This window comes from Neoarius graeffei, chromosome 24 (genome assembly GCF_027579695.1).
Source record: "Neoarius graeffei isolate fNeoGra1 chromosome 24, fNeoGra1.pri, whole genome shotgun sequence".
NCBI classification, from domain to species: Eukaryota; Metazoa; Chordata; class Actinopteri; order Siluriformes; family Ariidae; genus Neoarius; species Neoarius graeffei.
The window spans coordinates 50076034-50652749 of NC_083592.1; the positions used below are offsets into that span (position 1 = coordinate 50076034).

A 576716-nucleotide genomic window follows, 5' to 3' on the forward strand; every position below is an offset into this window, starting at 1 on the left:
TACCGAAAATGTCTGTTACTGTGAATAGTAAAGTGAGCAGAAGATGAACTGATCACCAAAAGGCATAAAGGTAAAGACGAGACATTTCTTTTCAGCGTTTTCTGCAAGATTTGTGTATTATTTTGTTTTGTACAATTGGAGAGTGAAAAAAGAAAAGGAACACCATGCGAAAGTTTGGGCGCCCCAATACATTTGAGTTCTCAGGTAACTTTTACCAAGGTTCCAGACCTTAATTAGCTTATTGAGCTGTGGCTTGTTCAAATTCTTCGTTAGGAAAGGTGAGATGATGCAGATTTCAAGGCTGTATAAATTCTCTGACTCCTCAAACTTGTCCCTAAAATCAACAGCCATGGGCTCCTCTAAGCAACTCCCTCGCATTCTGAATAATAAAATAATTGACGCTCACAAAGCAGGAGAAGGCTACAAGAACGTAGCAAAGTGTTTTCAGGTAGCTGTTTCCTCAGATCGTAATGTTATTAAGAAATGGCAGTTAACAGAAACAGTGGAGATCAAGGTGAGGTCTGGAAGATGAAGAAAACTTTCTGAAAGAACTGCTCGTTGGATTGCTAAAAAGGCAAATAAAAAACCCCTGTTTGACTGCAAAAGACCTTCAGAAAGATTTAGCAGACCCTGGAGTGGTGGTGCACTGTTCTACTATGCAGCGACACCTGAACAAATATGACCTTCATGGGAGAGTCATCAGAAGAAACCCTTTCCTGCGTCCTAGCCACAAAATTCAGCGTCTGAAGTTTGCAAATGAACATCTAAATAAGCCTGATGCATTTTAGAAACAAGTCCTGTGGACTGATGAAATCAAAATAGAACTTTTTGGCCACAATGTGCAAAGGTATGTTTGGAGAAAAAAGGGTGCTAAATTCCAGGAAAAGAACACCTCTCCAACTCTGAAGCATGGGTGTGGATCGATCATGCTTTGGGGTTGTGTTGCAGCCAGTGGCACAGGGCACATTTCACTGGTCGAGGGAAGCATGGATTCAAATAAATACCAGCAAATTCTGGAAGCAAACATCACACCATCTGTAAAAAAGTTGAAGTTAAAAAGAGGACGGGTCCTACAATAAGACGATGATCCAAAACACACCTCAAAATCTACAATGGAATACCTCAAGAGGCCCAAGCTGAAGGTTTTGCCCGGGCCCTCACAGTCCCCTGACCTAAACATCATTGAAAATCTGTGGATAGATCTCAAAAGCGCAGTGCATGCAAGACAGCCCAAGAAACTTGTAGAACTGAAAGCCTTTTGCAAGGACAAATGTGTGAAAATCCCCCAGGTAAGAACTGAAAGATTATTAGCCGGCTACAAAAAGTGTTTACAAGCTGTGATACTTGCCAAAGGGGTGTTACTAGGTACTAACCATGCAGGGTGCCCAAACTTTTGCTTTGGGCCCTTTTCATTTCTTGTCATTTTGAAAATGTAAAAGATGAAAATAAAAAATAGTTTTTGCTTAAAATATAAAAGGGAATGAGTCATCTTTAACTTTATGCCTTTTGGAGATCAGTTCATCTTCAACTTGATTAACTGTTCACAGTAACAGCAATTTTGACCAGGGGTGCCCAAACTTTTGCATACCACTGTATATGCACTCTAGATACCCCTACCTGCATGCCAGAAAGAATCAAAATCAGTGAAGAATTGAGAGAGAAAAAGCGATTTTCATGAAATGTAGACGACGCCGGATAACACGATGGCATAAACTCATCGCCTGTCGGCCGGATGAGCAAACAACAACAACAACAACAACCACCAGTCTTACTGAGTGTCACATCGTTAACTGAATGAATAAAACAAAAAACAGTTCACATATCAGCACAAGTAAAGACAGTATTAATCAAGCCAAAAGATTCAGAAACACAATCAGGGTGATATTTTTTGAACTGATTGACTTTATTAACGATTCCAATACAAATGACTCATAATAGTGGAGCACAGCTTTGTCATTTCAGTATGGAAGACACTTTACTAAATATGAGGTTTTATTCTATCCACATTCACTGGATATGAGCAATCGCACGCTCTGATTGGATACTCTATTACTAGGATATCAGCTCATATACCATGAGGAGAGAAAAAAAAAAATGGAGTGTGCTGCTGAACCAAAACCGAAATAAGAACTTTACTTGAAAACAAAAACACCAAAAAAAAAGCAACAAAATATGGAAAGTATTTGATGCTAAGAAAGCATCATTTTTTTTCCGCCAACAATTATTCTCATTTTTCACAAATTGCTCCGGTCATTTCACCGATTTGTTTACATTCTAATCAGAAATTATTTTGTATACAAATTTTTATTTATTGAATTTGCAAAAAATAAAAAAACGCTCCGTTTCTCAAAATCCAGTGAACGTGGATAGAATAAAACAGTTATTCCACTCAATCTCATCGTACATAGCTTATAGACGACTCGGTGCTACGCAGCTTGTCAGCTATCAGCTCAGCTCATGTACGACTCGATTTTGCAGACTTGAGTAATAAAAATTACAAAAGGCATAAGTACAAATTGACTAAGGCCTAATAAATTAGACAGCACCGTTCTAAAAAGGAGTGAGGACTTAATGCATTTCAAAAACATTTTCAGAAAGTCGATCAGGAAAGCTGATTTAATACCTAAAAAAACCTTACAAACAAGCTTATTTCTTTGTTATTTTATTTGTGTATCCAACACACCAGCAGTAAAATGGAGTCTACAGTGAAAAACAATTGTACTTTGCTTTTTCTTTATTACTGACAAAATAGTGAGTTAATATTTCCCAGTTCTGCTGATTTTTTTTTTTTTAATTTGCTTCAGGCAAGAACAGGAATCTTCTAATCAGCAACAAGTTCCTTTTAAAGGAACAGTCCACCGTACTTCCATAATGAAATATGCTCTTATCTGAATTGAGACGAGCTGCTCCGTACCTCTCCGAGCTTTGCGCGACCTCCCAGTCAGTCAGACGCAGTCAGACGCGCTGTCACTCCTGTTAGCAATGTAGCTAGGCTCAGCATGGCCAATGGTATTTTTTGGGGCTGTAGTTAGATGCGACCAAACTCTTTCGCGTTTTTCCTGTTTACATAGGTTTATATGACCAGTGATATGAAACAAGTTCAGTTACACAAATTGAAACGTGGCGATTTTCTATGCTATGGAAAGTCCGCACTATAATGACAGGCGTACTAACACCTTCTGCACGCTTCGGCAGCGCATTGATACGGAGCTCAGATATCAACGCGCTGCAGAAGGTGTTAGTACGCCTGTCATTATAGTGCGGACTTTCCATAGCATAGAAAATCGCTACGTTTCAATTTGTGTAACTGAACTTGTTTCATATCACTGGTCATATAAACCTATGTAAACAGGAAAAACGCGGAAGAGTTTGGTCGCATCTAACTACAGCCCCAAAAAATACCATTGGCCATACTGAGCCTAGCTACATTGCTAACAGGCGTGACAGCGCGTCTGACTGACTGGGAGGTCGCGCAAAGCTCAGAGAGGTACGGAGCAGCTCGTCTCAATTCAGATAAGAGCATATTTCATTATGGAAGTACGGTGGACTGTTCCTTTAAAGTGGCCGGTGAGTGTATTCGGTGCATCCTAAAACAAGAGTAAAAATATATAAATTGACCAAAAAAAAAAAAACGAACACCACCCCACTCACGCTACAGGGAATAGAGTGCAGTTTTGAAATGGTATTGAATTTTCGATAATAGTCTTATACAAGCAAAGTAAAACGACTAGGATTTTACTTTAAGATTAAGACCACAGCATAATCAAGATCACCTAGAAAAATAAAAACACGAAAAACCCGACACGTATGCATTAAATCTTCACAATTTCTAAAAGAAAAAACAAAACTGATATGAACGAGTGACTGATGAAAAAAGGCAGCTTTGTTCGATCAGAATCACAGTCTATTATATTATTAACTTGGTTGAAAAAAGGAAATCCTGTCCGTCTTCAGGAACAGAGTCACATTTATCCATCGAGCTTATTTGCTATCTGGCTCCAAATCCGTGCTAAAACTTTGCGTCACTGAATCAGTGCGGCTTTCTGACTTGTAAACAATACTATTCTGCTGACTGAATGAAACAGATGCAGGAGAAAAAATAAAAATACAAATACATACAGGCTGGTGTTCAGTTCTCAAGATCGTTCATTCAACACTAAAAGAAAAAGGCACTGAGTATTTTTATCATTTATGAAGTTGAAGTACATCCAATATGTACGAAATATATAGCTTACACCCTTTATAAATATACCACAATAGTGAACGGTCATGAGATAAGATTGAACCTGAAGATGCGCTTGCTACATTTTCCTGCTGCGAATTTCACGTTGTTCAGGAGTCTTCGACGTCGCTTCGGACAGTTCGTGTTCAGTTGAAGTCGTATTCGGTCGCGCACTGCTTCAGATATTCTTCGTAGAGTTTCTTCTGTTTATCAGAGAGACGTACATTTATATACAGTACATTATTCACCTCGGCACTGCTGAATTCTCAAATCTGATTGGTCAGAATGTAAAATCACAGGTTTGTATTAATGTGTTTGTTTGAACATGTTATAGTTTCTACGGTATAGTAACAGCTAACTCAGAGTGACTTGTATAGTGGAGGCTCCACATCGAAGAAGAAGTGTAACGGTAAACATTATTTAACAAAAGAAATAAGACGAGGTCGATCGTTTATTTAAAATTTATGGAAGGAGTCTCTGGTGGCAGATTTCTCGGTAACCAGAGACTTTTTTTCCCCACCTTTGAGGGAAGGACTGTTCATACGGTAGCAGCTATAACGCAAGTGATAACACGAACTAACTCGTTTTGTGGATACTCAACAATATTAAAACAACTACCGTATAAATAGATGAAATGGTATCACATGCTGTTCTTCAGTAAACAACAAGATGAAGTGTGAGCTACTACTTACTTACGTATCCCCCCCCCATATCAGAATGCAAGCAATCGAAGGAATAGGACACTTATTATGAATGTTGACTTCAAGAAATAATGAACCCTGAAACGAGCAGTGTCTCTCCCCAGGGATTTCAAATAGCATTCTGGGAAACTGTCATTCTGAAATAGCGTCAAAATCCATGGTATATCCATGGTTTCGTACTGTAAATACGTTCAGTCGGTAAACAGGAAGTCGATGTGCGACAGACCTGAAAACGGTATACACGGTATAGAACCCCAAGCTGAAGCTCGGTACCAAATATCAAGCAGTTGTGATTTGTAGTTGCTGAGAAAAGTGTTACGAAAATTTTGTAAATCCACGCTATATGTTTTGTAAATACATTCAGTCGGTAAACAGGAAGTCGACGTGTGACAGACCTGAAAACGGTTTACACGGTATAGAACCCCAAGCTGAAGTTTGGTACCAAGTGGCTATGGTTTGTGGTTGCTGAGAAAAAGGGCGTTTTGGACGGACAAAGATACGGATGGACAGACAGAGGTAAACCAGTATACCCCCCCCACAATTACAATTGTTTAAGATGAATAACACACTTCAGTATGTGCCGTTATAGAAAAATTATCAACTTCAGGGTGGTAACAGTAACTCTGCTTCACACGGTCACTGATTATTTTCCAGTAGCAGCACACCTCCAAGTGTTTTATTCATTGCCAGGTTTTACCTTTTTGGCTTTGAGGACATCCTTAACATATTCACTGTATTCCATCAGATTCTTCTTCTCTTTCTTGGTGAGAGTTTTACTGTGCTGGCTGGAGAAGTTGGAGGGGGAGGGGTCAGAACACAAAAATACGTCAATCAAATGCTTAAGTGGACATTAAAGATATGAGAAGGTTGTGTGTAATGTAACCAATATATAGTTTGTGTGTGTAATATTATATATACAAATATATATTATATCACACACACACACACACACACACACACAGATGTTACACACTAACGCCAAGATAAAGTATATCTTCGAGTGGTGAATGTATACATTTACAAGTGAGTGAAGCAAATGAGTGGAAATAATTTTCAGCACGAGAAGATAAACTTTATATCGGAGTGAAAGATCAGGAATTATATTATACATACAGGACACTTTTTTCGATGGAATAAAAACAAATGTATTTTATTCCGTTCTAGTAGGTTTATTGATGACATGCAATATTGATATAATCGCTTATCCTCCATGTACCACCCCGATTCCAAAAAAGTTGGGACAAAGTACAAATTGTAAATAAAAACGGAATGCAATACTTTACAAAATCTCAAAAACTGATATTGTATTCACAATAGAACATAGACAACATATCAAATGTCGAAAGTGAGACATTTTGAAATTTCATGCCAAATATTGGCTCATTTGAAATTTCATGACAGCAACACATCTCAAAAAAGTTGGGACAGGGGCAATAAGAGGCTGGAAAAGTTAAAGGTACAAAAAAGGAACAGCTGGAGGACCAAATTGCAACTCATTAGGTCAATTGGCAATAGGTCATTAACATGACTGGGTATAAAAAGAGCATCTTGGAGTGGCAGCGGCTCTCAGAAGTAAAGATGGGAAGAGGATCACCAATCCCCCTAATTCTGCGCCGACAAATAGTGGAGCAATATCAGAAAGGAGTTCGACAGTGTAAAATTGCAGAGAGTTTGAACATATCATCATCTACAGTGCATAATATCATCAAAAGATTCAGAGAATCTGGAAGAATCTCTGTGCGTAAGGGTCAAGGCCGGAAAACCATACTGGGTGCCCGTGATCTTTGGGCCCTTAGACGGCACTGCATCACATACAGGCATGCTTCTGTATTGGAAATCACAAAATGGGCTCAGGAATATTTCCAGAGAACATTATCTGTGAACACAATTCACCGTGCCATCCGCCGTTGCCAGCTAAAACTCTATAGTTCAAAGAAGAAGCCGTATCTAAACATGATCCAGAAGCGCAGATGTCTTCTCTGGGCCAAGGCTCATTTAAAATGGACTGTGGCAAAGTGGAAAACTGTTCTGTGGTCAGACGAATTAAAATTTGAAGTTCTTTATGGAAATCAGGGACGCCGTGTCATTCGGACTAAAGAGGAGAAGGACGACTCGAGTTGTTATCGGCGCTCAGTTCAGAAGCCTGCATCTCTGATGGTATGGGGTTGCATTAGTGCGTGTGGCATGGGCAGCTTACACATCTGGAAAGACACCATCAATGCTGAAAGGTATATCCAGGTTCTAGAGCAACATATGCTCCCATCCAGACGACGTCTCTTTCAGGGAAGACCTTGCATTTTCCAACATGACAATGCCAAACCACATACTGCATCAATTACAGCATCATGGCTGCATAGAAGAAGGGTCCGGGTACTGAACTGGCCAGCCTGCAGTCCAGATCTTTCACCCATAGAAACATTTGGCGCATCATAAAACGGATGATACGACAAAAAAGACCTAAGACAGTTGAACAACTAGAATCCTACATTAGACAAGAATGGGTTAACATTCCTATCCCTAAACTTGAGCAACTTGTCTCCTCAGTCCCCAGACGTTTACAGACTGTTGTAAAGAGAAAAGGGGATGTCTCACAGTGGTAAACATGGCCTTGTCCCAACTTTTTTGAGATGTGTTGTCATGAAATTTAAAAATCACCTAATTTTTCTCTTTAAATGATACATTTTCTCAGTTTAAACATTTGATGTCATCTATGTTCTATTCTGAATAAAATATGGAATTTTGAAACTTACACATCATTGCATTTCATTTTTATTTACAATTTGTACTTTGTCCCAACTTTTTTTGGAATCGGGGTTGTATTACGCCAGTCTCCCCAACAGAGAATGAGCGTGCTAAAACTTCCGTGCTAGCGAGTGACTGATAGTTTGTGAAAAAAACATGGCTACCAGGTTTGCTTCATTAAAAGCGGAAGATTTTGAGAGAATTTTGGCTGCCAGGTCGCTCTGTTGTGTGTCGTTGATTTCAAAAAGTAACTAAGTAAATTACACAGGGAAAATAATAGTAATAACAATAACAATAATAATAATAATAATAATAATATCTGGCTTGACCGCGCTAGCATTGGCCTGCACAAAACACTACACCAGCAGGTAACCGCACTGCCACGCTAACAGCACCAAGTCGCGGGTAAGCTCATGTTAGCCTTTGAGAATGCTGATATGAAGAGTGTGCACATATAATAATGGCTTTTTTTCATGGTATAATCAGATATATTCCATTCAGCTACTTGTCTTTGACTCGCTCAGCATCATGCTAGCTGAATGGAATATATCTGATATACCACTCAACATCAGCCAATATTATTTAAATAAATATATATACAGGAAGGAAGGGGAGAGAGGAAGGGAAAATGGGGAGAAAAAAGGGGGGGTTAAACGCTGGCCATTTTGAAGAATAATATTTTTTTAATAAATACTTTTGGTATGTCTCAGTTCTGTGGGTGTTGTTTCAGAGTTTTGGTGTCTTCAATATTATTCTGCAGTGTAGAAAATGGTAATTAAAAAAAAAAAATATATATATATATATATATATATGAATATGAATGAGAAGGGGTGTATAAACTTTTGGCATACGTACACTGCAAAATTCACCTAAGGATTTAATTTGCAGGGCGGCACGGTGGTGTAGTGGTTAGTGCTGTTGCCTCACAGCAAGAAGGTCCGGGTTCGAGCCCCGTGGCCGGCGAGGGCCTTTCTGTGTGGAGTTTGCATGTTCTCCCCGTGTCCGCGTGGGTTTCCTCCGGGTGCTCCGGTTTCCCCCACAGTCCAAAGACATGCAGGTTAGGTTAACTGGTGACTCTAAATTGAGCGTAGGTGTGAATGCGAGTGTGAATGGTTGTCTGTGTCTATGTGTCAGCCCTGTGATGACCTGGCGACTTGCCCAGGGTGTACCCCGCCTCTCGCCCGTAGTCAGCTGGGATAGGCTCCAGCTTGCCTGCGACCCTGTAGAACAGGATAAAGCGGCTAGAGATAGAGATGAGATTTAATTTGCACTTTAAAAAAAAAAAAAAAAAATCTACCTCTTCTCTTGGTTCATTACACATCTTGTATTCACCCGTCTATGCACTACGGTCTTTGTCTATTTTGTTGTACAGCCTTTGTGTTGGTATAATAAAAAAATTAACTCTATGCAATATTTAATTAAACCATATTCCATTATATAGAAAACAACCGTATACACAAATGTTACGAATAAGGTTACAGCGCCCTCTTGTGTTTCTAAACTTCCTGCACCACAGTGCTGAAGAGAAGTCGCTTACCGCGCAAAATATCTTGCGAGGAAAAGGAAAAAGTAGCACGTCGCACCGAAGATGATCACAGCCACCACCTGCCCGTCTTCAGGGATCCACTCCCACAGATACAGCACTATTCCCTTAAACAGGACACACACACACACACGACTCAAATTAAAATTACACCCTACCGGTATCTGCCCTCATTTTCTACACTCCACTTCAGCATCCTGTAGTTTACTATATATTTTCATGAACGTGCATGTAAGTGGATACCGTAGTTACGGAGAGCGTCGTGGCAAGCCCCTCCCCCACCAGTGCTCCTAGCTCTTCCGGGACAAACGTATTGATGAAGCTGATGATGAAGACAGTGGGAAAGAAGATGGCCAGAAAGCCGCACAGGAAGGCGTTAAAGCGGCTGCTCTTATTATAACTCGCGTTACTCCTGTGAGAGCAGAAGGACATGCGTTACTCCTTCACAGCTCACATGGAGAACATCACAGGTTTAAAAGAACAGTTCGAAATTTTTAAACATTTTTTTACTTGCCAAACCGATAATAACTAGAAGGCACTTGGTAGAGTCCATACCTCCACGTGTTTACACGCCTATCTGGATTTGCATCAGAATCTAAAAATCACTTGTTCCTTGGCCCGTGGCTCACCTTTCCTCCACATTTCATCCAAATCCGTTCACCACTTTGAGTTACGTTGGGAACAGACAAACAAACAGAGGCAAAAACATAACCTCCTCTAACAAAGATGGCAGAGATAATTACGACAATTTAACAATATGCATGCAATGCAGTGCAATGAATCGAGCACGTTTCTGTGCAAGTTGGCAGGTTTTTGTGCATTTTTTTTCCTTCATATGCGGTGTAGAGCTTGCAACATGGATTTTCCAATCTCCGACTTGCAAACCATCCCTTCAACTAGAAATTCCTACTTGGAAAGTTAGGAAATTCAATTCAACCCTGAGATCAGCATGACATGCGTGCATGGCCACTCGTACGGTCAACAATGAACAAAATCACCTCGTTACTTTCGAAAAGTTGATAGAAATATTCACCGTAGGTCAGTCAATACGGATACGTTTAACAGTTATTCCACAAAATCGAGTCGTACGTGAGCCGATAGCCGACGAGGCGCGTAGCACCGAGTTGTCTATAAGCCATGTATGACGAGATTGAGTGGAAGAACTGTTTTATTCTATCCACATTCACTGGATTTTCAGAAACGGAGCATTTTTATTTTTTTTGCAAATTCGATAAATAAAAACTTTATACAAAACGTCCGACAAAATAATTTCTGCTCAGAATGTAAACAAACCAGCAAAATGACCGGAGCAATTTGTGAAAAGTGCCATAATAATAATAAATTCCTGAAAAATACCGTATTGGCCCGAATATAAGACGACCCCCCCCTTTTCCAAGTTCATCTTTGGGGAAAAAGTTTTTTGAAGACCAAATGTTCATTCATATAAAGCGTATTTATTTCAAAATTCTGTTTAAAATTAGAGGCTTTTGTTTTTCACATTTAAATAGAGGTCATTTCAGTTTCATTTCCGTGAACACTTTTCATAGAATTAAAAAAAAAAAAAAAAAAAAAAAAAAAGAGGCTAAACTGCAGGCTACTAGACAAGCCAAATTAAAACATTTAAATTGCATTAATTCAACAAATTTGTCAGGTTTAGATTGAAAGTTCATAAACTTCAGAATGTCAATGCATTAACTTGCCATAGCCTACGGGTATATGGAATAAATTTGCAGAACAGTGCAAATGCTTTAAACAATGCATTAAACAATACATTAAGGTTTACAATAATAAACAACTGAAACAATGGAAAGGGTAGTTTGCTAAATTACAGCTACTCAGCACAGAGATCCTCAGCCTCACTTTGCTCACTCTCACTTTCGTTTTTGGCGGCATTTTGTCTAGTCCGCGAATTTAAGACGACCCCCCTTTTTAAGAGCTATTTTTTACAACAAAAACACTGTCTTATATTCGAGCCAATACGGTAATAATTTTTAAAAAAGATACGTTCTTACCATCAAATACTTTCATTCCATATTTTGTTGCACTTTTTTGGGGGGGCGGGGGGTTCGAGTAGAGTGTTTATTTCATCCTCGGTTGGTTCAGCGACACGCCCCACCATTTTTTCCCCTCTCCTCACGGTACATGAGCCGATATCCTAGTAGTCGAGCAGCCAATCAGAGCGCGTGATTGCTCATATCCAGTGAATGTGGATAGAATAATAGTGCTGTAACAGACATCACTGTTTTGAGAAAGTAAACATTCATGGTCACTCATGTTAGCTTGCTAGCTTGGTGCTAATAAAACACTTTTTCGCCATCTTTGCAGCTCGAACATATGAGGTCGAACATTTCCAGTTTAAATGCTGCCTTTGAGTCCTATCAGAAATAATAATAAAAAAAAAAAAAAGCCAAAGAGGCCACCAATAAAAACGTAACATCTACAAACTTGAAAGAGGACTTGACGGCAGCAAGACTTCCCAAGTCCGAGTTGAGTCGAATGCAGCAATAGTTTTTAACAAAAGGGGTGGAGTTTAACAAGAGAAAAGTGATGGATCGTCGTAATTGTTTTCAGTGTAATTCCCTTCTCAAGCAGCAGGGGGTTCTAAAAATTACAAACCGTCCCTTTAAAGCCCATTATGTGAGAATCGGTATTTTTGTTACTGGGCTCCCTCTAGAGTTGGAGACTGTAATTACTTGTACACCACTTTCGTAAATAAAAATCACGATTTGAGCCGCCACGCCCCCCAATACGCTTAATTTCCCTGAGGGAACCCGCCCAAAGGGATCAATAAAGTTTTATCTAATCTACTCTTGTCCGGTCTCTTTCCCTTCCTGGCTTTCTACAACAGCGCCTTCTTTGATCTCTTCACATCTGCCATGATGTCTGTACTGAGAAAACCAAGCTCATTTTTTCTTATAGCCAGCTGAAGACCCATAGTTGTTGGTGTGCGACGTGGTGCCGTAAAACATTACACGGTTCTCGTGAGAGGCCTCAGGGACGCTCTACCAGAGTTTCTGGTGTTCCAGGCGTGGACTCGAGATGGAAGAAACGTCATTCTCCTTTTTAGAAAAGTCAACGTACCATCAAAAGTAAACCGCAAGAGGAACAAACCTGTCCTGCTCCAGCTTATTGCTGATTGAGAAGGCGATGAGGTCACAATCTTTCTCCAGCTGGTCCAAAGTCTTCTGCACCGCCTGGTTAATGCTCTTCTCTATTGTCTCGCACACCTCGTCGATCTGATTCACGCACCTGCTCGGCTACACACACACAAAGATAAGAGCAGAGCACCACCATAAATCTGAAATCTAGGCTTCTACAAGCCTTTACAGACCATTAACCACGTGGCTTATTCCCTCCCCCCGTCATATAAATCACATTTCTGGATTATAGCTCAAATTACACAGTTATACATTTTTATACTAATATTCTAACACCAATGCATCACCATTTTTTAGTGCTTGGCTTACATGTTAAATACCTACGTTTAATGACGGAATTAATTAAATCTCTAAACCTGCTTTTGTATCGCATTCATTTTTACTCAACCACCGAGTACGCTAGACTAGAACTTTCGACCACATGATGCACTATTCAAATTAATTCTGAGGGAACAAGTGAACAAACTGACTTCACTTCAGGCTGAGGAAGTAGATTTTTTTAATCAAATTAGCTGAGCTGCACATCAATCTACAGTGGGAGCCTTTAAAAACATAAATAAATAAAAATCCACCACACAGGCTTTAATGCTGAAAAAAAGCTCTTGAATGATCCTGCCTCATTTTCAGCATCAGTGTGACAATACACATTTACTTACTGTAACCCTTTCTGTGAAAGCAACCTGTGAAGGGGTGGGATACATCAGGCAGCAAGAGAACAGACAGTTCTCAAAGTTCATGTGTTGGAAAAACGGGCAAGCGTAAGGATCTGAGCAGTGACTAAAACAAAGGTGGTGTCGGCTTTAACTCTTCCAGTAGTTTGTGCTACAGGAGCTCTTCTGTGGGATTGGACCATATGGGCTTGCCTTCGTGCGCCATGCAAATCAATAAGCCTTCGACACCCATGACCCTGTCGCTGGTTAACTGGTTGTCCTTTGGATCCTTGGAATGCTTTTGTTCGGTACTAACCACTGGATACCAGGGACACCCCACAAGATGGGTCATTTTGGAGATGCTCAGATCCAGTCATCTAGCCCAGCCTTTCTCAACTGGGGTGCCATCTGGCTTCGTTAGGGGTGCTGTCAAAAAATTACAGGGGTGATAGCGTTCCGGCGCCGCGCCGGATTTCCGGCGTACCGTGGCTGGGGGGAAAAAAAAAAAAAAAATCTAGTTCGCCCATTGTCCTTTCAGAGATGCGCAGATAGACAGTAAAGGGAATTCCGAATTCCCTTTACTGTCTATCTGCACATCTCAGAATGACACAGGACAATGGGCAAACTAGATTTTTTTTTTTTTCCCCAGCCACGGTACGCCGGAAATCCGGCGCGGCGCAGGAACACTATCACCCCTGAAATTATATATTCTAATATTGAAATAAATAAAATGAATTAAAATTCCCAAAAACGATAGTTACACTAATGCAGATCATCGCCGCCTCATGCATCATCAAAATTTGTCTCACGGCCCCCTTTCCCATGTCACATCACTGCCGGGGTCAGCGTGACTGCGTATATTTTATACAGGGGTGCCTTGAGAATTTGCATACTTCTGAAGAGTGCCGTGACTGAAAAAAGGTTGAGAAACCCTGATCTAGCCATCATAATCTGGCCCTGGTCAAAGTCGCTCCTTACGCTTGCCCATTTTTCCAGCTTCCAACACCTCAACTTCAAGAACTGACTGTTCTCTTTCTTGCTGCTGAATATACCCCACCCCTTGACAGGTGCCACTGTAATGAGATCAACGTTATTCTAGGCACATTCACTGGATACGAGCGATCACGTGTGCCGATTGGCTACTCTACTACTAGAGTATCAGCTCATATATCATGAGTAGAGAAAAACAAAATGGCGGACTGTGGTGCTGAACCAACTGAGGACGAAAGAAAAAAACTACTCAAAAACAAAACCCCCAAAAATTATCAAGTATTTAAAAGAAACAGAAATAGATAAAAGAATGTTCCCCTGCCAATATCTCCTGTTCCACGCTCCAGCCCAGTCAGTGGCGGTAATGCACCTTTAAGTTGGTTTGCCAACCGCCAAAAATAAAACAATTAAAATAAAAAAAACCTAAAAAGAAAAAAGACCCACCTAAGTCTTTGATGGCAAGAACATCTCATTATCTGTAGCCGCTTTATCCTGTTCTACAGGGTCGCAGGCAAGCTGGAGCCTATCCCAGCTGACTACGGGCGAAAGGCGGGGTACACCCTGGACAAGTCGCCAGGTCATCACAGGGCTGACACATAGACACAGACAACCATTCACACTCACATTCACACCTACGGTCAATTTAGAGTCACCAGTTAACCTAACCTGCATGTCTTTGGACTGTGGGGGAAACCGGAGCACCCGGAGGAAACCCACGCGGACACGGGGAGAACATGCAAACTCCACACAGAAAGGCCCTCGCCGGCCACAGGACTCGAACCCAGACCTTCTTGCTCTGAGGCAACAGCACTAACCACTACACCACCGTGCCGCCCCGGTCATTTATTTATTGAGGAAAATGATCCAACATTACATATCTGCGAGTGGCAAAAGTATGTGACCCTTTGCTTTCAGTATCTGGTGTGACCCCCTTGTGCAGCAATAACTGCAACTAAACGTTTGCGGTAACTGTTGATCAGTCCTGCACACTGTCTTGGAGGAATTTTAGCCCATTCCTCCGTACAGAACAGCTTCAACTCTGGGATGTTGGTGGGTTTCCTCACATGAACTGCTTACTTTCAGGTCCTTCCACAACATTTCCATTGGATTAAGGTCAGGACTTTGACTTGGCCATTCCAAAACATTAACTTTATTCTTCTTTAACCATTCTTTGGTAGAACGACTTGTGTGCTTAGGGTCGTTGTCTTGCTGCATGACCCACCTTCTCTTGAGATTCAGATCATGGACAGATGTCCTGACATTTTCCTTTAGAATTCGCTGGTATAATTCAGAATTCATTGTTCAATCAATCAATGATGGCAAGCCGTCCTGGCCAGATGCAGCAAAACGGGCTCAAACCATGATACTACCACCACCATGTTTCACAGATGGGATAAGGTTCTTATGCTGGAATGCAGTGTTTTCCTTTCTCCAAACATAACGCTTCTCATTTAAACCAAAAAGTTCTATTTTGGTCTCATCCGTCCACAGACCATTTTTCCAATAGCCTTCTGCCTTGTCCACGTGATCTTTAGCAAACTGCAGATGAGCAGTAATGTTCTTTTTGGAGAGCAGTGGCTCTCTCTTTGCAACCCTGCCATGCACACCATTGTTGTTCAGTGTTCTCCTGATGGTGGACTCATGAACATTAGCCAATGTAAGAGAGGCCTTCAGTTGCTTAGAAGTTGCCCTGGGGTCCTTTGTGACCTCGCCAACTATTACACGTCTTGCTCTTGGACTGATCCTTGTTGGTCACCCACTCCTGGGGAGGGTAACAATGGTCTTGAATTTCCTCCATTTGTACACAATCTGTCTGACTGTGGATTGGTGGAGTCCAAACTCTTTAGAGATGGTTTTGTAACCTTTTCCAGCCTGATGAGCATCAACAACGCTTTTTCTGAGGTCCTCAGAAATCTCCTTTGTTCGTGCCATGATACACTTCCACAAACATGTGTTGTGAAGATCAGACTTTGATAGATCCCTGTTCTTTAAATAAAACAGGCTGCCCACTCACACCTGATTGTCATCCCATTGATTGAAAACACCTGACTCGAATTTCACCTTCAAATTAACTGCTAATCCTAGAGGTTCACATACTTTTGCCACTCACAGATACGTAATATTGGATCATTTTCCTCAATAAATAAAATGACCGAGTATCATATTTTTGTCTCATTTGTTTAACTGGGTTCTCTTTATCTACTTTTAGGACTTGTGTGAAAATCTGATGATGTTTTAGGTCATATTTATGCAGAAATATAGAAAATTCTAAAGGGTTCACAAACTTTCAAGCACCACTGTATGATGCATGTTTGGTGAATAAATGGTTCCTACCATTTAAGTGTTAACATAATTTTGACTAACCCTGTATTATAGATTTGGCTCATAAGACTATTTTTAAACGAAGAAGTAGTTTTATTTAGTATTAAAAAGTACTAATCATATACTGTACTCACTCACTCGCTCTTACTAGTACGCATACACGTCAACCTATACAGAATGTCCATATTTTATACGGATTTGATTCAATAAACGTAGTATATGTGCGTACAAATAAAGTTATACGGATTCTTTAAAAAAAACTTCAATATTTATTTAGAGCTATAATCAATTCCCACGATGATAAAAGAGCGCATAACATTTACAAACGTACTGTACACCACAGAAAGCACAGACAGCCAGTAAAGAGTCTTATGAAATCGCACGTTATCTTGTGGTAGCGAGCTTCATTCCACTTTTGATCATGCGCACACCACATTGTGAGAATCCCGCCAACCGGGAAGTAACATTTTGTTTGAAACGCGTATTTCCACCTGAGCGACTTTCACTAGCGACTGAAAAGATTCTGAATGGGCACTCCGGCAAGATCAACACAGACACTTGCTGTGACGTGCAGCCTCATGAGGTATTGGTGCAGACTGCTAAAAAAGCTGTCATGGAGTACAATTCAGAACATTAAAGTGACACTTTGTGTTTTTGTCAAACATTGGAGCTTTGTATTCATTCTGAAGGTTTATTGTTATTAATATTGAATAAAAAGTAACTGGGTTATCTCATCTCATTATCTCTAGCCGCTTTATCCTTCTACAGGGTCGCAGGCAAGCTGGAGCCTATCCCAGCTGACTACGGGCGAAAGGCGGGGTACACCCTGGACAAGTCGCCAGGTCATCACAGGGCTGACACATAGACACAGACAACCATTCACACTCACATTCACACCTACGCTCAATTTAGAGTCACCAGTTAACCTAACCTGCATGTCTTTGGACTGTGGGGGAAACTGGAGCACCCGGAGGAAAGCCACGTGGACACGGGGAGAACATGCAAACTCCGCACAGAAAGGCCCTCGCCGGCCACGGGGCTCGAACCCAGGACCTTCTTGCTGTGAGGCGACAGCGCTAACCACTACACCACCGTGCCGCCCGTAACTGGGATAGATCACTGTTAATTATCATTCAAATTTTAGGTAAATTATTTTAATTTGCATCTTATAAGGATTTTATAAGGGAAATATGGATTTTTGAGGTTGGTTATACAGGTTTGATTGACCAAAGGTTGTTATGCATGAGTACGCATTACTATGCAGCTTACACATCTGGAAAGACACCATCAATGCTGAAAGGTATATCCAGGTTCTAGAGCAACATATGCTCCCATCCAGACGACGTCTCTTTCAGGGAAGACCATTATATTTATATTTGCTGAGTGATAATAAAAGCACTAAAGTGTCTCTGCTTTCAAAGCAAAACAAAGGCTTTTAGTTGTGGAAGTCTACAGTAAGGATGAGCTCAAAGTGAGAGAGAGAGAGATCAATCCATTTGCTCTGACGCAGCAGTTGCCATTTCTCAGCATTCGGATGCAGGGAGATCGTGTTCTCAAACCAACACCCCCCCCCACACACACACACTCTCTCAACTCTGAATTAACATCTGTTAAAGTAATAATACACTGCTATCAACACTAGTTTCTATCCCGTGAACACGTAGTACACGTCTGAGGCGATTACCACAGACAAGAAATTTAATACACCTCCTAATACTTTTACTGCTAGAGTATAATGGTTATCATTTACAACGCCCATAACTAAGTTATAATCCGATTGGCTGAGTGTGTGTTCGAAAGCCGTTGTAAAATCCTTGCACATCGCGGGAACCGACTTGTAATAAAACCAGTACATTTAAACAAACGATCACAAATCACGTTGTCCTGTCCGTAGAATACCTTGATCTTTGTTATATTTCTTAGCAACCGAAGCTGCCTTGACTATACACTGCATGCCTGAAGGATGGTGTACTGCAAATATTATCAATAATAAATGAAATTATTTATTGAACTGTAGATTTTTATCATTGTTTTCCCTCGCCGTTTTATTAAAGCAGTGATAACGCCCTTACTCGTGATAAAATCGCTTCCTCTCATGGCTTGGTGCTTTATTACAGGTTTGGAGTAAACATGAAAATTATTATCCAGAACCTGATTCGCCTATAAATCAGACTTCGTGCATTCGGATTCACCCAGTAGGAGTAGGTCTGACTCACAAGCGAGCTGTCGAATGGACAAGTCCGATTGTAGAAAACAGACAACTATTATACGCACAGGACGCTTTTTTAATGGAATAAAAGCATGTGCTCTATTCCCTTCTAGCCGGTTTTGCTCATTTGGTTTGATAGCACGCGATACTGTTAGCATCTCTCTTATCCTACGTGCATTACTTGACTCTATCCAGTGGAGAATGAGCGTTGAATATGGTTTATGATATTGCATGGTTGTCAAGACATGACGTCATGCATCGGAGCTGATGCGAATATCCAACGAGAAAGTTTTTCGGCTGCGCATGTGCACAAGCATTTCTTTGTTCCCCGGGAAAGAGAAAGACGCATTGAACACCCGAAAGGCTTCCAAAACTTCATTAGATATTCTTCACGCATATTTACAAGAGAAAAAAAACATACCAACGGACATCGAAAAACTGGAAGAGAGACCGGTCGGAGACGTAAAACTTCCACGCTAGCGAGCGACTGTGATAATTCGTAAACAAACATGGCCACCAAGTTTGCTTCATTAAGTACGGAAGATTTTCAGAGAATTTTGAAAGAGAAAAAAGCGTTGAACACCTGAAAGGAATGTATAATAATAATGGCTAGATTTTTTGACAACATGCATCTAGTCAGCAGGAAAACACTGGGAGTGACGTCATCGGAATGAAATATCAGGAAACATTACACATACAGGACACTTTTTCAGTGGAATAAAAACGTGTACTGTTCCCTTATAGCGGGTTTCATTCATTTGGTTTGATAGCATGCAATATTGTTAGCATATCGCTTATCCTACATGTATTATGTCACTCTACCCAGTGGAGAATGAGCGTTGAATATGGCTTACGATATTGCATGGTTGTCAAGACAACGTGACGTCACAAGTCAGAGATGTAAAACTTCCATGCTAGCGAGCGACTGGGACAATTTGTAAACAAACATGGCCGCCAGGTTTGCTTCGTTAAATACGGAAGATTTTGAGAGAATTTTGAAAAAGAAATGACATGAATAACCGAAGAGAGTGTAATAATAATAATAATAATAATAGCTGGCTTTTTTTCGTGGTATATCCGATATATTCCATTCAGCTACTCATCTTTGACTTGTTCAAGATCATGCAAGCTGAACAGAATATATCTGATATACCACAAAAAAAAAGCCAGTCAATATTATTAGCTCATCCGGCCGACAGGTGATGAGTTTATGCCATTACGTGTCTGTCGTCCGTCCGGCGTCGTCCACATTTCACGAAAATCGCTTCTTCTCTCCCAATTCTTCACCGATTTTTATTCTTTTTGGCAGGAAGGTAGGTCTGCCTGGGGTGCATATAGCTTCTACCCAAATTTGCATAATAATTGGAATTAATAAAGAAGATATGGAGTAATTAATAAATCCCTAACGAGTAGTTTCCATACAAATTGCTTCTTCTCCCTCAGTTCTTCACGGATTTTGATTCTTTCTGGCATGAAGGTAGGGGGACCTAGGGTGCACATCACTTCTACCCAGATTTGCTTCACTACAATTATTAATGAAGTTATGGACTAATTAAGCCTTTGAGCAGTTCAACAAAAATCGCTTCTTCTTGGTCAGTTCCTCGCCGTTTTGGATTCTTTCTGGTAAATAGGTCGGTATTCCTAGGGTGGATATCGCTTCTATATATAGCTTGTCTATAGCTTGCAACATTTATTGTGTAAGGTGGCCCACTTTAGATCGTTCCTTCTGGACTAGACAGGGCCGGAGTGAGCGACGCCGTCATTAACGGTCTCATTTAAGTATCCCATATTTGTTGCAATACAGCAGTTTAATGAACAAGCAAAAAAAAAAAAAGTCCTTCCTAATTACTAATCTAGGGACCTCAATCTACATGCAGATGATTTCTGTAAAGGTCCTGTGCGGTGTCTTATTACAAAGAAGTGTTTTACAAATAAAATAAATCGAGTTTAATAGTCTTGTTCCTCCTGGTTCTTTTTTTTTTTTTTTTTTTTTAAATCATGCAGTGGATGGTTCATTCTGTTCCACCTCCAGTGTTCAGTGTAGGTGTGTGCCTTACTCTCTGCGGATTGGGGATGTATATCGTCGGCATTTCAAAGCCGCATTTGTTGAGTCCTGGCCTGCGGCACAGCTCTTGAACTATCTGCATCATTACTCTCTGTGAACGGGACAAAAAAAAAAAAAAAAAAGGGGGAAGGAGACGCTGTTACATGAGAAGAGAAGAGATCAGGATTTTGTTCTGCATCAGACTGACTGAGAACGATGATGCTCGACTTCCTGCAGCAAAACACTAACATACGCAAAACCCCACCCACCTGTCTGTCCGTCTCCCGTCCTGCCTCGTCAGCTTTACTGAGGTAGAAGCGTAATTTGTCTCCGCATTTCTCGCTCAGCTTTTCCACGATGTTGAGTGTTCGCTTACACAGCGCCTGGCCCATCGGGTCGAAAAACACGAAGATCAGATCTGCCTGCTCGCCTGATCAATGCACACATCGCAGTGAGGTACAGTCTGTGCTGTTATTTTTATCCATTTCCATGCATTTTATCCTTTATAGTGCATGAGTGAACTCTTACTGCTACACCTTGTACTCAAACAATACAAGAAAGACAGGAAAAAAAAAAAATCCCCATAGATCAGTGCTTTCGAATTTAAATTTATGGCACTATTCGTCCTCACCAAAAGACGTGATGGCGCCATTGACATCGAAAGGATACACCATGTCTCCGTCCACCAACCCCGGCGTGTCTACAAACGTCACCAGGCTGAACTTCTTCTGCTTCGAGGTGGAGATTTCAGCAGACAGGTAGTCCGTGAGTCCTAGAACACATAAACGGCTCACCAAAATCCGTGTACGTATATATATATTAAAAAAATTAATTAAAAATATACGCACCTGTACACCTGGTCATTCATGCAGTTATCCAAATCATGTGGCAGCAGCGCAACAAAATAAAACCATGCAGATACAGGACTTCAGTTAATAACGCTGTGATACGGCATGGTTGTTGGCGCCAGATGGGCTGGTCTACGGCAGTTCTGTAATCAGAAACGCCTTGTTGATGAGCGAGTGAGCGAGAGAGAGTGAGTTCAGAGCAGAATGACTAGTTCAAGTTGACAGGAAGGCAATGGTAACTCAAATAACCACCCTTTACAACCGTGGGGAGCAGAAAAGCACCTCAGAATGCACATGATGAAGCTTGAAGTAGATGGGCTACAATAGTCGACCAAAACATCAAGCTCCACTCCTGTCAATCAAGAACAGGAATCTGAGGTTACGGTTTGGAAAAAAAATAAAAAAGTTGCCTGGTGTCAACTGTAGGTTGCGCTGGTGCCACATGATTTGCGGATTGGATCAACAGGTGTACAGCGAGTGTATATCATAGCTCTAAATACGTAAATCTAAATACAGCTGCTCCTTAAGCACAAAAATGTCTGTCTGTTAGAGAGAGTCATGTAAACGCAATCAGGCTCGATATAGTGAAAAGCCGCCACACTACAGTAGATACCTTTGGCTTCGCTCACTAACATGTTTAATTGGTTAATTTTAAATCGTAGACAAGATATATAATAACGACAAAAACAGATGATGTTTTTTTTTTCATATGAAACAGCATCACATCAAACTACTACGTTGTTAACCCGTTACGCCACTCTGTTCCCTGAGCGATACGTCTTGTCAGGACGTGGCCACACCCCCCTTGTGTTACAGCATGAGGTCTGTTGTCATGGTTACCCACAACAGCTCTTCAACTGGCAGCTTTAATGCCGAGCTACATAAAGCTAGCCAGTGAAGAACGACTGTGAAGCAACGCCAGGCCAGCTAGCACCTGTCACTCAAACCCACGAGCAACTCTTCTTCACCTAGACCTCCGTCAATGACAAATAGTCACGTCATGTTCCTTGGACTTCGTTAAGAACTTTCATACATAGTCAGATTAATCATTTATTTCCTTTTCTACATGATTTAAATATATTATCAGACTACTATTAAAAATATATGGATTTTCTCTTTTTAAAGGTACGGTCTGTGATGTTTAGAAGTGTTCCTAGACCTGTAACGATCTTATAATTTCAAGGATACATTACACAAACTGTGATCACAATGCTGGCATAGAACAGATCAGGTAGGTTTCTTTATTCCAGGCTTCCGATTATATTTTTCTGGCCCAGAAATAAGCTCCGCCCCCAAACCAACAAACCTTTTCCTTAAAAGGCAATTCAGTTTTAACACGGGTAGATGGGGTCATTTGGATAGAATGTAATATTTTGTTTGGTTTTTTACTTTCCTATGTAGCCAGATTCATCATTTATCCCCTTTTCTACATTAATAAACAGACCATTATAAAAATTAATGGATTTTCTTTTTTTAAAGGTGCAGTCTGTGATGTTTACAAGTGTTCCTAGACCTGTAGCGATCTTATAATTTCAAGGATGCATTATAAAAACTCCGATCGCAACATCACTATAGAATAGATCTTCATTTCAGGCTTTTGATTATATATTTTTCTGGCCCAGAAATGAGCTCCGCCTCCAAACCAACACAAACCTTTTCCTTAAAAGGCAATTCAGTTTTAACACCGGCAGATGGAGTCATTTGGATGGAAATCAAAGGCTCAATGTTTTTTACTTTCATGCATCACGTTCATCATTTATTCCCTTTTCTACATGATTATGTAGAAGACCATTATAAAAATTAATGGATTTTCTCTTTTTAAAGGTGCGGTCTGTCATGTTTATAAGTGTTCCTAGACCCGTAATCTTATCATTTCAAGGATCCACTACACAAACTGATCACAATGCTGCCATAGAACGGATCTGGTTGGTTTCTTCATTTCAGGCTTTTGATTATATTTTTCTGGCCCAGAAATGAGCTCCGCCTCCAAACCAACACAAACCTTTTCCTTAAAAGGCAATTCAGTTTTAACACAGGGAGATGGGGTCATTTGGATGGAAATCAAAAGGCTCAATGTTTTTTTACTTTCATGCATCACGTTCATCATTTATCCCCTTTTCTACATGATTATGTAGAAGACCATTATAAAAATTAATGGATTCTCTTTTTAAAGGTGCGGTCTGTCATGTTTATAAGTGTTCCTAGACCCGTAATCTTATTTCAAGGATCCACTACACAAACTGTGATCACAATGCTGCCACAGAACAGATCTGGTTGGTTTCTTCATTTCAGGCTTTCGATTATATTTTTCTGGCCCAGAAATAAGCTCTGCCCCCAAACCAACACAAACCTTTTCCTTAAAAGGCAATTCAGTTTTAACACCGGGACATGGGGTCATTTGGATGGAAGGTAAAGGCTTGTCAAGCCTTATTTATTCCCTTTTCTACATGATTTTGAAACAATATTAAATAATTAACAGTATTATTAAAATTAATGGATTTTCTCTTTTTTTAAAGGTGCGGTCTGTGAGGTTTACAAGTGTTCCTAGACCTGTAGTAATCTTATAATTTCAAAAGATATATTCCACAAACTGTGATCACAATGTTGACACAGAACAGATCTGGTTGATTTCTGGAGTTCAGGCCTCTGATGATATTTTTCTGACCCAGAAATACCAACACCCGCCCCAAACCAACACAAACCTTTTCCTTAAAAGGCAATTCCGTTTTGATACAGGGAGGTCATTTGGATAGAAGGTAGACCCTCGTCAATGCTTTTTTTATTTCTCTCGCAGGGTGCAGAGAGCTTGAAAAATTACAACCTGCCACTTTAAGAATGATTCAGATCCCTCTACGGGCTTGAGAAGAACACTGAGGTTCTTTCAGTCCAGCAGGAGCAGGTGGTCATGCTCTCATACAAATCACGGTCCTGTTCCTGCTCTAATCAACATTCCCCGAGGTTGCTGCTCTCCTTCCATTCTCGCACACAACATACACATTAACATACGCAATGCTTACAAAGCAACCCTCACACACTCTCGGGAACCGTGCCGTCTATATTCCTCAGCGTCGAGGCCTGCAGTCCACTAGCACTTCCCCAGGGCAGGGTCCAAATGGCACGACAAACTCCCTGAGCAAGCACGACTTAAAATAGCCCTGGAAAATGGATTTAGAATCAAGAGGCACTCAACTGCATGCGATGTTCTCCGAACTCTGCTCTTTAAGCTCACTGAAAGGTGGGAAGGTAATTCGCTGGCATCTTGGATGGCAAGGGGAGGGAGGAGTAGTTTCTGCACAGGATTTAATGTGCCTGGGGAAAGGTCAAAGTTCAGGAAAACGCTCGGTCATCCTAACACAGCAGAGCAGCAGTGAGTGCGCTGAAGACGGCGTGAGGTCGTAAATCACGGTTGTCCCCACAGTGTGCACCAATCAGAGGGCTAACAACTGGTCTAGGCCACGCCCATTTGAGCAAAAAACGGGATGCGCGAAGGATAAAACGTGCTTTTTTTTTTTTTTTTAATTCTCAGACATGCATTTGCACGTCAAACCTTGAAACCATCAACACTTTTGCCATGATGCTTATAACCTGTTACAGCCTTCATTTATCACTGATTTTGAATTCCCATTGAATTTTACATTTCAAAAAGGTCAAGAATTCAATTATTTTCAAACTCTTCTCCGAAATATAATCCCCCCCATGCTGCGTTCATTTGAAACCTCATTTGCATTTCTGCAGCTGGAATCAAACCAGACGTGCTCAGCCCCACCCAAAGCAGACTCTAGGTTACAGAAACATGCTACGTCATACCGGCAAGCGCCGACTGAGATGATCACACTTTTAAAGCTGCAATCTGTAGATATTTAAAAAGTGTTTCCAGGCCTGGAATGATTATCAACGCCCTTCGAAAGCATGTGTTTGACAAGATCAGTGTTCAAGACCTCTGGAAACTTTGATTACTTCACGATACTATGCAAAATAAGTTTCCAGCCCTGAAATTAGCCACGCCCACATTCTTAACAGAACCGAATTTTGCCTCTTAGAAGGCGACTCGCAAGAAATAAAAGTAGGTGTGGTCGATTAGAAGAAGGGGAAGGTTGGCAATTTTGTTACTGCAATTCATCTCACAGGCAGCAGAGGGCTGTAAAAAAAAAAAAAAAAAAATACAAACCGCTGCTTTAAATGTCATGAATGAAAATGCAGCAAGTGTGACCGAGGGGTAAAACTGGCATCATGTTGCATGGATACTGCATGACAAAACGAAGGCTATTAAGATTTCTTATTATTATTTATTTTTCCTCAGTACCTGCTGTACTGGTGTCAGCCGGAGTGACTCACCCTGGCTCGATCTGCGCTGGATGAACCTCCTCTGCCTAGTGAACGCTCTGGGCTTACTATACGCTTGGATGTATGTGAGATACACCCAGAAACTGGGGCACGATCGAGATAACAAAAAGGTGAATCATTAAAATCAACAGGGAAAGAACTTCAGTTTAGCAATTATAATCATCACTTAGCAATTATAATCAAAGCAGCGGGTCTGCTCTTATTGTATACCTCTCGCCATAAAAGGCTGATTACTGATGAATGTGAATAACGACGAAGAAGGCGTAGTTAGAATGAGGCTATGAGTCAGGATCAGGCATTAGTCATAGCTTTGATAGGTTTGAATTATCAGGCATAATCTACTCGACGAGCTAAATGTAGAACACGCACGAACGTTATGAAAAGAAGCGTGGTGTGAACACCGAGCCCCATCAGCCTTCTGGACGTGAGGAGCAACTTCACACACAGGAACATTTTATCCGTTCAACCACAATTCAAGAAACGAGAAGCGACGCAAATTCATAAGACCTACAAAGAGGCTTTGGAAAATGTTGCATTCTGCAATTGTGATCGATTTATGAAAAAGACGTTTACGGAAAAACGCCACCGTTTTAGAAGACAGACTAAATCTACAACATAATCTTAGCAGCCATTACTAAGTAAAAGCAATGCCGGTTCTAGAACGGCGTCGAATTCCTACCTTTAAACTCCAGGAGCGGCCGGAAATGTGGGTAAAGATGCAGTGTGGCATTGCCCTGTGAAAGAAAGAAAGAGAGAGAGAGAGAGAGAAAAATAAGACAGCGTGAGGAAAGAGACTGATGATAGACAGAAGGGAAAGTGGTGATGAGTGAAGCACAACGCCGAGTGTGTGGAGAGAGAAGCCAGGATCAGCTAGAGGGAGCCTCCCTTCTCTCTCTCTCTCTCTCTCTCGCTCTCTCTCCACGTCACAGTCTCAGCTGCAGCTCCTCTCTTCCTCCAGCACTCAGTTTACACTCTTCCTGCATATAACTGATAATCTCTCTTTATACCCCTCCTCTGGTATAACTCCATTATTCATCTCTCACAGTGAATGTGTGCGAGTGCGAGAGAGAAAGAGAGCTGTAAAAATGACACTTTGACTTTAAAGCAAACCCCGACACCCCAACACTCAACTCACTCATAAGCACACACACACACACACACACACACTGTCCAATGATTTTATTTATATACACGTACATTTATAAAATATAACTCATTTTTCTCAAACTACCCTTTTCGCCCGCGGTGCCTCCTTGTACACCTCGTTTCACCCACGGCGCCTCCTCAAAACACCCATTTGTGCCCATGGCGCCTCCTTATACACCCACTTTCGCCTGCAGTGCCTCCTCGTACGCCCACTTTCGCATTTGGCATCTCCTTGTACGCCCACTTGTGCTGCCTCTTCAAAACGCCTACTTGCGCCCGCGGCCCTTCCTTGTATGCCCACTTTTGCCTGTGGCACCTCCTTAAAACAGTCACTTTTGCATTTGGCACCTCCTTGTACGGCCACGTGCACCTGCGGCGCCTCCTCAAAATGCCTACTTGTGCTCATGGCGCCTCCTTGTACGCCCACTTGTGCCACCTCCTTGCACCTATGGCACCTCCTTGTATACCCACTTTTGCCCGTGGCGCCTCCTCATACAGCCACTTTCACTTGCAGTGCCTCCTCGAAATGCCCACTTGCATCCGCGGCACCTCCTCAAAATGCCTACGTGTGCCTGCGGCGCCTCCTTGTACGCCCAGTTTTGCCTTCGGCGCCTCCTCAAAACACCCAGTTTTGCCCGCAGCGCCTCCTCAAATATCTAATTTCGTCTCCACACTCTTAAATACACATTCATGAAAGCCTAATTTCATTCCAACAATTTGTGAAAACTACGAGCTCCAGGCTACATACGTTCTTCATTCCAGTTATTTTATATTATAATTGAACTGAAAAAGATCGTCACATACCTTTAACCACAAGTCATGATACATACTTGGAAAGAGATTTTTAAGAAAAGGTTTCAGTTACTATCCTTGTAGCTTCAGTGCAAAACTCAAGATGCACGCATGCACACACACACACACACACACACACACTACAGCTTAGCCAAAAAAAACTCCATTTGGGAATAAATAGAAAATTCTTTAAACTGAAGGTTTACTGAACTATATCTTTAGAAAACTAAACAGAACAATGAACTGCTCGAATCTGAGGATCCAGACACACATTCTTTTCACTACACACAACGTTCCTATTTCAAGGATATTGAAGTAGTACTTCTACATTTACGTGAAGCTAAAGAGCAAAATCACACCATGCAGCGAATGTGTATGAACAGGTCGTGTAATAAAGCCTTTATCAGAGCTGTCCTACTGGGTTTATAACAACCACGACACGAGGAATCCAAAACCGTATCAAGAAGGAGAACTTACAGTTAGTGATTCTCGTTTCCTTCCGCTGGTTATGAACGTGAACCCTTGCGTTTCTATGGCAACACCTGTTTTCTGAATGTGCTCCTCGATATACCTGAGAATTAAAAAGGAAAAAAAAAAAAAAAGATTCAAATTAAAAATCAGGATGAACGTAGATGTTGCGATCTGATAGATGCTGAATGATGCAGAGGAAATCAGACGTGGGTGGCATTAGATAGAAAACTATTCGTTTAAACTGGTGCTGTTTGGAGGGATTGGATTTACCAGTTAATAAAGGAGCTTTTCCCAGCAGAGTGATTTCCCATAATCATCACGATGATCTTCTTTCGAGGTGGCAGTAATCTCAGGCCTAGCCTGGAGGCTATTTTCACAAGGCCTAAAGGACACACACACACACAAATATATAAATATAAGGCTGCCAGACAGCAGTGTCGTAATCGAATCACTAAACCTCAAGTCCAAGTCAAGTCAGTGTCATTTAAAAAGAGTCGAGTCCACTATTGATCAGAATCGAGAACAAGACTCCAACCGCACCGTTTGACGGTCTCTGTTTCAGCGCCATTAACATTAGTTTGTTCCTGAACATGACGCATGAACAGGTGAATGTGCTTCTCTTTATCAGGGAGTGTGAAGTATTCTGTCAGAGATGGTTGGGAGACGGACGCAAGTGCAGAAGGTGTGTTTATTAATCTAAGAGAAGACGGTAAACAATCCAGAACGGCAGGCAAAATCATAAAATGGTGAAATGGGTGACAGGTCGAGCGAAGTACAAACAGGCTATCGTAGACTCAGCAGAATCAAAGACGAGAAACAGGAAATCAGGGATCAGGAAACCAAACAAGGAAATAAGGCTCGGTAATGTGTCAGCAATGCAACTCAATACTTCGCAAAGTAAGTGTGTTTTCACAGTTTCTATACAGGCGCGCTGATTGTGCCTTAATCCTGTGCAGGTGCTAGTCGTTTCCAGCATGCCCGAGAGTCCGCTTGGCGCATGCGCTGTCCGGAGCACGCCCGGGTGTCTATCTGATGCACGCACCAAGGCACACAGGTGTGACACACAAAATTAGTACAAAATTAACGTAGATATAAAATATCTTCTTATGTCAGATTATTATGGCATATTACAAAAAATAAAGAACAAATCCGAGTCCTCGTCTCCAATTTACGAGTCTGAACGCAGTTAACTCACGAGTCCGAGTCATCAGCGCTCAAGTCCAAGTCGAGTCACGAGTTGGACTTGAGTACTACAAGCCTGCCAGACAGGCACGTTTTTCCTATCAGTAAAAATCTCTCAGAGCGAATTAAATCATAAAACCCATGTTCTGTCCTGCATGGCTCTTTACAGTCAGTATTGCCAAACGTACACAGACCTAACCGATTTACCTCGAAAAGTAAAAACAGTGTCGACTGGTTAAATTAGAATTATTCCACTGGATCTGTATTGGTCAGAGCCGGGTTTCCCGAAAGCCTCTTAAAGCTAAGAGCGTCTTTAACCGCCTCTTAAGATCCATCATTAAGCGAACATGGTTTTCCCGAACAACATCATAGCCAAAGTAGTACTTTAGTTCGCTCTTAACTTACGATGGACCCGGATCACCCTTTCCCAACAAAGAGCGGCTTCTCGGAGCCGAATACGCAGAGCGTGATGCGTCTCAAAGGGACTCTTACAATCAGTGGGTGGAGACTGGTGTTGAATCTGCTGCCGGTGTTCAATTATTTTTCTTGTACACTACCGTTCAAAAGTTTGGGGTCACTTTGAAATCTCCTTATTTCTGAAAGAAAAGCACTGTTCTTTTCAATGAAGATCACTTTAAACTAATCAGAAATCCACTCTATACATTGCTAATGTGGTAAATGACTATTCTAGCTGCAAATGTCTGGTTTTTGGTGCAATATCTCCATAGGTGTATAGAGGCCCATTTCCAGCAACTCTCACTCCAGTGTTCTAATGGTACAATGTGTTTGCTCATTGCCTCAGAAGGCTAATGGATGATTAGAAAACCCTTGTACAATCATGTTAGCACAGCTGAAAACAGTTGAGCTCTTTAGAGAAGCTATAAAACTGACCTACCTTTGAGCAGATTGAGTTTCTGGAGCATCACATTTGTGGGGTCGATTAAATGCTCAAAATGGCCAGAAAAATGTCTTGACTATATTTTCTATTCATTTTACAACTTATGGTGGTAAATAAAAGTGGGACTTTTCATGGAAAACACAAAATTGTCTGGGTGACCCCAAACTTTTGAACGGTAGTGTACATTGCAAGTAAATTGAGTGATGTATTAATTAATAAATATACGCAAAACATTATGAATATACTTCAATATGTTAGGGAATTACAGTATGTATGGATATCGGAATGTCACACTGATATCACTATATTTTTAATCACATTTAACTTCATGAGGCAAGTGATTAGGCGGCACGGTGGTGTAGTGGTTAGCGCTGTCGCCTCACAGCAAGAAGGTCCTGGGTTCGAGCCCCGTGGCCAGCGAGGGCCTTTCTGTGCGGAGTTTGCATGTTCTCCCCGTGTCCGCGTGGGTTTCCTCCGGGTGCTCCGGTTTCCCCCACAGTCCAAAGACATGCAGGTTAGGTTAACTGGTGACTCTAAATTGAGCGTAGGTGTGAATGTGAGTGTGAATGGTTGTCTGTATCTATGTGTCAGCCCTGTGATGACCTGGCGACTTGTCCAGGGTGTACCCCGCCTTTCGCCCGTAGTCAGCTGGGATAGGCTCCAGCTTGCCTGCGACCCTGTAGAAGGATAAAGCGGCTAGAGATAATGAGATGAGGCAAGTGATTATCGAGTTTAGTGTCAGAAATGAGACATTTCTGCACCTCTAACTCTGTGTGTGTGTGTGTGTGTGTGTGTGTGTGTGTGTGTGTGTGTGTGTAAGGCCAAACACTACCAACTTGGTATAACAAAGAAATGAGCAGGGCACAGAGAAAACATTTATCGAATTATAGAGCTTATTATTTGCTCATTCTTTCATGTACACGTTTGTTCGGTTAATTAAAAAAAAATGCTTAGAATAAAAAATGTCAAAATCTAAAATAGTTTCAAGTATTAACTACCACATTATATACGTTATGCTTAACGATGATACAATATATTAACATAATAACGCTTTATATTTCATTGGTTTAGCAGCTACTATTATCTTTAGCAACTGCTAATGCCTATATCGAGGACGCGCATTGCAAAGACGCTCTTAAGACTCCTTCTTACAAGCGAGTTCAGGAAAACCACGTACAGAGACAATGTTCGTTGCTTAAGAGCGTCTTTAAACTCACTCTTTAGGGTTAAAGTGCAATGTTATCAGGAAACCCACTCCAGTGTTATTAATTTTGTAATATTTCCAATTTATATGTATATAATTGAGAACTTAGTCTGCTCTGTGTCATAACTTGTCGACTTATTTAAAGCTAAACATTAAAGGAACAGTCCACCGTACTTCCATAATGAAATATGCTCTTATCTGAATTGAGACGAGCTGCTCCGTACCTCTCCGAGCTTTGCGCGACCTCCCAGTCAGTCAGACGCAGTCAGACGCGCTGTCACTCCTGTTAGCAATGTAGCTAGGCTCAGCATGGCCAATGGTATTTTTTGGGGCTGTAGTTAGATGCGACCAAACTCTTCCGCGTTTTTCCTGTTTACATAGGTTTATATGACCAGTGATATGAAACAAGTTCAGTTACACAAATTGAAACGTAGCGATTTTCTATGCTATGGAAAGTCCGCACTATAATGACAGGTGTACTAACACCTTCTGCAGCGCATTGATACAGAGCTCAGATATCAATGCGCTGCCGAAGCACGCAGAAGGTGTTAGTACACCTGTCATTATAGTGCGGACTTTCCATAGCATAGAAAATCGCTACGTTTCAATTTGTGTAACTGAACTTGTTTCATATCACTGGTCATATAAACCTATGTAAACAGGAAAAACGCAGAAGAGTTTGGTCGCATCTAACTACAGCCCCAAAAAATACCATTGGCCATGCTGAGCCTAGCTACATTGCTAACAGGAGTGACAGCGCGTCTGACTGACTGGGAGGTCGCGCAAAGCTCGGACAGGTACGGAGCAGCTCATCTCAATTCAGATAAGAGCATATTTCATTATGGAAGTACGGTGGACTGTTCCTTTAAAAATAAAAAATAAGTGAGAAAGGATCCATTTTCTGCATGTGGAACCAAACACAGCCTTTCATTGAGTTTATAATGTTTACATGAATTGGATTGAAATGTGCGTTATTTGTTTTCGGTCCTGAAAACACTCGTGTGATTGTAACGAAGTATTGACACTGCAGACTCCTTCCATAAATGTTAAACAAACATGTTCTTACAGAAAACTTCACCATTGTACGTTTTATTAGTCTTCGATTACAAGGCACGCTCTTCCATGCAAGTCCCTGTGAAACGATGCTCTCCGTTTCAGAATGAGCGCATTAATATAAACCCAGGGTTTCCCCTAAAGCGTAGTGGCCCTGCTACACATAAATTTATTGACCGATATGCTTAGTGACATGCCACTACCCATTAAACCGCCACCACAGTGCTTACAATTTAGGCTGACGGTATAAAGCTAGAATAAACATGCATGCGTTTTATAGATTTGAGCAGGTAATCAATACAGTCCATGGCCCTGAACTTGACAGCCGATGTCAGAGAAGGGTATTCCGCGCCGATTGGAGGAGTGGGTGCGGTATCCCGCGTTGATTGGATGAGCGATGCGCAATTAATATTCATTTGCTGATAACATATGCAAAACTGGCAGAGCCTTCAAGCCGGGTACGAGTGAGCAAAACACCGACGGGTTGCAGCTTAATTACGGAGTATTTCACAAAGAAAACGGCAGAAAGCAACTCGGCAACAGTGGCAGACCGTAGCTGGGAGTCCGCGACGGCCAGTTCGCTGCATGTTGCTGACCAGCTCGAGTCTGACAGCGAGAGGAGTTAATCATCTGCAGTATTGCTAAAATTTAATGATCAGGATTTTTGAACAACTCGTGCCATGTTGCACCACCATTCACTTTGTTACCTCAACCGCGATGGAGTAAGCAGGGCGAGATATTGTAAGCAGTGCGGTTAGTTTGTGTGTCTGTCTGTCAACAATCAAGCGTCTAGACGGTCGCACCGATTGACTTCAAATTTTCAGCGTAGGTGGGCAATGGTCTGTAGATTACCTGATTAAATTTTGGGGGTAACTGGGTCAAGGTCACTGGAAAGGCCAGGTGAGGTTTGTTTTGCCTGGCAACACTTGTCAGTTAGTTTGTGTGTTTGTCTGTGTTAACAATCTAGCATCTAGACGGTTGCACCAATTGAATTCAAATTTTCAGTGCAGGTGGGCAATGGTCCGTAGATTACCCGATTAAATTTCAGGAGTAATCAGGTCAAGGTCACCGGAAAGGCCAGGCAAGGTTTGTTTTGCCTGGCAACACTTGCTTGTTTGTCTGTTAACAATCTTGCGTCTAGACGGTCACACTGAATGACTTCAAATTTTCAGCATAGGTGGGCAATGGTCCGTAGATCAGCTGATTAAATTTTGGGGGTAACCGGGTCAAGGTCATCAGAAAGGGTCAACCATTCAGTCAAAATAACATTTTCCATTATAACTCAAAAACGGTTGCCGATAGACACGTTTACTATTACGAGCATATAGGAAGACCCATATGGCCTTTCATTTGGCACCATGATCTTTGACCTTGAATGACTTTGAAAGGTCAAACTCAAGGTCATAGATTTTCATAGGACTATAACCGGACAGCTGATGACTGAGAAATATTACCATTATCAACATCTCATCTCATTATCTCTAGCCGCTTTATCCTGTTCTACAGGGTCGCAGACAAGCTGGAGCCTATCCCAGCTGACTACGGGCGAAAGGCGGGGTACACCCTGGACAAGTCGCCAGGTCATCACAGGGCTGACACATAGACACAGACAACCATTCACACTCACATTCACACCTACGGTCAATTTAGAGTCACCAGTTAACCTAACCTGCATGTCTTTGGACTGTGGGGGAAACCGGAGCACCCGGAGGAAACCCACGCGGACACGGGGAGAACATGCAAACTCCACACAGAAAGGCCCTCGCCGGCCACGGGGCTTGAACCCGGACCTTCTTGCTGTGAGGCGACAGCGCTAACCACTACACCACCGTGCCGCCCCATTATCAACATATAGGTGCAAAATAAGTGCTGCCGGGTGAAATAAACTGCAGTCTCCTTTGGAACAGGACACTGCTTGTGAGATGCAAGACTGACTGTTTTTTTCTGTTTTTAGGGAGGGAACTCAGTAAATTATATGCAAAACATAGCCTTTGTGCCAACATGTTGAACTGGTAAAAATCCGTTCTAGAGGTCACCAGAAGCCATGAAATGAACCCTTATATTTCAGAATTTTCCAGGAGAGCATGCCCCCGGACCCCCGCTAGCTTACAGGCCACCTATAGCGGCACGCTCTTTGCATCTCGCTGCGCTCGTGAGGCCATAACTCTTTCCAGTTTTTCTAGGGGCAACCCTGAAACATTACCAGAATTTCTGTCAGAGCCCCATGGAAAAATTACTCAAACAAGACTTCTGAGCAATGTTTATTCATGAGTGGAGAATTTACCTAAAGCATTCTTAGGACTGTAAAAACACACACACACGACTGAACACTTTCCAGAAAGTATATGAAGCTGAAACTCACTTACATTTCACGCCTTATAATTTGCTTGAATGTTGTTGAACTTGCAACCTTCATTTATTCATTAGCTATAATTCTTATCCAAGCCGGAGCCAATCCCAGCTGACTTCAGGTGAGAGGCGGGGTTCACCCTGGAAAGGTCGCCAGTATAATCGCAGGACTAGCACGAAGAGACATTCATTCATTCACACCTATGGCCAATTTAGAATAGCCAATTGATCTAACTGCATGTCTTTAGAATGTGGGAGGAAACTAGAGGACCTGGAGGAAACCCCTTCAGGGACGAGGATATCATACAAACTCCAGACAGAAAGGCTCCGGAAGAACCGCCAGATTTGAACCCAGAACCTTCTTGCAGTGAGACGACAGTCCTGACCGCTACACCATCGTGCCGCCTGATTTGCAACGTTCAGCTATGAACGCTCTTTTTGAGTTAGATAGGAGGGAGATCATGAGGAGGGGTTAAATTTGGGTTTATGTAAGCAGTAAGTGATGCTGAGCTACGATGATGGATATGTAAATCACGTCACAGTATAGCAGGTCATATCTTTAGTATTAATACCACCACCACCACCACCACTTATTATTATTATTATTATTATTATTATTATTTTGCGCTAGCGCAAATTGCTACCCTCATTCAGGATCTTTCTACTTTATTATGATTCTCCTAACATTTTTTAGGATGCCATTTCTCCCTTAGTTTTCAACCAATCATTACATGAAGAACACCTCTGGGCTGACTTGCATTGCTATGACTTTTGGTGCTGATCTGGATCACTGATCCAGAATGATCTGTGAAAAACAGGATTTTTTTCAATCATTTCTAACTGTTAATTTTCATGATTTTTGTCAACCAGTTTTTTTTTAAATTTTGTTCAGGGCAGCAGGGCACGACTTTTTCTCGTTAAGCGTCATCCTCTCTCTCTTACCGTTCCGGATCTATAGGGTACAATAACCTGACGTCCTGGTTTGTAACAGCTAGCGCAAATTACTGTGACTTTAGTCACAATCTCTAATTATTATTGTTATCACCACATTATTATAGACATTTTCTTTCATTCAAGGCAAATGTTATCTGATTTTTTGATCCTTAACCTAAAAACAGTGCTTGTTTTTGTCAGTTTTTTTTTTAAACACTTTTCACTATAGGCTTCTTCTAACCCAGAAATGGTGCTAACGTCAACTGTAAGACAAATATACATCTAAGCTACACATGTCTACGTTACAGGCATTTAGTAGACGCTCTTATCCAGAGTGACATACAACATACCCAGAGCAGCCTGGGGAGCAGTTGGGTGTTAGGTGCCTTCCTCAAGGGCACTTCAGCCATTCCTACTGGTCCAGGGAATCGAACCAGCAACTTTTGGTCCCAAAGCTGGTTCTCTGACCATTAGGCTTCCCCAGTCATGGTGTTTAACCCAAGTCGTCCAAACCCCTGCAATTTTTGTGAAAGCTTTCAAATAAACCGATGCCTTACTTCAATTCTGTAATTTTAAAAAATGTTATTGAAAGTAAACCTATGGTTTACATTTAGGCTTAACTGCATCATGCATTTTTTCTTCTGAAAATAATCAGAAGATATTATCATTAATTAATAATATTAATACAAATAATCAATGACTCTGAAAAAAGAAAACCTTTTTGTGCTTATCAAACAAAGTTTAGTACCATGTGCTATCAATTCCAGCTGTGGACGCACTGGAAAAGGCGTCTCTTTGTAGGACAGTGATTTATATTCTATTTAAACTGTAATTACAATAAAAAAAAAATATTCTGTTATGGCTTGCCTACGTTTTGATTGATTGAATTATTGAACAACAATAAACACTGGGGGGGCGGCACAGTGGTGTAGCGGTTAGCACTGTCGCCTCACAGCAAGAAGGTCCGGGTTCGAGCCCTGTGGCCGGCGAGGGCCTTTCTGTGTGGAGTTTGCATGGTGTCCGCGTGGGTTTCCTCCGGGTGCTCCGGTTTCCCCCACAGTCCAAAGACATGCAGGTTAGGTTAACTGGTGACTCTAAATTGGCCGTAGGTGTGAATGTGAGTGTGAATGGTTGTCTGTGTCTATGTGTCAGCCCTGTGATGACCTGGCGACTTGTCCAGGGTGTACCCCGCCTTTCGCCCGTAGTCAGCTGGGATAGGCTCCAGCTTGCCTGCGACCCTGTAGAACAGGATAAAGTGGCTACAGATAATGAGATGAGAATAAACACTGGGGATACTGACAACTGGAAATCTGGTTATGCAGCTGTAGGGAGTTAAACAAAAACATGAAAACTTGGTTTCATTTCCTCTGCCAACTTTGTCGAAGCAGGTTGTGTTTTCGCCTCGGTTTGTTTGTCTGTTCCTAACATAACTCATACTTAGAAACAATATGGAAATAACAGCCTCAAATGGAGGATTATGAACAGAGCCTAGATACTAACATGGAACAGTCATCATCATCTCAACAGACTGCGACGTGTATCATAACACAACTCAAAAAGTAGTGAATGGATTTGGATGAAATTTGGAGGAAAGGTGAGTCATAGGTCAAGGAACAATTGATTAGATTTTGATGCAAATCCAGATATGCATGTGGATCCAGATGTGTATGTAGAGCTAGGATTTTTTTTTTTTAAATCTGTTCTCAACGTAACTCAAAAAGTACTGAATGGATCTGGATGAAATTTGGAGGAAAGGTGAGTCATGGGTCAAGGAACAAATGACTAGATTTTGATGCAAATCCAGATATGTATGCGGATCCAGGATCCAGATGTGTATGTGAATCTAGGATTTTTTATTAAAAAAAATCTGTTCTCAACGTAACTCAAAAAGTACTGAATGGATTTGGATGAAATTTGGAGAAAAAGTGAGTCATGGGTCAAGGAACAAATGACTAGATTTTGATGCAAATCTGGATATGTAGGCTATGCAGATCCAGATGTGTATATGGAGCTAGGATTTTTTTTTTTAAAAAGCTGTTCTCAACATAACTCAAAAAGTAGTGAATGGATTTGGATGAAATTTGGAGAAAAAGTGAGTCATGGGTCAAGGAACAAGTGATTAGATTTTAATGCAAATCCGGATATGCATGCGGATCCAGGATTTTATTTAATTTTTTTTAATCTGATCTCAGTGTAACTCAAAAAGTAGTGAACGGATTTGGATGAAATTTGGAGGAAAGGTGAGCCATGGGCAGCACAGTAGTGTAGTGGTTAGCGCTGTCGCCTCACAGCAATAAGGTCCGGGTTCGAGCCCAGCGGCCGGCGAGGGCCTTTCTGTGCGGAGTTTGCATGTTCTCCCCGTGTCCGCATGGGTTTTCTCCGGGTGCCCTGTGATGACCTGGCGACTTGTCCAGGGTGTACCCCGCCTTTCGCCCGTAGTCAGCTGGGATAGGCTCCAGCTTGCCTGCGACCCTGTAGAACAGGATAAAGCGGCTGGAGATAGATAATGAGATGAGATGAGAATCTGTTCTCAACATAACTCAAAAAGTACTGAACGGATTTGGATGAAATTTGGTGGACAGCTTTAGCATTATCTGACATTCAAGTGATTTAATTTTGACGTTGGTACGTGGCTTGGCAGAGGTACGAACGCTACCGAATGCCCTTCTAGATCCTTCTGCAGATACAGAGAAATCATTATATACATTCAACAGCACGGCTATGTTGTTGACACTAAGAAACAAGGCTCCAAACAAGAGTTTATCCTTTATTCATGAAGTGATAAGATAAGATGCTCAAATTACATTCAGTCAGTCAATTACAGCACCTAAAAAAAAAAATCCAAACTCATAAATTTAATCCTAAACTCTATACTGATACTGAAAATAACAGCAGAATGAATGACAAAGAACGTTTCACTTGCATTTTCACTTTCTAAACAAGCAGCCTGACTTATTTAACATGACAATAAGCACTTAATAAGTAATAAACATCACCCAGGAGTGTCTGTTCTTCAACAACTTTCTATATGTGAGCTTCATGTTGCAGTGTTGCTCAAGGCAGACATGCAGCGTTCACTGGCTCACCCACATTAGTGTTGTTAATAAATGACAGTGTTGTGTATTTACCGTTTTCGTCGTCGATATACAGAGTGTGACATTCTTTGAGGATTTTCTCGCTCGGTGTGGTTATAGCGGTTTCCAAAGTGTTCGCCATTAATCGGGCTTTCCTACTGCCCGACATACTGACACCGAACAGGAACTCTTTATAACGAGCAGAAATCCAGGCGGAACCTTTAAAGTGTGACACCATGCACCTGACTGCTCAAAGCGGTATTTTAGCGCCTCCGTGTGGGCAAAATTTATTTTATTATCCATATATTTTTGTTTTACTTTCAAAAGAAATATACACGCATACAAGCTAAACAATAAAAAAATATATAAACGCGTAATTGGCTTTTTTTTTTTTTACTACACTTCCGTCTTAGGAATGCGGAAGTAGTAGTTTTTCAAAATATTGAACAATGGCAGCAAATATTTGACCACTATACACTGCAAAAAATAAAAATCTTAGGAAGTTTATTTGTCTATTTTCAAGTCAAAACATCTAGCCACCCTTATTATAAGACATAATTGCCCAACAAGCAAAACCTCATTTAGCTAGAAAGGCTAGTTTTTAGACAGTTCATCTTGAAAATCTTGTATAGACAAAATGTCTTGAAAAAGTCTTATTTGGAGCACCTTTGAAAATAAAACAAGTTTTTTTTTTTTTTTTAAACAAGTAAGTACATTTTGGACATTTGTCAAATGCGGTTCATCTTGTTTCAAGAAAAAAAAACAAAGTATGCTTGTGTTGGGAACAAATGAACTTTACTGAAATCTTTGAATCTTTCATTACAATTCATACATTTCCAAACATATACTCTAGACCAGACAAGTGCCTTCAAAAAGGCTATGAGTGAGTGGAGGGCGTTTTAGTGAGGTCTTTTTGGAATGCTGTGAGTTAAGTTCAGTGTTTTTTTGTGCCTGATCTTGTAAACCCCTCGTACACATGAATAGTCAATGCCCCCAAAATGCACTGTTGCTTTGACGTTGTATAAGCACTGTAAGCCAAAATGCGTAGACTTATTATCTCATCTCATCTCATCTCATTATCTGTAGCCGCTTTATCCTATTCTACAGGGTCGCAGGCAAGCTGGAGCCTATCCCAGCTGACTACGGGCGAAAGGCGGGGTACACCCTGGACAAGTCGCCAGGTCATCACAGGGCTGACACATAGACACAGACAACCATTCACACTCACATTCACACCTACGCTCAATTTAGAGTCACCAGTTAACCTAACCTGCATGTCTTTGGACTGTGGGGGAAACCGGAGCACCCGGAGGAAACCCACGCGGACAACATGCAAACTCCACACAGAAAGGCCCTTGCCGGCCACGGGGTTCCAACCCAGACCTTCTTGCTGTGAAGCGACAGCGCTAACCACTACACCACCGTGCCGCCCAGACTTATTATTATTATTATATATTTTTTTGGTGCCTGAGGTCCTGGGGAAGTGGAATCTTAAGAGATGTTTTAATGTTTGAATGTTGAAATGGGGCGGCACGGTGGTGTAGTGGTTAGCGCTGTCGCCTCACAGCAAGAAGGTCCTGGGTTCGAGCCCCGGGGCCGGCGAGGGCCTTTCTGTGCGGAGTTTGCATGTTCTCCCCGTGTCCGTGTGGGTTTCCTCCGGGTGCTCCGGTTTCCCCCACAGTCCAAAGACATGCAGGTTAGGTTAACTGGTGACTCTAAATTGACCGTAGGTGTGAATGTGAGTGTGAATGGTTGTCTGTGTCTGTGTGTCAGCCCTGTGATGACCTGGCGACTTGTCCAGGGTGTACCCCGCCTTTCGCCCGTAGTCAGCTGGGATAGGCTCCAGCTTGCCTGCGACCCTGTAGAACAGGATAAAGCGGCTAGAGATAATGAGATGAGAGATGAGATGTTGAAATGGGAAAAAAAAAAACCTTGTTGCAATGCTACACGTGTCGTCAACTTGATTCAAGATAGTCTCTGGTCTCATATCTAGAGTATTTTACTAATTACAGGTCACAAAAGGAGAATCTTTTAAGCTAGCAACGCTTAGTTGTAGAATGTAACAATCCTAATATTAGTATCTCATCTCATCTCATTATCTCTAGCCGCTTTATCCTGTTCTACAGGGTCGCAGGCAAGCTGGAGCCTATCCCAGCTGACTACGGGCGAAAGGCGGGGTACACCCTGGACAAGTCGCCAGGTCATCACAGGGCTGACACATAGACACAGACAACCATTCACACTCACATTCACACCTACGCTCAATTTAGAGTCACCAGTTAACCTAACCTGCATGTCTTTGGACTGTGGGGGAAACCGGAGCACCCGGAGGAAACCCACGTGGACACGGGGAGAACATGCAAACTCCGCACAGAAAGGCCCTCGCCGGCCACGGGGCTCGAACCCGGACCTTCTTGCTGTGAGGCGACAGCGCTAACCACTACACCACCGTGCTGCCCAGACTTATTATTATTATTATATATTTTTTTGGTGCCTGAGGTCCTGGGGAAGTGGAATCTTAAGAGATGTTTTAATGTTTGAATGTTGAAATGGGAAAAAAAAAAAAACTTGTTGCAATGCTACACGTGTCGTCAACTTGATTCAAGATAGTCTCTGGTCTCATATCTAGAGTATTTTACTAATTACAGGTCACAAAAGGAGAATCTTTTAAGCTAGCAATGCTTAGTTGTAGAATTTAACAATCCTAATATTAGTATATTTATCTTAAATTTAGTTTTTACTGCTAAGACTTTGTCATGAATTTAAGTGAAATACCCTTAAAATGAAATAAATAAAAATGACTTGAATCGCTAAATGTAAGAAGTACGATCTTGTTATAAGAACTATTTTGATTATTTTGAGTTAATCAGATCTCGCATAATAAGTTCCCCAATCTTATTTTGGAATTATTTCATCGAAAAACAGGTTAGATTTTTCATCTTACTTTAAGAAATCTTACCAAGTCAAATTTGATTAGTTCCATTGGCAGATTTTTTTCACCTGATTTAAGCAAATATGCTTCGTTTTAATCTCATCTCATCTCATCTCATCTCATTATCTGTAGCCGCTTTACCCTTCTACAGGGTCGCAGGCAAGCTGGAGCCTATCCCAGCTGACTACGGGCGAAAGGCGGGGTACACCCTGGACAAGTCGCCAGGTCATCACAGGGCTGACACATAGACACAGACAACCATTCACACTCACATTCACACCTACGCTCAATTTAGAGTCACCAGTTAACCTAACCTGCATGTCTTTGGACTGTGGGGGAAACCGGAGCACCCGGAGGAAACCCACGCGGACACGGGGAGAACATGCAAACTCCACACAGAAAGGCCCTCGCCGGCCACGGGGCTCGAACCCAGGACCTTCTTGCTGTGAGGCGACAGCGCTAACCACTACACCACCGTGCCACCCTTGTTTTAATCTTTTATTTCTTATTTTTGAAAGGCCATTTTTTGCAGTGTATGGCCAAAAGTTTGTGGACACCTGGTCATCACACCCATATGAGGATGTGCCTCAAACTTGGAGGCACACAATTTGTACAGGATGTGTTTACTGTATATAACCCATCTCGAGGATGAACTGGGACACCAGCTGCACCCCTGACCTCAATAATGATCTAGCTGAATGAACACAAATTCCCACAGCCATACTCCAAAATCTAGTGGATAAGCACACAGTTTGTACCAGACTATCACAGGAAGACACACAGCCATCCACACCCACGGACAATTTAGATTAGACAGTTGACCTAATCCGTATGTCTTTGAACTGTCGGAGGAAACCCACACAGGAATGAGGAGAACATGCAGACTCCACACAGAAAGGTCCCAGTGATAGAAATATATATTTGGCATGCTTGTAACTGGAACAGGTGGTTCTGATTGCTAACTGTTTTGGTTAGTTACTGTAAATAACCACATGTCTTTGGACTATGGGGGAAACCCACGCAGACAACATGCAGGCTCCACACAGAAAGGCCCCCATCTGCCACTGGGCTTGAACCCAGAACCTTCTTGCTGTGAGGTGACAGTGCTAACCACTACACCACCATGCCACCCCGTTCCTAGATCATACTTTATCAATTCAACCTTCTTTGGTACAGGCAGATCAAAACCTAACACTCCGGTCAACCAACAGGTTCAAACCTAAAACATGCACACTACAAGGCAACAGTGCTAAACACTGCACCACCGTGCTGTCACTATTTATTTATTTATTTATTTATTTTTATTTCAGAAAAAAGCAATTTAGTCTAAAATTTGTTGCTGCTCCTGTACATTTGTGTCCTTCATAGTACTTTAAGCTTGACTGTTAAACCCTCAGCTGCTTAGTGCAATTGTAAGTCATTTTGGATAAACATAAAAATAATAATAACTAGAAGAGCACTCTATAGCGTGCATACCTCTGCCAAGCCACATACTTAGATTTGCATCAAAACCTAATCAAGTTTTCCTTGGCCCATGGCCTAGTTTTCCTCAAAATTTCATCAAAGTCCATTCAATACTTTTTGAGTTACATTGGGAACAGGATATATATATATATATATATATATATATATATATATATATATATATATATATATATATATATATATACACACACACATACATATTCAGATTTCCATCAAAATTTAACCAATTGTTCTTTGGCCCATGACCCAGTTTTCCTCCAAATTTCATCCAAATCTGTTAACTATTTTTTGAGTTACATTTGGAATCATAGATAGATAGATAGATAGATAGATAGATAGATAGATAGATAGATAGATAGATAGATAGATAGATAGATAGATAGATAATTAATCCTGGATCTGTATACATATCCGGATCCTGGATTCGTATACATACATATCCAGATTTCCATCAAAATCTAATCAATTGTTTCTTGGCCCATGGCTCACCTTTCCTCCAAATTTCATCCAAACCTGTTCACTACTTTTTGAATTCCATTGGGAACAAACAGACAAACAAATCGAAGCGAAAACATAACCTCCTCCAACAAAGTTGCCAGAAGTAATAACAATAATAAGTAAAATAAATACACTCATTAATCTTTAGTTATCTGGTCAGGGTCAGACTGCATCCACACTCAGAAAATAAAGTGTATTTATTGTATCTTTAGGGGTGGGTACAATGGCTTGTCACTGTGGCAGTACCTTCTAAGGTACTTATTTGTACCCTTTATTTACTACTTGGGAACATACACACACACACACACATTATATATATATCTCATCTCATTATCTCTAGCCGCTTTATCCTGTTCTACAGGGTCGCAGGCAAGCTGGAGCCTATCCCAGCTGACTACGGGTGAAAGGCGGGGTACACCCTGGACAAGTCGCCAGGTCATCACAGGGCTGACACATAGACACAGACAACCATTCACACTCACATTCACACCTACGGTCAATTTAGAGTCACCAGTTAACCTAACCTGCATGTCTTTGGACTGTGGGGGAAACCGGAGCACCCGGAGGAAACCCACACGGAGAACATGCAAACTCCACACAGAAAGGCCCTCGCCGGGCACTGGGCTCGAACCCAGGACCTTCTTACTGTGAGGCAACAGCACTAACCACTACACCACTGTGCCACCCATGTGCATATATATATATATATATATATATATATATATATATATATGTGTGTGTGTGTGTGTGTGCAAGCAACCCTATTTCTAATAGGGGCCAATCCCAGGAACACTGTGGGGCATGATGTGGTCATGCTGGGACACACACTGGATGCCAATTGAATAAATGCAAATACATTTTAAAAAAAAAAGGTTTCTAAGTCTTTCTGACAGGCCTGAAAGTAGCTATATGCTAATTTCTAATTAACAAACACTCCCTCCATTACCGTTTTTCATTATTAAAACAAACAAAAAGGGAAACACTGCATTGTTTTATGAATAGTGATAGTAGTAGTAGGTGTGTCAGCGTTGCAATGGCATGTGTTTGGTTAAGAAAGACAGGTAAGGCAAGGTGTGGCCCATCCGGAATACACAAACAGGACTTCCGGGAGAGAGAGAGAGAGAGAGAGAGAGAGCAGGTAGATGAAACGAAAATAAGTGGATATGAACATGAAGATGGACGCAGTTAAGACTTGAAACAGAAGCTGAAACGTCTGTGGGTTTTTTTTATTTTATTTATTTCCCAGCTGCGACAAACGACAACTTCCTGGTTTGTCTGAGTTTGTGTTTACAGATGTGACTTCTGACTGCGGCGCGTGCGGTTCCTTCTCGCCCGTCTAAACTTCCGGCTGCGGCGATGAAAATATCCGGAATAACTTTTCTCTACTTTTTACTTTTATATCAAAAAGGTGAGTTCACACTTTTGACGCTTTGTTTACTTAAATCTAGATATATCCTAAAAGGGTTTTTCTTAAATCCTTCAGCAAACATGACGCCGTTCACGCACGCGCGCGACGCGCTTTCTAAACACCGCTTTCCAAACTAAGAAGTTTCCCTACAGAGGGCGCATCAGGACTCCGACACACTATGTAGTGCACTTTGGTGTATGGGGTCCAATAAGGGGTTCACAACTTTTGTGCATCTTACAATAATGGAAATTAAGGACAAGTACTACTATTATTATTATTATTATTATTATTATTATTAGAGCGGCTGCTACAATTATCGACACCTTAATGATCTTTTGGCCGTTGCAAAAGTAGAAAAGACTTTCAATACATAAATTATGCATGAATAATTACTCAAACTTCCACTGGAAAGAAATGGGTTGATTCCCTATTACTGAGTGTATCAGATCATGTGACACCTTTGTCCACACTTATCGACACCTTTGTCCACACTTATCGACAGCTTTTGTCCACACTTATTGACACCGTTCTACAATTATCGACACTTTTGTCCACAGTTATCGACACCGTTCTACAGTTATCGACACCTTTGTCCACAGTTATCGACACCGTTCTATAATTATCGACACCTTTGTCCACAGTTATCGACACCGTTCTACAATTATCGACACCTTTGTCCACAGTTATCGACACCGTTCTACAATTATCGACACCTTTGTCCACAGTTATCGACACCGTTCTACAATTATCGACACCTTTGTCCACAGTTATCGACACCGTTCTACAATTATCGACACCTTTGTCCACAGTTATCGACACCGTTCTACAATTATCGACACCTTTGTCCACAGTTATCGACACCGTTCTACAATTATCGACACCTTTGTCCACAGTTATCGACACCGTTCTACAATTATCGACACCTTTGTCCACAGTTATCGACACCGTTCTACAATTATCGACACCTTTGTCCACAGTTATCGACACCGTTCTACAATTATCGACACCTTTGTCCACAGTTATCGACACCGTTCTACAATTATCGACACCTTTGTCCACAGTTATCGACACCGTTCTACAATTATCGACACCTTTGTCCACAGTTATTGACACCGTTCTACAATTATCGACACCTTTGTCCACAGTTATCGACACCGTTCTACAATTATCGACAGCGTTCTACAATTATTGACACCTTTGTCCACAGTTATCGACACCGTTCTACGCTTATCGATACCTTTGTCCACACTTATTGACACCGTTCTACAATTATCGACACCTTTGTCCACAGTTATCGACACCGTTCTACGCTTATCGACACCTTTGTCCACAGTTATTGACACCGTTCTACAATTATCGACACCTTTGTCCACAGTTATCGACACCGTTCTACAATTATCGACAGCGTTCTACAATTATTGACACCTTTGTCCACAGTTATCGACACCGTTCTACGCTTATCGATACCTTTGTCCACACTTATTGACACCGTTCTACGCTTATCGACACCTTTTGTGCACACTTATCGACGCCTTTGTCCACACTTATCGACACCGTTCTACAATTATCGACACCTTTGTCCACAGTTATCGACACCGTTCTACAATTATCGACAGCGTTCTACAATTATTGACACTTTGTCCACAGTTATCGACACCGTTCTACGCTTATCGACACCTTTGTCCACACTTATTGACACCGTTCTACGCTTATCGACACCTTTTGTGCACACTTATCGACACCTTTGTCCACATTTATCGACACCGTTCTACAATTATCGACACCCAGATGATTATTTATCTAAAAAAATCAACAGTATGTGGCATTAAGTTCACAAAACATAGTTTTTATTTAAAATGTGTTTTACACAGACTTATTTAGTACAAAACAAATAATGTTTGAATTGAATTGTTCAATAACACACAGTGCACACAGGCAAGCTGCGAGATTTCGGTGCAACGTTTCACTTTCATATTTCGTGTACAATGCTTTGTGTGTGGTCAGGGCGATGTAAACGACATGACTGTGTGTATTGACCTTTTTTGTTTGTCTCAGTTTTAATGCAGCATTATCCTAAGCATTCAATTTGATACACTTCCTTTAAATAAAACATCTGGGTTGAGATGTACATATATCCTTGTTTCCTCTTCTTTTTCATTTTTGCACAACACAATGGAGGCAGAAAACACCCATTGTTAAAAGTAACGTTTTACTTTTACTCAAAGTACATTTTAAATGATCTACTTTTTACTTTTACTTGAGTAGATTTTTTTGTCTGGTAACTTTACTTGTACTTAAGTAAAATTTCATCAGAGTAACAGTACTTGTACTTGAGTATAATATTTTAGTACTCTTTCCACCTCTGCTTGAATTCCAAACCTCTCTCACTTATCTTCTACACTCTCAGAAAGTAAAGAATATTATTGTACCTTTAGGGGTCAAACAGCTTGTCACTGGGTCAGTACCCTCTAACGTACCTATTTATTTGTACCCTTGGGAATATGGACCTTTTCGGCCCTAAAATGGTCCACATAGTTACCTTGAGGTCCAATAATAAACCCTAAGTGGTACATTAGTGTAGATTGTACCTCTGGGCACAGAAATGGACCCCTACTGTAACTGTACCCTTATTTCTGACAGTGTACCATCATATTAAAATGTGTAATATGTATAAATAATCTAATTTGCATTTAATTATTATTGTATATTTTAATTTATTCTACAATGATGGTGCGCATAGAGAATAAGAACACAAGCAAAAAAAAAAAAAAAGACTTGGGCATATTTTATTACAAATTAAAAAAGTTTAGCCCTGTAGTTTTCAGTTTGAGGATTGAATTAATATAAAATATTGTGAATATAATCATGAATATAATAAAAGCTACGGTCACCGTGAACTTTTTTTTTTTTAAGTTAGATAAACCTGCAAATCCAAACATTTAGTATAGTATACGTATAGCTTTATAATAAATTTGTAGAAATCTGAAAAAAACAAACTCAACCCATATTCTAGTTTTTTCTTTTCTTTTCAGATTTCATTTGAATAAGAAAGATGTTTAAAAACACTTCAACTCTTTTTGTGATTAGTTCTGATAAATGATGTGCACTCCTGTGAATCGATCTCCAATTTCAATTTAAAAAAAAAAAGGGTAAGGGCATTCTTATTGATATGATTCAAACAACTTTAACAGTATATTTTTGCCTCATAAATAAAGCTCGAAAAGGTGCGTTATATTCAGAACATGTTAGGGTTTTGCTGGGATTCGAACCTGGTTCGCTGGTGCGATAATCCAGCAAACCCCCACTAGGCCACCAGGGGAATGACTCAAGTGCAGAGGCGTGAGGCAGAAGTAGAAAAGTATCAAAAAGTTTATTTACAATATTTACAGTTCCCAAAAAATATAATCCAAAAAACGCTCAGAAGATGAAGGGAAAAATAAAATATCCAAAAGTTCAAAGTCAAATACAAAAGCCAAAAAACTAGAAAAGAAAAGGCAAAAATACCAACGCTCAGAAGATCCAAAAAACAGTAAATACAAAGTCCAAAAAGCAAAGCAAAGTGCAAAACCAAAAAGACAAAGGCAAGGAACACGGAACAGAGGTAACTGGAGCTAAACATAACAGCACAAAGACTCCGTGACAAGAAGACTGAACTCAGGGGTATAAATACACAAACTAATTAAGGACAGGGCGGGGCAGGAAACAGGCAATAAGACAAAACACAGAACACAGTGGTGACCTCTAGAGGCCCAAAACAAACATGACCAGAAAAGGAAATAACAGTGGCCTCTAGAGGCCAAAACAGGCCCAGTCCTAACAGAACATGAATGTATGCTGAGATAATATAGGTGTGTACTGAAGGGTGCAGTCGCAGGAAAAGCTTTGAGTTAACTAATAATGAGTTACCTTGGCTGCATCTCTGTACTGCCTATGTAGGGTACGAAATGCTTTCTAGACCCTGTGAAGTGTAAATCGAGCCTTCTGGGCTTTCAGGATTCTGCTGTAATGTGGCCATTTTTGTCTTGTACAGTATTAACGGATGAGGTTACGATAATCAAAGAGTTGGAGGAGAACGTCGTGCTGCCATGCCTCGGCATCCCGCCCAACATCACCCCGTCAGTGACCCGCTGGATAAAGGGCGAGGTGGTGTTGGCTACCCATAGCCACTCTCTGCCTGCCAGCACGACGCACACGTCGACGCACATATCCATCCTGGACAACAGCAGCTTGAGCATCACTGGCTTGATGACTTTAGATGAGGAAGTGTATCAGTGTCAGACTGAGCCGAAGGGAAGCGACGTACTCCACCGTGTTCGGCTACTGGTCACAGGTATGCTGGAGTGTAGAGACACTAAAACACCGTTTGTGCAGTTCGGAGCTGTATGCCAAGCTTCATGTGTTTGTTTCTGTAAGGAATGCGATCGGGTAAGAAACAGGCTCAGCAGGTTTACAAACCTGTGTGACGTTGCATGTAGTGAAAACTCACACGAGGCCTGTTCTAATCAATATTCACCAGACGTCTTTCTTTATTTAATTATAAAATCTTCCATGTGAATGCATAAACAGCGACTATTGGTTGTTTGATTTTTTTCCCACTAGCCACAGCCGATGTGTTACCGCCCATGATTATTTAATCGTTATTATTTATAAAGGAGCCACAAAAGCCCAAATTAATCAAACCAGTTGGCTTGATATCCCACCTAATGTTATATAGGGAAGCCATGGCTTAATGGCTAGAGAAGCAGCTTTAGGACCAAAAGGTTGCTGGTTCGAGTCCCTGGACCAGCCAGAATGGTTGATGTGCCCTTGAGCAATGCACTTAACCCCTAACTGCTCCCCAGGCTGCTCTGGGTATGCTGTATGTCGTTCTGGATAAGAGCGTCTACGTAATGTAATGAGATTTATATTTATTTTATTTTTACTGGGCCGTTTCACCACAAAATGAGTCCAGTTGATCAAAAATAAATTGTTTTATTGGATACTCTAAATCTACAGCTTATTATCTTCAAAGCCAAACAAAACACACAGAATAAACTCCGTTGGCCGATCACTTCAATGCCGTGATGTGCCCCCACACGTTTTAATTAAAAATAAAACCTTAAAATGGATAAATTGTTGATATAAAAAGTTGTGATGTTAAAAATAGCTTATCTGGACGCAGCCATTTGCGCCAAACCTGGATATCCTTTTGTGACGTTGCTTACACACAAGTGCACCGTTTGCCTTCGTCACACAAAGCCATCAACTTGGAAATTTCCTGTAGTTTTGCTGTACAAACGTGGAAAATGTTCCTGAACAAAAAGCAGTTCAACTGTACATGTTTGAACCAGAATATGACCCCAGAGACGAGGAAACAAACAGTGAAAGTGATTCCAGCAAAACCGGACGCGATGAAATGCAGCGTTTTGCTGCTTCCTCCTTCAAAGTAACATAATTTATAGGACTGGGGATGGAAAAAAAAATTCCCTTTGGGCCTATTTTTAGATCCCAGCACTTGAGACCTCGGGCAGCTTCAGGATTGTTTACAACAAATTAGAAGCGATGTATATCCACTAGATTTCAGACTCGGTAAGTTATGTGATGTGTAAGTGACCTCGCAATCCAAGATTCTCTCATATAATTTGTACTCCAAGCACGATATTTGAAACTCGGAGGAAGTAAGATGGCGGCACCCAGGAAAGTTTTATTGTACAAGAAAAACAATCGGTACATAGGATACAGGTACAAATATGAACAAATGAACAACCAAACTTATTCTATCCACGTTCCCTGGATATGAGCAATCGCATGCTCTGATTGGCTACTCTACTACTAGGCTATCAGCTCATATACCATGAGTAGATAAAAACAAAATGGCGGAGCGTGTTGCTGAATCAACCGGGGACGAAATAAAAACTCTATTCGAAAACAAAACACCAAAAAATACAAAAAAAAGCAACAAAAAATGGAATGAAAATATTTGATGCTAAGAGAAAAAAAAAAAAAAAAAAAAATATATATATATATATATATATATATATATATATATATATATATATATATATATAATATATATATATTTTTTTCAAGAATTATAATAATAAAATTTTTCACAAATTGCTCCTGTCATTTCGCCGGTTTGTTTACATTCTAAGCGGAAATGATTTTGTCGGACATTTTGTATAAAGTTTTTATTTATCGAATTTGCAAAAAATAAAACTAAAAATCCTCCATTTCTCAAAATCCAGTGAATGTGGACAGAATAAAACAGTTATTCCACTCAATCTCGTTGGACACGGCTTATAGACAACTCGGTGCTACGCGCCTCGTCAGCTATCAGCTCATGTACGACTCGATTTTGTGGAATAATGGTTAAATGTCTTGTATGGATATTATCTATCAGAATAAAGGAGTTTATTTTTGGGGTTTTGTTTGGCTTTAAAATAAGGGGACATTGGTGAAATTTGGTGCAGCCGATCTAGAAAGATTAGTGAAATTTTTACGATATCTTCACAGAATCATTTTATAGACACGCTATTGGCTGCAGTAGATCCTGGGGGCATAGGCTGAAGGTGTTAAAAAAAAAAAAGTTGAACCCTTAACCTTAAAGGTTAACTTTTAAGATTAAGTCAAACGTTAGAGAATTAATCTTAAAAAAACAAATCTTACCTACAGTGGTGCTTGAAAGTTTGTAAACCCTTTAGAATTTTCTATATTTCTGCATAAATATGACCTAAAACAACATCAGATTTTCACACAAGTCCTAAAAGTAGATCAAGAGAACCCAGTTAAACAAATGAGACAAAAATATTATACTTGGTCATTTATTTATTGAGGAAAATGATCCAATATTACATATCTGTGAGTGGCAAAAGTATGTGAACCTTTGCTTTCAGTATCTGGTGTGACCCCCTTGTGCAGCAATAACTGCAACTAAACGTTTCTGGTAACTGTTGATCAGTCCTGCACACCAGCTTGGAGGAATTTTAGCCCGTTCCTCCGTACAGAACAGCTTCAACTCTGGGATGTTGGTGGGTTTCCTCACATGAACTGCTCGCTTCAGGTCCTTCCGCAACATTTCGATTGGATTAAGGTCAGGACTTTGACTTGGCCATTCCAAAACATTCACTTTATTCTTCTTTAACCATTCTTTGGTAGAACGACTTGTGTGCTTAGGGTCGTTGTCTTGCTGCATGACCCACCTTCTCTTGAGATTCAGTTTATGGACAGATGTCCTGACATTTTCCTTTAGAATTCGCTGGTATAATTCAGAATTCATTGTTCCATCAATGATGGCAAGCCCTCCTGGCCCAGATGCAGCGAAACAGGCCCAAACCATGATACTACCACCACCATGTTTCACAGATGGGATAAGGTTCTTATGCTGGAATGCAGTGTTTTCCTTTCTCCAAACATAACGCTTCTCATTTAAACCAAAAAGTTCTATTTTGGTCTCATCCGTCCACAAAACATTTTTCCAATAGCCTTCTGGCTTGTCCATGTGATCTTTAGCAAACTGCAGATGAGCAGCAATGTTCTTTATGGAGAGCAGTGGCTTTCTCCTTGCAACCTTGCCATGCACACCATTTGTTGTTCAGTGTTCTCCTGATGGTGGACTCATGAACATTTAACATTAGCCAATGTGAGAGAGGCCTTCAGTTGCTTAGAAGTTACCCTGGGGTCCTTTGTGACCTCGCCGACTATTACACGCCTTGCTCTTGGAGTGATCTTTGTTGGTCGACCACTCCTGGGGAGGGTAACAATGGTCTTGAATTTCCTCCATTTGTACACAATCTGTCTGACTGTGGATTGGTGGAGTCCAAACTCTTTAGAGATGGTTTTGTACCCTTTTCTAGCCTGATGAGCATCAACAACGCTTTTTCTGAGGTCCTCAGAAATCTCCTTTGTTCGTGCCATGATACACTTCCACAAACGTGTTGTGAAGATCAGACTTTGATAGATCCCTGTTCTTTAAATAAAACAGGGTGCCCACTCACACCTGATTGTCATCCCATTGATTGAAAACACCTGACTCTAATTTCACCTTCAAATTAACTGCTAATCCTAGAGGTTCACATACTTTTGCCACTCACAGATATGTAATACTGGATCATTTTCCTCAATAAATAAATGACCAAGTATAATATTTTTGTCTCATTTGTTTAACTGAGTTCTCTTTATCTACTTTTAGGACTTGTGTGAAAATCTGATGATGTTTTAGGTCATATTTCTGCATGTATATAGAAAATTCTAAAGGGTTCACAAACTTTTTCAAGCACCACTGTAATGCCCCTTTTTAATAATAATAAATAAATAAATTGTTTGGTTATTTATTTTACTAAATCTCTTTCTCATGTGCCTTGCCCTGATGTATCCTTGTATCCTCCATCAAATTGAGAGCCGTTTTTATATACTTTTACAAGTACGATTAAGTGCAGTTGAATAATTATTTTAATTATTATGGCCATCAATTATAATTTATTAATATTTTATTATCCTGGGATGCTTTCTGTTCCATACTCCAGAACCTTGACTGCTTACATTGTTTACACTGTATACTGATTCTGTGTCTTTATTTTTCCAGATGGTCCAAAGGACATGGTGGTAAATGTCACACCAGTGACGTCTCTCACTAATGGAACGTTGTTTGTCGCGAAAGGCACCACTGTTATTTTTAACTGTTCCAGCAAGTCGTACCCGTCACAGAACATGACCTGGACTTTTGAGGATGTGACCCTGAAAGAAAACAAAACCAGGGCGTTTGGGAGTAAATCATTTCTGCACTTTGAGATCTTCAACATTCAGCCTGAGGATCAAAGAAACTACACGTGCCTCACGCAAAACAGCGTCTCCAACAAAACCAAGACACAAAGCGTGGAACTACTCATCTACTGTATGGCCTACAAATTACTGCATTATAACAACAGTATAATAACAAATAACGGTTATATCAGTGATAGATGAGCGTTATATGAACATTATATGAATGTTATCAGTGTTGGATGAGTTATTTGAACGTTATGTGAGCGTTATCAGTGTTAGATGAGGTATATGAAGATTATATGACTGTTGTATGAGTGTTTATATGAACATTATATGAATGTTTTATGAGCATTATATCAGTGTTAGATGAGTTATATGAATGTTAGATGAGCGTTATGTCAGCACTGGATGACGGTCATATGAACGTTAGGCAGCTGGGCCATAGAAGGTTCACGCTGCACGCTGCATGCTGCACACTACACGCTACACGCGTGTAAAGAAAAGTGGACAAACGTAGCATGACTTGCTCTGGGCCATAGAACGGCGTTCACGTTGCACGCTGCACGCTGCACACTTCACGCGTGAAGCGTGAAATGAACATGCACACTTTTTTCTAGGCGTGAAGATGGAAATTCCAGTCAATGCATGCGGTCACCGCCGCGCCAGCCAATCAGAACGGGTCTAGGGAGATAACTCTATGCTTTCAGGGGAAAACTTCAGAAAAAATATAATTGAATGGTATAATTGAAAAATAGTTCTTCATCGGGATTGTCAAGCAGATTATAGAATGTTCGGTGAAATTCACCACGGGTTTCTCTCAGAAGGAAGTGTTCTCGGCTCCAAATTCTGTTCCTTTTTCTCTTCCTCTGTCTCAGTAAAAGCAGAATGAGGCAATCGTCGTCATCCGAAGAGTCCATATTGTTGGTTACTCGGTCAAAGTAGAACAGACGCAACACGTGAACATCCAAGCATGAAGTTTAATGGCCCAGGGTCCGGTTCTTCACGTGAACGTGCAGCGTGCAGCGTGAACCTTCTATGGCCCAGCTGCCTTACATGAATGTTACATGACCGTTATTGGCGTTAGATGACAGTTATACGAACCTTATATGAGCGTTATATTGGGGTTAGATGACAGTTATATGAACTTTTTATATGAATGTTAGATGAGCGTTGTATCAACACTGGATGGCAGTCATATGAACGTTACATGAATGTTACAAGAGCGTTATTGGCATTAGATGACAGTTATATGAACGTTACATGAGCATTATATCAGTGTTAGATCGGTTATATGAATGTTAGATGAGTGTTATGCCAACGCTGGATGACGGTCATATGAACATTACATGAATGTTACAAGAGCGTTATTGGCATTAGATGACAGTTATATAAACGTTACATGAGCATTATATCAGTGTTAGATCAGTTATATGAATGTTAGATGAGTGTTATGCCAACGCTGGATGACGGTCATATGAACGTTACATGAGCATTATATTAGCGTTAGATGACCGTTATATGAGCATTATATTGGTGTTAGATGACAGTCATATGAATGTTATATGAGTATTACATCAGAATTAGATGACAGTTATATGACGGTTACGTGAATGTTGTAGGAGCGTTACGTCAGCATTAGATGACTGTGTTATATGAAGGTTATATAAGTGTTATATCCGTGTTAGATGACTGTTATATAAGCGCTATATCAGTATTAGAGGAGTTATATGACTGTTGTGTGAGTGTTATGGCAGTTATATGAATGTTATATCAGTGTTAGATGACAGTTATGAATGTTATATCAGTGTTAGATGATGGTTATATGAGCGTTATATCAGTGTTAGATGATGGTTATATAAGCGTTATATCAGTAGATGAGTTATACGAGCGTTATATCAGTGTTAGATGAGTTATATGAATGTTATTTGAGCGTTATATCAGTGTTAGATGACAGTTATATGAATGTTATATGAGCGCTATAATCAGTATTAAATGAGTTATATGAATGTTACATGAGAGTTATATCGGTATTGGAGGAGTTATATGAATGTTGTATGAGCGTTATATCAGTGTTGGATGCCAGTTATATGAAGGTTACACGATTGTTATGAGTGTTATAGCAGGATTAGATTAATATGAGGTGGACATTAAATCAGTGTTGAATTAATTTTAGAAGAGCATTATATCAGCATTAGATAAACATTAAATAAATGTTATCCGTGTTCATTTAATATCAGAATCCCTTTAGAAATCTAGATCCATTAACTTTAATTCTTTTTTCTCATAGTACAAGGCGTAATTTTGCTACTGCCCAGTTACTGTGCAACTTAATTAATTCTGTCGCCCTAAAAATTAATTGTCCTGTTAAAGATAATCTCAGTTTTTAAGAAATTATACATGATCAGCTGAGATATTTATGAATATTGTTTAACATTTAAATATGTTTTCTATTGGATGGTGCATTAATTTATGATTGATTGATTGATCGGTGGATTGGTTGATTGCGTTCATTTTTAATTTTAAAACAGGAACTTTTAATTGTTATGACCAAAGAGAAGTCTTACTTTGATTTTAGATGTTTATAGCTAAATATAGTCTTCTAATATACAATGTGACAATGAAGCCTGTTCTCTATGGATTGAAAATGGGGGAAAAAAATCACCATTTTGATACATAATCATGATTTTACTTTCAGTTTTATATTGGTACTAATCATTGTGCCTTCCTATAATTTCCTCTCCAGATGCTCCAAAGTATCATCCGGACTGCATTTGGCACCACGGCTCTGAGCTCAATCAGGTCTTCTTTAACTGCTCCTGGTACGGTGCTTACCCCACCCCCATGCTAACGGTGTTATTGGACTCGAAAGCAGGCGGGAAGCCTTTATTGAATGTATCGCAGGAGAGGGAGAACTTTGAGGTGACACTGAACAGGAACATGTTGTACGAGGGCCAGAAGATCACCTGTGTAGGAAAACATGTAACCCAAAAGCCTGGAAACAAGACATTTTGCACCTTCACACTTGGTAAGAGCTGATGTGTTGATATATAGACACTGTAACGGAATAACAGCTTGCATAATAGTGTGTAAAGATACCAGTTTTAGTGAAACCTCTTCCTGCACATAGAAGGGGTGTACATACTGTATGTGTGTGTATATATAGTGTTTATACAACATGCCGTTTGATTATAATGCTCAATTCTGGAATGGTTTAGTAAATTCTTCACTGTGATGCTTTTCTGGTATTGCATGGAATCCCTTTAGGGCTGTGTGTTTACTGTAGATCATCTCTGACCTTCACATTGGATGTTAATTACTATCAACAGTAATCATTCTTTTTATAGAAAAATAATATACGTCCATTTTGAAGTAGACTCAGCACAAGAAACCGTTAATGAATTGTTTCGTTTGGCTTTTGGACATGTTTAAAGGGATAGTTCGGGATTTTTGACATGAATCTGTATGGCATCCCCATCAATAGTGTCGTGCAAACACACTGACTTACCCCTGACAGCATCCTGCGAGTCCAGTTCTTGTCCAGTTTTGGTCCAGACGAAAGTAGTCCGGCAAGTTTGATGGGGTCACGAAAGTAAAACGTTTTTCGTCTCAAAACAGTACGTGTTCAAAAGAGTGATATATTTGCATCACAAAACCGTTGCCAAATAAAAAGTCAGACCTCGAAATCGCTTGGCACTATTTTCTCTCCCTTCTTATCACTGCGCGCTGCCGCCAGGCGACAGCCACGGCTGTTTCATTCATTGTTTACTAGTGCTGGGAATTTCGGCTCTTTTGGCTCTTCTTACTATAAGGAGCCGGCTCTTTCGGAAGATTTTTTATAATTATTTCTCATGACTTGTACATTCACATCGAGTACACATATCAATGCAAATTAACACGAAGGGATTTACTAGACCAATTTATATCTGGAACTATTTTCAGCCACAGCACAGGCAAAGCACCGCTGCAGGCGCAAAGACACCGCGCAGCGCCTGAAAACGGGTGCGCAGCGCCTGAAAACCCGTTTTCAGGCGCTGCGCGGTGTCTTTGCGCCTTCCTTTTCCTACCTATTCCTTTAATTGCTGCAATTAACTAGTTAATTCTGATTCTATTTCTCCTCTCAGTTATAATCTGTCCTGCTTTTGAAAAGATCCTCTCTGGGGGGACAGATGCTGCCACTATACACATCCTCCGTGCCATCACGTGTGTAAGCCGTGGATCGAGTGCAGCCTTGGTCTCCCACCAGCTTAGCGGGTCTGCGTTTCGCTGTCACCTGGCGGCAGCGCGCAGTGATAAGAAGGGAGAGAAAATAGTGCCAAGCGATTTCGAGGTCTGACTTTTTATTTGGCAACGGTTTTGTGATGCAAATATATCACTCTTTTGAACACATACTGTTTTGAGACGAAAAACGTTTTACTTTCGTGACCCCAACAAACTTGCCGGACTACTTTCGTCTGGACCAAAACTGGACAAGAACTGGACTCGCAGGATGCTGTCAGGGGTAAGTCAGTGTGTTTGCACGACACTATTGATGGGGATGCCATACAGATTCATGTCAAAAATCCCGAACTATCCCTTTAAAGGTGACAAAGGTTTCCTCTGGCATCCAAAAACTCCTTCTAAATAATCATGGATTGCTCAGTTCTACTTTTGTGCACACAGATTGACAAAATGTCAGCACTATCACTATGTCCATCTATTTCCTGGGTGGTTTTTTTTTTTCCCTTTGGGGGGTGGGTGGGCAACTGTTATGATGATGGCACAACACCACTTTTTCTTTTCCATTACCAGTATCGATACTGAAACCTTGAATATCAGCTACATTACAAAAACAATAACCATAATAAAGTACAATTTGTAACTATATAATAATCAAAATTCCTACCAAACATGTGCAATCAAGTTTCTTTATATGTGAACATTTCTAGGTCCAAAGAAATCTTTCCAATCCTAGTGTTTTTGATTTGTTACAGGATCAAATTAAATTAAAACTTTCCTCTCCCAAATCCAATCCACCATTTTTTGGTATACGTCTGATCGTAGGGATCATATTGGCGCTGTGCATTTTTTCTGACGCTCTTAGTGCATGTAATCTCACCACAAAGGTGAGCTAATTATAGCTCCTGTACCAAGAGCTACGGTATAATTACTGATGATATATCAGTAATTATTCTATCCACATTCACTGGATATGAGCAATCGTGTGCTCTGATTGGCTACTGTACTACTAAGCTATTAGCTCATATACCATGAGGAGAGAGAAACAAAATGGCGAAGCGTAATTTTTTTTTTTTTGTATTTTTGCTGTACAAACGTGGAAAATGTTCCTGAAAAAAAGCAGTTCAACTGTACATGTTTGAACCAGAATATGACCCCAGAGAGGAGGAAACAAACAGTGAAAGCGATTCCAGCGAAACCGGAAGCAATGAAATGCAGCTTCCTCCTTCAAAGTAACATAATCTGGGCAATTCCATGTAAATGTCAACCTCACCATGCAAAAATAAAGCAACACGTAATACATCAAAACCACTCCCAGAGATCTCACCTAGGCCTGTATTTTACAGATGTGAATAAGTTGAACCAATTTGTAACCAACCTAATATGTCACTGTCAGTCTTTCTTTCTTATAATGTAAACCCCAAGCTAAAATCAACTTTGATCATGTACAATTCTACATTATTGCCACAAGCCACAGAAATGTATGCTAAAATCCACAAAACAGCAAAACAATAGCCATCCTAAATATTATTTAAGAACTTTGATAGTTTTAGCTGATATTTAGAGAGTTTTTCAAAGGGTTATGGTGGTTAAATTGCTGATTTTCTAAACATATGCCATGTCTATTTCAGACGCGTCACATCCATAACGGAATTTCGTCACATCCATAACGCTGACTTTTCCTTCCGAAACTCTGCATGAAATACAAAATATTTTAAACAAAGATTTTTTTAATATTCACCTTGGACCCCTCTATCAAATGGATATCTCCATTTCGACATTAGGTTTACGATTTCACAGAGTTTGATAAAAATGTACAGTCACCCAAGAAAAGTGATACTTTTTCTGTCACATCCATAACGCATCTTTGAGTGGCATTTTCTGGCATGCCCTAGATGTACTATGGGAATTGTTCTTGCTCTATCACTTCTCCAGTATGGTACAGCCTTAAAATATGCAACACCTGTTTAAATACTGGGAGACAATAAAACATGCACTGGGTCATTTGTTGCCATTTTGAGTTCAAGTGTCACGTCCATAACGCTGGAATTGCCCATTTATAGGACTGGGGATGGAAAAAAAATTCTCTTTGGGCCTATTTTTAGATCCCAGCACTTGAGACCTCGGGCAGCTTCAGGATTGTTTACAACAAATTAGAAGCGATGTATATCCACTAGATCTCCGACTCTGTAAGTTATGCGATGTGTAAGTGACATTACAATCCAAGATTCTCTCACGCAATTTGTACTCCAAGCATGAGATTTGAAACTCTGAGAAAGTAAGATGGTGGCTCCCAGGAAAGTTTTATTATACAAGAAAAGCAATCTGTATATAGGATACAGGTACACATATGAACAACCAATCTTATTCTATCCACGTTCCCCGGATATGAGCAATCGCGTGCTCTGATTAGCTACTCTACTACTAGGCTATCAGCTCATATACCGTCCCTCTGTCTGAAATCGCTCACTCATTCACTACTCCCTATATAGGGAATTACTATATAGAGGACTATATAGTGAGCTCATTGGTAAAATAAAAAAAAAAACTCTTTCGGACACTAGTCCGTCCTGCCATTATTTACCTCATAATTAAACGTAATTAAAACGTGCCAGATCACCCGGCTGGTGGGTTTTCAAAATAATAAATACACGCGTGTATTTTTGTGATAAATCCATATTATACTGAGCGCATTTCCCACATTAATCAGTACAAAGCACCTGCGTCTTTCAGTTCTTTTAAATCAAGGCTGAATACTTTCTTCTTTGCCTCTGCCTTTTATTAAATCAAATTTGAGACTTTTAATTTGATTTCTTTCAGCATGACCGCAATGCATGATGGAATGTATTGCTTTGGTTAGTGACCATCGGTTGTACACTACTTTTCGTGATGCATTGTGGGATACTTTGAGTGCATTATACAGGGTGCAAATAATCCTCACTAAGGTTTCAGACAGCACTACAAAATTGCGTCCTCACTATATAGTGCCCTGTATAGTGAATAGGGAGCGATTTCGGACACGTCATGAGTAGAGAAAAACAAAATGGTGGAGCGTGTTGCTGAACCGACCGAGGACGAAATAAAAACTCTACTTGAAAACAAAACCCCAAAAAATACAACCCCAATTCCACAAAAGTTTGGACGCTGTGTAAACTGTACATAAAAACAGAATGTGAAGATTTGTAAATCATGGAAACCCTATATTTCATTGAAAATAGTACAAGAACAACATATCAAATGTTGAAACTGAGAAATGTTATTGGTTTTGAAAAATATATGCTCATTTGAAAAGCTGGGACAGGGGCAACAGATGACTGAAAAAGTTGTGTAATGCTAAAAAAAAAAAACCCTAATTTGGTTAATTGGCAACAGGTCAGTAACATGATTGGGTATAAAAAGAGCATTCCAGAGAGGCGGAGTCTCTCAGAAGTAAAGATGGGGAGGGGTTCACCGCTCTGTGAAAGACTGCATGGGCAAACAGTGCAACAATTTAAGAATAACGTTCCTCAATATAAAATTGCAAAGAATTTGGGGATCTCATCATCTATGGTCCATAATATCATTAAACGGTTCAGAGAATCTGGAGAAATCTCTGTATGCAAGAGACAAGGCTGAAAACTGACATTGGATGCCTGTGATCTTCAGGCCCTCAGGCAAAACTGCATTAAAAGCAGACATGTGTCTGTCGTGGAAATCACTGTATGGGCTCAGGAACACTTCAGAAAACCATCGTCTGTGAAAACACTTCATTACTGCATCCACAAATGCAAGTTAAAACCAGATATAAACAATATCCAGAAACACCACCACCTTCTCTGGGCCTGAGCTCTTTTACGATGGACTGAGGCAAAGTGGAAAATTGTCCCGAGGTCTGACGAATCAGAAGTAGAAATTCTTTTTAAAAATCACCACGTCTTCCAGATTAAAGAGGAGAGGGACCATCCAGCTTGTTATCAGTGCACAGTTCAAAAACCAGCATCTGTGATGGTATGAGGGTGCATTAGTGCACATGACATGGGTGGCTTGTACATCTGGGAAGGCATCATTAATGCTGAACGATATACCGGTATAGGGCAATTCCATGTAAATGTCAACCTCACCATGCAAAAATAAAGCAACATGTAATACATCAAAACCACTCCCAGAGATCTCACCTAGGCCTGTATTTTACAGATGTGAATAAGTTGAACCAATTTGTAACCAACCTAATATGTCACTGTCAGTCTTTCTTTCTTATAATGTAAACCCCAAGCTAAAATCAACTTTGATCATGTACAATTCTACATTATTGCCACAAGCCACAGAAATGTATGCTAAAATCCACAAAACAGCAAAACAATAGCCATCCTAAATATTATTTAAGAACTTTGATCGTTTTAGCTGATATTTAGAGAGTTTTTCAAAGGGTTGTGGTGGTTAAATTGCTGATTTTCTAAACATATGCCATGTTTATTTCAGACGCGTCACATCCATAACGGAATTTCGTCACATCCATAACGCTGACTTTTCCTTCCGAAACTCTGCATGAAATACAAAATATTTTAAACAAAGATTTTTTTAATATTCACCTTGGACCCCTCTATCAAATGGATATCTCCATTTCGACATTAGGTTTACAATTTCACAGAGTTTGATAAAAATGTACAGTCACCCAAGAAAAGTGATACTTTTTCTGTCACATCCATAACGCATCTTTTATTGGCATTTTCTGGCATGCCCTAGATGTACTATGGGAATTGTTCTTGTTCTATCACTTCTCCAGTATGGTACAGCCTTAAAATATGCAACACCTGTTTAAATACTGGGAGACAATAAAACATGCACTGGGTCATTTGTTGCCATTTTGAGTTCAAGTGTCACGTCCATAACGCTGGAATTGCTCTATACACGTTTCAGAGCAATATGCTGCCATCCAGACAAAATCTTTTTCAGGGAAGGCCTTCCTTCTTTCAGCAAGACAATGCCAAACCGCTTTCTGCACATATTAAAACTGCATGGCTCCATAGTAAAAGAGTCCGGGTGCTAAACTGGCCTGCCTGCAGTCCAGACCTGTCTCCCATTTAAAACATTTGGTGTATTATGAAGTGCAAATTAAGACAAAGGAGACCCCGAACTGTTGAGCAACTGAAATTGTACATCAGGCAAGAATGGGACAACATTTCTCTTTCAAAACTACAGCAATTGGTCTCCTTAGTTCCCAAACGTTTACCAGGTGTTGTTAAAAGTAGATGTGATGCAACACAGTGGTAAATATTCCCCTGTCCCAACTTTATTGAAATGTGTTGCTGACATCAAATTCAAAATGAGCGTATATATTTCAAAAAACAATTAAATTTCTCAGTTTCAGCATGTGAAATGTTGTCTTTGTACTATGTTCAATGAAAAAATAGGGTTTCCATGTTTTGCAAATGATCGCATTCTGACTTTATCTACAGTTTACACAGCGTCCCGACTTTTTTGGAATTGGGGTTGTACAAAACAAGCAACAAAATATGGAATGAAAGTCTTTGATGGTAAGAACGTATCTTTATCGAATCTGCAAAAAATAAAAACGCTCCGTTTCTCAAAATCCGGTGAATGTGGATAGAATAAAAATTATTCCACTCAATCTCGTCGTATTTGGCTTATAGCCAACTCGCTGCTACGCACCTCGTCGCTGCTATCAGCTCATGTACGACTCGATTTCATGGAATAACTGGTAAATATATCATCCCTTTCTCTGGCATCTTGAGAGTAGAAACTGAAAGTGAAGTGACTAGTTCAATCAGACCAACGGATTCTATAGATTGCTCCCGGGTCTGAAAACAGTGTTCACAGTTCACCATGAATACCAAACTTTGGGCTCAAATCCAGAAAAATTACCTGACATTTTGTTAGTCTATATAGGATTCATTTTAGTTTAATTCGCGTGCGCAAATTGCGGCCTGCGATTCAAAACAATTCCATATGATTCAGTATAAGAGGCTAACAAACCTACTGAGATGGACAGACACAGAGGCCGCGCCTCCTGAGAGGCCGCGCCTCTTTCTCTGTAATGTAATGAACACGCACACCACATCACCTCAGTGTTAGAACACACTGCTCAATATTCTGCTGTATGAACTCCTGTCCTCATGTTGATTTTCTGTGTTACAGCTGCTCCACACCCTCTGGCACAACTGTTGGTTGCTGCTCTGGAAGGCACGAACGTCACCCTCACGTGCTCGGAGTCCCAGTCTCTGCCTCCTGCTAAAACCATATGGCTGCGAGGAGGAAGAACACAGGAGCCCATCGTACCCAGCTCCAAGTACATTGTGGCTGAACAGGGCCCAATTCTGAGCCTCACCATCCTCAGTGCCACAAAGGATGATCAGGGCGTGTATTCCTGCCGGAGTGAAAACGCTGTCGCTGTCGCGGAGCTGGAGGTCATCCTTTCTATCAGATGTAAATGAAGCTCTTTTTGTTGTTTCTTTTTTTTAAAAACTAATCAAAATGTCTTGGCCTGTTACAAAATTTGTAGGACTGTTGCTTGTTAAAGGTGTTTTAATCCATTCAGCCAATATATTTAACGGTTACAGTAAGCCCTCAGTATTCGCAGGGGTTAGGGACCAGACATGGCCGCGAATAAGCCAAAATCGCGAATACTTGTAACCCCCAACCCCCCCCCAATAAAACTGCTCACAAATGCTTAACTCTTCCCTTCCTTTAGCATATTGAGAAGTCCTACCTTCTCCTGCAGCGTCATTACCTTCTTCTGGCGCTTAGGTTCCTTGGCAGGAGCCTTAGAAGATGCAGAGCATTTAGGAGCCATTGTAGGGCGTAAAAATCATTCAAAAATACCAAGAACGCACAACACGTGAACAAGTCTGAACTACGGGAACCGTGAGACTGTACCGTACAATGCACTCATTCGTATCAGCCAATGAGCAGCAGCCCGCCATTCAAACTTCAGCCAATAGCGAGCGAGCATTCGGCTCCGAGAATGTAGCAGTGCGTAAACGTTCGATATGTTCGCCGGAAATGACCGTGAATCGCTGAGATTTCTGCGAATGTATAGGAGATATGTTCTATATAAAATCCCGCGAATATGTGAATTCGCGAATACTGAACCGCGAATAGGCGGGGGTCTGCTGTATTCCACAAAATCGAATCGTACATGAGCTGACAGCTGATGAGGCGCGTAGCACCGAGATCGAGTGGAATAACTGTTCTGTTCTATCCACATTCACTGGGTTTTGAGCAACGGAGCATTTTTATTTTTATTGTTTGCAAATTCGATAAATAAAAACTTTTTATACAAAATACTATATCAAATACTTTTATTCCATGTCAGCCCTGTGATGACCTGGCGACTTGTCCAGGGTGTACTCCGCCTTTCGCCCGTAGTCAGCTGGGATAGGATCCAGCTTGCCTGCGACCCTGTAGAACAGGATAAAGCAGCTAGAGATAATGAGATGAGATGAAATTTATTCCATGTTTTGTTGCTTTTTTTTTTTTTTCCTTTGGAGTTTTGTTTTCGAGTAGAGTTTTTATTTCATCCTTGATGAGTGGAATGAAATAAAAACTCTACTCGAAAAACAAAACTCCAAAGGAAAAAAAAAAAAAGCAACAAAACATGGAATAAATTTCATCTCATCTCATTATCTCTAGCTGCTTTATCCTGTTCGATATAAATAAATAAATAAGGGATGGGCGCTCCCTTAGAGATAGGGTGAGAAGCACAGTCACTCGGGAGGAGCTCGGAGTAGAGCCACTGCTCCTCCACATCGAGAGGAACCAGCTGAGGTGGCTCGGGCATCTTTTTCGGATGCCTCCTGGACGCCTCCCTGGGGAGGTGTTCCAGGCATGTCCCCCCGGGAGGAGGCCCCGGGGAAGACCCAGGACACGCTGGAGGGACTATGTCTCTCGGCTGGCCTGGGAACGCCTCGGTGTTCTTCCCGAGGAGCTGGCCGAGGTGTCTGGGGAAAGGGAAGTTTGGGCTTCCATGCTTAGATTGCTGCCTCCGCGACCCGGTCCTGGATAAGCGGAAGAAGACGAGATGAGACGAGACGAGACTTGATGAGTGGATGTAAACTTCTGACCAGACCTATATTAAGTTTCCAGAGCATGTTGTGTGTGTGGTTTTTTTTTTTTTTTTTTTAATTGCAATGTATTGAACATTCTCATGTTAAAATGTTTGTTTGAAGCCTCTGCAGATAAGTCTGGAGCCATCGTCGGGGTCTTCATATCGATTTTAATTTTAGCAGCTGGAGCCATGGTGGGCTATGTCTTATACACACAACGCCACAAGATATGCCTGGGTATGCATGCTTTATTTTTTTATGATTCAGAAGGTATGTGCTGAGATATTTGTTCTGAATGATGGAAAATTAATGTTTTTTTATTTCCTCTTTTTCTCACTATCCAAAGGTTTCCAGTCTGGGTACGGGTACGTATATCCTATATTAAAAAAAAAAAAAAAGTGAGCAAATATGAGTATTATTATTATTATTATTATTATTATTATTAAGTAAGTAGTGGTATTGATACTAAACTAACTAATGTTAATAGCAAATTTATCCTGTCATTATTCATTTTCATTATTAATGGCATGAAATCATATACATTTAACAGTTATTCCACAAAATCGAGTCGTACATGAGCTGATGGCTAATGAGGGACGTAGCACCGAGTCGTCTATAATCCATGTATGAGAAAATTGAGTGGAATAACTGTTTCATTCTATCCACATTCACTGGATTTTGAGAAACGGAGCATTTTTATTTTTTGCAAATTCAGTAAACAAAAACTTTTATACAAAACGTCCGACAAAATCATTTCCATTTAGAATGTAAACAAACCGGCGAAATATGATGATGATGATGATGATAATTCTTGGAAAATTTTAAAAAAGATACGTTCTTACCATCAAATATGTTTACTTCATATTTTGTTGCTTTTTTTTTGTATTTTGTGGGGGGTTTTGTTTTCGAGTAGTTTTTATTTCGTCCTCGGTTGGTTCAGCAACACGCGCCGCCATTTTGTTTTTCTCTACTCACAGTATATGAGCTGATATCTTAGTAGTGGAGTAGCCGATCAGAGCACGATTGTTCATATCCAGAGAATGTGGATAGAAAAAATATTTTGTACTTCAAATGTAGCCAGGATATGATTCATGTGCGAGTTTTATTATTTAATTTATTTTTAAACACACACTGATTAGACTGTGTAATGAGTCACCTTACTGTTGCAACAGCACTGGCCTTCCACTGTCATGGCAGAACCAGGGCTAGATTAAGTCTTAATTTCCCTGAGGGAACCCTCCCAAAGGGATCAATAAAGTTTTATCTAATCTAATCTAGATTACATTATTATTATTAGTAGTAGTTGTATTAGAACTACTTCATGGCACATTTTAATTGGCACATCCCCACTCTCCAATTTCTTGCACAATATTCAAATATTTGCACTTTTTAAAGACAAACCCCCCACTATCAGGGAGACTTGGGACAAGTTTTCAGCTTTTGTAGATTGTGTGAAATTCTTTGCAGGCAGCATCACATTCATATTGCATTCGAGAGTATTTACTATACCCTCTTACCACAACATTACCGCGAGTTGGCCTAGTGGTTAGCGTGTCCGCCTCTCGACCGGGAGATCGCGAGTTCTACTCGCAGTCAGGTCATACCAAAGACCATCATAAAAATTTAACCTACTACTGTCTGGCAAGGTACGCTGCAATACAGATGCGAGTGGGGAGTCAAACTCTCGTGGTTACCCGAGGACCAGCCCCTCACTGTAACTCTAGCTGTATAGGCGAGAGGCCGAGGGCTATCGAAACAGAGATCGGTGCTGCACCCATACGCCTTTAAAGAGTTGGTTAGTACTGGGACAGGAGACTGCCTGGGAAGACCAGATTTTGGCGTGAGAGGGACTTTGACTAACTTGACTTACCACAACATTAGTTTCTCAGCTTGTCACATATTCTGGCCTTCAGGCTTCACTTTTCCTGTCATTATTTTTTGCGGGGAGACATGAGACATTATATTGGGAGACTTGGAGCGCAAAAAAACCCCAAACCTAGGCCAACGTGTTTAATTTTTATTTATTATCAAAACTTGTACCATATGAACTGTATGAACACACAGTGCTGGTACAGCGATAGAAAAATGTCAGTTTACCCAAAACCTGACTTGAGAAAACAGATCCATTCTCAAGAAGGAATGAAATAAGCTTCAACCTCATGCAGACACATTTTTAACCAAACTATTTTAAACAATTTTATGTTTGTAAACCACAAGGGAAAAAAAAACCCGTAACATGATGACCTGTCCCAACTCTCCTCATCTGGCCGTTTTGGGAAAAAAAATCTTAAATGTTTTTCCCTCAGAATTGAAGTTTAAATTCTACAACCCCAATTCCAAAAAAGTTGGGACAAAGTACAAATTGCAAATAAAAACGGAATGCAATAATTTACAAATCTCAAAAACTGATCTTGTATTCACAATAGAACATAGACAACATATCAAATGTGGAAAGTGAGACAGTTTTAAATTTCATGCCAAATATTGGCTCATTTGAAATTTCATGACAGCAACACATCTCAAAAAAGTTGGGACAGGGGCAATAAGAGGCTGGAAAAGTTAAAGGTACAAAAAAGGAACAGCTGGAGGACCAAATTGCAACTCATTAGGTCAATTGGCAATAGGTCATTAACATGACTGGGTATAAAAAGAGCATCTTGGAGTGGCAGCGGCTCTCAGAAGTAAAGATGGGAAGAGGATCACCAATCCCCCTAATTCTGCGCCGACAAATAGTGGAGCAATATCAGAAAGGAGTTTGACAGTGTAAAATTGCAAAGAGTTTGAACATATCATCATCTACAGTGCATAATATCATCAAAAGATTCAGAGAATCTGGAAGAATCTCTGTGCGTAAGGGTCAAGGCCGGAAAACCATACTGGGTGTCTGTGATCTTCGGGCCCTTAGACGGCACTGCATCACATACAGGCATGCTTCTGTATTGGAAATCACAAAATGGGCTCAGGAATATTTCCAGAGAACATTATCTGTGAACGCAATTCACCGTGCCATCCGCCGTTGCCAGCTAAAACTCTATAGTTCAAAGAAGAAGCCGTATCCAAACATGATCCAGAAGCGCAGACGTCTTCTCTGGGGCAAGGCTCATTTAAAATGGACTGTGGCAAAGTGGAAAACTGTTCTGTGGTCAGACGAATCAAAATTTGAAGTTCTTTATGGAAATCAGGGACGCCGTGTCATTCGGACTAAAGAGGAGAAGGACGACCCAAGTTGTTATCAGCACTCAGTTCAGAAGCCTGCATCTCTGATGGTATGGGGTTGCATTAGTACGTGTGGTATGGGCAGCTTACACATCTGAAAAGACACCATCAATGCTGAAAGGTATATCCAGGTTCTAGAGCAACATATGCTCCCATCCAGACGACGTCTCTTTCAGGGAAGACCTTGCATTTTCCAACATGACAATGCCAAACCACATACTGCATCAATTACAGCATCATGGCTGCGTAGAAGAAGGGTCCGGGTACTGAACTGGCCAGCCTGCAGTCCAGATCTTTCACCCATAGAAAACATTTGGCGCATCATAAAACGGAAGGTACGACAAAAAAGACGTAAGACAGTTGAGCAACTAGAATCCTACATTAGACAAGAATGGGTTAACATTCCTATCCCTAAACTTGAGCAACTTGTCTCCTCAGTCCCCAGACGTTTACAGACTGTTGTAAAGAGAAAAGGGGATGTCTCACAGTGGTAAACATGGCCTTGTCCCAACTTTTTTGAGATGTGTTGTTGTCATGAAATTTAAAATCACCTAATTTTTCTCTTTAAATGATACATTTTCTCAGTTTAAACATTTGATATGTCATCTATGTTCTATTCTGAATAAAATATGGAATTTTGAAACTTCCACATCATTGCATTCCGTTTTTATTTACAATTTGTACTTTGTCCCAACTTTTTTGGAATCGGGGTTGTAAATGCTTTCATTACTAAATATTTTAATTCCTAACAAATCCCCAATTCTCCAGCGTACATGACCCCATAGAACGGAGGGTGGACTGCAGTAGAAAATACAAGTTTTGGTTGATAAAATATTGACCTGCACAAACCTTACTGCGGTTTCCTGCTTCATGGCTCCAAAGGAAACCGGTTACTCTAAGGGGCAACATCGAACTTCTGATGTCATCTAAAACCCAATTGGTTGAAATTAATTTACAGGAATACAAACTGCGCAAGGTTTGTATAAGGCTCAACTCGCAGTAATATGCTTCCATTACTTAACACACAACTTCAAATGTACCTCAGTGGACTGGCTACATTTGGTCTCTAGAAGGAACTTGTATGCATTTTAGTAGAGCGTTCAGTAATTTGTTGAAACCCTCAGCACTGTGTATCTTCTTCTTTCCAGCCGTACAAACAATAACAATATGGATGTGATGAATCTGATCGAGTCTGACGACGACGACATTTTACACGATGCCGTTCCGAGGCTCCCTCCACTCACTAACGGTCAAGTTTCCGCTCCGGTGACCACGCTCGTAGAAATTCACCGCATTCAGTCCAGTAAGTGTGAGGTGTTTGCTCACATGTTCCACATTACAGTGTTGGGTGCATTTGGAGAATGTAATTGCTGAGGTATTCTTTAGCTCAGTGTGTACCAACATCTGTTCACATCTGGAGCAGGAAAGACATGTTTGCTTCATATAAATATATAGCAATGTTAGGATAAGACTTTTGATTACATGTACACTTTTAGAAAAAGAGGTTAGTGATTTATAGCTTTCTAATTAGGATTTCCTTTTTAGAAAAAGCTCTCGGGGTCGGGGTTTACATAGAACCTCTAAGGGCCCGGTCCCATAACACCAATAACTATAACTATCCCTCTGCCTGAATTTAGTTCCAGTCTGGAGCAGTCACACCATAACTATACTAAGTAACTTTAAAAACGCACAATGGAATTCAACACGATATCACTTTAGATCCATGCATATATTTGAAATTTATGATATTGTATGTAATGCACACACATCTTGAAACATCGATAAAGGACATTTATTGTCAAACTCAAGAATTAATTCACAATAAAAAAATTCAAAGTGACAGTTGGTCCCAGGGCCATAACTACCATTGAGGACACCGAGGTCATGTCCTCGGCATTTTTTTCCCCCACAGTATTTTTTTTTTTCACTCAGAAATGTGAAATTAATATATGATGAAAATCGTTCTGACTTTGATCGGTGGAAAATTCTAAATTCAGCTTGCATCCCCCTGTTCTCATTTGTTTGTCTAAAAATAAAGTCCACATAATCATTTTTAAACGAAGCTGAAATATCCGACATTGGAAACCATTTCATATTAGGCAGCCTCGCGATAGTCAGCTAAGCACCACGGGATATACAAGAGCTGAGAAGTGTTCTCATCAAGGTCCGACTCCGCAGCCAGTCAGTTTGTCAATTAGTCGTGGAATCTGAAAATTGACATAAGATGAAGAAGTCTACTACACTAAAACAAACCAAACTCAGCTTTGGAAAGTCAGAGAAAAAGAAAGAGGGAAGAAGGGGAGTTAATTTTGCCAGTCACTGACAGTTATGTGCCGGAATGCTTATGATCATTAACAGTGCAATTTTAATTAGCATTTCAAGCAACAACAGTGGAAGCCACTTAGCTAGATAGGATTTTCGTTTTCCAGGCGGCACAAACTCTTTTATTCTCTCTCTCAATTTGATTTGGTGCGTTTCAGATCAGAAAAGGCTGGACAGTCGTGACCTGTTGTTTATGAAGTTATTGGGTGCTGACGAGACTTGAGCTATTTTGCTAACTTACCAGACTATAGGCTAACGTGAACCCAAGACACTATTGTTTTGATCATTGGTTGTATTTTCGAACGGAAATGAAAACGGGTAGCAAACTTATGTTCACATTTTATTTACAACATGATGTACCACCTCTGACTGCTTTCTGTCAATCATGAGCAGTCCAGCCGCGTTCACAGCTCCTCCTCCGATCACCAGCTGGAGATTAGCCTCCTCTCGGGAAGTCTTGTCCCGCTCCTCTTATTGACTCCCATCTCCAGTGAGGCTCAGTCTCCGAATGTGGCGTTTTAGTCGGTTTTGTCCAATAACCGTCTAGTATTTTGCTATTGAAAAGGGCAGATATTTTTTAAAAAGCAATTGAAGTCCATTCAGGCTCGGCTAGATTGCGTTGTCACTCTCACTCACTCACAAACACTCCATCACTCACTCAAACTCTCACTCACTCACACTCACACACTCACTCACTCACTCACCCACACTCACTCACACACACACACAGACACACACACAAGACTTTTGTGATCGTGCAGTTTTGAAATTGTTAAAATAAACATGTTCACCTACATGTTCATCTTGTTGGGCTTGTGATTTTGACTCGTTTCCAAAATGTATGAAAAGTCACCATATTAGGACATTTTTTTTTGGCAAATAAGATGTATCGCAATGTTTGACCTCGGTATTTGAAAAATCCTGGTTACGGCCCTGGTTGGTCCATGTTCGGACCGTCATGCTGGAGATTCTGGGTCTGTGTCGTCCAGGGGTCTCAGCAGCAGTGACTGAGGGGGTCAGGAATCTGTCACGGAGGTGAGCTAGCCTGATGTGCTGATCCTGAACTGGCGTCATGACTCGAGGCTGACCAGGGCGTGGACGATCCCTGGTGCTCCCTGTCTGTCTGTAACGCTGACTCAAACGGGAAATGGTCGAATGATGAACACCGAAGTGCCGGGCGACCTCTGTCTGTGTACTTCCGGCACGCAACATCCCGATGGCCTGTTCACGTTGATTTTGGCTTAGGCGTGGCATCTTCAATAATGACAATTTTCCCATCATTTCCCCCGGGTATTTATAGGCAAGATTGTGTGTGTGTACAGTATATGCAAAATTTGTTTGAAAATTAAAGCCTGTCCATGTCATTGACTACCCGAGTCATATTGTACGTTATTGAGTACAACTCCCTTAAATTCTGATTTGAGCACAGATTTGGAACTTATTCGGGCGGAACGAAGTTATTTTTCCATTGTGATATATTTCTTTTCTTCTTGAGATAAACTCAGCACGAATTCAGCAAGTTTTATCAATGTGCGTTTTTAAAGTTACTTAGTGTATAATCTCGACTATAATATCACTTGGTCCTGACACTCAGGGAAATAAATGCATGCAACTTAGGAATAGCAAGGCCGGATTAACTATATGGGCCTGCGGCACAGTGCCCAGGGGCACTAACCACTCACAGCCAGTGGGGGGGCACCACATGACAGAAACTTTAAAAATATTTATCGTGAATGTTTGTACACTTAAAATGGTTATACACTTGACATTGTTAAATAGTCATATATAATTCATTATGAACACTAATTTCATAAGAACAACAATAATAATCATAATTCTGAGCAAGAGTGGCCTATGTGACCATTAACCCCCCTTTCCTCAACTTGTCAGTTGAGCCAATCTACCTACGGTGAAATGTATCAATTTTTTAAAAACGGCGGTAGAAATGAAAAATGGACAGACATCAATTGAGTGGTTGTGCGAAGAGAAAATTAAAAAAAGAGACTCCAGGCGTGTAGCTGCAATTAAAAATGTTCCAGTGTTAGATCGTTTTTTTATAAAAAAAAACATCGACAACTGCTGTCACTACCAGCGCTGAAGCCGAAGCTAGTGAAATCAGCGACGCTAGTGAGGGAGATGGCCCTGCTAGCACTAGCCGGGGAGATGCTACAACCACAGCCAGTGTTAGCCGAGGGGTCGGCGACGACGAGGATCCCCTTGAGGAAGATGGGAGCGAGGGAGACCCCGGGGAGGAGGATATGTGCGAAGCCACTTTAAGCCAGGTAGAGATCAGTTCACACCATGGTGACGAGAAGGAAGACGAGGGTGTTATGGATGTCAACCCAGCGCAGCCGACGCCAGTAGAACACTCCTCTATTTCAACTGATCCTGCGCTATGGGGAGATCTAACGGAGTTGAAAAAAGACCTGGCTATTGCTAATGGTCCCGGCAGGAGGTTACTGAACGCGTGCGCGCAGGGTGGTGGTGGTGGGGCACTTGAGGTATAGTGCCCAGGGGCACCGCATTGGCACTGAGGAATAGTCATGGAAGTTTTTTTTTTTTTTTTTTCCCCAAGTAGTAGCACATTATTCCAGGTCGTACTGTACAGCTTGGACTTCAAAACAACCCATGCACACACTCCGGTGGTTCTAAATACGGATCGCTAAATAAACAGCTGATCACACCGAGGTGCTCGCTGACCGCCGATATTTATTAGTTTGGTCCTGCGTTTCTTTTCCTTCGTATAACGTCTTCTCGCTTTCCGTTACTGTAGTCGGTCTTTCACGTTTCATTCGTACATTCATGTCCTGCATTTTCTCTCCTGTTTCAAATTTGTATCCCACAATGCCTTGCGTGAACGGGGAAAGCCCACCACGCGATGCACAATGTAGTATCTTGAATTAAGTCACGGTGAAGCAGGAAAAAATAGCGGAGAACTTGGTCACATGGCCCTAAATTCATTAATTGTTCTTTTTTTTTTTTAAAAACTAATAAAATTGGAAGTCTGTGATTCGAATTCAGTAGCTTTCAGTCCACTAAACAAAAATAATTGGGTGTCGGGAAAATTCTTTTTATGACCTACACTTGAAAAATCTGAAAGGCGGTCTAGCTTTAACCTTTGCATCTAAGAGTGTATGTTCGAAACCAAAGAAGGATGTATTAGGGATGTAGCTGAATATCAGTACGTTACTTGATCAAAACGGATTCAAATACGGATATGAATAAGACGTGGTTATGTCATTTTTGGTTTTGTTTATAGAGCTACTGCTACATATAGCCCAGTCAGACAATTGTCCTGTTCACAGGCTCTCAAAAAAATGAATTTAATTTATTTCAAAGTCTTGTGTGTCTTTTTTTTCCAAAAATGTTACCGGAAATTGAAATCAGTTATGAACCTTTTTTTTTTTTTTTCAGGTGATCATGAAGATAATGTGAACGATCCAGACATTGATCATCACACACAAGGCCGAACACAGGAACACACTCAGGATCACACAGATCCAGATGAAAAATAAACAAAAGGGACTTGCTGGACTTTTGTGACTGTACAGAATTTCTTTAAAGCCATTACAATGGCTCATTTTTAAAATGCAGGGATCTGAAGTTGCAGTGTGTGTGTGTGTGTGTGTGTGCTGCATTTGTAAGATCAGGCATGGTAAGATACAGTTAGTTGTATAAAATAATGCTAATGGTTGTATATTTCTTTTATTTGTTCATTTACTTGCCAGGGCGGCACGGTGGTGTAGTGGTTAGCGCTGTCGCCTCACAGCAAGAAGGTCCTGGGTTCGAGCCCCGGGGCCGGCGAGGGCCTTTCTGTGCGGAGTTTGCATGTTCTCCCCGTGTCCGCATGGGTTTCCTCCGGGTGCTCCGGTTTCCCCCACAGTCCAAAGACATGCAGGTTAGGTTAACTGGTGACTCTAAATTGAGCGTAGGTGTGAATGTGAGTGTGAATGGTTGTCTGTGTCTATGTGTTAGCCCTGTGATGACCTGGCGACTTGTCCAGGGTGTACCCCGCCTTTCACCCGTAGTCAGCTGGGATAGGCTCCAGCTTGCCTGCGACCCTGTAGAACAGGATAAAGCGGCTAGAGATAATGAGATGAGGTGAGATTTACTTGCCATATTATTTTGGCTACATTGCAGGAAGTCGGAAAAGCTTTGCGTGTGTGTGTGTGTGTGTGTGTGTGTGTGTGTTCCACTGCTTTGTACAGAAGCATAAAAAACGATCTCTGTTTTAAGACAATGATTTGGCAGTTGACTGTTTTCTTTTTAAATTAACTTTTATTTGAATGAAAAAGAAGCTTTGACATTTCTTTGAGAACGATGCAATATAACTACGAGTGTAAACTGGATGCAGGGTTTCAGTGTCGTGGGTGCACGTCCTTTGTTTCTGAATAAATGGTGAATCTCATAAGAAGGAACAGAAGGTGTCCACTTTTAAAAAAAAAAAAAAAAAAAGTGTTTCAGGGAGTAGTTTTCCTTCTGTCTGGGTTTTTTTTTTTTTTAAAGTGGATGGAAAAAACACCAGCTTTATTTCATACAGTTTAGATTAGAAATCATTTGTCAGGGTCTGGATGATCATTAATTTGGATGGGAAGTAGGTGCTGTGTTGCAAACTGATGTGGATTTGTATGTATAAATTGTTTTTGTTGAATGAGTTGGGGAAAAATTGATTGATAGTCTTGAATGAATGGAAGATTTTGATAAAGCTGGAATTGTTTGAATTGGGATTGGAATTGTCTTTTTTTTTTCTTCTTTGTTTTTTTTTTTTTGTTACTCTTTCACTAGGCAAAATATTTCCCTTTCCATGTCCTAACAAGACAATGAAATATCCGGGATCAGTAATTAAGTTATTCTACAAAATCGAGTCGTACATGAGCTACGCACCTCATCAGCTGTAAGGCGTGTACAACGAGATTGAGTGAGTGGAATAACTGTTTTATTCAATTCACGTTCACTGGGTTTTGAGAAACGGAGCATTTTTATTTTTATCGTTTGCAAATTCGATAAATAAAAACTTTTTATACAAAACATCCGACAAAATCGTTTCCGCTTAGAATGTAAACAAACCGGCGAAATGACCGGAGCAATTTGTGAAAAATGCGATGATGATGATGATGATAATTCTTGAAAAATTAAAAAAAGATACGTTCTTACCATTAAATACTTTCATTCCATATTTTGTTGCTTGCTCTTTTTTTTTTTTTTTTTTTTGGAGAAGGTTTTGTTTTTGAATAGTTTTTATTTCATCCTCGGTTGGTTCAGCAACACACGCTGCCATTTTGTTGTATGAGCTGATATCCTAGTAGTAGAGTAGCCAATCAGAGCGTGCGATTGCTCATATCCAGGGAATGTGGATAGAATAATTATATTATATCGGAAACCTGTTTAACTAACGACAAAATTCTCATTATTGTTTGCCGTATAAGAAATGTTTGTCAATGTTGTTCAAAGGAAAATTACTGCAATTAAATGATGCATCATGTGACAGAACGTTCATCGGACACCTCTGATGGGATTACGACTCGCTCCAGTGAACCACATCGTTTAGCTCAGCTCACCAGTGAGAGTCGACTCTTTCGAGTCCCATACCATTCAGTGCCTTTTTGTCCTTAAACTGGACCAAGTTTATAATATTTAGACCAATTAAATTACACTTCAAGAGTGTCTGCCTTCATTAGCTACAGCTAGAGTGGAAGAAAAAGAAGAAAACTGCTCATACATGCGAGTCGGCTCTCGACATCCAGTCTAAAGAATCGACTCGTTCGTGAACGACACATCGCGTGACACATCTCCAACCCAACCCAAAGCTGGAGATGATGAGAACCTTTTCGTGATGGTCGTTATTTGAGGGGAAGCGCCTACATTTAGGTAAAGGATTCCAGAAAAATTTAAATGGAAAAAAAATTGAGCATTTAAATGCTTTTTTTTATTTATTTATTTATTTATTTTTGGCCTCATTGTTTTTAGATGTGTTTGAGAGTAGAGATTAGCAAGAATGTAAAAATTCTAATGATAATACTCAATATCAGGGTACGTCATCAGAATTGTGTAAGGAATACAACACTTTGGGGTTTGCTGTGACAGGAAAATAATAAACGACAGGGTGGTGTGATGCGGCTGCCTTGACCATAGTAAGAATGCTTTATTCTACTTAACCTACAATAATTTGTCAACAAATAAATCTTTTTTGTGATTAACAAATGACATTTTTATCCATTTATAGGTACATTTAGTGTAACACACTGTACATATGACAAGTTAGTTCACTTCCAGTTCTCAAAGAACACTACATCCTGAAGCGGTTTATTTCTTTTATGCAACAACAATTTTCCAGTGCATTTTTTTTTTAAATTTATTAAAGACCAACATGTCATTGTTTTTACCTTATATGTACATTTAAAACAGGGTGGCACAGTGGTGTAGTGGTTAGCACTGTCACCTCACAGCAAGAAGGTTCTGGGTTCGAGCCCAGTGGCCAATGGGGGCCTTTCTGTGCGGAGTTTGCATGTTCTCCCCGTGTCTGTGTGGGTTTCCTCCGGGTGCTCCGGTTTCCCCCACAGTCCAAAGATATGCAGGTTAGGTTAACTGGTGGCTCTAAATTGACCGTAGGTGTGAATGTGAACATAGACATATAAACATAGACGCCGCATTGAGCTGGTGGCCCGTTGCTGGGATACGTCAGAGTGTCCGCCATATTGGATGTGGCAAATCTTCCCCGTAAACCAATGCAAGTAAATGGACTGAACTTCATAAAACCCCTTTCTACAATAATATTTAACTCGATGCCTTTTATTCACCCATTAAGACACACACGTATATATTTGGGAAACAAACAGGCATCAAAACAACATGTATAACTTTTAATGTGATGGTTATAAATAGTGTGCGAAATACCCTGTACACTGCAAACTAGCGACAGATACGCGATAGATAGCTGAGGTAAGCTAATCAGTCAGCATACCGTAGCAAGCTACCAAAACCTGAGGCCACAATAACCAACCTACAAGACTGAATATGATAAATGATGGAAATAGTGGAAAAACTGGAAATAGTGAATGAAAATAAAAATTTCCTGTTTTATTTATTGAGTCACCACACAGACCTACTCTCGTTGAATAAAGTGAGCTGAATGACCGCCAAACTGAGTTCGGCCAGGTTCTAACGTCATACCAAAACAAAATACATCACTGATTCCTTCACATTCAGAAAGGTTAAAAACATTCATCATACGTTCAAAAACGTTCATCATAGTGTGGCACTGTATTATCTAATTCTCACTGCTTATAACTCTACACCTACCCGGTGGAGATGAGCTGGGAAACTGAAGACTGAAGGAACAGCTCCCTCTCTGATCCTGACTGTCTGACCTGTTCTGTCAAAATCCTTCATATTAGCCACAAAGTCAGAAAAATCTGTTCGTAAAATTACGTTATAATGACCAAATACAATGAAAAGTATTTTTCCAGTCTCACCTGTGAAAGGTAATCCCATGTGATCTCGTTTGGACGGTAAATCTGTTGGTACAGTTAAACGCAGCACATGAATGAGGCATCTTTATTCTCGGCTACTGTCTAGACGCTATACCAGAGACGGTTGAAGAATCTCCACTTTGCCACATCCAATATGGAGGCGAGGATGACGTATGATTCTACGCAGAATGCGGCGTCTATGTTTATATGTCTATGAATGTGAAGGTGTGTGAATGGTTGTTTGTCTCTATGTGTCAGCCCTGTGATGACCTGGTGCCTTGTCCAGGGTGTACCCCGCCTCTCGCCCATAATCAGCTGGGATAGGCTCCAGCTTGCCCGTGACCCTGCACAGGATAAGCGGTTATGGATAATGGATGGATGCTTGAAAAAAGTGAGTTTGTGTTATCCGTTACATTATCGAGACTATAAACAGTCATTCCCTCACCAGCCTGTCTTGAAGTTATCCATCCATTATCCATAACCGCTTATCCTGTGCAGGGTCGCAAGCAAGCTGGAGCCTATCCCAGTTGACTATGAGTGAGAGGCGGGGTACACCCTGGACAAGTTGTCAGGTCATCAGAGGGCTGACACATATAGACAAACAACCATTCACACTTGCGGTCAATTTAGAGCCACCAATTAACCTAACCTGCATGTCTTTGGACTGCGGGGAAAACCGGAGCACCCGGAGGAAACCCATGCAGACACAAAGGCTCCCGTCGGCCGCTGGGCTCGAACCCAGACCCTTCTTGATGTAAGGTGACAGTGCTAACCACTACATCACCATGCTGCCTGTAATGAAGCTGATAATAAGAAAATATATGCACAGCTTGATGTGTTACCAAGAACCCACAAAGCACAAAGTCCTTAAAGCATTATTCATTTTGGAAACTTGACCTTAAAGTGCATATCATGGGTAAATTCAGGAGCAAGGTCAATGTAATTCTCCTATTTTAGATTAAACTTTGGTCAAATATCTTTTGCGTTTTGTGCAATTTCTTTTTCCCTTGCGCAATACCAGAAAAATTCAGTTGAAATCAAGCCATTTGAGGTGAATTGTCGACCTCTGAAAAAACTTGGCTTTTGGATTTCCCGGCAAACATTGATTTTCGTGGCGTCACGTGCGGGATGCCTCCCTCTGAATCCTACGTCAGCGCTGGTTTGTTTATGAGAAAACGACCTGGTGGTTTTCTGCAAATTTCTTCAATGTTATCATGTAATTATTAAAATGGTTAACAGATGTATCGTAGGAGGGTGTAGCAACACCAATCTTGTCGGGATTAGTACTCATCGTTTCCCAAAAGACCGGACAATGAGAGAGAAATGGGAGCGCTTGGGCTACACAGGCTGTGCACTGAAACCGTGCAAAGCTCACGCAGCCTGCTGGCTCTTCCGCAGGTAATGTCACAAATCTGACTTGGGATTTTTCCAGACACGTTTTATTTTATTTCTTTCTGCTGTCGACAGATGGCCTTGTGCAAAATTACCCTTCTGGATGAGTGTGTAAAGGGACATACTTTTTTATATATATATATATATATATATATATATATATATAAAAAATAAATGAAATTGGTCCAGAATATGCACTTTAAACTTGACTTACAGATTGCTGAAACTGGAGACTCTTTCCATTATGTCAAACATCTCCTTTAGGGGAAGTAAAGATTACCACAGGGCCACCCAAGCCTTTCTGGGACCCTAAGCAGAATTTGAATTCACTGTCCCTGATGACCTCGGTGCCATTAATACTGCTGTGTACTGTCGACACTTGGTCACACCTACTGTAACTCTAACACACTTATCAGGTTTATCAGATGTAGCTGTGTCGTTTACGTCATACTGATGTCAGCCTGGCATGGTGTCACCCTTCTCTGGTTTTTAATCTTAAACCTAGCAAACTCACAAGAGTGATTTAGTGTTAATTAGCATGTTAATGTTCAAAGTGATGCAGTACTAAGTTGCAGACTGAACATGGTGCACTGAAAAGTAACCAAATAACCAGCAGGCATTATATTACAGGCATTTAGCAGACGCTTTTATCCAGAGCGATATACAACATACCCGGAGCAGTAGGGGGTTAGGTGCCTTGCTTGAGGGCACTTCAGCTATTCCTGCTGGTTTAGGGAATCAAACCAGCGACCTTTCAGTCCTAAAGCTGCTTCTCTAACCTTTAGGACGTGGCTCCCTCAGGCAATGCATTTACTGTAAACAAGTGAGCCACTGGAACTGCTTTTGGTTAAACACATGTGCAATGTGCAAAAGTGCAGAGCAACAATCAGCTACAATCAAAATCAAACAAGTTAGATAAACAGGACCTCCCTCAGTAAAGATTACTTTGCATGACTAATTAAATACTGTTATTCTTGTTTTCTTTATACTATAACATCTTGCTTTCTTCTTTCTTTTCTCTGCTCGAGAAGATGTACAATACCATGCTCATGACATGAAAAGACCAATGCTATAAATCCACTGTAATAAACTTGAGGAAAAAAAAAATTTTTCTTTACAAGCCCTGTGATGACCTGGCGACTTGTCCAGGGTGTACCCCGCCTTTCGCCCGTAGTCAGCTGGGATAGGCTCCAGCTTGCCTGCGACCCTGTAGAACAGGATAAAGCAGCTACAGATAATGAGATGAGATTTTCTTTACAAAAACCCCCAAAATCGGTCGCGTGAAACCCACTAATTTCTGTTTGAAACTTTAATATAACACTATGAGGTTGTAACAACATTAAAAAATGCAAATCTAGATTTTGATTTTTAACATTTTATTAAAAAAAGGATTATTTTCCCCCAAATGTGATAAATCCATTACATCAATAAAAATGAGTTTTTTTTTTTGTGTGTGTGTGTGTGTGTGTGTGTGTGTGTGTGTGTTAGTTATATAACTAGAAATAAGAAGTAAACCTCACATACACATTTGACAGCTTCTGAACTTGGACCATCTCTCATACAGTGGTGCTTGAATGTTTGTGAACCCTTTAGAATTTTCTCTATTTCTGCATAAATATGACCTAAAACAACATCAGATTTTCACACAAGTCCTAAAATTAGATAAAGAGAACCCAGTTAAACAAATGAGACAAAAATATTATACTTGGTCATTTATTTATTGAGGAAAATGATCCAATATTACATACAGTTAGGTTCATATATATTTGGACACTGACACAAATTTTGTTTTTTTACCTGTTTACTGAAATATATTCAAGTTATAGTTACATAATGGACATGGACATAAAGTCCAGACTTTCAGCTTTCATTTGAGGGTATCCACATTAAAACTGGATGAAGGGTTTAGGAGTTTCAGCTCCTTAACATGTGCCACCCTGTTTTTAAAGGGACCAAAAGTAATTGGACAATTGACTCAAAGGCTATTTCATGGGCAGGTGTGGACAATTCCTTCGTTATGTCATTCTCAATTAAGCAGATAAAAGGCCTGGAGTTGATTTGAGGTGTGGTGCTTGCATTTGGAAGATTTTGCTGTGAAGAAAACATGCGGTCAAAGGAGCTCTCCATGCAGGTGAAACAAGCCATCCTTAAGCTGTGAAAACAGAAAAATCCCATCCGAGAAATTGCTACAATATTAGGAGTGGCAAAATCTACAGTTTGGTACATCCTGAGAAAGAAAGCACTGGTGAACTCATCAATGCAAAAAGACCTGGACACCAACAGAAGACAACAGTGGTGGATGATCGCAGAATAATTTCCATGGTGAAGAGAAACCCCTTCACAACAGCCAACCAAGTGAACAACACTCTCCAGGAGGTAGGCGTATCAATATCCAAATCTACCATAAAGAGAAGACTGCATGAAAGTAAATACAGAGGGTTCACTGCATGGTGCAAGCCACTCATAAGCCTCAAGAATAAAAAGGCTAGATTGGACTTTGCTAAAAAAAACATCTAAAAAAGCCAGCACAGTTCTGGAAGAACATTCTTTGGACAGATGAAACCAAGATCAACCTCTACCAGAATGATGGAAAGAAAAAAGTATGGCGAAGGCGTGTTACAGCTCATGATCCAAAGCATACCACATCATCTGTAAAACATAGTGGAGGCAGTGTGATGGCTTGGGCATGCATGGCTGCCAGTGGCACTGGGTCACTAGTGTTTATTGATGATGTGACACAGGACAGAAGCAGCCGGATGAATTCTGAGGTATTCAGAGACATACTGTGTGCTCAAATCCAGCCAAATGCAGCCAAACTGATTGGTCGGTGTTTCATAATACAGATGGACAATGACCCAAAACATAAAGCCAAAGCAACCCAGAAGTTTATTAAAGCAAAGAAGTGGAATATTCTTGAATGGCCAAGTCAGTCACCTGATCTCAACCCAATTGAGCATGCATTTCACTTGTTAAAGACTAAACTTCAGACAGAAAGGCCCACAAACAAACAGCAACTGAAAACCGCTGCAGTAAAGGCCTGGCAGAGCATTAAAAAGGAGGAAACACAGCGTCTGGTGATGTCCATGAGTTCAAGACTTCAGGCAGTCATTGCCAACAAAGGGTTTCAACCAAGTATTAGAAATGAACATTTTATTTACAATTATTCAATTTGTCCAATTACTTTTGAGCCCCTGAAATGAAGGGATTGTGTTTAAAAAATGCTTTAGTTCCTCACATTTTTATGCAATCATTTTGTTCAACCCACTGAATTAAAGCTGAAAGTCTGAACTTCAACTGCATCTGAATTGTTTTGTTCAAAATTCATTGTGGTAATGTACAGAACCAAAATTAGAAAAATGTTGTCTCTGTCCAAATATTTATGGACCTAACTGTATCTGTGAGTGGCAAAAGGATGTGAACCTTTTGCTTTCAGTATCTGGTGTGACCCCCTTGTGCAGCAATAACTGCAACTAAACGTTTCCGGTAACTGTTGATCAGTCCTGCACACCGGCTTGGAGGAATTTTAGCCCGTTCCTCCGTACAGAACAGCTTCAACTCTGGGATGTTGGTGGGTTTCCTCACATGAACTGCTTGCTTCAGGTCCTTCCACAACATTTCCATTGGATTAAGGTCAGGACTTTGACTTGGCCATTCCAAAACATTAACTTTATTCTTCTTTAACCATTCTTTGGTAGAACGACTTGTGTGCTTAGGGTTGTTGTCTTGCTGCATGACCCACCTTCTCTTGAGATTCAGTTCATGGACAGATGTCCTGATATTTTCCTTTAGAATTTGATATATATAAAATGGATGCGAGTGTTAATTATGTTCATTATGAATTACAAAACTTAAAAATAGGTGCCTTGTGGGTACATGCGGCTACTGCTTATAAATAAAATTGTTTTCTGATACCATTTTTTATATATATATATATATATATCATTATCTCTAGCCGCTTTATCCTGTTCTACAGGGTCGCAGGCAAGCTGGAGCCTATCCCAGCTGACTACGGGTGAAAGGCGGGGTACACCCTGGACAAGTCGCCAGGTCATCACAGGGCTGACACATAGACACAGACAACCATTCACATTCACACCTATGGTCAATTTAGAGTCACCAGTTAACCTAACCTGCATGTCTTTGGACTGTGGGGGAAACCGGAGCACCCGGAGGAAACCCACGTGGACACAGGGAGAACATGCAAACTCCGCACAGAAAGGCCCTCGCCGGCCACGGGGCTCGAACCCAGGACCTTCTTGCTGTGAGGAGACAGCGCTAACCACTATATATATATATATACTGTATGAGGCAGGAGCCACAAAAATAAAGTGTCATCCAAAAATGAACAATTTAAAAATCACAGAAGTAAAATATACCAAGTGTCTGTATTTCATATTATTCTACTCTTACCTCTTATGGTTTTTGAAACTGAAACCTTGGAACCGAGGCTGACACACACACACACATGCTGTCACCATGACCCAAACTCTTATTTCCCAGAAAAGGCCCGGTGCTAGAGCTCAGTAGTCTCAATACTCTTTTCATCAACCTCCTGTAACAACTCGGAAGTGCATCACATCTACAACCCCAATTTCAAAAAAGTTGGGACGTTGTGTAAGCTGTAAGTAAAAACAGAATGCGATAATTTGCAAATCATGGAAATCCTTTATTTCACTGAAAATAGTACAAAGACAACATATCAGATGTTGCAACTGAGAAATGTTATTGTTTTTTGAAAAATATATGCTCATTTTGAATTTAATACCAGCAACACATTTCAAAAAAATTGGGACAGGGGCATGTTTACCACTGTGTTGCATCACCTCTACTTTTAACAACATTTTGTAAACATTTGGGAACTGAGGAGACCAACTGCTGTAGTTTTGAAAGACAAATGTCCCATTCTTGCCTGATATACAGTTTCAGTTGCTCAAGTTTGGGGTCTCCTTTGTCGTATTTTGCGCTTCATATTGTGCCAAATGTTTTAAATGGGAGACAGATATGGACTGCAGGCAGGCCAGTTTAGCACCTGGACTCTTTTACTACGGAGCCATGTAGTTTTAATATGTGCAGAAAACAGTTTGGCATTGTCTTGCTGAAAGAAGGAAGGCCTTCACCGAAAAAGATTTTGTCTGAATGGCAGCATATTGCTTTGAAACATGTATATATCATTCAGCATTAATGAAACCTTCCCAGATGTACAAGCTACCCATGTCATGTGCACTAATGCACCTTCATACTATCACAGATGCTGACTTTTGGACTGTGCACTGATAACAAGCCAGATGGTCCCTCTCCTCTTTAGCCTGGAGGACATGATGTCTAGGATTTCTAAAAATAATTTCTAATTTTGATTCGTCAGACCTTGGGACAATTTTCTACTTCGCCTTAGTCCATCGTAAAAGAGCTCAGGCCCAGAGAAGGTGGTGGTGTTTCTGGATATTGTATATATATGGTTTTAACTTGCATTTGTGGATGCAGTAATGAACTGTTTTCACAGACGATGGTTTTCTGAAGTGTTCCTGAGCCCATACAGTGATTTCCACTACAGACACGTCTGCTTTTAATGCAGTGTCTCCTGAGGGCCTGAAGATCACAGTCATCCAACGTCAGTTTTCAGCCTTGTTTCTTGCGTACAGAGATTTCTCCAGATTCTCTCAACCTTTCAGTGATATTATGTACCATAGATGATGTGATCCCCAAATTCTTTGCAATTTTACATTGAGGAACGTTATTCTTAAATTGTTGCACTGTTTGCCCACGCAGTCTTTCACAGAGCGGTGAACCCCTCCCCATCTTTACTTCTGAGAGACTGAGTCTCTCTGAGATGCACTTTTTATACCCAATCATGTTACTGACCTGTTGTCAGTTAACCAAATTAGGTTTTTTTTTTAGCATTACACAATTTTGTCAGTCTTTTGTTGCCCCGTCCCAACTTTTTTGAAATATGTTGCTGACATCAAATTCAAAATGAGCATATATTTTTCAAGAAACATTTCTCAGTTTCAACATTTGATATATTGTCTTTATACTATTTTCAATGAAATGTAGGTTTTCCATGTCTTTCAAATCTTCACATTCTGTGATTATTTATGTTTTACACAGTGTCCCAACTTTTTTGGAATTGGGGTTGTACATCACACATGGGACCACTGGCTAAAGAAGGTGAGGGAAGGGGGACAACCTGGAGTATATATTTTTTTAAAATACAGTAGGAACGCACTTTCCCTCTGTAATAAGCATAAACATGTCTGAAAGCGATTTCTTTAGTCAAGTCCATTTATTTTGAAATGTCTACACTCACCAGTCATTTTAATAGGAACACCTGTATGCGCATGCACAGTTCTTACATTCTTACAGCACGATGACATAGTGGCTACAGCCTCTATGAAGCAGGAGCCACAAAAATCCATGGGTTACTTTTTATTTTTATTTTTTTTTAAAGAATCGCATGGCTCTGCATTAGGGTGCATCAGTAGCCCCCTAAAAATGAAAAGTTCCTCCAATCATGATGCATTTTTGTTTTTATGTTCCTTTTGTTAAGAAAACACACTGGGTGAAATATTTTGACAAAATTCAAAAAAATTCAAAAATTTAATGGTGGCGCCAGGAGCTCAAAGTTATGGAAAAAGCTGCTATTTTATGACTTTTATGACAAAATTTCGATCACTTTTCATGAAACATTATGGCACCTTATAGAGTATACCAAATATCTTAGATGCACATTTTTAGTACATATTCTAAATATATTATCAAGCACAGTTTGAGTTTTAGCTGTTCACTGAATCATTGTTCAACTACTTTTAAACAATACAAATGTATTATGAATCACATTAATGCTTCTCAATCCCTTGCAAAGGTTCTTAACATGATCTCTGGGTCACAAGAAATCAGTAAATGGAGTCCAACATTGTGATTCAAGCCTTTTGCGAAAACATAAAATAAGCGTTTTTTGGCAACCTCATGGTGCCACCATTAGACTTTTGAATATGGTCAAAAAATTTTACAGGATGTCTTTATTGGTGAAAAGGAACACCCAAACAAAAATGCATCAGATTTTATGAAAGTGAGGGCAACTGATGTGCCCTACTCTGCATGGCTCCGGAGTACGAGAGTCGGGGTGCTAAACTGGCCTGCCTGCAGTCCAGATCTGCCTCCCATTTAAAACATTTGGCACTTCCTAAACGTTTACAGAGCGTTGTTAAAAGTAGAGGTGATGCAAGACAGTGGTAAAAAAAAAAAAAGAAGTAGTGGTAAGAAGTAAACAGAAAGGTCAATTAAATCTGACACAATCTTCCTGTTTTTAATCGAGCCATTTATTTTGTTTGTTTGCTTCAAACCAATTGGGGGTGAAAAAAGTTGATTTGATTTAATTTCATATCATATTTCAGGATAATGGGTTGCCAGGTGATGACGTCATACCTTTCTGGATATCTCTCCTGTTATTAGGAGTAAATGAAACAAACTGAGTCATGTAGATCGAGTCGAGTCACTCAAACGGGTTTGTTCAAATGAATCGATTCAGTGAGTCATCTCAGTGATGCCTGGTCGCTCGGGCGGTGGTGCGTCTTGGGAGAACCGGTGTGTGCGTGTGTGTGTGCGCTGTGTTTATTCTCATGCTGTGATCCAGTGATTGTAGTAATGCGCTTTAGATGGAGGAACAGAATCAGCTTGCTCATGATCTCCCTGAAACACTCAGCAGCCCTGAGGGTAAGTCCTGAGATTTTAATATGGATCTGCTGCTGGATTCAAAGCTTTCACACTATGACGTCATTAATTAAATAAGTTTGATTGTCTTGGATGGAATGTGCACTAGGATCTGACATGATTTAAATTATGAGCCCATAATCAATACCCTATTGCTCTTTTCCTCTTGACAGCAGTGAATATCATATAAACAAGATAACACTGGGGAACAATTTGGAAAAAAAAAATTCTGTTGAGTTAGATTTTTATGCTGATTTAAAACTAAAATTGGCATGCTGATTCCAAAATTGCAGTCAGTTTTTTTTTTCTAGCACGTCAAGCTTACCCTCCAGATAAGCAAAATTCCACTGATTAGCTGTAGTAAGACTATTTGAAGGTTATGGAAGAACGTTATCAGGGTAGATGGGATGTACATACTGTATGATGGCTGAGAAAGAGCTATAAATGTAAATTTTTACTGTAACTACTTGCACAGGTGGCATGGTGGTGTAGCACGGTTGCCTCACAGCAAGAAGATTCCGGGTTCGAACCCAGCGGCCGGCGAGGGCCTTTCTGTGTGGAGTTTGCATGTTTTCTCCTCTTGCTCTGGTTTCCCCCACAGTCCAAAGACATGCAGTTAGGTTAACATGGGGTGGCCTTGGGCTGAGGTGCCCTTGAGCAAGCTCCCCGGGCGCTCTGGTGTGGCTGCCCACTGCTCTGAGTGTGTGCGTGTGTTCACTGCTTCAGATGGGTTAAATGCAGAAGATGAATTTCACTGTGCTTGAAGTGTGCATGTGACGAATAAAGGTTTCTTCTTCTTCTTGCACACAATTATAATTACAGTAGCCATATCCTTTGTAAAAACATCTCATCTCATTATCTGTAGCCGCTTTATCCTGTTCTACAGGGTCGCAGGCGAGCTGGAGCCTATCCCAGCTGACTACGGGCGAAAGGCGGGGTACACCCTGGACAAGTTGCCAGGTCATCACAGGGCTGACACATAGACACAGACAACCATTCACACTCACATTCACACCTACGGTCAATTTAGAGTCACCAGTTAACCTAACCTGCATGTCTTTGGACTGTGGGGGAAACCGGAGCACCCGGAGGAAACCCACGCGGACACGGGGAGAACATGCAAACTCCACACAGAAAGGCCCTCGCCGGCCACGGGGCTCGAACCCAGACCTTCTTGCTGTGAGGCGACAGCGCTAACCACTACACCACCGTGCCGCCCTTGTAAAAACATAGTATTAAATAAACAGGCATGACTGCAATGTTTTTCATATTTCATTGTATGTCAATATTTGCAAATTTTTATAAAACAAGCACATATCTGTTAAGTACAGTATTTTTCATATTTTTTAAGAAAACGGGGATCCTATAGTTCAAAAACTTGACGTGATAGAGAAAAACTGAGATCAGTTTTGGATTCCGCACCCAAAAATTAGCTAAAAACAGCTGTCGGACCTAACTCAACAAAAATTGTGTTCCCCAGTGTAATAATTAAACACCAGGGACATGACACGAGATGTGAAATACAGACCTACAGTAATATCTGGACTTAAATATACTCCTCTTCTATCTTGAACAGGATTTACAGCCATGCAACATAAGACTTGTTTTTCCTCCTGTTAAAAACTGTGCTGCCCAAAATCTTCTTTAAATGTTTGCTCTAAGTTTAACCTGAAGGTGTTCACGGTCCTGTGCAAAAGTCTGAGGCGCATGTAAAGAAATGCTGTGGACCAAAAACGGCTTAAAAAGTGAAATGAAAAGAAACTACTATAAACGGTAAGCCATAATGAATGGAATAAAGTCAATATTTGGTGTGAGACCAAATAGTAGTCTCGGGTCCAGTGAGGAAATGAGCTGTAGGTTTTACTGAGCATCTTCCAGAACCAGCCACGGTTCTTCTGGACACTTTGACCGTCACACTCGCTTCTTCATTTTGCACCAAAACCCAGTAGCCTTCGTTATGTTTTCGAGATATGATGCGTTAAAAGCAGAAGAGTGTTTATTATTCATCTTAAGAACATACTGGCAAACAGGTGCAAACCGCGAGGCGTAGGCAGAGTCAGTAAGCAGAATGTCCAAGGCAGAGAATCAGAACACTAATAATCAAGAATCAGAACATAAAGTGGATCAGTGATCAGGATGAACTATAAAGGCTTGGTAAGGCTTTTATATTTGCGTCATGATCAGAAACTGGTGTGTCTGATTAGAATTCTGGAAACTGGGAGCAATGGTTGTTGTGGTCTGCTTTGGCTGCAGTTGAAGGCTGCCTCGAATTCTGGGACGTGGAGTCCTGAGTGCGAGCAGGTGAAGACGTGATGCAGTGTTTAACAGTACTATGATACAATACGATATGAGAACTGAATTGAAGAAGTTCTGATCGAGCTTTGTTTGGAATCTGGAATACGCTTACTGTTCTCATCTCATCTCTAGCCGCTTTATCCTGTTCTACAGGGTCGCAGGCGAGCTGGAGCCTATCCCAGCTGACTACGGGCGAAAGGCGGGGTACACCCTGGACAAGTCGCCAGGTCATCACAGGGCTGACACATAGACACAGACAACCATTCACACTCACATTCACACCTACGGTCAATTTAGAGTCACCAGTTAACCTAACCTGCATGTCTTTGGACTGTGGGGGAAACCGGAGCACCCGGAGGAAACCCACGTGGACACGGGGAGAACATGCAAACCCCGCACAGAAAGGCCCTCGCCGGCCACGGGGCTCGAACCCGGACCTTCTTGCTGTGAGGCGACAGTGCTAACCACTACACCACCGTGCCGCCCACGCTTACTGTTAATTCTAGAATTCAATCCTTGTCGAGAATTTTAAAAAGAATCATAAGGTGGGCTTCCATTGCGGTTTTGTGCAAATTAAAAAAAAAAAAAAGTCAACAAAACAGGATTACAGATGGTCTGTGTTTCTACTGAGCGGTGTTATGTGATTTAAAGCTTTTTTTTTTTAAATGCGATCACCTGTCGTCCGTCCACAATTTTTACAAAAATCACTGCTACTTCTACAAGATTGATCGGATTCCGATCAAACTCACATGCACTGTTTCCCAGGTGGATGTGCATAAAAGTTGTCATGATGATGGTGCCACCTATCATATTTACGATTTTATGGCCATCTGAAATTTTTGGGTGACATTACTCTTTGTAAACTGCTGGAACATTTTCACTGAAACTCACCCAGAAGACTCTAAAGACATTTTCCAACAAGAATTGTTCACCAGGTGGTGCTACCTGCCATGGATGAGGCAACACAGGGACCATGTACAAGTTCATGAAAATCACTACTCCTCCTATAGGAGTGATCGGATTTCAAACTTGCATGCAATAACAGTGGCTGGTATGAGCTACAGACTCATCTCATCTCATCTCATTATCTCGAGCTGCTTTATCCTGTTCCACAGGGTCGCAGGCAAGCTGGAGCCTATCCCAGCTGACTACGGGCGAAAGGCGGGGTACACCCTGGACAAGTCGCCAGGTCATCACAGGGCTAACACATAGACACAGACAACCATTCACACTCACATTCACACCTACGGTCAATTTAGAGTCACCAGTTAACCTAACCTGCATGTCTTTGGACTGTGGGGGAAACCGGAGCACCCGGAGGAAACCCACGCGGACATGGGGAGAACATGCAAACTCCACACAGAAAGGCCCTCGCCGGCCACGGGGCTCGAACCCGGACCTTCTTGCTGTGAGGCGACAGCGCTAACCACTACATCATCGTGCCGCCCCAGCTACAGACTCATTCAGGTTTTTTTTTTTTTTTTTCCCCTCTTGTTGTGATGGCTCTTCAAGATCTGATAAGTGTTGGTATGGTGATTTCATTCCATTCCATGTCATGTCATCCATCATCTGTAGCTGCTTATCCTGTCCTACAGGGTCACAGGCAAGCTGGAGCCTATCCCAGCTAACTATGGGTGAGAGGCGGGGTACACAGACAACCATTCACACTCACATTCACACCTACGGTCAATTTAGAGCCACCAATTAGCCTAACCTGCATGTCTTTGGACTGTGGGGGAAACCCATGTGGACACGAAACCCACGCGGACACGGGGAGAGCATGCAAACTCCACACAGAAAGGCCCTTGTCGGCTGCTGGGCTCGAACCCAGAACCTTCTCGCTGTGAGGCGAGAACAGTGCCACCGTGCCGCCCGTCATGTCATGTCATGTGACTTAAATGTGCAAAAAAAAGTTTGTTCCAGTTTTGCGAAATATATTGCTTCGTCAAATCAGTCAAAATCTACTTTGTAAATGTTTTGCGAGATATAAGAAATTTTTTTTCTTTCCGAATTCACTTGTTTCCATTACTTGTGTGGGTTTTTTTTTCTTTTTTTTTTAGTTCGTAATTTCAAATTGCTCATTAAGCAGGTTAATGGAAATCTGTCTATGGTTACAGGAACATCCTATTCTAAGTTTATTTACACATCTGTTAAAAATTATGGATTTATTTTTTTTTACACATGAGTTGTCTGTCCTTTTTTGAGAATACTGTAAGCATTGTATTATCAATAGTAATTTATTTATGATTGTTGCCTCAGTTCAGTTAAATCATGCGTACGTCCAGTTCGTCCCATTGTTACGCACCTATTTAATACATGTTTTAAACATAATTACAACATTGAAAATGGTACATTTTGTTATTAATGGGGATTAGCTATGCTTTCAATCTTTCATCATCTATTCATCACAATCCTTTGGTGCTTATGAAAAAGGATGAACCCTGCTTCATTATACACTCACCGGCCACTTTTTTATGAACACCCGTATGTCCACCTGCTGTTTTATGCAGTTCTGTAATCAGCCGATCCCTTGACGGCAGCACAGTGCATCAAATCGTGCAAATCAAGAGCTTCAGTTAATGTTCACGATGCTCAAACATCAGAATGGGGAAAAAATTGTGATCTCAAAGTGTGACTTTCACTTGCTGCCAGATGGACTGGTTTGAGTATTTCAGAAACTGCTGATCTCCTGGAGTTTTCACGCACAACAGTCTATAGTTTACACAGAATGGTGCGAAAAACAAAAAATATTGGGTTGAGTGAGGGACAGTTCTGCGGGTGGAAACAAACGCCTTGTTGATAAGAGAGGTCGGAGGAAAATGGCCAGATTGGTTCGAGCTTTTTTGCCAGGAAGGATATAGTAACTCATATAATCACTCTTTACAACCGTGGTGAGCAGAAAAGCATCTCAGCATGCAGCAGAAAACAGAAGAGCACATTGGGTTCCAGTCCTGCAGCCAAGAACAAGTTCCTATTAAAATGGCCGGTGAGTGTATATGTTGCAGTGTTCGACTCAGAATCTTTCAAAATGTCCAAAAAGTACAATATACCATTTGTAATGGGTCACGTTCCTGTAAAATGTTTGAGAACTACAGTGAAAGTGGCTCGCAAAGGTGTGTGTTTGTATTCAGCCAGATCTCGTGTCATTGTTTTTAAAAAATGTGATAAGACGTAAACTGAGAAACCGGTTCAGCAAAAGTGGGACAGTAACAAAATCTTCCCTGTGCTTTCTTTACACAACAGATTCCTTGCTACAATACAAATACTTGTCTTGGTGAGCAAGAATGATGTAGTGCTAGATTTATCCTGATATTATTAAAACACGAACAGTAATTAGGTTTTGTGTGTACATGTCAGAAGGTACACGACGCTGGGAAGTTTTCATGTAGTACAAGTGCTTGTGAGGATGCTTTTGTGTGTGTGTTTAAATTAATTCAATAAGTATGAATATCCAGGCTTGAGGTTTTTTTAGCTCATCGGATGAGCTTATGCAATCACACGTCGTCCATTTGCTGTCGTCTGTCCACAACTGACAAATCGCTACTCCTCCTACAGGATTGATCAGATTTCAATCAAACTCACATACACTGTTCCTCAGGTGGGTGTGTATAAAAGTTGTCAAGACGGTAGCGCCACCTGTCATTATTCACGATTTTACGGGCGTCTGAGATTTTTGGGTGACTCGTCACATTAAGCGCTACTCTTCAAAAACTGCTGGGATGTTTTCACAAACTCACCCAGAAGACTCTAAAGACATTTTCCAACAAGAATTGTTCACCAGGTGGCGCCACCTGACATGGATGAGTCTACAGAGGGGTTACGTGCAATTTCACAAAAATCATTACTCCTCCTACAGGATTGATCGGATTTCAATCAAACTCACATACACTGTTCCCCAGGTGGGTGTGCATAAAAGTTGTCGCTGGTGGCGCCACCTGTCATTATTATTTACGATTTTATGGGCGTCTGAAATTTTTGAATGACTTGTCACATTAAGCGCTACTCTTCATAAACTGCTGGGATGTTTTCACTGAAACTCACCCAGAAGACTCTAAAGACATTTTCCAACAAGAATTGTTCACCAGGTGGCGCCACCTGACATGGATGAGTCTACAGATGGGTCACGTGCAATTTCACGAAAATCACTACTCCTCCTATAGGACTGATCAGATTTTGTTTGATCAAACTCATATGGAATGCTCCCCAGATTGGTTTGTATAAAAGTTGTCAAGACGGTGGTGCCGCCTGTCATATTTAACATTTTATGGGTGTTTGAAAATTTTGGGTGACTTGTCACACCAAACGCTACGCTTCATAAACTGCGAGGACATTTTTACTGAAACTCACTCAGAAGACTCTAAAGACATTCCAGCAAGAATTGTTCATTAGGTGGTGCCACCTGCCATGGATGCGACTACAGAGGGGTCAGATGCAATTTCACGAAAATCGCTACTCCTCCTACAGGATTGATCCGATTTCAAACTCGCACACAGCAACAGTGGGCGGTATGAGATACAGCCTCATTGAGGCTATTTTTAATTATATCAGAATAGTTTGCGATAATAGGAACTGCTCTCATGGTTACCAGAGGACTAGCCCCCCACTGTAACCTTAGCTATGTAATAGGCGAGAGGCCGAGGGCTACAGAAACGGAGATCGGCGCCGCCCGATGCGCCATATGGCGCGGGAAGGACTTTAATAGGAACTGCTAAAATGAAGAATCCTCTTTTACCTGAAACAAATGGTTCGTTTTATTTATACAACAGGAAAGACTACTAAATTTTCTATCGACAGTGGTCTGACTGACTTTAAACAGTGATGTGGGTTTTTTTTGTTTTTTTTTAAAATGTGTAATAGCTAATATGCTGAGATTTACTACAAGGAGATGTTTAACATTTTTGGAAGGAGTCTCCATTGTCAGAGCTTTGTAACAGCCGAAGGTAAAGCTGTAATTAAGTTTCCCAACACTGGAAAGTTTTACACGTTGTGGCTTCTCATTTTTCTGTATTTTGTTGGTCTTGTTAATCTCAAGCAAGATGAGGGAGGAGGAAGTAAAAGCTGATGATGCAACAACTTTATAGCTTCCAGTTAGCACGTGCTATAAACGAGAACGGTCTGAACTAATTTGTTTTGCAGATGCTGGCAAATCACTGTGCCAAAACCACATTACACCATATGCCAGCAACTAAAAGTGGTTTTCTGTTCATAAAATCTTAAGTTTTGGATATTAGAATTTTTATTATAGATGCTACAGAAAGAGAAACCACACCGTCAGTGAAGGCATAGCTCACTCCGGCCTCATCTAGTCCAGAAGGAACGATCTAAAGTGAGCCACCTTGCGCAATAAATGCTGCAAGCTATATACACTATATACAAGCTATATATAGAAGCGATATCCACCCTAGGAATACCGACCTATTTACCAGAAAGAATCCAAAACGATGAGGAATTGACCGAGAAGAAGCTATTTTTGTTGAATTGCTCATTAAGACTTAATTAGTCCATAACTTCATTAATAATTGTAATTAAGCAAATCTGTGTAGAAGTTATATACACCCTAGGTACCCCTACTTTCATGCCAGAAAGAAAAAGAAATTGATGAAGAATTGAGGGAGAAGAAGCGATTTTCATGAAATGTGGACGATGCCGGATGGACGCCAGACGACACATGATGGCATAAACTCATCACCTGTCAGCCTGATGCGCTAATAATGAAACCTTTGTGTTACTATCATTAATAAACAACCATATCATTGGTCATTTATTATGCAGTTGACTTAACCAGTCTCCGAAACGGTGACTGGTGACCCATATTCAAAACTTTAGACCAGTCAAATCACTTATTGGGTAATATTGGAGCACGCTTTAGAAATTTTAAATAGCGAAGATAGCCTTAGCTCGTCTAGATAACAAGGTTTCTCACTATGATGTTTATTACTACTACTACAGCATTGAATTAATTCAGCATGAGATGAGTTTTACGACCCCGATTCCAAAAAAGTTGGGACAAAGTACAAATAGTAAGTAAAAACGGAATGCAATAATTTACAAATCTCAAAAACTGATATTGTATTCACAATAGAACATAGACAACATATCAAATGTCGAAAGTGAGACATTTTGAAATTTTATGCAAAATATTGTCTCATTTGAAATTTCATGACAGCAACACATCTCAAAAAAGTTGGGACAGGGGCAATAAGAGGCTGGAAAAGTTAAAGGTACAAAAAAGGAACAGCTGGAGGACTAAATTGCAACTCATTAGGTCAATTGGCAATAGGTTATTGTGGCAGCAGGGGCGTGGTCAAGCATCAGTCTATGACCGGAGGGCGGAGTCAGGGAAGGTAAGTGGCAGAATCACTGCACCTGAGGTCTATTAATGTGTGTTTGTGTGTCTTCCCCAGTGACCGCGCTCTATTTAAAGAGAGACCGAGAGCAGAGGGGCAGCTCTCTCCCCAACCAGACGACTTGTGTGTATGTGGCTGGGAAAGTTATATTGCGACTGAAAAGTGCAAAATAAGAGTTTTTTTTAAACTTAATTCTGGCCTGCCGTCCTTCTGTGCTCCTCCCACTCATACAAACTGCCACAGTCATTAACATGACTGGGTATAAAAAGAGCATCTTGGAGTGGCAGCGGCTCTCAGAAGTAAAGATGGGAAGAGGATCACCAATCCCCCTAATTCTGCGCCGACAAATAGTGGAGCAATATCAGAAAGGAGTTTGACAGTGTAAAATTGCAAAGAGTTTGAACATATCATCATCTACAGTGCATAATATCAAAAGATTCAGAAAATCTGGAAGAATCTCTGTGCGTAAGGGTCAAGGCCGGAAAACCATACTGGGTGCCCGTTATCTTCGGGCCCTTAGATGGCACTGCATCACATACAGGCATGCTTCTGTATTGGAAATCACAAAATGGGCTCAGGAATATTTCCAGAGAACAATATCTGTGAACACAATTCACCGTGCCATCCGCCGTTGCCAGCTAAAACTCTATAGTTCAAAGAAGAAGCCGTATCTAAACATGATCCAGAAGCGCAGACGTCTTCTCTGGGCCAAGGCTCATTTAAAATGGACTGTGGCAAAGTGGAAAACTGTTCTGTGGTCAGACGAATCAAAATGTGAAGTTCTTTATGGAAATCAGGGACGCCGTGTCATTCGGACTAAAGAGGAGAAGGACGACTCGAGTTATCAGCGCTCAGTTCAGAAGCCTGCATCTCTGATGGTATGGGGTTGCATTAGTGCGTGTGGCATGGGCAGCTTACACATCTGGAAAGACACCATCAATGCTGAAAGGTATATCCAGGTTCTAGAGCAACATATGCTCCCATCCAGACGACGTCTCTTTCAGGGAAGACCTTGCATTTTCCAACATGACAATGCCAAACCACATACTGCATCAATTACAGCATCATGGCTGCGTAGAAGAAGGGTCCGGGTACTGAACTGGCCAGCCTGCAGTCCAGATCTTTCACCCATAGAAAACATTTGACGCATCATAAAACGGAAGATACGACAAAAAAGATGTAAGACAGTTGAGCAACTAGAATCCTACATTAGACAAGAATGGGTTAACATTTCTATCCCTAAACTTGAGCAACTTGTCTCCTCAGTCCCCAGACGTTTACAGACTGTTGTAAAGAGAAAAGGGGATGTCTCACAGTGGTAAACATGGCCTTGTCCCAACTTTTTTGAGATGTGGCGTTGTCATGAAATTTAAAAATCACCTAATTTTTCTCTTTAAATGATACATTTTCTCAGTTTAAACATTTGATATGTCATCTATGTTCTATTCTGAATAAAATATGGAATTTTGAAACTTCCACATCATTGCATTCCGTTTTTATTTACAATTTGTACTTTGTCCCAACTTTTTTGGAATCGGGGTTGTAGATCATGGAGGTGGAATGTACCAGAATACACCTTTCCTTGTACTGATCTATCTCCAACTTCTGGATGGCTAGATATAATGAGAGAGAGAGAGAGAGAGAGAGAATGAATGAATACACTCGACGGCCACTTTAATAGGAACTTGTTTTTCTTTCTAAGATTCCTGTTCTTGGCTGCAGGACTGGAACCCAATGTGCTCTTCTGTTTTCTGTTGCATGCTGAGATGCTTTTCTGCTCACCACGGTTGTAAAGAGTGATTATATGAGTTACTATGTCCTTCCTGGCAAAAAAGCTCAAACCAGTTTGGTCATTTTCCTCTGACCTCTCTTATCAACAAGGCGTTTGTTTCCAACCACAGAACTGTTGCTCACTCACTCAACTCGGTGTTTTTGTTTTTCGCACCATTCTGTGTAAACTCTAGAGACTGTTGTGCGTGAAAACCCCAAGAGATCAGCAGTTTCAGTCCATCTGGCAGCAAGTGAAAGTCACACTTTGAGATCACAATTTTTCCCCATTCTGATGTTTGAAGTGAACAGTAACTGAAGCTCTTGATTTGTATCTGCATGATTTGATGTATTGTGCTGCTGTCAAGGGCACTGCATCAAACATCAAATGGTGATTAGAGAACGATTAATAATTTACTTCCTGTTTTTTCAGATGGAGATAAACTGATCTCGGTGCTGAAGCCTGTTTCCCAACCCCAGCTTTACAGATCGCCTGGCTGTGAGACATGGAGCGTGTGTTTCTCTCCAGATGGTACACACTTCGCCTGGTCCGCGGGTTACGGACTGGTGAGGTTGTTGCCGTGGCCTCTGCCTTCCAAGCTGTACGTTAAACCCAAACCAGAATTTCAAATTAGTGCTGAATCATGACATGATCTACAACTTTGCAGTGATTAATTATTGCCAAAAGCTGCTTCTTCTTTTTTTTAAAACAGTCTGGAAAAGTTTCATGATCGTGTGCTTTGGATAACCTCAGATGCTCAAGACGAGTTTGGATTTGGGTTCTGTGGATGATTCTTGGTGTTCACACCAACAATCAGGCAAATTAATGGTCACTGTTTAAGTATACTGTCAGAAAAAGCTATTATACAGCTGTGTTTAAGTTCTGCAAGAGATAAGCAATGCAAATATACTTACAAAGGTACACAAATGGACTAAGTCCAACTGAAGCGCCACCATAAGTGTACTCCTTTAAAGGTAGACTGCCTTTCAGATTTTTCAAGTATAGGTCATAAAAAGAATTTTCCCCGACACACAATTATTATTTTTGTTTAGTTGACCAAAAGCTACTGAATTCGAATCACAGACTTCCAATTTTATTAGTTTTTTAAAATAGAACAATTAATTAATTTAGGGCCACGTGGCCCTAAATTCTCCACTATTTTTTCCTGCTTCACCATGACGCAATTCAAGATACCACATCATGCATGACGTAGTGGGCTTTTCCCGTTCGCACAAGGCATTGTGGGATACAAATTTGAAACAGGAGAGAAAAGTGGAGGAGTGTGCGAATGAAACGTGAAAGACCGACTACAGTAACGGAAAGCGAGAAGAAAAGACGTTATGTTCTATACGAAGGAAAGGAAACGCAGGACCAAACTAATAAATATCGGCGCTCAGCGAGCACCTCGGTGTGATCAGCTGTTTGTTTAGCGACAGAATGATGGAACTGCCAGTACACGCTCAAAGGTAAACCTGTAGATGGCAGTAATGCAACACTGTGGATGCCAGCTGCTGTAAAACCCAAAAGAAGAAGGTAAACTTGCGCATGCGCACACAGACTTCCTCTGTCTGCTTGACTGCACATTATTTGCTTTAATCCCCTCAAATTCAATAACTTCCCAGCCACAGAATGGCCTGAGATTTTGTGAGATATTACAGAAATAAACATCTCATCTCATTATCTCTAGCCGCTTTATCCTTCTACAGGGTCGCAGGCAGGCTGGAGCCTATCCCAGCTGACTACGGGCGAAAGGCGGGGTACACCCTGGACAAGTCGCCAGGTCATCACAGGGCTGACACATAGACACAGACAACCATTCACACTCACATTCACACCTACGGTCAATTTAGAGTCACCAGTTAACCTAACCTGCATGTCTTTGGACTGTGGGGGAAACCGGAGCACCCGGAGGAAACCCATGCGGACACGGGGAGAACATGCAAACTCCGCACAGAAAGGCCCTCGCCGGCCACGGGGCTCGAACCCAGGACCTTCTTGCTGTGAGGTGACAGCGCTAACCACTACACCACCGTGCCGCCCAGAGATAAACATATATCACCAAATTTCAGAGGAAACTAAATTTAAGTCAAGTTTATTTGTATCGCGCTTTTAACAATAAACATTGTCGGAAAGCAGCTTTACGGAATTTGAATGAATTAAAACATGAGCTAATTTTATCCCTAATCTATCCCCAATGAGCAAGCCTGTGGCGACGGTGGCAAGGAAAAACTCCCTCAGACGACATGAGGAAGAAACCTCGAGAGGAACCAGACTCAAAAGGGAACCCATCCTAATTTGGGCAACAACAGACAGCATGACTATAACATTAACAGTTTTAACATGAAGTCAGTTTCGTTGATGTTATAAACTCTTCATTGATGGAAACTTGAATGCAAAACTGTTCAAATTTAACTGATTTTATGAAATTGAAAGGCTGTCTAGCTTTAACCAAAATTGTGAAATCCTCATTAAGAGGATCACCACCATAAAACGATTACTGCTGGGGGCATCGTGGCTCAGGTGGATAAGGCGCTGTCCCATAAATCTGGGGACCTGGGTTTGATTCCAGCCCGAGGTCATTTCCCGATCCCTCCCTGTCTCTCTCTCCTGCTCATTTCCTGTCTCTACACTGTCCTATCCAATAATAATAAAGGTGAAAAAAGCCAAAAAAAATCTTTAAAAAAAAAGATTACTGCTTCGTACGTTCTGCGCTTCATTGAGTTCACCACTGTGATTTTGTATAATATGAAAAATAATGTAACACACAGTATTCCAGTGTAGCAATTTGTCAATATTAAACAGCCAGAGAATAATTTATAGTTGGGAATCTGCACCTGAATAGCTTTTACGCTCTGTTGGTCATCTACTAGGTTCCTCGAGATCTTGTTTCCTGTCAGACATTTAGGAAACTAAACCTGTAACACCAAACATCTCATCTCATCTCATCTCATTATCTCTAGCCGCTTTATCCTGTTCTACAGGGTCGCAGGCAAGCTGGAGCCTATCCCAGCTGACTACGGGCGAAAGGCGGGGTACACCCTGGACAAGTCGCCAGGTCATCACAGGGCTGACACATAGGTGGGGTTTACATTAGACCGTATCAGCGGATCATCAGATTAACGTTTTTAAAACGATTAGCGTGCACACGGCAACACCAATACACGATTCGCGTGCACACAGCAACGCCAATACACGGATACGCTCGGCTCCGCAGGCATCCTGCGCTCTAAATCACTCCGCCCTGAACAGCGAGTGCCCTCTGGAGGGTGCGCACTCCGGCCCTGCGCAGCTCACAGAGCGCGCGAGTGAAGCGCACGAGCAGTGATTCGGGACTGAGCCGCTGTGTGTGTGATCTCAGTGCATGTCGGGCATGTGTGTCACTTACCACTTGCAAGTGGAAGGATGGCAAGCCTAAAGACAATCATAACTACACAATGGGCAGTATTTGCATCAGTATTTGCAGTATTTTCATACTTTTATACTCTTTAATGAAAGGTGATACAAGGCGGAAGTCCGCGCCGTTTTTCAGCAGTCGAGTCACATGACCAACGCCAGCGACTCACGAAGGTGGATGTCACAGTGACGTTGTCCAATGACGACGCCAGCTAGAGGTCAGCACAGCGTATCCGCGTATTCTCAATGTTTACACAGCACCGGACCAGACACGATCTGGATTGAATACGTGGACCCTGGCGGATTCCCGTTTCCAGGCGTTTTAATGTAAACGGACAGTGCATCCGCGAAGAAAACGAGACAGATACGGTCTAATGTAAACTTGGCCATGGACACAGACAACCATTCACACCTACGGTCAATTTAGAGTCACCAGTTAACCTAACCTGCATGTCTTTGGACTGTGGGGGAAACCGGAGCACCCAGAGGAAACCCACACGGACAACATGCAAACTCCGCACAGAAAGGCCCTCGCTGGCCATGGGGCTCGAACCTGGACCTTCTTGCTGTGAGGCAACAGTGCTAACCACTACACCACCGTGCTGCCCAACAAACACCAAACATATTCCTGGAGAATAATTCATAATCTAAACAAACATACTTGAAGCCCGGTCCCACAATACCTATAACTATCACTATAACGATAACTATAAATAAATCGGTCCCCTGTGGTTTATGTGGTCGGTGCTCACATCAGACCGATAACGATCCCTATAGCCCAGGCCTGGGTTTATCCGTATCACTGAGATTCTTCTGGAGCCACTTTTCCAGACCTGGACCTGATCCAATAAAACATCTGACCAATCAGGTAATTGTTTACATGTGGTGATGTCTGAGAACGTGCCATTTTCCCCGGGCATCTTTCTACATCCTTGTTGCATCATGAAGTCACGGAATACGGATTCACGGAAAATAAAAAATATAATACAAAGCATAGATCTTTTATTCACAGGTATGTGATTTATTTTCCATGAACTATCAATAGTAAATTAATAATAAACATAAATGCAGGCAAGATTTTGAACTTTAATGTTTACACAGCACCGGACCAGACACGATCTGGATTGAATACGTGGACCCTGGCGGATTCCCGTTTCCAGGCATTTTAATTTAAACACTGTGCATAATTATGAACTTTGGCAGTCCCAACATTTAATTGTTTTAGACTTCTTAATTTTTTTTATCCGTGATGCATCAGCCGTATGAAATCGGTAACCAGTCTGTAATATACTGAAACATCCCTGACCAATCCGTAAATATTAGCACCCATGATGCAGCCGTATTAAAATCCAAAACCACTCTGTATTTTGTATCCTTTTTTAAATTATATTTCCATAATCCGTGACTTATCCATATTATATCAACCACTGGAGTGTGTGGGTTGTTTTGAAGTCCAAGCTGTACAGTACGACCCGGAATAATGTGCTACTACTTGGAAAAAACTTCCATGACTATTCCTAAGTTGCATGTGTTTATTTCCCTGAGTGCCAGGACCAAGCGATATTATAGTTGTGGTGTGACTGCTCCAGGCTGGAACTAAATTCAGGCAGAGGGGTAGTCAGAGTTGTAGTTATTGGTGTTGTGGGACCGGGCCCTTAATCCGGATAAACAGGAACCTGTAGGCTTGGGATCAGAAATAAAATCTGCATTAAGCTCAATCTCCAGGTTTGTTGACCTCTGATTCCATCTAACGCATTAAATGATTTGTCAGTGTGTCTCTTTGGGGACCCTACTTCAGAGGCTTGCCCTAACCTCTTAAAGCCCAGGGTGCTGGGAGGTGTGGCTCATCTAGACAGACACACCCAAAATAGTTCTACAATTATTAGGTCAATATACATAATCTTGGGATCTATGGATATGTAAGACTTCAGAAAACACATTTCCACTATCAATAACATTGTCACTGTGTATGTCTCTGGGGAAGCCATGACCTAACGGTTAGAGAAACCGCTTTGGGACCAAAAGGTTGCTGGTTTGATTCCTGGATCAGCAGGACTGGCTTAAGTGCCCTTGAGCAAGGCACCTAACCTCCAACTGCTCTGGCAAGAGTGGTGGCGTACCTTGTGTCTGGTTAGCCAATGAAAAACTGATGGTGTGATTATTAGTTTGGGCATTGAACCCGACCGACTGACTGCTTGAGTAAGTTGTGATAAACCAAAGGAGGAATTTCCCTTTTTTTTTTTTTTTACTTTATTTTTAAATCCTCGTTTAAAGTATATTCTAGATAGCACCACGATAGCAATGATCCCATGGACAAAGATGTCACTTTTTCATTCAGCAACTCCTTGACTACAACTGGACAAAAAAAAAAAAAAAAAAATATATATATATATATATATATATATATATATATATATATATATATATATATATAAAGAAATACCACAAAGTACATAGATACATCAAAAGTTTTACTAAGTATAGAACGTACCAAAACAGCACATTTATTTATTTATTTATTTATTTATTTTTACTGGAAGTCAATGATGGTAGCGTCCTATTGGACCTGGTACCAGGTCCATTGTCTTTTTAAGAAATTAAGAAAATCTTCTACTTCTAATCTTCACCAAGCTTGAACCCTTAACCATCCAAAGAACCCTTTTTGTGAGGCAGTAGCCACTGTCATCATGTTGTAAGAATGAGCGTAATAATATTGCACTGCGCATTCGCATGAGCATTACAATCACCAGAACGGCAAATCGTGAGCTCACGATATGAAAAGTTGATCTCACGTTATCAAAGGTACACAAGAATGAGTGGTGAAGCCACGATGTCATCGTGATGTAAGAATGAGTGCAACAATAGCGAAACTTCATAACCAATCAGCACTTATCCTGATCAAGTTCGATTACCCGTTCTACTTCTTGATAAACTTCGGAACCAATCAGAACCAGAAACGAAATAAGAGAAACCTTGTTAGTATCTACAAGCCCTAATGCTGCTCACAGCTTGGTGAAGCTTGTAAGAGAACATGTATGCTATATTTACTGTATGGATATGGGATCAGAAAACTATTTTATTTATAAGCCGTAGCCACATGGACCCATCGGGTACCTATTTTAATTTAAGCCGAATAAGAAACCATTTGGGTTTCAGTTTGTACCACATTCACCCCATGAATGTTGGTTGTTTTTTTGCAGTCATGATGCAGATTCTAAGACTGAAGAGAAAATCCTGGACTGTGGAGACACTGTATGGGGCATGGCGTTTGGGCCACGTGTCTCAATCCAGGCAAAATATTCCCAACAGCCTGTAGAAGACCAAAAACTGCTGCTAGCAACAGGCCTGAATAATGGGACAATCAGGGTGTGGGTCGTTTCCACTGGTAAGTTTGTTTGTTTTTTCGCAATAGTGTAAGATAATAGTTATCAACCTTGTTTTCAGCTCAAACTCCAAAGATCTAATAACATACCGTATAATCAGTGTGTATGTTTAGCTGGATCATGTGGGTTAGATTTGATCTGCAGACACTGGGTTTGTCTTCACTTGGTGTGAAAGGACTTTGTACTCAATCACACTTTACATAACAATGATGCTTATGTAATCTTCATTGGTTTATTGAATACATACCAGGGCTTTGAACCAGAATTTTTTTTCCTATTGGTTTGTTCCGAACAGAAACAGAATTTTAACGTTTCCAGTTTTGGGTTCCACCATTAAATAGACATTCCCGAACCGGTTAGAACAAAAAAATTTCATTCCCGGAACGGTTAATTACGTTCCCTGTCAGCTGTTTAACAAATGGCTATAAAATTATGTCTCTGTCTCATCCAGCTTAAGCCAAATGTAGGCTAATTCTATTACAACCTTCATTAAATAAGACAAGAAATAATTCAAAACAATTATTATTTCAAATGTTGGCGATTTGGATTCTCAGTATGCCTTCCCATCTACACAAACAGAAAAAGTGCCAGAAATGAAAGATAATTCGTTTAGTGTGTTACCAAAGGCTAGTCAGGCCCTATGCATTGATAGGCTAACAGAGGTTAACGTCATTTAATGTTCGCGAGCCTCTCATTAACGTGGACAAATATATTGATATCGTGTTTGAAATTGACGTTTTTGAATAACGATAGACTGCAATATTTACCTCTTATTTAAGATGTGGAGACGTGATAGTAGTCCACCCTCCCGCTCTCTCCATTCAGTCAGCGAACGTCACACAGGAAGTGAACCCCAGCGGGTCATAGAAACTTGCGCAGGAGAAGAATGACTTTTTTTTATTTGTAGGCTACGGAAACTTTGAGGAACGAAATAAAAACCGGTATTAACCGGTTACCATTATTTTTAATAAGCGTTTCTGTTCCGGAACATAAAAAATAATAAAGTTTCTGGTTTCGTTTCTGTTCCATGTGAAATAGAAAAAGTTCCTGGTTTTCGTTTTCGTTCCTTGAACCGGTTCAAAGCCCTGATACATACAGTACACTGTATACACACACGTACAAAAACCACACACTGTTATCAGGCCACTTGTTCTTCTAACACTGTCTTCACTTTTAGGAAAGCTGCTGTTTAATCTGACTGGCCACGAGTCAGTCGTAAGAGATTTGGTCTTCACGCCAAATGGGCGTCTCAGTCTGGTGTCGGCCTCCAGGGACAAAACTTTGAGAGTTTGGGATTTGGCAAAGAAAGGTGATTTTATTCATCTCCATAAAACAAACCATGAATAACACAGAATGGTATGTAGCTTTATATACAGTGAGTTGCTAGTTTATTATTATACTCCCGCTCCAAATGAGGGGGAGGTATACTGGTTTACCTCTCTCCGTCCGTCCGTATCTCTGTATTTCCGTCCGTCCGAAACACCCTTTTCCTCAGCAGCCACAAATCATAGCCACTTGGTACCAGACTTCACCTTGGGGTTCTATACTGTGTAAACCATTTTCAGGTGTGTCGCACATCAACTTCCTGTTTACCGACTGAATGTATTTACGAAACATATAGCATGGATTTACAAAATCTTCACAACACTTTCCTCAACAACTACAAATCACAACTGCTTGATATTTGGTACCGAACTTCAGCTTGGGGTTCTATACCGTGTATACTGTTTTCAGGTCTGTCGCACATCGACTTCCTGTTTACCGACTGAATGTATTTACGAAACATATAGGGTGGATTTTGACACCATTTCAAGAAGCAAAATGCTATTTCAGAATGACACTTTACCAGGATGCTATTTGAAATCCCTGGGGAGGGACATTACTTACTTGTTTCGGGGTTCAATATTTCTTGAAGTCAACATTCATAATAAGTGTCCTATTCCTTCAATTGCTTGCATTCTGATATAAGTGAGAGTGGGGGATACGTAAGTGAGCAGTAGCTCACAGTTGATCTTGTTTATGACATGAATACCTACTATGCTAGAGACTCAATTCGATAGGATTATACACCATCAGAAATAGGGGTACAGTTACAGTACGAGTCCATTTCTGTTCCCCAGTGTACAATCTCCACTAACGTACCCCGAAGGGCTCATTATTGGACCTCAAGGAAACTGTGTCCTTTTTTGAGGCCAAAAACATACATCTACAGTGGTGCTTGAAAGTTTGTGACGACTTTGACTAAGATCAGGACTTTGACTTGGCCATTCCAAAACATTAACTTTATTCTTCTTTAACCATTCTTTGGTAGAATGACCTTGTGTGCTTAGAGTTGTCTTGCTGCATGACCCACCTTCTCTTGAGATTCAGTTCATGGACAGATATCCTGACATTTTCCTTTAGAATTGGCTGGTATAATTCAGAATTCATTGTTCCATCAATGATGGCAAGCCATCCTGGCCCAGATGCAGCAAAACAGGCCCAAACCATGATACTACCACCACCATGTTTCACAGATGGGATAAGGTTCTTATGCTGGAATGCAGTGTTTTTCCTTTCTCCAAACATAACACTTCTCATTTAAACCAAAAAGTTCTATTTTGATCTCATCCGTCCACAAAACATTTTTCCAATAGCCTTTTGGCTTGTCCACGTGATCTTTAGCAAACTGCAGATGAGCAGCAATGTTCTTTTTGTAGAGCAGTGGCTTTCTGCTTGCAACCCTGCCATGCACACAATTGTTGTTCAGTGTTCTCCTGATGGTGGACTCATGAACATTAACATTAGCCAATGTGATCGAGGCCTTCAGTTGCTTAGAAGTTACCCTGGGGTTCTTTGTGACCCCACCAACTGTTACACGCCTTGCTCTTGGAGTGATCTTTGTTGGTTGACCACTCCTGGGGAAGGTAACAATGGTCTTGAGTTTCCTCCATTTGTACACAATCTGTCTGACTGTGGATTGGTGGAGTCCAAACTCTTTAGAGATGGTTTTGTAACCTTTTCCAGCCTGATGAGCATCAACAATGCTTTTTCTGAGGTCCTCAGAAACCTCCTTTGTTCGTGCCATGATACACTTCCACAAACATGTGTTGTGAAGATCAGACTATGTTGATCCCTGTTCTTGAAATAAAACAGGGTGCCCACTCACATCTGATTGTCATCCCATTGATTGAAAACACCTGACTCTAATTTCACCTTCAAATTAACTGCTAATCCTAGAGGTTCACATACTTTTGCCACTCACAGATATGTAATATTGGATCATTTTCCTCAATAAATAAATGACCAAGTATCATATTTTTGTCTCATTTGTTGAACTTGGTTCTCTTTATCTACTTTTAGGACTTGTGTGAAAATTTGATGTTGTTTTAGGTCATACTTATGCAGAAATATAGAAAATTCTAAAGGGTTCACAAACTTTTTCAAGCATCACTGTATGTTCTCAAGCAGTATATAAAGGGTACAAATTAGTACCTTGGAGGGTACTGCATCAGTGACAAGCCGTTGTACCCCTAAAGGTACAATAATGTACTCAACTTCTGTGAAATGTTACTTATTACCTTTGAGGAATCCAAACAAGTTATGATGTTGACTCGGCGAGCTAGGTAATGTGTGACTACTGAAGTGATGCCTCTTGGTGTAAAACTGACTTGTTTCGTATTTTTTCTTCAATACCTAATTTTATGGATTGTTGTTATAAAAAAAAAAGTCAAAGTCCAGGTATTTCCAACCAGCCTCCCATCCAAATACTAACCAGGCCCTTGAGGCACATTGGGCGGCGTCAATCTCCATTTCTATAGCTCTTGGCCTCTCGCCTATTACATAGCAAGGGTTACAGTGGGGTGCTGGTCCTCTGGTAACCATGAGACTTTGACTCCTTACTTGCATCTGTATTATGGTGGGCCTCGATACCGTTGGCAGTAGGTACCATTTTTGTGATGGTCTTTGGCATGACCTGACCACAAGCAGAACTCACAATTTCCAGGTCAAGAGGTGGACACGCTAACCACTGGGCCAACTTCTGCTCATGGAGTAATAATCCTAGGTGGAAATCACTCTGGGGGCATATTGCTGCCACTTAAAAAAAAAAAAAGGCTCAATGAGGCTGTAGCTCGTACCGGCCACTGTTGCTGTGTGTGAGTTTGAAATCCAATCAATCCTGTGGGCGGAGTAGTGATTTTTGTGAAATTGCATATGACCCCTGTGGAGCTGCATCCATGGCAGGTGGCGCCACCTGGTGAACAACTCCTTATTAGAATGGCTTTCGAGTCTTCTGGGTGAGTTTCAGTGAAAAACGTCCCAGCAGTTTACGAACAGTAGTGTTTGGTGTGACGAGTCAAGCAAAATTTTCAAACATCATTAAAATGTTAAATATGACAGGTGGTGCCACCATCTTGACAACTTTTATACATCCCAACCTGGGGAACATTCCATATGAGTTTGATCAAACAAAATCTGATCACTCCTGTTGGAGGAGTAGTGATTTTCGTGAAATTGCACATGACCCTTCTGTAGCCTCACCCATGGTAGGTGGTGCCACCTGGTGAACAATTCTTGTTGGAATGTCTTTAGAGGGGGCGGCACGGTGGTGTAGTGGTTAGCGCTGTCGCCTCACAGCAAGAAGGTCCGGGTTCGAGCCCCGTGGCCGGCGAGGGCCTTTCTGTGCAGAGTTTGCATGTCCTCCGTGTCCGCGTGGGTTTCCTCCGGGTGCTCCGGTTTCCCCCACAGTCCAAAGACATGCAGGTTAGGTTAACTGGTGACTCTAAATTGACCGTAGGTGTGAATGTGAGTGTGAATGGTTGTCTGTGTCTATGTGTCAGCCCTGTGATGACCTGGCGACTTGTCCAGGGTGTACCCCGCCTTTCGCCCGTAGTCAGCTGGGATAGGCTCCAGCTTGCCTGTGACCCTGTAGAACAGGATAAAGCGGCTACAGATAATGAGATGAGATGCCTTTAGAGTCTTCTGGGTGAGTTTCAGTGAAAATGTCCTAGCGGTTTACAAAGAGAAGCGTTTAATGTGACGAGTCACCCAAACATTTCAGACGCCCATAAAATCGTAAATATGACAGGTGGTGCCACTTGACAACTTTTATGCACACCCACCTGGGGAACAGTGTATGTGAGTTTGATTGAAATCTGATCAGTCCTGTAGGAGGAGTAGTGATTTTTTGTAAATTGTGGACGGACGATTGACAGATGATGCTCGATCGCATAAACTCATCTGGCCTGACCTACGGCTGGATGAACTTGAAACCCCTTCACATAATCGCATAAACTGCTCCAAATGCTTTAGCTCTATTCACTCTCTGTTTCTCCTGGCGAATGCGCTAAAATGTCCCCTCTATGATAAAACTCTCCATACTTATATAAATTAATCCAGCACAAGTTCTTACAGTTCGAAGTAATGACTAATCAAGCTAGCTACAGTATTTAGCTAAATTTATGTTTAGCTATTTCAATGATGAACCCCTGGCTAGCTAGCTTTAGCATATTAGCAAGCTAGGTATTTATCATTAGCTAACATAATCTACTGACACCCTGTCATTATAACAGTAGCAAACTTGCTTAATGTCAAGCTAACGCTAATAAGCTAGCTTTAGCAAACACTTTTTTTTGTTAAAGGTGAACTGAAGTCGTTTTAAAACTTGCTTTATGTCTTAACATGTTATTCAATTACGTTTTCGGTTTTAGTAACCTTATATCGTCACTCGTATTGGCAACTAATGGGAATTAAATATTATACTTATCGGCCTATTTGGTTTTTATCCATGTTGAATTTAGTTCGTTTGGTCCACGGCAGGCGTCGCTTACCTGCGCGATCTTCACGAGACTTGTGCGAGACTTCGAAACGTGTCAGCCAGGTGTCAGTGCCGCCATTTTGAAAACCTGTTTTCCAAACGAAATATTGCACAAAAACGAGTTTAAATGACGATTACTGCCGACTTTTTTCAAACTTTCCTGATTTGCTACCAAAACAAACAAAACTTCCGGCTTGATTACATCAGCATTCGAAAGAGGGCGCGCGTCTTTTTTTTTTTTTTTGTGGTCGCTCTGAAAGAAATCAAATTAAAAGTCTCAAATTTGATTTAATAAAAGGCAGCGGCAAAGAAGAAAGAAAGTATTCAGCCTTGATTTAAAAGAACTGAAAGATGCAGGTACTCCGTATTGATTAATGTTGGAAATGCGCTCAGGATAATATGGATTTATCACAAAAACACATGCATGTATTTATTATTTTGAAAACCCACCAGCCGACTGATCTGGCACGTTTTAATTGTGCGACAGTAATGACGTAAATGCCAGCGCGACGGAGTCCTGTCCGAAAGCGGGGTTTTTTTTTTTTACCAATGAGCTCTCTATATAGTCCTCATCTCATCTCATTATCTCTAGCCGCTTTATCCTTCTACAGGGTTGCAGGCAAGCTGGAGCCTATCCAGCTGACTATGGGCGAAAGGCGGGGTACACCCTGGACAAGTCGCCAGGTCATCACAGGGCTGACACATAGACACAGACAACCATTCACACTCACATTCACACCTACGCTCAATTTAGAGTCACCAGTTAACCTAACCTGCATGTCTTTGGACTGTGGGGGAAACCGGAGCACCCGGAGGAAACCCACGCGGACACGGGGAGAACATGCAAACTCCACACAGAAAGGCCCTCGCCGGCCACGGGGCTCGAACCCGGACCTTCTTGCTATGAGGCGACAGCGCTGACCACTACACCACCGTGCCGCCTCTATATAGTCCTCTATATAGTAATTCCCTATAGAGGGGGTAGGGAGTAGTGAACGAGTGAGCAATTTCGGACACAGGGAACGTTGGCGGATGTCGGTCACTTTGATTTCCGCTGTACGTTTTACTTCCGTCCTACGATGTCTCGCACAGGTCTCAACGAATCTCGTTTACGGCCATTGATTTGACATATGGACTGATATGTTACATAGCGTATTTCAAACACTCATAACTTGCTATAGCAGTGACAAAATAGCGATCAAAAATGCGTTCCTATATTTTAATAAAATTAGAAATAGAATTTTGATCATAAAAAAATTGCCTTCAGTTCTCCTTTAATCAGTTTATTTCAACAGGACACTTTGTATTTATACATAACATTGCTAACTAGCTCTACAGAGAGAGGTGTTTGCTGACTAAAAATTAAATACTGCGTTTCCTCATTTTTCCCAATACAGATTAAAAGCAGATTTTGTGATGCAACGTGATAGTAATGTGAACCTGACAAGCGTTTAACTGGGAATGTTTCAGTTTGACCTTTTCTCCTGGTACTCATCTCACCACGGACATGTTTATCCATGTACAGGCATGTCAGCGAACCATGGTACTTGTGTGTGTGTGTGTATGTGTGTGTTGTTTTTTTTTGGGTTTTTTTGGGTGATTGTCATCCAACTTCAATAACAGTTCACATCTTCATTGCTTAAATGTTTGTTGTTTTTATTTGTTTCATATCTCCAGATCCACTGTCCCACGTGCTCACTGGTCCAAACTACTGGGTGTTCAAATGTTCGGTTTCTCCAGATAGCAGTCTGATTGCTTCAGTCTGTAACCTTGACACAGTGAGTAGCTTTATTGATTTATGTTTAATAAGCGACATTGAAATGGAGCTGTATGAGTTGAACTTGTTTGCTAGCTTTAGGAGGAAATTGTGCTTTGTTGACTTAGACTTGTCCTGCCTGAACTCTAAACTTTTCATCAAAGAATGTGTACAGACATGTATGTTGTGGGGACGGGACGGGACTTTTTGTTCTTATCGGAGACTGAACTTCTGGAATGGTGCAAGAACGTTTGCACATAAAAAGTGTGAAGAGACAATGTATGTCCAATAAAACCCCACATTAACATTTACCTGCAATATAAACACACGTGTGCACACACACCAGTTTAACATTGTGTCAGCATTATATTTAGACCAATAGTTAATGCATAAGGTCACTAAAACTAATATAAATACTCTTTTTATTACTTCATTTTAGATGTCAACTCCAATATCAAATTATAACAATCTTTTATGAATATAGCATGAGTTAACTCCAAACATGTTTTCAACTGGGTAGGTACGGTAATTAAATGATATTGGCTGGCGTTGAGTGGTATATCAGATATATTCCATTCAGCTAGCATGATATTGAATGAGTCGAAGACGAGTAGCTGAATGGAATATATCTGATAGACCATGAAAAAAAGCCAGCCAATATTATTAGGGCCCGAGCACCGTTCGGTGCGAAGACCCTATTGTTTTTCAAAGGATTATTATTATTATTATTATTATTATTCTGCTGTGTTTGGCCTTATTTGAGGCATTTCCCATGCACGAAAACTCATGAAATTTGATACACACATCAGTCATTGTCCTCGCTACTCAGCCACAGAATTTTGGCCCCGGGCATGGCCCAGGGACTTCATAGCGCCCCTTTTTCCATTTCCCATTGAAATGAATGGATAGAACTTTGTAATGATGTCATAAGGCCATTTGGAGTGAAATTACACATGGTCATTTTTAACGTACTCCTCCTAGACGGTTCATCAGATTCATGTCAAACTTGGCAAACATGATGCCAAGATATTGCTGAAGTTGAATCGCTAAGGGATTTTTGATATGTTGTAATATGTTGAAATATTATAACATATATGCCAAGATATTGCTGAATGTTGAACTTGATATCTTGTAATATGATTCTGATTCTGTTTAGCCGTTATGGGCCTGTCTGGTATAGCGCCACCAACTGGCCAAGGAAAGAATAGGGTGTAAATATGTGCAAAAAACCCTAGTGCTCGTCCCACCCTTCTTCCTTCCTGTACCTAGTGAATACCGTGGGTTTGTACCGGTGTTTGAATATACTCATGCTTGGACATTGCTTCAGCCCCCCTGACAGTCTGTTCCACAGTTTCACTCCACATACTGAGATGCAATGTGTTTTTAAGGTTGTGCGAGCAAAAAGATGTTTAAAGTTCATTTCACCCCTCAAATTATATCCCCCTCTTTCTGAAAAAAAAAAGTTTTTGAATGTTGACTGGAAGTAGGTTGTTTATTGTTCTAATAATAATATAATAATAATAATTTATTTCTTAAAAATGCATATTCACATAGAAATCTCAATGCTTTTTACAGTAAAAATCATGAAAAATACTCAAAAAAAAGTGATAAATATAAAGAATCATCCCCCAACCCAAAAAAAAAAAAAACCATTTACGGCAAGAAGAAAAAGATGATAAAATGATACTAGTAGCTAATAAAAAAAAAATAATCATGGTAGTTAATCACTTCAACAAAAATGTCTTTAACTTAGATTTAAAACTATCTATTGAAGGAGAGTCTTTAAGCTCAGCAGGGAGAGCGTTCCAGAGCTTCGGTGCTACGACAGAGAAAGCACGATCTCCATAAGTTTTTATGTGCGCGGAACAGCCAAGAGATTCTTCGTAGTGGACCTCAGACATCGAGTTGTAGAGTAATCGTTCAAGAGACAAGTTAGGTATTGAGGTGAGGTTTATACGTCAGTAACAGGATCTTGTAGATTATTCGATCTTGAACTGGGAGCCAGTATAACCTCCTCAGAGTCTCATCTCATCTCATTATCTCTAGCCGCTTTATCCTGTTCTACAGGGTCGCAGGCAAGCTGGAGCCTATCCCAGCTGACTACGGGTGAAAGGCGGGGTACACCCTGGACAAGTCGCCAGGTCATCACAGGGCTGACACATAGACACAGACAACCATTCACATTCACACCTATGGTCAATTTAGAGTCACCAGTTAACCTAACCTGCATGTCTTTGGACTGTGGGGGAAACCGGAGCACCCGGAGGAAACCCACGCGGACACGGGGAGAACATGCAAACTCTGCACAGAAAGGCCCTCGCCGGCCATGGGGCTCGAACCCGGACCTTCTTGCTGTGAGGCGACAGCGCTAACCACTACACCACCGTGCCGCCCGTCCTCAGAGTATCTTGGATATTATCATCAGGCTTTGGTCTTGCGACAACTCTGGCAGCAGCATTCAGGACCCGTTGAAGCTTGTTGATCTCGTAAGCAGGTAAGCCATACAACAGGCTGTTACAGTGGTCCACTCTAGAGGTGACAAAAGCATGGACCAACTTTTCAGCTTGGTCTTGATCCAGATATCGTCGAATCTTAGCAATGTTACTCAAAGCCATAAAAGACGCTTTGCAACAATTAGTAATCTGACCCTTTAGAGAGAGATTATGATCGAAGAGAACACCAAGGTTGCGGGCCTCAGGCTTGGGTGCTATAATTTTATCGCCAACAGCAATTCCAGGTAAGGTAGGTAATGTATTGTTCTATACATGATTTGTACTGTTTGAAAATGAACCAGATCTGTGAGTTTTAGTATTTTTGATTTTAAGAATAAAGGATTAGTATGTTCTCTATAACCAGTGTTATGAATTGTCCTTATGGCTATTTTCTGCAGTGTAGTCAGTGGTTGTAATGTACATTTATAAGTATTGCACCAAATCTCTACACAGTAATTTAAGTATGGTAATATTAGTGAGCTGTAAAGAAAGTGGAGTGATTTGTGGTCCAGAAAGTGTTTTGCCTTACTCAGTACTGAAATGCTCCGTGACAGTTTAGTTTGTACGTGTTTTATGCGGGATTTCCATGTTACTTTATCGTCCACAATTACACCAAGAAATTTATTTTCATGTACCCTTACAATATCAACCCCATCTACATGTATTAGTGCTTGAGTATTCCTTTTACAATTCCCAAATAACATGAATTTAGTTTTATTAAGGTTTAAAGCAGGGCTTTGAACCAGAATTTTTTTCCTATTGGTTCGTTCCGAACAGAAACGGAATTTTAACGTTTCCGGTTTTGGGTTCCACCATTAAATAGATGTTCCCGAACCGGTTAGAACAAAAAAAATTTCGTTCCCGGAACGGTTAATTATGTTCCCTGTCAGCTGTTTAACAAATGGCTATAAAATTATGTCTCTGTCTCATCCAGCTTAAGCCAAATGTAGGCTAATTCTATTACAACCTTCATTAAATAAGACAAGAAATAATTCAAAACAATTATTATTTCAAATGTTGGCGATTTGGATTCTCAGTATGTCTTCCCATCTACACAAACAGAAAAAGCGCCAAAAATGAAAGATAATTCGTTTAGTGCGTTACCAAAGGCTAGTCAGGCCCAATTGAGGTATTTCACCCACGTGACCAAGTCATGTGATGCATCGTTAGGCTGCCATTTTGGACATCACGGCTCGAATCAGTTTGAATGCGAGGAAGGCAACAAACGAAAAACATAAAAGAAAAAGGAGCGAGATGCAGAAAACACCTTCACTATCCAGCGACGTAGGGCATTTACAGGGCAAGCAGAGGGAGAGGTATTTGCAAAAATTGAGGTTAGCAGGCTTAGAGAACGACGTTTACCTGCTTCCACCAGGATTGTTCACTGACGTACGGAAGTACACGAAGCCCTCGTCTTTACCTGACTTCGGCCCACATGATCTGTATACCTATGTCGTTAAAAACCCATCGCCATACACAGGTATTGATCTGAAAGCGTATAAGAGTTTGGATGCCTACAAATATTTTGTGTCAGGCTGGGTAACATGCCTACATCAGCGGGTCGTCCCTGGAGCCGGTGGTCGCCATCTGATTACAGCTAAGGTTTGTTCACATTTTCATTTACTTTCGGTCCTCAGGATAAACAAAATGTTATTAAATGTCATTGAAATAACTTCTTAGTCTGTTGAGACATGGCCCGTTATAAATTTGCTGTTACCAGGCAGTGACCAAGAACTGTATTATTAGGGTCGGTGTAGTTGTAGCAGTGCACTAGCAGCTAGCTGTTAGCACTAGCTAATGTCAACAACAGTAGCTAGTATGTTACTGTAGCAATGTTTACGTTCAGTCATTTGGATGACTGTTAAAACCTTTCAGTCTCAAGTTTTTCCTTTACTGGATTTACTAGTTTACTGAGCTAGCGCGCGCTAGCTCCCCGGCGGCCGGTGCGCGCTAGCTCCCCGGCGGCCGGCGCGCGCTAGCTCAGTAAACTAGTAAATCCAGTAAAGGAAAAACTTGAGACTGAAAGGTTTTAACAGTCATCCAAATGACTGAACGTAAACATTGCTACAGTAACATACTAGCTACTGTTGTTGACATTAGCTAGCTTGACGTTCAAAATGGCGGACACCGGGGCGTCACGTGACCCTGTGACGTCAGGTGAAATACCTCAATACAGGGCTTTCCACAAGCGCCGGCTGCCAGCCATACAGCCGGCACACAATTAAGTCCAGCCGGCTACTTTAATGACTATTATTTTTGTAGCCCACAGGTTCTAAATATTAATTTTCGATTTTAATAAAATTAAATGTTTATCTAACGGACTGACAATAATGTCAAACTGAACCGCACTCATTTAAGTTGTGATTTGCGCTGTTTGTACCGATAATAACCACAAATTCCCCGCCGACTTCGTTGATCCGTGGCCCCGCCATGCGGTGTGTGCGTACTCGGCGGAGGCAGTAGTGTGCGCGCGTGCGCACTCGGCGGAGTTTATTTTGTGTTTAACACCCCCAGCTGGCTACTTATTTGTCATGGCTGGCTAGTATGAGCCTTAGTGGAAAGCCCCGTATGCATTGATAGGCTAACAGAGGTTAACGTCATTTAATGTTCGCGAGCCTCTCATTAACGTGGACAAATATATTGATATCGTGTTTGAAACTGACGTTTTTGAATAACGATAGACTGCAATATTTACCTCTTATTTAAGATGTGGAGACGTGATAGTAGTCCACCCTCCCGCTCTCTCCATTCAGTCAGCGAACGTCACACAGGAAGTGAACCCCAGCGGGTCATAGAAACTTGCGCAGGAGAAGAATGACTTTTTTTTATTTGTAGGCTATGGAAACTTTGAGGAACGAAATAAAAACCGGTATTAACCGGTTACCATTATTTTTAATAAGCGTTTCTGTTCCGGAGCATAAAAAATAAAGTTTCTGGTTTCGTTTCTGTTCCATGTGAAATAGAAAAAGTTCCCGGTTTTCGTTCCTTGAACCGGTTCAAAGCCCTGGTTTAAAGATAATTTGTTCCTGTCGAACCACTTCTTTAATTTAGACAGTTCTGCAGTGATAAATAAAACAAAAGAGACTGGCTAGGATATAAGGAAATTCTACAACCCAGAAAAAGATGGGAGCTCCGCTTTTAGGCAGTGCCTAAATCTATATATTACTGACCTGCCATCATTGTGCATTTTGTTGCAGACATATGAAAACTCTGCATGCACACACACACACACACACACACACACTGCAGACACAGGAAAGCTGACTTAAGATTACAGCATGAGATAGAGATAAGGAGGAGACGCATGTATAGTTATGTACATTTTCACACCACAGAAACACACACACACACACACACACAGTCTTTGTCTGTCTATCTCTCATCCGTCAAGCAGTCATGGCATTTGCAACATGCACATCACCTTTGAACATTTGATGAATATATGACATGACTATTTTATTGGGTGGCGGGATGTCCTGGTTTGCAGAGCCACACGTGTGAGGGCCCGTCAAGGCCGCTAATGGCTTTAATTAATTATTATTATTATTATTCATACACATTCCTTTCAGGTGTTCAACGCGTCTTTCTCTTTCAAAATCTTCCATATTTAACGAAGCAAACCTGGCGGCCATGTTTGTTTAAAAATTGTCACAGTCACTTGCTAGCGTGGAAGTTTTACATCTCCAACGTGTGACATGTTGTCTTGACGATGATGCGATATCATAAACCATATTCACCATTGGGTAGAGTGACGTAATACACATAGGATAAGCGATATGCTAACAGTATTGCATGCTATCAAACCAAATGAATGAAACCCGCTAGAAGGGAATAGAACACACGTTTTTATTCCACCGAAAACGTGTCCTGTATGTATAATAATTCCTGATGTTTCACTCCGATGATGTCACTCCCAGTGTTTTCCCGCTGACTAGATGCGTGTTGTCAAAATAGTGAACGGGTTCAAAATTAAAATTCTTTTGATTAACTTGCACTTGTGTGTGTGTGTGTGTGTGTATATGTGTCCATATAATATAAAGAACATTACACAGTATTGCAAAGATAGGAAGTTTATTTTCTCGTGTTGAAAACTGTATCACTCGCTTGCTTCGCCAACCAAATGAACGAAACCCGCTAGAAGGGAATAGAACACGTGTTTTTAATTCCATCGAAAAAGTGTCCTGTATGTATAATAATGTTTTATATTGAATCATTTTATTATACTATACATCGCTTTTTCAGTCAGTGAATTTAATATACAAATCAGCAAAGCTAGCTCCCTTCAAGAACAGTCGATGTTTGTTTGTTTCTGACTGGACAATGTCCTGTGCCCGAACAGAATGTTTATCTCTGGAGCCTTCGATCCTTCACCTTTGTGAGGAACCTGAAATATGATCACGAGCGCTCCATGGTGTCGTGTGATTTCTCTGCGGAAGGAGCTCTGCTTGCGGTTGGGTCCTATCATGCTGCGACAGGATGGTGGCTGGACCTGTGGGATCCCTACACTGCAGAATGCCTGATTAAAGTGGAGTGAGTGAGCCAGTCATTAAAGGAGTGGTTTGTCATTTTTAAGTCCGATGAGGTGAATCATACCTGCAATGAAGAAATGATTAGCCTTTACTTTCATCCCATTTAAGCCACTCTATTTTTCTGTTTATAGACACACTCAGCGGCCACTTTAAATAGGAACTTGTTCTTGATTCTAAGATTCCTGTTCTTGGCTGCAGGAGTGGAACCCAATGTGGTGTTCTGCTGCATGCTGAGATGCTTTTCTGCTCACCACGGTTGCAAAGAGTGATTATATGAGTTACTATATCCTTCCAGGCAAAAAAGCTCAAACCAATCTGGCCATTTTCCTCTGAGCTCGCTTATCAACAAGGCGTTTTTTTTTTTTTTTATTGCTTTATTGGGCATGACTTCTCACATCAAATTACAAAAATGCAAAAATCTCATCATTATCTCATTATCTCTAGCCGCTTTATCCTTCTACAGGGTCGCAGGCAAGCTGGAGCCTATCCCAGCTGACTACGGGCGAAAGGCGGGGTACACCCTGGACAAGTCGCCAGGTCATCACAGGGCTGACACATAGACACAGACAACCATTCACACTCACATTCACACCTACGATCAATTTAGAGTCACCAGTTAACCTAACCTGCATGTCTTTGGACTGTGGGGGAAACCGGAGCACCCGGAGGAAACCCACGCGGACACAGGGAGAACATGCAAACTCCGCACAGAAAGGCCCTCGCCGGCCCCGGGGCTCGAACCCAGGACCTTCTTGCTGTGAGGCGACAGCGCTAACCACTACACCACCGTGCCACCCAATGCAAAAATCAATGAGCAAAAATAAATAAATAAATAAATAACTGACAAGAAAGCCACCCAAAGGGGTCGGCACGAACGGGACCCGAAAGTACCCATGCGAGGCACCGCCCAAATAATTAAAACTATGTATAAATGAATAAACACAATTAAAGTAAGCTAAAAAAGAGCAATTAACATGATACAGATATTAAACTCTAACGATGACAAGGGCACGATCTCACAAACGACCAAGTGCACGGCCGATCAACATCGAAAGTGTTTTCCAGAAGGTGGAACAAGGTTTGCCTGACGTAGGTTTGAAAAGAGGTCAGAGTAGAAAAACAGATTTTAGGGGCATAGTTACAAGTAGAGTTCCACAGTTTGACAATTCTATTAAAATAGGAAGCCTGAAAAGTAGACGTTTTGCAGGAAGGAGTCTTCAAATTTAGCGAGTTGCTCTGTCTTGTACGGCCGTGTGACACAAATGATACAAAGTTATGTACCGTACATTTAGATTGGTATGTCTGTACAAACATTTGTAAAAAAATACAAAGTCTTTCAGTTCCCTATCATACGCTAATGGTAGAAGATCAAGCTTAAAAAGCCTGTCCTTGTAGGACATCTCACCTACGCGAGATCTTAAAATCCAACGCGTGGCCCGCCTTTGCACCCACTCTATTTTGGCCATCAGATAGAACTGGCTGGGCGACCAAACCTGGGTCCCAAAATTGAGTTGTGACTTGACGTATCCAAGATAGAGTGTCCTTCTAGCTGACATGTCCGTTAACAACCCACACTTTCCACCCACAGAACTGTCCCTCACTCACTCGATGTTTTTTATTTTTCGCACCATTCTGTGTAAACTCTCTAGAGACTGTTGTTTGTGTGTGAAAACCCCAGGGGATCAGCAGTTTCTGAAATACTCTAATCAAACCAGTCCATCTGGCTCAAACCAACAACCATGCCACAGTGAAAGTCAGTCATACTTTGAGATCACAATTTTGCCCGTTCTGATGTTTGAACGTTGTGAACATTAACTGAAGCTCTCGATTTGCATCAGCGTGATTTTATGCATTCTGCTGCTGTCAAGGGATCGGCTCATTAGAGAACGCCATAAAACGGCGTGTGTATACAAGTTGTCTTTTGTTGAGCTGGAGGTGGAGCTTATTTCAGGGCCAGAAAAATGTCATCAAAAGCCTGTAACAAAGAAACTAGCAAGATAATCTTCTGAATCAGTTTGTTTTCTGAGGTACCTTTTGAAATGTGATTTATTACAATTCTCGAAAATATTTTTAAAAATACAAACTACACCTTTAACCTGCACTAACCAGACTCATTGGAAACGGAGGTGACTACATATGGTCCTAACGTTGATCATGTCTATATCTTCATCATGACATTACCTTAAATAAAAGAGATATGTTTTTTATACTTATTGAAAAAGCGATAATCTTTAACATGGGCCTGGTTCCAACCCGAATTGTTGATACTATTAAATCACTTTATGACTGATGGCTTGATTGTGCTTCGTTTATTTTTTTTCCCTCTGTATCACTTTCTCCCCAGGGACTGTGATCTCTGTGCGTGCAGAAATGACAACCTGCTGACAGCTTTGGCGTTTTCTCCTGTGTCCCCTCATCTGGCTTTCAAAGACTATAGGTGAGGCATCTTTATTAATAACGCAGGAGCCACAGCTTTATCGTTATATACGGATATACACAGCACAACAGCCTTGTTTACTCTTGGGTTTTAAAACGTGACTTGAGTGACTCAATCTCGTCGTACGTGATCCGATAGCTGACTCGGTGCTACGCGCCTCGTCGACTATCCGCTCATGTACGACTCGATTTCATGGAATAACTGTTAAATATACACACAGTCCTGTCTTAGGCACATCTAAAGAAATGCTGTTGACCAAAAACAGCTTAAAAATAATGAAATGTTTCAACATTTTAAAAAAATATTATATATAGTAATCAGTAAGCATAATTAAATGAAACAAAGTCAATATTTGATGTGAGACGACCCTTTGTTTAAAAAAAATTAAAAAATAAAAATGGTAGTCTCTGGTACAGTGAGCGCAGTTTGATAAGGAAATAAGCTGTAGGTTTTATAAGCATCTTGCAGAACCAGTCCCCATTGCTTCTTAATTTTGCACCAAAACCCAGTAGCCTTCATTATGTTTTTTAATCTGAAAAGTGTACTCTTATGGAATACGCTGCTCAGATACACTACCGTTCAAAAGTTTGGGGTCACCCAGACAATTTTGTGTTTTCCATGAAAAGTCACACTTTTATTTACCACCATAAGTTGTAAAATGAATAGAAAATATAGTCAAGACATTTTTCTGGCCATTTTGAGCATTTAATCGACCCCACAAATGTGATGCTCCAGAAACTCCATCTGCTCAAAGGAAGGTCAGTTTTATAGCTTCTCTAAAGAGCTCAACTGTTTTCAGCTGTGCTAACATGATTGTACAAGGGTTTTCTAATCATCCATTAGCCTTCTGAGGCAATGAGCAAACACATTGTACCATTAGAACACTGGAGTGAGAGTTGCTGGAAATGGGCCTCTATACACTTATGGAGATATTGCACCAAAAACCAGACATTTTGAGGCTACGTTTACATTATGTCGAATCAGCGGATCATCAGATTAACGTTCTTAAAACGATTCGCGTTTACACTAAAACCGTTAGCCGTGCACACAGCAACACCAATACATGGATACGCTCGGCTCCGCAGGCATCCTGCGCTCCAAATCACTCCGCCCTGAACAGCGAGTGCCCTCTGGAGGGTGCGCACTCCGGCCCTGCGCAGCTCACAGAGCGCGCGAGTGAAGTGCACAAGCCACGATTTGGGACTGAGCCGCTGTGTGTGTGATCCCAGCGCATATCACTTACTACTTGCAAGTGGAAGGATGGCAAGCCTAAAGACAATCATAACTACACAATGGGCAGTATTTGCATCAGTATTTGCAGTATTTTCATACTTTTATACTCTTTAATGAAAGGTGATACAAGGCGGAAGTCCGTGCCGTTTTTCAGCAGTCGCGTCACATGACTAATGCCAGCGAATCAGGAAGGTGGATGTCACAGTGACGTTGTCCAATGAGGACGCCAGCTAGAGCTCAGCACAGCGTATTCGCGTATCTCAATGTTTACACAGCACCGGACCAGATACGATCTAGATTGAATACGTGGACGCTGGCGGATTCCTGTTTCCCGGCTTTTCCAGGTGGTTTAATGTAAACGGACAGTGCATCCGCAAAGAAAACGAGACAGATACGGTCTAATGTAAACGTAGCCTGAGTAGAATTTAGCTAGAATAGTCATTTACCACATTAGCAATGTATAGAGTGGATTTCTGATTAGTTTAAAGTGATCTTCATTGAAAAGAACAGTGCTTTTCTTTCAAAAATAAGGACATTTCAAAGTGACCCCAAACTTTTGAACGGTAGTGTACAAACTTTTTTTTTTCCTGTAACATTTAATTTTGTCCTGGAAAATGAACGAACGTTTGGAACTCTAAAATGTTTTTGTAATGTTCTGACTCAATAATGTAGAAGTCATAAAATAGAAATCTATAAAGTTTATATGAAAAAAAAAAAAAAGGTAGCCTAAGACTTTTGCACAGTACTGTGTGTAATGTACATGTGGGATACAAATACAGTGTTGCATGCTCAGACACATCTCCAGTATGACCTCAGCACGTGTATCCGGTGCTGTTCCTTACTCCTTTATGCAAGACTTTCTGGAAATTTTTCGACAGGGCGTTACATATTTGGGACATGGAACAAGACAAACTGGTTTTGGTGACGGATCGTCAGCGGGTCAGTGGATTGTGTTGCGCGTTTCACCCACGAGGCAGCATCATCGCTACAGGGTAACTGCACAACGCAATATCACAGTAACTCCGACAGACCTACAACACGTTCCTGTACATGAATAATTACTCTTCAGTGTGTGCGTGTTGCATTCTGGGGATTCAGTCTTCACAGCGATTCATTTGAATGACAGTAACAAGAAATGTGTCAGCAAACGTGTTTCTTCATTTTATGACTTTAAAAGTTGTCTGTAACCAAATCATGTGAATTCTGATTTGAGTCCTATTCCTAAACTTTCACTTTGCACCTTAAAGCAAACAATAATAAAGGATTTATGCTGCCATCCAGACAATCTTTTCAGGGAAGGCCTTCCTTCTTTCAGCAAGACGATGCCAAACCGCTTTCTGCACATACTACAGAGCCATGCAGTTTTAATAAGAGTCCAGGTGCTAAACTGGCCTGCCTGCAGTCTAGACCTGTCTCCCATTTAAAACATTTTGGTGCATTATGAAGCGCAAAATACGACAAAAGGAGACCCCGAACTGCTGAGCAACTGAAGTTGTGCATCAGGCAAGAATGGGAAAATATTTCTATTTCAAAACTGAAGCAATTGGTTTCTTCAGTTCCCAAGCGTTTACAGTGTTGTTAAAAATAGAGGTGATGCAACACAGTGGTAAACATGCCCCTGTTCCAATTTTTTTTTTGAAACGCGTTGCTGACGTCAAATTCAGCATGAGCATCTCGTCTCGTCGTCTTCCGTTTTATCCGGGGCCAAGTCGCGGAGGCAGCAGTCTAAGCATGGAAGCCCAAACTTCCCTTTCCCCAGACACCTCGGCCAGAATACAGAGGCGTTCTCAGGCCAGCCGAGAGACATAGTCCCTCCAGCGTGTCCTGGGTCTTCCCCAGGGCGGCATCCAAAAGGCATCCGAAAAAGATGCCCGAGCCACCTCAGCTGATTCCTCTCGATGTGGAGGAGCAGCGGCTCTACTCTGAGCTCCTCCCGAGTGACTGTGCTTCTCACCCTCTCTCTCAGGGAGCGCCCAGCCACCCTGCAAAGGAAACTCATTTCGGCCGCTTGTATCCGCAATCTTGAGCACATCTTAAATAAATAATATTTCAGTTTCAACAATTGGTCTGTTGTCTTTGCACCATTTTCAACGAAATACACAGTTTCTATGACTTGCAAATCATTGTATTGCATTTTTGTTTTACACAGCGTCCCAACTTTTTTGGAGAACATAGTTATAAACAGGAATCGTAGTGGAATATTCATTCTCATTAACCATGTAAACTGCTTTGAAGTACTGTCTTTCAGAATAAGGGCCAAAACCGGAATATTTGGAAACATTATCTTGGCATGAAAACATTAATTTAACGTCCCTATATTTATACATCGTTCTTTTCTCAGGGATCCCAACAGTAATTGAAAAAAAGAGAGGAATGTAAGAAACTATCAGCAGGGGTTAAGGGGGCTGCAAGCCCCCTGAAGCTGTTGAGATTTTAACATTTAAAGATGCTGTAGAACACATTTTTTACATAGATTTAACATAGAAAAGCAACAGAATTTAACAATGTGTATCTATTTGATGCCATATTTTGTAATCAATGACATAAGTGGCAAAAAAAAATTGTTATTTATAAAAATTAGATGAAAATGTAGCTTTGAAGAATATACTACTTCTAACCCGGACACTGTTCCGCTATCTCTTTTATGGACGATATCTTTTTTCCACGACATATTCAGGGCTGTGAAATTGTAAATAAGAAATCTGAGGAAAAGGGGGGGGTCTGGGGCCCGCAGGGTCCCAGACACCAAGCCATTTTAGGTGTTATATGGTGTATTCTGAGCATTTCCTGCAAGTAAAAAATTGATCTCAAGTAAATATTTGACTAGTCTTGGTCTTCATTTTGCCATATAAAATAACTATCAACAGTTTTCTCTTTTAAAATGAAAGATCCATGTAAAATACCTTGAAATATCTAATAAGTGCCTATGTATTTTATCTCTTAATCAAAATAAAAGTAAAGTGTAAATAATTTAAAGAAATGTTAATAAAAGAACTTTGATAGGCCTTTCAAAATGACTTTGTGAAAAATCATGCTCAATATTTAAGTGAGAGATACCTGTTGTCTTCCAAATTACACTTAATTCTTGTATTATGTCCTGGCTTTTTCCAAGAATCTGTCACAATGTCTCTTGTCTACAGAGCAAAAGTTTAAAAAAACCTAACGTTTCTTATCTAATATATTATTTACATCTTTTACTTCTGGCTCCTTCCATTCCTCTTTGCATCACTCCCAGCTATTTCTTTCAATTCATCTTTCAGTAAGGCTATTAGTTATTAGTTCTATAGTATTTGCATTTCTCTATTAAAGCTATTTACAAAATGTTCATAGTCTGTCAAACAGCATCTAATGAAAGTCTTTTTCTTTTCTTTAACACCATCTCTTTGTTTTGCAAACTTGTTCTTTTTCATCTTTTCCTTCAGTCTGTCTGTGTGTTCTTTTCTAGCCCTCTTTGCATCTCTCTCAAACACCTCCTTAGCTTTCCTTTTTGATGGCATCTTAACTATGTCTGATCTTGCACCCTGTAAGTACAAAATTCACGTATGCAGTGCCAGGTCACGCAATAGCTATTTTTAGCTCTGTCATGGACTCCTGAGCAGCGTTGCCAGATACTGCTGACGTTTTCCAGCCCAAAATATGTTCAAAACCCACCAAAATGCACTTGAAGCCACCCAATCTGGCAACACTGCTCCTGAGTCGCAGTCAAGACGTGTTCCATGCTCAGCTGGCATAAAACTCCACGAGTCCGGCTGTATTGAGCTGCCGGTCTCGTGCAAGGCGATTAAAACTGACTAGACCCCCACCCCCCAATGATTTTTAATGCAAAAATAGACGTTTTGTGAAGATATTTTTCGCGACAGAATCCACGGAAATTTCACAGCCCTGCATATTGAATTAAGTTCAACGCATTAGAAACAAAAGCACGAACGGAGTTAAAACACATTTTCTAGCAAATGGGCGCAGCCTATGGGCGCAGCCATAATGTTTTCTCGTTCTATCGCGTACAATCTCGCGGTGTTTACATCAATTTAACTTCCGAGTGTTCCCGAATGTCAACGAGAACAAACGAAGCTGACAAAAACATCGCTAAACAAGCAAACCAAATCAGAATGTATTCTGCTGGTCATTTTACTTAAACATATTTTAACGGATATACAAGAGATTTAAAAAAACCACCACTTTGGCTAGAAAAATAGCGGAATTCCGCTAAATAGCGGACGTCTGGGATCCCTGTTTTCTGTAAATCGTGTATTTAAAATATTTACTGCTTCTATAGTTTAATTCGGAGTTCAGTTTAAATTTCATACGTCGTTTTAAGCGCAAATTTATTTTTTGCTGGTCTTTTCGCTTCCAGGTGTCGAGATGGATATGTGAAGTTTTGGAGAGTTCCTCGCCTGGTTCCTAGCCTGCGACATTTGTGTCGCACCATCTTCAGGTACTCCGTGTCTACTTTCCAGGTGCAGGCTTTACCGCTCCCGCAGGAAATCCTGGCCTTCCTCACATACAGAAGCATTCCTAAGAAAAGGATCCATTGCTGTAGTAAACATTACAGCTGATTAAGAGAAACTTTGGGTTTGTGGCTGCTGCATGAACCTGCTTTTATTTCAAAGTTTGAACAATACGGGGGGGGGAAGAAAAAAAGGACACTTGTTAAACAGTACAAATTTATTTAAACAATTTTACATCATATATACTGCTGCTCTAACATGGGTACGTTTTAATCGATGGAACAAAGTTGACTTTATTCTACACCTTTTGTTGTCATTTTTGGGTCAGACTGAAAGGTTTTTGTGTGTGTGTGTGTGTGTGTGTGTGTGTGTGTGTGTGTGTGTGTGTGTGGCAGAGAGCTGGATTAGCCATCACTGACCACTATGTCTCTAACTGCCTGGAAAGCGGCCACCATAGAACTCAGCTGAATCTTCTCACTAGTACCAGAGGCCAGGCGATACCTGAGAGAAAGATAATGAATGAGAGAACAAATTAGGGACAGGACGAGAGAAAACGAGACACTGCAATAGTGATATTACGAATAACAGACGAGAAAATGAACAAACAACAAATGAGATGGATGGTGTACGAGAGCAAGAATGATTGATTGATTGATTGATTGATTGCGAGAACAAGATGAATGAGAGGGAATAAACAAGAGAAAAGTAGTGTTTGAAACACAGGAATAATTTTATACGGCCCATTCTATAACTGGTGGGGCATTTCAAGGCGTTGACTCCGTTGGTCGTCGTCAACTCCGTTATCGTTAAACTGGGCAATCCATTAACAGACCTGACCATAACGGAGTTGACATTCTGCACCATTCTGTGTCTTAACTCCACGCACTAACCTCAAACTAGCTACCACATAGCAAGTATAAAAACAGAATTTATGGATTTTAATCATTATTGTTAAAAAAAAACCCCAAAAAACTCCAATATCACTAACGGATTTGGTGAATAAAACTGGTGTATTAAACATTTTGTTCAAATTAGTTAGACTGAATCACTTCATCTTTTATTCAAGTTGAATAGATGAATCAGGAATCAAAGACAGCCAATAACGTAAGGGGAGGGATGGGAGTCATTTGGTTAAAGCGAGACAGCCTTTCGATTTCATAAAATCGGTGAAATTTAGTTCCCTCTGAAATTTGCTCATTGTGATGTGTTTATTTCTGTAATATCTAAAAAAATCTCAGGCCATTCTGTGGCTGGGAAGTTATTTAATTTGAGGGGATTAAAGCAAATAATGTGCACGAAATCACTCGCTTCGTGCAGTCAAGCAGACAGAGGAAGTCCGTGTGCGCATGCGCAGGTTTACCTTCTTTTGGGTTTTACAGCAGCTGGCATCCACAGTGTCGCATTACTGCCATCTACAGGTTTACCTTTGACGGTGTACAGATAGTTACATCGCTCTGTCCCTAAACGAACAGCTGATCACACCGAGGTGCTCGCTGTGTGCCGATATTTAGTAGTTTGGTCCTGCGTTTCCTTTCCTTCGTATAGAACATAAGGGGTGTTCACACGGCACATATTTGCATCGATGCTGCACCGATGTATTTTGTTGCGATATATCTTACACCGGTGTAAATTTTGTGGAGCGTTCACATGTCACAAACCTGCTTGCTAGAGAGAAGCGTGTTAGCACCGGTGCAGCCCCACTTGCGTTCACACGGCAGTTTTTGCGACCGTGCTATACGATAGTAATAATGCGGAAATGAAATGTGCGCATGCGTGAAAATGTACTTCCTTTTCCCGGTTGTCATGGCATCACCAAGCGCCGGGAAAACAACGTGGATGAAGACACCAGTGTTGCCAGATACTGCTGACGTTTTCCAGCCTAAAATATGTTCAAATTCGCCAAAATGCACTTAAAACCGCCCAATCTGGCAACACTGGAAGACGCGCAGTTCTGTTGTTGATGATATTCGCCATTTTGGAAGCGCAAAATACCAGGATGCAAATTATGCAATGCCCGTATGTAATCAACTCTCCTCACGCGTAGCGAGTCTACACCTGTAGCGTTCAGACGTCCCATTTTATAATCGGTGCTGCCCCGCAAACTAGCATTTACTCCGGAGTAAATTTCTTAAACCACCTCCCGAGCAGGGTTAGATTTGCACTGGTTTAAGCAGCTTTCAGGGGCGACACCGGTATAACTTTGTACCGTGTGAACGCTCTACCGGGGCAGCCCCGGTGCTACACCGGAGTAGAAGTTGCCGTGTGAACACCCCTATAACGTCTTTTCTTCTCGCTTTCTGTTACTGGAGTCGGTCTTTCACGTTGCATTCGCGCACTCACGTCCTCCATTTTTCTCTCCTGTTTCAAATTTGTATCCCACAATGCCTTGTGCGAATGGGGAAAGCCCACCACGTCATGTATGATGGAGTATCTTGAATTGGGTCATGGTGAAGCAGGAAAGAATAGCGGAGAATTTAGGGTCATGTGGCTCTAAAATCATTAATTGTTCTGTTTAAAAAAAAAAAATTGGAAATCTGTGATTCGGATTCAGTAGCTTTCAGTCCACTAAACAAAAATAACTGGCTGTCAGGGAAAATTCTTTTTATGACCTACATTTGAAAGATCTGAAAGGCCATCTAGCTTGAATGTTTTATGGATAAATTGGGTCTAAAACAGGGGTGGGCAATTATTTTTTCCATGGGGCCACATGAGAAACAGAAAATTCTGTGGAGGGCCGGACCATAAGGCTGAACTAAATTCTGCATAATATTAATTGTATTTCTTTATATAAAGCAGTAAATAACATTGTTTTTACAAGCTGCCAAGACTGGTAAGAGTATGGGGGAAAAAACGAGGTTGCCTTCCAAAAAATGTCATTTATTCAATCAAATTTCCCAAAACAATGGTTAACAAAATGTGAACGTTTGTACCATTTTTTTTTTCAGTCACATTCACCCCAAAACACAATAAAGACATCACAATATTGTCTTTCTACTCCAAATATCAAACAAGATACATCATATTATAATAATGATGCCCACATTTGTAGTCTAATCACCTCATTTGGTGTTTTTTATTTGTTCAGTGAGAGAAATCTAGTCTCTGTCGGTCTTTAACGAGTGCATCAGAGTCAGGTTGAATGTCTGAGGTGGAGATGCGAAGCACAGCTGACACATGATCATCAGTCGATTCGGTGTAGGAATCAGATCTACAGATCGGCTCGGGCTCCGGCGCCTGCTGGTGACGTCACACTATGTGATTGGCTGGACCGTTTGAAGGATGACGTACAAGTTTGTGGTTGGTCTGGACAAATTACGGAAGTAGTTATCGCGGGATTAGGTTTCGTGGGATTTCATGTCATGCTCATGTCGCGCGCGTTGCGTTTTTATTGAACACAACTTCAAAATAAAACCAATGCACATTCAGTCCATGCATGAGGTAAAATTAGAAAATACGTTTATTTTGTAATTTCTAATTAACCTTACGTGGGCCGGTCAGAATGAACCAAAGGGCCGGAAAATGCCCAGGTCTGGTCTAAAATGTAGATCAAGCATTGCTATTGGTGAAAGTTTATCATTTGCATTGCTGTTCAAAAGTGATTCAGTAAAAACTTTTGTGGAAGATAATGAAAGGTTTATCTCAGAGATGCAAAATGTACCCCGAATTCTAGAATGACCCCTATAATGTATGGGATATCTCACACACGTACAGTAACAGTAATATTTGACACACCTACTCATTCAGAGGTTTTTCCAGACTCATGAGGTCATCACCTGAAATGCTTCAGTTAACAGGTGTGCCTCATCAAAAGTTAGTTAGTGGATGAGATTCTTGCCTTCTTAAGGAGTTTGAGACCAAACAGGAAATACACCGAAAAAAGTAACCTATAGAATTTACCCAATAAATCTGAGGTAACAATTTGCATTGACTTATTTGGAGTAGATTTAATTCCATATATTGAGTATAAGATAACTGAAATAAAAAGCTATGAAATACTTAAATTGGGTAAAATTTACCTCACATTTATGTATCTATTCAACAGCTACTTTCTCATTGAAATTGGGTAAAATTATCTCGTTTGCTAGTAGGTAATACCTGATAATTACTAATCAAAGGTAATTAATATCACTTAGTAACCATTACTTATTCGGAGAAGGTAAGATGTACCCCCCCCCCCCCCCCAAAAAGACTTTCAGATGGTTCATCATCTCAATGTTTTTAATCCATAAAATCATCAAACAGAATAAAGTGCAGTACAACAGCTTCACACAACATTTCAAGTAATGAACCTGTTTTATAACTCACTAAACTAACAGCCGGAGAGAGGAAGATGGCAGTCCGAGAGTTCCCTGTCCCGCTCACTCAAACGCACGCGCAATTTGGAGCACAGGACTCAGAGCTTTGGGGTATATTTTACCGTATTTTTCCATGTAACGGTTGTTACTGTTAACGAATAGGTAGCATATGTATAATTTACCCATTACTTTATAATTCCTTGGCTGACTGCAATAATCGAGTAAATTTTATCTGGTTTGCATAGATTATATTTACCACTCTCCAAAATCACTTCTTGCAGTGTAGTAAATAATACAAGTACTAAATAAATATCCCTATTCCACTTCTGTAGTCATTAGTCATCCATATTATATGAAGAACCGCTCAACTAAGGAAATCTTTTCATCTACACTGTTCCAATGATGTGTCAACTGAAGAAACGGGTAAAAGAAAGTACACGCTACTCACTCGATGTCTGCAAGTTTAATCAGCAAGCCCATCCGAATCGCTGGCGAGAAATCCACTGGAGGAGAGCAACAGGAAGAAGAAGAAAATAAAATATTTCACCTTCACCATAAAGGTAATCAATCAGATGGGATGATTTGTGTCTTAAGTTCAATTGTTTAGTTAGAAACAAGGTCTAAATCATCATCATCATCATCATCCATACACACCTCACTTTGGGTTGTTCTTGTTCATATAGAATACAGTAATGCTCAGTAATACCATATTTTCAATGTGTGTGACTCAGAAGTTCAACCTTTTCTGGACAGAGACGCCACTTTCATTTCTAACTAGAAACCATAACTAGGTCTGGGCAATTTCATGACAGTACCAATATCATGAGTTATATCACGATTCTTTTGTTGTTATTAATCACAAACCTGATAGGACTGAAAGGAAGAAGTGTTTTTATTTTTTTAAATAATTTAAGTTACATGCTGCTTTTTATTTTTGACCTTTTCAGTGTTACAATGAAGGCTTAAAGGTGCACAAGCCAAAATGTTCCATCTTACTAGTACAAATAATGTACCGGTGAGTGGCCTAGTGGTTAGCGTATCCACCTCTCAATCAGGAGATCCCGAGTTCTACTCACGGTCGGGTCATACCAAAGACCATCATAAAAATGGTGCCCACTGCCATCTGGCAAGGCACGCTGCAATACGGATGCGAGTGGGGAGTCCATGAATTAAAGCAAAAAAAAAAAAATTGACTGAAAATTTACGGGGGGGGGGTTATGGGTGGATTTCGATGAAATTCTGAGAATGGTTAACTTAGAACTGATAACTTTTATCAATTAATTAATGGATTAATATATTCAATTTATTGCATTCTTTCCATTGCTTCCATATATTATTTTTTTGTGGCAAACCACACAAATGCAAGTGCCTGGAATGTTTAGTTTTTTGCACCATGAACTAAATGGCTTTCCGTTTTCACCCATTTCGTACAGCCAAGCCCACCTCCACTTGTTTTACACCTTTATCGATGGCAGACATCAGTGCCTTCTTTCATGTAAAGCGCATCCATGCTGCCGAAACCGAAAGCAGAATGACATGCTCCTCTGTGCTCGACGTCAATATAGAAAAAAGTTTGGATCTTCGCTTAAATTAAAATTATAATTTGACCTTACTTTGTGTTGAATACGACTTCAAAAACAATTCAAGATTTTATTAAGAGAAATATTGTGGCCAACACGAGTGTTAAGTTACCTAAAAGATTGCGTGAAGTTGGCTGCTATTTACTTTGCGTTCGTTCTCATTTTCCTCCATCATTTCATAGGCCAGAAACAGATGTTTTAACGTAATTTAACTTAGTAGGCTATGATTATTATTTAACCGTAGTCTTCTAGACGTTTTGACTGTTTGGGGCATTGAACGCTGGTGTATGATTTTCAGGGAATAAAGTTTAGCGCATGTCAGAACATCATTGCGCTCGCAGCCTCCAACTCCTCAAACGTCCTTTAAATTGTGATATAACGTAGGCTATAAGGCACGGTTCTAACATACCTTACACACTGGCCTAACGAAAATAATAATTGTTGGGGCGTCTGCTGATGTGTTAGCTATAAATTTAGGTCTAATTACTTCTGACAGTCTGCAAGCATTGCACCATCGGGTCTTCAAGTCTGGCTGAAGCAGAGGAGCGGGCTTTCCGGGGTTTATTTTTTCGTTTTTTTTTTTTTAAAACATGCTCTATTTCTATATGTCCAGGTTTGAACTAAGTCATTTTGGCAAGATTTAATTTAATACCAAACAGAAATGGTCAGACACAAGCACGCCAAGCACATGGGAATGTATTTTGCCAATTTTGACAGCGCATGTTTTTTTTAACGCCGCACCGTAGACAGCGAATGTTTAAACATGATCAAACATAGGAAATGAACGACACAAAGCATGGCTCAAAAACAAAAAAAGTTAAATAAATCCTGCTGATAGTTGATGGTGTTGCAACACATCAGTGTTATAACCCAATCTCTACCCAACCACCCGTCATTTTAATTCTCCTCGGATCAGCACCAACCTCACATTTGGCCTTGGGAGAGTTCAGTTGATGGAAATCCGTCACACGACGGAAAACTAATCCATGGGGGAGTCAAACTCTCGTGGTTACTAGAGGACTAGCGCCCCCCACTGTAACCCTAGCTATGTAATAGGAGAGAGGCTGAGGGCTACGGAAACAGAGATCAGCGCCGCCAAATGTGCTGCTGAATGGTGCGGGAAGGACTTTGACAAATAAATATGGAAAATTCTATAGAAATTAGTACACCCCCCCCCCAAAAAAACACCTTTGAGCCATTAAATATTGCTGTTTGGAAACTTGCCTTCTGATCCTGTTTGTTTGGACTGGCCTTTTCTCAGTCATGTATTATATTACTTGTATTATTTTATTTATAGTCACGATTATTGATAATTAAGACTATAATCAATTTTAAATAAGTATAGAGGAGGAGGCAGGCCTAGTATAAGCGATAAACGCTTTTCCCCCTCCTCCTGCACTTTTTTTATTGTATTATGTTCTTTTTTTTGTTGTGCAAATAAAAAAAATAATAATTTCATAGCCACGCCCCAACACTTTCACATCCTTAAAAATCATTAGGATTTATCTATCATGCCTATATATTTCAGTTATTCCATGAAATCGAGTCGCACTGAGTTGGCTATAAGCCATGTACGATGAATTTTATTCTACCCACGTTCACTGAATTTTGAGAAACAGAACATTTTGTATTTTTATTTTTTGCAAATTCAATAAATAAATAAAAACTTTATACAGAACGTCCAACCATCACTTCTGTTTAGGCGGACTTCTTAAAAACCTATCGATGGCGGCACGAATTGACTTTAGTGTTTGTTGTAGAAAGTGCCGTCTTGCTGAGGAATAGAATAGCTTTAGACATGTATTTAATTCTTCCTTGGATATTTCAGTTGTGTAATTTTCAAACCTCTTTGAGCTATTCAACAAGTTTTAAATGCTTAAAGATGGAGAATGGAAACAAACCGGCAAAATGACAGGAGCAATTTGTGAAAAATGATAATTATTCTTGGAGGAGGAATGTTCTTACCATCAAATACTTGTAATCCATATTTTGTTACTTTTTTTTTTGTATTTTTTGGGGGTTTAGTTTGAGAGTCGAGTTTTTATTTCGTCCTTGGTTGGTTCAGCAAGACGCTCCGCCATTTTGTTTTTCTCTACTTGCGGTATATGAGCTGATATCCTTGTAGTAGAGTAGTCTTGGCACCTATTTTCTTCATACAAACTTTGTTATAGATTTCTGCTTTATGATTTCTACATTATCAAGTAACGAACCTACAGCCTGAGAGAGTTCTACACAAACACACAACAGCAGCTGCATGCATGTGAAATGGAAATAAGTCGACTAAGGTAGGAAAAACTATTTTGGATAAAATTGTTAGTCCATTACAAGTTTAAAAAAAAAAATCAATAACCAAACTTCAACTCAATGTGTGATCTTCATTTCATGTTATAATTCACAACTATTCTATGGTTTTCCTTAAAAAAAAAAAACAACCCTCACAAAATAGGGGGGAAAGTGATAATATTAGGGGGCAAGTGGAAATTAACCCCCACTTCCCCCCCCAGGGCAAGTGGGTTTAAAAGTTAATCTCGAGCCCTGATAATTGTTGTTAAAATGTCTCCTACGATCCCATTTGTATGTCAGGTGACCCCAGCGCTAAACCAGAAGCTATAAGGATGATGCTTGACTCAACATTCATCTCGTAGCTCCAGGACACGAGCTAAAGAAGCAAGTCTGCTGTTCAAGTGTCAGCGTTGATGTGAACTCTGACCTCTCTTACCTCTGTGTATGAGAAGATGCAGCTCGGTCAGAATGTCGTGCAGCGCTAAACCTTTCAGAGTTTTCAGCTGTAAGATTTCTGTTAGCGTTGTGTTAAGGCATTATGCATGTATTATCTGTCTGGCTTTAATGCCAAGTGGCGTGTGTAAAGGCATTCGGGATACGGTTATACGCTGCGGTGAAGTCTTTGTTCAAGGCCCAGTCCAGTATGTTGGCGATGTCTGAGCGTAGAGGATGTCCTGTGCACGTGTACACCGTCTCCTCCGTCACCTTCCCGTAGGCCATGTGAGTGCTCTGAACAGATGACAATCACGACACGGTTGGTTTTTTTCGTTCATGCCACTTAAGAAAGAGAAATAAAACTGTATCTGCTAGAACGTAAGCAAGAACTAACAACGTTAAACAGAACAATAAATGGATTTAAAAAGTCATTAATAATTAATAATTGTACTTGTTCACGAATTGCTGTCGTATACTGTATGTCGGAATAAAACACTCCAAGATGTGCTCTTATAGGAAACTCATCAACATCAGGGTGTCCAAGCATCTAGCCGAATCACGCCATTCGACCATCAATCGTTTTACTCCAACACCGCACCCTCTAAGTGTTTTATTCTTTACTTCTTTAACACACAAGCACCTGTAGAATGTTTAACGATCGCCTCATGTCTCCTGTTGACAGAGTCACAATAGCCTTCATGCCATCTGGAGTGATGTCGACGCTAACAGAAACACACAGAACAAAGAAACGACTGAAATATTCAGGAGGAAGTTTTCACATACAGCAATATGGAAAAGTTTTAGGAGCTGCTTTTAGGGAAAAAGGAAGCATGAAATGAAGCTCTGAAATAATTGAGACAACACTGCAAATTAGCGCCCCCCCCCCAAAAAAAAAGGTGTTTCTGAAATGATCCCTGATCTACAAACACTTAATGCGTTGAATGTTTGCAGTGTGAAAGCGAATGGGCTTCACCTCTCCTGCTGGATGACGTGCTCCAGTCTGGGGATCATCTGGGTCTGGGACAGAGGTCCGAACCGGAACCGTGTGCATCGGGACTGCAGCGCAGGGATGATTTTAGAAAGGTAGTTACAGATGAGACAGAACCGAGTGTTCTCTGTGAACTTCTCAATCACTAGAGAGACAGAGAGCGTAAAAGAGTAGGGGGAGAGAATGTGTGACATTTGAGAGAGAGAGTGAGCAGGCAAAAGAAAGAGTAAGAGAGAGCAAGCATGGGAGGGAGAGAGAGGGAAAGAAAGAGTAAGGGAGAGAATGTGTGAGATTTGAGAGTGAGTGAGTGAGTGAGAGCACACATGAGAGAGAGAATGAGAGTAGGGGGAGAGAATGTGTTTGTGTGAGAGAGAATGTGAGTAGGGGAGAGTGTGTGCATGCGTGAGAGAGAGAGAGAGAATGTGAGAGTAGGGGGAGAGTGTGTACATGCACGCGCGTATGAGAGTAGGGAGAGAGAGTGCGTGTGAGAATATGAGAGTAGGGAGAGAGAGTGCGTGTGAGAATATGAGAGTAGGGAGAGTGTGTGTGCACGCATGTGTGAGAATATGAGAGTAGGGAGTGTGCGCACGCGCGCATGTGAGAGTGCAAAATTGACAGAAAAGCAGGACAGACAGAGAAAAGAGGAGAGGGAGAGACAGTGAGGGAGATAAAACAAGGCAGAAAGACCGTGAAGAACACAGAGAGAGACACATGCAGAGAGAGAGAGAGAGAGAGAGAGAGATTATTTAACAATAACCAGCTATTTTAAATCATTTTAAAGTCACTGCCTCTCGCCGTCCTGTTCACACTGCAGCGTGTTTGGTCAGTGAGCTGAAGGCAGACAGTGGGATTTGGACACAGGGCCATGTGGAAGCCCAGCAGGTGAGCTGCGAGAGAGGCAGATGGTTCAGTACCTCTCCTTAAAGCGTTCTGAGCGTCCACGGTCATGGCATCCGCCTCGTCCAGAATCACCAACTTAAAACCTTTCCTACATGCGTGCGTGCGCGCGCACACACAATAAGAGTAAAAAACAAGATATTTTACATGAGGGGGAAACAAGCAAACAGGATGAACCACACACACACACACACACACATCATTAAAGTAATAATAAGGAAATAAAAGGACTATGCAAAATACAGCAGTGTGTAGCAGTTTATCTATTTAATGCCCATTATTAAATTTGTACTAATCTGAATTTGTACTATATATTGAAAAAACAAATTCAACCATTTTGGGAACAAAATAATTGATTAAGGATGATTAACTGTGATACTGGTGGGCTAACTGTCATTAGCTAACAAACACTTAATAAAAAATAAATATACATAAACAAAGTTTTATTTAAGATTTAATAAGCACGTAATGGTTCGATTCACGATACTGAGTTCACAATTCAATTTCCCCATGATAAAGAAAAAAATATATACATTTTATTACCAAAAAGTGCAACATTTATTTTCCTATTCTTTATCAACTTAAATATTCCTTTTGTTAAATTTAAAAGTCACTTAATAACCAACAATCATTTACCTGCATTTGTAAAATTTGAAGTAAAATATAAAATCACCTATTAACTAAAATACTGCTTTTATTAAAAGTGAATGTTCATAACAAATAAGTCTTTTCTCAAACTTTTACGAACATTTGTACTTCCTCCATTTGCTTCTCTTCTCATTATCTTTCAGCAGTCTGTAAAAGCTTATTTCTTTTTATTAAATCTAGTTGTACAGTCACACAACAGCTCTCACTTTATAGACCTCTGCTGCATTTTTGACACATTAGAGCTGCGTTACTTCCACCTACTGTGAAGTCATGTGTATTCCCACTATTGTACGTTATTACTGTCGATACAATGCAGTTACGACTGCTAGGAAAAGACAGAGTTTACGCAGCCTGATGATAATCGAGCTTCATTTAATCGATCTGAATAGTCAAATTTGTATCGCGATTTATCGTCGCATGATACATCATTACATTCCTAGGATTTAAACGATCCACTCAACTAATCGGACAAAAGTAATTACAAGAGTTACGAGTGAATATAGGTTTATAATACGGAAAAATACATAACATTGTACACCTATGTGAAATAAAGGGCTTGTGTTAATTTAAATCATAAAATAACATGCAATTAAGGTACAATTCAATGTGACTTCAATATTAAGATAAACAAACTTGAGGATCACGTTAGCCCTTATTGTGCAGCTCCAAGTTACATGTTGAAGCTCAGTGAAATGGACTGAACCAAAAGAAAACACAGTGCTGCTCTTACTTGAAAATGGTCCTGGTGCTGGAGAAGCTGAGGATGGGGCCTCGAACCACATCTATACCACGGTCATCTGAAGCATTGAGCTGCAAACAAACAAACAGGAAACCTTTATTTAATTCAAGAACGCATATCCACTGAGGAAAACCTGACCATGTGCTCTCCAATGGTCAAGTCATACTAAACGCCATGATGAAACAAAGGGCTGAATCTGGAAGAACACTGATTCCACAGCCTCGAGGAAAATACACGCATTTAATTTGCGGTACAAATTCTTGTTGTTAAATAAAGTCAATTAAAGAATTTCATGCAATTTTTTTCTTTTAAAAACTACCTACGGTGAATTTTGTGTGTGTGTGTGTGTGTGTGTGTGTGTAAATGTTTATGTACATCAGTGGCGTTATTATTAAATTTTTATATATAATCACAATAAAAGGCTGTCGTACCTCCAGAACCATGGCGTTGAACTCTTTATCCTTGTAGAGCTGCTTCGCACAGGCTAAAATGGTGGAGGTCTTTCCTGTTCCCGGAGGCCCGTAAAACAGCAGGTGAGGCAGTCGGTCTTCTCTGATGAACTTCTGAACTGAAGAGGAGGAAGAGGCAGACATGCTCGTGAAAAACAAGCTATCGTTCTATGTAAAGCATTTCAGTTGTTAGTTAAGAGAGGCCAAGTAGATGCTTGAAAGCCAGGTTATAATAGTAAACACCCAAAATAATAATAATATTCACTAGTAATACATTACACTACTATGGGGGGAAAAGGTATTAGATAAAAATACCCAGCCACTGGGGTTGTAAAAGCCAATGCATACTTGGTGCTGGTCCCAAGTTGGGATAGATTGGGGAGGGTGGCTTCAGGAAGGGCAGCTGGTGTAAAAACCTATGCCAAATCAAGTATGTGGAACAGATCTGCTGTGGCAGTGAGGAGGAGGAAGAAGAAGGAAAAGGAGGAGAACTTTCTCCCATAAGAGAATTATCTGGCTGTACTGGGCACTGGTTGATTTCACTAATGTTTTATCTTTATAAACAGACTGAGATAGGATGAGTAAAGGTTCACTGTGAAGGGTCTATACAACAAGAGGCCCATCTATTCCAAACACAAACAAGCAATACACTTTTCCAAAAGGATTTTCTCAGCCATGTCATGGACTTGTGCTCAGGTCATGGTTTTGGACTAGTAAGAAAAACAGTCAACTATAGGACTTTATTGAGGTACATGCTTTAAAGCTGCAGATTTTTTCTTTTGTATGTTTTTGAGCAGTGACTGTAATGCAATGAGCTTTAAAACGTAGATACAGGGCTCGACATTAAATGGTAGTCTGACTGTCCGGGACAAGTCAAATTCGCATCTGTCTGTCTGACAGGACGAGTTGAATATCACAATTTTTATAGAAATTATTCAAGAGTTACATCAATAAAGTTTCAACAAAACTAGTTCAATCCCCTCAGCGATCCAAACGTGTTATTGTTTACGAAATTCTGGGGAAGCAAAGTACAGCAAGTGCATGTGTAAAAATAACCACATTAATATTTAATTATAGATTATCAGACTTCATCGAAATCGGAGAAATGGTGATCAAACACCTCAATAAAATAAATAGCTGTGGTGAATCTTCATTTCATTCGGATATTTTATTGTATTTTTTCTTCTGTATGATTCATATTAACCATCACAAATATCAAAATATTTCAGGTGAATTTTACAACAGTGCTGAACTCGTTTACGGTTTATTTTCATTCACAACGCGATTCTGTCCCCGTTATCATGTCCAACTCATTTTTTTAAAATTAATTTATACTTCAAGTTTTAACTTTATTTCCTCCAGAAGCTTTGAATTTCAGTGAGTCTAACTCTTAAAACTGTATGTCAGGTAATGGGTTAGAACAAAACATACACACGCACCATAATAGGGCTTTGGATAATTTTTGTTTACCGTCACAGTTAAAGTTTGAGTTTTATTGAAAAATTTAAAATAGTTAAAAGCAGAATGATCATAACTATACCTGCTTTTTGATAAACTTTGTTAATCATGTTCCTTTTACTGAACTAGTAAATACATATTAATAAAAAAAGGTTATGGTCAGGACAAGTGAAAAATCTTGCTGCTTGTCTGACTGGATTAAAAAGTTCATGTCGAGCTCTGAGATAAGAATTAAAGTATTCAGAGTGGAGGTTCCTGGAGACAACAGTCTACCTCCATTTCAATCCAAATATCACTTGTTCCTGGCATTGCAGTTCTACGGACTTCTCCAGTTCACGCAGAAACGCACGCTTAGTCATGTGCAAAATCCATGTATAGTGGTGCTTGAAAGTTTGTGAACCCTTTAGAATTTTCTACATTTCTGCATAAATATGACCTAAAACAACATCAGATTTTCACACAAGTCCTAAAAGTAGATAAAGAGAACCCAGTTAAACAAACGAGACAAAAATATTATACTTGGTCATTTATTTATTGAGGAAAATGATCCAATATTACATATCTGCAAGTGGCAAAAGTATGCGAACCTTTGCTTTCAGTATCTGGTGTGACCCCCTTGTGCAGCAATAACTGCAACTAAACGTTTGCGGTAACTGTTGATCAGTCCTGCACACCGGCTTGGAGGAATTTTAGCCCATTCCTCCGTACAGAACAGCTTCAACTCTGGGATGTTGGTGGGTTTCCTCACATGAACTGCTCGCTTCAGGCCCTTCCACAACATTTCGATTGGATTAAGGTCAGGACTTTGACTTGGCTATTCCAAAACATTAACTTTATTCTTCTTTAAAGATCTGATGACACGTTTTTGACATCTTTGGCGATGTTTTATAACATAAAAAGTAATTCCCGATGATCCATATATTAATTCACGAAGGCGCCTATTTTACAAGTTATGATAAAAAACGCGGCTATTTGGGCAAATTTGATGGGGCTGCAGCACCCAGGAGACGAATGAGGAGGGGCTATATGACGTCAGCGAAAGAATCTTCCTCCTCACTTACCAGTTTGTTGTTGATGCGACAGGTGTTCAGTTTGTCATTATTAGTATTATTATTATACATTATTTTATATATATATATATATATATATATATATATATATATATATATATATTTATTATTATTATGCCTTCGCGTTGTGTTGCCGGCTTTTGCTCCAAAACCCACAAGGATGGGGTAAGTTTATTCAAGTTTCCCAGAGATCCCGAGCTGCATGCGAAGTGGGTGAAGCAAGTCAGGCGCACTCGTGACAAGTGGGAGCCCTCACCAACATCCGTCCTGTGCTCTGAACACTTCGATTTGGATTGTTTTGACACCCTTCCCAGCTTAAAAGAATCTCTTGGGTGTGCGGTTCAGCACAAACGTGTGTTACTACCATCAGCAGTGCCTACAGTATTTACAGTGTTCATCACAAATATATAGATACAAAATACAGATCTTTCAATAACAGTGTTATGTATTCACGGTAGGCACTGTCTTCGATGGTGTTGGATGGTTTGTTTACGTCTTCTTAGTACTAATACAAAAAAAACTGATCTATGGGTATGGGCATCATATCGCCTAGTCTTCCTCCTCACTTGCTGGTTTGTTGATGTGACAGATTTGTAGTAGCAGTTGTAGTATTTTGCCTTTGCATTGTGGTCTCTTATTGCCAAGTTGAAAGAATTTGTTTCTCAAAGCAAACACTGAGGGAAAGCTAACTTAGCCAGACAAGTAGGCTACAGATTGTCATTTGCTTACGCTGATGTAGGTTATCAAATATTTTGCTTCATTCAAGGATAAAACTAAGAAGCCATAAACTAGAAGACGTGCCTGCCAATATTATCCTAAATGTATCACGGATCAGGCATAGTCGTAAGCTTATTATGTTAGCCGTTTGCATGCTCCATTAGGAACTATGTATTCAGTGTAGCATACGGCTTACATGATATAAGCAGTGTTTACACATGCAAGACAACAATACACAATATTAAAATATTGATTCCGTAACATTTTGAATAAATACGGGTTGACCTACCAATCCTTGTTATCCAGCCTTGTGGTGTTCGTCAATGCTGGGCTGTCTGCCTGTCTGCTGTCCATCTCGGAGTCGCTCTCAGATTGGTGCACAGTAACAGGTTCAAACCTGTACGGTTGGATGCACCCGTGTTCGTCATCACTAGATTCTTCCGATCTATCCCACTCACAACACAATTCTAGACTCCCAGAAGAGGAAGAGCTAGCACTAGAGAGTTCACCGGCGTTTTCATGCGCCATTTCCATTGAGTAGAACAGCCAGTGAACCGCAGCGTGTTCTTCCGCTGACGTCACAGCATGGCCGCGAGCCACGGACCCAGTTTTCTTGCGCTGTGCAATTAAAAGTTGGATATTCGCGTAACAACAGCTTCTTTTCACGTAATTATAACACAAATCTAACATGTTTGCCATGTTGTATAGTTTATTTAAGAAATTGCATAGAGTCATGTTCGTGTCATCAGATCTTTAACCATCCTTTGGTAGAATGACTTGTGTGCTTAGGGTCATTGCCTTGCTGCATGACCCACCTTCTCTTGAGGTTCAGTTCATGGACAGACGTCCTGACATTTTCCTTTAGAATTTGCTGGTATAATTCAGAATTCATTGTTCCATCAATGATGGCAAGCCGTCCTGGCCCAGATGCAGCAAAGCAGGCCCAAACCATGATATTACCACCACCATGTTTCATAGATGGGATAAGGTTCTTATGCTGGAATGCAGTGTTTTCCTTTCTCCAAACATAACGCTTCTCATTTAAACCTAAAAGTTCTATTTTGGTCTCATCCATCCACAAAACATTTTTCTAATATCCTTCTGGCTTGTCCATGTGATCTTTAGCAAACTGCAGACGAGCAGCAATGTTCTTTTTGGAGAGCAGTGGCTTTCTCCTTGCAACCCTGCCATGCACACCATTGTTGTTCAGTGTTCTCCTGATGGTGGACTCATGAACATTAGCCAATGTGAGAGAGGCCTTCAGTTGCTTAGAAGTTACCCTGGGGTCCTTTGTGACCTCACCAACTATTACACACCTTGTTCTTGGAGTGATCTTTGTTGGTCGACCACTCCTGGGGAGGGTAACAATGGTCTTGAATTTCCTCCATTCATACACAATCTGTCTGACTGTGGATTGGTGGAGTCCAAACTCTTTAGAGATGGTTTTGTAACCTTTTCCAGCCTGATGAACATCAACAACGCTTTTTCTGAGGTCCTCAGAAATCTCCTTTGTTCGTGCCAGGATACACTTCCACAAACATGTGTTGTAAAGATCAGACTTTGATAGATCCCTGTTCTTTAAATAAAACAGGGTGCCCACTCACACCTGATTGTCATCCCATTGATTGAAAACACCTGACTCTAATTTCACCTTCAAATTAACTGCTAATCCTAGAGGTTCACATACTTTTGCCACTCACAGATATGTAATATTGGATCATTTTCCTCAACAAATAAATGACCAAGTATAATATTTTTGTCTCACTTGTTTAACTGGGTTCTCTTTATTTTAGCAGAAATATAGAAAATTCTAAAGGGTTCACAAACTTTCAAGCACCACTGTATGAAGAACAGGACCTGTATCATTCGACAGCTTAATTTAATCATTCATTATTTACTTGTACTCAGAATGTCCTGATGTGAGATCAAATCATCCAGCTTCTGTGGTCTGTACTTCTCAACCCTACAACAACAAAGATCAATTAATACAATAAATCCAATAATTGAATAGTTGTGGGTCCTTTAAAAATATTTTTGCAGTTAAAGTGATCTCCAGAATAAATCTATTCACACAATTGCTCATAAACCAAAACAGCAAATTAGTCTAACTTAAAAAAAAATTGTAATATCGCGAGATTTGGCAACTCCACTACAGTACATTTTTAGCACCGATTTTGTTTCCATACTGCAGTTCAAATAAACTGTGGCCAAAATGTAGTTACTACTAGCACAAAACTGTCCAAGAAATAAGCTAGGAAATTGACGCAAAAAAATAATAATAATAAAAAAAGGTACACACAAATGACCGTTAACCAGGTAACCATCATAGGAAGAGGGTTAAACAAAATAAAGTAAAATGCGAAAACTTTTATTCCCTACCCGTATTCCGAACAACTTCCGCGTTAGCCGTGAAACTATCCAATCAGAAAGCTTCACGGTTAACATACTAGCCAATCATAACACAGTACCCAGCAGTATTCTCCAATCAAAGAACAGGAGGCGGAATTTATCCGGAATTAAAACGAAGCGACACAAAAAGACTAAACTGAATGCTTAGCTATTAACTCAGCTAGCCTTTTAGAATGCTAATGCTAACTGCTAATTATAAGCTAAACCGGGGCTTCTCTTTATATCTTTTTATAAACTTAACGCAACTTTAGCTTCATTAATCCATATACACGCTCGTATTGCACGCAATATTAATTCCCCAAGCTCTTACCAAGGCAAATTCCTGTTCTGAGATGGTGCCTTGCTTGTTGATGCCATTCTGATGTTTTAATCACAACCACAACGCGAGCTTTAGTTTGGCGCGCTTTCACGTCAGTGAGAACTGCTTGACGGCAACTGGGCCATCCTATCACAGCCGAGGAGCTCAGGAGTTACCACGCCCATTTACTTTTGTTACCACGCCCACCATAGTGTTTCAGACCAACAGGAAAAATCCCAAGCAAAATGGCAGCTGTTATTTACAAAATCTGCACATTCATTCAAATAAAGTATACATACATTGAAAGTGTGTGTATAATTATAAATCTCATCTCATTATCTCTAGTCGCTTTATCCTGTTCTACAGGGTCGCAGGCAAGCTGGAGCCTATCCCAGCTGACTACGGGCGAAAGGCGGGGTACACCCTGGACAAGTCGCCAGGTCATCACAGGGCTGACACATAGACACAGACAACCATTCACACTCACACCTACGGTCAATTTAGAGTCACCAGTTAACCTAACCTGCATGTCTTTGGACTGTGGGGGAAACCGGAGCACCCGGAGGAAACCCACGCGGACACGGGGAGAACATGCACACTCCGCACAGAAAGGCCCTCGCCGGCCACGGGGCTCGAACCCAGACCTTCTTGCTGTGAGGCGACAGTGCTAACCACTACACCACCGTGCTGCCCCTCTAATTATAAATATGCATAGTAAATGTGTTTTAATACACATTAAGAAACTATTTAAGTGGTCTATGAACAATATCAGAACCTATGAATATGGTTTGATGTGAAGTTTGGATTGAGTCATATAACTAGCTGACTAATGATCTTTTAGTAAACTAGCAACAGTTTGTCACACCTAAATACTTTGTGTATTTGTTTAGCAGATAGCTGTAACTGGGATAATATAATCGTGAAATACCAATATATTCAAGTGAAGTTCAATAAATAAAGCATATTACACAGTTGCGCGAAGATATGAAGTTTATCTTCAAGTGGAGGGGCGGCACGGTGGTGTAGTGGTTAGCACTGTCGCCTCGCAGCAAGAAGGTCCGGGTTCGAGCCCCGTGGCCGGCGAGGGCCTTTTTGTGTGGAGTTTGCATGTTGTCCGCGTGGGTTTCCTCCGGGTGCTCCGGTTTCCCCCACAGTCCAAAGACATGCAGGTTAGGTTAACTGGCGACTCTAAATTGACCGTAGGTGTGAATGGTTGTCTGTGTCTATGTGTCGGCCCTGTGATGACCTGGCAACTTGTCCAGAGTGTACCCTGCCTTTCGCCCGTAGTCAGCTGGGATAGGCTCCAGCTTGCCTGCGACCCTGTAGAACAGGATAAAGCGGCTACAGATGATGAGATCTTCAAGTGGTGAATATTTTCAACATGAGAAGATAAACTTCATATCTTTACGCCAATGTGTAATGTTCTTTATATTATATAGAACATCCACAAAAAAATGTGCAAGTTATTCAAAAGAATTTTAATTTTGAACCGGTTTGCTATGCGTCCAGTCAGTGGGAAAACACTGTGAGTGACATCATCAGAGTGAAATACTGGGAATTATTATACATACAGGACACTTTTTCGATGAAATAAAAACATGTTCTAGTCCCCTCTAGAGGGTTTCATTCATTTGGTTTGATAACATGCGATATTGTTAGCATATCGCTTATCCTATGTGTATTACATCACTCTACTCAATGGAGAATGAGCGTTGAATATGGTTTAAGATATTGTATGATTGTCAAGACAACATGACGTCACATGTCGGAGCTGATGCGAATATTTGCACGCATGAAATCGCAAACGTCATCGACCAAACGTTTTCTGACATTACTACATCTTTACCTCCGCTGGACATTAATAAATTAAAAACGTTTCTGCCATCTCCTGTTCCTCCCTCGGTCCAGCCTTGAGAGGTTTACAAGAAACTACTACTAGTTAAAACAAAGAAACCCCCTGGCCCAGACGGAATCAATGACACGCTTCTGAGAGAATTTGCTTATGAGTTAAGCATGCCGATTGCCAACATTTTTAACTCCTCCTTGCATGAAGGTAAAGTACTGTGGGAATGGAAAGAGGCAGTCGTGGTACCTCTCCCTAAGACCCATCCACCAAGCATCGAACAGCTCCGTCCTGTTTCACTGATGTCCCTTTTTGCCAAGGTCTGTGAGAGTTTTATTGCTTCATGGGTCCTCCAGGACATATAGAATAGCATATCACCCAGTCAATTCGGGTGTTTAAAAGGTCGGTCGACCACACACTGCCTTGTCAGTCTAGCCAATCAACTTTATAAGACGGCAGACAGGTGAGGAGCCTGCAGCACATGGGTTCTAACGGACTTTAGTAAGGCTTTCGATTTAGTCGATCATACTGCAGCAATAAATCACCTCCTGGAGCTAGGCGTTCGACCAGAAATAGTTCCATGGATTGCCGACTTTCACACTGACCGGAGACAAAAAACAAGGTACAAGGGGGCATACTCTAATATAGAAACATTCACCTGTGGCCTAGCTCAGGGCACAAAGCTTGGTCCAATTGTCTTCATCGCCCACGTCAATGCAGTAGCCGACAACATGAGGTCTCAGTCATGGGCTTTTGTCGATGATCTGAATCTCATCAAGTCAAGGCTTATATCCGACCCATCCAAGCTTCCAGATGACCTTAATGACCTTACTACATGGACCACTAACAACAAGATGAGACTCAACCCTGGCAAGTGTAAGGCCATGCATGTCTGCTTCGCCCGCAACCCTCCACCACCACCTCCTCTCACCACTGACGGTCATGAGCTGGAAGTTGTCAATGTCGCAAAGTGCCTAGGAGTGACATTCCAGGCGGACCTGAGATGGGAAGCACATGTGACTGAAATGGTCAAGAAGGGGAATCAGAGGCTTTATCTCCTCTGCCGATTACGGCAATTTCATCTACCCATGGGTTTAACTACTATCCAACGAAAGAAGATAGAAAACATCGAAGTGCGAGCAACAAAAATCATCCTAGGCAACAATTTTACCAGTTACTCTGCGGCTTGTGAAACTCTACATCTCCAAGAACTCGAAGATCGACGCATCACTTTGTGTCTCAACTTTGCCAAGAAGTTGTGTAAGTCTGAACTGTACAAACACTGGTTACCTCGACTAAGGGGTGAGGTGAGCGTCAGGATCACGAGACAAAACAAAAAACTTGACCAATTGCCAGCATGCACCACTCGTTATGCTAAAAGCCCACTACCCTACCTTGTTAAACTTTAAAATAATTTAATGTAGTTAGACCTGCCTATCAGTATGTGTTTACTGAAGATTATTGCCACAGTACTTGTAGTTACCTAATTCAATGTGTAAATTTCACCTACGGATTTTCTACTATAATAGTAAGGTTTTTAAGTGGCAGTTATTTTAAACAATTGTAAATGTTGATATATTGTAAATGTTTGATATAATGTCACCTGGCGGCACGGTGGTGTAGTGGTTAGCACTGTCGCCTCACAGCAAGAAGGTCCGGGTTTGAGCCCCGTGGCTGGCTAGGGCCTTTCTGTGCGGAGTTTGCATGTTCTCTCCGTGTCTGCGTGGGTTTCCTCCGGGTGCTCCGGTTTCCCCCACAGTCCAAAGACATGCAGGTTAGGTTAACTGGTGACTCTAAATTGACCGTAGGTGTGAATGTGAGTGTGAATGGTTGTCTGTGTCTATGTGTCAGCCCTGTGATGACTTGGCGACTTGTCCAGGGTGTACCCCACCTTTCGCCCGTAGTCAGCTGGGATAGGCTCCAGCTTGCCTGCGACCCTGTAGAACAGGATAAAGCGGCTATAGATAATGAGATGAGATGAGATAATGTCACCTTTTACTCTTTTTATATGTGTATAATTGCTGTATGGAACATGTAATTCAGCCCTTGGGCTGTGAGTTGTTCTTAGGAATAAAAAAACCCAGTTTAAAAAAAATCAGTGAGAAAGTTTTCGGCTGCGCATGCGCAAAAGCATTTCTTTGTTCACCAGGAAAGAGAAAGATGCGTTGAACACCTGAAAGGCTACCAAAACTTCATTAGATATTCTTCATGCATATTTGCAAGAGAAAAACATACCAATGGACATCGAAAAACTGGAAAAGACAGTGGTTTGCGATATTGCATGGTTATCAAGACAACATGACGTCACGTATTGGAGATCTAAAACTTCCGTACTAGCAAACAACTGTGACAATTTGTAAACAAACATTGCCACCAGGTTTGCTTCGTTAAATGCGGAAGATTTTGAGAGAATTTTGAAAGAGAAAGACAAGTTGAACACCCAAAAGGAATGTGTGTCTCATCTCATCTCATTATCTCTAGCCGCTTTATCCTTCTACAGGGTCGCAGGCAAGCTGGAGCCTATCCCAGCTGACTATGGGCGAAAGGCGGGGTACACCCTGGACAAGTCGCCAGGTCATCACAGGGCTGACACATAGACACAGACAACCATTCACACTCACATTCACACCTACGGTCAATTTAGAGTCACCAGTTAACCTAACCTGCATGTCTTTGGACTGTGGGGGAAACCGGAGCACCCGGAGGAAACCCACGCCGACACGGGGAGAACATGCAAACTCCGCACAGAAAGGCCCTCGCCAGCCCCGGGGCTCGAACCCAGGACCTTCTTGCTGTGAGGCAACAGCGCTAACCACTACACCACCGTGCCGCCCAGGAATGTGTGTGTATAATAATAATAATAACAATAATAATATTGGCTGGATTTTTTGTGGTATATCAGATATATCCCATTCAGCTACTCATCTTTGACTAGTTCAATATCATGCTAGCTGAATGGAATATATCTGATATACCACTCAACGCCAGCCAATATTATTTAAATATGTCACTCAGATCCGCGATGTATTTCGCATGAAAAATGCGAGTTTTCAACGAGAAGATAAACTTCATATCTTCAAGCCAACGTGTGATTTTCTTTTTATTATATCGACACATTCACAAACAAAAAGTACCAAAATTTATCAAAACAATTCACTCACGCATGACATATAGAGATTCAGGTCAAGGTTTTGGTTCTCCATGTCCCGGATGGAGCTCATATGAAAAATACGAGTGGTGTATTTCCCAGTAAAACATTCGCGTCCATATAATATAGTCCATTAAACGTTACGGAGAGTGCTTAGGGTATCATCAGTACTTTTGTAACCTCAAGTGTTGTTTAATTTTTCCTCGTTTTTCTTGCCAAATCCTTTATTTTTCACAGGACTTTGTTTGTACAAGTACTGATCTTGATTTCACATATTGATTGTTTAATTCTAACAGTAGAATTAAACCTGTCAATATATACCGTATATATAACCACCATCAGCAACATTAGCTAGCTAGTAAGCATACAGTACTTGTATTTCACAGTTAAGCACAAGTGAAGACATTGAACAGGTTTGTCTATTTAGCAGTAGAAATATGTAGTAAAACTGCTGTATTTTGTTCATGACTACTATTAGCCAGCTAGTTTGGTTAGCATGGAGATTCTATGGGTGAAAACGTCCAGTTACTGCATCACTGTAATCTTTAAAGTGATGTAGCTTGTAGGTAATATAGTTTGTTTTGTGAGCTCATACTGTACATATAACACTGCCCAAAGGATCATTTTCACAGAAGTCCTGACAAATTCTCTCTTGATTTTAGCCTTAACAATCTTGTGTTGATCCAGGCATATAATTAAATTTAATATAATTTAATTTAAATTTAATTTCTAATGACAGAGTACTGTAAATTAAACACTGGCAAATTTTCAGTGGGTTTATGAAAGCCTGAAGCTGTACGCCCACGCTGGTAGCAGTTCTTTATCTCCTCTCCAGGTTCAGGCGGTGGGAAGCTACACACCTGCTGGAGCTGCATGCTGGAGCTGAGTTTTAGCTGTGTGATGCCCGCTGGGCAGGTTGAGCTGTGCCAGGTGTGTCTTCAGGTGTGTTCCTTCGTCCTGGTTACTGGTGAACTGCCAACTTCCACTGCCAACTTTCATGAAGAGCAAATCTTCACCAATACACATACAGTACAAACAGAAAGCAGCTAAGCAGGTTGTCTGGGTCAACATGAGCCACAGTCTAAGATCCTTGTGGTCCATAGTTTCATTTCTCACAGCATACATGAGCTAATTATACCAATAATAGACATAATGTACGATTTTTAATTTCCTGAAGGTTCAAAACGATGCCACGTTTTAAAATTTCAGTGTCAGCTGCAAGAGAAAAGTGACAAGATTGCAATTTAGTTTTTCACCTTTACTTATCTCATCTCATTATCTCTAGCCGCTTTATCCTTCTACAGGGTCGCAGGCAAGCTGGAGCCTATCCCAGCTGACTACCGGCAAAAGGCGGGGTACACCCTGGACAAGTCGCCAGGTCATCACAGGGCCGACACATAGACACAGACAACCATTCACACTCACAACTACGGTCAATTTAGAGTCACCAGTTAACCTAACCTGCATGTCTTTGGACTGTGGGGGAAACCGGAGCACCCGGAGGAAACCCACGCGGACACGGGGAGAACATGCAAACTCCGCACAGAAAGGCCCTTGCCGGCCCCGGGGCTCGAACCCAGGACCTTCTTGCTGTGAGGCGACAGCGCTAACCACTACACCACCGTGCCGCCCTGTATGTAGGTCTTCACACACAAAAAGTACAATTTTGTTATAAAACAGACAGCATTCATAATAAAAAAAAAAGGTTATTTTGTTCTGAAATGCTGGTGTTTGTATTCAGTATTCAGTGTTAAGACTTGAATAGAAATAGACTTGAAACAGCAATTTAAGCACCTGGAACCATCAAAAACATCACTTTTCAATGTTTTGTGTGTGTGTGTGTTAAAAACAAAGTTACATAAGAAGTCACAAGTTGTTCTCTAAAAGACTTTTTCATTGCTTTATAAGTTTTGGCACACTAAGAACCGGAAAGACTGAAAGCTGCATCTGAGCTTCAGGCAGCTTCAGTCAGACTTTATGATCATTTACATGCTTAGCGTTTTATAGAAGGAAAAATACATGACAGGGCATGCAGTTATGGGAAAATAATCAAGACTGAAATAGTGTGATATGGCCCAAGTGAAGTGCAGTTCCTATTCCCACCCCAAAGTTGATTATTTTCCAATACTAGCACATCCTGAAGGGATTTATCCCAAATATTGCATTTTTAAAATTAAATAATAACATATGTGTTTTTAAAAATCAGTTTATGGTGACATTTAATTTTATGGAATATCTGTGAAACACGTTAGTTCCTGTTATCACTCATTCCTGGACTAATGGTTTAGAGCGGCAGCTTTGGGACCAAAAGGTTGCTGGTTTGATTCCCTAGAACAGCAGGAAAGGCTGAAGTGCCCTTGAGCAAGGCACCTGGCTGCTCTGGGTATGTTGTATGTCTTGATAGGAGCGTCTGCTAAATACTATTAATGCAACCTAGGACTCGGATGAAGTAGTTTCTGATAGTGAGTGAGTGAGGTTTGGATAATTTACAGTGAACCAGTCAATATTGCTGAATAAACCCTGACAGAACCCTGATGCAAAATGGCTACTTACTCAATAATCTGACACAAAACAATGATTTTATTGATTTAATTTTTATTTTATTACACACCTAATAATGTGGTCCATAGCAACGGGCTGTTATACATAGTGATGACATAACCGACCAATCAGAATCGAGTGTTCAACAAAGCCATGTAATAAAACCATTTACTTCAACCTACCAGTTAAAGTGGTTACTAATGAAGAACAAAATAACGAACACCACCTATTTTGACCCTATAGTAATGACCGGCTATTCTAATCTTAAAAATAAAAAAGCCATACAATAAACTCCTTATTAACCCCGCTTGCTCGGTCTTTACAGGGAATTATTATACATACAGAACACTTTTTTGATGGAATAAAAACACGTGTTCTACTCCCTTCTAGCGGGTTTCATTCATTTGGTTTGATAGCATGCAATATTGTTAGCGTATCGCTTATCCTATGTGTATGACGTCACTCTACCCAATGGAGAATGAGCGTTGAATATGGGTTACGATATTGCATGGTTGTCAAGACAACATGACGTCACACGTCAGAGACGTAAAACTTCCGCGCTAGCGAGCGACTGTGACAATTTGTAAACAAATATGGCCGCCAGGTTTGCTTCATTAAATACGACAGATTTTGAGAGAATTTTGAAAGAGAAAGATACGTTGAACACCTGAAAGGAATGTGTATGTATTACAGTATCTCATCTCATCTCATTATCTCTAGCCGCTTTATCCTTCTACAGGGTCACAGGCAAGCTGGAGCCTATCCCAGCTGACTACGGGCGAAAGGCGGGGTACACCCTGGACAAGTCGCCAGGTCATCACAGGGCTGACACATAGACACAGACAACCATTCACACTCACATTCACACCTACGGTCAATTTAGAGTCACCAGTTAACCTAACCTGCATGTCTTTGGACTGTGGGGGAAACCGGAGCACCCGGAGGAAACCCACGCGGACACGGGGAGAACACATACCACAGAATATACCACAGAAAGGCCCTCGCTGGCCCCGGGGCTCGAACCCAGGACCTTCTTGCTGTGAGGCGACAGCGCTAACCACTACACCACCGTGCTGCCCCTGTATTACAGTATAATAATAATAATAATAATAATATTGACTGGCTTTTTTCGTGATATATCAGATATATTCCATTCAGCTACTCATCTTCGACTCATTCAGTATCATGCTAGCTGAATGGCATATATTTGATATACCACTCAACACCAGCCAGTATTTAACAGTTATTCCACGAAATTGAGTTGTACATGAGCTGATAGCCGACGAGGCGTGTAGCACTGAGTAGGCTATAAGGCATGCACGACAAGATTGAGTGGAATAACTGTTTTATTCTATTCATATTCACTGAATTTTGAGAAACAGAGCATTTTTATTTTTATTTTTTGCAAATTCGATAAATAAAAACTTTATACAAAACGTCCGACAAAATCATTTCCGCTTAGAATGTAAACAAACCGACGAAATGACAGGAGCAATTTGTGAAAAATGCTATAATAATAATAATTCTTGAAGGGATTACTGCACTTTAGCGGATGCTAAAATACGTGAAAAGTCACGCTAACCCTAAACCTCAAACAACCAATCCCAAAGCACAGACAGACACCATTTTTGATGACTTCGACATATAATAGAACAAGATAAGCTTTTCTTTATTTATTATTCATAATATGGGGGCTGTTGCCCTTGAACCCCCTCTTAAATTTGCTCAAATGTAAACAATATGGCGGAATTGCGCCCGCTAAAGTGCAAACTATCCTTCTCGAAAAATTTAAAAGATACATTCTTAAATGTTCATCAGATACTTTGAGTCCATATTTTGTTGCCTTTTATTTTTGTATTTTTTAGGGTTTTGTTTTCGAGTAGAGTTTTTATTTCATCCTCAGTTGATTCAGCAACATGCTCTGCCATTTTATCTTTTTCTACTCATGGTATATGAACTGATATCCTAGTAGTAGAGTATCCAATCAGAGCGTGCGATTGCTCATATCCAGTGAATGTGGATGGAATAATATTTAAATATCAGACCTTGGTTTGATATTTTCCCGTAAAGACCTTGCACTTAGTTAATAAGTAGTTTTTCTCTTAGCCTACTATGTACTATCAAACCTTATAATAAGATAAGATAAGATAAGATAAGATAAGATAAGATAAGATAAGATAAGATAAGATAAGATAAGATAAGATAGCCTTTTATTATCCCACAAGGGGAAATTTGCATTGTTACAGCAGCAAAATATATAAAGAGAAAAAGATAAGGCAGTGAAGGAGTCGTGCAAAAGTACTAAGTACACAAAAAGGATATATATATAAAAGAAATAAACTACAAAATTTAGAGATAAAAAATTAAGACATTTGCATAAATTAACAGGTTTGCAGATATATAGTTAACATAAGTGTATTACGAAGGTGGAATTGCACGTGCAAGTATTGCACAGGTATTATTACCAGTATTACCCAGGTAGTATTGCACAAGTAATTAGGTATATTGCACAAGATCCATTTTAACCATGTGTAGCTAGCAGTTCGCTGTAAAGTACTGATGCTGATAGTCAGTGCACACAGTATATAGGGGCGTAGCTAGGATTTTTCAAAGGGGGGGGGGGGTCACACACTGACTGGCAGCCTGAGTGCATTATGTAACAAAAAATAATTACCATTGCTAGTTTTAGGTAGCTTAGAAACCAGCTCTTCCATTATTGCCGTTTTTTCCACGTTTTCTTGATGTTGTGTTCTAGAAACGGCACTAAAACTTAGTTTCGAAGCCACAAAATGCAACTTTGATGGAAAAAAATATATAATAAATTGCTCACCTCTCTTCACGTTGAAAGAAGGAGGAAAGTTTCGCTTGTTTTGACATGGCGAATTATTAACACGAGGAAATACTCGTAATTTGCAACTAAAAAGACTGCAGCGACACTGGCAGCTTGAACATGCTTTCTAGTGCGATCGTGTTGCGCTTGCGCAGAACTGTGTCAGTCTTGCACACCTTGGCCCATGTACCTGAAGATGCGCCTCTGCGTGCACGCCTAACGAGCTCTGGCACACGCGCCGTTAACAAAAAACACCTGTCTTTAATCAATGAACTATGTTTGGGCTATTTAAGGACTGCGCCCATGCAAGGATGACGCGAAGTATTACGCCGCATCTAGTGTGCCTTACTGAGCCTTGTTTCCTCTCCCTGTTCTTGTTGACCTCCTGGTTTTTCGACTCCTGTTTCTCGTCCCTTGATCTTGTATAGTTTTGTCTCTGATATTCTGTCCGTGCCTCGATTGACCTCCTTGATTACGACTTTGCCTGCTGTTTGCCTGTTGTGTGTTTATGCTCATATCGCACTGTGTATTATTTAACATATCTGCACTTACATCCACCTCTCCCGCACACACTGGGTTTTCACGCCCAAACCACAGGAAGTCCATACAAGGTTATAGAAACCCTAATGAGGCTGAGGTGACAATCTAGTTAAAAAAAATAAGTTAGAAAAATTACAGTGGGTGCTTTTTTAATATTCTTATGCGGCTATTGAAAAAAATGTATGGTCCGACAAAGGAGGGGTCACGGGCGCCCCAGGACCCCCCCCTCTCCTCCGGCCCCTGGTATACGTTCAGAGGGGTCTCTATGGATGTAGAAGTGACGTGGACAGTATTGTGAGGAGTGACTGGTGCTGTGCTTGGTGAGGTGAGGTGCTGATTGTACAGTCTCACAGCAGTAGGGAGGAAGGAGCTGCTATATCTCTCCTTAACACACTGCAGATGGAGGAGCCGGTCAGTCAAGGAGCTGCCCAGTGCTGTAGTAGATAGGAGGTGTTTGCCATTAAGGATGACAACTTGGCCAACATCCTCCTCTCAAGTTGTAATTAACAGCATTAATGTGTTTAGAGATGTATGCTCAACAGGGCCGTAGCTAGGATTTTTCAAAGAGGGGGTCACACACTGACTGGCAGCCTGAGTACATACCCGCAGGTTTGTAAATGAAAAAATACATTGAATAAATTTGAGAAAATAACGCAGTCTTTGTGTCATTCTTTCATCTCATGTTGCGAGCTGTTGAGATGTCGGACAATGATTAAGCCAAATCAGCTTTATCCGGCAGTGTATGGATAGCGGCTCGACATCTTACCCTAGTCAACTGAAGCAGATCTCTCTATTCTTGTTGTCTTACTGCTCATCGGCCAAAATGTTTCTAAGTAAAAGGCATCGCGGATGACGAATGGCAAAGATGTCAATGATCTTGTCAATGTCGATCGCTCTGCCATAGTGTATTCTTCCATGATTTCTTGATGTTGTGTTCTAGAAACGCCGCACTAAAACTTAGCTTCGAAGCCACAAAATGCAACTTTGATGGAAAAAAGAGATAATAAATTGCTTCACGTCGAAAGAAGGAGGAAAGTTGCGCTTGTTTTGACATGGCGAATTATTAACACAAGAGGAAATACTTGTAATTTGCAACTAAAAAGACTGCAGCTACACTGGCAGCTTGACCATGCTTTCTAGTGCGATCGTGTTGCACTTGCACAGAACTGGGTTTTCGCGCCCAAACCACAGGAAGTCCATACAAGGTTATAGAAACCCTAATGAGGCTGAGGTGACAATCTAGTTAAAAAAAAGTTAGAAAAATTACAGTGGGTGCTTTTTTAATATTCTTATGCGGCTATTGAAAAAAATGTATGGTCCGACAAAGGAGGGGTCACGGGCACCCCAGGACACCCCCTCCCCTCCCTGCTAGGCCCCTGGTATACGTTCAGAGGGGTCTCTATGGATGTAGAAGTGATGTGGACAGTATTGTGAGGAGTGACTGGTGCTGTGCTTGGTGAGGTGAGGTGCCGGTTGTACCGTACAGTCTCACAGCAGTAGGGAGGAAGGAGCTGCTATACACTACCGTTCAAAAGTTTGGGGTCACCCAGACAATTTTGTGTTTTCCATGAAAAGTCACACCTTTATTTACCACCATAAGTTGTAAAATGAATAGAAAATATAGTCAAGACATTTTTCTGGCCATTTTGAGCATTTAATCGACCCCACAAATGTGATGCTCCAGAAACTCAATCTGCTCAAAGGAAGGTCAGTTTTATAGCTTCTCTAAAGAGCTCAACTGTTTTCAGCTGTGCTAACATGATTGTACAAGGGTTTTCTAATCATCCATTAGCCTTCTGAGGCAATGAGCAAACACATTGTACCATTAGAACACTGGAGTGATACCGTAGTTGCTGGAAATGGGCCTCTATACACCTATGTAGATATTGCACCAAAAAACAGACATTTGCAGCTAGAATAGTCATTTACCACATTAGCAATGTCTCTCATCTCATCTCATTATCTCTAGCCGCTTTATCCTGTTCTACAGGGTCGCAGGCAAGCTGGAGCCTATCCCAGCTGACTACGGGCGAAAGGCGGTGTACACCCTGGACAAGTCGCCAGGTCATCACAGGGCTGACACATAGACACAGACAACCATTCACACTCACATTCACACCTACGGTCAATTTAGAGTCACCAGTTAACCTAACCTGCATGTCTTTGGACTGTGGGGGAAACCGGAGCACCCGGAGGAAACCCACGCGGACACGGGGAGAACATGCAAACTCCACACAGAAAGGCCCTCGCCGGCCACGGGGCTCGAACCCGGACCTTTTTGCTGTGAGGCGACAGCGCTAACCACTACACCACCGTGCCGCCACATTAGCAATGTATAGAGTGTATTTCTGATTAGTTTAAAGTGATCTTCATTGAAAAGAACAGTGCTTTTCTTTCAAAAATAAGGACATTTCAAAGAGACCCCAAACTTTTGAACGGTAGTGTACTGTATCTCTCCTTAACACACCGCAGATGGAGGAGCCGGTCAGTCAAGGAGCTGTCCAGTGCTGTAGTAGATAGGAGGTGTTCGCCATTAAGGATGACAACTTGGCCAACATCCTCCTCTCAAGTTGTAATTAACAGCATTAATGTGTTTAGAGATGTATGCTCAAGACTATGAGAGGAAATCCAGACTATGAGCCTCTTATAGCTGTTTATGCGTTTAGAAAATGGGCTGAAGAGGTTGTTTGAGTTCAAACAGTGAGCTCACCGCCTTTGATGTGGCTCTCGCGAGATGTGCTGGTGTTCTCGCGGGAACTCGGTGCGGTCATCTCTCTCTCTCTCTCTCTCTCTGTCGCGCGCGCGCTGTTGCCGTCGCTGGTGGATGCTGGGGATTTGATTGACGGGGCAGCATGTTGGTGCGGTGGGGGAGCGCCGCCGGGATGCTACAGTCGAGGGGGAGGAATACCTGCATCCAGAACACACCAAAACACACACACCGCGCTTAGAGAGGCAGCACCAGAACCAACAGCAGAACCAGCACCAGCGCCTTCAATCTATTCCTTATTATTATTATTATTATTATTATTATTATAGAGAGAGATGGAAATGCCTCGGAGCGCACGATGGATGGTGACGGTCGCTGATGCTGATGACACCGCACTGAGGATCTGATCCCCCCCCACACACCTCTCCTCTCCTCTCCTCTCCTCTCTCCTCCTCTCCAACCCCCACTCTTATTTCTAGTGTTATTATGGTAGGCTGATGATCATGCAAACGGCGTCAGGAGACCCGAAACGGACAACCATGATGGAATCGCCTTACACGTAGAGCCTGCTCTGTTTATTTATTTTTATTTATTTTTATTTTTACATTTATTGATTTATAGCGCGCGCTCCGTCGCTGTGCATGTTTTTTTTTTAAAATTTATTTACTTATTAAAATTTCCATTTACCTGATTTTTTAGGCGTTTTTCTTCTATTGCCGCTTAGACTGAAAGTATCCCTGCTCTATCATCAGCATCCTCCTCTTCCTCCTCCTCCTCCTCCTCATCATCATCATCAACAACAACAAAAACAATAAACAAACAACAGCAACATGATGGATGAGGAAAAGATGACGAAAAGCGAGGAGGCTCACCTGAGTTTGCAGAAAGCCCTGCAGCAGTGCGAGCTGGTGCAGAACATGATCGACATCAGCATCTCCAGCCTGGAGGGGCTCAGGACCAAATGTGCCACATCCAACGACCTGACACAAAAAGAAATCCGTACGCTCGAGGTAACAGGCCGTCTATCATCATCATCATCATCATCATCATCATCATCATCACATCCACTTATCCCTTCACTCATCCCCCATCATGTAGATTCAGCATCCATTCAGGTTCCTACCTTCTCCCCTTCTCCCCTTCTCTTTATCACCACTGGACGCAATGTCCATTTTGCTTTATAGCATTTATTGCATCTGTGTGTGTGTGTGTGTGTGTGTGTGTGTGGGTAATAAATGAAGAAGCTGCAGTGAGGCGCATTCTGCAGGTGGTGCAAAAAAAAGAGAGAGAGAGAGAGTGAGAGAGAGAGAGAGATGTGCTTCAGTTTCCTCACTTGCTAACATGGACACCGATAAAGGCCTTGTGTTGATAACCATCTTGCATTTGTTTGTTTGTTTGTTGTTTATGGAAACTTCCATTTGCAAACTGAGGGGTTTAATGGCTAATTGCGTCATGTTAAGCTCCGAAATGTAAGCAAGAGAAGGCAAGGCGAGGAAAAACAAGGGACTCCCTCTGGCATTGACTGGAAGCAGGGATGCCCCACAGTGAGGGGAGGTGTTTTTGTTTTTTTGTTTGTTTGTTTTGTTGTTGTGTTAATTCTGCCACACTGTATGATACACCACTCATAATGTTGCACATGCTGACATCTTCAGAGCTGTTTATTATGTCCACACTATACTTTGTACAGTTATATACAGTACAGTACACTCAACTTTATCTTTGCATATGTTTTTTTGTCCATTTTGGGGCCCTGAGTGAGAACGTCCTCACTTTAGTTACTCACAATAACCGTATTGTTTTAAATGTAAGAACGAAGAGTTAGGAGAATATGTCCTACTTTGTACTCAATGTATTTTAATCTCGGAAAATATGGCCCAGTGATGTGTTAATCAGCTTACTGTAGCATGAAAACACTTGCGAATTAGCTGTTCGTATTAGCTAGCATAATTTTGACATGACTCGGGGAAACTAGCATGTGTTATGCTGCATTTGATTCACCTCGTAAATGCTAATTCGCACGTTTGAATCTTATTATTATCAATTCTGGTGAATTTGACATATGAAGTGAAAAAAAACCCCACAGGGAGATCATTTGTTAGCGTCAAGCTAGCCAGGAAACTGTGATGAGTGATGCGTACTGTATTTTCCTGTTCAAACAGCGAACTGTCTCATTAATGTTTTAGATTTAATTAGCAAATATCTGTCTAATATTGATACACTTAAAGCAAATACTTGTATATGCAGCGTAACTCATAAAACGCTATGTTTTGATGGTGATGCTGTGAGCAGCCATGTTGATGTTGGTTTCACGTCACTTTGTAGTTGTGGAAGAAACCCGTAGTTTACAAGTTGGTTGGCTTAAAAACGTACCTGCATCACTTTTAGTTGGTTCTTACATTGTTGACACCCCAAAATATTTCTTAACAGCACCCAAAAAATGACCGTTTGACCATTAGGCTACTAATGGTGTAAGGCTTGAACTCAGAACTAGTAGTAACCTGCTAGCAACTTAGTATGTATTAGCCAAACACTTCTTACTCCAGATACTAGCTAGCCACTAGCTTTTTCCATTTCATTATCAACAAGCAGAAGCAAGAAAGAAAAGGCTACATTCTGATTTTTGACAACATTAAAATGATTGGAATATACAACATTTATGAAATTACTTAACTAGCATTTTGGTGTGTGATAATTATCCAAGATGCTAACTGGCACTAACACTCTTCCTATACTTTAATATTATTAGTCTTGTAGCTGAAGCACAAAACTAAAAAAGTATAATTTGGACATCGAACAAATGTCTCACCAAATATGTCTTTGATGTTTCATCAGATATATTGACACAAATTATCTTTCAGAATTTTAGATTACCATCAAATAGTCAAGTCAAATTTCATTCGTTCTCAGATTTACAGTTAACTTATGTCTGTCTGTCAAATTTGCTAATCTTCTGAGAGGTATATCATTGTTGTACATCCGGACATTTACTCACACAGGAATCCCAATCAATGTTTTCTAGAGATTTTTGTGTTTTATGTTCATTTGTAACCCAAAGAAGTAAGTTCACCTCACTGTCAGTCCATATAAAATGTTCGGTCATTGTTTCATCAACCAGCCGCTAATTTACCTCAGAAAATCCGAGCTGTAATCTCAACTAGCTGCTAATTTACCTCAGAAAATCAGAGCTGTAATCTCAACTAGCTGCTAATTTACCTCAGAAAATCAGAGCTGTAATCTCATCAACTAGCCGCTAATTTACCTCAGAAAATTAGAGCTGTAATCTCACAAACTAGCCGCTAATTTACCTCAGAAAATCGGAGCTGTAATCTCATCAACTAGCCGCTAATTTACCTCAGAAAATCAGAGCTGTAATCTCATCAACTAGCCGCTAATTTACCTCAGAAAATCAGAGCTGTATTCTCATCGACTAGCCACTAATTTACCTCAGAAAATCTGTAATCTCATCAACTAGTCGCTAATTTACCTCAGAAAATGAGAGCTGTAATCTCATCAACCAGGTGCTAATTTGCCTCAGAAAATCAGAGCTGTAATCTCATCGACTAGCCGTTAATTTACCTCAGAAAATCAGAGCTGTAAGCTCATCAACTAGCCACTAATTTAACTCAGAAAATCAGAACTGTAAGCTCATCGACTAGCCGCTAATTTACCTCAGAAAATCAGAACTGTAATCTCATCGACCAGCCACTAATTTACCTCAGAAAATCAGAGCTGTAAACTCATCGACCAGCCACTAATTTACCTCAGAAAATCAGAGCTGTAAGCTCATCAACTAGCCACTAATTTAACTCATAAAATCAGAACTGTAAGCTCATCAACTAGCCACTTATTTACCTCAGAAAATTAGAACTGTAAGCTCATCAACTAGCCACTAATTTACCTCAGAAAATCAGAACTGTAAGCTCATCAACTAGCCACTTATTTACCTCAGAAAATCAGAGCTGTAAGCTCATCAACTAGCCACTTATTTACCTCAGAAAATCAGAACTGTAAGCTCATCAACTAGCCACTAATTTACCTCAGAAAATCAGAACTGTAAGCTCATCGACTAGCCACTAATTTACCTCAGAAAATCAGAGCTGTAAGCTCATCAACTAGCCACTTATTTACCTCAGAAAATCAGAACTGTAAGCTCATCAACTAGTCACTAATTTACCTCAGAAAATCAGAACTGTAAGCTCATCAATTAGCCACTAATTTAACTCAGAAAATCAGAGCTGTAAGCTCATCAACTAGCCGCTAATTTACCTCAGAAAATAAGAACTGTAATCTCATCAACTAGCCACTAATTTACTTCAGAAAATCAGAACTGTGAGCTCATCAACTAGCCGCTAATTTACCTCAGAAAATCAGAACTGTAATCTCATCAACTAGCCACTAATTTACTTTAGAAAATCAGAACGGTAATCTCATCGACTAGCCGCTAATTTACCTCAGAAAATCAGAACTGTAAACTCATCGACCAGCCACTAATTTACCTCAGAAAATCAGAACTGTAAGCTCATCGACTAGACACTAATTTACCTCAGAAAATCAGAGCTGTAAGCTCATCAACTAGCCACTAATTTACCTCAGAAAATCAGAGCTGTAAGCTCATCGACTAGCCACTAATTTACCTCAGAAAATCAGAACTGTAAGCTCATCAACTAGCCGCTAATTTACCTCAGAAAATCAGAACTGTAATCTCATCGACCAGCCACTAATTTACCTCAGAAAATCAGAGCTGTAAACTCATCGGCCAGCCACTAATTTACCTCAGAAAATCAGAACTGTAATCTCATCGACCAGCCGCTAATTTACCTCAGAAAATCAGAACTGTAATCTCATCAACCAGCCACTAATTTACCTCAGAAAATCAGAGCTGTAATCTCATCGACTAGCCGCTAATTTACCTCAGAAAATCAGAACTGTTATCTCATCAACTAGCCACTAATTTACCTCAGAAAATCAGAACTGTAATCTCATCAACTAGCCGCTAATTTACCTTAGAAAATCAGAACGGTAATCTCATCGACTAGCCGCTAATTTACCTCAGAAAATCAGAACTGTAAACTCATCGACCAGCCACTAATTTACCTCGGAAAATCAGAACTGTAAGCTCATCAACTAGCCGCTAATTTACCTCAGAAAATCAGAACTGTGAGCTCATCAACTAGCCGCTAATTTATCTCAGAAAATCAGAACTGTAATCTCATCAACTAGCCACTAATTTACCTCAGAAAATCAGAGCTGTAATCTCATCGACTAGCCACTAATTTACCTCGGAAAATCAGAGCTGTAATCTCATCAACTAGCCACTAATTTACCTCAGAAAATCAGAGCTGTAATCTCATCGACCAGCCACTAATTTACCTCGGAAAATCAGAACTGTAAGCTCATCAACTAGCCGCTAATTTACCTCAGAAAATCAGAACTGTGAGCTCATCAACTAGCCGCTAATTTATCTCAGAAAATCAGAACTGTAATCTCATCAACTAGCCACTAATTTACCTCAGAAAATCAGAGCTGTAATCTCATCGACTAGCCGCTAATTTACCTCAGAAAATCAGAACTGTAATCTCATCGACTAGCCGCTAATTTACCTCAGAAAATCAGAATTGTAAACTCATCGACCAGCCGCTAATTTACCTCAGAAAATCAGAACTGTAATCTCATCGACCAGCCACTAATTTACCTCAGAAAATCAGAACTGTAATCTCATCGACTAGCCGCTAATTTACCTCAGAAAATCAGAACTGTAATCTCATCGACTAGCCGCTAATTTACCTCAGAAAATCAGAACTGTAATCTCATCGACTAGCCGCTAATTTACCTCAGAAAATCAGAACTGTAATCTCATCGACTAGCCACTAATTTACCTCAGAAAATCAGAGCTGTAATCTCATCGACTAGCCGCTAATTTACCTCAGAAAATCAGAACTGTAATCTCATCGACCAGCTGCTAATTTACCTCAGAAAATCAGAACTGTGAGCTCATCAACTAGCCGCTAATTTATCTCAGAAAATCAGAACTGTAATCTCATCAACTAGCCACTAATTTACCTCAGAAAATCAGAGCTGTAATCTCATCGACTAGCCGCTAATTTACCTCAGAAAATCAGAACTGTAATCTCATCGACTAGCCGCTAATTTACCTCAGAAAATCAGAATTGTAAACTCATCGACCAGCCGCTAATTTACCTCAGAAAATCAGAACTGTAATCTCATCGACCAGCCACTAATTTACCTCAGAAAATCAGAACTGTAATCTCATCGACTAGCCGCTAATTTACCTCAGAAAATCAGAACTGTAATCTCATCGACTAGCCGCTAATTTACCTCAGAAAATCAGAACTGTAATCTCATCGACTAGCCGCTAATTTACCTCAGAAAATCAGAACTGTAATCTCATCGACTAGCCACTAATTTACCTCAGAAAATCAGAGCTGTAATCTCATCGACTAGCCGCTAATTTACCTCAGAAAATCAGAACTGTAATCTCATCGACCAGCTGCTAATTTACCTCAGAAAATTAGAACTGTAAACTCATCGACCAGCCGCTAATTTACCTCAGAAAATCAGAACTGTAATCTCATCGACCAGCCGCTAATTTACCTCAGAAAATCAGAACTGTAATCTCATCGACTAGCCGCTAATTTACCTCAGAAAATCAGAACTGTAATCTCATTGACTAGCCGCTAATTTACCTCAGAAAATCAGAACTGTAATCTCATCGACTAGCCACTAAATTACCTCAGAAAATCAGAGCTGTAATCTCATCGACTAACCGCTAATTTACCTCAGAAAATCAGAACTGTAATCTCATCAACTCGCCGCTAATTTACCTCAGAAAATCAGAGCTGTAAGCTCATCGACTAGCCACTAATTTACCTCAATTTACCTCAGAAAATCAGAACTGTAATCTCATCAACTCGCCGCTAATTTACCTCAGAAAATCAGAGCTGTAATCTCATTGACTAACCGCTAATTTACCTCAATTAACCTCAGAAAATCAGAACTGTAATCTCATCGACTAGCCGCTAATTTACCTCAGAAAATCAGAACTGTAATCTCATCGACTAGCCGCTAATTTACCTCAGAAAATCAGAACTGTAATCTCATCAACTAGCCGCTAATTTACCTCAGAAAATCAGAACTGTAATCTCATCGACTAGCCGCTAATTTACCTCAGAAAATCAGAACTGTAATCTCATCGACTAACCGCTAATTTACCTCAGAAAATCAGAGCTGTAATCTCATCGACTAGCCGCTAATTTACCTCAGAAAATCAGAACTGTAATCTCATCGACTAGCCGCTAATTTATCTCAGAAAATCAGAACTGTAATCTCATCGACTAGCCGCTAATTTACCTCAGAAAATCAGAACTGTAATCTCATCGACTAGCCGCTAATTTACCTCAGAAAATCAGAACTGTAATCTCATCGACTAGCCACTAAATTACCTCAGAAAATCAGAGCTGTAATCTCATCGACTAACCGCTAATTTACCTCAGAAAATCAGAACTGTAATCTCATCAACTCGCCGCTAATTTACCTCAGAAAATCAGAGCTGTAAGCTCATCAACTAGCCACTAATTTACCTCAGAATATCAGAACTGTAAGCTCATCAACTAGCCACTAATTTACCTCAGAAAATCAGAGCTGTAAGCTCATGAACTAGCCGCTAATTTACCTCAGAAAATCAGAGCTGTAATCTCATCAACTAGCCACTAATTTACCTCAGAAAATCAGAACTGTAATCTCATCGACTAGCCGCTAATTTACCTCAGAAAATCAGAACTGTAATCTCATCGACTAGCCACTAATTTACCTCAGAAAATCAGAACTGTAATCTCATCGACCAGCCACTAATTTACCTCAGAAAATCAGAACTGTAATCTCATCGACTAGCCGCTAATTTACCTCAGAAAATCAGAACTGTAATCTCATCGACTAGCCGCTAATTTACCTCAGAAAATCAGAACTGTAATCTCATCGACTAGCCGCTAAATTACCTCAGAAAATCAGAGCTGTAATCTCATCGACTAACTGCTAATTTACCTCAGAAAATCAGAGCTGTAAGTTCATCAGCTAGCCACTAATTTACCTCAGAAAATCAGAGCTGTAAACTCATCAACTAGCCACTAATTTACCTCAGAATATCAGAACTGTAAGCTCATCGACTAGCCGCTAATTTACCTCAGAAAATCAGAGCTGTAATCTCATCAACTAGCCACTAATTTACCTCAGAAAATCAGAGCTGTAATCTCATCAACTAGCCACTAATTTACCTCAGAAAATCAGAGCTGTAATCTCATCGACTAGCCGCTAATTTACCTCAGAAAATCAGAGCTGTAATCTCATCGACTAGCCGCTAATTTACCTCAGAAAATCAGAGCTGTAATCTCATCGACTAGCCGCTAATTTACCTCAGAAAATCAGAGCTGTAATCTCATCAACTAGCCACTAATTTACCTCAGAAAATCAGAGCTGTAATCTCATCGACTAGCCGCTAATTTACCTCAGAAAATCAGAGCTGTAAACTCATCAACTAGCCGCTAATTTACCTCAGAAAATCAGAACTGTAATCTCATCGACTAGCCACTAATTTACCTCAGAAAATCAGAGCTGTAATCTCATCGACTAGCCGCTAATTTACCTCAGAAAATCAGAGCTGTAAGCTCATCAACTAGCCGCTAATTTACCTCAGAAAATCAGAGCTGTAAGCTCATCAACTAGCCGCTAATTTACCTCAGAAAATCAGAGCTGTAATCTCATCAACTAGCCACTAATTTACCTCAGAAAATCAGAGCTGTAATCTCATCGACTAGCCGCTAATTTACCTCAGAAAATCAGAGCTGTAAGCTCATCAACTAGCCGCTAATTTACCTCAGAAAATCAGAACTGTAATCTCATCGACTAGCCACTAATTTACCTCAGAAAATCAGAGCTGTAATCTCATCGACTAGCCGCTAATTTACCTCAGAAAATCAGAGCTGTAAGCTCATCAACGAGCCGCTAATTTACCTCAGAAAATCAGAACTGTAATCTCATCGACTAGCCACTAATTTACTTCAGAAAATCAGAGCTGTAAACTCATCAACTAGCCGCTAATTTACCTCAGAAAATCAGAACTGTAATCTCATCGACTAGCCACTAATTTACCTCAGAAAATCAGAGCTGTAATCTCATCGACTAGCCGCTAATTTACCTCAGAAAATCAGAGCTGTAAGCTCATCAACGAGCCGCTAATTTACCTCAGAAAATCAGAACTGTAATCTCATCGACTAGCCACTAATTTACCTCAGAAAATCAGAGCTGTAAGCTCATCGACTAGCCGCTAATTTACCTCAGAAAATCAGAGCTGTAAGCTCATCAACGAGCCGCTAATTTACCTCAGAAAATCAGAGCTGTAATCTCATTGACTAGCCGCTAATTTACCTCAGAAAATCAGAGCTGTAAGCTCATCAACGAGCCGCTAATTTACCTCAGAAAATCAGAACTGTAATCTCATCGACTAACCGCTAATTTACCTCAGAAAATCAGAACGGTAATCTCATCGACTAGCCGCTAATTTACCTCAGAAAATCAGAACGGTAATCTCATCAACCAGCCACTAATTTACCTCAGAAAATCAGAACTGTAATCTCATCGACTAGCCGCTAATTTACCTCAGAAAATCAGAACTGTAAGCTCATCAACGAGCCGCTAATTTACCTCAGAAAATCAGAGCTGTAAGCTCATCAACTAGCCACTAATTTACCTCAGAATATCAGAACTGTAAGCTCATCAACTAGCCACTAATTTACCTCAGAAAATCAGAGCTGTAAGCTCATGAACTAGCCGCTAATTTACCTCAGAAAATCAGAGCTGTAATCTCATCAACTAGCCACTAATTTACCTCAGAAAATCAGAACTGTAATCTCATCGACCAGCCGCTAATTTACCTCAGAAAATCAGAACTGTAATCTCATCGACTAGCCGCTAATTTACCTCAGAAAATCAGAACTGTAATCTCATCGACTAGCCGCTAATTTACCTCAGAAAATCAGAACTGTAATCTCATCGACTAGCCACTAAATTACCTCAGAAAATCAGAGCTGTAATCTCATCGACTAACCGCTAATTTACCTCAGAAAATCAGAACTGTAATCTCATCAACTCGCCGCTAATTTACCTCAGAAAATCAGAGCTGTAAGCTCATCGACTAGCCACTAATTTACCTCAATTTACCTCAGAAAATCAGAACTGTAATCTCATCAACTCGCCGCTAATTTACCTCAGAAAATCAGAGCTGTAATCTCATCGACTAACCGCTAATTTACCTCAATTTACCTCAGAAAATCAGAACTGTAATCTCATCGACTAGCCGCTAATTTACCTCAGAAAATCAGAACTGTAATCTCATCGACTAGCCGCTAATTTACCTCAGAAAATCAGAACTGTAATCTCATCAACTAGCCGCTAATTTACCTCAGAAAATCAGAACTGTAATCTCATCGACTAGCCGCTAATTTACCTCAGAAAATCAGAACTGTAATCTCATCGACTAACCGCTAATTTACCTCAGAAAATCAGAGCTGTAATCTCATCGACTAGCCGCTAATTTACCTCAGAAAATCAGAACTGTAATCTCATCGACTAGCCGCTAATTTATCTCAGAAAATCAGAACTGTAATCTCATCGACTAGCCGCTAATTTACCTCAGAAAATCAGAACTGTAATCTCATCGACTAGCCGCTAATTTACCTCAGAAAATCAGAACTGTAATCTCATCGACTAGCCACTAAATTACCTCAGAAAATCAGAGCTGTAATCTCATCGACTAACCGCTAATTTACCTCAGAAAATCAGAACTGTAATCTCATCAACTCGCCGCTAATTTACCTCAGAAAATCAGAGCTGTAAGCTCATCAACTAGCCACTAATTTACCTCAGAATATCAGAACTGTAAGCTCATCAACTAGCCACTAATTTACCTCAGAAAATCAGAGCTGTAAGCTCATGAACTAGCCGCTAATTTACCTCAGAAAATCAGAGCTGTAATCTCATCAACTAGCCACTAATTTACCTCAGAAAATCAGAACTGTAATCTCATCGACTAGCCGCTAATTTACCTCAGAAAATCAGAACTGTAATCTCATCGACTAGCCACTAATTTACCTCAGAAAATCAGAACTGTAATCTCATCGACCAGCCACTAATTTACCTCAGAAAATCAGAACTGTAATCTCATCGACTAGCCGCTAATTTACCTCAGAAAATCAGAACTGTAATCTCATCGACTAGCCGCTAATTTACCTCAGAAAATCAGAACTGTAATCTCATCGACTAGCCGCTAAATTACCTCAGAAAATCAGAGCTGTAATCTCATCGACTAACTGCTAATTTACCTCAGAAAATCAGAGCTGTAAGTTCATCAACTAGCCACTAATTTACCTCAGAAAATCAGAGCTGTAAACTCATCAACTAGCCACTAATTTACCTCAGAATATCAGAACTGTAAGCTCATCAACTAGCCACTAATTTACCTCAGAAAATCAGAGCTGTAATCTCATCAACTAGCCACTAATTTACCTCAGAAAATCAGAGCTGTAATCTCATCGACTAGCCACTAATTTACCTCAGAAAATCAGAACTGTAATCTCATCGACTAGCCGCTAATTTACCTCAGAAAATCAGAACTGTAATCTCATCGACTAGCCGCTAAATTACCTCAGAAAATCAGAGCTGTAATCTCATCGACTAACTGCTAATTTACCTCAGAAAATCAGAGCTGTAAGTTCATCAACTAGCCACTAATTTACCTCAGAAAATCAGAGCTGTAAACTCATCAACTAGCCACTAATTTACCTCAGAATATCAGAACTGTAAGCTCATCGACTAGCCGCTAATTTACCTCAGAAAATCAGAGCTGTAATCTCATCAACTAGCCACTAATTTACCTCAGAAAATCAGAGCTGTAATCTCATCGACTAGCCACTAATTTACCTCAGAAAATCAGAGCTGTAATCTCATCGACTAGCCGCTAATTTACCTCAGAAAATCAGAGCTGTAATCTCATCGACTAGCCGCTAATTTACCTCAGAAAATCAGAGCTGTAATCTCATCGACTAGCCGCTAATTTACCTCAGAAAATCAGAGCTGTAATCTCATCGACTAGCCGCTAATTTACCTCAGAAAATCAGAGCTGTAATCTCATCAACTAGCCACTAATTTACCTCAGAAAATCAGAGCTGTAATCTCATCGACTAGCCGCTAATTTACCTCAGAAAATCAGAGCTGTAAACTCATCAACTAGCCACTAATTTACCTCAGAAAATCAGAACTGTAATCTCATCGACTAGCCACTAATTTACCTCAGAAAATCAGAGCTGTAATCTCATCGACTAGCCGCTAATTTACCTCAGAAAATCAGAGCTGTAATCTCATCGACTAGCCGCTAATTTACCTCAGAAAATCAGAGCTGTAATCTCATCGACTAGCCGCTAATTTACCTCAGAAAATCAGAGCTGTAATCTCATCGACTAGCCGCTAATTTACCTCAGAAAATCAGAGCTGTAATCTCATCAACTAGCCACTAATTTACCTCAGAAAATCAGAGCTGTAATCTCATCGACTAGCCGCTAATTTACCTCAGAAAATCAGAGCTGTAAACTCATCAACTAGCCACTAATTTACCTCAGAAAATCAGAACTGTAATCTCATCGACTAGCCACTAATTTACCTCAGAAAATCAGAGCTGTAAGCTCATCAACTAGCCGCTAATTTACCTCAGAAAATCAGAACTGTAATCTCATCGACTAGCCACTAATTTACCTCAGAAAATCAGAGCTGTAATCTCATCGACTAGCCGCTAATTTACCTCAGAAAATCAGAGCTGTAAGCTCATCAACGAGCCGCTAATTTACCTCAGAAAATCAGAACTGTAATCTCATCGACTAGCCACTAATTTACTTCAGAAAATCAGAGCTGTAATCTCATCGACTAGCCGCTAATTTACCTCAGAAAATCAGAGCTGTAAGCTCATCAACGAGACGCTAATTTACCTCAGAAAATCAGAGCTGTAATCTCATCGACCTGCCGCTAATTTACCTCAGAAAATCAGAACTGTAATCTCATCGACTAGCCGCTAATTTATCTCAGAAAATCAGAACTGTAATCTCATCGACTAGCCGCTAATTTACCTCAGAAAATCAGAACTGTAATCTCATCGACTAGCCGCTAATTTACCTCAGAAAATCAGAACTGTAATCTCATCAACTAGCCGCTAATTTACCTCAGAAAATCAGAACTGTAATCTCATCGACTAGCCGCTAATTTACCTCAGAAAATCAGAACTGTAATCTCATCGACTAACCGCTAATTTACCTCAGAAAATCAGAGCTGTAATCTCATCGACTAGCCGCTAATTTACCTCAGAAAATCAGAACTGTAATCTCATCGACTAGCCGCTAATTTATCTCAGAAAATCAGAACTGTAATCTCATCGACTAGCCGCTAATTTACCTCAGAAAATCAGAACTGTAATCTCATCGACTAGCCGCTAATTTACCTCAGAAAATCAGAACTGTAATCTCATCGACTAGCCACTAAATTACCTCAGAAAATCAGAGCTGTAATCTCATCGACTAACCGCTAATTTACCTCAGAAAATCAGAACTGTAATCTCATCAACTCGCCGCTAATTTACCTCAGAAAATCAGAGCTGTAAGCTCATCAACTAGCCACTAATTTACCTCAGAATATCAGAACTGTAAGCTCATCAACTAGCCACTAATTTACCTCAGAAAATCAGAGCTGTAAGCTCATGAACTAGCCGCTAATTTACCTCAGAAAATCAGAGCTGTAATCTCATCAACTAGCCACTAATTTACCTCAGAAAATCAGAACTGTAATCTCATCGACTAGCCGCTAATTTACCTCAGAAAATCAGAACTGTAATCTCATCGACTAGCCACTAATTTACCTCAGAAAATCAGAACTGTAATCTCATCGACCAGCCACTAATTTACCTCAGAAAATCAGAACTGTAATCTCATCGACTAGCCGCTAATTTACCTCAGAAAATCAGAACTGTAATCTCATCGACTAGCCGCTAATTTACCTCAGAAAATCAGAACTGTAATCTCATCGACTAGCCGCTAAATTACCTCAGAAAATCAGAGCTGTAATCTCATCGACTAACTGCTAATTTACCTCAGAAAATCAGAGCTGTAAGTTCATCAACTAGCCACTAATTTACCTCAGAAAATCAGAGCTGTAAACTCATCAACTAGCCACTAATTTACCTCAGAATATCAGAACTGTAAGCTCATCAACTAGCCACTAATTTACCTCAGAAAATCAGAGCTGTAATCTCATCAACTAGCCACTAATTTACCTCAGAAAATCAGAGCTGTAATCTCATCGACTAGCCACTAATTTACCTCAGAAAATCAGAACTGTAATCTCATCGACTAGCCGCTAATTTACCTCAGAAAATCAGAACTGTAATCTCATCGACTAGCCGCTAAATTACCTCAGAAAATCAGAGCTGTAATCTCATCGACTAACTGCTAATTTACCTCAGAAAATCAGAGCTGTAAGTTCATCAACTAGCCACTAATTTACCTCAGAAAATCAGAGCTGTAAACTCATCAACTAGCCACTAATTTACCTCAGAATATCAGAACTGTAAGCTCATCGACTAGCCGCTAATTTACCTCAGAAAATCAGAGCTGTAATCTCATCAACTAGCCACTAATTTACCTCAGAAAATCAGAGCTGTAATCTCATCAACTAGCCACTAATTTACCTCAGAAAATCAGAGCTGTAATCTCATCGACTAGCCGCTAATTTACCTCAGAAAATCAGAGCTGTAATCTCATCGACTAGCCGCTAATTTACCTCAGAAAATCAGAGCTGTAATCTCATCGACTAGCCGCTAATTTACCTCAGAAAATCAGAGCTGTAATCTCATCGACTAGCTGCTAATTTACCTCAGAAAATCAGAGCTGTAATCTCATCAACTAGCCACTAATTTACCTCAGAAAATCAGAGCTGTAATCTCATCGACTAGCCGCTAATTTACCTCAGAAAATCAGAGCTGTAAACTCATCAACTAGCCACTAATTTACCTCAGAAAATCAGAACTGTAATCTCATCGACTAGCCACTAATTTACCTCAGAAAATCAGAGCTGTAAGCTCATCAACTAGCCGCTAATTTACCTCAGAAAATCAGAACTGTAATCTCATCGACTAGCCACTAATTTACCTCAGAAAATCAGAGCTGTAATCTCATCGACTAGCCGCTAATTTACCTCAGAAAATCAGAGCTGTAAGCTCATCAACGAGCCGCTAATTTACCTCAGAAAATCAGAACTGTAATCTCATCGACTAGCCACTAATTTACTTCAGAAAATCAGAGCTGTAAACTCATCAACTAGCCGCTAATTTACCTCAGAAAATCAGAACTGTAATCTCATCGACTAGCCACTAATTTACCTCAGAAAATCAGAGCTGTAATCTCATCGACTAGCCGCTAATTTACCTCAGAAAATCAGAGCTGTAAGCTCATCAACGAGACGCTAATTTACCTCAGAAAATCAGAGCTGTAATCTCATCGACCTGCCGCTAATTTACCTCAGAAAATCAGAGCTGTAAGCTCATCAACGAGCCGCTAATTTACCTCAGAAAATCAGAACTGTAATCTCATCGACTAGCCACTAATTTACCTCAGAAAATCAGAGCTGTAAGCTCATCGACTAGCCGCTAATTTACCTCAGAAAATCAGAGCTGTAAGCTCATCAACGAGCCACTAATTTACCTCAGAAAATCAGAGCTGTAATCTCATCGACTAGCCGCTAATTTACCTCAGAAAATCAGAGCTGTAAGCTCATCAACGAGCCGCTAATTTACCTCAGAAAATCAGAACTGTAATCTCATCGACTAACCGCTAATTTACCTCAGAAAATCAGAACGGTAATCTCATCGACTAGCCGCTAATTTACCTCAGAAAATCAGAACGGTAATCTCATCAACCAGCCACTAATTTACCTCAGAAAATCAGAACTGTAATCTCATCGACTAGCCGCTAATTTACCTCAGAAAATCAGAGCTGTAAGCTCATCAACGAGCCGCTAATTTACCTCAGAAAATCAGAGCTGTAAGCTCATCGACTAGCCGCTAATTTACCTCAGAAAATCAGAACTGTAATCTCATCGACTAGCCGCTAATTTACCTCAGAAAATCAGAACTGTAATCTCATCGACTAGCCGCTAATTTACCTCAGAAAATCAGAACGGTAATCTCATCAACCAGCTGCTAATTTATCTCAGAATATCCGAGCTGCACTCAAAACCGAGTTCACTGGAAATGGTGGCACAACAAACACGAAGAACCTTCAACATTTTGGTGTGGACATACTGTAGACCATTTGGAAAACGGTATAAAAGTGTTAGTGTATACAGAGATACATTTTTATCTAAAAATCTGTTTTCAGATTTACCTGGATTACTGTGGACGTAGCCTAAGAAAGACCTTGAGGAAACGTTTTGCAATCTTTAACACACACAAGAGGACATGAGGCCTTTAACTGACACACAATTGAAGTGGGTCAGGGGGATGTGGAATAACATTTTCAATCATGCATTGTAGTGTTGATTAGAGTTTCTATAGCCTGGGAAATTGAAATCACTTTGTCTTGGAGGAAGAAGGACAAAATACTAGTCATCGTCACCGATCCGGGCTTGAGACGAACCATGTTTGGTTGACTTGGCCAGAATTGCAGCAGCAGGGTGGCCAGTTCCTTTCTGCGCACTCACACACATTCACACCTATGGACAATTTAGAGTAGCCAGTTAACCTAACTGCATGTCTTTGGACTGTGGGGGAAACTGGAGCACCCAGAGGAAACCCACACAGACACTGGCAGAATATGGAAACTCCGCACAGAAAGGCCCCCACTGGCCACGAACCCAGAACCTTCTTGCTGTGAGACGACAGTGCTAACCAATACGCCACCGTGCCACCAGAAATACTAGTAGTAAAACAAAATAGTATACTGCTTTACGAGCTAATGTTGGATAATCAGTCGTAGAGTATACTAAATTCCATTGAGTAAGGGATGTTTGATTGCCTAATTATGAAAATAGGTACTGAAAAAGAGGAGTAGTTTATCCAAATACTGTAATAAACAGTAAAGCAGGAGTTGTTACAAGGCTATTTAACAATTATTCTAGGATATCAGCTCATATACCGTGAGTAGAGAAAAACAAAATGGCTGAGCGTGTTGCTGAACCAACCAAGGATGAAATAAAAACTCTACTCGAAAACAAAACACCATAAAGTACAAAAAAAAGCAATAAAATATGGAATAAAAGTATTTGATGGTAAGAATGTATGTTTTTTTATTTTTCAAGAATTATTATTATCACATTTTTGACAAGGGGGCGGCACGGTGGTGTAGTGGTTAGCGTTGTTGCCTCACAGCAAGAAGGTCCGGGATCGAGCCCCGTGGCCGGCGAGGGCCTTTCTGTGCGGAGTTTGCATGTTCTCCCCGTGTTCGCGTGGGTTTCCTCCGGGTGCTCCGGTTTCCCCCACAGTCCAAAGACATGCAGGTTAGGTTAACTGGTGACTCTAAATTGACCGTAGGTGTGAATGTGAGTGTGAATGGTTGTCTGTGTCTATGTGTCAGCCCTGTGATGACCTGGCGACTTGTCCAGGGTGTACCCCGCCTTTCGCCCGTAGTCAGCTGGGATAGGCTCCAGCTTGCCTGCGACCCTGTAGAACAGGATAAAGCGGCTAGAGATAATGAGATGAGATGAGATTTTGTAGAAAGGTTTTATTTATCAAATTTGCAAAAAATAAAACTAAAAATGTTCTGTTTCAGAGCATGAATCCAATCTCCAATCAGCGCACGCGATTTCCGATAATAACCTCCGTATTTATACGAATAATTCTTAATTACCAAGTAAAATCACTGCTATGGTTGTCTGAATATAGACTTTTTTTCTGCTTTTTCATACACGTAAGCTAAGCACTGATTACTGATATGTTTTTATAAGCATGGAAATCATTTAACTGATATAAAATGTGTCTGAGATTCTTAAAAGGTATTTAAAAAGGGAAACGCATCAGTGTTGTTTCTTGGTGTTTTAATGGCAACTCAAAGAGCCGAGCAGTTCATATACCTGAAGACTTCTAGAAAAGTACAGCAGTTGAATGAGTCACAGCAGGTCACTGGTTCAGTGCCAAAAATAAAGGGATGAGGGAGTCAGTCTGGACACAACTGAGACTAAAAACGATTTGTTGGTAGACTAACTAGGAGAACAGTGTGAATATTAAGCCCTTAGTCTCCCAGGATAATGTTATCATAATTATTTATTAATGATTGTTAATAAATACAATGTTTTAAGTTTCAGAAGTGATGAGTAATCTAAAATCTAAACGTTTTTAGATCAGAAGTGTTATGTACATTTTTTATTACAGGTTTTGATATTATCCTGACATATATTTATTTTTTAAAGCAAATCGTTCCATACGCTTGTTGGGGAGAAAAGAAATCTTGCCGTGCTTCATATTTGGGACTTCTCATCTCATCTCATTATCTCTAGCCGCTTTATCCTGTTCTACAGGGTCGCAGGCAAGCTGGAGCCTATCCCAGCTGACTACGGGCGAAAGGCGGGGTACACCCTGGACAAGTCGCCAGGTCATCACAGGGCATTTGGGACTTCTATCATTATCATTATATACTCACTGGCCACTTTAATAGGAACTTGTTCTTAATTCTAAGATTCCTGTTCTTGGCTGCAGGAGTGGAACCCAGTGTGTTCTTCTGTTTTCTGTTGCATGCTGAGATGCTTTTCTGCTCACCATGGTTGTAAAGCATGATTATACGAGTTACTATATCCTTCCTGGCAAAAAAGATCAAACCAAGCTGGCCATTTTCCTCTGACCTCTCTTATCAACAAGACGTTTGTTTCCACCCACAGAACTAACGCTCGCTCAACTCATTGTTTTTTGTTTTTCGCACCATTGTGTATAAACTCCAGAGACTGTTGTGTGTGAAAACCGCAGGAGATCAGCAGCTTCTGAAATACTCAAACCAGTCCATCTGGCTCACACCAACACCCATGCCACAGTGAAAGTCACACTTTGAGGTCACAATTTTTTCCCATTCTGATATTTGAACATTGTGAACATTAACTGAAGCTCTTGATTTGTATCTGCATGATTTGATGCATTGTGCTGCTGTCAGAGGGATTGGTTGATTCGATACTGGCATAAAACAAAACAGGTGGATGGGTGTTCCTAATAAAGTGGCATGCAAATGTAACGACAGCACAGTGCAGACTTGTGCCACTTATCTATGCCGAGTCACATAAAATACTTTTTTTGAAATTGATAAAATAAATCACATTTCCATCTTACCGTTGAATAGTTTTAGACCAAACTTCGTAGCATCTTTATTGCTTTTAGGAACAGCATTTTCTTTCATCATTTGTAATTCTTTCTCACTTATGGTGATGAAGCGATCGGTCGCCATTTTGCTGAGTCGCTCGAGGTGATTATCGAGAAATAGTCCGAAATTCTTGACCAATCAGCGCGCACGATTTTCTATAATCATCTCCGTATTTATACTAATGAATATTAATCAGTTGTGAGAAGCAATAATATACATTCAGAGAGAATTCAAGGCTCCATAATGTGCACTAAATAGTCTTCCTAAACTGTAAAGACACCAGTGGTGCACTTACACATTATAAAATACTGTAGTATCTGGTTTGGGACGTGGCCCAAGTGTTTAAACTCTATAACTATATTACATATCGCTTGAATAAATAAACTGTCAGAAATGGGGATACAGTTATAGTAGGAGTCCATTTGTGTCCCCCAAAGTTACAATCTACACTAATATACCCCCTAGGGCTCATTATTGGACCTCAAGGTAACTATGTGTACCTTTTGAGGGTCAAAAAGTTACATATATGTTCCCAAGCAATATATAAAGTGTACTAATAAGTACCTTAGAGGGTACTGCCGCAGTAACAAGCCACTCTACCCTTAAAGGTATAATAATTAGCGATTATTCCACAAAATCGAGTTGTACATGAACTGATAGCCGATGAGGCGTGTAGCACTGAGTTGGTTATAAGCCATGTACGACAAGATTGAGTGGAATAACTGTTTTATTCTATCCACATTCACTGGATTTTGAGAAACAGAGCATTTTTATTTTTTGCAAATTCGACAAATAAATACTTTATACAAAACGTCCAACAAAATCATGTAAACAAACTGGCGAAATGACAGTAACAATTTGAGAAAAATGCTATAATCTCATCTCATTATCTGCCATTATTCCGTCTGGGCCAGGGGGTTTCTTTGTTTTAACTAGTAGTAGTTTCCTGTAAACCTCTCATGGCTGGACTGAGGGCGGAACAGGAGATGGCAGAAATGTTTTTAATTTATTAATGTCCAGCAGAGGTAAAGATGTAGTAATGTCAGAAAACGTTTGGTTGATGACGTTTGCGATTTCATGCGTGCAAATATTCGCATCAGCTCCGACATGTGACGTCATGTTGTCTTGACAATCATACAATATCGTAAACCATATTCAACGCTCATTCTCCATTGAGTAGAGTGACGTAATACACATAGGATAAGTGATATGCTAACAATATCGCATGTTATCAAACCAAATGAATGAAACCCTCTAGAGGGGACTAGAACATGTTTTTATTTCATCGAAAAAGTGTCCTGTATGTATAATAATTCCCAGTATTTCACTCTGATGACGTCACTCACAGTGTTTTCCCACCGACTGGACGCATAGCAAACCGGTTCAAAATTAAAATTCTTTTGATTAACTTGCACATTTTTTTGTGGATGTTCCATATAATATAAAGAACGTCACGCATTGGCGTAAAGATATGAAGTTTATCTTCTCATGTTGAAAATATTCACCACTTGAAGATCTCATCTCATCATCTATAGCCGCTTTATCCTGTTCTACAGGGTCGCAGGCAAGCTGGATCTATCCCAGCTGACTACGGGTGAAAGGCGGGGTACACCCTGGACAAGTCGCCAGGTCATCACAGGGCTGACACATAGACACAGACAACCATTCACACTCACATTCACACCTACGGTCAATTTAGAGTCACCAGTTAACCTAACCTGCATGTCTTTGGACTGTGGGGGAAACCGGAGCACCCGGAGGAAACCCACACGGACACGGGGAGAACATGCACACTCCGCACAGTAAAGGCCCTCACCGGCCACGGGGCTCGAACCCGGACCTTCTTGCTGTGAGGCGATAGCGCTAACCACTACACCACCGTGCCGCCAAATGCTATAATAATAGTATGTTCTTACCATCAAATACTTTCATTCGATATTTTGTTGCTTTTTATTTTTTTGGTATTTTTTGGGGTTTTGTTTTCAAGTAGAGTTTTTATTTCATCCTCGGTTGGTTCAGCAACACGTTCCGCCATTTTGTTTTTCTCTACTCATGGTATGTGAGCTGATATCCTAGTAGTAGAGTAGCCAATCAGAGCGCGTGATTGCTCATATCCAATGAATGTGGAAAGAATAATATACTAAATTTTCTGAGCATGTATGAGCACAAACTCTACCAAACTTTTCTCGGTCTTTACTTCCTGGTTTAACAGTCAAGTTAACGTATCGTGACGCCTTGTTCTTTTCATGTCATTAAATCTTGAGCCTTTGTTTCATGCTGACTGCCAGGTGAAAGAACAAAACCGCCACTGAGTTTAGCTAACTATCCAACATACGGTACATCGTAGAGAACAAAACAATCGCAGTATGATTGCTTTCAATGTGAGTATCTGTTTTGTATATGTACAGTATTTAGTATCTGGTATACACGTGTGGTTCTCTAGCATGTCGAAAGTTTTAGGCAGGAGATGAAGGGTTAACTACAAAGCTATCTACAAAGCAGTAAATATACTGTATACACAGATATCATGGAGGACAGTCTAACACAGTATAACAAACAAAACAAAAAAAAACAGATAAACATAGTTATTATTCAGTAACTGGCTATCTTGAGTTCTCGAGCTAAAACAACTTCACAACTGAGTAATGATACAAATTCCACAATGATTATAAATCAACTGGTTATCATCTGTCTATCATTTGTCATTTACCAAATGAGAGAACGACTAAATCTGACATCTGTTCAGCAGGAAAAAAGCTACACTTCCGTTAATTCCTCTGTAGCATGTTTGTGTAGCTAACTAGCTTTAGCTAACTGTATTCAAAACTTCTGTGACTTCTGTCCAGTTTACAGACATATTTTTGATGTAATGTGCAGTTCTACCTGGGCCACATGACAGGGTTTATACAGTCTTAACTAGGACTGATCGATTATGGCAAAATTCATAATCACGTTCATTTTGGTTAATATTGAGCTCATGATTATTTAACATGATTCCTTCTTGATTTTGCCATAAAATAGTGTTTATACATATCGTCGGGGTAATAAACGTTTATATTATATGGACAGGGCGGCACAGTGGTGTAGTGGTTCGCACTGTTGCCTCACAGCAAGAAGGTCCTGAGTTCGAGCCCAGCGGCCGGCAAGGGCCTTTCTGTGTGGAGTTTGCATGTTGTCCGGGTGCTCCGATTTCCCCCACAGTCCAAAGACATGCAAGTTAGGCTAATTGGTGGCTCTAAATTGACCGTGAATGTGAATGGTTGTTTGTCTCTGTGTCAGCCCTGCGATAACCTGGTGACTTGTCCAGGGTGTACCCCGCCTTTTGCCCGTAGTCAGCTGGGATAGGCTCCAGCTTGCCTGCGACCCTGTAGAACAGGATAAGCGGCTACAGATAATGGATGGATGGATTATATGGACACAAGTGTTTTACTGGGAAATACACCATTCGTATTTTTCATACGAGCTCCATCCGGGACATGTAGAACCCAAACCATGACATAAATCTCTATTTGTCACTCATGAAGAAATTGATGAATTGTTTTGATAAATTTGGGTGCTTTTTGTTTGTGAATGTGTCGATATAATAAAAAGGAACTCACACATTGGCTTGAAGATATGAAGTTTACCTTCTCGTGTTGAAAAACTCGCATTTTTCATACGAAATACATCACGGATCTGAGTGACATATTTAAATAATATTGGCTGGCGTTGAGTGGTATATCAGATACACTACCGTTCAAAAGTTTGGGGTCACCCAGACAATTTTGTGTTTTCCATAAAAAGTCACACTTTTATTTACCACCATAAGTTGTAAAATGAATAGAAAATATAGTCAAGACATTTTTCTGGCCATTTTGAGCATTTAATCGACCCCACAAATGTGATGCTCCAGAAACTCAATCTGCTCAAAGGAAGGTCAGTTTTATAGCTTCTCTAAAGGGCTAAACTGTTTTCAGCTGTGCTAACATGATTGTACAAGGGTTTTCTAATCATCCATTAGCCTTCTGAGGCAATGAGCAAACACATTGTACCATTAGAACACTGGAGTGATAGTTGCTGGAAATGGTCCTCTATACACCTATGTAGATATTGCACCAAAAACCAGACACTGAGTAGAATTTAGCTAGAATAGTCATTTACCACATTAGCAATGTATAGAGTGGATTTCTGATTAGTTTAAAGTGATCTTCATTGAAAAGAACAGTGCTTTTCTTTCAAAAATAAGGACATTTCAAAGTGACCCCAAACTTTTGAACAGTAGTGTATATTCCATTCAGCTAGCATGATATTGAATGAGTTTAAGACAAGTAGCTGAATGGAATATATCTGATATACCATGAAAAAAGCTAGCCATTATTATTATTATTATTATTATACATACACATTCCTTTCAGGTGTTCTATGCGTCTTTCTCTTTCAAAATTCTCTCAAAATCTTCCATATTTAATGAAGCAAACCTGGCGGCCATGTTTGTTTACAAATTGTCCCAGTCGCTCGCTAGCATGGAAGTTTTACTTCTCTGACATGCGACGTCATGTTGTCTTGACAACCATGCAATATCGTAAACCATATTCAACTCTCATTCTCCATTGGGTAGAGTGACGTAATACATGTAGGATAAGCGATATGCTAACAATATTGCATGCTGTTAAACCAAATGAATGAAACCCGTGAGAAGGGAATAGAACACGTTTTTATTCCATCGAAAAAGTGTCCAATGTGTGTATGGGTCATTCTATAATTGCGAGTCAACTCTGTTAGTCATCCATCAACTCTGTTATAGTTAAATTGGGCAATCCAATAACACAACTGATGATAACAGAGTTGACATTTCCCACCATTTTGTGTCTTAACTCTACACGCTGACCTCAAACTAGCTACCACATGGCATGTATAAAAACAGAATTTTATGGATTTTAATCATATTATTGTTTTTTAAAAAATGAGTGAGAGATTCACATCAATATCAGAATAACAGATTTGACAAACAATTAATCTACTGTTGGTGTATCCTCAACATTTTGTTCAAATTAATGAGGGAAGAAACATAACATACCTCATTGCCTTTCTGAAGTTTCCCTCCAGAGGAAGTGACATCACTCGGTGCAGGTGTGATGTGTATTATTATTAAAAGTCTTTGTGGATTTTACGTGGTTTTATAACAGAGTTAACAGAGTTGACAAGAACATTGGGATGGATAAAAAAATATTTTTTATTACTGAAATTTCACAGAATACAGAAAATAGATTTTCTATGCAATTGATTTTATAACAGTGAATAGAATAAGCTCCAAAAAACAGACCGTTAGACTGAATCATTTCATGTTTATTCGAGTTGAACGGATGAATCAGGAGTCGAAGACAGCCAGTAATGTGGGGGGAGGGGTGAGAGTCATTTAGTTAATGTTTTATGGATAAATTGGGTCTAAAATGTACATCAAGCATCGCTATTGGTGAAAGTTTGTCATAATTTGCATTATTGTTCAAAACTGATTCAATAAACATTTATTTTGTGGAAAATAATAAAACGTTTATCTCAGAGATGTGAAATGTACCCCGAATTCTCGAATGACCCGTGTATAATAATTCCTGATATTTCACTCCAATGAAATCACTCCCAGTGTTTTCCTGCTGATTAGACGTGCGTTGTCAAAATGGCGAACCGGTTCAAAATTAAAAGTCTTTTTCTTAATTTGCATTTTTTGTGTGGGTGTGTCCATATAATATAAAGAACATTACATGGTGGCGCAAAGATATGAAGTTTATCTTCTCGTGTTGAAAAATATATCGCTTGTTCGCTTCATTCACTTGTGAATATGTTCACCACTCGAAAATAAGCTTCATATTTTTGCGCAACTGGGTAACGTCCACTAGAAACTTAATCAAGCCTACATTCTGGCAAATTCAGCCGAGACTAAAACATGCTTTCACCAAAGCGCACTGTTTACGCAGGCTAAGATGCTAGAATACTGACCTCACAGAGCAGAGATTGAGTGAGGCATGAGGCAGGGCATGCACAGATTATTTTTTGTTTGCTTGGATAAGTATTTTCTCTTCAAAATATAATTTATATGCTTGAGAAAGTCCTAATAATTAAATGAGGCACAAAAATAACGTCATAACAGCCTGGCTGAGAGTGAGTTTGGGCTTTTAGGGAGGGGCGAAAACCCACTGTTTTCATAATTGTTAGAAGCCTAATTGAAAATAAGATCAGATTATTTGCACAGCCCTTGTTCTGATTGTTGAAAATGTGAAAGGTCTGACGTAAAAAAGGCAGATTTCACACTTTTTTTCCTTGGATAGTTCTTCAGTCATCAAACCGGCCTACACTACAAAATTGTTCTGGAATAAAACACACACTTTTAGATTATGCTCAATAATAACCAGTGATCCTGATTCTCACATGATCACATGAGGTCAGCTCGGCTCTCTGTCTGGTTATAGATGTTTCTCGTTTGACGTCAAGACTTCATTTGTACACGAGAATGTAGGTGTGTCTTGTGATACTCAGACACTTTAGGACTCGGTGACATCTCCATTTTCCAGTTTTGGCTTTTACATCACATCACGCCCCTGACGCTGCACTCAACAGCTTTTTATAGAGCAGTAATATCGAGACAAGATATTAGAAGAAAGAAGATAGTGTGGAAAGTTTTGGGACACAAACACACCAGAGATTTCTTCTGATCATTTGGCTGCCTTTGTTTAGCCTGGGAAAACATGTACTGTTTATTCATGTTTATTAAGTAAGTGCTTTATCCTGGTTTGGGTCACAGTGTATCTTGGAACAATGGGTGTGACATACACACATGCATACACACTTTCACAACTGGGGTAATTTAGTGTAGCCAGTCCACCTTCTGAGATGTTTTTGGGAGGTTGGAGGAAATTGGAGAACCTAGTGAGAACCCAGACAGACATGTAGAGAACATGCGATTCTGTATGCGGACAGTAACATGAGTTCAAGATTGAACCGGAACCCTGGAGCCAGCAGTGTATTACCATGCCATCATGACGTATTTAACACCACAAAGCTAAAGATAAGGATATAGAAGATACAGAAACACTTAAAGGTTCCAGTGAGTGAGATAGCAGGTACCTGCTGTTTTTTTTCTGTAGAGAACAAAACATGATTGAAGCGATAACCACTCTTATGCCTGTTTTCACAGTTCCTATAGTCTCGCTGGTGGTAGTTTGGTGGGGATTGGTTTGGGATTGCCGCCAATTACACCAATAATCCGTTGACTTTATGAAATTGAGATGAAGTTGCTGTACTTGAGCATTTTGTCCAGTGTTTGGCCTCTTTAGTGTGATTTTATAAGTTCTAGTATTATATATAATATAAACTCTTCTTTTCCGTCAATGAAGAGTTTATAACATCAACGAAACTGACTTCTTGTTAAAACTGTTAATATTATAGTCATGCTGTCTGTTGTTGCTCAAATGAGGATGGGTTCCCTTTTGAGTCTGGTTCCTCTCGAGGTTTCTTCCTCATGTCGTCTGAGGGAGTTTTTCCTTGCCACCGTCGCCACAGGCTTGCTCATTGGGGATAGTTTAGGGATAAAATTAGCTCATGTTTTAATTCATTCAAATTGTGTAAAGCTGCTTTGCAACAATGTTTTATTGTTAAAAGCGCTATACAAATAAACTTGACTTGATATATAATATATATTACATATTATATGGATGCGAGTATTTTACTGGGAAATACGCCACTCGTATTTTTCATCCGAGCTCCATCTGGGACATGGAGAACCAAAACTATGATATAAATCTCTAAATGTCACTCGTGAGGAAATCGTTGAATTGTTTTGGTAAATTTGGGTACTTTTTGTTTGTGAATGTGTCAATATAATAAAAAGAAAATCACATGTTGGCTTGAAGATATGAAGTTTATCTTCTCGTGTTGAAAAACTCACATTTTTCATACGAAATACATCATGAATCTGAGTGACATTATTAAATAATATTGGCTGGTGTTGAGTGGTATATCAAATATATTCAATTCAGCTTGCATGATATTGAACAAGTCGAAGATGCATAGCTGAATGAAATATATCTGATAGACCACAAAAAAAGCCAACCAATATTATTATTATTATTATTATTATTATTATTATTATTATTATTATACATACACACTCTCTTTTCCAGTTTTTTCTATGTCCGTTGGTATGTTTTTCTCTTGTAAATAGAGGGGAACCGTCATGGCCTTCTAGGCCTTCAGAGAAGCCCAAACATATCAGCATTTCAAGTGTTATATTTAATTTCTTTCATTCTTTCATAATTTCATTATAGTTATTCTCTTCTAATTCGGCCTCATTTTCTATCAAATTTGCTTCAGAAATGAAAAGGTTACTGCCCTGAAAACATTAAAATGGAGTTATCCAATGAGATAGTTTTGTTTGTTTGTCTAGGCTGAGAAGAGTTTAGAGCTGCTCACTCATTGGTTAGGACTTCATTGCCGGGACAGAAGGCCATGGCAGTGTATGTTTATGTAGGAAGTGACAGATGAATTAACCAATCAGATTTTGATTTATAGTGGGAGGGACCAAAAATTTATCTCCCTCAGCCTTTTTAAAGGCCAATGTGAGCTTAACCGTGAGTCAGCACCGTCAGCGCAGCAGTGAAGTCACCTTCCAGCCGGTGTAGCATTCATCAGTAGTGTTAGCGAATGCTAATAAAGTGGTCAAGCCAGTCAGGGGAAATAGCACAGGCTAACGACCGAGAAGCTAAGATTTCTGTCTCCAGACTCTTCTTCCACGCACGATCACCACAGTATTTTTCACTCAGACTTAAGTATTCATTTCCCTGTGTAATTTACTGAGCTACTTTTAAAAGCAGCCTGCTGCTAATCCCTTGAGAAATCCTTTGCCCTGTTGCTTTTTTGGTATCTGGCTAAGTTTTGGCTGATCTGATAGTAACGGTTCCCCACTGCTTATAAATATGCGTGAAGAATAGCTAATGAAGTTTTGGTAGCCTTTCGGGTGTTCAATGCGTCTTTATTTTCAGTTTTCAGTTAGTTTATTTATTTAGTGCTTAATTATAGCATAGCTAATCCTAGCACTGGATGAGCCTTGTCTTTCTCTTTCCCAGCAAACAAAGAAATGCTTCTGTGCATGTGCAGCAGAAACCTTTCTCATTAAATATTTGCATCAGCTCCGACATGTGATGTCATGTTGTCTTGACAACTGTGCAAAATCGTAAACCATATTCAACACTCATTCTCCATTGGGTAGAGTGACGTAATACATGTAGACTAAGCGATATGCTAACAATATTGCATGCTATCAAATCAAATGAATGAAACCCGCTAGAAGGAAATAGAACACGTTTTTATTCCATAAAAAATGTGTCCTGTATGTATAATAATTCCCAATATTTCACTCCGATGACATCACTCCCAGTGTTTTCCTGCTGACTAGATGCGCGTTGTCAAAATGCTGAACCAGTTCAACATTAAAATTTTGGGTGGATGTGTCCATATAATATAAAGAACATTACATGGTGGTGTGAAGATATGAAGTTTATCTTCTCTTCGCTCACTCATATTCTATGCATTCACCACTCGAAGATAAACTTCATATCTTCGTGCAGCTGTGTAATATCCTCTATATATATTGCATCAGTGATAATTGAGTGATATATGAATTGTGACTGTTTTGTAGTGAATTTTTGGTGTCTGTTGCACACCACATGCATGCTTTTTTTAATCCAGGGGACAAACTAAATAAAAATAAAGAGCTGGTGAGGAAAAGTGAGTCTTAAATAATCTCGAATTGTACTTGACCTTGGAACAGAGTCATTGTGATTGTTCACTATATCCTGTATATTTCCAAATTTACACAAAAAACAGATTCCTTTTTTTCATTTCAGTGCTGATATTTTGAAATGAAATGCATCATCCAAATGAATGAAAACGAGTATAAATGTATATGATATCATAAATGATACAGCAAGAGGCTTTTGGACCCTTTTAGCCTCTTTTAGGGCTTATCTAATAATCATCAATAATACCTGTTATCTGAAGTCCCCTTTCTACCACAGTGCTGCTGGATGCTTGATTCTGATTGGTCAGAAGGTGGTGATTAATTTTCTGTAGTGAATGTATTCAGGTTTATGTTAATACAGTGACATGTTAAAACAGTAATTATCGTATAATTCACAGGAATTTGTATCCTGAAAGCTCCATAGGCACAGTTTTAGAAATGCGTGTCATTCATTGGGAGTACTGTTGACATTCATGGAAGGAGTCTCCAGTGTCAGTGGGCTGTAAAGGTTCATCTCATCTCATTATCTCTAGCCGCTTTATCCTTCTGCAGGATCGCAGGCAAGCTGAAGCCTATCCCAGCTGACTACGGGCGAAAGGCGGGGCACACCCTGGAGAAGTCGCCAGGTCATCACAGGGCTGACACATAGACACAGACAACCATTCACACTCACATTCACACCTACGGTCAATTTAGAGTCACCAGTTAACCTAACCTGCATGTCTTTGGACTGTGGGGGAAACCGGAGCACCCAAAGGAAACCCACGCGGACACGGGGAGAACATGCAAACTCCACACAGAAAGGCCCTCGCCGGCCACGGGGCTCGAACCCGGACCTTCTTGCTGTGAGGCGACAGCGCTAACCACTACACCACCGTGCCGCCCGCTGTAAAGGTTGTTTAAGTTTAAATACAGTATCATGATATAAAATTCAGGCTTTTTTTATTGCCTAGATTGATTGTAGCAAGGTGGCATGGTGGTGCAAAGTGATACGCACTGCTGCAGTAGCAAGAAGGTTCTGGGTTTGAACCTCATGGCAGTATTGTAGTTGAGTCACTAAACCTCGAGTCCCCAGGGTCCAAGTCATTAAAGAAAATGTCGAGTCTGAGAATAAGACTCCAGCCGCACCATTTGACGCTGCCTTTATGTGAAACTGTCTCTGCTACTGTGTTGGACGAACATTACTGCTTGACTGCCCCATTTTAGTTAACAGGCTACAGATAAAAAGTTTGTTCAACGCTCAGTAAGCCCCGCCCACTATCAACAGAGCAATGAACACAGCGTGTCACTTCCTTCTCTGGGTGGAGTCTTACCAAATGACGATTGAAGTTCGAGGTTGTCCTCGTCATCTCCTTGATAGTTCTTCTACGTATGGAACGCATAGGAGTGCATTTTTTCCCACTGCTTGAGAAGTCTGTATAAGCAAAGCGGACAATCCTAGAGGCGTCTCTCCAGGCATTTTAGCACCATTAACGTTAGTTTGTTCCTGAACATGACGTATGAACAGGTGAATGTGCATTCTCTTGCACGAAATTAGTATAAAAATGAATGTAGATATAAATATCTCATCATCTCTAGCTGCTTTATCCTGTTCTACAGGGTCGCAGGCAAGCTGGAGCCTATCCCAGCTGACTACGGGCAAGAGGTGGGGCACACCCTGGACAAGTCGCCAGGTCATCACAGGGCTGACACATAGACACAGACAACCATTCTCACTCACATTCACACCTACGGTCAATTTAGAGTCACCAGTTAACCTTTGGACTGTGGGGGAAACCGGAGCACCCGGAGGAAACCCACGCGGACACGGGGAGAACATGCAAACTCCGCACAGAAAGGCCCTCGCCGGCCACGGGGCTCGAACCCAGACCTTCTTGCTGTGAGGCGACAGTGCTAACCACTACACCACTGTGCCACCCCAAATATAAATATTTTATGCCAAATTATGGCATGTTACAAAAGAGGCCTCGTCTCCAATTTACGAGTCCGAGTCATCAGTGCGCAAATCCAAGTCAAGTCACAAGTCCTTAAAATTAGGGCACAAGTCGGATTTGAGTACTATAAGCTTGCCTTGCTCCAGCTTCCCTTGGCTCCAGCTTCCCTGCTACCCTTAATGAATAAGCGCTATAGATAATGGATGGATGGATGGATGGATGGATGGATGGATTTTTTAATTGTTTCAAAATGATGTCACAGATCATGGGCATGTGTAGCCTCAGAATTGTAACTTGAACATATTTGAAACAACAATAATGTTGGTGAATATACAGTACTGTGCAAAAGTCATTGGCACCCTATTTTTTGTTAAAGATTTCTATTTTATGACTTCTACATTATCGAGTCAACAACACAAAAACATTTTAGACATTTTAGTTTTTTTCCAGCACAAAATTAAATGCTACAGAAAAAGAAAAATTTGTATCTGAACAGCATATTCCATAAAAGAGTCCACTTTTCATATGAAAAAAGAAAACATAATGAAGGCTGCTGGGTTTTGGTGCAAAATTAAGACGTGAATGTGACAGTCAAAGTGTCCAGAAGAACTGTAGCTGGTTCTGTAAGACGCTCGGTAAAACCTACAGCTCATTTCCTTTCATATAAAACTGCACTCACTGGATCTGAGACTACTATTTTTTTTTTTAAAGCAAAGGGTCGTCTCGCACCAAATATAGACTTTGTTTTATTTATTATGGCTTACTGATTACTGTTTATAGTATTTTTTAATGTTGAAACATTTAATTTCATTATTTTTAAGCCATTTTTGGTCTACAGCATTTCTTTACATGTCTCTAACTTTTGCACAGGACCATATATCCATGTAAGATGAGAATCTGGAATCGGACTGTGTACACAAACAGTCACTAAGCCCAAAAGTCTCTTAGTCAAGATGTAGTAAAGTATCACTGAGGATAAACAGAATGAGTTTCTCTCCAGAAATAAAATAATAACTCAGATACAATTATCATCTCATCTGGCTGACAGGTGATGAGATTATGGCATCATGTGCTGTCCATCATCCATCCAGCATCGTCCACATTTCGCAAAAATCTCTTCTTCTCTCTCAATTCTTCACCAATTTTTATTCTTTTTGGCAGAAAGGTACATATGGCTTCTACCCAAATTTGCATAATTGCAATTAATAATGAAGATATGGAGTAATTAAGCCCTAACGAGTAGTTTCCACACAAATTGCTTCTTCTCCTTCAATTCTTCACCGATTTTGATTCTTTCTGCCATGAAGGTAGGGATACCTAGAGTACATATAACTTCTACCTAGATTTGCTTAATTACAATTATTAATGAAGTTATGGACTAATTAAGCCTTAATGAGCAGTTCAACAAAAATCGCTTCTTCTCAGTCAGTTCCTCGCTGTTTTGGATTCTTTTTGGCAAATAGGTCAGTATTCCTAGGGTGGATAGCTTACAACATTTATTGTACAAGGTGTCCCACTTTAGATCGTTCCTTCTGGACTAGACGGGGCCAGAGTAAGCTACGCCGTTAATGGTCTCGTTTATTTATTCATTCGGAGGGTCTGGAGCCCGTCCCGGGAACACTGGGAACGAGATGGGAATACACCCTGGATGGGATGCAGGTCCATTTTAGCATCGATTTTCACATCCCAGCATTATGGGATATAGGGGACAGTAAAGGATACACTAATGCTGCTTTCAAAATGAGTCAAAGAAAGCAGTATTTTGTGCTGTAACATCTGATTTGATCTAATGTTCTTATTTCTCTGTGTTTGTCTCTCTGGTTCTGGTCTCTCAGGGTAAGCTGGTGAAGTACTTTAGCCGGCAGCTCTCCTATAAACATAAAGTGCCCTTACAGGAGAGGAACGTGGAGCTGGACGGCTTTCCTCGTCTCACACACTGGCTGCGCATCGTCAACATGAGGAAGGAGGTCACAGAGGTACTGACACTCAGACATGCCCATTTTCATGAGAGAGCGTTACTGTGTTACGTCTGACATGAACAGCTTCACAGTGTCACAAAGCTCTGACTTGTAATTACGACTTTGAGACTTCCATTATACAGCAGCTTCATCCATCCATTATCTGTAGCCGCTTATCCTGTCCTACAGAGTCGCAGGCAAGCTGGAACCTATCCCAGCTGACTACGGGCGAAAGGCGGGGTACACCCTGGACAAGTCGCCAGGTCATCACAGGGCCGACACATAGACACAGACAACCATTCACACTCACATTCACACCTACGCTCAATTTAGAGTCACCAGTTAACCTAACCTGCATATCTTTGGACTGTGGGGGAAACCGGAGCACCCGGAGGAAACCCACGTGGACATGGGGAGAACATGCAAACTCCACACAGAGTTTCAGCCAGCAGTTTCAGAAGTTGTATTTTAAAATAAGTCTAATGGAGCACTTGTATTGCTGGTGTTTTTTGAAATTAAAAATTCTGTAACCTGTAAATGACTTTAGATAAAAGCATCAGCCAAATGAATAAAAATGAATGTAAATGAAAACGTTGCCACACATTACAGCCAGAGGCTTTCGGATATTTTAAGCCATTTTTAAGGCTTATCCAATAATCTTTGCTCCCTGATAATCCACTTTATATCACAGTACTGATGAATTCTCAAATCTGATTGGTCAGGACGTGGTGTGTTGATTAATTTTCTATGAAAGCACATCACAGGTTTATATTAAAACACTGATTTGAATGTGTGATCGTTCCTAGAGAAACAACTTACCCAAGGATTAATGGTTTAAAAAAAGTGTCATTATTGATATCATGAAGAAAGCTTTTCAACATGGGAACATCTTCAAGACAAAGGAGTTTGTGCTTAATGATTTTACAAGACACGCTTATATATATATATATATATATATATATATATATATATATATATATATATATATATATTTTTTTTTTTGGTCAAGACAGAGGATTGTGAGGCTCCCTGGAACATATTGTAACATAAATGAGAACATGAACTAGCCAGAAATGGATAAAAAGTACAACATGTTATTCTTTAATTCATAAAAATAGTAATAGTTGTAATTTTAACTGCAAACTACTGTGGTATAAGAGGAATAAAACACTTCAGGAAGTGATTTTAGAGGAAAATAACCATCAGGACATGAAGGGGTTTTATTGGTATTAAAAATGCTTTAAATTAATTCACATAGAGTCCTGGGCGGCACGGTGGCGTAGTGGTTAGCGCTGTCGCCTCACAGCAAGAAGGTCCTGGGTTCGGGCCCCGGGGCCGGCGAGGGCCTTTCTGTGTGGAGTTTGCATGTTCTCCCCGTGTCCGCGTGGGTTTCCTCCGGGTGCTCCGGTTTCCCCCACAGTCCAAAGACATGCAGGTTAGGTTAACTGGTGACTCTAAATTGACCGTAGGTGTGAATGTGAGTGTGAATGGTTGTCTGTGTCTATGTGTCAGCCCTGTGATGACCTGGCGACTTGTCCAGGGTGTACCCCGCCTTTCGCCCGTAGTCAGCTGGGATAGGCTCCAGCTTGCCTGCGACCCTGTAGAAGGATAAAGCGGCTTGAGATAATGAGATGAGATGACATAGAGTCCTGTGCAAAAGTCTTAGGCACCCTATTTCTTTTCCATACAAACTTTGCGATAGATTTCTATTTTATGACTTGAGTCAAAACATTTCAAAGACATTTTAGAGGTCCAAATGTTGGGGGGTGGGGGGGTGGGGGGGTGTTTCCAGCACAAAATTAAATGTTACAGGGAAAAAAAAAGTTTGTATCTGAGCAACATATTCCATAAGAGAGCACTTTTCAGGTTTAAAAAGAAAAAACATAATGAAGGCTGCTGGGTTTTGGTACAAAATGAAGAAGCGAGTGTGACAGTCAAAGTGTCCAGAAGAACTGTGGCTGGTTCTGGAAGACGCTCAGTAAAACCTACAGCTCATTTCCTTCCTTATAAAACTGCACTTACTGGACCGGAGACTATTTTTTTTTAAACAAAGGGTCGTCACACACCAAATATTGACTTTGTCTCATTTATTATGGCTTAATGCTTATATATATATATATATATATATATATATATATATATATATATACACTACCGTTCAAAAGTTTGGGGTCACCCAGACAATTTTGTGTTTTCCATGAAAAGTCACACTTTTATTTACCACCATAAGTTGTAAAATGAATAGAAAATATAGTCGAGACATTTTTCTGGCCATTTTGAGCATTTAATCGACCCCACAAATGTGATGCTCCAGAAACTCAATCTGCTCAAAGGAAGGTCAGTTTTATAGCTTCTCTAAAGAGCTCAACTGTTTTCAGCTGTGCTAACATGATTGTACAAGGGTTTTCTAATCATCCATTAGCCTTCTGAGGCAATGAGCAAACACATTGTACCATTAGAACACTGGAGTGATACCGTAGTTGCTGGAAATGGGCCTCTATACACCTATGGAGATATTGCACCAAAAACCAGACATTTGCAGCGAGAATAGTCATTTACCACATTAGCAATGTATAGAGTGGATTTCTGATTAGTTTAAAGTGATCTTCATTGAAAAGAACAGTGCTTTTCTTTCAAAAATAAGGACATTTCAAAGTGACCCCAAACTTTTGAACGGTAGTGGGTATATAGTGCAGTCTCATAAGGAAATCCTGCTGAGTGCCATAGCATTTTGTTGTCTGGTGTGATGAAGCCCTCTGCTGGTGAGGAGGCGGAACTGCAGCTTGATTGATGGTTCTGGAAACTGATTTACTCTCTGCAGTGGATAAAACTCACTTCGTGACTGGAATCAGTGATAAAACCTGAGGTCTAAAAAATAATTACTGACATAATGGTTGCTTTTTTCCCCAGCAGGTTGTTATTTTATTCCACATATACAGCATAATCACTTTAGGAGGTGATGTTTGCTGTGTGGTTTGTTTGTCTGTTTAATTTGAAGCAGGATTACATAAAACCTAGTAACCCGATTGTTGTGAAACTTGGTGGAACGCTCTTGCATGGGTCAAAGAAGAAGCTCTTAAATTTTGGAGCGGATCTGAGTCACAGGGCAGCTCTGTGAATTTATTTTCATGTTTGCTAACGTTGTGAGATATAGCAAGTTCCATACATCCTACAATCCAGTAGGTGGTAAAGTTCTATTGTAACAAAACATAACCAGTGTAGAAATACGATAACTCCATATCACAATCCACATTCACGAGTACAACTAATTCTCTGGGATGCACATCTAGGCACATAAGCGTAATCTCATCTCATTATCTCTAGCCGCTTTATCCTGTTCTACAGGGTCGCAGGCAAGCTGGAGCCTGTCCCAGCTGACTACGGGCGAAAGGCGGGGTACACCCTGGACAAGTCGCCAGGTCATCACAGGGCTGACACATAGACACAGACAACCATTCACACTCACATTCACACCTACGGTCAATTTAGAGTCACCAGTTAACCTAACCTGCATGTCTTTGGACTGTGGGGGAAACCGGAGCACCCGGAGGAAACCCACGCGGACACGGGGAGAACATGCAAACTCCGCACAGAAAGGCCCTCGCCGGCCAAGGGGCTCAAACCCAGGACCTTCTTGCTGTGAGGCGACAGCGCTAACCACTACACCACCGTGCTGCCCCATAAGTGTAATAGTTTTGGAAATACTGTTTATCCAGACATATAATGTGGTTGTGGTTGCAGATTTGCACATCATAGAAGACTCGACTACTGTCCTTGGTGGAGATCTGCGCTCTCTGAGTGCCCTTCTAGTTTTTATTTCATTTCTTAAAAAAGAGGACACTATTATGCTTGACACTCTTTTCTCCATAGGTAGATTTTTACCATAGATATAAGAAAACACTCTTAACTATTCTTCCTAACAAGTGGTACTTCAATATATCTGCCACATAGAGAGAGGACAGATTTGATTATAAATCAGTGCCAGTAGTGAACCGTTATTATTATTAGAGCTGGGACTTGAGCTCAGCCAAAACTTAGACAGACACACCAAAAAAGCAACAGGGCAAAGGGTTTTGCAAGGGATTAGCGGCAGGTTGCCAGGTCCCTCCGTTGTGTGTAGTTGTTGATGTTGATTTTAAAAGTAACTCAGTAAATCTCATCTCATCTCATTATCTCTAGCCGCTTTATCCTGTCCTACAGGGTCGCAGGCAAGCTGGAGCCTATCCCAGCTGACTACGGGCGAAAGGCGGGGTACACCCTGGACAAGTCGCCAGGTCATCACAGGGCTGACACATAGACACAGACAACCATTCACACTCACATTCACACCTATGGTCAATTTAGAGTCACCAGTTAACCTAACCTGCATGTCTTTGGACTGTGGGGGAAACCGGAGCACCCGGAGGAAACCCACGCGGACACGGGGAGAACATGCAAACTCCACACAGAAAGGCCCTCGCTGGCCACGGGGCTCGAACCCGGACCCTCTTGCTGTGAGGCGACAGCGCTAACCACTACATCACCGTGCTGCCCAACTCAGTAAATTACACAGGGAAATAAATACATAAGTCTGAGTGAAAAATACTGTAGCGAGCGTGCAACGTGGAAGAAGAGTCTGGAGACAGAAATCTTAGTTTCTCAGTTGCTAGCCTGTGCTACTTGCTCTCGATAGCACTGGCTTGACCACTTTATTAGCATTCGCTAACACTACTGATCAACGCTACACCGGCTGGAAGGTGACTTCACTGCTGCGCTGACGACACCGACTCGCATTTAAGCTCGTGTTGGGGTTCGAGAAGGCCTAGGGCACTAAATTTTTGGTCCCGCCCACTATAAATCAAAATCTGATTGGTTAATTCATCTGTCACTTCCTACATAAACATACACTGCCATGACCTTTTGTCCCAGCAATGAAGTCCTAACCAATGAGTGAGCAACTCTAAACTCTTCTCAGCCGAGACACAACAAACAAAACAATCTCATTGGATAACTCGATTTTAATGTTTTCAGGACAGTAACCTTTTCATTTCTGAAGCATTTGATAGAAAATGAGGCTGAATTAGAATTAGAAGAGAATAATTATTATGAAATTATGAAAGAATGAAAGAAATTAAATATAACATTTGAAATGCTGATATGTTTGGGCTTCTCTGAACGCTTAGAAGGCCCTGATGGTTCCCCTCTAATCAGTACAGATCTATGGAGGCTTGTTGGCCATAAATAGCACTTGATCCAGCAAACTGTCATTTTCAATTTTAGTTTTTATATTGTTTGGCGGCGGCACGGTGGTGTAGTGGTTAGCGCTGTCGCCTCACAGCAAGAAGGTCCGGGTTCGAGCCCCGTGGCCGACGAGGAAGTTCTGTGTGGAGTTTGCATGTTCTCCCCGTGTCCGCGTGGGTTTCCTCCGGGTGCTCCGGTTTCCCCCACAGTCCAAAGACATGCAGGTTAGGTTAACTGGTGACTCTAAATTGACCGTAGGTGTGAATGTGAGTGTGAATGGTTGTCTGTGTCTATGTGTCAGCCCTGTGATGACCTGGCGACTTGTCCAGGGTGTACCCCGCCTTTCGCCCGTAGTCAGCTGGGATAGGCTCCAGCTTGCCTGCGACCCTGTAGAACAGGATAAAGCGGCTAGAGATAATGAGATGAGATATTGTTTGGCAAGGAATAATTTAATTTAATGTAGTCACAAGATACATACACTCTCAGAAAAAAAGGTACAGATCCGTACCTTAAAAGGTACAAACTCTTGTTTCTGTGGCAGTACCTTTAGAGGGTACAGAGCTGTACCTTTCAAAAGGGGTACATATTTGTACCTTCGTGCTTTGTACCTTTAAGTGCCTCATCTGTACCTTCAAGATCAAGTTTGTACCTTTCGTGGATGGTACAAATGCTGTACCTTTAACAATGGTACAAATCTGTAACACAGTGGTACCACCACAGAGACAAGTTAATTTGTACCTTTAAGGTACATGATCACTTCTTTGACGGGGGCTTCTGAACGGAAAGGCTTCTGAAAGGTTTTCAAGGAACCACCTAATTCAGTAGAACTAGCCACAATCAGAACAACAGTATGGTAACTCACCTGTAAATTTCCTTCTGTCGTCGTCTGTTATTTCCAGGCCCGCTTTTACTAAGAAGTCCAAAAGCTCTTCGGTGGAGAGGGCGGACAAAGTCGCCATCCTTCAGGCGACCACGCGAGTAGTAGTAGAACTTTGTCTTGCGCAGAGCAGGACCGTTAGTTGCTTTTTGGACTCCTCCCCCTAGCAGCTCAAAGTACCATGCCCTAAGGTACAAACACGTACCTTCTCCAATTTTGTACCTTGAAAGGTACAGTGTCGTACCACAAAGGTCCAGTTTTGTACCATTTAAGGTACATCAAACTGAAAGGTACATTTGTGTACCTTAATGTGTCATATTTGTACCACTGTGTACCTTTATTTCTGAGAGTGTAGCTGAGCTCATGAAACTGTATGTACAGCCCATTTTACGTAAGTGTTCTTAATTTTATCCATAAAAATCAGTCATATCTTTCTGATATTGTCTTCTCGCACATCTGTGCGTAAATTAGAAAAAAAATCCAACATTTTGTGTACTTTTAAGGTATGACTCTATTAATTAATTAATCGATTAACAGTGTCATATTTCTATAGTTGAACCCATTGCATTTAGCCCCTCTGCCTCAAGGTTTGGTGTATTGTACATTCTGAGATGCTTTTCTGCTCACCATGGTTGTAAAGAGTGATTATTTGCGTTACTGTAAGTCAGCTCAAACCATTCTGGCCATTCTTCTGTGATCTGTTTCATCAATGAGATGTTTCTGCATGCAGAACTGTTCCTCACTGGATAGTTTTTGTTTTTCACACCATTCTGTGTTCAAAATCCCAGAAAATATATAACCTTTTGTCCTGTGTGTGTATGCATGTGTGTTTGTGTGTGTTGTAGGAGATCACTCCAAGAGAACTGACTCTTGAGTCGCTCTTAGACATGTCAGATGAAGAGGTGTGTGAGACGCTGCAGAAGTTTGGAGCGAGTGAGGATGAGTGTGCTCGCTTGAACGCCTCCCTCACCTGCCTACGCTCCGCCCACAAATCAGGTGAGCACCCAAGGGTTGTTAGTATGCTAGTAATGGTTCTAATATACTGATATACTGTCTACAGCATGACTTGGGATATAATATACGAGTGCTTTTTAATGAAGTAGGTCTTTTAAGGGCGTGTCTTTTCTACTTGTGTTTGGGGGAATTCATTGTTCGCGTTATATTAACTGTTTGTATTTTTAGAATACTGTTTTAAGAGAAAAAAAATGTATCTGTACAGTGTGTCTCTGACATTGTTTGCTTGAAAAGGGTGACACCTGGTGGCTGAGTAAAATACACCAAATGTGATACGATGAAAGGATTTAAGGCTCAAGATCTCCTCTCATCTCATCTCATTATCTCTAGCCGCTTTATCCTGTTCTACAGGGTCGCAGGCAAGCTGGAGCCTATCCCAGCTGACTACGGGTGAAAGGCGGGGTACACCCTGGACAAGTCGCCAGGTCATCACAGGGCCGACACATAGACACAGACAACCATTCACACTCACATTCACACCTACGGTCAATTTAGAGTCACCAGTTAACCTAACCTGCATGTCTTTGGACTGTTGGGGAAACCGGAGCACCCGGAGGAAACCCACGCGGACACGGGGAGAACATGCAAACTCCGCACAGAAAGGCCCTCGCCGGCCACGGGGCTCGAACCCGGACCTTCTTGCTGTGAGGCGACAGCGCTAACCACTACACCACCGTGCCGCCCCAAGGCTCAAGATGTTTATATATTTATTCTGTCTTGTATTCACTTTATTAAAAAAAACATTACAAGTGAGGTAGAGAACAAATCAGAGAATAACGTTAAACCGTTAAAAATACTTTTAAACTTTGTAAGGCTCATCTATGTCCCAAATGGCATACTCACTTTTATATGAATGGTATGTTTTTACTAGAAATGGGCGGAGCCACCCGTGGGTGTTGTTTTTTCATGAAAGTATTCTAATACAACGTGGACATGAAATAGGAGCAAAAAATTTCAAACAAACATGTCAGGCTTTACAGTCAGTGGTTGTTCATGTCCTATACACTCTCTTACAGCAACTACAGGTTCTACACGCTCGAGGACAGGAAGTACAGGTTTGACACACTCAAGTACAGGAACTACAGGTCTTACTCACTCTAGTACAGGAACTACAGGTCTTACTCACTCTAGTACAGGAACTACAGGTCCTACACACTCTAGTACATAAACTACAGGTTCTACACACTCTAGTATAGGAACTACAGGTCCTAAACACTCTTATACAGGAACTACATGTCCTGCACACTCTAGTACAGGAACTCAAGGTGCTACAAACTCTAGTACTGGAATTACATGTCCTACGCACTCTAGTACTGGAACTACAGGTCCTACACACTCTAGTACAGGAACTACAGGTCCTATACACTCTTGTACAGGAACTACAGGTCCTACACACACTTGTACAGGAACTGCAGGTCCTATATACTCTAGTACAGGAATTACAGGTACCACACAGTCTCAGACAAGAAATACTGGTCCTACACACTCTAGTACTGGAACTACATGTCCTACACACTCTTGTACAGGAACTACAGGCCCTATACACTCTCTTACAGCAACTACAGGTTCTACACACTCTCGTACAGGAACTTCAGGTCCGATACACTCTAGTACTGGAACTACATGTCCTACAAACTCTAGTATTGGAACTACAGGTCCTACACACTCTCAGACAAGAAATATAGGTCCTAAACACTCTGAGGCAAGAAATAAAGGTCCTAAACAATCTTATACAGGAACTACATGTCCTTCACACTCTAGTAGAGGAATTACACGTCCTGAAAACTCTAGTACTAGAACTACATGTATTACAAAATCAAGTACACGAACTGCAGGTCTTACTCACTCTAGTACAGGAACTACAGGTCCTACACACTCTAGTACATGAACTACAGTTTCCACACACTCTAGTACAGGAACTACAGGTCCTAAACACTCTTATACAGGAACTACATGTCCTGCACACTCTAGTACAGGAACTACAGGTGCTACAAACTCTAGTACTGGAACTACATGTCCTACACACTCTAGTACTAGAACTACAGGTCCTACACACTAGTACAGGAACTACAGGTCCTATACACTCTTGTACAGGAACTACAGGTCCTACACACGCTTGTACAGGAACTACATGTCCTATACACTCTAGTACAGGAATTACAGGTACTACACAGTCTCAGACAAGAAATACTGGTCCTACACACTCTAGTACTGGAACTACATGTCCTACACACTCTCTTGTACAGGAACTACAGGCCCTATACACTCTCTTACAGCAACTACAGGTTCTACACACTCTCGTACAGGAACTTCAGGTCCGATACACTCTAGTGCTGGAACTACATGTCCTACAAACTCTAGTATTGGAACTCCAGGTCCTGCACACTCTAGTACAGGAACTACAGGTCCTACACACTCTAGTGCAGGAGCTATATGTCTTACACAGTCTCCTACAGGAACTACAGGTCCTATGCACTCTCCTACAGTAACTACAGGTCCTACACACGCTTGTACAGGAATGACTGGTCTTACACACTCTTGTACAGGAACTACAGGCCCTACACACTCTCATACAGGAACTACAGGTTCTACACACTCTAGTACAGGAACTACAGGTCCTACACACTCTTATACAGGAACTACATGTCCTGCACACTCTAGTACAGGAACTACAGGTGCTACAAACTCTAGTACTGGAACTATAGGCCCTACACACTCTAGTACATGAACTACAGGTTCTACACACTCTAGTATAGGAACTACAGGTCCTAAACACTCTTATACAGGAACTACATGTCCTGCACACTCTAGTACAGGAACTACAGGTGCTACAAACTCTAGTACTGGAACTACATGTTCTACGCACTCTAGTACTGGAACTACAGGTCCTACACACTCTATTACAGGAACTACAGGTCCTACACACTCTTGTACAGGAACTACAGGTCCTACACACATTTGTACAGGAACTACAGGTCCTATACACTCTAGTACAGGAATTACAGGTACTACACAGTCTCAGACAAGAAATACTGGTCCTACACACTCTAGTACTGGAACTACATGTCCTACACACTCTTGTACAGGAACTACAGGCCCTATACACTCTCTTACAGCAACTACAGGTTCTACACAGTCTCGTATAGGAACTTCATGTCCGATACACTCTAGTACTGGAACTACATGTCCTACAAACTCTAGTATTGGAACTACAGGTCCTACCCACTCTCAGACAAGAAATATAGGTCCTAAACACTCTGAGACAAGAAATACAGGTCCTAAACACTCTTATACAGGAACTACATGTCCTTCACACTCTAGTAGAGGAATTACACGTCCTGAAAACTCTAGTAATAGAACTACATGTATTACAAAATCAAGTACACGAACTGCAGGTCTTACTCACTCTAGTACAGGAACTACAGGTCCTACACACTCTAGTACATGAACTACAGGTTCTACACACTCTAGTACAGGAACTACAGGTCCTAAACACTCTTATACAGGAACTACATGTCCTGCACACTCTAATACAGGAACTACAGGTGCTACAAACTCTAGTACTGGAACTACATGTCCTACACACTCTAGTACTAGAACTACAGGTCCTACACACTAGTACAGGAACTACAGGTCCTACACACTCTTGTACAGGAACTACAGGTACTACACACGCTTGTACAGGAACTACAGGTCCTATACACTCTAGTACAGGAATTACAGGTACTACACAGTCTCAGACAAGAAATACTGGTCCTACACACTCTAGTACTGGAACTACATGTCCTACACACTCTTGTACAGGAACTACAGGCCTTATACACTCTCTTACAGCAACTACAGGTTCTACACACTCTCGTACAGGAACTTCAGGTCCGATACACTCTAGTGCTGGAACTACATGTCCTACAAACTCTAGTATTGGAACTCCAGGTCCTGCACACTCTAGTACAGGAACTACAGGTCCTACACACTCTAGTGCAGGAGCTATATGTCTTACACAGTCTCCTACAGGAACTACAGGTCCTATGCACTCTCCTACAGTAACTACAGGTCCCACACACTCTAGTACAGGAACTACAGGTCCTACACACGCTTGTACAGGAATGACTGGTCTTACACACTCTTGTACAGGAACTACAGGCCCTACACACTCTCATACAGGAACTACAGGTTCTACACAGTCTAGTACAGGAACTACAGGTTCTACACACTCTTATACAGGAACTACTTGTCCTGCACACTCTAGTACAGGAACTACAGGTGCTACAAACTCCAGTACTGGAACTATAGGTCCTACACACTCTAGTACTGGAACTACAGGTCCTACACATTCTAGTACAAGAACTACAGGTCCTACAAACTCTCAGACAAGAAATACAGGTCTTACACACTATAGTACCAGAACTACAGGTCCTACACACTCTAGTACAGTAACTACACATTTTGCACACTCTAATACAGGAACTACATGTCTTACTCACTTTAGTACACGAACTGCAGGTCTTACACACTCTAGTACAGGAAGTACAGTTCTTACACATTCAAGTCCAGTAACTACAGGTCTTACTCACTAATACAGGAACTACAGGTCCTACACACTCTGAGACATGTACAGGTCCTAAACACTCTTATACAGGAACTCCAGGTCCTGCACACTCTAGTACAGGAACTACAGGTCCTACACGCTCTAGTGCAGGAACTACATGTCTTACACACTCTCCTACAGTAACTACAGGTCCCACAAACTGTAGTACAGGAACTACAGGTCCTACACACTCTTGTACAGGAACGACTGGTCTTACACACTCTCGTACAGGAACTACAGGTCCTACACACTCTCATACAGGAACTACAGGTCCTACACACTCTTGTACAGGAACGACTGGTCTTACACACTCTAGTACAGCAAGTACAGGTCCTACACACTCGAGTACAAGAAGAATGTTTGTTTAAGAATGACGTAATGCAGGTGTAACAGGTGTATAAATGTTTAGGAATGTTGTAGTCCAGGTGTAACAGGTGTGTATATGTTTACGAATGCTTTAATGCAGGTGTAACAGGTGTGTATATGTTTCAGAATGCTGTAATGCAGGTGTAACAGATGTGTATATTTTTAGGAATGTTGTAAAGCAAGTACCGGTATAACAGACGGGAATATGTTTAGGAATGTTGTAATGAAGGTGTAACAGGTGTGTATGTGTTTAGGAACGTTGGTAAACCAGTGTGTAATAGATGTGTATATGTTTTAAAATGTTCTAGTGCGGGTGTAAGAGGAGAGTATATGTTTCGGAATGTTGTAATGGAGGTGTAACAGGTGTGTATATGTTTAGTAATGTCGGTAAACAGGTTTAAAAGGTGTGTATATGATTAGGAATGTTGTAATGCAGATGTAACAGGTGTGTATATGTTTAGGAATGTTGTCATGGAGGTGTAACAGGTGTGTATATGTTTAGTAATGTCAGTAAACAGGTTTAAAAGGTGTATATATGTTTAGGAATGCTGTAATGCAGGTGTAAGAGGTGTGTATATGTTTAGGAATGTTGTAATGCAGGTGTAAGAGGTGTGTATGTGTTTAGGAATGTTGGTAAACCAGTGTAATAGTAGTGTATTTGTTTTATAATGTTATAGTGCGGGTGTAAGCGGTGAGTATATGTTTCGGAATGTTGTAATGGAGGTGTAATAGATATGTATATGTTTAGTAATGTTGTAAAGCAAGTATAACAGACGGGAATATGTTTAGGAATGTTGTAATGCAGGTGTAACAGGTGTGTATATGTTTAGTAATGTCAGTAAACAGGTTTAAAAGGTGTATATATGTTTAGGAATGCTGTAATGCAGGTGTAAGAGGTGTGTATATGTTTAGGAATGTTGTAATGCAGGTGTAAGAGGTATGTATGTGTTTAGGAATGTTGGTAAACCGGTGTAATAGATGTGTATATGTTTTATAATGTTATAGGGCAGGTGTAAGAGGTGAGTATATGTTTGGGAATGTTGTAATGGAGGTGTAACAGATGTGTATATGTTTAGTAATGTTGTAAAGCAAGTATAACAGACGGGAATATGTTTAGGAATGTTGTAATGCAGGTGTAACAGGTGTGTATATGTTTCGGAATGCTGTAATGCAGGTGTAACAGATGTGTATATGTTTAGGACTGCTGTAATGCAGGTGTAACAGGTGTGTATATGTTTAGGAATGTTGTAATGCAGGTGTAACAGGTGTGTATATGTTTGTTAATGTTGATATTGCAGGTGTAACAGGTGTGTATATGTTTTGGAATGCTGTAATGCAGGTGTAACAGATGTGTATATGTTTCGGAATGCTGTAATGCAGGTGGAACAGGTGTGTATATGTTTTGGAATGCTGTAATACAGGTGGAACAGGCGTGCATATGTTTCGGAATGTTGTAATGCAGGTGGAACATGTGTGTATATGTTTCGGAATGCTGTAAAGCAGGAGTAACAGATGTGTATATGTTTCGGAATGCTGTAATGCAGGTGGAACAGATGTGTATATGTTTCGGAATACTGTAATGCAGGTGGAAAAGGTGTGTATATGTTTCGGAATGCTGTAATGCAGGCGTAACAGATGTAGATATGTTTCGGAATGCTGTAATGCAGGTGTAACAGAAGTGTATATGTTTCGGAATGTTGTAATGCAGGTGCAACAGGTGTGTATATGTTTCGGAAAGTTGTAATGCAAGTGGAACAGGTGTGTATATGTTTCGGAATGTTGTAATGCAGGTGGAACAGGTGTGTATATAGTTTAGAATGCTGTAATGGAGGAGTAACAGATGTGTATATGTTTTGGAATGCTGTAATGCAGGTGGAACAGGTGTGTATATGTTTCGGAATGTAATGCAGGTGTAACAGGTGTGCATATGTTTCAGAATGCTTTAATGCAGATGGAACAGGTGTGTATATGTTTAGGAATGCTGTAATGCAGGAGTAACAGGTGTGTATATGTTTAGGAATGCTGTAATGCAGGTGTAACAGGTGTGTATATGTTTAGGAATGCTGTAATGCAGGTGTAACGGGTGTGTATATGTTTAGGAATGTTGTAATGCAGGTGTAACAGATGGGTATATGTTTCGGAATGCTGTAATGCAGGAGTAACAGATGTGTATATGTTTCGGAATGCTGTAATGCAGGAGTAACAGGTGTGTATATGTTTTGGAATGCTGTAATGCAGGTGGAACAAGTGTATATATGTTTCGGAATGTAATGCAGGTGGAACAGGTGTGTATATGTTTTAGAATGCTTTAATGCAGGTGGAACAGGTGTGTATATGTTTAGGAATGCTGTAATGCAGGTGTAACAGGTGTGTATATGTTTCGGAATGTTGTAATGCAGGTGTAACAGATGTGTATATGTTTCGGAATGCTGTAATGCAGGAGTAACAGATGTGTATATGTTTCGGAATGCTGTAATGCAGGTGAAACAAGTGTGTATATGTTTCGGAATGTTGTAATGCAGGTGGAACAGGTGTGGATATGTTTCGGAATGCTGTAATGTAGGTGGAACAGGTGTGCATATGTTTTGGAATGTTGTAACGCGGGTGTAAGAGGAGTGTATATGTTTTGGAATGCTGTAATGCAGGTGTAACAGATGTGTATATGTTTCGAAATGCTGTAATGCAGGTATAACAGGTGTGTATATGTTTCGGAATGCTGTAATGTAGGTGGAACAGGTGTGCATATGTTTTGGAATGTTGTAACGCGGGTGTAAGAGGAGTGTATATGTTTTGGAATGCTGTAATGCAGGTGTAACAGATGTGTATATGTTTCGGAATGCTGAAATGCAGGAGTAACAGGTGTGTATATGTTTCGGAATGCTGTAATGCAGGAGTAACAGGTGTGTATATGTTTCGGAATGCTGTAATGCAGGAGTAACAGATGTGTATATGTTTTGGAATGCTGTAATGCAGGTGTAACAGATGTGTATATGTTTCGGAATGCTGTAATGCAGGTGGAACAGGTGTGTATATGTTTCGGAATGCTGTAATGCAGGTGTAACAGGTGTGTATATGTTTCGGAATGTTGTAATGCAAGTGGAACAGGTGTGTATATGTTTTAGAATGCTGTAATGCAGGTGGAACAGGTGTGTATATGTTTTGGAAGGCTGTAATGCAGGAGTAACAGGTGTGTATATGTTTTGGAATGCTGTAATGCAGGTGTAACAGATGTGTATATGTTTCGAAATGCTGTAATGCAGGTATAACAGGTGTGTATATGTTTCGGAATGTTGTAATGCAGGTGGAACAGGTGTGTATGTGTTTTGGAATGCTGTAATGCAGGTGTAACAGATGTGTATATGTTTCGAAATGCTGTAATGCAGGTATAACAGGTGTGTATATGTTTCGGAATGTTGTAATGCAGGTGGAACAGGTGTGTATATGTTTTAGAATGCTGTAATGCAGGAGTAACAGATGTGTATATGTTTCGTTATACTGTAATGCAGGTGGAACAGGTGTGTATATTTTTTGGAATGCTGTAATGCAGGAGTAACAGATGTGTATATGTTTTGGAATGCTGTAATGCAGGTGTAACAGATGTGTATATGTTTTGGAATGCTGTAATGCAGGTGTAACAGGTGTGTATATGTTTTAGAATGCTTTAATGCAGGTGGAACAGGTGTGTATATGTTTTGGAATGCTGTAATGCAGGTGTAACAGATGTGTATATGTTTCGGAATGCTGTAATGCAGGTGTAACGGGTGTGTATATGTTTAGGAATGTTGTAATGCAGGTGTAACAGATGTGTATATGTTTCGGATGTTAGGGTTTTGCTGGGATTCGAACCTGGTTCGTTGGTGTGATGATCCAGCAAACCCCCACTAGGCCACCAGGGGGATGACTCAAATGCAGAGGCGTGAGGCGGAAGTAGAAAAAGAATCAAAAAGGTTTATTTAAACTATATACACTATATACAGGGCAAAACAAAAGACAAAAAAAACCAAAGAGTGTAATCCAAAAGAAAAGCAAAGTGCAAAAATACAAAAGCTAAGAAGATCAAAAAAACACAGTACAAAGGAAACTGGAGATAAACATAACAGCACAAAGACTCCGTGACAAGAGGACTGAACTCAGGGGTATAAATAGACAAACTAATTAAGGACACAGGTGAAGATAATTAGGCAATTAACACAAACACAAAACACAGGAACAGTGGCGGCCTCTAGAGGCCAAAATAAACACGACATGAAAAGGAAATAACAGCGGCCTCTAGAGGCCAAAACAGTCCTAGTCCTAACAGGACCCCCCCCTCTAGGAGCGTCTCCTGACGTTCCCAGGGCGATCCGGATGGGCCGAATGGAAGTCCCGACATAGTTCTTTATCAAGGACATCCTGAGCAGGAACCCAGCAGCGCTCCTCAGGACCATAGCCCTCCCAGTCCACCAGATATTGCAACCCGCCGCGGACCCGGCGGGAGTCAAGCAGGCGATTCACAGTGAACACAGTCTGCCCCTGGAAGATGCGGGGGGGTGGGGGGTTCCTAGGGGCAGGGGCATACGTAGACGTCAGTACGGGCCGTAACAGGGAAACATGGAACGTGGGGTTGATCCTCAGAGTCCGGGGCAACTGGAGCCGGTAGGAGACAGGGTTCACCCTGCGCACCACCTTGAAGGGGCCAATGTAGCGAGGAGCAAGCTTGCGGTTCTCCACCCGCAGTGGAAGGTCCTTAGTGGACAGCCAAACACGCTGCCCAGGGCGGAAAGCGTGTGCAGGTCTTCTATGGCGGTTGGCCTGAGTCTGGTTGGTTCTGGAGGTTTGTATGAGGGTCTTCCTGACCTTGCTCCAGGTCTTGCGACACCGTCTCACATATTGGTTGACCGAGGGCACCCCCACGTCCTCCTCCTGGTCCGGGAACAGAGGTGGCTGGAACCCGAATTGGCACTGGAATGGCGACAGCTTGGTGGCCGATGACTGCAGGGTGTTGTGGGCGTACTCCGCCCATGGCAGCCAGGTGCTCCACGATGTCGGGTTATCCATAGCCAGGCCTCGCAGGGTGGTTTCCAGGTCCTGGTTGAGCCTCTCCGTCTGACCATTGGACTGTGGGTGAAACCCAGAGGAGAGGCTGGCAGTGGCTCCGATGACCTTGCAGAACCCGTGCCACACTCGGGAGGAGAACTGGGGCCCTCGGTCTGAGACGATGTCCTGTGGAAGACCAAAGACTCGGAAGACATGATTAAACAAAAGTTTCGCAGTTTCAAGAGCAGAGGGGAGTTTGCACAGTGGTATGAAGCGGCAGGCCTTGGAGAATCTGTCAACTAAGACCAAAATGACCGTGTTACCTTGTGACTCAGGGAGACCCGTGATAAAGTCGACTGCCACGTGGGACCAGGGACGCCGGGGAATGGTCAGAGGATGCAGGAGACCCTGGGGACGCTGTCGTGGGTTCTTGGTTCTGGTGCAAACCTCACAGGACAGGACAAATGACCTTACTTCCTTCTCCATGTTAGGCCACCAGAAGCGTCTTTTCAGGAAGTCCAGGGTCCTCCGAGCTCCCGGGTGGGCGGTGAGAGGGGAAGAGTGACCCCACTGGAGAACCTTGGCCCGGGCTTGATGTGGGACGTACAAGAGGCCTGGTGGCCCCGTCCCAGGACCGGGGTCCTGGCGTTGGGCTCGTCGGACAGCCTCTTCAATACCCCAGCGGACAGGGGCCACAATCCGGGACACAGGGATAATAGGCCCGACTTCATTCTCCCTGTTAGTGGCAGAGAACAGTCTGGACAGTGCGTCAGGTTTGGTGTTCTTGGAGCCGGGGCGGTATGAGAGGGTGAAGTCAAACCGACTGAAAAACAGGGCCCACCTAGCCTGTCGAGGGTTCAGTCTCTTGGCTTGCTGGAGGTACTCCAGGTTCTTGTGGTCAGTCCAAACCAGGAATGGATGTTGTGCTCCCTCCAGCCAGTGCCTCCACTCCTCAAGGGCCAGTTTGACCGCTAGCAGTTCTCGATCCCCCACATCGTACCGGGACTCCGCAGGACTCAGGCGGTGGGAGAAGTAAGCGCAGGGGTGCAGCTTTCCTTCCGAACGTTGAGAGAGTACCGCGCCAACACCACTGTCCGAGGCGTCCACCTCCACGATGAATGGTTGGGAGGTGTCCGGGAGAACCAGAATGGGTGCCGTGCAGAAGCGGTCCTTGAGGTCTTTGAACGCCTTTTCTGCCTGAGGAGACCAGCCATAAGATCCACCTGTCCCTTTGGTGAGGTCTGACATGGGTGCTGCCACAGAACTGAAGTTCCTGATGAACTTGCGGTAGAAGTTAGCGAATCCTAAGAACCGCTGAACCTCCTTAACGGACTTGGGAGTAGGCCAATCCCGGACGGCCAGGGTCTTGGCAGGGTCCATTTGGAGTTGGCCTGTCCGTACAATAAATCCCAGAAAGGAGACCTCGGAAACATGAAATTCGCATTTCTGGGCCTTGGCGAACAGATTGTTCTGTAGCAGCCTCTGGAGAACCTGGCGGACATGGTGGCGGTGCTCCTGCACGGTCTTGGAAAAGATAAGGATGTCGTCGAGGTAGACAAAAACGTATAGGTTAATCATGTCCCTTAAGACGTCGTTGATTAGGGCCTGAAAAACAGCTGGTGCGTTGGTGAGTCCGAAGGGCATCACCTGGTATTCGTAGTGCCCAGACGGGGTGTTAAAGGCAGTCTTCCACTCGTCTCCCTGTCGGATACGGATGAGGTGGTATGCGTTCCGTAGGTCCAACTTGGTGAAGACGGTGGCGCCTTGGAGCAGGTCGAAAGCTGTGGACATCAGCGGAAGGGGATATCGGTTGCGCACAGTGATCTTATTCAGGCCCCTGTAATCAATACATGGTCGGAGCCCCCCATCCTTCTTGCCGACAAAGAAGAAGCCGGCTCCAGCAGGTGAAGTGGAGGGTCGAATAAACCCAGAGACCAGGGCATCTTTGAGGTATTCCTCCATGGCCTTGCGTTCTGGCTGAGAGAGTGAAAACAGTCTGCCACGAGGAGGGGTAGTCCCAGGGAGCAAGTCGATGGCACAGTCGTAGGCCCGGTGCGGAGGAAGAACGGTGGCCCTGCTCTTGCTGAATACCTCCTTGAGATCCCAGTACTCTGTGGGAACTTGAGATAACTCGGTGAGATCAGGGGGCTCGGCAGGAGACACAGGAGAGCTAGAGAGCAGACAAGAGGCATGGCATGCAGGGCCCCATTCCACAACCTGGCTTGTTACCCAGTCTATGCGAGGGTTGTGGCGAGTAAGCCAAGGAAGGCCTAGAATAACTGGGAACTCAGGTGAAGGAATCAGGTGCAGGGATATTTCTTCCTTGTGGCCTTGAGACTGGAGGAAAACTGGAGAAGTAACTTGGGTGACTCTTCCATCACCTAACGCTTGGCCATCGAGGGCAGACACAGACAGAGGGACTTCAAGAGGTGCAGTAGGTATATTGATGCTTTGGGCGAAGTGAATATCCATAAAGTTCCCAGCCGCCCCTGAGTCTATCAAAGCTTGACAAGAGTGGACAGACTCACCCCAGGAGATGGAGACCGGGATGTAGATTCCTTGACCAAGGAGTCCGGGAGAGAGGGTAGGCCCCGTCACAACCCTCCCTCGGCTGGACGGGGCGGTCCTTTTCCCAAGAGTTCGGGACATGATGCTCGGAAGTGACCAGGCTTGCCACAGTAGATGCAGCACTTGTCCCTCCTTCTGCGCTCCCTCTCAGATGCGGAGAGGCGAGTACGACCCACTTGCATGGGTTCTGGACAGTCACTGAAGGAGGTAGACGGTCTCCAGGTAGAGGTAGGGAGGCTGGGGGGGCTCAAGGCTTGGTGGCGTTCTCTCATCCTGTTGTCCAGACGAATAGCATGTGAGATGAGGGTTTCGAGGTCACTTGGGCATCCAATAGAGGCCAGACCGTCCTTGATGGGGTCAGACAGACCATGGTGGAAGGCTGACACCAGGGCAGTCTCGTTCCATCCACTTACTGCTGCGAGTGTTCGGAACGAGATGGCGTAATATGCGACGCTTCCTCCTTGCCGGATGGACATGAGCTTTCGGGCTGCGTCGGTACTGATGTCTGCCTGATCGAAGACCCGAAGCATCTCTTCAGAAAACAGCTGGAAATCAAAGCACTCAGGTCCCTGTCTTTGCCAGATAGCAGTAGCCCAGGCTCGCGCCTTACCAGCTAATAAGGTGATCACAAAGGCAATCTTGCGGCGATCCGTAGTGTAGGTGGTAGGCTGAAGCTCAAAGGTGAGTTGACACTGGGTAAGGAACTCTCGGCACTCACTGTGCTTGCCGTCATACCTCTGTGGTGCAGGAAGGCTGGGTTCACGAGGTGAAGAAGGCAGCATTGCAGGAGGCACTGGAGCAGGAGTGGGAGCTGGATCAGGAGCAGGAACTGGATCAGGAGCAGGAGATGCAGGCAGAGATGTCAGCTGTGCCAGGGTTTTCCCAATTTGCTGAAGCAGTTCCTCGTGGCGAGCGAGGGCCTCACGTTGGCTGGTGAGCGTACGTCCATGAGCGTCCATGGTCGCTCCGAAGCGTGTCAAAGCTGCCATAATTCCCTGAAGGTTGGCCGGGTAGACAGTTGAAGCAGCCTCTGCTGAGTCAGTCATGACGGAGTCTTTCTGTTAGGGTTTTGCTGGGATTCGAACCTGGTTCGTTGGTGTGATGATCCAGCAAACCCCCACTAGGCCACCAGGGGGATGACTCAAATGCAGAGGCGTGAGGCGGAAGTAGAAAAAGAATCAAAAAGGTTTATTTAAACTATATACACTATATACAGGGCAAAACAAAAGACAAAAAAAACCAAAGAGTGTAATCCAAAAGAAAAGCAAAGTGCAAAAATACAAAAGCTAAGAAGATCAAAAAAACACAGTACAAAGGAAACTGGAGATAAACATAACAGCACAAAGACTCCGTGACAAGAGGACTGAACTCAGGGGTATAAATAGACAAACTAATTAAGGACACAGGTGAAGATAATTAGGCAATTAACACAAACACAAAACACAGGAACAGTGGCGGCCTCTAGAGGCCAAAATAAACACGACATGAAAAGGAAATAACAGCGGCCTCTAGAGGCCAAAACAGTCCTAGTCCTAACATCGGAATGCTGTAATGCAGGAGTAACAGATGTGTATATGTTTTGGAATGCTGTAATGCAGGTGGAACAGGTGTGTATATGTTTCGGAATGCTGTAATGCAGGTGGAACAGGTGTGTATATGTTTTGGAAGGCTGTAATGCAGGAGTAACAGATGTGTATATGTTTTGGAATGCTGTAATGCAGGTGTAACAGATGTGTATATGTTTTGGAATGCTGTAATGCAGGTGGAACAGGTGTGTATATGTTTTGGAAGGCTGTAATGCAGGAGTAACAGGTGTGTATATGTTTTGGAATGCTGTAATGCAGGTGGAACAGGTGTGTATATGTTTCGGAATGCTGTAATGCAGGTGGAACAGGTGTGTATATGTTTCGGAATGCTGTAATGCAGGTGGAACAGGTGTGTATATGTTTTGGAAGGCTGTAATGCAGGAGTAACAGGTGTGTATATGTTTTGGAATGCTGTAATGCAGGTGTAACAGATGTGTATATGTTTTAGAATGCTGTGATGCAGGTGTAACAGGTGTGTATATGTTTCGGAATGTTGTAATGCAGGTGGAACAGGTGTGTATATGTTTTGGAATGTTGTAATGCAGGTGGAACAGGTGTGTATATGTTTCAGAATGTTGTAATGCAGGAGTAACAGATGTGTATATGTTTTGGAATGTTGTAATGCAGGTGGAACAGGTGTGCGTATGTTTCGGAATGTTGTAATGCAGGTCGAACAGGTGTGTGTATGTTTTAGAATGCTGTAATGCAGGTGGAACAGGTGTGTATATGTTTCAGAATGTTGTAATGCGGGTGTAAGAGGTCTGTGTATATGTTTCGGAATGCTGTAATGCAGGAGTAATAGATGTGTATACGTTTTGGAATGCTGTAATGCTGGTGGAACAAGTGTGTATATGTTTCGGAATGTTGTAATGCAGGTGGAACAGGTGTGTATATGTTTCAGAATGTTGTAATGCAGGAGTAACAGATGTGTAGATGTTTTGGAATGCTGTAATGCAGGTGGAACAGGTGTGTATATGTTTCGGAATGTTGTAATGCAGGTGGAACAGATGTGTATATGTTTTGGAATGCTGTAATGCAGGTGGAACAGGTGTGTATATGTTTCGGAATGCTGTAATGCAGGAGTAACAGATGTGTATACGTTTAGGAATGCTGTAATGCAGGTGGAACAGGTGTGTATATGTTTCGTAATGTTGTAATGCAGGTGGAACAGATGTGTATATGTTTCGGAATGTTGTAATGCAAGAGTAACAGATGTGTAGATGTTTTGGAATGCTGTAATGCAGGTGGAACAGATGTGTAGATGTTTTGGAATGCTGTAATGCAGGTGGAACAGGTGTGTATATGTTTCAGAATGTTGTAATGCAGGTGTAACAGGTGTGTATATGTTTATAATGCTATGATGGAGGTTTAGTAGGTGTATGTATTTTGTTACAAAGAAGTCCGATCCATGGAGTCCCCACCTAACAACTTAGAGGATTTAAAGGATCTCTTGCTAACATCTTGGTTCCAGATACTACAGGATGCCTTCAGAGGTCTTGTGGAGTCCATGGCTCGATGGGTCAGACTGATCTGTTTATATATACAGTGTGTGTGTGTGTGTGTGTTTGAGAATGGGATGAAGTGGTGGGTGCAGCAGTGTTATTCTGCCAGCAGAGAGCAGCATAACATAATGATATAAAACACTACCTTTTCAATAACCAAACACTGTTGCAAATTATTTTGAGAGTCTGCCCTAAGGACATCAGCTCAGCTAAATAAATCCGGAACGCTTGTTTACACCACCATTGGTATTTGATGACATTCCAATCAATTTCACTGTCCATAATTTAGTGCCAGTTTTTCATAGCTGAAATCGAAATCAATTTTGTTATCATAGTCTCATCTCTTCTCATTATCTCTAGCCACTTTATCCTGTTCTACAGGGTCGCAGGCAAGCTGGAGCCTATCCCAGCTGACTACGGGCGAAAGGCGGGGTACACCCTGGACAAGTCGCCAGATCATCACAGGGCCGACACATAGACACAGACAACCATTCACACTCACATTCACACCTACGGTCAATTTAGAGTCACCAGTTAGCCTAACCTGCATGTCTTTGGACTGTGGGGGAAACCGGAGCACCCGCAGGAAACCCACGCGGACACGGGGAGAACATGCAAACTCCGCACAGAAAGGCCCTCGCCGGCCACGGGGCTCGAACCCGGACCTTCTTGCTGTGAGGCGACAGCGCTAACCACTACACCACCGTGCCGCCCTTGTTATCATAGTGTCTTCTTCCAATAATAAAACTTTTAACCATAAACACAGACATTATATGCTTTTCGACTCAACTGTGTAAATATCAGTATGGTTGCTGGAGGTTGATTTGTTTTCATATTTACCTGCAACAGGATTTCAAGTGCTTTATTTAACGTTGGACAAACATCCAGATAAATGGGGACAGTTGCGTCAGGAAGGGCATCTGGCGTAAAACTCATACCAGATCAACTCTGTGGACGAGGAATAGAGGTGGTCAAAGCAGATGAGTTCAAATATCTGGGATTAACTGTACAAAGTAATGGCGAGTGCGGAAGAGGAGTTTGTTGTTTGTTGTTAAAAGCGCTATACAAATAAACTTGACTTGACTTGAGTGAAGAAGAGAGTGCAAGCAGGTTGGAATGGATGGATGGAGCGATCAGCGATGGTGTACGGTTTGGAGACAGTGGCACTGACAAAAAGACAGGAGGCTGACGATTTTGAGATTCTCATTGGGAGTGAGAAAGTTGGACAGGATTAGAAATGAAAAATTAGAAGGGCAGGACATGTAGGATGGCTTGGAGACAAAGTGAGAGTGAGAGGCGAGCTTGGGATGGTTTGGACATGTACAGAGGAGAGATCCAGGGTATATTGGGGGAAAAGAATGCTGGAGATGGAGTTGCCAGGTAGAAGGAAAAGAGGAAGAGCAAAGATTAAGTTTATAGATGTGGTGAAGGAGGACATGAGGACGGTTGGTGCTACAGAAGAAGATACAGAGGACAAGAGGAGATGGGGACATTATGCGCTGTGGGGACTCCTAACGAGAACAGCCAAAAGAACAAGAAGAAGAAGAAGATTTGAGAATCCAGCAGCACTGTTGTGTAATGATCTTATACACAGCAAGTTAAATTCAAGTCTTAAAAAGCACTTTAATAGTATCTAAAATTAACTCTTATTTGTTCTTAAAAATAAGGACTGATTGTCATCAAGCCTTAAAGCACGTAATGATAGAGGGAAGCCATGGCCTAAAGGTTAGAGAAGCAGCTTTGGGACCAAAAGGTCACTGGTTTGATTCTCTGGACCCACAGGAATGGGTATTTTTAAAAGCCTTTTAAGTATCATATGTTCATTAAATGGATGCTCTGAGACTGAACAGTTTTAACCAAGGCACCAAACAAGTCATATTTTGGACTTAATGTGATCAGTAAGGCTGGGACTGGAACCGATTCTTCATTCCTCTTAGCTTATTATTAATTCCTATTTCTGTGTGATTTCTATCGTCTGTGTAGGAAATCTGTTTCATCCAAATGCCAACACATCAACAATCATTTGTTCACAGGGAAGCCATGAACAACCTAATGGTTAGAGAAGCAGCTTTGGGACCAAAAGGTTGCTGGCTTGATTCCCTGGACCTGCAGGAATGGCTGAAATGCCCTTGAGCAAGGCACTGAACCCCCAATGGCTTCTCAGGCTACTCTGGGTTTGTTCTATGTCCCTCTGGATGAGAGCGTCTGCTTAATGCCATATATATATATATATATATATATATATATATATATATATATATATATATGGGCGGCACGGTGGTGTAGTGGTTAGCGCTGTCTCCTCACAGCAAGAAGGTCCTGGGTTCGAGCCCCGGGGCCGGCGAGGGCCTTTCTGTGTGGAGTTTGCATGTTCTCCCCGTGTCCGTGTGGGTTTCCTCCGGGTGCTCCGGTTTCCCCCACAGTCCAAAGACATGCAGGTTAGGTTAACTGGTGACTCTAAATTGAGCGTAGGTGTGAATGTGAGTGTGAATGGTTGTCTGTGTCTATGTGTCAGCCCTGTGATGACCTGGCGACTTGTCCAGGGTGTACCCCGCCTTTCGCCCGTAGTCAGCTGGGATAGGCTCCAGCTTGCCTGCGACCCTGTAGAACAGGATAAAGCGGATATATATATATATATATATACCGGTGTATATATATATATATATATATATATATATATATATATATATATAATGCCATATATATATATATATATATATATATATATATAAAATGCTGTTCATTTCAGTGCAAGTAGAGGGCAGAAGAGATCTTCTTCCATGATGTAACCATTCACATCTATGTTCATGATGTAACAGAGAGAGAAAAGAGATAACAAAGCCTTTACTGTCATATTCTTGAGCAGCAGCAAGCAGGGTGGCAACACTAAGAGTGCTAATATTTTCCTGACATTTCACTGAATCTCTCAGTCACTCTCTTACCTTCATTCTGCTTTCCTCCTGGTGGATTGACAGGAAGGCCTGCCACCTAAGAGCTGAGGGTGGTTTGAATATGTTTGCAGACATTTTTAGCTTCTCATCAGTCCCTGAGTGTTATGCAATTCTACTTTTATGGGTTCGGTTCGATGGCAGGTCTAGGTTTTACCCTCCTCTTGCTAACATGAAGTGATTGTCTCACATAAAGACATATAAAGAAAGAGCGACTGTGGAACCCTGACGATTGAAGAACAGCTGCTGTAATTATAGCAGACACTCCAGAGTGGGTACCCGCTTTGTCCTGTGGGACGCCGGCTGTAGGTGGACAACACAGGTGTGTAATTTTGAGATCACACCTGTCTGTCTCTGGTCTTTCTCATGGTGGCTTTCTTATTCTTGATGTCTTCTTTACAAAACCTCCAGACCTACTAATGGGCATTTTCACCAGCAAGCACAATGTGAAAATGTACTGTAACCTTTCAGAAAAGAGAGTGAGAGAGTGATAGATAGAGGTAGCACCTTACTTTATTAACAGCAACTCCAACCTACATTTATCAAATGACGGCTTTATTTAAGTGTGGTTAGTGTAATAGAGCAGGATTAATATGATTCTTTTGTGTGAAAGTGAAAGAATGACATAATGGTAAGGATAAAAAGAAATGCGAAATTCTTGCGGATGAATGTTATACGGAGTTGCTGGATTATTCCTGAATTTGTAAAACATTGTAAAAAGATTTGTGTTTTCATTTATATAGCCTGTGCGGTTTTTTTTTGTAGGTTTCATATAAATTGAATCATTGTGACATCAATTTAAACAAATTTAAGCATGAAAATTGTGTAGCCTTCAGTAAACAGGAAATATGATTTATATATGTTTAACCCTTTGCTGCCGGAGCCTTTAAACATAATTTCTCCAGGAACGATGACATAATGGTTGCTATAACAAAATAAAACTAGATAGAGACTGTGTCTAAAGTTACGGTAATTTGCACTAGCTCTTACAAACCAGGACGTCTGGTCACCGTACCCTATAGATCCAGAACTGTAAGAGATAGAGAATGATGCTTAGTGAGGAAAAAAGCCCATTTTTCATGGATCATTCTGGTTTGGTGATCCGGATCAGCACCAAAAGTCATAGCAAATTAATTCAGCCCAGAGGTATTTTTCATGTGAAATTTGGTGATGATTGGTTGAAAACTGAGGGAGAAATAGCATCCTAAAAACATAATAATAATAATAATAAAGTAGAAAGATCCTGAGTGAAAGTAACAATTTGCGCTAGCAGCGCTACAATATTCATTGTACCATAGCCAATCAGATTCTGGTAAGAATGAATCCTTTCTTTTGATTGGTTGCCTTTTACTACCTTGTATTTGTAAGTACCACAACGACCTCAGTCAGATTCAAAATGGCGTCTTTGAGTAAGCGACCACATACACGATTTATAGCAGAACAAGTGGCGGAAATTCATATGAATGATGGTAGTGGTGACCAAAGTAGCACAGATGGTGAGACTGGTGGTCTTTCAAGTGGAGAAGAGTTCGATTTGGACTAAGAATTACAAGGAGAAAGTGATCGAGAGTCAGAAGCATAGTGCAGTTCTTTAGCTTATTTACTAACAGCATGGTGAGTATCCTGAAGTCCAACCTATTGGGCTATTTTTGTTTGAATAGGCATTGGTGAAAACAGGGGAATTTTGCGCAGGCACCAAAGGGTTAAAGGTAGACTGCCTTTCAGATTTTTCAAGTGAAGGTCATAAAAAGAATTTTCCTGACACCCAATTATTTTTGTTTAGTGGACCGAAATCTACTGAATCCGAATCACAGACTTCCAATTTTATTAGTTTTTTTTTAAATAGAACAATTAATGAATTTAGGGCCATGTGACCCAAAATTCTCCGCTATTTTTTTCCTGCTTCACCATGACCCAATTCAAGATACTACGTCATGCATCATGTGGTGGGCTTTCCCCATTTGCGCAAGGCATTATGGGATACAAATTTGAAACAGGAGAGAAAAATGGAGGATGTGAGTGTGCGAATGAAATGTGAAAGACCGACCCCAATAACGGAAAGCGAGAAGAAAAGACATTATGTTATATTCGAAGGAAAGGAAACGCAGGACCAAACTAATAAATATCGGCGCTCAGCGAGCACCTCGGTGTGATCGGCTGTTCGTTTAGCGACAGAATGATGGAACTGTCAGTGCACGCTCAAAGGTAAACCTGTAGATGGCAGTAATGCAACACTGTGGATGCCAGCTGCTGTAAAACCCAAAAGAAGAAGAAGAAGGTAAACCTGCGCATGCGCACACACACGGACTTCCTCTGTCTGCTTGACTGCGCGAAGCGAGCGATTTCATGCACATTATTTGCTTTAATCCCCTCAAATTAAATAACTTCCCAGCCACAGAATGGCCTGAGATTTTGTGAGATATTACAGAAATAAACATATATCACAATGGCCACATTTCAGAGGGAACTAAATTTCAACGATTTTATGAAATCGAAAGGCCGTCTAACTTTAATAGACATATATATATATATATATATATATATATATATATATATATATATATATATATATATATGTGAGGAATACTTAAACATGCTGTTAGAGGAAAATAATCAACAACGCAATAGTGTGATGCAACAGACACCAAGTGGAGTCACTGTTCCCATCCCAATTAAAGACACATTGCAAAGTGTTCTATTCCTTTTATACCACAGCAATTAGCAACATGAACAATTTTTAAAAATGTATTAAAGCTTTAAACCTTAAATTACTTTATAGAAGCTCTAAACAGTCTCAACGCTCACCGGTCTCTCTTTTCTCCTCTTTCTAGACGTTAATAAAACCCCCAAATGCCGCTTGTCATGTTTCTGAGTTTGTCATGAACACTGGATTAATTTCCTTTGCAGGATATCTGAGCCGTCCGCGTTTCAAATAGGAAAAAATGCGCCGATGATAATAACAGACTCACACATATAAATCAATTATAGCAATTAACTGTCATTTACTCTCACGTCAACTTTCAACACGCGACCCAACCCAAACCCGTCTGTTAACACTGCATGCTTATTAACTCCATATGAGAGATAAATACAGTATTTCATCACTTTGTGTGGTTTTGTATAATGTCAAAGTTTACGAGTCAATCACATCTGACAGATTCGTCGCCATGGAGATGTCAGTGACCTCGTTTTACCTGTCACCTGCCTACAGGTGTGTGTGTGAGAGAGAGAGTTCAGATCTGAAAACCTCTCCTATATTGTCAAATCAAATCAAATCAAGTTTATTTGTACAGCGCTTTTAACAATAAACATTGTCGCAAAGCAGCTTTACAGAATTTGAACGACTTAAAACATGAGCTAATTTTATCCCTAATCTATCCCCAATGAGCAAGCCTGTGGCGACGGTGGCAAGGAAAAACTCCCTCAGACGACATGAGGAAGAAACCTCGAGAGGAACCAGACTCAAAAGGGAACCCATCCTCATTTGGGCAACAACAGACAGCCTGACTATAATATTAACAGTTTTAACAGATATAACCCTCAACTGTCCTCATGGGGCCGTCCTTCACAGGAGTGGGGCGATAAAACTCCGACCAGACACAGGGCACCAGGATGGATCAAGCAGGTCCGAGGGGCAGAAGAGGCCAGCATCTCAATCCCAGGATCAACATGTAACTCAGAGGGACAGATGGGGGGGGGGGGGGGGGGGGGGGGAAGAGAGAGAGAGAAAGAAAACACGTTGTTAGGTATGCCCTAAAAATGACAAGTATTAAATCTGTGTGGTAGGCTCGCAGAGATGAGAGTCTTTACATCAGGCATAACACACAATGGCATGTTAATATGGTAAAAAATATATCATGACCTGCTCTGGCTGGATGCTTGATTGGGTGATGGGAGCACACTCCTCAGCAATGATGAGATGCAGATGGGACCCTTAGGCCTGGCCAAGACAATTCAGTTACATTTCACCGGGTCTGGGACATGCGACAGAATGTCTGACGGCCGATTCCCTGCAGGCTACGATAGCCAGTCGAGGTCCCCACCGTCTCCACCAAAAGATTTCCTGTTGACTCCATGTAACTCAGAGGGACAGATTTGGGGTGGGGGGGGGAGAGAGAAAGAAAACACAGGTGGTTAGGTATGCCCAATGTCACCTGAATAAGTAGGAACAGTATACATATTGCACCAAGTACAAGCAGGGACTCCGGCAACTAACTATGACAGCATAACTAAAAGGGGAGAGCCAGAAGGTAACACAGGCATGAGGGAGCCCCGGGACATAAAGCAGCCAGCCACTACACCGTCAACAAACTCGAGTGAGCAAGCGAGTGGGGACTGACAGCATCCATACATCCCAGTTTACCAAAACACTCTATGTCTGAGGACCCTCCAGATCTACTCCTTTACCTCATAAACACCATTAACAAAAGGCTTGACTAAACAGATATGTTTTCAGCCTAGACTTAAATGCTGAGACTGTGTCTGATTCCCGAACATTACTTGGAAGGCTGTTCCATAACAGTGGGGCTTTGTAAGAAAAGGCTCTGCCCCCTGATGTAGCCTTCACTATACGAGGTACCAGCAGATAGCCTGCACCTTTTGATCTAAGTAGGCGTGGTGGGTCATAGAGGAGCAGAAGTTCACTCAGGTACTGTGGTGCGAGACCATTTAGTGCTTTAAAGGTCAATAGTAGTATTTTATAATCAATACGAAATTTGATTGGGAGCCAATGCAGTGTGGATAAGACAGGCGTGATGTGGTCATATTTTCTAGTTCTAGTAAGGACTCTTGCTGTGGCATTTTGAACTAACTGGAGCTTGTTTATGCACTTATTGGAACATCCAGACAGTAAGGCATTACAATAATCCAATCTGGAGGTAACGAAAGCATGGACTAGTTTTTCTGCATCATGCAATGACATTAAATTTCTTATCTTTGCAATATTTCTGAGATGAAAGAAAGCTATCCGAGTGATGTTATCAATGTGAGTTTCGAATGAAAGACTGGGGTCAATAATCACTCCGAGGTCTTTTACTGCTGCACGTGAAGAAACAGAAAGGCCATCCAGAGTTACTGTGTAATCAGAAAACTTACTTCTAGCTGTATGTGGTCCTAGCACAAGTACTTCAGTCTTGTCAGAGTTAAGCAGAAGGAAATTTATAAGCATCCAGTGTCTAATGTCCTTAACACATTCCTCAATTTTATTAAGCTGGTGTCTCTCATCAGGTTTTGCAGAGACATACAACTGTGTGTCATCAGCATAACAGTGGAAACTAATACAATGTTTACGAATAATATCGCCCAGAAGTAACATATATACAGAAAAAAGCAGTGGACCCAAGACAGAACCTTGTGGAACACCAAACTTTACCTCGGTACGTCTAGAAATATCACCATTTATATCAACATACTGATAACGATCAGTTAGATAAGACCTGAGCCAGGAGAGGGCCATTCCCTTAACTCCCACAACATTTTCTAGTCTATCCAGAAGAATGGAATGATCAATGGTATCAAATGCTGCACTAAGGTCAAGCAACACAAGTAGCGAGACACAGCCCTGATCAGACGCCAACAGTAGGTCGTTTACTACTTTAACCAGTGCTGTCTCCGTGCTATGATGAGGTCTAAATCCTGACTGATACATTTCATGGATGTTATTCCTATGTAAATATGAGCATAACTGCTGTGCCACAGCTTTTTCAAGGATCTTGGAGATAAAGGGGAGGTTTGATATTGGCCGATAATTGGACAGCTGACAGGGATCAAGGTCAGGTTTTTTAATCAGGGGTTTGATAACTGCTAGTTTAAAGGATTTGGGTACATAGCCAATCATAAGAGAAGAATTTATTATTTTTAGAAGCGGTTCAATTACTCCAGGCATTATCTGTTTGAATAGATGTGTCGGTAAGGGATCTAGTACGCAAGTTGAGGCTTTTGAGATTAATGAAAGTAATTCAGTTTCTTTTAGGGGAGTAAAACATTCTAACTGATGATCTGATACAGTTATATTGTTAACTACAAGGTCACTTTCATTGTCTAACCTTAAATTAGTAGTTTGAATTTTTTGTTGGATATTCTCAATTTTGTCATTAAAAAAATTCATGAAGTCGTTGCTACTACATACTGCAGGTGTGCATGTGTTGATAGTGGACTTATTCCTGGTTAATTTTGCTACAGTATTAAATAGGAATCTAGGATTATTTTTGATATCTTCTATTAGGGAGGAGAAATATGTTGATCTCGCAGCACTAAGAGCTTTTCTATACTTCAGGAAGCTCTCCTTCCAAGCTAATTTGAACACTACCAATTTTGTTTGACGCCATTTACGTTCCAATTTTCGAGTGGTCTGTTTTAATGTGCGAGTGTCATCATTATACCAGGGTGCTAATTTTTTGTCTCTGACCATTTTCCTTTTTAGAGGAGCTACATTATCTAAAGTATGGCGGAATGTTGACTCTAAGCATTCAGTTGCCTGATCAAGTTCTGCAGGGGCTGACAGTGACCCAATCAAAGTTGACAGCTCTGGGAGATCATTTATAAAGCTCTGTGCAGTAGTTGACGTGAAAGTACGTTTAATACAGTAGCGTGGTGAGGTGCATATATTATTACTCAGACATATTTTGAATGAGATGAGACAATGATCTGAGATAACTTCAGACTGTGGAAGTATGACTATATTGTCTACGTTTAATCTGAATGTTAGTATTAGATCAAGGGTGTGACCACCATTATGGGTCGGTCCTATGACATTCTGCTTAATCCCGACTGAATCTAAGATGGACACAAACGCTGTTTTTAAAGGGTCTTCTGGGTTATCGAAGTGAATATTAAAATCTCCGACAACTAAAGCTTTGTCTAAGGAAATAACCAAATCTGAGATAAAATCTGCAAATTCAGAAAGAAACTCAGAATATGGCCCCGGGGGCCTGTAAATAATAAGCAATGGAATTAACTGGGTAGACTTATTTTTCGAGGCTACATACATTATATGAGTATGAAGAACTTCAAATGTATTAAATTTATAACCAGGTTTGTGTGTTACACCTAGATAATCGTTATAAATAACTGCGACGCCTCCTCCTCTGCCAGTTAGACGAGGCTGGTGTATATAACTGTATCCAGGAGGACTCGCTTCATTTAATGCTATATATTCATTTGGCTTAATCCATGTTTCTGTTAAACACAGTACATTAAACTCCTGATCAGTAATGAGTTCATTAACCATTAGCGCTTTAGATGTAAGAGATCTAATATTTAATAGCCCCACCTTTAGATCAAAGGTGCTGGCAGCAGCTGTACAGTCAGTCTGATCTAATTTTATATTGATTAGGTTACTGGAACAAACTCTCTGAAAATTTCTACCTTTTTGTTGAGCTCGGGGAACAGACACAGTCTCGATGTAGTGGGCCCTGAGTGACGACTCTGTGCAGCTAGCAGACAGTCAGTTTAGCCTGTTCGTCTGCTCCCTGGCCTTGGCTCTGGATTGTCAGAAATTAACTAGGCCTGTTCTGAGACTATGACCTATGCTGCAGGAAATGAGAGCAGCACCTTCCCGAGTGGGATGGATACCGTCCCGCCCTAACAGGCCAGCAGTGCCCTCAAAATTAGCCCAATTATCTATAAAGCCCACACTGTTTTCAGAGCACCACCTGGACAGCCAGCAGTTCAGCGACCATAACCTGCTGTAAGCTACATCGCCACGCCGCATTGGGATGGGGCCAGAGCATACTACAGCATCGGACATCGCCTTCGCTAATTTAAACACCTCTACAAAGTTACTCTTAGTAACCTCAGACTGACGAAGGCGTATATCATTAGCTCCTGCATGGATAACTATCTTTGAGAACCTGTGCTTGCCTAGGACCCTAAGATTACCTGCTATGTCCGGCACCCTGGCTCCCGGTATACACCTGACTAAAGCTGCTGGTGCCCCTAAAGGCTGAGCTAATTTCACGTGCCGTATGATAGAGTCCCCTATAACCAGAGCTCTTTCAGGTTTCTCAGTGGGTGCATCACTAAGGAGAGCAAACCTGTTCGACACGTGACGCGGAGAGGAGTGGTGCTCCCGTGGGCGAGCCTCAGCGGTAGCTTTGGCTCTACGCTTATGCCGCCGAGCCGTCACCCATTCGCCCCACTGTAAGGGCTCTAATGCCGGAGTTGGGGGATTGCTAACTCCACCTAGGGCGTCCAGACTTTCCCTAACAGAAACTACACTGTTCTCACGCTCACTAACCTGCTCTAAAGCCTGGACACGCGCTTCTAGCACTGAAATCTTCTCCGTCAGAGAGCTAACTAATCTGCACTTATCACAAGTAAAGCTAATAGAGCTATCGCTAGTGACGGAGGAAGAATGACTGAACATCCTGCACTCAGCACACTGAACAGGCTGAAGGTGTGCCATGATGAAAAGATTCACGTAACTTAAATGAAGATCTGTTGATATTAAAGCAGATCAGATGGCCTCCGCTTGTGGACTTTACACAGGAGGAGAGAAAAAGAAAGCTTCCGGTCTCGGCGTTCTTCCGAAAAAAGAAAGAGAAAAAAACGGGAAAAAAACCCAGTGTATTGTCACTAAAAGTTCCGAGAGTTAAGTATGTGTAGTGAGGATTTAATTCCAAAACTGTGCATATCTACATTCAGACGTAATTACAGACTATTGAAAAGTAACATGCAGGGTGCAGTTTGCCGAAAATCATTTTTCTTTCACAGTATCATCTTGAGTGAGGAGCAGTACTGAATCCAGCTCCATGGTCTGCAGCTTTGATGTAACCGCAATCATATTGTCAGAATGAAATTCAGACTTTGGGCTGAAAAACACAAATAAACTATGGAAGGCCATTGGGGTCAATATTAAACTCAATAATCATAGGGCTGTGATAATCATACTTTGTGATAAAGTATGTCATGAGACACTTTTCTGAGATATTGCATATATATTGTAATTAAAAAAAATTATTTCTTTATGTAAAATAAAAATTACAGACTCTGCAAGTAGATTTGAGAAACTATTCTGCTGTTTGAACCTTTTAAAACGGATTTGTAATTTTTTTCTTCTGTCCAGTGTAAATTTAGTTTTGTGGTGTAGTGGTTAGCGCTGTCGCCTCACAGCAAGAAGGTTATGGGTTCGAGCCCCGTGGCCGGCGAGGGCCTTTCTGTGTGGAGTTTGCATGTTCTCCCCGTGTCCGCGTGGGTTTCCTCCGGGTGCTCCGGTTTCCCCCACAGTCCAAAGACATGCAGGTTAGGTTAACTGGTGACTCTAAATTGACCCTAGGTGTGAATGTGAGTGTGAATGGTTGTCTGTGTCTATGTGTCAGCCACGGGCGATTGCTCTAAGACAGCGAGGGAGGCTCAGCCTCCTCTAAAAATGACGAACATCGTGTAGGATGAATTGCGCTAGGCTTATGTTATAGCCGACCTTGTAACATTGCTATTTCAGATCCAGAATCATAGAAATATATGTGCTCAACCCAACTACAGTGCGACATCATTCCGTTATAACTTTCCCCAATTCGCCTAATGTGTGCGTGAGTTTTTCCCCCTCGTGACAGCGCGATGCAGCCCAGCCTCAGTGGACTTCAATGGCATTTGGGAGCTCTGCGCTTTTCAATCTCAAAATGCAAGACGATTATTGGACAAATACTGCGAAAACGCCCGCCCACCGGACTCCGAGCCTCACAGTGGGAGGGACATGGCAGTTTCTGCGAGGAGACTGGTGATTGGTGAAAGCGGCCGGATATTTTCTTTGATTGACAGCTCGTTTCAACTATAGACAGGCAGCGGTGAATCTCAGTTCAGTCCCATGCGGATTCGCAAGTGCTGTGGTGTATTGTAAGAGATCAGCTTACATTTCGATTTCATTCATTACATATGGTTTCTACCAGCTTTTTTAGTTTGTATATATTTTCATTGTAAATAAAGTGTAAATATAGTGTTGTCAAGTTTGCTATCTTAGTTCCAGAAATTTTGTTTATTTGAGTGACTGAACTTGAACTTGAGGGGGCTAGTCAGCTAGCAAGAAAGCTGTGCACGGAGGCCAAGCATTGCTGATTTAATTTTGGCGAAGCCATTTGCCAGTCTTCCTTTCGAGGAAAAAATTAAAATTAAAGAGCAGGGTAGACCAACGCCTCAAATTGACTTGGTGACAAAGGTAGGGAATAATACTTGTTCCTTTCAGCTCTCCTGGTACGAGAAAGTGAATTGGCTAACAGCAAGTGACCCACATCAACAACAGTAAATAGGCTACTTTAGTAATATGTCATGGATGGACCAAAAATATAGAATCTATTTAAAATATTTATGCTGAGTATATTATATTGGAATATATATTTTTCTGGATATGAATTAAACACAGCTACAATTTGGAAAACATTTTTAAATAAAAACACAGCGGAGAACATTTCACACTACAGACCTGGATTAAAAGTGAAGGGTTATCAAAATTGTCAATAAAACATTTCTCAGTCAAAATAAGTAAAATATAGGGAAAGTGTCATTGAATGAAATGTGTGGCACCCAGCTCTATGTTTGGCTCCCCAAGGTCAGTGCTTGTGCCTATTCCAGAACACTCTGCTGTTACTGCTGAGGTTCCTGACAAAGAGCTGCTTTCAATAATGATCAATTTTTAAACAACATGCCACAATTTTAAAATATAAAATGTTAAAATATACCCCTCCAACACCACCATCATGTATATTGGGCAGTAGGCTAATGGGCCAAAAGAACCTGTTATTTCACAGTTTGTGACCCTGCCAACAATCAGCCAGATCAGAGGCAAGAGTATGGGCAAAATTTATGTGTTTTTTCTTTTTTCTTTTAAAATCTGGAAATATCGTAACCGACCAGCCTCCCCTGTTTGAAAGACTACCAGCCGCCACTGGTGTCAGCCCTGTGATGACCTGGCGACTTGTCCAGGGTGTACCCCACCTTTCGCCTGTAGTCAGTTGGGATAGGCTCCAGCTTGCCTGCAACCCTGTAGAACAGGATAAAGCGGCTAGAGAAAATGAGATGAGAAGAGACATCCACAAAAAAATGCGCAAAAGAATTTTAATTTTGAACCAGTTCGCCATTTTGACAACACGCATCTAGTCAGCAGGAAAACACTGGGAGTGACATCATTCGAGTGAAATATTAGGAATTATTACACATACAGGACACTTTTTCAATGGTATAAAAACGTGTTCTATTCCCTTCTAGCGGGTTTCATTCATTTGGTTTGATAGCATGCAATATTGTTAGCCTATTGCTTATCCTACGTGTATTACATCACTCTACCCAATGGAGAATGAGCGTTGAATATGGTTTACAATACTGCATGGTTGTCAAGACAACATGATGTCACACGTCAGAGATGTAAAACTTCCGCACTAGCGACCGACCGTGAGAATTTGTACAACCCTGATTCCAAAAAAGTTGGGACAAAGTACAAATTGTAAATAAAAACGGAATGCAATAATTTACAAATCTCAAAAACTGATATTGTATTCACAATAGAACATAGACAACATATCAAATGTCGAAAGTGAGACATTTTGAAATTTCATGCCAAATATTGGCTCATTTGAAATTTCATGACAGCAACACATCTCAAAAAAGTTGGGACAGGGGCAATAAGAGGCTGGAAAAGTTAAAGGTACAAAAAAGGAACAGCTGGAGGACCAAATTGCAACTCATTAGGTCAATTGGCAATAGGTCATTAACATGACTGGGTATAAAAAGAGCATCTTGGAGTGGCAGCGGCTTTCAGAAGTAAAGATGGGAAGAGGATCACCAATCCCCCTAATTCTGCGCCGACAAATAGTGGAGCAATATCAGAAAGGAGTTCGACAGTGTGAAATTGCAAAGAGTTTGAACATATCATCATCTACAGTGCATAATATCATCAAAAGATTCAGAGAATCTGGAAGAATCTCTGTGCGTAAGGGTCAAGGCCAGAAAACCATACTGGGTGCCCGTGATCTTCGTGATCTTAGACGGCACTGCATCACATACAGGCTTGCTTCTGTATTGGAAATCACAAAATGGGCTCAGGAATATTTCCAGAGAACATTATCTGTGAACACAATTCACCGTGCCATCCGCCGTTGCCAGCTAAAACTCTATAGTTCAAAGAAGAAGCCGTATCAAAACATGATCCAGAAGCGCAGACGTCTTCTCTGGGCCAAGGCTCATTTAAAATGGACTGTGGCAAAGTGGAAAACTGTTCTGTGGTCAGACGAATCAAAATTTGAAGTTCTTTATGGAAATCAGGGACGCCGTGTCATTCGGACTAAAGAGGAGAAGGACGACCCAAGTTGTTATCAGCGCTCAGTTCAGAAGCCTGCATCTCTGATGGTATGGGGTTGCATTAGTGCGTGTGGCATGGGCAGCTTACACATCTGGAAAGACACCATCAATGCTGAAAGGTATGTCCAGGTTCTAGAGCAACATATGCTCCCATCCAGACGACGTCTCTTTCAGGGAAGACCTTGCATTTTCCAACATGACAATGCCAAACTACATACTGCATCAATTACAGCATCATGGCTGCGTAGAAGAAGGGTCCGGGTACTGAACTGGCCAGCCTGCAGTCCAGATCTTTCACCCATAGAAAACATTTGGCACATCATAAAATGGAAGATACGACAAAAAAGACCTAAGACAGTTGAGCAACTAGAATCCTACATTAGACAAGAATGGGTTAACATTCCTATCCCTAAACTTGAGCAACTTGTCTCCTCAGTCCCCAGACGTTTACAGACTGTTGTAAAGAGAAAAGGGGATGTCTCACAGTGGTAAACATGGCCTTGTCCCAACTTTTTTGAGATGTGTTGTTGTCATGAAATTTAAAATCACCTAATTTTTCTCTTTAAATGATACATTTTCTCAGTTTAAACATTTGATATGTCATCTATGGTCTATTCTGAATAAAATATGGAATTTTGAAACTTCCACATCATTGCATTCCGTTTTTATTTACAATTTGTACTTTGTCCCAAATTTTTTGGAATCGGGGTTGTAAACAACTGTGGCCGTCAGGTTTGCTTGGTTAAATACAGAAGATTTTGAGAGAATTTCGAAAGAGAAAGACGCGTTAAACACCCGAAAGGAATGTGTATGTATAATAATAATAATAATAATAATAATAATATAATAATAATAATGTTGGCTGGCTTTTTTCGTGGTATATCATATATATTCCATTCAGCTACTCATCTTCAACTCCTTCAATATCATGCTAGCTGAATGGAATATATCCCACTCAATGCCAGCCAATATTATTTAAATATGTCACTCAGATCCGTGATGTACAGTATTTCCTATGAAAAATGCGAGTTTTTCAACACAAGAAGATAAACTTCATATCTTCAAGCCAAAGTGTGATTTTCTTTTTATTATATCGACACATTCACAAACAAAAAGTCCCCAAATTTATCAAAACAATTCATCGATTTCCTCATCAGTCACATATAGAGATTTAGGTCACGGTTTTGGTTCTCCATGTCCCAGACGGAGCTCGTATGAAAAATACGAGTGGTGTATTTCCCAGTAAAACACTCATGTCTATATAATATATAGTGATGCATGTCTTAAAATACCATGATATCATATTTTTGTCACATCACTCACCTCTACATAAACACAACACTTAATTAATAGGACCACTGCATATTTTTGTTTTTAAATCAGAGACATTGCTTATCTCATACTCCTTTTTGACAAGCAGGGAACGGGTTCTTGAACCAGTTCCGTTCAGGATTCGCTGAACCTTGGTGCCTGCTAGCAAACTGGCCCACATTTTCACCAGTTTTGAATGGAACCATTTTAATCAAGGATGCGTCATGAACGGAAGGTGTTGCACAATTCAGAATGGGAGTGAACAGTAGTCGCAAGATGGTGGTGCACATTGATTACCTGCGAGCTTTTGTTCTATTACTGGTATCCTTTCCCATTTTGCATTCTCCATTCCTGTGCTCATTTCTGCTTCCTCTCCAAACTAATGACACGCCCATTGATGTCATCATGGTTTGAGCTCCAGCTGGGAACCAACTTTCCAAGTCCAAACCAGTTTATTTTTGCTCAAAATGCTCTGAACGGTTCAAAATTTGGTGCACAAAGAAAGACAGAACCTGTTCCCTGTTGGTCGAAAAAGGGTATCAAGGACCTACTCTTTAAAATGTGCAATTTTATGAATGAAATTTGAACAACGCTGACAAAAAGTGTCCTGTAAGCATAGTGAATGAGTGTTTGATCAGCTTATCAGTCATTGTCCATCCCCAGATCTTTTTGAGCTTAAAGTGCATATCACGGGTAAATTCAGGAGCAAGATCAATGTAATTCTCCTATTTTATATTAAACTTTAGTCAAATATCTGTCACATTTTGCATTTTGTGCAATTTTTTTGCCTTGCACAATACCAGAAAAATTCAGTTGAAATCAAGCCATTTGAGGCGAATTGATCCGCCTCTGAAAAAACTTGGCATTTGGATTTCCCGGGAAAAATTGATTTTCATGACGTCGCGTGCGGGACGCCTCCTTCTGAATCCTACGTCAGCACTGGTTTGTTTATGAAAAATGACCTGGTGGTTTTCTGCAAATTTCTTCAACGTTATCGCGTAATTATTAAAATGGTTAACGGATATATCGTAGGAGGGTGTAGCAACACCAATCTTGATGGGATTAGTGCTCATCATTTCCCAAATGACCAGACAATGAGAGAGAAATGGGAGCGCTTGGTCTACACAGGCTGTGCACTGAAACCATGCAAAGCTCGTGCAGCCTGCTGGTGCTTCCGCAGGTAACGTCACGAATCTGGCTCCAGACTCCCTTGGGATTTTTTGTTATTTTATTTTTCTCTGCTGTAGACAGATGGCCTTGTGCAAAATTACCCTTCTGGATGAGTGTGTAAAGGGACATACTTTCATATAAAAAAAAATTAAATTGGTCCAGGATATGCACTTTAAAGGCAAATACTTGTGTTTAAAGGTGGCAATTTGAACACTATTGAAAAACTCCATCCCGAACATCTCTGTGAAATAAAAAATCCGGTCGCCTCTGAACTACACACAAGTGATTGTTAAGCATGTGAATGGGACAGTCAGAAAACCAGCTGAAGTGCATACGTAAACCAACTCTGAATACAAGGAACTTTCCCTGTGTGAATATTAACGTACCATTTGAACTTGAGCAGGTGACTCTGAATATGGTCCAGAAAGCTCTGAAGCTGAGAGTAGGAACAGAGTTGACACTGGTTCTGAAATGAAGAAGATGCTAACATGTGGAATGTATTGGTTAACCCTGGTTTATTGTGAGTTCTATTGGATTTGTTTTGCCTTTGGACCAGTGTTGGGCAAGTTACTCAGGTAAAGTAATTAGTTACTTTTACAAATTACTGCCTTTAAAAAGTAATCAAATTACTTTACTGATTACTTGGTATCAAAAGTAATTAGTGACATTACTCGTAACATTACTTTTGCGACCCCCCCCTCCCCCTTCTGAAAAAGTGACATACAAAGTTTATCTCTCTGACTGTGGCCTTCAAATTAGATTCCATCACCGTATATTTGCTCTCGAGGTCATCATCAAATGTCTTTCTCTGGAGCAGCCTAGCATTGCTCTTCCTGGGCACTGTGCATGCGCATACGCATAAGCATTACAATCACCAGAACGGCGAATACGAACAGTTGATCTCGCATTATCAAAGGTACACAAGAACGAGTGGTGAAGCCGCGATGTCATCATGTTGTAAGAATGTAAGAATGAGTGAAACAATAGTGAAACTTCGTAACCAAGGGAGTAACTTTGATTTTGACATTGGTGGGGACACAAAAGTGATCCAAGGCAGTTACCAATATTCGTCTGCAGGTGGCAGTAAAGGACCATGGATTTGTTGTATCTAGCCTAGCCTAGTAGTAGTAGAAAGAGGTCTCTGTAAAACGGTGAACGCAGCAGACTCAGCGGCTGTCACGCTGTTGATTCTGAAATGCAAGTCGCACATCTGCATGGCCATGCAGTAGCCTACATCTGACTACTTACATTCTGTAAAACCATTAGGTCTATAAATTTAACATTCATTCATCGAAGATATTATCTAACACCAAGTTACATTGCTCCAGCATTCCTTTTCTCTGCAGCTATGCAGTAGCCTAGCTCTGATGCATCCTGTCACGTTGCTAAACCTGCCTAAGGAGCCGCAGCAATACTTTTATGAAGGGTTTCCATACATCAAAAGGATTTTGTTGAGTTTTTAAAGCTCGACGGAAACCCTGCACTTACATTCTTGACTTTGAAGAAGAATGAACGAAATGTCTCGTTTCTTGGGAGACATCCATGATACTCAAGTCAGCATGCGAGTCGTAGGGCAAGCATGCATGGACATCAAAGTCCAGCTCAATTTGTAGGCTGACGGAGAGTGGGGGGTGCGTGGGGTAGGTCAGGTGTGTACGTGTGAGATACGGGGGGTTGATGGGCGGGTAGTCACGGCTGCTGTGGGAAGTGTGCTGCTTTTACAGCAGATGGAGTGTCAGCTGGGATAGCCAACCATGTAAGTTAGTGAGAAACAGGTAGCTAATCAGAGAATGATATCTACGTTAGAGGCGGGATTATTAGCAGTGTCATACATTTAACCCTTTGTGTGCCATATAATCATTGCTCAGGTTAGGACATCGGTTTTATTGATCGTGATTACACAGTAGTGGCTGAATATTAGTAGGGACACGTCCCTAGTGTCCCTACCCAAAATTACGCCCTAGTTCGTAACCAATCAGCACTTATCCTGATCAACTTTGATTACCCATTCTACTTCTTGATAAATTTCGGAACCAATCAGAATCAGAAACGAAATAAGAGAAGCCTCGTTATAACTTCATATTATCGGAAGATAAAAAGATAAACGAAATTCACCTCGTGGTTCGCCAAGGCTACCGATTCGATATCAAGTAAGTGGTGTTTATTTTAAGAAAATTTACCTTTTGATTATCACAGCTTTTGTTTGGTCCTTCTGAAAGGTCAAATGAAAGGTTTTGTAATTTTTTCTTTTGAGCTTTTTGGCAGATATTTACGCCAAGAATTCCAGCCATTCAACAAAAACTCAAGAAGGCAGTGAAGACAACTTTGGAATCTTTTGAGTGATCTGTGCTGTTTGCAATTCCAAAAGTCCCATGTGGGAATAAATCACCTCCTTCGTGAAAACTGAGAGTAAAAGTCAAAAGTATAATTGGTCAAACTTCTGCTATACTTTCATTTTTTCTTTTTTTTTTTGGTGTGTTGCCGCGTCAGATGCTTCAATAAATTTTGATTATGTATTTTTCGCAGTTGAAAGCGTTTTGTTGTTCAACTGACAGAGTTTGCAACAGACGACAATGTTCTTTGCATCTCTGGTTGTCACAAATTCAAAATAATGGCAGTATTTCCAACTTGGGAAAGCAAATTTGTCTTCCACAAGCTCATCCTCCATCATTGTTTGTCTGACCTGTTGCACATTCACGTCATAGTAAGATAGCTGATCTGGGACAAAATTCAAATCGCGTTTAGGTAACAAGGTGATACTTGGATTAGTAACTGCAATATAATTACCATTTTAGAAATCGTAGTCCATTACACTACTCGTTACTGCAGAAAGTATTCAAATTACCATCACGTGTTACTGCCCAACACTGCTTTGGACACTGATGGGATTTTTGTGGACATATTTGAAAAGACATGACCCATTTTCATCCAAAAACAAGCTTGTGATATCCTTTTAAGAACTCCATCTGAAAGCTAAACCAAAGATCAGTCTCTTCATATGAAAAGAGAGAGCAGATGGTTTACCCTGGAACTATTGAAATCTTTAATGATGAGTAGCAGGGTGTCACAAATATTTGTGTTCCCCCAACATACAGTCTTTCTCTTTCTTCATCCATTTCTTGCCACTCATTACCCAGTCTTGTAGGTTCAAATGAGCCAAAGAAACTTCATGCTTGTAGGGCATGAGATCTTCCGTGGTCTTGTTGTTCTAATTAACAGACTCATTACACCTCGAACTCACTGGAGAAGGCTCTGAGAGGTTATCTTAGGTCATTCGGTTTCATAACAGTATTCAATAATTTCTTCCTTCTTTTTATTAAATACTAAGCTCGGCTTTTCTTTGTGTATCATGCCAACATGAGAACATGTTCTTGGCTCACTCTCAGATGTGTGAGGTGACGTTGCCAGGCAATAAGGCAGGAATGTACCTCTGTCCTGATTAATGTACAGAAACGTGTGCATGAAATGCGTTTTCTACACCGAGCTTGGTGTGTGTTCCTTAGCAGCAGACAATGGGCTGCTCCTTGCTTCCAGTAATTAGCAGCAGTCGTTAGTTTTCTCTTTGCAAAGAGGTCCACCATAATCATGCGGTTCTTCCTGTTTCAGTAACCAGTTCATGTTTTGTAAGCCAGTTGCTAGTTATAGAGCATTTTTGCTGTGAGTATTATTACCTCACCCAGGACAGAGTCCACCAGGGGGCGAGGTATTGTTTTTGGTCGGGTTTCTTTGTTTTTTTGTTAACGATATTACGGGAAAACGGCTGGATCAAGCTTCATGAAACTTTCAGAATAGATGGGCATTGGTCTCAAATAGAACCTCCAACATTTTGGGGGTCATCCGGTCAAGGTCACCAAAAAGGTCAAAATCGTTTTTGTTGTAGCTACTGCCTCATATAGAGGCGCTAGCCACTACGTCATCGTGCTGTAAGAATGTAAGAGTGTAACATTCGCGCACTGTGCATGCGCATACACGTGTTCTGATTAAAATGGCTGGTGAGTGTATACAATTTGGTTCACCATTTGAAATAAATGGACTAGACTAAAGAAATCACTTTCAGACATGTTTATGCTTATTACAGAGGGAAAGTGCGTTCCACTGAGCTCTAGCGCCGGGCCGTTTCCGAGAAATAAGAGTTTGGGTCATGGCGACAGCGTGTGTATGTTAGCCTCGGTTCGGAGGTTTCAGTTTCGAAAACTGTAAGAGGTAAGAGTAGAATAATATAAAGTACAGACACTTGGTATATTTTACTTCTGTGATTTTTAAATTGTTCATTTTGGATTACGCTTCATTTTTGTGGCTACTGCCTCATACAGTATATGGGTCTGTCTCAGAAACTGGGTACTGTGGGGGTACCCCACTAAATATACTCACAGTCAGTAAACGATATGGTTTTGAATGGTAATGTTGGTTTTAATTTGAAATAAAATGATGAAAGAAATAATATAGATAAAACTAAATCTTTGATGTGAATACTCTATTCAGAATTTGGCAAAAATTCTGCAAATTTGTGGAAAACTGGCGGCTTGATCTGGGACATGATAAATGGTCGACTACATCGCATTCCCTTAAAAAGGTTGTAGTCCACTGAAAAGTCTACAGTTATCACTAATTGTATTTTAAGTTGTAACTTTATACACCTAAGGATTGGTGCGCTCACAGAATAATCATAACCGTAATAAAACATCATGCAAAATATCTGATCGCCGTCGTAACTCCATTTTCCGCAAACCCAAAACCAATACGATCGTGTGTTTTGATCTAAATGGAAAGCCTTAGGGTCGAGATCACTACCTCACCAAAAGTAGGAACTTAAAATCAGTACGCCATATAAAAATTTAGTTATAAATCTGCGATTTTGTTTTTTAAAACGAAAGCTGAAAGTTAGGTATAGAATATGTTTTTTACGGAATATGTTACGATGGTAGCTGGTCTTGTATGAATTTCTGAGCTATAAAATGAGTTGTGGTCTATTTTTTACCGTAGCGTGTTATTTCTGTGCGGGGAAGGACATGCATTAACAATTTGCATGTGTAGAATGGAATTTTCCACTCCAGCTGTTAGAAGTTGATCGTGCTTCCATTTGCGGTCTCTCTGTTATGCGGGTGATCTGTTCAGACGTTATCACTGAAAAGGTGAGTTTTGACAGTTTTATTTTGTTTTAGTCTTGCAGTATAAGGCAATAGAATGTTTCTTTTTCATCTTACTTTCATATTTCGTAGTGTTTGTGTATTTTTGGCCAATATTTTGCAACCATGGTCAATTTAGATCAAACTTTTGATAGAATCTATGGCCAGTCATTTTGCCCCGCCCCCGCCTCGTGCTCCGTCCGGTGCGGTAGTGATGTCCCGTTGCTCGCGCGCCGCAGCAGAGATCCGTGCGACCTTCAGCCGGTACAGTCGCTGTTCTTTTACCACCGCAGTTATTCTCATCTTTCCGGTGTGTTCTTGATTTTTCCATTGTGTCCTATTTCGCCGTATCAAATACCCAAAATGTATCATATTATTCATATTTAACTGAATAATCAATTCAGTCATCATAACTTGGCATTTTTAACCCAAGCAATCAAAAAGAGGAAATTTATTCAATATTTTCACTCATCTGTGAAGGAGGGGCTTTAATTCTTCATGATGTAGTTATTTTATATGGAAATCAATTTTACAAAAGCATTAGAATTGTAATCAAAAACATTTTCCACAGTGGAGGCCAGATGAGGCAAGATACTATCTTTATTCTTATTAAACATGACAAAAGAAACCTTGAGTGTTAGGTAAATGCAAAAAAAAAAAGTAAAATGTATTTTTTGACCATAATGTCCCAAATGAGAGACCAGTTTCTGAGACGGACCCATATATGCTGTATTTACTGTATGGACATGGTATCAGAAAACACTTTTATTTATAAGCAGTAGCCATATGGACCCATAGGGTACCTATTTTTTTCACGATATCTTCCTTCATTTCATCATAAGTGCGACCAGGTGGAGTTTGTTTTGCCTGGCAATACTTGTCTATATATGTTTAGATCTGGCTAGTTTGTGCTAGCAGTGAACCAGTTAGCTAACAGCTAATCCTTTGTTTTAGCATATGACGCTAACGATTAAAGTTAGCAATTAAACAGCAGTCAGAGCTGGTGTGGTTCAGGTTCCACAGAAGTGTGTTATAAATCACCTTTGGCGAGAGCAATGGTGGCGTTTTCAGTGTCGATGGTGTATAATATTCCCTTATAGTGGGTCTGGGCCTTGGAGATCACGCTGATTATGCTGCCGATGTAAGGAGTCCGGCCGCTCATGGTGTCCTCGTTATCGCCTTTCGATTAGTTATTATTCATTATTGTAGTGTGAAAAAAAAATACATGTCAAAATTCTTAAAATGATTTGGGTGCTTAAACAATTTCGAAGTACATGCAGAGTTTGGGATGTTGAGAGCAAGATAGATAAGGACTTACTCTTTTAGCCTTCGACTTACTCTTCTTTAATGGAATAATTTACAGTTGGATTCTTACGTCTGCAAGCTACTTAGTGCTTCCTCTTTATTTGGCCACCTGAAGCAACTTAGGCCAAGTTTACATTAGACCGTATCTGTCTCGTTTTCTTCGCGGATGCACTGTCCGTTTACATTAAAACGCCTGGAAACGCCGGGAAACGGGAATCCGCCAGGGTCCACGTATTCAATCCAGATCGTGTCTGGTCCGGTGCTGTGCAAACATTGAGAATATGCGGATACGCGGATACGCTGTGCTGAGCTCTAGCTGGCGTCGTCATTGGACAACATCACTGTGACATCCACCTTCTTGATTCGCTGGCATTGGACGCGACTGCTGAAAAACGGCGCGGACTTCCGCCTTGTATCACCTTTCATTAAAGAGTATAAAAATATGAAAATACTGCAAATACTGATGCAAATACTGCCCATTGTGTAGTTATGATTGTCTTTAGGCTTGCCATCCTTCCACTTGCAAGTGGTAAGTGATATGCACTGAGATCACACACACAGCGGCTCAGTCCCGAATCACTGCTCGTGCGCTATACTTGCACGCTCTGTGAGCTGCGCAGGGCCGGAGTGCGCACCCTCCAGAGGGCACTCGCTGTTCAGGGCGGAGTGATTTGGAGCGCAGGATGCCTGCGGAGCCGAGCGTATCCGTGTATTGGTGTTGCTGTGTGCACGCGAATCGTGTATTGGTGTTGCTGTGTGCACGCTAATCATTTTAAAAACGTTAATCTGATGATCCACTGATACGGTCTAATGTAAACCCCACCTTAGGTAGTGGTTGATGATGTAAGTTTCTCTGTAAAAGTTCACCAATGCTCCACTATTAATGACACTTGCTTGGAATCTTTTTGGCCTTTAGTTTCCATACCCTAGCAAACATTTTTTTTTTACAGTACCACAATAAAACGCAAAAAGATTTCAGTGGGAAAAGACAAGTCCATCTAGGTGAACTTTAACCTTGCAATAGTGTTACAGTACTTGAGATCCATCTTGGTCTCGGTATTAGCCACTTTTTGAAAGTCTCAGGCTCATCTTGGAATCAACCGCATTTTTACTCTGCCTTGTCTCGGTATCGGACGTAGAGGACTCTGGATTTTATTTCGAGACCGGTCAAGACCACAACTGTGTCAAGTCAAGTCAAAGTCCCTCTTATGCCAGGATCTGGTCTTCCCAGGCAGTCTCCTGTCCCAGTACTAACCAGCTCTTTAAGGCGTATGGATGCGGCGCCGATCTCCATTTTGATAGCCCTTGGCCTCTCACCTACTGTATACAGCTAGGGTTACAATGGGGGGCTAGACTTCTGGTAGCCGCAATAGTTTGACGACCCCACTCGCATCTGTATTGCAGCATGCCTTGCCAGATGGTAGTAGGTACCATTTTTATGAAGGTCTTTGGTATGACTCGACCGCAAGTAGAGCTCATGATCTCCTGGTCGAGAGGCGGACACGCTAACCACTAGGCCAACTCGCGGTACCACAACTGTGTGGATATTATTAATTGCCTGTGCAGGGGTGTTTCTAGCTACTGAAAAGACCAGGGGCTAAGTCAAGTTTTCTTGGGGCTTGTATTTTTTGAAGGGAGATTGTCATAGATAGGTCGGGGAGATTATATCTAACTTTACAAGAAATATTATCACCCACACATATTCAAAGGTTATGGCATCTTTATTACTGATTTTTGCACTGCGCTTTTTAAATTTATGTACTTCACTTCAGTTTCTGTCTCCTTCTGCCAACTGAGTATTAAATATCACTAGTCAAATTTATCATCAGTTTAATTAAAATAGATCATTTCTCACACACATATCTCTCCTTTAGGACCTCAAAGACAAATTCTAAGCTACATTATTATATTGCAACATTCAAAATCCCAGATGACATCCCATCTCACAAGACTATGATCATCTCAATTTGTCTTCCAAGTTTCTCTCTCTCTCTCTCTCTCTCTCTCTCTCTCTCTCTCTCTCTCTCTCTCTCACACACACACACACACACACACACACACACACACACACACACACACACACACACACACCATTTTCTCCAATGCATCCAGGCTCAGTTGACTGCAGCAGCTCATTTGTAGTATCTGGAGAACGCAAATTTATGTTGACATTAATATTGTGTGGCAAACAAAAAACTATTTTATCCCTATCTGTGACTAATATGTCAAAGGCTGGCTATGGGATGGTTGGCTGGCTGGTTCTGTGTAGGCTACATGTAGCATTAAAACATATGATTAAATTATGTCAGGGCAACTATTGGTGTCTACATGAACACAAATTGTTGTTGACCTGTTAAATAAACTGAATCGGGGTAAATAGACCACCAGTGTAGATATTCATTAAACCACTCGAACTTTTGAGCTGGCCTGGCACACTAATCATACAGACCCTACGCTGTAAATTCAACATAACCAGGCTACACAGAGCAGGTTTTGTGCATCAACATAATTCGATAGGTTACACTGTCGATACATTCTATATACACACCACGGGCGATTGCTCTAAGACAACGAGGGAGGCTCAGCCTCCTCTAAAAATGACGAACATCGTGTAGGATGAATTGCACTAGGCTTATGTTATAGCCGACCTTATAACATTGCTATTTCAGATCCAGAATCATAGAAATATATGTGCTCAACCCACTACAGTGCGAAATCATTCCCTTATAACTTTAATGTGTGCGTGAGTTTTTCCCCCTCGTGACAGTGCAATGCAGCGCAGCCTCAGTGGACTTCAATGGCATTTGGGAGCTCTGCACTTTTCAATCTCAAAATGCAAGACGATTATTGGACAAATACTGCGAAAACGCCCACCCACGGAGTCTCACGGACTCCCAGCCTCAGTGGACTTCAATGGCATTTGGGAACTATGCACTTTTCAATCTCAAAATGCAAGACGGTTATTGGACAAATACTGCGAAAATGCCTGCCTACGGACTCCGAGCCTCACATGGGAGGGACATGGCAGTTTCCGCGAGGAGACTGGTGATTGGTGAAAGCGGCCGGATATTTTCTTTGATTGACAGCTCGTTTCAACTATAGACAGGCAGCGGTGAATCTCAGTTCAATCCCATGCAGATTCGCAAGTGCTGTGGTGTATTGTAAGAGGTCAGCTTACATTTCGATTTCATTCATTACATACGGTTTCTACCAGCTTTTTTAGTTTGTATATATTTTCATTGTAAATAAAGTGTAAATATAGTGTTGTCAAGTTTGCTATCTTAGTTCCAGAAATTTTGTTTATTTGAGTGACTGAACTTGAACTTGAGGGGGCTAGTCAGCTAGCAAGAAAGCTGCGCACGGATGCCAAGCATTGCTGATTTAATTTTGGCGAAGCCATTTGCCAGTCTTCCTTTCGAGGAAAAAATTAAAATTAAAGAGCAGGGTAGACCAACGCCTCAAATTGACTTGGTGAAAAAGGTAGGGAATAATACTCGTTCCTTTCAGCTCTCCTGGTACGAGAAAATGAATGGGCTAACAGCAAGTGGCCCACATCAACAACAGTAAATAGGCTACTTTAGTAATATGTCATGGATGGACCAAAAATATAGAATCTATTTAAAATGTTTATGCTGAGTATATTATATTGGAATATATATTTTTCTGGATATGAATTAAACACAGCTACAATTTGGAAAACATTTTTAAACAAAAACACAGCGGAGAACATTTCACACTACAGACCTGGATTAAAAGTGAAGGGTTATCAAAATTGTCAATAAAACATTTCTCAGTCAAAATAAGTAAAATATAGGGAAAGTGTCATTGAATGAAATGTGTGGCACCCAGCTCTACTGCTGAGGTTCCTGACAAAGAGCTGCTTTCAATAATGATCAATTTTTAAACAACATGCCACAATTTTAAAATATAAAATGCTAAAATATACCCCTCCCCCCCAATACCACCATCATGTATATTGGACAGTAGGCTAATGGGCCAAAAGAACCTGTTATTTCACAGTTTGTGATGCTGCCAACAATCAGCCAGATCAGAGGCAAGAGTATGGGCAAAATTGATGTTTTTTCTTTTAAAATCTGGAAATATCGTAACCGACCAGCCTCCCCTGTTTGAAAGACTCCCAGCCGCCACTGATACACACCCATGGTTGATGACTTACTATCTGTTTTCATCCTGAAAAATTTAACAATAATAGATTGTTTTTTTGAAGTCGTCTTCCAACCAGTTCTGAATGTTCTTCTTGTGTTGGCGGTTACCAAAGTTTTGAATGTGCACTGTGCAGCGCTCAATTATGCTCCCCTTGTCTTTGGACCCTGCAAATCAAGTTCTGATCTTTTTCAGTCAGTTGTTTTCTATTAATGTCTTACTTTTTTTGAAGGCAAAAAATACCTGGGGCTAGGCTCAAAATACCCAGGGCTGTAGCCCCAAGTGATCAGTCCTGATTTATTTGTTAACAAGCATGGATTTGATAAACTGGTCTCCTAACGAAATTGACACAGTTTCTGGGTTTGGGGGAACCCACCTGTCCTGCCGGAATGTCTTTGGAGGACATTGAAGATATCTACCTATTCGGAACCATGATTACAGGACTTTTGCTGATTAGGCATTGCCCTGGTATATCGAGGAAATCAGACAACGGTGACAGCTGTTCAAAGCCCCACAAAGCTGCCTGATATGATTGGAGTGGTGGGCAAAGCTGTTGGCACTCAGACTGTGGACATTCAGAACTTTAACCACAAAATGGTTGTTATCTCGGAGCAGCTTTCAGCTTTGCAAGGAATACGTATTTTGGAGACCAAATGGAATTTAATTGAACAGAATGGATGAAATGGACAGATATGGACAAGTGGTGTGGACGTGTAAAGACTGCGTCTGTTTGAAAGACTAAACAATCTCTATCTTATCGACATTCGGCTCCCTGAACAGCACTGGCCTTGATCAAGGCCGTTGCTGGGATAACATTTCCCCCAGAAGGTCACTGCTGGGAGACACTCTCGCATTTTTCGCATTCCTTCCCCAATTTTCCACGGTTGCCGTTTTTCACCCCCAGTGTGACAAGCGGGTGCATGACCAGCGCCGTTTGCATGGCTGCAGGAGCGGATGGCTGTTTGCTTGCGCTGGGTTACTGCTACCTCCTCCCCTCCCCTCCTACCCCCTTACCCCTTCCCCCCACCCCTGATTGCCCCCTCCTTCCCCCCTTTCCCCCCCTCAAGTCCCGTGTTTTAAAGTGTACTTGTGTTATTGTGTGCTTTTGCGGAGGTTTTTAAATGCTCCCACACTGTACTCCTGATAGGAGCATAGTGTGTGTGGGGGGGTGTTCTTTTTTTCCTCATCTTTCCTCATGTTACTACTGTGTTTCTTTTTCTTTTATCCCTGTCTTCCTGTCCTGTTCCCCCTCTGTAAGGACAGGTTGATGGTCAATTTCACTGGTAACAGTGACAATAAAGGGTTCATTCATTAACATCGTTACTGGGATTTGATGTAAAACTTCCTGCTTCAAGTGCAACCAATAACGTGACTCATTGCTAATTCAAAAATTTTCTTCCTGTTAACAGCTGTGACCCTTCCCCACCCCCACCTTCACACACACTGGTCTGATTCTAATCTTGACTCATCTTGTCCTGTCTTGGTCTCGGTCTTGACTTGGTCTCAACCCCTCAAAGTCTTGGTCATGTCTCAGTCTCTAGCTAACTAATGTTACCGCTACATTCCTTTCACATCATGTCACATCAGGGACAATCATAATCGAGCGAGGAAAAATTCCGAGTAACATTGCAAAATCAATGTCGACTTGTCTTGACTGAGACATCTGGTGGACAGGTGAGGTATTACACTGTATGGCTATTACTGTTTAAAGGAGATACGCAGAACCATGGCCTCACTTTTTGTTTATAAATGCTTTGAGACCTCAAGAATGGCATAGGAATAGTTTTAAGTGTTAACGATAAATCTAATATAGTAATTTTTATGATTAAAATAATTCATATCGGTAGTGGTCTGAGTGAATGACCTTGACATCTGTGACGTCACTGCAGTAAGGCTATCGGTCTCATTGCCATTTTTGCTATACTAAAACACAGAGCTAACTGCAACTTCGAGCTTCCATTTTAAGCTAATTTATCGCCATGCCACGTAGATGTGTTGCCGACGGGTGCAGCAACATGACAGAAGGTGGATTTACGTTGTATTCATGGTCCAAGAATGTTCAAACTGCAAAGATTTGGATGCGTTTTGCAAGAAATTCACAGGCCCATTGGGCACCTACGAATTGATCTCTTCTCTGCTCTGCACATTTTACTGATGACTCGTATGAAACCTCTGATCTGTTGAGGAGTGTTGGCTATAAGCCCATATTGAAAGAGGGTGCAGTACCAACAATGAAAGGAAAAGAAAACTACAAGAAAAGGAAAGTAAGGTCAGTTGCACCAGTTCTCCTGGAGTGTGAGCTGAGCAGTAATGGCGGAGTACTCAATATGGAGAAATGGAGAACGAGTGGACCAGCTGTCAGATTTCTCCACTGGATATGCTTGCCTCAGCAGCAGTATCTCGCCCTTACATGGAAGAAGTGAATGAACGAAGAATTGAACAAAGAACTGAAAGTCAGATTGTTTCAAAATAATCGGCCACAAGATCGGCCTTCATGAAGCGAGAACACAGAAGGGTAAGATGCGACTCTCATTTGGTTACATCACAACAACAATACTCATTGTTTACCTGAATTTAGATTAATACATGTAACTTGTATTGTGGATTTAAGTTACCGGTATAAGATTATTTAATTTGCTTCAGAATGTGATTGTCTCAGTTCATCTGATTATTTACCGTAATTCGCCTTTTACATTTTATAAGTGAAAATGCAGGCATGTACATGTACAGTATAAGTTATAACACCTATCCTGTTTTAATGAGAGTCACATGAGACTGTCAGTTCAATTGCATCCAATTCTCTAGATGGCTTTGTTCCTGGCTTTATTTCGTAAGGTGGGGGCCTCCGTGGCCAACATGTTACTATCGGATTCACTTTCCGATGGCTCGAACTGATACGGTTCTACATGTATAGAAGTAGCATGTACACACACTCCAATTTCAGGACTGTCACAGTCAGATGTATTACTATCTGAGGAATCCGAAGAATCTCCAATAAATTCGAATGAAGAGGCCATTGCAACCACTCTTGCCTGCCAAGTCTAGCTTTGGTCTATAGGTGTCAAAGGCCTCGGCCTTAAAACCGGTTACCGCAATGATGTCACTCACTCAGGGCTGGCTGGCTCAGCGGAGCAGCTCGAATACCAACTTTGCGGTCGATTTTAACTCTCAAAAATATATATAGTTTTATTCCCATTTATGCAGCATACAAGAGTCAAGGATGGAGATACTATCCACTCAGAAATGTATTTAAAATAATAATAATAATAATTTATTAACTTATAGTGCGCTTTTTTAAATAAAATGATCAAAAGCGCATAACAAATTGAAAACAGAACAATAAATCATATACAAACTAAGTCACACCAATGTCATACAAACCAAAAATAAACCACATAGAAAAGATGATAACAGAGCGAACGCATCATGACCATGAAAGAAACACACACGCGTCCACAACAACACTGCATCGCCCTCACGGCTACGATGCACTGTCTCCACCAACAACAATCATGAATGTACATACCGTATAACAATAATAAAAGATAGCAATGGAGTACTGCTATTCTAATGACTATAAAATTTCCTAAGAACTAACAAACAAACGTTAGTCAAACAAAATCGAACAGTGATCAGAAATATAGGTACTAGGTCTGGGTGATTCACCCACTAACGGTTCAATCTCACGAGTAATGAGCAAGTCCAGTGTATTTTCAGATATATGAGTAGGAAAGTCGACATGTTGGATCAAGCCCATAGACTGAAGAAGATCCAAAAACCGTGAACTATCATTATCCGAGCGCACATTGACATGGATATTAAAGTCGCCAGTAATGACCAATGGCTCAGCTACCATGACAACAGACTCCAGAAACTGTGCGAATTTAGGTTCTGTCATACAGAAATTAAGGTTCTGTGCGGGGGCGGCACGGTGGTGTAGTGGTTAACACTGTTGCCTCACAGCAAGAAGGTCCCGGGTTCGAGCCCAGTGCCCGGCGAAGACCCTTCTGTGTGGAGTTTGCATGTTCTCCCCGTGTCTGTGTGGGTTTCCTCCGGGTGCTCCAGTTTTCCCCACAGTCCAAAGACATGCAGGTTAGGTTAATTGGTGGTTCTAAATTGACCGTAGGTGTGAATGGTTGTTTTTTTTTTTTAAGATTTTTTTGGGGCTTTTTCCACCTTTATTGGATAGGACAGTGTAGAGACAGGAAATGAGCAGGAGAGAGACAGGGAGGGATCGGGAAATGACCTCAGCTCGGAATCAAACCCGGGTCCCTGTATTTATGGTATGGCGCCTTATCTACCTGAGCCACGACACCCCAACATGAATGGCCGTTTGTGTCTCTGTGTCAGCCCTGCGATGACCTGGCGACTTGTCCAGGGTGTACTCCGCCTCTCGCCCATAGTCAGCTGGGATAGGCTCCAGCTTGCCTGTGACCCTGTAGAACAGGATAAGCGGCTACAGATAATGGATGGATGGATGGATGGATGGAGGTTCTGCATATCTCCTTTAAGTGTTTGTGACCAGAAGTGCAACAAATACTTCAAACAATCTTCAAACTACAAATTACACTCATATGAACATTGAATTATAACAACGGAAGAGTAATAAAATAATAACATTATTTAGAGAGGTCACTGATCACACGACAGTGCATTACAAGATAATCACCAGAGAATATGTAGTGCCAATTTGGAAAAGTTAGAGTACGAGTAGACAACAAAATACAACAGTTAAATAGGCATTGTGCAGGTATAACACAATAAATGCAACACAGCGTAGAAGCTGAGGTCGTTTCTGAATTTGTGTACCAGTGCTTTGAGAAGAGGTAAGTTTTCTTAAGAATCTTCAGGCGTCAGATGGGTAGGTGTTCCACCAGTGCAGAATTAAAAGGCTTAATTTTAAATTAATTATAGAAGATAGAGCTAAAATTATCTTCTGCTTGGTGAGCCATTTTGAACAAGAAGCCAGAGGCACTTTTTTTGGCATTGATAAGTAAAGCATGAATTGACGCATAATCCATTAATTAATTAGTGTCCTTTAAAGTATTTACAAAAGGCTTTATGTAAAGGGGGAAAAAAGATTCACATTGTACCCCAAATAAATCCTGCATGGTCTTTTGATATGACCTCTTCTACATGGAGAATTGGGATAGTATGGAGGCAGAGATGGAGTTTGGGACTGTTGGACAGGGTCAAGCGAGGTCATGCTGCTGCCTAGTCCTGCTTTCAATTACTGTGACAGGTTGAATCAGGTCACAGTATGAGAACTACGAAGTATAGGAGCAAAATAAGCAAGAGTTTTGTCACAGCATGGGATTCTCAGGGGTTCCTCATGTATAGACCATCCAGTAAATCATCTGTTACCATAGAAACGATAGCGTATTTGAAGGACTGTATTAATACCATATAAATGTGATTTAACATAGAGATGGAACTATTTGTCGTCGTCACTGCCAAACCCGATCCAGGCTTGGTCAGAATTGCAGCAGTAGGGTGGCCAATTCCTTTCTGTGCACTCACATTCATACCTATGGGCAATTTAGAGTAGCCAGTTAACCTAACTGCATGTCTTTGGACTGGGGGGAAACCGGAGCACCTGGAGGAAACCCACACAGACACGAGGAGAACATGCAAACTCCACATAGAAAGGCCCACGTCAGCCACTGGGCTCAAACCCAGAACTTTCTTGCTGTGAGGCAACAGTGCGAACCACTGCACCACCGTGCTGCCCTGATGGAACTGTTAATTTAATTAAAATATAGTTCATGTATGTGTCATGTCATTCATTCACTGTGGGCGGCACAGTGGTGTAGTGGTTAGCACTGTTGCTTCACAGCAAGAAGGTTCTGGGTGTGCTGCCGGTGGGGGCCTTTCTGTGTGGAGTTTGCATGTTCTCTCTGTGTCTGCATGGGTTTCCTCCGGGTGCTCTGGTTTCCCCCACAATTCAAAGACATGCAGTTAGGTTAACATGGGGAGGCCTTGGGCTGAGGTGCCCTTGAGCAAGGTACCTAACCCCTAGCTGCTCCCTGGTCGCTGTAGTATGGCTGCCCACTGCTCTGTGTGTGTGTGTCTCTGCTCTGCTTCAGATAGGTTAAATGCAGAGGATGAATCTCACTGTGTTTGAAGTGTGCATGTGACAAATAAAGGTTCATTCATTCATTCATTCATTCATTCATTTTCCTTACACTTTTCTTGGTGGGGTCACCATGGCAAGAGTCTCAGAGGGTCAGTCCAGACTCCTTTATCCCTGGCCACAGAGTACAGCTCCCTCTGAGGGAACCCCAACCAAGCCAACTGCAAGATACAGTGGTGCTTGAAAGTTTGTGAACCCTTTAGAATTTTCTATATTTCTGCATAAATATGACCTAAAACATCATCAGATTTTCACACAAGTCCTAAAAGTAGATAAAGAGAACCCAGTTAAACAAATGAGACAAAAATATTATACTTGGTCATTTATTTATTGAGGAAAATGATCCAATATTACATATCTGTGAGTGGCAAAAATATGTGAACCTTTGCTTTCAGTATCTGGTGTGGCCCCCTTGTGCAGCAATAACTGTAACTAAATGTTTCCAGTAACTGTTGATCAATCCTGCACACTGGCTTGGAGGAATTTTAGCCCATTCCTCCATATAGAACAGCTTCAACTCTTGGATGTTGAAGGCTAACATGTACTTCCTCCAAGTTGTGTGAAACCAGCCAAGCGCATCTTTTTGACCTGCTGCTCATGCTGCTTCACAGGGCTTCACAGTGTAACACACTTAGAGGAAAGCACTATCTGCCTTCTTCTGCATACATGAGCGCACAGTTGGCTAGTGTTTCTCTGATTAACAGGGGAGAGAAATGATGTCATTGCTCCCACCCAGAGAACATGGCCACTTTTGCTCTGTTGATCTCCCAGCCCCATATCCCTGTGTCATGTTCAGGATTCAGTCTCATAATCTTGCAGTGATAGGGTGAAACTCTCAGAGGTCAGGTTTGGGAGATGCCAACAGAATATCATCAATTAACAGGGATATTCTATCCCCTCATATTGGACACCTCTGCCTCCTTGGTTGCATCTTGATACCCTGCCCATGAAAGCTAGTTTCTGCATTTATCAGCTGTCCATCGCTAGCGATGGTGATTGCTTCATTAGGATGCGTAGAAACACAGATGGACCACGAGGCCTGCACCAGAGTGACAGAGTTGTCTGCAGTGGTGGCATGAATGGCTGGTTGAGATGCTGTGGAGTGTCTGGTTTCATGAGCTCTCATACCGGTATACTCCCTTTGACACTTGTCTTCAATTACAGACACTGAACTTTTAACTATGCTTTGCTATGTTGCTCTATCTGAGGCATCCCTTTCCTACATACTCCTCTCCTAACGAAGCACCTTGCACAGTAAGGCAAGACAAATTATATTGTGCCCCCATCATGTTGTCTCTCTGGACCTCCAGACCTGATGCCAAGTGGTGCATAAAAGTGCCACAGACCTGACAGATATGGAAGTTGCACCGCAGTGACAACTGACTTGCTAAGTGATACCATCCGTTGGCCATTTGAGTGGCTCTTCCACATGCCATTTGATGGTGTGCCATTGACCCTGTTGGATTCATCTGCCACATTGCACCGAAAAGCACCCTGCTGCCAGCACCTTATTGGTGATGTACTATTTAACCCATAGCTGGATCCCAGGCAGGTGCTACCACTCCGGGTCAGAGTGGACCTGGGAGCAATGGTGATAAAGGGATAACTCCACTTTCCCCAATACTGAAGTCCATCTGGACCTGAGACTCACCACCGGTTGCAGTTTAAAGTCATACCCAGGACTAAGTTCCTGCAGTAAAACCCAACTAAACCACAAAGTAATTTCACTAAAGAAGAACTTCTTGTACAATATAATAAATAACATGCAATGTGCTTGTACTTTCCCAGCTCATGGATCCAATCCAGGAAAAGTCAGATGTGTTTATGATTCTGTAGGTTGAACAGAGTTCATCGAGTTCATGTCGCTGAGAAACACTTGGTACCTCATTGTCTTCACTTCACCTAAACAAATTTTGCATGAATTCTGATTTGCCCTTACATCTCAAGCAGCTAGTGGGGTTGCAGTTTATTTTGTCACCTTCCATCATAATTAAAAGACTTGTTTGTGCCTCTTCCACGGTGCCGCATCAACATGTGACAAGGGCCCTCCAGCTTGCTTCGCTGTGCCCATAGGGGTGCTAATATGGTGTGTCACACACTCCCACTCTCCCACCATCCTCTAAGAGTCACTCAGAGTGTGAGTGTGCCACTTACATCGAGAACACTAGGAGGAGAAGATGAAGAGCTTTCCAGCCTCCTCTCAGCTACTCTAACACCTTCGGAGTTATCAAACCTATCTACCTCTAATCTTTGTCATTAATCTAATCAATTTCCTGCTGTATTCTAGAGTCATACCAAATATTTACACCGATTTACACCTCACACTTGAGTTGATCCTATAATTATGTTTTTCAAGAATAATGTAATGACTAAAAACCTCAGTCAGATGTTTCCTAGCCTGAATCGTACAGTTTTTTTTCCCTTCTGATCTAATTAGCTTTGAATTGTCTACATTTTATTTTCTCCAAGCTTGACACTAAACTTGATTGCAAATGATTTGTTCATACCTTTCCATACCCACAATTTTTTTTTTACTGTAGCGAAAATCAGTTATGTTCAATATATTTTTGTGTAAACGTCCAGCTCTATAAAGGTCTGCTCCCCTCTTTTCTGCTTCTTGAGCGCACTGAGATTTAATTTGTGCGTCAGGGTTTTCTAGCTCGTGTTAGCGAGAGAGAGAAAATAAAATTGTATTGTCAAGACGATACAATTGTACACATGTACATACGACACAAATTTGGACAAAGTTGAACTTGCACGTGTGTAGAACAGTGCACACACTTGCAGTAGTCACATTATAGCTGCAGGCATACACAGTAGGGATGTAACTGATTACGAATATGTTATTCAATATATCTTTACAAATACAGATACAAATAGGGGGTGCACTATAGGAGGTGCACTATTCTTTCTAGAAAGCTTCTCTTTGAGACTCAGTGGGTACCTCAGGTTTGGGATCCCACAGGATGAAACCATAAAAGTGGGTTTTTGATGCTTTCGAATGCGAAAGTGAAGCTCGCTGGCAGGTTGACAGGGTTCAGCAAAATTCCCCACCCCAAATACACCTCAAAAAAGTTTTAAAACTAGCCCAGAAAGTTTGGGTATTGGACAAGAGAGATACATTTTTCATCTGTTTCTTAAGTCCATCCATCCATCCATCCATTATCTGTAGCCGCTTATCCTGTTCTACAGGGTTGCTGGAGCCTATCCCAGCTGACTATGGGCGAAAGGCGGGGTACACCCTGGACAAGTCGCCAGGTCATCACAAGGCTGACACATAGACACAGACAACCATTCACGCTCACATTCACACCTACGGTCAATTTAGAGTCACCAGTTAACCTAACCTGCATGTCTTTGGACTGTGAGGGAAACCGGAGCACCCGGAGGAAACCCATACGGACATGGGGAGAACATGCAAACTTCACACAGAAAGGCCCTCGCCGGGCACTGGGCTCGAACCCGGACCTTCTTGCTGTGAGGCAACAGTGCTAACCACTACACCACCGTGCCGCCCTGTTTCTTAAGTCATTGCATAGAAAACAAGTTAACAGTGGTGTGCATGCATTTCTGATTGATTTATATTAGTGCTGTCAAAAATGTCGCGTTATTATCGCGTTAACTTGACTCAATTTTAACGGCGATAATTTTTTTATCGCGAGATTAACGCTCTGTGACATGATGTAGGTTTTTCATAAGCTTTTGAAACTGCCAGGAACTTGGAACAGAGACTTTGCTTAGAAAAACGATAGCAGCTAGACTGTAATGCCATGCCCCGCACAGCCAGAGTCTTCTGCCCTCCCCCCAAAGAACCAGCACGGGCAGGGCGCGCTAGCCCCGCGCCTTGGGACGAAGAGCCACGGTGCTCGGCTTAGGTTTCATTTTCCCATCGGCGGCTCCAGCCCGACTTTGCAGTGGCTGTGACAAGACGTGTTATGCTCTGCAATAAAAAAAAACATTGGTACAAAGCAAGCCCATTCACTTTTTTATGCTGATAAGAGAATTACAATGGTTTTTCATGTGACAAAAATGTGCGATTAAATTGCGATTAATCGCGAGTTAACTATGACAGTCGCGACATTAATCGCAATTAAATATTTTAATCGCTTGACAGCACTAACTTATATACATCGAGCTGTGCTCCGTATAACCCACACTGACATGGCAGCATATAAATAACGTAATCATTTTTGTGGCTACTGCCTCATAGAGGTGAAACGAGCATATTGCAGAAGCCTTCAAATGCGATAATAATAATTCTTGAAAAAAAAAAGTGTTCTTCCCATCAAATACTTTTATTCCATATTTTCTTGCTTTTTTGTATTTTTTGGGGTTTTGTTTTCAAGTAGAGTTTTTATTTCGTCCTTGGTTGATTCAGCAGCACGCGCCGCCATTTTGTTTTTCTCTACTCATGGTATATGAGCTGATATCCTCATAGTAGAGTAGCCAATCAGAGTGTGTGATTACTTATATCCAGTATATGTGGATAGAATAATAACAAATTCACATAAAACGTCTTCTGTTTATGTAGCGAGGTACCAAAAGAATGAAACGGTTGTCCATTTGAAATCCGAACGGTTTCTCGCGGATGTACTTACGTGCTTTAGATTTATCTTAGCATACCGACATGACCTGGAGATAAGAGTGTAGTAATATAATATCATTCCATTATTCTGTCATCAAGCAGTAAAGTGGCAGCTATTGCACAGGAAAACGTATCCTGATGTGTTGGAGAAGCTTCCTCGCCACTCACCAAGGCTTTCGGAAATAAAGCGCAAAGTGCTTAAACACAATGAAACACTGCGCAACCTACCTGAGAGCTTTTAATGCACCTGCCTGCTGACGTTTTTCTCTTCATTTAGGCTTTAATAGGAGCACAAAAAGCTCTTCAGAGAGTGCGAGAGAACTTATCAACCGGAACAAAAGGTGGCTCGCAAATAGGAAAGGTTCACACGCGGTGCAGAGGGTGTTTCGAGTGAAAAAGACTCGAATGCAGGCTGTAAAGGGCACATTAGCACGGAATGATCATATTTACTGAACAGAGGCTCGAAACAGGAAAGTGGACGTATACAGGAGTATATATCAAACCCATCCTCTCAGACAAGGCTGTGAGTTAATGGACTTTAATGTGAGTGCAAAGGCCAGCAGGTCTCATTGGTTGATTCGTGTGATAGCTGGAATTATGATTATAGTTTTTAAGTAATCATTTCCAACTCTCTCCTGACACATTTGAAGGCTGGACGTGTTGTCAGCGAGAGCTGTTCTAACCCCTGAGGTCAACGAGTCGTGATGTGAAAACGTCTGGTGTCCCACACTAATTGAATAATGTATTTGTTTTTCTTTTTTCTTTTTTTTCCCAGAACAACTTGAGGATGACAAATTGCACAGTAATGGAGGTGAAGCACTATCACATTTTGACTTCTTCTTCCATGAAAGTCTGCCTGCATTCCACCGTCTTCGTTGCATAATAAAAGTCCTGCTGTCACACTGTCACCATTGCCATCACTCTCCGACACGGTGGAGTAGACTGCCTTTCCACGACACATTGCTTTTCATTTCCGTTTTTCAATGCTCTCTCTGTTTTGTTGTGATAGATGCTGTCTGACTTCTTCTCAATGTCGATCCGCCATGTGATTCATGGTATCAGACTCGCCGTTCTTCACACTTCTCTTCTCTTCTCTTCTCTTCTCTTCTCTTCTCTTCTCTTCTCTTCTTTCTCTTCTCTTCTCTCATAAATCCTTCTCTTCTCCTCTTTTGTCTCTCATATGTCCTTCTCTTCTCTTCTCTTCTCTTCTCTTCTCTTTCTCTTCTCTTCTCTTCTCTTCTCTTCTCTTCTCTTCTCACGTCCTCTCTTCTCTTCTCCTCTTTGTCTTCTCTCATTGTTCTTCTCTTCTCTTCGCTCATAAATTCTTCTCTTCTCTTCTCTTCTCTTCTCTCTCTTCTCTTCTCTCCTTTTTGTTTAACTTTGTATCCTTCTCTTTCCTCTCTTTCTTGCTCTTTTGTCCTCTCTCCTTTTTGCTCTTCTCTTCTCTTCTCTTCTCTTCTCTTCTCTTCTCTCTCTTCTCTTTCTTCTCTTCTCTTCTCTGCTCTACATATGTCCTTCTCTTCTCTTCTCTTCTCTTCTCTTCTCTTCTCTTCTCCTCTTTTGTCTTCTCTCATATGTTCTTCTCTTCTCTTCTCTTCTCTTCTCTTCTCTTCTCTTCTCTTCTCTTCTCTTCTCTTCTCTTCTCACATATGTCCTTCTCTTCTCTTCTCTTCTCTTCTCTTCTCTTCTCTTCTCTCTCTTCTCTTTCTCTTCTCTTCTCTTCTCTTCTCACGTCCTTCTCTTCTCTTCTCCTCTTTTGTCTTCTCTCATATGTTCTTCTCTTCTCTTCGCTCATAAATCCTTCTCTTCTCTCTCTTCTCTTCTCTTCTCTTCTCTTCTCTTTCTCTTCTCTCTCTTCTCTTCTCTTTTGTTTAACTTTGTATCCTTCTCTTTTCCTCTCTTGTCTTGCTCTTTTGTCCTCTCTCCTTTTTGCTTCTTCTCTTCTCTTCTCTTCTCTTCTCTTCTCTTCTCTTCTCTTCTCTTCTCTTCTCACATATGTCCTTCTCTTCTCTTCTCCTCTTTTGTCTTCTCTCATATGTTCTTCTCTTCTCTTCTCTTCTCTTCTCTTCTCTCTCTTCTCTTCTCTTCTCTTCTCTCTCTTCTCTTCTCTTCTCTTCTCTTCTCTCATAAATCCTTCTCTTCTCTTCTCCTCCTTTTGTCTCTTCTCTCATATGTCCTTCTCTTCTTCTCTTCTCTTCTCTTCTCTTCTCTTCTCTTCTCTTCTCTTCTCTTCTCTTCTCTTCTCTTCTCACATATGTCCTCTTCTCACATATGTCCTTCTCTTCTCTTCTCCTCTTTTGTCTTCTCTCATATGTTCTTCTCTTCTCTTCTCTTCTCTTCTCTTCTCTCTCTTTCTCTTCTCTTCTCTTCTCTTCTCTTCTCTTCTCTCATAAATCCTTCTCTTCTCTCTCCTCTTTTGTCTTCTCTCATATGTCCTTCTCTTCTCTTCTCTCTCTTCTCTTCTCTTCTCTTCTCTTCTCTTCTCTCATATGTCCTTCTCTTCTCTTCTCTTCTCTTCTCTTCTCTTCTCTTCTCTCTCTTCTCTTCTCTTCTCTTCTCTTCTCTTCTCTTCTCACATATGTCCTTCTCTTCTCTTCTCTCTCTTCTCTTCTCTTCTCTCTCTTCTCTTCTCTTCTCTTCTCTTCTCACATATGTCCTTCTCTTCTCTTCTCTTCTCTTCTCTTCTCTTCTCTTCTCTTCTCTCTCTCTCTTCTCTTCCTCTTCTCTTTGTCTTCTCTCCTTTTTTGTTTAACTTTGTATCCTTCTCTTTTCCTCTCTTTTCTTGCTCTTTTTGTCCTCTCTCCTTTTTGCCTCTTCTCTTCTCTTCTCTTTCTCTTCTCTTCTCTTCTCTTCTCTTCTCTTCTCTTCTCTTCTCTTCTCTCTCACACTCCACTGCTTGTTTGTTGTTTCTCTTTAAATGTAATCAGTAAAATAGTTTCAGATTGCCAGATGTTGTAAATGTCCTCACCCCACCCTGTGTCTGATGTGTGTAGGACTCGGCAGCACTCAGCCGAAGCAGGACTGGTCCATCCAGTGGCCAATGTCCGAGTCGGGGAAAGAGAACACACCAGCCGGGACCCCCTGACCCCGGGACAGTGGGTGCGACTGCAGCTCTCGCAGAGCCCGAAGCCTCAGTCACGCTACACCACGCTCTGTGTCACAGCCCTCAGGCCCTGGCGCCTCCTGCCTTCTGCCCGCAGCCTGAGAGGCTGTGTGTGGACGTCTACCCGGGCCTGACCCCACTGGGTATGCTGGACGTAGGGCACCGCTCTCTACCCCCATCTCCCAGGCAGAGGCACTTCCCTCACACTCCCCCACGCACCCCACTGGTGGTGAACACCATGACGCCACCAGGCACACCGCCGCTACGCCGCCGAAACAAGGTGAAGGCCCCGGGAACGCCACCACCTGCCAACCGCAAACTCATCCACCTGCTGCCTGGCTTCAGTGCCCTGCACCGCAGCAAATCTCACGAGTTCCAGCTGGGGAACCGCGTCGACGACGCACACACACCCAGGTGAGTTAGATCACATCTAACACACAGCATCTGCATGGAGGTGAGGGCGGTGTGTGTGTGTGTGTGTGTGTGTGTGTGTGTGTGTGTGAGAGAGAGAGAGAGAGAGAGAGAGAGACTGGATTTTTGTATGCTTTCTTTATTTTTCATCAGAATGTCATTGATGTTGGTGATGGTTGGCTCTCATTGTGCTTTGTAATAGCACTGTCACCTCACAGCAAGAAGGTTCTGGGTTCGAGCCCAGTGGCCGATGGAGTTTGCATGTTCTCCCCGTGTCTGAATGGGTTTCCTCCGGGTGCCCCGGTTTCCCCCACAGTCCAAAGACATGTGGTTAGGCTAACATGGGGCAGCCTGGAGATTGGGTTGAAGTGCCTTGAGGAAAGCCCATAACCCACAACTCTTCCCTGGGTGCTGTAGTATAGTTGCCCACTGCTGTGTGTGTGTGCGCGCGCTCATTGCTCAGTGTGTGTTCACTGCTTCAAATGGGTTAAATGCAGAGATTAAATTTCACTGTGTGCTTAAGTCTGTGCTTGAGTGTACGTGTGACAAATAAAGGCTTCTTGGGAAGGAGAATGTTTCTGTCTCTTCGAGCTGTCTCTGCTCTCTTGCTCCCTGTCTCTCTCTCTCTACACTCACTTTGACTCTCTCTCTCTCAGCTCTCTCTCACTCTCTGTCTGTCTGTCTCTCTCACTCTCTCTGCTTTCTCACTCTCTATATTTGTTCTCTCTCTGCCTCTCTCACTTGGTCTCTGTCTGTCTTTCTCTGCCCTCCCTGTCTCTCTTGCTGTCTGTCTCTGCTCTGTCTGTCTGTCTGTCTCGCTGATCTCTGTTGCTCTGTTTCTGTCTCTCTTTGTCGCTCTCTGCTCTCTCTGTCTGTCTTTCACTCTCTCTGTCTCTCTCTGCCTCTGTTTTGTCTCTATCTCTCTCTCTGCCTCTCTCACTTAGTCTCTGTCTGTCTCTCTCTGCTCTCTCTCTCTCTGTCTTTCTGTCTCTCTTGCTGTCTGTCTCTGCTCTGTCTGTCTGATCTCTGTTGCTCTGTCTCTGTCTGCTTTCTGTCAATTCCGTCTCCTCTTTCTCTCTATGTCTGTTTTTATCTGGCTGTCTCTCTGTCTATCATTGCTCTCTCTCTGTCTCTCTCTCTCTGATCTGTGTTTGTCTTGCTGCTTCTTTTTGTCTCTCTCTGATCTTTGCCTGTTTTTCTTTGTCTCATTTCTCTTTCTCTCTCTCTACTCCATTCTCAGTACACTATTGCAGATTAGGAGAAACTAATTAGTCTTTACAATTTAACATTTTACATCGGGTTTTTTATGTTCTGTTTCTTTTTTTCCCTTTTTTTAATGTAACACCAGTGTTTTGTTAGTTGCCTGGATATCATGATGTTCTCGTCCTTCTTTTTCATGTTTTTTTTTTAAATTCAATTTTAACTCAACGCGATCACAGATCTGCAATGAAATATGTTTTTTTTTTTACTTGAACAGAAAGAAAAATGTACATTCTGGGAAGTTATAATGTTTTTATACTAGTATTAAACACACACACACACCAAATACACTCACAGTGTTAATTGTTACCAGACATTTTTTATTATATTACTGAAGAATGATGGAATCCTGTTTATTTGTTTGTTTTTGGTGTGATTTGAGACCCTACTGTATGTGCATGCATGTGTTTAAATCTACATATGTGTGTGTGGCGGCACGGTGGTGTAGTGGTTAGCGCTGTCGCCTCACAGCAAGAAGGTCCGGGTTCGAGCCCTGTGGCCGGCGAGGGCCTTTCTGTGCGGAGTTTGCATGTTCTCCCCGTGTCCGCGTGGGTTTCCTCCGGGTGCTCCGGTTTCCCCCACAGTCCAAAGACATGCAGGTTAGGTTAACTGGTGACTCTAAATTGAGCGTAGGTGTGAATGTGAGTGTGAATGGTTGTCTGTGTCTATGTGTCAGCCCTGTGATGACCTGGCGACTTGTCCAGGGTGTACCCCGCCTTTCGCCCGTAGTCAGCTGGGATAGGCTCCAGCTTGCCTGCGACCCTGTAGAACAGGATAAAGCGGCTACAGATAATGAGATGAGATGTGTGTGTGTGCCTCCATTTCCTTTCTGCTGTACAATAAGTGTGTGTTTATAAACGCTAAGGTTTTGCGAGTCTGCCCTGGGAAGTGGATCAAATAGCATTAGAGCATTGATTACCGGTCTCATGCCTGTGATCCGATGCAGAGCCTCTAACAGACCCCCTAATCACTCCAGATGAACAAATCCAATCAGGATCGAGCTCCTCTGTGACTCGATTGGGGACTCACAGCGCTCGTTCGAGACTTTTCTGCTTTACCTATAGGCTTGTGGTAAACAGGCACTGATTCATATGTTACACTGAGCTTCAAACACACGTCATATGAAGCTCATATCCTGGATTCGCCTGGAATCTGGAGCAAGTGTAGAATATAGCAGAGGATTCAAGTCCAGTGAGTACAGTGCTGAGAACTTTTTATATCATCAGTTTTATATATATATATATATATATATATATATATATATATATATATATATATATATATATATATATATAAACAAAAAACGAATACACTTTGGCTGAACAGTATTTCTCAAACAAGACCCTGTCATTTTTCACCAATATCATTGTGTTACTATCGACTATAGGCAGCAGAGATGATAACACACACTCAATAAAAAATTAAACCGACTCCGATAATATCAGGGCTCTCAGAATACACATCTAACTTACACGTATATGTGTAAAGGCAGATTTATACTTCTACAACACCAAGTCAGAAAATGTTTAGACAGTATATTGAAGTTGAAATTGAAATAAGCCTGAAAACAGTGATTTGTAAATAAACTTTGATCTGTATTGCACTCAATACAATACACCAGCACATTATTTGATGTTTTACGTCATTAAAAGACTTATTTCAATTTTGATTCTTGCAACACATTTCAAAAAAGTTCATACCATAAAGTTTTACCACTTTATAATGTTGCCATTCCTTCTCACAACACTTAAAAGATGTTTAGGGACCAAAGACACCAAGTGATGAAGTGTTTCAGGCGTTATTTTGTCCCATTCTTCCTGAAAACAGGTCTTAAGGTGTGAAACAGTCAAAGTGAAAAGTCAAAGTCCCTCTCACGTCAGAATCTGGTCTTCCGAGGCAGTCTCCAGTCCCAGTACTAACCCATTTCAGTAATAATTTTTTACTTTCTACCTCAATTTATCACCTTTGGGCAGCACTTTTGACGCCATTTCTGAATGGATTCCTCTTGCCAATATGTCAGCTATCTTGGATCTGTTGGTTCACCTAATCCAGCTAAGGTGAAATACTCGAGTTCCTATTTTAAATCAATTGGAAAAACTCAACCCAAACAACAGTTATCCGAAGATCTATGGACGGAACTAGGAGACCTTGGTATTAGGAGGCCTTTCCAGTCTAAAGGTGCTGGATATACTTGTCAAATTAGAGCAAAGCAGTTATCTACTCAGCCTTTTTTCCCGATTGGAACTTCTACCAAAAACCAATCTTTAAATTTAACAATGGTGGTGAGCAATGTTCGGTCTATTTTACCAAGAATCGACGAACTTTGTACTGTAATTAGTAATATTAACCATCCTTTTGTGTGTTTAACTGAAACATGGCTTCACTCCGATGTACCTGATTCAGCTATTGACCTCAACACCGAATATATCAGCTTTCGCAAAGACAGAACTTCTTCCCATGGTGGTGGAGTTTGTGTTTATATTAAATCCTAATTCTCATGTCAATTACTGGACATCTATGTGTCTCAGGTTGAATCTATTTGGGTAAGTGTTCACTCCCACCATCTTCCAAAAGGAGTATGTATTATTCTCCTACCAGTTATTTATCATCTGCCATCTAGTACTGCTGAACAGAACTGTATTCTATATGAACATATTATTAAATTGTCAGTTGAACACTTTCTGGCTAAATATCCTGAAGCATTAGTTATTGTTACTGGAGACTTCAATCATCCATCCACTGGACTACTGGAATCACACCTCTGTTTGTTGACTGGCTTAACTCAGATTGTTAAGGTGCCTACCAGGGATGCCTCTGTGCTTGACTCTCACTAATAAACCTAAAATGTTTTGTGAACCTGTACAACTTCCTAACATTGGTATGTCAGATCATTTCACAATTTTGATTGAATCCTCTTTTAAGGATTCTTTGGTTAAGATTAAGTCCAAAAAGATTCCCATTCATGACACAAGGGACAGTGCATACAGAGGTTTTGGTACAGTAGATGGCTATTGACTGCCGACTGGTCTGTAATTCCACTTCTTCCTAATGTTCATGCTAAAGTCGATTTTCTATTAAATGATCTCAGTTGGGCTGTTGATACCTTTTTTCCTATATGTCTTGCCAAAGTAAGTTCCACAGACAAACCATGGATATCATCTCACTTAAAGCTGTTGATCAACAAAAGACAAAGGGCTCTGGCGAGGTATGTGTGACCCCGCAGGGTGAATTGAAGGGTCTTGGCTAAAGTGTTTGACTACGCCACCTGTGGCCTTGCACCACAAGAAATAATTGTACCACAGTATTTCCCCAGACCAGGTTTTAGACAAGAGGGCTCTCCCACACCGGTAAGTAAGTGAATACAGAGACGTGAGGTTTCAGTCTAACCAGGGCTTTGAACCGGTTCAAGGAACAAAAACGAAAACCGGGAACTTTTTCTATTTCACATGGAACAGAAACGAAACCAGAAACTTTATTATTTTTTATGTTCCGGAACAGAAACGCTTATTAAAAATAATGGTAGCCGGTTAATACCGGTTTTTATTTCGTTCCTCAAAGTTTCCGTAGCCTACAAATTAAAAAGTCATTCTTCTCCTGCGCAAGTTTCTATGACCCGCTGGGGTTCACTTCCTGTGTGATGTTCGCTGACTGAATGGAGAGAGCGGGAGGGTGGACTACTATCACGTCTCCACATCTTAAATAAGAGGTAAATATTGCAGTCTATCGTTATTCAAAAACGTCAATTTCAAACACGATATCAATATATTTGTCCACGTTAATGAGAGGCTTGCGAACATTGAATGACGTTAACCTCTGTTAGCCTATCAGTGCATAGGGCCTGACTAGCCTTTGGTAACACACTAAACGAATTATCTTTCATTTTTGGCACTTTTTCTGTTTGTGTAGATGGGAAGACATACTGAGAATCCAAATCGCCAACATTTGAAATAATAATTGTTTTGAATTATTTCTTGTCTTATTTAATGAAGGTTGTAATAGAATTAGCCTACATTTGGCTTAAGCTGGATGAGACAGACACATAATTTTATAGCCATTTGTTAAACAGCTGACAGGGAACGTAATTAACCATTCCGGGAATGAAATTTTTTTGTTCTAACCGGTTCGGGAACGTCTATTTAATGGTGGAACCCAAAACCGGAAACGTTAAAATTCCGTTTCTGTTCGGAACAAACCAATAGGAAAAAAATTCTGGTTCAAAGCCCTGAGTCTAACTAATGTCAATATTTATTAAAAAAATAAACAGTAAAACAGTATTAAGATACACTTTGATTTATTGGATAAAACAGACAAAGCAAGTTATGACGATGGTAAAAAAAAGAAACAAAAAAAAGAAATATGGCACACAAGGGGAAAAGTAAGGACTAAAGTGGAGTCAAAAAGACACAAAATAAAAAAAAATCCAAAATAATAAAAAAAAAAGTCAAATACTAAGGGCAATAACTGGACTCACACACGCACAAAGTTAGGCTAGGCAAAGCAGCAGTGGCATCACTCTGATGGAACAAGCAACAGTTAGATGCATGGTCACAAGTGTGCTTACAAATTAAAAAGGTTCACATTACTAGGAGTGCTCACACAATGCTACTTAAAAAAAATCACACAATGTTAATATCACCCAAATAAAAGTAGTCACACAACAATAAGAATGTTCACACACCTAGCACATATGAACTGGACGTAACCAAACATTCTGATTTACCTCCATGCATCAGACTCAGGCCATGTACACACGTACCCGGGTATTTTTAAAACCGAACATTTCCCCCCCGCCTCCGTTTATAAAAATGTTTTATCCACACCACCTCGTCTTCGAAAAAAATCCCTTCCACACATAACCGAACATCTGCGTTTTCAATCACATTCATAAGCATTCCAAACCTGTAGATGGCATTATTTCCCCAAATCCTACCCCCTAATCACATCAGAATAGCCCTCTGTTGGCGTCACTTCCGCCTAAACATAAAACATGGCGCCAAGCTCGTTCGTCTGGACAGATTCGGAGACAGAATTGCTTCTAAACACAATTTTGGAGTATAAACTTCAAAAGACGCAAGAAAACGTTGATTGGGAATCTTGTCGGTAGTTGGGCTTCTAAAATTAAACATGTAAATAGCACCTGCACAATAATTAACGCTTTCAAGGCACTACTCCGATCCATTACTCTTTGTCCATGCTTAATCTGGCTTCTGCAGTAAACAAAGGTCGCACGTTTGACGTCAGGGCAGATTTGTTGTCATTTTTTTGGCGCAGATTGTGACGTTCTAAAATGCAAAACTCCGGTTATCTCTGTCTACACGAAAAGGCATACACGGAGTTTTCAAAAATCTTCACTTTGCCCGGAGTTTTTTTAACCTTCATCCTACCAAGTGGGGTCCATCTGGACCCCGCACCTATATGTTTGTTTGCCATTTTAAAAATATGTGACATACTGCCTCACCGTTTTATGAATTTGTCGGAATTTATGTCTTAATTAAAACACTAAAGCACCGGAAGATCAGCTTTTTGCATTGTGAAGGTATAATTAATTTGTTACTGGGATCCAACCGGACCCCAGAGTAAAGTTTATCTGTCTTTCATTTTATAATTGAATAGCACACTGAAAGTTAACTTCTTTTATTTCTTTTATGTTCCATAATGAAACTACCAAGGCATTCCTTCTTGGGGTCCGTGTGGACCCCACTGCTGCAATAAGCACAGGCTGCAAAACAAAAGCCCTAAATTATTTTACAATTACTTTTTTGTTTTAAATTCTCTAAGAAAAGACCTAAGTTGTAATCCAGAATGTTTTACAGCTGCATGAGCTGCAAAAATCATGTACTGTATATAATGCCAATTTTTTTTGTGGCGCTATAATTTGCTACATGTATGCTAGTTATTGCAATATTATTGCAATGTTATTGCATTTATAATACATCATTGATATTCAGCCATAGTGGATTTTGTTCTTCAATAAAGTTATGTCTGTTTGCTGCATTGAATTGGTTCTTACTGCATTGATTTCAAGGTATTCTCTCCTGGGGTCCATACGGACCCCGCCTGGTAGTTTGTGTATGTAAAATTGGCTGGTAGGATGAAGGTTAAGTGTGTTCTTTATGCCTTGGGCCCTTTAGTGTATTGCTGTTATTAATACAAGATGTTCTGAACAAAACTTATCTGGTGATTTTGTCTTTATAAGCTTTAATTTTAAAGAAAAGTATTGGGGTCCAAACGGACCCCACATGGTAAGATTAAGGTGTAAAATAGCATGGTAGGATGAGGGTTAAATATTCGTTTTTGATGTGTTTTCATGTGGATGACAGGCCAAAACGTAGAAAAATATCTTCGATTTAGCAGATACCCGGCTACGTGTGGACGGGGTCTCAGGCACAAACAATGGCGTCAGGCATCCCAAGCAGTCACAATGTTCGCCTACTCGCATGATAGCAAGACAGTGACATAATTACATGCTAGCCAAACACAAGTCAAGCATTGAAAACATTTACTCATTGCCTTAATATACATGTGAGCACAGATACAATATTAAAACATGCAATTAGTTACAGCAGGGGTCACCAAACTACGGCCCGCGGGCCAGATCCGGCCCGCCACCCCCCTTTGACCGACCCCCCAGCCCCTCTGCCCCCCATCACTTGAACCGGCCCTATGAGACAATCCCCAAAAGTGGTCATGGCCTATTTTTTTAAATTGCTTTTTGGCAAATAATAACATGTCTGCATCTTGTATTTTGTTGATTTTATCAATTAAAATTAATATTTAGTTATAAAATGAACTATTCATATTTTCCGAATTTTCGTCATATGCTCGCGATCAAGCAGTGACAGGCAGCGCACGCACAGAGAACTGTCAGTGTTCAGGACAGCAAAATGGCTAGCGGTAAGCGAAAAGCTGACAGAGAGTGCAGAGTTTTTAAAGAACAGTGGACCACTGATTCTTTTTCTGTTCAGTGTAAGGACCGTGCAGTTTGTCTTGTATGTAAAGAAAGTGTGCCGGTTTTCAAAGAATATAATCTGCGTCGTCACTATGAAACCCGCCACAAAGAGTATGCTAGTTTGCGAGGGCAAACAAGAGAAGACAGGATTCGGAGGATGAAATGCGGACTGGCTGCACAACAGAATGTATTCCTTCACCAAACCCAGATCAACCAGGCTGCTGTCCGAGCTAGCTATAAGGTAGCTCACCTACTAGCTACCCATGGAAAGCCGTTTACTGATGGGGACTTTGTTAAAGTATGCATGTGGCCGAGGAGGTGTGTCCCGACAAGAAGGATGCGCTCAATGCGGTGAGTCTCTCCGCACCTACTATGACCAGGTGAACTGAAGATTTGGGGGACAACGTGTATGACCAGCTGAATGAGAAAGCGTCAGAATTCGAGTTTTTTGCTTTGGCCATGGATGAGAGCAATGACGTGCAGGACACAGCACAACTGCTGTGATCTATTGATCTATTGCTCATATTATTATAATTTCACTGTTTTTTAAAATGTATTTATTTTATAGGCCTATTTATTTGACCTTTATTAAGTGCTGCATACAATTATTATTTATATTATTAATAATATCAACAGGCCTACCTCCAATTTATAATTTTCCACTCACCTTTGCCAGTGTCAATCAACTCAAATAGGCAGATGTTTCTTACCTTGACAGCTTTCATATTATTTTTATTAGAAAATAAATAAATGGAATATCAGTGGTATTTCAAATTAAAACAAAGTGTGAAGACTTGATTACTACTTTTGCAAACCACTAGTAAAGATAAACAAATATGTGCCAGGAATCAAGTGTTGATATAGTAGTATGGATATAGTAGTGGGGATGGCCGTGCCAGGCTAGTAATCTCTACTACACAATGAGGCCTGCTGGTGGTCATATTTGTCTGGGTCATACAATTCTATGTGATATAGCTGACCCGACCCCGGCCCCCCATCACAGTCAGGAACGACAATGTGGCCCCCAGAGAGAAAAGTTTGGTGACCCCTGAGTTACAGTGTGCTACCGGAACTTTTGTCAAAACCACAAGCAGCAGAGTGCTCCCAGCGTCCTCTGGACCAAACCTCGGTTTGAAAATAACAGTTTTAATGACACATCTTTGTACTACATGTGTGCATGTATGAATGGGAAGTAACATTTAATCAGTGTCCAAATACTTTCGGTAGTTCAACACTACCCGGAAGCGTTAGATGGTGTACTGCAGATCACCTGTTTTTAAGAACAACTGTCAAGTTTGATCACAGATAGATACTTGCTAGCGAAAGTGTACAGATATAACACATACCTCCAATAAAAGCAGCGAGGACCGAAGCAGCAATGCGAAAAACCAGGGCTTGTGTGTGACCTGCCGGTGAGTGCAGCTTTATAGATGTAATGCTAATCATGAATGAATAGCCACTGACCTGCTACCTGGGGGTGTGTCAGCTAGGTGCAGACCTACGGTGGCTGCGGAAAGACAACCTACCGAAAGATACCGGTTACATTCGGTAAAGACTCTATACCGGTATAAATCTCTTAGAAACAAAGTACAAAGAGAGTGTGGAATTTGCAAGGTGAGATTCTACAACAGAAAGGTTGAAGACCTGGATAACTCGAACAGCTCATCCTGTGGAAACTTATTAAAGGTCCCATGGCATGAAATTTTCACTTTCTGAGGTTTTTTAACGTTAAAATGAGTTCCTCTGACCTTCTTAAGTCACCCCAGTGGCTAGAAATTTCATAATGTGTAAACCAAACTATGCCCAACATTTGAGAATGGCGCGTCAAAACGGCGCGTTGATAAGCTCTTCCCTTTACTACGTCAGCAAGGGAGATGATCCCCACGCCTCCCCCCTGGATTCCCACCCACTGTATGGATTGCCCCGTCCAGTTGTAGTGAGGAGACCATAGAGGACACAACAACATGGCATCACCTAAGCGAGCGAAACATGGAAGTTGCGCTGTACATGGATGTGACAACACAGAAAAGAGTCTGTTTTTACTGCCGACGGGAGAGCCCCTGAAGACGCAGTGGCTTAATTTTATTTACTTCAATAATATGCCGTCGAGTCTACCTAAGACGGTGTATGTTTGTCGGAAGCATTTTCCTGATGAATGTTTCCACAACTTGGGACAGTACAGGGCAGGTTTTGCACATCAACTGTCACTGAAGCCTGGGTCCGTACCAAGCATCCCTGCCGCATCAGCAACAAACACCGAACAAGTAAGTGTATAACTGGTCATTTTGCCGTGTTTTAAAATTGGTGCGTTAGCCTAGCAATGGCTACATTAGCTGTGCAGCTAACCGCTTCCTGCAGTTAGCCAGGTAATCTGCGCTACAAAACTAAAGAGCATGCAGCATGCTCTGTTAAACTGAGTTTAGTCTGGAAATTGACTGTAACTTATGAGCTTATGTTTGACTATTGCTCCGCAATGCATGTCTTCTGTTGGATAAGCGCTATGTTGCTGTAGTTGCTGCTTCTATCCTCTTTGGTTATGGAGTGCGTGTTCAAGCCTAGGGTATTATACGTTCGTAAACTACCACTCCGAACACTCTCACTCTCTGTTCTCTGTGTCACGTTGAGTTTACGAAAGGAGTCCGAGGGAGAACGGGGTTTTGTCTTAGCAGCGTGGCTACAGGCGCTGATAGCAGCGAGTATGTGTGTGCGCAGCTTGGTCAAGCCCCTCCCCCTCCCCCATGGCCCGCCCCCACCCTCTACCCTTCCCCGCCTCCTGCTTCTCATTAGCAAAACGACGCACTGGGAAAAGCGCTGAAATGGGGCTTTCTCCCAGGAGGCTATATTTACTTGCCGAGGGTTCATTTCGAGAAAGGCTGCGGATATAACATCCGGAAACCTCCACGAGCCCGTTTAAAGCATCAACAAACCACCATGCCATGGGACCTTTAAAGATCTTGGTGGCTTATCAAGCAGGTGTGATTGGTTTCAACAATTATTGGATGAGAATGTTCCTGACTCCTTGTCTTTGGCCACTAACTTTAATAACTTTTTGGTTAATTTAATTCACACTTTCAACCTCTTCAGCCTCCTTTTCCTGTGTATGGCTCGGTGCAGGAGGATTTATTTGTGTCTGACTGTGAAGTTTTTAATCTTCTGAAACATCTAAAGACCAAGAAATCCCCTGGTCCTGATACTATCCTCACTAGGATTTGGAAGGATTTTGCTTTCGAACTTGCTCCCATCATTGCCAATATCTACAATTCTTCATTATCTGAAGGAGTGTTCCTTACACATTTGAAACAAACCACTGTTGGTCCTGTTCCTAAGACCTGGCCTCCAAAAAGTATTGAGAATGACCTGCGGCCAATTTCTCTGACCTCTCCCCTGGCAAAAGTCCTGAAAGACATCACACTTCACTCCATGTTGAAGTCTGTATCACAGAAACTTCACAATCATCAATTTTGCCTTGCTGGTAGATCAACTAAACAGGCACTGACCTTTTTCCTACATGGCAGATTCTACCATAACTGGATCCATTAACCACTTGCCCACAAAATAAGAAATTTTTTTTGTCCTTTTTTCAGTGAGGTAATATTTTCAAGATTGAAAATATGGTATTTGGTCTTCTAAAACAGCACATGTCATTTAAAAATACACTGAGTATATTTGTTTGTTTGTTTGTTTGTTTGTTTATTTAGTAAACCAATGTATATACATAATATATAAATACAATATGGAAAATATACACTAGTTGTACATGGATAACGCAAGAAAGTTTAAAACTTATTTCCATTGCGGTCCATATGAGTGATGACATGATGGTGGGTAAATACTAATTATACATTAATCACATATAATTATCACATATACATATTAAGTTAATTAATACTGAGTATGTATGAAAATTTAATTTAAAAAAAAGTAATAATAATTATAATAAATCGAGAATCTTAATACATAGTAATTATTTTACAGGTTAAACACCATAAAGTCACAATCGTAGGTATGAAAAAAAAAATTAAAATACTATGTATAGAGGAAAGGATTTGATCCTTGATTGTGTAGACAAGTGACTAGATGCTTTTTTACTTCCTTTTTAAAACTAAATTTGTTGGAATGAGACTTAATATGGGCGGGGAGGTTATTCCATAAAACAGAACCAGTGAATTGAAAAGATGACTGTCCAAAAGATCTAACTCTGGGGACAAGAAGGGAAAAGGGGCCCGAACGGGTGTTGTGGCAGAAATTGTTAAGTGTAAAAGATTGTTTGAGATATTGTGGAGCGTTGCCGTGAATAATGTTATGCATGTGGTGGAGTTTAAGTTGTTGAACACGGACATCCACTGGTAACATATTGACCTGTCTTAACTCAGTTGCCCCGATGTGTGTACGAGGGGTAAGGTTGAGAATATATCGAACTATTTTGTTCTGAGTGGTTTGCAGACGGGTTTGTAGCTTCTTGGTTAGGCCAGAATACCAGGAAGCACTGGCATAGTCAAAATGACATTGAATGAGTGCTGAGGTAAGGAGTTTTTTGGTTTTGACGTCCAGATGTCTGGTCTGACGATACAAGAACTTTAGTTTTGCATTACTTTTTTTGATGACACCCTCAGCTATAAAACTACCCGTGATGGACTGATCAAGTGTAACGCCTAAGTATTTAACACAGGATTTACTGGTTAATACTTGTCCATCACATGTGACGTCGAATGACTCAATATTGTTGAGTCGTCTTTTTGATCCAAACAGGATGGATTCCGTCTTTCCGAGGTGAAGGGATAGCTTGTTATCTATAAGCCATTCTTGAATTGATTGGAGTCAATAAAAAGATTTTTAAATCAATAAAAGATTTTTAAAGAATAAAGTTCTATTTCTTTGGCATAGCTGACAGACATAACTCCCATTTTAAAAATCACTTTCATTATCCCTGTTGCTATCGTCAGTGAATTTCTGTCAGATGACCTGACGATAGACTCGGCCATTATGGATCTTTGGTAGTTATCGTGTGGAAGCAGGCTTTATCATTTTTGGGTGTCAACAGATAGAGTTGAAATAGATTAACAGCGAAAAAACTATTTCGTTCACGAGAGAAGCCCATAGTTATTTTTTAAAAATGCTATCGTCAGTCTGTCAGTCAAATGCACCTGACGATAGCAAAATTCAAGCCCTCACCACGCACATGTTGACTGACGCAAAGAGGAAATTCTACTGCGCATGATTTTTGTGACAGCAGACATTTACTTCCGGGCAAGACTTGGAGTTCTGACAGCTAGATTTCATCAAATAAATCAAGGTAAGATTTTCTCTCAGCTATCCTGACGATATAAATTTTTGACGATAGAAACATTGAGAATATATTTGTGCATTCATATTTAAATTTTTCTGGAGGAAAACTATCGTAAGTTGAGATAAATCAGAGCCACTTGCGACCCTTTCAGCCGACAGGCCATTTCAATGTGTTATTTCCCCGCGAAAGTGACACAGTCGTGTCTATCGTCACTGCTCTGACAATTATTGTTGATATTTCAATTTTGAAAATAAATTTTATCTTTTTTATTTCAATATTTTATTTTATTATTTGGTTCTCGTGATGAGGTATTTAATATTATTACTAAATTTGTCATATTAATAATGTAAGAAACAGTTTTGTTGCTATTGTCATCTAGAGTGTCTATCAGAATATGATGGTAGACGTTAGTTTGTCTGTCAGATTTTGATGATAGAAACCGATGTGTTTCTATTGTCATTTAGCATGTCTGTCATGTCAGGCTTTTATTAATTAGTTACCAGGACTACTGTCCTAAAATTTACTGTGAATGTCCAAGACCCCAAATGCTACTAGAAAAACTTAATAGAATGATCAAAATAATCAATTCAGCAATTTAAGGAGATGGGACTTAACTGGCCTCTGTTATGGTAGAATCTGCCACATGTCATTCACTGTAAACCCGAATAAGTTGAGTTTACTTAAAAAAATTGAGGAAAGTGGTTGCCTTAAAAAAAATAAGTAATTATTAATGATTGAATTGAGTACCTTAAACTTACCAGAAGATTGTAAGTTTAAGGTACTCAATTCAATCATTAATAATTACTTATTTTTTTTAAGGCAACCACTTTCCTCAATTTTTTTAAGTAAACTCAACTTATTCGGGTTTACAGTGTTTTAGAGACATTAGATAGAGGACAGTGTTATGTTAGAATCTTCTTCTCTGATTTTTCCAAAGGTTTTGATCTTGTGGATCATAATGTCTTTCTTAATGAGCTAGATAAGCTGGGTATTAACCCTTTTTTTATTAGGTAGGTTGCCTCAGCTTGGGTGCCCTGTAGTGAGACCAACACTTGACGCCACCAGTAACCATGTAATCTGGTGCTGCCCGTTCATGGTCGGGTTGTCTGTGACTAAACCAACAACCCCCATTGGCCTGGCCTTTGGGGAGGGTGGTTGGGCACCCTGCAGAATGAAAAACAACATCTGTCAAAACACTGTCACAGGCTGACAGTGTCCCAACACACCTCTCGCCCTCCGGATGGCTACCACACGGAGCGTGCAACCCTGGCTTCCCGCCGTCATGTCAGTTTTGTCCCACAGAACCACGGGATCCTGGGCCAAGTAGGGGCCTGAAAGTTGCAGTCGAGCCCTTCCTTCATGCAAGCGGTAGTCCTTTTCTCCATCCGCTACCCTCAACCTCCCTCCTCTGAGGCTCTATAGCCATACTCAGAGCCATCAATGCTTGGGCACTGCCAGGGGTGGAAGATGAACCCAAAGAGGACAGTGAAGGGAAGAACTCCCCATACTCGTTACCGAGTGGACCGGACTACTGGGTTGCCTCATTTCTATACAATAGATTCCAGAGGGTCAGGATTGATAATATACTTTCCCCTTAGGTATTTCCTAATGGTGTAATACCACAGGGCACTAAGCTTGCCTTGCTGTTGTTCTGTATTCTTCTTAATGATTTTTGCTCTAACATTCCCAATAGGATTAAGTATGTTGATGACATGTTAATTATTGAAGTTATTCCTAGGTGTTCCCCCTCATATTTACAGTTCACAGTCAATGATGTGGATGCTAGTAAAAGGGGTATGAAGTTAAATCCAAAAAAAATGTAAAGACATGTTTATTGACTTTTTGCATTATAAGCCTTGTGAACCAGGCCCTTTAATGATAGGCCCTGTGCCGTTGGAACGAGTTTAGAGCTATAAGTTACTAGGTGTGTATATTTCTAATGATCTGTCATGGAATGTTCATTGTAATTATATTGTTAACAAAACCAACAAAAGATTATTTGCTATTAGATTGCCCTGTAAAAAACAACCTATAGAATTTACCCAATTTATCTAAGGTAACAATTTGCATAGACTTTATTTGGGTAAATTTCAACCATTATTTTGAGTAAATACCACCTACATTCAACAGCTATAAATTACTCAAAGAAATAAGGTAAATATTGCCTACGATTTTCAATAAAAATTACTCAAAATTATTGAGTAGTAATAACACTAAATGTTTAGCCATTATTTATGTAATTAATAATTATTAATAATTATTAGCTACTATGACAAATTAACTATTACCTATTCCAGGAAGGTTAGATTTACTTGAAGCTATTTTCAGACACAGCAGACGCCAGACAGTATTAAAGTCAACTTGTTTAATCAGTCACTCAAGTCTTAACATGCAACATATCCAATATACTGTATTTAAACAATGTAAAACACAATGCACACATATATACACTCACCGGCCACTTTATTAGATACATGTGTACAACTGCTCGCTGACACAAATTTCTAGTCAGCTAAACACATGGCAGCAACTCGATGCATTTGGGCATGTAAAAATGGTCAAGAGTGGAGGGCACAGTGTAGATATAAAACAATAAAAGCTGTTACAAAAATAGAAAAAAAATACACCATACAACTGTTTTTCCCCTTAGAGAAGTTTGCACATGTATTCATACAAATGAGAATAACTAAGAACAATTTAAGAAAAATATGAACACCTGCAGCACTCACCCAACAGTGCGTTTTACCAATTATTCAGATTAAGCCACTGACACAACGCAACACAAGCTCTCTGTGTGTGTGTGTGTGTGTGTGTGTGTGTGTATGTTCAAAAAAGACAAGAGAAATCTGTTTGTGTGTAGCTTAACCTGAGTAAAAGCAGTTCACTTTCTCTCTGCTGTGCCAAAGGTAAAAACCTTCCAAAAAAAAACAGTTAGTGCCAAGATAAAAGTTTAAGAAAAGGTTATTCTTGTACATATTTAGCACTCCCCCCCCCCCCCCCCCCAAGACAAGTTTAGACAGTATTCACATAAATCGGAATAACTTAGAATGTGGAGTGATGCTACATGTGTTCATATCTCTTAAATGGTTCTCTGTTCTGCCAGACATTCAGGTCAACTGACACACACACAACAAAAAAACAAAATAAATCCTGCTCAACTGTTTGCGTCCTTGTAAATGTTAATTCGCAATTCCCTTCGAGACGCAGACTCGCTCCAGTCTCTTCTTCTGGGAGCACTGCATGCACGAGTGCTGTTTTCTGCTGAATCATGAGCACGGTACAAGCATGCTCCCATGAATCATTGCGCGTAGAATCGAGTAGGCTATATTTTAGTCATTTTAGGTAGTTATACCCTACCTATTGCGTTACATTATTTCCTGCCTAATATTTCTGATTATTATTTAATCCATTTTCATCACTTCAATTGGGTGTAGTTTACTCATTTCTCACCATTAGAAGTTTATACTCTATATTAATAGGTAGCGCCTGTATGATCTACCCCCTTGCAATCCTTTGCTTACCTATTTTTTTTGTGGAAAAAAATAATCATTTTTTATCAGTAAAATATACAACCCCACAAAATCATTTTTTACAGTGTGCTTCAGAGAAGTGGCCTTCCTTCCTTGGATCTTGTTAAGGTTTATTGTTCAATCATGAGGTCCATTCTTGAATATGCCTCCCTGGTTTGGGCTAACCTACCTGATTATCTTTCTGACCTTATTGAGTCAGTTCAAAAGAAAGTATTATATGTTATTTACCCAGGTTCAAGCTATAGAGAATCCTTACAGCTGTCTAAGTTATCTAGTCTTAGTGATAGACGTGAGGAACTATGTATTAAGTTTATGAAGAAGTGCAGTGGGGTTCCTCTCATAAAGTGCCTTATTTCCCCTTTTAAATTTTACCAACCCTATAATCTTAGGTCAGGGCACTTTAGGTTAGTTGATGTGGTGGCTAGAACTAAGCGTTTTAATAATTATTTAACCGTCCGTTACCAAAAGTGTTTGCTTGATAGGTCATAGTTGATACTAAGATATATTGTAGACTATCATTACCTGATTTGATATTCTCTGTACAATATTTCTTGCATTTGTAATATTTTAAGGTTGGTTTTTTTGCCATTTAATATTGTTTTTATATTATTATATTTCATGGGATTGCTTTATGTCTTATCTGCTGACATTCCTTGTAATTCAGTTTGTACTGCCAAAAGGGATAAATAAACCAATGATAATACTAATTTACAATAGTGAGTTATTACTGATAGTGAGTTAGTTACGATAATGAGTTAGTTATGATAGTGTTATTAACAATAGTAAGTTATTTACTATAGTTATTTACGATAGTGAGTTATTAACGATAGTGAGTTATTAACGACAGTGAGTTAGTTATGATAGTGAGTTATTAACAATAGTGAGTTGGTTACGATAGTGTTATTAACAATAGTAAGTTATTTACTATAGAGTTATTTACGACAGTGAGTTATTTACGCCAGTGAGTTATTTATGACTATGATTAACAATAGTGAGTTATTGACGATAGTGAGTTATTAATGATAGTGTTAGTTATGATAGTGAGTTATGATAGTGAGTTATTTACGATAGTGAGTTAGTTATAATATTGAGTTTTTAATGATAGTGAGTTAGTTATGATAGTGTTATTAACAATAGTAAGTTATTTACGACAGTGAGTTATTAACGATAGTGAGTTATTAATTATAGTGAGCTATTTATGATAGTGAGTTATTTACAGTAGTGTTATTAACAATAGTAAGTGATTTAGTATAGAGTTATTTACGATAATGAGTTATTTACAACAGTGAGTTATTAACGCTAGTGAGTTATTGAGGATAGTGAGTCATTAATGATAGTGAGTGAGTTACAATAGTGAGTTATGAACGATAATAAGTTATTTATAATAGTGAGTTAGTTACGACAGCTTGCTTATCAGTAATTATGAAACATAGAACAGCTTTTAAAGTGACCGCACTCATCACCTGTTGCTTCCATATATTTTCTGCTCTGTGTGTGTGTGTGTGTGTGTGTGTGTGTGTGTGTGTGTGTGTGTGTGTGTGTGTGTGTGATTTATTGAGAAGGATTTGATTAAAACACTTGACAGACACGGCATTGTCTTTGACATGTTTGAATGGAAATTGTCGGAAACAGAACAGTGGGATATAGTCAACCTTTTTTAAAATTTTAATTACGACTGAATCTGGAACTCAACCAGGGGTCTGTGTGTGTGTGTATGTGTGTGTGTGTGTGTGTGTGTGTATGTGCGCGTGCGCACTTCATACTGTTATACTGATCCAGACTTAATCAACTTTAAGTAAGATACATCTCTTACACACTAAGAGAGCTCAACAGTTCTCTCTCTCTCTCCCCTCCCTCTCCTCCACCTTTCCCTCTCCCCCTCTCTGTCTTTCTCCCCACCTCTACCCCTCCCTAGCTTTCTCTCTCCCCATGGCCCCCCCCCCGGTGGTGTTTGTGGGTCGAGATCCTCTTCTACACTGGTGCTAATTAATAAGACTCATTGTGTTCATGAACATCACCCCATGTGTGTACAGTAGGAAGGCCAGCAGCTCCGAGTGCTTCAGTATCACACGTCACGGGTCATTACAGCATGAGACGTAACTGTCGAGGCCCAGTCATGCACGCAGCAGCATCTTTAATGCCACTTTATGAGAGTCGTCTAAAGAGCGTTATGAAAGTGTGTGAGTGTGAGAGCGAGCAAACGCGTGGGACTTTCTCCATCTCACCACTTTTATAGCAAATATTAAGCACTGCCTTATTAAATCTGATGTCTGCTAATAAATCAGGGACATGGAGGGACCCAGAGGAGGAGGAGGAGGAGGAGTAAAGAATAGGGGGAATATGTAGGAGAAGAGTTATGAATCACTGAGTGTTGCTTTCATTCTGTTTTTTTTCGTTCTGAGTGAATTACTTAAATTGAGAAATTTCTGTCAAAGAAAAAAATTTGCGTCATCCTGAGAGCAGCGTTGCTCAGTATTAGAGTTGATTAGGTTGGATGCCTCCACGTTTCTCTCTCTCTCTCTCTCTCTCTCTTTCTCTCTTTATCTGTCATTCTCTCCTACCCTTCTCCATCATCACACACCACCTCTCAGACATTTACAGAGCTTTTTTTTTTAAATCCAAAAACCTTGAGAAATGAAATAAGGCAGGCGTTTTGGACATGTTCAACTTTCCTTATTAAATACTTCTGTATCAAGTAGGTGAAAGTGCACTCGAGAGCAACATAGCTGATTTCACCTCTCGAATGGAAATACGTTCAGATTTATCTTTAGTTCCACCACAGTTTAATTAATAATTAGAGATTATACTTTGCCTTCAAGAAAAAAAAAATAATTTCTTTCTCATCTCAGATAAGAAAATCCAACAGGGATAGAATTGAGGCAGGAACTTTTTGACGAGTCCAGACTGACGTTTTCTCACTCACATGTTTCACACGTTCGTGTTCATTTCGCTGTAGTTACAGATTTGTCGTAGCGCCAGAATAACATGCTTTAAGGGAGATTTCCGAGTGGATATGCAGCGTTTGAACCAAACCCTGGTGCATTTTGGTGCAGTTTGTTTGTGAAGGTCAGAAGTGACAGTGGGAAAGACTGGGAAAATCCTCACTCAACCGAAATACAGGAAGTGACCTAAACATTCCAAGCTTTTTGAGTTGAAAGTTTTTTTTTTTTCCATGATGGTAAATATGTGGTCTAAGTTAAAACCTTGAAATGAAATGATGCACTCGTTCATGCCTGATCGAACACATTAAAAAAAATGATTCAAAAAACACAATACGATAAAAGCGAACGTAAATTAACATTTTATTTGCTACATACACAATCATACATAGTACGACATGCAGTGTAAGTAGTAAAAAGAAAGGAAGTAAAGTAGAATATAATAAATAGAATAAAAAATAAAAATGTGATGATGGAACGCTCTGCAGAATATATGCAATATATAGAATATATATATTTAACAGTTTTTCCACGAAATTGAGTCAACGAGGCGCGTAGCACTGAGTTGTCTATAAGCCATGTACGACGAGATTGAGTGGAATAACTGTTTTATTCTATCCACATTCAGTGGATTTTGAGAAACAGAACATTTTTATTTTTATTTTCAGCAAATTTGATAAATAAAAACTTTATACAAAATGTCCGACAAAATAATTTCCGCTTAGAATGTAAACAAACCGGCGAAATGACAGGAGCAATTTGTGAAAAATGCGATAATAATAATAATAATAATAATAATAATAATTCTTAAAAAAAAGATACGTTCTTACCACCAAATACTTTCATTAAATATATTGTTGCTTTTTTTGTAGTTTTTTTTTTTTCAAGTATAGTTTTTATTTCGTCCTAGGTTGGTTCAGCAAGACGCGCCGCCATTTTGTTTTTCTCTACTTATGGTATATGAGCTGATATCCTAGTAGTAGAGTAGCCAATCATTATTTTTAGCAAATTTGATAAATAAAAACTTGATACGGGCAGCACGGTGGTGTAGTGGTTAGCGCTGTCGCCTCACAGCAAGAAGGTCTGGGTTCGAGCCCCGTGGCCGGCGAGGGTCTTTCTGTGCGGAGTTTGCATGTTCTCCCCGTGTCCGCGTGGGTTTCCTCCGGGTGCTCCGGTTTCCCCCACAGTCCAAAGACATGTAGGTTAGGTTAACTGGTGACTCTAAATTGAGCGTAGGTGTGAATGTGAGTGTGAATGGTTGTCTGTGTCTATGTGTCAGCCCTGTGATGACCTGGCGACTTGTCCAGGGTGTACCCCGCCTTTCGCCCGTAGTCAGCTGGGATAGGCTCCAGCTTGCCTGCGACCCTGTAGAACAGGATAAAGCGGCTAGAGATAATGAGATGAGATGAGATGAGATGAGAAAACTTGATACAAAACGTCCGACAAAATCATTTCCACTTAGAATGTAAATGAACCAGCGAAATGAGAGTAGCAATTTGTGAAAAATGTGATAATAATAATTATTGAAAAATAAAAAAGATACATTCTCACCGTCAAATACTTTTATTTAATCTTTTGTTGCTTTTTTTGTATTTTGGGGGGGTTTTGTTTTCGAGTAGTTTTTATTTCATCCTCGGTTGCTTCAGCAACACACTCTGCCATTTTCTTCTTCGTCTTTAGAGTTCTATTGGTGGTTGGCAAACCAACTCAAAGGTGCATTACCGCCACCAACTGGGCTGGAGCATGGAACAGGACATACTGGGGGGGACTATATTCTTTTAGCTATTTCTCATTATCTCTAGCCGCTTTATCCTGTTCTACAGGGTCGCAGGCAAGCTGGAGCCTATCCCAGCTGACTACGGGCAAAAGGCGGGGTACACCCTGGACAAGTCGCCAGGTCATCACAGGGCTGACACATAGACACAGACAACCATTCACACTCACATTCACACCTACGGTCAATTTAGAGTCACCAGTTAACCTAACCTGCATGTCTTTGGACTGTGGGGGAAACCGGAGCACCCGGAGGAAACCCACGCGGACACGGGGAGAACATGCAAACTCCACACAGAAAGGCCCTCGCCGGCCACGGGGCTCAAACCCGGACCTTCTTGCTGTGAGGCGACAGCGCGAACCACTACACCACCGTGCCACTTAGCTATTTCTGTTTCTTTTAAATATTTGATAACAAAGTGATATATCTGACTTGATGCACTCCGTCATTTTGTTTTTCTCTACTCACAGTATATGAGCTAATATCCTAGTAGTAGAGTAGCCAATCAGAGCGTGCAATTGCTCATATCCAGTGAATGTGACTAGAATTAAAATATATATTGCACATAAGAAAAAAAAGAAATATATATTGCACTGTAATGAATGAAGGTCACACAAAGAGGTACAATTGCAATATAAATGGAGGAAGCCATGGCCTAATGTCCCAGCAAGCGTCAACCATGGTCTAATGGTTAGAGAAGCAGCTTTGGGACCAAAAGGTTACCGGTTTGATTCTTTGGACCAACAGGAATGGCTGAAGTGCCCTTGAGTAAGGCACCTAACCCCCAACTGCTCCCCAGGCTGCTTTGGGATGTTGTACGTCACTCTGGATAAGAGCGTCTGCGAAATGCCAGTAATGTAGAAATGTACTATATGTATTGCACTTTAGTGAGATGAAATTGCATGAAGTGGTGTAAAAAGTGGAGGAATGAAGGTGAAGTGGTGTCGAGACCTAGTTATTGTCAGTTATTGTCCTGGTTAAGAGCCTGAATGGCCTGAGGGAAGAAGCTCCTCCTCGTTCTCTCTATGTTGGCTTTAAGGGAGCAAAAGTGCTTCCCCGACCTCAACAGAGAGAAGAGTCCATAGTTGGGATGTCTGAGGTCCTTTATTATCTTCCTGGCTTTGGTCTGGCACCACTTGGTATAGATAGATTGCCAGTCAGGGAGCTCGGTCCAGATGATACGCTCGGCTGCTCACATCACTCTCTGGAGAGCCCATCTGTCCTGCTTGGTGCTGTTCCCAAACCAGGTGGAGATCTTTCTCTTCAGGATGTTCTCGATGGTACAGGAGTAAAAATTCCTCAGCACCCTCAGTGGAAGATGGAAGTCTCTGAGATGTCTTAGATGGAACAGACGCTAGTCGGCCTTCTTAACCAGAGCAGTGATGTGGTAAGACCATGACAGGTCTTGCATGATGTGAAAGCCTGGGTACCAAAAGGTATCCACTCTCTCCAATTGGTTCCCGTTGATGTTAAGGGGCTTGGAGTTCCTCCTGTGCTTTGTGCAGACGTGGTTCCTCCCCTGTCATGGCCTAATGATTAAAGAAGCAACTTTGGGACCAAAAGGTCACTGGTTCGATTCACTGGACCAGCAGGAAGAGCTGAAGTGTCCTTGATCAAGGCACCTAACCCCCAACTGCTCCCCAGGCTGCTCTGGGTATGCTGTACATCACTCTTGATAAGAGGGTCTGCTAAATGCCTGTAATGTAATGTAAAGAACGATATGATCAGCTCCTTTGCCTTGCTGATGTTTAGGAGGAGGTTGTTGTCCTGGCACCAGATCTCCAGGGTTCTGACTTCCTTCAGGTAGGGCTCCTTGCTGTTAGCTGAGATCAGGCCTACCGCAACTTGACTTTCCAAGATGGCGCTGGTGAGTAGGCTGCCGTGCCTATTGAATTTACCGAGGTTACTGAATCTAAATCAAATGAAATTATTATTTTTTTCTTTTAACTCTTTGTTTTATTTATCCAGCAGTGTAACACTGTGACTGTATACAGTACTCTTGCGAAATTTGAGTTTTGAATCCAAGAAGGCTTGGTTTGCCATGAAATTTTGATTCCATCAATTTCCAGTCATAAGACATGCAGGAACTGAGTGATTTGAGTTCATTAATGGAACTTTTTTTTCCTGGTTATGCTTCTCAGGAGTGCGATGAGTTCCTCTGAGTCTGGGTTCGGATCTGCGTCGCCTTGCAGGAAATGAGGAGATAATTGGTGCTGTGTTGTGACTGAGTGCCAGATTACTTTCAAGGAGGTGTTCGATCATGGTCTCAGTTTCAAGTCGACTTTTAATGAGTTTGTGCTGGAAGTTAGGCACTGATGCGGCGTGGTAATAAGAGAGAGCGCAGAGTTGTGTGAACCGACAGATATGAGATCTCCGCAGTATGAGATTACTGCTCGTGCACTTTTATTACTTGGAAGAATAATCGTCGGAAGAACAGTTGAATATTATTTCAGTCATTTGAAGATGTTTTGAATTTTTATGCCTCTGGTATTTGGGCTGAATCACCACTTATTTGTGATCTTTCAGAAGATGGAGATGGTGGTGATGCATTCTGATAGAACTGAACTTTTCATTTTTATTTAAATCAAGCGAGGCTGATATAAAACACTTCGTAAACTTCCACATTGTGAAATTATTGACAATCTGAATGGAATAGTTAAAAACATAATAGCCCGTCATTTCTGCTGCATTCAGCTTTCCTTCGAAGTGGGAACTCTGAACTCAGAATTATGTCGTTTTCAACCTCCGAACATTTGAAACACAAAGCAGGAAAAAAAAAAACACATTTACAGAGTGTTGTTAAAAGTAGAGGTGATGCAACACAGTGGTAAACATGCCCCTGTCCCAACTTTTCTGAAACACGTTGCTGACATCAAATTCAAAATAAGCATATATTAAAAAAAACAAAAAAACCAATAACATTTCTCAGTTTCAACATTTGATATGTTGTCTTTGTACTATTTTCAATGAAATACAGGTTTCCATGATTTGCAAATCTTCACATTCTGTTTTTATTTTATTTATGTTTCACACAGCGTCCCGACTTTTTGGAATTAGGGGTTGGATATTGCGTACGTGAAAATATACATTTGTTATCGAACAAATGCATCAGAAAGATTAAAAACACTGACTATACAAAGCATCAGTCTCACACAGACTGTGCGTGTTTATAGTTTGAGCTCTCTGTTTGACGTTTCCTGGGATTCTGTTGGTTTTCATGCAGGTATATTTGTCAGCTCTGAAAATGGCTTGTTTTCCCACGAGCCGAGCCGTTTTTTTCCCCCTCAGCTTTCAAAGAAGCTAATAATTTCACACTCTCGTCTTCAAGTCAAATTTTCACATCAGGGTTTTCCTCATACTCTGAACAGATTTGACTTTTAGAAAACTGAACAAAAAAGAGAAATAGACTTCCATGTTAAGCGCATGATGAAAATAATTCTATGAGGTGATATCTCAGAAGAAAAAGTGCGTTACGAGAAAAGCTGACCATGGCACGATTAAAGGTCGGATTAAAAACGTTTAGTCGTTGACACGGGGAAGTAAAGTGTCAATATAAGCGGAAATGTAGCTATAAATGGATAAAAAGTAGAATATATGATGTGTTGAGCTTTAATTAATAAAAAAAGGTCACTTTGGGGGGGTGCTGTTATTGGAAAATAATCAACTTCGGGGTTGGGACAGGAACTCACATCTTCACATCGAGCTGCATCAGACTGTGTTGTTGTTGATTATTTTCCTGTAAGTGCACCCCCCAAAGTGTTTTATTCCCTAGTTATTATTGACACATGAGTAATGGCGTGTGTGTGTGTGTGTGTGTGTGTGTGCGCGCGCGTGCTGATATTCCTTTAATCTCGCCAGTCATGAATGGAAGGAGAAGAAGACCTGATTAACATGGAGGAGGTCTGCACAGGCCCGGCGCCATGGGGGGGCGAAAGGGGGCGTCGCCCCCTCGTGGCTACAGCCCCGCCCCCTCAACGGAGACTCAGATCACTTAATTGTTTTCTTATGAAAATATAATGTATTATAGACGTATTAATAATTTGCATTTTCAAATACGAAATATTAAATGGTTGCGCATTGCACAAAAATACATTTCACATAAATCACTACTAAAACTGGCACGGTAGAACAAATCTGATTGGTTGTTATGATTCTTACGTTGCAATCGTAGAATTCAACTGTATTAAGGTAGGATTATTTCAAAAAGCCTGAATTTAATATTAACCCTGTTTTAGACATATGTATCAATCCTAACTACTGGGGACTAGTTATTGTGGGTGTATGTGTGAAATGCTGACACAGCCGCGCACACACAGACCTGTGATAAGGACAAGGGGCGGGGTCGTGCGGGCGGGCGGGGGTTTTACATGCACACTTACAAGTGCACTGTCTTTGCAATATCCTGTAATATGCAGTTAGTTTACGGGAGTAGTCTTTCCCCCTCCGAATTAAACGAATTCAATCACAATATTGTGAATCCATTTTCTTTCTTTGTAGGCTAACTTTATCTCCGTTTATGTCGGTGTATGTGTTCATATATGGTCCGCTTTGTGCGCAAATAGCGTAAAAATATGTGTCGTTGACGTCACCCCCCATGCAGCGGGGGTGAAAATTCATCACTTCAGAGTGTTTAGTCCCCTACACGCCTAAACTGGGATCGCGGATTAAGTGGTTAGCGTTGACTCGGTGCGAGTCAGGAAGGCTATTACTGGTGCAGCCGCGGGGTCTGTTGATTTTTTTAAATTATGATTTTGGCCGCCGAGCCAAGTACCTTAGACTTGCATTGACGTTTTGTTTTCATGCCGCGGAGCTATTTGTATGTATTTTAAATGTAAAGGACTTGCCTGTAGGTTTGTGTGTGTTGTTTTATGTTTGGCATCTTTCCGGTTGTAACGCGTGTCTGTGAGAAAATCGGAGGGGAGGGTTAACAGGTGGGCACGGGGGTTGATAAAGCGCAATTGCCCTGGTAATATGCCACATGATTTTCCCGTACTAAAGCAACCTTCGGGGCCGTGGTTTTGTGGTTGGCGCAGTTAATTGTTTGAAACACGTTGTCAGACCGCCATCACTACTACACACTATATGAAAAATATTTGCCCCCTTGCGATTTCTAATTGCCCCCTTAGTAAACTGTTCCTGGCGCCGGGCCTGGGTCTGCATGTTCTCTCTCTCTCTTGCTTTCTTTCTCTCTCTTGCTCTTTCTGTCTCTTGCTCTCTCACACACTTTCTCTGTCTCCTCTCTCTTTCGCTTTCTTACTCTTTCTTTCTCTCTCTCTTACTCTCTCATGCTCTCTGTCTGTCTCCTCGCTCTTTTGCTCTCTCTCTTTCTCTCTCTTGCTCTCACGCGCTTTCTCTTTCTCTTCTCTCTTTCTCTCTCTCACACGCTCTCTTTCTCTCTCGCTTGCTCTTTCTCTCACTCTCTCACACACCCTCTCTTTCTCTCTTTCACTTTCTCTCCCTCTCTTTCTCTCACTCTCTCACACACCCTCTCTTTCTCTGTCTCTTTCTCTGTCTCCTCTTTCTTTCGTTTTCTCTCTGTCTCTCACTCACAGTTTCTTTCTCTCACTCTCTCTCTTACTCTCTCTCATGCTTTCTCATGCTCCCTCTCTCTCTTTCTCTGTCTCTCTTTGTCTCCTTGCTCTTTTGCTCTCTCTCTCTCTCTGTCGCTCACTTTCTCTCGCTCTCTCTCGCTCTCTCTTTGTCTCTCTCTCTCCTCTCTCTTTTGCGTTCTCTCTCTCTCTCTCTCTCTCTCTCTCTCGCCCAGTGCAAGTCCCTTCTCTCCCTTCCATCCACTCTAACAACTCGTCATTGGCCCCTGGCTCTCACTAAGCCGTGCCTCTCAGATTAGCAGCGTGATGATGAATTTATATGAGTGTTTAAAAGTGACAGGGTCGGCTGTGTGTAACTGATTTATAACGGTTGAGCCTGACTGAAGCTTGAGGAGACACCGGACACAGTCGCCTATGCTAGCACAACGAGTGTCTGGAGAGCTTTTACCGCTTGTGTGCTCCTGCTAGCTGTTTGTGACTTAATGAGATGTTTACCGTCAACGCTCACTGTGACATCAGAGCTGTTCGCCAGGTGCTGTTTTAGAGACCACACCAAATGCTAATCCAGTGTATTACAGATCTGAGCTGAGACAAAAATAACTTACGTATTTACTTACTGGACATAATATTTACAGCATTCACACTGTAATGTGTAACAGGCAGGGGTTAAATTGGGCCGGGGCTGTCCGGGGCTGAGCCCCGGCACATAAGCTCGGAGCGGATGGCATATGATCATGCACACATCAAAAGCAACAAACCCTTTTCACGATTTTCAGTTCTGAATAATTAAATATCGTTTTATTAATCAATAAACCCATGACTTTTATGAGATAGATCATAGTTTTCCTGATAACAAGACGACCTGTCAAAGCTATTTAGAACAGAACTTGCGATCAGAGATTCTGGTTTCTGGAACACTGCGTGGGTTGCCAATTCCGCTTTTTATAAGCGACTTTGGGGTTTCTTTTTTGTGAGCTCGCTTTAAAAAAAAATCAGAAGTCGTGGTTTGCGGGTTTTTGGGCTTGTGTTTCAGCGTTGTGACTTGTTTATAATTTTCTCCGTACACCGTCTCCCCTTTTACCTGCATACGATCCTAATCCATCAGAGGTGCTTGAACGAACTGTCTGTGCATTTGGCGAGTTCAATTTCCAGGGGAAAAATAATACTGATCTAAATATGTTGTGTTTTTATTTTTAGACAGTATGTGTTTAGCAAAACACATACTGTCTAAAAATAAAAACACAACATATTTAGATCAGTATTATTTTTTCCCCTCTTCAGTATTATTTGATATTTTGTTTTTAATAATAAAAAATATGATAATGATTATGTTCACTGTATTGTTAATATTATTAGTGTTTTATTATGTATTGTTAATATTTAATTTAATGTTAATTTATTATTATTTATTGTTAATATTATTAGTGTATTATTAGTGTAATTATTATTGTTATTATTATGTATTCAGTTATTTATTTGGCATGTGGTGCTTTTTGTATTGTCTAGAACATACATAAGATGAGCATATTATAGCAGCAAAATAGAAGCACAATCATTTGAATGCAGCAAAACTTTTGCTGCATTCAAATGATTGTGCTTCTATTTTGCTGCTATAATATCTCATCTCATCTCATTATCTCTAGCCGCTTTATCCTTCTACAGGGTCGCAGGCAAGCTGGAGCCTATCCCAGCTGACTACGGGCGAAAGGCGGGGTACACCCTGGACAAGTCGCCAGGTCATCACAGGGCTGACACATAGACACAGACAACCATTCACACTCACATTCACACCTACGGTCAATTTAGAGTCACCAGTTAACCTAACCTGCATGTCTTTGGACTGTGGGGGAAACCGGAGCACCCGGAGGAAACCCACGCGGACACGGGGAGAACATGCAAACTCCGCACAGAAAGGCCCTCGCCAGCCCCGGGGCTCGAACCCAGGACCTTCTTGCTGTGAGGCGACAGCGCTAACCACTACACCACCGTGCCGCCCTGCTATAATATGCTCATCTTATGTATGTTCTAGACAATACAAAAAGCACCACATGCCAAATAAATAATTGAATACATAATAATAACAATAATAATAAATGCTTCCAATGTTATAGTGTTGTTTGTATTTGGTTGCATTCACTGCATGAATATATTTGATTGACAATTTGACTGACAGTGTTTTGGCATATTTAACATTTATCCTCCAAAATAAATCAACTGTTTTGGTTTAAGATTGTGTAAGCCTTCAAATTTTCTCACTGAACATTTCTCCTTCACATTTTTCACCTGTAGGCATGTGACAAGATTTAACATGATATTGCTCAACCTACCTCTGCAAAGTCAGCTAACAACTTATTAAAATGCACCAGAATTCAGCAAATAACATGTATGATAATAAAAAACTTCTGGGGGAGGACCCCCAGACCCCCCACTAATCATTTCCTTCAAACCAATGTACAACAACCTGTACAATCTGTTAAATTGGCCAACCAATCTACATTCAAACTGCCATAATGTGTAGGGGGGCACTACAAGACACACATAGGCCTACAACACACAGATAAGGTGTATATCTCTGTGCAATATGATATGGTTATCAAATTAGAGGGTTATTTTCCAAAAAGTATATTGGGGCAGGGCGGCGGGGGCAGGGCGGGTACGAGGCAGAGCCCCCCCACATAACCAATCCCAATTTAACCCCTGGTAACAGGGATGGCACACTGTACTGTATTTTTAAATAGAGTGAAATTGTTGTAAGAATAATACACCAAACTGAATACAGTAAAGGCTGGGGCTGATTGTGTTCCAGCCCACGCTGTAGACTCATGTAGTTTATTGCTGAGAGTTGTATCAGGTGATCACACAGAGTGACACGCCCCCTAAATTAGGTGATCTTTTTTAGCCTATGTCATTGGTACGTCTGTAACACATCAGATTAACGACAAACCTGGGATGACAAATTATTGGGAAATTAAAAAAAAATAAATGGAAAAATGATCCAAATAAGCCAGACAAGACTCCATGTTGCTTCTTGGGAATTCAGTCAGGAGTCTGTGAGGAGTCTGTGTGGAGTCTGTGAGGAGACAGTGAGGAGTCCTGAGGAGTCGGTGAGGAGACAGTGAGGAGTCGGTGAGCAGTCTGTGTGGAGTCAGTGTGGAGTTGGTCAGAAGACAGTGTGGAATCAGTGTGGAGTCGGTGAGAAGACAGTGAGGAGTCAGTGTGGAATCGGTAAGGAGTCGGTGAGGAATCGGTGAGGAGTTACTGAGAAGACAGTGAGGAGTCAGTGTGGAGTCAGTGAAGAAATAGTGAGGAGTCAGTGTGGAGTTGGTGTGGGGTCAGTGTGGAGACAGTGAGGAGTCCTGAGGAGTCGGTGAGGAGACAGTGAGGAGTCGGTGAGCAGTCTGTGTGGAGTCAGTGTGGAGTTGGTCAGAAGACAGTGTGGAGTCAGTGTGGAGTCGGTGAGAAGACAGTGAGGAGTCAGTGTGGAATTGGTAAGGAGTCGATGAGGACTCGGTGAGGAGTTACTGAGGAGACAGTGAGGAGTCAGTGTGGAGACAGTGAGGAGTCGGTGCTGAGTCAGTGAAGAAATAGTGAGGAGTCAGTGTGGAGTCGGTGTGGAGACAGTGAGGAGTCGGTGCGGAGTCAGTGACGAGACTGATTCAGTGAGGACAAAGTGAGGAGTCAGTGTGGCGTCGGTGAGGAGTCAGTGTGGCGTCGGTGAGGAGTCAGTATGGAGTTGGTGTGGAGTCGGTGAGGAGTCAGTGAGAAGCAGAGTCTACTGGTTGTAAAAGGATTCATTCCATTGCAGGCCTTTAGCAGACGCTGTTATCCAGAGTGACCTACACCAAGTGTGTCAGGATTCATCAGGTTTGAACTGTTAAAACTTTCTTTGCCAGGAATCAGCAAGTTTTCTTTCCAAAATTCATTTCAGTAGAAACAGAAAGCTCATTTGATCCGACCCCAGTCTGATGAGTGATGTTTGCACAACATTTAATTCTGTCATGAGCAGAGACACACATTTATTATTTCACAACACCGATCTCATTCTTGTGCCTTTTTGGCAACTTTGTCATTGCTGCTGTTATCTTCATGTTCATACATCACTCACCTGTCACCCACTCATCCACACGCACCCACTCATCCACACACACACACACACACACACACACACACACACACACACACACACACACACACACACAGAGAGAGAGAGGTGTGAGATGATGCTGGAGTTTATATTTGACAGCATTCCTAAGGTTCAGAGTCACAATTTACCTCGTCTCCAACTCTCTATCATGCTTGAGGCATGTTCTAGAGACTCACACAAACACTTGTGTGTGTGTGTGTGTGTGTGTGTGTGTGTGTGTGTGCACTCTGCTGTAACCTTGCTAAACAATACAGTAAAAAAATGCCAATTTTGAATGGCAGTAAAACAAAACAAATTTCACAACATTTTTTATAATATTCATACATTTAAAGACAAAAAAAGACAAAAGGAAATGCAGATTTGATCCCATTTTAATCACTTAATAAAGGTGTACCTTTGGTATAAAAATGCTAGAGATGAGAAGATTTTAATCCACTTTTTAAGCTGTTGAGTTATTTCCAGCATGGATGCTTTAGAAATCTTTTTAAATCACCTTCATTCAGAGCCGTTAAAGGAAAAAGAAATTGAAGCGAAGAGCGCAATCCTGCAGGCTGGTTAAATTAAGTCACACATTATATTCACATACACCACAATATTATGGATTTTTTTTTTTTCATTTTTAAACAAAGAATTATTTTACTCTCAAAGACAATATTTAAGTGCCTTTTTTATTTTATTAATATTTTGATTCAATGTTTATATCACTAAATGATGTATTTTTATGGCTAAATTAATCATGTTTATAATTTTTTAGACAGCGCCAGGACCCATTACTGCCACTAAAATATTATAGAACATTAACAGAGTACGGTTTAAAAATAAAAAAACTGAAAGTAATGGAGACTAAATGAAGCATATAATATATAGAAGATATTACACGTGGCACGAAGATATGAGGTTTATCTTCGAGGGCTGAATGTATATATCACGAGTGACTGAAGCGAACGAGCGATATATTTTTCAACACGAGAAGATAAACTTCATATCTTCAAGCCAATGTGTGATTTTCTTTTTATTATATCGACACATTCACAAACAAAAAGTATCCAAATTTATCAAAACAATTCATCAGTTTCCTCATGAGTGACATACATATATGTTATTTACCAGCTGGGAGGTCCGTATCGTGAAATACCATGACCGAGGTCAGTATTAAAGGCCGAGGTCACGGTATTTCACCATACGGACCGACCTTAAGCTGGTAAATAATATAGAATTTTTTTCTTTACCAAATTCTAACAGAAAACGAGAGCGCCCGAAAGGGAAAACCGAGCCGAGGCGAGCCGCCATTTTGAATCCTCATTCACGGCTGTAATGCAAATGGCTTCCTCCTCGGTATACAAGTGCACTTCCATGGCAGGGAAAAAAATACATTTTGCCGCCTATGTAGTCCCCTATTTATACAAATAGGAGTCATTCAGGATTCAGCCATGGTTTTGCTTGGTGTTAGCAAGTTAGAGGTTTTTAGCTTTCTCCTGAAATGTTTTATTTTATTTCTTCTTCCTCAGGGTAGTAAAACTCGCTTTCGCTGTGAACACTTTCGTTATCGCTATCCGTGCTGTAAAATTAATGATATTCTCCTGAGAAATGCTGGCAAAAATGTATAAGATTTTTGATAATTTTATAAATAAATCTTATAAAAAAAGATAAATGTTGACAAAAAATGCTACTATGTTTGTTGTTGTTGTGAGCGAGCGAGTCGCCAGAGGTCCGTAACTGGGGTCTGTAACCGGGTTCCGTATCGTAGGATACGTACCCACTTGCCAGCCAATCAGAGCGCAGGATTTGATGGAAACAGGGCCGCAAAAAAAAATAAAGAGATTTATGTCACTGTTTTGGTCCTCCATGTCCCAGATGGAGCTCGTATTAAAAAATACGAATGGCGTATTTCCCAGTAAAACACTCGTGACTGTAGAATAAACAGGAATATAAAAAGGTTGTCGTGCCTGTATGAAAAATATTTCCTCAACATTTTATTAAAATGTGGTGGGAAATGTTCTGGATCATCGCAAGTAATGTTATTGAATACTTGAATTTTTTTTTTAATATTTAAAAAAAGTTGCATTATTTTTTCATTCAGTAAAAGACAATAAAGTGAAAATCCCCTCTTGATAAAGTGTTGGGATTGTTGATCTCTCAGCTATCCATCATCGCAGTGATTAATTCATGCTGTTTATTATTATTGGTATCTTCCAACATTTCTGACATGGACATTTAGGATGATTTATGGACGCTTTGGCTTGAAGCGTGGCTTGAAACGTACACACACACAAACACAAAGGAAGGAAGAGAAAGAAAGAGAAGAAAGAATGAGAAATAAGCAAGTTTATAATGATAGCATGTTTTTCAAGGATCAGTGTGTTTTCTAAAAGCTTCAATAACCCCCTACGCACACGCCCCTTCACCCTCTACTTTATTTGCTATCAGTATGCACCATGTTACACTCTAATATATTCTGCACACCAGGAGAAATGTTTATCTTCCTCCTCTGTCACAGAAACCTCTTTCTGTAACGTACACACTATCACAAAAAATAATAATAATAAATAAAAAAAATCTGAAACATAAACAAAATGTACCTTCGGTGAGATCAGAAGGTATTTGATAGGTTTCTGGGTTACCACTGATTTCTGTTTAACGGTAGACTGCCTTTCAGATCTTTGAGGTGTAGGTCATAAAAAGAATTTTCCCCGACACCTAATTATTTCTGTTTAGTGGACCGGAAGCTACTGAATCCGAATCACAGACTTCCAATTTTATCAGTTTTTTTAAAATCAAACAATTAATGATTTTAGAGCCACACGGTCCTAAATTCTCCACTATTTTTTCCTGCTTCACCATGACCCAATTCAAGATACTACGTCATGCATGACGTGGTGGGCTTTCCCCGTTTGCACAAGGCATTGTGGGATACAAATTTGAAACAAGAGAGAAAAATGGAGGACGTGATTTTGCGAATGAAACATGAAAGACCGACTACAGTAACGGAAAGCAAGAAGAAAAGATGTTATGTTATACGCGAAGGAAAGGAAACGCAGGTCCAAACTAATAAATATCGGCGCTCAGCGAGCACCTCGGTGTGATCAGCTGTTCGTTTAGCGACAGAATGATGGAACTGTCAGTGCACGCTCAAAGGTAAACCTGTAGATGGCAGTAATGCAAAACTGTGGATGCCAGCTGCTGTAAAACCCAAAAGAAGAAGGTAAACCTGCGCATGCGCACACACACGGACTTCCTCTGTCTGCTTGACTGCACGAAGCGAGCGATTTCATGCACATTATTTGCTTTAATCCCCTCAAATTAAATAACTTCCCACCCACAGAATGGCCTGAGATTTTGTGAGATATTACAGAAATAAACATATATCACAATGACCACATTTCAGAGGGAACTAAAGTTCACAGAGTTTATGAAATCGAAAGGCCGTCTAGCTTTAAAATGAAATGAAATTGGGGGCGTCGTGGCTCAGGTGGATAAGGCGCCATACCATAAATCTGGGGACCCGGGTTCGATTCTGACCTGAGGTCGTTTCCCGATCCCTCCCTGTCTCTCTCCTGCTCATTTTCTGTCTCTACACTGTCCTATCTAATAAAGGTGGAAAAAGCCCCCAAAAAATATGAAATGAAGTATTCACTTAAACTGTGTATTACTCACACTTACGAGGTGCATCGTGAGATGTTTGTGCAACGTTATCGGTCCAGCTGTGGTTCCATCCAGCTTCCCAGCACAGGAGGACCCAGTCGAGGAAACTTTGCCACTGACGTCCATATATGTATACAATTGATTAAATTTTGATGCAAATCCAAATATGTAGCTTGGCAGAGGTATTGACTCTACCGAGTGCCCTCCTTTTTTTTTTAAGTGTAGTAAAGTGTCATCATGCTTTTTTTTTGTAGTGATGTCTGAGCCTTATTTTCTGAGTCCTGTTTTGGTGTACTTCCTGGTTTTAAACTTTATATAGCCCCAGTCAAAAGTTTGGACACGCCTAATTTAAAGTTTTTCTTTATTTTTATGGATTAAAAGTCACTTCATGTCTTAAAGTAATGATGGATGTCGTTTCTCTTACTTAGTTGTTCGGTTCTTGACATAATACTGTATGGATTACTATAGTTGTGGAATGGGACTATTTACTGTATTTTTATTATTTACTATTTACTGTTTGATCTCAAACACATTAAGAAGGCAAGAAACTCGTCCACTAATTACCTTTCGACGAGGCACACTGTTAATTGAAAAGCATTCCAGTTGACGACCTCATGAAGCTGGTTAAGATAATGCCAATAGTTTACAAAGCATCATCAAGGTAAACGCTGGCTACGCTGAAGAATCTAAAATATGAGACACATTTTGTTTTGTTTTTTTGTTTACTGTATAATTCCATCAATGTTCCAGATGTTATTTCATAGTTTTGATGTCTTCAGTATTGTTCTACAATGATGTCGAAAGTAAAAATACAGAAAAAACTATGAATGAGTAGAGTAGGGGTGTGCAAACTTTTTCCAAATGGTGTTCCTTTCTTCAAGGGTCGTCTTATAAAACCTTCTTCTCTGTTCATATTTGTGCGTGTGAGGACGTGTGTATGAGGGAGAATGTGTGGGTGAGTATTTGACAAAGACAGAGTGAAGAAAAAGAAGAGAAAGCGTGTAAGCAGGAGGAGATCAGCAGGGGTGTGCCTTGAGTCCTCACTCATTGTCAGTCTGTTTATTCTCAGGAAGATGAATGAATCTTGAATGAAATTTGATTTGAATTGCAGAATGTGGCTTTATCTAAATTGCTGATAAAGACATTGCAGGGAAATGCAGATAACCTGTAGCTGGTTTCTCTTCCTTCATCCATTCGGGACACTTAAAATGGCTGAACGTGGGACTCGCTTGGCTGAATTGCATCCCTGAGGCATCAACACACAATCGCATCTAAATGAGCTTCTTACTGCGATGCCGTGAGCTTCACAGCTTATTAACAGGGTGATGGGTGTGTGTGTGTATGTGTGTGTGTGTGCGCCAGCCAGGCTACATCTGCCCTAGTGTGTGTGAATGGCTCTTGACCCACCCTTCAGAATGGCTGCTGAGATGTGTTACCTGAGGTGTGAAAGGGCCAAGACCTCATTATAACTTTGTCTGTATGGTGCATTTCTGCTCTAGCCATGAGTTATTTTAGTGCAATTACGTTCTCTGGTCACTTTTTTCTCTACTTGCTGTGCCTTTTAAGGCCAGGTGTGTTAATTAAGGTGACTTTCTAAGGAGGAAGATGCTGAGGTTGAAGAAGCTTGAGGATATGCTGAGGTTAGGGCAAATGAGAAGATCAGGCTCAAATCCGATTCAAATGAGCATGTTTTTATTATACTGATGTTTAATGTTGTGGAACATCCATAGAACAAGTTAGTTCTCTTTTTATTTCTTTCTCTTGAAGTCAGTGAGACAAAAATGGCATTTGTTATTACTGCCGCCAACTTTGTCGGAGGAGGTTATGTTTTCACCTCCGTTTGTTTGTGTGTCTTTTCCCAACATAACTCAAAATGTAGAGAATGGAGTTGGATGAAATTTGGTAGAAAGGTGGTCCATGGGACACGGAACAATTGATTAGATTTTGATGCAAATCTGGATATGTATATGGATCCAGGCTCCAGATATGTACACAGATACAGGATTTTTTTTGTCTGTTCCCAACGTAACTCAAAAAGCAGTGAATGGATTTTGATGAAATTTGGTGTACAGCTTTAGGCGTATACATACTGTTTATGGATCCACATCCCACCTGGAATGAGATATGAACTCTACCAAGTGCCCTTCTAGTTTATGCTCCTGAGAAGAAACAAGAAAATGCAAACATCCTAAAAACGTTACAGCTAAAGATACAGCTTTTCCTTTGACTGGTACAAAGTATTGACACTGGAGACTCCTTCCATAAAAGTTACATATAATTGTCCATAAAGAAAGTTTCTCCATATCAACAATCACATACATACATTAAAAAAAAAAAAAAATCTGATTATGTGGAACATTCACTATTCAAATCCCTGTGAAAGATGTCTCATCTCATCTCATTTCATCTCATTATCTCTAGCCGCTTTATCCTGTTCTACAGGGTCGCAGGCAAGCTGGAGCCTATCCCAGCTGACTACGGGCGAAAGGCGGGGTACACCCTGGACAAGTCGCCAGGTCATCACAGGGCTGACACATAGACAACCATTCACACTCACATTCACACCTACGGTCAATTTAGAGTCACCAGTTAACCTAACCTGCATGTCTTTGGACTGTGGGGGAAACCGGAGCACCCGGAGGAAACCCACGCCGACACAGGGAGAACATGCAAACTCCGCACAGAAAGGCCCTCGCCGGCCACGGGGCTCGAACCTGGACCTTCTTGCTGTGAGGCAACAGCACTAACCACTACACCACCGTGCCACCCACGTGAAAGATGTTGAGATATAAAACATTAGAGCAAGCACATTAATATAGACCTGTGACGTGAATAACTGCTTGAACTGTTATATATTACAGGCATTTAGCAGATGCTCTTATCCAGAGTGACATACAACATACCCAGGGCAGCATTTGGGGGTTAGGTGCCTTATTCAACATTCTTGCTAGTCCAGGGAATCAACCCAGCAACCTTTTTGTCCCCAAGCTGCTTCTCTAACCATTAGGCCATGGCTTCTCCAAAAATGAAAATTAATCAACTTTCTGACCAATCAGAATCAAGAATTCAACAGTGGTCTGGTATAATTAAGAGTTATTGCACAAAATTGAGTTGTACGTGAGCTGATAGCCAGTCAATGAGGCGCGTAGCACCGAGTCGTCTATGATCCATGTACAACAAGATTGAGTGGAATAACTGTTTTATTCTATCCACATTCACTGTATTTTGAGAAACAGAGCATTTTTATTTTTATTTTTTGCAAATTCAATAAATACAAACTTTATACAAAACATCTGACAAAATCATTTCCGCTTAGAATGTAAACAAACCGGCGAAATGACAGGAGCAATTTGTGAAAAATGCGATAATAATAATTATTGAAAAATAAAAAAAATATACATTCTTACCATCAAATACTTTTATTCCATATTTTGTTCATTTTGTAATTTTTGGGGTTTTGTTTTCGAGTAGAGTTTTTATTTCATCCTCGGTTGGTTCAGCAACATGCTCTGCCATTTTGTTTTTCTCTACTCACGGTATATGAGCTGATATCCTAGTAGTGGAGTAGCCAATCAGAGTGCGCGATTGCTCATATCCAGTGAATGTAAATAGAATAATAATACTTACTTTTTCATTTACCTTTGGGCAGATGCTTACATTTGAGTATTGTATAGTAAATATTTCATAGTAGATATGTTTTCATGTACCAGTAATGTCTGAATCCTTTTGTAAAAATATTCGCACAGTATTGGTAAGGTATTAGTATACTTAATACTTTTTGAACCTTTTGTGTTGACTACCAGGTGAACTTCTCATGAATGGAAAATATAGGAAATTATCATGCTTTGTGTCCACAAACATGTCCAAAATTGTTGGACATACCTACTTTTGATGAAGATAGAACCCAATTTAAGCTTAAAGCTAAGCATTTCCAGATCAAGACTCTTGTTCAAGAGCCCAAGAGTGGACGAGTACAGAATCTTATCTAATAACCTGCCACTCTGAAAGCTCACTACTAGTCGAGCCATGTGTTCACCAAATAAAGGTTTAGTTTTATATCTTCTCTACACAATGATCCATCCATCCATCCATTCATCCATTCTTCTTCTTCTTCTACTTTTTATTTTTTTAATTCCCTGCAGTACTTACTACTTCTATTTCTCTTCCAACACAGAGCCAAGAAGAAGGCCAAGCCCCTGAACCTGAAGATCAATAGCAGCGTAGCAGGGAGCTGCGAGAACCTGCCGACTCAGCGATCTCCTCTCCACTCGGATCACTCGCTCCGCTCATTTTTCTTCCCGAGCCTCGTGCCCTCCACGCCACCCGTGCATGCAGAGACGCCTTCTGCCAGTATGTACCAACATCTCAGCCTATACACACCACCCACAGCTGTGTAGCACGTTTAATAACAGAAAACAGAAAGTGTGTCAGAGGAAGGAACTGCTGAGCAAAAATAAAAATCTTGAAAGTCAGTAGATATGATGGAAAATTTACCAAGATATATTAATCCTCATGTCCTAGTCAGTGCTTAAAGATTTGGATTATTATAAATACATTTATAACCATATATTGGGTCAGTAATACCTTATAGCGGGGGTTCTCAACCTTTTCTACTTTAAGGTCCACCTATTCATACCTGTAACGAGTCGGGGCCCATTAAAAAAGATCCCCAATTATTTTGGCTCATCTATTCTATTAGAATATAATAATCTATTATAAAGTGTGTTAATGGGATGCGACATCACTCCCTGTTACAGATGGGAGCCCAGGAATTAAATAAGTGCAATAAAAAAAACAAAGTGTTTTTAATTGTAGGTATTGTATGTAAAACTGTACGGCTGTGCCAGAAGCCAAACCATGCATGCAGGGCATTCTCAGTCAAACGGGATTAATGATCCAAAAGTGGAGTCTGGTCCATTAACACAAGAACTTATAGCCATGTTTGTGTTCAGCAAACAAGCAAATTATTAAAACCAAGAAGTACACTCAAAAGAAGTGGATATAGAAACCACTCAATGGGATTAGATCCATACACGCTAATAAAGATGGATTTTTCCTACGAGTTGGAAAATTATCCAGCCGTTGGGTTCCCCGACATCTCAAACTACTTGGTGCTGCAGACATCGTTCTACATGGACAAACAGATGAAAACCTGGAAGAGCATGGAGGAGTGCAACTTTTTATATGTGGCTGGATTAAAGATCTGGGGATCAGGACACTACAAGATAGACAGAGGTAGACATCTAAGTGCAGGAAGAGTGTTTATTATCAGGCGTGATATTTACAAAAACGAAAGCGGAGTATTTAAACAGCGTTATGAACATGGCTAGCAACAAACGTGACAGTGATAATGATAATACTTCGCAAAGCCTCTGTGAAAACAGTGTCCTTATCTGCGTGTGCTGATTGCACTCAAATCAGTATCAGGTGTTTCCCATGACAACTGGGTCCCAAGAGTATGCACAACATGCTCAGTGAGCAAGCGCGGCTGCTCGAGCTGCACCAGACTCAAGCGCTCTAATATATCGCATGACAGTCACCTGCTGTGTGACCACAACTTTTAGCTTACCTGTATATCGCCACCAAAATGCCTCATTATCATCGATAACCCATTGCAAAGCATCGCAAGCTGTAGTGTGACCGTAGCTTAATGAGGCGGATGTGATGTCAGATGCAACCCAGCAATTGTACCCTACTATGTGTAAAAATTAGCTTCAACTTGAAAAAAAAAAATCGCGACCCATTAGATGGCGCTTCGTGGCCCACTAATGGGTCGCAGCCCAGTGGTTGAGAAACACTGCCTTATAGTACCTCATATACAGTTAGCATACATGTCAACCTTTGGTCAATCAAACCTGTATAACCAACCTCCAAAATCCGTATTTCCCTTATAAAATCCGTATAAGATGCAAATTAAAATAATTTACCTAAAATTTGAATGATAATTAACAATGATATATCCAAGTTACTTTTTATTCAATATTAATAACAATAAACCTTCAGAATGAATACAAAGCTCCAATGTTTGACAAAAACACAAAGTGTCACTCTAATGTTCTGAATTGTACTCCATGACAGCTTTTTTAGCGCTCTGCACCAATACCTCACTAGGCTGCACGTCACAGCAAGTGTCTGTGTTGATCTTGCCGGAGTGCCCATTCAGAATCTTTTCAGTCGCTAGTGAAAGTCACTCAGGTGGAAATACGTGTTTCAAACAAAATGTTACTTCCCGGTTGGCGGGATTCTCACAATGCAGTGCACTCAAAAAATGATTCTTGGTCCAGGTGAATATTAAGAAATAGTTACACATAAAATTTAAGTAAAGTTTATAAAATTGAAAATATATTCAATTAAATCATATAAACGCTATGTGAACTGGCCTACTACGAACTATATCTAAACAAATCATGTATACTTTACTTGATGAGATCTCGTAGGGACTGACATGCACATCACACTCCCGCACAGTAGATGGCAGGTGGCAACATTTTCAGTCATTGTGTCAAACTTCTTCCTACTAAATCGTGACCTTATTGGTACAAATAATTATATTTAAAATTTCAGAAACACGATATGTGAAATTCATGTCACAATTCAAGTGGAATCAAAAAATAATTTTAATTTTGCCATTGACTCATGGGGGTGTCGTGGCTTAGGTGGATAAGGCACCTGGGTTCGATTCCGACCCAAGGTCATTTCCCGATCCCTCCCCGTCTCTCTCTCCTGCTCATTTCCTATTTCTACACTGTCCTATCCAATAAAAAAACCCCAAAAATATCTTAAAAAAACATTGAGTCCATTTATCCACATAAGGTTTATTTTAAAAAAAATCCATAACCATTATGTAATTTATTTGCATTACCTTATGTGATAGAATTACATGGAAAATTGTCATGTGATCCTCGGACCTGCTTGATCCATCCTGGTGCCCTGTGTCTGGTCGGAGTTTTATCGCACCGCTCCTGTGAAGGACGGCCCCATGAGGACAGTTGAGGGTTATACCTGTTAAAACTGTTAATATTATAGTCATGCTGTCTGTTGTTGCCCAAATGAGGATGGGTTCCCTTTTGAGTCTGGTTCCTCTTGAGGTTTCTTCCTCATGTCGTCTGAGGGAGTTTTTCCTTGCCACCGTCGCCACAGGCTTGCTTATTGGGGATAGATTAGGGATAAAATTAGCTCATGTTTTAAGTCGTTCAAATTCTGTAAAGCTGCTTTGCGACAATGTTTATTGTTAAAAGCGCTATACAAATAAACTTGATTTTATTTGATTTTATTTGATTAAATTACATAAAGTCTATTTTTTAGGGTCAATTATTTTTTTGAGTGTGTGCGCATGATCAGAAGTGGAACGAAGTCTCGCTACCACAAGATAACGCGCGATTTCATAAGACTCTTTACTGGCTGTTTGTGCTTTCTGTGGTGTACAGTACGTTTGTAAATGTTATGCGCTCTTTTATCATCATGGGAATTGATTATAGCTCTAAATAAATATTGAAGTTTTTTTTAAAAAGAATCCGTATAACTTTATTTGTACGCCCGTATACTACGTTTATTGAATCAAATCCTTATAAAATACGGACATTCCATATAGGTTGACATGTATGAGTTAGGTCCATAAATATTTGGACAGAGGCAACATTTTTCTAATTTTGGTTCTGTACATTACCACAATGAATTGTGAACAAAACAATTCAGATGCAGTTGAAGTTCAGACTTTCAGCTTTAATTCAGTGGGTTGAACAAAATGATTGCATAAAAATGTGAGGAACTAAAGCATTTTTTAAACACAATCCCTTCATTTCAGGGGCTCAAAAGTAATTGGACAAATTGAATAATTGTAAATAAAATGTTCATTTCTAATACTTGGTTGAAAACCCTTTGTTGGCAATGACTGCCTGAAGTCTTGAACTCATGGACATCACCAGACGCTGTGTTTCCTCCTTTTTAATGCTCTGCCAGGCCTTTACTGCAGCGGTTTTCAGTTGCTGTTTGTTTGTGGGCCTTTCTGTCTGAAGTTTAGTCTTTAACAAGTGAAATGCATGCTCAATTGGGTTGAGATCAGGTGACTGACTTGGCCATTCAAGAATATTCCACTTCTTTGCTTTAATAAACTCCTGGGTTGCTTTGGCTTTATGTTTTGGGTCATTGTCCGTCTGTATTATGAAACGCCGACCAATCAGTTTGGCTGGATTTGAGCACACGGTATGTCTCTGAATACCTCAGAATTCATCCGGCTGCTTCTGTCCTGTGTCACATCATCAATAAACACTAGTGACCCAGTGCCACTGGCAGCCATGCATGCCCAAGCCATCACATTGCCTCCGCCGTGTTTTACAGATGATGTGGTATGCTTTGGATCATGAGCTGTACCACGCCTTCGCCATACTTTTTTCTTTCCCTCATTCTGGTAGAGGTTGATCTTGGCTTCATCTGTCCAAAGAATGTTCTTGCAGAACTGTGCTGGCTTTTTTAGATGTTTTTTTAGCAAAGTCCAATCTAGCCTTTTTATTCTTGAGCCTTATGAGTGGCTTGCACCGTGCAGTGAACCCTCTGTATTTACTTTCATGCAGTCTTCTCTTTATGGTAGATTTGGATATTGATACTCCTACCTCCTGGAGAGTGTTGTTCACTTGGTTGGCTGTTGTGAAGGGGTTTCTCTTCACCATGGAAATTATTCTGCGATCATCCACTACTGTTGTCTTCTGTGAGTGTCCAGGTCTTTTTGCATTGATGAGTTCACTAGTGCTTTCTTTCTTTCTCAGGATGTACCAAACTGTAGATTTTGCCACTCCTAATATTGTAGCAATTTCTCGGATGGGATTTTTCTGTTTTCGCAGCTTAAGGATGGCTTGTTTCACCTGCATGGAGAGCTCCTTTGACCGCATGTTTCCTTCACAGCAAAATCTTCCAAATGCAAGCACCACACCTCAAATCAACTCCAGGCCTTTTATCTGCTTAATTGAGAATGACATAACGAAGGAATTGCCCACACCTGCCCATGAAATAGCCTTTGAGTCAATTGTCCAATTACTTTTGGTCCCTTTAAAAACAGGGTGGCACATGTTAAGGAGCTGAAACTCCTAAACCCTTCATCCAATTTTAATGTGGATACCCTCAAATGAAAGCTGAAAGTCTGGACTTTATGTCCATGTCCATTATATAACTATAACTTGAATATGTTTCAGTAAACAGGTAAAAAAACAAAATTTGTGTCAGTGTCCAAATATATATGGACCTAACTGTACCTCATGTAAGCCTGTAAGTGTTTATAAATAGACTAGTTATGAATAGTTACAGTGGTGCTTGAAAGTTTGTGAACCCTTTAGAATTTTCTATATTTCTGCATAAATATGACCTAAAACATCATCAGATTTTCACACAAGTCCTAAAAGTAGATAAACAGAACCCAGTTAAAAAAATGAGACAAAAATATTATACTTGGTCATTTATTTATTGAGGAAAATGATCCGATATTACATATCTGTGAGTGGCAAAAGTATGTGAACCTTTGCTTTCAGTATCTGGTGTGACCCCCTTGTGCAGCAATAACTGCAACTAAACGTTTGCGGTAACTGTTGATCAGTCCTGCACACCGGCTTGGAGGAATTTTAGCCCATTCCTCCATACAGAACAGCTTCAACTCTGGGATGTTGGTGGGTTTCCTCATATGAACTGATCGCTTCAGGTCCTTCCACAACATTTCCATTGGATTAAGGTCAGGACTTTGACTTGGCCATTCCAAAACATTAACTTTATTCTTCTTTAACCATTCTTTGGTAGAACGACTTGTGTGCTTAGGGTCGTTGTCTTGCTGCATGACCCACCTTCTCTTGAGATTCAGTTCATGGACAGATGTCCTGACATTTTCCTTTAGAATTCGCTGGTATAATTCAGAATTCATTGTTCCATCAATGATGGCAAGCCGTCCTGGCCCAGATGCAGCAAAACAGGCCCAAACCATGATACTACCACCACCATGTTTCACAGATGGGATAAGGTTCTTATGCTGGAATGCAGTGTTTTCCTTTCTCCAAACATAACGCTTCTCATGTAAACCAAAAGTTCTATTTTGGTCTCCTCCGTCCACAAAACATTGTTCCAATAGCCTTCTGGCTTGTCCACGTGCTCTTTAGCAAACTGCAGATGAGCAGCAATGTTCTTTTTGGAGAGCAGTGGCTTTCTCCTTGCAACTCTGTCATGCACACCATTGTTGTTCAGTGTTCTCCTGGTGGTGGACTCATGAACATGAACATTAGTCAATGTGAGAGAGGCCTTCAGTTGCTTAGAAGTTACCCCGGGGTCCTTTGTGACCTCGCCAACTATTACACGCCTTACTCTTGGAGTGATCTTTGTTGGTCGACCACTCCTGGGAAGGGTAACAATGGACTTGAATTTCCTCCATTTGTACACAATCTGTCTGACTGTGGATTGGTGGAGTCCAAACTCTTTAGAGATGGTTTTGTAACCTTTTCCAGCCTGATGAGCATCAACAACGCTTTTTCTGAGGTCCTCAGAAATCTCCTTTGTTCGTGCCATGATACACTTCCACAAACATGTCTTGTGAAGATCAGACTTTGATAGATCCCTGTTCTTTAAATAAAACAGGGTGCCCACTCACACCTGATTGTCATCCCATTGATTGAAAACACCTGACTCTAATTTCACCTTCAAACTGACTGCTAATCCTAGAGGTTCACATACTTTTGCCACTCACAGATATGTAATATCGGATCATTTTCCTCAATAAATAAATGATCAAGTATAATATTTTTGTCTCATTTGTTTAACTGGGTTCTCTTTATCTACTTTTAGGACTTGTGTGAAAATCTGATGATGTTTTAGGTCATATTTATGCAGAAATATAGAAAATTCTAAAGGGTTCACAAACTTTCCAGCACCACTGTACATCTAGTAAACTTTATAAAACATGAACATACGGTTTGGCTTTATAATGACAGAGTACGTAATGATTAATAATTGTAGACGCTGTAATGTAATGCAAGTGCAAAGCAAAGCAATCGTAGTACGTTGTACTGTATGTTATAAATTCATTATAAATAGTTTTTGACAGGAAGTCCAACATTTCCATATCTTCTTCTATTACAACTCCTGCTTAGAAATTTTGAAATCCACCGATCTGTGCTTGTCGTTGTTAGATGATGACGTATCATGGACCTCCTCTTTATTCCTGGCACAAGGTTCTTATTTAGGACACCAAATGACAGATCACATCTTGTATCCCATCATGCCTGGCTTCAGCGTGTAAGCGCATATCGTTCAGTCTGACGCTGTAGCATGAACGGCCCCCTCAGGACAAGCTGTTAGAGGAATAATGAGGCAGCGGGAGGATGTGAGTGGACTTCTGGACTCATGTTGTCCTGCAGATGGATTCCTGCTTGCAGAGTTTTGACTGATTGCGTCTCGGTGTATCTTTGGCCTTCGAGTAGATGATCTGAATCTAAATAGCTGAAGCTTCGGTGCGTATGGCCAGGTGTGTTTGATCAAAATCATTCCAAGTCTGTGACACACACACACACACACACACACAAATGATGTATTTGATACACACTGATTTTCAACAAATATGTTGGCGAAAATACATCTGGACTTTAAGTTGCCCTAAATGGTTAAAGAAAAACAATCAGTATGACATTTTTGTTGGATAATTCATCACGTTTTCAGATATTTTGCTCCAAAAATTGCTGCAACTATTACCATCTTCAGGAGGATTTCACCTCAGCTACACAACGTCTCATACCTCTTTGTATTTCAGTTCAGATAATACGTAGAACAAATGCAGTAGTCGGTCTTTCACATTTCACTCGCACACTCACGTCCTCCATTTTTCTCTCATCTCATCTCATCTCATCTCATCTCATCTCATCTCATCTCATCTCATCTCATCTCATCTCATCTCATCTCATTATCTGTAGCTGCTTTATCCTTCTACAGGGTCGCAGGCAAGCTGGAGCCTATCCCAGCTGACTACGGGCGAAAGGCGAGGTACACCCTGGACAAGTCGCCAGGTCATCACAGGGCCGACACATAGACACAGACAACCATTCACACTCACATTCACACCTACGGTTAATTTAGAGCCACCAGTTAACCTAACCTGCATGTCTTTGGACTGTGGGGGAAACCGGAGCACCCGGAGGAAACCCACGCGGACACGGGGAGAACATGCAAACTCCGCACAGAAAGGCCCTCGCCGGCCACGTGGCTCGAACCCGGACCTTCTTGCTGTGAGGCGACAGCGCTAACCACTACACCACCGTGCCGCCCCATTTTTCTCTCCTTTTTCAAATTTGTGTCCCACAATGCCTTGCATGAACGGGGAAAGCCCACCACGTGATGCATGACGTAGTATCTTGTATTGGGTCATGGTCTGGTTTTTATTAGAAGCTTGCTTCTAGGAGACATAGAAAATGGGACAAGTGCAGAAACTTAGCAGGACTTTTATTGTGGCAAATCCAGGAAACACAATCCTTTGCAAAATACAGGTTACAAAACAGACAAGCAGGCTTAATACAGGGCAATCCTTAAAACATACCTGAGGAAGTTGATGGTCAAGACCAACACGCTATACCGAGTGTCTCACATAACCAAGCCTTTGTGCTTTACTGTACCGTATATTGCTTTACTGATTTTGACTTGGTTTTATATTTTTGACGTTGCCTCTGTTATTCCCTCTGATACCTGGTGACGTGTCCAGGATGTACCCCGCCTCTCACCCATGGTCAGCTGGGATAGGCTCCAGCTTGCCCATGACCCTGCACAGGATAAGCGGTTACGGATAATGGATGGATGGATGGATGGATTCCCTCTGATATTCTTTGTGCCTTGCTTGACCATTGCCAGTTTTTGCCTGCCTGTTTTTTAAATAAACACTCTTTCTACAATTACATCGTCATCTGCATCCATTACATGACACTCGGAAATGTAAGATACTCTCCGTCAGAGACAAACTTCATATCCTGGCTCTTCTAAAGCGTCATGAGAAAGCAACAAATTTATCGAAAGAATATAGTATCCTGAAAAATTCAATTTCAACTTTTAAAACGAAAGAAAAAGAGCTCCGAGACTTCGTCTACAGTTGGCTGAAAGGAAAGAAGACGCGGCAAGCAAATGACGGCGAGTGTGACTTATTTCCTTTACTTCGTAAACATGTAAGTGAATTAAACATAAATATAAATTAAACACAGTTGGTCTTGTTTTATGTAAGAGTAAGTGTTTGGTGTGATAACTGGGTCCATTTCAGTATTGCGAACTTTTCTGTATAATGAACAATTTGGACGCCCCCAAGGAGTTCGTTATAGCTGGGATGCAGTGTAATATATTTTGACACCTCAGTTCCAGAAAACATAAATATATTTTCCCCAAATGACATGGAAATGTGTTTTATTCTGCTTTCTAACCTTGCCTTGGCTATCTTGTGAACATGTTGAGTAAAGAGCTAATTTAACAAATGCGGTGTAAAAAATATGGCAAAAAATTTCACGATGTGAAGAGTTTTCCCAGGCTGTCACACATTTATACAACTCTGTAGGGCTGGAGTTTCCTGCTCTAACACACCTGTTACACTTGGCAATTAAAGGGTGATTTGACTTATGTGTCGATGATCAGGAAAATCAATAAACCAGGCTGCCTCCCCGACTGGATTAGCAATTAATAATATTAAAGGTGGACTTCCTTTCAGGGGCGGCACAGTGGTGTAGTGGTTAGCGCTGTCGCCTCACAGCAAGAAGAAGGTCCGGGTTCGAGCCCTGTGGCTGGCGAGGGCCTTTCTGTGCGAAGTTTGCATGTTGTCCGCGTGGGTTTCCTCTGGGTGCTCCGGTTTCCCCCAAAGACATGCAGGTTAGGTTAACTGGTGACTCTGAATTGACCGTGAATGGTTGTCTATTGCCCCTTTTCCACCAAAGCAGTTCCAGGGCTGGTTCGGGGCCAGTGCTTAGTTTGGAACCGGGTTTTCTGTTTCCACTGACAAAGAACTGGCTCTGGGGCCAGAAAAACCGGTTCCAGGCTAGCACCAACTCTCTGCTGGGCCAGAGGAAAGAACCACTTACGTCAACGGGGGGGGCGGAGTTGTTAAGACCAACAACAATAACAAGACTGTGAAAGATCGCCATTTTTAAGCGACGAGAAGCAGCAGCTGTACAAACGCGAAGTCTCATCTCATCTCATCTCATCTCATCTCATCTCATCTCATCTCATCTCATCTCATTATCTCTAGCCGCTTTATCCTGTCCTACAGGGTCGCAGGCAAGCTGGAGCCTATCCCAGCTGACTACGGGCGAAAGGCGGGGTACACCCTGGACAAGTCGCCAGGTCAAACGCAAAGTCATCCATTATTATTATTATTGTTGTTGCTGCTGCTGCTGCTTCTTCCATGTTGTTTTTGTTTCGATATTCGCGCCAAGGTTTATGCAAACGTAGCGACGTAACTGACGTATCAGCGACGTAATGACGTATACAGCGACGTAACTGACGTATACAGCGACGTAATGACGTGTCTTTCCTTAGCACCGCGAGCTATGGAAAAGCAAACTGGTTCTCGGCTGGCTCGCGAGTTGAACGAGTTGTGAACCAGCACCAGCACTGGCCCCGAACCAGCCCTGGAACTGATTTGGTGGAAAAGAGGCATATGTGTCAGCCCTGTGATGACCTGGCGACTTGTCCAGGGTATACCCTGCCTTTTGCCCGTAGTCAGCTGGGATAGGCTCCAGCTTGCCTGCGACCCTGTAGAACAGGATAAAGCGGCTACAGATAATGAGATGAGATAAGACTTCCTTTCAGATTTTTCAAGTGTAGGTCATAAAAAGAATTTTTCCCCAATAACCAGTTATTTTTGTTTCGTGGATTGAAAGCTACTGAATTCAAATAACAGATCTCCAAATTTATTAGATTTTTTTGTTTGTTTGTTTAAATAGAACAATTAATGAATTTAGGGCCATGTGGCCCTAAATTCTCTGCCATTTTTTTCCTGCTTCACCATGACCCAATTCAAGATACTACAGTACATAATGCATGATGTGGTGAGCTTTCCCCATTCGCGCAAGGCATTGTGGGATACAAATTTGAAACAAGAGAGAAAAATAGAGGACGTGAGTGTGCGAATGAAATGTGAAAGACCGACTACAGTAACAGAAAGCGAGAAGAAAAGACATTATGTTATATACGAAGGAAAGGAAACTCAGGACCAAACTACTAAATATCGGCGGTCAGCGAGCACCTCGGTGTGATCAGCTGTTTGTTTAGCGACAGAATGATGTAACTGTCAGTGCACGGTCAAAGGTAAACCTGTAGATGGCAGTAATGCAACACTGTGGATGCCAGCTGCTGTAAAACCCAAAAGAAGAAGAAGAAGAAGGTAAACCTGCTGTCAGGATGCAGGCATTTACGGATGTATGTGCAGGGGAGAGCGGGGAACGCAGACTGGCAAACAAATCCAAAACGCTCAACGAAATCGAGGTCGAGGGACAGGCAGGGGTCGATCGATCGGCAGACAGAGTAATAAGGGCTAGACTGAAGAGTAATGAGAACGATACAATAACGAGAGCTGAGAACATGATAAGGCAGGCAGAATAACAAGCTGGGTATGACAGGTAAGAGACTGAACGATACTTCGTATCGAGTGAGTGTAGGAGAGGTGTTTATATAGCGTGGGCTGATTAACCAGGAAATGAGTGACAGGTGTAATTATAGACAGGCAATAGAGGGCGCTGTGGTTCTTGGGTGTTGTAGTTCAAATCGGCCATGTTTGTAGTCTGACTGGAAGTGGCGCTCTCTATCGTGTTACTGACATCTGCGCATGCGCACACGGACTTCCTCTGTCTGCTTAACTGCACAAAGCGAGCAATTTCATGCACATTATTTGCTCGGGAATCCCCTCAAATTAAATAACTTCCCAGCCACAGAATGGCCTGATATTTTGTGAGATATTACAGAAAGAAACATATATCACAATGACCAAATGACAGAGGGAACTAAAGTTCACCGATTTTATGAAATCAAAAGGTCGTCTAACTTTTAGCCAGTGCAAAAATGATAACCTACATTGCATCACTGTACCTGCCAGAGGATTTAAAATAGCACAACGTGATAGTTAAAACACTAAATCTACAAGGTTTTGCATTCCTTAAGAATAGAAAACTTTTGTAGCCAGTTGTGTGGTGCTAAGTCTTTTCAGATTCATCAGACCTAACCAAGCATGTAATGAGTTATAGGTGTGTCTGATGATGTTGCTTAGTGCTTTCCTGAACTTTCTCTGCACCAATTATGCATTGTTCCTTTGGGAGGTAGGGGGTAGTACACATGTTCTGACTTTAGTCTCTTATCCATCAAGTCTGGTAATGACATTAATGACTTCCGGATGAGACAAATTCCACCAGAGCTTTTTCCAGAGCTCTTTTACCAAAAGGCAGTGATTGAGATGAATTTCTGATAAGTGAGTGGTTCTGAGGCGGATGAGTAGTTTCATCGGGATGGAGCAGCATCCATAATGGCATTAGGCGAGCTCAGAGTCTCTCCCTGGAGCTCTGGGTTGGGATGCTGTGGTATTAAACAGGCCTTTGGAGTGTCATTAGGCTTCACATCGACTTTGCTGCATATGGACGATATCAGATTAGTTAGTCAACGCTGTACTGATGCTCACAACAGGCCGTCTGAAGGCAGACGTGAAGTCTAGAGTAGAATTTTAAGCATTGTTTTAACGTCCCCGTTACAACTTATGCTATAAGAGTTATAAACAATTATTCTTTCACCAGATTCACAATGTTTTGGATGCCCCAAAACATTACTTTCTCTGAAATACATTATAGGTTTGAAAAATCTAGACCACGAGTTGGCCTAGTGGTTACTGTGTCTGCTTCTCGACCGGGAGATCGCGAGTTCTACTTGCGGTCGGGTCATAACAAAGACCATCATAAAAATGGTACCTACTACCATCTGGCAAGGCACGCTGCAATTCAGATGCAAGTGGGGGAGTCAAACTCTCATGGTTACCAGAGGACCCACCCCCACTGTAACCCTAGCTGTATAGGCGAGAGACCAAGGGCTATCGAAACAGAGATTGGCGCCACACCCACATGCCTTAAAGAGTTGGTTAGTACTGGGACAGGAGACTGCGTGGGAAGACCAGGTTCTGGCGTGAGAGGGACTTTGACTGACTTGACATGAAAAATCTAGAGAACAAATATATCAGACTTTTTGACTGGAAAAAGTAGCTTGCTAATGGCTCATAACTTCCTCCAAATTTGTTGGAGCAGGTTATGTTTTCGCCTCCATTTTTTTGTTTGTTTGTTTTTTCCCAACGTAACTCAAAAAGTAGTGAACAGATTTTGATTAAATTTGGAGAAAAGGTGAGCCATGGGCCAAGGAACAACTGATTCGACTTTAATGCAAATCCAGATATGTATGTGGATTCAGGATTTTTTTTTTGTCTGCACTGTAAACCCGAATAAGTTGAGTTTACTTAAAAAAATTGAGGAAAGTGGTTGCCTTAAAAAAAATAAGTAATTATTAATGATTGAATTGAGTATCTTAAACTTACAATCTTCTGGTAAATTTAAGGTACTCAATTCAATCATTAATAATTACTTATTTTTTTTAAGGCAACCACTTTCCTCAATTTTTTAAGTAAACTCAACTTATTCGGGTTTACAGTGTGTTCCCAGTGTAGCTCAAAAAGTATTGAACGGATTTGGATGAAATTTGGTGGACATCTTTAGGATTATCCTAGGTTCAAGTGATTTGACTTTGATGTTGATAATATGTAGCTTGGCAGAGGTATACACTCTACTGAGTGCCCTTCTAGTTTCACTTTGCAACATTCTTATTTTGAGCCAAGAGCAGAGTGGACTAGGTTCTCCTTAATCTGAAAAAGAAATGGAAAAGCAAATTGGAAGAAATGCTAACTGTAAGACGCTAGGAAATCTTTATCTAAAAAAAACAACTACAATAACAACAACAACAACAAAAGAGAACTGTTAATTTAAAATATCAAGGGACACAATAGTGGGGCTGTTAATTATTAGTATATTTCATGTCCATTGTTTTGGCTTATACTTTCTTTAAATAAAGAATTCTGTATTTACATCCATTTCCACTCTACCCTACCTGACAGAAAGCTTGACCATGGTTGCATCTGAATACACATAGTTCCATACTATTGGTATCCAAAAAGCACCAGATATCCAAATACTCGGTAGGTGTTTAATAGCAGTTGAACGGTACCTGGATAATCTACTACATCTTTAGTATACAGATATACCACTCTATACTACACTATGCTATCCAATAATTAAGCTGGAGCCTCTAAATAACCAAAGAACTGAAAAGAAGGAATCCCCCAGGGAAAATAGAAACAAGATGGCGGATTGAAGAGAAGCTGGTTGTTTTAACGTCCCACTGGTGTCTCAAGTAGTTTAAATATTTATTCCATTGTAGGAATAGATTTTAAAATTTTTCTTGGACTACATGCTACACGTCATCTGTGAAAATCAGGGTCAGAGGACAGCTAAGATGGCGGTGAATGGCACGTCCGAATTTTGTCCTTTGTTTAACTGGGTTCTCTTTATCTACTTTTAGGACTTGTGTGAAAATCTGATGATGTTCTAGGGCATATTTATGCAGAAATATAGAAAATTCTAAAGGGTTCACAAACTTTCAAGCACCACTGTATATTGTGACTAATATTGATCAACAAGGTGCAGGTGTGTGTCATCATGACTGGGTGCAGTGGCTGATGGGACGTGTAGTCTGGAAGACCTGCGCCATTTTCAGTACTGAAATAACTCATCTCATCTCATTATCTCTAGCCGCTTTATCCTGTTCTACAGGGTCACAGGCAAGCTGGAGCCTATCCCAGCTGACTACGGGCGAAAGGCGGGGTACACCCTGGACAAGTCGCCAGGTCATCACAGGGCTGACACACAGACAACCATTCACACTCACATTCACACCTACGGTCAATTTAGAGTCACCAGTTAACCTAACCTGCATGTCTTTGGACTGTGGGGGAAACCGGAGCACCCGGAGGAAACCCACGCGGACACGGGGAGAACATGCAAACTCCGCACAGAAAGGCCCTCGCCGGCCCCGGGGCTCAAACCCAGGACCTTCTTGCTGTGAGGCGACAGCGCTAACCACTACACCATCGTGCCGCCTACTGAAATAACGATATCTTTAAAATGTCCATGTCTATTAATGGTAGTGTTGTCGTCAAGACCACCTAAACCAAGACCAAGTAATGACCAAGACCAGACTGAGACAAGACCAAGACTTTGAGTGGTTGAGACCAAGCTGATACCAAGCTCAAGGCAGGGCGAGACTGAGTCAAGACCAGGACCAAACCAGTGGGTGGGGAGGGGGTTGGGGGAAAGGTGATGTCCGTTAAAGAAAATATCTCGCAAATAAACAAATTGAGCTAAAAGTCAATCTTTATGTCTGCCCTTTAAAAAAAAGCTGCATGTTGAATTTGTTCTCAACAATATAACCACTAAAGCGATGAAAATAGACGGGACTATTTTTGTCAGGGAGGCCACCATAACTCCATCGTGCATGGCGTCATTTTCCACGAGCACAGCGGCGGTGTACCAGTACAAGTGTACGCTATACTCAACTATAGTATAATATCACGGTCTAGTGTGAATTCTCGGTCAATTTGTTTGCATTTCTCCAGAAAAATGATGGCAATGCAATATTAGAAAAGGAATCAGACTAAGATAGTGGCCAGTTTATTGCCTGTTTGTTGAAAAAAAAAATTACCTGCTTATCTTCCATCCTGGGCGGCACGGTGGTGTAGTGGTTAGCGCTGTCACCTCACAGCAAGAAGGTCCGGGTTCGAGCCCTGTGGCCGGCGAGGGTCTTTCTGTGCGGAGTTTGCGTGTTCTCCCCGTGTCCGCGTGGGTTTCCTCCGGGTGCTCCGGTTTCCCCCACAGTCCAAAGACATGCAGGTTAGGTTAACTGGTGACTCTAAATTGACCGTAGGTGTGAATGTGAGTGTGAATGGTTGTCTGTGTCTATGTGTCAGCCCTGTGATGACCTGGCGACTTGTCCAGGGTGTGCCCCGCCTTTCGCCCGTAGTCAGCTGGGATAGGCTCCAGCTTGCCTGCGACCCTGTAGAACAGGATAAAGTGGCTACAGATAATGAGATGAATGAAACACATTTCAGAACCTTTGCGGGATGTATTTGACATACCTCGGAAGTACAGTGGTGCTTGAAAGTTTGTGAACCCTTTAGAATTTTCTATATTTCTGCATAAATACGACCTAAAACATCATTCACAATGATGACTCGAATTTCACCTTCAAATTAACTGCTAGTCCTAGAGGTTCACATACTTTTGCCACTCACAGATGGATCATTTTCCTCAATAAATAAATGACTAAGTATAATATTTTTTGTCTCATTTGTTTAACTGGGTTCTCTTTATCTACTTTTAGGACTTGTGTGAAAATCTGATGATGTTTTAGGACATATTTATGCAGAAATATAGAAAATTCTAAAGGGTTCACAAACTTTCAAGCACCACTGTAGGAAGTTGGAGCTTCCAGAACTGTGATACACACGTCATTGTATAGATTTAGCAAACTAATATGTCTGTACAGTATGTTGATTGAGCGAAAGCAAAACAAAGTGCTACTTTGTTTATTTCTGATGCTGTAAGCGGCCATTTTGATCGATTTGACATTATTTGCTGATCTCGGAGTTGAGGAGACCATCCTGAGTTCCTGAGTAGGAATTCCAATTTGATGGGACAAATCGCTTTCTTGTTTCCTCATCCCAGGTTGGAAATTACAAGTTACAACTTTTTGCCAATTGCAGCAGCAATACAAAGAGTAGCTTATAATTTCCATGTTAACGTGAACCATTAGTTTTGGGACTTAATTTCGCTTCTTGAGGAGTTCATTTAGAGCAGCCATCTCGAATTCAAATTCTGCCCAGACCGTATCAGCACACACTGATGGACACAGATGCTGAGACAGGCCCGGCGCCGTGGGGGGGCGAAAGGGGGCATCGCCCCCTCGTGGCTACAGCCCCGCCCCCTCAACGGAGACTCAGATCACTTAATTGTTTTCTTATGAAAATATAATGTATTATAGACGTATTAATAATTTGCATTTTCAAATACGAAATATTAAGTGGTTGCGCATTGCACAAAAATACATTTCACATAAATCACCTGTTTTAGACATAGATATGTAATGCTGACACAGCCGCGCACACACAGACCTGTGATAAGGACAAGGGGAGGGGTCGTGCGGGCAGGGGTTTTACATGCACACTTATAAGTGCACTGTCTCTGCAATATCCTGTAATATGTAGTCAAGTTTACGGGAGTAGTCTTTCCCCCTCCAAATTAAACGAATTCAATCACAATGTTGTGAATCCATTTTCTTTCTTTGTAGACTAAGTTTATCTCTGTTTATGTTAGTGTATGTGTTCATATATGGTCCGCTTTGTGCGCGTAAGAAAATGTGTCGTTGACGTCACCCCCCATGCAGCGGGGGTGAAAATTCATCACTTCAGGGTGTTTTGTCCCCTACACGCCTAAACTGGGATCGCGGATTAAGTGGTTAGCGTTGACTCGGTGCGAGTCAGGAAGGTTATTACTGGTGCAGCCGCGGGGTCTGTTGATTTTTTTAAATTATGATTTTGGCTGCCGAGCCAAGTACCTTAGACTTGCATTGACGTTTTGTTTTCATGCCGCGGAGTTATTTGTATGTATTTTAAATGTAATGGACTTGCCTGTAGGTTTGTGTGTGTTGTTTTATGTTTGGCATCTTTCCGGTTGTAACGCGTGTCTGTGAGAAAATCGGAGGGGAGGGTTAACAGGTGGGCACGGGTGTTGATAAAGCGCAACTGCCCTGGTCACATGATTTTCCCGGACTAAAGCAACCTTCGGGGCCGTGGTTTTGTGGTTGGCGCAGTTAATTGTTTGAAACACGTTGTCAGACCGCCATCACTACTACACACTATATGAAAAATATTTGCCCCCTTGCGATTTCTAATTGCCCCCTTAGTAAACTGTTCCTGGTGCCGGGCCTGTGCTGAGAGTGAATAGCTTGAACATGTGATGTGGACTGCACTACGGATCGGTTGACGCAAGCTCCAGACCATTATTTTCATGAGGATCTGAAATCTCTTGACTGATCCTGAGCTTGGTAACAGCTTTCACACTTCATGAAATGTACCGTACCAAGCACTTGGGGCAAATGGAAGAGGGAAAAAATGCAAGATTAAAGACAACCCATTATATGAAAGTTTCGTGTGAGCTGAATTGAAACAACGCAGCCAGCTGTGTTTGACTCCAAGCCTTAAGTTTGACGCCTGTGATTTAGAGGAATTCAGCTTTAATAAGTAAAAACCAAGTGGGCTGGATCGAGTCGCTTCTGAGAAAAAACAAGGTGTGTTGGGAGCCATGAATGATACATCGCAAAGTATGATAGATTTACCTTTGAGTGTTGAACTTAATGGAGCGGTGAACTTAATGGAGTTTCGAAAGTTGTCACTTTCTTGTATATTGCGTTTATGCAGTCCTTTAAAAGTCTCCGCTGTGGTAAAGAACAATGGATTGTTTTTAGTTCACAGGTAAAAGGAGCTGTTAACTTTGTTAGAAGCCAGAAATCACTGCTCGTGTTGTCTGAAGCTAGCATAAAGAAAGGAGGCACTGTTTTATGTTCATATCTACAGTATAAACTGGTTCTTTGAAAGGTTTAAAGTACTTTGTCCCCTCATTCAGTCAAACTTCAGTTACAGGATTCACTGTAAACTCTGGCCAACTTTGATATGTTTAACTTTTGACTGAACATAAAAGCATTACAAGCTTTAAATTAGAGAATAAAACATGTGCTGAGGTATTAGGAAAAAAAAACACGATATGCGTTCTGAACCTTAAGTGACGCTTTCGTCTTTATCTCTTATGCAGACTACAGAATGTAAACTTAAAAAAAAAACAGTTTAATAAAAATGAATCATTGTATTTGTCCTATTCCATGCACAAACACAGCAATGTTTACCAGGCTGAATTCATTATTTGTTGCTCCTCCAGCCATCATCACACAAAGACGTGCTCTGGGAATTATCCTGACTTTGAAAGTTTTTGTCCTGCTGTGACTTGGCTTGACCAGACAGAGGTGGTGAGCTGAACAAAAACTGGTCAAAAGTCAAAGTCCTTCCCATGCCAGAACTGGGTCTTCCCAGGCGGTCTCTCGTCCCAGTCCCAGTACTAACCAGGTGCATTGGGCGGCGCTGATCTCCATTTCTATAGCTCTCAGCTATGGATGACTTGCAGCCACATGATCTAAATGTCCTACGTCATGAGCGTCCACCATGATGGTGGATATACAAAGCAACTAGGATGGCAGCTGCTGAAAGCGTGTCTGTAAACAATGCTGAATTTTCTCAGTATTACCACGATTTGAACAGTCGAGCGAAGATTCTATACAAAAAGAAGATAGATTATGTGTGCGTTTGACCCATATTATTTTAAAAAGCCAGACTTTTCTGAAGATAAGATGCTTCTACTGACCATCGAGTACCCAGATATCGTGTTCTATCTGGTTTGGCTGCCGAGGAATCAAGTCTGACCTTGGACTTGATTTTCTGAATGGGTGCCCAGTCTGGATTGTTTCTATCGTATAATTTTGCTGGCGCTCCTAGAAGCGAAATGGTAATACCATACACGTGTTAAAATTTTTACAATGACTGAGTGAACCATGACAAGAGAACGCTCATTTTATAGCAAAATTCTAGCAACATGAAATAAAATTCTTCCATGATATTACTGAGAAAGCTTTTGAATTTCACCTGAGATAAAATGATTACTGCAAACCCGAGCTGTTTTGAGTTTAGCCTCTGTTAGATCAGCCCTGCTGATGTTGTTCAGCCATGCTCGTCTCGTCTCCTCTCCTCTCCTTACTAAGCCTCAGAGTTTCCTCGCCCTCTTTCTAAATCACGGACGGAATTCTAAAAAATCGGAACGTGCCCCGGTCACGAGTACTGTTGTGACCACAACCATACACAGCACAAAGATATGATGTAGCTAAAAGAACACTTAAAGCAGTGGAAAAACAAAGAGAGTTGCGCACATGTGACTATGTTTTGTATGGAATGTCGCTATATCCACCAACATGGCCGACATCCAGGTTTCTATTTTGCTTTGATGTCACTTGCAAGTCAAGGATTACATAGCTAGGGTTACAGTGGGGGGCTAGTCCTCTGGTAACCACAAGAATTTGACTCCCTAGTCACATCTGTATTGCAGCGTGTCTTGCCAGATGGCAGTAGGTACCATTTTTATGATGGTCTTTGGTATGACCCAACCATGAGTAGCACTCACGACCTCCTGATTGAGAGGTGGAAACGCTAACCACTAGGCCAGCTCACAGTGGACAAAAACTGGTATATTCACTGAAATTAATATTTCATTTATGAAAGACAACCTGAAAAAAAAGCTTTTTACCATGTTTGCCCAGTGGTATCACAGCGGCTGTGCAGGTGGTATGGGGCATACCCTCATGCGCCTTTTGGTGGGACTGTGGGCAGCTACACCACTGGAATTACAGCCTGGCCCTCTTTTGGTGGACCTTTTTTTTTGAAACTGTAAAACGACCTTGGGTGTGAGAAAGGCGCTATGTAAGTTCAACTTCTCCAAAATGCTGAAGTTCAGGGAACTCACTATTCCATCTTCTTTTCAGCCTTTTCATGAACCCAGATCCCTTTGCCCTCTCTTCCTTTCCTAACTCAACCAATCTTATCTTATGTCCTAAAGAACATTAAACTTTTGCATGACCTTGATTTCCACCAGTTTGAGTAGATGACGCCAAAGTTTCAGCACAACCAGGTTGTGCCACTGTTTCACTACAACAGAGCCTAATCTAGGGCGCGTAATACGCGATAATACGCGTTTTTTATCTGTCTGTCGCACATCCACTTTTTGGGCACGAGAGTGATATCGCGTATCTATTCATTTTGTCGCGTATTTATAAGTAGAGAGCGTGTAGTCGCGTTTTACTGAATCTTGTGCGTATCAATTTGTCAGCACCAGCTAGCAAGCACTGCGGTAAATATAGCGTTGTTTACACACCATTTGGAAAGGACCAAAGTATTCCGAATGGTTTATTTAGCGGGTAAAACAGTTTTGTGAACTATTATATCATTGGTCACTGAACCGGAAGACAGTGTATCTCAACCAATCGTGTGAAGTGTTTTAAAAATACCCAAAAGCACATGGCATGTCGTTCTGTCTCATCCAAACATAACAATGTCAAAACGCGTGGTCACGTTGAAAGACCTTTGGATGAAAAAAGAAAAAAGGAAACAAAACGAAGACACAGAAGTGAAGAAGTGAGTATTATGTTATTAATCATATTCAAATAGTAAAGGTGCTTAGTTGATATATAAGACATATATAAGTTTGTGTACAAATATGATCTTAGAGTAATTATATGACAGTGTGAAGACATACTAAGTCATTTGATTCTGATTGATAATGTTTTTTGAAGTTTGAATTTGATATTATTTTCCTAATGCCAATATACAATTAGTTTGATAATGTTTGGTATTATGTAAGTTTTATTTAAAAATATTATGAAATATATTTAATCTGTTCTTGTGTAATTGTAGGTACTGTAAGATTGTAAATGATAGAGATTATATACTTTTTAGGAAGTCTGAATTTTGAGATTATCTCCAGTCATTTATGTCAAAATCTAGTTTAAACATGGGTAGATTGTTTAATGTTTTTCACTTTCATGAAAGGTGGTCTGAACAAAACAAATATGATAACATTTTTAAATATTTGATAGTGATTTTATTTTATTCAGAAAGTCAGATTTTTCATCTTATTATTAAATAATAGTGGCAAGACTGCATGGATTTTAGACTTAACAATATCTCATTCATCTCATCTCATCTCATTATCTCTAGCCGCTTTATCCTTCTACAGGGTCGCAGGCAAGCTGGAGCCTATCCCAGCTGACTACGGGCGAAAGGCGGGGTACACCCTGGACAAGTCGCCAGGTCATCACAGGGCTGACACATAGACACAGACAACCATTCACATTCACGGCCAATTTAGAGTCACCAGTTAACCTAACCTGCATGTCTTTGGACTGCGGGGGAAACCGGAGCACCCGGAGGAAACCCATGCGGACACGGGGAGAACATGCAAACTCCACACAGAAAGGCCCTCGCCGGCCCCGGGGCTCGAACCCAGAACCTTCTTGCTGTGAGGCGACAGCGCTAACCACTACACCACCGTGCCGCCCGACTTAGCAATATCAAATGAAGTAATATATTAACCTAGTCATATCTGATATACAACATTATACTACTGGTGGTCAAATTGGTAAAAATAGGCTAGTCACATGATTTATAGTAAAACAGTAACCTAGTCATATAACGGAAAACTAGTCATATTTGTAAGGTTTTGCAGTATATAATTCTTCATATAGTTTTTGATCTAAAATCTTTACATTTTTAAAGTTCAGATCTGATCATAATGTTTGTGCAATACTATAAACTGTGGATAAGTGTTTGCTGATATGGTTTTCATATCACTGTATTAAAGGATATGTATAGTGCCATAATTATGATATTATATAGATTAATATCTGATATGAATGTTTGTTACATGTATTTAGTTTTATTAATAAAACTGTTCTGTTTATAGATGTACTCTTGAAAATATCTACCAATGTATTACTTATTTTTCTGTCCCCACTAACTGGAACAAATGAGGGATGTTTTTACCCATGTTAATATTTTCTGTCCCCTGTTTCTACAACTAGTGAGGGATCTGTCCCCTATTTTCAAATTCCTAGATTAGGCTCTGCTACAGTCATCCTGCTCTTGAGTAGGTGAATATCAATAATCTTGATTAGTATCTATCATATTGATCCCACAAGTTCTCACGGGTTCAAACAAGTCCATCCAAAGTTGCCCAGCTCTCTGGATAAGGCTCTGGATAAGGGGTCGCCACATCCCGACAGGGATCATTCGCGACCACTTAACGCAGTGGCCATCCACTCATCAGCATGATAAACACCTTGAGTTATGGGTATCATTGTTCATGTGACCTCCACTAGATCAGGAGTCCCGTCTACCCTAAACCTCCCCCATTTATGCATGGTTGGGGTTGAGGTTACTGGGCAGCAGAGCATGTCCACATGCTGGTGGGTCGTGCATGCTGCAGCTACAGGGCCAAAGTTCCTCCGGAGGGTTCTGTCGGGGCCTCACCCTTTGGTTCAAGAACCTAGCCCACGAGGCAGTGGGGGTCCAGTTTTTAGGCACCAGACACTCACCAGTTCACGACATGCATGTGGGGTTGGCTTGTCTGGGAGAAGCTGTATGCTGCACTAGAGCATGTTTGTGCTTTTAACACAAGGTCACACCAAACCTTAAACACCTTATAATAATAAGTTCAACTTATCCATCCATCCATCCATCCATCCATCCATCCATCCATCCATCCATTATCTGTATCCGCTTATCCTGTTCTACAGGGTCGCAGGTAAGCTGGAGCCTATCCTAGCTGACTATGGGCGAGAGGCGGGGTACACCCTGGACAAGTATGGAATCAATTTTGTGCCAAAATATTCATACAATACTTTTGAAATATCAAACAAAAACGACAAATCAAAATTAAAAAAAAACAAAAAAAGTCAATTTTTTTAGACTGGCAAGCAAATAATTCGTGTAATCATGCAAAATATCAGTCTATTACTCTTCAGAAACCTTTTATTTTTGTTCCACGTCTTTCTCAGTTTTGTTTGACGTAATTTATTTTGGTTGCGATTCCAGCTTTCTTGTTTGCGCTCCCTGAATTTTTGCTTGCAGTTTTGGCACAAACTTCACTTGTGGGTGGGCTGTCCAGGAATGCATTCCCATTGGATAACTTGTGTTTGACTGACAGCTACGCTCAGCGATTCCCCCGGAGGCTGTTGTGGCCATTTCCTACTCGGATTCTGGCGGACTGTTTGACGAGTGACCGATCCATTGACGGTAAACAAGGATCGAGTGGACTTCAGTGGCGACTATGATATGGAATTAATTCAACAAAGTGTAAATTCAATATCATAGTCGCCACTGAAGTCCACTCGATCCTTGTTTACCGTCAATGGATCGGTCACTCGTCAAACAGTCCGCCAGAATCCGAGTAGGGAATGGCTGAGCGTAGCTGTCAGTCAAACACAAGTTAGCCAATGGGAATGCATTCCTGGACAGCCCACCCACACATGAAGTTTGTGCCAAAACTGCAAGCAAAAAGTCAGGGAGCGCAAACGAGAAAGCTGGAATCGCAACCAAAATAAATTACGTCAAACAAAACTGAGAAAGACGTGGAACAAAAATAAAAGGTTTCTGAAGAGTAATAGACTGATATTTTGCATGATTACACGAATTATTTGTTTGCCAGTCTAAAAAAATTGACTTTTTTTTGTTTTGTCGTTTTTGTTTGATATTTCAAAAGTATTGTATGAACATCTCATCTCATTATCTCTAGCCGCTTTATCCTTCTACAGAGTCGCAGGCAAGCTGGAGCCTATCCCAGCTGACTATGGGCGAAAGGCGGGGTACACCCTGGACAAGTCGCCAGGTCATCACAGGGCTGACACATAGACACAGACAACCATTCACACTCAATTTAGAGTCACCAGTTAACCTAACCTGCATGTCTTTGGACTGTGGGGGGAAACCAGAGCACCCGGAGGAAACCCACACGGACATGGGGAGAACATGCAAACTCCGCACAGAAAGGCCCTCGCCGGCCACGGGGCTCGAACCCAGACCTTCTTGCTGTGAGGCGACAGCGCTAACCACTACACCACCGTGCTGCCCTTGTATGAACATTTTGGCACAAAATTTATTCCATAGACAAGTCGCCAGGTTATCGCAGGGCCAACACAGAAACAAACAACTATTCATACTCACATCTACGGTCAATTTAGAGCCACAAATTAGCCTAACCTGCATGTCTTTGGAGGAAACCCATGTAGACACGGGGAGAACATGCAAACTCCACACAGAAAGGCCCTCACCAGCCGCTGGGCTCAAACCCAGAACCTTCTTGTGAGGCAACAGTGCTAACCACTACACCACACAGTGCCGCCTCAGTTCAACTTCTTATTATTAGTTTGTGTTTCTGGTTAATTTATAGCAATGATTTAAAAAGCAACATTCTTGTTTTTCTGTTGTATTTTATTAAAATTTAACAACTTCTTCAAAAAGAAAGAAAATATTAGTCGTAACAGATAACATATTCAACTTCTTGTCATACACTCAGCATCTTTCTTTCTTTCTTTCTTTCTTTCTTTCTTTCTTTCTTTCTTTCTTTCTTTCTTTCTTTCGGCATTGCCTTGTTGTTTTTGAATAAAGGTGTCTTCCAAATAAATGGATGTAAAAAAAACGTAGGCGTAATTCCTTTATAAAGAATAATGCAGGGTGGAATAAGTAAACTAAAGTCACGACATACTGACATAATTCAAATTTTGTTCTTCTCTTAACTTTTCTGGGAAAAACGGTACCTACAGGGTTGTCATAGAAACAAGCACGTGAAGGATACGTGTTATAGCGCTGTGTGTAAGAGTAGGATTTTGTCTCTTGCTCTTCTCCTGTTTGAATGATCTCGGCGCGATGAGGCCCAAGAGCATCTGATCATCCATGAAATCCCTGAATGTTAAGACTTTTCCCTCCATCATGAATAAATGCAGGTCCCATCTCTCTTTCTGTTTCTATTTATTTTCTTGTAGACAGTTTTTTTTGCAATACTGTTCAGCAGTGAGGAAGCCAGTAATTAGAAAAGAAAAATGGCTGTGGTTTGAAAATCATTACGCACAGAAGCAGTGAGTGTTTTCACTAATGAATAGATGAACCGCAGGCGTTTACAATTCATAAGGAAATCCCGCAAGGACTCGTGTCCGGTCAGGAACAGTCCTGTTAGCTTTATTCTCTCTGAATGTTTCCTGTTTCCTCAAGTCAGCATGTTATTCTCCCATCGAACTGCTTCTCAGCAGGAGGGAGCATCAGCTACTCTGCTTTATGACATACAGCAGCCTGGCACCGATTTGGACAGATGTAATGTGATTTAGGGAAGACCTGACAGGAGAAGAGGTAAATCTTACATGACTAGCATGCTGCCAAAACCCAGGTTTTCTGGAACGACTCCCAAACTAGAACCGAGAATCAATTCAGGTTAAAGCAAGCACTCACTAAGGGCAGAAGTGGACCAATCAGGACCTTGGGTACCAAGCACTAGCAGACATCTTGCCCAGGCTATTAGTCTTGATTAATTTCTGAATCTTCGGGCTCTGATAGTTTGCATCACAGCAACAACAGTCTAAATGTCTGAAATGATTAAGCAACAGTTTTAGCTTATTTAGAAAAAGAGAATACATTTTGTACTGTAGTTTTGAACCTGTCTGGTTCTGGAGGTGTGGCCTATGTGCCTGTCAATCCCAGTAAGGGAGACATGACTTCTGTATCTGTCAGTCTCAGTGAAGCAGATGTGGCCTTTTTGCATGTTAGTGCCAATGAAAGAGGTGTGGCCTATATGCCTGTCAGTCTCACTGAAACATGGGTGGTCTATGTGTCTGTCAGTCCCACTGAAAGAGGTGTGGCTTACATGCCTGTCAGTCCTGCTGAAACGTGTGTGACCTACATGCCTGTCAGTCTCACTGAAACAAGTGATGTGCCTGTCAGTCCCATTGAAAGAAGTGTGACCTACATGCCTGTCAGTCCCACTGAAACATGTGTGGTCTATGTGCCTGTTAGTCTCACTGAAAGAGGTGTGGCCTATCTGCCTGTCAGTTCCACTAAACAAGGTGTGGCCTATGTGCCCGTCAGTCCCAGTGAAAGGGGTGTGGCCTATGTTCCTGCCAATCCCACTGAAAGGGGTGTGGCCTATGTGCTTGTCAGGCCCACTTAAGGTGTGGTCTATGTGTCTGTCAGTCCCAGTGGAAGGGGTGTGGCCTATGTTCCTGTCAATCCCACTGAAAGAGGTGTGGTCTCCATGCCTGTCATTCCCACTGAAACATGCGTGGTCTATGTGCCTGTCAGTCCCACTGAAAGGGGTGTGGCCTATGTGCTTGTCAGGCCCATTTAGCAAGGTGTGGTCTATGTGCCTGTCAGTCCCAGTGGAAGGGGTGTGGCCTATGTTCCTGTCAATCCCACTGAAAGAGGTGTGGCCTCCATGCCTGTCATTCCCACTGAAACATGTATGGTATATGTGCCTGTCAGTCCCACTGAAGCATGTGTGGTCTATGTGCCTGTCAGCCCCACTGAAAGGGGTGTGGCCTATGTTCCTCTCAATCCCACTGAAAGGGGTGTGGCCTATGTGCTTGTCAGGCCCACTTAAGGTGTGGTCTATGTGTCTGTCAGTCCCAGTGGAAGGGGTGTGGCCTATGTTCCTGTCAATCCCACTGAAAGAGGTGTGGCCTCCATGCCTATCATTCCCACTGAAACATGCGTGGTCTATGTGCCTGTCAGTTCCACTGAAACATGTGTGGTCTATGTGCCTGTCAGTCCCACTGAAAGGGATGTGGCCTATGTTCCTCTCAGTCCCACTGAAAGGGGTGTGGCCTATGTGCTTGTCAGGCCCACTTAACGAGGTATGGTCTATGTGCCTGTCAGTCCCAGTGGAAGGGGTGTGGCCTATGTTCCTGTCAATCCCACTGAAAGAGGTGTGGCCTCCATGCCTGTCATTCCCACTGAAACATGCATGGTATATGTGCCTGTCAGTCCTGCTGAAAGAGGTGTGGCCTACATTCCTGTCAGTCCCAATGAAAGAGGTGTGGCCAATGTGCCTGTCAGTCTCACTGAAAGAGGTGTGGCCTGATAACACCTTATACAAGCCATATAACACAACATTATATCTCTTTAACACAGACCTAAAGTGTACTGTAGTTTCGGAAGCAGAGATACACACACCAGATTTTTAGATAACTATATTTTGACAGAGGCCATAGCGGGAAGCCATGGCCTAACGGATAGAGAAGCAGCTTTGGGCCCAAAAGGTTGCTGGTTTGATTCCCTAAACCAGCAGGAATAGCTGACGTGCCCTTCAGCAAGGCCTCTAACCCCCAACTGCTTTATTTTGTAAATCTCTCTGGATAAGAGTGTCTGCAAAATGCCATTAATGTAATCTACTTGAAAAAGTGCATCTTTTTTTTTTTTTTCTCTCAAAGAAAAGTATCCAGTGACAGCAGCTGACCATGGAGGCTCTTTGGAATTGTGACCTTTGACACAGGCTTGTAATGTACTCACTTTGTCGTCCTTGCTACATATCCTGGGTCAGTGGGACAGAACGGCAAGGACACGGGAAAAAGCAATTGCTGTCATAAATTTGTCATAAACACAGGAGATACACGAGGCTTAAAAGCATGTGAGGGAAACACACTGAGGCACAAAGCAGCAGTCTTATTAAATTAAAAAAAAGATACTGAAAGGCTTGAAATTGCTATAATTGATTTATATGTGTGACTCTGTTATCATCGGCGCATTTTTTCCTATTTGAAACACAGGCAGCTCAGATATCTCGCAAAGGAAATGAATCCAGTGTTCATGACAAACTCAGAAACATGACAAGCAGCATTTTTGGGTTTTATTAACATCTAGAGAGAGAAGAAAAGGAGAGACCGGTGAGCGTTGAGACTGTTTAGAGCTTCTATAACCAATTTAAGGTTTAAAGGAACAGTCCACCGTACTTGCTAGTTCCGGGCGGCACGGTGGTGTAGTGGTTAGCGCTGTCGCCTCACAGCAAGAAGGTCCGGGTTCGAGCCCCGTGGCCGGCGAAGGCCTTTCTGTGCGGAGTTTGCATGTTCTCCCCGTGTCCGCGTGGGTTTCCTCTGGGTGCTCCAGTTTCCCCCACAGTCCAAAGACATGCAGGTTAGGTTAACTGGTGACTCTAAATTGACTGTAGGTGTGAATGTGAGCGTGAATGGTTGTCTGTGTCTATGTGTCAGCCCTGTGATGACCTGGCGACTTGTCCAGGGTGTACCCTGCCTTTCGCCCGTAGTCAGCTGGGATAGGCTCCAGCTTGCCTGCGACCCTGTAGAACAGGATAAAGCGGCTACAGATAATGAGATGAAATGAGATCCTGAAATGTCTTGGCATTGCATTCAGACTGCATGCAGCTCCTGTAATGAAGATATCTGTCTTTGAATTTAAAAAATAAATAAAAAAAATAAAAAAAAATCCAGTGAGTTTCTTTGTGGTTGAACGTTGTGTGTCATCGCTTCACTGTCTTCAGGCCGTTAATCAAAAAGAAATGACCTATAATTGGCCAGGCACTGTCTTTCAATTGGATGAATGTCCTTTTGAACTAGCAGGGCTGCAGGGCACAAATACGATTATTGCCTAACTGGCCTCTATTCCAATATTATTGGGTTTCCTCCGTTTGAGCGATGATAGCACACAGCAGATTATAATAATTCTCTCTAATTGTGGCCTGTTTATGTAACACAGCATTTCAGCAGCACACAACGATGCTGATGGCTCTAAAATCTCTCATTCTCATTCTTCTCTGTGTTATTTTTTTTCTGGCAGCTGTGATTTAATGTCTTGATAATTAACAGCTTTATTTTGTGTTGATTAGCGATGCAACGTCGATGACGATGATTTGAAAGCATTGCTTGTTTGCGTTAATTGCGTTCATTTGTCTTCTGTAATTTTGCTTAAAAATTTACCTTTGACATCATATTTTTGTGTACCGACTACATTTTCGGCTCGTGTTCTGAATTTTAAAAAGTGTATCTCCAGTTAATCCATGAGGTGAATCGCTAGAGATGAATCTGGGGAAATACTGAAGTAAACAAGTCGGAATTACTGCAGTGGCAACTCCTGATAATATCCAAGCTGTCCTCAGAAGTGTATGATTTTCTACTTTTACCTTTATGTTCTATGTAATGTTATTTTTTGACAATGATGTCTCGGAAATCAGGAAGAACCTGTACAGGTCTCAGATTAAGATGCGATGTATGAAATAATCCTGATTATTCTATCCACATTCACTAGATATGAGCAATCGCGTGCTCTGATTGGCTACTCTACTACAAGGATATCAGCTCATATACCGCAAGTAGAGAAAAACAAAATGGCAGAGCGTGTTGCTGAACCAACCGAGGACGAAATAAAAACTCTACTTGAAAACAAAACCCCCCAAAATATAAAAAAAAGCAACAAAATATGAAAGAAAAGTATTTGATGGGAAGAACGTATCTTTGTTTATTTTTCAAGTATGATTATTAATATCGCATTTTTCACAAATTGCTCCTGTCATTTCACCGGTTTGTTTACATTCTTCATCTTTAAGCATTAAAATTTGTTGAATTTTTTTTAGCCTGGTTCAAAAGCTCAAAGAAGTTTGAAAATTACAGAACTGAAATGTCCAAGGAAGAATTAAATAAATGTCTAAAGCTATTCTATACCTCGACAGCACGACAGCAAGACGGCACTTTCTACGAAAAACAACACTAAAGTCAATTCGCGCCGCCATCGATAGGTTTTTAAGAAGTCCGCCTAAGCGGAAATGATTTTGTCGGACATTTTGTATAAAGTTTTTATTTATCAAATTTGCAAAAAAAAAAAAGCTCTGTTTCTCAAAATCCAGTGAATGTGGATAGAATCAAACAGTTATTCCACTCAATCTCGTCGTACATAGCTTATAGCCAACTCGGTGCTATGTACCTCATCAGCTATCAGCTCATGTACGACTTAATTTCATGGAATAACTGTTATATATCTATATAAAAATCTGATTGGTTAATTAATCTGTCACTTCCTACAACCCCGATTCCAAAAAAGTTGGGACAAAGTACAAATTGTAAATAAAAACGGAATGCAATAATTAACAAATCTCAAAAACTGATATTGTATTCACAATAGAACACAGACCACATATCAAATGTCGAAAGTGAGACATTTTGAAATTTCATGCCAAATATTGGCTCATTTGAAATTTCATGACAGCAACACATCTCAAAAAAGTTGGGACAGGGGCAATAAGAGGCTGGAAAAGTTAAAGGTACAAAAAAGGAACAGCTGGAGGACCAAATTGCAACTCATTAGGTCAATTGGCAATAGGTCATTAACATGACTGGGTATAAAAAGAGCATCTTGGAGTGGCAGCGGCTCTCAGAAGTAAAGATGGGAAGAGGATCACCAATCCCCCTAATTCTGTGCCGACAAATAGTGGAGCAATATCAGAAAGGAGTTCGACAGTGTAAAATTGCAAAGAGTTTGAACATATCATCATCTACAGTGCATAATATCATCAAAAGATTCAGAGAATCTGGAAGAATCTCTGTGCGTAAGGGTCAAGGCCGGAAAACCATACTGGGTGCCCGTGATCTTTGGGCCCTTAGACGGCACTGCATCACATACAGGCATGCTTCTGTATTGGAAATCACAAAATGGGCTCAGGAATATTTCCAGAGAACATTATCTGTGAACACAATTCACCGTGCCGTCCACCGTTGCCAGCTAAAACTCTATGGTTCAAAGAAGAAGCCGTATCTAAACATGATCCAGAAGCGCAGACGTCTTCTCTGGGCCAAGGCTCATTTAAAATGGACTGTGGCAAAGTGGAAAACTGTTCTGTGGTCAGACGAATCAAAATTTGAAGTTCTTTATGGAAATCAGGGACGCCGTGTCATTCGGACTAAAGAGGAGAAGGACGACCCGAGTTGTTATCAGCGCTCAGTTCAGAAGCCTGCATCTCTGATGGTATGGGGTTGCATTAGTATGTGTGGCATGGGCAGCTTACGCATCTGGAAAGACACCATCAATGCTGAAAGGTATATCCAGGTTCTAGAGCAACATATGCTCCCATCCAGACGACGTCTCTTTCAGGGAAGACCTTGCATTTTCCAACATGACAATGCCAAACCACATACTGCATCAATTACAGCATCATGGCTGCGTAGAAGAAGGGTCCGGGTACTGAACTGGCCAGCCTACAGTCCAGATCTTTCAACCATAGAAAACATTTGGCGCATCATAAAACGGAAGATACGACAAAAAAGACCTAAGACAGTTGAGCAACTAGAATCCTACATTAGACAAGAATGGGTTAACATTCCTATCCCTAAACTTGAGCAACTTGTCTCCTCAGTCCCCAGACGTTTACAGACTGTTGTAAAGAGAAAAGGGGATGTCTCACAGTGGGAAACATGGCCTTGTCCCAACTTTTTTGAGATGTGTTGTTGTCATGAAATTTAAAATCACCTAATTTTTCTCTTTAAATGATACATTTTCTCAGTTTAAACATTTGATATGTCATCTATGTTCTATTCTGAATAAAATATGGAATTTTGAAACTTCCACATCATTGCATTCCGTTTTTATTTACAATTTGTACTTTGTCCCAACTTTTTTGGAATCGGGGTTGTACATAAACATACACCGCCATGGCCTTCTGTCCCAGCAATGAAGTCCTAACCAATGAGTGAGCAGCTCTAAACTCTTCTCAGCCTGGAGACAACAAACAAAACTATCTCATTGGTTGGATAACTTGATTTTAATGTTTTCAGGACAGTAGCCCTTTCATTTCTGAAGCAAATTTGATAGAAAATGAGGCCAAATTAGAAGAGACTAATTAAAAATAAATTAAATATAACATTTGAAAAGCTGATATGTTTGGGCTTCTCTGAAGCTTTAGAAGGCCCTGATGGTTCCCCTGTGAGCAGACACACTGAACCCCTACAACTTGCCACCGCAGAAATGGTGGCGCTGCAGGGTAACGGAACACGCCATTTTATTCGCCAGATTCACTTCTAAGTAAAAGGATTTTTTGTTATTGATGTTTTTTTTTCCCTTTAAATTAATTGATTCCTTTTTCTTTCTTTTTTTCCTCCAGACACCCTGTCAGTTCCTCGCTGGTCCCCTCAGATCCCTCGCAGAGATTTGGGCAACTCTATTAAACACAGGTAACTTCATCTGTCTGTCTGCCTCCCAAATGATCAATATGTCAAAAATAAAGTGCTGAAATTAATGCATTCTGTTTAGTCCGTTAAGCGATGACCCTGTTAAATGACATCGAAGCTGATTTTTCTCAGCCAGTCCACAGACTATATCGTTATCATGTCCTTTGAATCAAATTCCACCGATTTCTTGTTAAGCAGTCACTGGAATCACTATTCTGTTGGGGTCTAAGTCTTTCCCAGTGTCTCGTAGATGCTGAGTCTTGATTGTTGATCACTGACCACTGAGTGTTTGAGTGGACAGAGCCCAGGGTTGGGCAGGATAACTCCCTGATTTGGCAGATGAAACCTCTATTAAGGAGGACAGAGCTTCTTGGTGGGTGGATGAATCCCAAAGATAGGTGGGAAAAGCCCTTGCTTGGGCAGGCAAGGTGCCTGGTTGGGATGACGAAGCCCAATCTTGGGAGGATGATGTTCCTGTTGGAGCAGATGAAGTCCTTGTTTGGGCAAAAGAAGCGCTTGATTGGACAGATGAAGCCGAGAGATAAACAGACATGCGTATTGACTGGTTGAGTTGGTGATCTCCAAAGTTGGCCATATAAAGCCCCTGCTTGGGAGGATGAAGCCCTCGGTTGGTTGGATGAGCAAAAGCCATGGATGGTATGATGAAATTTAAAAAGTATACACACCTCTCTTAAAATGGCAGCTTTTGTGAAGTTAAGTTTGTCATGTTAGAACTTTGTCCACACTCAATCTGAAATTACAATGTATGAACATTTAATAAAAAACAATCATAAACATTTTAGGGGAAAACAGAAAAAATTAAAATGTTCCAATCACCTGGATGCAATAACCTGTGCACATCCTTTTACAACTGGGGGTGTGGCTGTGTTTAGAATGAACCAATCACATTCATTTGCATGTTCAGAAGTAATTATCATACAGCTGCCATCAATAAAATGATTCTGATTAACCCCAAATAAAGATCATCTATTTTTCTTGACATCTTCTTGGTTTCCTCTGACTTCTGGAATTATGGTCTGCAAAGAGCTGACAGAGCATAGACAGGCTCTCACTTCTCAAAAGATTTTGATTAAAACAGGGGTACAAAGGAATTTCTGAAACATTAGATGAACTCCATAAAGTGAGGCACCACAGTGATGTTACCAAGAACATCAAATTTACAAAAGGAAGACAAAAAGTGACCAGGGAGGCTGCCAAGAGACCTAGAGCAACATTAAAGGGGACATGCCATACACTTCTCAATTATTAGCTCATCCGGCCAACAGGTGATGAGTTTACGCCATCATGTGTTGTCCATCATCCGTCCAGCATCGTCCACATTTCACAAAAATCGCTTCTTCTGTCTCAGTTCTTCACTGATTTTTATTCTTTTTGGCAGGACGGTAGGTCTGCCTGGGGTGCATATGGCTTCTAGCCAAATTTGCATAATTGCAATTAATAATGAAGATATGGAGTAATTAAGCCCTAACGAGCAGTTTCCACACAAATCGCTTCTTCTCCCTCAATTCTTCACCAATTTCAATTCTTTCTGGCATGAAGGTAGGGGTACCTAGGGTGCATGTAACTTCTATTCAGATTTGCTTAATTACGATTATTAATGAAGTTATGGACTAATTAATAAGCCTTAATGAGCAGTTCAACAAAAATCGATTCTTCTCGGTCAATTCCTCGCTGTTTTGGATTCTTTCTGGCAAATAGGTCGGTATTCCTAGGGTGGATATCACTTCTATATATAGCTTGTATATAGTGTATATAACTTGCAACATTTATTGTGTAAGGTGGCCCACTTTAGATCGTTCCTTCTGGATTAGACGGGGCCAGAGTGAGCTACACCGTCATTGGTGGTCTCATTATATATATTTTTGACGGATATAGAATGTTTTTTTCAAGAAAGAGTGGGGAAAATCTCGCCAGGTCACAATGTGCCATGCTGACAGTCTTAACAAAAAGTCTGAGTGATATAATAAAAGCAAAAGCTGCTTCAATAAAGTATTAGGTTAGATGTGTGCAGACTTACGCAACTAGGTGATTGTAAGGTTTTTTTTTTTTCTTTTTTCCTAAAGCCCATAGCCAGGCATACTGTATAAAGCCCAGACAGATGAAAGCCATGTCCAGACAGATGAAGCCAAGGACGAAGCAGATAAAACCCAGGATTAGGTGAATAGAGTAAATTAAAAGTCCCTGGTAGGCAGAAGAAACCTATGGTAAGGACAACGATGCCCCTTATTGGTTAAAACACCTGTATACAGCATAAATATATATCCAGAGTCCATCATAAATATTGCATTCATCTTCTTTTGCCCACACTGAAGTTTCCACCACGTCAGTCTCCAGAGCGTCAGCTAGATGTCATTGCTTTGGTTGTTGACAGGCATTTTTGCTGAATGTGAAACTCATGTGAGTGTAGGTTGAACTGTTCATGCTCCGTTAATGCCAAAATATAACACTTATTTTTTGTGCCATAATCATGCACTATATATGTGTGTGTGTGTGGTGGAATGGTTAAAAATGTCAGACCAATTAAGACAAGTGCTTGTCTGCCTGCTTTGAGCATCTGCGTATGGACTGAATCACCAATTCTCCCAAATGCCACTGACTGGGAAGAGAAAAACTTAGTGCTTCTGTACTAAAGAGAACAATGAGGGATATTTGCTGTTGGGAAATGCAGATAAACAGTCTCACAAAAAAAAAAATCATATGAAAGATTCACATAATATCTGGGGTTAATGCAGTGTGAATTATATATTAGCAAGATTTTGAAGTAAGATTCGTTCACTCACACTCATTTTCAGGACCTTGTAATGCGTGTCTCAGTGTAATGCGTATGTGATGAGTGAAATATCGATTTAAAAGCAGCAGTTCAAAATATGACGAGGAGTTGCTTCAATGCTAATCGTAAAAAAAGGAACGTAGGTATACAGTGTCTTGCAAAAATATTCATCCCTCTTGGTGTTTGTCCTGTTTTGTTGCATTACAAGCTGGAATTAAAATGGATTTTTTGGGGGGTTAGCACCATTTGATTTACACAACATGCCTACCATTTTAAAGATGCAAATTGTTGTTTTATTGTGACACAAACAATAAAGAATTTTCTTTTCGTTTGCAACACATACAAGTAGTTAGCATGATGTTATTAGTGATATAAATAGCACTGTCTTCCCAAGTGACATTTTCAGTTTTTCCTTACTTAACAAAGAAAAAGTGTAGCTTGAACTTTTTTTTTTTTTTGACGAGTGTGCCTGGCCTCAAACTGCCCCAAAAGCCCATTTAACACTGGAGTGAAAGTGTTCACCCCAAGAAGAGGGAGGAAATGCTTCCTTCATGGGAACTGACAGGACGAAGGAAGCACAGACCTTTAACTCATTTTAGTGAATTTTAAGCAATTTGCCGTGGGCTAATTCCATCGTTATGGATGTGACATTTCAACTCATATTGACTTGCAAAGTGTCTCACTGCCTGCAAAATGAGACAGTTTGCATAATATCTACTCGGGAGATTTCAAGGAGAATGCAGACCAAAATCCAAAAGTATGATATTTATGGATATAATGTGTATAAAGTAAAAAAAAAAATCCTGGATCCACATACATATCCGGATTTGCATCAAAATTGACTCACCTGTTCCTTGGCCCATGGCGGACCTTTCCTCCAAATTTCATCCAAATCCGTTCACTACTTTTTGAGTTACGTTGGGAACAGTCACACAAACAAATGGAGGTGAAAATACAGTGGTGCTTGAAAGTTTGTGAACCCTTTAGAATTTTCTATATTTCCACATAAATATGACCTAAAACATCATCAGATTTTCACACAAGTCCTAACAGTAGATAAAGAGAACCCAGTTAAACAAATGAGACAAAAATATTATACTTGGTCATTTATTTATTGAGGAAAATGATCCAATATTACATATCTGTGAGTGGCAAAAGTATGTGAACCTCTAGGATTAGCAGTTAATTTGAAGGTGAAATTAGAGTCAGGTGTTTTCAATCAATGGGATGACAATCAGGTGTGAGTGGGCACCCTGTTTTATTTAAAGAACAGGTATCTATCAAAGTCTGATCTTCACAAGACATGTTTGTAGAAGTGTATCATGGCACGAACAAAGGAGATTTCTGAGGACCTCAGAAAAAGTGTTGTTGATGCTCATCAGGCTGGAAAAGGTTACAAAACCATCTCTAAAGAGTTTGGACTCCACCAATCCACAGTCAGACAGATTGTATACAAATGGAGGAAATTCAAGACCATTGTTACCCTCCTCAGGATTGGTTGACCAACAAAGATCATCCCAAGAGCAAGGCATGTAATAGTTGGCGAGGTCACAAAGGACCCCAGGGTAACTTCTAAGCAACTGAAGGCCTCTCTCACATTGGCTAATGCTAATGTTCCTGAGTCCACCATCAGGAGAACACTGAACAACAATGGTGTGCATGGCAGGGTTGCAAGGAGTAAGCCACTGCTCTCCAAAAAGAACATTGCTGCTCGTCTGCAGTTTGCTAAAGATCATGTGGACAAGCCAGAAGGCTATTGGAAAAATGTTTTGTGGATGGATGAGACCAAAATAGACCTTTTTGGTTTAAATGAGAAGCGTTATGTTTGGAGAAAGGAAAACACTGCATTCCAGCATAAGAACCTTATCCCATCTGTGAAACATGATGGTGGTAGTATCACGGTTTGGGCCTGTTTTGCTGCATCTGGACCAGGACGACTTGCCATCATTGATGGAACAATGAATTCTGAATTATACCAGCGAATTCTAAAGGAAAATGTCAGGCCATCTGTTCATGAACTGAATCTCAAGAGAAGATGGGTCATGCAGCAAGACAACGACCCTAAGCACACAAGTCGTTCTAACAAAGAATGGTTAAAGAAGAATAAAGTTAATGTTCTGGAATGGCCAAGTCAAAGTCCTGACCTTAATCCAATCGAAATGTTGTGGAAGGACCTGAAGCGAGCAGTTCATGTGAGGAAACCCACCAACATCCCAGAGTTGAAGCTGTTCTGTACGGAGGAACGGGCTAAAATTCCTCCAAGCCGGTGTGCAGGACTGATCAACAGTTACTGGAAACGTTTAGTTGCAGTTATTGCTGCACAAGGAGGTCACACCAGATACTGAAAGCAAAGGTTCACATACTTTTGCCACTCACAGATATGTAATATTGGATCATTTTCCTCAATAAATAAATGACCAAGTATAATATTTTTGTCTCATTTGTTTAACTGAGTTCTCTTTATCTACTTTTAGGACTTGTGTGAAAATCTGATGACGTTTTAGGTCATATTTATGGAGAAATATAGAAAATTCTAAAGGGTTCACAAACTTTCAAGCACCACCGTATAACCTCCTCCTGAAAAACTGGTAGAAGTAATAGTAATAATAATAAACAAAATAACCCACATTAAGACATTTTTCATGGCAAATAATCTATCATGGATGCCACAAATGAAATCGTATATTGATATATTATATGGACGTGAGTATTTTACTGGGAAATACACCACTCGTATTTTTCATACGAGCTCCATCCAGGACATGGAGAACCAAAACTGTGACCTAAATCTCTGTCATTCATGAGAGAATCAATTAATTGTTTTGATAAGTTTGAGTACTTTTTGTTTGTGAATGTGTCGATATAATAAAAAGAAAATCACACTTTGGCTTGGAGATATGAAATTTATCTTCTCGTGTTGAAAAACTCATATTTTTCATACGAAATACATCACGGATCTGAGTGACATATTTAAATAATATATTGGCTGGCGTTGAGTGGTATATCAGTGGTGTATCAGATATATTCCATTCAGCTAGCATGATACTGAACGAGTCGAAGACAAGTAGCTGAATGGAATATATCTGATATACCACAAAAAAAGCCAACCAACATTATTATTATAATACATTCCTTTCAGGTGTTCAATGCATCTTTCTCTTTCAAAATTCTCTCAAAAACTTCCATATTTAATGAAGCAAACCTGGTGGCCATGTTTGTTTACAAATTGTCTCAGTCGCTTAGCATGGAAGTTTTATGTCTCCGACGTGTGACGTTATGTTGTCTTGACAACCATGCAATATCGTAAACCATATTCAACGTTCATTCTCCATTGGGTAGAGTGACGTAATACACGTAGGATAAGCGATATGCTAACAATATTTCATGCTATCAAACCAAATGAATGAAACCCGCTAGAAGGGAATAGAACACGCGTTTTTATTCAATTGAAAAAGTGTCCTGTATGTATAATAATTCCTGATATTTCACTCTGATGATGTCACTCCCAGTGTTTTCCCGCTGACTTGAAATGGTGAGCCAGTTCAAAATTGAAATTCTTTTGATTGACTTGCGTATTTTTTTTCTTTGTGGATGTGTCCATATAATATAAAGAACATTACACGGTGGTGCAAAGATATGAAGTTTAGCTTCTTGTGTTGAAAAATATACCACTCAATATATATACAGTGCCTTGCAAAAGTATTCATACCCCTTGAACTTTTTCAAATTTTTCCACCTTACAACCACGAACTTAAAAGTTTTTTATTGAGATTTTATGTGATAGACCAACACAGAGTAGCACATAATTGTAAAGTGAAACCAAAATGATAAATGGCCTTCAAAATTTTAAACAAATAAAAATCTGAAAAATGTGATGTGCATTAGTATTCAGCCCCCCTGCGTCAATACTTTGTAGAGCCACCTTTTGCTGCAATTACAGCTGCAAGTCTTTTGTGGTATGTCTCTACCAGCTTTGCACATCTAGACACTGAAATTTTTGCCCATTCTTCTTTGCAAAATAGCTCAAGCTCAGCCAGATTGGATGGAGAGCGTCTGTGAACAGCAATTTTCAAGTCTTGCCACAGATGCTCAATGGGAATTAGGTCTGGACTTTGACTGGGTCATTCTAATACATGAATATTCTTTGATCTAAACCATTCCATTGTAGCTCTGGCTGTATGTTTAGGGTCATTGTCTTGCTGGAAGGTGAATCTCCTTCCCAGTCTCAAGTCTTTTGCAGCCTCCAACAGGTTTTCTTCCAGGATTGCCCTGTATTTAGCTCCATCCATCTTCCCATCAACTCTGACCAGCTTCCCTGTCCCTGCTGAAGAAAAGCATCCCCATAGCATGATGCTGCCACCACCATGTTTCACAGTGGGGATGGTGTGTGCAGGGTGATGAGCAGTGTTAGTTTTCTGCCACACACAGCACTTTGCATTTAGGCCAACAAGTTCAACTTTGGTCTCATCTGACCAAAGCACCTTCTTCCACATGTTTGTTGTGTCCCCTACATGGCTTCTTATGCCTGTCTTTCAACAATGGCTTTCTTCTTGCCACTCTTTCAGAAAGGCCAGATTTGTGGAGTGTACGACTTATAGCTGTCCTGTGCACAGATTCTCCCACCTGAGCTGTGGATTTCTGCAGCTCCTCCAGAGTGATCATGGGCCTCTTGGCTGCTTCTCTGACCAGTGCTCTCCTTGCTCGCTCTGTCAGTTTAGGTGGACGGCCATGTCTTGGTAGGTTTGCAGTTGTGCCATACTTTTTCCATTTTTGAATGATGGATTGAACAGTGCTTCTTGAGATGTTCAGAGCTTGGGATATTTTTTATAACCTAACGCTGCTTTAAACTTCTCCAGAACTTTATCCCTGACCTGTCTGGTGAGTTCTTTGGTCTTCATGATGCTGTTTGTTCTTCAGTGTTCTCTAACAAACCACTGAGGCCTTCACAGAACAAGTGTATTTATGCTGAGAGTAAATTACACACAGTAGGACTCTATTAACTAATTAGATGACTTCTGAAGGCAATTGATTGCACTGGATTGTATTTAGAGGTATCAGAGTACAGGGGGCTGAATACTAATGCACACCACATTTTTCAGATTTTTATTTGTTTCAAATTTTGAAGACCATTTATCATTTTCGTTTCACTTCACAGTTATGTGCTACTCTGTGTTGGTCTATCACATAAAATCTCAATAAAAAACTTTTAGGTTCGTGGTTGTAAGGTGGAAAAATGTGAAAAAGTTCAAGGGGTATGAATACTTTTGCAAGGCACTGTATATATACGCTTCGCTCACTCGTGATATCTACAGTACAGTCAGCACTCGACGATAAACTTCATATCTTGGCGAAACCGTGTAACATCCTCTATATATTTAAGCTGAGTTTGGTTCAGAATCCTGAACACGTTTCTGATTTTCTACAGGTAAAACTATTATCCAGATAGTTGCGGCTGTTTTAAAATTCTGTGAGGGGAAAAACCCCACCTCTGGTTAAATTTCAGCTCCAAAAACAGATCTAAGTGTGATGATGTGGACCGAAAGGCCTTCGCTTTTTACGAGACGACGCTGCTTAATCTAAATGAAGACATTTCAATTCTGTCTGTCAGACTGGATTAGTCATATTCCATTAGCTGTCCGTGTACGCACTTCTGCAGCGGCTCGACGGTTAGAGAGCCATCTCAATAGCGTTTTATTGTTGAGCACATAACAGATATGGCTCCTAATAAGAAATTCATATAGAAAGAGTCAGCAAGAGACCTTGTCCGCGCCTCATATTTCTTTAGAATCGTAGCCATTTTTCCTCGTTCGTGTATCCGTGTGGCCTTTGTCCTCCTGGAATATTTTTCACGCACACAGCTGATCGTTTCACACAAACTGAAAGTCACAATTAAATTAGTCTGTATTGAGGATTCGAGGAAGAGTGCTTATCGTTTTGTGTAGTCTGCTGCTCAGCGAGAAGGCTATTGGGCAAATACAATCGCTGCTTTGACACATTGGGCTTCTTTATCTCACGAACCTGGGAATTGCAGTCAAAAGGTCAAAGCAAATCCGAATACCTAAAGCAGGGCATGTTTTAAATGTGATTTTTTTTCCTTAAAATAGATTGCAAGAGATGTTATTCCCATTTGAAAGAATGTCCACACTCTTGATTTCTATCTTTGACAGATTTTCCACCAAATACTGGATGTCACAGACTTGTATCGTTTGTGGGAAAGGAATGTTATTTGGCTTGAAGTGTAAAACCTGCAAGTAAGTACACACGCGCACACACACACATACCATCTATGGATTATTACTGTTCTTATGAGCTCATTCTTATGATTTCATCAGTTTTATTAACAAACGAGAGTCACGAGAAGCTTGATTAAGTTTTATTGCACTTCACTTTTATGATTAATAGCCTGCTTTATTACTTATGTTATTCTTAAGTCAACTCTGTTTTTCTACAATGTTCATGATATACACACGAGTTAAAAAAAAAGATCATCTGCTTCTTGACCCTCTTCATTATCGCATGATTACATTCATAGTAAATTCTAATTTCAGTTAAGTGAAAAAGTTTGCGCCCCCTGTTTTCTGAGTGGGAGAATATACATATACAGGGTTAGTCAAAATTATGTTAACACTTAAATGGTAGAAACCAATTGGATCTGTCGTGGAAGTTCATCAATGGCGTACTGCTGCACCATCTAGACATCTGACGTCACTGTTGGGGTGTCAAAAAAAGTAGAGCTCAATTACGCCAGCAGCGGTCACGGCATACCACTCATTCAGGAGAAAAATAATCCATTAGTCTTAACATTATTTTGACTAACCATATATATATATATATGAGTGATTCCACGCTTATGGGTACTGAAATGGGGACATGAACTTATTTTTAAAAATTCACCTAAAACCATTTCTTTTTTTTACCATCAGGTCACAAAACATGTAATCTTTAATGAATGATATGTTAAAAGATAACTTTAATTTTCTGAGATGTAATAAAAACATATTTATATGCCAAAGTCAGAACGTAACAGAAGTGTTGTGGACATATATATTCTCAATTTTAACAATGTAGAATTACTTTTTGAAACATAGGAAGGTGATGTTTTAGCAAATATAATTAATAAACATGTGTAGTAGAATAAACATACACATTCTTTCAATAAGATTAACATGGTATATAGCGAGATTGTAATTAATTTGTAACAGACGCGAGATGGACAATCGTAACAGAAGTAATGGAACAGACATCATTTTGGAACTCATAGGCTTGACTTTGGCATATAAATATGTTTTTATTACATCTCAGAAAATTAAAGTTATCTTTTAACATATCATTCATTAAAGATTACATGTTTTGTGACCTGATGGTAAAAAAAGAAATGGTTTTAGGTGAATAAGTTCATGTCCCCATTTCAGTACCCATAAGCGTGGAATCACTCATATATATATATATATATATATATATATATATATATATATATATATATATATATGCACCAGTAGCGGCTGGCTTTTGTAAAAGTGAGGGAGGAAGGAATGCTTGGTTGAAGGTCACGGGCCCCAGTGCGACCGCACCTGCTGGACCGGCTATAGTTACACGCACGGGTTGAGTTGATAATAGTTGAAAAACCTATCATTTTAACGGGGTGTGTACACTTTTTATAGCTGCTGTACACATTACTTTCAGGTGTTCAACACATCTTTCTCTTTCAAAATTCTCTCAAAATCTTCCGTATTTAACGAAGCAAACCTGGCGGCCATGTTTGTAGCTCAGCCCATGGAAGGGTTTTGCAAGCAAAACATTCACCACGTCCTCTGTTTCCATTACTTTATTCGTAGAATATCTATAACATAGTCAATACACTTCCACCTCGCCGTTCTCACTCTGACTGCCGAAGTGCCCGAGTCACCGGATCTAGAAGTTAAGTTTGATAAGATAACCCCTCCCCCCAGGCAGCTAAGGCCTCTACTTATTGGTTCATTGCGCAACTAGGGCTGCAGCCTATTGGTTGATATTTTGTAGCACTTGTCAGATCTCTTAGCTAGTCCCACCCTCTTAGAGGAGGATTTTCCTCCTCTCTCTCATTGAAGTCTATGTTAACCACGAGCCGCCAGTGCCGGAGACTGTTTGAATCGGAGTGAATGGGAGCCGAAGGGAGGAAGATCCTCCGTGCAGTAATTTCTAATAGCGAGCGATAGGGGGTGCTAATGTAATTTCACCCAGAGAAATGAATATAATGTACATGTCGTATTTGGCAGTAAAATAGTAATATTCAAGGACAGCAATTCATTAAATTGGTCAAGACAATTTCAACTTTTTATTCTTAGAATTTTTAAGGAGGATCTTCCTCCCTCTCCTCACTGGAGAAGCCACCTGTGATATGCACACAGTTTGGGAAATAAGGCTGGACTGGCGGCCATTGACCGGTAATTTTCGCATTTATTTATCTGTCTGTATTTCAAAAGCATTGGACTGGAAGGCCCATTAAAAATTATAAAGATATGGGTCTAATCTACTTCTGATTTTCCAAATGTTACACCGGGCGAATACATTATGTTGTAACACGGCCTGTGAAACAGGGCCAGCCTTTAAAAATTCATAACTCGGCCAACCAAAGTCCTTTCCCCACCAAAATTTACAGGCACCTCCTTCTCCCAAGTCTTTCAAATGAGCCCAGGCTCGGCCCAATTCGATGTCAGGACAAATCGCGGCTCAAGGAAAACTTTAGCACAAGCCCTTGCTCCAGCCGCTCTCGCATGCGGGGATTTAGAAATTCATAACTCAGCCAACCAAAGCCCTAGCCCTGTCAAAATTTACAGGCACCTCCCTGTCCCCGAAACCTTTCGAACAAGCCCAGGCCCGGCCCAGTACAACCCCGCCTCAGCCCATTATTCGCCACCAATTCCCTAGCGCAAGCGCTGCTCGCCGAAAACTTTACTATGAGTCCTGGCTCAAGCCAGCCTTTAAAAATTCATAACTCAGCCACCAAAGGTCCCAGCCCTGCCAAAATTTACAGGCACATCCCTCTCCCCGAGTGGCACACTAAATAAGACAGTAATAATAATAATACACTCAGTATTCACTGTTGTTTTTATTGCACGATGCATTTGAACTAGTGTTTTAGGGTTTACAGTATCTGATTGATCCAGTCAGTTGATGCGACCCTGCATTGTTCTGGGCCTTTTGGATGGACAGACAACATTTCAGACTTGTCTGTCCTGTGTCAGTCTGCTTAAAATTCCTTATTTCCCACACTATATGTACTTTTATTTACAGTTTATCTATCAAAAAGATTTACAGGATGTTAACATAAGAAATAGTGAAATAGTTCAGCGTCTAAAATGAAAAACAGCATGAATAGAAAAAAAAATGAAAAAGAGTTTAGCCTTGAAACTCAACCCAGACTGTGTACTGTCTTGCCTGGTCATGGTGACTTAATACTAGCCATTGGGGTTTTATTTTTCTCTATTTTTACTTGTACTTTGTCAGCTTATTTGTATGGCTGGCTTGTTTTCATCGGCTGTTTGCCGATTGTTGGTACTTCAACAGAATATTACACTAGGTCAGGGGTGGCCAACCAGTCGGAGCCCAAGAGCCACAATTCTTACTGTGTTACGGCAAAGAGCCACATCGGCACATGAACATGGGCACACAAATATTACCCTTCCTTCTGCGCGCGCAGACACACACACACACACACACACACACACACACACACACACACACACAGCCACATTGATGTCACACTCCAACTTAACCAATGCCCCACACCAACATGATAATGATACACTTACTGCAGTACCAAGACCACAGGCCAGTCATTTTCAACAGTGACGACTGGTGAAGAAAATTGTAGGTGGGGCACAAAGGCAGACATTGTTTACATGTGGGGATTCCCCCCATTGGGGGGGGTTCCGGGGGGCCTCCCCCGAAAAATTTTGGATTTCTTAGATGCAATTTCCTGTATTCTAGTGCATTTTGGAGTTACCTGTTTAACATCGAAAATGCAAAAGCCATTTTGATTCAGCTTGAATTCTCAATTGCATGACCTGCATTCAAATAAATCTCATCTCATCTCATTATCTGTAGCTGCTTTATCCTGTTCTACAGGGTCGCAGGCAAGCTGGAGCCTATCCCAGCTGACTACGGGCGAAAGGCGGGGTACACCCTGGACAAGTCGCCAGGTCATCACAGGGCTGACACATAGACACAGACAACCATTCACACTCACATTCACACCTACGCTCAATTTAGAGTCACCAGTTAACCTAACCTGCATGTCTTTGGACTGTGGGGGAAACCGGAGCACCCGGAGGAAACCCACGCGGACACGGGGAGAACATGCAAACTCCGCACAGAAAGGCCCTCGCCGGCCCCGGGGCTCGAACCCAGGACCTTCTTGCTGTGAGGCGACAGCGCTAACCACTACACCACCATGCTGCCCATTTCAAATAAATAAGTATTCAAATAAATACAGTCAGTCGGAAAATGGAAATTACAAAGTGCTAATTTAATTTCCTCAAACAGTACAAGCTCCATAGGCACTGGGAACAGTGATCAGTGCAAGTGCAAATATAGATAAAATATAATACAATGCTCAAATTTTTTTTTTTTAAAGATTTGTTTTGGGCTTTTTTCACCTTTATTGGATAGGACAGTGTAGAGACAGGACAGGAAATGAGCGGGAGAGAGAGATGGGGAGGGATCGGGAAATGACCTCAGGTCGGAATCGAACCTGGGTCCCCGGATTTATGGTATGGCACCTTAGCCACCTGAGCCACGACGCCCCAATGCTCAAATTTTTGAAAGAACAACACACACACGCGCACACACAAATTGATAACTGGAAAACAAATGAACAAATACATAATGTATATACACTACATGCCAAAAGTTTGGACACACCTTCTCATTCAATGTGTTCTGTGTTCTCATGACTATTTACACTTACAGTATACTCTACTCTCACTCAAGGCATCAAAACTGAATGAGCACTCACCCACTACTCAGGCTTGCGCGCCCAGCGCGTATCCCAAGCCTCAGCAGCAGGGATGGTATGAAACTCACCAGAAATGTTCCAAGCCAGTTTATACGATGCATGTGTTACTGTCTCTGATTGTTTTGTAAATTTTTTGAAGAGCTGTACCTGCTTTTGTGATTGACTTTTTAACGTGATTAACTTGTGTTTACGAAGTTCACTCCCTTTCGGAAAGTCCTGGTCAATTTTAGCATGTAGTGAGCTGAAGTGACGCTGAAGATTTGAAGCCTTGAAATGCGACAATGACGACTGACATAGAAGGCAGAATGGCTTGCCATAACGTTCAACGAAAAAATATAAATCCTCCCACTCTGTTAAAAACGTCCTGTTTTCATCTTCATATTTTCTTTTTGAAGTGCATTTTTTCCCTGCCATTTTGAGATCTGAAATTTAGCATATCATCTCACGCACCTGCGCATTTGTCATGATGTGAAAATACCGTAATGAAACCAAGTGAAGCACCTTTAATAAAATAACCGTAATTAACTGCAGTGAAGCAAAAACGCACATAAAACCACAAACGAACACCAACTTGGACGTGAAGGTGAGAGCCGCATGACACCAGGCAAAGAGCCGCATGCGGCTCGCGAGCCGCGGGTTGGCCACCTATGCACTAGGTGTTATTCTGTCACTTGTACATTTAGCACTGTATCCCTCATCAAAAAATTCCCGTGCAGGGATTGGGCCAAGGATGGCTCACGTGACATAAAATAGTTCCACCACTGGCGTCAGAAATAAAATAATGGATATGGTGCGAGTCAGTCATGGTATATCCTGGACACAATTTCCGGCTTTATGGCCGACTCAAGTCACAGCTGTGGCTCCGCGAGCATTTCAGTGTGTTTAGATCTACGTATCATGATCATGCCTAACGAGGCAGTTAGACCTCCAGTATATTTTTCAGGTTTATTTCTGATTCTTTGTCATTCACACTTTTAGTTTGGAATTTTTGGGATGAGGGATATAATTAACAGTTATTCCATGAAATCGAGTCGTACACAAGGACGCGTTATCCTAATGGGCTTCATGGGCAGCTGCCCAGGGCCTCGGCCACTAGGGGGCCTCGGAGGTAGCTAGATTGGAAAATATGAAACGATATTTTCAGAAGTTTTGATCATATTGATAACATTTTTGATGCATTTCGCCACCCGTAAGGAAGCCCACCTTGTCCCGTCGCATAAATCACCCGTCATTGTCAATATGATCACTGTCCACCATGTCTTCACACGCTACGCCAACTTGAGTTCAATGATTTTATTAATGACTTCGCGTTCCAGAAAAGTAGGAAAGTGCCCTTGTAAGTTGACCCATGGCTGTCAAACTGAATGCGCAAAGCTGTGTGCCACTGCTGTTTGGGACATTACGTGTGTGAAAGGATGAAATGTTTCACATAGCCTAACATTTTGAGATTTATTTCTGAGAAGCAAGATATTTTTCTTTCTTTGTTATCGCTCTTTGTTTTCACAAGTTAAAAGTCGCCTGGATTCCAAAATGAAAACGAACGGTTATATACCAAATGAATGTTCTTGTTCTGAATACTAAAGAAACTGTTGTAGGCCGAGGTTATGTTCTTGACGTGTTGTTCATTGACTCACTCATTCAAAGGCTTCTTGAGGCTAAACTTTAGTTAACCAGGCTTGTTAACCGTGACGTCTGATGGATTTTTTCACCATGCAGTTGCCTATTTCACCATTGCTTTTTCTCGATTAAATAGGTGTTGATGGATATAAAGTTTTATCGTTCAATAGTATTTCTAATTGTGCCACTGTCATTATTTAAGTTTCTGTGTCTAGTTAGACAGCCACGTCTGAGGGGGTGAATTTGCTGAGCGCAGTTGACAACAGGCGGGGGTGGGGCCTCGGGGGTGTGTCTGCCCAGGGCCTCGGCAAGGGTTAACGCGGCCCTGGTCGTACATGAGCTGCAACGAGGTGTGTAGCACTGAGTCGGCTATAAGCCATGTGCAACGAGATTGAGTGGAATAACTGTTTTATTCTATCCACATTCACTGGATTTTGAGAAACAGAGCATTTTTATTTTTATTTTTTGCAAATTCGATAAATAAAAACTTTGTACAAAATGTCCGACCACTTGGATTGTAAACAAACCGGTGAAATGACAGGAGCAGTTTGTCAAAAATGCGATAATAATAATAATAATTCTTGGAAAAAAGATACATTCTTACCATTAAATACTTTTATTATATATTTTGTTGCTTTTTTGTAGTTTTGTGGTTTAGTTTTCGAATAGAGTTTTAATTTCGTCCTCGGTTGGTTCAGCAACACGCACCGCCATTTTGTTTTTCTCTACTCACGGTGTATGAGCTGATATCCTAGTAGTAGAGTAGCCAATCAGAGTGCACGATTGCTAATATCCAGTGAATGTGGATAGAATAAAAATCAAATATACCATGCACTGAGAGGCTCCGGTTGAAATTATGGATTCTCTTCGGTGACTGGCGTAGTACAATTTTGTGAAGGGCGCAGTACTACGCCAGTCACCAAACAGAATCCATAATTTCAACTGGAGCCTCTCAGTGCATGGTATATTTGATTACTAGATCTTTCTTGTCTAGAAGTTCAGCACTTCTAGTACCTGACTTTTGCACTTGGATAAAAGTGTCTGCCAAATGCCTGTAATGTAATGCAATGCAATGTAATGTAACGAAAAGTACACATTTACAGACAAGAATAAAGAAAATATTTATATCACATTCCTACTTTGCAAACTTTTAAACTGATAGCACATATTTCAATAATATCGGCTGGCTTTTTTTCGTGGTCTATCAGATATATTCCATTCAGCTAGCATGATCTTGAATGAGTCGAAGACAAGTAGCTGAATAGAATATATCTGATAGACCACGAAAAAAAATATTATAAATACACATTCCTTTCGGGTGTTCAACGTGTCATTCTTTTTCAAAATTCTCTCAAAATCTTCCGTATTTAACGAAGCCAACCTGGCGGCCATGTTTGTTTACAAATTGTCACAGTCGCTCACTAGTGCGGAAGTTATGTCTCCGACGTGTGACATCATGTTGTCTTGACAACCATGCAATATTGTAAACCATATTCAACACTCATTCTCCATTGGGTAGTGTGACGTAATACATGTAGGATAAGCGATACGCTAACAATATTGCATGCTATCAAACCAAATGAATGAAACCCGCTAGAAGGGAATAGAACACGTGTTTTTATTTCATCGAAAAAGTGTCCTGTATATAATAATATCTTAGCATACAGGACCAGTTAAAAGTTTGGACACGCCTTCTAATTCAATGTTTGTTCTGTATTTATGAATTAAAAGTCAATTCTTCATGTCTTAAAGTAATGATGGATGTTGTTTCTCATTACTTAGTTGTTCGGTTCTTGATATAATACTGTATGGATTACTACAGTTGTGGAATAGGGCTATTTATTTATTTAGTATTTGTATTATTTACTATTTACTGTTTGATAATTTCAAACGCATTAAGTAGGCAAGAAACTTGTCCACTAATTAACTTTTGACAAGACAGACCTGTCAATTGAAAAGCATTCCAGGTGACAACCTCATGAAGCTGGTTAAGATACTTACCGGTACAGTGACACTAGCCAATCGAGGACATCTGGATGTGGAAGAGGGCAGACAGCCCTTTCCTCTGAGAGTACTTTTCCACCAACGTTCTGGTTCACGCACCAAATTCTGAACCGTTCAGAGCGTTTTGAACCAAAATAAATTGGTTCGGAACCTGAAAAGTTGGCTCCTACTGTAGTTTTTTTGGAATCAAAATATAACTTGTTTTTCCAGTGCAAACCGTGACGATGTTGGTGGGTGTGCCATTAGTTTAGAGAGGAAGCGGAGAGCAGAAATGGAGAACACAATGGAGAAAAGGATACATCTTCAGGAAAAAAAATGGAATGAAACAAATACATTAAGTAGATACAGGCATTTACAGTAGCAGCTGCTCTTATCCAGACGGACGTACCACATACTCAGGGCAGTCTGGGGAGCAGTTGGGGGTTAGATGCCTTGCTCAAGGACACTTTAACCATTCCTGTTGGTCCAGGGAATTGAACCAGCAACCTTTTGGTCCCAAAACTGCTTCTCTAACCATTAGGCAACAAAACAAAAGCTCATAGGTACACTGTCAGAAATAGGGGTAGAGTTATGGGGCTTTTCCACTACCAACGCGGCTGAGTTGGGCTGAGCCGTGCGGTGCTGAGTTGGGCTGAGTCGAGCTGAGTGGGGCTGTTGGGGTTGCATTTCGACTACAACCGCGCTGAACCATGCTGGCTGGAAGTGGGTGGACACATTGGGTGGAGTTAGCGAAAGTGGGAGATTTTTCTGAATGTGCTCCTCCGTCGAGATTTTTCTGAATGTGCTCTTCAGCCACAACACAGAGAAACGTCTGTGTCTCCATGATGGACCACTGGCTGGCCTTTCCTCGCTTGGGTTGGTCTTCCATCTTCTAGTTTTCTGATCTTCTTCTTCTTCTTTGTCGTAATTCTTCTTCTTCCGGGTTTACGGTGTTTACAGATCCCAGCGTGCTCGCGGGGCGTGTGTGGGCATGTGAGGACACTCCTCCTCACCAATCAGTGCATAGGGGAGTGTCTCCTCATGCTCCTAGCCCCACTCGGCTCGGTTGGGCTCACTTCAGCCCCACTCCAAAACCGTGCGAGTTTTGAGTGCTGAGTAAGGCTGAAGTGAGCTCAGTCGTGCTGCTCTGAGGTAGTCGAAACGCAAGCCGTGTTGAGCTGAAGTGAGCTAAAGTGAGCTGAAAAAGGGTAGTGGAAAAGGCCCATTACAGTAGGGGTCCATTTCTGTCCCCCAAGGTACAATCTACACTAATATACCACCTAGAGCTCATTATTGGACCTCAAGGTAACTATGTGTAACTTTTTAGGGCTGAAAAGGTACATATATGTTCCCAAGCAGTATATAAAGGGTACAAAGAAGTACTAGGCAGCTATAAAAGCACAGTGCATGATGTTGATAAATAAATAGGATAGGAAAGGCTTGGGGCTTGCTAAAGTATGTGTCTCTCTGATCAAGAAAGCAACAAAGATGAGGCTATTCAAGGCGTCGGTTGAGACCATTCCCCTCTTTGGTTCTGACTCATGGACACTAACAAAAACTCCCATGAAGAGAATCGATGGCATGCTAAGAAAAGTCCAAAATGCTTCTTGGAAGGCGCATATCACAAACAAAGCACTTTACAGGTCAAATTTCTGACACCATAAGGCACCGGTGGCTCACCTTAGCTGGGCACGTGTCAAGACAGAATGACCCTGCTGGTAGAGTTCTGCTATGGACCCCAGATGTGCATAGATGAGTTGGGCGACCAAACATCACCTTGAAGAAAGTCCTTGAGAATGACACTGGTTTGGAGGGAAAAGAACTTCATATGGCTGTGTTGGACAGGGTGAGCTAGAGGAAGAATTTTGTCATGCCACCGGCTTCCGTCAGACACAGTTAAGAGTAAGAAGTACCTTAGAGGGTACTGTCTCATTGACCAGCTTTTGTACCCCTAAAGGCACAATAATGCACTTTATTTTCTGAGAGTGTAATCAATGCGCTCCACCATCTTGCTATTACAGTTTACTCCTGTTGTGCATTGTGCAACACCCTTGGTTCATGATGCATCCTTGATCACAACAGTTCCACTCAAAACTGGTGACAAAGGGGGCCAGTTTGCCAGCAGGCACCAAGCTCCAGAGCATCCTGAATGGAACTGGTTCAAGAACCCGTTCCCTATTAGTCAAAAAGGTGATGCAGCATGAGCAACAATTGAAAGAAAAGATTTTGGTGCACTGGCTTCACGTGTCTCAGAGGAAGCACCTGCTCACTTTCACCTTCCTTGTTAGGAGCTGTTGTGTGATAGTGTGGGAATTGACCAAATTAGGGAGAACAATGGGGAAAAAGAAGTTGTGTATAGCAATGCATATAATGCCTTATGAATGCAGAATAAAGATATGATCTTTATGGAAAGTGTTAGTGTTTTATTTTTCTTTTGTTAATAGTACATAAAAGTAGGAATATCAGGGGAAAATTCAGTCCAAATTGCTTGAAACTGCTCTCACTTAATAGAGAATTGAATGTAGAACAACATACTTTTTTTTACAGAATTAAAATGTTTATCCGTTCTTGAGATATTACAAATCAAAGATTGAAGAAATGGCTTAAATTTTAGAAAACTGCCGTAATATTCTGTATAAGGGTCACATGGTCCAAAATGGGCCTCATTAACCAATGAGATCATATGGGGTTTTTTTTCTGAATGTTTCTGTTTTTCAAGATATTTACATGGAAATTGGTGGCACATAGATGGTTGTATACTGAATACAAAGTTTGAAAAATTAGTAAAAACAAATGATGCAAATTAGGATTTAATTCGTATTAATTATTCTAATTAGCTCAAATGTTAAATCGGTACACTCAATAAAAAGTAATAAAAGATTATTTCTAATCCCCTTCTTTGTGCACTGTAGGCCTTTGTATTTCTCAAAAGTAGGGCCTACTAGTGTTTATATAAAAGAATATAAAAGATTATTTCGATTAATATTCACAGCTTTAAAAACTGTGTGATCCACATCCGATAAACAATTCACATGAACTGAACTGAAATTGACACTCGCGTTTCTGACTTCCGGTTTTTTAAACTCTCATTCCGACCACTAAGATCTCAATATTTTTCATTGAAACAACTCCAGTTATATTCTAAAATAGTTATTTATTTACATGAATCAGTTTGATTTGAAAAAATAAGTAGGTAAAGCTATGAAAACTCACTTCAAAGTCTCCCGTGAATCATAACATCAAAACTAGCAGACGGAAAATTTTGCTGAATCCTTCATCAGAAACAGTGAGAGCAAAAGAACATCCCTATAAAAGTTATCTGACTGATATTGACGAGTAATCCAGTCGGAAACTGATCAGAAGAGAGAGAGAGAGAGCCTGAGCGCTTTCCCGTGACTCAAAAAGAAAAGCGCCAGCAGTTTCCCGACACCCCGCGAGCAGAGAGTTTTTACTCTGTTGTACCGACTTCAACCTGCCGTTACTCCCAACGTACTGAACAGATCTTAACCAGATACATTTCGCTGGAAAGCAGAGATCATAAGCTTTTTAATGATAGTATTCACGATAGAAAATATTCAAGAGTTAAGCAATGACAGATTTGGAAACTTAGATGAGCGTCCGCATGGGGGATTTTCACAGCACGGCCAGCGAGCGTCTGATACGCCAGATAAAAGTCCTGTTTTTTTTTTTTTCAGGTTGAAGTGCCACAATAAATGTACCAAAGAAGCACCTCCTTGCCATTTGCTTATTTACCATCGAGGAGGTAGGGACTCGTTCAAAGGTATTTCACAGTTCTTTTTCATACAACCTTATTTCTTCCAAAAAATATGTTTGATATTGTAGAAATTCATAAATGATTGCCTGGTAAAGAATGAAAATAAGAAAGCGGAGCACGTCATGCACAAGATAACTGTTGGCATAGAGTGTAATTATTATTTTTTTAAAAAATTGAATCATCCCATTCAATTTTGCTCCTGATCTCTGATCTTTCTTTTTCATTCCCCATTTTTTCCATTCCTTCTTTCCCTTCTTCTGAAGATCAAGGAACATCTCAAGGTAATGCAAAAATTATTGGATGCTTGTGAGTACACTAATGACTTTTTTTTCTTTTCTTTTTTGATTTGGCATGTCTGTTGTTGGAATATTTTTCACTTGGCCATCAAGCACACGCTTTCATCCTCACTTAAAGCTTCCTGTCACCTGCTCGAAGCTGTCTCTTAGAATCTTCCCAACATGATTGATATTGATGGCAAGCTAATAAAGCACTTCTCATGCTGCCAAGTGAAATCGTCAGTGAGATTTGAGCCTTCGGGTGGGCTTCTGGTTGCGTGCTAGCGAACCTGACATGTCTCTGTAATCAGTGGTGACATTTGTTGCATCATTCAGACAGCTCATACGAACATATTGTTTTGTCTTCGTTTAGCACAGACAAGTTTTGCAAGTTTTGTTACCATGACCACTTGTTCTGTTTCTGTTACCGGGACAACAGCCTCTTGTTACCGTGGATACTATATATCATTTCTCCTCTCCATCTCTTAGCTCGGCAGCTTGTCAGGACCGAGTCGGTGCCATGTGACATAAACAACCCCCTCAGGTACACAGACCTGCACATCAGCCAGACGCTGCCCAAAACCAACAAAATCAACAAGGTGGGCCTTTCTCCACTACATAAACAATCATTTATTAGAATGAGATCTCTGGTGATTTTCAGCTTTCATTTTACATTCAGTACTGTGCAAAAGTCTTAGGCAGCCTATTGTTTTTTTTTTCATGCAAACTTTATTATAGATTTCTATTTTATGACTTCTACGTTATCTAGTCAAAACATTACAAAAACATTTTGGAGTCCAATCATTCGTTTTTTCCAGCACAAAATTAAATGTTACAGGAAAAAAAAAAAAGTTTGTATCTGAGCAGCATATTACACAAGAGAGCACTTTTCAGATTAAAAAAGAAAACATAATGAAGGCTGCTGGGTTTTGGTGCAAAATGAAGAAGCGAGTGTGACAAAGTGTCCAGAAGAACTGTGGCTGGTTCTGGAAGATGCTCAGTAAAACCTACAGCTCATTTCTGCATAAAACTGCACTTATCGTACCTCAGACTATGATTTTTTTTAAACCAAAGGGTCATCTCACACCAAATATTGACTTTGTTTCATTTATTATGGCTTAATGATTACTGTTTATATTTTTTTTAAATGTTGAAACATGGGCGGCACGGTGGTGTAGTGGTTAGCGCTGTCACCTCACAGCAAGAACGTCCAGGTTCGAGCCCTGTGGCCGGCGAGGGCCTTTCTGTGCGGAGTTTGCATGTTCTCCCCGTGTCCGCGTGGGTTTCCTCCGGGTGCTCCGGTTTCCCCCACAGTCCAAAGACATGCAGGTTAGGTTAACTGGTGACTCTAAATTGACCGTAGGTGTGAATGTGAGTGTGAATGGTTGTCTGTGTCTATGTGTCAGCCCTGTGATGACCTGGCGACTTGTCCAGGGTGTACCCCGCCTTTCGCCCGTAGTCAGCTGGGATAGGCTCCAGCTTGCCTGTGACCCTGTAGAACAGGATAAAGCGGCTACAGATAATGAGATGAAATGTACATATCCCAGAAATTACATAGTCTAGGCAGATGAAACTGAACAGGCTTAATGTTGAGCAATATAAGATTTATTCCTCAAAATTCGAATGAGAAATTCAAACGATTCACAAATTTTCAATATTCGTGAATCCACTCACTCGACGGTCTCTTCCGATGCTGGTGGTCGTCCAGATCCTTTTGCCCTGCTGCACACACACAGCCTTCCTCTTTGAACTTTTTGTGCCGCGTCCAAATCTGCATTGCAGTTGGTGCATTTTTAGAGAATTCTCTCATAAATGCACGCTGCAGTCTTGTTCGACTGTGTTCGAGCGTACGCTAACACACAACGCCTTTTCTTTTCCAGTGAATGGCATTTCTGTACCTTAAAAGAAACAAACAAAAAACATTAAGCATAAAATTTTGACCTGTTTCCACACGTGCTGTTAAAATTTGAGGAGAATTGAACGAGAATTGGCAAAGTTATTAGATTGTGAAATTCCCCCCTCCTTCCAGTTACAACCACAGCTGTAAAGAGTTGCTATATCCTTCCTTACAAAAAAAGCTTGAACAATCTGTTCATTTTCCTCTGACCTCTCTTATCAACAAGGCGTTTGTTTCCAACCACAGAACCGTCGCTCACTCAACTCAGTGTTTTTTGTTTTTCGCACCATTCTGTGTAAACTCTAGAGACTGTTGTTTGTGTGTGAAAACCCCAGGAGATCAGCAGTTTCTAAAATACCCTCATCAAACCAGTCCATCTGGCTCAAACCAACACCCGTACCACAGTGAAAGAAAGTCACACTTTGAGATCACAATTTTTCCCGTTCTGATGTTGTTAGGACTGGGGACTGTTTTGGCCTCTAGAGGCCGCTGTTATTGCTTTATCTTGTCATGTTTGTTTTGGCCTCTAGAGGCCGCCACTGTTTTCTGTGTTTGTTTTGACAGCCTTTGTTTTCATGTGCTTTTGCCTCACCTGTTCCTTATTTCCTGCCCCGCCTAGTTCTAATTGCCCTGTATATAAATACTTCCTCAGTTTGGTCCCTAGTCACGGAGTCTTTGTGCTTTTATGTTATCACCGGAGATCTCTGTTCCAAGTTCCTTGCCTTTATCTTTGTGGTCTTTTATGCTTTGCTTTCTTGTGGACATTTTGGACTTTGTGTTTACCATTTTGGGATCTTCTGAGCGTTTGGATCTTTGGCTTTTTGTTTTGACTTTGAACTTTTGGATTTTTTTATTTCTCATATCTTCTGAGCATTTGGATTATACTTTTGTTTTCGCATATTGTAAATAAACTTCTCTACTTTCGCCTCACTCCTCTGCACTTGAGTTATTCCCCTGGTGGCCTGTTAGGGTTTTGCTGGGGATCAAACCCAGGTTGCTGGTGTAGTGATCCAGCAAACCCCCACTAGTATATAAACAAAAAGTTTATATACAATATACAAAATCCCAGGCAAAAACAAAAGTATAATCCAAACGCTCAGAAGATATGAGAAATAAAAAATCCAAAAGTTCAAAGTCAAAACAAAAAGCCTAAGAAAAGGCAAAAATCCAAACACTCAGAAGATCCCAAAATGTCCACAAGACCACAAAGATAAAGGCAAGGAACTTGGAACAGAGATCTCAGGTGATAATAGCACAAAGACTCCGTGACTAGGGACCAAACTGAGGAAGTATTTATACACAGAGCAATTAGAACTAGGCGGGGCAGGAAATAAGGAACAGGTGAGGCAAAAGCACATGAAAACAAAGGCTGTCAAAACAAACACAGAAAACAGTGGTGGCCTCTAGAGGCCAAAACAAGCATGACAAGATAAAGCAATAACAGCGGCCTCTAGAGGCCAAAACAGTCCCCAGTCCTAACAGATGTTTGAACATCGTGAACATTAACTGAAGCTCTTGATTTGTATCTGCACGACTTGATGCATTGTGCTGCTGTAGAGGGATCGGCTCATTAGATCTCATCTCATTATCTGTAGCCGCTTTATCCTGTTCTACAGGGTCGCAGGCAAGCTGGAGCCTATCCCAGCTGACTACGGGCGAAAGGCGGGGTACACCCTGGACAAGTCACCAGGTCATCACAGGGCTGACACATAGACACAGACAACCATTCACACTCACATTCACACCTACGCTCAATTTAGAGTCACCAGTTAACCTAACCTGCATGTCTTTGGACTGTGGGGGAAACCGGAGCACCCGGAGGAAACCCACGCAGACACGGGGAGAACATGCAAACTCACATTCACAAACAAACACAGAAAGGCCCTCGCCGGCCACGGGGCTCGAACCTGGACCTTCTTGCTGTGAGGCGACAGCACTAACCACTACACCACCGTGCCGCCCGGCTCATTAGATAACGACATAAAACAGCAGGTGTATATTATGGGTGTTCCTAATAAAGGAGCCGATAAGTGTATATTTATCTTACAGAAATGCTGAGTGTTAATACGAGAGACAAATCAACGATATTTAAGTCTCTTGATGTTTACAACTTTTTTTGTGGGCATGTTTAAGACGTTTGTAAGCTGAACAAAATTAGCTTGGTAAATGTGTCTATTCTAGGAAACTCCTCAGTAAGGAAGTGGTCGAGATATCTTGCGTTATTCTATCCACATTCACTGGATATGAGCAATCGTGTGCTCTGATTGGTTACTCTACTACTAGGATATCAGCTCATATACCGTGAGTAGAGAAAAACAAAATGGCGGCGTGTGTTGCTGAACCAACCGAGGATGAAATAAAAACTCTACTCAAAAACAACCCCCCCCCCCCAAAAAAAAGCAATAAAATATGGACTAAAAGTATTTAATGGTAAGAACGTTCAATATCTTTTTTTTCTTAAATTTTTCAAGAATTATTATTTCAGCATTTTTCGCAAATTGCTCCTGTCATTTTGCTAGTTTGTTTACATTCTTCATTTCTAAGCATTAAAATTTGTTGAAATTTTTTTTGGGACTGGTTCAAAAGCTCAAAGAGGTTTGAAAATTACAGAACTGAAATGTCCAAGGAATAATTAAATCAACGTCTCAAGCTATTCTATACCTCGGCGCGACAGCAAGACGGCACTTTCTACAAAAAAACAACACTAAAGTCCATTCGTGCAGCCATCGATAGGTTTTTAAGAAGTCCGCCTAAGAGGAAATTATTTTGTTGGACGTTTTGAATAAAGTTTTTTATTTATCGAATTTGCAAAAAAAAAAAGTTCTGTTTCTGAAAATCCAGTGAGTGTGGATAGAATAATTAATTTGCTGGCTAGATTGTTGATGTAGATTTATATACAGTAAATTAGCCATGTTAGCTAACTTGCAAGCTAAACTTTGTTAGCTTAAATTCTTAGTTTGCAAGCCAACGTCCATCACTGATATAAGAGTTCACAACTTTGTTGAGATGAAATGAGCGCTGCATACACAGAGCTCGTCAGACCACTCTACCCTTCTAATTGTAATTTTAAACGCAACTATAAATGGATAGGCGGCACGGTGGTGTAGTGGTTAGCGCTGTCGCCTCACAGCAAGAAGGTCCTGGGTTCGAGCCCCGTGGCCGGCGAGGGCCTTTCTGTGTGGAGTTTGCATGTTCTCCCCGTGTCCGCGTGGGTTTCCTCCGGGTGCTCCGGTTTCCCCCACAGTCCAAAGACATGCAGGTTAGGTTAACTGGTGACTCTAAATTGACCGTAGGTGTGAATGTGAGTGTGAATGGTTGTCTGTGTCTATGTGTCAGCCCTGTGATGACCTGGCGACTTGTCCAGGGTGTACCCCGCCTTTCGCCCGTAGTCAGCTGGGATAGGCTCCAGCTTGCCTGCGACCCTGTAGAACAGGATAAAGCGGCTAGAGATAATGAGATGAGATAAATGGATAAAAAAGTATGTTTTTTTATAAAATAAATGATAAATAAATAAACATTAGCCCTGGCTAGCTGCTGTGGTATAAGAGGAATAAAATACTGTCTGGCACTTGATCTTTGTATCACACCACGCCATCACACTATTGATTGTTTTTCTACATCAGGACATCCCGAAGTGTTTTATTCATTCCTAATCACAGCACCGCAGCCTTATTCTGACATCTCAGGATACGGCTTACGCAAAATAACCGAACAGATTCCTCCGAGGTTGTCTGAATGACTCATATTTGTGCTGCTTGTTAGTATCTTTTATTGATCAGCCCTCATGTTAATACATTTCATCTGAGTGGTGCTGTAAAAATATCCACGGAGGGTCGGAGAGCCGTGAACTAATTAAAATGTCAATCTGAGTGGTGTCTCTGTGTGTGTTTGCATTCTAGAAGGTCTTGCGCAGGGGAAAGCACAAGGAGAGAGTACTAGTGATATAAGACGGGTCGAGGTAAAGAACAGATCTCATGTGAGGGCAAAGAATGTTGTTTATGGAGTGAATCAGAACTTTCTGGATGAGCTACACATAAAATCATGAAGACATTTGCAAATTATCCACCCTCGCTCTCTCGCTCTCACCCTCGGCCTTTCTTTCACACACTTAATGGATGTACTGGTGTAATAACACAAGGTCATAAGACAACATGGATCGGTCCACTGTCAATCACAATCTCCGATAACAAACCATAACTGACCTGGGATTTTGAATTATAACAGGTGCAATAAATACTTCCACACATGCAGCAAGGTTATCTCTCCTTCTTCTACAATTACTTGAGAGAATACGTTGTACTGAACGTTTTGGAGGGACGTGTAAAGACAGAGCTTCAGACTGAATTTAATTCACACCCCTCACATTTTATCAAAATGAGATAAAGAAATAAAAAACAACTGAAGACACAGATTACTTGATGTACTGTTTTGTATCTACTCTGCATTGAAACCACACATGCGTTTGGACCAGTAGATACCACCATGACAACATGTTTGGTAACACTGACGCAACTTCATTTTGTCTCTCCAAAAAACACAATCAGTTTGAGTAATTTGACAGCTTATACGTAGGAGTACATTGTGCAGAGATTTCACCAAGAGACTACTCTCTGTGCCTTTGTGTGTGCATGTGTGTGTATGTGTGTGTGTGAAGATGTGTGTGTAAAGGAGTCTGTTCACCTGCTGCTCAAAAGGACCTACTCGAATCTGAATCAATCTGTCAAGTATCAAGTCTGTACTGAAGAATCAAGTGCATAATGAATTCATTCTGTGATGAAGAATCAAGTCTGTAGTGAATAACATCCATGCTGAGGAATCAAATCTGTAATGAAGAATCAATTCTGGAATGAAGAATTAAGTTTATAGTGAAGAATTAGGTCTGAAGTGAGGAATCAAGTCTATAATGAAGAAACAAGTCTGTCGTGAATCGAATCTGTATTGAACTGAGTCTGTATTGAGGAATGAAGTCTGCAATGCATCAGGTCTGTACTGAGGAATCAGGTCTGTAATGAATCATGTCTGTAATGAATCAAGTCTGTAATACATCAGGCAGACGCGCAGCTTGTGAACAGGCAAGGCAGGCAACTGCTTGGGGCCCCCTGGCCCAGGGGCCCCCCAAGAGTCAGGGCCCGAGGGTTTATTTATTTTGTTTTTTATTGTTTTTATTGTTCTTTACCATTGTATTTTCACATTTAGAATTTAAAAAACTTTGGTTTCATACATTTTTTGTTGGTGTTAGATTATTTATAACATATTGGCACGGGCACAGATAGAGGGGGGGACGGGGGGGATTCGTCCCACCCAGATTTAAATTCACTTCGTTCGGTCCCCCCCACTTATAGGGAGGAAAAAACGTCTATGCTGTCTTTCTTTGCATAAGGCAAACCTCACGGAAAAATCAAAAGACTAATTACCATTCGGTTTATTGAGGTGCACGGCAGTGTATACATAGTTGCAACAACTCACATAAAACAAAACAAAGACTGATATTCGGTTGGTTGAGCTGCGCAGACTGCACAGGTTGCGAGCTCGAGCTTGGTTGCTATGGTAACCCACAACAAGCTTGACAGGCATATCGGGGTTGGGGTTGGTTTGCTGGCAGCTTTGTCCCCCCCAGTTCAAAAAACGTATCTGCGCCCCTGCATATTGGTGATGAACACTGGTCAGAAGGGCCCCCTGGAAATTTTTGCTTGGGGCCACAACAGACTCTAGAATCACCTCTGACATCAGGTCTGAACTGTGGGATCAAGTCTACAATGAATCAAGTCTGTACGGTAATGAATCACATCTGTGCTGAGGAATCAAATCTGTAATGAATCGAGTCTGTAATGAAGAAACAAGTCTGTCGTGAATCGAATCTGTATTGAACCGAGTCTGTATTGAGGAATGAAGTCTGTAATGCATCAGGTCTGTACTGAGGAATCAGGTCTGTAATGAATCATGTCTGTAATGAATCAAGTCTGTAATACATCAGGTCTGAACTGTGGAATCAAGTCTACAATGAATCGAGTCTGTACGGTAATGAATCACATCTGTGCTGAGGAATCAAATCTGTAATGAATCAAGTCTGTAATGAAGAAACAAGTTTGTCGTGAATTGAATCTGTATTGAACTGAGTCTGTACTGAGGAATGAAGTCTGTAATGAATCAGGTGTGTAATGAATCATGTCTGTACTGAGGAATCAAATCTGTAATGAAGACTCAATTTTGGAATGAAGAATTACGTTTTTAATAAAGAATTAGGTCTGAACTGAAGAATCAAGTCTATAATGAATCAGGTTGTAATGAATCGGGTCTGTACTGAGGAATCAGGTCTGTAATGAATCAGGTCTGTACTGAGGAATCAATTCTGTAATGAAGAATTGAGTTTATGGTGAAGAATTAGGCCTGAACTGAGGAATCAAGTCTGTAATGAAGATTCAGTTCTGTAGTGAAGCATTATGTAAGTCTATAATGAATCTAGTAAGTAACGAAGAATCAAATCTTGAATGAAGAATCAGATCTATAATGAGGAATCAATTTGTAATGAATCAAGTTTGTAATGAATTGTGTCTGTACTGAGGAATCAATTCTGTAATGAAGAATTAAGTTGATCGTGAAGAATTAGGTCTGAAATGAGGAATCAAGTCTGCAATGAAGATTCAGTTCTATAATGGAGCTTTATGTAAATCTATAATGAATCAGATATCTAATGAAGAATCAAATTTTTCATGAAGAATCAGATATATAGTGAGGAATCAAATCTATTATGAATGAAGTTTGTAATTTTTTGTTTTATATTCATATCAAATTTGCCTGTGGTTGAGTGGATGCCAAATCATATTTTAAATGTAATGGCAGCTCACACATGCTAATATTTGTGCTGCTTGTTTGTTTACTAAATAATATTCCTCTTCTGTCTTGCACATGGATTGTGCTTTTTCAAATCAGTCCACTAAAAACAGTCATAGAAACAGTTCCATCGGTGCTCAAAAACCCTCTCTGTGTGTCTCTCAGGACCACATCCCTGTGCCGTACCAGCCTGACTCCAGCAGTAACCCCTCATCCACCACGTCCTCGACCCCATCGTCCCCAGCTCCGCCTCTTCCTCCCAGTGCAACTCCTCCCTCTCCACTTCACCCATCCCCTCAGAGCGCCAGACAGACCAAACAGCCCAACCTAACAGGTACACACACACTATGAACCTTACTGTAATAATTACACTAGCTCACTAGCTCTATTCGGACAGGATTAGTTTATCAGTGGGACGTCAGGAATAAAAATGTTTTACATCTCCTTGGTGATAAAAATCTCACAGCTGGACAGCAAGAAAATGAGCGCAGGAGGGGTGAGCTACTAGTGGGTTGTATTTTCTATGAACCCTGATAGGCCTGGGGAAACCATGGCCTAATGGTTAGTGATGCAGCTTTGGCACCAAAAGGTTTCTGGTTCAGTTCCCTGGACCAGCAGGAATGGTGGAATAACCTTAAGCAAGGCACTTAACCCCCTACTGCTCCCCAGGCTGGTCTGGGTATGTTGCTCTGGATAAGAGTGTCTGATTAATGTAATGAAGAGTCCATTTTTTGTTTTGCGACTTGGGAAGCACGTAATATCTGGAGAAGGGTCACTGATAAACAGGCTACAGGACTGAATACGGTCAGTCAATGCGACACAACACCTGCATAGAAAATCACAGACATGGGTGTCTGTTCAGGCCCAAAATGATTAGACAACCACTGAGTTTGGAGATAAGTAGGTAAGAAGATAATTCGCCCTGTAATTTTTCACAGGAGGCCGAAGAAAAACATCAGCATGGCCGAATCGGATGGAAACAAAAACTGGATCTGAATACGCATAATTCTATAGTATTAGTACGCCAAAAGCAGTGTGTAGAGTGTCTGAATACTTAGTAGGCATTTAGTCGAACGGTAAAGGCCCGGTCACACAGCACTCCGCGTCTATATCACGTACAAAAAGATACAAAAATCTGGTGGACGTGGTCGTAAGTGGTAATTTTTGGTCAATTTTGGCTTTGCCGTGCTTTGTACGGGGTATGGCCGTCGGCGGCTGTTTCACTGCCATAGCACTGCCAAATCACGGGTAACCGCGGCTCAGCGTCGTTGGAAGAGCGGCTTGCTGCGCATATAAAAGCGGTAGGATATGTTGAGCCTGTATCAGTTGGTTCTGTTGGTGCTGGAGCATTAAGATGAGGACATCACAGCGTTGAGGGTTCATGTTCACCCCTTGACATCTAGACTGCAAGTGCCGAGGTCTCAGAAAATTACGGTATTTACATGCCGCAAATCAGAAGTGATGCAGAAGTGATTAGACAGTGATCAATCGAATTTAGAACTTGTTTGAGACGTCGTTTAACGGGCTTAGACAGTGCTATGTACGCGGAAAAATCCATTTCTCAGTGATAAGCCGCTAAACACACGCTATATCCCGTGATACCAACGCGTAACACCCGTCCGATGACCGTGCTCTGCCCGTGATAGACCGCCAAACTTTCGCGTCTTACCACGTCTCCCCAAGTTTTAATAACGGCCGGGACACTGATTATCACGTGTTTTTCACCTGTGTTGCACGTCTTTACCACGTGTGCCGGCCGTGGTTGTCCGCGGTCTAAAGTTTTGAGCAGTCCAAAACTTTTTGCCGCGTCCGACGCCGTTCCGATTTTCCCCTGCGTCCTGTCACGTCTGTATATCGACTGTAACACGTCTTAACTTCGACATCAACACGAACAATATCGTCTGCTTCACGGGAGAGCACTTTTTGACGGGTTTTGGCCGTGATAAAGCCGTAAAGCGCTGTGTGACCGGGCCTTAATTGGAGGATGATCTACTACATGGTACATGACACAATCCCATAATTCAGCTGGAGCCTCCAATTTACTGAAGAATAATAATAATTCGGTTCAGTAGGTACTTAACCGATGTTAGTACATACCAGGCTTGTAGTACTTGAGTCCTGGACTCTTGCCCTAATTTTAAGGACTCATGACTTGACTTGGACTTGAGCACTGATGACTCGGACTTGGACTCGGACTCGTGCATTAACTGCATTCAGACTCGTAAATTGAAGATGAGGACTCTGATTTTTTGTAACATGCCATAATAATTTGGCATATAATATTTATATTTATATCTACGTTAATTTTTTTTGTGCAAGAGAATGCACATTCACCTGTTCATACATCATGTTCAGGAACAAACTAACGTTAAATGGCGCTAAAATGCCTGGAGAGACGCCTCGAGGATTGTCCACTTTGTTTATACAGACTTCTCGTGCAGTGGGAAAAAATGCACTGCTACGGTATGTGTTCCATATGTAGAAGAACTATTGAGGAGACGACCTCGGGCTTCAATCGTCATTCGGTAAGACTCCACCCAGAGAAGGAAGTGACACGCTATGTTCATTGCTCTGTTGATAGTGGGCGTGGTTTGCTTGCTGAGCGACGAACTAGCTAGTGTTAACCCTCTCTCATGTTATTTACCCTGTTGATCATGGGCGTGGCTTGCTGAGCGATGAACAAGCTTTTTATCTGTAGCCTATTAAGGTGGTGTTTACATTAGACCGTATCAGCGGATCATCAGATTAACGTTTTTAAAACGATTCGCGTGCACACAGCAACGCCAATATGCGGATACGCTAATCACATAACTAATTAGACGGCACGTAAGTTGAAATGTGTCAGTGCGGCTCAGCGCTTCCTCCTCAGCGGCTGCGCTCCAAATCACTCCGCCCTGAACAGCGAGTGCCCTCTGGAGGGTGCGCACTCCGGCCCTGCGCAGCTCACAGAGCGCGCAAGTGAAGCGCACGAGCAGTGATTCGGGACTGAGCCGCTGTGTGTGTGATCCCAGCGCATATCGGGCATGCGCAAGTCACTCACCACTTGCAAGTGGAAGGATGGCAAGCCTAAAGACAATCATAACTACACAATGGGCAGTATTTGCATCTTACCATGAACAACATTAAGAATGACAAAGCAAAGCATTATATTCATACTTTTATACTCTTTAATGAAAAACAAAAAGGTGATACAAGGCGGAAACAATAGCAGGAAGTGAAGTCCGCGCCGTTTTTCAGCAGTCGCGTCACATGACCAACGTGGCATGAACAACGCCAGCGAATCAGGAAGGTGGATGTCACAGTGACGTTGTCCAATGACGACGTCAGCTAGAGCTCAGCACTGCGTTTCCTCGTATCTCAATGTTTACACAGCACCGGATCAGATACGAACTGGGTTGAATACGTGGGCCCTGGCGGATTCAAGTTGTTCCGCCTGTGGAGTCGTTTCCCGGCGTTTTAATGTGAACGGACAGTGCATCCGCGACGAAAACGAGACGGATACGGTCTAATGTAAACACCACCTAAATTAAATGGGGCCGTCAAGCAGGAACGTTAGTCCAACACAGTAGCAGAGACGCTTTCACATAAAGGCAGCGACAGCCACCGTCAAATGGTGTGGATGGAGTCTTGTTCTCGGACTCAACTCTGAATTTTCTTTTATGACTCGGACTTGAACAGTGGGGACTCGAGACTGGACTTGGACTCGAGGTTTCGTGACTCGACTACAGCACTGGTACATACTGAAAATTCAGATGCAGCCAAAGAGTCACGGAGAAGAACATTCAACTTGGGACACGTCTAATCCTGTCTGGGTAGGACTCATGACTAATGAGTTTTCATAAAGAAATAACTCGTTTGAATAAAGGAATAGAGAGTTATTTCCTGCGAATAATTCTTATTCACGTCGTTCGGTCTGTTACCATGCCAACAACTTGATCAAAGCTTACTGTTCACTCAATGCAGAAATCACACTTAGTTAGCAACCAAAGGCAAGGTTCTCGAGTAAATAGGACCATTTTGGTGAAATATTACATTTTTTATTTTAATTTGTTTTCACACTTAAATTCACCCACAGCAACATCTGATGGGTTTCTCCCAAACCGGCACACAGTGTAAACAGGATGTGTTTACAGAAATCCTGAACAATGCAGGTTCCTAGATATGTATATTGATTGGTGGATTCATGTCGGCTGAAATCTGTAATAAAGCCATATTTGCTTTACACATCAACACCATGAACCAACCTGACTTCTTTTTTCCACTCTCTCTCTCTCTTTCTCTTTCTCTCTATGTCTCTCTATGTCTCTTACTGTCTTTTTTTTTCTCTCTCAGCATCTCATTACTACAAATACAAGCAGCAGTTCATCTTCCCTGGTAAGTGCATCCTAATTGGATGCTACTCATACCCATAATGCAGCACGACAAGCTGAGGACATCTCTTTTGATGTAATTTGTTGTCTTTTCTCAGAGACACAACGCGGCGCCTCCTCCGTGTGTGTTATTTCTAAAGCGACTAATGATGGGCCGTGTGCAGGCGCTCGCTCTGTTCTTCCCAAATAAACCCAGGCGTTGGGGGGTGGGAGGGGTGGAAGCTCAGGGGGAGACCCTCGACTTTAGAAACATTTTGATGAGCATGAAGGAGGATGGAAATGTTACAGGTGGAAGGAGAGGAGCTTTTTTTTTTAGCAGATTTTTTTCTGTGTGAACATGTGGACAGTTTGTTCCAGCTGTATCATTTATGATTAATTCATTACCTAGGTAATGAATCTCAATCACTGTTTCAATATCTGTGTGTGTGTGTGTGTGTGTGTGTGTGTGTGTGTGTGTGTGTGTGTGGGCCTGTAGATGTGACCCCAGAGGTTCCTAACAGAGCTCCTCAGGTTATCCTCCATCCTGTGCTGTCAGAGCCTGGGTAAGTGTGTCTGTGTGTGTATGTTTGTTTGTTTATTTAGTTTTTTGCTTTTGCATACGAAATGAACACTAAACTTCTGGTACTTGGAATACAATCTCAAATATCGTCTTTAGCTAATCAAGACATGATGCTTTAACCTGTGTTCACAGTAAGCACTGAGTGATGCCAAGCGCTTCTTTATCACCTGACCAATCAGGTCGCAGCTCAGGGGGTGTTGTTATGGTTACAGTGAGCACATGAGCCGTAATTTGCACCTGCCAGCCGATCAGAAGGCAGTATTTCCTGTGGCTATACCAAGGGAAATGCTGTAAAATAACAAACAAAGCAGAAGCAAAGAAATGTCCGGTTAGTTGCAATTTGACATCACTGGCTTTCCATAATCTGAATCACTGTTAGGAAGGAAATCAGTTCGAATATTAGTAGAAAGCTGTAGGTTATATAACAGAGTCGGGTTTACATTACTAGTATTACTGGTATTAGTGCTGTGATCTGGTTTTGAAATGTTTTATTTCTTTTATACCAACTTTAACATTTTACATTTTATATATATATATATATATATATATATATATATATATATATATGGGGCGGCACGGTGGTGTAGTGGTTAGCGCTGTCGCCTCACAGCAAGAAGGTCTGGGTTCGAGCCCCGTGGCCGGCAAGGGCCTTTCTGTGCGGAGTTTGCATGTTCTCCCCGTGTCCGCGTGGGTTTCCTCCGGGTGCTCCGGTTTCCCCCACAGTCCAAAGACATGCAGGTTAGGTTAACTGGCGACTCTAAATTGAGCGTAGGTGTGAATGTGAGTGTGAATGATTGTCTGTGTCTATGTGTCAGCCCTGTGATGACCTGGCGACTTGTCCAGGGTGTACCCCGCCTTTCGCCCGTAGTCAGCTGGGATAGGCTCCAGCTCGCCTGCGACCCTGTAGAAGGATAAAGTGGCTAGAGATAATGAGATGATATATATATATATATATATATATATATATATATATAAAATCCTATACTCATTGTCATGGATACATCTTAACATAGTTTATATATCTCGTCTCGTCTCGTCTTCTTCCGCTTATCCGGGACCGGGTCGCGGAGGCAGCAGTCTAAGCATGGAAGCCCAAACTTCCCTTTCCCCAGACACCTCGGCCAGCTCCTCGGGAAGAACACCGAGGCGTTCCCAGGCCAGCCGAGAGACATAGTCCCTCCAGCGTGTCCTGGGTCTTCCCCGGGGCCTCCTCCCGGGGGGACATGCCTGGAACACCTCCCCAGGGAGGCATCCAGGAGGCATCCGAAAAAGATGCCCGAGCCACCTCAGCTGATTCCTCTCGATGTGGATGGTTTATATATGATGTTTAAATTAGGAGATGACTATTTGGATGCAGTGGTGAACCGTTACTATTAGGGCTGGGACTGGAGCTCAGCCAAACCTGAGCCAGACACCAAAACAGCAACAGGGCAAAGGATTTTGTAAGGGATTAGCGGCAGGTTGCCAGGTCGCTCCGTTGTGTGTAGTTGTTGATGTTGATTTTAAAAGTAACTCAGTAAATTACACAGGGAAATGAATATTTAAGTCTGAGTGAAAAATACTGTAGCGAGCGTGCAGCGTGGAAGAAGAGTCTGGAGACAGAAATCTTAGTTTCTCGGTCGTTAGCCTGTGCTACTTGCTCTCGATAGCACTGGCTTGACTGCTTTATTAGCATTTGCTTACACTACTGATAAACGCTACACCGGCTGGAAGGTGACTTCACTGCTGCGCTGACTCACGGTTAAAGGCCTTCGAGGAGGTCTAGGGCGATAAATTTTTGGTCCCTCCCACTATAAATCAAAATCTGATTGGTTAATTCATTTGTCACTTCCTACATAAACATACACCGCCATGGCCTTCTGTCCCGGCAATGAAATCCTAACCAATGAGTGAGCAGCTCTGAACTCTTCTCAGCCGAGACAACAAACAAAACAATCTCATTAGATAACTCGATTTTAATGTTTTCAGGACAGTAGCCCTTTCATTTCTGAAGTAAATTTGATAGAAAATGAGGCCGAATTAGAATTTGAAGAGAATAATTATAATCAAAGAATGAAATAAATTAAATACAACATTTGAAATGCTGATATGTTTGGGCTTCTCTGAAGGCCTAGAAGGCCCTAACGGTTCTCCTCCGATTGGATGCGGTTCTTAAATCATAGTGAACAAGAAATACGAAATATTATTGCTGCCATAGCAACAACTAGCAAAGCTCTCAGAGATTAACGAACACGATGTCCTTTGCTGTTGAAGTGCCTCACCACTAGAAAAGAGAAATCCTTCACTCACGAGTCTCTCGATGTTCAGCCGTGCGTCTCTTTCAGGAAATACAGAAAACTTGTGCTGTGATGGTCGTTCAGCTGATCCTATGATTTTAGTGCCAACATTAATAAAGCTTAAACAGGTGCAGTGCAATAGTAGTTATGTATGATATAAAAGATATATAAAATATATATTAAATATATACATACATGTCGATTCATTTCATAGATGTACATGCCGTGATTTGAACTTGTGTGTCCGGTTTTAGTGAAAGGATAAGCACCCAGACATCATGCATCACGGACATTTTAACAATAATTCAATTTATTAGATTACTGGAGCAAAAATATTCGCAGTGTGAGAACTCTCTGGGTAAATGCAGTGATGTTGTTGAGCTCATGTTACGCTGATGATCCACAGGTGAGTGTTCAGGAGACGTCGAGGGCAAAGAAATCCGTGTCCGCTTGCAATCATGCAGTTTCTGTGCTACATATAGACAAAGTCAACAGTCGGATTTAATTAGTGTCATATCCCGTTTACAAGTTCTGTGATTTCTGTCTTTATTAGGCGCATGAGTTTGTATTGATTTTCAGATTTTTGTCTAACGTTACGGTAATTTATAATTAGTTTGTCAATTTTGTTACAGTATGAATGTGAGTGTGAATGGTTGTCTGTGTCTATGTGTCAGCCCTGTGATGACCTGGCGACTTGTCCAGGGTGTACCCCGCCTTTCGCCCGTAGTCAGCTGGGATAGGCTCCAGCTTGCCTGCGACCCTGTAGAACAGGATAAAGCGGCTAGAGATGATGAGATGAGATGAATTTTGTTACATTATCAGCATTGTATATACTTTAAGATGAATCAAGAAACATTTTTGATAAATGTAAAGTAAATACAATGTCAGGGCGGTATGGTGGTGAAGTGGTTAGCACTGTCTCCTCACAGCAAGAAGGTTCTGGGTTTGAGCCCAGCGGTCCACGGGGGCCTTTCTTTGTGGAGTTTGCATGTTCTCCTCATGTCTGCGTGGGTTTTCTCTGGGTGCTACGGTTTCCCCCACGGTCCAAAGACATGCATGGGGCGGCCTTGGGGTGGGGTGCCCTTGAATAAGGCACCGAACCCCCAACTGCTCCCTGGGTGCTGTAGCATAGCTGCCTACTGCTCTGGGTATGCGTGTGTGCTCACTGCTCACTTGTGTGTGTGTGTGTGTGTGTGTGTGTGTGTGTGTGTGTGTGTGTGTGTGTGTGTGTGTGTGTGTGTGTGTGTGTGTTCACTGCTTCAGATGGAATAACTGCAGAGGACAAGTTTCCACTGTGCTTGAGTGTCCATGTGACAAATAAAGGCTTCTTCTTGATTTGATTTATTTGGCAATAAAAGTACATGCATATAAAATACATAAAAATCAATACATTACTGAGGATAACACAAAAAAATGCAATAAACTTATTTCCAGAAAATGACAACCGGTAAAAGGCACATTAACAAAGTACACTGGTCAACAAAAAAAGTCGATAACATATACAATAATTGGAAAGACAAGAACATGAATAGTGCTTCAAAAAAATTTATATTATTTGAGATGTAAATATCCCAGAAACTACATAGTCGAGGCAAATGAAACTCAACAGGCTTAATCTCATATCATCTCATTATCTCTAGCCGCTTTATCCTGTTCTACAGGGTCGCAGGCAAGCTGGAGCCTATCCCAGCTGACTACGGGCGAAAGGCGGGGTACACCCTGGACAAGTCGCCAGGTCATCACAGGGCTGACACATAGACACAGACAACCATTCACACTCACATTCACACCTACGCTCAATTTAGAGTCACCAGTTAACCTAACCTGCATGTCTTTGGACTGTGGGGGAAACCGGAGTACCCGGAGGAAACCCACGCGGACACGGGGAGAACATGCAAACTCCGCACAGAAAGGCCCTCGTCGGTCACGGGAGTCGAACCCGGACCTTCTTGCTGTGAGGCAACAGCGCTAACCACTACACCACCGTGCCACCTCAACAGGCTTAATGCTGAACAAAATCTGAATGAGAAATTCAAAGGTATGTGGATTCCATTAACGATTTCACAAATTTTCAATATCCACGCTGCCTGAGACACGGCACTGAACGAGGTGCAACCTGTAGAGTTTCATTCGCAAACGTTTCCTCAGGACACACCAACCTGTCATTGGAGGAATCTGGGTCTCCAGGCTTGCTCTTCTTCTGGACTTCTTGGGGCTTCGCAAGAGTTTTTCGTGAACCCGCTTGGCCGTCTCTTCCGATACTGGTGGTCATCCAGATCCTTTTGCCCTGCTGCACGGACAGCCTTCCTCTTCGAACTTTTTGTGCCATGTCCAAATCTGCATTGCAGTTGGTGCATCCATCCATCCATCCATCCATCCATCCATCCATCCATTATCTGTAGCCGCTTATCCTGTGCAGGGTCGCAGGCAAGCTGGAGCCTATCCCAGCTGACTATGGGCGAGAGGCGGGGTACACCCTGGATAAGTCGCCAGATCATCGCAGGGCTGACACATAGACACAAACAACCATTCCAAAGACATGCAGGTTAGGCTAATTGGTGGCTCTAAATTGTCCATAGGTGTGTGTGTGTGTGTGTGTGTGTGTGTGTGTGTGTGTGTGTGTGTGTGTGTGTGTGTGTGTGTGAATGGTTGAGAGGAGAAAACCTCTATAATAATAATAATATCAAAGGCAATGGGGGCGGCACGGTGGTGTAGTGGTTAGCGCTGTCGCCTCACAGCAAGAAGGTCCGGGTTCGAGCCCCTTGGCCAGCGAGGGCCTTTCTGTGCGGAGTTTGCATGTTCTCCCCGTGTCCGCGTGGGTTTCCTCTGGGTGCTCCGGTTTCCCCCACAGTCCAAAGACATGCAGGTTAGGTTAACTGGTGACTCTAAATTGACCGTAGGTGTGAATGTGAGTGTGAATGGTTGTCTGTGTCTATGTGTCAGCCCTGTGATGATCTGGCGACTTGTCCAGGGTGTACCCCGCCTTTCGCCCGTAGTCAGCTGGGATAGGCTCCAGCTTGCCTGCAACCCTGTAGAAGGATAAAGCGGCTAGAGATAATGAGATGAGATGAGATGAGATGAGATGAGATGAGATGAGATGAGATGAGATGAGAAGGCAATGGGAAACCACTACTGTAATGTTCCCCAGACACTTTGATGGCTGAAACTGTCAGAGCGGCCACGTCACTGTAGTGATATGCCAAAATGGATGGATGGATGGAAATACAATGCTGACAATGAAGAAAAGAAAAGACAATGACATCATAAGAAGTCATGATCTTGTCCATGTCATGAAAGTTATGCTGACTAGATCACAAATTTGTATGTGACATTTTTTTACTGTAGCAAATTCAAATATTATAGCAGCTGTCAGGTCAATTTGTATCAATAATAACATATTAATATAGATATTTATGTACTGCCTAAAAGCCTGATGAGTTTATGAGCAAAATATTTGCAAGGGCATGAAATCAACCTGAATAGAATAATATTATTGTACCGTAGCACCATGAACGAACCATCGGATTGTGTCGTGTCGTGTATTTCACATCAATAAATCGCTGCATTGTCTTGTGACAGTGAGACCAATAATGAAATACACATCACAGTTACGAATCCATATTTATTCCTTTCTTTGAGACCCAGAAACATCACCATGACATTTATTATGGTGCGACTCTACTGGGTGCCTGGTGGACAGTAGTGAACCAGCGCTTTCACTTTACATCAGTACTCTAGAGTTACCACTGAATATCTAACTTGACATGTCAAACAGTTATCTGTTTGTATCTAGGGACATCCATGCTCATTGTATGCAGCCATAAACTGCAAACTGCACGCACACCATTAGCATAACATTTACAAACGTACTGTACACCACAGAAAGCACAAACAGCCAGTAAAGAGTCTTATGAAATCGCGCGTTATCTTGTGGTAGCGAGACTTCGTTCCACTTTTGATCATGCGCACACCACATTGCGAGAATCCCGCCAACCGGGAAGTAACATTTTGTTTGAAACGCGTATTTCCACCTGAGCGACTTTCACTAGCGACTGAAAAGATTCTGAATGGGCACTCCGGCAAGATCAACACAGACACTTGCTGTGACATGCAGCCTCGTGAGGTATTGGTGCAGAGCGCTAAAAAAGCTGTCATGGAGTACAATTCAGAACATTAGAGTGACACTTTGTGTTTTTGTCAAACATTGAAGCTTTGTATTCATTCTGAAGGTTTATTGTTATTAATATTGAATAAAAAGTAACTTGGATATATCGTTGTTAATTATCATTCAAATTTTAGGTAAATTATTTTAATTTGCATCTTATACGGATTTTATAAGGGAAATACGGATTTTGGAGGTTGGTTTTACAGGTTTGATTGACCAAAGGTTGACATATATGAGTCACAGAAGCACGGAATCTGCAACACACAAGCACAACAAACTTTTATCAATAGCTTTCCTTGGAAGCAGGAGTTGCCAACTGCATTTTAAGGACTATGGACATAAAACTTTTAAACATTTTACGTTTGGCAAAACAATAACTAGTGAGCTACCAAATAAAAGAACTCAATCTTACCTGTTGCAGTGTTTCCTCCACTTCCTGATTCGCGAGTGCTGAAAGACCCGACGGGAGGTCTCGAAGGACAATTATAGTTTTAGAGACTTTTCGTAATAAGCGGGCATGTTCTACTGGGTGTTGGGAAAAGGGGTGTTTTAGGGCCCGTTTACACGAGGACGCTGTCGGGTAAAAACGACTAAATATTTTATCAGAAGTGCCTTTCGTTTACACGGGGACGGCGTTTCCGAGGCTGAAAAACGGATAAAATTGAAAACGCCTTCCAGAGTGGATAAGTTAAAAACGGCCCCCGTTGCATATCCGTCTAAACTACCCAATACGCAAAACTCTGCTCGGATCTGCTCACGTCGGGTACGCGTTTACGTCATACATATGTCATATACTGCACATGCCAGCCCGGGAAGTAAGAAAGTAAGTAAAAAAGTAAGAGCATGTCTGATTACATCGATCCAACGGACCTTCAAGCTGCTCTGTGTTTTAATGCAGTAGATGTGTTTTCCTGCTCACCCACCCGGCTGGAGCTCCCCTCAGTTTGGTGTCGCCAAGTTACACACACACGCACGCGCGCACACGCGTGTGCGTGCACGTGCGTGCCGCCTATTCAAGCCGCTCGTGAAACCATTTTTTTAAAAATAAATTTTCATACATACTCAGTATTAATTAATTTAATATGTATATGTGATAATTATATGTGATTAATGTATAATTAGTATTTACCCGCCATCATGTCATCATTCATATGGACCGCAGTGGAAATAAGTTTTAAACTTTCTTGCGTTATCCATGTACAACTAGTGTATATTTTCCATATTGTATTTATTATATCATGTATATACATTGGTTTACTAAATAAACAAAAAAAAATAAAAATAAAAATAAACCCGAGACTGAAAACAAAACTAGCAGCCGAACGGATTTATTTTGCTGAGATGGACACTGCCTTTTCTCTTCTTCACCGAAACAAGAGTGAGTGTTACTTAATAAAGGCAGATTAAAAGAGTTTCGGTTTGCTCCTGCTCCTCCCTCGAGCACTACAGTACCTCAGCCGGACCGGTGTTCTGTAAAGTTATCCTAGCAAGTTCTCATACAGACTGTTTTATTATTCAAAACAAGTCATTACAAATTATTTGACTCGGCCAAAGACTCGACCAATACGCACAAAACATAAAAATCGGCAAATGCGTGAAATTCTCACCAATTTTCTATCAGCCCAGCTGATCAGTGGGACAAAACTACTGTTGAATTTTCCTACCCTCCTGGATTTCGCGCATGCGTAGTAGGCTTGGTAGGATAACTTGACAGAACAGCAGCGCAGATGTGCAGATCAGACAAGACAGAAGACGTTGCGCATGCGTGCAGACATAGCGGAGACATTTATGCGTCACCGTATAGACGCAGATTTCCTCCTTGAAAACAGTCGTATAGACGCGGAAAAAAGTGAGAACGAAAACGGACTTTTGCGTTTTTGTTTTATACCGTCCCCGTGTAAAGTGGGCCTTAGTGTTTTAACAAGTGTATGTGTTTTATAGCGTTTGTGGTGTCAATATTTTACAACCGGAATATTTATATGTGCAGAATATTTATATATATTTTAGTATTGCTTGTAAGCATTTTAAAGTTGATTGATTTCGCATAGGTTTTGGTTGAAGCCATGGGCTTGAAAACCCATGGCCAACCACTTGGCAGTTGAGTTGGTTTTGAGGTGAGCTACAGGGAGCACCTGATTATAACCAGAGAGAGAAATTGCACGGTTTATATTTTGATATTGCTTTTTATTATTGAATTTATTTTTTGATTCTTGAAAAGTTTAGTTTGTAGTTTGATTAGTTAATTTCCTGATTGATTATATTTGTTTGGAGTTTTTTTTTCCCTTTTTTCCTCTGGATATTTGCTGCTGTGAAGGAAAATAAACATCTTCAATGTGACATCCTCTTGCTGTCCTGTCTATCAGGCCGTAAGGCCAGCCTGACTTGATAATTGTCCTTCGAGACCTCCCGTCGGGTCTTTCAGCACTCGCGAATCAGGAAGTGGAGGAAACACTGCTTCCAAGGAAAGCTATTGATAAAAGTTCGTGGTGCTTGTGTGTTGCAGATTCCGTGCTTCTGTGACTGCCAGCTGCATACTCACATACATTTCACGGTGTGGGATAAAAGAGCTGTGCTTGAAACTGTATCGATGTGGTGCTTATTAGCGTCAATGTGCAAGTGTAATGTTAAAACCAGATTAAAAGGGTAACGGGCTGCCGCACCGTTACATTTCCCCCCTCCTCTGCAAACGACGCCTGTCGTCCCAGGAAAGAGATGACCCTCCAGACAGGGTGTACTCATGGATACTCCTACCCCTCATCCTCAGGGATGCGGGACAGGAAGTCCGCCACCCTGTTAGCAGCACCAGGGCGATACTCCACTGTGAAGTCATAGGGCTGGAGAGAGAGGTACCACCTGGTGACCTGGGAGTTGGTGTCCCTCATCCTCTCCAACCACTGGAGAGCTCTGTGATCTGTCTCCAACTTGAATGGCCTGCCCAGGAGGTAATAGCGGAGAGAGTCAAGGGCCCACTTGATGGCTAGGGCCTCCAACTCAACAGCAGCATATCTCCTCTCTCGGTTGAAGAGCTTCCTGCTGATGAACGCAACCGGCCTCCGCTCTCCATCTTCCTCCTGTAGCAGGACTGCACCCAGGCCCAATCCAGATGCATCTGTCTGGACTATGAACGGCTTAGTGAAATCCGGGCTCTTCAAAACAGAGTCACCGCAGACTGCCCCCTTGAGGTCCTGGAACGCCACCTCGCACTGCTCAGTCCAGACCACTCTATTCAGTGCTACTCCTCTGGTGAGCTCAAACAGGGGAGAGGAGCGTGCAGAAAAGTCAGGAATAAATTGTTGATACCATCCCACTAAACCCAAAAAAGCTCTCACCTTTTTTGTGGTGGGCGGCGTACAGCTCTGGATGGCGTCGACCTTCTCCACTTGCGGGCGTATGACCCCACCTCCAATAATGTACCCCAGATAGTGGACCTCCTGCTTTGCCAGGGAACACTTCTTGGGGTTGATGGTAAGGCCTGCTTCGTGGATGCGGCAGCCTGACTACAACAGGATAAAAACCCATCTATCTTATGGAAATAAAGATACAAATTTTGTTGCCCGGTGGTAAAATGTTTGAGATAGGAGTTGCCAACTGCATTTTAAGGACTATGGACATATAACTTTTAAACATTTTACGTTTGGCAAAACAATAACTAGTGAGCTACCTCACTAGCCTTGCACTTACGGTTGGGTTCCCTGTGGTGGTACACATTCGTCGTTCATTGTACGTATGGACGTTGCATGGTCCAGCCATCAAAAATCAAGTTGATGCATTACCATATTCTCTTCTCTTAAGTATGGAGCTCTGCTCCGTGCACCTCCACGATCATTATAACAAAATACATAATTATTCTATCCTCATTCACTGGATATGAGCAATTGCGTGCTCTGATTGGCTACTCTACTACTAGGATATCAGCTTATATACCGTGAGTAGAGAAAAACAAAATGGCTGAACCAACCAAGGACGAAATAAAAACTCTACTCGAAAACAAAATCACAAAAATACAAAAAAAAGCAACAAAATATGGTATTTGATGGTAAGAAAAATTTTTTTTTTTCAAGAATTGTTGTTATTATTATCGCATTTTTCACAAATTGCTCCTGTCATTTCGCCGGTTTGTTTACATTTTAAGCAGAAATGATTTTGTTGGACGTTTGGTATAAAGTTTTTTTATTTATTGAATTTGCAAAAAATTTAATTAAAAATACTCTGTTTCTCAAAATCCAGTGAATGTAGATAGAATAAAACAATTATTCCACTCAATCTCGTCGTACATGGATTATAGACAACTCGGTGCTACGCAGCTCATTGGCTATCAGCTCATGTACAGCTTGAGTTCGTAGAATAACTGTTAAATAGTCATGACAACTTATGGTATGTTTATGACATGGAAAAATGGCCTGTTTGTTTATTTGTTGCAATGTAGCTATAGCTATCCAAACATATGCTTAAATAATTGAGAAAAAAATCACAAGACAAAATCCATACAGTACCAGTCAAAAGTTTGGATACGTCTTCTAATTCAATGTTTTTGCTTTATTTTTATTAATTAACCCTTTGATGCAAAACATGGGTCAAAAGTGACCCGGCTGAGTTTTTATCTTCTATATCTTTGCAATAAATTAATTCCATCATTCAGTATTCAAGGTATTCCTCAATTAACTTGTTTTTGATCATCATACATCCTTATTTTATTTTTTCCTTTCTTACTTTTTGAATAAAACCCCTTTTTGTATCACTACCCTTCTAATGCACAACATGGGTCAAAAACGACCTGCATTCATTTTCCAGGTTATTTCATGTATGGCTGAGTGTTTCTATGATGTACTTTTGAAATAAATTCATTTTGTCATTTACTTTTCCAAATATGCAGTAAATATCTTGCTTTTGTTTAGCACAAATCATTTTTATTTTTCCTTTCTTAAGTTATGAACAAGCACAGCTTTTGTAATTCTACATCAAGTTTACACACATGGGTCAGAACCGACCCGCATGCATTTACTACAGCGTTTGGTGGGAACTGTGAATTGTGCTTGTGTCAGACATTTCACAGCTCAGCACAGCGCCCTTTGCCCATCTAATACATGGAAGTAATGTTTTTCAATTGTTCTAACATTACCTTAGAAAAAAATTGATTATGTTTAGGTTCCCTTGAGAGTCAGTAGATTACTTGTCAGAAAGTTACAAGTAATTACTATTAGCTACCGAGCTGTCGACATATTCTACTTTAGTTAGCTAATTTTATTGTAGCTGGCTTAGCTAACTACATAGTTAATAAATAAATAACTGGCCCCATTCACTGCTAAAGTAATTACTTGAAACAAATTATTATTATAGTATTAAGACATTTAATTTTAAATCACACTTGGATGACCCATGTGTAGTAATATAAAAAGTACTTTTGTTCATAAAATAGGAAAGAAAAAATTAAATTAATGATTTGTGGTAATTAAAAACATGATATTTAAAGAATACTTGGAATATTCAATCATAAAATAAATTGATTTCAAAAGGTAGAGCAAAGAAAAACTCAGTCAGCATGAAATAACCTGGAAAATGAATGCGGGTCATTTTTGACCCATGTTGTGCATTAGAAGGGGTGTGCATATGTTTTGCATCAAAGGGTTAAAAGACAGTTCTTCATGTCTTAAAGTAATGATGGATGTCAGTTCTCTTTACTTAATTGATTGGTTTTTGACATAATACTGTATGGATTACTGCAGTTGTGGAATTGGGTTATTTATTATAAGGTATTTTTATTATTTACTATTTACTGTTAGATCTCAAATGCATTAAAGGAGAACAGAAATCATTTTTAAACTTGCTTTATTTCTTAATTAACATGTTATTCAATTACATTTTCGGTTTGAGTAACCTTATATCGTGACTCGTATTGGCAACTAATTGCAATTAAATATTATACTTATCGGCCTATTCGGTTTTTAGCCGTGTTGAATTTAGTTCGTTTGGTCCACGGCAGGCGTCGCTTATCCGCGCGATCTTCACAAGACTTGTGCGAGACTTTGAAACGTGAAGCGTCAGCCAAGTGTCAGTGCCGCCATTTTGAAAACTGTTTTCCAAACGAAATATTGCACAAAAACGAGTTTAAATGACGATTACTGCCGACTTTTTTCAAACTTTCCTGATTGCTATCAAAACAAACAAAACTTCCGGCTTGATCACGTCAGCATTCGAAAGAGGGCGCGCGCGTCTTTTGATGACGTTGACAGATGTTGGTCACTTTGATTTCCGCTGTACGTTTTACTTCCGTCCTACGATGTCTCGCACAGGTCTCAACAAATCTCATTTATGGCCATTGCTTTGACATATGGACTGATATATTACAGAGCATATTTCATACACTCATAACTTGCTATAGCAGCGACAAAATAGCTCTCAAAAATGCATTCCTACGGTATATTTAATAAAATGAGATAAATAGAATTTTGATGATAAAAAATTTGCCTTCGGTTCTCCTTTAAGAAAGCAAGAAATTTGTCCACTAATTACCTTTTGACAAGGCATACCGGTTAATTGAAAAGCATCCCAGGTGATAACCTCATGAATCTGCTTAAGATAATGCCGATAGTGTGCATATATAGTGTGCATTCCATCTGTTCCAGATGTTATTTCATCGTTTTGATGTCTTCAGTATTGTCCAAATCCATAAAAACCCATGAATCAGTCGGTGTGTCCATGTGTCTATAGCTGCCCCCAAATGCTTAAGACAACATTTCTTGATGAACACAAATTAACCATCCACTCTTTGATGTCATTACTATCCCCACTGAGGCCTCGTTGCTCTCTAAGCTCATAATACACCAAGCTTTATGATGCTAATTATGGGCTCTCTGTATGCACAACAATGTGTCATTCAGTCATTATGAGTAAAGCCAGGACTACAAACACTGCTCAGGAATGTGGCTCCTGTGTGCTTTTGTGTAATTATGAGACAGTATGACTCTGATAAGCAGCTACAAAAGCTTGCACAACATTGACCCAGCTTGTAATGATGTGAAGATGTGCAAGATGTTAGACATACATGACGAAAGCAGGTCCAATATTTCGCATGCATAATATACTTTAGAAGTGTAAAGAGTACTACAGTATTTAACTCAGGTAGAAGTAGGCATTATCAGATGAAAATTCAAGTTCAATCCAAATTGCTTGAAAGTGCTCTCATTCAATTTAGAATTGAATGCAGAACAACATACTTTTTACAGAATTAAAATATGTTCATCCATTCCTGAGATATTACAAATCAAAGACTGAAGAAACAGCTTAATTTTTAGAAAACTGCCGTAATATTCTGTATGAGGATCACATGGTCCAAAATGGGCCTCATTAGCCAATGAGATCTAATGTTTTTTTTTCTTAATAACATTTCTATTTTTAAAGATATTTACATGGAAATTGGCAGCACAAAGATGGTTGTATACTGAATACAAAGTTTGAAAAATCACTAAAAACAATTTATGCAACTTAGTATTAATTATGCTAATTAGGTAAAAACATTAAATCAGTACACTCAATAAAAAAGTAATAAAAGATTATTTATAATCCCCCTCTTTGTGCTCTGTAGGCCTTTGTATTTCTCAAAAGTTGAGCCTACTAGTGTTTATATGAAAGAATATAAATGATTATTTCGATTAATATTCACAGCTTTCAAGGCGAACCTTGAAAAAAAAACGTGATCCACATCCAATAAACAATTCACATTAACTGAACTGAAATTGACACTCGCGTTTCTGACTCCTCTTTTTTTTAAATCTCATTCTGACCACTAAGATCACAATATTTTTCATCAAAACAACTCCAGTTATATTCTAAAATAGTTATTTATTTCCAGGAATCAGTTTGATTTGAAACAATAAGTAGGTAAAGCTATGAAAGCTCACTTCAAATTCTCCCGTGAATCATAACATCAAAACTAGCAGACGGAAAATTTTGCTGAATCCTTCATCAGAAACAGTGAGAGTGAGAGAACATCCCTATAAAACTTATCTGACTGATATTCACGAGTAATCTAGTCAGAAACTGATCAGAAGAGAGAGAGAGAGAGAGAGCCTGAACGCTTTCCCGTGACTCAAAGAAAAGCACCGGCAATTTCCCGATGTCATGCGAGCAGAGAGTTTTTACTCTGTTGTACCAAATTCAACCTGCGCTTTTTAATGATCGTATTCACGATGGAAAATATTCAAGAGTTAAGCAATGACAGATTTGGAAACTCAGATGAGCGTCTGCATGGACAATTTTCACAGCACGGCCAGCGAGCGTCTGATATGCCTAACAGAAGTACTGTTACTATGGTGAAATTATACTAAAGTACAAGTAAATACTCAAATAGAAGTAAAATGTAAGTTATTTAAAATTTACTTTGAGTAAAAGTTACTTAGAATGATTTTTTTTTTTAAACTGTGTGGTTGACGAGGAGCCAGTCAGGGCAATGAAGAGGACGTGTGTGTGTGTGTATATATATATATATATGGGCGGCACGGTGGTGTCGCCTCACAGCAAGAAGGTCCAGGTTCGAGCCCCGTGGCCGGCGAGGGCCTTTCTGTGCGGAGTTTGCATGTTCTCCCCGTGTCCGCGTGGGTTTCCTCCGGGTGCTCCGGTTTCCCCCACAGTCCAAAGACATGCAGGTTAGGTTAACTGGTGACTCTAAATTGACCGTAGGTGTGAATGTGAGTGTGAATGGTTGTCTGTGTCTATGTGTCAGCCCTGTGATGACCTGGCGACTTGTCCAGGGTGTACCCCGCCTTTCGCCCGTAGTCAGCTGGGATAGGCTCCAGCTTGCCTGCGACCCTGTAGAACAGGATAAAGCAGCTACAGATAATGAGATGATATATATATATATATATATATATATATATATATATATATATATAATATGATATTACACGGTGGCATGAAGATATGAAGTTTATCTTCGAATGGTGAATGTATATATCACAAGTGATTGAAACAAAGATAAACTTCATATCTTTGCACCACCGTGTAATGTTCTTTATATTATATGGACACATCCACACACAAAAAAAGCAAGTTAATCAAAAGAATTTTAATTTTGAACCGGTTCGCCATTTTGACAACACGCATCTAGTCAGTGGGAAAACACTGGGAGTGACGTCATCAGAGTGGAATATCAGGAATTATTATACATACACGACACTTTTTCGATGGAATAAAAGTGTGTTCTATTCCCTTGTAGCAGGTTTCATTCATTTGGTTTGATAGCATGCAATATTGTTAGCATATCGCTTATCCTACATGTATTACGTCACTCTACCCAGTGGAGAATGAGCGTTGAATATGGTTTATGATATTGCATGGTTGTCAAGACAACATGACGTCACACGTCGGAGATGTAAAAAATCCGCACTGGCGAGCGACTGTGACAATTTGTAAACGGACATGGCCGCCAGGTTTGCTTTGTTAAATACGGAAGATTTTGAGAGAATTTTGAAAGAGAAAGACGCGTCGAACACCCAAAAGAATGTGTATGTATAATAATAATAATAATAATAATAATAATATTGGCTGGCTATTTTTCGTGGTATATCAGATATATTCCATTCAGCTACTTGTCTTCGACTCATTCAGTATCATGCTTGCTGAATGGAAAAAATCTGATATACTACGAAAAAAGCCAGCCAATATTATTTAAATATGTCACTCAGATCCGTGATGTATTTCGTATGAAAAATGCAAGTTTTTCAACACAAGAAGATAAACTTAATATCTTCAAGCCAATGTGTGATTTTCTTTTTATTATATCGACACATTCACAAACAAAAAGTACCCAAATTTATCAAAACAATTCATCGATTTCCTCACGAGTGACATACAGAGATTTAGGTCACTGTTTTGGTTCTCCATGCCCCAGATGGAGCTCGTATGAAAAATATGAGTGGTGTATTTCCCAGTAAAACACTCATGTCCATATAATATAATGCATTATTTTTCATTTCAGATCACCTTTTTCATACAGCTGGAATTTATTACATTTATGCGAAATTTTTGATATTGACATTTCATAAAGCACATTTTTTTGTTTACAGATATAGTATATCTGAAAATAAAGTAACATTAGTGACATTATTTACATTGTAAACAATTAATCCCATCCCTTTTTCATATTATAATGTATAAACATGGTTCACGAAGGGTGCACATACTGTATAAGTTTTATTTATTCTGATCGGACATTACTGACCGAAATATATTGCGCAATATTATACTGCCGCCTCAACTGACAGCCGAGCTGACGGATGTCATCTTCCGAATAGAACGGGTAACAGAAGAGAACTAAAAAAAACATAACAAACTGACGCTATAACAGGAAAGATTTGGTCGTGTTAAAATTAGATCGGATATAGACCAGAGCAACATGACGTCAGCTTGAAGTCGTTTTGGTGGACACGCCCCTTTCTGGGGGAAAACAAATCAGCAAAATTGACTGGCGGTAAATCGGAGATAGAGGCTGTCACCATGCCTAAAAGTTGTTGTGTTGTGTCCTGCACCTTCAACAGTCAAATACACCCACACATTCGTGAGTACCGATTAGGGAAAGAGAGGAAAAAAGACAGATTTTATGGCAGCGGTAAGGACTGTCCACCTACATAAACTGGAAAGGAGAGGGAGAAATACTGCTGTCTCCAGTCCAGTCCAGTCCAGGCTAGTCTAACAGTGAATTCAACAAAATGGATGGACTAAGAAGATAGAAAAAAGGCATAGATGACAGAAGGCAAGGCAAGGCAAGTTTATTTATATCGCGCATTTCATACACAGTGGCAGTTCAATGTACTTTACAGAGGTAAAAGCAAAACAGTAAACAATAGAAAATAAAATTACATAAAATAAAGGGGGAAGAAGAGAGAAAAAATAATAAGAATTAAACAATAGTAGAAATAAAATAATAAAATGAAGTAAAAGTTCAGTTATAAACAGCAGAATAAAATAGAATAAAAGTTAAGTAAAGTTTAAAACATGCAGAGACTGTAAAAGTTAAGTAAAGTTTAAAACATGTAAAGATGACGATATTTATCAGTTAGCAGAAAGCATCTGGGGGCGGCACGGTGGTGTAGTGGCTAGCACTGTCGCCTCACAGCAAGAAGGTCCGGGTTCGAGCCCCGTGGCCGACAAGGGCCTTTCTGTGTGGAGTTTGCATGTTCTCCCCGTGTCCGCGTGGGTTTCCTCCGGGTGCTCCGGTTTCCCCCACAGTCCAAAGACATGCAGGTTAGGTTAACTGGTGACTCTAAATTGACCGTAGGTGTGAATGCGAGTGTGAATGGTTGTCTGTGTCTATGTGTCAGCCCTGTGATGACCTGGTGACTTGTCCAGGGTGTACCCCGCCTTTCGCCCGTAGTCAGCTGGGATAGGCTCCAGTTTGCCTGCGACCCTGTAGGACAGGATAAAGCGGCTAGAGATAATGAGATGAGATGAGATGAGAAAGCATCTGAGAACAGCTTGGTCTTTAGTCTAGATTTGAAGCTGCCAACAGCAGGAGCATTTTTGATGTCCTCTGGGAGTTGGTTCCATAGCTGTACTGCATAGTAGCTAAAAGCTGCTTCACCACACTTTGTTTTAACAACAGGTTTTACCAATAAATTTTGCTGCTGCGATCTGGTAGATCTGATTGGGTTAGGCCGCTGCAACATATCAGAGAGGTAATTGGGCCCTGTACCATTTAGAGATTTGTACACCAGCAGCAATGCTTTAAAGTCAATTCTGTAGCTTACTGGAAGCCAGTGAAGGGACCTTAGAATTGGAGTAATGTGCTCTGTTCTTTTTGTTCGTGTGAGAACCCTCGCCGCTGCATTTTGAACCAGCTGAAGTCGTTTGATGGTCTTTTTTGTCAGGCCTGTGAAAAGGCCATTGCAGTAATCAACCCTACTAGAGATGAAGGCATGTATAAGTTTTTCCAGATCATTTTTTGACATAAGTCCTCTTAGTTTGGAAATGTTTTTTAGGTGATAAAATGCCGATTTAGTGATTGCTTTCATGTGACTGTCAAAGTTTAGCTCGCTGTCAATGAAAACACCAAGATTTTTAACCATATCTTTTGTTTTAATCCCCTTTGTTTCAAGAATAGTGGTAATCCTGAGTCTTTCATCTTTTTTTCCCAAATAGAATTACTTCTGTTTTATCTGTGTTCAGCTGAAGAAAATTTTGTGACATCCAGTTGTTGATTTGGTCGATACACTGGTAGAGACATTCAAGGGGGGCATAATCATTAGGTGATGGAGCAAAATAAATTTGGGTGTCATCTGCATAGCAGTGATACAGACTTGAGTTGTTTTTGATAATTTGTCCAAGTGGGAACATATAAAGGTTGAATAGTAATGGTCCAAGGATCGACCCCTGGGGGACACCACAGGTCAAGGACATTGATGTTGAGGTACAATTTCCCATGGTAACAAAGAAGCTTCTATCTTTTAAGTATGATTTTAACCAATTGATAACTTTACCAGTCAACCCAACCCAGTGTTCAAGTCGATATAGCAGTATGTTGTGATCAACAGTATCAAAAGCTGCACTGAGGTCCAGTAACACCAGGACCGATGTTTTGCCTGCATCAGTATTAAGACGTATGTCATTTATAACTTTAATCAGCACTGTTTCAGTGCTATGATTGGAACGAAATCCTGACTGAAAGTTATCAAAACAGCTGTTTGATATCAAGAAGGCAGTTAATTGATTGAAGACAATTTTTTCAATGATTTTCCCAATGAATGGTAGATTTGATATTGGCCTGTAGTTGTTCAATACTGAAGCATCCAGATTATTATTATATACAGAAATCAACATTACCTGGAGACTCAATGAGGGAGATGTAAATGTCAAGATATGACACCTCCAGCCATTGAGTGGGATCATTAATCCATAATGATGTTCGGCTAAAAAAAACACTGACCACCACCAGAAGAAGAAGAAAAAGACTTTATTTGTCACATGTGCACTCAAGCACAGTGAAATTTAACCTCTGCATTTAACCCATCTGAAGCAGTGAACACACAAGTGAGCAGTGAGCACACACACACACACACACACACAGAGCAGTGGGAAGCTATACTACAGCACCCAGGGAGCAGTTAGGGGTTCAGTGCCTTGCTCAAGGACACCTCAGCCTAAAGCCGCCCCCATACTAACCTAACCACGCATCTTTGGACTGTGGGGGAAACCGGAGCACCCGGAGTAAACCCACGCAGACATGGGGAGAACATGCAAACTCCACACAGAAAGGCCCTCGTTGGCCGCTGAGCTCGAACTCAAAACCTTATTGCTGTGAGGCGACAGTGTGAACCACTACACCACCATGCCACCCAATACCATGAAGTTTATCTAAATACTGATGTGTGTCATCAGCCCCCATTAGGAAAAAGAGTTCAAAATAATTCACTTGGTGAAGTCGCTGCATCTCACACTGAGAAAATAAGAAAAATCCAACCTTTAACTGAAATGAATTTATTCAGAGAAAAACAAGTCCCTCGTCAAGAAATAATTATTTATTTTCAACAAAAACACATGCTCCTATTATTGGCATCCTGGAAATGATGGCGAACACAATGTAACTGAAGCGTGTTTCTCATTTAAATTGTACACATTTGAGTTGGGCGGCATGGTGGTGTAGTGGTTAGCGCTGTTGCCTCACAGCAAGGCAGTCCGGGTTCGAGCCCCGTGGCCGGCGAGGGCCTTTCTGTGCGGAGTTTGCATGTTCTCCCCGTGTCCGCGTGGGTTTCCTCCGGGCGCTCCGGTTTCCCCCACAGTCCAAAGACATGCAGGTTAGGTTAACTGGTGACTCTAAATTGACCGTAGGTGTGAATGTGAGTGTGAATGGTTGTCTGTGTCTATGTGTCAGCCCTGTGATGACCTGGCAACTTGTCCAGGGTGTACCCCGCCTTTCGCCCGTAGTCAGCTGGGATAGGCTCCAGCTTGCCTGCGACCCTGTAGAACAGGATAAAGCGGCTAGAGATAATGAGATGAGATGAGACATTTGAGTTGATTGGAGTGTGTAGGAACTTTCAAGCTGTAACCCATGCCCCCCTGATTAACTTGGGGCAAATACGAGCTGACACAGAGGCCACTTAGTCATCCATCAACATGGAAAAGATAAGAAAACACACAAACCAAATGAGGGAGAAATGGGTTGACCTTCATAAGTCAGGGAATCGTCATAAAACTATCTACTCACCTGAAAATGTCCATTTCAGGGCAATAATAAAAAAGTGGAACTGTTACAGACTTGCCTGGAAGAGGACCCAAATTTATTTTGCTCCCATGTACAGTGAGGAGAAGGGTAAGAGAGGCAAAAAATCTCCAAAGATAACTGTTGGTGAATTTTAAGGAAAAATAAAATCTTGGGGTTTCCAAGTCTCCAAAACCACCATCAGACTCCACCTCCATGCCAACAGATTATTTGGAAGGTTCCAAAAAAAAGCCTTTTCTGTCAGTTAACCACAAACGTAAGCACCTGAAGTTTGTGAAACACTACTCCAACTTTCACTGGAACCATGTTCTATGGTCTGATGGAATAAAAGTGGAGCTTTTCAGCAATAAATACTCAACGTAGGTTTGGTGTAAAAAGAAGGATGGCTATAATGAAAAGAGCCCGATCCCAACTGTCAGATATGGTGGAAGTTCTGTGATGTTTATTTTTGGGGCTGTTTTTTTCCTCCAAAAGCCCTGGAAACCTTGTGAGGTTACATGGCATCATGGACTCCATGAAATACCAGGCCATTTTAAATGAAAAACTGGCTGCCTCTGAGAGGAAACTAAAACTGGGTGGTCATTGGTTCTTCTAGCAGGACAATGATCCAAAGCATATGAACAAATCCACAAAAAAATGGTTTGCTGAGTACAGAATCAAGCTTCTGCCCTGGCCATCTCAGTCCCCTGACCTGAACCCCAGTGAAAACCTGTGGGGTGAACTAAAGAGGAGAGAGCACAGGAAGAGAGGGTTGAGGACCCTGGATGATCTGGAGAGATTGTGGAAAGAGGAATGGTCTCAGATGTACTGCTCTGTATCTCAGATGTCCTGCTCTGTATCTGGGGGAAGCCATGGCCAAATGGTTAGAGAAATAGCTTTGGGACCAAAAGGTCACTGGTTCGATTCCCTGAACCAGCAGGACTTGCTCAAGTGCCCTTGAGCAAGGCACCTAACCCCCAACTGCTCTGGCAAGAGTGGTGGTGTACCTTGTGTCTGATTAAGCAGAGGAAAAACTGATGATGTGATTATCAGTTCGAGCAAGACCATAACATGGCCTCTGATTCCTGTTCTTGGCTGATAGAAGTGGAACCTGATATGGGTTCTGCTGTTTATAGCTCATCCGCCTTAAGGTTCGACATGTTGTACATTCTGTCATGCCTTTCCACTCACCATGTGTGTAAAGAGCTACTATAGTCTTCCTGTCAGCTCAAACCAGTCTGCTCATTCTCCTCTGAACTCTCGAATTAATAAGGTGTTTCCACCTGCAGAACTTCCACTCAGAGGATGTTTTTTGTTTTGCGTACCATTCTGTGTGAACTCTAGAGACTGTTGTTTGTGTGTGAAAACCCCAGGAGATCAGCAGTTTCTGAAATACTCAAACCAGTCCATCTGGCTCAAACCAACACCCGTGCCATGATCAAAGTCACTGCCGTTCTGATGTCTGATGTGAAGATTAACTGAAACTCATGACCTGTAGCTGCATGTACTGCTCTAACATGATTGGCTGATCGGATAATGACATGAATGAGCAGGTGTAGTTAAGAGTTCCGAATAAAGTTACCATTTTACACACAAATAAGTGGTGAATTCATTTAGATGATTAATTAATGTTCAATAATTGAAAAGCATTTAGTGCACATTGCCAAATTTAAAACTGGATTTATTAGTCATTTTCACATCACAGACCCCCAATTATGAAGAATACACATTCACTGGGGGCGGCACGGTGGTGTAGTGGTTAGCGCTGTTGCCTCACAGCAAGAAGGTCTAGGTTCGAGCCCCGTGGCCGGCGAGGGCCTTTCTGTGCAGAGTTTGCATGTTCTCCCCGTGTCCGTGTGGGTTTCCTCCGGGTGCTCCGGTTTTCCCCACAGTCCAAAGACATGCAGGTTAGGTTAACTGGTGACTCTAAATTGACCGTAGGTGTGAATGTGAGTGTGAATGGTTGTCTGTGTCTATGTGTCAGCCCTGTGATGACCTGGCGACTTGTCCAGGGTGTACCCTGCCTTTCGCCCGTAGTCAGCTGGGATAGGCTCCAGCTTGCCTGCGACCCTGTAGAACAGGATAAAGTGGCTAGAGATAATGAGATGAGATGAGATGAGACACACTCACTGGCCACTTTATTAGGAACTTGTTGTTGATTCTAGGATTCCTGTTCTTGGCTGTAGGAGAGAAACCCAGTGTGATCTTCTGTTCTCTGTTGCATGCTGAGATGCTTTTCTGCTCACCACGGTTGTAAAGAGTGATTATATGAGTTAGTATATCCTTCCTGGCAAAAAAAGCTTGAAGCCAATCTGGCCATTTTCCTCTGACCTCTCTTATCAACAAGGCATTTGTTTCTACCCACAGAACCGTCTCTCACTCAACTCAGTGTTTTTTGTTTTTCGCACCATTCTGTGTAAACTCTAGAGACTGTTGTGTGTGAAAACCCCAGGAGATCAGCAGTTTCTGAAACGCTCAAACCAGTCCATCTGGCTCAAACCAACACCCATGCCACAGTGAAAGAAAGTCACACTTTGACATCACAGTTTTTCCCATTCTGATGTTTGAACATTGTGAACATTAACCAAAGCGCTTGATTTGTATCTGTATGATTTGATGCATTGTGCTGCTGTCAAGGGATCGGCTCATTAGAGAACTGCAGGTGGATGGGTGTTTCTAATAAAGTGGCCGGTGAGCGTCGGTCTAAACAAAGCCAGTTTATTTGGTATTGTTTGCTGCCATACGCCAGATTCCTTGTATACAAGCTAAGGAATGGGGATTAGTGTAGTACATGACTGTGAAGTGAACTCACATAAAAGTGGAGTCCTTGAGAGGATAATAAAAGAATGGGTATAAATTTGCAGTAATGTTACTTGTAATTAAATCTCTTTCATGTGCAACGTATTACTCTTTGATGAAAAGAATCTTTGAAATAAAAGTGTTTGTTTGAGCCTAATGATGGGATTGATTTTTCTCTCTTTTAATTTTTTTTTTTTAACAGGAACAAAGGCAACCCTCTGCTGCAGATTGAGGTTGAACCGACTTCAGATGTGAGTTTTACTATGAGCGAGCAAGAAAATGAATAATATATAACGGGATCTGTGTTTACATACGTACCTGTGAGTGACAAATTAAAGGAAAAACCAACATAAAATACCTTCATAAGGTGTTCGGTCCTGACGAGCTTCCAGAAAATCTTTAATACACAGTTGTAAAGGTTCTCCAAATCTCTGGAGCTGTACTGGCTTGATGAACAGTGTTCTTCTCAAGGATTTTTCTTCTGTTGGTGTTTTTATTTTGGTGTTATAGAGTGCTGTGTAGCATGGTACTCCAAAATCACCCATCGATGTTCAAGTGTATTGAGATCTGGTGAGTTTGAAGGTCATAGCAGGCAAGTGACATCATTTCCATCCTTAACAAAACATTTCCTGAGCCCTCGTGTTATGTACATGTGGGTATGTGGGCGGAGTCATCCTGGACGAGACTACTGTATGACCATCAGGAGAGAAATGTTTCATCACATTTTGTATTTGTGAGCACTGACACTTATCTGTAATAGGCCAAGTGGACTCAAACTGCCAGAACCATAAATAAATGCTCCCACAAGGTAATGGAGACACCAGTTTTTCCTTTAATTTGTCATCCAAGAGAAAGAGAGAGAGAGAGAGAGAGAGAGAGTACTGTGCACAAGTCTTGCTTTCTGTCAAGCCAAGATGCCTCCTTACTACAACGAATAGTAAACAGTAAAACAACCAATAAAAATGCAATGAAGTTATAATTTGTGTCTGTGTTTAAAACTGTATTAATAGCCTTAATAATATTATCATGAGAAACATATCCTCTACTTAACACAAGACAAATAATGTCTATTATTCTATCCACATTCGCTGGATATGAGCAATCGCACAGTCTGACTGGCTACTCTACTGCTAGGATATCAGCTCATATACCGTGAGTACAGCAAAACAAAATGGTGGAGCGTGTTGCTGAACCAACCAAGGACGAAATAAAAACTCTACTCGAAAACAAAACCCCCAAAAATACAAAAAAAAGCAACAAAATATGGAATAAAAGTATTTAATGGTAAGAACGTATCTTTTTTATTTTATTTTTCAAAAATTATCATTATTATCGCATTTTTCACAAATTGCTCCTGTCATTTCGCTGGTTTGTTTACATTCTAAGTGGAAATGATTTTGTCAGACGTTTTGTATAAAGTTTTTATTTATCGAATTTGCAAAAAATAAAATTAAAAATGCTTTGTTTCTCAAAATACAGTGAATATGGATAGAATAAAACAGTTATTCCACTCAATCTCGTCGTACATGGCTTGTAGTTAACTCAGTGCTATGCGCCTCGTTGACTATCAGTTCATGTATGACTCGATTTTGTGGGCTAACTGTTAATTCTACTCCCATGCTAATATAGTAGGCATAAAATAAACACAACCTTTAACATATATAAAAATCTAAGCTGTCTAAGCCTTTTACACAGTACTATGATCATAACGTTCTCCATTTCATGAAGAACGAAGATGGGAACCATGAAGCAGAGGACTCAGCTGACGAGTTTGAGGAGATGAACCTGTCGTTGCTGTCAGCGCGTAACTTCCCACGCAAGGCGAGCCAGACAAGCATCTTCCTGCAGGAATGGGACATCCCGCTGGAGCAGCTGGAGATCGGCGAGCTGATCGGGAAGGGCCGCTTCGGGCAGGTCTACCACGGCCGCTGGCACGGTGAGGTGGCCATCCGCCTCATCGACATCGAGAGAGACAATGAGGATCAGCTCAAAGCCTTCAAGCGGGAGGTGATGGCGTACAGGAACACACGCCATGAGAATGTAGTGCTCTTCATGGGAGCATGCATGAGCCCACCGCACCTGGCCATCATCACCAGGTAGGCTCTAAATGACTGGCAGCTTTCCTCTGGGAATTCCATGATTATTAGCGTGCATGCTTTGTAGTGATAGTGGTTTTATAAAGCACCCTTTTTTGGTATGGTTCTGTTTTGAACCTCAGGAGTTTCCTTTCAGGTGTAAACTAATGGTAGTCCTAATAATCAATCACTTAAAGCTCCACAGAAGAATGTAATGTGTGGAAAATGGGAAGAAAGATCATCATTTAGTATCATGGTCCCGTATCACACATATTCATTTATAGCTAATGAATGTGCATAGAAGTAGTGAACAGTGCTTTATTTTATTAAAAAAAAAAAAAAAAATATATATATATATATATATATATATATATATATATATATATATATATATATATATATATATATATATATATATATATATATTAAAAAATGTGTCAAAAATGGCAAGCTGAGGTGAATTGAGGACCAAAGACAGGCAGTGTACAAAAATAAACTTCTTTAATGAAGTACAGGGCAGAGGTACAATAGGGCTCAGGCAAAATCGGCGGCCAAAGAAGGGGCCAAGAGGTCAAAACAGAGAAGAGCAGGCAGGCATGGTCAGGGACAAAAACAGGACAGAAAAATCTTCACAAAAACTGAAGAAAACAGGGACAAGGGAAACCCAGGCAGAGGAAGCAAAAACACAATCCAAAGGAACAGGCAGGTAGAACAGGGGCAAAAACTGGACAGAAAACCAAAACAAAACACAGAACGATACAGGTAGGGGGAATCAAGAAGTCACAATACCAAAGGGCTGTAGTGAGGGGAGGAAAGTCTGCAAGAGACAGTCTAGCAACTGGAGTAGCTCCAAACAGCTCTTAAGTAGGCCCTGGCTGATGGGAGGGGAGTGGTAGCAGGTGTGGGAGTGCCACTTCAGGGAAGATGGCCTCCAGCAGGGCAGGACTGAATTCCTGTCCCAGATCCAGCCTGGAGCCGGCGTGGAAGTCCCACAAACTCAGGCATGGATGGACTGGACCAGACTGTGACAATAGGTCGCATCTGTTTCTCCTCAATAACTACTGTTTTTGGAAATGCGCAGTTAATTAATGATTAGTAATACAAAATAATATAATAATATAAAATAATATAGGATATTTTTTTCACGGTGTGGTTTCCATTAAATCTTACACTCTGATTGGCTGGCGAGCAGGGCCGTCTCACAAACTCAGGTATGGATGGACTAGACCAGACTGTGACAGTCACCCCCACTCAACGGGTGCCTCCAGGCGCCTTAGGAAGTGCCTCAGGGTGTTGTTGGTGGAAGTCCGTGATGAGGGTGGGATCCATGATGAACCTGGCAGGAACCCAGCTCCTATCCTCAGGACCATACCCCTCCCAATCAACCAGGTACTGGAGTCCCCTGCCTTGGCATCGTACCTTCAGCAACCTCCTGACCGTGAAGACCTCACCACCATCTGCAGACAAGGGGTTTGACTTGGGAGACATGGAAAGTTGGGTGAATATGGTGCATGGTTATGGGCAGAGACAGTCTTACAGAGCAGGGATTAATTACCTTGGAGACAGGGAAAGGCCCAATGAACCTGGGAGCCAATTTGTGGGAGACCGTCTTGAGGGGCAGGTGGCGAGTGGAGAGCATCACCCGCTGCCCCACCCGATAGGTGGGAGCTGCCGAGCGGTGTTTGTCGGCTTGCTCTTTAAACATCTTGACAGAATGTAGGAGCTTTTTCCTGGTCAATGCCCACATTCTCCTGCTGCGGCGCACAAACACCTGGGCAGAGGGCAAGGCAACCTCTTCTTGGACAGGGAAGAGTTGTGTCTGGTAACCCAGAGAGCACTGGAAGGGGGAAAGACCTGTAGCAGAGGTGGGTAAGGAGTTGTGAGCGTACTCTATCCAAGGGAGGGTCTTGCTCCAGGAGGCCGCATCCTTGGACACCATGCACCTGAGGGCCACTTCCAGCTCCTGGTTGGCCCGTTCTGTCTGTCCATTGGTCTGAGGGTGGAAACCTGAAGACAGACTGCGAGAAGCACTAATGAGTTTACAGAAAGCTTTCCAGAATTGGGCGGAGAACTGGGGTCTGCGGTCTGACACAATGTCTGATGGGAGTCCGTGTAGATGAAAAACATGGAGTGTCAGCAATTCAGCGGTCTCTTTGGTGGTGGGAAGCTTGGGCAGAGGGATAAAATGAACAGCTTTAGAAAAACGGTCGACAACAGTGAGGATACAAGTTTTGCCACCTGAATTAGGGAGTCCTGTGATGAAATCCAGGGCTGTGTGTGACCAGGACCAGTGGGGGACAGGAAGGGGTCGCAGCAGGCCAGCAGGGGGTCTGTTGCCAGTCTTGTTCCTGGCGCAGATGTCGCAAGCTGCCACAAACCTCTGGACGTCCTCCTTGATGGATGGCCACCAAAAACGTTGTCGGATGAGTGCCAGAGTCCGGGCTGCTCCTGGGTGGCATGCCATTCTGGAACCATGACCCCACTGCAACACCTGTGCCCACACAGAAACAGGAACAAAAAGATGGTTAGGAGGTGCATTCCTGGGCCCTGGGTCCTGCTCATGGGTCTTCTGGACCAGGGTTTCCACCTCTAACAGAGCAATCCCCACCAGGCACTGTGGAGGAAGGATGGTCTCAGGGGAGGTCGATTCCTCCTGGAGGGGAGAGAACATTCTGGACAAGGCATCAGGCTTACCATTCTAAGAGCCTGGGCAGAAGGAAAGTGTGAACTTGAAGCGAGAAGAGAGACCATCGGGCCTGGCGAGAATTGAGGCGCTTGGCAGTCCTGAGGTATTCGAGGTTCTTGTGATCTGTCCATACGATGAAGGGAAGGTCTGACCCCTCCAACCAATGTCTCCATTCTTCCAAGGCCAGTTTCACGGCCAACAGCTCCCTATTGCCAACATCATAGTTTCTCTCAGAGGGGGAAAGCAGACAAGAGAAGAAGGAGCAAGGATGAAGCTTGTTGTCGCTAGCCGATCTTTGGGATAATATGGCTCTGGCCCCTGACTCTGAAGCGTTGACCTCAACCACGAACTGCTGGGACGGATCTGGAATGGTGAGTATGGGTGTTGACGTGAACCTTTGTTTGGGCTCAGAGAATGCCTTCTCGGCCCCTTCCCCCCAGCTGAAAGGGACCGTGGTGGAAGTTAGAGCTGTGAGGGGCCCAGCCACCGTATTAAAGTTCCTGATGAATTGCCTGTAGAAATTTGCAAACCCAAGAAATCGCTGGAGTTCTCGCCGAGAGGATAGGGTGGGCCAGTCGGCAACTGCTTTGAGTTTCAGGGGGTCCATCTGAATCTGTGCAGGGGAGATAATGACACCCAGAAAGGAGAAAGAGCTTCTAAGGAACTCGCATTTCTTGGCCTTAACAAAGTTTATTTTCTAGGAGTTGTTGAAGGACTTGCCTGACGTAGATGCGGTGTTCATCAAGGGAGCGGGAAAATATCAATATATAGTCCAGATAAACAAAAACAAAAAGGTTAAGGTAGACCCTCAGGACATCATTAACGAGGGCCTGGAAAACTGTGGGAGCGTTAGTCAGGCCGAACAGGACCACGAGATATTCGTAGTGGCCCGTGGGGGTGTTGAATACCGTCTTCCATTTGTCCCCTTCCCTAATCCTCACGAGGTGGTAAGCATTGTGCAGGTTTAGCTTGGTGAAAATCTGGGCTCCCTGGAGTATCTCAAACGCCATGGTCATGAGAGGTAGGGGGTAACGGTTCTTGATGGTGATGTCATTTAGCCCCCGGTAATCAATGCAAGGGCACAAGGATTTGTCCTTCTCCACAAAAAAAGAATCCTGCCCCTACAGGAGGAGGGACAAATAATTCCAGCTGCTAAGGACTCGGTGATGTATTTATCCATGGCTTGCCTTTCAGAAGGGGAGAGAGTAAAGTTGCCCCTTAGGTGGTGCAGTCCCAGGGAGAAGGTCAATTCCACAGTCATAGGGCCTATGGGGAGGAAGGGAAACAGCTTGAGACTTGCTGAACACAGGTTTTAAGTCATTATATTCGGGAGACATGTTAGAGAGGTCAGGATAGTCACCATTGGTGGGCTGGAGCAGCTCGGCATGAGGGAGGGCAGATCTTAGGCATGACAATAAACAGAATTGACTCCATCCTAAAATGGTGTTAGTCCAGTTGGCATGGGGGTTATGTACAGTTAGCCAGGGCAGACCAAGAACTATGGGCACATGGGGGTTGCTCATGACGAAAAACTGGATGGATTCAGAGTGGTTGCCCAAAATTCTTTAGGTGACCGGGGCTGTTTTATGGGTGATAGTGGTCAGACCAGTACCGTTAAGGGTCAGGACAGTGAGGGACGGGTTCAGAGCCAGTAGTAGAATCCCCAGGCGCTTGGCAGTGGTTGAGCAGATTAGGTTTCTGTCAGCCCCTGAATCAATGAGTGCCTAGAGGTCGTGGGGCTGATTGCCATGGATAATGACCACTGGGAGTAGTGGTCGATCAGCAGGGGGCTGATTCTGGACATTGCCCACCAGGGCCCCTAAACTCACTGGTGGACTCTTCCTTTTAAAGGACAAGATTGGCAGTAATGCCCCAGCTGTCTGCAATAAAAACATGCCCTCATATCCTGATGGCGTTGTCGTTCCTCAGGTGAGATGCGGACTCAGTCTACCTGCATTGGCTCAGCAGAGGGAATGGGAGGCTGAGGGGGTGCAAGACTAGTCCGAGTTCTTTCTTTCACCTGCTGTCTGATCCGGGAGTCAATACGACGGGTGAGGTCCATGAGACCGGGGAGATCAGGTGGCAGTTCTCATGAGACCAGTTCATCCTTGATGGAGTCTGACAGTCTGTTCAAAAATGCGTCAAACAAGGCATTCTCATTCCAGCCACAAGATGTCACCAAAGTGCGAAACTCAATAGCATAGTCAAAAGCTGACCGGGCACCCTGCCGCAGCCCCATGATTTCTCTTGCTGCCTCTCTGCCAGACAGAGAGCGGTCAAAGGTTCACCTCATCTCCTCTGTGAAATTCTTGAAGCTGGCACATCATGGTGCATTGGCATCCCACATACTGTAGCTGTTCCCCACTCCCTAGCTTTGCCAGTGAGGAGAGTGATGGTGTAGGCCACTTGGGAACGCTCTGTGGGGAAGGCCAGTGGTTGAAACTCAAGGGTTAGCAAGCATTGAGATAAGAATGATCAGCAGGTATCTGGTTCTCCATCGTACGGCTGTGGGGTGGGAAGTCTCAGCTCCCTGAAGAGGGCTGGAGCAGGAGCTGGAGGAGCGGTAGGCAGAGGGGGTTGTGTAGGAGCAGACATTACTTGAAGCTGTTGTAGCTGAGTGGCAAGAAGACTGAGAATGTTAGAGATGGCGACAAGGTTTTGGTTCACCTGTTGGATATCCTGTTGGTGGGTCCCAAGGAGAGCTCCCTGCTTTTGCACCACTGCTCTTAGCTGGGCAAAATCTGCTGGGTCCATGCTAGCCAGACTGTGCTGTCAGAAATGGCAAGCTGAGGTGAAGTGAGGACCCAAGAGCAGACCCAAGACAGGCAGTGTACAAAAAGAAACTTCTTTAATGAAGTACAGGGCAGAGGTACAATTGGGCTAAGGGAAAATCGGTGGTCAAAGAAGGGGCCAAGAGGTCAAAACAGAGAAGAGCAGGCAGGCACGGTCAGGGACAAAAACAGGACAGAAAAATCTTCACAAAAACTGAAGAAAACAGGGACAAGGGAAATCCAGGCAGAGGAAGCAAAAAACACAATCCAAAGGAACAGGCAGGTAGAACAGGGGCAAAAACTGGACAGAAAACTAGGCAAAAGAACACAGAACGATACAGGCAGGGGGAATCGAGAAGTCACAATACCAAAGGGCTGTAGCGAGGCAAGGAAAGTCTGCAAGAGACAGTTTGGCAACTGGAGTAGCTCCAAACAGCTCTTAAGTAGGCCCTGGCTGATGGGAGAGGAGTGGTAGCAGGTGTGGGAGTGCCGCTTCAGGGAAGATGGCCTCCAGCAGGGCAGGATTGAATTCCTGTCCTGGATCCAGCCTGGAGCCGGCATGGAAGTCCCACAAACTCAGGCATGGATGGACTGGACCGGACTGTGACAATAGGTCTTATCTGTTTGTCCTCAATAACTACTGTTTTTGGAAATGTGCAGTTAATTAATCATTAGTAATACAAAATAATATAAAAATATAAGATAATATAGGATATTTTTTTTTTTGCGGTGCGGTTTCCATCAAATCCTATGCTCTGATTGGCTGGCGAGCGGGTCCGTATCCTACGACACGGACCCCAGTTACGGACCCCGGTTATGGATCTCCGGCGACCCGCTTGTTTACAACAACAAACATAGTAGAATTTTTTGTCAGCATTTATCTTTTTTTTGTAAGATTTATTTATAAGATTATCAAAAATCTGGCTGAATCCTGAATGACTCAATTTTGTATAAATAGGGGACTACATAGGCGGCAAAATGTAGTTTTTTTCCTGCCATGGAAGTGCATTTGTATACCGAGGAGGAAGCCATTTGCATTACAGCCGTGAATGAGGATTCAAAATAGCATTAATTTTACAGCATGGATAGTGATAACGACAGTCTTCACAGTGAAAGTGAGTTTTACTACCTTGAAGAAGAAGAAATAGAAGAAAACATTTCAGGAGAAAGCTAAAAACCTGTAACTTGCTAACACCGAGCAAAAACATGGCTGAATCCTGAATGACTCAATTTTGTATAAATAGGGGACTACATAGGCAGCAAAATGTAGTTTTTTTCCTGCCATGGAAGTGCACTTGTATACCGAGGAGGAAGCAATTTGCATTACAGCCGTGAATGAGGATTCAAAATGGTGGCTCGGCTCGGTTTTCCCTTTCGGGCGCTCTCGTTTTCTGTTAGAATTTGGTAAAGAAAAATATAAATATAATATTTACCAACTTAAGGTCGGTCCGTATGGTGAAATACCGTGACCTCGGCCTTAAATACTGACCTCAGCCCAGAGGGCCTCGCTCAGTACTTTCAAGACCTCGGTCATGGTATTTCACGATACGGGCCTCCCAGCTGGTAAATAACATATATATATATATTTTTTTTAATTTGGTAAATTATAATATTTCAATCATTCTGATTCTGACTCCGGCAATTCTGATTGTGAGAATTTTGATTTTGACTCTGGTGATTCTGATTCTGACTGATTATTCTGATTCTGACTGTGGTGTTTCTGACTCTGGCAATTCTGATTCTGATTGTGGTGATTCTGATTCTAACTGATTCTGATTGTGATGATTCTGATTGTGGTGATTTTGATTCTAACTGATGATTCTGATTGTGATGATTCTGATTCAAGCTCTACTAATTCTGATTGTGATGATTTTGACTGGCAATTCTGAGTCTGATGATTCTGATTCTGATTGTGGTGATTTTGACTCTGGCAATTCTGATTGTGACGATTCTGACTCTAACTGATCATTCTGATTCTGATTGTGATGATTCTAATTCTAACTCAAATGATTTTTATTGTGATGATTTTGACTCTGGTGATTCTGATTCTGACTCCGATTATTCTGATTCTGATTGTGGCGATTCTGATTCTAACTGATGATTCTGATTGTGATGGTTCTGATTCTAACTCAAATGATTCTTATTATGATGATTTTGACTGGTGATTCTGATTCTAACTCTGATTATTCTGATTCTGGTGATTTTGATTCTAACTGATTCTGATTGTGATGACTGATTCTAGCTCTAATGATTCTGATTGTGATGATTTTGACTGGCAATTCTGATTCTGACTCTGATGATTCTGATTGTGGTGATTCTGATTCTGCCTCTGATGATTCTAATTCTGACTGACAATTCTGATGATTCTGACGCTATTGTTTCTGCTTCTGATTGTGGTGATTCTTGTTCTCACTCTGACGATCTGAATGTAACTATTTTGATTTTAAATTCTGACTGGGGCGGCATGGTGGTGTAGTGGTTAGCGCTGTCGCCTCACAGCAAGAAGGTCCGGGTTCGAGCCCCGTGGCCGGCGAGGGCCTTTCTGTGCGGAGTTTGCATGTTCTCCCCGTGTCCGCGTGGGTTTCCTCTGGGTGCTCCGGTTTCCCCCACAGTCCAAAGACATGCAGGTTAGGTTAACTGGTGACTCTAAATTGACCGTAGGTGTGAATGTGAGTGTGAATGGTTGTCTGTGTCTATGTGTCAGCCCTGTGATGACCTGGCGACTTGTCCAGGGTGTACCCCGCCTTTCGCCCGTAGTCAGCTGGGATAGGCTCCAGCTTGCCTGCGACCCTGTAGAACAGGACAAAGCGGCTAGAGATAATGAGATGAGATGAGATGAAATTCTGACTGCACTGATTGTGATTTTGAGTATTTTGATTTGAATTGGGACTATGCTTATTGTCATTATTCTCATGTTTGTGATTATTTTGATTCTGACTCTGATGATTCTGATTCTGACTCTGATGATTCTGATTGTGATTTTGTGTATTCTCTCTGTGATTGCAACGATTCTGATTGTGATGATTCTGATTCAGATTCTGGTCATGTCCATTTCCTGAAGCAGTAATTTTCAAGGAAAAGTAACAAACGCCTCGAGTATACCATAACCCCTGTATTCGTTACATATATACACATTTATTATTTATGTTAATTTATTATTCGCGCTATTGAGTGCTGGATGCTGATTGGTCAGAAGGTATTGATTAATTTGCTATAACAGCAGCTTATATACGAATATGAACTCCTTTGAATTGATATATGATGTAGTTCTGGCTTAAATGCTTGACTGCCTTGGCTTTTTTATGTGGAGTGAAAAGTTTGTTTAACTGTCCAACCTAAATTGATTTTCTTGCACGGATAAACCCGAGTTCACTTTTCTGTGCACTGAAATGTTTTAATACTGAAATACTGCAAATGAAAGCTTTTCACTTTTTAAACTTCTCCTTTATTGTTGTATTAACATCCCTGAAAATGGTCAAAAGTTGTAATCGTTTCTATTCAAATCACTTAACTAGGAGCAGCGAGTCTGAGCAGATTGAATTGAGCTGAAATTGAGAGAAATGACCTCAATCTGCAAAACCCCTGCTTTTTTCAAGTGTGTGGAATATAAATATTGATTGTTTGTTTATTTGTTTGTTTGTTTGTTTGTTTGGGCATTGCCCTGAGTGACTTTCCGGGATTGATTTTCATATTGCTCCATTGTGCATAGAATAATTGTGCAGCCTTTCATTACAAAAGCAAACAAGCTTCCCTTGTGCACAGAAAACAATTATACAGAGAATGTCCTCACCAGATGATGTTGCGAGAGTGTCTTGACATTTTCAGCACTAACAAGCAAAATGCAGAAACTATTCAGCTACGTGTTCATACGTGTGGAGCAGCTGTAGTCTGAGCCCTGGTGACAGAAAGTGACAACGTGGAGCGAGCGACTGTAACCCTTGACATGGTTCAAAAGTAATTGACTATGCAAATAGCCCCAGCTGACATGCATGTGATTCACGAGTCATATTAGGAGTTCTGTTTGAACCTCTGCTTGCAAATACAGAAGACAGAAGATTTAGAGGGTAGTTTATTGATTTATATTTTACTATAGCATGGCATAGCAGCACATCCCTAATCCTGGGATCAGACTACATTCTCAGAAAATAAAGTACATTATTCTATCACATTCACTGGATATGACCAATTGTGCGCTCTGATTGGCTACTCTACTACTAGGATATCAGCTCATATACGATAAGTAGAGAAAAACAAAAGTCAGATATATCACTATCAAGTATTTAAAAGAAACAGAAATAGCTAAAAGAGTATAGTTCCTCCCCCAGTATCTCCTGTTCCACACTCCAGCCCAGTTGGTGGCGGTAATGCACCTTTAAGTTGGTTTGCCAACCACCAAAAAACCCTAAAGAAGAAGAAAAACAAAATGGTGGAGCATGTTGCTGAACCAACTGAGGATGAAATAAAAACTCTACTCGAAAACAAAACCCCAAAAATACAAAAAAAGCAACAAAATATGGAATGAAAGTATTTGATGGTAAGAACATATATTTTTTTATTTTCCAATAATAATAATAATAATAATAATAATAATTATAATTATTATTATTATTATTATTATTATTATTATTATCACAGCTTTCACAAATTGCTCCTGTCATTTGGGGGTTTTGTTTTCAAGTAGAGTTTTTATTTTGTCCTCGGTTGGTTCAGCAACATGCTCCGCCATTTTGTTTTTCTCCACTCACTTTATATGAGCTGATATCCTAGTAGTAGAGTAGCCAATCAGAGTGCGTGATTGCTCATATCCAGTGAATGCGGATAGAATAATAAAATATCAATTTTATACTGGAGAAATGGCGTAGGGCGGCACGGTGGTGTAGTGGTTAGCGCTGTCGCCTCACAGCAAGAAGGTCCTGGGTTCGAGCCCCGGGGCCGGCAAGGGCCTTTCTGTGTGGAGTTTGCATGTTCTCCCCGTGTCCGCGTGGGTTTCCTCCGGGTGCTCCGGTTTCCCCCACAGTCCAAAGACATGCAGGTTAGGTTAACTGGTGACTCTAAATTGACCGTAGGTGTGAATGTGAGTGTGAATGGTTGTCTGTGTCTATGTGTCAGCCCTGTGATGACCTGGCAACTTGTCCAGGGTGTACCCCGCCTTTCGCCCGTAGTCAGCTGGGATAGGCTCCAGCTTGCCTGCGACCCTGTAGAAGGATAAAGCGGCTAGAGATAATGAGATGAGATGAGATGAGATGAGAAATGGCGTAAGCCATTACACACAACGCAGCAGTTCAACATGAGACGCACACAGAGTGTATTTAACGTCTTATCAGGACACAAACAGATACAATACGCGTGAACCCATTGTGAAGAGATGCCCAGACACACAACTACTCCACTCTACTGCACTGCACAGATAGAGGACACGCTTTTCAACCTCTGTCAATTCCATGAGGGCCTTTATAATGTAAAATTTAAAAATGCCCTTAACCAGAGTCTCGGAAAGAAGATTATGCAAAAACCACAAACAATTCCAGCATTCGGTGCATTATGTACAGCTCCATCTTTCTTTGTGTGAGACAGTAATAAATTCGTCCTGATTCCACAATGTAGAAATTCATTGTACAATTTGCTGAAATGAGGCGGGATGCAAGTACGACTGTTCACTCTGTGTTTAATTGAAATCTATTGTAGGTGGATAATACACAGGCAGGCAGCAATAAACTAAATAATTCATGTACACAATATGAAGAATGGGTGAAGGTCAAAATGAGGAAATAGTGAGGTGGAAATTAAAGCACTAAAGACATGCAGGCATGGTAAGACAAAGAAACTAGATGCAGGTTTTTCAGTGGGCAAAACCGGTACCGATATTTACGTACTGTTGGGAGATTGATGGGCGATGAGATGCTGATATAATTATGTATGAATATAACAACAAAAAATGAAAATACCACACGTTCCCTGAACTTCTGAAAATTTATCTAACATTTTCACTGGAGAACACTTGAAGGAGAAAATCTTTATGTTGTTGATGCTGCTTTCTCACTAAATGACAGAAATCAAACAAATAACATAGACACTGGAGTAAACACTGCTTAATGAGTGTCTAATACAATCAACTTCACTGAAGTAACAAATTAATGAGAGATAAGAATTCAGTTTTACCTTTTTTATTCTGGGAAATCCAATGCCAGGGTTTTTTTTTTTTCTGAGGAGTTTCATTGCATTTAAACTCGGCGTATCAGACGCTCGCTGGCCGTGCTGTGAAAACTGTCCATGCAGACGTTCATCTAAGTTTCCAAATCTGTCATTGCTTAACTCTTGAAAATTTTCTATCATGAGTACTATCATTAAAAAGCTTATAATCTTTGCTTTCCAAAGAAATGTATCTGGTTAAGATCTGTTCAGTACTTTGGGAGTAATGGCAGGTTGAAGTCGGTACAACAGAGTAAAAACTCTCTGCTCGCGTGACGCCGGAAAACTGCCGGCGCTTTTCTTTTTGAGTCACGGGAAAGCAGTCAGGCTCTCTCTCTCTCTTCTGATCGGATTCTGACTGGATTACTCATCAATATCAATCAGATAAATTTTCCATATGCTAGTTTCGATGTTATGATTCACAGGAGACTTTGAAGTGAGTTTTCATAGCTTTACCTACTTTTTTTTTTCAAATCAATCTGATTCATGTAAATAACTATTTTAGAAGATAACTGGAGTAGTGTGGATGAACAATATTGAGATCTTAGTGGTCGGAATGAGAGTTTAAAAAACCGGAAGTCAGAAACGCGAGTGTCAATTTCAGTTCAGTTAATGTGAATTGTTTATTGGATGTGGATCACACAGTTTTTTCGAGGTTCGCCTTGAAAGCTGTGAATATTAATCGAAATAATCTTTTATATTTTTTCATATAAACACTAATAGGCTCGACTTTTGAGAAATACACAGTCCTACAGAGCACAAAGAGGGGATTAGAAATAATCTTTTATTACTTTTTTATTGAGTGTACCGATTTAAGATGTTAACCTAATTAGCATAATTCATACTAATTAAAGACTATTTTGCATATTTTGTTTTTACTAATTTTTCAAACTTTGTATTCAATATCCAACCATCAATCTACCTGGCAATTTCCATGTAAATATTGTAAAAAATATAAACGTTATTAAGAAAAAAAAACCCCATATGATCTCATTGGTTAATGAGGCCAATTTTGGACCATGTGATCCTCACAGAGAATATTACGGCAGTTTTCTAAAAATTAAGCTGTTTCTTCAATCTTTGATTTGTAATATCTCAGGAATGGATAAACATATTTTAATTCTGAAAAAAGTATGTTGTCCAGCATTCAATTCTGAATTCAATGAGAGCAGTTTCAAGCAATTTGGATTGAATTTGAATTTTCACCTGATATGCTCATTTAAAGGCAGTATGTGATTCGAGCACTTTTAGTAATTGGTAATTAATATTTATTACCTTAAAATGCTTAATATTGGCATCTTTAATTGCATGGGCAGCTGAAAAACTCTACCACTTCTAGATATTAGAGTATAAATTGAAAAAAATATATATAAAGGGATAAAACAAAATGCATGAATGCAAATGGTGAAGATACCATTATTTCCCTCTTCCCCTCTTCTTTCCATTTTATATTGTGTAGTTTCTATCTGTTGTGTATTTTATCTGTTTTATTCTTGTAAAGTGTCCTTGAGTCATGAAAGGCGCTTATAAATAAAAATTATTATTATTATTATTATTATTATTATTATTATTATTATTATTATTATTATTATTACCAATGATACAACAGGGGGTGGAGGACCAAAACTACGTTAAATAAAAACAACAAAAAACAAAAACATATGTCTCATTTCACTGTGGGAAGTGCGATAACTTATCTGTAATATTCATAAATATTTGAAAACAAAAAAAAATGTTGAAATCAGACAGAACTCAGCCTTTGTTGATTTGAATTAATAAAATTGATTAGTTTAAGTCCATTATGATTCAGGATTTTGACAAAACGTACATGAATTACATCCTGTTTTTGTGTACACTACAGCAAGCAACTTCTCGACAATAAACACTTTTTCTAAATTTTTATCTATTTATTTTTTACATTTATTTTATATTATTTCTTATTTTATCTTATCATATTTATTTTATCTTATTTAATCTTATTTTTAAATTTATTATTATTTAAAATATGTGATAATATTTTTTATTATTAATTTTTTTCTATCTATTTATTTTTTCTATTTTTTATTTTTATCTATTTATTTTTTCAAAATTTTTATCTGACATTACATTACAGGTATTTATCAGACACTCTTATTCACATTGACATACAACACACCCAGAACAGCCTGGCGAGCAGTTAAGGGTTAGGTGCCTTACTCAAGGGTACTTCAGCCATTCCTGCTGGTCCAGGGACTCAAACCACCATCCTTTTGGTCCCAAAACTGCTTCTCTATCCTTTAGGTCATGGCTTCCCCATAACACATAATACAGTGCAGTGAATACCTGATTGGACTCATCTGAAGTTTTGAACGTGTTGGACCACTGAGTGATGAACTCGGAGCACCGACAGTTGTGCGAACGGTTCAGTGTGATTTCGACTTCACTTTACTGTTCCACTCCACAGACAATTTGTCAAGCTACAGCTGTGGTGCTGATAAACATCCCATCATAAATGTAGCTGAACTGCTTTAAAACAGAATCCCTGCTGATATGACTGCCGTTTCTTAACGTTTTTCATCATCTCTTCCAGTCTGTGTAAAGGGAGGACTCTCTACACCGTTATAAGAGACGCGAAAGTCATCCTGGACGTCAACAAGACCAGACAAATCGCACAGGAGATGGTTAAGGTATGATGGATGACCAATCTGTGTCGAGTTTCCCAAAAGCATCTTCACGCTAAGAGAGTCTTAACTATGAGAGACAGAGCGCATTCATTGTGCTGCTCACTCTATCATTTCACAATGATCCTTGTGCTACGATGCTTTTGGGAAACTTAGCCCTGATCTTTATTCATAATATGTGATTTTCTGCTTGTTTTATATCAGTTCCTGCAGGGACATTGTATATTTAAATAATATTGACTGGCTTTGAGTGGTATATCAGATATATTCCGTTCAGCTAGCATGATATTGAATGAGCCGAAGATGAGTAGCTGAATGGAATATATCTGATATACCACGAAAAAAGCCATTATTATTATTATTATTATTATTATTATTATTATTATACATTCGATGGAACAATTATAGATTTTACAAAAAATTAAGAACGGGGGGTAACTTACCAATATTGAATGCTAATTTGATCGAATGTAATTTAATGTTCTGTTGATCCAATGTACTGTACAAAGTCAAAGTTCTAAGAATAAAAATGGTACAAGTCCAAAAAGCCTGAAGAACAACCCAACTTATATACAAGCTATGTACAGGTTACAGTTCAAGTTCAAAGTTATTTTTGGTCGTAGTTAATGGTTACATTGCAGTTGTTCAAAACAAAACAGCTTTGCTGAGTGAAGTCCACGAGTAACGTCCTCTTGTAAAAGTCTCCGTCACTTTTCCTCACCTCCAAGTAGAACTTTGACAATATTTTTTGATAATATTTTGCCCTCTTTTCCAGTTTTTCGATGTCCGTTGGTCTGTTTTTCTCTTGTAAATGTGTGAAGAATATATAATGAAGTTTTGGTAGCCTTTCGGGTGTTCAGTGCGTCTTTCTCTTTAAATCTTCCACTATTAATGAAGCAAACCTTGCCGCCATGTTTGTGTACAGTCACTCACTAGCGTAGAAGTTTTACATCTCCAACGTGTCTCTTTTCCAGTTTTTCACTGTCTGTTGGTCTGTTTTTCTCTTGTAAATATGCGTGAAGAATATACAATGAAGTTTTGGTAGCCTTTTGGGTGTTCAGCGCATCTTTAGTTTCAGTTTTCAGTTTATTTATTTAGCGTGTAAACCTAGCACTGAATTAGCCTCGTCTACTCTCCTTCCCGGCTGACAAAGAAATGATTGTGTGCATGCGCAGTAGAAAAGTTTTGTCATTGGATCTTCGCATGAGCTCCGGCGTGTGACGTCGTGTTGTCTTGACAACGTGCAATATTGTAACAATATTGCATGCTCATTCTCCATTGGGGAGAGTGTCGTGATACATGGAGGATCAGCGATATGATAACAATATTGCATGGCATCAATAAACCCACTAGAAGGGAATAGAATACATGTTTTTATTCCATGGAAAAAGTGGCCCGTATGTATAATAATTATTGTTATCTGTATACACTATGCTGCTCTAGAGCTCATGTAGCATAGAGGTTGAGTTTTAGCTCCACTGCATAAGAATTTTAACAACCTGAGCAATTTTGCATGTTTGTCATTCAGGGCATGGGCTATCTGCATGCCAAAGGCATTCTTCACAAGGACATCAAGTCGAAGAACGTCTTCTATGACAACGGGAAAGTGGTCATTACTGATTTTGGACTCTTCACCATATCTGGTGTTTTACAAGCAGGCAGGTATGTTGAATACGTGATTTAGGAGCAGTAATTACATTTGTAGAGACGTGCTTAAAAAGATTTTCCCCTTTTTTTCTCCAGTACATCCTTAATTAAACACACACACACACACACACACACACACACACACACACTTCATGAATTAGTGATAATGCTTCTGCCTTCTGTCATGATTTTTCTAACTTTAATTAGTTTATATCAATTAATTTCATTATCGAGGGCCATTAAAACAGACAGAGCATGATTTTTTATTAACGCTGCCGTTAATAACCTGGTTTGTGTGCTGCGAGTGTTCTGATTGACATTTCAGACGCCGACTCGCAGAACACACACTATGGCTGTCGGTCTGATCTTAGTCTCTCTGACTCTCACTGACTCTCAGAGGGCTGTGAGTTCAGGCTACACTTGGGCCAGGCTTGCTGTAAGCTCCTTTAGATCCTCATAATGATTGCTGTAACAGCTTATTAGGAACCGAGACCTGTAATTAAGAGTCTGGGTCAGCTCTTGGCTGCAAATGCAAATGCGGTTTCACCTCCGATGTCATGCTCCTGCTTTCGCACGTCGTCGAAGGCAGAGAGCAGTGACGGAAATGAGCTGAAAGTTGAAACCCAGATATGAAACATGGGATGGTAGGTTTTGTGTTTTTTTAAATGAAGAAATGGGGCTAACAGGAGCACTTTGGGGTATTTGCGTCACTCTGATGAAGGCAGGGCAAAGAGCCAGGATTTGACCAAGTGGGTGGAGGAGAAGCAGAAGCAGTGGCGGGCTGTTTTGTGAGCTGAAGGAAGCAGGTGCACAAAGGTTTTGCAGTTAAATTCACAACCTTACTTTCTTTTTGGACTGAAATAGAAACCTTTAACTAAATTGAAACTGCTTTGGACTAAAGCTACTGTGTGTGGGGTGGGGTGTGTGTGTGTGTGTGTGTGTGTGTGTGTGTGTGTGTGTGTGTGTGTGTGTGTGTGTTTGAATCATTCCTTCAGAAACAATGATTCTGAACTTGAATCTAGATTTAACCAGCCAACAGTTTAATAAACTTTAGGTCTATTCTGATATGACGCAGTGCAGTAAGGAGTAAAACACTGTCATGCTTTATCAAGAAAATGAATCTATTGTAATATTTGACTTTTTTTTTGGCACGACTTGAAAGGAAAATATTCTTGTCTCAAAACTGTGAGAGAAAAATTACATGTATACGACTGTACATTCATGTTAAAATGAAAGAGACATGCCTCCTTCACTTGTACTGACACACAAGAGACTGGGAATAAAGCCACGCCTCCTTTAGTAAGACTGACAGGCACAAAGGCAACACCTCCTCCACTCGGCACAGAAACCACGCCTTAAGTGATACTGCTATGTCCATAAGCCACGCCTCCTTCACTCAGATTGACAGGCACAGAAGCCATGCCTTAAGTGATACTGCTATGTCCATATGCCACACCTCCTTCATTGACTGCAAGGCACAGAAGTCACACCTTTAGTGATACTGCTATGTCCATAAGCCACGCCTCCTTCACGCAGACTGAAGGGCACAGAAGCCACGCCTTAAGTGATACTGCTGTGTCCATATGCCACACCTCTTTCACTAAGACTGCAAGGCACAGAAGCCACACCTTTAGTGATACTGCTATGTCCATAAACCACGCCTCCTCCATTAAGACTACCAGGCACAGAAGCCACACCTTTAGTGATACTGCTATGTCCATAAACCACGCCTCCTCCATTAAGACTACCAGGCACAGAAACCACGCCTTTAGTGATACTGCTATGTCCATAAGCCACGTCTCCTTCATTAGGACTGACCAGAACATCAACGTAGGTCCAAAATACTTAATCGAAGGGTTGGGAAGTAATGAAGTACACGAACAAGAACAAATACTTCTTTACTGTATTTAAGGGGAGTTTTCATCTCATCTCATTATCTCTAGCCGCTTTATCCTTCTACAAGGTCGCAGGCAAGCTGGAGCCTATCCCAGCTGACTATGGGCGAAAGGCGGGGTACACCCTGGACAAGTCGCCAGGTCATCACAGGGCTGACACATAGACACAGACAACCATTCACACCTACGGTCAATTTAGAGTCACCAGTTAACCTAACCTGCATGTCTTTGGACTGTGGGGGAAACCGGAGCACCCGGAGGAAACCCACGCGGACACGGGGAGAACATGCAAACTCTGCACAGAAAGGCCCTCGCCGGCCACGGGGCTCGAACCCAGGACCTTCTTGCTGTGAGGCGACAGCGCTAACCACTACACCACCGTGCCGCCCGGGCAGTTTTCAGATATCTGTATTTAGTTTTCGGACAACTTTTTACTTTCTCCTCCTTACATCTTGTAATCAGGCTTGTTAATTTACTTTTAATGCATTTGAGGAGAATTATCGATTATATTTTTATTTTGCGGCGGCACGGTGGTGTAGTGGTTAGCGCTGTCGCCTCACAGCAAGAAGGTCCGGGTTTGAGCCCCGTGGCCGGCAAGGGCCTTTCTGTGCGGAGTTTACATGTTCTCCCCGTGTCCGCGTGGGTTTCCTCCGGGTGCTCCGGTTTCCCCCACAGTCCAAAGACATGCAGGTTAGGTTAACTGGTGACTCTAAATTGAGCGTAGGTGTGAATGTGAGTGTGAATGGTTGTCTGTGTCTATGTGTCAGCCCTGTGATGACCTGGCGACTTGTCCAGGGTGTACCCCGCCTTTCGCCCGTAGTCAGCTGGGATAGGCTCCAGCTTGCCTGCGACCCTGTAGAACAGGATAAAGCGGCTAGAGATAATGAGATGAGATGAGAATGAGATTTTTATTTTGCGTCATTATGTGCCTTTCTAACATCAACACCGATTTCAACCTAAATGGATAGAACAATAACACATGGAAAAGACAGCACTGATTAAACCAGCCCATGAGCCGCTCCACGGTCAGTAAGGAAAAAAAAAGTCCATTGGAGTGAACAGAGTTGACGTGACCCCCTCTCTCTCTCTTCATGGCTCTGTGATTTGTGCTGCATGTGCAGTATATATTGTGTTTTATGTGTTTATACTGGGAATAGAGGAACTATCAGAAGCTTTAAGAAGTTTAAAGTCCACAGCTTTATAGGATTTATCACCTAAGCCTGCAGTCAAAGCAACGGAAACTACCACCAATATCTTGGAGTACAGAAGATACCCAGGATTTCAGGCTGTGTTCTTTGATATAGGATTCATTTTCTTCTGTTCCTTTTCAATCCTGTGTGTGTCCACCAACGCACACATGAAAGAATATTTTCTCCGTCCACACTTCATGCCATGATCCAAGAATGTGTAAATCCTTGAAAGGGCTTTTGATGTGTGTGTGTGTGTGTGTTTTCTTTCTTGCCTATGTTGTTTTGTGTAAAGCAAACCTGCTCTTCGAACCTTTTAAAAAAGGCTTGTCGTTGAAAGGGGATTCATCTGTAGGGTTCTGTAGTGAGCTTTTATCTGGCTAACGTTGAACCATGGATGATAAATAAAAACAGATTTTCCTCATAATGAAGTCTAAACTCACTGTAAATGTTGATCATCCAGTTTTTCTTTCAACAACCAGTTTGCTGCGTAAATTGAAAGTTGTGAAGACGTTAAGTGTTTGGAGCTGATGTTATTTTGTTGCCTTATCTCTGTACAAATATTTCCACTGGCATTGAAAGACAGTAAATCAACACCAGAGATGGATAGTTATGACAAACATACCCATAATGTTGTCTAATTAAGAGCCCACAGTGTTTAGGGTGAAAATGACTATGGTTACGCAAGCTTAAGTCTTCTCTTATCGAGCCTTTGGAAGCGTTTAGTGGTGCAACATTGATCATGATCAACCCACTCCAACTAACAAGCCTTGCTGCTGTGTGCATCATGAGTAGAAGATGTACTAAGACTGAAGGGAGGCTGTGTGGGAATTGAAAATTTATCAAGTACATGGACGAGCATGCACACTCAGGTGAATAATAAATCTGTAGCTTTAATCATGTACCATCAGTTAAGATCTGCCTCAGTATGCAATTAGGATGTCTAATGAGTTGTTTTTGAAAGATTAAGAAGTTCAACTGGATGGTAACTTTAAATATGAGACCGTGTGTGTGCGTGTTTTAGAAACTTTACAGCAGGGGTTATCATTTAGCTTTAATCTTGGACCAAATTCTTATGGAGCAAATACCTGTGCTTGGGTCCCTACACTGTAGTGCGTGGTATTGAATATTCAGCTACAGAAAAACAGAAAAATATAGTGTGGTAAAAGTAAATCTCTGTCTTTATAATTTTTATAACCCCGCTCCGAAGGAGGGGGGTATACTGGTTTACCTCTGTCTGTCTGTCCATCCGTATCTCCGTCTGTCCGAAACACCATTTTTCTGGTTCTGCTAGTGGTTAACTTTGCATCCATCTCCTCTAGTTTTGATTCATACCAAGGTTTGGATCAAGGCCCACGTACAGAGATAGTGCTCAGCCTGAAATGGCAACCTGGAGTCATGTGGAGCCAAGGGTTGGGGGTCAGATGTTTTTACATGGACCCTTGAGATGTAAACTGGCCAAGTTCCTCAAGATGAACTTTAGCCCTTTGAATCCGCTAGTCTTGGAAGTATGGTCAAAAAGCTTTGTGTCTTGCAGAAACTTTCAGAAGTTCTGGGCTAGCGGTTAGCACATCTGCCTTTCGAGTTCTACTCACAGTTAGGTCATACCAAAGACCATCATAAAAATGTCACCTACTGTCATCTGATGAGGCACGCCACAATACAGATTGATTAATTGATTGATTGATAGATATATACTTTATTATCCCGAAGGGAAATTTGTCTTGGACTCATGCACTGCATACAATGCTCAACAATAAAAAAAAAAAACTTACAAGACAGACAACTCAATATAAATAACACATAGCAAACAAACAGACCCAACGAACCCCCCCCCCCCCAAAAAAAAAAAAAAAAGATTGCACCCTTCCCATAAACACCATGGCACCATTGCATAGTGACTACAGCCTCAGGCAGCACCAATCCAACAATCAAAATCTCACAAGACAGACAACTCAGCATAAATAACACATAACAGACTGACAGACAGACTGACCCCCCCCCAGAATGCACACTTCCTGTAAACACCATGGCACCATTACACAGCGACCACAGCCTCAGGCCGCATCATTTAAAAGATGTGAGTAGGGAGTCAAACTCTTGCAGTTACCAAAGGATCATCCCCCCCCACCAATCTTACCCTAGCTATGTAATAGGCGAGAGGGCAAGGGCTATAGAAATGGAAATAGTGCCACCCAATGTACCTTAAGGGCCAGGTTAGTACTGGGAATGGATACTGCCTGGGAAGACCAGGTCCTGGCATGGGAGGAACTTTAATAGTGGCCAAGAGAGGCCACAACACATCAGCTCTTAAGATAGCTATAATTTTGTGTTTTATTATTGAATAGAGACATTGTTAATGCTATTTATTGTATTGTTGCTACTAGCTCACTAAACAATAGCTAAATAAAGTTAAGTTCAACTTACTCAGCATGCGATGCACTGAAGGGTCCATCAGTAAATCCTCCAGGCAGAAACCTCTCTTCATGTTTTGAATGCTTTCATTGGGTTGTGAATGCTTTCGTTGGGTTGTGAATTCTTTCTTTGGGTTGTGAATTCTTTCTTTGGGTTGCGAATGCTTTCGTTGGGTTGCGAATGCTTTCGTTGGGTTGCGAATGCTTTCGTTGGGTTGTGAATGCTTTCGTTGGGTTGTGAATGCTTTCATTGGGTTGTGAATGCTTTCGTTGGGTTGTGAATGCTTTCGTTGGGTTGTGAATGCTTTCGTTGGGTTGTGAATTCTTTCGTTGGGTTGTGAATTCTTTCTTTGGGTTGTGAATGCTTTATGTGTGTTGTAAATACTTTCATTGGGTTGTGAATGCTTTTGTTGTGTTGTGAATACTTTCGTTGGGTTGTGAATTCTTTCTTTGGGTTGTGAATGCTTTCTGTGTGTTGTGAATACTTTCATTGGGTTGTGAATGGTTTCATTGGGTTGTGAATACTTTCGTTGGGTTGTGAATTCTTTCTTTGGGTTATGAATGCTTTCTGTGTGTTGTGAATACTTTCATTGGGTTGTGAATGGTTTCGTTGGGTTGTGAATGCTTTTGTTGTGTTGCGGCTATTTATAGCACATTTCTGTTTTTGCGTGTGTTGTTTGAATTTGTAGGAAACGTCTTCAAATCACATTGTTGCATGTGCTGTAGAATATATTTGTTTTGTATATGTGTTCTCTGCAATCATTTTCTCAATTTGAAAGATGTTATTTATATTATTATTACAATATTTATTTATTTATATATAATCGATGCATGTATATAATTGTTTTCTCCATTTGCAAGTGTTGTCTTGATTTGGAAATGTTGTGGCCTGGTTACTGTTTGAATTTTGAGTTTCAAAACAGCTACCCTCAGCTTCCGAACTTTCACTAAAATGCTGACTATACCTTTAATTATTCCAAGGTTGAATTGGGATGTTCTGAGGTTGATGATGGTGATTTAGAGGGTGACAAGTTTCTCACTTTTTTTTTATAACTTCATCTTTGCTCACTTGAAATTGTGTGGATTTTATAACTTGAAACCATGAAGAGCAAGTGAGACTAAAAAGAGATGGTCATAAGGCCATATAAGGACATAAAGGTGTAAATCCAAAGGTGGGTGTGGATTTTAATGGATGTTAAAAGTGAAAATGCACAAAAATGTGTTTGATTGAATTGGTAGCCAGGCCCCCCCCCCAAAAAAAAAAAACCCTCAATGTAATAATCTTTGAGATGAAAATATACAAATTATATTCAGATAAAATGCAAATCTTGCATGCTAACAAAGTACTTTCCACCTCTTCTGACATGGTTTAGGGCTGTTCTTTGATTGAACTCGTACCCTCTTCACAGATATTTAGGTGGCTGTAAATGTCAGGCTGCTTCAGGGAACTGGGCTTCAGCTCTGACTGTTTCTGACGTTTCCAGAGCTTGTGTCAACGCAAATCTACATTACTGAAGTCCTGTGATTATGTATGCAGCCATTCATGGTCTCACGGCAAAAAGAAGGTCACGCCATCTGATGGCTTCCTCCATCAATAGTGTCATTAGAGACGAAAACAGAACAGAAAAATAAAAATGCAGTTTGGTTTAAAAACTTTCACGCCATGTTGCAATTCCTTTTCCCTGATGATATCCTGTTTCAGCAAATTATTTACACAAACCTCCGAAACATGAATGCATGAAGGAAAATAAAATGGATTCAATTGCTGGGCTTAAATGGATTTTGCTTGTTGGTGTTTGTTTCTCTCTGCAGTCGGAGAGAGGATAAGCTGCGGATCCCGAGCGGCTGGCTCTGCCATCTTGCTCCCGAGATCGTCTGTCAGCTCTCTCCGGAGACAGCCGAAGATCAGCTCCCCTTTTCCAAACAGTCGGACGTCTTTGCCTTCGGGTGGGTTCACTTTTCCACACGTGATGCAGAAAAGCACATGTCTTTGATGCTCAAATTTCTGTGGGACTCCAACTGGAATCCAGGGATTATCAATGGGAGTTCATGTGCCCCTGTGTGGTGCATTCATGAGAAATTTTGGGCTGTAAATGGGGCGCTATTAAAAATTCATAGTACTTCCACTCCCACTGATAAGAGAGACACGTAATACCTAATTTCAGGAGGATTAGTGTAAAACACAGAAACTGTATTAAAATCTACAGGATGTCATAAGACATACATGAAATTTATATAATCACTAAATGAATCCTTATATATATATCATGGGCGATTGCTCTAAGACAACGAGGGAGGCTCAGCCTCCTCTAAAAATGACGAACATCGTGTAGGATGAATTGCGCTAGGCTTATGTTATAGCCGACCTTATAACATTGCTATTTTAGATCCAGAATCATAGAAATATATGTGCTCAACCCAACTACAGTGCGAAATCATTCCCTTATAACTTTCCCCAGTTTGCCTAATGTGTGCGTGAATTTTTCCCCCTCGTGACAGCGCGATGCAGCCCAGCCTCAGTGGACTTCAGTGGCATTTGGGAGCTATGCGCTTTTCAATCTCAAAATGCAAGACGGTTACTGGACAAATACTGCGAAAATGCCCGCCTACGGACTCCCAGCCTCACATGGGAGGGACATGGCAGTTTCCGCGAGGAGACTGGTGATTGGTGAAAGCGGCCGGATATTTTCTTTGATTGACAGCTCGTTTCAACTATAGACAGGCAGCGGTGAATTTCAGTTCAGTCCCATGCGGATTCGCAAGTGCTGTGGTGTATTGTAAGAGATCAGCTTACATTTCGATTTCATTCATTACATACAGTTTCTACCAGCTTTTTTAGTTTGTATATATTTTCATTGCGGCAGCACGGTGGTGTAGTGGTTAGCGCTGTCACCTCACAGCAAGAAAGTCCTGGGTTCGAGCCCCGGGGCTGGCGAGGGCCTTTCTGTGCGGAGTTTGCATGTTCTCCCCGTGTCCGCGTGGGTTTCCTCCGGGTGCTCCGGTTTCCCCCACAGTCCAAAGACATGCAGGTTAGGTTAACTGGTGACTCTAAATTGACTGTAGGTGTGAATGGTTGTCTGTGTCTATGTGTCAGCCCTGTGATGACCTGGTGACTTGTCCAGGGTGTACCCCGCCTTTTGCCCGTAGTCAGCTGGGATAGGCTCCAGCTTGCCTGCGACCCTGTAGAAGGATAAAGTGGCTAGAGATAATGAGATGAGATGAGATATTTTCATTGTAAATAAAGTGTAAATATAGTGTTGTCAAGTTTGCTATCTTAGTTCCAGAAATTTCGTTTATTTGAGTGACTGAACTTGAACTTGAGGGGGCTAGTCAGCTAGCAAGAAAGCTGCGCACGGATGCCAAGCATTGCTGATTTAATTTTGGCGAAGCCATTTGCCAGTCTTCCTTTCGAGGAAAAAATTAAAATTAAAGAGCAGGGTAGACCAACGCCTCAAATTGACTTGGTGAAAAAGGTAGGGAATAATACTCGTTCCTTTCAGCTCTCCTGGTACGAGAAAGTGAATTGGCTAACAGCAAGTGACCCACATCAACAACAGTAAATAGGCTACTTTAGTAATATGTCATGGATGGACCAAAAATATAGAATCTATTTAAAATGTTTATGCTCAGTATATTATATTGGAATATATATTTTTCTGGATATGAATTAAACACTGCTACAATTTGGAAAACATTTTTAAACAAAAACACAGCCGAGAACATTTCACACTACAGACCTGGATTAAAAGTGAAGGGTTATCAAAATTGTCAATAAAACATTTCTCAGTCAAAATAAGTAAAATATGGGGAAAGTGTCATTGAATGATGTGTGGCACCCAGCTCTATGTTTGGCTCCCCAAGGTCAGTGCTTGTGCCTATTCCAGAACACTCTGCTGTTACTGCTGAGGTTCCTGACAAAGAGCTGCTTTCAATAATGATCAATTTTTAAACAACATGCCACAATTTTAAAATATAAAACGTTAAAACATACCCCCCCCCAACACCACCATCATGTATATTGGACAGTAGGCTAATGGGCCAAAATAACCTGTTATTTCACAGTTTGTGACCCTGCCAACAATCAGCCAGATCAGAGGCAAGAGTATGGGCAAAATTGATGTGTTTTTTCTTTTAAAATCTGGAAATATCGTAACTGACCAGCCTCCCCTGTTTGAAAGACTACCAGCCGCCACGGATATATATATACAGGGCTCAAAATTCATATATTTTTTCACCAGCCAGCCAGACTAGTTACCTTCCAAAGTAACTCACCAAACAGAAAATCAACTCGCCAAAATTTGTTCATGTATGAATTTTACTTCTGTGAAAAATAACACAAAAGAGAATAGTTACCATTGTTCATGACTAATGTGCATTTATTTCAAGACCGAGTATTTTGATACTGTTTTTTTTGCACACTTTACAAATTGGCATTTGCTGTTCCACGTCCTCCTCTTGATATCCAAAAAAATGCCGGATGACTGACCCCTTACTAGTTCTTTTAGGAACCAATTCATCCGCTTCCATTTTTAATTTGTCACTGAAATTGACAGAGCTTACACGATAGCCTATGCAGCACCAGCGATTGCACGAACTGAGTCAGCGCTGTAAACCGGAACTAGAAAATCTTCCCGCAAGTTCCTTTCAGCACCTAGATGTCGCCCGGGATTGGTTGGCGAGTGTGTGACGTTATTGTTTTTTTTACCATTAGGCAGCCTCTCACATTCCTGCCTGAGGGACAGGGAGAAAACCACCAGAAAAGGTTTTAAACAAACGCAACAAACACGAAACAAACGCAAGTCGGCAGATGACCATAAAATACTCGATAGTTACGATATAATAATTATATGTATCTCACACAGAATTTTCGGAGATATATCGAGTATATTCGATATATCGCACAGCCCTAGTCTGAATCTTCGCTTCATATATATTTTTTATTTTCAACTAGCCAGCCGGGCTGCCTAGTGACAGGATCGAGTGGACTTCAGTGGCGACTATGATATTGAATTTACACTTTGTTGAATTAATTCAATATCATAGTCGCCACTGAAGTCCACTCAATCCTTGTTTACCGTCAATGGATCGGTCACTCGTCAAACAGTCCACCAGAATCCGAGTAGGGAATCGCTGAGCGTAGCTGTCAGTCAAACACAAGTTACCCAATGGGAATGCGTTCCTGGACAGCCCGCCCACACGTGAAGTTTGTGCCAAAACTGCAAGCAAAAAGTCAGGGAGCGCAAACGAGAAAGCTGGAATCGCAACCAAAGTAAATTATGTCAAGCAAAACTGAGAAAGACGTGGAACAAAAATAAAAGGTTTCTGAAGAGTAACAGACTGATATTTTGCACGATTACATTAATAATTTGTTTGCCAGTCTAAAAAAATTGACTTTTTTTTCTTTTTTTGTATTTTGATTTGTCGTTTTTGTTTGATATTTCAAAAGTATTGTATGAACATTTTGGCACAAAATTGATTCCATACATTACTGCCGCCAACTAGGCTGGAGTGTGGAACAGGAGATATTGGGAACAAAAAAATATATATTCTTTTATTTAGCTATTTTTGTTTCTTTGAAATACTTGATAACAAAGTGATATATCTGACTTGATGTGCTCCGCCATTTTGTTTTTCTCTACTCCCGGTATATGAGCTGATAGCCTCATAGTAGAGTAGCCAATTAGAGTGTGCCATTGCTCATATCCAGTGAGTGTGGATAGAATATATATACTCTATAGCAGGGGTTTTCAAAGTGTGGGAGAGTCCGCCCCCCCTCAGAGAGCAAATAAACAACAGTGCCCCCCCTTACAATTTTTGTTGTTGCTATATTTAATGTTCCATTCGTATTTTTAAAAAAATGGTTGTTGTACACATTTTTATTTTTTTCTTTTACACATTTTAAACATCTGTGCTTTTTAAAACATCTTGTTTTACACATTTTAAACATCTCATAGCATCGTTAGCTAGCACCTCTTGGCAGACAACACACTGTGGCAGTGGAGCATCTTCAGATCCAGTCCATGAAAATCCAAACTTTAAGTAATCGTGGTCATACTTCCTTCTTTTTTCAGTCCCCCCAGGATTCCGCAGGCCTTTTTTGTGAATGTTGCGGGATATGTCTGATGTTGCGGGGGTTTTCCAAAAAATTGCGATGAAAGTTGCGGTGTTTTTTAGGTTTTTGTTGCGATTACATTGCGGGAGGAAGTGAAAGTTGCGAGAAATTGTTGCAATTTTCTCTTTTTGTGATTAAAATTGAGTGATATGTTAAATATTAAGTTATTACTGAAAAACTATTGATTAAAAAAACAAAGACACTGAGAAATGGTCATATAAACAACTTTACCAATATAAAAGATTACCAGGACTGCAAAAATGCAGAAAAATAGGCTTTACTTATCCAAATGCACCTGTTGGTTCAAAAGTTAAAGTGCAGAGAACCTCACAGCACAACATGAAGTTACCTTCAAATATAATATAAATGCCTCAGCTTTCATGTAAGAAAAAAAACTATTAATACTAGTACTGTGTGCAGGCAGTCTCTCCTGAAGACTAAATTCTCATCTCATCTCATTATCTCTAGCCGCTTTATCCTTCTACAGGGTCGCAGGCAAGCTGGAGCCTATCCCAGCTGACTACGGGCGAAAGGCGGGGTACACCCTGGACAAGTTGCCAGGTCATCACAGGGCTGACACATAGACACAGACAACCATTCACACTCACATTCACACCTACGGTCAATTTAGAGTCACCAGTTAACCTAACCTGCATGTCTTTGGACTGTGGGGGAAACCGGAGCACCCGGAGGAAACCCACGCGGACACGGGGAGAACATGCAAACTCCACACAGAAAGGCCCCCGCCGGCCCCGGGGCTCGAACCCAGGACCTTCTTGCTGTGAGGCGACAGCGCTAACCACTACACCACCGTGCCGCCGAAGACTAAATTAAACAATAATTATAAACTAATAAAATAAATGGCTCAGGCTTCATAGAAGGAAAAAAAAACAATTTGAACAGAATCTCACAGTATGATGCTGAAGCTGCCTAAACAATGGAAAATAAAATACCATTTTGGCAAAAATGTTGGCATCCATTAATTTCTTGTATTAAGTAAAAAAAATAATGTAAAGTGCACACAGTCCTTCACTGTAAACATAACACACTTTCAGTAACAGAATTTAAGCCTACATAAACACTGACTCGCACATCATGCAATGTTGCCAGATACTGCTGACGTTTTCCAGCCCAAAATATGTTCAAAACCCGCCAAAATGCACTTGAAACTGCCCAATCTGGCAACACTGCGCGCATGCGGCTTCTCTTGAACGTATACACGGAAGTAAGGCGGAAGGTAGTTTGTCGACATCACGTCAAGACGACGCCAACGATTGGTCAAATTTGCGGGGAAGTTGCGGTGATTGGATATAATTGCAACACTGCCCTGAATTCGCGGGGATTGGTTGAATCGCAACATCGCGAAATCCTGGAGGCTCTGTTTTTTTGCTTGGCCCAGACTCTGTCTCCTCACTCACTGTAGCTTTAGGTACTAAAAATCGATCCATTTTGTCTCTGGCAAAGGCTAGCTAAAGTTCGCTAAATGTCCGCAATAGTAACTTATTCTGGTTTATTTTTCCTCACGTTGTGCCCCCCCTGAAGAACTCTGGCGCCCCCCAGGGGAGGCGTGCCCCACACTTTGAAAAGCCCTGCTCTATAGTATATATATCACATGAATAACTAGCCTGTACAAATCCAATAGGATACAACCTTATATTCGCATGGATACACCATTAAAACCCAGTAGAATCTACAGTCCTGTGCAAAAGTCTTAGGCACATGTAAAGAAATGTTGTTGACCAAAAATGGCTTAAAAATAATGAAATGAAATGTTTCAACATTGAAAAAATACTATAAAACAGTCATCAGTAAGCCAAAATAAATCAATATAACAGTCAATATTTGGTGTGAGATGACCCTTTGCTTTAAAAAATAAATAAATAGTAGTCTCAGGTACAATGAGTACAGTTTTATAAGGAAATGAACTACTGGAACAGACTTAAGGCTCTCAACCTCTACTCCTTACAAAGGCACCATGAGCGATATGCCATCGTCATGACCTGGAAGATCCAGAACAACCTTATTCCTAATTGTATCAATATTGAGTTCAATGAATCTGCTAGGCGGCACGGTGGTGAAGTGGTTAGTGCTGTCGCCTCACAGCAAGAAGGTCCGGGTTCGAGGGTCTTTCTGTGTGGAGTTTGCATGTTCTCCCCGTGTCCGCGTGGGTTTCCTCCGGGTGCTCCGGTTTCCCCCACAGTCCAAAGACATGCAGGTTAGGTTAACTGGTGACTCTAAATTGACCGTAGGTGTGAATGTGAGTGTGAATGGTTGTCTGTGTCTATGTGTCAGCCCTGTGGTGACTTGGCGACTTGTCCAGGGTGTACCCCGCCTTTCGCCCGTAGTCAACTGGGATAGGCTCCAGCTTGCCTGCGACCCTGTAGAAGGATAAAGCGGCTAGAGATAATGAGATGAGATGAGATGAATCTGCTAGAAGAGGAATGACATCTATCAGACCTCTTGGCAACTCTTGGTACAGCAGTGTCAACACGATGATATTCAACTCTTATTCAAATCTGTCGCACAAGCTCCCTACAATGTGGTGCCAACAAACATCAAGTCCCTACCCATCCCTACTCTGACGAGGTTCAAGACAGAACTTGATAAGTGGCTCAGATCATTGCCTGCCACTCCATTTACACCCGGGTACATTGGAGTGAAAAGGAACTTGCTATTGGAGTGGGTCAGTTTTATAGCAAGTGTTAATAGCTGCTACTCTGGAAATCAGCAGTGGAGATATGAGATATGCGTGACCTGAGAGATCAAGCTCAAAGCCGATCCAAGGCATCCAAGGTAAGGTAAATGAGCTGTAGGTTTTCCTGAGCATCTTGCAGAACCAGCCAGTTCTTCTCGACTGTCCCAGTAGCCTTCATTATGTCCATCTGTCCATCCATTATCTGTAGCCGCTTATCCTGTTCTACAGGGTCGCAGGCAAGCTAGAGCCTATCCCAGCTGACTATGGGCGAGAGGCGGGGTACACCCTGGACAAGTAACCAGGTTATCCTTCATTATGTTCATCTCATCTCATTATCTCTAGCTGCTTTATCCTGTTCTACAGGGTCGCGGGCAAGCTGGAGCCTATCCCAGCTGACTATGGGCGAGAGGCGGGGTACACCCTGGACAAGTAACCAGGTTATCCTTCATTATGTTTTCTTTTTTAATCTGAAAAGTGCTCTCTTATGGAATATGCTGTTCAGATACAAACTTTTATTTTTCTGTAATATTTAATTTTGTGCTGGAAAAAAAAATTAATGTTTGGAAGTCTAAAATGTTTGTGTATTAACTTGATAATGTAGATGTCATAAAATAGAAATCTATAACAAAGTTTGTAGGAAAAAAAAAGTGTGCCTAAGACTTTTGCACAGTACTGGATATATTGAAACCAGAACATCAAGGATGTAGGAGCTCATCTGGCCTGCCATGCAAACAACCATGACGACCAAAATATTAACCAGAACTGAAATGTGACAATGTAAGAGAGGACCAACCTCCAAAATTTGTTAATTTGGTCTAATTAGTAACTCGTTAGCAAAAAATTTGACAAAACAATGACCAAGTTTTGTGTGGAGTGGTGAGTTCTTTCAGACAAAACAGTTGGAACAGAAATGCATGGAGAATTCATGGAGGAGATACGATTTAACTGAATTGTGGACGACGGACAGATGGATGCCATGCCACGACAACAGCTCATCGGTCAGATGAGCTAATAAGACCATATTTTGATGGACACCCCAACTAAAATACAATCACGTGTACTGTAAACGAGACGATGTTTTAGTGCCAGTGTTAAGGCACATTGGGCAGCATGGATCTCTGTATCTATCGCCCTCGGCCTCTCACCTATTACATAACTAGGGCTACAGTGGGCGGTCCTTTGGTGACTGTGAGAGTTTGAGTCCCTACTCACATCTATATTTTGGTGTACCTCACCAAATGGCAGTAGGTACCTTTTTCATGATGGTCTTTGGTACAACCTGACCGCGAGTAGAACCTGTTGAGAGGTGGACACGCTAACCACTAGGCCAAGACTATTCCAGTAAGCATCAGTAAAAACAAAAGAAGAATCTTATATAAATCAAGACCACTTTTGACATTCTCACAGTTAGTTGTCTAACCAAATAATCCATTCTGGTTTTTTCTTTTCTTTTCAATGGAGTCATTATAATTTCATTACTCTTCTACCTCATGATTTCATTACTCCTCTACCTCTAATATACAGCAGACTTTGTGCAGACTTGGTCTGCAAATATCTCTACAAAGATCTCATTTGGGGGCACTAAGCACTCCTTTATTGCCCGTAGTGTTTCCCTCCAGGCTAATGAACTGTTAGCTCAAAGCAATCAATTAAACGCACAACACCAGAGTCAATCTCATTTCAGACCAGCAGCGAGGTGATGGGAAAAAACATCACAAAAAGGTCTCCAAATGCATTACAGTTAATGAACTCTAATGTTTCATTTCATCCATCAACTCTCTGAATTGTGGTGGAAGTGACCCCAAATCTGTCACTCCCCATTAATTCAAGATAATAATCATCCACTTTAAATGAGCGAAGTAGCAGAAGAATGTGGGAAGTGTAATATCCTTTAGCCACTTGCTGTTCTCTGGGGAAGGGCTTGGGATTAGGGGCTGAATTTGGCTTTTTGGTGTTCAGCTTAATTCCCTCCACAATATTCCCCTGGAGAGTCTAATGGCGGTGTCCAGTTCGCTAGTTTAACACTTTTGTTTACTAATTCTTTCCTTGAGGCTAATAAAGCTCTCTAAATGTGATACCAATCTGTGTTATCTATGGGCCATCAAAATGTTTGGCTCAGTTTTGCAAAAGTGAACGTCTTAAATGGGATTCAAGAAGTATACAATGTGATTTAAAGAAATATTTAAGTTTTATATCAGTTTTGTAGTTTAGCCATGATGCTTTTTTTGGAATGTATCTGGAATAAATCGCTTGCTGTGATAGATAGATAGATAGATAGATAGATAGATAGATAGATAGATAGATAGATAGATAGATAGATAGATAGATAGATAGATAGATAGATAGATAGATTGATTGATTGATTTACTTTATTGATCCCAATCTAGGAAATTTTGTTGCAGCCAGCAAGTTATTAGACATGCAAAACGAAAGAGACACACTGTACAACATAAAATAGAATAAAAAAAAGATCCCCAATAACAAGCCGACTGTACAATATACAGATAAAAATGTAACAATAAAAATACATGTGCTTTGTACATGTGAATGTGCATTAATAGCGCTAAAAACAAGAATTGTGATGAATGAAGATAAAAGCTGTGGAAAAGTGGCAGTACTGAATGTGAACGATAGATAGATAGATAGATAGATAGATAGATAGACAGATAGATAGATAGATAGATAGATAGATAGATAGATAGATAGATAGATAGATAGATAGATAGATAGATAGATAGATAGATAGATAGATAGAGATTGTGACGAAAGTCACAGTAATTTGTGCTAGCTGTTACAAACCGGGACATCTGGTCACCGTACCCTACAGATCTGGAATGGTAAGAGATAGAGAATGATGCTTAGGGAGGAAAAGTTGCACCCTGCCACCCTGAACAACAACAACAACAAAAACTGATTGAAAAAATCATGAAAATTGACAGAGTTGTAAGTAATTGAAAAAAGCCATCATTCCGGATCAGTGATCCAGATCAGCACCAAAAGTCATAGCAATGTAATTCAGCCCAGAGGTATTGTTCATGTGAAATTTGGTGATGATTGGTTGAAAACTGAGGGAGAAATAGCATCCTAAAAACATTAGGATAATAATAATCATCATCATCATCATCTTCTTCTTCTGGCTGCTCCCGATTAGGGGTTGCCACAGCGGATCTTTCATCTCCATTGCTCCCTGTCTTCCACATCCTTCTCTACCACACCTACCACTTTCATGTCCTCTCTCACCACATCCATGTATTTCCTCTATGGTCTTCCTCGTTTTCATTTGCCTGGCAGCTCCATCCTCAACATTCTCCTTCCCACATGCTCTGCATCTCTTCTCAGGATGTGCCCGTACCATCTCAGTCTCATCTCTCTTAGCTTAATTCCCAAGCTCTCCATATGTGCTGTCCCTCTGATGTGCTCGTTTCTTATCCTGTCCAACTTTGTCACTCCCATCACAAACCTTAACATCCTCAACTCCGCTACCTCCAACTTTGCCTCCTGTCTCTTCATTAAGGGTACTGTCTCCAAGCCATACATCACAGCTGGTCTCACTACTGTCTTATACATCTTACCTTTCACTTTTGCTGGGACTATCACAAATGAGTCCCGAAATCCTTCTCCAACTGCTCCACCCTGCCTGCACTCTCTTTTCTCACCTCACTATCGCAGCCCCCATTTTCCTGCACAGTTGACCCCAGGTACTTGAATTCAAAAACTTTCTTTACATCTACTCCTTGCATTTTCACTACACTCTCATCCCCATTCTCATTGATGCACATGTATTCTGTTTTGCTACCGTTCACCTTCATTCCTCTTCGTTCCAATGCATCCCTCCATCTCTCCAAACCCAACTCAACCTCCTTTCTACTTTCACCACTTATCACAATATCATCCACAAACATCATGTTCCATGGTGACTCTTGCCTCACTTGGTCCGTCAAGCTATCCATCACTATGGCAAACAAAAAAGGACTCAAAGCAGATCCTTGATCAAGTCCCACCTTCACCTTGAACCATTCAGTTGTTTCAACTGCATACCTCACTGCTGCTTCACTGTTCTCATACATGTCTTGCACTACTCTAATATACTTCTCATTCACTCCACTCTCATACAATACCATAACTCATCTCTCGGCACTTTATTGTATGCCTTCTCCAGGTCTACAAACACACAATGTAGCTTTCTTTGGCCTTCTCTGTACTTCTCCATTAACATTCTTAAAGCAAAAATTGCATCCGACGTGCTGTTCCTTGGCATAAACCCATACTGCTGTTCACAGATTGCTACCTCTCTTCTCAATCTCGCCTCCAATACCCTTTCCCATAGCTTCATGGTGTGGCTCATCAATTTTATTCCTCTGTAATTACTGCAGCTCTGTACATCTCCCTTATTCTTGTATATTGGGACTAGCACACTCTTTCTCCATTCATTTAGCATTTTCTCATTCTCTAGGATCTTATTAAACAATCTCGTTAGGAACTCCACATTCGTCTCACCCAAACATCTCCAAGCCTCAGTCAGGATACCATCTGGTCCGCCTGCTTTCCCAGTGTCCATTCTTTTCATGGCTGCCCTCATCTCATCCTTACTAACCAACTCTGCTTCCTGATTTGCTGTCTCCAATGTATCTGACCTTTTCTCTCTTGGATTCTCCTCATTTAATAAATCCTCAAAGTACTCTTTCCACCTTCTTAATACACTCTGTTTGTCAGCACATTTCCATTTACATCTTTCATCACGGCGGCACGGTGGTGTAGTGGTTAGCGCTGTCGCCTCACAGCAAGAAGGTTCTGGGTTCGAGCCCTGTGGCCGGCGAGGGCCTTTCTGTGCGGAGTTTGAATGTTCTCCCCGTGTCCGCGTGGTGCTCCGGTTTCCCCCACAGTCCAAAGACATGCAGGTTAGGTTAACTGGTGACTCTAAATTGACCGTAGGTGTGAATGTGAGTGTGAATGGTTGTCTGTGTCTATGTGTCAGCCCTGTGATGACCTGGCGACTTGTCCAGGGTGTACCCCGCCTTTCGCCCATAGTCAGCTGGGATAGGCTCCAGCTTGCCTGCGACCCTGTAGAAGGATAAAGCGGCTAGAGATAATGAGATGAGATGAGATCATGGCGGCACGGTGGTGTAGTGGTTAGTGCCGTCGCCTCACAGCAAGAAGGTTCTGGGTTCGAGCCCTGTGGCCGGCGAGGGCCTTTCTGTGCGGAGTTTGCATGTTCTCCCCGTGTCCGCGTGGTGCTCCGGTTTCCCCCACAGTCCAAAGACATGCAGGTTTGGTTAACTGGTGACTCTAAATTGACCGAAGGTGTGAATGTGAGTGTGAATGGTTGTCTGTGTCTATGTGTCAGCCCTGTGATGACCTGACGACTTGTCCAGGGTGTACCCCGCCTTTCGCCCGTAGTCAGCTGGGATAGGCTCCAGCTTGCCTGCGACCCTGTAGAACAGGATAAAGCGGCTACAGATAATGAGATGAGATGAGCTCTTTCATCACTCTTACCTGCTGTACATCTCTCGCTTCCCTGTTTCTCTGCCTAGCTAGTCTGTACAGGTCTTTCTCTCCTTCTTTGGTCTCCAGTCTTTCGTACAACTCCTGGTATGCATCTGCTTTCGCCTTCGCTACCACTCTTTTTGCCTTCTGTCTTGTCTCTCTGTATAACCGCCTGCTTTCCTCGTCTCTCTGATCGTCCCAATTCTTCTTTGCTAGCCTCTTCTCTTTTATAATTTCCTGCATTTCTTTGTTCCACCACCATGTCGCCTTGTCTTCCTTCCTCCTTCCCAATGACCACCCTAGCACCTTCCTTGCTGCCTCTCTTACTAGTACAGTAGTAGTATTCCAATCTTCTGGCAGACTTCCATGACCACTCAATGCTCATCTCATTTCTTCCCTAAACTCCTTCTGATGTTCAACCTCTTTTAGTTTCCACCACTTAATCATCAGCTCCACTATTTCACGCTTCCTCTTTTTCACTTTCAAGCTCATCCTGCACACGACCACTTGATATTGTCTAGCTACACTCTCCCCTGCCATCACTTTACAGTCTCCAATCTCCTTCAGGTTACCCCTTTTGCAGAGTATGTAGTCCACCTGTGTAGCTCTTCCTCCACTCTTAAACGTCACCCTGTGCTGCTCTTTCTTCTCGAAGTATGTATTGACTATTGCCAAATTCACCCTCTTTGAAAAATCAACCACCATTTGCCCTTCTACATTTCTCTCTCTTACACCATATCTGCCCATCATGTCCTCATCTCCTCTGTTTCCCTCGCCAACATGTCCGTTGAAATCTGCTCCTATCAGCATGCGCTCCTCCCTTGGTATACTTTTTACCACTTCATCCATATTTTCCCAGAAACTCTTTCTCTTAATTCTCACATCCAACCTGTGGGGCGTATGCACACACATTGATTACCACTCCTTGAATCTCCAACTTCATGCCTATCACTCTATCCGACACCCTCTTCACATCAATCACACTGTTGACCAACTCTCCCCTCAAAACAATACCAACACCATTTTTCTTTCCATCGACTCCATAATAAAACAACTTGCATCCATCTCCAATGTTCTTGGCCTTGCTTCCGTTCCACCTTGTCTCCTGCACACACGGTGTCCAACTTCCTTCTTTCCATAATACCTGCTAACTCTCTCGCTCTGCCAGTCAATGTTCCCACATTCAGTGTTCCTACCCTCAATTCTAAGCTCCTTCCCTTCCATCTTTCATGCTCTCTCCTAACACACCTCCCCCCTCTCTTTCTCCTTCTCTGTTTTGGCGTAACAGTATCACACTTTCCACCAGCACCCTGTTGACCAACAGTACCAGAGGCGGTTGTTGTTTACCCGGGCCCCGACCAATCTGGTATGGTATTTCTCTTTTCATTCCGCATGTTAGATTTGGCACAGTTTTACACCGGATGCCCTTCCTGACGCAACCCTCTCCAATTTATCCGGGCTTGGGACTGGCACCAAGAGTACGCTTATATTGTATTCTTGTATTCCACACAAATCGCTTCTTCTCCCTCAATTCTTCACCGATTTTTATTCTTTCTGGCGTGAAGGTAGGGGTACCTAGGGGTATAACTTCTACCCAGATTTGCTTAATGACAATTATTAATGAAGTTATGGACTAATTAAGCCTTAATGCCTTAAGCAGTTCAACAAAAATCACTTCCTCTCGGTCAGTTCCTCACCGTTTTGGATGCTTTCTGGTAAATATGTCGGTATTCCTAGGGTGGATATAACTTTTATATATAGCTTGTATATAGTGTATATAGCTTGCGACATTTATTGCACAAGGTGGCCCACTTTAGATCATTCCTTCTGGACTAGACGGGGCCGGAGTGAGCTACGCCGTCATTGACGATCTCATTTGAGTTACCATATCCTTCCTGTCAGCTTGAACCAAGCTCACCATTCTCCAGTGATGTCAACCAACTTGTGCTGCTGTTTATATTTCTGTACTTCTAACTGCTGTCAGTTTTGAGCCAAATATAAAACCTTAACCTTAATGTGGAGTTCATGGAGCTGGACTCGAAACTATCCAGAGGCAGTGGTAGTGCGGGTGCACGGCACATGAAATGGGATGGATGGATGTTAGGGTGCATCAGTTGCCCTCACTTTCATAAAATCTGATGCATTTTTGTTTGGGTGTTCCTTTTTACCAATAAAGACATCCTGTAAAATTTTTTGACCATATTCAAAAGTCTAATGGTGGCACCATGAGGTTCATTTTTTGCCAAAAACGCTTATTTTATGTTTTCGCCTAAGGTTTGAATCACAATGTTGGACTCCATTTACTGATTTCTTGTGACCCAGAGATCATGTTAAGAATCTTTGCAAGGGATTGAGAAGCATTAATGTGATTTCATAATACATTTGTATTGTTTAAAAGTAGTTGAACAATGATTCAGTGAACAGCTAAAACTCAAACTGTGCTTGATAATATATTTAGAATATGTACTAAAAATGTGTATCTAAGATATTTGGTATACTCTATAAGGTGCCATAATGTTTCATGAAAAGTGATCGAAATTTTGTCATAAAAGTCATAAAATAGCAGCTTTTTCCATAACTTTGAGCTCATGGTGCCACCATTAAACTTTTGAATTTTGTCAAAATATTTCACCCAGTGTGTTTTCTTACCAAAAGGAACATAAAAACAAAAATGCATCATGATCGGAGGAACTTTTCATTGTTAGGGGGCGACTGATGCACCCTAATGGATGTGGGATGCTGCCTCCTAAACGCAATTGTATTCAACTCTTCTGTCCGTATGGAGGATCTCTGGCTCTGTCACTCTTAAAAAATATGGACATTTCCCTGTATTTAATTGATTTCATGAACACCTTGTTCTCCATGGGTTTCTTCTCGGCTTCTCATGGTTTCTGTGATTCGTAACGTGAACATGCTGTGAGCAGTGGGACATGGCTTTTCACTCCACCCGCCTCAATTCATATTCATTATCACATCAGGATGTCTTTTGCATGGTGCTACATGGTTCTTGTAATGAATTGTATTTGATGTTTATCTCTTTGCTTCTTTGTCTATCTCTCTTTGAAACCTCCATGTACGCTTCAGAGGATTTGTCGGTTTGATATCAACCCTTGACTCACTGATTTTTAATTAGGCTTAATTCCAACTTAATTATGGTAAAAAGAATCTGAGCAAAGATGTTTCTGAAATCAAGAGCTCTCTTTTCAGTGTTTACTCATTTTATCTGGACACTGCTGAACCAGGAGAGGTCGAACTCGGGTCTATTGGAGGGATATTGTGAGGGCTTTGATGTTCCACAAACATCTTTGAACTTGAATTCTTCTGACAGATGTATGGAGGAGTGTGTAATGAATATCCTGTGTCTTTCAGGACGATCTGGTACGAGCTGCATGCACGGGAGTGGCCTTTTAAGAACCAGCCGGCTGAGGTGATCATATGGCAGGTGGGCAGTGGCATGAGACCCAACCTCACTCAGATCGGCATTGGCAAAGAGATATCGGTGAGTAGAGTGAGAGAAAAATGTGCAAAAATATGCAAACTTCATTTCAGGAAATAAAATTTTTTAATGACATTTTACTGTAATATAGAGAAACTAGAGGGCACTCAGTAGAGTCCACATCTCTGTCAAGACACATATTATCAACATGAAAATCAATTCATTGAACTGAGGATAATTCTAAAGATGTCCACCAAATTTCATCCAAATCTGTTCACTACTTTTTGAGTTACGTTGGGAACAGTTTAAAAAAAATCTTGGATCCGCATACATATCTGGATTTGCATCAAAATCTAATCAATTGTTCCTTGGCCCATGGCTCACCTTTCTGCCAAATTTCATCCAAATCATTTCACTAATTTTTGAGTTATGTTGGGAAAAGACACACAAATGGAAGCGAAAACATAACCTCCTGCAACAAAATTGGCGGAGTAAAAAAAAAAAATCCCAAAAGTGAAAAACATGATCATACATCCAACTAGGTAAAGTTCCTCCTGTCAGTTAGAAGATATCAAGAATTGTATCTAATTTGTCACTCAGCAATGATGATGGATAAAAACTCATCAGTGTTTTGCATTGATTTTGGAAGCAATAAAGTATGCTGTTCCAGGAAAATAAGCGGAGTTACTGTTAGTTGATTATTTTCCACAAACAGCACTTCCTAAAGCGTTTCATTTGCCATACACAACACAATTTGCTAATTTTACTTACTAAAGAATGACACATCATACATTCTATTCCTCTACGTACCATCTAATGTTGTGGAACATCAAACAAAACAAGTCCTGGAGACTTTCCCATTGCAACTGGCACTGGAGACTCCTTCCATAACTGTTATATCTCTCCATACAGAATCAATGATCTTCCACTATACCAATGATTATTTGTTTTCATCTCATCTTATTATCTCTAGCTGCTTTATCCTGTTCTACAGGGTCGCAGGCGAGCTGGAGCCTATCCCAGCTGACTACGGGCGAGAGGCGGGGTACACCCTGGACAAGTCGCCAGGTCATCACAGGGCTGACACATAGACACAGACAACCATTCACACCTACGGTCAATTTAGAGTCACCAGTTAACCTAACCTGCATGTCTTTGGACTGTGGGGGAAACCGGAGCACCCGGAGGAAACCCACGCGGACACGGGGAGAACATGCAAACTCTGCACAGAAGGGCCCTCGCCGGCCACTGGGCTCGAACCCAGGACCTTATTGCTGTGAGGCGACAGCGCTAACCACTACACCACCGTGCCGCCCCCAGCCAAAACATTAAAATCACTAATAGGTGAAGTGAATGACATTGATTATTATACATACAGGACACTTTTTCCGTGGAATAAAAACGTGTTCTATTCCCTTCTAGCGGGTTTCATTCATTTGGTTCGATAGCATACAATATTGTTAGCATATCGCTTATCCTACGTGTATTACGTCACTCTACCCAATGGAGAATGAGCGTTGAATATGGTTTACGATATTGCATGGTTGTCAAGACAACATGATGCCACACATCAGAGACATAAATCTTCCACGCTAGCAAGCAACTTGGACAATTTGTAAACAAACATGGCCGCCAGGTTTGCTTCGTTAAATACGGAAGATTTTGAGAGAATTTTGAAAGAGAAAGACATGTTGAAAACCTGAAAGGAATGTGCATGGATAATAATAATAATAATAATAATAATAATAATAATGGCTGACTTTTTTCATGAATGAGTCGTTCAGTATCATGCTAGCTGAATGGAATATATCTGATATACCATGAAAAAAAACCAGCCAATATTATTTAATTATCTCATCACATTGGCACCTGTCAAGGGGTGGGATATATTAGGCAGCAAGTGAACAGTCAGTTCTTGAAGTTGATGTGTTGGAAGCAGGAAAAATGGGCAAGCGTAAGGATCTGAGCGACTTTGACAAGGGCCAAATTGTGATGGTGAGATGACTGGGTCTGAGCATCTCCAAAATGGCACATCTTGTAGGGTGTTCCTGGGATGCAGTGGTTAGTACCTACCAAAAGTGTTCCAAGGATCCAAAGGACAACCGGTGAACCGGCGACAGGGTCATGGGTGTCAAAGGCTCATTGATTCACATGGGGTGCAAAGTAGAGGTCTGTGCGGGTTGGATTTTTCAGTCCCGCTCCCGCTCGCGCCCGCATTGTGCAGTCCCGCGCCCGCAAAGAATTATGATTTTCAGTCCCGCTCCCGCCCGCACCCACAAAAAAATTATGATTTTCAGTCCCGCTCCCGCCATATTTTGTCCCGCTCCCGCCTGCAAATCCCGCATGATGCAGATGTTCGCGTTATTTCTCAGGAAAGTTCTTGTCTTGACACAGCATGATGGTGCCCCGCCCCCTACTTTGAGTGGATTTGAGCATAAATATCTATAGCTCATGTTCACGTTTGTTATTATTTACCTTGTTTCTGAATTTAGCATGTAGTGTCTCTAATAATAATAATTAGTGCTGTCAAGCAATTAAAATATTTAATCGCGAATCACACATTTTTATCACATGAGAAACCATTGTAATTCTCTGATCAGCATAAAAAAGTGAATGGGCTTGCTTTGTACCAATGGTGTTTTTTTTTGTTATGCAAAGCAGAGCTAGTAAGAGAAGTGAATTGATTTACTGCTTGAGTTAGTCTACAACTCTAATCAGAGAGACAGGTTACACAGTGACGGTAGGCTTGACTCAATGCTATCCCAGAAATCCTTCCTGTAATATGCAAATTTGGCCACCTCTGATTGGACAGCCAAATTTGCATATTACAGGAAGGATTTCTGGGATAGCACTGAGTCAAGCCTACCGTCACTGTGTAACCTGTCTCTCTGATTAGAGTTGTAGACTAACGCAAGCAGTAAATCACTTCACTCATGGTTCTCTTGCTAGCTGGGTGTGAACTGCGAGTCATTAGAGTGATCAAAGGATTTCCCGTGATCAATTTAGGGTGATCAATGGCAAATTTAAGATGCTATTCCTCACTCAATCTGGCAATCTGACTCTCTCTGCAAATTTAGGTATCTTAAAATGTTTTTATTAATGCCAAATAAAATATCCAGCACAAATTATATATGATAGACATAAATTAATAATTTATAAATTTTATTTCAAACACGTTTTTAGTTAGCGGGACTGCAGCTTATCACCGCTCCCACCCGCGCCGCATATGTGCGCTCCCGCCCGCGCCGCATATGTGCACTTCCGGTCCCGCCCGCGCCTGCAATGAGCTTTCAAAATTTGTCCCGCGCCGCACTGCTTTGCGGCGAGTCCTGCGGGACTCCCGCGGGAGTGCAGGGCTCTAGTGCAAAGTTAATTCTGACACCTTTCTGTTTTAGTCAGCATGAACTTTTTCAGCAGTTTGTGCTCCAGTAGCTCTTCTGTGGGATCAGATCAGATGGGGTAGCCTTTGCACCCTATGCAAATCAGTGAGACTTCGACACCCATGACCCTGTCGCCGGTTCACCGGTTGTCCTTTAGATCCTTGGAACACTTTTGTTCGGTACTAACCACTGCATACTGGGAACACCCCACAAGATGTGCCATTTTGGACATGCTCAGACCCAGTCATCTCACCACCACAATTTGGCCCTCGTCAAAGTCGCTCAGATCTTTACGCTTGCCCATTTTTCCTGCTTCCAACACATCAACTTCAAGAACTGACTGTTCTCTTGCTGAGTAATATATCCCACTCCTTGACAGGTGCCACTGTAACGAGATAATCAATGTTCTTCTATCCACGTTCACTAGATATGAGCAATCGTGCACTCTGATTGGCTACTCTACTACTAGGATATCAGCTCATATACCATGAGTAGAGAAAAACAAAATGGCAGAGCGTGTTGCTGAACCAACCGAGGACGAAATAAAAACTCTACTCGAAAACAAAACCAATCATCTTTTTTATAGTATGAAATATAACTCTGTGCCTGGAAAAGTATTTGCCCCCCTTTGAATTTCTCTGTCGTTTTGTAGAACTGGGTTGATACAGCTATATCATGAATCTAAACAAAAAAAGCTCATAATATTAAAGTCGGAGAAAAATCCACGTATATTTTGCTGTGGAAAAACGATTGACAGATGAAAAAACTGCATAAGTGTTCATGCTCATTGTTGTGAAAGCCCTCAAAATGTGGTTCAAGAGCTGAATACTTATGCAAGACAACATATACATTCATACACGTCATGTCAGGTACGTGTGGGAAAATTGCTGTGTTTGCGAGCAGAGCTTCTTGAGTTCTGTAGGTTTATGGACTTTCCTGCTCTTGTGTAGGACATCCTGCTGTTCTGCTGGGCTCACGAGTCCGAGGAGAGACCTAGCTTCTCCAAACTGATGGAGCTGCTCGAGAAACTGCCCAAGCGCAACCGCCGCCTCTCGCACCCCGGACACTTCTGGAAATCAGCTGAGTATGTAAAATGAGCCAGGTTCTCAAAAAAAAAAAACGAGACGTACTCTGAAGTCCTGGAGATTGAGCATATTGGCGTTAGACATGCGGCATTGTGGGAAACTGTGCACTGGGGGGAAGCTGCTGGATCGTACGTGTAGTCAAGTTTGCATCGTGTTCTTCTGTTTATTGTTTGATCATGTATGGACGACAGAAGATTTCTTTCTTCTTTATGATTTCGTTCTCTGTTTGTGTTGTTTTGTTCTGTTTTTTTTCCCTCAATCTGTTAAATCTGTTTGTGTTTAAACCTTTTGAATTTATTCATGATTAATTTGTCGATGTTCTCTTTTTTGATGAACTTATGTTCAGTCACATGCCATGTCAGTTCGTTTGATGATGCATTTTTATGAACAAATGCAAATTGTTTTTATTCTCTTTTGAGTCGTGCATCTGTAATTTTTTTTTTTTTTTTTTTTTTTTTTTTTTTTTTTTAGGAGGACGTGCTGTTATGGAGTGAGTGAATGTATTTCTTTCTTTTCGGATTTGTGAATTGAACTATTGTTTATTTATTCGCTTTCAGTCCAATCACTGGCATCCATTCTACGTGTTGTGTGTGTCTGCGTGTGTGCGCGCGCACATGCTTTTATAACTTGATGACTAAATGTCCTCACAAGGACAGGAATATCTGATAGTTTGACCTTGTGAGGATATTTGGTTAGATCCCACATGGATTTTTTTTTTAAATAATGAAACAACAACAAAAACAACAACAAGTAGAACCAAAATGTTTCCTTATGGTTACTGAGGTTAAGATTAGAGTTAAATTTCGATAGTGTTCAGTAGCTAAATTTATAATTAAATCAAAAGATGGTTCTCACAAGGATAGTTTGAGAAACGTGTGTGTGTGTGTTGGCTGTATTCACGTGGCTGTTTCAAGTCACAAAGCTTTACGACTCCTTTTCGGGTGCACAAGTATCCCTATTTCTAAAAATAAATAAACAAATAAATAAACTAGAAAGGAAACTGAACATTTTTTTAAAAGAAAGAAAGAGAAGTTTGCGTTGTGAAACCATCCTGTAGGTTTTATGATCGCACACGCCAGTTCTAGATGCTTGAATTGTATTATATTTAACTGATGATGTGAGACCTTGTTGGGGTTAAACGCAGTTTCTGAGCCTGTAAGAAAAAGAAAAAGAGCTAGGATTAGCGTTCGTCTTTCTTTCGACAGATGCATTGAAGTTGGACGTGTTTTAAAAGGCAACGTTGTACAGTAGAAAATTTTTCCATCGCCGTGTGTAAATTATGAAACACTCATGACTGTTGCATGCGAAGCGTTGATAGTGGAAAATGCAACAGATAGCATTCCATATTTTGCTCTAATGTATGTAAGACTACAGACATGACATTAAGCTGCGTATGGCTTCTAAAGATCTGGGAACCTGTTTTAGCCATCACGCGTCATCATGCTCACCATCACGCGCCACACACTGGCTGTAAATAATCCCTCGTCCTGTTCACATACTATTCCATCATAAACCAGGTCTCGAACTGCTTGTAGATCTTACGCTGCTGATTTTCAAGTCTATTTTGGGATCACTGAGATTCAGATTTTTTTTTTTTTTTTGTGGGTCATTTATATTTGTACAGCTTAAACGTTTTAAATGCATGGAAGAAAGACCCATAAGGGACTGCTTTAACTAAACCAAGATCACGTGTCATGATAAATAATCAAATATTCTCATACATACGCATTCAGGATAACATCATAAGACTGCTTAAAAAAACAACAACAACAAAAAAAAACAATAGGATAGATGTTTAAAGCTAGACTGCCTTTCAGATTTATTTTTCAAGTATAAGTCATAAAAAGAATTTTCCCCGACACCCAATTATTTCTGTTTAGTGGACCGAAAGCTACTGAATTTGAATCACAGACTTCCAATTTTATGAGTTTTTTTTTAATAGAACAATTAATGAATTTAAGGCCACATGGCCCTAAATTCGCCGCAATTTTTTCCTGCTTCACCATGACCCAATTCAAGATACTACGTCATGCATCACGTGGTGAGTTGGTATGCCTCAACGCAAGGTATTGTGGGATACAAATTTGAAACAGGAGAGAAAAATGGAGGATGTGAGTGTGCGAATGAAATGTGAAAGACTGACTACAGTAACGGAAAGCGAGAAGAAAAGACCTTATGTTACCGTATATACGAAGGAAAGGACACGCAGGACCAAACTAATAAATATCGGCGGTCAGCGAGCACCTCGGTGTGATCAGCTGTTCGTTTAGCGACAGAATGATGGAACTGTCAGTGCACGGTCAAAGGTAAACCTGTAGATGGCAGTAATGTGACACTGTGGATGCCAGCTGCTGTAAAACCCAAAAGAAGAAGAAGGTAAACCTGCGCATGCGCACACGGACTTCCTCTGTCTGCTAGACTGCGTGAAGTGAGCGATTTCATGCACATTATTTGCTTTAATCCCTTCAAATTAAATAACTTCCCAGCCACAGAATGGCCCTGATATTTTGTGAGATATTACAGAAATAAACATATATCACAATGACCACATTTGAGAAGGAACTAAATTTCACCGATTTTATGAAATCGAAAGGCCGTCTAGCTTTAAAACACTACTTGTTATATTACCTAGTCCATTCTATAAGTCTGGTTCATAGTTTCATATCAGGATGGAGTACGGGAGCCAGGAGGAAGTGTGAAGTAAACAGGAAGTGCTTGTTTACAAGCGTTCCAAGCCGAGAATTTGTTGCTGTAAATGAATTTTCCATTCACTGATTCCATTTCACGACGAATGTATGGATCTTGTGTCTTTCTTTCTTTCTTTCTTTCTTTCTTTCTTTCTTTCTTTCTTTCTTTCTTTCTTTCTTTCTCACATTACATGATCTTTAATTATGAATTCATGTTTGAGTTTATGATATAATTTTTGTTTCCTTTCCTTTTGGAATTGTGTGTGAATGTTTGCTTGACTTTTTTCCATGGTCGAGTTCCTGTACTGTAGGTTGTAGGTGTGTAAATGCTTGTAATTACAGATGCCTTATGGTGCACAGCTTAGTGACTGCTTTATTCATCACAAGCTCCTTCTTTACACTCATCCTTTATGAAGAAAAAAATTAAATAAATAAAAAATGTTCATTTTGGAATTTTATGTTTTTCAGTCCTTTCTTTTATCCTCCTCTTCCTTGTTTCTTTTTTCCCCACATGTTTCCCATTTTATGTTGACAGAAACCTATATAGAGTCGACTCCAGAATTATTGCCACCCTTTAAGAGAATTGGTACTAATAATATATATATATATTTTAATTTAGATGTATAACTGTGAGTTTCCTGCAAGTCGTCTGGTTTCATTCAAACTCTCAAAAAGCACAGTAGATGGACTGGCTAATACAGTTTATTCTATCCACATTGACTGGATATGAGCAAACACACGTTCTGATTGGCTACTCTACTGCTAGGCTATCAGCTCATATACCATGAGTAGAAAAAACAAAATGGCGGAGCGTGTTGCTGGACCAACCAAGGATGAAATAAAAACTCTACTCGAAAACAAAACCCCCAAAATTATCATGTATTTTAAAAAAAACAGAAAAAGCGAAAAGAATATAGATTTTTTTTTCCCTCCCAAATAGCTCCTGTTCCACACTCCAGCCCAGTTGGTGGCGGTAATGCACCTTTAAGTTGGTTTGCCAACGGCCAAAAAAAACCCTAAAGAAGAAGAAGAAGAAAACCCTGTAAAAAATACGAAAAAAGCAACAAAGTATGGAATGAAAGTATTTGATGGTAAGAACGTACTTTTATTTATTTTTCAAGAATTATTATTATCGCATTTTTCACAAATTGCTCCTGTCACTTCACCAGTTTGTTTATAATCTAAGCGGAAATTATTTTGTCGGACGTTTTGTATAAAGTTTTTATTTATCGAATTTGCTAAAACTAAAACTGCTCTGTTTCTCAAAATCCAGTGAATGTGGAGAGAATAAATCAGTTATTCCACTCAATCTCATCGTACATGGCTTATAGCTGACTCGGTGCTATGCGCCTCATCAGCTATCAGCTCATGTACGATTCGATTTCGTGGAATAACTGTTAAATAGATATTTAGTCACTGTCTAAAAACGGAGTTCCTGATGAGTTTATGAGTAAAATATTCCCAAGGGCACAAAATCAACCTGAATAGAATCATAATAATATTATTGTAGCACTATGAATAAACCATCGAACTGTCTAGTGTCATGTATTTCACGTCAGTAAATCGCTGCATTGTCTTGTGACAGTGAGACCAATAATGAGATACACATCACAGTTACTAATCCATATTTATTCCTTTCTTTGAGATCCAGAAACATCATCACGACTTTTATTATGGTGTGATTCTGCTGGGTGCCTGGTGGACAGTAGTGAACCAGCGCTTTCACTTTACATCAGTACTCTAGAGTCACCATCCAATATTATCACGCATAAGAACTAATCAATATTCATATTGATCCGCTGTAGGTTCAGATCACGGGCGATTGCTCTAAGACAACGTGGGAGGCTCAGCCTCCTCTAAAAATTCTGGATCTGAAATAGCAATGTTATAAGTTATAACATTGCTATTTCAGATCCAGAATCATAGAAATATATGTGCTCAACCCAACTACAGTGCGAAATCATTCCGTTATAACTTTCCCCAGTTCGCCTAATGTGCGCGTGAGTTTTTCCCCCTCGTGACAGCGCGATGCAGCCCAGCTTCAGTGGACTTCAATGGCATTTGGGAGCTCTGCGCTTTTCAATATCAAAATGCAAGACGATTATTGGACAAATACTGCGAAAACGCCCGCCCACGGACTCCCAGCCTCAGTGGACTTCAATGGCATTTGGGAGCTATGCGCTTTCAATATCAAAATGCAAGACGGTTATTGGACAAATACTGCGAAAATGCCCGCCCACGGACTCCGAGCCTCACAGTGGGAGGGACATGGCAAAGCTTTCCGCGAGGAGACTGGTGATTGGTGAAAGCGGCCGGATATTTTCTTTGATTGACAGCTCGTTTCAACTATAGACAGGCAGCGGTGACTCTCAGTTCAGTCCCATGCGGATTCGCAAGTGCTGTGGTGTATTGTAAGAGGTCAGCTTACATTTTGATTTCATTCATTACATACGGTTTCTACCAGCTTTTTTAGTTTGTATATATTTTCATTGTAAATAAAGTGTAAATATAGTGTTGTCAAGTTTGCTATCTTAGTTCCAGAAATTTCGTTTATTTGAGTGACTGAACTTGAACTTGAGGGGGCTAGTCAGCTAGCAAGAAAGCTGCGCACGGATGCCAAGCATTGCTGATTTAATTTTGGCGAAGCCATTTGCCAGTCTTCCTTTCGAGGAAAAAATTAAAATTAAAGAGCAGGGTAGACCAACGCCTCAAATTGACTTGGTGAAAAAGGTAGGGAATAATACTCGTTCCTTTCAGCTCTCCTGGTACGAGAAAGTGAATTGGCTAACAGCAAGTGACCCACATCAACAACAGTAAATAGGCTACTTTAGTAATATGTCATGGATGGACCAAAAATATAGAATCTATTTAAAATGTCTATGCTGAGTATATTATATTGGAATATATATTTTTCTGGATATGAATTAAACACAGCTACAATTTGGAAAACATGTTTAAACAAAAACACAGCCGAGAACATTTCACACTACAGACTTGGATTAAAAGTGAAGGGTTATCAAAATTGTCAATAAAACATTTCTCAGTCAAAATAAGTAAAATATAGGGAAAGTGTCATTGAATGAAATGTGTGGCACCCAGCTCTGTTTGGCTCCCCAAGGTCAGTGCTTGTGCCTATTCCAGAACACTCTGCTGTTACTGCTGAGGTTCCTGACAAAGAGCTGCTTTCAATAATGATCAATTTTTAAACAACATGCCACAATTTTAAAATATAAAATGTTAAAATATACGCCCCCAACACCACCATCATGTATATTGGGCAGTAGGCTAATGGGCCAAAAGAACCTGTTATTTCACAGTTTGTGACCCTGCCAACAATCAGCCAGATCAGAGGCAAGAGTATGGGCAAAATTGATGTGTTTTTTCTTTTAAAATCTGGAAATATCGTAACCGACCAGCCTCCCCTGTTTGAAAGACTACCAGCCGCCACTGGTTTAGATTATCTATAACTAAGGAAAGATGCTCAGAATCGCTACCGAACTGAAGAATAATTATGTTAACCCGAGTGTGCACAGCAGAGTACGAAATCATTCAGGCAAAAAAAGCAGACAATGCAAAGATATGTTGCCCACTATGAACCCCCCCCAAAAAAAACAGTAGGATAAAAACCTTAAGGAAAAAAAAACCCTACTGGAAATCATCCTCCTCGACTGAATGCAGCGTATGAGCCCTGAGGGTTCAGGCTGCAATCTTGATATTTCAAACTTGATGTCAAACCATCATCTGGTTCCAACTATCAACTGTCCATCAAGCGAGTGGACCAATAAAACTGTTTTAACTTATTAGTAAATAAATAATCCCATGTTATTTTTGAAAATCCAAATTAAAAATAAGCGCTGGATAAAAACTCATCTTTGAGTAAATAAAGATACAAATTTCGTTGTCTGGTGGTCAAATGTTTATGAGATATGTTGCCTTGCATTTATGATCAGGTTCCCTGTGGTATGTATGGACGCCGAATGGTCGCAAAAGCCATCAAAAATCAGGTGAATGCATTACTATATTCTTTTAAGTATAGAGCCCTGCTGTGATAAATTGCCAATTTTGCTTGCTTGGCTCTTGACAAAAAGTAGCCTCAGGATTCAATCTCCTGATCATCTCACAGCAATCGCTTTTCTGTTGCTGTCAAACTCAAAGCTTATTGCCTTTGACTAAATGTAAGGTTGACTACATAAAATCTCTCACAAAGGAGAAAATCAAAACCCAAAGACTGATTGTTGATCTATACGCGTAGAGAAAAATTAAAACATCTGGAGCTGTTACAAATTCGCAAATACGCATCAAAGTCAACAGAGAAATGATGATGGGACAGGAAATGGCCAGCCCAGTGTCTGAACCAGTCTGAATTGAACATGCACAAAGCATAAATAAATAAATAAATAAATAAATACACACTTTCTTGTGCATGGCTGAGGGTCCAAAAAATCGTCTACAACCTAATTAACCTACAGAAGAATCTCAGTGATGTTCTGCTCTCTGGAGGAGGCTTCATTAATTATTAATTGGAGGAGTGCTGAAAAAAAATTGGAGTGTTTTGATTTTTTTTTCCTTTTGCAAAGCTTAAGAAAATATCACATTCATTTTAAGTTGCATGAACAGTGGAAATAATTCTGGAGTTGACTCTAGTAGTTCACTATCACACTTAGCTTTAATTAAATGCTCATTTAAAGTTATGATTTAACACCAGAGAGAGAATTATGTAATTATCCATACTGTGAATCACAAAAGAAAGAGGATAATAAGAACGTGTGTGAATTGAAGCTGTAATTCTAACTGGTCATTAACATACCATCTCAAACCTGTGATTATTTACTCAAGAGCTGTAATAAGTGCAGTTGATACGTCGATATGATGCAGATATGTTCCTGGTTCTGTTTCCTGACTTTAATAACAGGTTGAAACAACAACAGAACTTTTGAAAAAGAAGAAAAAAACAAAAACAAAACTTCGTTTCATTAATAGATGCAGTTTTGAAAGTAGCAGAGTGAGTCAAATGTTCCAGCTGATGCTGAATCACAACAGGGAGCGTCACATTCTCTCTCTCTCTCTCCTTCAGTATCCCTCTTTCAACCATCCCTCTCTCTCAACCATCCACTCTCTCTCTCCTTCTCTTCTTCAGTATCTCTCTCAACCATCCACTCTCTCTTTTCTTCAGTATCTCTCTCAACCATCTCTCTCTCTCGCTTTCTCTCTCAACCATCCACTCTCTCTCTTTCTCTTCTTTAATATCTCTCAACCATCTCTCTCAACCATCCCCTCTCTCTCTTTCTCTCTCAACCACCCTCTCTCTCAACCATCCCCCTCTTTCTCTCTCTCTCTCAACCATCCCCCTCTCTCAACCATCCCCCCCCTCTCTCTCTCTCTCTCTCTCTCTCTCTCAACCATCCCTCCTCTCTTTCTCTTCTTCAGTATCCCTCTCTCAACCATCCACTCTCTCTCTAACGATATCATCACTCGTTCCCATTCACTTATGCACCTGAGCGAATAAGCTGATCGCCTGATAGCTCCAAGGTGTCAAAGGTCCCAATAAACAGGTCTAAGCTCACTAATTGGCACCTTTACTACTTCAGCAGAGCATAACAAATGAAGGTTTTAGTGCAAGGCTTTTTTTTAATGGTGCGTTTTTTTTTTCTTGTCATTTTTTTTTTTTTAGTTTTTTTGTTTAAGTGAAAATGCCCTTGAATAATACAAAAGCCTGAATCACTGGAACATACTTTACAATCTCATAAATATGAAAGCTTTTAGTGAATGAGAGCAATTTCTCCCCAGAATCCAGGTCTTTAATTTGAAACTAGATGCCATCCAAAGTCTGAGCATTTTAATTGGATCAGATCTGAGGAGAGATGTGAGTCAGGATCAGACTACATTCCAATTACACACCTGTTACATACCTTCTGAGAAAAAATGAACAAACAAACAAACAAACAAACAAACAAAAAATAGGCATATCACATATCCTACATGTCACAGGGATCTGGAGCACAAAAAAAATTAATGTCTTTTATTTAGCTGGATGTTAGTTAACCTTTTTTTTGTATTGGAAACATAAAGTTCTTACTCTTACATTACTAAATTGTAAAAATGACAAAATTTGTAGGCTGAGTGTCTGAGAGACAGTCTATATCTATATTCCCATAATGTCCTGGCCTTTATTACACTCAGAGGAAAAAAGGTTCGAGCACCAGGAAGCGTTCTTTAGTTTTTCCCGATGGAGAATCTTGCAAAAGAAGGTTTCCATTTTGGAAAATTCTGTAAAATAATTTCATATTTTAAATTTGAACATAAATGCATTCTGGTATCAATCAATCAATCAATCAATCAATCAATCAATCAATCAATCAATCAATCAATCAATCAATCTCCTTTATTTAACCAGGTAAAAGACTCACTGAGATTAAAGTCTCTTTTCCCAGAGTGACCTGGCCAAGAAGGCAGCATAACCAATATTACAATTTAAAAATACATCTGGTACAACATTACACATGATTACAGATAAAATAGTGTTCAGTTAAAATGCCATAAAAGCTCAAGGTTAAGAATTCAATGAAAAACATATAGTGTCTTGCAAAAGTATTCATCCCCCTTGGTGTTTGTCCTGTTTTGTTGCATTACAAGCTGGAATTAAAATGGATTTTTGGAGGGTTAGCACCATTTGATTTACACAACATGCCTACAACTTTAAAGGTGCACATTGCTTTTTTTTTTTAATTGTAACACAAACAATAATTAAGATGGAAAAAAAACAGAAATCTGGAGTGTGCATAAGTATCCCCCCCCCCCCAAAAAAAAAGTCAATACTTTATAGAGCCACCTTTTGCTACAATTACAGCTGCAAGTCTCTTGGGGTATGCCTCTATTAGCTTAGCACATCTAGCCACTGGGATTTTTGCCCATTCCTCAAGGCAAAACTGCTCCAACTCCTTCAAGTTAGATGGGTTGTGTTGGTGTACAGCAATCTTCAAGTTATGCCACAAATTCTCAATTGGATTGAGGTCTGGGCTTTCATTAGACCATTCCAAGACATTTAAATGTTTCCCTTTAAACCACTCCAGTGTAGCTTTAGCAGTATATTTAGGGTCATTGTCCTGCTGGAACATAAACCTTCATCCCAGTCTCAAACCTCTGGCCGACTCAAACAGGTTTTCCTCCAGAATTGCCCTGTATTTAGTGCCATCCGTCTTTCCTTCAGTCCTGACCAGCTTTCCTGTCCCTGCAGATAAAAAATATCCCCACAGTATGATACTGCCACCACCATGCTTCACTGTAGGAATGGTGTTCTCAGGGTGTTGGGTTTGCGCCACACATGGCATTTCCCATAATGGTCAAAAAGTTCAATTTTTGTCTCATTTGACCAGAGAATCTTCTTCCATGTGTTTGGGGAGTCTGCCACATGCTGTTTGGCAAACTCCAAAAGTGATTTTTTTAAGCAATGGCTTTCTTCTGACCACTCTTCCATAAAGCCCCACTCTGTGGAGCGTACGGCTTAAAGTGGTCCTATGGACAGATACTCCCATCTCCACTGTGGATCTTTGCAGCTCCTTCAGTGTTATCTTTGGTGTCTTTGTTGCATCTCTGATTAATGCCCTGCTTGACCGGTCTGTGAGTTTTGGTGGGCGGGGTCTTCTCTTGTCAGGTTTGTAGTGGTGCCATATTCTTTCCATTTTGTTATTACGGATTTAATGGCGCTCCGTAACTGATCTATACTCCTCCACAACTTTGTCTCTGACCTGTTTGGAGGTTCCTTGGTTTTCATGTTGCTTGCTTAGTAGTGTTGCGGAGTCAGGGTCCTTCCAGAACAGGTTGATTTATACAGACATCATGTGACAGATCATGTGACACTTTGATTGCATACAGGTGGATCTTAATCAACTAATTATGTGACTTATGAAGTGAATTGGTTGGACCAGCTCTTATTTAGGGGTTTCATATGAAAGGGGGTGAATACTTACACTACCGTTCAAAAGTTTGGGGTCACTTTGAAATTTCCTTATTTTTGAAAGAAAAGCACTGTTCTTTTCAATGAAGATCACTTTAAACTAATCAGAAATACACTCTATACATTGCTAATGTGATAAATGACTATTCTAGCTAAATTCTACTAAATGTCTGGTTTTTGGTGCAATATCTACATAGGTGTACAGAGGCCCATTTCCAGCAACTATCACTCCAGTGTTCTAATGGTACAATGTGTTTGCTCATTGCCTCAGAAGCAGTGGCGGCTCCTGAATTTTTTTCGGGGGGGGGGGGGGGGGGGCAATTTTACCCCGTTATGTCTACACGGACCATAAATGTCCACAGGACTGAAGTAAATTGATCTAGGTGGCAAGTCAATAGTCAACCAAACCCAGAAAAACACCACGGTGACTGGAGCCCTCAGTTTCGTCTTTGCCTTGTAGAACTAACTCGAACACTCCACAACATTTCACGTATTGGATGAGCCGGTTTAATATGTGCCTGTTCTTGCTCACCTCATCATTGTGGCGGCAAACTGCTAGCCTGTAGCCCTCATCCAGCTGTGTAGTGATGTTCACTCTCCCAAAAGCCGAAAATTTCAGGCAGCTGCCCATGTGAATCTTTGATGACTCATGTTTTTTTTATTTTCTCTGACAAATGATGCATGTCCGAAACTCCAGTGACCGTCTAAGCAGTGTTGTCCGTGGAGCCACCTCCAGGGTGGAAAAGTAAGCGGGGTAGCAGAAAACCGCTGAGGCATCCTTGCAGCCAGCTCGCCAGGATTTGTGCTGGGACCATGTTGAAGTAAAACCTCGAGTATATGATTCCCCCCCTTGTCGAAATTTGTTTTATGTTTAGATTTGGTCGAGGGGGGTCCAGCTTGTTTTGTTGCCAATTTAGCTCGATTTGATCGCTGACTAAATGGAACTTCTTTTAAGGACCGCACTGAATTGCTTTCCGCATCCATCTCACCATAGACATACAGTGGGGCAAAAAAGTATTTAGTCAGCTACCAATTGTGCAAGTTCTCCCACTTAAAAAGATGAGAGAGGCCTGTAATTTTCATCATAGGTACACTTCAACTATGAGAGACAGAATGGGGGGAAAGAATCCAGGAAATCACATTGTAGGATGTTTAATGAATTAATTGGTAAATTCCTTGGTAAAATAAGTATTTGGTCACCTACAAACAAGCAAGATTTCTGGCTCTCACAGACCTGTAACTTCTTCTTTAAGAGGCTCCTCTGTCCTCCACTCGTTACCTGTATTAATGGCACCTGTTTGAACTCGTTATCAGTATAAAAGGCACCTGTCCACAACCTCAAACAGTCACACTCCAAACTCCACTATGGCCAAGACCAAAGAGCTGTCAAAGGACACCAGAAACAAAATTGTAGACCTGCACCAGGCTGGGAAGACTGAATCTGCAATAGGTAAGCAGCTTGGTGTGAAGAAATCAACTGTGGGAGCAATTATTAGAAAATGGAAGACATATAAGACCACTGATAATCTCCCTCAATCTGGGGCTCCACGCAAGATCTCACCCCGTGGGGTCAAAATGATCACAAGAACAGTAAGCAAAAATCCCACAACCACACGGGGGGACCTAGTGAATGACCTGCAGAGAGCTGGGACCAAAGTAACAAAGGCTACCATCAATAACACACTACGCTGCCAGGGACTCAAATCCTGCAGTGCCAGACGTGTCCTCCTGCTTAAGCCAGTGCATGTCCAGGCCCGTCTGAAGTTTGCTAGAGAGCATTTGGATGATCCAGAAGAGGACTGGGAGAATGTCATATGATCAGATGAAACCAAAATAGAACTTTTTGGTAAAAACTCAACTTGTCGTGTTTGGGGGAGAAAGAATGCTGAGTTGCATCCAAAGAACACCATACCTACTGTGAAGCATGGGGGTGGAAACATCATGCTTTGGGGCTGTTTTTCTGCAAAGGGACCAGGACGACTGATCCGTGTAAAGGAAAGAATGAATGGGGCCATGTATCGTGAGATTTTGAGTGAAAACCTCCTTCCATCAGCAAGGGCATTGAAGATGAAACGTGGCTGGGTCTTTCAGCATGACAATGATCCCAAACACACCGCCCGGGCAACGAAGGAGTGGCTTCGTAAGAAGCATTTCAAGGTCCTGGAGTGGCCTAGCCAGTCTCCAGATCTCAACCCCATAGAAAATCTTTGGAGGGAGTTGAAAATCCGTGTTGCCCAGCGACAGCCCCAAAACATCACTGCTCTAGAGGAGATCTGCATGGAGGAATGGGCCAAAATACCAGCAACAATGTGTGAAAACCTTGTGAAGACTTACAGAAAACGTTTGACCTCTGTCATTGCCAATAAAGGGTATATAACAAAGTATTGAGATGAACTTTTGTTATTGACCAAATACTTATTTTCCACCATAATTTGCAAATAAATTCTTTAAAAATCAGACAATGTGATTTTCTGGATTTTTTTTTCTCATTTTGTCTCTCATAGTTGAGGTATACCTATGATGAAAATTACAGGCCTCTCTCATCTTTTTAAGTGGGAGAACTTGCGCAATTGGTGACTGACTAAATACTTTTTTGCCCCACTGTATAAACATAGACGCCGCATTGAGCTGGTGGCCCCGTTGCTGGGATACGTCAGAGTGTCCGCCAGTGGCGGCTCCTTAGTTTTTTTTCAGGGGGGCAATTTTACCCCGTTATGTCTACATGGACCATAAATGTCCACAGGACTGAAGTAAATTGACCTAGGTAGCAAGTCAATAGTCAATCAAACCCAGAAAAACATCAAGGTGACTGGAGCCCTCAGTTTCGTCTTTGCCTTGTAGAACTAACTCGAACACTCCACAGCATTTCACGGATTGGATGAGCCGGTTTAATATGTGCCTGTTCTTGCTCACCTCATTGTTGTGGCGGTGAACTGCTAGCCTGTAGCCCTCATCCAGCTGTGTAGCGATGTTCACTCTCCCAAAAGCCAAAAATTTCAGGCAGCTGCCCATGTGAATCTTTGATGACTCATGTTTTTTTTATTTTCTCCAACAAATGATGCATGTCCGAAACTCCAGTGACCGTCTAAGCAGTGTTGTCCGTGGAGCCACCTCCAGGGTGGAAAAGTAAGCAGGGGGAGTAGAAAACCGCTGAGGCATCCTTGCAGTCAGCTCGCCAGGATTTGCGTTGGGACCATGTTGAAGTAAAACCTCGAGTATATGATTCCCCCCCTTGTCGAAATTTGTTTTATGTTTAGATTTGGTCGAGGGGGGTCCAGCTTGTTTTGTTGCCAATTTAGCTCGATTTGATCGCTGACTAAATGGAACTTCTTTTAAGGACCGCACTGAATTGCTTTCCGCATCCATCTCACCATTAGACATATAAACATAGACGCCGCATTGAGCTGGTGGCCCCGTTGCTGGGATACGTCAGAGTGTCCGCCATATTTGATGTGGCAAATCTTCCCCGTAAACCAATGCAAGTAAATGGACTGAACTTCATAAAGCCCCTTTCTACAATAATATTTAACTCGATGCCTTTTATTCACCCATTAAGACACACACGTATATATTTGGGAAACAAACAGGCATCAAAACAACATATATAACTTTTAATGTGATGGTTATAAGTAGTGTGCGAAATACCCTGTACACTGCAAACTAGCGACAGATACGCGATAGATAGCTGAGGTAAGCTAATCAGTCAGCATACCGCAGCAAGCTACCAAAACCTGAGGCCACAATAACCAACCTACAAGACTGAATATGATAAATGATGGAAATAGTGGAAAAACTGGAAATAGTGAATGAAAATAAAAATTTACTGTTTTATTTATTGAGTCACCACACAGGCCTACTCTCGTTGAATAAAGTGAGCTGAATGACCGCCAAACTGAGTTCGGCCAGGTTCTAACGTCATAGCAAAACAAAATACATCACTGATTCCTTCACATTCAGAAAGGTTAAAAACATTCATCATACGTTCAAAAACGTTCATCATAGTGTGGCACTGTATTATCTAATTCTCACTGCTTATAACTCTACACCTACCCGGTGGAGATGAGCTGGGAAACTGAAGACTGAAGGAACAGCTCCCTCTCTGATCCTGACTGTCTGACCTGTTCTGTCAAAATCCTTCATATTAGCCACAAAGTCAGAAAAATCTGTTTGTAAAATTACGTTATAATGACCAAATACAATGAAAAGTATTTTTCCAGTCTCACCTGTGAAAGGTAATCCCATGTGATCTCGTTTGGACGGTAAACCTGTTGGCACAGTTAAACGCAGCACATGAATGAGGCATCTTTATTCTCGGCTACTGTCTAGACGCTATACCAGAGACAGGTGAAGAATCTCCACTTTGCCACATCCAATATGGCGGCGAGGATGACGTATGATTCTACGCAGAATGCGGCGTCTATGTTTATATGTCTATGCATCTCACCTCAGAAACTGAGCGGATCGAACGCAACTTTGCCGCGCTTCGCAATGACGTAAGCACGTTAGGGCAAGCCCCCCCGGAACCCATAGAGATTGCATTGAAGTGTCAGTCAGGAAAAAAAATATATATTAACATGGGACTCTATCAGTGAACTCCTGGGCGATTTCCAGCGTGACTGAAATCACCCCAAAAGGGGCGGTACTCTAGAAGCAAGACCACCCTGATTGGACAATGATACCCAGAGACAGATTAAAATGGCCTCGAGCAGCGCTGGTGAAAGTTTGTTTTAAAAAAAGAAAAAAAAAAACGTTTTTTTTTTCGTTTTGGCAGTGCGTCGCCCAATCGCCCTTATGCACCAGCCGCCCTTGACAGATCCTTATTCACAAGACCTACGTCATACAATATGATTTTCAGTAGGGCTCTGGAAAAGTTGAAAAAATATATATATAATAAAATACACATTAAAAGTTACACTTAAGTAAACAGTTAGTAAGACATTCTAATAAATAATATGAAAAAACATGATAATGACAAAAAATAATAATGTAGAAAAAATTAATATAAATAAAATGAAATAAAAAGAACAAAGCCTAATTATTTACTATGAAGGAACCTCCATTTTGGAAGCATTTTGGAAAACCAAATGTTCAAGAACGTAATCTGCCTTGTTTATCTTTATTACACCTTATACCATATTTCACATCAGTCCAGGTTGACGATGTGTGATGCATGTATTCACAATGCAAGTTTAAACGAATTAGCCCCAGAATATGCTAACACCAGGGGGCATTTCACTAAGCTCATACAACTGTCACAGCTAGAACGTGTAGCTCTATAGTCTGGGCTAGAAAGAAATGAGCCCAAGCCTTTACTTCTTACCAATCTGGGGTGGGTTTCCTGATAACGTTGCACTTTAGGGCTAAAGAGTGAGTTTAAAGACACTCTTAAAGGAGAACTGAAGTAATTTTTAAACTTGATTTATTTCTTAATTAACGTGTTATTCAATTACATTTTTGGTTTTAGTAACCTTATAGCCCTGTGATGACCTGGCGACTTGTCCAGGGTGTACCCCGCTTTTCGCCCATAGTCAGCTGGGATAGGCTCCAGCTTGCCTGCGACCCTGTAGAACAGGATAAAGTGGCTAGAGATAATGAGATGAGATGAGATGAAAGAACGAGCACATAATAAGCTCAATAATTCAGTAAATATGTTCCCCGTGCTTGATCATTTCACTGTTACCCAAACATGCAGTCCGGATTATTTCAACTGCTATCCAAGCTGACAATGTTCTCCCTTATACAAATGCACACAACGTTACAGTTCAGCAATTTCTCATTTATGACACTAAACTCAATAATCACTCACCTAATGGAGTTAAATGTGATTAAATTGTTACGATATTAATGTGACAGTACAATATCCATACATCATTCCATCACATATTGAAATATATTCATAATGCATATACTTATTTAATAATTAACCAGAGGTACTTGCAATGTACAAGAAAAATAATTGAACACCAGCAGCAGATTCAACACCAGTCTCTGCCCATTGACTGTAAGGGTCCCTCTGAGGCGCATCACGTTCTGTGTATTCGGCTCTGAGGAGTGGCTCTTTGTTGTGAAAGAGTGGTCCGGGTCTATCGTAAGTTAAGAGTGAACTAAAGTCCTACTTTGGCTACGATGTTGTTCGGGAAAACCACGTTAGCTTACCGATGGATCTTAAGAGGCAGTTAAAGATGCTCTTAGCCTTAAGAGGCTTTCGGGAACCCCTCCACCCTCACTCCCACCCCTGTTTATTTTTACTTCCCACCATCAGTGATGGTGTTGTTTCTGGTTCCACCAAACCAAAAAAAGATTCACTTTGAGCCATTTTTTAAACACCAAGCCACGCAGACCAGCCTGCCCTGGTGACAATGCTTCCATTATTACAGTATAAGCAGTTAACATTGTTCTTCTTTTCCGCAAATTCCTTTATGAGGTCTATTATGTGTGGAAATGTGCACCAGGAACTGTTTCCTTTGCATTTCTTGTCCAATGTTTCAATCGCAATTCTTTGTTGAGATCATTTTGGTCTTCCATCATCAACCCCCCCCCCCCCCCCCCCCCCCATGAATAATTTCGCTCATACATTTTGTGTTAAACAGATTGAGCTTGAGATGTTAAATCAAGGTAAATCAAACCCAGACGTTTTGTTTATTTTTCTATCCTCCCATCTCTCAGTTAAGACTTTACATTGTGTCTGTTGAAAGGAAAGGAAAGGAAAGGAAAGGAAAGGAAAGGAAAGGAAAGGAAAGAGACATATGATGGAAAGGAATTGGTTTTATTCTAATCCTAATCATCCTGCAGGTATCCATGCATCTCGTTATGTTATGTGGGAGGACTTTCAAACTAATATTGCAATTCAAATGACTAGTCTGAAAGGCAGCTACGTGTTGCTGAAGTGTGTGGGCTATTCTTTAACCTATCTAAAGGCACCTACATACTTTTCCTGAGCTATTACTCATTAGTCAAGATCTGGAGCCTCAAAAAGAATAAAAAAAGAGATGAGCAGTGAAAGAGCTGTGCTGTATGGAGCAGTAGGTTAGCAGGTTTAGTTCGAACTGTGAATCAGTTTTCAGTTTGCTCGACGTTTACAGCAACAGGAGATGGAAAGATAGTATGCAGCTCCCTATATCTGAGGTTTTCACATTCAGAAATCATTCCAGGAGGAACCCGCTTAACTGAATGACTATCCAAAGAACCTTTGAGGAGCCACTGGTTCAGCTTAATTGCTCCAAACCCTCCAATGGAGCCCTCTAACAACAACAACAACATGCCTATAAAGGTTCATTCTAAGATGTTCTTTGGTTTGTCCTTCTTTGGGAATCCTTAAAGGTTCTGCATAGCACCCTACAACAATCTTTCCCTTTCTGAGAACATTTCAAGGAGAACCTCTCACCATTCTAAGCACTTTGTCTGTCAATAATCTGTTGGTTATTGCACTAAGGGGAAAAGGTGGTTCTATCTAGCACCTTAGGTATCCTTCAGTTTCTCCTCTTGGGGCAAGCTTTAAAGGTTCTATACAGAACATTACACGCTTCCATTTGAGAAAAGGTTCTAAGGAGAACCTCTTCAGGAAGCTTGAAAGAGAGAGAGAAAGAGAAATGAGCAATTGGTTGATGGGGAAGCCATGGTCTAAAGGTTAGAGAAGCAGCTTTGGGACCAAAAGATTGCTGGTTTGAGTCCCTGGACCAGCAGGAATGGCTGAGGTGCTCTTGAGCAAGCGACCTAACCCCCAACTGCTCCGTAGTTGGGTATGTTGTACGTCACTCTGGATAAGAGCGTCTGCTAAATGCCTGTAATGTACAAGTGAAACATCTTCAACCGTTCAAAGAATGCTTGTTAAGTGCTTATTCAGTTCCTTTTGGAAAACATTAAGAACCCTTAAAGAACTTTTTTCAAAGAGAGTATATTATATACGAGGTACGATCACAATGTTACAGGACTGTTCCTGTGGCAAACCAATGAAAAATGCAAGTTCGTGTACATGCAGTAGGAGTGAGCAGTAACCCTTGTCAGTCCGTATGCTGCATGATGTCGTGCTGTCAACATCGGAATATATATTATTATGCACATTTTTTGTGACAACGTGCACATTTGTGATTTGCGCAAGCATTTGTGATCCCCAATGGAGACCCTTGAAATGCTTGAGCAAGCCTATGGCAATGAGCAGTGAGCCGTGCCAGGTGTTTTGAGTGGCATTTGTGCTTCAAGAGGGGCAGAACGTCATCCTCCGGTAGCCACAAAAAAGTGACACAGGTCCTGATGTTGACAGCACAACGTCACACTGACGCATGAGAGTTACTGCTCATCCTTGCTGCACCTGCACGACCTCACCGCACTATATTTGTTCACTACAGGAACAGTCCCAGAACTTTTTGGTACAACACCTTATATCTTATAGTTTCTCAAAGTCCCTCCTTGCCAGGATCTGGTCTTACCAAGCAGTCTTCTGTCTAAGTACTAACCAGGCTTTGAAGGTGCATTGGGCATTACCGAACTCTGTTTCTATAGCCCTCAGCGTCTCGCCCTTTACATAGCTAGGGTTACAGTGGGGGGCCGGTCCTCTGGTGACTGCAAGAGTTTGACTCCCTATTGAGGTGTGCCTCACCAGATGGCAGTAGGTACCATTTTTATGATGGGCTTTGGTATGAACTCATGATCTCCTGGTCAAGAGGTGGACAGGCTAACCCCTAGGCCAGCTTGCGGTATTATATCTTATACAATATATTGATATTTATTCTATCCACATTCACTGGACATGAGCAATCGCACGTTCTGATTGTCTACTCTACTACTAGCTCATATACCATAAGTAGAGAAAAACAAAATGGCGGAGCGTGCTGCTGAACCAGTTGAGGACAAAATAAAAACTCTACTTGAAAACAAAACACCAAAAAGACAAAAAAAGTAAAAAATATGGAATGAAAATATTTGATGGTAAGAACATATATATATTTATTTTTCAAGAACTATGATTATGGCATTTTTCACAAATTGCTCGTGTCATTTCGCCAGTTTGTTTACATTCTAAGCGGAAATGATTTTGTCTGACATTTTATATAAAGTTTTTATTTATCAAATTTGCAAAAAATAAAAATAAAAATGCTCTGTTTCTCAAAATCCAGTGAATGTGGGGAGAATAAAACAGTTATTCCACTCAATCTCGTCATACATAGCTTATAGACAACTCGGTGCTACGCGCCCTGTCAGCTATCAGCTCATGTACAACTCGAGTTCATGGAATAACTGTTAAATATATTGTAGTTTATTCTTCCACAGAAACACCTACGTAAGTATTGACGGAACTCAAATGTGATATTACACTTGCAAATTCCTACCAATTTTGCATGACAAAGTGGCATGAAAGGTTATGATTAGGCTTAAGGCACATGGGTAGTATACAACCCCGATTCCAAAAAAGTTGGGACAAAGTACAAATTGTAAATAAAAACGGAATGCAATAATTTACAAATCTCAAAAACTGATATTGTATTCACAATAGAACATAGACAACATATCAAATGTGGAAAGTGAGACATTTTGAAATTTCATGCCAAATATTGGCTCATTTGAAATTTCATGACAGCAACACATCTCAAAAAAGTTGGGACGGGGCAATAAGAGGCTGGAAAAGTTAAAGGTACAAAAAAGGAACAGCTGGAGGACCAAATTGCAACTCATTAGGTCAATTGGCAATAGGTCATTAACATGACTGGGTATAAAAAGAGCATTTTGGAGTGGCAGCAGCTCTCAGAAGTAAAGATGGGAAGAGGATCACCAATCCCCCTAATTCTGCGCTGACAAATAGTGGAGCAATATCATAAAGGAGTTCGACAGTGTAAAATTGCAAAGAGTTTGAACATATCATCATCTACAGTGCATAATATCATCAAAAAATCGACCCCCAGGGGTCGATTCTTGGACCATTACTTTTCAACCTTTATATGCTCCCACTTGGGCAAATTATCAATAAAAATTCAATTTTGTATCACTGCTATGCAGATGATACCCAAATTTATTTTGCTCTATCACCAAATGATTATGCCCCCCTTGAATGTCTCTACCAGTGTATCGATCAAATCAATAGCTGGATGTCACAAAATTTTCTTCAGCTGAACACAGATAAAACAGAAGTAATTCTATTTGGAAAAAAAGATGAAAGACTCAGGATTACCACTATTCTTGACACAAAAGGGATTAAAACTAAAGAAATGGTTAAAAATCTTGGTGTTTTCATTGACAGCGAGCTAAACTTTGACAGTCACATGAAAGCAATCACTAAAACGGCATTTTATCACCTAAAAAACATTTCCAAACTAAGAGGACTTATGTCAAAACATGATCTGGAAAAACTAATACATGCCTTCATCTCTAGTAGGGTTGATTACTGCAATGGTCTTTTCACAGGCCTGCCAAAAAAGACCATCAAACGACTTCAGCTGGTTCAAAATGCAGCGGCGAGGGTTCTCACACGAACAAAAAGAACAGAGCACATTACTCCAATTCTAAGGTCCCTTCACTGGCTTCCAGTAAGCTACAGAATTGACTTTAAAGCATTGCTGCTGGTGTACAAATCTCTAAATGGTACAGGGCCCAATTACCTCTCTGATATGTTGCAGCGGCCTAACCCAATCAGATCTACCAGATCGCAACAGAAAAATTTACTATTAAAACCAGTTGTTAAAACAAAGTGTGGTGAAGCAGCTTTTAGCTACTATGCAGTACAGCTATGGAACCAACTGCCAGAGGACATTAAAAATGCTCCTGCTGTTGGCAGCTTCAAATCTAGGTTAAAGACCAAGCTGTTTTCAGATGCTTTCTGTTAAATAATTAATATTTTTACATTTTTTATAATCTTTACTTTCTCTGCATGTTTTAAATTTACTTTAACTTTATTCTATTTTATTCTGCTAGTTTTTTTCCCCTTTCTCTTTCTTTTTCTCCTTTTTCTTTTTGGCATTTTAATATTTTATTTCTACTATTGTTTAATTCTTATTATTTTCTTTTAATTCTTTTAATTCTTTTAATTAATTATTTTATGTAATTTTATTTCTCTATTGTTTACTGTTTTTGTTTTTACTTCTGTAAAGCACATTGAACTGCCATTGTGTATGAAATGTGCTATATAAATAAACTTGCCTTGCCTTGCCTTGCCAAAAGATTCAGAGAATCTGGAAGAATCTCTGTGCGTAAGGGTCAAGGCCGGGAAACCATACTGGGTGCCCGTGATCTTCGCGCCCTTAGACGGCACTGCATCACATACAGGCATGCTTCTGTATTGGAAATCACAAAATGGGCTCAGGAATATTTCCAGAGAACATTATCTGTGAACACAATTCACCGTGCCATCCGCCGTTGCCAGCTAAAACTCTATAGTTCAAAGAAGAAGCCGTATCTAAACATGATCCAGAAGCGCAGACGTCTTCTCTGGGCCAAGGCTCATTTAAAATGGACTGTGGCAAAGTGGAAAACTGTTCTGTGGTCAGACGAATCAAAATTTGAAGTTCTTTATGGAAATCAGGGACGCCGTGTCATTCGGACTAAAGAGGAGAAGGACGACCCAAGTTGTTATCAGCGCTCAGTTCAGAAGCCTGCATCTCTGATGGTATGGGGTTGCATTAGTGCGTGTGGCATGGGCAGCTTACACATCTGGAAAGACACCATCAATGCTGAAAGGTATATCCAGGTTCTAGAGCAACATATGCTCCCATCCAGACGACGTCTCTTTCAGGGAAGACCTTGCATTTTCCAACATGACAATGCCAAACCACATACTGCATCAATTACAGCATCATGGCTGCGTAGAAGAAGGGTCCGGGTACTGAACTGGCCAGCCTGCAGTCCAGATCTTTCACCCATAGAAAACATTTGGCGCATCATAAAACGGAAGATACGACAAAAAAGACCTAAGACAGTTGAGCAACTAGAATCCTACATTAGCCAAGAACGGGTTAACATTCCTATCCCTAAACTTGAGCAACTTGTCTCCTCAGTCCCCAGACGTTTACAGACTGTTGTAAAGAGTAAAGGGGATGTCTCACAGTGGTAAACATGGCCTTGTCCCAACTTTTTTGAGATGTGTTGTTGTCATGAAATTTAAAATCACCTAATTTTTCTCTTTAAATGATACATTTTCTCAGTTTAAACATTTGATATGTCATCTATGTTCTGTTCTGAATAAAATATGGAATTTTGAAACTTCCACATCATTGCATTCCGTTTTTATTTACAATTTATACTTTGTCCCAACTTTTTTGGAATCGGGGTTGTACATACCTTGACTTATGACTTCACTAATAACCAAAAACATCATCCTTGATTGCTTGAATTTGTATAAAGTTCCTCATGAAGAGAGATGATCAAATTTCAGGCTTCAAGATTCTGAAGCTTGTGGCCGGAAAGGTGTACAAATGTTCTCAGATGCTCTGTGAGCTGTAGGCAGGATGTCTGATGTCTGGGGCTAAGACTGTGTTTACCTTTGTATATACTGTTTATTTTCTGTGATAATTATAATAATATTGACCATAATCATGACACAAAAGCTCATAGATAACCTATAAGCTATAATTTCTATTATGTGTTACTTTTATAACAGATTCCACATTAACGGTGAGTCAAAATAACCAAGGCCTTGTTTACTATACAACATTCACAACATAATAATCAAAAGAAAAGAAAAAATCCTCAAATCTGAAGTTGTGTGTCTGTGTCTTTCTACAATGCCTGATATTCCTCTTTATACTGTATCTGTTTTCCTTCCCTTTTTCACAGGCTGTAGCAGTAACGGACTGCCTCCTGTTCCCCGCCCTCTTCACTCCACCAACACCCTGCTCTCATCAACCATCACATTACAGGAAGTCTTCCCACTGATTTCCTGTGGTCTTTTTAAATTGGAGGGGGTTGGTAAGGCCATGCTAACTGCAGAGCAGAGAAGCCATTTTTTTTTCCTGGATGCAAACTGGATGATTTGGAATGATCTCAGATGAATGAGAGAATCCAAAGTGCTCCCTCGCTCCATATGCTTACACTGGGCTCGGGCTTCAGTGTCTGTCAGTTTGAGTTGGGCTATTTTGCATCACTTGCTTTTACCTCTGTCATAACAAATAGAAACGCATGATCACGTCATCATCATCATCATCATCAACACACAATATGCAAACGATTGTAATTTCACAATAGTTCCGTCATTTTTAAATTTTTTTTTTAAATTGTTCTCTTGTACTTCAGCTTGGACATGCACCCACATGCTGATCAGTTTCTCTGAGCTGGATCACCTTACCTATAACTACTTACCCAACACCCCCTCTCTCAACCTCACACTTCTACAACTATTTTCATTTCCAGAAATAAGATAATAAAGGAGCAGTTTGTAATTTTAGATCTGCCTAAATAGCAATTGCAATTATTTAAAAAAATCAACAATCCTTTCTGATCTCCTAACAATTGTTTGTTACCTTTGCCAGCTTTGTTGGCACAGGTGATATTTTTGCCCCATTTGTTTGTTTGTTTGACTTTTCCCAATGGAACTCAAAAAATAGAGAACAAATTTTGATGAAATTTTGAGGAAAAGTGAACCATGGGCCAAAGAACAATTGATTATATTTTGATGCAAATTCAGATATGTATGTATCCAGGATTTTTTTTTTACTCTTCCCAACGTAACTCAAAAAGTAGTGAATGGATTTGGATGAAATTTGGTGGAAAGGTGGGACATGGGCCAAGGAACAATTGATTAGATTTGGATACAAATCCAGATATGTATGCTGATCCAGGATCCAGATATGTATGCGGATCCAGGATTGTTTTTCTTGGACTATTCCCAACGTAACTCAAAAAGTAGTGAATGGATTTTGATGAAATTTGTTGGAAAAGTGGGCCAGGGAACAATTGATTTATTGATTAGATTTTGGTACAAATCTGGGTATGTATGTGGTTCCATGATGCAGATATGTATGGGGATCCAGAATTTTTTTTTTACTCTTCCCAACATGACTCAAAAAGTAGTGAATGGATTTGGATGATATTTGGGGGGAAGGTGAGCCATGGGCCAAGGAACAAGTGATTCAATTTTGATCCAAATCTGGATATGTATATGGATCCAGAATCCAGATATGTATGCCGATCCAGGATTTTTTTTTTTACTCTTCCCAACGTAACTCAAAAAGTAGTGAATGGATTTGGATGAAATTTGGTGGAAAGGTGGGACATGGGCCAAGGAACAATTGATTAGATTTTGATGCAAATCCAGATATGTATGCTGATCCAGGATCCAGATATGTATGCGGATCCAGGATTGTTTTTCTTGGACTGTTCCCAACGTAACTCAAAAAGTAGTGAATGGATTTTGATGAAATTTGTTGGAAAAGTGGGCCAGGGAACAATTGATCTATTGATTAGATTTTGGTACAAATCTGGGTATGTATGTGGTTCCATGATGCAGATATGTATGGGGATCCAGAATTTTTTTTTTACTCTTCCCAACATGACTCAAAAAGTAGTGAATGGATTTGGATGATATTTGGGGGGAAGGTGAGCCATGGGCCAAGGAACAAGTGATTCAATTTTGATCCAAATCTGGCTATGTATATGGATCCAGAATCCAGATATGTATGCCGATCCAGGATTTTTTTTTTTTTACTTTTCCAAACATAACTCAAAAAGTAATGAACGAATTTGGATGATATTTGGGGAAAAGGTGGGCCACAGGCCAAGGAACAATTGATTAGATTTTGATGCAAATCCAGATATGTATGTGGATACAATATTTTTTTTTAACTTTTCCTAGTGTAACTCAGAAAGTAATGAATGGATTTTGATGAAGTTTGGAGGAAAGGTGAGCTATGGGCCAAGGAACAATTGATCAATTTGTTAAATTTTGATGCAAATCTGGATATGTATGTCGAGCCAGGATTTTTTTTTTTTGTATTTTCCCAATGTAACTCAGAAAGTAGTGTAAAGCAGTAAAACACAGTGGTACAGTAAACATGCCCCTGTCCCAACTTTTTTGAAACACGTTATTCTCATCAAATTCAAAATGAGCATATATTTTTTAAACAACCAAAATTTTGTCACTTTCAACATTTGATATGTTGTCTTTGTACTATTTTCAATGAAATATGGAGTTTCAGTTATTTGCAAATCATCTCATTCTGTTTTTATGTATATTTTACACAGCATCCCAACTATTTTTGGAAATAGGGTTGTACTATTACATGTCTCGAAGCACTTTTTGAAGAAAGAAAAATGACAAACTGCACCTTTAAGATATCATTCCCTGATTTCATGGTGGCTTTATTCTTATTTGTCCTATTTGGTTTAATTTTGAGTTTTACTTGATAAGGGATGGCATGAAAGTCAGAATGACAGGTGGATCGTGGGATAACTGTGTGTGTGAAACACCCCTCCTCCTACCATCTACTCCTGGTGTGTGTGTGTGTGTGTGTGTGTGTGTGTGTGTGTGTGTGTGTTTGGGTGCCTTTCCATTCCATTTGCGTTCTCCAGAGTTCCTCAGATTCCCTGGCTGAGGTGCATGGCACTGAATGCATGGAAATATCAGACTAAACCCCACACGTGTTTTCAGCATGCCTATCTGAAACATTTAATCCAAACTGACTCGCATACAAGACATTATTTATCGTTGCATCTCTTAATATGAGGAGAATACCCTCATGGCTGATTTTGTAATGTTCTCAAGTGAGGAAATGTGAAAGAATATTCAGAGCTGACATTTTTTATGTAATATATATCTATATTTTTTTCTCGTGGAATGATTCATGTCTTTTGATAATTGACAAATATTTCAGATACTTCTGCAAATTGGACGAAAGAAGCCTGCAGCGCTAGGCACCATTAATAATCGTCATCTCATATCTCGTCTAATTGAGGCACATAGCACGCGTTCTATCCCTCTTCACTTCTCATTTGCAATTTGGACATCAGGGTCCTTTCTTATTCATGGAACTTTTTTTGTTTCAGTATGCATCGTCTTATCTAAAAATGATTATTTGGGGGATTTCTAACAGTACAAATATCGTTCATGTTCACATTAAGGTCTTGTTAGGATCAAACTTCCAAGTGACTGCATGTGCTTTGATTAAATTTCATTTCCACACTCGCTTGGCTCACGATGCCACTGGTGCCCAATCCAGGCTAAGTTTGTGTGTGGGCACAGCGTGCATTAAAAAGACAAACCTGTTGCTAGCATCTTATTTGGCCTCAAGTCATTCATATGCGCTTTAGAAAGCCTAGTGCTGTGAAGAGACAGAGTTCCTCTCAGGCACTGACATGAAAAAGTGAAAAAAAGAAACTTTTCAAAAGGACAAAAAAGCAAATGAGACACGCTAATCTCCATCTGTGAAATACTACCAGGAAAAGAATCAATTATTTCATTAATTTCCAACATTTCTCACATGCTTAATTTCACAGAGCATATATTTATATTTATATTATCTATATTTATATTTATATTTACAGAGGCTTCCATCCTCTCAAAAATCTATTAAATATATGTGTGTGGGAGTGAATGTGAAACTCATGATAACTTTTAATCAGTGAATGTAGCCACATCGTTACATCTCTTCACATAAAAAAACCCAACAACTTCATGTTAGCTCTTTTTTATTACATTCAGTTGTCCAAAATCATATCATCACCAACGTAAAGTTCGGCGCTGCTACACACTCATTTCATCTTCTCACTGAGACAGAAAGCAACCTGGTATCACATGCAAAACCCAAGGCTGGATCGATCGGCTCGACTGATTGACGTGTAAATTTTGTACAGTCATATTTCTATAGGTTTTTCTACTCTTGTACACTGGACGATATTTATAATCACAGATGTTATGAATGTCATCTCTGAAACACTGCAGGCCTTCTTACCAAATCTGTGTTTTTGTTTGTGAAGCTTTTGGTCAGGTTCAGCTGTTGCCCAGAGAAATAAAGACTTATTTATGAAATCGTGCTTGTCTGGAAGTCATTGTATTGAGGTTTTTTTTTAATTTACCTGTGGCTTGGTTTAGTGGTTTATCAGTATCAGGAGATAACAGGAAAGTCAGTCAATGATACAAGGAAGATATGGAATTATGGTCAATGATCAGAATTTGTATAATTTACATTACAAGGTTTGGATAATTATTTCACACGAAAAGGTCGTGTGGTAAAATAAAGTCAATGTCAGAGGAAATTAAAAACTAGATCAGTTAAATAGATAAATGAATTGTTTATCTGAAGAAGAAGAAGAAGAAGAAGAAGAAGAAGAAGAAGAAGAAGGCTTTATTTTGTCACATGTACACTCAAGCACAGCAAAATTTCTCCTCTGCATCTAACCCATCTGAAGCAGTGAACACACAAGTGAGCAATGAACACACACACATGCCTAGAGAAGTGGCCAGCTATGTTACAGCGCCCGGGGAGCAGTTGGGGATTTGGTGCCTTACTGTTCATTCACTCAACTCCCCTCACATTTTTCCTACTGGTCCTGGGTATCGAACCAGTGAACCTTTGGGTCCAAGGCTGCTTCTCCAACCTCCAGACCATGGCTATCCCCATTTGTTTATGTAATGGAGAAAATTTCCAGGAGAAAATGTACCTAGTATCCTGCTCTACTAACATTACCAGAACAATATCACCAACTGTAGGTAGTTTTCTATCAGTTTCCTTTTCACATTGACAAAAATATATAATATATATATATATATATATATATATATATATATATATATATATATATATATATATATATATATATATATCCATCCATCATCTCTAGACACTTATCCTGTGCAGGGTTGCAGGCGAGCTGGAGCCTATCCCAGTGGACTATGGGCGAGAGGCAGGGTACACCCTGGACAAGTTGTCGGGTCATTGCAGGGACTGAAAACCCTATGTTAAAAAGTTACAGCACTAAAATGTTTTGAGAAGATGTGATTGCACTCACCACTGCATTAATAGGAATCAATCATCTCTACACCTGCTCATTCATGCAATCATCCAATCAGTCAATCACACAGGATGGCATGAAAAACAAAGAGCATCCAATTGAGCATGGGGGAAGCCATGGCCTAAAGGTTAGAGAAGCAGCTTTGGGACCAAAAGGTTGCCGGTTTGATTCTCTGGACCAGCAGGAATGGCCGACGTGCCCTTGAGCAAGGCACCGAACCCCCAACTGCTCCCCAGGCTGCTCTGGGTATGTTGTACGTCACTCTGGATAACAGCATCTGCTAAATGCCTGTAATGTAATGTAATGTAATGAACATTTGGCATGATGCTCTGAGTTCATCACTCAGTGGTCCAACACTTTCAAAACATCAGATGAGTTCAATCAGTTATTCATTGCACTGTATTATATGTCATGGGGAAGACATGGCTTAATGCTTACAGAAGCAGCTTTGGGACCATAGGTCCCTGGTTTGATTCCCTGGACCAGCAGGAATGACTGAAGAGCCCTTGACCTAACCCTGGTAACTAAGGTACCTAACCCTCAACTGCTCCCCAGGCTGCTCTGGGTATGTTGCTAGATAAGAGCATCTGCTAAATGCCTGTAATGTAATGAACAGCAGTTCCATGCCACAGAAATGCATTGCTGATGGATGAATGAATGAATACAGTAACTCAAATAATTACTCTTTACAAATGTGGTGAGCAGAAAAGCATCTCATCCTAAACCTTGAGGTAGATGAGCTATAAGAGCAGAAGATCACCTCAGGTTTCATTCTTATGAGCCAAAAACAGGAATCTGAGACTCCAGTGGGCACTGAAGATATCAAGATCAGTAGCCACCAAAACTATTTGTACCCAGGTTGCAGTGGCGGCTGGCAGTCTTTCAAACAGGGGAGGCTGGTCGGTTACGATATTTCCAGATTTCAAAAGAAAAAAGAAAAAACACATCAATTTTGCCCATACTCTTGCCTCTGATCTGGCTGATTGTTGGCAGGGTCACAAACTGTGAAATAACAGGTTATTTTGGCCCATTAGCCTACTGTCCAATATACATGATGGTGGTGTTGGGGGGGTATGTTTTAACATTTTATATTTTAAAATTGTGGCATGTTGTTTAAAAATTGATCATTATTGAAAGCAGCTCTTTGTCAGGAACCTCAGCAGTAACAGCAGAGTGTTCTGGAATAGGCACAAGCACTGACCTTGGGGAGCCAAACATAGAGCTGGGTGCCACACATTTCATTCAATGACACTTTCCCTATATTTTACTTATTTTGACTGAGAAATGTTTTATTGACAATTTTGATAACCCTTCACTTTTAATCCAGGTCTGTAATGTGAAATGTTCTCGGCTGTGTTTTTGTTTAAAAATGTTTTCCAAATTGTAGCTGTGTTTAATTCATATCCAGAAAAATATATATTCCAATATAATATACTGAGCATAAACATTTTAAATAGATTCTATATTTTTGGTCCATCCATGACATATTACTAAAGTAGCCTATTTACTGTTGTTGATGTGGGTCACTTGCTGTTAGCCAATTCACTTTCTCGTACCAGGAGAGCTGAAAGGAACGAGTATTATTCCCTACCTTTTTCACCAAGTCAATTTGAGGCGTTGGTCTACCCTGCTCTTTAATTTTAATTTTTTCCTCGAAAGGAAGACTGGCAAACGGCTTCGCCAAAATTAAATCAGCAATGCTTGGCATCCGTGCGCAGCTTTCTTGCTAGCTGACTAGCCCCCTCAAGTTCAAGTTCAGTCACTCAAATAAATGACATTTCTGGAACTAAGATAGCAAACTTGACAACACTATATTTACACTTTATTTACAATGAAAATATATACAAACTAAAAAAGCTGGTAGAAACCGTATGTAATGAATGAAATCAAAATGTAAGCTGATCTCTTACAATACACCACAGCACTTGCGAATCCGCATGGGACTGAACTGAGAGTCACCGCTGCCTGTCTATAGTTGAAACGAGCTGTCAATCAAAGAAAATATCCGGCCGCTTTCACCAATCACCAGTCTCCTTGCGGAAACTGCCATGTCCCTCCCACTGTGAGGCTCGGAGTCCGTGGGCGGGCATTTTCGCAGTATTTGTCCAATAACCGTCTTGCATTTTGAGATTGAAAAGTGCATAGCTCCCAAATGCCATTGAAGTCCACTGAGGCTGGGAGTCCGTGAGACTCCGTGGGCGGGCGTTTTCACAATATTTGTCCAATAACCGTCTTGCATTTTGATATTGAAAAGCGCATAGCTCCAAAATGCCATTGAAGTCCACTGAGGCTGGGCTGCATCGCGCTGTCACGAGGGAGAAAAACTCACGCACACATTAGGCGAACTGGGGAAAGTTATAAGGGAATGATTTCGCACTGTAGTTGGGTTGAGCACATATATTTCTATGATTCTGGATCTGAAATAGCAATGTTATAAGGTCGGCTATAACATAAGCCTAGCGCAATTCATCCTACACGATGTTCGTCATTTTTAGAGGAGGCTGAGCCTCCCTCGCTGTCTTAGAGCAATTGCCCGTGCCAGGGTGGATAGCCAATGTGGCAATTTACACCTAGGTGTATATAACACTACTACAAAGACAAGACAAGCCAGGTGGAGGTGGCTACAGACAGGTGTCTGTAGCCAACAGTGCCAACTATTTACACCCAAACTCTAATCCTAACCAGTTGGAACTAGTCAAATAGCTAATTCAGGTGTAAATAACTGAGTATCTGCCATATGACGATTCTCATTTCAACCTAGTTGCAAATAGACACTCAGATATTGTTTTTGCATATTCATGATTGTGCATTATTTTTAATGCCTTGTTTAAATGTAAACGAATGTGTGATATTGACCATGTGAACCGCTTTATACAAAAGGTCAGATTTGCCTCATGTCTCATGTCATCTCTTCTATTGAAGCATGTATTCAGATGACACGCTGATGGATTTGATTTAAAGTGGATCATAAGGTTTTAAACAAACTCAAAAAATAAAAAATGTCAATAAAGCATCCATCCATTATCTGTAACCGCTTATCCTGTGCAGGGTCGCAGGCAAGCTGGAGTCTATCCTAGTTGACTATGGGCGAAAGACAGGGTACACCCTGGACAAGTCGCCAGATTGTTACAGGGTTGACACACAGACACAAACAACCATTCACACCTACGGTCAACTGAGACCCACCAATTAGCCTAACCTGCATGTCTTTGGACTGTGGGGGAAACCAGAGCACCCAGAGGAAACCCACACAGACACGGGGAGAACATGCAAACTCCACACAGAAAGGCCACCATCGGCCACTCGGCTCGAACCCGGAACCTTCTTGCTGTGAGGCAACAGTGCTAACCACTACACCGCTGCAATAAAGCAGAAAATTGGCATTTTGGGATGTACTAAATACTAAGAAACGATAATATGATTTGGATTTTTTTTAATATATATATTAAATTAGAAAACAAGATTTCATAGGAAGCCATGGCCAAATGGTTAGAGAAACAGCTTTGGGACCAAAAGGTTGTTGGTTTGATTCCCTGAACCAGCAGGATTGGCTTACAGTAGGTGCTCTTGAGCAAGGCGCCTAACCCCAACTGCTCTGGCAAGTGTAGTGCTGTACCTTGTGTCTGATTAGCCAGAGAAAAACCGATGGTGTGATTATCAGTTTGGGCACTGAACCTAGCCATAACTAAAATTCTCTTTTGTACCATATGTGTTTTGTTGAAGATAATTATTTCTTGATGAGGGATTTGTTTTTCTCGGAATTAATTTATTTCAAATAAAGGTTGGATTGTTCTAATTTTTTTCAGGGTGAGACGAAGCGACTTCACCAAAAGGTGGATCTTTACTGGGGTGCCAATAATTGTGGAGGGCGATATATATATATATATATATATATATATATATATATATATATATATATATGAAGCTTTGCCCGTGCTATTAAAAACTGAGATGTTAATAAATTACTAATATTCTACAGAAGCATAGATTAATAACTTACATGATAAGAGAATTTAATTAAAAGGTCAGTAAGGTTTGACAAACTCAAATGAAAGTGAGACTTTAAAAGACATTAAGTCGGAGTAGTCTGACATTCTGAGTTGAATAAGTGAAATAATTCTCTCAATAAAATCTTTCTGTTTTGAGGAAATAAGTTGTAGTGACTCAGAGTCGCAGGAACATATCAATAAAGGAGCGTTAGTCAAGAATTTGCCTTGAGATATAATTAATCTTTCAGATTTTTTTTTCCTGCCCGTGTCCACGTACTGAAATCAGACTATTAATGTGTTATTCACTTGGAAGTGACCAAAGGCCAGATGACTTCATTAGAAATTCACAAAAGACAGGCTATTATGGCTGATGGCTATCTTCTGAAAAGAAAAACAACGTTAAATTATTGTAAAAAAAAAAAATACCTTTTTTATTAAATTTAAGCCTAAAATGTTTGCCACTTATTCTGTTTCATTTTGGCTTGTTGTGATGCCTAGAGATGTGTCTTCATTGACTTCCCTGTGGTTATAGTGTAAAAATCATATTATATGTTCTCAGGTTTATAAACTATAACAGTTTTTTCAAGTGTTTTAGTTTTTTAGAGGTGAGCAGTTTTCGATAAGAGAGTATACTTCGTTCCACAATCATCATATAAAATGAAATAAGTACTGTTTTTCCTTCTTGGAAATTGTTCTCCTTTCATCGTTATTGATTTTATTAGTTCTTTTATGTATGTTATCATCAATATTTTATTTCTACACTTTTAAACATAAAGCACTCAAGACTGTCGATTCAAGATTATTATTTTATTCCTTATATTCCAACCCTGATATCGTAAACCTGCAGCGACAGATGTCATACGCTGCCGTGAGCTGTCGTGACAAGTTATTTCCGGTGATCTAAGAGTGTCATGTTAGTATGTAATTGTCATGATAGCTGCCATAATATCTGATGTCATGACCATTCACATCACATTCAAGTTCTCTCTGGTTAGCATGTTTTTTTCTTGGTCAGGATTGAAGTGGCTCTGGAGCCTATCCTGGGAACACTGGACACGAGGTGGAGATTGATACAATGCTCTTGAAACTCTTACTGTGTTCAGATTGTCCACTTGTCCACTTACTCACTATGTAGTTTTAGCTACATAGAACACTCACTCGGGGATAAGGGCAGACAGCTGACGATGCATTTCGGACACTAAAGGGATGTTATGCTGCTACATCTCATCTCATCTCATTATCTCTAGCCGCTTTATCCTTCTACAGGGTCGCAGGCAAGCTGGAGCCTATCCCAGCTGACTATGGGCGAAAGGCGGGGTACACCCTGGACAAGTCGCCAGGTCATCACAGGGCTGACACATAGACACAGACAACCATTCACACCTACGGTCAATTTAGAGTCACCAGTTAACCTAACCTGCATGTCTTTGGACTGTGGGGGAAACCGGAGCACCCGGAGGAAACCCACGCGGACACGGGGAGAACATGCAAACTCCACACAGAAAGGCCCTCGCCGGCCCCGGGGCTCGAACCCAGGACCTTCTTGCTGTGAGGCGACAGCGCTAACCACTACACCACCGTGCCGCCACGCTGCTACATAATTATTCATAATTATTACGTTGTTATTTTTGGATATGTATATGATGTCATGGACATATTTTATTCCTTATCTCTCGATAACATTGAAGTAGAAGTAAAATAAAACTTTTATAAAAACTTTTAATAATACTCTAAAAGTCACGGGACAGGCCCATGACCTAAGTTGACTGATGTAGGATACAGCTTCCCTTCCGTACACTACATTTTGGTATGTCTTGGAATGATTTTGTAGTGCAATATTATACAGTGAATGAAAATTACAGTCGAGAATTCAAACAGCATTACAAAACGTCTCTTTCACTATATAGAGGATGAGTGGATGTTCAGAATACAGCACATGTAAGTATAATGTTACTACGACAATGTCTGTAAATGATGTCCTCCAAAATGTAACCAGAGCAACAGTTGTAAAATGGTTGCCTATGTATGTGACATAGGCTGAGTTGGTTCAATGCAATGTTGATGTTTACATTGAGGTGTCAGTTATATATGGCAGCACGGTGGTGTAGTGGTTAGCACCATCACCTCACAGCAAGAAGGTCCTGGGTTTGAGCCCAGCAGCCGATGGGGGCCTTTCTGTGCGGAGTTTGCATGTTCTCCCCATGTCTGCGTGGGTTTCCTCCGGGTGCTCCAGTTTCCCCCACAGTCCAAACACATGCAGGTTAGGCTAATTGGTGACTCTAAATTGACCGTAGGTGTGAATGTGAGTGTGAATGGTTGTTTGTCTCTATGTGTCAGCCCTGCGATGACCTGGTGACTTGTCCAGGGTGTACCCCGCCTCTCGCCCATAGTCAGCTGGGATAGGCTCCAGCTTGCCTGTGACCCTGCACAGGTTAAGTGACTATAGATAATGGACAGATGGATGAATGGATATTTGGGGGTCCAGAGGTGACTGATGAGGCCAATCCAAGCTTTGAAGGTACATCCACATGTCGACGTTCCACATGCCAAGGTTGAATACCCTCACGATCCTTTTGTTATATTTTGACCGCTGAGTGGGATCCTGCCAGCCATGGTGTGCTGGTCAGGGTGGAATGAAGCACATTGTGTTTGGGGCACCTTTTCTAGCCCTTCCTCCATGGAGGTGAGTAGAGCGACTCCTAAACAGGGCTGCTCAGACACCCAGGGGGCTGCCAAACTCTGCTGCAGCTTCGTTCCAGCAGAGAGCGATGACCCTATACCCTGGGCTGCCTGTGTGCAGGTTCGTGACAACAGCTACCAGTGTTTCCACACCTGCTGCTTCGCCACTTGCCCATCAACACAGGACTTGAATATGAACTTGTAGTCATGACTTGCACATGACTTGGATTAGAACGAGGGAGGGTTGCACAGCTGTCAGCCTCACTCTCTCGTCCCGACCTAACTGGGTCCAGGGGCAAGACAGAACCAGGATGGCTGAAGCTAGGTCAGGATGCAGTGGATGGCTAACAGTGTTTGGCATGTTGCACTGTGCCCTGATCGCACTCCACAAACGCTTTGCTGGGTCAGCCTTCCTGCCCGTTGAATCACCAGGTGATGGTCTCCTCCATGCAGTCTGCCGAGTCCAGTCTTCAGTCGTACCTCTGACCAGGGGGAGCAGGGGGTTGCTAGTGCTTGCTCAAGGCATCACCCCAGGCTAGTGGAGAGAAGGAGATGCTTTACTACTCCATTGCATGATGGTCAAGGATGGCACATGTCCACTGCTGTAAAGTATCACGATTGGGTATAAAAGGAGCATGCACCAAAGGCTCAGTCTTTGCAAGAGAGGATGGGTCATGGTGCACAACTTTGTGTCAAAATTTGTGACAGAATTGTTCAGCAATTCAAAAAGAAAATTTCTCAGTGCAAGATTTTAGGTCTTTCAAGATCTACAGTACATGATACTGTATTGTGAAAAGATTCAGGGAATTCGGAGACATCTCAGTGTGTAAAGGGCGAGGTCGGAAACCACTGTTGAATGTGTGTGACCTTCGAGCCCTGAGGTGGCACTGCCTGAGAAACCATCATGCTAATGTGACAAATATAACCACATGGGGTTGGAAGTGCTTCATTATAAACTTTATATTTACAAAATATGATTAAGTCGGTCAGTAAAACTATTGAAAATCTTTTCTTTGTACTTTTGTCAGTTAAATAAAGGTTCAGGTCAATTAACAAATCACATATTTTTGTTTTTATTGCAGTATGGATGGCATCTCATTTCTGATTGGTCAAAAGGTCTAACATTTTTTTTCCAGCTGTAATTCTAAGTATGTTATTGTGTTATGGTTTCCATAGCTTACAAAGATACTTATATAGCCGACAATCTCCATAAACAGATTTAAAAACGTGTCTAATGATGGATATGGTGAAACTTTTGCAGTTTTATAAACTTTGTCTTCAAAACTTTATATAAGATTTGATCTGATCTTATGTCTAGCATTTTGGTCAACATTAAAAAAATGTTTTACACACAAAAAAAATTTGACTTGACTTTCTATAAGGAGATGTTTATTTTATCATTTTTGGAAGGAGTCTCCAGTGTCAGTGCTTTCTAACAGCCTGAGGTAAACCTGTAAGTTTTTCAGACACTTTTTTTAGTCCCATGAAATCTTTCTCAGGGTTTCTCCGTAACGTGACAAGCTGCGTTTGAAGTAAAGCAGTTTATAACAAGTCCTTCTCCATAATCTAAAAATAAATCTTTTAAATACATGTTCTCATGTAGAACAACAAAAACTCTCATTCCCAGAGAAAGAGCTAAATGCAACAAAGCAACAATGTTTCCATGGCAACTAGAGGTATTTGTCCAATGATAATAATGATAATAATGATAATGATGAATGTTCCTCACCCCTGAGTGATTAATTATAATAATAATTATAGAATATAAATCTGTTAGGAAATAGGTATTAGATGCGTGTGCTGCTGGCATTTTGTTAACACTACCTGTTATGTTCAGAGGCACGTTACATGTCAGACTTGTTCTGCGCTGGCTTCTGAGGCTTTATCATTTTTTATGTTTTTAGTCTTTATTTCTTTTCTTCATCTCTCATGCTGTCTTTCACACACAAACCAAAAAAGAAATGCTCTGTATAAATAGTAACAGCTGCAATTCTAGCGAGAAGTCTTGGGTTTGGGCAGCATTGAATGAGTTTGTGCTTGCGTGTGTGTGTTAAGGAGAGAAATGGGGGGAGAAAGAGAGAGAGAGAGAGAGAATGAGTGTGTGATCGAAGCTGCGTGGTTTCATTAGGGAGGCAGATGGTAGCACTCTAGTCGGAAGTGATTGACATAATGACACGGCCAGCCAGCAGGCCATGCGTCTATCTGTGCCTGTGTGTGTGTGTGTGAGCGAAAGCATCCATGATCAAATGCTCCGAGCGTTTGGTTGTCAGTAAAAACAGACCTCAAGCAGTAAAAGCCATTGATTCAAACATGAGGAGACATTTTGCAAAAGTTGATAATGTGCAAATTTTAAATTTGAAACATGAAATCTTTAAGAAATATTCAAAAGCATAACATTTCAACAAAATGCCAATATACTGGACCATCTTCTGTTTCCATTCTACAACATAAGTGTGTGTTGTGTTGTCAGGCATTGTTCGTTTTTGTCCAGGTCTTCTGGCTCGTGAACTTAAAATCATCTTTATTCATAATTTTCTGTGTCATAAAGTCATTATTTTTAGCTTGACTTGACTTGATACTTGACTTTGTACCACTGGCGGCTCGTTAATAGGGGCGATTTGGGCGACGCACTCCCAAACAGGGAGGGAGATTTTTTTTTATCACTCCTACTACCACGGCAACAGTAATGCCATTGTCCAATCAGGCTAAGGTTGCGCCTGGTGTAGCCACGCCCTTTCGGGGCGATTTCTGTCAGGTTCAGATTTGCCCCAAAATCTCCCATTGACACTAATGGTACGTACGTTTTTTTCGAAAATCATGCTCCCAATGCATTTTCTATTAGGTTTTATGTGCTCGCACACGTAGCGTGCTTACGTCATACGCCTGTTGCGCCGTGCAAGTGTTGCCAGATTGGGCGGTTTTAAGTGGATTTGGCGGGTTTTGAACATAATTTTAGGCTGGAAAACGCAACTTGCGCGGGAAATGTGTGAACATTCTATGAAGAAGATGGCGGCGAGCGTTGAGTGCAACAATACGATAGCGTCTCTGAAAGAAGTTCCCTTTAGTCGTCGTACCAATGAGGAGAAAACGGCAATCAAACAGCTAGGACCTCCTAGACCGAATTTAAACATCAAGCAAGTGTCTACGAAGGGGGAGAAGACCTACTCAAGAGGTTTTAACAAGGACTGGTACCACCGGAAAACTTGGCTAGCTGGCTGTGATGTAGTCAATGCTCTTTTTTTGCTACCCTTGCGTTCTCTTCCACCCTGGAAGTAGCACAGCAGATGGTACAGTGATATCTGATATTTGAATTTACTAGGCAAAAGGTTTTGTGTGTGTGTGTGTGTGTGTGTGTGTGTGTGTTACCAGTGGCAGTTGTTTTACCAATGGCAGTTTAACATTGCCATGTTTTTGTTTTACCAATGGCAGTTTAACATTGCCATGTTTTTGTTTTACCAATGGCAGTTTAACATTGCCATGCTTGGAATATTTCAGTAGCCTCAAGTTCTCTCTGACTTGGTGTAAATTAAGCATATTTTCAGTTTTTATATTTTGTACAGTATGTGTTCATTGGAGCCAGCAGCACCTTACCTTTTTTCCAACTTGTTAAGCCAAGTTGCACTGACTACAAAACCTTGTGTAACCTTGTGTGTATATAGCTAAATAACTAAAGCCTTTTGTGTTCATTGACACGCTTGTAATACTTTAAATTTCCTTTTAAGGCATGGCTCTCTGGAGGAATTCTTGGGGAAAAAAACTGCAGAATTTATTTAGAATTATTATTTGTTGTTAAAATGGTGCAATTCCATATAAAAAAACACATAATTAAGCTGCACATGTTTGTTTGATGGTTATGCTTTTCTTCATCTTTTTCAAAACTTAAATAAACACTTGTTTTGGATTTATATCCTGCCACTTTAATTGCATTCTTTAGAATGAAGAAATTAGAATATGTTTATAATTAAGAATTTGTGTCTACTTATTATAGAATACTGGAAAAATATGAGAAAATAAATGAGTAATGTAATATTAATGGCTCAAATAATAATGAAATGAAATGTTTCAACATTAAAAAAAAAAAATTACAAACAGTAATCAGTAAGCCGTAATAAATAAATATAACAAAGTCAATATTTGGTGTGAGATGATGCTTTGTGGCGGCACGGTGGTGTAGTGGTTAGTGCTGTCGCCTCACAGCAAGAAGGTCCGGGTTCGAGCCCCGTGGCTGACGAGGGGCTTTCTGTGCGGAGTTTGCATGTTGTCTGCGTGGGTTTCCTCCGGGTGCTCCGGTTTCCCCCACAGTCCAAAGACATGCAGGTTAGGTTAACTGGTGACTCTAAATTGACCGTAGGTGTGAATGTGAGTGTGAATGGTTGTCTGTGTCTATGTGTCGGCCCTGTGATGACCTGGCGACTTGTCCAGGGTGTACCCCGCCTTTCACCCGTAGTCAGCTGGGATAGGCTCCAGCTTGCTTGTGACCCTGTAGAACAGGATAAAGTGGCTAGAGATAATGAGATGAGATGATGCTTTGCTTAAAAAAAATAGTAGTCTCAGGTCCAATGAGTGCAGTTTTATGCAGAAATGAGCTGTAGTTTTTACTGAGCATCTTACAGAACCAGCCACAGTTCTTCTGGACACTTTGACTGTCACACTTGCTTTTTAATTTTGCACCAAAATAAAAGTAGCCTTCATTATGTTTTCTTTTTTAATCTGAAACGTGGGCTCTTATGGAATACGCTGCTCAGATACAAACTTTTTTTTTCTGTAACATTTAATTATACCCCCTGCAAACAAAGTTTGGGGAGGGGGGTATATAGGAATCACCCTGTCCATCAGTCTGTCCATCCGTCCGTCTGTCTATGTGTCTTGTGAGCGCAACTCTTTCTAAAGGGTTTGATGGATTTTGATGAAACGTTACACAGTTGCGGTATACCACCTGAAGATGTGCATGAAGAAAAATAATCCAAATCAAGGCCTTAAAGATACTTATTTTCTTACATATGTCATTATCTGGTGATGTGGCCAGTATTCCAGTCCATGAAATTGTACCAAATGGATTTAGACCCCATTTATTATTGAGAAATATTATTGAGATGAATGACTAATAGGAATTTGAATCATGGTGTTGCAGGGGTATGGTTTTTTAAGTTCACACATAGTTCCAGTTGACAAATTTTGTTATGGGGGGGGGGGGATTCCATAGTGAGTTTACTCACAGTTCTAGTTTTGTGCTGGAAAACAAATGTTTGGAACTCGAAAATGTTTTTCTAATGTTTTGACTCGATAATGTAGAAGTCATAAAATAGAAATCTATAACAAAGTTTGTCTGAAAAAAATAGGGTGCCATGACTTTTGCACAGTACTGTATATTCTGTATATGTGATACTGATACATGATACTGATCCGTTTTTTTGTTTTTTGTTTTTCTGGCGTGGCAACAATATGCTTTTGTAATATATAGGTAATGGCTTTGTGTGATTTCTAATATGCACCAATACAATATGCACACCTTGTGACATATTGACCTATTAATGCTAAATACTGGACTTCAGCTCTCTCTCTCTCTCTCTCTCTCTCTCTCTCTCTCTCTCGTACATATATACAGTGGTGCTTGAAAGTTTGTGAACCCTTTAGAATTTTCTATATTTCTGCATAAATATGACCTAAAACATCATCAGATTTTCACACAAGTCCTAAAAGCAGATAAAGAGAACCCAGTTAAACAAATGAGACAAAAATATTATACTTGGTCATTTAATTATTGAGGAAAATGATCCAATATTACATATCTGTGAGTGGCAAAAGTATGTGAACCTTTGCTTTCAGTATCTGGTGTGACCCCCTTGTGCAGCAATAACTGCAACTAAACATTTCCGGTAACTGTTGATCAGTCCTGCACACCGGCTTGGAGGAATTTTAGCCCATTCCTCCGTACAGAACAGCTTCAACTCTGGGATGTTGGTGGGTTTCCTCACATGAACTGCTCACTTCAGGTCCTTCCACAACATTTCGATTGGATTAAGGTCAGAACTTTGACTTGGCCATTCCAAAACATTCACTTTATTCTTCTTTAACCATTCTTTGGTAGAACGACTTGTGTGCTAAGGGTCGTTATCTTGCTACATGACCCACCTTCTCTTGAGATTCAGTTCATGGACAGATGTCCTGACATTTTCCTCTAGAATTCGCTGGTATAATTCAGAATTCATTGTTCCATCAATGATGGCAAGTTGTCCTGGCCCAGATGCAGCAAAACAGGCCCAAACCATGATACTACCACCACCATGTTTCACAGATGGGATAAGGTTCTTATGCTGGAATGCAGTGTTTTCCTTTCTCTAAACATAATGCTTCTCATTTAAACCAAAATTTTCTATTTTGGTCTCATCCGTCCACTAAACATTTTTCCAATAGCCTTCTGGCTTGTCCACGTGATCTTTAGCAAACTGCAGACGAGCAGCAATGTTCTTTTTGGAGAGCAGTGGCTTTCTCCTTGCAACCTTGCCATGCACATCATTGTTGTTCAGTGTTCTCCTGATGGTGGACTCATGAACATTAACATTAGCCAATGTGAGAGAGGCCTTCAGTTGCTTAGAAGTTACCCTGGGGTCCTTTGTGACCTCGCCGACTATTACACGCCTTGCTCTCAGAGTGATCTTTGTTGGTTGACCACTCATGGGGAGGGTAGCAATGGTCTTGAATTTCCTCCATTTGTACACAATCTGTCTGACTGTGGATTGGTGGAGTCCAAACTCTTTAGAGATGGTTTTGTAACCTTTTCCAGCCCAGTGAGCATCAACAACGCTTTTTCTGAGGTCCTCAGAAATCTCTTTTGTTCATGCCATGATACACTTCCACAAACGTGTTATGAAGATCAGACTTTGATCTTTGAACTTTGTTTGACTGTTCTTTAAATAAAACAGGGTGCCCACTCACACCTGATTGTCATCCCATTGATTGAAAACACCTGACTCTAATTTCACCTTCAAATTAACTGCTAATCCTAGAGGTTCACATACTTTTGTCACTCACAGATACGTAATATTGGATCATTTTCCTCAATAAATAAATGACCAAGTATAATATTTTTGTCTCATTTGTTTCACTGGGTTCTCTTAATCTACTTTTAGGACTTGCGTGAAAATCTGATGATGTTTTAGGTCATATTTAAGCAGAAATATAGACAATTCTAAAGGGTTCACAAACTTTCAAGCACCACTGTTATGGAATCTCTGAAATCTCTTTGTGAAAGCATTTGTGTGTGTGTGAACTTGATGTTGTTTTCATGAATAGCTGCATTCCGCTCTCTGGGAATGTAAGAATATGCTCAGTCACATGGGAGATTGGAAAAAAAAAACACGATTGATGGAAAGGCAGAGCAGAAAGAAGTGAAACCTCCACAGCTTGGAGGTGAGAGAAATTTCACAGCAAGCGATCCGAATATACCAGAACGACCTGGAGAGAATCAGAGTGTTGAAAACCAAAAAAAGAGAGAGAGAGAGAGAACAAAAGAAAGAACAAGCTCCAAGCAGTGCCACCATGAAGTCATTCACTTCCTTTTGAACTGCATGTGCACAATGTTATATTCATTTCCCTGACAGGAAGGTCTTTGTGTTTAGCACCAGATAAGGGAAACACGCAAGAACTCATACAAAACTAAAACCAAACCTCACTTGTACCTTACACGGTCCAAATGAATGATTCAGAGAAAAGAAACTTGGAGTTCTTACTCACCCGGCTAAGACATGCTGCTTTTTGCGCCTTTAGTTCATGAATGAAGCTACAAATCTACGATCACCAATCAGCATCATGACAACTGTTCATTACATCACAGGCATTTAGCAGACACTTTTATCCAGAGCGATGTACAACATCCCCAGAGCAGCGCACTGCAAAAAAATTGAAAACTAATTTTGAGGAGAAAATTCCTTAATACCTGTGAAGTTATCTTGCCGCATGGACAGATAATTTTACTTGACATCTTGGAATAAATTGGTTGCAATCTAGAACTAGGTTTAATGATCTCAGAATTGGTGTCTTGTATTTTTCTAATTGGGAATACTAGATCATTTAAACTATTTTCACTTGCTAAGATATTATTTTTTGCAGTGCCTGGGGAGCACTTGGGGTTAGGTGCCTTGCTCACAGGCACTTCAGCCATTCTTGCTGGTCCAGGGAATCAAACCAGCAACCTTTTGGTCCCAAAGCTGCTTCCTCTAACAATTAGGCCATGGTCATACTTCTTAATTATGTTCTATATAAGCACATGGTTTTTAAACATACCATACATTGCAAAGTCTTGCCAATATCTCCTTGTAAGACTCCCTACGTGTGGGTGGAGCACTGAGGACGGCAGGACAGAGATCAGGTTTGCAAAATGGCTTTATTGCCACACTTTTCAGTGAACAATGTTATATTGGCTAGACACACACACAGCCAGCGCCTAGTCCGGAGATCAGCTCCTCTGCTCTCACTCTCCCTCCTTAAATAGGGCGCGGTCACTGGGAAGACACACACAAACACAGGTTAATTGTTCTCAGGTGTCGTGATTCTGCCACTTACCTTCCCTGACTCCGCCCTCCTGCTTGACCACGTCCCCGCTGCCACATACCCCCACCGCCCGACTCAGGCCGGGCGGCCGTCCGGCCTGCAGCCGACTCCCCCCCCCTTGACGGGAGATGAAGTCCGCCACGACCATCTGCGCCCCCGGCCTGTAGACCACCTTGAAATTAAAGGGTTGGAGCGCCAGATACCAACGGGTGATCCGCGCGTTGGCATCTTTCATGCAGTGGAGCCACTGGAGGGGCGCGTGGTCTGAACAGAGGGTGAAAGGGCGCCCCAGTAGGTAGTACCGGAGGGCGAGAACCGCCCACTTGATGGCCAGACACTCTTTCTCGATGGTGCTGTAGCGCCCCTCACGCACCGACAGCTTCCTGCTGATATACAGGACAGGGCGGTCCTCCCCCTCCACCTCCTGGGACAAAACCGCCCCCAGCCCTTTGTCCGACGCATCGGTCTGCAACACAAAGGGGAGAGAAAAGTCAGGGGAGTGTAGAAGTGGCCCCCCACACAGTGCAGCCTTTACCTCTGAGAAAGCCCGCTGGCACTGCTCCGTCCACTGGACCGGATCTGGTGCCCCCTTTTTAGTGAGATCAGTCAGCGGGCTGGTGACGTCCGTATAAACCTACGATAATAGCCAGCCAGCCCCAGGAACTGTCTCACCCCCTTTTTGGTCTTGGGCCTCGGGCAGGCCGCAATTGCTACCGTCTTATTAATTTGGGGACGCACCTGCCCGTTGCCCAAGTGGAAGCCCAGGTACCGTACTTCCACCCGCCCAATCGCACACTTCTTTGGGTTGGCTGTGAGCCCCGCTCACCTCAGCGACCTAAGGACGGCCCTCAGATGTTCGAGGTGCCGCTGCCAGTCATTGCTATAGATGATGATGTCATCTAAATATGCTGCCGCATACGTGGCGTGAGGGCGGAGGACTCTGTCCATCAGCCGCTGAAACGTCGCGGGCGCCCCAAACAGCCCAAACGGAAGTGTGACGAATTGGTGTAAACCAAACGGTGTGGAAAAGGCCATTTTTTCTCGGGATAGTGGAGTCAAGGGGATCTGCCAATATCCCTTCGTCAAATCCAGTGTCGAATAAAATCGAGCAGTGCCGAGTCGATCGAGCAGCTCATCAATACGAGGCATTGGGTACGCGTCGAATTTAGACACAGCGTTGACTTTTCTATAGTCCACACAGAACCGGACCGACCCGTCGGCCTTGGGTACCAAGACCACCGGGCTGCTCCAGTCACTGTGGGACTCCTCGACGATGCCCATTTCGAGCATGGTCTGAAGTTCTTCCCGAACCACCTTTTTTTTGTGTTCGGGTAGCCTGTAAGGGCGGCTACGCACTACCACCCCCGGGGGCGTCTCTATGTGGTGCTCTATGAGGTTAGTGCGACCGGGCAGGGGCGAGAACACATCCGAAAACTCGGTCTGCAACTGGGCGACCTCCGTGAGTTGGGTCGGGGAGAGGTGGTCTCCACAGGGGACCGGAGAGGTACGTGATGCCAATGTTCCTTTTTGAACCTCCGGCCCCAGCTCCGCCTTCTCCGGAACTACCGACACCAACGCCACGGGGACCTCCTCGTTCCAGAGTTTAAGCAGATTGAGGTGGTAAATCTGTAGCGCCCCACCCCTGTCCGTTCGCCTCACCTCATAGTCGACATCCCCGACTCGCCGTGTGACCTCAAAGGGTCCTTGCCACTTGGCTTTCAATTTGGAGCTCGACATGGGCAACAGTACGAGTACCTTATCTCCCGGAGTGAACTCTCTAAGGCGCGTACCCTTGTTGTACAGGCGGGCTTGCCGTTCCTGGGCCTGCCGCAAATTCTCCTGAGTTAGGTGGGTGAGCGTGTGGAGTTTTGCGCGCAGGTCCATAACGTACTGAATTTCATTCTTACTTTGTGAAGGTCCCTCCTCCCAATTTTCCCGCAGCACGTCCAGGATGCCGCGCGGCTTACGCCCATATAATAATTCGAATGGGGAGAACCCCGTGGAGGCTTGGGGGACCTCTCGCACTGAGAACAGCAAGGGTTCGAGCCACTTATCCCAATTACGTGCGTCCTCACTTACGAATTTTTTAATAATATTTTTGAGGGTGCGATTGAATTGTTCTACCAAACCGTCCGTTTGTGGGTGATACACGCTGGTGCGGATCGGCTGAATCCCCAATAACCCATACAGTTCGCGCAGTGTTCGTGACATAAACGTAGTGCCTTGATCAGTCAGAATCTCTTTTGGGATTCCAACTCGGGAGATGACGCGGAAGAGTGCCTCTGCAATACTGCGTGCTGAGATATTGCGCAGAGGCACGGCTTCCGGGTATCGCTTTGCATAGTCCACCAGAACTAATATAAAGCGGTACCCTCGTGCTGACCGATCTAATGGCCCGACGAGATCCATCCCAATTCTCTCAAACGGGGTCTTGATTAACGGTAAAGGGCGCAAAGGCGCTTTTGGAATGGCTGCTGGGTTTACTAACTGGCATTCGCGGCATGCCGTACACCACCTACGGACATCGCCGCGAATCCCCGGCCAATAGAATCGGGCCATTATTCGGGCTAGTGTTTTATCCTGCCCCAAGTGTCCAGCCATGGGATTAAAGTGAGCCGCCTGGAATACCAATTCCCGGCGGCTTTTCGGAATTAAAAGCTGCGTGACTCGCTCTTTAGTTTGAGTGTCCTGCGTCACTCGGTATAATCTATCCTTCATAATCGCGAAGTAGGGGAAGGACGGGGTGGCGTTCAGCTGGAGCGTTTGACCATCGATTACTCTCACTTGGTCAAACGCATGCCGCAGAGTCTCGTCTCGCGACTGCTCTAATGGGAAATCCGCGAGGGATTCCCCAATAGAGAGAGGAGGAGCCGGCGGCTCCTCACTCTGACGCGGAGATGACGTAGACGGCTCTGTGACAGCTGCTCCCGCCAAAGCGACACCAGGACCTCCCCCTGTCAAATGGCAGGACCCACTCTCTACTAGGCGTGTCATTAAACCCCGAAATCCCGGCCAATCAGTCCCCAAAATTAAAGAGTGGGTAAGGCGAGGATTAACCGCCGCCTTCACTATAAATTTTTCCCCTCTGAAAATAATGTGGACCGACACCAAAGGGTAGCTGTGAACATCCCCGTGCACACATAACACCTTCACCCCTTGTGCTCCCCCCAATGCCTCGTTTTGAACCAGGCTTTGGCGAATTGAGGTCTGATTACAACCAGAATCCACCAACGCCTGATATGTAGCCCCTTGGATACTCACCGGTATGCGATACGCTCCGGCCCGATCGAGGGCGGCCTCTGGCGCGTCGGGGATCCGAACCACCGCGCCCACTTCCATTGCTGTGCACTGCTGATGAAGGTGGCCCGGCTCCCCGCAGCGCCAACAAACCGGCCCGGGCTTTCCCTCTGCACTGGTGATCTGGGGCTCACTCACCTGAGGTGGGGGAGAGACAGACACAGAAGGGAGAAACGGGGGGGCACCGCGGATGCGGCAGGCCGGCTGGGGTGGAGCCGGCCCCCGCCTCCGCGGTGGGGGAATGGGGCGAGGACGGGACACAGGAGGAGAGGGAGAGAGAGAGAGAGAGAGAAGAGGAGAGAAGAGACGATGCCATCTGCTGTCCTGCCGCCGGGACAGCCGCCAGATGATCCTCCGCCAGCTCGACTGCCTGATCCAGTGACGCCGGGTGGTGGCACTGGACCCACTCCGCGGTTCCGTCTGGTAAGCGGGCGACGAACTGTTCCAGTACCACCTGGTCGACAATTCCCTCGGCGTCGCGATTGTTGGCCCTCAGCCACCGCCAGCAGGCGTCCCGGAGCTGCTGGCCGAACATGAACGGCCGGCCAACTTCCTCCAGTCGCAGCGCGCGGAAGCGCTGGCGCTGTTGCTCTGGGGTGCGCCCCACGCGCTGGAGGACGGCCCGGCGGAGGTCCACGTAGGCCAGCCGGCGGTCGGCGGGGAGCTGTAGCGCGGCCAGCTGTGCCTCTCCCGTGAGCAGGGGGAGGAGGCGTGCCGCGCGCTGCTCCATCGGCCACCCCGAGGCTTCGGCGACCTGTTCGAACAACGTGATGAACGCCTCGGGGTCGTCCTGCGGGCCCATCTTGGTGACGATGAGGGGAGACGGGCCCGCGGCCGGAGCGCTGGTGGACCCCGCCGACGCGAGGAGATGCCGGAACGCCTCACGGTCTTCCTGCTGGGCCAGCACCAGGGCTTCGAAGCGCTACTCCTGCTCCTTTCGGAGCGTGACGAGTGCCTGGTGCTGGCTTTGCTGAGCTGTGGCGAGGGCGTGGACCAGATCGGCGAACGGGGAGGATTCCATGGGGCTGCTGATTTGGTGCTCCACGTCCCGGGTTTCGGCACCACTGTAAGACTCCCTACGTGTGGGTGGAGCACTGAGGACGGCAGGACAGAGATCAGGTTTGCAAAATGGCTTTATTGCCACACTTTTCAGTGAACAATGTTATATTGGCTAGACACACACACAGCCAGCGCCTAGTCCGGAGATCAGCTCCTCTGCTCTCACTCTCCCTCCTTAAATAGGGCGCGGTCACTGGGAAGACACACACAAACACAGGTTAATTGTTCTCAGGTGTCGTGATTCTGCCACTTACCTTCCCTGACTCCGCCCTCCTGTCACAGACCGGTGCTTGACCACGCCCCCGCTGCCACACTCCTATTGAGTAAGTTCGGGGGCGGCATGGTGGTGTAGTGGTTAGCGCTGTCACCTCACAGCAAGAAGGTCCGGGTTCGAGCCCCGTGGCCGGCAAGGGCCTTTCTGTGTGGAGTTTGCATGTTCTCCCCGTGTCCGCGTGGGTTTCCTCCGGGTGCTCCGGTTTCCCCCACAGTCCAAAGACATGCAGGTTAGGTTAACTGGTGACTCTAAATTGACTGTAGGTGTGAGTGTGAATGGTTGTCTGTGTCTATGTGTCAGCCCCGTGATGACCTGGCGACTTGTCCAGGGTGTACCCCGCCTTTCGCCCGTAGTCAGCTGGGATAGGCTCCAGCTTGCCTGCGACCTTGTAGTTTTACCCAGATTCCCATGTATGCATGCCTCTTATCCCATGTCTTGACCATTTTTCTATCTCTTAATCAAGATATAATCAAGTATTTCGTTCCAAGATCACACACTTGACTCAAATCACTGTTTGCACCATGTCTCAAAATACCTGTTTATCCAGATAGGTCCTTATAATACTAAGGTCATGAGTTGTCAGCCAGTGTGTACAGTATGTTTGGAAAACAACTGATCAAGTAAATAGCCCTACAGTTATGGAACAGCCTTCCAAGTAGTGTTGGGGACTCAGACACAGTCTCAGCATTTAAGTCTAGGCTGAAAACATATCTGTTTAGTCAAGCCTTTTGTTAATAATTTCATTAGGTAAAGGAGTAGATCTGGAGGATCCTCAGGCATAGAGTGTTTTAATAAGCTGGGATGTATGGATGCTGTCAGCCCCCCACTCACTTGGGTTTGTTGACAGTGTCATGGCTGGCTGATTTATGTCCCAGGGCTCCCTCATGTCTGTGTTACCTTCTGGCTCTCCCTTTTAGTTATGCTGTCATAGTTAGTCTCGCCAGAGTCCCTGCTTGTACTCAATGCAAAATGTATACTGTTCTTACCCTTTAGGTGACACTGGGCATACCTAACAACCTGTGTTTTCTCTCTGTCCCCCCTCCCATCTCTTCCCTCTCTCTGTTGAGTTACATGTTGTAGATCCTGAGACACCAGTGGTGTTGACCTCCTCTGCTCCTCCGACCTGCCTGATCCATCCTCATGCCCTACGTCTGGCTGGAGTCTCATCACTTCACTCCTGTGGAGGACGGCCCCATATGGACAGTCGAAAGTCACACTTGGAAGTTGGCTCTGGACACTTAGTTTTGCTATGATGGTTGAGGGTGATAATCACCATGCTAACTTTAGGACTGCAGATCTCATGAACAGTTTTGTGCTCAAGTCTCCATCAATGAACAATTTATAACTTCAGCAAAACAGACTTCATGTTAAAATGAATTTCCTGGTTACATAGTTGTACTTTGTGACTACTGTATATAGGACACAGTTATAGAAGTGAGTTATTTATAATTGCACTATCTGTTATCACCCAGATGAGGATGGGTTCCCTTTTGAGTCTGGTTCCTCTCAAGGTTTCTTCCTCATATCGGCTGAGGGAGCTTATGTAAGCCACAGGCTTGCTCATCAGGGGTAATTTAGGGATAAAATTCACTCGTGTTTAAAGTCTTTAATTTTCTGTAAAGCTGCTTTGCGAAAATGTCTGTTGTTAAAAGCGCTATAAAAATAAACTTGACATTTAAATTAAGCAAATAATTATATGAATTAGCATTTTCCCAAATTAACCAGAGTGATGAGCATGTTATGAATTAATAAAATGTCTTTTTGGAGAATGCTACTTAAGTCAAAATCATGTTACATGCAGGAATAAATTGCCTTTTTATTCGGATATAAGAGACCAGGAAATGTTAGTGGAAATATTCAATTTTCCCACAACAACTCACAAAAATACAGAAACCAAACTGATTGAATTTGTGGTATTTTGGGTTCATTATGAAACAAAAAGTATGACAGCGTAGACCCCAAACTGCTGAGCAGCAGAAATCTTACGTCAGGAAAGAACGGGACAATATTTCTCTTTCAAAACTACAGCAGTTCATCTCCTCAGTTCCCAAGCTTTCACAGAGTGTTGTTAAAAGTAGAGGTGATGCAACACAGTAGTAAACATGCCCCGTCACAACTTTTTTTAAAAATATATTTCTGGTAGGCGGCACGGTGGTGTAGTGGTTAGCACTGTCGCCTCACAGCAAGAAGGTCCGGGTTTGAGCCCCGTGGCCGGCGAGGGCCTTTCTGTGCGGAGTTTGCATGTTCTCCCCGTGTCCGCGTGGGTTTCCTCCGGGTGCTCCGGTTTCCCCCACAGTCCAAAGACATGCAGGTTAGGTTAACTGGTGACTCTAAATTGACCGTAGGTGTGAATGTGAGTGTGAATGGTTGTCTGTGTCTATGTGTCAGCCCTGTGATGACCTGGCGACTTGTCCAGGGTGTACCCCGCCTTTCGCCCGTAGTCAGCTGGGATAGGGTCCAGCTTGCCTGCGACCCTGTAGAACAGGATAAAGCGGCTAGAGATAATGAGATGAGATGAGATATTTCTGGTATGCCCGTAGTCAGCTGGGATAGGCTCCAGCTTGCCTGCGACCCTGTAGAACAGGATAAACCAGCTAGAGATAATGAGATGAGATGTTTCTGGCATCGAGTGCGAAGTGAGCATATATTTTTCAAACAACAATTTCTCAGTTTCAACATTTGATTTGTTGTCTTTAAGTGAATTACAGGGTTTCCGTGATTTGCAAATCATTGCATTGTGTTTCTATTTATATTTTACAGAGCATCCGGACTTTTTTGGACATGGGGTTGTGCAACGAGAAACAATAGTGGGGTCATGTCACAATTAGTTTTAATTTGAGCAACATTTTTTATTGGATATGTTTTTTTTTTTTTTTATTCTGCAAAACTTGAAAGGTTTTGTTGAGCTTGTCTGGAAAAACAAACCAAAATGGTGGTGGTGGTGGTGGATGCTCAACAAACTTGTTTAATGCATCATGCGGAAGCAGCCTGCAGGAACCAGCCAACACTGATCAATGGCAGGTGCTGTAACAGTAAAGTGCTTGGACCCAGGTAATGAATTCGACACTCGGAGAGTATGCTGTCCAAGGTTAATAAGATACACAACTGGTTTTAGCGGTTTAACCGAACCATGGATTGTAGATGCCACCTTAATAATGTACTGGACTGTAGTTATATGATTAGGCCATTTGAAGGCTACTGATATTTTAGTGCAGTTTTCATTATTGGCCAATCAAAGGAATCGAAGACAAAATGGGGAAGCCATGGCCTAATGGTTAGAGAAGCAGCTTTAGGGCCAAAAGGTCGCCAATTTGATTCCCTGGCCCAACAGGAATGGCTGAAGTGCCCTTGAGCAAGGCATCTAACCCCCAACTGCTCCCCAGGCTCTGGGTATGTTGTACTGTACATCGCTCTGGATAAGAGAATCTGCTAAATGCCCAGTGTGTACTGGGTATCATTGGTATCTCATAGCTCACAGCTCTGGGTCTTCAATAAAACAAATAACAATCCAGGTCAAATAGCATGCTTATTTTAACATGATGGTAGCAAAACTGCTATAAAACTGTAGTGGCAGTGCTTTTTTGTTAAGTCACACATTCACTTATTTTAAGCCTGAAGCTAATTTGACAAACGAAATGTGCAAACAGTTCAGTACCAGCCAATTAAAATGCTACAAATGGCATACAATGGTGTATAATATGCAAACAATGAACATAAAGAGTGAATCTATTAAAACACATACATATTCAAAAGGGGGCGGCACGGTGGTGTAGTGGTTAGCGCTGTCGCCTCACAGCAAGAAGGTCCTGGGTTCGAGCCCCGGTGCCGGCGAGGGCCTTCCTGTGTGGAGTTTGCATGTTCTCCCCGTGTCCGCGTGGGTTTCCTCCGGGTGCTCCGGTTTCCCCCACAGTCCAAAGACATGCAGGTTAGGTTAACTGGCGACTCTAAATTGAGCGTAGGTGTGAATGTGAGTGTGAATGGTTGTCTGTGTCTATGTGTCAGCCCTGTGATGACCTGGCGACTTGTCCAGGGTGTACCCCGCCTTTCGCCCGTAGTCAGCTGGGATAGGCTCCAGCTTGCCTGCGACCCTGTAGAACAGGATAAAGCGGCTAGAGATAATGAGATGAGATGAGACATATTCAAAAGGTTGACAAATTGCAAACTGCACGTCATTTGCTACCATCATGTTAAAATAAACATGCTATTTGAACTGGATTGTTATTTGTTTTATTGTGGGATAAGAAGAAAATTGAACTCAAATTTTGAAGTTTTTACTTGGATGAAAGATTAGTGGCCTTAAAGTTGAATTCTTATCATGTAAAACTGAAAAAATTAAGTCTGTGTGAATATGAAGGCTAAGTTATCTGAGACCAAAAGTATAAGTTGGCACAACTTTCTTCAAAACTTAAAAATCTTAGTTGCCACATAGGGGCGGCACGGTGGTGTAGTGGTTAGCGCTGTCGCCTCACAGCAAGAAGGTCCGGGTTCGAGCCCTGTGGCCGGCGAGGGCCTTTCTGTGTGAAATTTGCATCTTGTCCGCGTGGGTTTCCTCCGGGTGCTCCGGTTTCCCCCACAGTCCAAAGACATGCAGGTTAGGTTAACTGGTGACTCTAAATTGACCGTAGGTGTGAATGGTTGTCTGTGTCTATGTGTCAGCCCTGTGATGACCTGGCGACTTGTCCAGGGTGTACCCTGCCTTTCGCCCGTAATCAGCTGGGATAGGCTCCAGCTTGCCTGCGAACCTGTAGAACAGGATAAAGCGGCTAGAGATAATGAGACGAGTGTTGGGCTCAATCCTGAGCTTGGGTTGGTGTGGAGTATCACGTTTATCTCAAACGTGAGCCCATTTGCAGGGTGTGGCTCATAATTGCATGTTTACATTCTCATGAAATAAATCATTCCAAGCTCTACATGAATTGCGCAATTCAGTATGTCACTTTTGCACGCAGGTTTGCAAAGTGAGAAACACTAGGTTCATCTGTTTGCTTTTTTGAGGGCCAAGCGGGCATCCTCTCACTGGAACATAGGAGGAAAGTTGCAACTGTCAGCACTTTCTACCGCCACATCTTCCTGCAACCTTCTGTGGAGCTTTCAAAAATCTTGCCTGCTCAAGCACCTAGAGCACGAGTAACTCGAACATCTACGAGTGGTCACCTATACCTTGTCAGTGTACCCAAATCTAACACCCAGCTCCATCTATCTTCATATGTCCCTAAGGCAAGCAGAAAAACAAACCAAAATGGTGGTGGTGGTGGTGGGTGCTCAACAAACTTGTTTAATGCATCATGCGGAAGCAGCCTGCAGGAACCAGCCAACACTGATCAATGGCAGGTGCTGTAACAGTAAAGTGCTTGGACCCAGGTAATGAATTCGACACTCGGAGAGTATGCTGTCCAAGGTTAATAAGACACACAACTAGTTTTAGCGGTTTAACCGAACCAAGGATTGTAGATGCCACCTTAATAATGTACTGGACTGTAGTTATATGATTAGGCCATTTGAAGGCTACTGATATTTTAGTGCAGTTTTCATTATTGGCCAATTTAAGGAATCGAAGACAAAATGGGGAAGCCATGGCCTAATGGTTAGAGAAGCAGCTTTAGGGCCAAAAGGTCGCCAATTTGATTCCCTGGCCCAACAGGAATGGCTGAAGTGCCCTTGAGCAAGGCATCTAACCCCCAACTGCTCCCCAGGCTCTGGGTATGTTGTACTGTACATCGCTCTGGATAAGAGAATCTGCTAAATGCCCAGTGTGTACTGGGTATCATTGGTATCTCATAGCTCACAGCTCTGGGTCTTCAATAAAACAAATAACAATCCAGGTCAAATAGCATGCTTATTTTAACATGATGGTAGCAAAACTGCTATAAAACTGTAGTGGCAGTGCTTTTTTGTTAAGTCACACATTCACTTATTTTAAGCCTGAAGCTAATTTGACAAACGAAATGTGCAAACAGTTCAGTACCAGCCAATTAAAATGCTACAAATGGCATACAATGGTGTATAATATGCAAACAATGAACATAAAGAGTGAATCTATTAAAACACATACATATTCAAAAGGTTGACAAATTGCAAACCGCACGTCATTTGCTACCATCATGTTAAAATAAACATGCTATTTGAACTGGATTGTTATTTGTTTTATTGTGGGATAAAAAGAAAATTGAACTCAAATTTTGAAGTTTTTACTTGGATGAAAGATTAGTGGCCTTAAAGTTGAATTCTTATCATGTAAAACTGAAAAAATTTAGTTTGTGTGAATATGAAGGCTAAGTTATCTGAGACCAAAAGTATAAGTTGGCACAACTTTCTTCAAAACTTAAAAATCTTAGTTGTCACATAGGGGCGGCACGGTGGTGTAGTGGTTAGCGCTGTCGCCTCACAGCAACAAGGTCCGGGTTCGAGCCCTGTGGCCGGCGAGGGCCTTTCTGTGTGAAATTTGCATCTTGTCCGCGTGGGTTTCCTCCGGGTGCTCCGGTTTCCCCCACAGTCCAAAGACATGCAGGTTAGGTTAACTGGTGACTCTAAATTGACCGTAGGTGTGAATGTGAGTGTGAATGGTTGTCTGTGTCTATGTGTCAGCCCTGTGATGACCTGGCGACTTGTCCAGGGTGTACCCCGCCTTTCGCCCGTAGTCAGCTGGGATAGGCTCCAGCTTGCCTGCGAACCTGTAGAACAGGATAAAGCGGCTAGAGATAATGAGATGAGTGTTGGGCTCAATCCTGAGCTTGGGTTGGTGTGGAGTATCACGTTTTCCTCAAACGTGAGCCCATTTGCAGGGTGTGGCTCATAATTGCATGTTTACATTCTCATGAAAGAAATCATTCCAAGCGCTACATGAATTGCGCAATTCAGTATGTCACTTTTGCACGCAGGTTTGCAAAGTGAGAAACACTAGGTTCATCTGTTTGCTTTTTTGAGGGCCAAGCGGGCATCCTCTCACTGGAACATAGGAGGAAAATTGCAACTGTCAGCACTTTCTACCGCCACATCTTCCTGCAACCTTCTGTGGAGCTTTCAAAAATCTTGCCTGCTCAAGCACCTAGAGCACGAGTAACTCGAGCATCTACGAGTGGTCACCCATACCTTGTCAGTGTACCCAAATCTTTTATGTTTAATGCATCATGCGGAAGCAGCCTGCAGGAACCAGCCAACACTGATCAATGGCAGGTGCTGTAACAGTATAGTGCTTGGACCCAGGTAATGAATTCGACACTCGGAGAATATGCTGCCCAAGGTTAATAAGATACACAACTAGTTTTAGCGGTTTAACCAAACCATGGATTGTAGATGCCACCTTAATTATGTACTGGACTATAGTTATATGATTAGGCCATTTGAAGGCTACTGATATTTTAGTGCAGTTTTCATTATTGGCCAATCAAAGGAATAGAAGACAAAATAGGGAAGCCATGGCCTAATGGTTAGAGAAGCAGCTTTAGGGCCAAAAGGTCACCAATTTGATTCCCTGGCCCAACAGGAATGGCTGAAGAGCCCTTGAGCAAGGCATCTAACCCCCAACTGCTCCCCAGGCTCTGGGTATGTTGTACATTGCTCTGGATAAGAGAATCTGCTAAAAACCCAGTGTGTACTGGGTATCATTGGTATCTCATAGCTCACAGCTCTGGGTCTTGGGCTCAATCCTGAGCTTGGGTTGGTGTGGAGTATCACGTTTTCCTCAAACGTGAGCCCGTTTGCAGGGTGTGGCTCATAATTGCATGTTTACATTCTCATGAAAAGAAACAAACAAAGGGAACTCGCACACCTAGATGCCGATATAATAATGCACTTTTATTACATATTAAAACAAACAAAAAGTGCTACCAAAGTGAAAAGTACAAACGTTTCGGTCACAATCAGACCATCCTCAGTGCAAACAATTAAAAATAAAGACACGCCCTTATATAGACAAGGCCACATACACGGAAGACAGGTAGTAGGCCTATAACCAAGCCTGAATACAGGTTAGGGTGCATGGATAAAGACATCCTATCATCAGCACCGTTCCCGCCATCATACAACCAATGACATAATACATAATTACAACAAATGTCACATGAAAAAAAAAACCATCGGACAATAAGCGTAAGACTAAGTATACAAACTATTCATAGAAAACAAGTCAAGTCAAAATCATCATTCAATCCATTCGGTTGCAATGTTTTAAAATAAAAAATCCATCTGGCCTCACATCTCAGTAAAAACTGGCTAGTACAACTACTACGATGATTGGGGAGAACTCTGTCAATGCCAACAAACTTAAGATCATTAGCCAAATGTTTAGCTTCATTGAAGTGTCTTGCAACTGGCGATTTAGAGTCCCCCCTATATATCGCGCTCCGATGCTCATTGAGACGGATTCTCAACTGTCTGCGGGTGCACCCCCCCATATTGTAGACCACAGGGACAGCTTAGAAGGTAGATCACATTAATAGAATTACATGTTATAAATTTTCTAATGTTATAGCGTCTTCCTGTTGTGAAACTGGTAAAATAGTCCGTTTTATGAATATTATTGCAAGACACACAATTACAGCAGGGGAAAAAAACAGTAATGTCATCCAGTCATGCGCACGGGCGTTTGGAGTGATCAATAGTATCTGAATGTACCAGCCTATCTTTAAGGTTCGGAGACCTAGAATATGTAAAAAGAGGCGGCTGGGAAAAAAGTTCAGAATATACATTATCAGTTTGAAGGACATGCCAGTGTTGTTTAACAATGTTTTTTATCTGATGACTAAAGGGTGTGTACGTGGTGCAGCAGATGAGAGGAGGATCCTTGCACGGTGGTTTTGCACCTGAACAAGTGCGACCTGAATTGCCCTCAAATTTCACCCAGCCCAGGGCAGAATCAAGGACATCAGTGGCATAACCAAGCTGGATAAACTATTCGTACATTTTGTCTGCCTCTATCAGGAAATCCTCATCCCTCTGGCAAATCCGCCTTACACGTAAAAATTGACTATAGGGGAGCCCACGTTTGGTGGGCTCAGGGTGAAAACTAGAGGCATGCAAACAGCTGTTTTTATCCGTGGGTTTTTTATACAATGTCGTAAAAAGTTTCCCATCTTTACATTTAACCCAAGTATCAAGGAAATGTATCTGACTTTTATCATATTCCAGACTAAATGTAATGGTGTCCACTAAGCTATTCATGTAACGATGGAATTCTTTTAATTGTTCTTCTGTGCCTTTCCAAATGACAAAAAGATCATCAATATAGCGTTTAAACATCAATATACTGTCAATAAATGGGTTGTTTGTGTGTACATGTTTGTGTTCCAAGAAACCCATAAATAAATTAGCATAATCAGGGGCAAATGTTGCACCCATCGCTGTCCCCCTCACCTGAAGAAAAAAGTCATTATTAAACAAGAAATAATTCTTGGTTAAAACCAATTTCGCCATTTCAGTTAGAAAATCAGTTGGCGGGGAACATTGAGGGTGAGTATTTAAAAAAAACTGCAACGCCGCAAGACCAATATCATGAGGGATATTAGTATAAAGGCTAGTAACGTCTCATCTCATCTCATTATCTCTAGCCGCTTTATCCTGTTCTACAGGGTCGCAGGCAAGCTGGAGCCTATCCCAGCTGACTACGGGCGAAAGGCGGGGTACACCCTGGACAAGTCGCCAGGTCATCACAAGGCTGACACATTGACACAGACAACCATTCACACTCACATTCACACCTACGGTCAATTTAGAGTCACCAGTTAACCTAACCTGCATGTCTTTGGACTGTGGGGGAAACCGGAGCACCCGGAGGAAACCCACGCGGACACGGGGAGAACATGCAAACTCCGCACAGAAAGGCCCTCGCCGGCCCCGGGGCTCGAACCCAGGACCTTCTTGCTGTGAGGCGACAGCGCTAACCACTACACCACCGTACCGCCCTCTAGTAACGTCCATGGTGATTAAAAATGTTTCACTGTCCCCTAAATCAACTTGTGTCAATGTTTCAATGAAATCCCCAGTGTCTCTAAGATAGGAGGGTAAAGTTTCCACAAGGGGTCTTAAATGCGCATCAACGAACTTCGAGAGGGGTTCAGTTAGTGAGCCTATGCTCAACACAATTGGACGACCTGTTGGAAATGTATTAAAGGGTTTATGTACTTTAGGTAATATATAAATAACAGGAATGATTGGGTTGTCTGAGGAAAGAAATTTTCTCTCTTGTGTACTAAGATAACCCTTCTCGAATGCATCATTAAGGAAAATATCAATTTCCCTCTTATAAGATGCTGTGGGATTATTATGTAACTTTTTGTAAGAGTCAGCATCCGACAATTGTCTAAGTACTTCTTGTTCATAATCAGAACGATTCATGCTGACTAGATCCCCTCCTTTTCACAGGCCAAAAATTGTTCAGTATTCATCAAATTTGGCAACAATGCTCTTCAGACCAAGATTCACAAACATTATCAGATGGATTTTTCATTTTCAAAAGTGTTCATCTGTTACAGTCCATTGAAATGGGCAGTGAATCTGCCAAACAGGATACGAGCTCATAGCTCAGTTACATCCAATCTTTGGTCAATTGACATAACCTAAAACTTGCTAGCACTGATTACAGCCACACTTTTAACATGATCCGATCACATTGCCATGGCAACTCTGCCCTGCTGGATTCCTTGGCCCCCTCATCGCTGCTTGCAGCGATATTTTATTCTTATTTTTCTGTGATACCAACACAAGCCATGAAGAACAGAGCTTTTTAGATGAATGCCATATCATAGTGCAGGTATATCTTTAAATGTGAAGCCAATCTTGCATAAAAGATGATTTTTTTGCTGTTCAAGCTGGCACGAGATTTAGCTAACATTGCTCCAGTCTTGGGCGGGATGGTGGTGTAGTGGTTAGCACTGTTGCCTCACAGCAAGGAGGCTCTGGGTTCAATGCCAGTGGCTGATGGGGGCATTTCTGTGTGGAGTTTGTACGTTTCCTCCGGGTGCTCCGGTTTCCCCCACAGTCCAAAGACGTGCAAGTTAGACTAACTGGTGGCTCTAAATTGACCATAGGTGTGAATGTGAGTGTGAATGGTTGCTCCAGTCCTGGGTGGCATGGTGGTGTAGTGGTTAGCAACATCACCTCACAGCAAGAAGGTTCTGGGTTTGAGTCCAGTGGCCGATGGGGGCCTTTCTGTGTTGAGTTTGCAGGTTTGCTCTGGTTTCCCTCACAGTCCAAAGACATGCAGGCTGGATAGGTAAGTGGTTGGTTGTTTGTCTCTATGTGTCAGTCCTGTGACGAACTGGTGACTTGTCCAGGGTGTACCCTGCCTCTCACCCATAGCCAGCTGGGATAGGCTCCAGCTTGTCTGTGACCCTGTACAGGGTAAGTGGTTATGGATGGATGCTCCAGTCCTATGAATATCTAGAATTATATAAGAGTAACCAGGACCATGGATCAGATCTCTGGACTTCAAAAACTATATTCACACTTCACAAATCGTACCGAAGTGTGAAAATTATTTACATTGCCCCAGGTGTGATTGTGTATGTATGGTGCCCTGTGCTGGATTGTAGACCCATTCAAGGTGTATTCCTGCCTCACACTGAGTGTTCCCTGGATTCTCTGTAACCCTGGCCAGGAAATACAGTCACTGAAAGTTAGAGATAAATGAGTGACAAGAGGACAATTAAAGTGATACATTTTGATCTGTCTGTACTGAAGGACGTTGGGTTGACAAAGTATCTCATCTCATTATCTCTAGCCGCTTTATCCTTCTACAGGGTCGCAGGCAAGCTGGAGCCTATCCCAGCTGACTACGGGCGAAAGGCGGGGTACACCCTGGACAAGTTGCCAGGTCATCACAGGGCTGACACATAGACACAGACAACCATTCACACTCACATTCACACCTACGCTCAATTTAGAGTCACCAGTTAACCTAACCTGCATGTCTTTGGACTGTGGGGGAAACCGGAGCACCCGGAGGAAACCCACGCGGACACGGGGAGAACATGCAAACTCCACACAGAAAGGCCTTCGCCGGCCCCGGGGCTCGAACCCAGGACCTTCTTGCTGTGAGGCGACAGCGCTAACCACTACACCACCGTGCCGCCCCGGTTGACAAAGTATGATCTAGGAATATAGACCTCTGCCACCTAAGAGATTCTACCTCACGGATATATCGCTGGAGCAACATTCATTGACGCAGAGACAGCTGTTCAGAGATGTTGCTCTGTTTATTGGTGGACAAACATGAGTATACACTCACCGGCCACTTTATTAGGAATACCCATCCACCTGCTGTTTTATGCAGTTCTCTGATAACGGCAGCACAATGCATCAAATCATGCAGATACAAATCAAGAGCTTCAGTTAATGTTCACTTCAAACATCAGAATGGTAAAAATTATGATCTCAAAGTGTGATTTTCACTTGCTGCCAGATGGACTGGTTTGAGTATTTCGGAAATTGCTGATCTCCTGGGGTTTTCACACACACAACTGTCCCTGACTCAACTCGATGTTTTTTTCATTTTTGGCACCATTCTGTGTAAACTCTAGAGTTTACACAGAATGGTGCCAAAAATGAAAAAACATCGAGTTGAGTCAGGGACAGTTCTGTGGGTGGAAACAAATGCTTTGTTGATAAGAAAGGTCAGAGAAAAATGGCCAGACTGCTTTGATCTTTTTTTGCCAGGAAAGATATAGTAACTCATATAATCACTCTTTACAATGGTGGTGAGCAGAAAAGCATCTCAGCATGCAACAGAAAACAGAAGATCACAATGGGTTCCACTCCTGCAGCCAAGAACAGGGATCTTAGAATCAAGAACAAGTGACCAGTGAGTGTGTAAACACATTCAAAAGTGTGTTGTAGGTATATGATTGGCTGATGATGATGATGTGATTGATGGAGCTAAGTTATCTGTGTATGACAGCCAAAAAGAAGTTGTAGGCATGCCAAACAGATATCTCTATCATCCATCCATTATCTATATCTGCTTATCCTGTGCAGGGTCGCGGGCAAGCTGGAGCCTATCCCAGCTCACTATGGGTGACAGGCGGGGTACACCCTGGACAGGTTGCTAGATTATCACAGGGCTGACACATAGACACAGACAACCATTCACACTCAATTTAGAGTCACCAGATCGAGCCCCGTGGCTGGTGAGGGCCTTTCTGTGCGGACTTTGCATGTTCTCCCCATGTCCACGTGGGTTTCCTCCGGGTGCTCCGGTTTCCCCCACAGTCCAAAGACATGCAGGTTAGGTTAACTGGTGATTCTAAATTGACCGTAGGTGTGAATGTGAGTGTGAATGGTTGTCTGTGTCTACAGTATGTGTCAGCCCTGTGATGACCTGTTTCGCCCGTAGTCAGCTGGGATAGGCTCCAGCTTGCCTGCGACCCTGAGATGAGAATGAGATGAGATAATGACTCTAACAGAGGGTTGGCGTAGTGATAAGCACTGTCGCCTCACAGCAAGAAGGTTCTGGGTTCGAGCCCAGCAGCCGGCGGGGGCCTTTCTGTGTGGAGCTTGTATGTTGTCTGCGTGGGTTTCCCCCACAGTTCAAAGACATGCAGTTAGGTTAACGTGGGGCAGCCTTGGGCTGAAGTGCTCTTGAGCAAGGTACCTAAGCCCTGACTGCTCCCCGGGCGCTGTAGTATGGCTGCCCACTGCTCTGGGTGTGTTCACTGCTTCAGATGGGTTAACCCTTTGATGCAAAACATGGGTCAAAAGTGACCTGGCTGAGTTTTTATCTTCTATATCTTTGCAATAAATTAATTCCATCATTCAGTATTCAAGGTATTCCTCAATTAACTTGTTTTTGATCATCATACATCCTTATTTTATTTTTTCCTTTCTTACTTTTTGAATAAAAACCCTTTTTGTATCACTACCCTTCTAATGCACAACATGGGTCAAAAACGACCTGCATTCATTTTCCAGGTTATTTCATGTATGGCTGAGTGTTTCTATGATCTACTTTTGAAATAAATTCATTTTGTCATTTACTTTTCCAAATATGCAGTAAATATCTTGTTTTTGTTTAGCACAAATCATCATTTTTATTTTTCCTTTCTTAAGTTATGAACAAGCACAGCTTTTGTAATTCTACATCAAGTTTACACACATGGGTCAGAACCGACCCGCATGCATTTACTCCAGCGTTTGGTGGGAACTGTGAATTGTGCTTGTGTCAGACATTTCACAGCTCAGCACGGCGCCCTTTGCCCATCTAATACATGGAAGTAATGTTTTTCAATTGTTCTAACATTAGAAAAAAATTGATTATGTTTAGGTTACCTTGAGAGTGAGTAGATTACTTGTCAGAAAGTTACAAGTAATTACTATTAGCTACCGAGCTGTCGACATATTCTACTTTAGTTAGCTAATTTTATTGTAGCTGGCTTAGCTAACTACATAATTAATAAATAAATAACCGGCCCCATTCACTGCTAAAGTAATTACTTGAAACAAATTATTATTATAGTATTAGGACATTTAATTTTAAATCACACTTGGATGACCCATGTGCAGTAATATAAAACGTATTTTTGTTCATAAAGTAGGAAAGAAAAAATTAAATTAATGATTTGTGGTAATTAAAAACAAGATATTTAAAGAATACTTGGAATATTCGATCATAAAAATAAATTGATTTCAAAAGACAGAGCAAAGAAAAACTCAGTCAGCATGAAATAACCTGGAAAATGAATGCGGGTCATTTTTGACCCATGTTGTGCATTAGAAGGGGTGTGCATATGTTTTGCATCAAAGGGTTAAATCATAAAAGAGGATGAATCTCACTGTGCTTGAAGTGTGCATGTGACAAATAAAGGTTTCTTCTTCTTCAAAGACATGCAGTTAGGTTAACTGGCTAGTTGTCCATAGGTGTGAATGGTTGTTTCCCAAGCCCGGAAATGGGAGGGTTGTGGCAGAAAGGGCATCCGGTGTTAACCTATGCTCCACTTGATGTGACGTGGATCAGGATCAGTCGGGTCCACATGGGTGGACCCCGAGCAGCAGAAGGAGGAAGAAGAATGTCTCATCTCATCTCATCTCAAGCCGCTTTATCCTGTTCTACAGGGTCGCAGGAGCCTATCCCAGCTGACTACGGGCGAAAGGCGGGGTACACCCTGGACAAGTCGCCAGGTCATCACAGGGCTGACACATAGACACAGACAACCATTCACACTCACATTCACACCTACGCTCAATTTAGAGTCACCAGTTAACCTAACCTGCATGTCTTTGGACTGTGGGGGAAACCGGAGCACCCGGAGGAAACCCACGTGGACACGGGGAGAACATGCAAACTCCACACAGAAAGGCCCTCGCCGGACCTTCTTGCTGTGAGGCGACAGCGCTAACCACTACACCACCGTGCCGCCCCAAGAAGAATGTCTCTGAGACAAACTGTATATTATTTTCTTGCGCCGTGTGGAACAGCGCGCGCGTCATGGCGCACGTTAGGGTTGTGCGTTCTCGGTCTTGGAGAGCACGTGCGCAAATGCGCTTGGAAAAAAAAAATGAGTAACGGAGCAGAACGGGAGGGGAGGGGAGGGGAGGGGAGGGGGAGCTTGGTGATGATGACAGGAGATAAAAACCGGTGCTGGAGCACCGCGCAGGCGTTCTCTCTCTCTCTCTCTCTCTCTCGAGCGTGCGCGCTCTGTATTTCCGGAGGATGCTGTTGCGGCTGCTGTTCTGACGGGACTCACACTCCAAACAAGCTGAACTCTATTTCACACACACACACACACACACACACTGAGGACCGAGCAAAGAAAACACACACACACACTACACACACACGCATACCTCGCTCAGGAGCTGCGCGCGCGTTTATCCAAACGGTGAGCTGATATGCATCATTTCATCTTCCTATATATATATTTTTTTTCTTTCTTCTTACTTTAAAAAAAATTATATATATATATATATATATATATATATATATATATATATATATATATATATATATCTTGTGATGAGAATCTTGCTTTGGTGTAAATGCTGCCACACTCATGAGCTCATTGCGACCGAGGCGCAACTTTTGTGCGGTGCGCGCGCTCCTGTTGATTCCTCTTTTGGGGAGGAAACAAACAAACAAACAAACAAACAATATTCATTAAGAAAAAAAAAAACCTAACCGGGACAGGACAGTGCGCGTGCAGCAGGTCACAGTCGCACCTTGAGCTTCGGAATGAGCTCGTGCACTGATAGTGATTTGTGAGGTTTATAAAACTTAGAGATTTTTTTTTTTTAAGAGATGCAAAAGTTTTTGGATTTTTTTTTTTAAATATACAGAAACTGAATGCACATTCCCCCTCCCCCCATTTTTATACATGCATGATGGTTTTATTAATTTCACGTGCACTTGTTGCATTAGGAGAGATCATTCAAATTCTGAGTACTGCTTTAATATTATTTATTTTCACCAAGTTTCATTAAAAAAATGTCAAAATTATTTCTTGAGAACACTACACCACACCACACCACACCACACCACAGCACACCATGCTCCTAACATTGCGCTGGTGTTAGTTTGATTAATCCCTATAAGTAAACTGCCAGACTCAACAACTCATCAGGTTTATTCTTGAGCCATCTGGGTGTTTTGTCTTCAATGTGCATCATGGATTGTTGTCATTATTCCTGTCTGTCTTCGTGCTTGTCGTCGAGGTGAAGTCGTAAACCTAAGTGTGTGAAAGCCTTGAGCGTGTAAGTAGGTTATTCCTTGCTTATGTGTTGGACCACAGCAAAACTGCTCCAGCGTCTCGATTTGCTGCTTGTGCAGATAAGCAGAGGGTCACAGCAGGACTTTCGGATTTGGTTAGGTTTATTCCAGCTGTGTCCTGATGCAGGCGTGTGATTCGTGGACTCTCGGAGAAAGTGGGAGTTCAGTTATTGTTAGCTTTAAGTGTACATAGGGATATGTTTTGTGGATCTTTCAGGACAAAAGCAAATTTCTGTATCAAGGACATTCCTGCGTCTTTGAGATTTGAGAAGCATTCAGGCAACTGTACCATTCATAAAGTTCCTTGGTGTGTCCATGAATTTTCCAACCTCTCACATAGCTACTTTGAAAAACCAATTAAAAGAGACCACTTTTTTTTTGACCATGCATGAAATCTAAGGTAAAGTTGTTTTTGCACATTTGCAGAGTGGCGTTACGGCACAGAGCAGCATCACCATGCAAGACACAGAGGTGAGTGTGTGTGAACTGCAGCCCAACATCATCTCCGTGCGCCTGTTCAAGCGGAGAGTGGGTGGTCTGGGATTCCTGGTGAAGCAGCGCGTGTGCAAACCCCCCGTCATCATCTCAGATCTAATCCGGGGTGGCGCGGCTGAGGAGTGTGGCCTGGTCCAGGTGGGTGACATCGTACTTGCTGTCAACAACAAGCCACTGGTGGACATGAGCTATGAGCGTGCACTGGAGACGCTGAAGAACGTCTCACCCGAGAGCCATGCCGTCCTCATCCTGCGCGGCCCCGAGGGCTTCAGTACACATCTGGAGACCACGCTGAGTGGAGACGGACGGCCACGGACAGTGCGTGTCACCAAGCCGGTGTCAGCCCGGGCGTGTCAGCGCTGCACACCCAAGGAGCTGAGGGCCATTGAGAACCTGGCGTCATCGTCCTCCACTTCATCCTCTTCCACCTTCTCGTCTATGGCACGTAAGGAGACCAAAAGTTTGATCCCGCTGAGCGGACCGGACGCGTTGCTTAATGGTGTGGAGGAAAGCAACGAGCTGCTGAAGGAGATCGAGCCCGTGCTTAAGCTGATCAAGAACAACAGCAAGAGGGATGTGAATGGAGAGGGACAGAGGGGTGTGGAGAAGAGGGACGCTGAAGTGCAGGTGGAAAGGTAAGAGGAGGCGAGATGGAGAATCAGGACACATGCACACACTGATCAGCTATCATTTAACCCCTTATTGGGAAGCGTGCAGTTAATTTATGAAACTCCCAGGTCCATACTCAGATTCCTCACTCATTCCTTTTCATATTAGTTTCACTTTAGCGAGTGAATAATTCTGAGTGATTTCTGAATGAATAAACAAATAATAAACTGGAGGCTTCAATGGTTAAGGAAATTAGTTGCATCATAAAATTTGTTTGGTTTGTTGCATGAAACCAACTGAAGGCCACCATTCACCATCAGCCACCATCATTCACCATCAGCCACCATCAACCACCATCATTCATAATGATGCAGACGAGACAGAATTAACCTGCCTTCAAGTCTCAGGAAAGCAAAATGGATACTTAAGGGTTCTGTCCTTCCTGAAGTCTTTCGGTTGTACATGGACTTTTAGGAATTTACCAGGAGGAACAAACCACAGAACGCTTGAGGGGGTTATATTTTTATCATCGTATATAAAATATTTAGTATGTACAATGAAACTTATAGCTAGCATTCACAAGAGTGAGGGCATTAAGAGGAACTTTAAGGGGTTAAAACAAACAAAAGGGGGCATAATAGATAATAGATAACAGAACAACAACAATCATCATCATCATCATCAGAGGAACCCCCTCCCCAACACCACCACCAACAACAACAACAGCAATAATAATAATAATAATAATAATAATAATAATAATGAAACCCCTTCACCAACAACAACAACAATAATAAACATACTATTTTTAATAACTATATATGTGTGTGTGGGCGGCACGGTGGTGTAGTGGTTAGCGCTGTCGCCTCACAGCAAGAAGGTCCGGGTTCGAGCCCCGTGGCCGGCGAGGGCCTTTCTGTGCGGAGTTTGCATGTTCTCCCCGTGTCCGTGTGGGTTTCCTCCGGGTGCTCTGGTTTCCCCCACAGTCCAAAGACATGCAGGTTAGGTTAACTGGTGACTCTAAATTGACCGTAGGTGTGAATGTGAGTGTGAATGGTTGTCTGTGTCTATTTGTCAGCCCTGTGATGACCTGGCGACTTGTCCAGGGTGTACCCCGCCTTTCGCCCGTAGTCAGCTGGGATAGGCTCCAGCTTGCCTGCGACCCTGTAGAACAGGATAAAGCGGCTAGAGATAATGAGATGAGATGAGATATGTGTGTGTGTGTTGTACTGGATTGTCATACATACATAACTTTCTATGCTGTCTGGATGTGTTATTATCCAAATACATGTTCTGTGATCATCATCATCATCAAATGCTATCTGTCCTGAATGAGTTGAGTTAGTGGTTTATTGGAAATGTGGCCAGACTGCAGACATTTCCTCTGATTAGAGGATGATGTCATTAGTTTGTACCTGATCTGGATTAGTCAATTAGCCTAATAGTTTGGAGCTGCTGAGCTGCTGATAGAAATCTGATTTACCTGTAAATCCGAAGGCGTCGCTTCTCCAGACGAACTCACTGCCGTCCCCAGGGGATGAGTCAGAGACTTCCTGGAGCTCACTGTATATTTCCGAAAGAAATTGTGTTTAAGTGTGTTTGGGAAAAAATATTAACAGACACATGTTTGACAGAGTGAGTCTGCAAATCTAACTTAGTTGTTTGGAAAGTCATATTAATCAGAAATGACACTAAATAAGGTTGTGTTTAAAAGCGTCCCAATGTAGGCAGATGAGTTCAGAAAGCAAACAAAGCCAATTACTGTAAGGAGTGAGATTGATCTATGAGCCCAAATGTCTCAGAATACAATCTCTCCAATGTTTTTTTTTTTTTTTAAACAAATGAAAGACAGAGTAAGTATTGGTAAAACATTGTAGACATGTACACGATACAGTTCCCAGTATTTAATTAAGTCCTCCAGCACTGCGAGCAGAAACAAATTCAACTCGGCAGGAAAACACTGCGATGCTGGAGGATCTCATCAAACACTTAAGGCTTCCTCCTGAGTGTTGGCAACAAAAAAAAAGGAAAAAAGCGATGCTTGAAAATGATACCATTCAAAAGGTGGAGGTTGTGCTAATGGCTCGTCGCTGAAGCTATGAACGTTGTCTTACCATGCGTAAAAATCACCTTAAACGACGTCTGTGCTGAAGATTCCTGTTTGAGGCGTGTGAGTTAAATTACGATTTCACACTGAGGTGATGTTTCTCTGTACCTGAGATTACCGCGGTGAGGGAGACGCAGAATAAAGTTTAGTGAGGCAGCTTCAGGGAGAAACATTCACTGCCACTGATGAAAAAGAGAGAGAGAGAGAGAGAGACGGGGCTGGGGAAAGACAGAGGAGAGAAAAAGAGAGGGTGAATAAAATAGAAAACAATTAAAAAGAGATTGAGAGAACAGGGTAGTAAGAAAAGGGAGCGAGAGAAGAAGAAAGGAAGAGAAAGAAGAGAAGGAGGGAGGAAAGAGAAAGAGAATGACAAATAGTGGAAGTGACAAAGCGTGGAAGTGGCAGACAGTTGCAGAGAGAGAGAGAGACTGAAAGGAAGAGGGTTAGAAAGAGTTAGAAAAGAAGGATTGAGAGAGAGAGGTGAGACAGAAATGAAGAGGAAGAGAGAGAGAGAAAGCAAGAGATATACAGAGAGAGGAAGAAGTAGAGAGAAAAGATGGGTGAGAGAATGAGAGAGTTAGAAAGAGGGTTGGAAAGAGAGACAGGTGGAAGAGAGACAGACAGTAAAAAAGGGGGAGAGAGATGAGCAGAGGAGAGACAAAGAAAAAGAAAGAGGGGGAGAGAGAGAGAGAGACTGAAAGGAAGAGGGTTAGAAAGCAAGAGAGCCATAAATTAATAGCATTAGAAAAAGGACTGAGAGAGAAGTGAGACAGAAGTGAAGAGAGGAAGACAAAGAGATACAGAAAGAGGAAGAGGCAGAGAGAAATGATGGGTGAGATAATGAGAGTTAGAAAGAGAGACCTAAAGAAAGATAAAGTATGGAGACAGGGGAGGGGGACAGGGATAACAATTAGAAAGAGAAAGACAAGGAAGTGTGTGTGTGTGTGTGTGTGTGTGTGTGTGTGTGTGTGTGTGTGTGTGTGTGCGCGTGTGCGTGCGTGTGAGAGAGAGACAGGGAAAGAGAATGGATGAGAGGATGAGAAAAAGGGTTAAACAGAAGGACAGAGACAGGTGGAGGAGAGACAGGCATAAAAAGGGGGAGAGAGATGAGTAGAGGAGAGAAAGAGAAAGAGGGACAGAGAGACAGAGAGAAGGGGGGACTGAAAGGAAGATGGTGAGAAAGAGAGAGAGCCAGAAATTAAGAGAGTTAGAAAAAGAAGAATCGAGTGAGAGGTGAGACAGAAGTGAAGAAAAAGAGAGAGAAAGAGATACACAGAGAGAGGAAGAGGTAGAGAGAAAAGATGAGTGAGAGAATGGGAGTTAGAAAGAGAGAGGGGGTTTGAAAGGGGGGATAAAAATGAGAGGGGGGGACAAAAATGAGAGAGAGATAAAAATGAGAAGGGGGACAAAAATAAGAGAGAGATAAAAATGAGAAGGGAGAGAGAGAGAGGGATAAAATGAGAGAGGGAGAGAGAGAGAGAGAGAGAGAGAGTAGGGAAAGGGTGAGAGAATGAGAAGTAGAGAAGAGACAGAAAGGACAAGGGTTAGAAAAAGAGAGAAAGGGGGAGATGGATAGATAAAGTGGGAGAGGTGGGGGAGATGGGTGAGAGACAAAGAGAAATAGAGGCAAAGAAAAAACGTGAGCAAAAGAAAGAAAGGTGTGTGTGTGTGTGAGAGAGAGAGAGAGAGAGAGAGAGAGAAGCTAGAATTCACAAAAAGACACTGCTGTTATTTTCAGAAGTATAATCTGAGAATTTCTCCGTGTGAAGGATTTCCCAGACATTCAACAACAATTAAAAAAAAATGCTGTAAAATGAGTGAATCTGGTGACCGTTTCATCACATTTCAGAGGTCAAAGGTCATCTCTTTCCTCAGAAGTGTAATAATAACCAACTCTTGCTGTCCATTATTAAAGTGTTAATGAGAGTGAAGTCATGTGACCTGTGTGTTCAGTGTGACATCACAGCGCTCCTCACCGACTCCAAACCAAACGGCTCCTCCACACCGCACTCGTTTACTCACTCGTCTCACGTTTGTGGTGGATGTCACTATGGTTCCCATCATGCAACCCTGGAAAGGAAAGTGTGAAGAATTTATACCGTGAGTGTTTGTTTACACGGTGACGTACTGTATGTCTGTACGCTGTGAGAGCCCTGGGTGCTGTTTAAACCCTGACGTTCATCAGATAGTTAAGTGCAAAATTATTTCACAGTTAGGACAAAATAATAAACAAGCAGAAATATAAACATCTTTAGTGCGTTTGGTTTGAATTATGTTCCTTTAATATATCAATAATGTGTCAATAAATATTTACTGATCGTACATAAACCAAACGATATCACGGTGTTGTTTAATGCTCGATTCTGATTGGTCAGAAGGTGTTGATTCGTTTTCAATAACAGCAGCTCTGGTTTATACACAGTTTATATTAATGTTCCAGATAAACAGAGAAGCCGTGTGTGATTGTTACTATGGTGACGTTTTCCTCCATGAGGAGGTTCATTAGAAGGAGTCTCCAGTGTCAGTGTGATGTAACCAGCTCTAACGGGACACTTTCAGACACTGGAACGTCTCTAGGGTTTTAAATTGTTCCTATTAGCTTTAGGATTTTGCTGGGAATCGAACCCGGGTCACTGGTGTAATGATCCAGCAAACCCCCACTAAGCCACCAGGGGAATGACTCAAGTGCAGAGGCGTGAGGTGAAGGTAGAAAGTAGCAAAAACCAGTTTCTTTACAATATGTACACTATTTACAATCCAGGGCAAAAAAAAAAAAAAAAAAAAGTATAATCCAAAGGTTCAGAGGTAAAAAACAAAAGGTATAATCCACAAATGAAAACAAAAGGGGCAAAATGCAAAACGCTTAGAAGATCCAAAAGGGTAGAAAAAATCCAAAGAAAACAAAATACCAAAAAACTCAAGAGCACAGGCAAGGTACATGGGCCAGAGGAAACTAGCACTAGACAGCATAGCATAAAGACTCCGTGACTAGGGAACAAACAGAGGAGTATTTAAACACAAAATAAATTGAACACAGGTGACGATAATGAAGACAAACAGGCAATCAACACAAACACAAAACACAGGAACAGTGGTGGCCTCTAGAGGCCAAAACAAACATGACAAGAAAAGGAAATAACAGCGGCCTCTAGAGGCCAAAACAGTCCCAGTCCTAACATTAGGAGAGAGAGAACAGGCTGTTTATAGCTGCTATAACGTCAGTAATGTAACAGGGAAGTTCCACAGCATTAAAGTAATGATAAACAGATAAAAAGAATTGTGTGCCTTTTCTTTTATATGTATTTTAACATCAACGAATTGCTCTCGTATAAAAACAGTAAAACACTTCAGGACTTGCTGTGACTGGAAAGTAATCAATTCGCCCGACTGTAGAGAGTTACAGACCACGCCCTGTAGCGGATTAGTTACAGACCACGCCCTGTAGCGGATTAGTTACAGACCACGCCCTGTAGCGGATTAGTTACAGACCACGCCCTGTAGCGGATTAGTTACAGACCACGCCCTGTAGCGGATTAGTTACAGACCACGCCCTGTAGCGGATTAGTTACAGACCACGCCCTGTAGCGGATTAGTTACAGACCACGCCCTGTAGCGGATTAGTTACAGACCACGCCCTGTAGCGGATTAGTTACAGGCCACGCCCTGTAGCGGATTAGTTACAGGCCACGCCCTGTAGCGGATTAGTTACAGGCCACGCCCTGTAGCGGATTAGTTACAGGCCACGCCCTGTAGCGGATTAGTTACAGGCCACGCCCTGTAGCGGATTAGTTACAGGCCACGCCCTGTAGCGGATTAGTTACAGGCCACGCCCTGTAGCGGATTAGTTACAGACCACGCCCTGTAGCGGATTAGTTACAGACCACGCCCTGTAGCGGATTAGTTGCCTGGAACAGCAGACGACAAGTGGGTTTATCAGGGACTTCCTTCCATCAGTTCAGAGTTTTGGGGCTTTGGTTCTGTTTTGTTCAAATCAGACACAGATAGAGTCAGGGGACAACCTGCTCTTTCTTTCTTTCTTTCTTTCTTTCTTTCTTTCTTTCTGTCTGTCTGTCTGTCTGTCTGTCTGTCTGTCTGTCTGTCTGTCTTTCTGTCTGTCTTTCCGTCTGTCTGTCTGTCTTTCCGTCTGTCTGTCTGTCTTTCCGTCTGTCTGTCTGTCTGTCTTATTCATGTTTTTTCTTTCTTTCTTTCTTTCTTTCTTTCTTTCTTTCTTTCTTTCTTTCTTTCTTTCTTATTTATGGTTTCTTTCTTTCTTAGAAAAATTGTTAAATAACAGCACATTTTCATTTGTTGCACCTCGTAAGTATACATGAAGAAAGTACAATTTTATAAAAATAGAAAATGTACGATATTCCTAAATATTATATAATTCCTGGTGTCTCATATGGTGTCAATAGGAGAAAAAAAAGACCATGGGGGAAATAAAGTTATCAAATTGATTTTTTTTTTCAGAATACTATTAAAATTTTATCATGAGGTTCAAAAAAGTTGCAGTAAATGCAATTATATTTTTCATCTTTATTTTTATGTATTTATTGGTGTTAGTCAGGGGTAAGTTGGTCTGGTTTTAAAATCAAAACTATAAAACAGTAGTTAACCTGAACGAACGTATTACATGGTGTGTGAAACTGCTTTGTATTAATTTATTTGGTGTGATGATGAACATAATAAAACCCTTGTGTTTCAGCTCATGGTGAAGAAAGAAAGGTCAGATGTGAGCGATCTAAAAGCAAAAACATAAACACACTTTACACAACTTCTACTACTTGTTGCTTTATCATTCTCATTCTCATTACTGATGTTTCATAGAGGCTTTATTCATCTTTTCAGTGAGAAGATGTGTGTGTGTGTGTGTGTGTGTGTACTGGAGATGAATACACCAATCAGCCAGAACATTAACCCCACCTGCCTGATAGTGTGTAGATCAGCCTTGTGCTGCCAAACAGCTCTGACTCACCCAAACCTGGACTCCATGAGACCTCTGAAGGTGTGCTGTGGGATCTGTCTGGATGGATTAGACTTGTTTATTCAGCACATCCCACAGATACTCGATCGGATTGAGATCTGGGGAATTTGGAGGCTGAGTCAACACCTTGAGCTCTTTGTCATGTTCCTCAAACCATTCCTGAACAATTCCTGTCATTAGGGAATAGCGTTGCCATGAAGGGGTGTAGTTGGTCTGCAACAGTGTTTAGGTACAGTAGGTGGTACGTGTCAGTGTTATAGTCGAGTCACTAAACCTTGAGTCCGAGTCCAGTCTCAAGTCCCCAGTGTTCAAGTGGGAGTCATTAAGAAATTTCGAGTTGAGTTTGAGTTGAATCTACGACTGATCCAAGTCGAGTCTGAGAACAAGACTCCAACTGCACTATCTGATGGTGGCTGTTTCAGCGCCATTAACATAAGTTTGTTCCTGAACATGACGTATGAACAGGTGAATGTGCTTCTCTTTGTCAGGGCATGTGAAGTATTCTGTCAGAGATGGTTGGGATATGGATGTAAGTGCAGAAGATCTGTTTATTAATACAAGTGAAGACGGTAAACAATCCAGAACGGCAGGCAAAATCATAACACGGTGAAACAGGCAACAGGTTGAGCGAGGCACAAACAGGCTATCGTAGACTCGGCAGAATCAAAGATGAGAAACAGGAAATCAGGGATCATGAAACCAAACAAGGAAATAAGGCTCAGTAATGTGTCAACAACGCAACTCAATACTTCGCAAAGTAAGTGTGTTTTCACAATTTTTATCCAGGCGCGCTGATTGTGCCTTAATCCTGTGCAAGTGCGAGTCTTTTACGGCGTGTGTGAGAGAGTCCGCTTGGTGCGCATGCTGTCCGGAGCGCGCCCAAGAGTCTATCTGATGCACGTGCCAAGGCACATAGGTGTGACACTCTTACACGAAATTAGTACAAAATTAATGTAGATATAAATATCCTATGCCAAATTATTATGGCATGTTACAAAAAATAAAGAAAAAATTAGAGTCCTCATCTCCAATTTACGAGTCCGAATGCAGTTAATGCACGAGTCCGAGTCCAAGTCTGAGTCATCAGTGTTCAAGTCCAAGTCGAGTCACGAGTCCTTAAATGAGAACTGAAGTCATTTTTAAATTGCTTTATTTTTTAATTAACGTGTTATTCAATTACGTTTTCAGTTTTAGTAACCTTATGTCGTGACTCGTATTGGCAGCTAATTGCAGTTAAATATTATACTTATCGGCCTATTCGGTTTTTAGCCGTGTTGAATTTAGTTCGTTTGGTCCACGGCAGGCGTCGCTTATCCGCGCGATCTTCACGAGACTTGTGCGAGACTTCGAAACGTGAAACGTCAGCCAGGTGTCAGTGCTGCCATTTTGAAAACTGTTTTCCAAACGAAATATTGGACAAAAACGAGTTTAAATGACGATTACTGCCTACTTTTTTCAAACTTTCCTGATTGCTAGCAAAACAAACAAAACTTCCGGCTTGATTACATCAGCATTCGAAAGAGGCCGCGCGCGTCTTTTGAAAACGTTGGCAGATGTCGGTCGCTTTGATTTCTGCTGTATGTTTTACTTCCATCCTACAATGTCTCGCACAGGTCTCGACGAATCTCATTTACGGCCATCGCTTTGACATATGGACTGATATATTACAGAGCATATTTCAAACACTCATAACTTGCTATAGCAGTGACAACATAGCGATCAAAAATGCATTCTGATATTTAATAAAATGAGATATAGAATTTTGATAATAAAAAAATTTGCCTTCAGTTCTCCTTTAAAGTTAGGGCACGAGTTGAACTTGAGTACTTCAAGCCTGGTACGTGTCAAAGTAACATCCACATGACCCAAGGTTTCCCAGTAGAACATTGCTCAGAGCATCACATTGCCTCCACCGGCTTGATGGAAAAGAAAACCTGATTCATCAGAATCACCAGGTCACCTTCATCCAGTTCTGATGCTCATGCGCCCACTGTAGGTGCTTTCAGTGGTGGACAGGAGTCATCATGGGCACTCTGAGCAGTCTGTATCTACACAACCCCATGCACAGCAAGGTGTGATGCACTGTGTGTTCTGACTCCTTTCTTTTCAGTAATTTGTACTCCAGAAGCTTTTCTGTGGGATCAGACCAAACACTCCCCACCCTTGCAACTCTTTCACAGGTTCTCTTTTAGTAGCTACTAACTACAGCCAACCACTCAGATCCATACCCTTGCCATTTTTCCTGCTTCCATCACATCAACTTTGAGAACTGACTGATCACTTGCTGTAATATATCCCACCCCCTGATAATCTCTTCACCTGTCAGTGGTTGTAATGTTACGGCTGATTGGTATATATGTGTAGGTGTGCTTCCCCCCCCCCCAAGTGTAATATGAGTACTGATGTGAAGTGTTTCTCCTCTCAGAGACCTTGGTGTGGGAATAAACAACAATGTTCAGCTGGCCTCCGATAACGACAGAGTGTTTGATGACCTCTGGAGGAAGGACAACATGCCCACGGTGTTCAACAATCCGTACTCAGAAAGTGACAAGGTAGAACAAAGTCAAGCTTCACCACACACTTCTGCGACCCCTGATTATTAGCATTTTTTTTTTTACATGGTGTGTTCATCTCATTCATCTCTCAGAGGTTTACTTTCGATAAAAACAGCTTCAAAGATAAAATGGAAGGACAGTATACTAAGTACGAAGTACATGCAGCTAAATCGATGTTCTTAGTGTATACGTAGCTAATCACAGCGAATGAATCCGTGTTGATTGATTTTCCATAACAGCAGCTTTTAGAGCAGTTTTGGCTGCTAGGAAAATCACGTTATCGTTTCTATAGTAATGGATAATTTTCAGGACGTGCATGGTGTACGTTCCACATAATCTAAGCATCTCATCTCATTATCTCTAGCTGCTTTATCCTGTTCTACAGGGTCGCAGGCAAGCTGGAGCCGATCCCAGCTGACTACGGGCGAAAGGCGGGGTACACCCTGGACAAGTCGCCAGGTCATCACAGGGCTGACACATAGACACAGACAACCATTCACACTCACATTCACACCTACGGTCAATTTAGAGTCACCAGTTAACCTAACCTGCATGTCTTTGGACTGTGGGGGAAACCGGAGCACCCGGAGGAAACCCACGCGGACACGGGGAGAACATGCAAACTCCACACAGAAAGGCCCTCGCCGGCCACGGGGCTCGAACCCGGACCTTCTTGCTGTGAGGCGACAGCGCTAACCACTACACCACTGTGGTAATGGTAATATTTCTCAATCATCAGCTGTCAGGTTATAATCCTATGAAAACCCATGACCTTGAGTTTGACATTTCAAAGTCATTCAAGGTCAAAGATCATGATGCCAAATGAAAGGCCATATGGGAGTTCCTATATGCTCATAATAGTAAACATTTGTCTATCGGCAACTGTTTTTGAGTTATAATGGAAAATGTTATTTTGATCGAAAGGTTGACCTTTCCGATTACCTTGACCTTCACCTTGACCCGATTACCCCCAAAATTTAATCAGGTAATCTACAGATCATCACCCACCTCTGCTGAAAATTTGAAGTCGACTGGTGCAACCATCTAGATGCTAGATTGTTAAGACAGACACACAAACAAACAAACAAACAAACCAAACCAAACTGATTACAATACCTCACCCTGTTTACTCCATCGCGGGTGAGGTAGTAATAATAATAATAATAAAAAGGGGGCAGCACGGTGGTGTAGTGGTTAGCACTGTCGCCTCACAGCAAGAAGGTCCGGGTTCGAGCCCCGTGGCTGGCGAGGGCCTTTCTGTATGGAGTTTGCATGTTCTCCCCGTGTCCGCGTGGGTTTCCTCCGGGTGCTCCGGTTTCCCCCACAGTCCAAAGACATGCAGGTTAGGCTAACTGGTGACTCTAAATTGACCGTAGGTGTGAATGTGAGTGTGAATGGTTGTCTGTGTCTATGTGTCAGCCCTGTGATGACCTGGCGACTTGTCCAGGGTGTACCCCGCCTTTCGCCCGTAGTCAGCTGGGATAGGCTCCAGCTTGCCTGCGACCCTGTAGAAGGATAAAGCGGCTAGAGATAATGAGATGAGATGAGATAAAAACCTTGTTACTTAAAACAGAACATATACTGTAATTCTTGATTGAATGGATTTTTCCATAAGTGGATATTTATTTTGCATTTTTGTAAGGAGTCTCCAGTGTGAGCACTTTGAGTGTAAGGAGTCAGAGGTAAAGCTGTAAATCTGTGTTTTCAGGACTTTCTCAAGTTTTCTCATTGTCATGACAAGCTGCCTTTTTAACTTCAAGAGAAGAACTAGATAGAACTCCCAAAGCGCACAAATGGTGAAAGTCTGGTGAAATTCCTTTCATTTGCCTTGGATATATTGTGTTCACAAGGTTTTCGGACAGACATTTGACCTCACAGTGACCTTGACCTTAGACGTTTTGATCTCAAAATCTAATCATTTCATCTTTGTCCCAAAGTGCACAAATGCTGAAAGTTTGGTGAAATTCCTTTCATTAGTCTTTGAGATATGGTGTTCACAAAGTTTGGGGATGGACATTTGACCTCACAGTAATCTTGACCTGTGACCTTTTAACCTCAAAATCTAATCAGTTCATGTTTGTCCCAAAGCGCACAAATGGTGAACGTTTGGTGAAATTCCTTTCATTAGCCTTTGAGATATTGTGATCACAAGGTTTTCGGACAGACATTTGTCCTCACAGTGACCTTGACCTTAGATCTTTTGATCTCAAAATCTAATCATTTCATCTTTGTCCCAAAGTGCACAAATGGTGAAAGTTTGGTGAAATTCCTTTTCATTTCCTTTGAGATATCGCGTTCACAAAGTTTCGGGACGGACGCACGCACGGACGCACGCGTGGACGCACGGATAGACGGACAACCCGAAAACATAATGCCTCCTGCACCTTAAGGTGGCGGAGGCATAAAAAAAGAGGCTGGTGCAAGAAGGAATTAAAATTTCGTCAGAGCTGCTATGATGTACGTGATAAACATTTGTTTTGATGTTTAACAACATGAGATGGAGGTCACTGAAAATGGACCAGAACATCAAGGACGTAGGAACTCATCTGACCTACCATCAAAACAACCATGACGACCAAAACATCAAACAGAACTGAAATGTGACGACGTGAGAGAGGACCAACCTCCACGACAAACTCCTTACAACAAGAAAATCGACAAAGGACTCAGTTTTGTTCCCTGAGGGAAGATCGACCCAAAACATCGATCAGAACTGAATTCGCATGATAAATGAGAGAGGAGATACAATTCTAGTCAAAAGAAAATGTGTTAACATGACCTAACTACTAATTTGTTTGCAAAATATTGACAATACAATGACCAAGTGTTGTACAGAAGGTCAAGTTCTTTCAAATAAAACAATCAGAACTGAAATCCATTGAGGACTGAGGGAGGAGATACGATTTAACTGAAAATAAACAAAGTTATAAACAAATTGTTTACAACAGGCAAATCAACAAACAACCAAGTTTTGCTCTTCAAGAGAAGATCTACCCAAAACATCGATCAGAATCGGATGAGAGAGGAGATACAATTCTAGTGAGAGGCCTGGGAAATTTGTGAATTTGCCCGAATTACGAACTCGTTAGCAAAAAAAATTTTTTTTAAATTAACAAAACAACAACCAAGCTCATTTTGTGCAGAGTGACGAGTTGTTTCAAACAAAACAATCGGAACGGAAATCCATGACGGAGGAGATACGATTTAACTGAATTGTGGATGACGGATGAATGATGGACACGACGCCATGGCAACAGCTCATCAGCCTTACGGTCAAATGAGTGAATAAAAAGTACGATGTGTCATTAAAGGAGAACTGAAGGCAAATTTTTTTATCATCAAAATTCTCTTTATCTCATTTTATTAAATATTGGAACACATTTTTGAGAGCTATTTTGTCGCTGCTAGAGTGAGTTATGAGTGTTTGAAATATGCTCTGTAATATATCAGTCCATATGTCAAAGCGATGGCCGTAAACGAGATTCGTCGAGACCTGTGCGAGACAGAAGTAAAACGTACAGCGGAAATCAAAGCAACCGACATCTGCCAACGTTGTCAAAAGACGCGCGCGCCCTCTTTCAAATGCTGACGTAATCAAGCCGGAAGTTTTGTTTGTTTTGCTAGCAATCAGGAAAGTTTGAAAAAAGTAGGCAGTAATCATCATTTAAACTCGTTTTTGTGCAATATTTCATTTGGAAAACAGTTTTCAAAATGGCGGCACTGACACCTGGCTGACGCTTCACGTTTTGAAGTCTCGCACAAGTCTCGTGAAGATGGCGCGGATAAGCGACGCCTGCCGTGGACCAAACGAACTAAATTCAACACGGCTGAAAACCGAACAGGCCGATAAGTATAATATTTAATTGCAATTAGTTGCCAATATGAGTCACGATATAAGGTTACTAAAACCGAAAACGTAATTGAATAACATGTTAATTAAGAAATAAAGCAAGTTTTAAAATGACTTCAGTTCCACTTTAATTAATTGTGATAACTTTCTGTGTTACACTTTGGGACATGCTGTTATTTTCCAGTAATCATCTTCAGGGTAGGAACATTACTTCATGTCGGGTCGTATTATGCTACTCTATCGTTGATTATTTTCCTGTAACAGCATGGGCTTTTCCATTGTGCTTTATTCCCTACTTACCACAACAACTTTTTCAGTAAACTCAGTCTCACAATACTACCTAAAGAAAAGCCCATACTCCCTTGACTGAAAATGATGATAAATCCATTTCGTTCCTTTTTTTCTTTTTATTTTCAGTCCTGCCCAGCTAATCATGACTCTAATTTTACTCATGATTGTGCAGTGAAGTGTGTGGTGATGCATTTGTGCTGCTGTGTGCGTGTTCAGGGAGGCGCGTGTGTGTGTGTTTCACCTGCGGCAGAGCGTCACTGAGGCGTACAGAGGGCCAGGCAGGCGGGCGGGCGGAGGCAGACGACACGGTGTTCACCCTCCAGCCCAGCACATGGCACTGGTGACGTGTTAGCTTGCTGAAAGCAACCGGATGAAGGGAGTCAATCCAAGAGAGGAATGAATGAATGAGTGCAGCTGTGTGGTCACATAGGGGTTGAGAAGGACCGAGTCATTGAGTCATTTAGTCATTCGCCGGAGTAATACACAGCTTCTGGGTGATTAACCCCTTTGGTTGCTTGACAGCTGAGGAGTGTATGGGTCAGAGTTGGAGCAGAGAAGGGAAAAAAAAAACAAAAAACGAGAGAAGCACTTCTTTCTTCGACATGGTGAAGAATAATCCTGTTTCCTTTTGCTCATCGACAGTGCATTAGTTCAAATTAGTCAACATTACATTTGTTTTGGGGTTTTTTTTCTATGATGCACTTCATTATACAAATTATGCAGAAAGAACGGGAAATGTTGTGCGATAGCCTCCGCATGCTCATCTATCTTATCTCAGCAGCCAGTTTAATAGGAACACCTGCTCATTCATGCAGTTAGGCAAAATGTACAGTACTGTACAAGTCTTGCACACTATTTTTTTTTCATACAAACTTTATAGATTTCTATTTTATGACTTCTACATTAGGGGTGGCATGGTGATGTAGTGGTTAGCGCTGTCGCCTCACAGCAAGAAGGTCCGGGTTCGAGCCCCGTGGCCGGCGAGGGCCTTTCTGTGCGGAGTTTGCATGTTCTCGCCGTGTCCGCGTGGGTTTCCTCCGGGTGCTCCGGTTTCCCCCACAGTCCAAAGACATGCAGGTTAGGTTAACTGGTGACTCTAAATTGACCGTAGGTGTGAATGTGAGTGTGAATGGTTGTCTGTGTCTATGTGTCAGCCCTGTGATGACCTGGCGACTTGTCCAGGGTGCGGCCCTGTAGAACAGGATAAAGCAGCTAGAGATAATGAGATGAGATGAGACTTATACATTATCGAGTCAAAACATTTTAGAGTTCCAAACGTTCATTTTCCAGCATTACAGAAAAAAAAATCTTTGTATCTGAGCAGTATATTCCATAAGAGCCCACTTTTCAGATGAAAAAAGAAAACATAATGAAGGCTACTGGGTTCTACTTACTTACTTAAGGCGGCCTCAGCCGAGCTGCACGCCTCAAAGACCAATCTCTGCAGTCGGACATGCAGGCGCTGAGCTCTGCATTGTCGGCCGCCCCAATGTCCCTCATGAGTGTATCGACTAGTGTAGTCGCTGGACGACCAGGACGGCGCAATCCATGCGTGGGCTCCCACAGAATGAGTTGACTTGCGGGGAGCTTGTTATGCCTGAGGCAGTGACCCGCCAGGCCAAGCCTCCTCCAGGCCACCTTGTTGGAGATCCTTGGGAGGTCACCTTAGAGCTTTGTTGGGAATGTGGTCCTGCCAACTGATGTTTAAGGCAACATGCAGCATGCGGGTGTATGAGCCATCCAGCCACTTCTGGAGGGAGATGTTCAGGGTCCAGCGCTCGCTACCATACAGGAGTATGGATTCCACCGTTACACAGAACAGCTTGATCTTGAGTTCTCATGATGTGGTGGATTTCCAGATGGCTCTCGTGTCATTAAGGGTCTTCCACACACGAGCCTTTCGGATCTTTATGTCATGTTTAGTGGACCCAATCCATGAGCCAAGATATTTAAAATCGCTCATGACCTCAAGGGGCTTTCCATTTTTTGTCCTAGGACATTGCAGGTCATAACTTTGGTTTTCTGGTCATTGACAAAGAGTCCGACTTCATTACACTCTTCTACAAATTTTTTGTAGAAAAATTGGTGCAAAATGAAGACGTGAGTGTGACAGTCAAAGTGTCCAGACTGTGTCACTGTGGTTGGTTCTGTAAGGTGCTCAGTAAAACCTACAGCTCATTTCCTTATAAAACTGCACTCATTGGACCTGAGACTACTATTTTTTTTTTTAAAGCAAAGGGTCGTCTCATCTCACACCAAATATAGACTTTGTTTTTAACCCTTTGATGCAAAACATGGGTCAAAAGTGACCCGGCTGAGTTTTATCTTCTATATTTTTGCAATAAATTAATTCCATCATTCTGTATTCAAGGTATTCCTCAATTAACTTGTTTTTGATCATCATACATCCTTATTTTATTTTTTCCTTTCTTACTTTTTGAATAAAAACCCTTTTTGTATCACTACCCTTCTAATGCACAACATGGGTCAAAAACGACCTGCATTCATTTTCCAGGTTATTTCATGTATGGCTGAGTGTTTCTATGATATACTTTTGAAATAAATTCATTTTGTCATTTACTTTTCCAAATATGCAGTAAATATCTTGTTTAGCACAAATCATCGTTTTTATTTTTCCTTTCTTAAGTTATGAACAAGCACAGCTTTTGTAATTCTACATCAAGTTTACACACATGGGTCAGCATGCATTTACTACAGCGTTTGGTGGGAACTGTGAATTGTGCTTGTGTCAGACATTTCACAGCTCAGCACAGCGCCCTTTGCCCATCTCATACATGGAAGTAATGTTTTTCAATTGTTCTAACATCTCATCTCATCATCTCTAGCCGCTTTATCCTTCTACAGGGTCGCAGGCAAGCTGGAGCCTATCCCAGCTGACTACGGGCGAAAGGCGGGGTACACCCTGGACAAGTCGCCAGGTCATCACAGGGCTGACACATAGACACAGACAACCATTCACACTCACATTCACACCTACGCTCAATTTAGAGTCACCAGTTAACCTAACCTGCATGTCTTTGGACTGTGGGGGAAACCGGAGCACCCAGAGGAAACCCACGCGGACACAGGGAGAACATGCAAACTCCACACAGAAAGGCCCTCGCCGGCCCCGGGGCTCGAACCCAGGACCTTCTTGCTGTGAGGCGACAGCGCTAACCACTACACCACCGTGCCGCCTGTTCTAACATTACCTTAGAAAAAATTGATTATGTTTAGGTTACCTTGAGAGTGAGTAGATTACTTGTCAGAAAGTTACAAGTAATTACTATTAGCTACCGAGCTGCTGACATATTCTACTTTAGTTAGCTAATTTTATTGTAGCTGGCTTAGCTAACTACATAGTTAATAAATAAATAACTGGTCCCATTCACTGCTAAAGTAATTACTTGAAGCAAATTATTATTATAGTATTAGGACATTTAATTTTAAATCACACTTGGATGACCCATGTGTAGTAATATAAAAGTATTTTTGTTCATAAAGTAGGAAAGAAAAAATTAAATTAATGATTTGTGGTAATTAAAAACAAGATATTTAAAGAATACTTGGAATATTCAATCATAAAATAAATTGATTTCAAAAGACAGAGCAAAGAAAAACTCAGTCAGCATGAAATAACCTGGAAAATGAATGCGGGTCATTTTTGACCCATTTTGTGCATCAGAAGGGGTGTGCATATGTTTTGCATCAAAGGGTTAAGCCATTTTTGGTCTACACCATTTCTTTACATGTGTCTAAGACTTTTCCACAGTACTGTATAAAACCTTGAAGATTCAGGTCAGGAAATAGCTGATGTGGAAATGTGATCTCAGTGACTTTTTTTTTTTTTTTTTACATGGAACAGTCTGTCAAGTTTACACAAAGTGGCGTGAAAAACAAAAAACATCCAATGAGTAGCAGTTCAGCAGACTGACACACCTCGTTGATGAGCGAGGTCAGAGATACTCATTAAAGCAAGATAGCAATCTACGCATGATAGCAATCTACGCAATCTACGCTCTTAATGGCTAACTAGAATTATTCTATCCACTTTCACTGGATATAAGCAATCGCACGCTCTGATTGGCTACTCTATTACTAGGCTATCAGCTCATATACCGTGATTAGAGAAAAACAAAATGGCAGAGCATGTTTCTGAACCAACCGAGGATGAAATAAAAACTCTACTCGAAAACAAAACCCCAAAAAATATTTAAAAAAAAGCAACAAAATATGGAATGAAAGTATTTGATGGTAAGAACGTATCTTTTTTTTTATTTTTCAAGAATTACACTACCCTTCAAAAGTTTGGGGTCACTTTGAAATGTCCTTATTTTTGAAAGAAAAGCACTGTTCTTTTCAATGAAGATCACTTTAAACTAATCAGAAATCCACTCTATACATTGCTAATGTGGTAAATGACTATTCTAGCTGCAAATGTCTGGTTTTTGGTGCAATATCTCCATAGGTGTATAGAGGCCCATTTCCAGCAACTCTCACTCCAGTGTTCTAATGGTACAATGTGTTTGCTCATTGCCTCAGAAGGCTAATGGATGATTAGAAAACCCTTGTACAATCATGTTAGCACAGCTGAAAACAGTTGAGCTCTTTAGAGAAGCTATAAAACTGACCTTCCTTTGGGCAGATTGAGTTTCTGGAGCATCACATTTGTGGGGTCGATTAAATGCTCAAAATGGCCAGAAAAATGTCTTGACTATATTTTCTATTCATTTTACAACTTATGGTGGTAAATAAGAGTGTGACTTTTCATGGAAAACACAAAATTGTCTGGGTGACCCCAAACTTTTGAACGGTAGTGTATTATTATTATTATTATTATTATTATATAGTATATTTTTTTTATTATCGCATTTTTCACAAATTGCTCCTGTCATTTCGCCGGTTTGTTTACATTCTAAGCGGAAAGTATTTTGTCAGACATTTGTATAAAGTTTTTTATTTATCGAATTTGCAAAAAATAAAAATGCTCTGTTTCTCAAAATCCAGTGAATGTGGATAGAATAAAACAGTTATTCCACTCAGTTTCATCGTACATGGAAAAACACCAGGCAAAGGGGTTCCCCCCCGCCAAGTCATTATAGTAATGTTGTACCTTGATGGATTTGGCTACTGGTTTCCTAAGAATATGGCAATCAGAGCAACACCTTAGATAATGACATATCACTTCAGACATTCAAGAATATCCAGCGATGTCACCTCCTGCAGCTTCAGAAACATTTCCTTTGCACAGCACACATGATGGACTTTTGTCTCCAATGTCCTGTTTCTATAGAAACGCTGTGCTACATTTTGCTCTAAATTTATTACTGAGTATAATAAATACACTGTAGTAACTCCCTGGAGTTAGAAACAGGATTGATGTTTATATCTATTTATAGCATAACACTGCTGAACACTTGATTCTGATTGGTCAGATGGTGTTAACTATTTTTCTTAGTCTTAGATTACTGACCTTTCTATTCATCTTAACTATCGACAGCATCACTTCCAGTAATTCAGATTTTTTAACAAAGGACGTACAAAAAACTGTCAAGTAAGTGAACAACTTACTTAATATTTAACAGTTATTCCACTCAATCTCATCATACATGAGCTGATAGCCAATGAGGCGCGTAGCACCGACTTGTCTATAAGCCATGTATGACGAGATTGAGTGGAATAACTGTTTTATTCTATACACATTCACCGGATTTTGAGAAAGAGTATTTTTAATTTGCACTAGCGCAAATTGTTACTCTCACTCAGGATCTTTCTACTTTATTATCTTATTATATCTTATTATTATTCTCCTAATGTTTGGTTAGGACACTATTTCTCCCTCAGTTTTTAACCAATCATCACCAAATTTTATATGAAGAATACCTCTGGGCTGAATTATGTTGCAATGACTCTTGGTGCTGATCTGGATCACTGAACCGGAATGATCCATGAAAAACAGGCTTTTATCCTCACTAAGCGTTGTTCTCTATCTCTTATCATTCCGGATCTATAGGGTACGGTGACCAGACGTCCCGGATTGTAAGAGCTAGCACAAATCACTGTGACTTTAGTCACAGTCTTGATCTAGTAATTTTTATTTTTTGCAAATTCGATAAATAAAAACTTGATACAAAACTTCTGACAAAATCATTTCCGCTTAGAATGTAAACAAACCGGCGAAATCACAGTAGCGATTTGTGAACAACGCTGTAATAACAATTCTTGAAAATTTAAAAAAGATACATTCTTACCATCAAATACTTTTATTCCATATTTTGTTGCTTTTTTGTTTTTCGAATAGAGTTTTTATTTCGTCCTTGGTTGGTTCAGCAACATGCTCCACCATTTTGTTTTTCTCTACTCACGGTATATGAGCTGATATCCTAGTAGTAGAGTAGCCAATCAGAGTGCGCTATTGCTCATATCCAGTCAATGTGGATAGAATAATAGCTGCTATAGCACAAGCGATAAGATAAACTTGTTTTGCGAACATTCCACAACCTTGGAAAACCTTGAAATTAAATGATTCATTAAAACACACACACACACACACACACACACACACACACACACACGTGAAAACAAATCATCCGTGTGATAAAATCTCACATGTGGATGGACAGGTGTAAATGAATCATGTGAAGTGAATCACATTTGAAGATTATTGAATCATGTGAGGGTGGCACGGTGGTGTAGTGGTTAGCGCTGTCGCCTCACAGCAAGAAGGTCCGGGTTCGAGCCCCGTGGCCGGCGAGGGCCTTTCTGTGCGGAGTTTGCATGTTCTCCCCGTGTCCGCGTGGGTTTCCTCCGGGTGCTCCGGTTTCCCCCACAGTCCAAAGACATGCAGGTTAGGTTAACTGGTGACTCTAAATTGAGCGTAGGTGTGAATGTGAGTGTGAATGGTTGTCTGTGTCTGTGTCAGCCCTGTGATGACCTGGCGACTTGTCCAGGGTGTACCCCGCCTCTCACCCATAGTCAGCTGGGATAGGCTCCAGCTTGCCTCCGACCCTGTAGAGCAGGATAAAGCGGCTAGAGATAATGAGATGAGATTAAAAAACACACGTGATAAAACGTCCACATGTAAATGAATCATGTGAAGTGAATCACATCTGAAGCCGAAAGAATCACAGGTGAAAATTTAAAAAAAAGCGCACACACACGACGTGTGAAAAAGTGTGTACAAGTCACATGTGCAGGTCATGTGATGAGGAGGACAGTGAGACTCGGGGTGAAGGAGACGGAGATTTAAACAGCGCTTCAGTAAACCATGTTCTTTCTCCACAACCTTGACTGTAACTCTAAATGGATAAAAAGTACATTTTTCAATAATTAATAAATAGCAAATCGTTGTGGTGTAAGTGGAATAAAACATTTCAGGACTGCTGTCGCAATCATTTTTCATATAACAGTATATCGGATCGTGTTCATTCCTTAACATAGTCAACGACAAAATTATTGGCACCCTTGAACAGGCTTGTCAGAAATGGCTGCATGTGCAATGAGACAGCTAGTCACTCAGAAATTTAACGTGCTAAGATGCAATTTAAGCGCTGTTCTTATACATGAGGTGAAAAGGAAGAATGCTGTATAGTGAAATTGTATGCATGTAAAGAAGGTTGAAAAACAAACAAACGTCTGGTGTGGTGAACGGTAGCTCACATGTTGTCATAGCTTTCTGATATGCATATGACAGCTATTTGATGCTTGAGTTACTCACGTCTTTCGTGAAGAGATCCATCCTGACACGCTGGAAAAGAAATCGCATGTTCAGTCAGATTGACCTTCAGAGCCCGAGACATCTCTGATTGAGGTGGTTATCCATATCTTTCTCCTGCTTTCTCCGTTTGTCTGACAGAAACATGACTTGTTCATGCACTACTGCTTTTCCAAAACAAAAAGGTTTTCGGGGCCACAAAACAAGCTTTACTTTCCGTTAAGGTTCGAACTAAAATCCCTCATCATCGAGTGTTCCAGTTAAGCAACCTGTAGCGTGTCCTTAATAGTCACATCGTTGACGGAGAATCAATTATTAAGCCGAGTGAGCGTTTCTGTCTGTCTGTAAACACAATTCACATTCTTTTTTTTTTTTTTAGTAATCAGCCGATAATGAACGTTACTGACAAATACGTCTAATGGATTGCGTCAAACATCACTCGTCTGTCTGTTTTAATGGGGTCGTGCGTAGTAGCAGGGTATTTCTCATATTTGGAGAATATTGTGTGCCGAAAGCCGAATCCTGCATGATTTCGCAGCTAATAAGGAGCACTCAAGCAGCGGAAATGCTCGGTGAGCTCGAACCGAGGAGCCATGAAATCTCTGAAGCTCTGCATGCTGAAAAAATAATTACACCATTCGCAACATTACGACAGTTACTACAGTGACAGTTTAACTTGCATGGCAACACAACGCTGTTTTTGATCATGGCTACAACAGCAGAGTTATAAAACTCATAAACACTGAACTCCATTTAGCTGAAGACCTGTTTTTTTCTGGGGCAAAAGTCCTCAGATTGGGTTATTTTTCACTCAGCGGAAAGAACACTTCACTAAATTAAGTGCTTTAATAAAATCCTCACATACTTACCATGATTTGGATCAGTTCACTTCAGGGTAAACGCTGGGGGGGAAAAAAAAAACCACATGTTCTGATTTGTACTTGACTTGCTTGGCCTTTCTATTCTGCTATTTTACAGATAAAAAGCTTCTGATGTTTCACTTCAATTATTTTATTTATTTACCAGACTGCTGGCTCATGAATGCACTTAATGAGAGCCACTGAAAGTGTTCATACTTGATATAATACAGCAATGTGATGTGGATAATAGTCTCGTTCCATCTTGAACAACGATTTTTAAATAATTTCTACTTTAAAGCATTATTTTCTGTAAAATTGGCTTCAGTGTGCTTTTTGAACCAAATACATAAGTATTCACCATGAGCTGGCCTAGTGGTTAGCGTGTCTGCTTTTTGACTGTGAGATTGCAAGTTCTAGAAAGTACCATCATACAACCTTCTGGTGAGGCACGCTGCAATACAGATGTACCGTATAAGCAGCAAAGACAAAAAAAAATAGGACACAGATAACACAATACATCCATCTCCTGTTGCATCCAGGAAGCCCAACAATAACATGGTGGTGTAGTGGTTAGCACAGTCACCTCACAGCAAGAAGGTTCCGGGTTCGAACCCAGCGGCCGGTGAGGGCCTTTCTGTGCGGAGTTTGCATGTTCTCCCTGCGTCTGCGTGGGTTTCCTCCGGGTGCTCCGGTTTCCCCCACAGTCCAAAGACATGCAGTTAGGTTAACATGGGGCGGCCTTGGGCTGAGGTGCCCTTGAGCAAGCTCCCCGGGCGCTCTGGTGTGGCTGCCCACTGCTCTGAGTGTGTGCGTGTGTTCACTGCTTCAAATGGGTTAAATGCAGAGGATGAATTTCACTGTGCTTGAAGTGTGCATGTGACGAATAAAGGTTTCTTCTTACCGTAAGTAGGATGTCAAACTCTCACGGTTACCAGAGGACCAGCCCCCCACTGTAACCCAGCTATGTACGTAATTGCTGGGTTTCACGTGATGTCACATCCGCCTCATTAGTTATTCAGAACTTTAGCTGGTGGTCTAAAGCTCAGTCAACAAAGCGTTTGTACGGAGAAGGTGTATTGCTTGCATGAAAATGCCTTACACTTGTGATGTTTTAGGTTGTTTGAATTGAGCAAACCATGAAACTAATAAAAGTTTCTTCAGGGTTCGCCGTGAGCTAATAAAAAATGGTGAACGAACACAGGATTTCACAAAAACACGTCGAGAAAGGTGGCTTTCGAACCCCTCACTGAAATCGAAGGGAGCCGAGTCGAAGCAGTGATCACTTGGTGAAAGGTTTGTATTTCCCTCTCAGCTATGTCCTTAGTGGTTTCCAAGTACTTTTCTTGCTATGTGCTGTTATTTTATGGTACTTTTTTTTACTCACGAAGTCCTCAGCTGTTTCTTTGTTTCCTCCTCAGTCCTCACAAAGTCCATATGCATGAAGGTCACAACAAAATTCTTCCCCAGCCATACAGTTACAATGCGCCGTGATTACTTCTCCGTCTTGTTTAACTACAACCCCGATTCCAAAAAAGTTGGGACAAAGTACAAATTGTAAATAAAAACAGAATGCAATGATGTGGAAGTTTTAAAATTCCATATTTTATTCAGAATAGAACATAGATGACATATCAAATGTTTAAACTGAGAAAATGTATCATTTAAAGAGAAAAATTAGGTGATTTTAAATTTCATGACAACAACACATTTCAAAAAAAGTTGGGACAAGGCCATGCTTACCACTGTGAGACATCCCCTTTTCTCTTTACAACAGTCTGTAAACGTCTGGGGACTGAGGAGACAAGTTGCTCAAGTTTAGGGATAGGAATGTTAACCCATTCTTGTCTAATGTAGGATTCTAGTTGCTCAACTGTCTTAGGTCTTTTTTGTCGTATCTTCCGTTTTATGATGCGCCAAATGTTTTCTATGGGTGAAAGATCTGGACTGCAGGCTGGCCAGTTCAGTACCCGGACCCTTCTTCTACGCAGCCATGATGCTGTAATTGATGCAGTATGTGGTTTGGCATTGTCATGTTGGAAAATGCAAGGTCTTCCCTGAAAGAGACGTCGTCTGGATGGGAGGATACTGTATGTTGCTCTAGAACCTGGATATACCTTTCAGCATTGATGGGGTCTTTCCAGATGTGTAAGCTGCCCATGCCACGCGCACTAATGCAACCCCATACCATCAGAGATGCAGGCTTCTGAACTGAGCGCTGATAACAACTTGGGTCGTCCTTCTCCTTTTTAGTCCGAATGACACGGCGTCCCTGATTTCCATAAAGAACTTCACATTTTGATTCGTCTGACCACAGAACAGTTTTCCACTTTGCCACAGTCCATTTTAAATGAGCCTTGGCCCAGAGAAGACGTCTGCGCTTCTGGATCATGTTTAGATACGGCTTCTTCTTTGTACTATAGAGTTTTAGCTGGCAACGGCGGATGGCACGGTGAATTGTGTTCACAGATAATGTTCTCTGGAAATATCCCTCAGCCCATTTTGTGATTTCCAATACAGAAGCATGCCTGTATGTGATGCAGTGCCGTCTAAGGGCCCGAAGATCACGGGCACCCAGTATGGTTTTCCGGCCTTGACCCTTACGCACAGAGATTCTTCCAGATTCTCTGAATCTTTTGATGATATTATGCACTGTAGATGATGATATGTTCAAACTCTTTGCAATTTTACACTGTCAAACTCCTTTCTGATATTGCTCCACTATTTGTCAGCGCAGAATTAGGGGGATTGGTGATCCTCTTCCCATCTTTACTTCTGAGAGCCACTGCCACTCCAAGATGCTCTTTTTATACCCAGTCATGTTAATGACCTATTGCCAATTGACCTAATGAGTTGCAATTTGGTCCTCCAGCTGTTCCTTTTTTGTACCTTTAACTTTTCCAGCCTCTTAGGCTACATCCACACGACAACGGCAACGAGATGTTATTTAAAAATATATCGCGTCCAAATGGGCAACAATCAGTAAAATATCAGGTCCATATGGCAACGCAACGCTTGCTGAAAACGATGCAATACACATGCCACACCTCTAGGGGCGCTGTAAGACGGTCCCTTCGGAGACACCAGAACAATAGAAGAAGTAAGGATGCATATTAGCCACAAAGTCAGGAAAATCTGTTTGTAAAATTACATTATAATGACCAAATACAATGAAAAGTATTTTTCCAGTCTCACCTGTGAAAGGTAATCCCATGTGATCTCGTTTGGATGGCAAACCTGTTGGTACAGTTAAACGCAGCTAATCTTTATTCTCCGCTTTGACCTCTCCAAAATGGCGGCGAGGATGACCTATGATTCTACGCGGAAGGCGGTGTCTTTAATGGTCCGGAATAAATTGAATGCTAATTAAATAATGATTAATTTGCTCCTCTACGCCCTTTTTGAGGAATGTATTGTAGGACTTAAACCCACATCTGAAGAGGTGAGATCGCTCTTTTTTTCTCTATTTTTGCTGGCGGGATTGACTCTCTCTCTCTCTCTCACTTTGCACCATTACACAATAAATATTCACAGTGAAAATATTTTGTAAGCGCGTTTCATGAACCAAGTTATAGGATTTGTTGACAACTCGCATCGCAATGAGAAGATCATTGGCACTACTGGTGTTAAGAATCAGACCATTTCATAAATGAATATTTTGCTGTAGAGCTGCAGTGTTTGTACAATTGCATGTTTTTGCTTCACTATTACGGTCACTATTCTGCTTCTTGCATTACTACTGTGAACTAACACTGAACATAATAATAATAATAATAATATCTAAGCTCGTGTTTCACTCTCACTAGTGCTCTGTAAGGCTTTTTCCTGGTGATATTCGTTACACTTCTACCCAGCGTGAAGCACTCACAGTCATGTGGTTGTGACGTCATCGTAAACAAATCCGTTTTACTCATCCAGACGACTTCACAACGGCAACGTTGCCAGATCTTTCCACTCTGGAACCCGTTCTCAAAAAGATTGCGTTTTGGGCACCCAAAACGCCGGTGCCGTGTGGATGCCAGGCCTAAACGATAAGCAATTGTATCGGAGTCACCTGAATCCGTTGCCGTGTGGACAGGGCCTTATTGCCCCTGTCCCAACTTTTTTGAGATGTGTTGCTGTCATGAAACTTCAAATGAGCCAATATTTGGCATGAAATTTCAAAATGTCTCACTTTTGACATTTGATATGTTGTCTCTGTTCTACTGTGAATACAATATCAGCTTTTGAGATTTGTAAATTATTGCATTCCATTTTTATTTACAATTTGTACTTTGTCCCAACTTTTTTTGAATTGGGGTTGTAAGATCCAGGTCTTTAAAGGGGTTTCTGATTATCTTTGTGAATGATTTACCTGAGAGATAAGAGCCAACATAAGTGAGAATCAAGCCAACTGTTTCTTTACACTTCAACTTGCAGCACTTCGTTGTAAAGACGCAAACGAAAAGCTTAAAAAAACATACTTATACGGGCAAAAACAATACAGGATTCATTGGGCAGCGACTTGATAGCGAGGTCCTTTACCCAGCCACATAAATAAAAGTTGTAAGCCTCCGTACTTTTCCACGCGTTCATCTGTTTTGCGGTGTAGAAGGACGTCTGCAACACCAGATAGTTCAAGATGCTGGGGAACTCGACTGAAGGGTAGTTTTCGAGATCGTATGACAAATCCTTCTTTCCCAGATTGTCGGGGTCGATTCCTTTGCACACAGCAATCTTCTGAATATATCTAAAGTGAGCAGTGGCTTCTAAATTACGAGCATACTCTGATAACTTATCGCTAGTTGTTTGCACTACAGCAGCCTTTAGACCACCAGCAATAGGTGAGAGGCTGAGGGCTATAGAAATGGAGATTGGCACTACCTTAAAGAAACTATGTTGCAAATAAACAAGCTAAAAGTCGGTCTTTATGTCTCATCTCATCTCATTATCTCTAGCCGCTTTATCCTGTTCTACAGGGTCGCAGGCAAGCTGGAGCCTATCCCAGCTGACTACGGGTGAAAGGCGGGGTACACCCTGGACAAGTCGCCAGGTCATCACAGGGCTGACACATAGACACAGACAACCATTCACACTCACATTCACACCTACGGTCAATTTAGAGTCACCAGTTAACCTAACCTGCATGTCTTTGGACTGTGGGGGAAACCGGAGCACCCGGAGGAAACCCACGGGGAGAACATGCAAACTCCACACAGAAAGCCCCTCGCCGGCCACGAGGCTCGAACCCGGACCTTCTTGCTGTGAGGCGAAAGTGCTAACCACTACACCACCGTGCCGCCCTGTCTTTATGTCTGTCCTTTATAAAAAATAAAAAAAAAGCTGGATGTTGAATTTGTTCTTAACAACATAACCAGTAAAGTGATGAAAATAGATGGGACTATTTTTTGTTAAGGAGGCCGCCATAACTCCATCGTGCGTGATGTCATTTTCTGTGAGCACAGTGGCGGTGTACAAGTGTATGCTATACTAGACTATAGTATAATATTATGGTCTAGCGTGACTTCTCAGTCAATTTGTTAACATTTCTGCACAAAAATTATGGCAATGCAGGATTAGAAAAGGAATCAAAATAAAGTAGTGGCTAGTTTATTATTTATTTATTTTTTACCTGCTTATCTTCCATCCGTTTAATGCGTGACACGGTGTGCTGTCGTGCTACCAGTGACTGTGTTTTGTGGTGAAACAAAGTTGGGCTCGTGTCTGGCTTCAGTTGTCATTTCTGCCTCGTGTCTCGCTTCTTCCCAGTGATTTTTTTCATACAAGTCCTCCACAGAACAACCTTCTATACAAGTGTTGCCAGGCAAAACAAACCTCGGCTGGCAGCACTTATTTTATACCTCTATGTTGATAATGGTAATATTTCTCAATCATCAGCTATGAAAACGCATGACCTTGAGTTTGACCTTTCAAGGTCATTCGAGGTCAAAGGTCATGGTGGCAACTGAAAGCCCATATGGAACTTCTTATATGTTGATAAGAGTAAACATATGGCTATCATGAATTATTTTAAAATTATAGCCCTTTGAAAACCCATGACTTTGAGTTTGACCTTTCAGGGTCACTCAAGGTCAAAGATCATGGTGCCAAATGAAAGCCCATATGGCACGTCCTGTAAGTTGATAATGATAAATATCTGTCTACCATCAACTGTTTTTAAATTACAGCCCTCTGAAAATCTGTGACCTTGAGTTTGACCTTTCAAGGTCACTCAAGGTCAAAGATCATGGTACCAAATGAAAGGCCATATGGGAATTCCTATATGCTCATAATAGTAAGCATCTGTCTATCGGCACCTGTTTTTGGGTTATAATGGAAAATGTTATTTTGACTGATGACCTTGACACCCCCCGGACATTTAACCCCCAAATGCTATGGAGACTGTCCAAGCTACCTCATCATGCAGCATATGGTTGGAAACAGAATTGAAAGATGTACATTTTGGTGTTGGTTTGAAGTCAAAATGATGAATTTGAAGAAAAAAAAACTATTTTGACCTTACCAGTGACCTTGACCTTGACCCGATCACCCCCAAAATTTAATCAGGTGATCTATGGACCATTGCCCAACTAGCCTGAAAATTTGAAGTAAATTGGTGCAATCGTCTAGATGCTAGATTGTTGACAGACAGACAGACAGACAGACAGACAGACAAACAAACAAACCACACTGATTACAATACCTCGCCCCGCTTACTCCGTCGCAGGTGAGGTAAAAATGCTCACTGCACAATTTGCTGCTTTTTCCAGGAGTAAAGTTTTCTCGCTCTCCTTGATGAAGCCATTTGGCCAAACGTCTTGGATCCAGGACGGAATGAAGAAGACATGCGGAATCCTACGTCACACAGCGCCACACCCATTTTTGTCTCCTAATGCATCCATGTATCTGGCTAATCCAGTACGGCCGCGCCCGGGGAAATGGCCCAACAGACTGATGTTACAACTTTAACATGTTTTTTTAAGCTAAAGTCCGCTTCATTTTTTTGGCTAGAACATCTTGTATTAATGTGCATTAATGATGACATTTCATAACCCTGTAATTAAAAAATTTCCTGGTTAATCGCTTTAATGGCCTCGTTAGTCCTTGGATGGGAGACTGCCTGGGAAGACCAGGTCCTGGCATGGGAGGGACTTTGACTTAAGTTTTCATTTTTACTCGCTGACAAGTCAGTTTTTCTAAACAGATTGAAGACCTCGCTCGTTTTATATTGTTTTATTATCCAAACAGTTCTCAGGACTTCTCATTGGGGAGAGCATCTTCTCATTATTGGGGAGCTCCCCAAAGAACTACATACCTTCAAGAGCTTTTTATCTGTTTGCTTCCACACTGCCAATAGGAACGCTGAAGCGATGTACCCAGTACGCAGGGGGTATGCAGGGGGTACGCAGGGGTACGCAGGCTGATGGTTGCTATAGCGACATCACTAGTTTGCTGTTTGTAGTCAAATGAATGCTCATTTTGTCCAACAGTGTTTTTGTGGGTAGCACGGTGGTGTAGTGGTTAGCGCTGTTGCCTCACAGCAAGAAGGTCCGGGTTCGAGCCCCGTGGCCGGCGAGGGCCTTTCTGTGTGGAGTTTGCATGTTGTCCGCGTGGGTTTCCTCCGGGTGCTCTGGTTTCCCCCAAAGACATGCAGGTTAGGTTAACTGGTGACTCTAAATTGACCATAGGTGTGAATGGTTGTCTGTGTCTATGTGTCAGCCCTGTGATGACCTGGCGACTTGTCCAGGGTGTACCCCGCCTTTCGCCCGTAGTCAGCTGGGATAGGCTCCAGCTTGCCTGCGACCCTGTAGAACAGGATAAAGCGGCTAGAGATAGTGAGATGAAATGAGTATTGTTGTGAAAGCAGTAAACTAGCAACATATGGATTTAAACTTGATCATTTTCGTGTGTCGTTTCTGTTGCATGTTTCCATAGAAACAGATCATTCTACTGCGCCGTAGAATGGAGAGACCAAGAAGTGTTAGGTGCTGACAGTAAATTCTTTATTTTTAGATTGTAAAGAGGGAACTTGTAGAGGAAAATAATTGGTGACTGCTTAAAATATGTTTACGTAATATGTTAGTGTGAATTATTATTATTATTATTATTATTATTATCACAAAGACATGCAGGTTTGGTTAATTGGTGGCTCTAAATTGACCGTAGGTGTGAATGTGAGTGTGAATGGTTGTTTGTCTTTGTGTGTCAGCCCTGCGATGACCTGGCGACTTGTCCAGGGTGTACCCCACCTCTCGCCCATAGTCAGCTGGGATAGGCTCCAGCTTGCCTGCGACCCTGTAGGATAGGATAAGTGGCTACAGATAATGGATGGATGGATGGATGGATGGATTATTATTATCACACTCACTGGCTGCTTTAATAGGAACTTGTTGTTGTTAATTCTTAGATTCCTGTTCTTGGCTAGCAGGACTGGAACCCAGTGTGATCTTCTGTTTTCTGTTGCATGCTGAGATGCTTTTCTGCACACCACTGTTGTAAAGAGTGACTATATGAGTTACTATATCCTTCCTGGCAAAAAAGCTCAAACCAATCTGTCCATTTTTCCTCTGACCCTCTCTTATCAACAAGGTTTGTTTCCACCCACAGTACTGTCCCTCACTCACTCAACTCAGTGTTTTTTGTTTTTCGCACCATTCTGTGTAAACTCTAGAGACTGTTGTTGTGTGTGAAAACCCCAGGAGATCAGCAGTTTCTGAAATACTCAAACCAACACCCATGCCACAGTGAAAGAAAGTAACACTTTGAGATCACAATTTTTCCCATTCTGATGTTTGAGCATCATGAACATTAACCGAAGCTCTTGATTTGTATCCGCATGATTTTGTGCATCAAGGGATCGGCTGATTAGAGAACTGCATAAAACAGCAGGTGGATGGGTGTTCCTAATAAAGTGGCCGGTGAGTGTATAACAGGTTTAATGTGACAGCTAAAGGGGAAAAAATAAAAACATGGACAAGCATATTTAGTGTAATTGAGATTTTTATATTTTGCTTACTCAGTAAAGCTTGGACTTCACTTTTGGTCCATTTGTCTATGTTTGTTTTTTCTTTTTTTCTATTTTTCCTCCATCCTCTCATAAACATAAACTTGTAAATTCTTTAAATGACGTAAAATACAACAAGAATTTTTTTCTCTTATGATTATTTACAGTCCATCTAGATCAGAGAGTATAGTCCTCCTTAATGTCCTTAATGACATATGTACAAATTGTCCTAGGAATACATTTTCCCCTTGGAATGAATGATTGATTGTGTGAAAGTGGGTGTGGCCTGGTATCCCATCCAGGGTGTATTCCCGGCACACAGCCATTGTTCTTGGGATTGGCTCCAAATCCACCACGACCCTGACCAGGATAAAGCAGGCTTCCAGAAAGATTTTAGATTTTGCCCAGATTTCACCTTGAAGACTTCATACAGTGATTTTTGTCCTTCATATCCTCCTGTGACTGGACATTGAGAACGGAAGTGAAAATAAAAACGTCATGTATCGGATCTTTTGCTAAACCCACACACAAGTGGAAGAACAGCAAAGCCCTGAGGCACTTCAAACAACAATAAACAAATGGATGTACTGTGATCTGAAGGATTTTAGACAGATACATCCAGATGTTTGTTTTGTTTCATGAAAAAAAAATCACCCTGGATAAATGATGGAGTCCTGATCAACCCGTCCAAGGAGGAGCCCGAAATAGAAACAGACCAGTGAATGGGCTACCAACTAGAACTGATGAAACACTGAGCTCTGTGGAGAGATTTATCTCATCTTAATGCGATTCACAGAAAACTGCCTTGGAATGAATTATCATATGGAATAAATAATAATGAGTTGTTGATGTTTATGGAAAGTTGGGACAAGACTTTCCAAATTTAGACACAATCTGAATGGATTTTTTTATTGTACGTTGATTGTACAAAACATCTTAAAGAAGCAGTTTGTCATTTTTAGGGCCCTCTGCCCAACCAACAAAGTGAATTAAAGCAACTAAAAGACTGACAAACTTTTACTTTCCCCTTAACCACATCCACTCCTGGATTTGCCTTTAGAGGAAGAGGGTCAAAGCTGAGTAGCTACAACCCCGATTCCAAAAAAGTTGGGACAAAGTACAAATTGTAAATAAAAACGGAATGCAATAATTTACAAATCTCAAAAAATGATATTGTATTCACAATAGAACATAGACAACATATCAAATGTCGAAAGTGAGACATTTTGAAATTTCATGCCAAATATTGGCTCATTTGAAATTTCATGACAGCAACACATCTCAAAAAAGTTGGGACAGGGGCAATAAGAGGCTGGAAAAGTTAAAGGTACAAAAAAGGAACAGCTGGAGGACCAAATTGCAACTCATTAGGTCAATTGGCAATAGGTCATTAACATGACTGGGTATAAAAAGAGCATCTTGGAGTGGCAGCGGCTCTCAGAAGTAAAGATGGGAAGAGGATCACCAATCCCCCTAATTCTGCGCTGACAAATAGTGGAGCAATATCAGAAAGGAGTTCGACAGTGTAAAATTGCAAAGAGTTTGAACATATCATCATCTACAGTGCATAATATCATCAAAAGATTCAGAGAATCTGGAAGAATCTCTGTGCGTAAGGGTCAAGGCCGGAAAACCATACTGGGTGCCCGTGATCTTCAGGCCCTTAGACGGCACTGCATCACATACAGACATGCTTCTGTATTGGAAATCACAAAATGGGCTCAGGAATATTTCCAGAGAACATTATCTGTGAACACAATTCACCGTGCCATCCGCCGTTGCCAGCTAAAACTCTATAGTTCAAAGAAGAAGCCGTATCTAAACATGATCCAGAAGCGCAGATGTCTTCTCTGGGCCAAGGCTCATTTAAAATGGACTGTGGCAAAGTGGAAAACTGTTCTGTGGTCAGACGAATCAAAATTTGAAGTTCTTTATGGAAATCAGGGACGCCGTGTCATTCGGACTAAAGAGGAGAAGGACGACCCAAGTTGTTATCAGCGCTCAGTTCAGAAGCCTGCATCTCTGATGGTATGGGGTTGCATTAGTGCGTGTGGCATGGGCAGCTTACATCTGGAAAGACACCATCAATGCTGAAAGGTATATCCAGGTTCTAGAGCAACATATGCTCCCATCCAGACGACGTCTCTTTCAGGGAAGACCTTGCATTTTCCAACATGACAATGCCAAACCACATACTGCATCAATTACAGCATCATGGCTGCATAGAAGAAGGGTCCGGGTACTGAACTGGCCAGCCTGCCGTCCAGATCTTTCACCCATAGAAAACATTTGGCGCATCATAAAACGGAAGATACGACAAGACCTAAGACAGTTGAGCATCTAGAATCCTACATTAGACAAGAATGGGTTAACATTCCTATCCCTAAACTTGAGCAACTTGTCTCCTCAGTCCCCAGACGTTTACAGACTGTTGTAAAGAGAAAAGGGGATGTCTCACAGTGGTAAACATGGCCTTGTCCCAACTTTTTTGAGATGTGTTGCTGTCATGAAATTTAAAATCACCTAATTTTTCTCTTTAAATGATACATTTTCTCAGTTTAAACATTTGATATGTCATCTATGTTCTATTCTGAATAAAATATGGAATTTTGAAACTTCCACATCATTGCATTCCATTTTTATTTGCAATTTGTACTTTGTCCCAACTTTTTTGGAATCGGGGTTGTATGTTCCCACCAGGGTAAAGCGAATTTCTAGGCTAGAAAAAACTGTAAAATAGAAACCAAAGTGAAAAATTAGTTAGATCTTTTGCATGGCAATATTCATGCACTGAAAAAAGTTGTTTTTCTAGTAGAAATGTATTGTACAGGTCTAAAAATTGCATTATTGGTTTTAATATTTATATTATAATAATTGAATAATACATTTTTAAAAGATATATATCTAAATAATATATAAATAAAAACAATGTGTAATAAATAAACAAAAATAATAAACAATAATTGAACAAGTGTTGCCAGGCAAAACAAACCTCACCTGGCAGCACTGAGTTTATGTTGATAATGGTAATATTTCTCAATCATCAGCTATCAGGTTATAGTCCTATGAAAATCCATGACCTTGAGTTTGACATTTAAGTCATTTAAGGTCAGAGGTCATGGCGGCAACTGAAAGCCCATATGGGACTTTTTCCCTGTGTCCAAAATCGCTCCCTACTCACTATATAGGGCACTATATCGTGAGGACACCATTTTGTAGTGCTGTCCGAAACCATAGTGAGGATTATTTACACCCTATATAGTGCACTCAAAGTATCCCACAATGCATCACAAAAAGTAGTGTACAACTGATGGTCACTAACCAAAGCAATATATCCCATCATGCATTGTGGTAACGCTGAAAGAAATCAAATTAAAAGTCTCAAATTTGATTTAATAAAAGGGAGCGGCAAAGAAGAAAGGATTGAGCCTTGATTTAAAAGAACTGAAAGATGCAGGTATTTTGTACTGATGAATGTGGGAAATGCGCTCAGTATAATATGGATTTATCACAAAAATACATGCATGTTTATTATTTTGAAAACTCACCAGCCGACTGATCTGGCATGTTTTAATTGTGCGACAGTAATGACGTAAATACCAGTGCGACGGACTAGTGTCCAAAAGCGTTTTTTCATTTTACCAATGAGCTCACTATATAGTCCTCTATATACAGTGCCTTGAAAAAGTATTCATACCCCTTGAACTTTTTCACATTTTTCCACCTTACAACCACAAACTTAAAAGTTTTTTATTGAGATGTTATGTGATAGACCAACACAGAGTAGCACATAATTGTGAAGTGAAACCAAAATGATAAATGGTCTTCAAAATTTTAAACAAATAAAAATCTGAAAAATATGGTGTGCATTAGTATTCAGCCCCCCTGCGTCAATACTTTGTAGAGCCACCTTTTGCTGCAATTACAGCTGCAAGTCTTTTGTGGTATGTCTCTACCAGCTTTGCACATCTAGACACTGAAATTTTTGCCCATTCTTCTTTGCAAAATAGCTCAAGCTCAGCCAGATTGGATGGAGAGCGTCTGTGAACAGCAATTTTCAAGTCTTGCCACAGATGCTCAATGGGATTTAGGTCTGGGCTTTGACTGGGCCATTCTAACACTTGAATATTCTTTGATCTAAACCATTCCATTGTAGCTCTGGCTGTATGTTTAGGGTCATTGTCTTGCTGGAAGGTGAATCTCCTTCCCAGTCTCAAGTCTTTTGCAGCCTCCAACAGGTTTTCTTCCAGGATTGCCCTGTATTTAGCTCCATCCATCTTCCCATCAACTCTGACCAGCTTCCCTGTCCCTGCTGAAGAAAAGCATCCCCATAGCATGATGCTGCCACCACCATGTTTCACAGTGGGGATGGTGTGTGCAGGGTGATGAGCAGTGTTAGTTTTCCGCCACACATAGCGCTTTGCATTTAGGCCAAAAAGTTCAACTTTGGTCTCATCTGACCAAAGCACCTTCTTTCACATGTTTACTGTGTGCCCTGCATGCTTTCTGGCAAACTGCAAATGGGACTTCTTATGCCTGTCTTTCAACAATGGCTTTCTTCTTGCCACTCTTCCAGAAAGGCCAGATTTGTGGAGTGTATGACTTACAGTTGTCCTGTGCACAGATTCTCCCACCTGAGCTGTGGATTTCTGCAGCTCCTCCAGAGTGATCATGGGCCTCTCGGCTGCTTCTCTGACCAGTGCTCTCCTTGCTCGCTCTGTCAGTTTAGGTGGACGGCCATGTCTTGGTAGGTTTGCAGTTGTGCCATACTTTTTCCATTTTTGAATGATGGATTGAACAGTGCTTCTTGAGATGTTCAGGGCTTGGGATTTTTTTTATAACCTAACCCTGCTTTAAACTTCTCCAGAACTTTATCCCTGACCTGTCTGGTGAGTTCTTTGGTGTTCATGATGCTGTTTGTTCTTCAGTGTTCTCTAATAAACCACTGAGGCCTTCACAGAACAAGTGTATTTATGCTGAGAGTAAATTACACACAGTAGGACTCTATTAACTAATTAGATGACTTCTGAAGGCAATTGATTGCACTGGATTGTATTTAGAGGTATCAGAGTACAGGGGGCTGAATACTAATGCACACCACATTTTTCAGATTTTTATTTGTTTAAAATTTTGAAGACCATTTATCATTTTGGTTTCACTTCACAATTATGTGCCACTCTGTGTTGGTCTATCACATAAAATCTCAATAAAAAACTTTTAAGTTCGTGGTTGTAAGGTGGAAAAATGTGAAAAAGTTCAAGGGGTATGAATACTTTTTCAAGGCACTGTAGTAATTCCCTATATAGGGAGTAGGGAGTAGTGAACGAGTGAGCGATTTCGGACACAGGGCTTATATGTTGATAATGGTAAACATCTGGCTGTCATGAACCTTTTTAAAGTTATAGCCCTTTGAAATCCTATGACCTTCGGTTAGACCTTTCAGGGTCACTCAAGGTCAAAGATCATGGTGCCAAATGAAAGGCCATATGGGAGTTCCTATATGCTCATAGTAGTAAACATCTGTCTATTGGCAACCGTTTTTGAGTTATAATAGAAAATGTTATTTTAACCTAAAGGTTGACCTTGACCTTCACCTTGACCCAATTATGCCCAAAATTTAATCAGGTAATCTACGGACCATTGCCCACCTATGCTGAAAATTTGAAGTCAATCGGTGCAACCGTCTAGACGCTAGATTGTTAACAGAGACACACGCAAACAAACAAGCCGCACTGATTACAGTACCTCGCCCCGCTTACTCCATCGTGGATGAGATAATTATTAGTAGCTCAGGAGTTTAATGATTAGATGCTCGTGAATTCAAAAGTTTAAGGAAAGTTTAAGGAATTTATGCAAAAAAAAAAATCTCCAAATTACATTTCCTGAAAATTTATTTTCTATTTTAAAACTGAATGTGGGCGGCACAGTGGTGTAGTGGTTAGCACTGTCATCTCACTGCAAGAAGGTTCTGGGTTCGAGCCCTGCAGCTGGCGGGAGCCTTTCTGTGTGGAGTTTGCATGTTCTCCCCTTGTCCGCGTGGGTTTCCTCCGGGTGCTCCAGTTTCCCCCACAGTCCAAAGACATGCAGGTTAGGTTAACTGGTGGCTCTAAATTGACCGTAGGTGTGAATGTGAGTGTGAATGGTTGTTTGTCTCTGTGTATCAGCCCTGCGATGATCTGGCGACCTGTCCAGGGTGTACCCCGCCTCTCGCCCATAGTCAGCTGGGATAGGCTCCCGCTTGCCCGTGACCCTGCACAGGATAAGCAGTTACGGATGATGGATGGAAACTGAATGTGACAGTCATAACTTTGCATTTTTCTCTCTTTGACGAGAAGCATCATGACGTCTACCACTTTTAAACACGTTGCTGCAATGATTACCTTTACCACAAAACCAGACCACCATGGAAACTCCCCAAAATGCACTACTGATAAGCAATACACTATACGGCTGAAGGTTTGTGGATATCTCACCATCACAGCCATACTGTACGTGGGTCTTCTGCTGCCACTTCTGTTGCCATGACTGTCTAGAACATCTTTGTATGCTGTAGTTTTACCATTCCTCTTCACTGGAACTAAGAGATTCAAACCTGTTTCAGCATGACAATGCTCCTGTGCACAAAGCAAGCTCCATGAAGACATGGTTTGCCAAGGTTGGACTGGAAGAACTTGAGTGTTCTCCTACACAGAGCCCTGACTGAACTCAGCCCCACTGAACACCTTTGAGATGAACTGGAATGAACCGACTGCACCCCAGACCTCCTTATCCAACATCACTGCCTGACCTCACTCATGTTTTGTCACTGAATCAACACAAATCCCCAGTGCTACGCTTCAAAATCTAGTGGAATAAGATGTTTAGAAAAGCATAAATGTGTGCGTGTTTGTGAGAGAGAGAGAGAGAGAGAGAGAGAGATGATGGTCAGGTGTCCACAAACCTTTGGCTATATAGTGTATATAGCTTTAAAACTATTGGTGCTTTTCATGAAAATGAGCACAAATACATAAGCATTAAAATTGTTTTTAACTGAATTCTGAAAACTGGTATAGACCTTTACACACAAACATGTGCGTCAAGAGTCAATCTGTCGATTGTTATGTTGAAAGGGCAAGAAAATCAGAAGAAAATTAGAAGCAGAGATGTCTACAAGCGCTGGTGACTGACGGTTTTCTCCACCTACGCAGACGGTCTGCGCCAGCTACTCGATCCCAGAAAAAAATTTAAAAATGCCTTTCAATGGTCAAGTGATTTATTGTCTCCGCTGCCCATAATTTGCTGCAAATCCAATTATTCCACCACGAAATTGTCTTTGATTCAGGTCTAGCATGACTGGAAGTAACGCCATGTTTGTTGATCGATTCTCACACACTGATTGGCTGAGCTGGACCACGTGACCACGCCGTACCGTATGTAGTTATGTTACAGAGCCAGGCAGCATACTACAGAGGGTAACTGAGAAAGCCAAGGAGACACATACACACATCTGGAGGGAAATTTCATACATATTTTGCAAGTATTTTACAGGGAAATGGTTAGTAATTTATTAGCAGAGAGTGCACCAGAAGCCACCAGAAGGCATCCATCCATCCATCCATCCATCCATCCATCCATCCATCCATCATCTGGAACCACTTATCCTGTACAGGGTTGCAGGTAAGCTGGAGCCTATCCCAGCTGACTATGGGCGAGAGGCAGGGTACACCCTGGACAAGTTGCCAGGTTATCTCAGGGCTGACACATAGAGACAAACAACCATTCACACTCACGGTCAATTTAGAGCCACCAATTAGCTTAACCTGCATGTCTTTGGACTGTGGGGGAAACCGGAGCACCTAGAGGAAATCCACACAGATACTACAGGGAGAACATGCAAACACCACACAGAAGGGCCCACGTCGGCCGCTGGGCTTGAACCCAGGACCTTCTTGCTGTGAGGTGACAGTGCTAACCACTACACCACCATACTATCCCCAGAAGATAAGTGCATTTCAAAAATTTCTGGGGTGCATGCCCCCAGTGCCCCTAGCATTAGCATACCTTTGTCACCATAAATTCCAGAGCTGCCTACTACTTTTTTTTTAGCCAGCTACTTCAGATTTTCTGGAGAACCCTGTAGAAGGGCACTTAGTAGAGTGCATACCTCCACCAAGACATATTACCAATATCAAAATCAAATCACTTGAACCTAGAATTATACTAAAGCTGTACACCAAATTTCACCCAAATCCATTCATTACTTTTTGAGTTACATTGGGAAGAGATTAAATAAAAAATCCTGGATCCATATACATATCCGGATTTGCATCAAAACCTAATCAATTGTTCCTTGGCCCATGGCTCACCTTTCCTCCAAATTTCATCAAAATCCATTCACTATTTTTTGAGTTACACTGGGAACAGATGAACAAACAAAGAAACGAACAAATGGAGGCGAAATCATAACCTCTTCCAAAAAGTTGCAGAGGTTAAAAATAATCTGTCCGTCATACACTGAGAGATGAAATCACTAGCTAAACTGCTGAACACGGGCAGGTTCAAGTTCAAACACTATTAATAGTTAGACTGACATCTCTGTGTTGAAATTATTTAATGTACTGCCTGTTAAGGGCCACCTAATCCAATATTTTGAATTACAGTCAAAGCCTGTCCCACAACAGGATCTGGCCTTCCCAGGCAGGTCTCTTGTCCCAGTACCAACCAGCTCTTGATACGTGTTGGTGCATCGCCGATCCCCATTTCAGTAGCCCTCAGCCTCTCACCTTTTAGCTAGGGTTACAGTGGGGGGCTGGTCTTCTGGTAACCATGAGAGTTTGACTCCCCACTTGCATCTGTATTACAATGTGCCTTGCCAGATGGTAGTAGCAGTGGCGGCTAGCCCATAGGGGGCGCTCGGGTGCCGCCCTCCCAGATGTGGGGGGGAAAAGTCTCGTCTCATCTCATCTCATCTCATCTCATCTCATTATCTCTAGCCACTTTATCCTGTTCTACAGGGTCGCAGGCAAGCTGGAGCCTATCCCAGCTGACTACGGGCGAAAGGTGGGGTACACCCTGGACAAGTCGCCAGGTCATCACAGGGCTGACACATAGACACAGACAACCATTCACACTCACACCTACGCTCAATTTAGAGTCACCAGTTAACCTAACCTGCATGTCTTTGGACTGTGGGGGAAACCGGAGCACCCGGAGGAAACCCACACAGACACGGGGAGAACATGCAAATTCCGCACAGAAAGGCCCTCGCCGGCCACGGGGCTCGAACCCGGACCTTCTTGCTGTGAGGCGACAGCGCTAACCACTACACCACTGTTAGCCACTACACCACCATGCTGCCCTGGAGAAAAAATATTATATACAACCCCGATTCCAAAAAAGTTGGGACAAAGTACAAATCACATCACACATCACATTATCTCTAGCCGCTTTATCCTTCTACAGGGTTGCAGGCAAGCTGGAGCCTATCCCAGCTGACTACGGGCGAAAGGCGGGGTACACCCTGGACAAGTCGCCAGGTCATCACAGGGCTGACACATAGACACAGACAACCATTCACACTCACATTCACACCTACGGTCAATTTACAGTCACCAGTTAACCTAACCTGCATGTCTTTGGACTGTGGGGGAAACCGGAGCACCCGGAGGAAACCCACGCGGACACGGGGAGAACATGCAAACTCCGCACAGAAAGGCCCTCGCCGGCCCCGGGGCTCGAACCCAGGACCTTCTCGCTGTGAGGCGACAGTGCTAACCACTACACCACCGTGCCGCCCCAAAGTACAAATTGTAAATAAAAACGGAATGCAATGATGTGGAAGTTTCAAAATTCCATATTTTATTCAGAACAGAACATAGATGACATATCAAATGTTTAAACTGAGAAAACGTATCATTTAAAGAGAAAAATTAGGTGATTTTAAATTTCATGACAACAACACATCTCAAAAAAGTTGGGACAATGCCATGTTTACCACTGTGAGACATCCCCTTTTCTCTTTACAACAGTCTGTAAACGTCTGGGGACTGAGGAGACAAGTTGCTCCTCAAGTTTAGGGATAGGAATGTTAACCCATTCTTGTCTAATTTAGGATTCTAGTTGCTCAACTGTCTGAGGTCTTTTTTGTCGTATCTTCCGTTTTATGATGTGCCAAATGTTTTCTATGGGTGAAAGATCTGGACTGCAGGCTGGCCAGTTCAGTACCCGGACCCTTCTTCTACGCAGCCATGATGCTGTAATTGATGCAGTATGTGGTTTGGCATTGTCATGTTGGAAAAAGCAAGGTCTTCCCTGAAAGAGACGTCGTCTGGATGGGAGCATATGTTGCTCTAGAACCTGGATATACCTTTCAGCATTGATGGTGTCTTTCCAGATGTGTAAGCTGCCCATGCCACACGCACTAATGCAACCCCATACCATCAGAGATGCAGGCTTCTGAACTGAGCGCCGATAACAACTTGGGTCGTCCTTCTCCTCTTTAGTCCGAATGACACGGCGTCCCTGATTTCCATAAAGAACTTCAAATTTTGATTCGTCTGACCACAGAACAGTTTTCCACTTTGCCACAGTCCATTTTAAATGAGCCTTGGCCCAGAGAAGACGTCTGCGCTTCTGGATCATGTTTAGATACGGCTTCTTCTTTGAACTATAGAGTTTTAGCTGGCAACGGCGGATGGCACGGTGAATTGTGTTCACAGATAATGTTCTCTGGAAATATTCCTGAGCCCATTTTGTGATTTCCAATACAGAAGCATGCCTGTATATGATGCAGTGCCGTCTAAGGGCCCGAAGATCACGGGCACCCAGTATGGTTTTCCGGCCTTGACCCTTACGCACAGAGATTCTTCCAGATTCTCTGAATCTTTTGATGATATTATGCACTGTAGATGATGATATGTTCAAACTCTTTGCAGTTTTACACTGTCGAACTCCTTTCTGATATTGCTCCACTATTTGTCGGCACAGAATTAGGGGGATTGGTGATCCTCTTCCCATCTTTACTTCTGAGAGCCGCTGCCACTCCAAGATGCTCTTTTGATACCCAGTCATGTTAATGACCTATTGCCAATTGACCTAATGAGTTGCAATTTGGTCCTCCAGCTGTTCCTTTTTTGTATCTTTAACTTTTCCAGCCTCTTATTGCCCCGTCCCAACTTTTTTGAGATGTGTTGCTGTCATGAAATTTCAAATGAGCCAATATTTGGCATGAAATTTCAAAATGTCTCACTTTCCACATTTGATATGTTGTCTATGTTCTATTGTGAATACAATATCAGTTTTTGAGATTTGTAAATTATTGCATTCCATTTTTATTTACAATTTGTACTTTGTCCCAACTTTTGTGGAATCGGGGTTGTGTGTGTGTGTATATATATATATATATATATATATATATATATATATATATATATATATATATATATATATATATATATATATATATACAGTCAAAGTAAAAAGTATGTGAACCCTTCGGAATTATCTGGTTTTCTACATGAATTGGTAATAAAAAGTGATCTGATCTTCATCCAAGTCACAGGTACTGATATACACAATGAGCTTAAGCCAATAACACAAAAAAAATTCTACTTTTTCATGACTTTATTATACAAATGTATTCAACATTCACAGGAGTGGTGGAAAAAGTAAGTGAACCTTTGGATTTAATAACTGGTTGACCCTCCTTTGGCAGCAATGACCTCAACCAGGCGCTTCCTGTAACTGCAGATCAGACCTGCACATCATGCAGGGGGAATTTTAGCCCATTCTTCCCTGCAGAACTGCCTTAACTCTTCCATATTCTTGGGTTGTCTTCTGTGTATGGCTGTCTTCAAGTCATTCCCCAGCATCTCAATAGGATTGAGATCTGGGCTCTGACTAGGCCACTCCAAAAAGTGGATTTTGTTCTTCTGAAACCATTGTGCTGTGGATTTGCTGCGATGTTTGGGGTTATTGTCCTGTTGCATCACCCAGCCTCTTCTGAGCTTCAGTTGACAGACAGACACCCTCACATTATCCTGGAGAATTTGTTGATAAATTTGGGAATTAATTTTCCCCTCAATGATGGCAAGCTGTCCAGGCCCTGATGCAGCAAAGCAGGCCCAAATCATGATGTTCCCTCCACCACACTTTACTGTAGGGATGATGTTTTGATGTTGATATGCAGTGCCCTTTTTATGCCAAATGGAGTTCTGCTTGTTCCTCCCAAATAGTTCAATTTTGGTTTCATCACTCCACGAAACATTTTCCCAGTACCATTGTGGAGTGTCCAAGTGCTCTTTTGCAAAATTCAGGCATGCAGCAATGTTCATTTTTGACAGCAGTGGCTTCCTTCTTGGTGTCCTGCTATGGACTCCTTTCTTGTTCAATGTTTTGCGTATTGTTGAATCACGAACAGAGATGTTAGCCAGTTCTAATGACATCTTCAAGTCTTTTGCTGTCATTCTCGGGTTCTTCTTTACCTCATTAATGATTTTGCGTTGTGCTCTTGGGGTCATCTTGGCGGGGCACCCACTTCTAGGCAGAGTAGCCACAATACCTAATCATCTCCATTTATAGACAACTTGCCTGACAGTAGACTGATGAATACCTAAAATCTTTGAGAAGACTTTGTAACCCTTTCCAGCCTTAGGTAAGTTAGCAATTCTTGATCTTAGGTCTTCAGATAGCTCTTTTGTGCAAGGCATGATTCCCATCTGGATATGCTTCTTGTCAAAAGTTCAAACTCAAACTTTTCAGGGGTTTTTATCAATCAAAGTAATTCTAGGCCATACCTCTGAACTCGTTTCATTAAATGGAACCCAGGTGTGCTAAATTCTGACTGCAATGAGCTTTTTAAAAAGTCGTTAGCTTAGGGTTCACTTACTTTTTCCGACCTTCAGTTTCACAGTTTAAATGATTTATTCAATATGGTCACACATTCTTTGAAAATCTGTGTATCTTTAGTTATAGGAGACTGTCTTTGTTCATTATTGTAACTTACATGAAGATATGACTATGTTTTATATGGGAATTAGACATAAATATAGAAAATTCCAAGGGGTTCACAAACTTTTTACTTTGACTATATATATATATATATATATATATATATATATATATATATATATATATATATATAATATATAAAAAATCTCCTTCTCACCCCTGGCGGGGGGGTGGTATCCATGTCATCCTCAAGCTCGGGTCCTCTACCAGATATATATATATATATATATATATATATATATATATATATATATTTATTTATTTATTACAAATTTTATTATCAATATCAGTTTTACTTAAGTGTGTGCCTACATGCAATCTGAATTATTTAAATAACATTTCCATCAACTGACTCTCATTCAACAGTGAATTTCCACTGACAGACTCGTATCATTTCTCTTCTTGGGTGCTTGTCAAAGCGTCCCAGAAGTGCAGCGAAATAGCCAATCGTGTATGGTTGCTAGGGAAAAATAATAAATATTTGGCCAATCAGCATCGCCGAATTTAATGGTTTTGGGGTGCTGGAAATTTCGCCCTTGCTACAGAAAATGTGGGAAAGTTTTGGTTGCTATGGTGATAAACTTGCGGTCTCAGATCAGAATCAGAACTTTTCTTTATTATTATTGTTAGTTTTGGTTCGTGTCGTCTCTCAGTTCTGAACTGGACAGTAACTTCAAATCCTTCACTCGTTCACACAGAAATCTTACCCTCATCTCAGAAACACACACTCACTCACTCACTCTCTCTCTCTCTCTCTCTCTCTCTCTCTCTCTCTCTTTGGTTAGAGGTGATGTTCAAAACTAGACTTTTGGTTCATACTGGACAATAATCACACATCTTTCTTGTCATAGTTTGTATTCACAAGAGTGTAACACTGTGTTTCACTCCCCCTCTTTCTCTCGTTTCGCAGAAATACACCTAGCTCAGAACACACACACGCGCACACACACACACACACACACACACACACACACACACACACACACACCTCATTTCATAGTCACTCTCTCTCACAGAAATCTTCCACTCACCTTAGAATCACACACACACACACACACACACACACACACACACACACACACACCTCATTTCATAGTCACTCTCTCTCACAGAAATCTTCCACTCACCTTAGAATCAGGCACACACACACACACACACACACACACACACTGTTGATTTGTATAGATTCAGCTGAAATCATACCCTTGCTGTAAACTTCTCTCAGGAACTTAAGTACTGTATTGTATTTGATACCGTTCCTTTCCAAAGCATAAATGGAGCCTAATAAAGCTGTAAACTGTTAATTTACTTTATCTGTGAAACTGCTGATTTTGAGAAGGAAATTAAATTATTACTGTGGAATTGTTGTCATTTTCTGACTGTTCATTTGAATGCTTATACTGGACTAGGCAGGGAAATCTACTGGCACACCAGCCCCTCCAAGACTTTTTTTCACCAGTCGCCACTGGGCAGTAGGTACCATTTTTATGATGGTCTTTGGTAGAACTCGCGATCTCCCAGTTGAGAGGTGGAAGCACTAACCACTAGGCCAGCTCATGGTACTTGAATTATAGTATATCAGTGTTAAAGAATGTATGTAAAAGATGCCATTTGCCATAGAATATGTTCAAAGTTTGAGTAAAACCCCAACTTCTTTTGGCGACCTTTTTTGAGACAGTTCAATAAGACAAGCTTTAACTGCTTGTCTTTTTTTTTCACTCCATATCAGGAAAAGTGTGTGATGCCTTTGAGACATAATTATATCCGGATAGTGTTCTTTAGCTCTGAAATGCTTGCCCTGTTTTTGTGTAAAGAATCTGGTCCATTCACGAAAAGATCACCTGCCATTATGCGAGAGGAGAAGATGCCAATGGGTGTTGATTGAAATGTTCTTTCATGTCCATAGAAAATGACACCATTCCACACTCCCTGAGGTGCCCGTGCAGTGGAAAACAGCCGCTGTTTGAAATGCTCGAGACGTGTAAGGGCAATTAGATTGATTTCCTTTTCCTACAAAGTCAAACTCTTCGTAGCTACTGACCCAGCAACAACTTACAGACAGCTTTTGAAAAGAAAGTCAATATCAGCAGACTCAAATCAGAGCTCAATTACGAGGTGACTTAATTGTCTTGACTGGTGTTGCTAGTAAGAATATAATTTCCTTCTTTCACAGTCACAACAGGAAGCAGAATAACAACTCGAGATTACATGATTACAATCAAGGCACGCAAGGAATTTTTTGTTGTTTGTTTCATTGCATGAGTAGAAAATATGAATCCAAAGTTAGACTTAAACTTGAGCATGAGCATGAGTTCTGTCCAACAAAGTCATGGATTTATTGTAAAGAATGTGTTAGAATTGAGTCGTCTAAAAGCTCGGGTGTGTTCTGATCACTCTCATTAACCTGATGTCAATATTGTCTTGTTGATAATAAGTTAATTATCTCATCTCATTATCTCTAGCCGCTTTATCCTGTTCTACAGGGTCGCAGGCAAGCTGGAGCCTATCCCAGCTGACTATGGGCGAAAGGCGGGGTACATCCTGGACAAGTCGCCAGGTCATCACAGGGCTGACACATAGACACAGACAACCATTCACATTCACACCTACGGTCAATTTAGAGTCACCAGTTAACCTAACCTGCATGTCTTTGGACTGTGGGGGAAACCGGAGCACCCGGAGGAAACCCACGTGGACACAGGGAGAACATGCAAACTCCACACAGAAAGGCCCTCACCGGCCCCGGGGTTTGAACCCGGACCTTCTTGCTGTGAGGCGACAGCGCTAACCACTACACCACTGTGCCGCCCCGAATACCAACCTATTTGCCAGAAAGAATCCAAAACGGTGAGGAATTGACAGAAAATAATTTTTTTTAACTGCTCATTAAGGCTTAATTAGTCTATAACTTCATTAATAATTGTAACGAAGCAAATCTGGGTAGAAGTTATATGCACCCTAGATACCCCTACCTTCATGCCAGAAAAAATCAAAATCAGTGAAGAATTGAGGGAGAAGAAGCGATTTGTGTGGAAACTGCTCATTAGGGCTTAATTACTCCATATCTTCATTATTAATAGCAATTATACAAATTTGGCTAGAAGCTATATGCACCCCAGGCAGACCTGCCCTCCTGTCAAAAAGAATAAAAATCAGTGAAGAATTGAGAGAGAAGAAGCAATTTTCGTGAAATGTGGACGACAGATGATGGACGGACGATGGACAACACATGATGGTATCAGCTCATTGCCTGTCGGCCGGATGAACTAACAATAAAGTATATTGCGGTTTAATCTTTGACATTACATGTGCAGGTGTTCTCATTGTTCATAAAACTGTTAGTTCTGTTCTACTAATCTGTGCTGAGTTTCCCAAAAGCATCGTAGCACAAAGATCATCATTAAATGCTAGAGCGAGCAGCACAATGAACACTCTCTCTCTCTCCTAGTTAAGATGCTCTTAGCGTTAAGAGGCTTTTAGGAAACTCATCACTGATTGGTTCCAAGAGTGCTGATATTTACTATCACGGCACTGGGATGTTTCACTGTGTCTATCACTCCACTCATACACCTTTGTCACATAAAATTCCACTTTCTAGTTCAAAACGGTTTCTTGAGTAGTGTTAGCGACATCGTCAGTGAACATGGCAATCGATACTTTTTAGGAATATAGCTTTATATTTATAAAAGCTCATCAGATGAAAAAGAATCAGAAGAAGGGATGCCAGTTTCAGCTGAAGCATCTTTAACAGGAATGTAGAATGAATCAATGTGAGCTACTTAGCCAGCTAGCCAACTAGCCAGCTAGCCGACAGGCTGTAAAATGGTAATGGCTTCTCCGGGATCTATTTCCACTAGCGAAGCAAAAATAATCAGAACATTTGGCTGTATTGTGTCCAAAATTGTCACTCAATACCAATTTCTTGTTTAGAGAACTCTTCTAGGTCATGCCATTGCACTGAATATCATCTCGGCTGTGATTAGCTCCAACTCTCAGCTTGCGGCCTGGTGTGTACAACCGAATCACAGCCGTGCTGATATTCTGTACAACAGCACTCCGTCTCGTTTGAGATTGCTTAATTATGTGCAATTACAAATGGAACAGTTTACCAGTTGAAAATAAAACAAAGCAACGAAATATATTTTTCATACCGTACCTGGTAAAAAAATTTTATGATTTCTTTTTTACTTGACTCTCGTTCTTAATGATTTCTGTGTCTATTTATATCCAAAAGAAATGGACTATCAACTGTATCGATGTTCTTCATTTCCAGTTGCTGCATAACTCAGTTTGTCCTCATTTTGTTTGTCCCTCCACAGCCACCGTCCCAAGGCAGAGCGTCTCCCACTAAGACCCCACAAAATGGGAGTCCAACAAAATGTCCCAGGTTCATGAAGATAAAGAATTGGGAGAGTGGGTTGGTGTACAATGATACACTCCATCACAGCTGCAGCAAGGTAGGACTGAAACACAGCACGCTGCAGATGATTAACACTCTTACTCTTAGTTTGTACATTCATCCATTCTGATTTGCTGTATTTTCTCTTTCAGTATCAAAATACCATCTGATTTAATTAAGAGACTATAAAATCGTGAGAGGAGAATTAGCCGTAATGCTTGACATCGAGCTCTCTCTCTCTCTCCTTTCCATACATCAACGTGAACTTCAAATTTAGATTTGGTTCTTTGTGGACATTTGAGAGAGTGTTTGAAATAAGTATAAGGACCCTCACAGACATCTTCACTTCTCTCGGTTTCCTCTAACCAAGTGGTAGAGAGGGACATGAGGTTCTACATGCTTTCATGAGTGCTTGTTGTTGCATGCTAATCACCCTTAATTACAGATCATATGATTTATAATATATCACACAGGATTTTTTTTGGGTTGCTTTGCAGAAAGAGACAGCTGCATGGCTGAATTTATGGTGCCTCAGGGCTAGAGGATGCGCGTAGGCAAATTAACATCTTTGTTTTATTTTTAACACGTTAACACGAAGAACCATCAATTGACTAATTGATCGATCAATTAGTCAATCAGTGGTCCTGACTACAGAAGGGATTCGGCCATCTTGCCTCCGTTTCTGCTGTTTACTCTTAGTTTAGACTTCACTTTGGTCATTTTTTCTCATTATTCTTGCTCTGGGGTGAAATCTTGGCTAAGCTCTCATGGATGGCATGAAGGGTCAGTGGGCTGAGGCTCTCTCCGCTTCACTAGTCTTGATTTGGCGATTCAGGCTACTGCACCTGTTTAAGTAGCGCAAGCCAGCACACGGGCCGTCATTAAATTTCTGCTTGGCTTCAACAGTAGTGACCGCATTAGTGGGTAGCCAAAGTGACAGTGCGCTTCAACTCTAATCTTATTACACTGACCATATGAGCTTGCTCGGGGCAAGGACCAAGTTGGCTTTTGCTCTCTCTGTTTCTCCTTCCTTCCTCCAAATGTGTCTTGTATTATCTCTGATGTCTTGGCACAATTGGAAAAACAAAGTTGAACAAACACATTAAGGGCTTAAGATGACTCTGCATTGAGGTCATATGATTTTATTTTTTGGAAACCAATTCAACTAAAGATGGGCCAATGGAGTTTCTTTTAAGGGAACTGAAACACCTTGTGACCCCCTGACCCAATACCCTAATATATCCAGTGTGCCTCACTTTTGAGAGTTAAGGGCTTTGCTCAATGACACAAACATAGAAGCTGATCTCACAGCCATCTGTGGCTGGGAGTCTAGTGTTCATGCTGTCTGAATGGATTGGGCAACATAATCTGTCTCCCTTGTCAATCACAGCAACACTAACCAATCATGGGCATCTGTAAGCTCATGGATGCTGAAGAGGGTAGATAGCACTTGATTCCAAGTGTGTTATGCTGCTCTCTGATGTAGCATAAGCGGCAGTTTGAAATGATGTTATTGGCTGGCTTTAGGTCTCTCAGAAGAAGCATGCGTTAGCCTTCACTCTTCCAGTTAATAGATACCATACAGTGGAGAGAGTTGGCTGAGAGTTGGGTGGGACCAAATTGGGGAGAAAATAGTGGAACAATATACACCACTACTGGGATTTGACCTCACAACCTTCCAATTAGTAACTCTAAGTCTTAACCACCAAACTATCATTTTATCCCAATTACTGATAAAACTGTAATGTATGTCAAAATTGCTGTGTACTTAAGGGACCCATTTTCAATTGCAGGCACCAATTTGCAATGAAAGAGTGTGTATAGGCTCAGTGATGACGCCAAACATGAGAAGTAAACCAGATGAAGTTCAAACCAAAGATGAGCTCTTACCACTGGCTACAGACTTTATCAACCAGTACTACACCTCAATAAAAAGGCAGGCTCATGCATGACATCATAAATTCACATAAAAACCAATGGTTACTGGCCTTTTTTTTTTGGCTAATGCTCCATTCATGGTTGATTTGCAGGTGTGGATCCAAAGCACATGAGGACAGATTGGAGGAAGTGAAGAAGGAGATTGAAACTTCTGGAACATACCAGCTTAAAGACACAGAGCTAATCTATGGCGCCAAGCATGCTTGGAGGAACGCTGCTCGCTGCGTAGGGAGGATCCAGTGGTCCAAACTACAGGTAGAAAGCGGAAGCTTTAGTTTCATTGCTGATCGAGCCATTTTATTGACTTTCTTGAGAGCCATCTGTATCTGCATGCACGAAAAACAAACCCAGAATTATAGCAATTACAGCAATGATGATAATGATGATAATAACGGAGTTGTTTTTGACTAGGTGTTCGATGCTCGAGACTGCACAACAGCACATGGAATGTTTAATTACATCTGCAATCACATCAAATATGCCACTAACAAAGGCAACCTCAGGTAAGATGGTGGAAATACTTTTTGGAGGGTTTTAGAAATTCCTCTTTTTTTTTTCCTGAGTACTGAGAAACTTATTACTCATATGTTATTGTTATATTGATTACTCATTTTTCCCACCTCCACTTCTTCTGTAGCTCTGTATTTTTCCCCTATCCTCTTCATCTATATACTTTCCCAGCTTCGCTTATCTACCTCTTTTCATCACCTTTCTCAAGAGCTCCTTGTGGGCGGCACATGCCACTGCGGAGCCAAATTCTCTCTCTGCCTGACTACAAAGCTAATCATACATGACACCTACTCTGTGTTCAGCTTAATTAGTGTCACATTATGCATTGATCAGAGGCTGGAGGAGAGGAGCAATCAGAGAGTGAAGGGGTTGGTTGAAGGAAGACAGGAAGTGAGGCAGATACAGAGAAATGGAGATTCTGAAGGAGAAACCTTTTATCCGGTTTCCCTGAGAGACTGTCATTTCCCTGATCTCCGGTGACAGACATGAGCCAGTGTTCCCTCATTACATCATCAGGATGTGTCAGTGTAGACCCCCCTGGTCTCCCACCTGCTGTTCTGCTTGTAAGATGTTCATGATGCTTTTTTAAACAGTATCATGACCCATATTTATTCATGACTCTTTCTGTTACACTCATAGGTCTTTGCTTTGTAATAAGAAATGTCAAATAAGGGTAAAAAAGAGATGTTGTTTATTTTTGGACTTGCTAGTGTCTCTTGATACCGTGAGCTGGCCTAGTGGTTAGCATGTTCACTTCTCAGTTGGGAGATTGCAAGTTCTACTTGCGGTCGGGTCATAACAAAGACCATCATAAAAATGGTACCTACCGCTGTCTGGCAAGGCACGCTACAATACAGATGTGAGTAGGAAGTCAAACTCTTGTAGTTACCAGAGGACCAGCCCCCCACTCTAACACTAACTGTATACTGTAGGCGAGAAGCCGAGGGCTATAGAAGTGGAAATTGGCGCCGCCTGAAGGGACTGGTTAGTACTGGGACAGGAGACTGCCTGGGAAGACCAGGTCCTGGCATGGGAAGGACTTTGACTTTTGTTTCTCTTGATATACAGTACATGGCCACCATCACATTTTTGGCACCCATCAAAAAATATACTTGCATAGGGGTTTCCTCCAGGGTGTATTCCTGCTTCATGCTCAGGCTTTGGATCTTAGGAGCACTGTGTATGAGATGGGAACACATCCTGGATGGTACGCCAGTCCATCTCAGGGCACCATGTATGCACCATGCAATTTTAGTGTCATCGTTCTTGTCGGCTATCCATCACTAGCGATGATAACTGCTTCATTAGGATATGTAGAAACACAGATGAGCCGCAAGGCCCAGACCACAGCAACAGAGTCATCCGCAGCTGTGGCATGAATGGCCTGGTTGAGCTGCTATAGAATGTCTGGTTTCATGAGCTCTCATATACTCCCTTTGACGCTTGTCTTCAAGTGCAGACACTGAGCTTTTAATTATGCTTTGCCATGTTGCTCTGTCTGAGGTATCCCTTTCCCATGTCTGATTGATAACGCCGTCATTCTTCATATTTCATTTCAAAACGTCTTTGTACCTCAGTTTCTGTTTTCCTTGTCTCCTATTTCCTAGGCTCAGTTCTCTGTAGAAAACAGCTTTGGGTAGTCACGTGTCAGGCATGCACCAGATGTGCCCAACCCAACGAAGTTGGGAGGCTGTGATAAGGGCTTCCACGCTTACTGTACTGGCTCACCTGAGGACTTCTATATTGGGGACTTTGTCCTGCCATCTTATTTTGAGAATTTGACGCGTGTGCCAGAGTTGTAGCCTGGTCAGTTTCTTGAAGTATTTACGGTAGAGCATCATGCATTCGGTGGCATAAAACAGAGATGGTAAGACTGCAGCATTGTATACTTTTAACTTGGTGGTTCTCTTGATGTCATGGCGAGACCATAGTTGCTTTTGTAATGCACCGAAGGCTTTGGTGGCAGCTTGAATCTGGCAGTCTACCTCCAAGTCTGATGAGTTTGTGTTGGTAACTGCACTGCCTAAGTAGGTGAAACTCTCAGAACTCCTAAGAGGTGTTCTATTGACCAAAACAACGTTGTTTGGCATTGCCTGTGGCTCAGGTGAGGGTTGGTACAGGAGTTCTGTTTTTGTGGTATTGATTCTCAATCCAAAGAGGGTTGCAGCTGTGGCAAAGTGATCAACAATCTCCTGCATGCAGGGCCGTAACCAGGATTTTTCAAATACCGAGGTCAAACATTATGATACATCTTATTTGCAAAAAAAAAAATGTCCTAATATGGTGACTTTTCATACATTTTGGAAACGAGTCAAAATCACAAGCCCAACAAGATGAACATGTAGGTGAACATGTTTATTTTAACAATTTCAAAACTGCACGATCACAAAAGTATTTTGTGTGTGAGTGTGCGTGAGTGAGTGAGTGTGGGAGAGTGAGAGAGAGAGAGAGAGTGTGTGAGAGTGAGTGAGTGAGAGTTTGAGTGAGTGATGGAGTGTGAGTTAGAGAGAGTGTGAGTGAGTGAGTGAGTGAGTGAGTGAGTGAGTGAGTGAGAGTGAGTGAGAGTGACAACGCAATCTAGCCGAGCCTGAATGGACTTCAATTGCTTTTTAAAAAATATATGCCCTTTTCAATAGCAAAATACTAGACGGTTATTGGACAAAACCAACTAAAACGCCACATTCGGAGACTGAGCCTCACTGGAGATGGGAGTCAATAAGAGTGGCGGGACAAGACTTCCCGAGAGGAGGCTCATCTCCAGCTGGTGATCGGAGGAGGAGCTGTGAACGCGGCTGGGCTCTTCATGATTGACAGAAAGCAGTCAGAGGTGGTACATCATGTAAATAAAATGTGAACATAATAAGTTTGCTACCCGTTTTCATTTCCGTTCGAAAATACAACCAATGATCAAAACAATAGTGTCTTGTGTTCACGTTAGCCTATAGTCTGGTAAGTTAGCAAAATAGCTCAAGTCTCGTCAGCACCCAATAACTTCATAAACAACAGGTCACGACTGTCCAGCCTTTTCTGATCTGAAACGCACCAAATCAAATCGAGAGAGAGAATAAAAGAGTTTGTGCCGCCTGGAAAACGAAAATCCTATCTAGCTAAGTGGCTTCGACTGTTGTTGCTTGAAATGCTAATTAAAATTGCACTGTTAATGATCATAAGCATTCCGGACTGGCAAAATTAACTCACCTTCTTCCCTCTTTCTTTTTCTCTCACTTGTTGACTTTCCAAAGCTGAGTTTGGTTTGTTTTAGTGTAGTAGACTTCTTCATCTTATGTCAATTTTCAGATTCCATGACTAATTGACAAACTGCCTGGCTGCGGAGTCGGACCTTGATGAGAACACTTCTCAACTCTTGTATATCCCGTGGTGCTTAGCTGACTATCGCAAGGCTGCCTAATATGAAATGTTTCCAATGTCAGATATTTCAGCTTCGTTTAAAAATGATTATGTGGACTTTATTTTTAGACAAACAAATGAGAACGGGGGATGCAAGCTGAATTTAGAATTTTCCACCGATCAAAGTCAGAACGATTTTCATCATATATTAATTTCACATTTCTGAGTGAAAAAAAAATACCGTGGGAAAAAAATGCCGAGGACATGACCTCGGTGTCCTCAATGGTAGTTACGGCCCTGCCTGCATGTCATCCAAATCTGTTGCTCCAAATGCAGAGTCGTCTGTGTAGCCAATTTTAGTGTAGCCAATCCATGGACTGGCATGTTTTTGGGAGGTCGAGGAAAGCAGAGAATCCAGATGGTTTGAATAAGAACATATGAAGAGCATGCACAAAACTCTGCAGAGACAGTCACTTGATCCAAGTTTGAACCAGTGACCCAAGAGCTATGAGGTGGCTTGCTATTAGTTCCTTAAAAAATAAGAGTTGGATTGTACAGCTCTTGATGTGCTAGACAACTGCATTCATCCTTGACGTGATTGACCGATGTGGTGATCCATCTTCTACTGGCTGACTCATAGTCACATGTCAGAATACACTGTATTCATTTTGCAAAACCAGGAAGCAAGACCACTGATGTATTGTTCTTGTTTAAAATACTGACATTTTTATTCAAACTGAAATCTCCTTATACATCTCAGCTTGAATCCAATGAGTAGCATCAATCTGTCAGAGGCATCCTTGCATTAACATGCTTATCTTCAGATTTCCAATTTTCTCTGCAGGTCAGCTATCACCATTTTTCCCCAGAGGACAGATGGGAAACATGATTTCCGAGTGTGGAATAGCCAACTGATCCGTTACGCCGGCTACAAGCAGCCTGATGGCTCTGTTCTGGGAGATCCTGCTTCCCTGGAGCTCACTGAGGTGAGACTTTAAATTTCCACCTTCTGGAGACAAAATTATAATGGCTTCACTCTCCCAAGAGTACTGAAAGAGCAAGGTGGCTGTCTATGATATAGTATCTACTTAATAACAATGAAAAATATGAGCACTCTGGAGTGAAAAATGATTAAATCGCTATAACAAATTTGTCAGAAGAGACAGCATGTGTCCTCAAGCCTCCTGCTGCGGGGCTGATTATCTGGTGCGTCATTTTTGATAATCACGGCAGGAAGAACTTGTGGCTTTTCAAAAAAAATCTTTATTTATGGAAAGTTCTGAAATATACCCTAAATATCTGGCCATGGCTCTGCTGGAAATTTACGAAATCAGTTCTTGAGCTTTTGCTGACGCTTTTATTAAAAGACCTATAAACTGCTTCTATATTAATCCCAGTTCTTTGGCGCTAATTTCTGTGTGTGTGGTCTTCTCCTGCCACACTGTAGATCTGTATACAGCAGGGATGGAAAGCGCCCAGAGGCCGGTTTGATGTCTTGCCCCTTTTGCTTCAAGCAAATGGCAATGATCCGGAGCTGTTTGAGATCCCTGACGATCTCGTGCTGGAAGTCAACATCACACACCCAAAGTAAGTGACATGTTCAACGAGGTACGTTAGTATGACAGCGTATTAGGGCCGTTGGAGTTAAAAAAAAAATTACAAAGCCAGAGGAGGGGAGGTATTATTCTGAGAAAACAACTCAGAATTTCTGAGATTAAAGTCGAAAATTTGCAAGAAAAAAAAAATCTGAAAAATAGTGTTTGAGCAGAGAGTTATAACAAATGCAGTCTTTCCTTGATCACGCAATATAAAAGGTTATTATACATACAGTACACTTTTCTGATGGAATAAAAACACGTGTTCTATTCCCTTCTAGCGGGTTTCATTCATTTGGTTTGATAGCATGCAATATTGTTAACATACCACTTATCCTACATGTATTATGTCACTCTACCCAATGGAGAATGAACATTGAATATGGTTTACGATATTGCATGGTTGTCAAGACAACATGACGTCACACGTTAGAGACGTAAAACTTCCACGCTATGGCCGCTATGGACTACGACAGTTTGTAAACAAACATGGCCGCCAGGTTTGCTTTGTTAAATGCGGAAGATTTTGAGAGAATTTTGAAAGAGAAAGATGTGTCAAACACCCAAAAGGAATGTCTCATCTCATCTCATTATCTGTAGCCGCTTTATCCTGTTCTACAGGGTCGCAGGCAAGCTGGAGCCTATCCCAGCTGACTACGGGCGAAAGGCGGGGTACACCCTGGACAAGTCGCCAGGTCATCACAGGGCTGACACATAGACACAGACAACCATTCACACTCACATTCACACCTAGGGTCAATTTAGAGTCACCAGTTAACCTAACCTGCATGTCTTTGGACTGTGGGGGAAACCGGAGCACCCGGAGGAAACCCACGCGAACACGGGGAGAACATGCAAACTCCACACAGAAAGGCCCTCGCCGGCCCCGGGGCTCGAACCCAGGACCTTCTTGCTGTGAGGCGACAGCGCTAACCACTACACCACCGTGCCGCCCCCAAAAGGAATGTATAATAATAATAATAATAATAATATTGGCTGGGTTTTTTCGTGGTGTATCATGCTAGCTGAATGGAATATATCTGATACACCACTGATATACCACTCAACGCCAGCCAATATTATTTAAATAAAGTGCGAAGACATTTTCAACTACATTTCCCAGAATACACTGCAGCCAGGAAGCATGTAAGAAAAAACCTTTATTCGTCACATGCACACTTCAAGCACAGTGAAATTCATCCTCTGCATTTAACCCATCTGAAGCAGTGAACACACGCACACACTCAGAGCAGTGGGCAGCCACACCAGAGCGCCCGGGGAGCAGTCAGGGGTTCGGTACCTTGCTCAAGGGCACCTCAGCCCAAGGCCGCCCCACGTCAACCTAACTGCATGTCTTTGGATTGTGGGGGAAACCGGAGCACCCGGAGGAAACCCACGCAGACGCAGGGAGAACATGCAAACTCCACACAGAAAGGCCCTCACCGGCTGCTGGGTTCGAACCCGGAACCTTCTTGCTGTGAGGTGACTGTGCTAACCACTACACCACCATGCCGCCATGTTATTGTTGGGCTTCCTGGATGCAACAGGAGATGAATGTATTGTGTTATCTGTGTCCTATTTTTTTTGTCTTTGCTGCTTATAAATGTACAATAATTGTGCAAGAGCACTTTCCTGTTACTTTCAGAGTCTTCTCATTTGACCAGATCTCTGTTACTTCGAAACAGCTGAGTCAAAAGTTATAGGAAACACAGTCTTGCGTGTAGTTGATGTGTTTCCTTGACAAAAAAAAAGAAACAAAAAAGAAACAACCCCCCCTACACACTATTTTTCCACATTTTGTGTCTCATCAATTTGTGACTTTCTTCTTGTAAAATTGTGACTTTTTTCACGTAAATTTGATTTTTTCTTGTAAAAATGTGGCTTTTCTCTTGTAAATTTCTGACTTTATAATCTCAGAGATTAGCCAAGATTTTTCTCATAAATATTCGACTTTAAACTCAGAAATTCTGTTTTCTCTCAGAATATTACCAGCTTCCTGTGATGACCTGGCGACTTGTCCAGGGTGTACCCCGCCTTTCGCCCGTAGTCAGCTGGGATAGGCTCCAGCTTGCCTGCGACCCTGTAGAACAGGATAAAGCGGCTAGAGATAATGAGATGAGATGAGAATATTACCAGTTTACTCCAGCTCTGTGTTTTTTTTGTTTGTTTGTTTGTTTGCTTCAATTGCCCTAATACACTGTTGAACATGAGCTATTAAAACCACCTTATTCAGAAGTTATTCACTTTTGTAGAAGTGGAAGATGTTTGTTTTGCTGGTGAGGTTTGGTTTGGTTTGGTTTGCTGGCAGATATTAAAGAAAAGAACCATAATATAAAACCAGAACTTGGTTAAGAGTCTGAGCAATACTGTTGCTATGTTTCATTCTGGAAGATTCCAGCTTACTTTTTTCATACAAACTTTATCAATTTCTATTTTATGATTTCTACATTATCAAGTCAAAACATTGCAAAAACATTTTAGAGTCCAAATGTTCATTTTCCAGCACAAAATTAAATGTTACAGAAAAACAGTTTGTATCTGAGCAGCATATTCCATAAGAGAGCACTTTTCAGATTAAAAAAGAAAACATAATGAAGGCTGCTGGGTTTTGGGGCAAAATTAAGAAGCGAGTGTGACAAAGTGTCCAGAAGAACTGTGGCCGGTTTCTTTCTTTCTTTCTTTCTTTCTTTCTTTCTTTCTTTCTTTCTTTCTTTCTTTCTTTCTTTCTTTCTTTCTTTCTTTCTTTCTTTCTGTCTGTGTTATTTATGGTTCTTTCTTTCTTTCTTTCTTTCTTTCTTTCTTTCTTTCTTTCTTTCTTTCTTTCTTCCTTCCTTTCTTTTGTCTGTCTGTCTGTGTTATTCTTTCTTTCTTTCTGTCTGTCTGTCTGTCTGTGTTATTTATGGTTTCTTTCTTTCTTTCTTTCTTTCTTTCTGTCTGTCTGTCTGTCTGTCTGTCTGTCTGTTATTTATGGTTTCTTTCTTTCTTTCTTTCTTTCTTTCTTTCTTTCTTTCTTTCTTTCTGTCTGTCTGTCTGTCTGTCTGTCTGTTATTTATGGTTTCTTTCTTTCTTTCTTTCTTTCTTTCTTTCTTTCTTTCTTTCTTTCTTTCTTTCTTTCTTATGGTCCGTCTTTCTTTTACTCGCTCTTTCCTTCCTTCTTTCTTTCTGTGTTATTTATGCTTTCTTTCTTTCTTTCTTTCTTTCTTTCTTTCTTTCTTTCTTTCTTTCTTTCTGTCTGTCTGTCTGTGTTATTTATGGTTCTTTCTTTCTTTCTTTCTTTCTTTCTTTCTTTCTTTCTTTCTTTCTTTCTTTTGTCTGTCTGTCTGTCTGTCTGTCTGTCTGTCTGTCTGTGTTATTTATGCTTTCTTTCTTTCTTTCTTTCTTTCTTTCTTTCTTTCTTTCTTTCTTTCTTTCTCGTCTGTCTGTCTGTCTGTCTGTCTGTCTGTCTGTCTGTGTTATTCTTTCTTTCTTTCTGTCTGTCTGTCTGTCTGTCTGTGTTATTTATGGTTTCTTTCTTTCTGTCTGTCTTTCTTTGTCTGTCTGTGTTATTTATGGTTTCTTTCTTTCTTTCTTTCTTTCTTTCTTTCTTTCTTTCTTTCTTTCTTTCTTTCTTTCTTTCTTTCTTTCTTTCTTTCTTTCTTTCTTTCTTTCTTTCTTTCTTTCTGTCTGTCTGTCTGTCTGTCTGTCTGTCTGTCTGTTATTTATGGTTTCTTTCTTTCTTTCTTTCTTTCTTTCTTTCTTTCTTTCTTATGGTCCGTCTTTCTTTTACTCGCTCTTTCTTTCCTTCTTTCTTTCTGTGTTATTTATGCTTCTTTCTTTCTTTCTTTCTTTCTTTCTTTCTTTCTTTCTTTCTTTCTTTCTTTCTGTCTGTCTGTCTGTCTGTCTGTGTTATTTATGGTTCTTTCTTTCTTTCTTTCTTTCTTTCTTTTGTCTGTCTGTCTGTCTGTCTGTCTGTCTGTCTGTGTTATTTATGCTTTCTTTCTTTCTTTCTTTCTTTCTTTCTTTCTTTCTTTCTTTCTGTCTGTCTGTCTGTCTGTCTGTCTGTCTGTCTGTGTTATTTATGCTTTCTTTCTTTCTGTCTGTCTTTCTTTGTCTGTCTGTGTTATTTATGGTTTCTTTCTGTCTGTCTGTCTGTCTGTCTGTCTGTCTGTCTGTCTGTCTGTCTGTCGGTCTGTCTGTGTTATTTATGGTTTCTTTCTTTCTTTCTTTCTTTCTTTCTTTCTTTCTTTCTTTCTTTCTTTCTTTCTTTCTTTCTTTCTTATTTATGGTCCCTGTCTTTCTTTTACTCGCTCTTTCTTTCCTTCTTTCTTTCTGTGTTATTTATGGTTTCTTTCTTTCTTCATTTCTTTATTTCTGTCTGTCTGTCTTATTTATGCTTTCTTTCTTTCTTTCTTTCTTTCTTTCTTTCTTTCTTTCTTTCTGTCTGTCTGTCTGTCTGTCTGTCTGTCTGTCTGTCTGTCTGTCTTATTTATGGTTTCTTTCTTTCTTTCTGTCTGTCTGTCTGTCTGTCTGTCTTATTTATGGTTTCTTTCTTTCTTTCTGTCTTATTTATGGTTTCTTTCTTTCTTTCTTTCTTTCTTTCTTTCTTTCTTTCTTTCTTTCTTTCTTTCTTTCTTTCTTTCTTTCTTTCTTTACATGACTGTTGTTAATTGCTGTCAACTACATATCACTTTATCATTGATAAACTAATTGACTGGTCACTTGAAATGCACAGACATTTGAAATGTTTCAGATAAAGTAACATGATTGAACCCGTTCCCCATATTGTAATTAAAATGAAATCTGTACTGCGAGTGTCCTTGGAAATTCTTTTACTCAGGAAAGAGCCTCTGGATGCAAAAAATCTAAGAACCTCTGGTATACAGGACCATTAATATATGCCACTGTTGGACACAGACAGTTTTTAGCATATTCTGTCTCATTTGTGCCTGTACCCAAACGCTGAAACTGTGAATGTAGTGCTGTGAATCTGAGAGGCTGGCAGAGTATTAGCATCACGGGAGTCATGCTGAGAACAAGTGGCCTGCATGCGTAAGTCAGGGACGTAGGCCAAGGCAGAATAAAACTGGCCCTTCCCCCAGATTCGAGATCAGAGACGGTGCCAGTTTGTCAGCCTCCACGGGCACTGATAATGCCTCAGACAAGCTGAGAGAAGCACAACCTGTGCTACTTACAATGGTTTTGAAACAGTACCATTTTAAAGAGATTGATGTTTAACCAAGACAAATGGAGTACTGATGACCCAGAAGATCAGGATTTACACGCTCACGCTTATTTAGACAATTGTTTTTTTTTTTTTTAATATCAACAGGCTTTTCTTCTACGTTGTACATTATGAGCTGACAAAATGTAATCCTTTCTGTTCCTTCGATCAATTCAAGTCACTCAATCAAGGAGTCAGTCAAGGAGTGACTCACAACAGGTGACCACAGTCAGGCAACAAACCAGGGCAGAGACCAGAATGAAGAAAAAACAAAAAAGCACACAATTACAGGATGTTTATTGGCATAAAAGATCAACATCACCTTTTAATCATATCTAATCATGAGTTGCATGTCAATCCTGAGATTGAGATGTTGACCTCTTCTGCTCCTCGGACCTGCCTGATCCATCCTGATGCCCTACGTCTGGCTGGAGTCTCATCACATTGCTCCTGTGGAGGACGGCCCCATATGGACAGTTGAAAGTTGCACTTGGAAGACGCTCTGGACTCTTACAGTAATGCTTTTATGGCTGAGGACTTCAGTTGACTTGTAGCTTTAGGACTGCAGTTTTTATGAACAGTTTTGCACTCAAGTTTCCATCAGTGAAGAGTTATCAATGAAACAGACTTCATGTTAAAACTGTTAAAAACGTTATAATCACGTCGTCTGTTATCACCCAAATGAGGATGGGTTCCCTTTTGAGTCTGGTTCCTCTCGAGGTTTCTTCCTCATGTCATCTGAGGGAGTTTTTCCTTGCCACCGTCGCCACAGGCTTGCTCATTGAGGATAGATTAGGGACAAAATTAGCTCATGTTTAAAGTCATTAAAATTCTGTAAAGCTGCTTTGCGACAATCTCTATTGTTAAAAGCACTATAAAAATAAACTTGACTTGACTTAATCATCACAGAGACGTCTTTCTTCTGTTATTTTATGTAATGGTCAGTGCAGAAACTCCGTATTCAGAACAGTTCTGGAATTCTTGACTTCCTAAAAATGTTCCTGATCCTCTGTGGAGACTTGGCTTTGATACCTGTAGATCATCTTCATCAAGAAATCTCATCTCGTGCCATCTTTAAGTGATGAAGAAACAAATTGTAACCAGGTGTGACATGACATTTTGGCAGAGTGAGGAGGTAAACGTTGAGCTGTCTAGTGAAGAGCTTTTCTGGGCTCAGCAGATGCTCAAAAGCAGCCAGAGGCCAATTTGGCCATGTGTGTAAACACCTGAGAATCCTGCAGGTGCTGGTGGAGTGATAATGAAACTTTTGGCACAGTTCACAGTGAGTGCATTTAGCGACGGGCACGTTAAATGAACTCGTGGGTTCCTGCACAGTGAAGCTGTAAACAACAGGATATTTAAATTAAGGTGATAATTTGGTCATGCTTAATGCATCTTTTGGCAAATGGTGTTTATTATTATTATTATCATTATTCACATTATTATTATTCACATCGGGCGGCACGGTGGTGCAGTGGTTAGCGCTGTCGCCTCACAGCAAGAAGGTCCGGGTTCGAGCCCCGTGGCCAGCGAGGGCCTTTCTGTGCAGAGTTTGCATGTTCTCCCCGTGTCCACGTGGGTTTCCTCCGGGTGCTCCGGTTTCCCTCACAGTCCAAAGACATGCAGGTTAGGTTAACTGGTGGCTCTAAATTGACCGTAGGTGTGAATGTGAGTGTGAATGGTTGTCTGTGTCTATGTGTCAGCCCTGTGATGACCTGGCGACTTGTCCAGGGTGTACCCCACCTTTCGCCTGTAGTCAGCTGGGATAGGTTCCAGCTTGCCTGCGACCCTGTAGAACAGGATAAAGCGGCTAGAGATAATGAGATGAGATGAGATTATTCACATCAATAAAGGTGGAGTTTATTGCTGTCTTCTTTTCAGAAGTACTGCACCAAAGCCATACATCATGGCTCCATGGGAAGCCATGGCCTAATGGTTAAAGAAGCAGTTTTGGGACCAAACAGTCACTGGTTCAGTTCCCTAGACCAGCAGGAATGGTTGGAGTGCCCTTGAGCAAGGCACCTAACTCCTGGGCTGCTCTGGGTATGTTGTATATCCTTCTGGATAAGTGTGTCTGCTAAATGCTGTTAATCTACCAGCTCTGAAAAAATACCCATGCTAATTTTCTCACCATGCCAATAAAGTAAAGCTCATAGTTTGCCTGATTTATCAGTCTATCAGTAAATTTGTATGTAAATATTTTCACAGGCTACACCAAACTAAAAAATCAAGTGTAATACTGAGTTTCTTCATACTCATTTGCGTCTACTTGTCAGGGCGAAGGCACTTATGGTTGCAAGTGCAGGGGAGAGCAGGTGCGTCGCAAACTGTAAACAAAGCCAAATCAGGAAACTGGAGACGTAGTCAGGGATAAGCAAGGGTCAGTTGATCGGCGAACAGGATATCAGAGATCAAGCGAGAGAATGAAGTCAGAAACAAGCGTAAATGGAGTCGAATAACAGGAAGTCAGGCAGAAAGTCAAACGGCTCAGTAAGGTCAGGTACTGGGATACAGAATGATGCTTTGTGTTGACTGAGTGTGAGAGCTGATCTTATATAGGGGAAGTGATTGCAGGTAAATGAGAGACAGGTGTTGTAGTTAATACTCTGGTGACAAGGGGCGCTGTGGCGTTTGGGAAGTGTAGTCCGGAGTGGCCATGTCTGGATGCTGCTCCAAACTCAGGTTTTCAGCGCTGTTACTGACACTATTGATGAATGTCATGAAAAAAAGTGCAAAGTGAGTTCACGCTACAGCTGATTATCCCCCTGGCATATAATGCGGAGGGATATAGCTATCGATCTATCCGTCTGTCTGTCCGTCCATCCGTCTGTACACATTTTAGTTTCTGAAGCATAACTCAAAAACTTTTAGGAATTTTTTCATGAAACCTCACAGTTATGTTACGTGACTAGAGGAGTTGTGCCTTTTGACATTTTGGGATTTCTGTGATCTTTAATTTTCCCATATTTCCATGGCAAACAATTCAACTTAGGAAAATTTGGAGTGGGGTTTCATGTGGGGGCCGGGGGGGATCTGTCATCTCCTGATGACTCTTGTTTGCATTTTGTAATGCCCACACACTACATAAAAGGAAACCTCACTCAGTGCTGAACTGAAAGCGTAAATGAGGACAAAGCGGTACAGAAAATAAATTTCCCAGAGGAGGAAGCGGAAGATCTTTTGACTCACGTCCACGACAAGAGAAAAATATTATTTCGGCGCATAGCAGGATCTGAAAAGGCAAAAATCTGTTGGCACGTTGAAGTGAAATGGAGGGAGAATGGAGGGAAAGCAGATAATACACATTTGTGTGCAACTGAAATCAATAAGCTAACTCGTCAACTTGTATGCAATTTGAAATCCATCAATTAAGGTTCATGAGTCTTGTAATGCATACATGTCAACCTTTGGTCAATCAAACCTGTATAACCAACCTCCAAAATCCGTATTTCCCTTATAAAATCCGTATAAGATGCAAATTAAAATAATTTACCTAAAATTTGAATGATAATTAACAATGATGATATATCCCAGTTACTTTTTATTCAATATTAATAACAATAAACCTTCAGAATGAATACAAAGCTCCAATGTTTGACAAAAACACAAAGTGTTATCAGCGTAGTTATGAAGGAAATACTTCGTTGTTTGGAGACAGGTTTCACCGAGCGGCTATTATGCACAAGACTTCATATTAGCCACAAAGTCAGGAAAATCTGTTCGTAAAATTACGTTATAATGACCAAATACAATGAAAAGTATTTTTCCAGTCTCACCTGTGAAAGGTAATCCCATGTGATCTCGTTTGGACGGTAAACCTGTTGGTACAGTTAAACGCAGCACATGAATGAGGCATCTTTATTCTCGGCTACTGTCTAGACGCTATACCAGAGACGGTTGAAGAATCTCCACTTTGCCACATCCAATATGGCGGCGAGGATGACGTATGAGTCTACGCAGAAGGCGGCGTCTATGTTTATATGTCTATGACTTCACGATTGGCGGGATTCTCGCAATGCGGTGTGCGCATGACCAAAAGTGGAACGAAGTCTCGCTACCACAAGAAAACGCGCGATTTCATAAGACTCTTTACTGGCTGTCTGTGGTGTACAGTACGTTTGTAAATGTTATGCGCTCTTTTATCATCGTGGGAATTGATTGTAGCTCTAAATAAATATTGAAGTTTTTTTAAAGAATCCGTATAACTTTATTTATATGCCCATATACTACGTTTATTGAATCAAATCCGTATAAAATACGGACATTACGTATAGGTTGGCATGTATGGTAATGTAATGTGCAAGTTTACACGAACGCAGGAGCTGTGGTAGGATATGGATGATTTTCTGAACTAACAACAGGATTATCATCAGGAACACATTTCTTGTATTACTGGGCAGCTCAAATCAGAGCAGGAATGTTTTATTTTTTGAAGGACCACCCTCCAGCTTGGGTTTCAGTGGAATCCCAGTTAATTAATATTCCTTTAAACTTATATATATATATATATATATATATATATATATATATATATATATATATATATATATATATATATACACAGGAAACAAGAACAAATTAATTAAACAGACTAAAAACCCTTTTAAAATACATTAATGATTTGGCACAACGCTCTGGCATATTCGGGAGAGACGACCAAATTATCATAGTTTTCTCCAATCTTTAGTAACCCAGGAAGTGTGGACATTGAGTTTAACCCTCTGGGGTCTGGGGGTGTTTTCTGGCACTCTAATGATTTTGGTATGCTCTGATTTTATCAATTTCAACAAATCTAAGCAGTATTTTCAAACTGAACAAACTGAACAGTGACTTTTTTTGTATTCAGCACAAGTTCAGCTACAATAATATTTGTGTAGTCTGTATGTCATGATTGTACTTAAAAAAAAACAGATGAATGAAGATACTGTAAAAAGCAGTTTTAGATCTGTCTTGGAATGTGTGAAAAAACATGACTTTACCCATTCTGTCGGACCGTTTTGGTCAGTTGAGGTGACTCTGTTCAGTTTTAGGAATGGATCAAAAAAAAAAACCTTAAATCTGCTCCATTGATTTGGACAATTAACTGGCCATCAAAAAAAATTATGTCCTGTTGTTTTGGGATAAAGGGTTGGCAGTGGGAGGGGTATTCAATGAGAAAGGTAAAAAATCCTAATCCATTCAATGAGAAGAGTGAAAACCCCTCCCACTGCCAACTCTTAATCCCATCAAGTCAAGTCACAATGGGTAAGGTTATGTTTTTTCACACATTCCAACACAGTTCTAAAACTGCTTTTTACAATACCTTCATTTATCTGGTATTTGACTTTATTTTGGGATTTGACTCTATTCAGTGTGTCTTGAAATTAACTCTTGTACTCTTTTACTCAGTTCAGAGCCACAACCATCTCTGTTACTCCGTTACACAATTACTCTGTAATTTTGCTCTCACTCCAACTCCAAATTTTACTCTCTAAACTCAAAATAGAGCAAAATTAACAATTTTGAGGAAAATGCTTTTAACTCTGGAAAAAATTGCTCAGTCATTTTTTTTCCTGTGTACGCACTACAGCGCACGCATATCAACCGATCTGCTCATCAGAAATAGGAGAAATATTTACACTTGAGTTAATCTGGGGGTGGCATGGTGGTGTAGTGGTTAGCGCTGTCGCCTCACAGCAAGAAGGTCCTGGGTTCGAGCCCCGGGGCCGGAGAGGGCCTTTCTGTGTGGAGTTTGCATGTTCTCCCCGTGTCTGCATGGGTTTCCTCCGGGTGCTCCGGTTTCCCCCACAGTCCAAAGACATGCAGGTTAGGTTAACTGGTGACTCTAAATTGACCGTAGGTGTGAATGTGAGTGTGAATGGTTGTCTGTGTCTATGTGTCAGCCCTGTGATGACCTGGCGACTTGTCCAGGGTGTACCCTGCCTTTCGCCCGTAGTCAGCTGGGATAGGCTCCAGCTTGCCTGCGACCCTGTAGAAGGATAAAGCGGCTAGAGATAATGAGATGAGATGAATTAATCTTTGGTTGGATTGAGTCAAAATAAATAAATAAATTGTTTTTAAAAAAGGGCATCGTTCATCATCCATCCATCCATTATCTGTAGCCGCTTATCCTGTAGCTTGCCTGTGACCCTGTAGAACAGGATAAGCGGCCGTTCATCATCAGTGTTGCAATTCTCAAGATTGAAACGAATCGCTGTCCTGAATCATGAACTGAATCAGGAATTGATTCACTGTCCTGAAATTGAATCACTGTCCTGAATCATGAAATAAATTATGAATTGATTCACTGTCCTGAAATTGAATCGCTGTCCTGAATCAAGAACTGAATCATAAATTGATTTGCTGTCCTGAAATTGAATTGCTGTCCTGAATCAAGAACTGAATCATGAATTGATTCATTGTCTTGAAATTGAATTGCTGTCCTGAATCATTGAAATGAATCATGAATTGACTCAGTGTCTTGAATCATCCGAAGCACATAAAATCCATGTGCTATCTCGCAACAAGTTTTACCTCCAAAGATCCTGAACTATAGCTGACAAATTTTATCCTGTTTACGGTGGGCGTTCCCACTGCGAAAGAGAAACCAGTCGAAACTGACAGAGCGAAAGTGATTATCATGCCATTACCATGTGAATAGTCTTTCATGAATGTGTAATTGTGTGCTCAGTGCGCCGACTCTGTTGTGACTGAGGAAGGTGATAAGTTTTATGTTTCATCTAATTTAGGTCATTTAAAAGCTATAATATTATTTGGCAGTGGGCACATAAGAAAGTGTAAAGTATAAAGTTTCTGTCAATATGTTTATCATGCTTGTATGATAAATAACTCGAAGATATTGATCTCAGTACATGACCTACTCATTCTAAATTTGTCGAGCTTCGCCGGTGAAGCTTTCGACCCCGAAGGGTTAAAACATGGGCATCTCAGGGTATAGCTAAAGTACCTGACCTCTATAAGGACAGTCTTGCTCTTATGTCATTTGAAGAACTTAGGGCCATGTATGAATTTTCTACGGAATATACGAGCAATAAATATCTTAAACTTAGAAGGTTCATATTGGCCAGGCAGTGTAATAGCTTGAAACTTCCCCCTCTGTCAACCCTTGAAGATTTTATATTAAGATTTGTACAACCGGGCGGCACGGTGGTGTAGTGGTTAGCGCTGTCGCCTCACAGCAAGAAGGTCCTGGGTTCGAGCCCCGGGGCCGGCGAGGGCCTTTCTGTGTGGAGTTTGCATGTTCTCCCCGTGTCCGCGTGGGTTTCCTCCGGGTGCTCCGGTTTCCCCCACAGTCCAAAGACATGCAGGTTAGGTTAACTGGTGACTCTAAATTGACCGTAGGTGTGAATGTGAGTGTGAATGGTTGTCTGTGTCTATGTGTCAGCCCTGTGATGACCTGGCGACTTGTCCAGGGTGTACCCCGCCTTTCGCCCATAGTCAGCTGGGATAGGCTCCAGCTTGCCTGCGACCCTGTAGAAGGATAAAGCGGCTAGAGATAATGAGATGAGATTTGTACAACCCCGATTCCAAAAAAGTTGGGACAAAGTACAAATTGTAAATAAAAACGGAATGCAATGATGTGGAAGTTTCAAAATTCCATATTTTATTCAGAATAGAACATAGATGACATATCAAATGTTTAAACTGAGAAAATGTATCATTTAAAGAGAAAAATTAGGTGATTTTAAATTTCATGACAACAACACATCTCAAAAAAGTTGGGACAAGGCCATGTTTACCACTGTGAGACATCCCCTTTTCTCTTTACAACAGTCTGTAAACGTCTGGGGACTGAGGAGACAAGTTGCTCAAGTTTAGGGAGAGGAATGTTAACCCATTCTTGTCTAATGTAGGATTCTAGTTGCTCAACTGTCTTAGGTTTTTTTTGTCGTATCTTCCGTTTTATGATGTGCCAAATATTTTCTGTGGGTGAAAGATCTGGACTGCAGGCTGGTCAGTTCAGTACCCGGACCCTTCTTCTACGTAGCCATGATGCTGTAATTGATGCAGTATGTGGTTTGGCATTGTCATGTTGGAAAATGCAAGGTCTTCCCTGAAAGAGACGTCGTCTGGATGGGAGCATATGTTGCTCTAGAACCTGGATATACCTTTCAGCATTGATGGTGTCTTTCCAGATGTGTAAGCTGCCCATGCCACATGCACTAATGCAACCCCATACCATCAGAGATGCAGGCTTCTGAACTGAGCACTGATAACAACTTGGGTCGTCCTTCTCCTCTTTAGTCCGAATGACACGGCGTCCCTGATTTCCATAAAGAACTTCAAATTTTGATTCGTCTGACCACAGAACAGTTTTCCACTTTGCCACAGTCCATTTTAAATGAGCCTTGGCCCAGAGAAGACGTCTGCGCTTCTGGATCATGTTTAGATACGGCTTCTTCTTTGAACTATAGAGTTTTAGCTGGCAACGCCGGATGGCACGGTGAATTGTGTTCACAGATAATGTTCTCTGGAAATATTCCTCAGCCCATTTTGTGATTTCCAATACAGAAGCATGCCTGTATGTGATGCAGTGCCGTCTAAGGGCCCGAAGATCACGGGCACCCAGTATGGTTTTCTGGCCTTGACCCTTACGCACAGAGATTCTTCCAGATTCTCTGACTCTTTTGATGATATTATACACTGTAGATGATGATGTGTTCAAACTCTTTGCAATTTTACACTGTCGAACTCCTTTCTGATATTGCTCCACTATTTGTCGGCGCAGAATTAGGGGGATTGGTGATCCTCTTCCCATCTTTACTTCTGAGAGCCGCTGCCACTACAAGATGCTTTTTTTATACCCAGTCATGTTAATGACCTATTGCCAATTGACCTAATGAGTTGCAATTTGGTCCTCCAGCTGTTCCTTTTTGGTACCTTTAACTTTTCCAGCCTCTTATTGCCCCTGTCCCAACTTTTTTGAGATGTGTTGCTGTCATGAGATTTCAAATGAGCCAATATTTGGCATGAAATTTCAAAATGTCTCACTTTCGACATTTGATATGTTGTCTATGTTCTATTGTGAATACAATATCAGTTTTTGAGATTTGTACATTATTGCATTCCGTTTTAATTTACAATTTGTACTTTGTCCCAACTTTTTTGGAATTGGGGTTGTAGATTCTAGGGGGCAAGTGTCTTTTATTATATGATCTGTTTGGAAGTAAATCCAAAGAATCATCACAAAACATACTACAGTCTTGGAGAACAGATTTGCAGGAGAATCTAACCGAGAATGGACGGTCCACAGCATGTTTTATAGCTCAAACCCAAACTGTGAGTACAAATTCTAAGTTATTGCAATATACAGTAAGTGGAGAAGCAGACAGTATATTACCCCGAGTAGGCTGCACCTTTTCAACCCAAATATTCCAGATACTTGCATTAAATGCAAACATCAGAAAGGATCTTGATTTCATTGCATATAGGAATGCCCCTGATACTTTCGTTTTGGAATAAAGTGTTGGACCTGGCCAAGCGAATCACTGGTAAAGAAATGCCTCTCAGTCCAAAACTATGTTTATTGAATATTTACTCGGATGACTTTATGACCTCTGAAACTGAAAGATCCTGACTCAATATCATTTTTTTTAGAAGCTAAAAGATATATAGCCTGTACAGGGAAAAAAGAGAAATCTTGTCTTACTTCACAATGGCTGATAGGAATGACTTTTTTACTTTGCTTTAGAAAAGATAAGCTACACTACAAAGAACAAGCTTGACAAGTTGTGGAAAATTTGGAAGATTTTGTTTTAAAGGTAGACTGCCTTTCAGATTTTTCAAGTGTAGGTCATAAAAAGAATTTTCCCCAACACCCAGTTATTTTTGTTTAGTGGACCAAAAGCTACTGCATTCGAATCACAGACTTCCAATTTTTTTTTTTTTATTATTATTATTATTATTATAGAACAATTAATGAATTTAGGGCCATGTGACCTGAAATTCTCCGCTATTTTTTCCTGCTTCACCTTGACCCAAATCAAGATACTACGTCATGCATCACATGGTGGGCTTTCCCTGTTCGTGCAAGGCATTGTGGGATACAAATTTGAAACAAGAGAAAAAAATGGAGGACATGAGTGTGCAAATGAAACGTGAAAGACCGACTACAGTTACGGAAAGCGAGAAGAAAAGATATGTTATGTTGCGAAGGAAAGGAAACGCAGGACCAAACTAATAAATATCGGCGGTCAGCGAGCACCTCAGTGTGATCAGCTGTTCGTTTAGTGACAGAATGACGTAACTGTCAGTGCACCATGAAAGGTAAACCTGTAGATGGCAGTAATGTCATGCTCCACCCCGGACATCCACTCCGGAGATTACGGATCACTCACACCAGCGCCGATCTGGATCCGGGACGGGAATTCCACCTCACCTGTATTCACGTCCTGGTTTTCACCGCTGCCTATAAATACGCCGTTCTCAGACTCTGACTTCGCCAGAACGTCTTGTTAGCTACTCTAGCTACTCTTTCTGTGCCTTTTTGCGTCTCATGGTTTTTGCTCTAGCTGTTTTTCTCGTTCTTGTTTTTTTGCACTAAGGTTTTTTCTTGTTCATGTTTTTTTTGCACTAGCGTTTATTCTTGTTCATGTTTTTTTGCACTAGCGTTTTTGCCCTTACCTATCTCGTGTCTTTGTCATGTTTTTTGTCTCTTTTTTTTTTCCCAGACTATTTTTGCCATTTTTTTTTTTTTTGTCCTGTTTGTGTACCTTTTTGCCACGCCCTTTTTTCCTGGATTAAATCACCTTATTTATTGGATACTGTCTGTGTTCTGCTTTTGGATCCTATCTCACCACACCTCCACCACCCCCTAACAAGTAATGGGGGTGCCAGCTGCCATAAAACCCAAAAGAAGAAGAAGATGATAAACCTGTGCATGCGCACACGGACTTCCTCTGTCTGCTTGACTGCGCGCAGCCAGCGATTTCATGCACATTATTTGCTTTAATCCCCTCAGAATGGCCTGATATTTTGTGAGATATTACAGAAATAAACATATATCACAATGACCACATTTCAGAGGGAACTAAATTTCACCGATTTTATGAAATCGAAAGGCCATCTAGCTTAAAAAAAAGAAAAAAAATAATTTCTTGTGTAAATACTCCTAAGAATTATTTACAAGGTTAAGAAACGAAGCCTGGTGTTGCTTTAAGATCTGAATTTAATTTCCTTCCGTCATCCAGGTTCGAATGGTTCAAGGAGCTGAATCTGAAGTGGTACGGCTTGCCTGCTGTGTCGAACATGCTGTTAGAGATCGGAGGCTTGGAGTTCCCTGCCTGCCCCTTCAGTGGGTGGTACATGGGTACCGAAATCGGCGTTCGGGACTTCTGTGACAGCTCACGCTATAACATCTTAGAGGTACTAATTCCTCAAGCCTGAGGCTGTGGAACTTCACATTTACGCACTCTAATGAGCTATTATTGCGCCTTATGCAGCACTCTGTATTATGAATATCAGTTAAACTAAATCCAATATTATCCCACACGGCTATCATTAGCATAATAACAGTAGTTGATTTTCTATTATCGTAACCCATTTGCTGGGGCACAATATACTAATTTACAAATATGGTAATACAACCATTATAATTCATTATTCATACTTTTCTGATTAAACCATGAACTTATATTATTCCAGGTGAATACAAAATAGAGCTGCTGCACTAAATGCCCTAAGGCTTGCAAATTAACTAAATCTCATCATCTATATCTACCTGAGATATCGTTCTCCATCTATGATTATGTTATCTCACTATTAGTTCCTTATACTGCTTCCAAATGCTTTCCAGGACCTGAGGTAATCGCTTATACTGAATTGTCAGACCTGAATGTGTTGGAATGATAGGTGGTTTGAGGCGCATTATTTAAAAAAAAAAAAAGTAATGCATTTATGACACATTGTTCCTTTCAGGCTCAGAGAGCTCATTTCCATATCCATGATGCGGAGGAGAAAGTAAAGAAGGTTATGGAAAGTTATGTAACGCCTACCTGTATTTGCATTACAGTTGTGTCCACTTCCTTTATCGGCCATCTATTATTGAGCACAGAATGATAGGATGATTAGTTTTATTGTGTTGTTAGGATGAAAACAGTGACTGCTAATACTGTATACTGCATTATAATGTTATGTAGCATGAATACTTCCTTATAACTCCTCATATACATCTTTATTAATGCATGTTAGTAGTTATAGTCATACTCTGCAAATCAGTAGTACAATAATAATAACTGTGAAGATCGCGCGGATAAGCGACGCCTGCCGTGGACCAAACGAGCTAAATTCAACATGGCTAAAAACCGAATAGGCCGATAAGTCTCATCTCATCTCATTATCTCTAGCCGCTTTATCCTTCTACAGGGTCGCAGGCAAGCTGGAGCCTATCCCAGCTGACTACGGGCGAAAGGCGGGGTACACCCTGGACAAGTCGCCAGGTCATCACAGGGCTGACACATAGACACAGACAACCATTCACACTCACATTCATACCTACGGTCAATTTAGAGTCACCAGTTAACCTAACCTGCATGTCTTTGGGGGAAACCGGAGCACCCGGAGGAAACCCACGCGGACACGGGGAGAACATGCAAACTCCACACAGAAAGGCCCTCGCCGGCCCCGGGGCTCGAACCCAGGACCTTCTTGCTGTGAGGCGACAGCGCTAACCACTACACCACCGTGCCGCCCCTAGGCCGATAAGTATAATATTTAATTGCAATTAGTTGCCAATACAAGTCACGATATAAGGTTACTAAAACCGAAAACGTAATTGAATAACACGTTAATTAAGAAATAAAGCAAGTTTAAAAATGACTTCAGTTCCCCTTTAACCATGTTATGAGTGTTGTCATTGGATAATTTGTCCACTAGAGGGCTCACTGGAACTTCACTGTTGGTAACACAACAATCAGCTGATCCAAGCAGAATCGCAACGATGTGTCAAACAGATTTTTTTTTTAAAGCATTAAGTTTTACATATAAATTAATGGCATATAAGATAAGATACTTTATTGTCATTGTACATAAAACAATGAAATTCAAGTGCACTCGAGTACTGGACTCAAATATCAAAATGATGGATAGATAAATAAATAAATATAAGTAAAAGTGTGAGTGGCACGGTGGTGTAGTGGTTAGCATTGTCACCTCACAGCAAGAAGGTCCGGGTTTGAGCCCAGCGGGCGACGGGGGCCTTTCTGTGTGGAGTTTGCATGTTCTCCCCGTGTCTGCGTGGGTTTCCTCTGGGTGCTCTGATTTCCCCCACAGTCCAAAGACATGCAGGTTAGGTTAACTGGTGACTCTAAATTGACCGTAGGTGTGAGTGTGAATGGTTGTGTGTCTCTATGTGGCAGATCTCTGTGATGATCTGGTGACTTGTCCAGGGTGTGCCCTGCCTTTTGCCCATCGTCAGCGGGGATAGACTCCAGCTTGCCTGCGACCCTGTACAGGATAAGTGGTTATGGATAATGGATGGATGGATAGTATAATAATGACTTCCTAGAGTTAGCTTACATATATGTAAGCTAACTTTAGGAAGTGGTTTATATACATCCACTTTCTGCCGCTTATCCGGATCACGGGGGTAGCAGCCTAAGCAGAGCAGCCCAGACTTCCCTCTCCCCGGCCACCTCCACCAACTCTTCCGGGGGAATACCAAGGCGTTCCCAGGTCAGCCGAGAGATGTAATCTCTCCAGCGTGTCCTGGGTCTGCCCCGGGGTCTCCTCCCAGTGGGGCATGCCCAGAGAACCTCCCCTGGGAGGCGTCCAGGGGGCATCCTAACAAGGTACCCGAACCACCTGAACTGACTCCTTTCAATGTGGAGGAGCAGCAATTCTACTCTGAGGCTCTCTCGAATGACCAAGCTTCTCACCCTGTCTCTAAAGGAGAGCCCAGCCACCCTGCAGAGAAAACTCATTTCGCCCCCTTGTATCCACGATCTCATTCTTTCGGTCACTACCCACAGCTCATGACCATAGGTGAAGGTGGGAATGTAGATGGACCAGTAAACTGAGAGCTTTGTCTTTTGGCTCAGCTCTCTCTTTACCACAACAGACCTGTTTAGTGTCCGTATCACTGCTGCCCTGATCCGTCAGTCTAACTCCTGCTCCCCTCTACCCTCACTCTTGAACAAGACCCTGAGATACTTAAACTCCTCCACTTGAGGTAGCAACTCCCCCCTGACCCAAAGTAGGCACTCCACCCGTTTCCGGCTGAGCGCCATGGCCACGGACTTGGAGGTGCTGATCCTCATCCCAGCCGCTTCACACTTGGCTGCAAACCATCTCAACGCATGCTGTAGGTCACAGATTGATGAAGCCAACAGGACCACATTATCCGCAAAAAGATTACGCATCAGAGACGTGATCCTGATGCCACCAAACTGGACACCCTCCGCCCCTTGGCTGCACCTAGAAATTCTGTCCATTAAAGTTATGAACAGAACCGGTGACAAAGGGCAGCCCTGGCAGAGTCCCACATGCACCAGGAATGAGTCTGACTTACCACTG

General features: G+C 41.3%; 6 protein-coding genes across 7 annotated transcripts in view; 4 read left to right on the top strand and 2 right to left on the bottom strand.

Moving 5' to 3' along the window:
• Positions 1-3521: 3521 nt before the first annotated feature.
• Positions 3522-39062, bottom strand: si:dkey-98f17.5 (uncharacterized protein LOC569123 homolog). 2 transcript variants are annotated; one of them, XM_060907431.1, is made up of 12 exons: positions 38930-39062; positions 28453-28564; positions 28189-28282; positions 26453-26507; positions 21213-21353; positions 20851-21011; positions 20595-20693; positions 12320-12465; positions 9452-9530; positions 9203-9315; positions 5621-5708; positions 3522-4425 (listed from the first exon to the last, which is right to left on the bottom strand). In XM_060907431.1, exons 1-12 carry the CDS (start codon positions 39042-39044, stop codon positions 4369-4371), a joined length of 1260 nt encoding a protein of 419 aa, XP_060763414.1. In that variant the 5' UTR covers positions 39045-39062; the 3' UTR covers positions 3522-4368. The 2 variants fall into 2 exon arrangements, with proteins under 2 accessions (XP_060763414.1, XP_060763413.1); XM_060907430.1 differs by having other exon boundaries at positions 9452-9620.
• A 5824-nt stretch (positions 39063-44886) lies between these two features.
• vsig10 (V-set and immunoglobulin domain containing 10) lies at positions 44887-76456 on the top strand. The gene is made up of 9 exons (XM_060907432.1): positions 44887-45198; positions 49229-49528; positions 53762-54070; positions 56684-56965; positions 64291-64578; positions 66321-66434; positions 66544-66562; positions 70562-70716; positions 75150-76456. Exons 1-9 carry the CDS (start codon positions 45147-45149, stop codon positions 75248-75250), a joined length of 1620 nt encoding a protein of 539 aa, XP_060763415.1. The 5' UTR covers positions 44887-45146; the 3' UTR covers positions 75251-76456.
• Positions 76457-88178: 11722 nt separating this feature from the next.
• Positions 88179-128484, top strand: wsb2 (WD repeat and SOCS box containing 2). Its single transcript, XM_060907433.1, has 9 exons — positions 88179-88306; positions 99146-99314; positions 105307-105491; positions 106667-106798; positions 112964-113064; positions 119874-120064; positions 122408-122500; positions 124612-124725; positions 128088-128484. Exons 1-9 carry the CDS (start codon positions 88249-88251, stop codon positions 128287-128289), a joined length of 1245 nt encoding a protein of 414 aa, XP_060763416.1. The 5' UTR covers positions 88179-88248; the 3' UTR covers positions 128290-128484.
• On the bottom strand, positions 128381-146579 carry rfc5 (replication factor C (activator 1) 5). Its single transcript, XM_060907434.1, has 11 exons — positions 146460-146579; positions 145639-145703; positions 140478-140614; positions 140038-140117; positions 138677-138750; positions 137748-137907; positions 137415-137496; positions 136939-137068; positions 136776-136853; positions 132925-132979; positions 128381-128682 (listed from the first exon to the last, which is right to left on the bottom strand). The coding sequence occupies exons 1-11, from the start codon at positions 146504-146506 to the stop codon at positions 128586-128588; spliced, it is 1005 nt and encodes a 334-aa protein (XP_060763417.1). The 5' UTR covers positions 146507-146579; the 3' UTR covers positions 128381-128585.
• A 14310-nt stretch (positions 146580-160889) lies between these two features.
• Positions 160890-434685, top strand: ksr2 (kinase suppressor of ras 2). The gene is given in 23 exon segments (XM_060907435.1): positions 160890-161066; positions 193037-193177; positions 200102-200252; positions 255699-255734; positions 257917-257999; positions 258002-258071; positions 258074-258440; positions 297686-297861; positions 330369-330438; positions 339394-339477; positions 351518-351603; positions 351861-351878; positions 352362-352471; positions 360766-360934; positions 364933-364974; positions 365446-365512; positions 389160-389208; positions 390686-391053; positions 405248-405344; positions 406867-407000; positions 414294-414428; positions 430142-430271; positions 434539-434685. Coding segments are annotated over 23 exon segments (2907 nt in total).
• Positions 434686-498672: 63987 nt separating this feature from the next.
• Positions 498673-576716, top strand: part of nos1 (nitric oxide synthase 1 (neuronal)) — a 160157-nt gene continuing 82113 nt past the window's right edge. Inside the window, exons 1-10 of the mRNA XM_060907439.1 lie at positions 498673-498899; positions 500210-500913; positions 510404-510530; positions 549535-549672; positions 551408-551550; positions 551645-551807; positions 551964-552055; positions 556255-556396; positions 556858-556997; positions 573395-573569. Of these exons, the coding sequence (XP_060763422.1) occupies positions 500240-500913; positions 510404-510530; positions 549535-549672; positions 551408-551550; positions 551645-551807; positions 551964-552055; positions 556255-556396; positions 556858-556997; positions 573395-573569 (1794 nt within the window). The 5' untranslated portion in view covers positions 498673-498899; positions 500210-500239. The remainder of the gene's footprint in view (positions 498900-500209; positions 500914-510403; positions 510531-549534; positions 549673-551407; positions 551551-551644; positions 551808-551963; positions 552056-556254; positions 556397-556857; positions 556998-573394; positions 573570-576716) is intronic.

Excerpts from the sequence above, each read along its gene's own strand:
- wsb2 (XM_060907433.1), top strand. The coding sequence starts at position 88,249 with ATGGAGGAACAGAATCAGCTTGCTCATGATCTCCCTGAAACACTCAGC. Across the intron at positions 99,315-105,306 it reads TGGCCTCTGCCTTCCAAGCT|TCATGATGCAGATTCTAAGA; the intron begins GTACGTTAAACC and ends GTTTTTTTGCAG. Across the intron at positions 120,065-122,407 it reads GAATGCCTGATTAAAGTGGA|GGACTGTGATCTCTGTGCGT; the intron begins GTGAGTGAGCCA and ends CTTTCTCCCCAG.
- si:dkey-98f17.5 (XM_060907430.1), bottom strand. The coding sequence starts at position 39,044 with ATGTCGGGCAGTAGGAAAGCCCGATTAATGGCGAACACTTTGGAAACC. Across the intron at positions 28,565-38,929 it reads GTATATCGACGACGAAAACG|GCCTTGTGAAAATAGCCTCC; the intron begins GTAAATACACAA and ends TGTGTCCTTTAG. Across the intron at positions 21,354-26,452 it reads GCCGCTCCTGGAGTTTAAAG|GACTCACGGACTACCTGTCT; the intron begins GTAGGAATTCGA and ends TATGTGTTCTAG.
- rfc5 (XM_060907434.1), bottom strand. The coding sequence starts at position 146,506 with ATGGCATCAACAAGCAAGGCACCATCTCAGAACAGGAATTTGCCTTG. Across the intron at positions 145,704-146,459 it reads CAGAACAGGAATTTGCCTTG|GGTTGAGAAGTACAGACCAC; the intron begins GTAAGAGCTTGG and ends TTGTTGTTGTAG. Across the intron at positions 140,615-145,638 it reads TCAGGACATTCTGAGTACAA|TTCAGAAGTTCATCAGAGAA; the intron begins GTAAATAATGAA and ends CCTCCTCTTCAG.
- vsig10 (XM_060907432.1), top strand. The coding sequence starts at position 45,147 with ATGAAAATATCCGGAATAACTTTTCTCTACTTTTTACTTTTATATCAA. Across the intron at positions 45,199-49,228 it reads TTTACTTTTATATCAAAAAG|TATTAACGGATGAGGTTACG; the intron begins GTGAGTTCACAC and ends TGTCTTGTACAG. Across the intron at positions 49,529-53,761 it reads TGTTCGGCTACTGGTCACAG|ATGGTCCAAAGGACATGGTG; the intron begins GTATGCTGGAGT and ends TTATTTTTCCAG.